This window comes from Grus americana, chromosome 10 (genome assembly GCF_028858705.1).
Source record: "Grus americana isolate bGruAme1 chromosome 10, bGruAme1.mat, whole genome shotgun sequence".
Classification (NCBI taxonomy): domain Eukaryota; kingdom Metazoa; phylum Chordata; class Aves; order Gruiformes; family Gruidae; genus Grus; species Grus americana.
In genome coordinates, this window is record NC_072861.1 from 23666176 (window position 1) to 24125408 (window position 459233).

Consider the following 459233-nt stretch of genomic DNA (forward strand, 5'->3'; position numbering starts at 1 on the left):
TCCTACAAAAGTAAAGCTGTTTTTTTAAAAACTCAGCTCACAAGCTCCGTCAATCACTGTGCCCAAGCAGGAGTTAGCAATTGCAACTGAAACACGAGCTGGTTCCCGCTTTTACGTAAAACTCTGGGAACCCAAATCCATCCCGCAGGGAAGCCGTAAGGGTTTGCTGGGCTCGTCTGGAGGCAAATAGCCCGCCGGGCCAGCAGCTTCGGGGGTGTCAAAAGCAGCTGAAACCAGCACTGCTGCTGGAGAAGTAAGGCTTTGAAGTCCCATATTGGCATTTAAAAATATTTTAGCCGTCTCTGGCCCGATACCTTTAGCAGCGTGGGGGCTACAGACGGGTTCCAAGGGCTTTTGTTCAGAGAGATCCAGAACAGCAGCCGGTCACCTCCCTCGACCTTTACGTGCAAATCTCACACTCACTTATCTTATTACAATCCAGAAGCCATTTAGTTAAATTAAAGGTTATTTGAAACGGGCTGAGACTCCAAAAGCATGACTTGGAGCATTTTTGTGTCGGATTGGGAAATGGAATAAGATAACCCTCTTGGGATTAAATTTCTAGAGAAATAAAGCGAATCATTGCCATTTCCCGCCCCAGAAAAGCTTTTTCCTTTTCCCAGGGTATTTCGGGTCTTTCTCATGGTGTTTTGAAGGATACACTTACATTTAAATTGGAACAAAGCTCGTGTAATTTGAGCAGAAATTACCCTCCTGGAGCCTGCTGAGTTTTGCAGGAGGCCTTGCCGTGGTCAATAGGCTTTAAGCACAGAACGGCACCGTAATTCTGCAACACGAACTGCCTGGGTACGGGCAGAGCCCTCCCTCCTGCACACAGCCCTTCATCCCTTGAAAACGAACTCAGCAGAAGCTTCCTCTGGGACATATCACCCGAATGAAAACCAATCTGTCAAACAGCTGTGTCCGGACCGTGGCAAACCCGAGCAGGGAATAGGAAAAGCAGTTGCACCTTTCAGGGCTGCCCTTAATCCCTTCCCAGGTGGGCGATGCCAGCCTCCCCCCCAGCCCTTGTGCCTTTCCCTCCGACACGGAGACACCACGTCCCTTGGCTCTGTCAGGTGGGTACTCCGGGACCTGTCAGGGACCTGCTGCTGATTTTGCAGGGAAGTCCGAAGATGGACCTTTACGGACATCAGCGTGATGAACCTGGTGCAAGGCTGGGGTGGGGTGGGATGGGGAAGGGGATGGGATGGGGAAGGGGATGGGGTGGGATGAAGATGGGGTGGGGATGGGATGGGGTGGGATGAGGATGTGAATGGGGGTGGGATGAGGATGGGGATGGGATGGGGAAGGGGATGGGGCGGGATGGGGCGGGATGGGGTGGGATGGGGTGGGGATGGGATGGGGAAGGGGATGGGGTGGGATGGGGAAGGGGATAGGGTGGGATGAAGATGGGGTGGGGATGGGGTGGGATGCAGCCCCTGTGCCCACCACCGTCGAAGCCCAGCGCACGTGCAGACAGCTGTGCGCAGCTGCTCTCCCACACCGTGGTGAGCCCCCTGCGAGGAGATGTCAGGGCTCATCCCAACCAGGGAATAAGCTCACCCGGTGCGTTCCGAGGAGCGTACAGCCCCAGCCACGTGGGCACGATTCAGCACTGGTGAGGAAACCTCTCTTCATCCTCCCACTCTGTGTAAAACCATTACTTTAGAGATACTTCCCTCCTGTAACTGTTTTCTGGGGGCGGCAGTGGAAGCAGACAGCCCCAGATTCATTACGATTAAAGCTCTGTGTTCATTTGAGTGTAAAGCGGCTGGACCTGTTGCCTGTTTCCTTTTACTAATCCTGACAAGCAGTGTCTCTCCTTACACAGCAAAGGCATGAGGACATACATGCCTGACATTAGGAACATTTAATCAAAACAAGATTCTCTTATTTTTCTCCTGATGCTTTCTATGTGGGAGTAGATCCATCAGAAAAGAAGCTGCAACAGCTCATGGAAATGTCATGAAAATGCTGTATTGTGCTGCAAAAATACTGACTATCTTGCTTTTAAAAAACCAACTGTTATCAAGTGGAAAAGAAAATCCATTCAATTTATAGGCCTATTACAGCAGGACATTATTTGATTACTCCATTTTAAATGGCATCCTCGTATGATGCTGAAGGGAGTGCTTTCATGCAAATCCAGCCAGGACAAGAAATGTTCTCATCTAATAAATACCAACCGAAGCAAACGGTTATGTTTACATTTCTTGTCCTAATAACATTTTAAAACAATGCTTTACAAGATGAGAAAGATAAAAAATTTGGATGATACAAATCCAGATCTATCTTACTACAAACATGGACGAGAGTTTAGGGTTTTTCTTCTTCGCTTGAGTCTTGCTCCTGAAAACTGACCTCTCCAGCTACTTCCTGAGCATCGGCACGACAGATCAAACCTGGGAGTCTTAGTATGGCAGGAGACAAAGAGAAAAAAGGCATGTATGTGGGATTTTGGGATGTCTGGCGGTAACAAGTTTTCTCGAGGGATAAAAGTTTTCTGAGAAGGTTTCTGCTTAAAGGCAAAAAATGTAAAATGTGGAATTAGAAGATAAAGAGACGGCTCTGAGGGACAACTCCCCAGTCTGTAATGGCAGCTTTAAACCAGTGTAGCCTGGAACCCTGATAAAGAAAAATATCTTTGCCCCCATGTATTTACATCTTGGACCATTATTAAACAGCCCACAAAAAGCAAAGACAAACAGCAAATAATAACAGCCTTTGAGCTGCGGTTACCCTCACCCTTGCCAGGAGCCCGCGTGCTCTCGGCCATCCTCTGCACCGGCACCGGGCCAGGACCTGGGATACAGCCCTGGGTTTGGCGGCTGGTGGGTGTGCTAGGCTTCCCTTCGACGGGAAAAGAATTGATTTTAAGGAACGAAAAAGGGAAAATAAAGAGAAGGCACATGAGCACAGGCTTTTTGAAAACTCCTGAACACAGAGAACGGGTCCAGAGGAGGTCCACAAAAATGATCTGAGGGCTGGAGCACCTCTGCTATGGAGACAGGCTGAGAGAGTTGGGGTGGTTCAGCCTGGAGGAGGCTCCAAGAAGACCTTTCAATTCTTAAAGGGGATTTAGAAGAAAGATGAAGAGACTTTTTTTCCAGGGCCCAAAGTGATAGGACCAGGGGTAAGTTCTAAACTAAAAGAAAGTAGATTTAAATTAGATATTGGGAAGAAATCCTTCCCTGTGAGGGTGCTGAGGCCCTGGCACAGGTTGCCCAGAGAAGCTGTGGCTGCCCCTGGCTCCCTGGCAGGGTTCAAGGCCAGGTTGGATGGGGCTTTGGGCAACCTGGGCTAGTGGAGGGTGTCCCTGCCCGTGGCAGGGGTGGCACTGGATGGGCTTTGAGGTCCCTTCCAACCCAAACCAGGCTGGGATTCTGTGCTCTTTTCTCAATGCTCCCCCTCGTGGGAAAACACTTCCAAAACACTTCCCAGCTCTGCTCATTTCCTTCTCTGCAGAATCATTAATAGTTAAAAGATCCTTTGCTTTTTGGTTTCGTCCTTTTGAAAAGGAAAAAAATATGACAGATTGCTTCTACTTAATAGAAACAAAGTCAGTTTAGATTTCATTTTAAAATGGAAATACTCTTCTATATGAAGTAGTATTCTCTGTTAAACTGACTTCGTGCAGACTTGCAGGCATTGCCTCGAAGCCATTTTGGATACGATGCGTGACGGCAAGTCGTACGAAGCAATAAACGAAAACAGAAGTTGCAAGGAACAGTACAAGCACCACAATACATCATGATTGAGCAATTCAAAGGTTTTTGGAAGAAGAGTTGTGTTAGAAGCGCTGAGCTGATGATAAGTAACTATACAGAATAAATCCTTTATATTGAACTGCTAATTGCATTTATTGAAACTACAATTTTCAATGGTTACCATCTAACTAGTTTATTAAAGAGTAAACAGTGGGGAAGAAAAACATTGCTCTTGTTCTATACTTATGTTTTAATGGCATGTCACAGAAAAACTGGGAACCTTATCATAGGAAAATATCTCCACCTGCTTTTCATAGAAAATAAATCTTTTTACAGAAGTAGTTACCATCTAATGAGTTTTACCAGCTGAAAAACCTCCACCCACCCACAACCACCAGAGAACCTTGCAAAACACATCTTTCAGTATACTTCGTGATAGACCATTCCAGCAGGAGTCTAAATGCACAGTGTTTAGGGTTTGCCCAAAGTAGGATTTTTTAAAAAATTGGTCCACAGGTTATTTATTTTGGAAACTACCAAGTTTTTAGTTTTCCATGCAAACATCAAGTGGCCGATTCCCTTCACATTCTGCTGTATACCTGAGGTAGTGCACATAAGAGTGTCCCACATTTAAGCTTACATCTAATTACACTTTACAGAAGCATCTGTAGAAAGTGCTGCTTAAGGACATACATACTTCCCTCGAGCTAAATTCAAGGTGAGCAATGAGGGCACAGAGGCTTTTGAACTTTAAGTAAAATTTAATTGAAGCCAAGTAACTAGAGTTAGGAAAGTAATTTTCCACACATAGACTAGAACTGACAGTTCTGCAGATGTGCAGTAACATATGGAAAAAGGGCATTGTTCCCCCCCTTTTTTTTTTTCAGATAGCTTTGGCACTGCAAGCAGGGAGGTTACGAGCCCTTGTTGGCACAGCTGGGATGTGTGTCAGTACACTGTTTTACAGAGGGAAAAATTCCTCCCGCTGTTTATAATGCACAGCCTAGCTGGAGTCCATTCAATCATTCCATGCCTTCAGGAAAGCTTTATCTGGCTTATTATTAAAATGGTTACAAATCCCTGAAATCCCAACAGATGTTTGCGCTGAACTCCAAGGATTTCTCACCATTTAACCAAACACAAGCCCACTGGAGTCATCACTCTTTCATGGAGGAATGGCTCCTTAAATCTCTCGTGAACCACTGCGGGGGATAACTACTGCATTGAGCAGATCACACACCCGTGGGACACTCAAAGAGTTTGTGGGTGCCATGGGGCATGAGATGGGCGGCACCAACCTCTCCCCCTGCACATACATTTACCACTGAGGCCCTCCTGCGGCTGCACGGCAGATACAAAACATCCCTGCCCCTGGGAGGACAGCAGAGCAAAAAATTCTTCAGGAAAAGGTAAATCCATGGTCAAATCCACAGCTGCAAGGGAAAGTAATCCGAGGGAACTTCTCCAGTGAGAAAACATAGGACAGCTGGCAACCTTACGGACATCCCAGATAAGATTAGCGAGGGAGCAGCAAAAGAAAGAGGACAGAGGGAACCGCAGGGATGAAGGGCGGTGCGATTCTCTCACCTTCCACGCTGCAGGTGAGTCATACAAAAAACCAGGATCAAACTGGCAAGATATTGGCCATAGGAAAACTTTATCCCTGGGATAATTATAAAGCAAAGCCTGCAGAATCAGAAACATGTACTTACAGAGAAAAAGAAGCAAGTATTTATCAGGAATAGCGTCCCAGTTAAAACTCCACTCCAGTCCCTTGGTTCTGAATTCTTTTTCTGAATTCATTTCAGCTTTAATGTGTTACCAACAACGAAGAAGTTGCATGAAATGTTTCCTTCTCTAACAGAAATCTAAACCTAAGCTTAAAGGAAAAAAAAAATTAAAAGATGTCTGACCTCAGAAAGCATCATTTCAGTACAAGAATCTGTTTTATTTTTACAGTGCAGTGATTGAAACAATGTAGAAATTTAACTTGCAAAACTGAATTTATAGCACAATGTCTATCAGAAGGCAATACATATACGTTGTTTTGTTTTTAATCATAAAATATTTCTCTGGACACCAGAAATTACAAACTCTTAACACTATACACTTCACTTTATTTTAGAGACTAATTCGTCATAATTTAAATCTATCTTATAAACAATTTCTTTTAAAAAATGTGGCAGATAAAAAGAACTCAAGTATTAAACTCAAGGCCTTGATTATTATTATTTTCCTTTTTTTTTTTTAAACAAAGATATTTTAAGAAATGTATCAAAATGATAACTCTGTGGGTATTACAGCTACTAGTCAGGCTCTGCAACACACTGCTCCACAATTTCACGCAAGTTTGGATTCTCCATCGCAGCTGCTACTCTCTCTTTGTCATTGATTTGCTTGTTGACTGCAAAATATGACACAAAAAGTAAAGTCAGAAGCAGTTTTCAGGGGGACTTTACACATACCGTAATGTGAATCAATCAATTATAGTGCAGCGAAGATTTTCCAAACCCAGTGAATGGCCAGCTCAAAGACTGAGAAAGTGCTGCTGTACAGTAACAGGACATTGCGTCAACTTTCTTTTCAATTTTCTTTCTATGTGGAAAATTTCATTTGCCTAATATCCAAAACCCAACAGTATTTGTACAATGGCCAATAAAGCACCGTACAGGCAGACGTTTAAGTTGCATGGCCTAGAATAACGTTGTGCCAGACACAATAGAAGGACGACATGACAAGAAGAACATGACGGTGCTCAAGAGCCAGTAGTCAAAGGACAGAGGATTAATAGGAAACTGGGAACAAAGCACATGAAAGCTCAGTCACAAAAAACCAACCATCAGAAACCAAACACTTCTGTTACTTTTCTAATTTAGGAAAAGACTGCAAGATGATTTTAAGACACGTCATTAGCACAAGTGTGAAATTTGTGACAAATTAGTAGTCCAAGTTCTCCAGGTTCAATTTCTAGTAATTTCATCAAAAGAACTGATCTTCCCCATACGAAGATATCTAATGCTTCAGAACAAGCCTGGGACATTGCCTGGACAAAGGGTTACAGCTGTTTAAGCCAGTGATTGGGTATAGCTCTGAAAGAATTTTGATGTCCTGCAAGTTTTATTTTAAACATTGACTGAGAAACATGCATTTTTGTTATGATGATGTTAAGATAGCAAGATCAACCAGTCATGAAGTTCTTCATGTTAATTATTCAGCAGCACAGTAGCAACTTCTTTTGTTATAAACAGAACTCAACACCTACAAGAACTGTGGGGGTTTTTGTTTGCTTAAACAAAACAAAACCAAGCATACCCACACAGTACCAATACAGATTTTGAAACAGCCTCAACCACATGTTTAATTTTAAAGCTTTAACAGTGTATTCATTTCTGAAAAGGCTAGCAAGGTAGGGGAAGAAAAGGACTTCTCAAAAGAACACAAACACACAGGCTAAAGCTGTACTCATTCATAAGCTCTACTTACTGTCTTCTTCAGTGGAATGTGTACCTTCAGATATGTAGATTTCCAGCTAGAGGAGAGATCGTTAGTGTTAGATGCATACATCAACAGTTGAATATATTCATTACTGGCAGAAAAAAGTTGTACAGTACACATACAATGCATGGAATTCAGACTTCTAAAAGTGTTCACAGCCAAGGGGATCAATGACAAGAGCTGATCATAGACTTCACTGCAACACTACTACAAGACAATCTCCTCCTCCCCTGTTGCAGAGAGGCCCCAATAATCTTTCTTCAAAATTGTGGAGGCATTCATTCCTCACTAATACCAACTGCTCTTGTGAAAAAGTAATTGCAGTTAGGCTACTGGAAACAGAACTGGCACTACTTTCCCAACAAGTTCTCTGCAGGCCACAATTCAGGAACAATTCGTTTAAAAGCCACCAGAATTGCAAGTGTCACTTTCATAAGGTAAGTACTCTTGAAAAGATATCCTTAGGAAGAGATTCCTAATAAGATATTCCCAGTAAGTTTTGCTCAATGATGAGAATCACAGATATTCTATTTGAAAATGGCAGTGTAATGCAGTATCTATTTCCTGCATGGGAACAGATTGTAAGACTAGAATCTAACCAGACCTAAATCACCTTGATGCATTTAACAGGCCTGGGAAAACAACAACAAACCCCCCCACACACACACTGAACTGCAAGGAGATCTCATAAAACTGGTGTACCAAAGGAACACCAAGTAAACAAATCCTATGCCTTTTATCTTACCTCGCTGAAGCTAAACCTATTTGTTACCACGTGTCCAACATAACAAATCACTGTCTACCTCATTTTCTAGAAATGCAAGTCTCACTTTACGCTGTTGAACTGGAAAGATGAAGCTAGCAACTATAAAAACAAGACAACAAAAATATATCAACACCAGAAAACCTAAGCTAATGAATTTATATTTTGTATTATTTTGGGCAAGTTTCTAAAGGTCTATAAAAGACAATGTCTGTCATTAAACATCTACTCTTGGTTCCTGCCAAGACTCAAACAGCTTTTTTTAAGGACCCCATTTCCTATATAGTTTCTTACACTCCAGCAGCACAGCCAGGGCTGGCTCCTTTTAGGGACAGCATGTAGACCAGGGTCAGGACCGCACAGCACCCATACAACAGTTCCTAAGACACAGGTCACCAAGAGATTCATTCCCTCAATGCAGTTCCAGTTCTGAATTCTGCAGTTCTTCTAAACTCTAATGAACCTGTTCTGAAGTTTTTACTTCCTAGATGATGCCTACATAAAGTTGTGGAACTCCCTTTAACCGGTTTCTAACTGACCACAGAGCAGTCCTCTTGCTTTCAGGGCTGCTCGCTCACTGAGGGTTGGTCCACTGAAGACAACTCTCAGATACTCCATACAGAACAGCAGAGTCGTAACTATTCATATGTTATATTTATGATGCATAGATATCTTCAAATATTGCAGAAGGCCAAATTCATTTTCCCCAAGGCAAGAGTATGACTGTGAATCTTTGTAACGCTGGACTTGGAAACACCCTCTCTGCCACCCAGCAGGAGCCTGAATGACAGCTGGTGAAGAAATCCCTCAAACACAGCGTGTTTCAGAAGTGCAGCAATAAAGAGTCTTTTGTGAAGGAAAGGAAGAACCGCAGTTACGCACCGATCCCTTCAGGTGCTACACTGTACTGCCATGCGTATTCCCTCCCGAGGCAAAGCACAAGCTTTAAGATGACCCCATCCCTAACCACAGCTTGCCAGTTACTTGGTCCTGCAGCACACGCTCTGTTAAAGAGAACATGGCATACATTTATGTAGTTTAAAGCAAGTTCCAGACCAGATACTTTACCTTATGTCTAAAAGGCAAACATCTCTGAAGTTTTATTCTTAAACAGAGGCCTGTTTAAACAAAACAGATAAGAGATTTTCTTGTAAAATTCAAGGTTTGAGGTGCGTTTTCAGAGAATCCATATTTAACAACCAAAAACCACCAGTAAAATCAACAACCTTCTCCTTTTGCATTCCAAGCAGCACAAGCTGCAGAGGAGACTAAATAACTTGTGGTTTGACCCTTCAGATGTAGCTTCTCGGTTAAGCTCATACCTGCCTGCATGCTTAGGTCGTCTCTGGTCTCTAAACACCTCCTAGAAACACTAAATACAGACACATTCCTCCATTCCCAGCTTTCTTCGATATTTTTGGTAGAGCTTCCCAGCTGTCACTGTGGCTGCATCTGTACTGAGAAAAATGCTTCTTTCGTTTTCTAACATTTGTTAAAAAATCCAACATAAATTGTTTGAAGAACCCAAACCTGCAATGACCTGGGGGCCGTTCAAGCTCGTAACTTTTTGTTATAACTTTTTGTCATAACTATTTAATGTCTAACACAGAGACTGAGCAGAGGAGTGTTGTGGTTCATCTTTGGGAGCGAGATCAGAGTTTGGGGAGACCCCTACAACTAGCCCCTGGCAGTTTCCCCACAAGGCTGGCTTTGCGATGAGCTACACACGGACAAAGCCAAACACAGCCCCAGGTTGTCCTCAGGCTCAGCCAGTGGTAACAGCAAGAGAAAATACTCCCAGAAGAACTCCCAGCTTAGAGTACTCTGTACACATAAGGAAGGTTGGAAAACCCCTGCTTCCTGCCTACATTCTTACATACACTACCCAGCTATTTCAAAGAGTTACCATAACCCTTTCCGGTAGCAGCATGAGGAACTGTGCTTCAGAGGTCACCCAATACTGATAACGACTGCACAATCAAACAGACATGAAAGGCCCGGCTGACGTTTCAGTGCCAAGAACATGACTGGCACAAAGTTTAAGAGCTGACACGTACATTATCGATCCTCAGGTCTGAGCCTTAACCCACTGACATTCATAACTAGGTCAAACTATAAGTAAATTATTACTGTTCAGCATGCTAATGCTTTACGATCTATGCTTTACTTTCTAAATAAAGCTGCAAAGGTTTATTTGGGCATAAATACATGTACTTCTTCATTAAAGACTTATTTTCCCTTAAATCTTCAAAATAGACTGAGAAATCTTATATTCATATACAACGGTAAGAGTTGCTAACCTTGGTGCATTTAAACAAATCATTTCAGAGATCTCATCTGAAAAATCACGTCTGAGATCTTACCACAAATGTTAAGGAAGAAAAATGCAAAATAAGTCGGTGTAGATTCTCATTCAACTTACTTGCTTTCAAACTCCTAACAACCTAGAACTCTATATTTGGTATTCTTGGATTGTATTTTTGTACGTGTGTGGGAATGGAGCCCATAACGTAAGGGAAAGATAAAGGAAACAATTATAAAGTTTTAAATTTTTTTTAATTTAAGAGCTGACAAATTCTCAATTTAACATTACTAAAATAATTTGGAAAATATAAAGAAGGAATTCTGTACCACTTCCCAGTAGATTTTTTGAGAGCTTCTCTTTGGAGAGTTTCCCTAACTTGATAAAAACAGATGGATGTCCCCACGTTTCTTGTGGTTTTTGTTTGTTTGTATTCCTAGGTGGTTTCTCAAGATGAAATTCCTTGTCAAACTGCTGGCAAAGCAATACTGAATTTTAATGAGGACTGATGTTATTCGGACAACCTAAAATTAACTTTACGCTCATTGTTATAGATTAAATGAAATAGAAATCTTACCAATGAGAGTAGCCAAAGAACAATGAGGTACTGTTGGTGTAAACCTGATGATAACCAGATATTCATCGTCACCTATCTCATGTACTTCAACACAGCTTTCCGTTACCACTTCCAGTTCTTCTAAAGTATTAGGTTTCTCCGGGTCCCGGATAGTACGAATTATATCTAAAGCAGAAGACAAGTGATGAACAATAAAGTAGCTTTCCTGAATTTAATACAAGTACTTTTATTAGAAACTATCTTCCCAGCATTATTTTGCTCCTCCTCCGAAAAGGCAGAGCTGTAAATATAAGTGATACATTATCTTGCGAGTTGCTTCAGAACTAGGGAAACAGAGGTATTTGTTGTTCACGGTGCACGTATTTTTCACATTCCAGTTCTAAACTTGCTATTATTTTTACAATCCCATCATAATAAATAGAAAGCAAAATGCGCCTCTCAAAGGCTATATATTACCTTCAGAACTACAAGTCATACAGTATTAGCCTATCCAAAAGACATACATAGAGGGAGTATTTCAGACAGGTTTGCTTCCCTTTCAGGTTTTTCAAAATCAAACTTATTAAGAAGACAAGTCAGATTTCCTTCTCATCATCTTCTCTCCACTTCCCAGCCTGGGCCTCACAGATAAGATTTTGAAGCCCTCTTAAAGAAAGCCAATACAAAAATAACACCCTAATCCATATTTAGCTGTATCAATGGTCACTTCCATAGCTTGTAAAATGGGGGGATCAACTAGGTTTAATATACTGTATAGAAAGCGATAAGCAGCATTGCCTTTATAGAAGCAATGTGTTCTGGATTAGCTTAAGGAGGTTTTATCATACAGTGAAGCAGAACTATTTATCGTTGCTTCTCCATGGAGCAAAAGGTTTTAAAGTAATATTCAAAAGCTACAATATTTGATTATAGGACACCAAAAAATAATGCAGAAGAGAGTATATGAATTCAGTAAATTTCTTAAGAGCCTGAAAAAAAATAAGTCTCTGCATTTCCACGTGTTTGCTGAGTAATGTTTGCGGAAGGAAAGGCAATGAGATCTCTAGCCTATTCATGCCTGCGCCATGTACATGGCATAACTTGAAGAAACACTAATTTTGACAGTGAAGGCCAAACCTAGGAAGTTCCCAGCTGTCACCTCTCACTCATATCTGCCTTGTATGCAGTTATTTGCCCCTTAGAAATGCAAGCACAAGCACAAGCATTTCTGGTTTAAATAAGGTAGCTAAAGGCATACAGGTTAAGATCAGTTTAAAAAAAACAAACAGGTTAAAAAAAAAAGGGGGAGGTATTTTTTGCTAGTTGTAGTGATTTTCCTCTCAGTGGAGGCCTACCAATAGCTCTACTCAACAGCTAACTCTACTGCTGAAGCCAACGTGACACCAGCCTTCACTACGGCCAATGACTTCCGTCTATCTTCAGGTACAGAGAGACCCACCCAGCTCGAGAGCTGCAAAGCTGCTCGCAGTGCATTCCTGCCGTTAAGCCGATAGGGCCAGCCCCTCGGCAGGGACCACAGGCCGAGTACAACATGGCACTAATACTGCTGCATTACTTCCAGGCAGGAAGGAAGCAGGCAGCCAGCGGGCAGGAATGGTTCATGTCTGTCTGGACTCCATCCGTCTCAGAAGGGTATGCCTGAAGTCAGAGATGTACCCTAACCTGTGAGCAAGGAAGAGACTTGTATTTGTAGAGATGTATAAGCTTTCACTCCTGGTACTCACCTCACCTTCTCAGAGCCTGTCACCCTCCTGCAAGGGCTACTCAAATGGCTCTCAAGACCCAGGTAATCCTCCCAGCAGGGCTGGGAAGCACTTGCTTTCCAAACTTAGTTGTCATCACTCATACCACGAAACAAAACTTGGGATGAATGAGAGAACTGAGCCCTGTCCCTGACTTCCAGGGAAGCAGACAATTGCTTGAACCATTCTGAAGCCCCCAGCCTGTTTCTCTGTCTACATCAGAAGGGTGTGATGCTGCCTAATTACAAACCTGGGAGACACAGCAGATGTCACAAGGCTATTTGTTCTGTGGTCCCAAAGAACGGATAACTGTCCCCTCGATTACATTAAGGATCATGACGGTAATAAGCAAACAAACTGTCTAGCTTTATTAGTATGTTTACCAGCAAACAGATTACCAGTCTCATTTGTCAGACCAATAAAAAGTACATTCACATTTTTTTCCATTGTTCTGGCTCTAGTATCACTTTTATGCTTAAATTCTTAGCTAACTACTGAAATCTAGCCAAACCAGAAATTACTTCACATATAGATACAACATAAGTATCTTTGCATACACAGTTCCTTGTAATTTCTGATACTTTTTTTCCCTCTATTTTTAAATTTTATCTTCTTTCTATATGAAAAGGCCCAAGAGGAAATCAATTACTTCCCCAAGCAGCGAGAGGGACACTGAAATTGATTTAGTTCAGCAGTACTTCATGGATGCCTCTGGTCTTTTAAATCCAAATTTTACACAGACAGATGCTTTAGTTCTGCAAAGATCATGCACAAGCATAGCCCTATGGATGAACCGAAATCAGCAGGATGACTTACATGCCTAAGGTTCATAACTGTAGTTATTACTTAGAACAACCGATGTTTTAAAGTACCTATATTTTAACATCACTCAAGTTTTAAAATTGAGTTTGACATTGTTTCCTCTTTTATTCCTTTTAGATAAAACTGTACAGTGCTGCATAAAATCCTCACACTACTCCTAACTGCCTACAAAATAACAGTGCCTTGAAGCTTGACAATGTTTTTGGAATCCTCTAAGATTCTACATGCAGCATTTTTGTAAAATACAGAGAGATTTCACCTCTGGAAAACTCAATCACTCAGTAACAGAAACCTCCACTTCGCGGGACTATCTGGCTGACCTTTCTGGAATTACTTGCCTTTCCAGGTGTGTCCAGCTCCTCTTCAGTCTCAGGTGATGAAACACCAAGGTAGTTGGTAACTTAGAGGTAACTCCCCCCCGCACAGGGGCTGAGCCAGCCCAGCAGCAGCCCAGTCCCTTCCCACAGACGCAGGGGCTGGGAGGCAGCAGCATCACCCACCACTCAAGCGGCGCGTTAAGACAGTTGTCTGGGTGCACGCCTTGCTCAGGGTCCTAACAGTGACCACAGCAGCCGCTCCATCCCAAGGTCACGGCATCCAGCCCACCTCCAGACACAGCCCGGGGCCGGCGGTGCGGGTGGGGAAGCTAGCAGGCACCCAAGGCAGGCCCTCACCCTTCCCTTAACGCTTCCTGGGCTCTCGGCACCCCAAGGGCAACCCCTGCCCGCCCTACATCCCTGGCAGTGATTCCAGTTCTCAAGCAAATACACTTCCTCCCTGCCCCTCTTCGAGAGCAGCCACCTCCACTCCAGCCCCTCAGGGACCCCGCAGGGGCGCTCCCCCCAACCCCCAGCCCCAGGACACAGCTCTGGGCCCCCCCCAAGGGCTGGCCCGGGGCCTGGCTTCCCCCACCGCACACCCCCGAGGGCACAGCACCACCACGGCCCCTCACAACCCGCCCCACGGCCCCTGACGCCTCTCACCCCAGGCCTCCCCTTCAGGGACGACCCTTGAACCCACGACAGTCACCGTAAACCTCGAGCGCCTTGTCGTGCTCCATGGCCTGGTGTCGGGGGGCATGGCAGCCCCTACGCAGCCCGGAGTACCTCAGCACCCTGTTCAGCGTGTGCGACAGCAGCCCCAGCACCAGCGACATCCTCCCGCTCCGCCATGGGAGAGCGCAAACCGGACCCTCGCAGCCACCGTCCGCCGCTGCCAGCGGGAAGTTCCTCGCGGGGCGGGGCCAGGAGGCCAGCTCTGGGGGGCGGGGTCTAGGTTATCGAGACCCCGCCCAGAGGCGGGAACAGGGGGGTTGTGGCCCTATGGGCGGGGTCATGCTGCGGAGGCTCCGCCCAGGGGCGGGGCGAGGGCGGGGTTAGCAGGTCCCTCAGCGCTGGCGGGATCTCGGTGCCGCGCTGTGTGGCTGCGCTCGGGTTTCACCGCGCGGTCCGGGGTTGCTGCGTCCTCTCGGGTAACCCGGGCTGTGCCTGCACCCTGTGGCGCCGGCAGGCCGGTCCGCACACGCACGAACACCCCCGGTCTGCCGGGCTTTGCCCCAAGAAACCCCACGCTTTCCAAATAAGCAGCTAAGCTTCTAAAGGAGCTTGCGAGAGAGAGCCGTCATGATTTACTTTCCAAGCTAGAGCTGCACGAAGAGGAACCGGTTGGATAATGGGAATTAGGAGTAGGTTTGCTGTAGGTTTCGAGCTTCTTCAGAACGTGTCCCCAGGTGCTGGGACGAACACCAAGGCCCCCTGAGGCTGTCGCCTCCCTTGGTCTCGCCGGGAGCCATGGTGGCGGCAGGCCGATGCCTGCCCGCCGCAGCGGACGCTCACGGAGACTACAGCTCCCAGCTCGCCTTGCGCCTCCGCCCGCGGACGGTGGGCTGCGAGGCCTGCTGGGAGTTGTAGTCGCACCCCGGCACTGGTCAGCGCTGTCAGCTGACCGGAAGGAAGAGCTGCTCCGGTCCAACGTCCAAGATGGCGGCGGGCCGGGGTGCGGGAGGCCCTTAGGCCGGGGGTGACGGCTCTCCCCGAGGAGGATGGAGGGGGCGAAGCGGGAGCTGCGCGTATTGCTGGCGTCCCTCTCGGGGGAGGCGCAGGGCTCCCTGCGGGACGCAGCCTGGGTCCGGCTGAGCAGGGGCCAGGACGCTCTGGGCAGCCTCCTGGTCCCTGGTGGGATCTACCTGGAGTCCCTGGTGCCGGGCGGAGGCGGCCGGGCCCGGGGCAGCGTCCTCCCGGGAGCCTGGGCTGAGTAAGTGGCAGGGGGTGAGCAGGGGAAGGGGAGGCTGGGAGGGGTCCCCCGGCGTCACTCTGCTTTGGTGAGAGGCGCCGGGTGTACCCCAGGGGCTGAGAGCGCTCCCCGAAAGGGAGCAGGCCTGCACAGGCGAGGGCAGGCCCTGAAAGCTGCAGGAGACTGAGGGGGACTTCCAAACCCTGCCTTGAAATAGCATGCCCTCAACTTAAAATTCCTTTGCTGGAGGCGATGTTGATTTATATCTACTTATCTGTGTAGGTGTGGGTGTGTTCATTACAGTAGAGGAAAAAAAGAAAAGGAAAGAAAGAAAAATTGCCTGGTTTTGTCGAGTTGCTGGCTTAAAATTTCAGAGTGTCCTGACAGCTTGGCTTCCTTGTCTGCTGGACAGGGGCGGACATTCAGTGATCACATGAGATGCTTTTAATGCTGAGTCAAAACCACAGTCACGTTGCATTTCTAAAGGTCTGCAGTGTCAAGCAATACTGACACTGCTGTGGTGCTCTAGTCTTGTGTCTCACTCTACACCATCCCAAGTGGCCTTGTAGCTGTTCCCTGTGCCCCTCTCCGTAGGAGAGCAGGTGTGGAGACAGACACCGCAAGAGTTTCTCACGTGAGAAACGGGGAGGCAAAACATCCAGAAATGGGCAATATGCTCTGCTTCTCCCTAGCTGACAGCGCTGGTGTTCCTCCTCCTAAAAGAAGTCCTGAAGCAGAGTGTCCCTCACATGACACCGATGACTAAAGGAAAGAAACACATGAGGATAGAAACCCCTCTGTTCTTGAGAGGAAGAGAAGTAGGGATTCCTCAAGTGCTGTCTTGCGTTGCAGCCTCTGCCAGGGATGAAACACGTTCGAGTATTGGGGAGGGGGTGGCGGCAGAATCTTTACTGCAAAAGATTAAAATTACACTGCCCATCATTAGCACACAGCCAGAATTGTGCAATCTATGAAATGTGGAAAGAGAGTAAGGTCAATAAACATACCGAATGTTGTATCTTCAGCTTCATGTGGGACAATACAGAAGATGATCTGCAAGCAGGCAAGACAAAAATACTGGCTCTTAGTAAAAGTCATGAACTGTTTGTCTATGAATTCACCACAGAAGATGGAAAATACAACCCGATTTCCCTGCACTGTTGTAAGGAAGATACACTTAAAAAGCTCCTTGAAGTTAAAAACATTAGTGAGTAAATTTCCATGTGTGTTCTGTATTTGAAATGGTTATAGGCCTAAGTCTGCTTCACCTGGTGAAACAAATTGAGGCAGTAGGACTGGACACCAGGGAAGTGTCAAGTACTTCCACGCTGATTTAACGCGGTCAGTAGCAGCATTAATGAACTTGAAAAATAGTAGTGACATTTCTGTATTCAAAGGTGACATTGTTAGAGGGAATGAAACTGCTGTAGCGTAAGGTGTTTGAATGATACAAAGTTAAACTTTAATAAAACATACTCATGCAACCCTGCTATCTCAAACTTTCCCTTTAATATTGGAACCCGTGGGAAGAAAATGGAAAGGTAGGGCTCCTCACTAATCCTACAAAGACTAATTATGTGTTTAACCTTATGTTCTGTCATTAGCAAACGTAGTGTTCAGTTAGAATGCACAGACTTTGCAGAATGTGGTCCTTTGATGTTTTGCATGTTCTTAAACAGTGTCCCTTGCTAAAGTATTTTTATTTCCAAAGATAGTGGCTTTTATTTTCAGTGCTGAGTGAAATATTATTTTGTGATGATTTTTTTGTGTGTGTTCTTATAGTTTTGTCTACTTAAAAAGTCTGCACTGTTTTAGGAAACTTCTAAAATTAGTGCTCCTGACATAGAATGTGAGATTTGAAACAAGCCTCCCCACTCCCCAGTCTCAACTCTTACGAAGATGGTAGCAGAGGCAATGAATTTGAGCTGTAATTTTCTTGGGCTATGTTTACAAATCAAAAGTACCAGATTGCTATAATCCTAAAATATCTTTAAATTTACAGGTCTGTCTTCAATTTTTTCTTTGAGGATATTGTCTTTTGAAAACAACAAATGCATACTTCTGCTCAATAAGTTTATTGTTGTGCATCTTACCTTTCCTGGAAAAGACTCACCCATAGAGACATGTGACTGCCTTACCCTTGATTTGCCTCCGCAAGTTTTGGAAAGAATAACAGATACACACTTCTGCAGGGGGATCCTGTTCCTGTTAGATAGTTCTGGCTGGATTTGTATCCTTTGCAGTAGAGACTAGCTCTCAGCATAAATGATCTGGAGGAACAAAGTAATTTTTCTTTTCTGTCAGGGTTAAGCAGAAATTTCTTGTAGGCTATTCAAGCATCTGTTTTGAAGATGCTCTCGGTAAAGGGGTTGTGTAGCGAAATGCTAGTTATTGTAGTAAAAAATGCCATGGTCATCTATCAAATGTAGTTTCTCAACATGCCACTGGAAATCTGTTTCACACTGGTTTTGATACGTGGATCTCTGTGTAACAGGCTTTCATTTACCGTCACTAGCTTTTCTTTTCTCAGTTAGAGCCTTTAGAAATTATCTAGAGATATGCAGGGAATCACAACTTGGAAAACAGATAGCTGTCTGTGTTCTAAACAGGATCTCAGACCTGGCAGACTGTTTGACAAGGTGCTCAACTTTAACCTATTCTTTGTCAATTTTTTCTGACGTATGTAAAAAGCGCAGTAAAGTCAGGTCATTTTTTCCTCCTAATTATATAACTGTCAATATATTGTTGTCCCAGTTCACTTCTAAGTATAAATTAGTTCTTTTGAAGTGGCACAAGTTGTGTGCTTCTACAGCACCTAGCACGATTCACGTCTGATCCTAGCTGGGCTTAGAATGCTCTAGTAAACCAAACAATTCTAAATGTTTTGTTGTGCAGAGATTGGCTTGGACCACAAAGTTAACAGACATTCACCATCTTCCCCTTCTATGTAATTTCTTGTTTGCTGGATGATATGAGGTCTGACATTTTCTTTGACGCTGTTTAAAGATGTGTTTGACTCTTTGGATGGTGCAAATCTAGCAAACATCAACATAGCACTGTGCCAGGCAGATGTACAGGATGAGGGCAGGAGTCCAGTCATCCCATTGCCACTCACTGCGGTGAAAGTGTCGCATGATCTCAGTGTTGCTGTGATCGTCAGTTCTTCCAATGACGCCATCTCTCTGGATCTAAACATGTACTTCAGGTACGTTTGCAGCAGAATTCTTAAAGTAAAGTTTGAGTACAACTGACATTAAAAACCACCTAATCTAGGTCCTATAATAGTTGAAACGCTGTCAGCTTTTTATTTTGAGTTCTGATTCCGTGGTAGAGCAGAAATTTTGTATTTGTTTAAAGATTGCCCATTAATATTTGCTCCAATTTATGCTCTGTCACTTTAACAAATAGAAAAACTTTGAATTGGATTTTATACCTTTTCTAGGAAAGTTGGGGTACGTGCTGTCAACGAGTGTCAGTGGTGGTTGGTGGCACCTTTTAGAAATACTATAGAGTATGGGATTGTTAACCTGTTCTGACACAGCTTTACTGATTCTGCTCGATACGTTAGGACTAGGTTGTAATTGAGAGGTGTTGTCCACCTTAAAGGAAGGAGCATCAGGTTTTGATGGATTCTCTGGATACATTTTTGTGGGGGTTGCTAATCTGAGAGAAAACTGCTTCTCTGATAGCTCCCATTTTCCCAAATTTCATTTGAGACATGAAGGAAAAAATCTCAAATCATCTCTACGAGGGAGGTGAAATTTAATATTTCTTTATTTACAGACGGTTCCCTGGGCATTTGCTCTGTAAGAGAGATTCTGAACATCTTCCGGTGAAGCCTCCTGAAGGACTTGATGAGGATGACCTTGCTAGTTCTGATTATAGCATGGAGCTTTTGTCGTTGCCTTTTCGCACAGACAGGTACATAATGAAAATATTTTCTAAAACAGGCTGGATTTTGCCTCCTTTAGATCATTGATTAATAAAACTGCTGATTTTTTTTTTTTAATTGTAGTTGCGGCAAGTGAAATCAGCTCATCCTGCTTTAAATCTTTTGAATGTTAGGATGGTGTTAGGAGATGGGCCAAGACAACTTGGCATGTGTTATTGAACAGCTTCCAAACAGTAATTACTGTTTAGGGTGTTACCTTTAGTTTGAACCAGTATTAATAGATTTTTGTATTCCAAGTACTTTGCAGTTTGTTGCGTGTTTAGCACAGATGAGTGCATGTGAACAAAAATACTTTGTGTTCGTGTCGAACATTTTAACCACGTTGTGACCCTTAGTATTAGAGGTATTAATACTAGTAGAATATGTTAATTTTAACTTGATGTAAATGTAATAAATACTCAATTCTGGAATGAATTTCATTCTTTTTAATTGGTGGGGGCATTTTCTGGGAGGAGAAGAAAATTTTCGACTAAAAATGCTCAGCTTCATGGATGTTGTCAGCTAATGCAGCTGTGATCATTCAGCTTGGCTGTTGTATTTAAATAGAAATAAACAGGACACGTTAAGGTTAAAATGCAAGATGCTGGATGGAATCTATAAGCTTAAAATGCATATTATTTAACTGAGGAAACTTTGAAAATTTATTTATCTGCATTGTTCTTGGAGTAATGCCTGGTATTAGAGGTAGCTTCATTCTTCACCCCAGGTCCTGGAAGGCACACTTATCCTCACTATCTGATACAATAAGGAGAAGAGGACCAGGTTCTCCACATTTGGTGAATGACTTGAATTTACCTTGGTATCAGTTTTTTACCCATCTTGAAGATCATGATCCTGAAATCTATGAAAATTCTGAGAGGATGGTGGCTTTTCTTCCACGGGCTGTTACGTGGGTTCCTTCCAAACCAGCGCAAAGCAATGGTACAAACCTCAGTGATGCAAGACAGCAATGGAAACGAATCCCCAGAGAAGCACCCCAAGAAGTGGTGAAACTGGAGTGTAAATTGGTAACTGGAGTTAAAGCACTGTTTGTAGTAGTGACAGATGACAAAGGATTGACTCTTGCTCTCTGGGATTTTGAGTCGCAAGATGTGACATATCACCACTTTGGCAAAAACAGCGTTTATGTGGATTGCAGTGAAGAGGTGCCGTTATGTCTGCTTCTGACAGGTGAGGGGTTTGATACATTTGTTCTGATAAAAGCTTTGTTGTCTTTTTGTAGTGCTCTTCTTTCCTGTCTGCCTGGCTGCTGTGGCTAATTTCTAATGCGTTCTTGCTGAGGTGAAATCCAACTGGAGCCTTTTGTGTCATTATTTTGGAGGAGAGGCAGTAGATAGAAATGTTGCTGTGTCGCAACTTGCTTATATATTTTTAATTATGGTTTGATTCTTTTATTTAGAGCATGGTCTCTCCTTAGTTCTCTTTGGTTTAACTCAAGAAGAGTTTTTGAATAGATTGATGATCTATGGCAGCGCTGGAGTTGTAGATTCTGTTTGTCATCTCAATGGATGGGAACGATGTTCAATTCCCATACACGCGCTAGAGGTAAAGAAATCCATTTCATGTCTTACAGATAACAAAAATACTTCTTTAAAGTAATGAATGCAGTTCAGCAATGTTAATGGTGTTTTTAGACACAATTAAGAGTATGCCTCAGTAATCTAGGGGCAAAAAGTAGTGATTTAGTTATTAAATGAACAGTAAAAACCCTGAGTAACCCAGAAGAAGAAATACAGCAACAAAGTTAATGCACGTGAAAAAAAAATATTTTTTTTAAACTAAGCAGTGCTCAAAACTCCCTCTTAACTGGACCCAAAAGCATTTTTGCCAATTTCTGCATCATTTTTTGTCGTCTTGCAAAATGTCAGATGTTAAAACAAGTCCTTGGAACTAGATTTTTGTTTTTATCATAGCACTTCTCGAAGCCAAGAGGAGAACTTAAAGCTACCAAATGTTGCTTGATATCCCTTAACGATAGGTGATAAAATATTTGTAATGTACCAGACCACAAAACAAATGTTGTGTCTCTGCAGTTTTCCAGTGCTCTAGTTCTACTTTCAGATGACAGAAATCCTTGTTTAAATAAAACTCTTGTTCCAGAGGCCTGGGACTCTAACAGCCTGTCCACACCATCGTTCGGTACACTGCCAGTCTGTGTTTTCCATCGTGTTTGGAGGGGGGAGCTTAGATGAAGACATGTGGTAGGGTTCTTGGGGTTTATTCGAAGGGTGTGATGGAAAGTGAATTGATGGAGGGGAGAATCACAGCAATTTTCAGTTGTCATAAGCTTAGTCAAAGTCCTGATTCTCATGGTACTTACTTTATATCCCAGATCAAACTCTGTAATAAACTGCTGAATTAACATTTTGTCTCTGAAGATACGGGGCAAGGTTTCTGCAAAGCCTACTAAAGGAGCGTGGCAGGTACTGAACAGGTCACCTTGTTATTTCAGGCTACAGGTGTTGCACACATACTTTAAACTTTTTTTCTGTGTGTAAACTTTGTCACTGAGTATGACCTAAAAATACTAGCAGTAAGCGTACAATATATATTTTTTAGAATACATGCATAATTGTTCTGCTGCATGTTTGTCTAGGCAGGTTTGGAAAATCGTCAACTGGACACGGTAGACTTATTTTTAAAAAGCAAAGAAAGTCTTTTCAATCTGTCTGCAACGTGCTCTGGACCTGAACAGGCTTCTGATAGTGCATCCCAGGCTTACCTGAAAAGTGAGTAAAATATGTTCAGCTACACGGAGGTTTAAATTTAATTGCCTTTCTATTTATGGCTATGCATTTGTAAAAAGAGATGGAATTGCCCATGCTCTTGTATGTTTGGATGATGCTATATTGCAACTTCTCTACTTCTGGAAAATAAGAGAGAAATGGTGCATAATGTGTGGGGGTTTTGTTGTGTTCTGATACTGATATATGCATGATAAGCATTTTGATGTGAAGGCAAATACATATAATGCTTGACACATTTTAGAAGATTTTTGTAGCATACCTTTATGATTTTTAAGTTGAATTTTAAATTTATGTGATCAGTCAAATGGTAGAGTGCAGATGTTTTAACTCTTTATGTAAATATTGCAGATTTGGAAGAGCTGAGACCAGCGTTAAACTTGCTTTGCTCAGCGATCAAAGAAAATGATATGGAGCCGCACAGTAAACACTTTTCTGAGCAGCTGCTAAACCTCACGTTGACTTTCCTTAGCAAGCAACTGGAAGATGTTTTTGTGCACACAGAGGGTAAGATTACTCATTTTGAATCACGTGTAGTAATGTGTCATTGTTTAGGTAAGCAAGAGCAACTATTTTTTTTAATTAAAAGCCTAAATTTACCTAGAATTAACAAAAAAATGTGCTAGAGCTAAGTGAAGGAAAGACATTAGTTAAGGGGAAACATGAGAAATTAATCTGAATACAGTATCTGTGTTAGCCCAAACAGCGGTTATCTGGCTCTCGGATCAGACAGGATACTGTCAACAGGGTCGGACTGAGATGCATAGGAATGGCAGAAGGAGACTTCCTGGCTACTGCTGGATACTTGATGGCAGTGCCGTTAAATGGCTTGAGTTTAGCCCTCAGCTGCTCGTTCTTTTCTCAGGGCTGCCACTTGCAATATTCTGGCACAAATATTTATATGGCTGTGGAATGTATAGACTAGTTTAAGAAGCCGATGCAGCTGAAAAAATAGCCTACCAGGTTATTTTTTTTTTATCCGGAGCGCTCCCCAGTCTGATTTACTGTGTGGCAACACAGCCACACATCCCGTTATAGCCTGTGGGGTGGCACAGAAGCAAGACGCAGCATCTGGTGAGGGTTGCAGGCTGGATGCGGCAGCGTGTGATTGCTTACGGTGGCACCGTTGCAGAGAAGTTGCTCTTTGAAATACAGCCTAAAAGCTACAAGGAGAGAGTAACAGCTGGTATACTAGCGAAGTAATAAAATCACAGAATGCCAGAGGACAGTTTTGTTGTGCTAGAGAACGCTACAGAGAGTGGGATGACATGTCCCAACATACAGTGTGTTGCCTTGCTGTCTCAGTGGTGCTTTTCAGTCTGTGGACCAACATGTTATACATGTTAAAGTGGAACTGAATAGTAAAAGGTGCAGACCATTAACTGTTACTTGGTTTTTTTCTACATTAAGTCTTTGTTTTTTCTATATGAAGTCTTAGTAGTCTTTGTTTCTTACTACATGAATGTTATGTTTCAATGTCCCTGCATTTTCAATGGGACTTACCTGACTGATAATTGGTTGGATTAATGGAAAATTTCAGTTCTCATTTACTTGGCCCTGAAGGGAACACACATCAGTGAGGACAGGGAGCCTCGGGAGCACTGGTAGGGTTGTGACTGTACCCTGACAATATGCTGATAGTGACGGATGGTGTCAGTACTTGTACAGGTCAAACTGCAGTGCAGAGCTGGTGTGAACACTCTGAGGCGTGTTCTGTTTGCTAGTCAGGAGAATGCATTCAACATCGCTAAGCGTTAAAACCGCTGTGTTGTTCATTTCTGGTTAACTGATATCTTGGATGCTCTTGACAGAACCTGATGAATTCCTGCAGAAGAGTGCAGATATTTTAACTGATTACATTATAAGGCTTAGAAAATTTCTGAGAAAATATCCTCGACCGCAAATAAATACAGTATACACAGGAAGCGATCTTGATGAAGACCTACCTGCATTGGAAGAAAGCCACATGTGGGAAAAACTGACACCAGAGGTAAAAATGAGTAATCTGTTTTTTACTATTCTTATTGAATATATTAAGGAAATTATTAATATGGAAATTTCTTTAAACTATTAGGAAAAAATCAATATAGGGATCATAAAGATAGTAACGCTGAAGATTAATGGGATCAATTTGTTCCATTTTTTCCCCCCTTTTAGGAAGTCATTGCTGATGCCATCTTAAGCAACAAAATGCCAGAGGCCCAGACCTTCTTCCGAATGCATCAGCATCCTGCTCAGAATCTTCAAGAGTTTATTCAGATAGGTTTGAATCTGGCCTATGACCGTCTTCTGAAGGACAACACCAGAGAGGCCTCAGAACTTTTAAGAAATATGGTGAGAAGCATTCAGTAAGCATGCTGGTAGTTCTTAGCACTTCTTCATGACTAACGAAATAAATGAATGCTAAGAGTATGGGTAGCACTTAGGTGTCTTATGGATGCATTGATTGTACCAGATACATGTATTACAATGGAAATTAACTTGTTTTAAAGAACTACTTTGATTATTACTGTACCTTCAGAATGCAGAGGGAGCCTATTTATGAAGGTGTATTGACTGAGGTAATGATCAGCAAAGTGTAAAGGGGATTCTGGCATGTCAGGTATTAAGGGGTGCACATTTTATATCCATACGTGCTGGAGACGTCATGCAAATCACTGGGTTATTATGACATCTCTAGTAACAGGTGAAGGGAACATCACAAGCATGCGCGTAAAAGGTTGTGTGCTTTGGAAAGGAAGCAGGTGCATTTATTCTGTCAATGTACAGCTGCATTTGTACACTTTGCATACAATGAGCCTCTTCTTTCTTGTTAGGGCTTTGATGTGAAGGAGGAGTTTCATAAGATATGTTTCTACACAGTTGATAAACATGTGCGAGATTTGTTGGTAAGTGTAGAAAAGGCTTTTTTTGTCTAGCTGGTGTTCTCAGGTCTGAAGTCTGATGTGCATTTCTGCTGAGAGAAAGCGTTGTATTGAACAGACGTTCAGAATGGGAACAAACAGGTTTTGTCCCTGTGTCCTTTCCGTGTAGTTGCTGAAAGATGTCATTGGCATGCCTATGTTCTTTTGTATTTGCAGTTAATGTAAAAATCGATTTAAATGTCATTTCTTTGTTCTGGCTCTGATCTAGTTCTCTCTCATCTGCTTGCACACAGTATGAAGTCTTGGCCCTCTTGAGATTTAAGTGTACTGACCTCAATGCTTCCAGCATTTTTTCCTACAGTTAGTTAACTCTTTACACTTGCAGGATCATTTACAACTGAAATATATTATAATTAGATAAAAATTGTAATTGGAGGTAATACTTTAATTTGAATTAAAGGTGAAAGTTTTACAAGAAGAAAATTATTTTTCTGAAAAAGAGAAGAAAATGATAGACTTTGTGCATCAGGTTGAAAGCTTTTACTCGGAATCCTTCCAGGAAAATAAAGAGATTCAATCTCTTGCCAGGTAATGTGGGTTATCAGTTTTAATTATTAATTAATAATGTTAATAGGATTTAAAATATACTGGCTTCTACATTACTTATGATTTACCGCACTAACAAATATGGTCTTCTGTAATCTCATTAATTTCACACTGGTCTTCATTTGCAGAAATAAGGGTCAGTGTGGGGACTGATTATTTCTCTCATTAATCTAGCAATTGCTGTCATGTTCTTTCTAGACTAAGTCATGATGTACCATTGTCAGTGTATCAGAGTTCTTCTGTTTGTGTCATGATCACCATGAATGAAATATTTTTAATAATAAAGGCTATTATTAGAATTATTGATCAAATGAAACATTCAGATGGGATATTTGCTCTATTTTTGATATACGATATCTATAATATAGCAAACTAACGTAACCTAGAAAAATCATTTTACAGTTAAATAATTGTAAAAATGTTATGATACTTACCGTTTGCTATGTCGGTTTTGCAAAAGTGAGTTCTTTGCCCATTGCTCTCACATGCACTCTCAGACTTTTTGCTGAAGTAAGTCCCTTTGCCACTTCCAGAACTCTCTTTAAAATGGTCTAGCAAAGTTTGTTGATCCTTTCACCATCTTCTATTTGTTAGATTGTGGACTGTTTTTAAAAGAGTACTAGGGAACACCCTAATCCAACACTCCATTGCAGTCTCAAGACCTGGAGAAAAGAACAAGACTTTTCCAGACACACAGCTGTCTTGGACTCGGTGCTGCGTTGTGATAGACATCGGGTTCACAATAGGAGAGTCAGAGTGATGTTTAACTGGGCTCAGTGGTGGGATGAGCTTATTCAGGAAATGATTCTTCTCCCCAGAAAACCACGCCAAGGCAAGTATTCTGGTACTACGGACTTAAAAGAAATGGTGAATTCAAAATCTGACTTTGACGTAGTATACTGCAATTGTGTAGGAGTGACATTGATAGAACTAAAATTATGTGCTACCGCAGCAGGTCACTGATTTTTTGTCAGTAAAAATGGATAAACAATGTCTTTTCATCCTATCGCGTTCTGGCAGGGATCTGTGTTCTTCCTGTAGAAAAAAATTTGGAACTAGCTGAAAGGGACTTGTCTGATGCATGGCCACTTGTAGATGTCATATTCTGCTACGTTCTGTAAAGCTTATTACGCTGTAGTATTATATTTAGCTTTTCCAACATAAAGTTCTAGCAAGCTGTAACAGTATACTTAATCTCAACATCATATTTGCAACCATTCATTAAAAATACGTACATGTATAAAGAAACGCCAGTATTTCCCTAAGTAGTGTTTGTTTGTGCTGGTTTCATCAGTTTTCCTTTTTGAAACACAGAGCTCCAGGGATGTAATCCTGAAGTTCTTTGGATGCACCTGACAGCCCAGCATGATTGGCTTAATATTTGTTCATGGATTGAAGACTCCGAGCCCAACCAGACTTTGTGTGGAGAAGCTAACTGGCCCCCTCTTACTCCAGACGTTATTGACCGAAACATGTTATGTAGTCGCTATATGAGAAACGATATATTAAACAAGCTGGCTAGGTATGTGCCCTCCACGCATTATACTGACTTTCTATCTTAGGTGAAGCCAAAATCAGATAGTTAGAGAAGTACATGTTAACAAAATATTGGATACATATTAATTTTTATATTGTATTTAGTGCCCTTTTTTGAAACAGCACAAATCCATTAATAAATCTAATTTTAGTCTTGTACTTGCACTCTCCGTTATCTGAAAACAGTAAGAACCGTGAGAGCAACAGAAATCCTCTATGAGCCTTTTGAACTTTCATAGTTATTATATTTTCCATGCCCATTTTGATGTAAGGTAGAAAATTCTAAACACATAGCGTTGCGCTCCTCATGCCTCATTCTCTGCAGTGAACTGGAGTAACCGCAATATTGTTTGAGCAGTATCAAACGTATTTTGCATTTTTTGTTTGCCTCAGTAGTGAAGGAACACCCTAGAAGGAAAGATCTGCTTTATAATTTTGAACTGAAAACACCCTTCATAACTTCTGAAAGAGATAACTATTTAATTAGTCTGTATGGTTTTTCTCTTTTCTGATAGAAATGGAATTTTTGTCTCTTCTGAGTTGGAAGATTTTGAACTTCTGCTCCAAAGACTATCTTACCTAGGGGGCGTGCTGCAAAATCCTCACCCTGTTCCAAAATACAGTGCTGCAAGTGGTTTGGACTTCCATGCTCGTTTTGTCCTTCACTGTTTAGAACATAATTTGCAGTATCTGTTATACACTTACTTAGACTATTACAGGTATGAATGTTTTTCATCGCTCAGATCTTGTGCGGATTTAAATAATGAAACGCAGTTTTAATAGTTGGCAGTAAGAGTTTTCCATGGCCCTTGCTGTTTGGCAAGAAAGACTACTTGGGTCACAACAGTGTCATTTAAAGAAAACCTGTGGGGCAGTGTATTAGGTTTCATGCTGTATTTTGAAGCTTTATTCAGGTTGTCTTGTCAAGATTAGTTTGTGTGTCAGTCATCAGAGGAAATGATTGTAGTTGTACTAGTATAATAAGCAATACAATCTTAAATGAGCCAAACCAGCTTGTTCTTCAGAAACTCTCACTTGAGCACAAGTATGAGTTCATTCTTGATACATTCACAAATAAAGAAATTGCTAGTTTCCATCTAAATTAGGATTAGTTGGGTTTTGAAGGAGAAAGAAACATTAGGTATTCGAACTGTATGAATACTTCCTACGTAATGAATGCTTTGCCATTCAAATTTCTTAGCTGTAACTCGTAGTGTAATTATTAAGAAGGTAAAAATGGACCAGAGAAAAGCCAACAAATATTTTTGGTTTGGTTTGTTTGTTTGTATAATCAGTTTCAGTTTGCATAAAATATTTAGACTATGCAGAGCGGTGTTTGTGAATCAGGTCCCTTTGGAAAGTGTTTGGATTGTCAGGTCTGGAAACTATGAATTTGATTGAGGGAAGCAAGCAAGCACAGAAACATAATCTTGAAGAAGGGAACTGTCAGCTGTATCAGCTAAAGCTGTACATCTTGTAGCGAAGGGGGATGTGATTTGCCTCTTTCATAAGAATGGATGAAATAAGTCACTGTAACACCAAGTCAGATGCTCTTACTTTTCAATGCAGTGTGATGTTGGGGCAGAGGATGGTTACAAATACTGTGTTTTCACTGCTGCTGCTCATCTTCTTTCCAGTTTAACTCCTTCAAATTGTGCTATTTTGGATAACAAGGAATTGCATGAAGCACATCCCTGGTTTGAGTTCCTTGTGCAGTGTCGGGGGGTTGCCAGTAACCCACGAGGTAAGAGTCTGGCCTCGCTCGAGAGGTGGTCGGACGTGGATGCTGCTAGCTGAGTACTTGGCACGGCTGGCTTTAAATCTTATGCTCTGCCGCTTTTTTTTGACCATGGCAAATCACTTACATGTGGATCAGTTCCTCGTGTCTAAAATGTGGAGTATAATTCCTACTTAAACTGTACATAAACATTTGGAGGCTGTAGATATGTGAGAAATATTTTGTGTATGATCATCATTACCTCCAATTTGATTATATTCCCAACAGGTTGAACAGAAGGAGAATTCATAAGAAAATGCATATACAATTAAAATTAAAGCTTCCCATAGTTCTTGTGGTGCATTTTGACTTCTCTGCCCCTTGGCTAATGTGTTTGCTTTTTTTTGTTGTTGTTATTGCATTAAAAGTCAGTAGAATTTATGCCCTTAATTCACATTTTTAAAAAAAAATTCATCTTTTGTAGAGTCACATGTTAACAAATGTTAAAAATAAGCCCAAGTGAAGCTTTTTCAGAAAGTGTGATCAGTATCGTATAAAGAATTGAACCAATACAATGCTAGACTGTGGGACTCAATCCAAATCAATCTCTGTAGGTAAAACTGTGGTTTGAAATTGGGGAAAGCTTGGTAAAATTTAGAACAGCTTATCTGTATTTATAAGTAAATTCAGAAAAATCACTATTAACAACAAAAAATAGAAAATTCAGCATTTTTCATAGTTGTAGAACAGTTTTAATGCATCATTTAATGATTTAATATTGGTTTTGCATGAAATTAAATCTCACTTCTGTTTTTTTTTTAAGATCCAAAGATGATTTTTCAGGCTAGTCTAGCAAATGCTCAGATCTTGATTCCTAGTAATCAAGCCAGCGTGAGTAGCATGCTACTGGAAGGACGTACACTATTAGCACTTGCTACTACGATGTATGCACCTGGCGGTATCGATCAGGTACTGTGTGCAATGAATTATTGCTAAGCCTTCAGAGAAGTTCTCATGTGGTCTTGAAAACTCAAAGGAATAGGTTAATAAAAATAAATATACTAATGCCAGCATTTAATTCCCTCTCATAAAAATCTGGTTTCAGTGTTGTGTGTTTCAGTGTTGACCAACTGAAGCGAGTAGAGCGGTTTGAGGTTACGTGGTTTAGCAATAGCAAGGCACAGTGGCTGCGAGCTGGAGTATTTAACTCCTTCATAGCAGTTACAGCTGAGAGTGTGTTGTGGTTTTATCCCAGCTGGCAGCTGAGCACCACGCAGCCGCTCGCTCCCCCCCATCAGGATGGGGGAGAGAATTGGAAAAGTTAAAGTGAGAAAACTCGTGGGTTGAGATAAAGACAGTTTAATAGGTAAAGCAAAAGCCACACACACGAGCAAAGCAAAACAAGGAATTCATTCACCACTCCCCATGGGCAGGCAGGTGTTCAGCCATCTCCAGGAAAGCAGGGCTCTGTCACACGTAACGGTTACTTGGGAAGACAAACGCCATCACTGTGAATGCCGCCACCCCCACCCACCCACCCCCCCTTCCCCCAAGCTCCTTATAAACTGAGCATGACATCATATGGTATGGAATATCCCTTTGGTCAGTTTGGGTCACCTGTCCTGTCTGTGTCTCCTCCCAACTTCTTGTGCACCCCCAGCCATCCCGCTGGCAGGGCAGCGCGAGAAGCAGCAAAGGCCTTGGCTCTGTGTGAGCACTGCTCAACAATAGGTCCGTAGAACAAAAACATCTATATTATCAACGCTGTTTCCAGCACAAATCCAAAACAGCCTCATGCTAGCTACTATGAAGAAAATTAACCCTCTCAGCTGAAACCAGGACAGAGTATTTATAGACACTTGTGTTCCTCAAATAGTTTTAGTCTGCAAAAATATTTTCAAAAAACTTTTAAACTGGTGTTCCTGTGTTTGTTAGACGACTATCCCCTTTTGTGGTCATTTGTAGTTTTTAAGTAAGTGAAGCAATGGGGAACTGGACCACTCTTCTGCTTGGAGCTGTACAGCTGTTATGCAGCTTCCAGATTTTTATTTTTAAAGGCTGAAAATCTTATAGACAGATACCAAAAACATCAGCTTACTGATTACACTGTGTTAACCAGTTGCATTGTGCTGTAGAGATCAAAAAGCACATTATCAATGATTATACTTTCAAAAGAAAAATGCTCAATGAACCACATGTTGGAACAGAATTTATCAATTCAGATAGCTTTTTGATACATAGCACAATAACCTAAAACATCCAGTACTGTTGAAGATATGTCTAATATAAACTAAAAGGATTTTCCAGGAAAAAAATTATATGTTCTGTGTTGTCGCCATACGTCAAATTCCCATGAAGTAGTTTGTTTGACACATTCAAAGATTGTTTTGTTATCTTAATGCAGCTGCTGCTTCCTAATGACATAATTTTTCTTCCTTGCAATGTAGGTTCTTCAGAATGAAGATATGGAAAAACCTCTAAAGAAAGTTGATCCACAGCTCTTAAAAATGGCATTGACTCCTTACCCCAAACTCAAAGCTGCTCTCTTTCCCCCGTGTACTTCTCATGGAATTTTGCCACCTGACATCTCTCTCTACCATCTTGTTCAGGTACACAAACTGCTTTTTAGCAGAACAAAGGTAAACTAAGAGAAGCTTGTTTTCAGCTAAAGCCTGGAAGGTGGGGACCATATGTTATTTCCTTGGATTCCTTCATTTGGAGCTGAAGTTTATCGCTTCATGCTGAACAGGTTTTTAAAATGGTATCTAAATATTGTGAGTCTGGCTTCCCCCCATACCCCCAGACATGTAAAGACATTGGCAGTGTTTAACTTCAGCAGTTCTGGAATGTCAGAGATGTGATGTTCTTGCAGTGTTCAGTGAGCAGGTTGTTTAGTATTACAAAAATTAAAATGTTTTTAATTGTCTAAGGGAAATTGAAATTTAGAATGAAAAGATAGTGTCTCGTGGAATGGCATGACACACTTCTGGGTAAACGCCTTTTACTTCAGATCTGTGGTATGAGATAAACTGAAAGTTGGAAGAAATGCTACGGATTATTCATTATTAGGAAAGTGTTAACTTTGCTAAGATCACAGTTTAGTAGAACGCTTAAGTACATTCTGTCCCTCTTTCCTGAGACCAAAGTCAAAGCGTTTCCTTGCACTTGCTTGCATTCTGATCCTACGAGTAGATAAATGCGTGCCTTTGAGAGAGACCTGCACAAAATCCACCACTGCTTGATGGCAGTGCAGGCCATTCCTGATTGTCTGCTACTATAGCTCCCTAAAACATTCTATATTCTGGTCTGATGTGAAAATCTTAAGCTGTCTCATTATATTTTGTTTCTGATCTTTCAGTCATTGGTGCCCTTTGATCCCACTAAATTATTTGGCTGGCAGTCAACAAATACTCTTGCTGTATCAGGTATGTTACTTTCAAGTCTGATATGCTTTTTTAGCCTGCGCACCTCTGATGAAATACCTTCCAGTGGAAAGATTTGGCAAATAAACTTATTTTAAAAGGGCATTTCTTTTACAAAAAAAACCCAGTGTAATTTACTAAAATTTTGTTTTGAAACTAAACCCTAGGTAGATTACCTTTCTCCATTAAGCTCTTCACAGACATAATTTTTTCTAAATGTGTTATGAGATAGAAAAGCAGTATTTTCTTTTAAAAGCAAGTTGAGGGCCTAAGAAGTGATCTAGAGTTCTGATTATACAATGAGAATTGGAATTTCAGTAGGGTTTGGGTATGCTGTGATTTGAATTAGAAGAGGAGGAGAGGTATTTGATTGTCATCTCATGTTTTGTAGCTGAAAGCCATTTTCTATGTTTAATTCAACTGTTTATCAGCTCATAATAATGATGATACTCTTTCTAGATGCATCAAGTGACTTTCCTCATTTTTCATCCCCTGAACTGGTGAACAAATATGCTGTAATGGAACGACTGGATTTTTTGTACTATTTGCACCATGGACGTCCATCATTTGCTTTTGGTACATTTTTGGTCCAGCAGTTAGTAAAGAGCAAATCCCCCAAACAGTTGTAAGTCTTCTCAAAAATGACAGTCGCATAGTTCTTTTGAAGTTATAATCTAGCACATGGAGTAACATTAGTCCTCCCCAACAGCAAGCAAGTGGTGTGCACTGGCATCACTTGAAATTTTAGGTGTCCTAGGAGTCTGTTCAGTCTATCGAGTAGGCTGAAAATCAAATACCACCTAAAAGAAGGTGATCCTTATTTTGAATTACCTAAATAAAATCTACACAATGAAAGCAAGGAATGAAAAATGTTGCAGTCATATCAAACACGGGTAGGCTTTTCTTCTAGGAACCTCTAGATCACTTTGTAGAAAAAAGATGCCCCTTTTCTTTGACATTTCCTAAGGATGACACTTCTTTAATTCAATTAATGAGACAAATAATGTACTGGAGATTGAAGGAATTAAATTTTCGGGCTGAAGCTTCAAAATCATGTTCAAAAAGATACGGTCAAATTACACATCTCGCTACTATTAAGTATATTCAAAATGAGTAGGAGTTACATCAGAAAAATCACTAGAATATCTTGTTTGTGTATGAGTCACTATATGTTTCTTTTTGTAATTTCTATACAAATCAGTCTCTCTTGTGTAAACAGCTGATTTGGGCAAAAAGGAAAACATTCCTTACTGTAGACTGAAGCACTGAATGGTTTAAAAGATGGTCAAGCGTGCATAATTCTTCCCATTAGTACTCTGGAAAATTGCAGCTAACCAGAGAACCAGCCACTGTAGAAGCCTTTAGGGTACCTTTTTCCCTTCCTGCAACCCGCAGATCTGTTTCAGGCCCTCGGTGCTGCAGTGCTGGGGTTATAAACTCTGCAATGGGACTTTTTGCACTAACACTGCTGACAGGTGCTTTTTATTAATTACAGTATAAAATGCATTGGCTTTAGTTTTTGTTAAAGTTTATGAAATTGCAAACTCTGTGCTTGTCACGTGTGAGGCTTTATTCTCATTCCTGCATTTTTTTATAAATATCAAACTGTTGGGTTGTAAATATCTTCATGCTAAGAAAGTCTGTGAGTTTAGTAAACCTTTTAGGTACTTGTTTACATGGGGAATATTAATGTTTGAAAATTAGTTAACAATCATATGTGTTAACTGGTGTTCTTTTTGTTTCAGGATTCAGCAAGCAGGAAATGAAGCCTATGTTTTAGCTCTTTCATTCTTCAGCGTCCCTTCAGTAGGAGCAGCGTGTGTGTGCTTTCTAGAATTGCTTGGTCTCGACAGCCTCAAACTCAGGGTCGATATTAAAGTCGCAAACATAATTTTCAGTTACAGAACTAGAAATGAAGAATCTCAGCACAATCAAATAAGAGAATCTTTGGGTAAGAGTGTCTTTTGTTTGTTTTAAAATAGGGTACTACGTATTTATTGGGAAAAGAAGCAGAGATGGATTGGAAGATGGTGCTTGACATCTCAGGAATGCAGTAAAAGCATCCTGTCCTTGGAAGAGCTAAGAATTCTGCTCTTTTACTCCTGCTCCTTACTAGTTTTGAAGGTGCATTTTGAACCTGGCATATCAAATAAGGCAGGAAGACTGTAACATGACATGCAGCCAGAATTGCAGGGAAATGTAATAGACACTGCTGAGCAGCTGCCCAAGGCTCAGTGTAATATTTAGAAAGTTCAGCCTAATGTTGTAACGATATAACTAGAGGGTTAAACAAAGGGACATTACCAAATCTCTTTTCTCTATTGTACTTGAAAACTGTCTTACAGCTGCAGTGAAATTAGATGTTCAAAGCTGTAAGGAAATCAAATTTCTCCTAGGAATAACTTAATGGAAAGTTGAATTTCTAACTATGGGTCCACATAGTTAGAAATAGTTTCGTCCCAACTAGGAAACTACTGGCATTTCTTTATATCTTACTAATCATTCTAAAAATGCATATGTTATTTAAATCTATAGGTAGAGCTTTTTCTTTAAAAAAAAAGGTTTTGTGATTTGACAGTTGAAATTCTTTTTCAAAAATCATGTAGCCACATTGGTGCCAGACTCGGCATAGATATCGAAACATTTACATTAATAGGATTTGTTCTGCTTATTGATTCTGGTTCTTTTGAAAATATTACCCTTACTCGAATCCCAAATAGCATCTCCGAAATAGTAATACGTTCTTTTAAACAGTTGAAAAGTTAACAAAATTGGCTGATGGTGATAAAGCAGCAGCAGCGGCAGTTCTTATCTCCTTAGAAGAAGCCTTTTGGGATGCAGTTGAGCATCAAGGAATAAAGAAGTGAGTAAAACATGATTTAAAGATTTATGCTGGCAAATTGAGATTGAGCACTGAATTTTACCATTTGCAGTAAACTGAACAACATTTGAGTTTAGAATATAGTCTTGGTATTTCAAATAGCAGAGGTAATAGACGTGTATTGGCAAGAATAAGGCACTGCAGACTCACTATTCCACAGAGTTCTTGCAGCGCACTTAGCAGTGAAGATTATCGACTTCTTTTCAAAGCCCCCATTGTCAAGATAGGCGGGTGTACCTGCCTGGGTGGGTGGGAATGTCCACAGGGGGTGGAATGTGACTTCACCTGTAGTGAAGTCAGTGGAAGTGCTGGTGTTGCCATTTGCAGGCAATGGGTCTCTGGCCACATGATGAGTGTATGCATTAACATCTGGTATAAATACCAGTTTGTTACAGCTGAAGCTCTTGAAATTCCATGCAGGACATCTAGTGACTCTAGAAGGCAGTGGTCTTTGGTAATGCAGTTCTGTAAACTCCATAAACTCGGACTGAGTACATCTTACCTGAAGGAATGTGCCAAATCCAACGACTGGCTGCAGTTCATCATCCAAACCCAGCTGTACAGCTACCAGCCAGATGAGGTAAGCTATCTGTGTATGGTTTTAAGTGAAGATGGAGCTTAGCAAGAATGTGCTTTGTCCGTGATGTTCAAAAAAAAAAAAAAAGAGGAAGGAAAAAATAGATTCTTTTAACAAGAGAATATCGCATTGTGGAGACAACATAAAATTGAAGCCTCATCAGTTTCCAGGGAGTTAGAAGTGGTCTCAGACTGCTCGATATCCTCTGATTATGATAGCGCTTCTCTTACAACCGGATTTCCCAACTTTTCTACTTTCTCTCCCTGCTGGTATGTGGAAAGCTAACAGAGACAAAGGAAATTGACTCCAGAGGGAGCTGACTGTTCAGCAGATAAATACGCTTCTCAGAGCGTGAAAGCTAACTGTTAAAGGAGAAGATGAGGAAAAAAATTCTCTGTTTGAAAAATCTTATGTGTTGTTATTTATCAGTAGTGGAGAAAACAGTTTTCAGAGAGGAGTGGTTTGAGTGTCTCTTTGAAGTGAATTGGGCACAAAAGTATTTGCCAAGAAGGGACTTAATTTTCATTTTAAATTTAATTAATATTATGACATACTGTTTGTAAGTTTAATTTGGTTTTTAAAATCGTTTAGTTACTGGGTTTTTTTGATTGAATGGTTACCATATGTTCAGTGTAAGTTTTAATAAAGCCACTCATCTTTCCTTTCAAAACTTAAATCAATTTTTGTGTGAAGATACTTAAACTCTTGAGAGTCTAAATCTTCTATTTTTAATTTTGAACGTAATTTAAAAATTAATAAAATATTACCAGTATGTAAAAATTAAAAGCAATTTGGGAAAAGTAATGTGAAAAAGCTAACTGGAAAATTCCAGGCCTAGGATTTTAATTTGGATCTCTTCATTGTTTTCTTGAAATGAAAAATATGTGATTACACAACAGCAACTAACTAGATGCTTTTCATGATATGCTGGTAGCAGTACGAGAGATATGCCAAAAATGAGTGTCTCTAAGAGGCATTTTAGCTTCATGTTAAAGGATGAGCCTCAGTGTTTTATTAGAATAATTCACACCTACAGAACACTTTTTCCTCTCTAGGTCTCCAAAAACATTCTAAAAAATCAAATTTGAAGAATGTTTCGTTTGTCTTTTCTGTGTATTTAATGCTCCAGTCCTTCTTCCCCCTCGTTCTCGTTGGATCTCACTCTGCATAGATGCTTTTGGTTCTGTTTCCCTAGGTCGTTTCTATCCTTCAAGATTTCTCTCCTGTTTTACAAGATCACTTGATGTTGGCATTGGAGAAGTTGCCATTGTTGTGTCCTGCTGCAGGGAGTCCTGCAAACAGTGCTGCCAGCATGTGCAAGAGCAAATATGCAGATAGTCTCTTTCAAATCCTTTTTCAGTGCCAGGGGAACTCCAACCCTTCATCTTACCTTTTGACTGAAGGATTGAGAGAGCACGCTCCCATTCTGAGTGTTTTAGCAGCATGTTTCCAAGTGAGTATTGACAAAGTTATTTATCTTGTGGAGGAATAAGTAACTATGTTAAATGGTAGATATGTAGGTTGCATTCATCAGGGTTTTTTCTCCTTTTTTGTAGTAATTGTGAATAGTATGACACATTTGGCCAAGTGATACATAATGAGGTGATGTTTGTCTCTGGTTATTATAAAACCTTCATTTTTGTCATTTGATAGGATGCAAACATTATTCGTTGTCTCTGTGTTTGGATAATTACTACTGTGGATGATATTACCAGAGCTGAAGCAACAAACCATATTCAGAGCTCAGCAGAAAATCACGAATGGGATCTTCGTGACCTGTCGGTTATCTGGAAAGTCTTTTTAAGAAAGCAAAAAAGTAAAACACTTCTAAATGGCTTCCAGCTCTTTTTAAAGGTAAGGTAATGTCTTTGTAGAGGTATACTTGAGTATATCTCAGATTGTCTTGGAGAGGAGATGGCTTAGATTCCTCCTCTGCCTTGCTAGTTGTGGCCTACATAACCTGGGTGTAATCCTCTGAAAATCATGGTGAAGTAAGAAAGTCTTTGAATGGAAATTCTTCCAGCTGTTACAAATTTGCAGATCATATATTAGCCTTGCATGCAATTTTAATAAATGAGACCTTTATTGTTCTGGTACTGAGGAAGACAAATTCTACATTTATTGAAGCATTTTTAGGAAAGAATTATAACCTATTTTTGTGTCTTAAAGGATTCCCCTTTACTGTATATACTGGAGATGTATGAACTATGTATGAACTGTAAAAAATACAATGAAGCTAAAACCAAACTGGACAAGTTTCAAGAAAGTCTCACAAAAGTAAGCAAATTCATTTTCTCTAAATGTCATTGCCTAGGTCTTCCCTTATTAGAATGTGATTGGCATGTAATGTCATATATGAAAATACTGAAAAAGGGTATGCTTAGAATGACCTAGGAGCTGATTTGTGAAGCAGTGGGTTTCAGTAGATTCTTTTTATTGCTGGCAGTTGATGGAAAAATGTTTTTGACAATCCAGAACCCACAATGCATCTCTCTAAATCATTTTGGTTTAAGTTGATATGGGCAGATTGAAATAGAATGTCATCCTTGTGTGAGCAGTTTACTCTTTGAAGGTTGGCATTGACTCAGGTAGGACCACTGTTCGTAAATTGAATTATTTGTGGTAAGTGTGGGATATTCTCTATTCTCTACTGGCCAGGGCTGATAAAGCAGTGACTTACAGGGAATATCTATTTAAGAAAGACAACTTTTTTTAATATGTTTCCAAGTTTCTGCAAAAGTCTGTGATATTGCTTTAGTTTTGGTAGTTGTGTAGACTTCTTTTTGAAAATTACTCAGTGAACTGAATTACTTCGATTAAAACACTGATGTAGCAGTTGGTTTTAAGAGGAATAAAGCGTTTTCATGCAGTGTTCCTTGTTTGTCACATACAGGTATTTTCACAAATTATTTCAGTTCCTTCCATCACAATTTTCTAGTTCCCTGAACATCTTGGTAACTGAGATTCCATGTCATTAGTGTTTTCCTTCCTGCAGTTCAAGCCAAGGCTAGATCAGTTTCCCTTCCCTATGTGCCACTCACATAGTGGATATGCTTATCAAGTATACAGCTGTATGACAAGAGCTATTCATCTAGCAATTTATTTTATCTATCCGTTTCTGATCCTTCTTGCATCTTTTATCTCTTCCATGATTATCAGGAGTAGTAGGTGGTCACCCTGTCATAAAATCTACTACTCTCAGATCAAAGTTAAACATACATCAGTGATGGATCAGTGCCCCCTTGGGAACGGCAGTTAATATTTTCTTAAAGAAGGAGGTAGATCTGGTACACCTTCCATTTCTACTGCGATTCCCACCAAAATGCAGAATATATTTGCAAAAACCAAAAAACCCAACACTTGAAAATCTTTATCTACACAGCTTAAAACTGAAGAAGAAGCAGCAGCCTCAGAATTACCTGTGCCATGGTTGGAATCACAAGCATTGTTCCTTCTGGAATTGATGATGCAGCAATGTAGAACAGAATATGAATTAGGAAAACTCTTACAACTGTTTGCTGCAGCAGATAACCTTCTACTTGATGGTAAATACAGCTTCCTCTGTTAAATGATATTACTGCTTTAAACTAAAGGCCACATCCAATGTTTTTGGAGTGACCGAAAATGTTTAGTTTAAGTGTGTTCATATTGTTTTATTTTTGTATAAGAATTTATATAACCAGACTTGGTCCTTATGGTGAATTGCAGTGGTGAAAATGTAACTGTGTGTAAGTCTGTTTGGGAGAATGATTATGTGCAGGCATTGATGAGGAGTGCACAGATTATCTACAGAAGTATTTTAGTTATGGATTTAGAGCTCATTTTCAGTCCCATGAAAGCTTTAGTGTAAAATCTGTGCTCCTTCTCTGGCAGGGTTGCATGCTGAAGTAAGTAGCAGAATTTCCTCAGGTTTAAAACCTGGCTGCCTTTAATTGTTTATACTCTTTTAAAACAGGCCCTTACGTGAAGAAACTCTGTGCACTCAGTGAGACCCTGAAGGATTCCTCCATATCAATTAATCGCTCCATCCTAACCAGTTACAACATGGAGACATTTCAGAGCGAGTGCAGATCGATTCTGGAGCAGCTGCAGGAGAAAGGAATGTTCTCGCTGGCTCGGGAGGTAGCAGCACTAGCAGAATTGCCTGTGGACAATGTAGTTACCCAAGAGGTACAGTACAGTTAAATAACAATATTCACCTCTTAATACTCCTATTGCTGGCAGTATGAGAAGGGTACTTCTCAGTCTTCCTCAAATACAATTTTTTCTTCAAATCACTTTTTATTTTAATTACAAGTATACCAAACAAGTTGACTGCCAGCACTGAGCTGAAAAGAACAGTGTGGCTTTCCTTATTCTCTTACTGTTTTTACTTGCTATACAATCAGTTTTATTTGGTGAGAAAAATTGATGGATTTGTTGCATATTGGGACACTTAATCTAAATTCAGTTTTCCAGTATGGCCCACTGGCCATCCAGTGGGATTTTTCTTTTCTGGAAAGATAGTTGTTTAAAACCTCTGTGAATTTTGCAGGTTCTAAGAGATCTACATCGTTTAAGAGACATCGGACAGTGGCATCAAAACCAGACAAGAATTGAATTCTGGAAAAAATGTAATGACAACTTCATGAAAAATTCAATCTCCAGCAAAGCTGCATCCGATTTTTTTTTAAATCAGGCAAATACAGTGTTTGACTCTTTAGCTCACGAGAAGATAAACAGCATTATGGAGAGACATTTGTTGCTTACCCTAGCTGGCCATTGGCTAGCCAAGAATGACTCGGTGTCACTGGACAAATTAGAAGAAATAGAGAAGCAGATCTGGATTTGTCGCATTGCACAGCAAACATTATCCACAGATGAGGGGTCAGGCAAGACAAGATTTTCCTCCCATGCTGTAGTGAACAGGGATCTTACCTTTGATAGCTTAGCTAAGGAGTTTTCTTTTTCAAAGCTACCTGCTCTGAACACACCACAGTACTTAAAACTGGAGGGTCTTGCATTCAGAGAGTCTCCACAGACCTTGACTAATGATGAGGAGGAATCACTCAAGTTTCTGATTGGATGCCTTCTTGATGAAGGAAGTGTGCATGAAGCCAGCCGCGTGTGTCAGTATTTCCGTTTCTACAACAGAGATGTTTCACTGGTATTGCATTGCAGAGCTCTGGCCTCAGGGGACGCTGATCTAGACAAATTACACACAGATATTCAGACTCTCCTTGGAGCAAGAGAGAAGAGATCTGAAAGCAGTACATCTCAGCAAAGCAGAGCCCCGAGCGGTAAGTAACACTAACCGATTCGGCCACTTGGCACGTAATACCATTGTTGGGGTTCCCCTGGATTCCTCCTCTGTTGTTGCGGTGTTAATTTCCCCCAAAACTTCTGCAGGAAATAAGGTCTTCATGACAGCAGGTTGTCTCCTTGGTTCATTAATCCTCTAGTGAAAGGAATTTGAAGCCTTGTAGTGCATTGCTTGTTTGTGCTTCAGGCAGGGTGGTTCTGTATACAGCTTCAATAGTCTCTTAACCGTTCATTTTTTTATAGTTCACAACTCTGTTCCAGTGAAGTAACACTGAACTTCATCCATGTTCCTGCTTTTGGAATACACACTCTAGTAAATCTTGAATGTCTTTCTGGAGCTGAAACGTGGAAAGGCTTTAATTAATATATTTCTCTGAATTCTTTGTACATTATAAAGAGTTTAGGTTCTTATTAATAGCAAGGCTAAGGCTGACAATGTTTATATATAAAGTACTCTGTGCATATTTATGAAGTCTGAATGAGAAAGCTGTCAGCTGGAACATTACTTTCTAATACTAGCATATATAAAGCTTAATAGGAATAGAAAAGAATAAATGAAGCCTAAGCCATCAGAAAGACCCTTATGCTCTCTTACAATTAGGAATTTTACATCTGAGATATTATTATGGATATTTTGGCTCATTTGTGTTCTGTCATATTGTTTGTACCCTAAAACTTAAAAAAAAAAAAAAAATCACAGGTATCAAGAGTTCGGTTTTCAAAGACAGAAAGTAGTATGTATTTGCTACAGATTTCTGGAGTCTTGCTCCAAGTATAGGGCTTGTTGGTGATATCTGTCTTTATGAGAAAGGAACTTACAGCATTTTTGTTTCCAGCATCAGGCTTAGAAGACTGGACACACATTGGGGCTCCATCTCCAGATGATCAGGTTGTTGTCAGCCTGAAGACTCTCATAGATGAATGTGTCCATGGAAGAAATTACTGCAGACAGGTTCTCTGTCTATATGAACTTTCTAAGGTGTGTGTCTAGTAACATTACTGAAGAATCAGGTGGTTTGTATCAAGCTGTGCTGCGGAGGTTTGTGGAGAAAAAGATAAAGAGTGGTGAAATTGCTCACCGGGTGCCTGAACCCAGCTTCAGAGGGTGAAATTACCAAGCCTCTGTGTGGAAAAATGGCCAGATGCTTCCTAGGCGTGAAGTGTTGACATGCACTCAGCTCCTAGACTCCCCAGGCCCCTACCTCTGACTCCACTAAGCCAGATTTCAGCCTGTGTCCCTTTGATGTGCCCTTTTTATAATCTTTCAAGCATATGCTGTTCATCTAGCACTTTGCTTTAGACCTTTGCTGTGGGATGCCTTCATAATCACCACCGACCCAGAAGTAGACAAAGAGATAGCAGCTGCCTTAGAAGTTTAGGCACAGAAGTGCTCTGCAGGCTCCACACAGTAGCAGCTCTGTACGCAGAGGCTGCTCAGAGGAGCGGCTAATAACTTCCAAGTGGTTTGACCCAGGCACTGATAGGAGAAGTAGCAGATTGCTGTTTGCTGCCTCTCTGCTCCTTGACCTTCATGATTGCCAGCAGCCCACCTCTGCTCCTTCTCCAGAGGCTGCTGCTCAACACTTCTTTCAGGGTACAGAACCCCCTTCCATGGTATTTGGTCCGTATTTTTGGAACGGAGCATTATTTTTTTCTGAATAAAAACAGCAGCATGTGTGCTGAATATATTAGTATCATCTTCATCATAGAGGTCTTAGATTTTCCTACAGAATTTTTCATGCCTCGAATGTTCAGAGTGAGTGCTTTAGGTTTGAACGACTCAGAAGTAGTCATATGACTGGCTTGTTCCTTTTATACCATCCCTCTGCTTCTTGCCTGACGCTTGGATGTCCATACTTTTGAATTAAGAGGTGATCATTGTGTTCATGAGGTACATTTTCCAATTAATAGGTAAAATTTTAAAGTTGTAATATGTTACAGCAGAGTATTTACAGAGCCTCACTAACTCCTCTTCCAAATGTAGCAAATGTTGAAACTAGTATATCTTTTTCACTGAGAGTTTGTAGTATGTAGAGAAGAGGAAAAGGAACTTCATAAGTAAAACTTATGCAATAAACCACAATTCTTCATTTGGGAGGAAATATTTCTGTCTTTCTTTTAGGTATTGTAAGTGTTAAGGTTTATATTCAGTTCAGGAAAGCATCTCTGTCCATGGCGACAGCTCTGTGAGTATTGCACTCCAAATACAAAGTACTCACCTGCCATCCTGATCTGGAGAACGTTAATGCTGAAGATATACAGTTAAAGGCACTGTTAACTGATAGGAGGACAGATTATGGGTGCATTTTTTGAAACAGAGTTTTGTCTGCTTCTCCAGCACTCCCCTCTTGCATCAGCTCAGCATTAAGAAGATGTACTACAAGTCAATATATATGTTCTGGACTGGAATTTTTGCTGTGTAGAATCTCCTAAGCGTGTGTGTGTGTGTTTCTTAGGAATTGAACTGCTCCTACAGCGAAATGTCAGCCCACGACCCTGAAAAAGTGCTTCGAGCAATTCTGTCGTCCCGTCAGCTGGACAGGTGCAGGAAAGCTCAGGCATTCATCACCACGCAGGGGCTCCAGCCTGAAACTGTGGCAGAGCTAGTGGCTGAAGAAATCACGCAGGAATTATTGGCATCTTCAGAAGGGAAAGGTAGTAAAGAGGCTTGATCTTGTATTTTAGCATTTTTGGTTTGTAAGTGGGGTGTGCATGTATCTGAAAAACAGTCCTTGCGCTCAAGATATTTGAGTGCTGATGATAGTCAGTAATGTTTGGACAGCTCTTGGATAAGGTTTGTAACCTTATATACCTTATATAAGGTTTTATACAAATGTTTATTTTTAGTTATTTTTGTGTCCAGTGGGGTTTATTTTTTCTGGATGTAAATTTAATGGTTTTCAAAAAAAAAGGGTTGTTTGGGGGTTTTAATTGTGATCTCTGCAGCCCCGCATCATCTGACTTGGAAAGACTCATGTTAATTTCTTGGTGAAAAGCATGGCCAAAAGATTTTCCCCTTTTTTGACTTTGTGAAATGAGGGATGCTCCTCAAAACAGCAGGCATTTATCTGGGGGAACTTTTCTATTTGAGTCACTTGCTCTTTGCCACAGCACTAACAACAAAGTTCCATGAGAAGCAGTGAGCCATCAGATGGAGATTCGTGAGAGGTGTGCTCTCCTCTGCTCCTGCTGTCTCCCACCCTGCTCCCCCTCAGTCCCACTGCTCCCCTTGCGCCAGCTCACCTGGTTAGCTCAGATGATTTGGTGCACCTCCTTCAGAAGACTTACAAATGCAGCAGAAAACAAATCCACAAAAGAAAGAGTTTTCTGTTGAGTTCATGAGTTGAACTGGTTCATGGAAGAGTATGAATCAGAGCCACTGCAAGGGATGGGTCAGAATTGTGTTGTGTAAGGAAGAGGAAAATGTTCTTTTTTCACCAGCAGCAGCCTACTGGATTTGTGAAATGATAGGTGTAATTACAGTAGCAATATGGTTGGTTCAGTAGGATTTCATTGGATTCAACTGGCAAAGAAGTAGGATCTGATTCTTCAATTTAAGCAGTAAGATCAAAAGTGTCCTTAGAATTGTAGTTCCAAGTCCTAAGTCAGTCTGGATGAAGTTATATTGGTTTGTTTGGGTTTTTTTCTGTCAACGTCGCTCATCTCTCCTGAACCATTAGCACTTGTGACATAACTCTCTCTCTGTGGACACAGGACAGAAACAGGTTTTGAACCCTGCAGCTGACAGCCAGGCATTCCTACAGCTTGCTAAGCTGTGCCAGGATCATACATCGGTTGGCATGAAGTTACTGGGTAAAATTTCCTCCGTTCCACATGGGGAACTGTCATGCAGTAAGTAAACGGCAAATAATACATGATGTAACTAGTGCATTACTAACCATGGCATTACTTGGTTTAAAATCACATCACAGTATTGAAGGCTTTACTAAAGCCCAGGTAGATAACACCCACAGCCTTTCCCTCATTCACTAGGCGGGTCACCTGGTCATAGAAGGAGATCAGGTTGGTCAAGCAGGACCTGCCTTTCAGGAACCTGTGCTGGCTGGGCCTGATCCCCTGGTTGTCCTGCACCTGCCTGGTGAGCGCACTCAAGATGAACCGCTCCACAATCTTCCCCGGTACCGAGGTCAGGCTGACAGGGCTGTAGTTCCCTGGATAAAGCTGTTGAAACTGTTCCATTAGAATCTAGCTGTAATACTGGAAATTTGGAAAACCTCTGTGAGAAAATAAGTAATTAAAAATAGCATATTCCCTGTAGTCTTTATGTCCCTAACACATTTGTCCTGCTGTCAGATCTTAACTTGCCCCTTATTTTGTCTGGTTAGGTAATTTAGGGATGAATATTAGTATTTTCACGTGTGGCCGACTACAGGAAAAGACGTTGAGGAAACAGTGTTGGGAATTACCAAATGGTGCTGGAGAACTCTATCTCTCTCTGAATGGAGTCTCTGCTAGAGTATATTTGTACAGGTAGAGGTATAATTGGTTTGTTCAAAATATGTTGTATAGGTTTATGACATTAACTGTGTTCTTTTTAAATATGTTGTGTACCAGTTGATGTAACACTACTACTTTTCTGAAGTGAGTTTCATGGTGCTGAGAGTCTGGGACTCCACCGTGTCAAGGTTGCTTTACAGAATTAGATCAGACCTTCCACAGAAAGTGGAATATGCTAAGATGTGCTGTTTTAACTCATTTATTTTAGTGTATGGAATTTATAATGATTTTTCAAAGCCAGATGTAATACTTGTGGCCTTCCTTTTTCAGCTGCAGAGCTGATTGGTAATGGTGGGGTGCTGATGCGTTATTATACGTTTGTTAATCAGCTTTTGGTGGAGGAAGTTGGAGGTTTTGTGTGTGGAGTAAAATAATGTTTCAGAAACTGATCCAAACCCCCCAGATTTTCCCACAGATTGAGAAGCCAGACTGGATGCACACTGTTATAGAAACAGTTACTTCTTAACATTGCATAGGACAGAACTGTAACAGCTCAAGTGTCTAATCCAGTTCTGCTGTTTGTAACTGGAAAGGTTGTGTGTCCTCCACATCGCTTCTGGAGAGGCACGGTAACGAACTTCCTCAGCTTATTAATGGAAATACCTGAGTTGTTCTATTCTTCAGTTACAGAATTGCTGATTTTGGCCCATAATTGCTTTAGTTTGACTTGCCACATGGAAGGAATCACCAGAGTCCTCCAAGCAGCACGGCTTCTCACGGACGAACATTTGGCACCTAATGAAGAGTACGGCCTCATGGTACGTGTCTTTGATGCCACATGTGTTTATCCAGACACTGTGTGAAGGTTTCCGTGTCACGTTAGCCATTAACTTTGCTCGTGAGCGGTGCACGGGGAGTGTGTAGGTGGGTGATGGAGCAGAGTAGAGTCTTTCACGTCCAGTTGACTGGTCTTGTCCTGCCTGTCTCTGGAAGCCAGAAGTGGGTGTTTGGTCTGATGTGCACAGTGAGGATTTTTATGGCTCTTAGAAGACTTCTCTGGAAAAATAGAGCTGGAGACAGCAGAATGGTGAGGTGGCAACACTGTAGTAAATCAGAATGGGAATGTCGAAGTACTTCAACTACTGGTATTACTGGGCTGTCATGCATCTTTATGTCCTGCCGTGAGGGGACTCCTGGAGTCCGAGACACGCCCAATATCCCGCTGGCATTGCTAAAAGGTTCGCTGCATATTTTTATTTGGTAACTTTATGTTCTTTCACCTCATGGTAAAAAGGATGCAGTAGATTGGTTTAAAAGTAGAACCTCTGTGGCACTAAGGGAACATCTGCCTGCCGCGTGCTGGCACGGTACCCTGGCCTCACGCAGCCTTCTCCCCACCGCGGCACCGGCTGCTTTCAGAGAGGATTTTTCTGTTTTATTGGAGCTTTGTACTTACACCATTATTTCCACAGGTTCGTCTTCTCACTGGGATTGGCAGATACAACGAAATGACCTACGTATTTGAACTGCTGCATGAAAAACACTACTTTGAAGTGCTCATGAGAAAGAAATTAGACCCAGTAGGTGGAAGGGGATAAAGGGGAGAAAACTGTCAGTGAGGCTACATCAGAAACTGATGTTTACACAACAAGGTGGAATTATCTGGGGATTTTAATTACCGCAGTGTAGCAAGTGTTATTCAAGTTTCATAGTAATAAATTAATTCTGGGTTTTATTCTGGTTTTAGTTTAACAAGTTTGTTTTAATTAATCCAGTGCTGCAACAAGAGCAGCATTGAAGCTTCAAGCTTGGGAATATCACCTAGAGTTTTCATATCCTGCTTTGGTTTTACTTCCAGTTAATATTGCATGGGTTTTTAAAAATCATAAATATTTAAGGTTTCTTCTAACATACATAAAGTCATAAACAAATGTCAGTTTTGACATTTGTCTGTAAATAAATAAATGCATAGGTGCTGGATTTTCTTACCTGACATAATGTAGTTAAGCCCAAGTATAATATTGCCATTATGTTTTAAAATAGTATGGGGAAACCTCAAAGAGCGTAATCATCGCTTTTTGGGAAATCGTACCAGAACAGATTTGCTTGTGGGTACTAAAAATATGAATAAAAATAAAACTCTTCAAATCTTAATCTGATACTCCTTCATTTGACCAGAGCGGAACACTGAAGACAGCTCTGCTGGATTACATCAAGCGTTGTCGCCCAGGGGACAGTGAGAAGCACAACATGATAGCCCTTTGCTTCAGTATGTGCCGAGAAATCGGAGAGAATCATGAGGCTGCTGCTTGCATACAGCTAAAACTGATTGAATCTCAGCCATGGGGTGAGTGGATACTCCGAAACCAGGACATACGAGCATGTTTGTTTAAGAAGGAAGGCAGGATGGGTAAATGCCGTCCTGGTGACAGCCATTAAACTCCCACTGTCTGGAAGGAGGGTCCTGTTTCCCAGGCTTGGGGTATTCCTGCACGTAACAGTTTATCTGGCTGCTCCAGTATTTTTCAAAGAGTTGAGATTTTTGGCTCTTCCTGTAATGTTTCCTTCCTGTGGCACCAGGCATGGGAGGAGGTAAGGGCACATGCGTGTTTTCCTCATGTCAGTAAGATGTGACACAGGGGTTTTACGTTTGTGCAAGATGATTTGTTAACATCTAAACTGAGTGAGGTCTCTATGGCTGGGAGAATGCTGCGCAGCACACAGACCTCACTGCGGAGCAGTTAGCCAGCACTGGAACGACAACTAAACCAGAAGCTACGCCAACTGGTTTTCTGAATTCATCCGGTAGTAGTCAGTTCTTGTGTCTACCACAAACGTATGATCTGGATTTCAGTTCTTCGGTCACTTGACTAGGTTCCAGCAATAGCTTCAGTCCATTAACTGAACAGGCATCACTATTTCTTTGCTCTTTTTAATACGATTTTTTTTTTTTTTTTTAGTCTTCTGTTGCTTTCTGAAACGCTACTAGGGACAGACTTGGTACCAGGAGGTATTTTTGTAACTTATGTTGTGACCTTTATAAATAACTGGTTATGCTTTTTTCCCCCTGTTTCAGAGGAATCTCTTCAGGATGTTGCAAATTTAAAGAAACTGCTGATGAAAGCTCTGACTCTTTTTATTGATGCTGCAGAAAGTTATTCCAAGGTAAAATGAGATGGAATTGTGGGAGTTCTGTGCAGCATTGGGAGCACATAAGGGGTGAGCCGCACTGGGGGAACAAACAGCTGCTCTGGGCACGGTGTGCAGAATCCTTCCCAGTAGAAGAGTAGCGAAGGAACTTCTTGCTCTGGCAGCTCAGCAGTGCTCAGCAGTCTCAGGAACACTGTCATATCAAAGAGCACTATGCTGTTCCCGTTCGGGCTTTAACATCTAGGGGCGCAGTTGGGTTCCTCCATTTTAGTGACCTTAACTAGCGAGAACAGAATAATATAAAGGATGTTTGAAAACTGGGGTGACGAAAGCAGTATTTGTGGTGAGGGAAGCTTCATTGAAAACTAATGGAATATGATCGATGATAAAACTGCAGTGATCTAAAAGATGAAATACTAGACAACTCTGAAGTACTTGTTGCTCTCAGGAATACGTATTACTTTCCTCTGGAAACATGCTTCAGAAGCTTGCATTTGTCTTTGACTTGTTGAACAGGACTCCTGTGTCCGGCAGTCCCTGCGCTGCAGTCGGCTGACGAAGCTGATAACCCTCCAGCTGCATTTTCTCAACACGGGTCAGAGCACCATGCTGATCAACCTGAGCAGACAGAGCCTGGCGGACACCATCATGTCCTTGCCTCGATTCTATCAGGTCAGCTTGGCTTCCTCCTCTGTTATTTTTTCTGAAAATGATTGTTTTAAACAGCGGGTACTGAAGCACTCTGCTCCTGTGAGCGTAATGCTCAGGTCTTCCACGTGGCCACCACGTCCCGTGACTATTAGCCCATCATATTGCTGCAGATCCTGCTGTGGGCTGATGCTTTTAGCAGGTCCTGCTGCCGTCACACAGCAGGGACCGAGCGCCTCTCCTGTCGCCCTGAGTCTGCACTACAGCTATGAAATCTAACTACATTGGTGTCCATTGCTTTGTGAATTTGGAATTAAGAAAGAAAAGGGCTTTTTCAAGAGAACAACCAACTCCCCCCCCCCCCCCCCGGCATCTTGTTAAGGAAAATCATTTGCAGTATTTTGTTACCCTTGTATTTCTCTGTAACACCACTGCTCTCAAGACCAGCATCAAGAGACAGGCCAAACAGAAGACCTAGAATATTTAAAGTGTTCTAAGTATAGGAATGTTTCTGTGTAAGAACAAACTCTTCCTGCTGAGAAATTCCAGCATCTCTTCTCCCTGCAGGCAGCCATTGTGGCAGAGGCTTACGAGTTTGTTCCAGACTGGGCTGAAGTTCTGTATCAACAAGTGATCACCAAGGGAGACTTCACTTACTTCGAGGAATTTAAACAACAAAGACCACTGAAGCCTAGCATATTCGAGGAGATTGCTAAGAAGTAAGTAGTTGTATGGTCAAATTGGAACTTTCTTTTCCATGGACTACTTTAGAGGAGCAACTGCATGTTTAATAGCATGCAAGTCAGTACTGTTAAAGGCTTTGATGTGATAAAGCGTAGCATGTAGGGACTTGAAGTCTGCATTCAGTTTCTTAAGCATGTGGTGGAAATAACACTGGATCTGCCATTGTCATTGAGCTGGATAAATAAGGTGCCTTAGGGCTGGTCAGATCAAATCTTTTTTAAAATGAATCAGAGCAAAATAACCAACTGAGAGAATCCAGTGTTCATGTGGAGCACAACCTCTTTTTAAGAAATACAGTTCTTACAGTTCTGTAGCAAGATAGTCTTATAATCATTGTCTGTGCAGCCTCTCTATTTCAATTGCACGTACAATTATTTTCAGGGTTAAACAACACCCACCTACTGATGCTGCTCTGAAAAACCTGAAGAAACTGCTCACTTACTGTGAAGATATCTACACATACTACAGATTGGCTTACGATAACAAGTTCTACGATGTGGTAAATACACTTCTGAAGGATGCACAGACTGGCTGTTGTCTTAATGATATGTTATCAAACTAGACTCCAGCCTCCATGGAGTAGAGACTGGCTCTGACAAGTACCAGTGCTGCAGCTGCTTGCATGGTCAGTACTGATTCTTTAACAGATGCTTTTATCAGTTACCTGCTTACAATGATGTGCTGCTATGTGAAAGTTACTCCAGAAAACTGGCGGTGATTGTAAATATTTAAAATGCTGAGACTGTGTTAAACCTAAAATTGTGTTTTGTATAATAAATCCTACTGTTTACAAAATACTTGACTAACCAACAAATACAGGCTGGCACAGCTGATGATCCCAGACTGGGTTGGAAGGGACCTCAGAGCCCATCCAGTGCCACCCCTGCCATGGGCAGGGACACCCTCCACTAGCCCAGGTTGCCCAAAGCCCCATCCAACCTGGCCTTGAACCCTGCCAGGGAGCCAGGGGCAGCCACAGCTTCTCTGGGCACCCTGTGCCAGGGCCTCAGCACCCTCACAGGGAAGGATTTCTGCCTCACATCCCATCTCCATCTCCCCTCCTGCAGCTTCAGGCCATGCCCCTTGGCCTGTCACTCCCTGCCCTTGGCACCAGCCCCTCTCCAGCTTTCCTGGAGCCCCTGCAGGGACTGGAAGGGGCTCTAAGGTCTCCCCGCAGCCTTCTCTTCTCCAGGCTGAACAACCCCAACTCTCTCAGCCTGTCTCCATAGCAGAGGTGCTCCAGCCCCCTGATCATCTCTGTGGCCTCCTCTGGACTTGCTCCAACAGCTCCCTGGCCTCGATGAACCAGAGAGATCCAGCAGTCCTTTCAGCTAGGGGTGTGGGTGATAGATCCACCATAGGAATTGTAGCTCAACCAACAAAAGGCTGAAATAGAGTGTGCAGGATCTTCAGTACATTGACAGTGAAATAAGCAGGAGAAAGTTTTAGCTGCACACCAGGATAATCCGTTCTTTGATTCCAGTCTGATTAACCTTGGTTTTTGTCTTCTAGCTTAGTGATAAAGTGAAAGTCTTGTACACCGCTAACAGCATATACTGAATGTGCTACTGTCTTGGAGTAAAAGAGGTGATCAAGTACAAGTGTTTTCTTACAGTTATTAAATTTTCACTCCTTTCCACACTTAGACAGCCCTACTGGGCAGACAGTTGGCATCGACGCCCCGTCAGGAGCCAGCGTGTCCTGCCATCAGTGCGGTTACAAGATTGCGTCTGACTGACCCGGGGAGGGGGATGAGACTTGGACGCTGCCTCAGGCAGAAGCCCAGTTTCAGCCTGGATCCTGCGCCCTGAAAGCGCAGCCTGCAGTCACCTCCTGGCCAAAGGAGGGGTGGGGGGAGGCTGACAGCAGCCTCCAGCCTCCAGCAGCTTTGAAGTAAAATTAAGCAGTGGTATCATACTATCACTAAACGTTAGCCTAGCAAAACCACAATTGCCATAGCAACTCCGTTAATTAGCAAAGAGATCTTAACTTGGATTATAGCTCACAGTCGCCTGTTGGCTGCTGAACCTTTTCACTGGCAACCACTGCACACGCCAAACATTCAGCCCAACTCAGCAATGGCAGCACTAGCCATTGCACACCGGTACACCTGGTGCAAGTCACAGCTCCTCTGCTAAAGAAAATGGTTTATGCAGGGAGGATCATGCCTGAGCAGAACACGAGTTACAATTCCAGTTCTCATCAGTCTCACAAGACTGAATTAGACTGAGCTGGCTGTGATTAGGCCAAGTTAAACAAATGGCTAACAAGCTTTTAGCTTGAACTTTAAAGCTCCAAGCATGAAAGGAGAACTTCAAGCTATCCTCCTGAAAATTACCATCCCTGGTCCTTTAAAAATTTGGGACCACTAACAGCAGGAAGAGTCTGGAAGCACACGCGTATCCCACCCACACTGGGACCAAGCACACGTGTAAAGTGCAGGCTGTACACGCGGGACTGCTTGTGGTAACAGCAGCTGCCACCAGGAATAAAGCAACAGCTCCCACTGCCAAGGGCCCCCCTGAATCACTCCTAAGGTAAGTGCAAGCTGCTGAGCTCAGCAGTCCCCACAAAAGAAAAGATTACGTTCCTCATGGAAGGCCTGCAGTACGGCAGTCCTGGAGTACGGCAGTCCTGGAAGGCTCGCATTTACCACCAGCATTGCTAAGGCTTAGGTAAGAGATGTTTTACAGGAAGGAAATCTTGCCCCTCTACCATTAGTTAATCTGGATGTCGGAGCAAGGGCCAGCCCTCGTAACGCACCCAGCACAGCTCTGTTTCACAGCTCTACCTCTTCAAGTAGCTTTACTCTTAAGATACTAAAAGAACTGGTCCAAAGGCAGCCCTAGTGAAGTCCTCAATAGTGATTTTTATTAAATTAGTTGCTTTATAAAACATTGCAGATGTCATAATTGTTAACATAACAATTTGCCCAACTGTAGGAACTGTTGCAGTTTGCTAAGCAAGTTGTTTTTGTTTTTTTTTCAAATGAAAGAAAACAGCTGAGTTGTGAAGAATCTATCACAACCCATGAAAGACCAAAAGGAAGTCTTGGTTGGTTTTGTTTTTTTTTTTTTTTTTACACTTAAACCAGGCAATTAACTGTTAAAGAATACCCAACCCATACAGCTGCATTAGTAGAAATTTAGATGAATGGAAACTAAACTTCGTACTCGAGACACAAGTTGGTTCTTTTCAACTCTTGCCCTGACCCCCGCGCTCAGCCCGGAGGCAGCAGGTATCTCGAGGGCTGCGTTCCCAGAGGAGCACGCTCTCCCTGACAGCAGCCGTTCCCCTCCCCAATATGCTGAAAACCTCAAGCTCTAACTTAAGAGAAAGCAATCAGAATACTAAGCACACACCACGCCCGTGCTGCAAACTGCTTTTGTTCATCAAACAAGTCGTTCAAGGAGGTACATACAGTTAAGGCCGTGTCACTGAACTGTGCTGGTAATAATACTTTGCCTTCTTGAAATCCATTTCCAATTTAGTGCTGTTACTATAAAAACCAAATAGCAACAGTTACCATTATCAGAGTTTTGGGTTTTGTAACTGCAATTTACATAGCTTTTAAACGTCCTCATTCTAACCCCAACCACAGGAGAGGGAGCCCAGTTGCTTTCACACGGACCTGTCAAGAGTTAAACCACCAGCACAGAGATACTGCAATTCTGATTGTAGCATTTGGCAGAATTTAAAGGAAGAAAAGTTGTGCTACATGTTTAGGGATTATGGGCAACAGAAAGATGACAGAAGGGGAGATAAATGTCACATGAAGTCTTCAAAGTCTTGTACATATTCTCCATCATATCCTCCATAATCAGCCAGGTCATCTTTCATCGTAGCCTTTAAACCGCCTCCAGGCACAACACCCTTTTTCTTCTTTTTGGCTTTATTCTGCTTAAATAGGAAGAGCATGTTTACTTTAAAATCCACAGTGATTTGTCATTGCTCTAATTAGAGTCCTGAGGTACGAGCATTCGTGTGCCCATGCAGTGAACACGCTGCTGCCAATTTCTGCTCCCGCGTTCCATCCCCCAACGCCACCCATTCCTAGTCCAGCTGTGCCAGCATCCTGCATCCCCACATCCCACGCTTTGTCATTCGTCCTGTTGTGCCTAGACCCGATCGAAACCAGCAGTAAATGCAGAGTCTAGTGCTCAGTTTTGTGAAATCACCAACTGAACTAATGGACGTGAAGCGCCAGGAGAGAAGAGCGTAAGACCAGGAAGTATACGTACTACTTCTTTTTAGACTCGTTTGGCTCAGTAAGTCCCAGGCTTCTCTCCAAAGCGCAGTTTGTATTAAAGAAAAGTTTATCATGTTTGCCACCCCAGACTTTCACATTAACACTGTCCATGAAGTTTGGTTTGCGTTAAGGTGCTTTGTTGGTGCCTGGGGAGTCAGAACTGGCACCCCAGGAGAACAGTTTCCGAGGTTTCCCCTTTCCCACTTACTACTCCCACTGACAACGCTCTGCCGTTTGTTTCCTAACCACCCTCCAATTTGATTTAACACGTACCAAGAGAGTTGCACTGCCAGTCATATTTTCTGCTTGCTTTTGTTGCTATCTAATGATTCAATTAATCACTGAATTCCAGAGGAGTTTAACACAGCTGTATGCTATAAACCACAACCTTCTACATCACAAGAGCATAGGTTAAGCTATCACATCACCTGTTAAACTTGCCCCCTTCCTTGCCTATGCAGTTATTGCTCCTTTAGTTTGCATGGCAGCACAGAAATCCCAATTATCTGCTAATCAGGATCCCAAACCCTGGCACAGATTTCAGGTACTTCCACAGACCGGTGTTACACCGATGCTGAACTCTACATGTGGCATAAAAGGGAACAAGGTTAGCATAAAGGTGAAACCATGATGAATTTACACCTGTGATCACTAGATTCAATCAACTCTTGATTACCTCACCCAATGAGGAGGATTTAACTCTAACCCAGGGTTATCATTTAACCTCCTGCTACCACTGATCACAGCATCAGCAGCTCAAGTCAGTGCGAGACCTGTTCCCTGTTCCAGATCAGCGCCACGAGCGGGTATTGTTACTGAACATGCAGAGACCTTACCTTTTCTTGTTTTTGCTTTTCACTGCATAGTACTGTCAAAGTATTTGTGATCTTTTTCAAATCATCGATTTCCACTACATCATGGGAAAAAAACAACAAAAAAGATTCCTCAGCACAACAGTCTCTTAGAAGGCAGTGACACAATCTGACATCAACGTTCGCTAAGAAGCAGAAATAAGCATTAGCAGTAAGTACGGGCAATTACTTGCTTTAAATCAGCAAAATACTGAGTACATAATTCGGGTCCTTAGAATCACAATTACTATTTCAGACAGTCCCTGGTAAGGCAGCTTGAATGCTGTAGAAGGTAAAACTTGTAAATTAACAGGGAATACAAAAGTCTTAACGAGAAGGCATTTGAACAGTAAAATATGGATACAGTGAACTACAGTAAAGCCTATCAAAAGGAGCAGTGGATTAACAATAAATTATTGTTATTAACAAATGGCCCAAGAGGTTGCGAGTCCTTCACTTCAGAAGACCTGGAACCCCTCTGAAATGGAAGTCATCTGCTCCAACCAGGAGCTATCGCTGTACTTCTACAGCACAAAGTAGTACCAAGTTACCACCTCCCTGAAGGACAATGCGCATGGCATAGGGAAAGATCTCAAGCAATGAATTCACTGAGTACTTCAGCCTACCAGAGCAGTGGAAAGACATGAGTTTAAGTTAGTTTCTCTGGGTAGAGGTACATGTTGGATTCCAGAGGCATTTATTTCGCAGTCCCAGAATTACATGGACTCAATTTTATAAGAGCTTCCTTCCAAATGAGCTACTGCTCGAGTTACCTGGCTCAGAGAATTACTATTATTATTTTTTTTAGAAGTGGCTTCAAGAAAATTGTAAGAATTCACACTTTAAAATGACTGTCTTAATCGACACTTAGAAAGACTAACTCTTGCACAAGCGCACAACCTGTAATAAAGTTTGTGGGAATGGAATCGGATACTAGTGAGCAAAATAGATGAGTACTTCATTTGACATAAGCTACACAGATCAATCTCGGCTGAGCATTTACTATAACAGCATGTTTTCAACTTCAACTCCATCGCAGTTTTGGTACCCGTGTGTTCTAGGATATCTTGCACTTAACTTACATGAAATACATACGTCTCGAACTAATGCTTCCAAAAAACTGGCATAATGTAGTGATTTTTCATACTGTGTAATTTTCTCTTTTAGTAGTTTGCCAAATTCCGTAAAGTCATCTTTTGAAGAGGGATTCATGGCATCTATTCCACAAGTGTTATTTACACCTGTATGGAAAGACAGAGGTATTACAGAAAGCATCAACTGATCCCTAAAGGATGACACCAGAGGAAACAAGTGACCTCATTCACATTCAGCTCCTCATCTCCACGGGAAGCTTTACAAACCAAAGCTGAGGTTTGCTCACTCGCTTCCCCCTGGCTTCTGCCACACAAAAGCCAACAGCCAGAGTTACTACCCTGTACGCAAAGAGATTTTTGCTGCAAAGCTTAGTAATTTGAACCAGGTATTTCTACTCTTTGGAGCAACGTGCGCTACGCGAAGCCCCTTTCCCCTTAAATAAAGAATTCCCATCTTGAGCTTTTAAGTGCAAAATTTAGTTCATTCTTTGCAACTGTATTCAATGCACCCCCCCAGGCACTGTTCTCTTTCGGACCACTCGCAGAGCAGAATCTGCATTGAGTAAGAAGCTGTGTAATTCACTATAATCAAGGCAACACGCTTTCATGTTTGAAGAACGCAGCTATGAATCAGTATCTTTGCTAGTTCTGTCAAAGCTCAAAACCAGAATGATCTGCTTTAAGCCTGCTTCGTCCACGCCAGGAAACAAGCTCACTCCACCAACTCAGCTGGCTTTCTCAACATCTAGCTTATTACGGATTGCCTGAAGTAAAGCATGAGTCGTGCTGTGCCACACTCGCCCAAAGCCTCATTAAGTCCGTTGTCGTAAAGCACCTCAGAACATCAAGACAGCACTTTTTTCCTCCCTTTTTACACACTCATCCTTCTACCCCAAGTACCAATACACTGGAAAACTTAGTCAGCCATCCTTTTCCTATAACCTCCCGCCATGGCACAGTAAGCAGCAGCTCCTTCTACTCTAAAGGTGGTTTGTGGTTCTTGCAGTTCGTCCTCAGCACCAGGACAGGCCTCCTGCACCTTGAATCTAAACCCCTCTGCTCTCGGGAGCACAACCTGCACGTGCATCGACAGGCAAACCCCGCTGCGTTCTTGTTGCAGGGTATCCACAGGTAGCGGCGCTATTTAGAGGATACAGCACTTCCGTGATGCTACAACTTCATCGAGGCCTGACTTGGGGCCCAGCACACTTACCAAATGTTTCTTTTGCTAACTCGAGGTCCGACTCCTCTTGCAATTTCTTTAGTCGTAGTTTGTCTGCTAACTGTTCTTCTGGTGTAAGTTCTTTATGTTCCTCTGGTGCCTCTAACTGAATTCAAAATGTATATAGGGAGAACGTTTTATTTCTTACCCTTGAGCCCAAGCAGTACGAGAAATCGTGGGTTTTCCAGTGCCACTCAAGTAGCTTACAGCTGCCCGAAGTCAGTACACCTCAACACGCCCAAACCTGAAAGCCACCCCGGTACAGCAGAACAACGCCACATTGTTTAGTAAGTTGTTCAGTTTACAAGAAGTGGGAAGAAACACCTGAGTTCTAAGTTTCACAACTGCATGTTTTATCATGAGGTGCACACAAAAGAGAGAGTGAGAAGCGCTATTTCAATAACCTGGTCAAATTACAGAGAAATTAAAGCTAACACTCCCCAGATGTTAGTAAGTACAAGACTTCAGATCTTTACAAGTCTTGTTCAACCTCAAAAAAAAAAAAAATCAAACTTGCCCTCTAAATTTTATGAGCCCTGGAAGAAAAAAGCAGTTACCCTTTTTTTAAGCTCCTCTTGTTTTTTCTTCTGTAGCTTTTCTTTTTCTTTTATTTTTTCTGCTATTTTCTTTTTTTCTGAAACTTTCGGTTCTGTAAAACATTGAACAACACAGCACTCAAGAAGTCTACTGATTATTTTTTTCAGCAACTACAGAAACACTACTTGGAGAGAGAGCCACAGAGCTCAGTTACTGGAATCTGAACGCAGAGAGTTAAAGACGTGCTTTGTCAAACGCAAACCCGACCCCATTACCTGGTTTTGATTCTTCAGACACGCTCAAGACAGAACCAGTGCCTGTTCTGAGGCTGCATACAGAGCCACGGATTCCTTTTAAGTCTTACCTTGTTTTACCTCCGTCTCCTTTACTTCCTCCTCTTCTTCCTCATCATCCCAGTTATCCTACAAAATAAGTTTTAGTTAAGATTCTTTGACAGATACTTTCTACTTGTTGAGGTAACAAACACAAAGCACAGCAGCTTACATCTAACCCCTTTGAATGCTCACATATCCACCAGCCTTACACACTGGAGTAAGCAGGGAGGCAGTCGCGAGAGCTGTACAACCAGGGCACAGCTTTTGGGAGTGGACTGAGGTGTTTCAGGAGCAGCTCTTACACGAAAAAGGCAGCTTTTATTCAAAGAATCAGAAAGCTCATGTCAATATAGTTACAAAAGGAAGATCATGAACAGCCAAATCAACACCCACAGTAAAGCTGAGTTTGTTCCTTTTAGCACGCATTACAAGACACCGGGAATTTACCGGTCGCATGCATGTAGTACAGCCACCACTGGAAACGCACCACTCAGCTGAAACCATTTCAAACCAGACCGCGCTGTCACCACCACCAGAAGACCCCTTCTTTCCAAAGCACCCGCTCACCCCTCTCCCAGTGCGAGGGGAAGCGTCTGTGTGGCTGCACGGGGAGTCACACACTGGGGTGAACATCAACCCGACCTGCAGAGAGGAGAACGCAGGGCCCAGCCTCGGGCAGGAATACCAACTTTTACCAGCCACAGACCACGTTTTTGACCAACGACCATTGCTTTTTTTATAAGCAAAAGGTCTTCCCACAAACAAATCACTTAAACACTCTCAACAGCCATCACGTTCTCCAGCGTATTTTCAAACAGCCTCAGCTGCGGTATCCGCAGTAAGTCTCTGCCTCCAGCCTGTCCAAGATCCATGGTGGCCCTCAGGTACGGCACCGCCCGCCTCACAGGGCCGCGTTTTCTAAGGAACAGACCTGCTGATGTCATCGGCAGACTTGGCCAGCAGTAATTCTGCAGCTTCTTCCTAACAGTTAGCTGGGTAAGGGTTACAGGAATATATATTCTTGTCCTAATGCCACTGCAAATTCTAGCGCATGGCCTCTGCATGGAAATCAATGCTCTAAAATTGACCTGCAGTTACATGCTGAGTACCACACGACATACAACCAGAAGTTAAAGCCAAGAAATCTCACAGGAATCTAATTTTAGTTCCGTTTCAACTTGCGAGCTTAAGACATTACATTTGACAAGACCTAGTTTACAGAAAAAGCACACGTACTGTCAGTACATCCTTATAGATACGCTTAAAAACCATAAATCCTGAATTTTGTGATTTCCACCTCACAACAGTAATGCAGGCAGTCATGCAAGCTATTTGTTAATCACTAAGGGTTGCTTCTGGCGTGGCAAAATAAAAGACATTGGCAGAAGAACTCGGTATTTCAGTGCGACGTGCTGATCCAAGCAAGGAAGACACCCGAGTTCATCTACCAGCTCACTCAAGTTAATTGGCACTTGTAAGGGATTCGGCTTCCCTTCCACATTCCAAGAAGCTGACTTGAATTTGGAGCAGCATTATTTTAGCTCATATCTAATTAACAGTTTGTTACACCCACTTCTTAAATAGCTCTCTTCATTACTGCTGTATGTAGCTTGCTGCCTTCTCCCTTGCCCTGTCCTTCAGATTTTAAAATCGAGTATTTTCTGGTGCAAAACCCCAGAGGAAGGGCAGCCTGCTCGTGATGTAAAGGTACTCATGGGATTGAAGGAAAGTACTGCGTGTCATCGTTATGTTTGGGAGACTTAACAGAGGGTGCGTGGGCAAGGACTTCCCCACAATGACGGACACAGTCCTTCCCCACAGCAGACCACGTCCCCACTAGCCATGCCCCACAGGGACGGCAGGTTTAGCTTGCAAAGCCGGGGTGATAAAGCGACGCAGACACGGCAGACCTTGGGCGGGCAGCGTGACCGCCTGGCCTGGCCCAGCCTCCCCCCGAGCTGCAACGGGGAATTTAAGATCTCAACTCTAACCAAAGGGACTGTCACCTGCCGGGAGCCTGCCCACAGCCCCGCCAGCGGAACGACACTGCTGGAACTTGGGAAAGGCAACTGCCAGCCCAGGGGCATCGGAGAACGCTCCCGGAAGGGCAACCTGCGAGACGTCACCGCTGCGGGTTCACTCTTCAGCCTGTGTGCCAAGACACGCGGGTCTCCCTGCTACGCTCAACACTCTCTCATTCTTCTCCAAGATTTTTGGAGAAACATGGTTCATATATTGGGCAAGTTTTTTTGGTGTTGGTTTGTTGGTTTTGTTTTGTTTTTTTACTGGGGGGAGCACCCAAATATTCACCTATTTCTGCGTTTTGTAATTCCAGTGAACTCTCTTGGAGGAACGGAAGATTGATGTAGTGCTGTATCTTTGCACTGATAATAAGTAATTGAAAGAGGACACCTTTATTCCAAAATATATCCACTAAAGTAGCTTAAAACTTTGAAGCATTTCAACAATACTCATTTACACATACTTATCTAAAATAAGGCTACTGAAAACATCTTCTATTTCATGTAAACAAACCCTTGAGGGGAGCAGCTCTCTTACGATTTCACATGCTCTGTCACATCTACCTTAAACCTATGAAAACGCACATTATTCCTCCCAAAAACCCAGCAGATGCAACTGGAAAGTGACAGGTACTTTAGATTCCCGGCTAAACCTGAACGCTCTCCTCCAAACGACTGCGCCGTGCCAAAGGCTGTCACCCGGATGACAACACACACATTTCCCAGTTTTGGCTTTGTTAAGCACAGAATTGCCCAAGAGTAAATAGATGAAAATTCCTTGGCAGGAGGCCTGCCTTCTGGGAAACTTGTGTGCTGGGTAACACTGGAGAGTAGTTTTGTTGCTGATGAAGATGCTAATTTTAGACCCAGGGAAGTCGAACTTTCCCAACTTAACGGTTACTTTAAGTTCATTACTAAAAATCTTCAAAACTACACAATCTGAATATATAAAACACATTCCAAAACGTGATAGACCAACCTTAAGATGAACTCATGGTCAGAAAACACTTTGTGCTTCTATTTTAGACCACGTTATTTTTCTTATGCAGGCACCTCCCCAAGGTGGACCCTCACAAACAAGGCATCTAGAGCCGAAGCAAACCCCCTCCCACGCTCAGTCCTGTGATCTTTTGTGTTTCTACAGGAAGAGCAAATCAAAGTAAAATAAACCAGCTTTCTTAGCTGGACTGGTCCTTCTGTCTAGATGCAGCTCCAGCACTAAACCCATAATCCCTGGGAGAGTTCAGCGGTTGCGTTCTTACTGCACGTGGGAAAACCTTGTTCCTTTAGTGACACAGCCACAGAAAGCGCAGGTGTCTTCAAGAGACCACCACTCTGGTCCGGTTCACTTGGACACATTCTATCATAGCAGGAAAGTTCCTCACTTCCAAAGGCAGGAGGAAAAGCCAGGCTGACAGTGAGCCTGAGATACACGTGTATACATACACATACGTAAGTTGTATACATGTGCATAAGGTTACATGCTAACCACGCTCTTTACAAATGACTGCGGCTACTGTGTACAGAGATACCTTTACTTACTCTGCCTACTGAAATGTGACACCTATGATAACTACAGGGTGTGGGCGTTACTAAATTGAAGGAGGCAAATGGACAGCCTGTAACTTGCAAAAATTTGTTACTTTTTTTTAAGAGAAGATGAACTACTTTTTTGCATACTATTTATAAAAAGAATACCCACCCTAAGCTCCAAGGACAACTGTGTTGGTGTTTTTCAGAGATTCTGGTAACGCAGCCAGCAGCCTAAATAACAAACCTGAGGAGCCCTCGCCCGTGAGCAGCAATGCGCTGCTCCAGACAGCGTCGTACTTGTGACCACGCTACAGTGACCAGGTCACCTCATGAGATCGCCTATCACAATACCTCGGCAGCTCGATCTGAAACAAAAAGGTCTTTTTCAGTTGACCCATTTCTATTCCTTGCATTCATCAAGCACGTTCCTTGTCTGTTCCCTGGCGTCGTTTTGCTTACTGCCTGTTCGAACGCAAACTGGGGGTTCTGTGGCATCCAGCACCCAGTCCCCCCGTCCCTGCCAAGGGACAGCTGGAACTCAGCACGAGAAAACAAGCTCTTAAGGGAGGTCTGCTTTCATAAGCATCAGAGATGAATATCCGCACGTTTCAATGCCAATTCCGTGCAGACATCGCTCTGAAACACAGTAAAAATTCGCTCCAAAAAGCACCTTAAGTAAGGCGATGTTAAGCGATCCGAGCACCACTAAATCTGAAACTGCGCAGGAAGGCTGCCGTACTTTTGAACTGTGGCAGTGGGGCCCGGGGGGGTGGGGTGGTGAAGAAGTAGAAAACCGGGGTGGAAGAGACATCCTGCTACACACGGGAGCCTCTGGCCGATAGCAGAGGCACAAACACAGCACCACTTTCAGAAACCCAATGCTCAGGTCTCACCCAGCACTCCACACTCAAAACTGCCAATCTGAAAGGCTACATAAGACAAGGGGAAACAGGAAAGAGCCCCGAAGCCTGGAGAGCAGCTGGAGAGCAGCAGGTGGATCCCCCCGAGAACAGGAGACGCCTCCTCGGGCTTGAACAGCGTCTGTCTGTCTGTCCTTTTCTGCGCCGGCAGACCCGACGCAGCGGGAGCGAACCTCGGGCAGAAAGGCCGGCTCTGAGCGGGGATGAAGGGGCACGGGGCAGAGACTCGCTTTCCACCTGGCATTTTGACTCGTCATCTGTAACCGGCCGCTGCCCTTTCGCAGCGCCAACACGCCAGAGCCGCCCCCCGCGGGCACGGCCCGGCCGCGGACTCACGCTCCCCCTCGCCTCCGGCCGGCGCGTCAGCCCCCGCAGGGGGACGGGTGAATCCAGCCGGCCCGACGGGCCCGACCCACCCGGCGGGAGGTTTCCTCACCCGCCGCCCGGGCCGCCCCTGCCCCGGGCCGGGCCGCGCCGCCGCGGGCCCGCGTCCCCCGCACACGCGGCACCATATGGCGGCGGCCTGCGGCGGCCCCGGCCCGCTCCCCGCAGCCCCCGGACCCCGGCCAGCCGGCGGGGCCGGCCCCGTGGTCGCGCCACGCCGCGGGGGGCCCGGCGAGGGCCCGCCCGGCCGCACCTTCACGTCGTCCTCCTCATCCTCGCCGGCCCAGCGGTCTCCGGCCACTCCCGGCACCAGCCGCTTCGCCACCGGCTCCACCACCTCGAAGCTGTCGGCGTCTGTGGGGGAGAGGAGAGCGGGTGAGCGCGGGCGGGCGAGGGGCGCCGGAGGGGCGCCGTCGGGGCGCAGCGGCCGCCACCTACCCCACGAATCCGCCGCCTCCGCCGCCATCTTCCCCGCCGAGCCGCGACCGCCGCCGCTCACAGCAGGCACGGTGAGACAACCGCGCCAGAGCGGCCCCAGCCGCGCGGGGCACGCCGGGACGGTGGCGGACTGCCGGCGCCGCGCCCCGCCCCGCCCGCTGACAGCGCGCGCTCCCTCCCGCCGAGCTCCGCCCACCACAGGGGGGGTCGTGAGGGGGCGGTGGCCATGGCGGGGGGACGGGGCGGGACGGGGGGGGCTGCTACCGCCACAGCTACCGCCACCGCCGAGCCTCAGCCGCGTTGCCCTGGACCCGCCGTCAGGCAGCCCGTGGTCCGGGCGTCCCGCCGGGCGAGGTGGGCCTGGCGCCGCTCGGTGACGGGCGGGTTGGGGCCTTCCCCGTGTCAGAACGCGGCCGCGGAAGGGGGGTGAGGCGGCGGCTGTTGCGGTAACTCCCGCTGCGCTGCTGCATCGCCCTGCGGAGCGGAAAGGGGCGGCCTTGCTGTGAGGGTCGTTACACCGTAAAGCCGCGCTTCCCGGCACGGGCAGCGTTAAAGCGCTTACGTTCCGCACCGGCACGGCGCCTCCGCACCGGGGAGCTCTTGGCCCCGCTGGTCCGGGCCGGTGCCCTCGGCTCCCACCGGGAAAGGCAGCGCCGGGCGGAGGGAGGAGGCTGGGGCAGGGTGAGCCCCGCAGGCTGGGGCAGGGTGAGCTCGGGCACTGCGGCCGCTGCCCCGTTCTGCCCGGCCCGCGGCCTGGGCTTCACCCTCTGCAGACGGGCTGGGCTGTGCCGGTAAGGAAACACGAAATCTCATTCAGAAACTTGGTTTCTAGGTATCGATTCTTGAAAATATGTAAGAAACGGACGCAAAAATGGAATGTAGAGGGATAGGGAAAAAGGGAAAATTAAGGTTTTTTTTTTTTAAAAAAGGACGAAAATCCCATTAGGGAATTCGTTTAGGAATTACCCTCGTATCTGGTCAGAATTTACGCCCTCATCTTTGCTGCCATGTCTCCATTTTCCTTAGGGAAAAAAATGGAAGCCCACTCTTTTGAAGATCCTTTACCCATTAAAAATATTAATGCATGATTTAAATAGAGCAGAAGGCAAAGGCTTGAAAAACACCCCAACTGTTGACCGCTAAACTTCCCTAGCTGACTTTCCTTCAGCTGACTGGGATTCTTCTTTTCCTTTCTTAAAACATTAGCAGTACTGACAAGTTAAAAACTTGTTGCTTTTCAGTCAGTCCGGAACTGCTTGATTCTATGGACGTATTGTGGGCTCTGCGTTATTTAATGGTGTTTAGCAGTAATAACGTGAAGAGTAGCATCATCCCATCGAGGTACCTCGACCTTGCTGAGGGACTCATGTGTGCTACCTTAAGAGCACCGTTGCGTGATCTTGGATGTCATCTTCCTAGAAGCATCACGCTTCTGCTGCAACGCTGAGATAATCTGTAATCTATGGAGAGACTGGAGGCTGGACGAGAAGCAAGAGGCACAAACCCAGAAGTTCCACCGAGCAAGGCCTGTGTCCAGCTGAACACTGTGCTGCCTTCCGCCCTTTTCACTTCAGAGGACTCTGGGAGTGGGATGTGGAAGCTCATCCTCCAGTACTATCATCTGAACATCTTTCGCACTGACTGGACCTGTCGGCTAGTAATCTAAATCAAAGTGTACTAACATATGTTACTGTATCGGAAGAAGGCGTAGCCTAATAAAGTAAGGTGAGAAGATGAAAGATCCGATTATCAACATCTTGTTGAGTAAAGAGGTGTTTTGGTGACATGACAGTGCAGCTCTCCAGGTGTTCAGCAAAAGACGAATGACGCTGGTCAGACTCCCAGGCGAGGCCCACGCTTGCCCTGCAGCGACCCACGGCAGTGGGGCAGGCTGTCAGGCTGCAGTCGGCCGCCTCTGACGGTCCTGCAAGTGATTTAATGGAATGATGATACTGCTGAGCAGAGAGAGAAGGAAAGAAAAAACAGTTGAAGCCTGATGCCTGAGTGTAGCAGTAAAGTGTCTCCTAATCCCCTAACTAATAGGGTAAGCTTCTAGCAGAGGTAGGTGAGGACTTAGTCGTTTCCTAGCTTTCAGGTTTGAGATCAGCCAGGAAGAAACATGGGCGAGCGGTTGCAGCAGAGTTGCCAGCAGCCAGAACGCACCTCCACAATTCATCTGCGTGATGCTGGTTAGGGAGGGACTTTTGAGCTCAGATCCCTGAGGGACAGTGGCCCTGTGACCACCAGAGGAGCACAGACAAGCCCTGTACTAAAAACTTCAGACGCAGCAGCCAACCTTAACCCCATGGAGCAGAAGCGTGAAGATACCTGCACGAGTTAAGGGTCCACAAAGGCAACACTCGGTCCTCAGCCTGAAGACAGACTCGAGGGATGGAGAGGCCATAGCCCAGCTGCAAGTCCTCGCTCTTCCCCAACCTCCTCCCCACCGATCCCAGAGAACGGTTTATTCTGGAACTCTCAGGCCCGTCTCGCTCTGCCCATGAGACCGAGGGAGAGAGACCCGGGTGGCCCTGTCAGAGGTAAGCAGAGCTCTGTCACAGCCCTGACGTTGTTGGGATGGTGCTGGTGGAGCAGGGTAGCAGAGGACATGTTTGTCTCAGGATTAAACATCAAAGCCATGACACAGGCCCCCCTGAGCCTCCTCCAGCCCAGCTTTTCAGTAGTGCATTTCCTTCCGCCTTGTCAAATAACATCAACTACATAAAAGCTGGAAACGCTCACTTCATCCAGTTTACTTCACTGCCACCTCCCAGCTCTGTGATTTCTGTGAGAATCTGAGTGATTAAGTGGAAAAGGAGGGTATCTTTTGTCTGAAGATGATAAATTTAGAAGAACTTGTGTCTTTCATTAACAAGTGGAACGACCTATGATACCACAATATATGTTGGCTAGAAAAAAACCCCAACTTCCATATTTATTGTCTTTTTGTTGTTGTTACCCATTTACCAGGCAATATAAATAACAACAGAGACATAACTATAGATCAAATAACGTTGTAAGTTATATCCTCACCAAGTCTACACAGAGCTTCACAAGCTCAGTATGCTGTGAGGATAATTAAGAAACTGCCAAGAACTGTGCAATGATCGGGAACATGCTGATTATAAAAATATTATGTTTACACAGCACATTTAAAGTAATGTAAACATTTGGATTAAAACAGTGAAGTAGCATTCCCATTGTATAGGCGAGGAAATTAAGGCACAAAGGACAAAACCGCTGCTCAGCAGAGCTCTGAGTCAGAGGAACTACTCCCTCCTAGGAAACCGGACAGTTCTCGCTTTGGAGAAGTCCAAAGGTTTCTGCTTCGGAGGAGAAACAAATAAAAATGAGACAGACTGGGCATTGTGGTAATTTCATAAAAGATACCCCTGGAATATGTATCACGCATTGAAAATCAGGCTCAAAGCAAGACCATCTTAAAAGAATCTGCTGTAAAAATCTATTCTTTCCCTTGTCCGGCCTCTGGTATCCTTAGCTTTTAAAACATGTACACAACGCTTCTTTTCCTCCTGCTTTAAAGGCTGAAAACAGACATGAGAACTGTCTTGCTTTACAGAAAACAGTCTTCACTGAAGGATGCTAGCAGCTGAAAATCATAAAAACAGTAGCCAGAGCATAAATATTTAATATAAATCTTTATGATGCTATACACTAGAAATGATTGCAGAAGAAACACAAATTTGTAGAACATGAGTTCTCTTCCGATGGTATTTTACAAGATTCAGCCTATCAGTACAATAACATTTTTGCAAGTATCAAAAAAAAATAAAGCAAACCGGTATTACATTACACGGGACAAGACAGCCAGAGTAGCGATGTTCTTCACAAAGTCCAGACAAGTTCATCCTTAGCAGACCATCCTTGCTTGCTTCCAAACACCCTTGTTGTCAAAGTTTCACTGGGTTTTTTTTTTGTTTGCTTTTTTAACAAAATTATGACTACTAGCTCAGAAAATGATGCGCGTATGCTACTTCTCATCAGCCATTTATCAGCTTGTTGAGGATTTAAGTATCAAGAACCTAAGATGCAAACCTGGCATGCCATTTGGTGTAATCAGACCTTTGAGAGCAGTCCTTTAGTGTCTTCAAGATACACAGGTGATGCTGTTCTCCAGCCAAATGAGGTTAATGCCACAATTATTCTTTACAGAAAAATTGTCTTCCCATGAACTTCACTTAGCTTCCACCCCCCAGCAGCTTTAACTGACCTACGCCCTGCAGCCCCATTGCCACAATCCCACTTTCTCCTCTTCCATTCATTCCAGGCGAGTTTTCGGCCGGATCACCTCCCAGCACAGGCTCTACCACGCAGGCGCATGAGCCCAGTGCTGGCAGAAGGAAGCGACTGACCTGCCACGGGGAGGGAAGGAGACGTGGCAGTGAAAGCCTCCCAGCGCTCCGTCAGCCCAGACCGCTGGGGAACTGCTGCGATCCCAGGTTTTCTTGTCAGCCTTCGCATTCCAACGTTATACTATTCGCAGAATGGATTTTAAACTCCCTTTTAACTCCAATCCTCAGAACAATCCTTTTGCCTGAAGACACTGATGGACCACCCATGATGGATTACTTCTCCCAGAAAGAGGCACTGGTCTTCCAAAAACAAAGACATTTACCTCGCTCGCAGGAGGCGAGGGCCAGGAACAATTAGCTGTGCACTGCAGTCTGGTGCTCACCACATCGCCCGCGATTGCTTTTCTTCTTGTATCCATCTCTGATAATGAGTTTAAGGAAGTTTAATGGCCTGAGACGTGGCACTGGCACGACTGCCAACCAACGGTACCGCCTGTCCTCTTTGCCCCAGAGATCCACAGAAGTCCTGTCACCAGAAGAGTACTGCCTCCCTAACTCCACGCTCGACGTATGGTGGAAGACACGATTTTAATGTGACTAGTTTCTCTTTGCACCTCTTGGAATGAACTTGTCCAGCTGAGCCCGTACCATACGGGTCGGCATTGCCAGGCCGTTTACATTTTTGTAAAGTGACAATAGGCGGTGAATGTTTACTTTCTGGCCGTGACTGCTGTGAAGTTAGAATTTAGCTATCTGGACTTGATTCATTTCAACTACGCCAGCAGTAATCTTACACTGAAATTTTAGCTTTGCAAAGGTGTGCTCTCCACGTACTTCAGACGGAACATAGCAGGAGCACAGCGCAGCAAGGGGACGGAAGAGGCACGGTGAACTGGTTAACTTCTCTCATTCCCCACATTCGGGTGTACTCAGTGCTACTCCAGTGCTCGCTCGGGAGCAAGAGGAACGTGTGACAGCAAGAGTGTCCGCAGGCCCCTGCGATACAGGCATCGTATCACAGGCAGGGGCTTGCCTTAGCGTTCATATAAATCGTGAAGAATCTCATCTACTTTAATATACTAACAATATGTGGTTGATTCAAGTTGGTGTAGACAAAGAAGAATAAAGGGTACGATTTGCAATGCAATAAGGAAGCCAGAACCAGAAGGAAAAATAAAGGAATACGGGTATTTACTCAGTAGCATCACACTATTCCTGTGCTTCTGGACAGCTTTCCTTACCAAACAACGAGCTCTGCTGCTAGCAGCTGTTTCAGACGGCGGGCCCACACTGCTGCTCCGCCAGCGGCAGAGGGGAGCCCTGTTCCCATCAGGGCTCAATGCTCTTTCCACCACGTGTCAGTAGGACTGCCCTCGAACAGGCATCGGACAGAGCTGCGTTTGGGGAGGGGCACCACGTGCCACGAGAAGGATGCTTGCTTCTCGCAGCGAGTGAGGGCAAACCGTTCCAAGGGCTCTGCTGCAGCAGCAGAATGAGCCAGCACCGCTCCTGCCACGTTCTGCTCTCTTTTGGCCCAGTGCTCGCACAGCCCGCTATTTCTGATAATGCAGTTAGGTGCTTGGTTTAAAGAAGGTATGTCTCCTTAGTGTGCCTTTGGTTGACACCACTCCTGTTCTCAGAGATTTTTAATCGGGTCTGGAAACATTCAGACTTTCAGATACACTTCAAAAGTAATGAAAACACGTTTTCCTACAGAGATGGAAGGTGAAATGAATCAAAGGTGGAAAGGAAGCAAGTTACACCAAGGTGAACACTAGCCTAGCTATATAGCAACTTGAGGAAGAAAAAAAAGATTGAACATGTATTGCCAAAACAAGTATGAAAGACGTTATTTTGCTGTCAGAGCCAAGAATGCTCAAACCTCGAACAGAATGCATATGGACATGTAAAATTAACACACGATTACCACGATCAAGCAAAAGACCACAAATGAAACCATTAAGAACTTTGGAAATAGGATGTTGTGTTTTCTAAAAATACATAAAATTGGAATAAATGATACAGCTACAAGATTAACTGCTTGAGTTCCGCAATTCTACATTCAAGACTCAAGTAACGCACGTAGTTGAGGCTCCCCCGGTTATCGGCGTCAGTTTTGGTGTGCACAATTGGATGCAGACTCTCAGCAGAGAAACGGTTAAGTCTCACCCTCGAGACTAGCACGACAAAAATAAAACCTGAGGGATTAGAACTTTGCTTCATGCAAAGACCGTTTGTACCAGAAGTGTTTGACATTTTTAGGAACTTACATTTTGAAGAAGGTAGACTCATTCTGCAAAGAAAGTTCAGAATGATAAATACCAGACTTGCAGCGCATTAAAATATTAATATTTAATATGTTTACTAAGCAGTCTCTGTTATTTTGCTGTGCAGCTATGTAGAACTAAATCCCTCCATTTACATTTTGATCTCCCTCACTGATCTGATCATCACAATACAGATACAGCTGTAAAGTGCAATGTATGCTTTGGTTTCCATAACTAAAGAAAGCACTTTTTGAATGGTTTTAGCCAAAGGTAGGACCCACGTGTTTAAGGACATTATTTGAACGGATGATCATCTCTCTTCACAGTCAGAGAAGAGCGATGAACTACTTCACAAAACCCTTTCGTTCTAGTAGACCAGTGACTTTCAAAGCAGTTCTATCATGTCAGTTACTTGGAGAAATTTGGAAGAATTCCACATTAAACAAGGCTTCACTGTCAAACTACTGAAAAATCTCAGATTTAGATTTACATTTTAACGAACAACTAAGAAATAGCTGGCAAACCATGTAGCAATTGGAATACAAGCTGACCAGTTTCAAAATCTATAAATACTTCCAGAACCGTCTTATCGACATAAAACCAGGAAGGAAGGGGGGTGGTTACAAGGTTCACACGTCTGCGCAAAAGCATATATAAAGGTAATGTTATGTACATTTTATTTCAATAAAGACATAAGACAAACAGCGTAAAGATGCCCAGATGCCCTAAAGATAAATACATTTAAAAGATTCTCATTAAAATGAATCTGTAGTATTTCTTTCCTGCAAGCAAAATACCTTTCTTTAAATACAAAAAAAATCAGTATTCTGAATTGCAAATGTTTTCACTTTTTTGCAGAAAATCTGCCATGATGATTTTTTTTTAATGAATAAGGATTTTCCACAAAACAGGCTTGCTCTACATGCTAATTTTTTTAAACAGTTCAGTGACACAATGTGCTAGCTACATACACAACAGATAATATAGTAAGAAAACACTCAACCTGATGAAAAGTTAAAATCTTCATTAATACACTGGAAAAAGTTGACATAACTCATGCCTTTTAAAATCAAAAATACAAAAATTAAATGTTTTCCTAAAAAGATTTTCCTTATTTTAAGGACTCATTTGAAAATGAAGCTGCATGTAATTTGTACAATAAAATTGTACAAGTAAACAGGTAATATACATAAAAAATTAATTGACATACTTCTCAATTATCAGTTGTCCACCTTTAATTTCCAATACTGTACTTTCTTAACAAGCATACAAAATATCAAACTTCTCTTTAGAAAAAGTGCCGTTCTGTGACATCTTTTACACAAAAACAGTCTGAGCCTATGGCGTGTTAATGCAGTCGAGAGGCAAAGCATCCTAACTTTTACAAATTATACCTTCCATAAAAAGCCTCCTGAAAAGGAGATTACACACCATTATAAAAATATCGCCCTCTTGTCGTAGCTGCATTAGAGACCCAAGGCTGAAAGACTATTTCCATATAGCATAGGAAACCACTATGATAGCGGACTGCCTGCCTCGGTGGCGTGGGAGTGTACTGTACCACAGGATTATGCATAGTTACTGCCGGGTACCGTCGCTGTCACACCGAGTTTAAACTGATTGTAACGGCGAGTGTCACAGAGGTACCACCAGCCCATGCCAAACACCTTAAAATACTGAGCCACTGCGCAGAACACGTCAGTCTTGGAGGAAACAGAAGGCAGCAGTAATGGAATTGCATCAAACCTAACAGGTGACCGAGCTAGTTCTCCTTTCAAGAGCTGCATGCACAGCATAGTCTGAGGTATTCCTTGTCCATCAGTCCTTGTGCCACTGCCAGATATTGTCTGTCCAGAGTACATGCCATCACAATGGTTTTAAAATATTCTGAATATTAGTAATTCTTATATTCTTCTTATCTAGCCAGTCTCTTGATTTTTGAAAAGATTTCAACTACAGTAGAATATTACAGAAAGAAAATATAAATGCAGGGGTTTCTTTCTAAATGAAACTTACATGGACTAAAACTAGAGAATATTTTTAAACAAATATACAGTATGCAGGCAGACGAAGCAGGAAAACGGCCATCCAACTGTTTAATAAAAAACTAGGAAAATTTGGCTATTTCCAGAAAAACTATGAAGCGCCTCAACTAAAAGGAATGCATAATGAAATTCTAATCTAATACAGGTCAAAAATGTAAAAAGGTTATAAACCTTAACAGGAAAAATAAAACAACTTTTACTGGCCATTCCTGTTGAAATGAGAATCTTAAAAGTAACAGAAAAGTGGCTACAAACCCACTTAGAGCACCGAACAGAGAGAAAGTAAGAGTCCATTTTCAATCTCTGTTATATCATAAAATCCTGTGTTTCTACAGGTCAAACTGCTGGTGGCAGAAACAGAATTCTTTATAAACTGCAGATGTCCTGTACATAAAAAAATTTCATTGGAGTTGCACTAGTTCTAAAGACTTTTCTGTTCTAGCCTGCCTACTGCGTTGTACTGTATTGTACTGAATGTATTCAATCTCAGATATATAAAGTCTCTTTCTGTAACCCTTGATTATTGTTGGGCACCAAAGATAAGAAAAGCAAGACGGGGTACAAAAATGCAAAATTTCAACAGTAATGGCAATGTTTTGTTTTAGTCCAAAAGGGTCCTGCATTTTCTCCCCCTTCAGTAATTAGACAAAAGGCTTTAATCTGGGGGTAGCAAGTCATGCAAGCGAAATCTGTCTCTGATGTGAGGTCGGACATCTTCATTCTGTAGGGGAAAAAGGGGGGGGGAAAGTGCGTGTTTTAGGAGAATGACCACATCTATACATCAGGTGTTAGCAGGGTCCATTTTCTAACACCAGTATTTTAATATAACAACATACAAGCCATGAATATATGTAACTACAGGAGACTTTTAGAAATATCTACATAATGTTCACAACAATTTAGGAGTACTTTATTTGTGTTTTAAGAACAAAGGCATGCTTCACAGTTGACAACAGGCATTATTTAATCTAAATGCCTACAGATTATCAATTTCATTATAATTGCTGTTACGATTCTCCATTTCTTGATTAAAAGCACCGTTAGGAATAAGACATTCTGTCTTCTGCGATGTAAATAAGTCCTTATGCATACTTGAATTACTGCCCAGAGTATTCTTTTCAAAGAGAGACATACATGACTTTTAGCAGTCTAAATCTCAGCAACTCAAAGCATCTTACAACATGTGAAAATACTTATGAGAGCTAGCTAACGTTTTGAGCGGGGGTGGGGGAGAGCCAAATAAAGGAAACACTTACCAGCTCTACAAGTTTCTCCAGAAATGGGATCAATTTTAGGAGTTCGTTGTCATTTTTATCCATGAACCAGCTTTCTATAGGAATTCCATTTGAAAGCTAAAGTTAAAAAAAAAAAATATTAAAAAAATCATCAACACATGATCTATACTTAATTTATCTAAAAATAGGACTTGTGAAATAACATTTTGGGGAAAAAGGCTTCCAAGCTAGAGTTTATTAATATGTATTTTTCCTCTGAAGTTTGAATAAAAATTGACTTCCAAAATATCGCCTTCCTTTGCATACTTCACTGCAAAAATCTCCACATCAAAGCTTAAACAGAACTAGCTCTATAAGTTCTGTGGAACTGAAAAGCGTTGCTATTTTGAGAAAAACTGATGTTACAGCACACCTGGATGCTAAGAGTGTACCGCTGTACGCAGTTTGTGCACACAAAGTCAAACGGGGTTGGGGCTTTGCCGCACGGAGGCAGATGAGCCCTCAGAGATCACTCTGCACCTCTGTCTGGATCGTAGCACTACCGGGCATTGCTCCCCAGACCTCGGGGAAAACCTCAGTCCCAGGGTACAACTTTGTAGCATTGCAGCATAAGCAATTTTCACAGCTGCACATCATTTCAGCCAGCGATTTGTTCTCAATCATTTCACTAGCATTAAAAAACTAAATCCACAACAGAGTCCAAGCAACAGACTTAGCAGACTGGGGCTTTCTTTAGAAAAGCCAACTGAGAAATAAAACTGACTGGTTGTACAGTCTGTTCATGTAAGAAGTCACTTAGTTTGCACTTGATCAGCTCGTCACAAAAATAAGAGAAAAGCAAGCAAACATAAGTGGTTTGTTACAGTTTGGTTTGTAAACTTAAATACAAATTTAAGCACAAAACTTAAAAATGTAGTGTTTCACTGTTCCTTCAGAATGTTTTTTGCCATACCTGAGAAGTTTGCTGACAGCAGCGTCCTTACCTGATAAGCAAAGGCTTGCGGTGAATTGTCAATGATGATCGTTTTTGAAAGATCTCTACCAAGAATGTTTAAATCCTTTATGTAATTTCCTTGTACACAAACACAATGCTCACGGAAAAGTCGATGCCTGCGAGTAAAGTAAAATACTAATTAATGAGACAAACTACAACATCTGCATTGCATAGGGGAAGAGTGAACTTTGCCAAATGTTATCCTTTTTAGTCTCTTCTGATCTACTTAGCTCCTTTTAAAGAATTTTTCCCTTTTTTCCATTCGCTTTTGAGCTTTTTACTGGTAAAATTACTAGTTAAGGTGATTTTATACTAACCTAGTTCTGTATTTAAACAGAAAAGCTCAACTCAGATGTAACAAGTATTTGTCACCAGGTTCTTGCTTGCTAACCATTTGTACAAAGGGACCCAAAATGTTTAAATGATTTTGCAAGGCCCCAAGATCAGAGATTAGTCCTGCCCAGGTACTGATTTACTGGGGTTTATTATCCCTTTATTTTGTTCCAACTGTTAGAGCAGACGGCCTCCCTGTGCCACTGCGTGCTAGAACACAAAGTATCAGAAGAAGTGTTTTCTTTATGTTACCTCTGCTCGCAATTAACCTATTTCAGTTATTAGAGCTTGAAAAAAGCCTTGAGGCCAAAACATTCCATCAACTTCTTCCTTTCCAATTAGTCTACTCCCTTTTAATTTCTTACAGAAGAAATACATAGTAAATGGATGGATAGGCTAAAAGGACTGAGATTAAAAAAATACCAGGAATGAAACTGAAATTTCATGGAATATCAACACAATTATTATTTAAAAATAAACTGTAAACTAGACAGATTTTGAGTTTTACACAGTCCTATTACAATATGGTTTCTTTAAGGCTGCTTATTTTTTTAAATTAAGTGTTTTAGAAGCTGTACATAGCGTGCTTAATTTCATAAAGGGGTTGAGTTCCTAATGTTGCTATGGAGGAAAATAAGCTGATGCCTCGGCAGCGAGTGAATTTATATATAGATTCTGAGTCACACGTGTGAGTGCCTGACAAGTCTACCTTTAGGCTAATGTCAAAACTAATCATGCCTTGATGTCAGCTTTTCAGCGGCACATGAATCACAGCTAAATTCATGCATCACACCAATCTTCCTGCAGATTCCTAGAATACTGTTTGGCTGTATACGTTATTATCTTTTTCCTGTTCCTAATGCAGTTAGAACTGCAGTCCTGAATCATGCGTGTTAGGTTCTTGGAGAAAGGTTTTTAACGGTACGGATGCAGGCATAGACTCATTTTCTGTAAGCGCAAATACCTTACTTGAACATGCATTCCGTCTGGCTGCCTGATTCAGCTAGGCTCAGATATGCCAATGATCAAAAGTATCTGAAAGTCTGGTTTTTGTCTGCCCATTCAAAACGCAGTGGCCAGTTAAGTTTACCAAAACCAAACTAGGGTTCTGTTGTGTGTGCCACAAAAGCAAGCAATAAGACAACTTTTCCTGGATTAAAACTAGTGAACAGTTCATCTTTACGCTCTTAAGGATAATGAGTTACAATGTGCCTAAAGCACCAAGTGAAAACAAGGGATGCAACCGCAATCTCAGTCCAAATGGTCACTTTATTATGTGTGTAAAGAAAATAAAGTTTTTCACTGAAGAATATTACAATAAAATGATGCAGAGAAGTGCTCTGCCAATCACATCCCAGGTACAGAATTTACAGAGTTCTGACTAATCAGGTAGAAGCTGTTCTCTTCCCTTACTTGGGACACGCAACGTAGGGTGAACCCTTGAGAAGACTCCTCTTTGGATTTAACTTTCCCACGCCACAGTCCACCTTCCAGATGAGAACAGAAAGAATCTCATCTGGCAGAATTGCTTTATGCCTTAAGGAACTGTTACTGAGAAATGCCAATCGCTTCCAAACAAAGCTCAGTATTAAGAAATTAAAACCCAGAACAACTCTACTACAAAACCCACAGACAAATTATTCTGTGATTGAGTAAGAACTAAAAGCATGCTGATTGTAAAGATAACTATACAAGTCATGATTTATAAATAATAAATCAAGTTTGACTGGTTTAAAAGTAATCTAATAGTTCATTATATTTATTTGCAATGTGTATCCCAAAGCAGCTCAAACACATTTCTGATACTCTGAGCAAGCCTAATGTGCTGCAGAGAATGAACAGCCACAGAGGGCAATGTAAAGCTTATCACCAAGGCAGTAATTCAATCACTTCTTTTTTTCTCTCACTCTTAGACCAGACAAAACCACAAAGAATCAGTTTAGTGAGACACACTGCAATAACGAACATGTCACAATCACTTTCTTCATCACATTTGTTAGGAAATAGGAGTTAGTTTGCTTACAACAGGTATGTTCACAATTTTCTATTTTTACCTGACCAGTTGCTTTTTAGGGTCTAGTATGTTCAATAACTTGTCTGCATACACCTTCTTAGAAGCAGTAAAAAGAATGATCTATGGATTAAAGGGGGAAAAGTAATTATTTTAGATATAAGTAGGTGAACATAATTTTAAAATGAAATTCAAAGGTAATGTCTAGTTGTTTTTACCTCATAAATCTGAGACATGCGTTCCAGGAATTCTCGGAAGAATGGCCTTAACCGAACATAAACCTGAAGCAGAGACGGACTTTAGTAAAGATTCAAAATACTTCAGCTATTGCCTGCCTTACTAAGTATCAGTTTGTAAAGATTAGGTCAAACAAGCATTATGAATAAAGTAAACAGCAAATATTAACTTCCTACAGAATAACAACTCAATTAAAACAATATTAAATTAGCTTGCAGCCTAAGCAGCTGTACTTGAAAGTGTAAGATGATAAAACTAGGCTTAACAACTTTACTGGAAATATTGATGGAATTAGAAACAATTTCAATGAAAATATAAAAACTTGGACAATCTCTAAAGAAAAAATGAAACTGGTTGCTTTGACTAAACATTTTGAATCAGCTTCACCAGCTGGGCAGCATCAGTTCAATTACTAGATAACGTGTGCCAGCACATAAACTAAATCATATTCTTAATAACCTTCTTCCACTCAGAACTACAGATTGAATAGGGGGGTGTCAGAAGTGATTAAAAAAAAAAAAAAAGGCTTCAGCTGTTTCCAAATCTCCATAAATTCAAACACCACCAGCACAGAGCTGCACACATGCATAAAGTATTCCCTGCAAAAAGTTGGCAGACTCACAAGAAGAGATACCAAGTTCGGAGACTTGTGCATCTCGCTCTGATTTAACTCCAAACACAAGACTCGGGCTCACATGGAGACATCTATATCAACCTGTGGCTTTGGGCAACAGCCCAGTACCAGGGCAGATGTGCCAAGCACTGTTCTATTCCTGTGGTACAACATTCAAATTTCTATTTGAATGATGGCCTGCTGTGGCGTTTGGCACAGATCCGGTGACCTAAAGCAACAATGATGACATGCGAAGGGGTAAAAGTGACAGCCTTACACTCTGCCTACCTTTCTTTTTGGTTCAGAGATTGCCCCATATAGAATTACACGGGTTTGAGGAAAGAGTTACTGAAATATCTAGAAAGAGAATGGAGTGTACCGAACTACTTTTGATTTCAACTAAGGTAATTTCAGCTTTATCAATTTTTTTTAACAGCCAGTTAGGAATAGGCTTAAATTTACCTTCAAATCACAGTAAATCTCCACAAAGGATTTGTATTACTTGAATTGAATTGTATCAAATTTGTACGTGGACACAACGAAGTGACCAGAGAAGAAGAAAAGGGAAATAGTTTAAGAGAATACAAAATTTCATATTGTTAGCACATGCTGCAATAGATCTTGGTCCTTTAAAGGAAGCACATATTTCTAAACCAATGTGAATTTCATTATTTAGCTTAAAATTTGGTAATGCTTTTATTTGTTTCTTTTTTTAAAGTGTCTAAAATTCTGGCTTAAGTTTGCAGAGTGACCAGTTGCTACAGTAACACTTAAGTTTTCTTTCTTTCCCCTACACTAGGAGCAATCATCAAAAGCAGACAATCTTATCATGCCCAGTAATGGGAGCTCTACTTCTGGCATGTGAAGATACACTCGTTGACTATGCAGATGAGGTCTACTTCCCTTCTCATTCTGGCAAACCCACATTTGGAGGCAGTACATACATATCCCTCAAATCAGCTGTTAAGGACATTTTGGAGAGGCCACAGCCTGTCCTTGACAGGCTGCTGGGCTGCTTTTACCCAAGATAACTACTGAAAAGCCAACTCTCTAAATACAGAGTTGACAAGCGTGTCTTTGCCCCATGTCTTCCGACATCGGTAAAATCCTTGTGAAGAAAACGCCTCATCTTGCCATAATAAGGTAGCGAAGTTTTGCTCAAAGACTAGACAATGAATTTACCTTACCACCAGAACAAACGTAATGAATTAACGCAGAGGCTCGAGGTGACCAGATGCTAAGTAACATTCAAGTTGTTTGTGATTGTAAATTCAGTGCAAATTGTTCACTCTGAGCGTTTGCCCTGTAGTTAGCAAGCATATAATGCAGCCAGCAACCTCCCTAGTTGTAACCCAGTGTTTAAGGGAAGGTAAGTTCATCTTTGGCAAATGCCAAAAGGATTATTCTGTTCATGTCATTTTTCCCAAGTAAATATTTACTTTATTGTGACCTAAATCTTCCTCTTCAGAACTAAAAAGTAAGTCACAGAAAGGATATTAATGTTTTCACTGCACATGAGATAACGGTTGCTAATGGTGGTAGGTAAAGAGGATGATACTTGGTTCTAAGGTTTCTTCAAGAGCTTGATTTCAAATTAACCACCCTATTCTCTGTTACAGAAGAAACACAGATATCATTTCAGAAAGTCTCTTTGACATCTCTTCAGTAAGGTGAGGCATCTGTTGATATTTCAACTGCCACTAATATAAATAAAAACATTTTCTATTTAATTTATTGTTCCTTTTAAATCTGGATTGAATTAAATTGGTCACAATGGCAAGTTAAAAGAATTTTAAAAGTCATCCGATTAGATCAGAGAACAGTTATGGCTGCTTGGGTTCCTCACATGTGCACACTCTGGTTCATCTTTCAGTTTTCTTGAGCCTGCAGCTAATGGCAGCATCTTTGTAGTGTGTTCTGTTGTAGACTACCGCCACGCAGTCATACGCATGTATCTATCTTAATATCCATCTTTCTCTAAGAAGTTCAAGTGTGAATGCAAACATGAAATCCAGGGAAAATAACTTGTTTGAAGAGCCTGTATTTCTAATCCCAGCTTATACACACACATGTAATTGAACAATGACATCGAGGGCAGATTCACTGGTTTGTGACACTCTGGCACAACATAAGGCAACCACATCATTACACGCAGCTATGAAGAGCCGGCACAGAGCTCCGGGTAACCAAAGTAGAACAATTAAGTAACCAAAGTAGAACACAACACATCCATCACTCTGATGAACAGATCTAATGTGAAAGATAATTTTTGAAAATATAGATAGAAGTCTAATAATAATTTTCACCATTTTTAATGACTGAAAGTTTGTCAGCAGAGATACATGCTATCATCTACTTCAAAGTGACTTATACTCAGAAATGCATAACATATATGAAAAGCCCCCTCACAGTTTTCTTGTGGGTTTTTTTGTATATTGGGTTCCCCCCTGCCCCAAATGATCATCACATCCCATTATTTCAATGGCAACAAAATCTGAATGTGCAAAATCACAATTGTCGTTCAATGCGTTCCTTGTTCCAAATACACAAGACTTTAATTCTTCGAAGGTGGAATTGGAAGGAAATGTTACTCCTTTCATGCATTAAAAACCCCAACAAGACACGTATTCCACTTAGTGTCAAAATCTCTGACATTACAGTAACGAATTTCATCATACCTGTAGCATTCCTGTATACCTGATGATTTTACAAGGTGAAAGCCAGAGACAGGTTAGTGTACTTGCCCAGGATGAGCACTCTGCAGCATGGCAAGACCCCTGCCTGGCCCCACTGCATCCCCGTCCCCACCTGAGCGTGGGGCACACCAGACCCCAGCCCCAGGCTAACCTGGCTGCTCCCAGTCTCCCCTGAAAGAGTCTTGACAGTCTGCTGGAAGGGCAGATGGCATGTGCAGCCAGCAGACCCGAAGCTTGATGGCTCTTCTGTTACTTCCCAGAAAGAGAGTGGAGTTCATGAGAAGGCAGAGCCAGAACTCACAAGCATTGTTTGCCTCGCTCCTCTGCAGTAACAAAGTAAAGGATCAAAGTGGTCGTTGGTGGCAGGAAGATGGAATCCATGTTAACACTATATTTAGTAACCTACGACTGACCTATGGAGTTCCCAAACATCTTTCAAGGATCAAAGGGAATTATTCTGTGATAGAGCCATAAAGATGCATTTCAACTGAAGAACTGAGAGAAAACATCTGCCTTTTGGCTATGGCCTGTTAATGCATGGAAGATATCCTTCGTGTGGAACAGAGGGCCAGATGATCTCATGTCTGAGACTTGAAGCCAGCAACAAAAACAAAACCTCTTTACCAAGAAAAAAAAAAAGAAAAATTTCTTCATAAGATAAGCTGCTTATCTTATTATGTAAAGTAATACAAAGAGTACAAAGTCTAAAGTCTACAGTCTACATCTGAAAAGCTGAACATTTATTTTTGTTTTCCAGTCAGATGTAAGACAGATATGGTATTTAAGAAAATTTCAGCTTTGCAAAGACTGTATTTTTACTAAGTCCAAAACTTAAACACTGGTATAATTTAGAGATTTTTTTTTTTCCCCAACCAAAACACAAACAAATTCATTGTGTCAAAAGCCTGAAGTAAGCAAGCCCAACTGTACCCATTTTACAGGTTTTTCTATTTATTTTTTTAAACGGAAATTGGTGAGTGTGACTCATCCGAAGGTTTTAAAACCCCCTATATATCAGTGCTGGAATCACGCAGTAACGTTGAAGCTTGCAGAACATTGCTCTATGCTCAGACATTAAACAGTTCTTCTCTTCTGCATCATTCTGGGAAAGTTATAAGAAATAACTTACGAGCAAACAAGCCCATATTTTTAGAAACCTTTCTTTAAAACCAGACCATCACTTCGGATCACTGAAACAAGTAACAACAGAGCTGAGTTCCTGGACGTGAAACTTGTGTTTGACTCGAGGGCCAATGGAGTTTAGCTGTATTTTGCAACAGACCTTCTAGAACCCAAGTCAATGTGATTCTTGCTGTTGTAGGATCCTACAATGGCCAGTTCTGGAGCATCTTTTTGAGACGCGCCTGGTTTATCATCACACTGTTACTGGCTTGATGCCTTCAGATGGGTACGAAAATTGAAATGCTATGAACCCAGGCTCACACTTGCAGTATTAAGACAGACTTAATGTGAGAAAGATAAGTAGGAAAACGAGTACTGAGCTAGGTTCTACTCTTTCTTAAAAAATAATTAATAGATAATTGTCTAATATTTCTGGAAACCCTACATGAAAGTGGTACATATTTTGGTAGTAATGGAAAACATCTTCAGAAATGCTCTTCCACATCGAGTATTGTTTTCAGTGGGTTATATTATGCAATACTTTATATATAGTAACTTGCTGACTTCTACTTTGCTCGGACAGCTTAGTGTCTGCTGCTCTGTTGCCAGCTGAAATTACTTTCAAAATGAAATATGGAGATGTGAAAGCAATACAGGACGATACCAGAGGTGACAGTCAAATTGATAAGCAAAAGAAATACATTTTAAAAGCTGATAAATTGCTAATCACTGACTAAAAACACTGAGAAGGGTATGAAATACCAACACATGTCTTTTCAACTTTTATCACAGGAGAAGATTATTTGTCTTTTTGCATATTATACCCTAATTAAAGACGAACTTAATTGTATCCTTAAAAAATTTGTCTTCCTTATTACCTGTTACCTAGTAAGAGGTGAATGTTTTATCAGTGTCTAGTGCAATGTAAACCCAGCAAAACAGAATACAGCGATCAGGAGAGCATATTCAAAGGCAGCGGCCGACTTTCTCAAGCCTGCAAGAAGCTCTTGTTCCTTGGCACACCCAGGCTAGACTCTAAAGAGATCTAAGAGAAAACTTATCCAGGACCCGCACAACAACTGTACTGTATCAAGGCCTGTACAAGCCTGTGTACAAGGCCGTTAAAATAAAGCTTTAGAAATATTGTCAGTCACTCTCTTCATTGATTTCAATTTCCTAAAGTCAAAATCCCGGTTAGATCTCAGCATAAACATACAATCTCTAAAAGGACTGCAGTCATAGACAGAAAATACTCAAATCATACTGAGATCTCTTAAGAGAAGGAAGGAAGGAAAAAGTGAAGCTTTAGTCTTCTTGATTCTGTTAGCAGTGTCAAGAACCTCCAAAGAACTAATTCTAAGACTTCTTCCAAGTTCAGCCTGGAAGAAACTGTGCATGGCCATCACCAAACAAGAGATAAGATAAGCCCACATAGAAAAATTATTTCAGCTTTTCAGATTCCAAGGGTTTTTATATGCAACAGCCAAGAAAAACATTTTTAAAATCAGGAAAAATACCTGGACAAGCGTCCTTTTAAGGTGCCTGATGACTGGCTCATTCTCCAAAGATACTACAGTGGGGTCCATTATCCTGCGAACTACATGGTGGGGAAGCTGTTGCTACTCCCAGGTACATCACACAAAAGGACCTGAGAACAACAGCCGGGGTCAGTGCAGCATCTCTGGCAGTTGCTGGAAGAGAGTTCCTCCTTCCCACGCTTTTCCTTTATGGTACGTCAGCGTCACACACACACAGAACTAACACCACCTCCAAAAGCAGAACAAAAACCTCAATCTAGTGGTCTCCACAAGACAATCAAAAATCACTCCAAGTACCCAGCAGAGTCTCTGGGAGTAAAGACGTAGAACTGGAACTGGCAAAGTGTACAGCAAGACTAACGACCAAGACAGAAGCATCTGAAGATGTCTTCTATAAAGAAAAAACGATGGAGCAATGTGGACTGGTTTTCCCTACCAGAAAGTTAAGAGTTGGTGAGAAGCTGTACCTGGGAAGTGATACTGCCTGAACTTTCAGTGTTCCTGCCTCCACCTGCCGGCAAGGAGAAAGGCTGCTGCTGCAGATCGCTGCTACAAAGATCACTCACGCTCTCTTAGCAATGAATGGTTACAACTGGAATCAGCAACTGACATTACCCCGTTGTGGTGGCAATAAACAGTGCTCCACAGTAATTCTAATACAGGAAAAATCCACCTCGCAAAATTTGACACCTGCAGTTTATAACCCAGACAGTTGTTAAATGCCAGACAGTTACTTATTTCTCTTTAAAGAAGATGATAAGAAATACACACAGCAAGAATTCATATGTTAAACAAAATAAAAAGGTATGTATTTTTTCAGTGCACACTAATTACCTGGTAAATGACATCTTGAAAAAGGACTGGAAAAGTGAGTGCAGCATCTTCTAATTCATTTAGACTACAGTGCACTAATGTTTCATCCTATTAAAAAAAAAAAAAGAAAAGATGATGTAAAAGAAAGATTGTGAAAAGAATGCTGAAAATAGAACTAGTTTTCTGGATTTTTATGCTCATTTTAAGGTAGGTTTATTTAGTCTGGAAAATTTATTTTTGTGCAAGTGCTGTCAAGGTTGAAGAATTCTTAGAATGAATGATATATTTCATTGTTCTTGCAGTTTTTGAAAAAAATTTCCACTTTGAATTGTGTGCTAGGGGCATAATTATAAGAAGGTATCTTAATTTTGTAGGCTATCCTGTCATTCAGTTCAAGTCTGCACCTGTCAATCTGAATAATCTATCCACTCATACGACCATGGGAGGACATGCCAACTGATATTGTTCACGATAAAATAATGTTCCTGACATCATTAACAGGGTCTGAAACAACTTTCAAAACAGAGAGACTAAAAGAAATAATTATAAAAGACAAATATATTTAAAATATAAATAAATAAAAACACTGCTGTTTTTTATATTTTAAAAAAGTGGATTTGTGCCCCCTAAGAGTAAGAATGTTCTAAGAATTAAAAGATTCATTCTTGACCTATCTAGATGCAAGACATAAGAAGCTGAATTTTCCCATTTATTACATCTCATTTTTTTCCACACTGGATTTCGGAAAGCTTTATGGGGACAGATAACTCTTTGTTTGAGATGATAAAAGTTGTAATGCCTTTTTTTTTTTTAACCCGGATGTTAAGTATTCAATACAGCAAGCATTCTATTCTTGCCACCATTAATTTTTTTTAATGCAGACTATAACTAAAAATACTAAAAACTGTGTAACCTTCACCAAGGCCTTTTTGTTTAAAGCAAAGATTAATGATTCCAGCAACAAACAAAACAAATGAAATGCTACGCATCCCCTGCTTTTGGTATGTGTTTATAAAGATATTTACCAAGTCTAGAACTAATGAGAATTCTGGTGTGCTTCTTGTTTTCAGTGGAAGAGCTGGCTTCCTGTTAAGTTGTTCTTCTGTTAGTGGCGGAACATGTTTGATGAAATAATATCTGAAAAGAATATAGATTTTGCTGTAGAAATGTATATACATTATTTAACTGGTAACACTGTAGCCCAACTTAATATTTCAAATATTTAAGGCTGCACAAGAAATAAGTATTTTCAGTTGAAAAAACCCCACATCAACGTACACTTATTTTTTTAAGTTAAGAGCTTTTGGAATTCATCACCATAATATAAAAGTGTTCCAACTTAAATAAAAATATCTTAATACCAAAATTATCAATTTAATATTTTCAGCACAAACATCAGCACTTACGGATCAAAGACTTCCCAGTCTTCTTCATAGGTGGCTTCCGCGTGTGCTGATGAGTAGCCACTGTCTGGAGATACTGGCGCTAAAATTCAACGAAAATGACCAAAACCAAAAATAAAACAAAAAACCACAAGAGCTAGTCTTATTAGTGCAGTTTTTAGAAGTGAAAATTTGCACTTGATGCACGCGTCCCTCAAACAACAAGGACAAAACCTCTCCCTTCTCCCCTCCCTCTCACCCAGGATTCCTCCAAATGGCCTGTGCTGCTCACAGGAAGCTGCCCGAGAGCCTGACGTCACTCACGTCATGCCACAGCCCTTCATGACCTGGCCAGAACGACAGCGCCCGTACGACACAGCACGGCATCCGCACAACCCCTGCAGCATGAGCTACTGCGATGCGCATTCCAGCCCAAGAAGCTGGCACAGCTCTTCCAGTCGGCAGCTCAAGGAAGAGGGTTCAATATTAATAAAACTGCCTTTCTTCTGGAATCTTTGTTTTCATTTGAAGAAACGTTATGAGGTCAACTGAGTTATACCAGGAATAGATGAGACTTGCCAAAACTGTGTCTTTAGTGCATAAAAGAGATCGATCTATTGAACATAAAAATCAATATTAATACTGTTTGCATGCCCTAAGCAAACGTGCAATATTAATTTATACAAAATGTCAGAGCTAGGATTTCCCTCAGAGCACAAATTACATACAGCTTCAACATTTGGGTCCAAGGCAAGGACACATTTCTTACCTGTAAGTGGTGGCAGGTCACGGTCATTTGTTTCCTCCACTTCTCCCAGACCATTATTGACAGTGGATCTGACCTGCACTGCTTGGCTAGTATAAGCTGCTCCATTGGTCGATGTTGCAGTACTTGTAGTAATCTCATCTACCTGTTCCATATCAAGTTGTTTGACTATTTCTTCAGCTTCAACAGCTTGTCCTGGAGAATCTGATCCTGATGTTCCTGAATTAAGATTTCAGCACACTCACAGTCATTACCTTTAAGCTGAGTTACCTATCAGAGCACTGATAGTCATTATTAACCACAGGAAAAAAGTTTCAGAATAATCAAAGATGGTTGCATTTGATCCACGTTACAAAAATAAGAACCAAATTGAAGACCAGGACAAATGCCTTCATGTTTAGGTCAAGGAACTTAATACCATTATTTATTTATTTATTAAGAAAAGGTACACTGCTAGATACTTACACCTATGAAAGACATGTTCTAATGCATATAAACTTATTGCTTCTTTTACTAATGACTGACCCTTCTAAGAATTAAGGAGGCCTTTTATCTGGTAGTAGTAACTCTTGGTCTATAAATCAGAAGGAAAAGTGTACTGCTGCTCAAAACAGCTTTTTCTTTAAAAAAATAAAATCTATCATTCTTAAACACTATTGGCTTTTAAAATAATACTCACCATTTTTATTTGCTGGTGAAAAAAAATTGAAAACAGGAGAAAATATGGTTCCCAGTAATGTAGTTCGTGGGGGACTGCCAGTGGCAGGATTATCTTCTAATTTTCCATTTTGCTTTACATGTTGGTTTGTCATTTCGTAACTTCCAGCTTCTGTAAAAGAAAAGTTATGAAGTATAATACCATGCTTCTGTTTTGCACTGTTACATGCTCTCTTTTATTATTACTTTCACTATAGGAAAGATCCCTCTTGCTCATGGTTCAACTTGGTCGACAAAAAAGGATACAACTTAAAAAAAAAAAGTGAGCTAGCAATTTAGTAACATAAAAACAAAATGCCAATTTTCAACACCGTCTTCAGTTTAACACTTCAAATTAGGAAGCACTCATTGTTTATAAAAGTATGCTATAGATTAACAAATAATAGAAGTTTAAATCCTTTAAATGGACTTGATGATGGAAGACTGACATTAAGATGCTGCGCACCTTGCACACAAATAGATGTCAGTATCAGTGGGGCTCCACTAGATGGAAACAAGAGAAAGAGTCAGTGGAACTCCGATGGCTGAACCTCCAAACTCACAAGATCAAGTCCATATTTTATTATTTGCTACAGATACACATGCACATATGCATAAAAACAATTATGAAGTAAAATAATTTTTAGTTGTTATCACAGGTGACAAAGGACACGGAATTCAATAAATCTTCCCATTACAAAACATAATGTGTAACGATTCAGGTTTTCTATAAATGTGCATGTACAGTAAAGTACATCCTAGAACTAAAAATTGCCATCTTGTGGCTGAGCTCCAAGACACAGTTCTGGGACTGAAATGAAAGAGAAGTTATTTACTTCACAGTAACAAGTCTTTGAGATGTCTGTCCATATGGAAGTAAGCAAATGTATTTTGTGCACATGAGCTGAGAACCTTTTTGTCAGCTGAGCCTGATGGAGCTGCACGAGTACTTCACACTTCCTATCGTTTCTATATAAATCATAGGGTGTGCCAGCTGCAACTTGGTGCCTTCACTAATACAGAATATTTTAACTATGAACTTCATATCGCTGTAACAGCAACATGGGCTCCGTGTGCTTTATGTGCATATCTCAGAACACACTTGATTTAAGTCAATAGTTCCTCTTTCATCTTTGAGCACTATCTGCAGGCATCACACTAAGTGGGTGCATATCCGTGATCTCTTCAGGAGGCAAAAACCTTCATTAGCAGTAGCAAATACTGGAAAAGGGGTTGCTCCAAAAGCCACATTCCACAGACATCCAACAACTAAACAGGTAATTCTCTCACACAGTAACCGTTCCGTCACTGAAGTCACTCATTTGGAGCTCTGTCCTCTACTTAGCTACTGATTTTGCAAACCTTGTTGGACTATGAAATCTCCGAGACCTCTGCCTTGCTGACAAACTTGGCAGAAACCAGACAATGGATTCCAAAGTTATCAGGGGAATGGAGAATGAAGGAACAGTGACAGGCTGCACAATCATGCAAGTCTTGTTTCCTTAGAAAAGAAGTCTAAAAAATGGATTTTTTTTATAGTCGGATTTGGAACCACAGCTGCTACGTTAAATGTCACTGACCATTACATCATGTCATTATTAGAGATATTCAAAAAGAGATAATCTTCACAGGGAGGTGGTCAAACACTGGAACAGGGTTGTGGAAGCGCCGTCCTTAGAGATACTCGAAACTCGACTGGACAAGGCTCCAGGCAGCCTGATCTAACTCCAAAGTCAGATCTCACTTCAAGCTGGGTGAACATTGCTGTGAGGGGCACAGGGGGACTGGCCCAGGTGACCTTTAGAGGTCCCTTCCCATCTAAATTTTCCTATGATTCTATGACAGAAACGTGTCTGTGTGTTTGACAAGTGCTTTCAATATCTAAGGACACCTGGTTACTTCCACAAAGGTCGAGTTGGGAAGTCACATGTCACTTTTTTTTTGTGGGCAAATGGGAGAAGACCTAAATCAAATAATTATTATTGGCTTTTTAGAACAGTAATTTTTTAAAAAGTTAAATTAGTTCCAAAATAGCTGGTCACAATCGCACATCCAAATTGTTCTTACAAGGATATAATGGATGTGTCTGAGAACTAATGTTGCAACTATTTGAGCTCACAGTCTTAGAAACCTTATTTTGCTACTATTAGGTCAGCCCTGCCCTCACTGAAGTCAGTCATAAACCCCTTAGTAACCTCCACCGCTGAAATGTCCTATTAGTTATCAGCTGTAAGGCTACTGAATCACCATTCGACTGCAACAATGTAGGATTAGAGTATTTACAAACCTCCATTCATTTGACTTTTCCGTCGTACTCGAGAGATCTGTTTATTAGGCTTTTCTCCTGTTTGAGGTGTGGATGTAATCAAGTTGTTATCTATATCCCGATCAATTCTACTTCTTTTTGCAGGATTTTCTCTTTCTTCCTTAAAACAGAAAAAGGGGGGGAAAAGAAACATACTGAATAGTGCCTCTTTTCTCTGCTGAATACTACCAGAAAACGTTCGCTGTTAAGGAAAGTTTCACAAAAGATCCATTTATTGTTCCACTTCCAGATGCAGAATATGCAATATGTATCTGGCCAGCTGGAACTTTAAACTCATTCAAACTGACACCACTCAAGGTAAATAGCAAAGTATTGGGAAAGAAAACTGTACTTGGAACTTCTGCAGCAGAAAAACTCTAAGTACTATTTCACTGGATAGCCAATTTATAAATATTTAAGTGCCATGGAATTGGGGAAACAGAGAGACAAGGTGACTAAAATTATCTGAAACTTGATTTCTCTGCCTAACAAATATACAGGAAGCAAACTGCACAACAATATCCAATATGAAATTCTCTACCATGCTCCCTACATAAAGCGGCTTGCTAAGTTGTATACAAGTGTATAACTTGCTGCTATCCAATCCGTATCAGACAGTACATGGTGAAACTTAGCTGTTAAACATGTTGTAAGCAAGGGCTAGCACCCAACAACTATTGTCACCTGTAAGTAAGTGGCTGTCCTCCCCTGTGGCACTTACACGCATGATACGGGACCAGACATTTTTGCATATTTTCTGTGCATGAGTATATGGGTAGACACATATGTTCAAGACAGGTTTCTCCCCCTTTTTCCCCAAAGCACCTATTACAACATAATAAAATGGCAATCTGAAATCTAAAGCATCACTGTACAGAGTACACTGAAATGTAAGGTGTGAGACAATGCAAAATAAATTGAATTAAATATAAAAATAAATAATGAGGCCACAGACCATATCAAAGTTAATTAAAATTTCCATTTTAGAATTACAATATTACCTTTCTGGAGCAGCAGTTTCACATCTTTAAAAAGGAAAAACAGTTTGCATGCTCCAAAAAAAAAAAAAGTGAACAGATCTTTTAGAAAAATTAATCTAAGGCCCATGCTAACAGCACAGTAGCTAAAAGAAATACTAACAAACATGGAAATGTATTGACATCCATATCAGAAGACAAGTGAACACCACTGATCGCAAAAGCTTCCTAGTGGCAATATCCTTGACCAACAACCTTGGTGAGAACAATCTAATTACTACCACTTAGAATTAATAATATGTATATACCATAAATCCATATAATGAGAGAAAACGGATGGCTCACTGAACTGATAAAAGAACAGTAAGGCATCTCATCTTCTGGGTCATTTGTGCAAATGTTTGACACCGGTGAAAAATGGGAGAAATTAATTAACTTCTAAAAGCTATCCATTGGCCTTCACAAAATGAGTTGTGCTCTCATCTCTTTATGGAAAACAAGTGCAAACCGAAAATGACAATGGAAACAGGAAGTCTGGCTGATGGTATCAGCAGAGGCATAAAGAATTCACCAAATCTGGAGATCCCTTTCACACTTCAGAAGAGGAGCTATCATGATGTGGTATGAAAGCTCATGCTGCTGTGCCCATGTTGTACAAGTTAATAGAATTCAAAGGTGAAATTAGATATAACGGTATTGTACTACTTGGTTTATACACTGACAATTTTATTGTACAGGTATAGAACTAAAGATACCTACTATATATACCTCTATAACAATCTATTTCAATTCTATTATCTATTCAATTCAATATAACCCATTATTATCAATAATTGTGCAATAAGGAACATGACAATGTCACAGCGACATAAATATTTTGTTTGATTTTAGGCTGTTTTCAGAAACCACGTATGTATTAAGGAATGGCCCAAACTGAGACGAGAAGTAATGACAACACTTTCAAAGTCAATGCAACTTCTGACAGTGCTAGAACCCCCCAAAACTGAACAAGTTTAGAGGAACTTCCAACAGCACGTTCTACTGTATTTCCAGTGTTAACATTTACAAAGTTTAATAGTACTTCCTGTACACATACAAGTATCATTTTTTCTGGTATACTGGATCTGTCATTTTGTAAATGACAAACATGATTGTGCACTCAATACTATTGCTGACCTGCACGGGGGCCGTGAACTAGCAAAAGACCTCAAGATCAGACCTACCACCACCCTTGTTTGGAGAGCCACCTTTCAGCCTCTGGTTTCTCTAACTGAAGAGCTGTAAGGTTCTTTCAGGTTTTGTTTAAGGAGTATTTCTAATAAGACATTTTTACAATACCAGTTAAACGACCTATGACTATGATCAAAATTGTCAAGGTATACTTGTTATGAAGGCATTTATTGCCGTAAATCCATATAACCTCAGTGGTGATTTAGATTTTAGCATACCCATAAACGAAGTACTATGCAAGTTGTACACACGCACTATCTCAAAGAGTTATAATGTTTCCATGGCAGCCACAAGACTACTTTGTTAAGTCATCAGCGTTCTGGAAGATAGCCCGGCAGTATCAATATCATGCCATGCTAATGCCACTGGAACCACTCCAAGTCCTGCTACAGGCACAGGAGAGGACATGAAAGGAAACAGGAGAAAAATGTGGACATTTTAAATTAAAAACCCTGTCAAGAAAAAAAAAGAATGAAATGTAATCCAAAGATTTGGAAGAGGAAGGGAAGAGAAGAGGGGAAGACAGAAAGTTAACAAATCCTTAAAGAGACAAAGAAAAGGAAAACCAGACATATTTCCCTTATCTTAAAATTCCAATGTAAAATGTTTTGCTTAGATTTCAGCGTTTTGTTGCAGTGGTTTTGCAGCCAAAATGTTGCACTACTGAGCTACAATACAGATGGTGAATGTAAAATAGATTAATTGTCCCGGTTTAATGAAAAACAAAATGTAAGCATATTTAACTATTTATTTTTACTGAAATATTTCTTTCTTGGTACTTCAATGTTTCTATGATAAGTAATTAACACATGCCATAAGATATTAAATTTCACTATGTTTTTGAAAATTTAAGAATATACTGTTACTTTAATTAAAATTATTTCAACTTCAGCTTGTTACAAAATTATCGTTTCAATACTTACTTCAAAACCCAGAAAATACTTCTGAATTTATATCCTATTTTTATTTATCATATAGTTAATCTGGGCTACATTTTAATTTAGTTATGACTTCTTGGCGACTCTTCTTTAAAATTTACAGCCACGTAGTGTCAATATCTGGACTGCTGGGGCTGAGTTAAGTTTATTTTTTTAACTAGCCTCCCTTTACAGAAAAAAAACACAGGTTTTTGAAGCAACTGCAAGGTAACATTCAGTCTATCAACATAAATATATATAAAATTCACCCTCAAAACATATATGCAAGAGGTTTTAACATGCGAAGATTAGTAAAGTTCAGATTCCTGCCTGGATCAAGGCAGATGAGATTTAGTGGTTTAGCCCTAACAACATCTGCAGTTGACCCACTACGTGAGGGCAGCGTTCACTGCAATAAGATACTGAGTAGCCACCTCAATTTCACAATAGCTGAATTTGTGAGGTTTGACCTTTATTGATTGAGACTCCTAAAAATTCTGAAGACAAATGCTAAAAGTATTCAGCAAATTTATGCTTACAGACTTGCTTTTCTTAGTTGCCAGTACTGGCAACTGCCAAAGTCAAAGAATCCTCAAACCAGAAATTAAAAATCTACTGAATTCATTAGTCAATATTTTCACAAAGAAATACCTAGGTAATAAATCCTGTGATTTATTGGATTATCTTAAATAGCACTACAATTGACTCTTGTAGGGTTTGAAAGTCTGTTTTTTGGGGTTTTTTTTAAATATCTGTTACCTGACACAACTATCACAGCTACTTCTCACCTTCCAATTCTTTACAAGAATGCTTTGCTTCCACCACATTACATGTTTATTTATTCTTAACAGAAATGTTTTTAAATCAAATTTAACCGAGTATGACCCAATTAAAAAAAAACAAAAGAAGAAACCCACTGATGGCATACCTTGGGTGTGCTTCCTTTAATAAACTTTTTGATTGAAGACAACAAGCCAGTTTCATTTTTCTGTGGTTTTCCTCCGCCAACAGGTAAGCTCTCTTCCACCTCCGAATGTTTCCTCTTTGCCCTCAAAGCACGTTGTGTGTGAATTTGATTCGATTGCTGAGAAGCTTTCCGCGTTCTCAGCCTCATTTTCATGTGTACCACATGTAAAGCTATAAAAGGAAAAAACAAGAATACTTAGTCATTGAAGAAATGTATTAAGCTTCAGATCATGAACTCAAAAAATTATGTAACACTGACAGTGCTCTGATGCACTGAGCTTTTACATCCGTATATACATTTAAAGCTGCAGGAGGGGAGATGGAGATGGGATGTGAGGCAGAAATCCTTCCCTGTGAGGGTGCTGAGGCCCTGGCACAGGTTGCCCAGAGAAGCTGTGGCTGCCCCTGGCTCCCTGGCAGTGTTCAAGGCCAGGTTGGATGGGGCTTTGGGCAACCTGGGCTAGTGGAGGGTGTCCCTGCCCATGGCAGGGGTGGCACTGGATGGGCTCTGAGGTCCCTTCTGACCCAGTCTGGGATTCCATGGCTTAATTGAAATAAAAGAGAAGACCTATTTAATTTAAAGCATAACATTGGCAGAAGAACAAATGAATATAATCTGGCTGTGGATACATCTAACCATTAGAACAATGAGGTTTTTGCATAACCCTCCAATGTGAGTAGTAGGAACAAAAAAAAAAATCTACCTGCTTTTAAGATGAAAAGGATTGTATGGTGTCTGGTGTCTTCAGCATCAAATGACTAGGCTCAATGACCTAGGCAGTCCTTTCCAGCTCTGTGCTCCTCACAATACTTCATTTTAAGTCTCTATATTAAATTTGAGATGAGGCATAAATCTAAATTCGTGTCAAGTGTTCACAGAAGAAGAAATCATAAATGAGACTGTGCATTCAATATGGGTGAGGATATAGCAGCTCAACCAAGGAACCTAACATTGATCTTCAATACAACTATATTTGGGAATAAGATTAGACCACAGGAAGACTTGTGCAAGGGCAATATTTATTAAAGCAGAGTAAAAGGCCATTCCAGAGAATCTGTCCCATTTATCTCCAACCTTCAATTGGACTGCTGGTATAGTCAAATTCGCGCATAAATATAACTGCTTTTCTGGACTGAGGGATATGCCTTCTTCACCTGACTGAACCTCATACTTGGGTTGATTGGAATGGGACTACTCCTGTGCTTAAAATTATGCATTTACTGGATCAGGAGCAGAAAAAAGAAGTAGCAAGAAATCCATCTGAGTTGTAATGCACAGAAGTACCAGTAAGAAACTAATATGCATTTCCTAGCTGAAGTCATGACAAAAAACATTTGTTTTTAAAGAGAATCATACGCTTATCATGATAGGAATTGGTATCTGCTTTTCTGAAGTAGATTCAGCATGTATCTTATTGCTGAATAGATAGAAAAAATATCTATAACATTTAAAATATAAGTAATGTCACAAGCTATCTTGTTTAGGAAAAGGCAATGGTGGCACTGGTGTGATTCACAGACACAGAAATACTCTGATAATATTTTTCAAAAACAGTCCAGACACTGTACACAGTGGCATTTGTTCGCAGTTAGAGAAATCTCAATCTCAAATGAAAGGTGTTCCAACTATTGAAGAATAACATAACTACTGACACTATTTTTTAGAAGACTTCACAAAAAAAGTACTCAATTGGTATTGTCAGAGTGAAATATTTTAGGTACATATAATATTTAACTGCCAGCAAACATGGCATTTCATTTTTCATATGTACATGTCCAGCATTTTCCATTAGTAGTTAATACAACAACTGTTTACAGACAGGAAAAGGACAAATCAAGATTTTGAATGACTGAAGTAACTACAGCAAAAATGTCAGGTTTAAGGAAAAACAACAGAGACCGTAGACTAAATTTATAAAAACTGGTTCCTTATAATCTTGTGCCCTCTAGTAACCGAAGCATTAAACTCCAAGTCCATGAGTGTATCCTTTCCTTATTAATATTTGCAATAAAATTTGCATTTTGTTTAAAAGACTCTACCGTATGTGGAAAAAAAGTAATGCAGAGAAATAATGAAAAAAATCCCTAAAGATTTTAATCCAATTTTCTGTTCCTATTCCTTGCCACTAGGAAAATAAAAAGATAAAAATAACATTCTTACACAAAGATATAAAATAAATATGCCTATTATCAGAACTTGCATCTCAACTTTTCTTTCTTACAAACTGCTGCCAGATTAATTTTGGGGGTATGATTTATGGTGGGAAGGATCCACAACAATAGACATATGCTCCTATTGTACTTCTGTACAAATCAGGAGGACCTAATTATAAAATTGAAGAAATTGTCAAACATCAACAGACAGGATGGTCCAAAGATACCTTAAAACATGGAATATATTTTCACTTCAGAAATACTGAGGAAAGCATCATTTTTTATCAACATTGTGTGGATTCCAACATTTGTTGGAATGAAGTTAGAGAAAAAACAACACTGTTTTGCCATGTTAAAAATATTCTTAAAACTCTCCATGGGGCTCTAGTCCTTCCATGCTTTGAAAAGGGAATTTTATTAGCATTATTATCAAGCTGTTTAGGAATTAATTTGGTTGAATTATAACTCTGAAATTCTTTGATTCATATATTGCAAGGAGACTTACATGAGATCCCAAGCAGCAGTCTCTAGAACAGAGAAGTGAGCAGAGGAGGAGTGCAGACAGCAGAGCCATAAACACATCAACCATCCCAGCTTCACCTGGGGACCAACAGCCCAGTGTGCTGGGCTCCTCCGCAGCTCTGACAGGCCAGCCAGCCCTATCCCACCCAGAATGACTAACCAGTCTTTTTTTTCTGTTCCACAGGTTGAATGGATTGTTGTTTGCAATCCTTCCTGCCAGGAAGTCCTGGGAGCCAGGCACGGGAACAGAGCAACAAGGCAGCCTATACCCATGATGGTCCCCTGGGTACAGGAAACATGTTTATGCTGAGAAGTTGAGGAGAAGTGGTAAAAGGGGAATAAAATCAGAAAGATATAGGGAAAAAGGTACAAGAATATGTAATCATCAGAGCAAGCTTCTCAAAGGCACTTTAAGATATGGCAGGATGACATGAGGGACCTAGTGGCTTGATCCTGCTCCCTCCTCACTTTCCCACACCCATTTCAGAGTTTGCCTCCTCCTCAGAAACCAGGTCAGCTCACTGAGCTAACAGGGAAAAAAATTACTTCATTTTTATGCCAGTTAAATCAGTTTATAAAGGGAATCAATGGGCATCAGTAATACAACAGAGCAGGCGCTGGAGAAGAACACATGGCGCACCTCACGAGTGACGTAGCCAGACATCACACAGCCAACTCAGCTGGTGTATTTTGGAGAGCTGAGCAGGACACAGGTCCACAGATGGATGGAGGGAAGCTGGGAGTCACTAGAGGCTCCGTTCCCAGAGTACTCACTGTGACACAGCACAGGGTTCAAAGTGGCCCTGATGTCTTGGAGCGAACAGGTAGGCAGTGTGTGCGTGAAGCCAAGCACCAAGCAAGCAGCATGGAGCACAGTCAGTCCCACCAACTGCAGTCCAAGAATTCCCTGATCTCCATGACATCTACCAATGCCTTCACAGAGTCATTTAGGTTGGAAAAGACCCTTAAGATCATCGAGTCCAACTGTTAACCTAACACTGCCAAGTCCACCACTAAAGCATGTCCCCAAGCACCACGTCTACAAGTCTTTTAAGTACCTCCAAGATGGTGACTCCACCACTTCCCTGGGCAGCCTGTTCCAGTGCTTGACAACCCTTTCAGTGAAGAAATTTTTCCTAATAGCTAATCTAAACCTCCCCTGGCAGAACTTGAGGCCACTTCCTCTTGTCCTATCACTTGTTACCTGGGAGAAGAGACCAACACCCATCTGGCTACAATCTCCCTTCAGGTAGTTGTAGAGAGTGATAAGGTCTCCCCTCAGCCTCCTTTTCTCCAGGCTAAACAACCCCAGTTCCCTCAGCCGCTTCCCATAAGACTTGTGCTCCATTCCCTTGACCAGCTTCGTTGTCCTTCTCTGGACACGCTCCAGCACCTCAATGTCCTTCTTGTAGTGAGGGGCCCAAAACTGAGCACAGTATTCGAGGTGTGGTCTCACCAGTGCCGAGTACAGAGGGATGGTCACTGCCCTGGTCCTGCTGGCCAGACTATTCCTGATACAAGTTAGGATGCTGTTGGCCGCCTTGGCCACCTGGGCACACTGACGGCTCATATTCAGCCAGTTGTTGACCAACATCCCCAGGTCCTTTTCCGCTGGGCAGCTTTCCAGCCACTCTGCTCCAAGCCTGTAGCGTTGCCTGGGGTTGTTGTGACTGAAGGGCAGGACCCGGCACTGAGCCATGTTGAACCTCATACAGTTGGCCTCAGCCCAGCCCAGGATCCAGCCTGTCCAGATCCCTCTGTAGAGCACAAGAGGACACTAACCTAAACACCAAAGCTGAGGTCCGAGCATTGCTGTTCTTAAGCCTTTTCTATACAGTAATGCTTTTGTGCCGCTCACAACTGTGGTCTCTAGTTAACCCAATTACAGAAACTAATTTTCAATCGCCTGTACTATGAACTCTCTGGAAAGGGTGTATTACACAGAACTGAAAGAGTCAGGACTTCCTAAAATATACATGTTGAGTATATCAAGATATACACAAGTGAGGTTCTTAATTCTCATTTACCTAGTTCAAAAACTCTGAAAGGTAAGAAGAGAGTTACACCAAACTAATTCAGGTTTTTGATTGACAATGGATAACTATTTACGAGGGGGAATTAGGAATGAAGTAAATGAACACCAAAATATAACAGGATTTAGTATATTCAAATATGTAAACCACATTCATTAGAATGATACTTATACATTTTGAAAAACTGGGAAACATCCTACGATGTGACTTTATAAACCAGTAGTCTTTTAAAATATTCTGGTGAGAAATCTAAGGTGACTGCCATTTCCTGGGCAGGAATTAAACAAGACTGTACTAAACCCAAATGTGTGTAAAAAAGAATTAGACAAACTTGTAAAACATTGAAAGACTGACACTAGTGAAAGTCCAATTTGAGAATGAAAATATTACTTAAAATTTGCTATGCTACAAGTTGCCTGATTTCTCTAGAACCAAAACAAATACCAGGCAGACAAAGGATGAACCCTTGTAATGTTGGTCAATGGTGAGTGTCTATTTATCCAGCAAGGAACCGTTCAACTCATCTGTACACTATTGCCAGAGAGTTCTTTGGCTCATTTTGCATCCTGGGTATCAAGCCTGGGGTTATAAATATCTCTAATGGACTTAGCAACAGTTACCTACAATCCTCTCAATGACAGAAGTTTGCTTTCCTAATGCTCCATGCATTTGGCAGTGGACAGTTTTTACTTGCATTACATTCATGTTTCTTTTCCGAAACAAGCATAAACCAGACTACAATACTTAACACACTCTCGCAGTCAAAATAATCAAGTCTAAACATGTACGTGAATTTCCTTCCGCAAACACGTACAATTGGGATTGCACCACAGCCTGCTGTTCGGCGGAGAGCCTGCCTGAAGGACTGTGTAGCCAAGGCCCTCGCGCAGCCAGAAGCAGGCACCACCTCGTTGGGCCAGGGAGGTGCGCTAAGACCCAAGTCGAGCGGTCGTGCAGGCGGTTGTATGTGGGATGACACTAAACAATCCTAAGCAATTCCTATATTTTAGTTCTCTTTTCAGGAGCCTGCAGCTCAAAATCCTCTCTCTGAGCAACAGTGCGATTCCTTCACAGCATGAAAAGTTGATACTGAAGTATTACCACAACAGCACAAAGCTGAAGTAGACTAAATACATTAACAGCAAATATACTGAGCATTTAAAGACTCGAGCCATGTTTCTGCACTATATACAGGTCACATTTTAAACTCTCAAACCCTCCTTCTTTCTTGAATTCCTTCTATGTCTATAATAAACCCAGAAAGTGGGGGGGTGGGGAGGGGAGAAAAGGGGAAGGAAAAAAAAAAAGGAAAAACCTCATTCTTCAAGAGAGAAATACATGGCAAAGAGGGACTAAATGGAATTCTCATTAAACAACTTGTGAGACAGGAAAATAAGAAATGAAGGAGCTATTAAAGAGCAGCAGCTGAACATGATACAGCTGCAATAAATTCCCCATTTTCCTGAGCCCCCCCCACTAAGTTGTCAGGCTCACCACCCTGTAAATACAGTTGTTATTCCATGGCACAGGTACAGTGTACCTGCAGGAAATAAATTCCTGTGAATGACTCATATTTCTAAATAAGAGCAGGTCTCCATGAAATTTTCAGTTAGGGATGATTTATTTTCCCACCACATACAGTACTACTGTTTTATCTATTTTCCCCAAAACTATTAAAAGAAAAATTAGATGAGGCACATATAATTATAGGGTTTAAGGCTTTTTGATATAGGAAAAAGTTTAAGATGGTAAAAGAACAATAGCGATGAACAATAGGAAGAGATAACTGACAAGAAAAATTAAAATTATAGTGTTGAACGATTTCTACATTTATTTGGCACTCAGTAATAACACTGAATTGCCACCACTGAAAACTATATATTCCAAGCCTGAACACCACAAGAGCTCTAGAGGCTTAAGACAACTGATCACACTTCAGGAGTGTAACTTGGTGAGCGACAGGAATACATTAGGTGTTTTGTTTTTTTTTTCCTTTTGAACTTATTTGGGTTTTTTCCATCTGATCCATTTTTCCAGCATTCCAATGTAATGCCCAGGTCTTTCCCAGGCAGATCAGACATGCTATAAATCCCCTCTGGATCTCACAGGAAATCATGCTCTCCCAACAGCACAGAAGGCGGATGCACAGAGCCAGAGAGGGCTTGCGAGCCTACCTGGCCATCCTCCACAGTGTTGGGAGGGAGACTCTGAGCTTGTCGTAAGAGGTGAGATAGTGAGAGAAGATGAAAGGATGAAACTTGCATCAGCTATGCTGGGATCCTCAACATTTTTTTACACAACAGAGCTTCTGCTGCTATAGATTACATTAACCTCCTATTGTGAACACAGACTATGTTGACACAATACTTTTTCCCTGCTGCCACAGTACCCCTCCCTTCCACGTGACAGAAGGCGGCCAAAAACGCTCCCTTCTCTCAGGGTAACTGTGCCCATACATTAGGTTTTGCCATCATGGAGCTGATGACCAGTGAGTATGAAAAATTCACATTGCAAAACAAAGTGTTTTGCACAAAACCGAAAAATTTTGTGGAATATATCCGGTTTTAACAGCCACAGTATTCTTCCTGCGTTAGTGCCACAGCATTTCTTGAAACAATTTGTTTACACAAAGCCAAGGTGGCAGTACATTTCTTTTACTTTTTAAGATCTTGAGCAAGAGTATCAATGCATGCTGTTTATGTTGTACAGACAGATGGATACGTGACCAAGACACTGAGCTGTGACCTGTCAAATTTAACAGCTGTGACAACTGATGCCCAGGTTGGAACTTGTGAGCTACCAGCGGCGGGTTCAGTGTCCTACTAGCAACCAGCTCAGATAATGCAGCCCACACTGCTGAGAAAGCATGCTCGTTTCTTTCAAATATCAGTGAACACAAGCTGGATCACAGTGGGCAGATCCACAGAAAGAGGAACCAAGAACAAATATTTTCTTCAATTTCCTTTTAAACAAATAATACCAGTCATGTTTCGTCAGCACGTTTACATTACTGTGACATGACCCAGATTTCAAGTGTGAAGAAACATCCCAACAAGAAGATGTGTTGACTGAGCTGCCTGAAGTCCGTTCACATCATACCAGTGATGCTTTCAAGAAATGTAAGATCTTATGCAAGCCTACGAAGAAGTCCAAGTGACCATGGGAAACAGACAAAAGGTTGATAAGCCTGTGCCTGGTGGGGAGAGTGAAATATGGGACAAATGATAACCCTTGTGTAATGAGATACCTGTCTGGACCCACAACAAAGTCAAGGAAAATGACTGACAGATAAAGTCTTTCATCCAGACAGGCCCCAAAGCACTTTACAAACTTCAAGGAAATGCTTTTTGTTAGTTCAAAGGTGTTGAGACTTCTCCCCCCTCAAAGACTCTTGGCCTTTGTTTAACCAACTTCTTCTTCCCTAGAAAATTACTGCAATTTCACGTTATTCCAGCTGATGTGTTTCATATTTTGCAACATACCGTATTACTTGTCACTCAAATTTTCAAGTGTGTTTTTCTGCAACTGCCTCCTATAGAGACAACTAATTAACTAGGAAACCATGATTCAAAGCAGACTGGACCTAGTACCAGTATAGTGTAGGTAAAAGCAAAATAAAAAGACAATGATTTATAAAACCAGCAAAACACACAATGTGTACTATTCAAATGTTGGTGCTCGGTTATGAAATCTGGATAAGTGTATTAAAGAAACCACGAGTTTCATCAAAACAATAGCTAGCAATTATAACTTTCAAAGACGCAATGCAAATGGCACCTCTAAACTTTCCTTGTTTCATTGAAAGCACCTTTTCTTCTCCTCCCTATCTTTCAGGTTACTAAGTCACTTCAATCTGAAATAAAATCATTCCCAAAACCCCTGGGTTTCTGTTCCCTTGATTTAACCATGATTCCTCAGTATGTCTGCCTGGGGTGCACATACATAGTTCTACTCTCCCAAAGCTTAAGCATCTCCCCTAAAATAAACATTTTCTTAGAAAGATTTCACCAAAGAATGAAGGCGTCTTTTTATAATTGGCCTTAGCAGAAAATAAATTTTCTGTGACTTTATTTTTCTGCTCCAGCAATCATATTTCTAGGCACCATTGTTTTGCCACTGCTTTGCTAGCAAGGCTTTGTTTTGATTATACTACATGCATTTGGAACTGAAAGTTTATTCCCTCCTGGCCAAGATATTTTTCTCTTTGCGACTGAGGGTACATGCTTGTAATTAATTCAGTCTTTTCAGTTTGGGTCAGACTACTAACCGACAAAGAAAAACGGAGAGCTGGGTTAATCCTAGAAGAGTTAATCTCAGAACAGAACCCCAAAATCTCTTGCTGAAGAAAGATACTATTTAAAATCTCTGATGTTGCCAAGACAAGAATTTTACATTAGTCATCTTCAGATATTGTGAAGTTCACCAATAGCTGAGAGGTTTTGAAATAAAAGTTTGCAGTGCTTGAGCTTTAGACGAGCGGGTAACAAATTCCACTAGAACCAGCACTGTTCCTGTTGAGATCTGGGAACGGACCAGCTGTCTTTAGACATATTAGGCTCTCTGGACATTTAATCCATGCTGCTAGGCACACAGGGAGCCTATTTTTGGAAGTCATCTCCCTCTTGTTATAACCCGTGGTATAGACAGGTTGCTAAACACTTCCTGAACAGACCTTCCAGGATGTTGACTGACCACAGAAAAATCCTAATGAGTTACTTTTTTTAATTGTTCATCTCATCCATATTAGTTATCTTTTTAATTAAAAAAACCCCAAAACCAAAACCCACAACCAAAAAAAATCAAGAAGATTAATAAGTCCAAGTAAGTCTGTGTTGGACTATGGAAGCCATGGAGTAACTCCTGTGTTTGTTATGACAAACTAATAATTTTTGCAAGGTCTACACAGACAAGAGAGCTGCATTTTGCTTAACTTCACCAGAAAACCTAATCTTACTCTACTTCACCTTAATCTCCCTGTGGGATCAGAACCACAATCACATGTTCCACAGGACTTTGTCAGGTTGCTATCTTTTAAAAGGCTAGATAAGGATTTTGGCTGCTCCTTTGGCCTCAAAAATAGCAGACTATTTTTATTGTAGGATAAAAACTCTTTAAATGATAATATGATTCTTGCTGCCCTGGAAAACATTTTTCCTTGTTGCACTATATAGCTTCAAAACCTTTAAAAATAGTTTAAAGTGTGCTCTCTACCTTGTAAGGGGTTGCTATTATACTCTTCCCACACCTGGTTTTCCTGATTTAAAAATAAAAAATCAACCAACTCTGCTGTTAAAAATGAGGAAAATGCCATCACAGTCAAGATTTTTATCAGTCACTGTCCATACAAATTTTAAACTGAACATTTTCCATTGCATATACATGCTGATTTAAACCTGACTTTTTCATAGCCCATTCTGGCCTATTTCTTGCATGGAAAACTTCATTCTTATAACTTTCAGGCTCTGAGATTAATTTGCTAATCTGTCCATGTACCTAAGTTAAAACTGATCTGAAAATACATGCTCAAGTTTTAACAGCTTTACTAATCTGTGAGTGATATGTTTTTACAGATAACCTTAAAACATAATATTCAGACATTATGAACTGGAATCTCATTCAGTTTCAAAACCTATCTGAAGTAAGTTTCAGGGACCTGTCTGATCCCGTCACAATGAGGCTATTTTACACATTTCATTTTTTTTTCTTCCTATTTTATTTTGGGTGAAAAATCCACAAGAATAAACAAACTTCATTGGCCAGTCAGTGGAAAGTTATAGGAAGTTTCTGGTCAATATTCCAATAATACAAAGTACAGTAAGCACAAGTTACCCACAGCAACAAAAGTTCTGTAAGTCCAAACTGATCTGCATACACACTATACTGTTTCCATTCATCTTTGATTCCACCCTGAATTTCACTTATTTCACAAGCTAATTGCCTCCAATTTAGTCTAACATATCTCTCCCACTTTATAATGGATGAGATGTAATGAAATAATAACTTTATGGCTGTAAAGTAGCAGATATGGCTCTGTAAACAAACAGGCAATTGCTATGTTGAGCGAGAAGATAGTGTTTGTCTAGTGCCTTACTTTGGAGAGTTTATGTTTTGAGAAAAAGGTAGGAGCTATAGAACTATTAATACTGCCATTACATGGGTTTACATTCTTAAGAAGCAGCATGCAAAGCCAGCTAGTATTTTAGTATGCCTGCAACCTGAGAGACTTTTTGAGTCAGAAAAAAGGGAGGTTGTACATCTGTATCACAGGGCAGGGATTCATATGCTACACTAGTAAATCTGAATGGAATAGAGGCGGCTAAAGTCCACTAATCTGCACATTCCACCCATATATCTGTAGCTATATATTTTAAAACAGAGAAAACCGCAAGAACAAAAAGTGTTGCTATCACCTGTGAGCTTACATGGTTGTTGGATTCTTTTCAAATCATTCCCCAATCTTAGGAGTAAACCTCTCCATCAGGAATCTCACAGAATAAGAAAGGGCCATGCCATGTTCCAGAGCAATACAAGTCTTAGAATCATGGAATCCCAGAGTGGTTTGAGGTGGAAGGGACCTCAAAGCCCATCCAGTTCCAACCCCCTGCCATGGGCAGGGACACCCTCCACTAGCCCAGGTTGCCCAAAGCCCCATCCAACCTGGTCTTGAACACTGCCAGGGAGCCAGGGGCAGCCACAGCTTCTCTGGGCAACCTGTGCCAGGGCCTCAGCACCCTCACAGGGAAGGATTTCTGCCTCACATCTCATCTCCATCTCCCCTCCTGCAGCTTCAGGCCATTCCCCTTGTCCTGTCACTCCCTGCCCTTGTAAACAGTCCCTCATCTTGACGGTGGTTAATTTATTACATTACAAAGCAGTTACATTATAATTTGGGAGTATTTTCCAGGTACTGACAGTGGTTAATTTATTACATTACAAAGCAGTTACATTATAATTTGGGAGAATTTTCCAGGTACTGAGGAGACCTAATTTAACTTAAATACCAAACTTAATGCGAGTTAACTTAAATACCAAACAAATACTTGGAAGAAAGTTAGTTGTCACCTTTGTGCCTTCAATATATATGACAAAGCACACAACACTTTTCACTAGAAGCACTGAAGAAACAATTTAACAAAATCATGGACGAGTATTCTCAATACTTACAAATGCTTTAATGAAGACAGAAGGACTGCTTTCTAATTTCCATACCTCCTTCCTCTACATCCCTTCCAGCTCAGGAGATACTTTTTCATTGTGCATTATGACCAAGGGCAGGGGTGCAGGAGGAGAGGGAAAGAAAAGGCAGGCTATAGTTCAGTGATGTTTTCTCCGACAGTAAAGTCAATTTAAGGAGCTATTCATTCCTCCACTGACTGTGCCGTTTGCTGCCTTTCAGCATGTAGTTGCAAGACAGTAGTTTTTGCCAAGCAGCTGGCACAGGGAGTTCCAGCCTCCCCTTCTCCGGCACAGCTCACTCTCACTCCCATGATAGAGTTTGCTGCTCTGGCAGCCCGGGGCTCCATGACAGCCCAAGCCAATCTAATTGCCATCATACTCCTGCACCCTCCCTGAGGCAGCTTTGGCACTTGGCTAACCCACCATTTAGCCATAGTTTTAGGCCAGCTTAGTAAACTGAAATGTTTCAACACAGAATGACAGGAACAAGGGGTGGAATAAAAACATACAACTCCTGGCAGGTGAAAGGACAGCTATAGTAGTAAACCAGCAAGCCCAGGACATAGGGTGAAAGCACTGTACCATGATCATCCATGTGTAACTACATAACACAACTGTTCAGCTGTCAGCATGCTCTCTGGCACAGTCCCGGATGGCAGCAATGGCACTGTGCTCTCCTGGATGCTGCTCAGGAACAGCCCAAAGCTATACATGGGAGAGCACTGTTCCCTACAGGCAGGGCAGAGGAGGTCACCCCAGTTTGGAGGAAGGAGCTTAGCTGGGAGGCTGCAACCTGTGTCACACCACTTGCCCTCAAGGCCAAGGAACACATCCTGGCCCACTCACTGGTCAGTGGGACTGCAGCAGCCAAGGGACTCTTCTAAGCTGTGGTGGAACCACAGCTGCTCCAGTATCAACTGTAAGGCTGGAGGTTTTTTTGTTGATGTGATCACCAAAACTATTCGGGTTTAAAATTTTCCTTTGTTATTTTAACAAAGACCATCCAGTCACAAATTTTTAAAGCAACAGTATTTTATGTCATGCATTTCATTTGCTTATTGTAGTCTTTGAAGGGCTGTATTCTTTAGCTTAAACATTGATAAGCTTTTTCTATTAAGTTGCTTTTTTTACAGCCTGGTTTCTAGACAAAATAAGGCTTATACAATTGCACCGTCCATAACTGTCTGTGTGTCTGTCAGTCCTCCCCTGGTAAATGTGGAACCCACTGATCAATATCAATCCAATTTCACAGTGGGAGAGAAATTTCAGACATACTAACTTCCTACAAGTTTTCTGACAATCAAGAGCCTTGTAAGTAAGACAGACCCTTTTAGCATCCCCAATTAGCGAAAGATGGCCACAGCCCAGCCCTTACCCCACATCCGCTCTGGCTACACAAACATACTCCACCTTGTCTCCTTTCCTAGCCTACCTCAGGGAAAAAGGTCAGCTCCTCAGCAGAGACAGGGCAGTGAATGAACAACCGTGCGTTCTGCTTCCAGCTCAGCAAACCCAGCGCTGGCACTCCAGCAGGAGGGAGAGCAAAGAGGAGGTTCTCTGGCTGGAGGTGGGGACACCTGAAATACTGAGGAGAGAGAGCCTGGAGGTAATACAGGAGATGAGAGGGCTGGAAGGCACAAACGAATACAAGTTTGTGGGAAAACAGACCTTATCAATTCTGTTGTTCAAGAAACAACATATAACTAACTGGATTATTTTAGCTTGTGCTCATGATTATCTCATTAAGAAGAATCCTCATTTATGACACTTATAACATGACAATAAAATAACTCAGAAACAGAGTTTGAAGAAAAATGCTAAGCACACCATTCATGTAAATGGTTAACATCTTTTGTCCCTGAGCACTACAGTGGATCAAAACTCCTACAGAGTAATATTTTAAAACCTGCACATTAAAGTGGGGGGACAAAAAAAATCATTCTCTCCTCATCCTTTCTGTATCATGTATGTTATAAAACAGAACTTAGTTTTCTAAACTCTCTTTGAGCACAGAAGATCAACAGTGTCCACACAGATTAAACAACCATCTATTGCAAACCAAGTTAATTCAGCAGACTTTGTGCAGAAGCAGATGAGGAGCATCCACACAGCCACAGGGAAAAGAGCAGAGCTAAGCTATGGAACTCAACAGGTGAAAAAGCATCCGTACAGACTTCATCTGATTTGCTTCTATCCTCTGATGGTTGACTGAAGGCTCTTAACCCTCTTCTACAGCCTTTTCACATCAGATTTGTCCTTTCTTCTATCAGCTGCCCTATGCTTCTCATTCCTTTTGCAAGGAACTTAACACAAACAAAAACTTTAGAAGTGGCATAGCATCTTCTGCCTTCTGATAAGGCACAATGTTGTTTAACATAAATCTGCACCTTTTTTTTTTTTCATTTGGATTTGGTGTGAGCTTTTGAACAGATCTTATCATCCCATTTGTAGTGCTTCAGTTCCCATAACAAAGCAGTCTCAGAGCATACCAACCAGAGTTGTCTGACTGAAACTAAACTGGAAGATACACTTCAACCACTAAAGGACATGGGACCAGACCAAGCTAAAACCTTCAAAAATGCAAACAACATGGGCATCGAGTCCTCAACACCAGCAGACTCATAGGTCTGCTCCTATTGCACCACCCTATTTGACAATGCAGATGCAGACTGACAACACTCTGAGTAAGCTGATATAACAGCAGTGCATTTATCAGCATAGTTACTTTAAAAAATAAAAATAAACCATCAAACAAACAAACAAAGCCCTCTACCCTAGTAATTCTGACAAAATATCAGCTATCTGCAAATGCAGGCACAGAGCCTTTCACACTCCCAGCAACAAAGTAAATGGCAGATTAACAGCTACACATACTCCTCTAACCTCACAGCACCTACACTAGAAGGGAACAGAAAATGCATAAAGAGGAGAAATAGCAAAGACCATCTTCTTGAAATAACTTTTTAATTTTGAAAGCACGGACCACTGGTGACAAATGTTTATTTTCTAATCTTAAACTAATTTATGGTTTGGAACCTTATTATGTTAATTGACTCAGGACATTTTTATATTCACTATTAATCTTTGAGATTGAACATTATCAAACATTTTCCAGGTATATAATAAACCAATCTACTATCAAAACAGAATTATCTTCAAATAAGTCTGACAGGGTAATTAAGCATGACACCTCTTCACCTGAAACTATCTATAGAGCCCACTTTTCCAACTGAGCTCTCAGAGACTTTCTCTTAAGAGTGCTAGTAAGCTTTCTAGTCCCTAAACAACACAAAACTAAGGAACTCTAAATCCAGCAATTACAGTTGTTTAAGAATATCACTTTAGCTACATTCAAGTCTTCAAAAGTTTCTTCCAAATGTTCATTTTTAAGAACATAAATTAAAAGTACCAAGATTACACTGTCTTGGTTTTTTTCTTTCATACTCATCGGTTCTGTCTTGATAAGCAAAATAAACAAGCTTTTCCACGAATATTTAAATTGATTAAGTTATAACTGCTTGGTCTTGACAAGAGTTTAAGGTGTCAAATAAATTGAGCTATGTAATTCAGCCAAATATACTGTATTTAAATCTACCATATACAAAGCCCGTAAGTACCTTTAATGATATTGTAGATATTTCTGCTATTTATAAATTACCTCCTTCTCGTATACTTTTTTCCCCTCTGAAAACAAACCTTGAAACTTCAGTTCACACTACGCTTTGCTTTGGCAAACACAGAAACAACGTAACTGTTGCCTGTGTTGCTACTAATAACTAGCTTTCTCCTACCCTCTTTATTTATTTAACTTCTGACAGACATTCTTCTTCATCGCTTCACAGACGTGCGCACAGCTACACACCACAGACAAGAGGCACAGGACTACAGGACAAGCAGCATGTCACAGTTAGCCATATTCAAAAGAGAATGAACTCAGCCCTCACCTATAGGATTTATCTCCCTCCCAGGTAATGGATTTGAATCAGGTGACCAGGCATCACGCGAGAGCCCAAAGGCATTATTTCATATAAAAGGAAGCCTGCTGCACCTAAATGAGCTCCCCTAGGACAGTAAAATGAGAGAAGTTCCTGGGAAAGGGAGAAAAGAGACACAACTCAGATAGTGTTATCTCATATGAAAAGGGGATTGGAAAATGAAGCGAGGACAAAGGAGACTATAGAACCTCGCTGTTACCTTGAGTCAGCCCACTCCTTCCTGAAACAGTGAATGCTTCAAAAACACCAGCTATGAGATGTAAACTACAACTGATGAAGGAAAATCCCACCACAGGGGGTAAGAAATAAATATATCTGTGTTAGACTCTCTGCTCCAGCACCTTCAGCCCCTCTATACTAAGCTGAAGATCCCGAGTACCCTTGAAGCTCTATCTAGACTACAGAAATCTATGTTAGACTGCATCTAAACCAGAAGCTTTACCAGTACAATACTACCTGTTAGAAATGTGAAAGGAAGGGGGAACTACTGTTTTTCCCTAGTTGAATATAGCTAGGATAACAAGCCTCTTATAAGAGCAAAAGCAACTTGTGCTGGCAAAAGGAACCCCTTTGTGTAGGGGTTTTACCGCTAACTAGGCTGGTATTGCTGTGCCAGTGAAGTCCTTATGGTATAGTCTAATCCTTAGATTGAATTACCTACCGTTCCTCTAATTAACACCTCCTAAAATATAGGGTGAATCAAAGCAGTCGTGTTTTAGAATGGCCTAAAGTAAACTGAGTTATGATTTAGACTGAATCAGTGCAGCTAAAGCTAAATTGCTTAGAACAACTACTCTGATTTGATCCCAGTTCCTGTAAATTTATTAACTTAAATTAGTTATTCCTAAACACAGCCTAAATAAGGACAGGTTCCTTTTCTTTCATATGATGCTTCAAGGATGCTAACATGCCCTACAGTATCACCTTCCTAGCCTTACTCTGCTGGTAATGACACTCCTGCTGTGTTGCCACTGTGTGTGTTTATATATCTAAAATAATTTATTTACAGGTAAATTCTAATCCAAATGTTTTAGAGTCTTAGATTTTTTTTCTCCTACTTACACTTGGTATATTGGCAATGAATAGTAAGATATATTTTTTAGCATTGTGCTACTTTAAGTAAGTATGCATAGCTGATTTTCCAGGTGCTGTGGAGTTAACAGGTCCTTTTAGTCACATTTATTTTCATCATAATGTTATACTTAAAGTTACACTGCTACAATAAATATTATTAATTCAAAACTGAAAGCATATTATGCCTTCCAACTAGATCCCTCACCCAGCAAAAAGAAATTCCTAATTCAGGCAGGAGTTAGGTCTGTTACGGATAACTTCAATTTCCATCAGCTCTTTTACAGGCAACTCTGGCATCCACATCACTTGGTGGACAGAGCATCCTCACCAGATCTAATGCAACAGATAGGCGGCTCCTAAATGTCGGGTTTAGAGTTATTTTTAGCTGAATGCATAGAAATCTGATTGATGGGGCTGGACTCTCATAAAACTTTCGCCATGGGGAGCTGTATTTTCTATGTCACAATACAGCTGAGATCAATGCCGCTGCTGAGTTAATGCTGTCCACCAGCAGACGCGCATTTCCTTCCTGGTGGCTTGTCCACAGATCTCAGCGTTACCCTAAATACTAACCCATCAGATAGGGAAACTGATGCAACAAAGGACATATGTCAATCACACATTGGACAGTGTTGGCAAAGGTGAAAATACACTTCAGGCTGATACTCAACTCGTTATTGTCTTATACCAGACTGTCCTGCCAAGTGTTTTCCTTGGATCACAAGGTGTGATGAAAGAACTTCTTATTTTCCGTAGTTAAGAGGACGTTAATCAAAGTAATTACTGAAACTGATCTGATTGGGAAGTAATCTATTTAGAAAAAGTTAAGACTGCCAACTGGGAAGCTACTATCCAACCTCGGAAACAGATTGCTTTAGATGTGGATGATTTCACACTTAATTTTTCAAGTGCTATTGAAAATGTCTTCACCTGTGAATATAAAATATTACTTTTCTAAAATACTAAATAATGGCCATCTAGGCAACTCAACATGTAAACAACATGTTATACTGGCTTTCAAGTATCTCAGTGTATGAGTTTCTCCTCCTAGCAATCAAAAGAGACACACTGCGCCGCAACTAACACTGCACTTCAGCAAATTAACCCATGTTTAAAGTACTCTGTAGGGCCTGATGCTGTCAAAATCCCTGCCTGAGATAGCTACTTTTTTTAAACAAGCTTGTAAAGAGCTTACTGTTCCCTTACAGGATCAGAGCAGCATGATTCAATTTAAATAGTCTGCCCCCTAAAAATCGTAATCCATTATGAATTTGATTAATCAACTATGCACTTATGGTGCATATTTGCATTTTTTGAAGACTTAACTGGGATGCACAAACATCAAATGAACTTTTCATATACAATAGATGAAAAACAATCTGCCATTTAAAATGTACAAGAGATTGGGGCCAACACTTTAGTGGTAACGTAAGCTGCCAGCAAATGAAAGAATTTCATCCAGACTTAGTCCTTTACTTTCTGGGCTAGTAAGAGTAAGAACCATCATATCTGATCCACTCACAGTAATGAATCAGAAAGGCACTTGTCTGAGAGGAATGCTCCTGAGAAATATGGAATAAGGATGCAGTCATGGGCAGGGGGGTGGGTGTGATACACATAGGACAACAGCCTTTAAAAGTCCTGTGCTGACATTATCAAAGTCCAAAAGCCACGATACATAGGAATTGGCTCCCCTAGGGAGACCAGGCTGAAACCACATGGACAGGGAAGAACTTGTACAGGGTTTGAACAGGGAAAAGCTGCAAACCCATAAACTGGAAAAGGCAATTTCGGAGGTACACAGTTATCCTGGCTTCAGCTGTGATCTTGAAATTATCATGACGATGTTCTGGAACTTCCAGTTACTCCTTCAAAAGGGCATTAAGTCTCAAGCTTCTGTCAGAGTATATATATGTCTAGAAATGCACATTAAATGTGAATTTCTGCCAAATTCCAGTCCTACTTGACACATCCCGCCTTTACAGACTCACAGAATGGTTGAGGTCGGAAGGGAACTCTGGAGGTCATCTTGTCCAACCCCCCTGCTCAAGCTTTTCTTAAAGCTCTTGTCAAAATAGTTCAGTTTGACTTTCAGTATTGGTTCTTAGAAAAATGTACAAGTATTCCAAGTTATTACTCCACTTACACCTATGAAAAAGTTTCTTCCATGGGAATAAATATTTGCACAGAAAACTGTCAGAAGAGAAAACATGATTCTTAAAGTCTTCTGCAAATACTATTTCTGTTGGTGTCAACCTCAGCAGCATTACAAGTGATCAAAGAAAATAAAAGCCAATACAGTATGGAAAAACTTTGTAAGATGAAGACTAAGTTTCCTTTTGAATTCAGTAGACTTTAACTGCTTAATGCTATTCAGCCTGCAATAGTGTCACGTCAGTGTGTTGGGGAATCAACACAGTGGAAGGAAGTTATCAACACTTGTGGTGGAAGTCTGAAGATGGAAAACTACCTTTAAGTTATGAAAATGCATGTAGAGCTCCAGCATATGTGGAATGTTTACATCTTTAGAAAAATGATCTAACTGTGCCATTAAATGTCTGGGACAGACTCACAAGAGAATTTTTTCTTTAATGAAAGAACTTTCTCAGATGAAACAGGAATGTCAGCTTTAGTGCATACTCCACTGACTGGAACAGGATCAAGTCTTAACTAAGCTCCACACAATGTTTTCAGGGGAAAACTGGAGAATGTTGTATGGAATTTAAGTCGGGATTTGGCTTGCATCCTAGAACATATATCTTGTTATGAAAACTGCTGAAACACTTTTAAGTGGGCAAGCCACAAGTGTCCTTGGAGCTATCCAGTCAACTGGAAGTCACACAGACAAAACCTAAAGTAGAAAAGCTTGAAACTGGAAGGGGGGGGGGTGGTGGGGTGGTGAGGGAGGGGCAAATAATCTTGGAATCATATCTGTTATATAGAACTGTTCGCTTGTGCCTACAGCATGAAGTAGTTACAACTTGTTTTCTGCTATTGTCACAGATCCAATATGTTACTCTAGCTAAATCATAATCTCTTCCTGCCTCAGTTCATCCATGTGTAAACCTGGTTCGCTAACTCTTACCTTAATGTGTCATGGGGCTTAATTAATAACACTTAGGTCTTTTAAGCCCTCTACAAACATTAACTACTTCTTGTAACAACTCTCTGAGGTATTATTATCCCTGTTTTACTGATGGAGAAATGGCAAAAGAGGTTGTGACTCGCCCAAGGCAACAGAGTAATAGTTAGAGATCCTCTTCATGGACTAGCATATTGTAACAGTGGAAACTTATCAAGAACGGCAAAGTCAATAATTAGAATCTCAAAATTACTTTTAAAAGTGCACCACAAGCAACCGGAAGACTATGAAAAACCCCTACCAGAAACATTAGGCTTGGGATCAGAACAAGTGCTACAATTATCATCGCAGAGAAAGAAATATCTTAGGCAGACCTAGGCTAGAGCTCACCAAAACAGTCACAAAGAAATAGTAAGACCTGTCCTCTTGTGTGCGCCTAAGTGCCATAAAATTGAGCAACAGGCTTGTACAGTACTCTTTAGTAACACAGTAGCGAGCAGATAATCAATGTGGTACGCAACAAGCTAATATCTCGTGCCGCGTCCGCGGTATTGACAGGGGATGCCAATAGCGGGTTGAGATGGCGGTGGTCCTGCACGTTACTGGCCGGTACACCACGGCCGCCTTCCCCCACCTCCTGCCGCCACAAGTGACAGCAAAGTTGGTGTGATTCCCCTCTGCCCAGCCGCGCTAACATCCTTCGCAGCAGCCTTTCGCCGCCCGGGATCTCTGCCCGGGCAGCCTGCGGTATCCGCCGGGGAGGTAGCGGGGCGACAGCCCCCGCTGCCCCCCGGAGCCGGTGACAGGCACGTCCAGCGCTGCCGCCCCGGCGACAGCCAGCAACAGGCGCGTCCTGCGCTCGCCCCGCGGGAGCCAGCGCCGGGCATGGCCCGGCGTGTGTAGCAGGGGCTGGGATGCAGCCCGCAGAGCTACACCCCCTGAGCCGGCCCGGCCCGGCCCGGGACGCGCCCCCGCCGCCCGCTGCCGCCCCCCGGCGCGCACAGCGCAGCCCCCGCGGCGCCCACTGCCGCCCGGGGCGCGGGACGGGATGAGGCGGGCGGGACGGGACGGGGGGCGGCGGGCGGAGGAGAGTCACCGCAGGCCTCGGCCTAGAGGGGAGGGCGGGGGGTGTCAGCGCGGGGGTGACAGCCGCGCCGCCCGCTCCGCCGGGGGCAGGGGGCTGGCCCGGGAGGGCTGCGCCCCCGCTCCGGCGCGGCCGGGGCTGGCTGGCCTCCGCGGCCGGCGAGGGGAGGTGAGCGGGGAGGGACGGGGTGTCTCCGCACGCAGCGGGGCGCGGAGCCCGGCGGGCGGGCGGGGACGCGGGGCGCAGGGGCCCGCCGCGGGGCAGGCCCTGAGGGGAGGCTCCCGCCGGTCACTCTGGAGCGGCCACCCCTTGCCTTCCCACCTGATCCCGGGCTGGGACCCCGCGCTCGCTGAGCCGCCGCGTCAGTTACCTGCGGGTGCGGGGTGCCGGGGAGGCGGGCCCCCGGTGTCCGGGTCCCCGGCGGCCGGCCGGGCCGGGCCAGGCCGGGCGGGCGCCGCTGTGTTTACACCGCCGCCGGGGCTCCGCGCTCCGCAGCCGCTCAGCAGCCAGTCGCCATTTCCCGCCTACCGACCTGCTACACCGCACGGAGGGACCCGGATGGGGAGAGGGGCCGCCGCGCAGGCGCAGCCCGGCCGGGGGAGGGGGGCCTGGGGACGGCGGCGCCGGGGCAGGCCGGGAAGGAGGGAAGCCGGGGCCTGGCGCGGGGAGCGGCGCCCCGAGGCGGCGGCCCCGGCGGAGAGCGGCGCGCCGCGGCGCAGTGGGGTTGCGGGAGAAGGCCCGGCCGCCTCTTCCCCGGGCCGGGAGCCGCCGCCGGGGGTGGGAGGCTGCGCCTGAGGCGCCGGGGCCGAGGGTGACTTTTGCGGAGGAGGCAGCGGCCGCCTCGCTCCCTTGGCGCTGGGCCGGGCCGGGCCGAGCCGACCGCTGGCCGCCGCGCCCTGAGGTGAGGTGAGGCGAGGCGAGGGGGCGCGAGCTGTGAGAAGGGGGGGAGGGGGGCGCGAGCGGTGCGGAGTCCCGCCGAGCCCTGAGGTGAGGTGAGGGGGGGCCGGGGTCCCGCCCCGCCGTGAGGGGCGAACCCGCCGTTGGCGGCCCTGACCGAGAGGTGCGCGGCTCTGGGAGCGCTGGGTCGCGGCGGCCCCGGGCCCCTGCCGGCCGGGAAGCGCCAGGACCGGCCAGCAGCGAGCCGCAGGGCGGGGGGGAGCGGGCGCCCGGGCAAGCTGCCCGCGGTCCGGCTCGGTTCTCTCCCGCCGGAGGAGGCGGGCGTGCCGGGGAGGACCTCGCCCGCTGGGGCTGGGCGCAGCTCGGGGAAGCCGCTGCAGACGGGAGGGAGCGTTTCCCGGCGGAGCGGGGGGCGGAGAAGCGGCTCGGTTACGGCAGGGAGAAGCGTTTTCCTGCGCTCCCTGGGGAGGAAGCGGTGCGGCGGGAAGCGCCGGGGAGGGTTCGGGGCGGGTGGGCCGCGGCCCCGTTGCCGCGGGGGATGATGGCCGCCCCCGGTCCCGGCCGCCCCCTCCCCGGGGCAGAGGGTCGGTGGGCTCGGTTCCCTCCTGGCAGCCTTAACGCGTCCCTTCGGCCGTCAGCCCGGCCTTTACAAGGAGGCTGCTGGCTCCCCGCCCGCGGGTGGAAGCACCGTCCTGCCTTCCCGCTCGGCATGCCGTGGTCTGGATTGCTCGGCTTGCCTAGCTTTACCTGCGTTTGCCAAGCGTAGGGCAGTGCTCGTTTTGTGGTTTGCATTGCTGTTGTAAGGCGCCTGTGGAGTCCAGTGTGAAGTTTTATTTCCACTTTCTCTTTTTTTGTTTTCTTTTTAGGCAGCCTCTCGATGTGAAATGTTGAGGATGCTGCATGCTTTAGTATTTGAATGACTTAATGAAGCAGCTTGACTATCTCACGCAGTAAAGTATAAGAGGACGTAGCGAGGTTAGATTTGTAATTTGCATTCTACTGAACTTGTATATCTACTTTTTCTTTCCGATGGTGATCACTTTTATCCACCAAGTTTTTTAAACAGAAGTCTTCAGTTTGCAGGTCAATATGTTTTATATTAGGGTAACTTCTCAAGGTATTGCTGAAAATGGAGTGTTTTTACAAAAGTAGCTTGTATCCACGTTCTGTAATTTAGCAGTAGGCAGGAACCCACACAAGTATTGTGTGTTCTCCTCTTCTAGTACCTGTTGACTCCCTTTTTAGCTTTTAAACCTGGATCGTATTATAAAAGTCCCAGCTCTCTAGTCACTTAAAATATTTATTAGCTTGTTAAACAGAACCACATCTGCTGCTGTGAAGCCAAGATTTGTTTTAGAATTCTATCATAGGACTCCAGTATTCTTTAGCAGAAGACATTATAAAGCTAATTTTACCATAGTTTCTTAAGAAAAGAATTCATAAAAAGGCAGTGGAAACAGCGTAGTCCTCATTCAGAACAGATAGCCTTATTCCTTTAGAGCATTAAAGTATTTCTAAACACACACATTAACCATAGCACTTGAATATTTTTTGTATGATCAGCTGTGAAAAAGGTTAGCTTGGACATGTTAAAACTTAATTAAGATTGTTTGTCAGTCTATTAAGTCGAACTAGTATGGCAAGATAACTTTGCGATGTCTCATAGTACCAGCCCAAAAGGACATTCACTGATACTTAGAAAGTGGGAGTTTTGAAAAATGGTAGGTGGAAATACTTTTTCAAACCACATAATTAGAATTAAACTAGCTGCCAGAGGAAATCATTCAGCAAGATTCAAAGCAAGCAGATATTTGTATGAACACCAAAACGGTCTAGCACCTGTATAAGGAAAGCCAGAAAAACATGTAGGAGAGAGGTTAAAGCATATGACTCAGGGTTCAAACTAATCTTTATGGGAACGAGAACTGTACTTTGTGTGTTACAGAATATTAAAATGTCTCCCACAGTGGTCTTGTGCTGTCCTCGAGTTACCTGGTTCTGAGCCATGTCAGGGAGCGGGTATTGGACCAGCAGGCTGGGAAGCTTTGCCGCATGTCAGGTGGGAATACGTAAAATTGTGTTGCTAATTGACGTTGCTGTCAAGGCAAAAGTTCAAAGGTCCACCTGCTGTAACCTGTTTCCCGCATTATAATATACACCATGAAAAGAGGATTAGCTCTCCGTGTGTGTAAAATGTAAAAACACTAAATAATGCCATGTCTGCCTGCATACACATGAAGCATTAAAAGCTTTGAATGAGTATTCGGTTCAAAGAAGAGGCTCGTGTATTGGCAGCAGCGGGTTTTTCCCTTGACAGTGGATTTCAGGGACTCTGTCAGACCGAGATATTCTAGGTGCAGGTTTTCTTCACTTTACAGAGAAAATGAAGGGAAAAAAAAAAAGGTATAGTTGCCAGAATGTTGCACATTCTTGAAATGTTATACTCTGAGTGTTCATTTGAAAGGCCGTTCTTCATATTTTATGATTTCCTCCCCACTGTTTTTTTCCCTGAGTCTTGCTGATCTGTTAGCTTTGTGTTTATATGCTCATTTAAAACAACGTGCTTTAGAGTGATTTCCCTATTTGTTGTAGAGACTAAGTATTGGTGAGCCCACTGGTTTCTCCTGGTAAGCTGTTTCAAATATCTGCATTTGGAGGTTGTATTTCATTTCAGTTTTGGGTTTGACTTCCAGCTATTGCATCTAACGCTTCTCAGCAAGATTCAGAAGTCATGCACTGCTGGAGTTCCTCTTTCATGTGTCAGGACCCACGTGTGGGGATCAGGTCATCCCTCAGAACTCTGTTTCATAAGCTAAAATCCTAAATCATGCCTTGTGGGCTTTGCTTTTCCAGGGGGAAAAGGTTTAATTCCCTGGATAATTTGAGGTGTGCGTCTGTCTTTAAGTTCTCTCTAGTATTTCAGCATCCTTCTTGCAGATACCACTTGGAACTCTGAGCACAGCAGTTCGATCCAGTTTATTTTGCCAAAGTGAAAACAACTGTGACATGACTGGGAGATAGTTGTATAAACAAAACAATTCTTGTTTGGGTTTATATTTTGAAAATCACCTATTTGCAGTATTTGTTGTTTCTTTGGCTTATCTGAAGGGAATAAATTTTGTTTAATAGGTAAACAGAAGCATGCACTTGACTGAAATGAGAAGCAGCTACCAGGCTATGCTTGCTCCTTCATGCCTAGACGTCTGTGATCCAATCTGTCTGTCCAGGAACAGCTATAGACTTGCTGTTCTCGCTGCTGACACTTCAGCTGACAGGAATCAGAATTCATATGGTACTGTATCCCCTACAGAAACAAAGGCAAGAGCAAATTTAAATGAAACTTTACGTCTGTTTGATCTAGCACAGTGCATCATTGAAGATTGCCATGAAACAATCCTCTGGGGATAGAAATACACATCCACAAGTGGCCAAGGCCGGGTTTAGGAAGTTACACTGTAGAGTCTCCATACTAGCATTCCCGTTGTGGCTACATGGAGAAAGTTTGATATAGGTTGAGGAATTAGAGTATTATGGTTTCTATATTGGCATGAAGTTCTTGTGTAAGTATCATTACCCTGTTTCTGGCTGGCTTGAAAATTCCACTACGTTCTAATAAGTAGGTACATATGGCCCCAATTGTTTGTTTGTTTGTTTGTTTTCCTATTTTATGTAAACCACTGCTATACTAGAGAAATATGGTCTCCCTAGTCCTGGAGTCAGCTAGAAAGCTCTAGCTAGTGCGGAACACTGTGCTGTTTCTTCACAGTGATATAAAGCACCCAATCTCACCTTTTCTAGTTGCTTGCAGCAAGATTTTTGATCCTATTAAATATTCTGGTTTTTTCCCCTCAAAGAAAGGTCCCAGGTTACTTAAGGGTTAACTTAAAGTTAACATACTTGTGTCCCAGGTTACTTAAAGTTCCGTATATATTCTGGAATAAGGATTGCAGTTGACAGCTAGATTTATGGCATGCTGAAATTCTCCATAATACAGATAAACCAGAAATTTGTCACATACGGAATTTCTTCAGAGGCTGGTGCTGAACAGCAAAGTGGATTCTGCTAAGAACTAAGGACTTCAAAAACCTCACTTCAAGTAAAATAGCATTTTTCGATGCAGCTCTTCTCCAATATGCAAACAAAAGAATGGTATTAAATATATTAATATAGGAGAAAACCTTTTACACGCTCCATTACATATATTTCTTTGCCTTGGGAACATGCAAGAACATTTTGACAGCTGTTAATCAGTTTTGTCGATTCACTGTTCTGAGGATATGCAACCAATATTGCTAATGCACACCATGTTTTGAGCAAGCTCAATAATGGACTGCTTGTACTGACAATTTTATTGTTGCTACTGGAGAAATACAGTTTTAGGGTAATCAAATGTCACGAGTTCAAATAAAATTTGGGCTTTTCTTGTGGCATATGGAAGTTGAAGAAATCACTTTGTTCGTGCTTTGTTGGGGTATGTGCGGGTATGTAAGCTCTTCAGTTGCTGTGAGGTATTTGGGAAAGAGTGAACTTGTGGAGTGGAGGTGAGTTCTCCACAGCACCAGTGCACACAACGTGCGCGTGTGTGTGTGTGCTGGCAAGTCCACGAGAGATTGAAGTGAGCAGCAAATGATTATGTGTGCAGAGAAGTGCCTGATGAGTGATGTACTGTAAAGTGACAGATGAAGATCTGGCTCCTCTTCCTCTTTTAGTATTGGTTTGGCCTCTGGCAGGTCCTGTATTGGATTGGGGTGGGGAGATTGAATATGTAGGGTTTTATAACTGAGTTTTCAAAAATTGTTTATGCAGAGGGTCTAATGCCTGTATTAGTGTTAAACTGAAGCAGAAGTGCATGACAACGTGTATGAAGTCTAGTCAGCCTTGTGTATTTTCCAGGAGAATCGTACTGTGATTCACTGAAAACATTTAATGTTCTATTGCAAAATACTTGCTTACAAGAGACCTTTTGTTCGGCAGGCTTTGGATTTTTCACTGGTTCTGATTTTTCCATATGAAAATGTAAAATGATAACATTTAATAAAATACATACACCGTTATTTAGTATCTGTTTTCATGTTGTCTGTCACTTTAGTCTTCAAAGTATTTTAAGCAGAATGCTCTTTGCTGCTATTAAAATTCTGAAAAATGCAGTTACTTTTAATTTGCTTCATATTGAGCCATTTTTTACCTTTTGGTGAGAATACTGCCCGTGAGTTTGGCTTTCCTAATGTTTAAAATAAATTCATCAGTGAGTCTTAGCTTTTGTGGGATCCATGTATCGTTGAGAAAGCTTTGGCAAAGCCTGTTTACTGAAAACCTACAAAATTCGTTGTAGGTGCCTGCATTTCTCATACTTGTTGAAATCATCCTTCAGTCTTGGCAGCAAAGCCTTCAGCTTACTGTTAATTGTTTTCCTTCTGCTTGTTACAGAGGTACTTGGAATTTATGTAGTCATGGTTATGCTGAGGTTTTTCCCACTAAGCAGGATAAACACCCCTCTAATTTCACACTTACTAGGTTTGAACACTGAATCAAATCATCTTAAGAGGAAAACTTTGTCTCTTTCTCTCCATCCTTTTGTGGGGGGGAGAGAGGAAAGGAACATTGAAATGAGAAGGAGGGGAGGGAGGAAAATAACAGTGGCAGAGAGAACATTAAGTGAATTCTAGTTGGGGGGTTTTTTCACCTCCTCAACAAGCTAAATTTTTACCAGCTTCAAATTTCGTGTATGTCTCTGAGGTATAAGGGAGTACTCATATTTTAAACTGAAACAAAGATTTATTCTCTGATTTTTAACAACCTAATTGATTTGAGCTGTCTGTAATGGAGTAGCAGCTTTGAAAGTTCATATCCCATGTGTATGCTAATGTCTCTTCAAGTCAGATTTCTCTTCAGGGCTGGGCATGAAAACAAAGTACTGCAATCACTCGCTGATCAAAAATGACTTAGGAATATGTATTTTCTCAGTTTAACCTTGGGCAAAATATTTTTGGCATCACGGCATTCATTTTCATGGACTCGAGTGCTTTTAAAGTATAGCCTTTTATAATTAGGGTTTTTAAAGTTTGGCTATTTATGCAAAGTGTATAGGGGTGTTGTTCTTGTGTAATTTTGCATTTGAAATCTTTAGGAAATGGGACAATTGCAAGAATTTTCTTGGTCTTTGATATGGTATGAGCTCTCGGTGTTTGAGGAATTCAGTATTTTCCTAAACTTCCTCACACAGTTGTTATATGTTAATTAGTTTATATCTGTGCTGTGAAGCTGTAAAGTGTTGTTATTCTTTAATTAAAAAATTGGTAGAGGTCACCGTGTTTAAATGGATGCAGATAATTCACAATACATTCAAAGCAATTCTTCTGACAACCCTGCTGCCGCAGCCTGTTTTAGATTTGTAATTACCCCATCGTTCCACTGGATGCCCCAATCTGGGGTGTGCCTCTTGTCCCTGCAGTATGAGGACAGGCAGCGTCTGCTCTTTGGCCAGCTGTCAGCACACCTTTACACCACGTGCCGTGTGTAACGGTTGGTTGCCTGGAAGTCCGTTTGCTGGATGCCCTTACTAAGGATATCATGAACTGGGTCTGACAAAATGATCTTACTAAAGCAAAACTAAAGGTCTGAGTGGGTTCAGTCGTTCGCTTCGCCAGATTCCTCCCTCCGCCCTTCAGGCCCCGAGATGGCTAAATCAGGAGCCCCTCACTCACGTATTCAATGGAAAACAGGAGAGTGAGTTGAATCTCCACGTGGAGGAGCCTGTTCCTCTCCATAAACTGTAATAAGAAACCCAGGACGATTAGACACTTTACAAATTATCCTTGCTAAGTGCCTGAAGTTGCGTCGTGTGAATCAAAGCCTTTGTACCAGAAATTGGCTTAGCGCTGCTGGCAGAGTTGCCACGCGTCTGTCTTCTGTTCTCCAGATAATGAGATTTCTGTTTTATTACAACTTTCACTATCATTTTGATTGGTAGATTGAAAAATTAAGTGTAGGGAATGAAATGGAGAATAAAGTCTTTGGCTTACCCCCCAATAAAACTTTTGCAATATTACGATGTATTGCAAAATGATTTGGGTAACTCAAACTCTATGTGCAGTCACTGCTGGCCCTGAGCGGGGTTCAGATGTCGTGGCAGTTACTTACAAAAGTATAAATACGAAAGGAAAATAGATCATGTTACGATGTTCCTCATGTTTTAAAAGTATTTTTTTTAGATACTGAAAAAGTGAGTCTCTTCCTGTGTACTGAATCATAGCTCCAACGTGAGTATATTTAACATTTGAAAGAATGTCTGTTAGACACAACCCAAGAGAATTTCTTCTCTCTTGTCCAATTTCCTATGTTTTCTGTGAAGATTATTAGCAGATGAAATTCTGCATGCTCGGGAATAATCCCTCTCTTACCCTTGCATATGGAGCTCCGGATCTAGACAACATGCCAGAAAGAAAGGTAAGAACGCATAGCTTACAAAGCGAGAAGTATACGGCCTTTCTGCTAGAATAATTCATGTCAGCAATTGTGGCTCTTAACACTTAAACTGGGTCCAAACGTCGTATCATGTGCTGCTTAATGGTTTCCTAAGGCACCAATGTCCGCACCTTTTGCCAGATGCGATTTCCAAGCTTTACCTTTTTAAAAGCTGTTTTAATTTTTATCCCTAAGGTTGTGTGGAATGAGCACAGCGAAGCAGGAGCCATTACTGTGCTGCCAGGAGTTTGGTGTTCTGTAGCCATGCTGTCCTCTAGCAGGGGAAAAGCGAATTTGGGGGGGCGTGATGAGGAATTGGAGGCAGAGGGAGAAACCAGGGGTTAGCACCAAAGGTTATTTTTACTCCAAATGTACTATTTTCTTCAGCTTTGTAAAAATGAAAGGTTTTTCACTTTTCAAAATATATGATGTCTCTAAGAGAGAACGAGGCTGTTGGCTGCCAGTGGCTCCCAAGTTCCTACAGAGGTACATTGGGGAAAAACATAAGAAAGTAAATAGATTTTTCATGTTGCTTTTGAATAGTGCTTTTTCTTTCCCTTTAATCTCAAGTCAGTGGGAAGCCCATTTTCCAATAAATACATGTAACCCAGTTTGGTGTGTGTTTGCAGGGTTATGCGAGCGTGGAGCTGTTATTCTTTAAGGATGTAAAAAGTAAGTGCAGGGAAGAGAATGAACTAATTGGAAATCATTCTTGAAAAAATGGAATAAATGAAATAATTTTAGTTTTCTGGTACAGTCAAAGTATGCTCTACCCCTTTTATCAGCTGATCTTCCCCCCACACACACACCAATGTAAAGAACTATATTAAAATTCAGCTAACAGGCCACCTAGAAGGGCAACGTGCCTGGCTGGCTAAAGCGATCACTGATAAGTAAATCTAGTCTGAATTCCATTTTAAATATGGGCTTTTTCACGCCAGCGTGGCTAGGAGTTAGGCCTTGGTGAGAGGTAGGTGCTCTCTTTACTGCACTCACAAGTTCTCTGGCAAGGCTGAGCTCTTACCAACGCAGACTTGTAAGGTGAAGTGAACCTCTTGGAAAAGGGGATGAGAACGGAGGAGAAGGTGGTTGGTCCCACGAGCTGCTTTTTTGCAGACCACTCCTTACATGCATTGCTGTGGCCGTTAAAAGTTCGTTATAAAACAAGCCTCAAAACAAGACTTCAGTGAGCTGCGCGCTGCTCGACCTGCCTGCATGTATGGTTTAAAAAGCCCAGGGCTGGGCCGTCATCTAGAGGCTTTGTTTGGTTTTTTGTGTAAAGCAGTTCCACCAAATGTGAGAGCCAGTTTTATTTTGAAGTCTAGCTGGTGGTTTCAGGGAAGCAGATGTTTAAGTAGCTCGCTCGCTCTGAAATATGTCAACGTTTTGTATGCTGCCGTTTCCGTGGAAACGGGTATTGGCTCAGCAGAAGTGGCATAGGGATCTCAAAATTACATTTTAAAAAACAAAATCAAGATAGGTTAGTCATTCTTATTTTTCCTCATAAACACTGCTAGTGGTGCTGAGTAGAACCTGGCTTTTGAATATATTGGGTGTAGTCACGCGAATGGGCAGATCAGTGAATAATATTTTAAATTAATATTTTCAAAAAAGTGAGCTAGTGTTTGATGGACCTCTGTTAGCAAAGCATGCACTCACTGCATTTTGTTCAGCACATGCTCTTCTACGCACTTGAAGGCAATCCCAGTCCTGTCGCTCTTTAGGCCTCCACCTTCCTCCAAAGAGGTGAAATGTGCATTGGATGAGAACTGCAGATTTCAGCTGGCAAACTACACTTTAAAAAAAAAAAAAAAAGTGGCTCGTGAAACAGAACTGTTAAGTTGTGAGTTTGTAATCTTCAGCAGCATGTACAAATGAAGCAAGCCCTGTATTTTTGGGCTACTTTGTTGGCCTTTGGGGACATGTGCTTTAGGAATAGCCCACTGACAGCCAAAGTAGTTACCCCAGTTCAGCATTGCTACAGCATTAAAAACAGGATTAAACTAGCGGGACCTGGTGCTTCGCAGGATGTTGTACAAAGAACAGATCTCACGTGAAGCTGAGGACAAGGAGCTCCAGGAATTCATCGCCTTGTAGCTCCAGCGCGATCATCCGGAGGTTTATTTCCTAGCCCGCGCAGTGGTTAGCTGCCCACGTGAGCCCAACGCCCCAAGTTCCCGGCTGGCGAAGGGAGGCAGCTCTGTGCCCGGGGGGAGGCCGAAGGCAGCTCCACTGGAGCCGCGGCGCTTTGCGGCGCAGGAAGGGCCCGGTGCGAACGCAGCCCAGGAGAGTCTGCTGGCACTGTGTGAGGAGGAGGAGAGAGGAAGAACTGCAGGCCTGAAGGAGAAACAGGAGCGAGAAGGTGGCACGGGACTGGCTGGTGGGGTGGAGGAAGCAGCAGGAGCTGTGTGTGTGAGGGGAGATGGCTCAGGAAACGGCTGTAACGAAGCCACCTACAAACAAAAAGCAGGGAACATTGCTCTAAAACCATTGGCAGTTTCCCAAAAGAACACGGACTTTTTTTTTTTTTTTTTACTAAAGTGGAATTTGTTTGACGGAACAATTCCCCTTAGAAATAAAATTCTTTAAACATTGGATCACTAAATAATGAAGGGTAAAGTGCTTAGTGACCTAAATTAGATTCCTTAAAAGGATACCCACCAAGATCAAACTGTGTTTCTATATGGGCTATACTTAAGCCAACTATTTTCCCAAAACACAGAGGCAAAACAAGCCTACAGTTCACGTGTGGGCCTTGCTCTCCGAGTCTCCCAGCACTTCCCAAACAGCGAAAGGGAGCTGGTGGCGTTTGCCTGTTGCGAAACATCGCTGAGTGCTGTGGGTGCAGCAGCAGCGCTGCTCGTCCTGCCAAGGAGAAACCGAACCAGAGATGGAATTTCCTTCCAAGACAGACACTCATGTGTCTCCCTCATAGCTCCGTATTTCCCTCTCCCTTGGATCATTATGGAATACACCATAAAACTGTATTGATTTCTCAAGGAATAGAACAAACCCAAGAAGTGAGCGCACTGGTGAGACCAAGTGTCCGTCTGGGCTGGCGTCCTGCCGTTTTACCATCTTCAGCTGGTTCAAAACCCAGGAACTTTTCTCATCTTGCCAAAGCAAAAGGAGCCTGTAAGGAAGGTGGGTGCCACCTTAGGGGTGTTCCCTAGCAAAGGGAGGTGCAGAGAACGGTCACCTTTCCATTGTTGCAGACATACAGGTGGTGCCCTCTCATTAACTAACGAAGCCTTGCTCAAACCCTGCGCAGACGAGGGCAGGGCGGGTGGGCAGCTTGAGCTTACGCGGGTCTGCATCAGATGTGAGGTAAATGGCAGCTCAAGGGTAACGGTTTAGTGAGGCAGCCAGAGCTGGGGTGAACCTTGTTTGGATTTTTACTACCTAAAGAGCCTTCATGTGGGAGCATACACGGAAACAAGTTATACTTAATAAGAAATTGATTATGCATAATAGCTCTAGCAAGACTAATTGTGAAATTCACCTATTTCCCAACATCAGTTATCTAATGATTATGTCTAGAAATGCCAGATAATGTCGCTCTGTATCATATACAGCAGTAACCAGGTTACAGGGAACATCAGACGGAACGGAACACAGTACAGAACCCCTCCTGTCCTTGACAGTCTCTCTCACGATGGTAAATACACAAAAATGGTCCCTGAGCACTAACAGGGCGTTCTGCTTTTGATGGAGAAGGGGGGAGTTTGGGCTGTTGTTTTCTAAAATAACATTTGATGCTGTATCTCCTCATCACGCCACTGGGAAAGAACGGTAACGCCGGGCTGAGTCAGGGAACGGTCACAAGATCTGGGTGCGAACATCACCGCAGATTCCTCACCACAACAGGTTCAGTGGTTCCCTAACAGAAAGTTCCTGACCCCTGCGCGGGAGCACTGATGCAGGCGTCTATCGAGGGGCAGCTCAGTTCTACACCTCAGTAACGTGTGCTCGGAGCAGGGCTGCAGCGCCGGCACCGCAGCCGGGACTGGCCCGAGCAGCTCCACACGGCGCCAGACGTGGCCCGACAGCAGAGCACGGGAAGGCTTCCTACAGCGGGTACAGCGCTGCCGCCCTTTTCTTACCTACCCAAAGGGCAGCTCAGAGCCCAGCGCCGTGTTGCTGTGCACATCCCTGCTAGGCGCTCGGTGCTGGAGGCTGAGTCCTGCCTTCGGGGTGGCTCTGCCCTGCCACACACGGCGAGTTCCTCATCCCCATCGCTGCCCCCGTGAAACGGCTGCAACTGCGCTGGTGTCTCAAAAGACCTCGACTTCAGTGAAGCCCTAAGGTAATCCAATTTTAAGAAGACAAAAGAAAACAAAGCCCAAAGCCTTACATACTTTAAACAACTTAATTTATTAGAACCCATAAATGTTGCTTTCATTAGAAGAATCAAGTTAACACCTAATTCAGGGCGAAATTACATTTTAAGACAAACAAAAAACCATCGTGCTTAAATACAGTATTTACTGAAGACTGCTATTCTTAGAATCCTGGTACAAGTTTATACTTACTGTGTGGTATTAGTACGGTATCTAATTCTGAGCAGGTTCAGCATTTTATTTTCAACTGAAAGTACATCACACCATGCAAAGGGCTATTTCCCCCCATCTGCCTCCCACAAGTATGGAACGAAGAGCTCAAGCCTTAAACAAAAAAATCCTTGAGATGCATTGCCAGAATCTGAAATTTTTATTTCTTGTCTATTTAAGACTGATTGGTAGAAGATACCTGTAGCCAAACAAAGTAAAGTAAAATAGTATGACCATTGAAATGTATTTAAAAGGTTCACTGAATTGGCACTGAGCAAACCTTAACTGTTACTTCAAATTGGAACCTGAGTACAGAGAGAAAGTACAATCACCCATGTCATAGGCCCGATGATTTCTTTTCACAGTAGCCCTTTTGGAGAAGCAGGTTGGGTTAATAACCCTGATTTCCACTACTGGAGATCAACAGAATCATTTCCATAAAATTCAGAAAGTGCTGAAACACAGAATACAAAAAAGTATCTAACTTACAAACCTTCTGAGATAGAAAATCAAAACGTGGACCATGGCAGATGTTGAGAGATCTGTATCAAAGTATTAAATTGTAAATTAACTTGCGTGGCTGCGACACAGGATGGATGCTCTCGAGACAGTAAACCAGGGCGTACAGCATTTTACCGAGGGAAAGGGTCCTTCCTCCCCCCAGGGTTCCCACAAAGCCCATGCAGGCTTGGCCGTTTCTCACCAATGCGCTCGCTCTTTCACACATACACAGCGATTCCCTACAAGCTCCGCTGAATTATTTGCATTACCTTTTAAAAGCAGCTGTTAGTTACACAACTTTTTCAGGATGCATCAAGTTATCGAAATTCTACTATCACCGCTTTCCAGCGCTAGCTGAGACTGGGTCGCCAGATATGAGAAGTAACACGGTACTTGCTCCCACAGACTGCCACAGCCTTTCCTCGGTCACATTAAGGAAGGAGCAATTTTTTAAACATTCGGTTTTCATTCTCAACTGACAGCTCACCTGCAAAACGCAAAAACACAGCACTCGTGAGAGAAGCAGGAGTATTTTTGCTCACACAGGTATTGTGTAGAAAAGGAGTCCTTTGGCTGTACATTGTTTCCACAGTGTATTTGTTACATGAGATACAAACTGTACAAGTTCTCCAGTTTACAAAGTTTTCTAAATTGCAGAAACAATTCAGCCCGTATTTATAATATTGGTTTTAAATGTAAAGATTATTACAGATAAGGTACAGTCTAAGCAATTGGCTCAATGTAACAACAAAAATGTATTTTAATACAATTTGCAATAGTACAACTATGTACATATGTACAGAACTGTTTCCTTCTGTCACTTCGCTGACTTCGAGCGTACTCATCACTATTATCAGCTTCCTTTAAAGTCAGCAACGCCGACGTAAAAATGGTTCAGTTTTGCAGCACTTCAAGTTCCTCAGTGGAGATCTCTTCTCAGCCGTGGTTTCTGCTCAACTTGGGCCTTAAAGAACGCCATCGCTGAAGCGTGGCTTGCCGTAATCAACGAGGTCATTTTGTAGATCTCTTTCTTCATCATCTGCAATTAAAATATTCAGATCAAACCAGACACGATACTACTGAACCACCATGTAAGCAGACTCCCAGAACGCGCTGCTAATGCGTACGTCTGCTCTGAATCAGCCTCGTCTGCTTACAGGAGTGAAGTCATCGGGGAAGCTACGGGGAACGCATACGGCCTGCGACCACGTCCGGCTGTCAGCACCCTGGGAGCGGCCCCTCGAAGAGCGGGGACCTGGCGCTGTTCAGTACCTCTGGCTTTATTGCAGCCAGCTTCAGAGATTTATTGACTGCAGAGACTGTAGAACTGGTTAAACTTCCTACTGCAATTTGAGAACTTTCTTCTAAAGGTTTCAAACTCTCCCATTAAACCCCAACCACTCTGGAGAGTCACACTGCCATTTCTAACTCCTTCTGGAGGTAACGCATTGTAAGATTTTACAAGGGCTGGTAGCAAGGGGACGACCCCCCCAGGCCATGGCCATACTTTTCCCACCTACTTCTCAGTGGGAAAACCGATCCCCTCCACACAAATGCAGCACAGCGTTTTTCAGCGTTGGGGTTTTTACTAATGCTGGAATTGACTTCGCTGTCAACGTTTTTACTACCGCTATCTCCTATCTCAGGCTTGAGGGCAAAATTTGAAGAGAGACTTTTAACAACGTAAAAGGCAGCTCTCAACCTTTTCAAACCTCTTATCAATGGAAATAAATCCCTGTTCTCTCTCCCAGCATGGCTGAAGAATCCACAAGATGTTTTTCACCGCTGCTCCGGAGCAAACCCAGCCAGCCCAGCTCCTGTGAGATCAACAACACTACTCCCGAATCACGGAGTAGCTGCATCACCGGCCGGGGACTCCCTGGCAGGGCAAATGGCCACTTCAGGGTCAGCTGCTCCGTACAGCGGATGTACAGCTCTGTCCCTGCCTGGAAGAGCTGAGGGCTCTCACCTTGTCTTTCAGATCCAGAAAGACTGTGTCTCTCCGCCACTCTACCTTGTCTACGTCTTGACTTCTACTCCTTGGGTTTGGGCGTCATGAAAAATCAAGATAAAATAAACTTGTGCATCCTTAGCATAACCATTCACTGTAGCACATGCAAAAAATCCATCAAGAAAATGCACATTCAGTATTTTTTCAAGTGATGTTTTAAAATACAATATTCTGCATTCTACCTGCCATCATTCAGATATGTCCTGTGTGGGTCCCCAGCCTTCCTCAAGAAATGAAAAAGCCCTAAAACTTGTGTTTGTCTCAATAAACTCTTCCCACATTTCAGCTGTGTTCCTTCACGTTCAGGAAAGATGCTTGTTCAGAGGAACGGAGAGTAAAGTTGAAGTTTATTAAAGTCCTTTACTAGAGGAGAAGCTGGCTGAGGCTGGCACCAGCCTGCAAGCGAGGTGGGTCCCCGTCGGTACCCGACTCCCAACAGCGAAAGGCTGAAGTTACCTACGTGACACGCGTTTGGTAAGAAGCTACCACCACAGCACTGTAACCCTCCACCGACCGGCCACCACTAAACCACATTTACTAATAGTCGAAACCAACAACTTTCAGCCACCACCTTGCATTTCAAACAGGTGTATTTAAATATCGTCACCTCGCATCTCCAACCAAAAGCAGGAATGTCAGACCGGAGACTGACTTTCACTCGAGCCTGTCTCCCAAATTTGTGTATTTTTCTCTGATAATTTTGATCTAAGGCCCACACATTTCTAGTGGCAACAGAAAAACATGTTTAATTAAATTGCTTTGTTTGCACCTGCCACAAGCTTTGTTCTAGCCTAACACAAACCCATGTGATGTTTTTCTAATAGCTTTTAGTCAGAAATTCAGGGGGTTTTCCTCCCTAAACAATTATAACCACCCTCCCTCCAAACCCCCCCAGTTCTCCCCTCTCCTACCCTGCACACAAATTAGTGTAAAGACTTAACACAGACACTTTTTCTAAAATGCTACTTCTGGAAGTACGAGGTGCCACTGTGTGACTTGTACCTCAGATCAAGTCAACGAGTTATTAGGAAGCGACAGAACAGAGGGCTTGGAAAACTAAGTCTGAGGTAGTGACGTCCGCTGCTCGCCTATTCTTCCTGAGAAGGCTTTCCCAAGTCTCTCGTTAACCTTTACGACCAGGTATGAAATGCATTATGTGCACACAGATACACAGAGGCCTTGATCAGAAAAAAGATTTTTTGCCAAGTCCAAATTTAAAGCCACCCGAGCAGTGAACTGACAGGTCCCACTTCTAACGGGAACCACTTTTATGAGGCCCCTTTCAGTTCGAGCTCTGATTTATTCAATATCCCTTGCACAGCAAGCTGCTGCATAAGCAAAATCTCTACAGTTTTTAACAATTTTCCACCACTTATTACTATATCAAACCCAGCCTTTCGTAAGTGAATACAGAACGCTGTTTGTGTTACAGGTAACTGTTTACAACCAACACGGTGTGAACTCTCGCTCCCTAAAGCCACCAGGTCCCCACAAAGGCCACCCCAGCAATGATTCGTGCTGACGAGCAAACCAGCACAGAGCTGTGAGCTACAGCAGGAGCTGCGTCCCTGCACCGCCCGGGGAGCACACCTCCTCTTCCTCACTCCTCCTCTTCCTCACTCCTCCTGGCTCAGCAGCTGCAGGTAGCGAGGAGCCCACAGGCTGAGGGAAATGGTAGAGTTAGCACAGATTTCCCTAACGGTTCCGTGGCCTTGCTTAAGACTGAGAACTGCATTCCGAAGCCCAGGCATTGCCCGCTGCTCACCAAGGGGAGCTGAACTAAAACCCATGAAAACCCCAACCTGCCCAAGCGCTCAGGTCAGCAGAGCAGAGCTCAGACGTACAAACGTGCAAGACGTACCGCGCTTTCCTCTTCCTTACGAGATCATAATCATCAGGAGCAAGTCTCCTACTTCACAGCATCGACAGAACCAGCTGCACACACGCTTGTAGGAGCATGTTACAGCCCAGCAACAGCCCGTCCAGAGGAGCAGCCTGTAGCAATCCAGAGAGGCTAAACTCCGCTGCTCCAGTTTTGAGCAAAAGTGTAATAAAACAGGCCACGGCTTCTGGAGCAGCAGCACAGTTTTCATTTTTATCAGTAAGTTAATTAATTGCCCAGGGTTCTGATCCATACTTTTCTTTTGCTTGTTCATGAGTTTCGAACTACCAGCCCAGCCAAAAAATGCTTACACTGCATAGTTAGATGCATGCCCACAGAAATCAGCTTTTTATCAGCTTTTGTCATTAATTATGCTTGGATACCAATTAAATACATGTCTGAAAAACTACCAGCTAAAAAACTTGCATTATGAGGATCAAACTCAGGGTACCTGTAGAACTTCAATTGGGGTTTGGTTTTTCCCCCCCTCTTTATTTTGCACTCTCCTTAACTGGAAATACTAGATACGTTTACGGAAACATTTTCCCCCTACAGACATGCAAACCTTTCACAAAGCATTACCAGACAACTAGATGGAGAAGGGTAGACAACGTGGCAGATACATGGCAGACAAGCGATGGTGAGGCGATGCACTGAACCGCATGCAGAACGAGGTGGCGAACATGCACGTACAGGCGTTAGGCCGGCACCAGATTAATGACTTGTGAAGTTAGGTTAGCAAGGAAAACCAGAAGCCTGTTGAATCTGTGTACAATGCACGAAAATCACACTTGGAATTGCTAACGGAGACCTCGCCGCGTGCCGCTTCAGGGCAGGGGAGCCGAGAGCAGCAGTCAGAACAACTATGCTTCTGTGTTTGAAAGTTGCTTCAGTAACGGCAGCAACTGCATCCCAACTAGCTCAATACCAGATTTGGGGGCTTAGGCAAAACCATTTCTGAAATTTGAAGCGTCTTGATGTTCCTAGCAGAAACTAGGAATCAAAACCCTCTCGGTGAAACTGCTGCAACGTTGCTTTCACACGGGGAACAAGACCGAATTGTAAAGATTGCCTAAAACTTATTTATTCTGTATTAGAAATTTGCGATCAGCTAAAAATAGCAAGGCTTTACACAAATTCAACAAGTAAACTCAGCGTGGATTTTATTACAATGGGATGGAGATAAGGCCCAAGCTCACCTTGGACGTCTTCTTCTCCACCATCACCATCCTCTTCCTCATTGTAAGCCAGCTCAGCCTGTTTGTCTGCCTCATACTCACCCACGTTACCATCATCCCCATTATAATCTGCCAGTTTAGAACCCTGCTGCGGATCAACAGGGGATTCATTCTCATCAAAGAATCGGCCTGTGAAGTAGGCAAAGGATTAAGTCAGAAGCAGAGAGGAAAGAAATAGGAAGATCCTAAACGAAGGCTGACCGCAGGTTCTCGCAGGAGTTTCAGCTGGAGCGGAGCAGGGGCAGAGGGAGCAGGTTTGGGCAGGGGGACAACAAGGCTGATGGACGCCCCTGCGCAAAGGGGACGTGCTCAGCCAGTCGGCAGTTGGGTCTTGTGCAATCTGATCCTTACACGCGTCGCTCCCTGGAGAGCTGGAGTAAGCATCCAAACAAAAAGCTCCACCCTCGATTACCTACAAACACTAATAAAACTTTCCTTAAAGTGCTGAAGTGCATACAAAAACTCCCACTGTATCCAGAGTTTTTTCAGAGGAGGACTGGCATTTTCCTACACACGATGGAGCAATATATTGCTGACTTCGTACAGGGTAACGGCTGCAGAGCACGTACCACACTGTCAAGGGTAAAAATCCAGCAGAGACCTGCCTTCTGAATTGACTTTTTATAAACTACCTAATTAATTTGGCTTTACACTCTGGTTTCCTATTAAGCTTTAACGGTTTTCAAAATGTTCCGAATCCAGTATTTTTGGTCTCCCAGCAAAGAATTAAGAATAGTCCCAGATACTGAAACAATGCACAAGAAAAATGAGAATTAGCTGGAAGTATGAAATGACTCGACAGTCAACCAAGCACACAATGGAAGATTAATGGTGTGATGTCAAGTTCAGAGCTGGTGTTTAATGGGATATGAGATCTGTTCGTGTCCAATGCAGTTCAGTCTGCTTCCCATCGCTTAAAGAATGCAACACTGAGTCTGCAGAGGATAGCAGCCTGGAAGGATTATGGATAAATGGAAAAAAATAGGATTAAAGTGCAATACAATCTCTACGGACTGAGAAAAGTCTGCCGAGGTAGACGTTAAGTGATTCACAGCAGAAGCAATTAAACAGAGAAGTAAAACTGAAGAATATGATTTAAACATTAGGATTAAAAAGGAGGTTGAGGTTATGATGGACAGATGTAAAAATTATTTCTTAAAACAATGAAAACTATCGTGTGGCAGTATATAGAAATCAGGACAGAGACAACAACACGGTGGGGAAGAAAAGCTGAAGAATCACATCTAGTGCAGCTCAAATGTACAGAAACAGAATTTTCAGTTATTTTCATAAAATAAGCAGGAAGAAACTATGATCCATTTAGATATCAGAAGTTTAATATGTTACTCATTCTCTATTCATCTCTAATTGAGCAATCCTTGCTATTACTGTTTGTATTCTTGGACACTGCACTATATATAAAAGAAGACAGAACTGTACAATTTGCACATATTTAATATAAAACAAGCTATGGAAAGGCAACCAATACACTTCACTTACAGAAAACCAAGCCTGTGGAGATGCCAGAAATACTGTGACAAACGAGGTCTGGATAAACTTAAGTGGAAAGAAGAAAAGGTTCAAATCTCGGAGCGAGATCCTAGGAAACACAGCAAGCCCCCGTGGCCGTGAGCTGGAGCTCGGGGAGCAGCCCAGCGCTCGGCACAGCCCTGGCAAGCTGCACTCTGGCACAGCCTCAGATGCGGCTGCTTTTTGCTACGGGCTTCACTCTGCTCGAAGCATTTGGTGGTTTAGCTCGAGCTACTTCAGAGCACGGGAGGAAAGGCCAAGGCTCACCAACAGTCGTTCTGGGCTCAGCGGTCCTGACAGCCACTCCACCGTGTGCAGAGCCAGGCGTGCAAACCCGTAGGCAGTAGATGACTTCCTGCACAACGGCAGGAGAACGGCAGTGCTCTCAGACAAGGCACAGGTAACGCTCTGGGGATACCAAACACCAGGAGGAGTTGCCGGTAGCTCGAGCCAGCCACACACCGATTGCTTTCTGCAACAGACACCTGAAGCCTTTCTGGGTCTCTCCAATCACTCCAAGCACGACTTGCGCTCTGTAACGCAGGCACTACTACATGGACTGACTAATTTGAGGCATGGTGGAATACGTTGTCACGAAGCACGAGAGGTTAGTGACAGCACGGGACACCCCATATGGATGTCACAGATGCTAAAACCTGCAGGTAACTTTTACCAAAATGAATTCTGAATAGACACATGGGATATTACTCAAAGCTGGATCCTTACAAACACACTACTCAGAGCAGCTGTCCATGTGCTCATTGCTAAGGACTTGCTTACAGGACAGCGTTAACCAGCAGCATGGACTGGAGGTTTGCTGCACCCAGCTCTTTCCCAGGGTGCCAGGTAAGAGCACAAACAGCGATGCTGCTGCAGCCACTTTCAGGTTCTGCTTCTTTTAAAGCCCGATGGCTGCAACGTGCCCGTCTCTGGGCCTAGTACCAAAGTTACTTTTTTATTTTGATAGCATAGATTTTAAAAGTAAAATATCTTTTGGGAAGAAGTTCCCCGCTTCTGAAAGCGGACAGGTACGACAGATACCTGACCAAGGAGGGTCATTCCTCTCATCCCATGGGCTGATGCAGAGCAAGTTTTGAAGCGCTCAGGAACCAAAACCCCAGCCAGGCAGGTCTCTACAGCGAAAGCTGCATGCTGGAGCCGGGCGTCTCTACAGCCCAGGGATGAATTTATCACCAATGGACCATTCGGAATGCTCACTGCTGATCAGTCAGGACATAAATCTTCTACCTGGATAAGCTGTTTCCATACGTGATAAAGTCCCTCCCTCACTGTATCATTACAGTGCACAACATAAGGTATTACAAATGTGAGGGAGCAAAGAGAAAAGGAAAAGACTCATCAGTGAGGATTATTGACTTAGGCACCCATTCAGATCCTGCATGGAGACGCTTCATCCACTGCTCCTGCCTACACAGCTATCCCCCATCACTCAATCCGTCACAGGGCAGACAGCCAACTCGGTTAAAAACCCCAATGCCCGCAGTACGAAGGGCTCTCGCGTCAGCTGCAGTCGCTCAGCCAGACGAGCAGCTCCTCTGATAAACTAAGTAGTCTTGCAAATCTCAGGATACACAGAGTGAGAGAAAAGCTTGCACAGGTTGCATGCCAATTCTGAATACACCTATCCCGCTTCATCGGAAAGATCCACGAGTGATATTAAAGTAACTGAAGCCTTCCCTAAAGATCCATTTCTAAAAAAACCCACCAAAAACCCATATAGTAAATCAATGTCTATTCCCTACCTCTTCAAACCTGGTCCTTGTAGAGCTTTTTTTCTCCTTATACTAAACCCTATTTATTTATTTTTCTCTCCCCTGAATTCCTTCCAGCTTCCCATCATCTTTCTTTGATATTTAAAGCCAGAGGACGGCCTCAGAGGCTCTAGGTAAACCAGAGTTACTTACTCCGTGTTATTATCTTATTTAACATTCCTGTTAACACATCCCAGAAGAAAAACCTCACTTCAGACATTTGTTAGCAACCAACTTCCACTCTTGACCACATCAGTTTGGACCGACCTGCTCACTTGCTATTCGTCACTCACTCTGTACAGTAATTCTCCATCCTTACTGCAGACTACTTTATGTTTACAAACGTTTGTGTTGCTGAACCCACATCTCATACACTGTTTATCATCCAGCACTCAACATCCCAAACAGTGCCAAGGAAAGGAGCATCTCTGTAAACCTCACAGCAGCTTTCCAAATAAACCTGTTAGTGATACCTATGCCTGGAATGTTCTTTTCTTAAAGTTGTGCGCTCACCAAATAGCAATTTGTTCCTGAGCAGGTCTCTGGTAATTTGCCTACGACAAAGTCACGTTCCTGTTTTTACTGCTTTCCTTCCTTTGAATACATTATTTTCAGATCATATCCCTTTGACACAACCTGTTCTCAGAAAATCCCCGTTACCCACTTGTCACCATACTCGAACTGACTGGGACTTGGTTCGGTTACCTCCCCGGGTGTCAGACCGTGCTGCCAGGGCTCTGCAGCTCCTCAAACCCTCTGCCCGCTCACTTGTAGAGACAAGTAGGGCAGCACCTCTCCCAAAGTCATTAACGGCTCACAAACCACGTCAGGGAGCTTCTTAAACCTCTCGCGTGAGGCTTGGCATGATCTGCGGGCTTCGGCCTCTGGGCCTTTGGGGGTGGGGGACAAGGACAGAACACGCTGGACTCCTACACCCCTTTACGCCAATGCCCCCCCTACAGCTACCTGCTCGCAAACCTGACCATATGCTCACAGGCCCCATTTTACTTTAACCTCTGCTTCAGAACAGCAGCTAAAGCATTTTACAAGAACAAATGGAGTATTATTTCACACTTATTTCTGTTATTCAGGGAATATTTAAGAGATTGCTAGAGGTTAACACTTTTTTCCTGCAATTTCTGCAAGCTACAGAATCTTAAGCTACAGTTCTAGACCACGAGAAGGAACCAGAACCAGAACAACTTAACTCTAACAAAAGGAACTTCACAAACTGAACCTTTTGTGGCAAAAATGAATTCATAGTTTCACGTTCCTGAGAGTGACCCTAGCTTTCAGAATTCTTTTCATTGGTCACTGAAACCCATCCATGATTCTATTTCAGCAAAATTGCTATTTCTGTACCACTGTGTGTATGATCCACAGAATTAATGCAGGTTTCCAGCAGGAGGCTATAGAATCCTTTTTTCCTCCCAATTTTCCTGACTCTGAAGATGGCTGTTCCCATGTAATAACTTGTCATCTCGGGAGTACAGACAGATTTTAATCACAGAAACCAAGGCCTAAGTGAAAGCTACTTAGCTGTGAGCACAACAAAATCTAAAGTTGAATTTATAATAGCTATAAAGAAACATCTTATTTGGGTAAAAAACAAGAGGAGATGTTTCAGCACTGTGTTCTTTTTTCCAGGTGCCCCTTCCCCACCCAAACGCTAAACAATGAGAATTAGTTCTTTAAAAATAACTCGGTTGAGGTACACCTCATCAGTAGGCTCTGTGCTATACCTGGGAGTACAGCGTCTCCACCCATTTCAATAGAACGTTCCCGTAGGAAGATGCTCAGTCAAATGCTGGAGGCGTTAACGTTCTCCCAGCGTTACGGCGTCAGCTGCAAGGCAGAGACGCATCTCAAAGCCAACAGCACTCAGACAACCGTACGTACATTTGAAATCCTTACCACTGCCTGCCCGCTAAGCCTCAGCGGCATTACCACCACCACACGCAATACACAAGCACGGTTTGCTGCTGCCTCAACACTTCTTCCTTGAGCAGACGAGGAAGAAGAGGGTTCTGGAAAACTTCCTCACACAGAACAACAAAATTCCAGCCAATACACATATACCACCAAAGTCAAAGTCCACCCGTGTAGGGACTGACTGATTACGATGTTGTCCAAACCATCATCTTTAAGTTAAGTAATATAGCGGGAATGTAAGTAACTCAGTGTTGTGCATCTATCAAAAGTCTTTACTTAATCTATTTAAATGTGTAGTAATTTCCAAAAACATTTTAAGTTCCTATAAGCAAATTTTTTTTAAAAGACTGAAAATATGTGTATGTGTGTATATATATATATGACAGATGACACATTAAGGCATATCTTGTGCACAGTAACATATTATGTTTCTTTTCAGGCGTACTCTCCAGAAGGCCGCCTGCTGCAATGGTTCCCATTCTCCAGGCAGGCACTATTACAGATAGAAAATGAAGCAAATTTCTTAATATATTGAAGTATGAGATATTGGCCAACTTACTTTGCTTCATCTTCTGCAAGTCACTAACTCTGCTCTTTGGAATCTTTATATGGTCCGTCTCAATTTTGTGTTCTTTCTGGTTTTCCATATTTTCTTCAAAATTTAGGTGCTGGAGAGAATTTGGAGGTATCTGCTTCGCAATATCAGCGTTTCCATCATTGTCACTGTGCAAACCTACAGAATGAGGAAGCGTGTTTGGTTTTTACATGGGTCCAAAAGAAGGCTATCATGTTATCACAAAAGTTAATTAATCACATTTTAATATGTAACCAATCCTAAGTCGTTACCTTCTCAGCCGATTTTCTGTATGTATTTAAATGCTTGATGAAGCCCAGAACAATAATACGTTTATGTATTTTTTTTATCCTCCTACTGATTCTGCTTTTCAAATCTACTAAGCATCATGTATTGTTTCAAGAGCTATGATCTGAGGAGCAGGTTGCAGCAGGTCACAGAAGTTATGCTAAAAATAATAAGCAGAATCACAGGACTACACAACCAAGGAATACAGAAAAACCCAGTCCCCTTGAAATTCACATTGACCTTCCGTTGATAAACTAAATTCAAAGCAGCAAGCTTTTCACTTGCTATCTTTTATGTTTTCTCATTAATAAAAGTCAAAACAAAAGACTACCTCAGAAGAACAAAAAGAAATGAAGTATTTTAAAATATTTGACATTTGGAAATAATAAATTTTAAATGTGTTCACAGACTTTGAGCTCACCAACTTTGGTTTTCTAATCTGCTTACACATCCACTGCAAAAGGAAAGAAATTAAGAAATACTTCTGTGGCCTTTTTTCAAAAGAACCACCGATGGGCATAACTAAAAACTTCAATCTGTTTGGTCACATCACAAATACATAACGAGTACGTTATATTTAATGGTTTTTACCAGGACAGTATTTGAAGATGCCACCCGCAGTGCAGATACAACCTAACGTTCTGTTTGACATTGAAGTGACTTCATCCACGAGCACTAAATTTAAGTGTATTTTCTAAGGATTTGTGTCCTTTCTAACCGCGATTCTTATAAATCCTTTCAGTGCGGTACTTTTAGTTCTCTCATGTCCTAATCCTCCCCCGCATCACCCTCAAGTGAGCTGTTCTCGGAAACGGGAGGACACTGAGCAAGCGGAGTACTGCTGTCTCATCTCTAGCTGGCTACCAGCAGATCAACAATCAACTCTTGATGAAACGTTCCAGCCCTGTCTAATTAGTATCCCTAAGGACTAACTTCAGTTACTCTCCTCTGTCCAGTGGAGAAATCTTGAAGCACTTATCTTTAAAACTTCTAATGCTCAAATTTAGCTGAAGTTGGTCAAAAGGCTCAGACGTTACTGGGGGAGTGAAAAGAGGTGGTACAACCAGCAACCTCAGGATACAGACTGAGAATACACTCAATCTTGCGTCCTGCAGAAACTGATCCTTGGTTTTCTTCTCGTAACCAGATCAACCACAAAAAAAGGGGCTGGCCACGTACATCTAACATTCATGACAGGTAGCAGGTATTAAATGGTAACTTTCCCACAAAATGGTGACTTGTCACCTGCTAATAAGAATTTTACCTGGTGCCAGATTTGGAGCATGGGGCTGTTCGGTTGGAAGATTTATAACGGGCTGATGACCTTCACTTTTAGGAGCTGAAATAAGTGGCTTCTTTAAAGCTGAAATAAAATACATGGACAAAAGCATTTACATGAAACAGACAGACACTATATACCAGGTCCTCCTCTAACAATCTTGTAAGCTTTGTTGCTGTTGTTGTTTTCTTGTATTTAAACCATACATGAAAATACAAAATACAAGATTGGGGGGGGGGGGGGGAGGAAATAATTATCAGAAGCATTCAGTTTTTATAATTCAAGCCTCTAAACCACGGTAAAAATTATCAGATTTTACACTCCACTTGAATTTTGTTACCATAGATAGACTTCAAAACTTTGTATTCACTATGAAACACATGGTATTCAAACAGAATATATATATACGTCACCAAGAACCCAAATGTGAAAGTATTAGAATATTTCTCCTAACCAGTGGGAGTATCTTCAGCTTTAGCCGGGTCATTATCTTCTATTTCAGGCATGCCCGCATCTCCTCCTGGTTTGATTTTCTCTGTAAGACAAGAATAGGATATCCTGCCTAACCTTTACATTTGAACATTGAATCTCCTTCCTGTGGAAGGCTCTAAGACCAGAAGAAAAGTCCTTTATCCACAGAACACGTCCCATAGCAAAAATGCAACTACACCACTCCTTATGCTGTACTGCCAGAGTCGCTGAGGACTGCTTTGGAGCAGTGATCCCAAAGTCAGTGCAATCTTCAGAAACAGAGGGGAAACAGATGCGCTGCTCTTGGTAGCAGAGTAAGAGAAGCCTGCTGCAAGAAGCTGGCTGGAACAGATCCTGAGCTGATACAAAAAGTGCTGATTCAGCAGCACAAGAACTAGAAACAAAGGAACCCACCTGCCTTGCAGGGAGGCAACAACCGCAACAGTTACTCACCGAGAGCCTCCCGTACAACTCCTGACAACCAAAGGTCCCCAACTGCTCCGCTGCCTCACCCAGCTAAAGCCCTCTCACAAGGCTCTGGTGCTCCTCACCTCCAGTCACCTTCTCTGTGCAGATTCCAGCTCCCCAACAACACGCCCCATGCCTAGCCCACCCCAAGGCACCTCACAGGGAGCGGAGAGGCAATCCCCAGTTCACAACCAGCCACGTGAGGAAGGAGATGCCGAATGAACCAACAATGCAAATGCAAGACTCACACAAGACTCTGCAAGAACCTACTTTAACGACAAGACGTGCCAATCTCTGGGTACCTATCAACTCCAGTTTAGTGCAATCGCATGCAGATAACCAAGTTATCCGAGCCAAATAATTCATGGTTCTACTTCAGAGAAATGCACGATTCTGTATGATAGCAAAGGATATAATACAACTGGCCCATTATCTATCAGAAATTACAAAAAAGGAAATACCTTTGCCATTTACAACATGATCTGAAGGCTGCTCATTCTTTACAGTGTTTTTATCTTCTGCCTCTGGAACAGTCTTAGATATTGCCTGGTCATCGTTATTGGGACTTACTTCAGTGTCTTTACTGGACTGAATTTTTTGTGTGGCCTGTTAGAACAAATTCACAAAGAACTAATATTAAGCACATCCCTGAAAATTACAAAACAAAACCCTTCAAATTCAAGTTTACTTTGGGTAAGCAAAATTGCATTTATAAATTAGATGATCACCAAAGCAAACAACAGCAGAAGTCCTCTATATATGAGCCTGAGCCCTGAGGGTAGGAGGTAGAGCATGGACATGTAACTTAAAAAAAAAAAAAACACACGTAAAATACAGCATGGCTGGGTGACATTTACATTGGCATATGTAGCTCTTAAGTATAACGCAAAGAGGTTAGGGCATCGTTGGCCTTAAGCCTCAGGTCAGAGGCTTTGAAACAAGTCTGGATTTTAAGGAAAGATCCGACTGAAATCTACTTCAAGTCTGCCTTATTATTTGAAATGTTTGTAAATGGAGATGAAGAAAATGAAATTTTAAGAAGAGCAGGTTATTTCGTCTCATTGTAGGAAAGAGGCCCATATTCTACTGGCAGCTTGCACCATATAATGACACCCTTGATACCATTCAAATACCATTGTTATTTGCATCACATTAGCACCTTGAGGTCTCAATAGAGATCAGGTTCCCTTTGCAATAACCTATATAATGCTGTAAGAACACAGATCCTACCCTGGAGAGCTATAAAGTAATATCCATTTTACAGAGAAGAAACTGAAATGCTTAGCAATGACGTCATGCAGGAAGGCTGTAACAGAGCAGAGAACGAAGCCTGATCTTCAAGGCTCAGTTCACCGACTGAGTGTAAGAACATCTGCCTGTTTTGCTACCACCCACTTAGGGCTGCCCAGGATGATATTTAACGAAAAGTTGGGGGAGAAATGCCAAAGGCCTCCATGTTTCTGAAATGCCGAGTCAAACCAACAGCAGACTTCAGGCTCTTCTAATTCAACCACGAAACTTAGCCACGCATTACCTTTTGTTCCCGCACAATTTGGTCCATTAATTTCTTTATGTTTTCTTCATGCTGCAGTCTCATTTCCTTGATCTGCTGCCCACACTGCAGACTTGATTAGAAACACATTATTAGTTATATTTAATTTCTTGTATCTGCTCTCCCATAAATAAAATAGGGAAAAAAAATATAAAAATGAAGTGGCACAAAAAGCCAAACCTGAGATATAACTAGAATAGTCTGTCCAAAAAGCCTTGTCCTGGAATGTGTATGGAGTGGAAATGGACTGAATACAGAAAGAAAGCAGAACTGGAAAAAATAGGGACAGAGCAGAAAAACAGTAAAATAAATAGAATGGCCTTGAACATATTTGCTTGAAAACCTGGGAAGCAACTGAAAATTCAAGCTTCGCAGTTAATCTGTCATCAGCATATATTAATTCCACTAGGAAAACAATATATCTCCCATGGCTGTCAACACAGAAGATGCACAACTACTACTATCAGTTACTGCTTCAACTCAAATAACGAGATCTGAATGACACAGCCAAGCGTCCCAACTTCTCCCACAAGCCACACAGAGACCAACCCAATTCAACAACGTCCCTGTTTCCCACAAACACTCGTAAAGAATGGGGTGTGTGAAAGTTTCAACCATTCTCTCAAGTGTTAATCTTCCCATTCCTCAAAGTTTCAGAAGTAGTTGTTCTCCCTGCTTCTCCATCGTAAACTTAAAAGGCAACTCAAAATGTCGATATACACAATGCTTTCAACTTCAGTGGAAAAAATAAAATTACACTTTAGAAAGCAGCAATTAACAACCCTGGTGGCTTACAGAACTGTGTTGATTAAACTCTTCCAAGTATTTGTCAACTAAGATCTCCACTTTACAAAAGATGCATTGACTTAAATTGTCCAATGCTGAGCAATTCTAGCAAGTCACATTTTTCTTAGATAATATCTCACTTCGGGGGGACAAGTAGAACACCACAAAAAACCTGAACTTAAAAAAAAAAATCAAACAACTAGCTAAGTGAAAGTTACATCGCCAAGTGAGTACACTCAAGTTGAGAATTAGCAGAAATAGCATTAATTTACACTTTTTAATAAATACAGACTTCCAGTACACACACACAAACCTACAGGCACTAACATTCCTGAAGACGTACCTATCGTATTCCAATCTCCTTGTAAGGTAAGTATTGTTCTTCTTGTACTCATGAAGCTGATCTTCCTGGCGAATGAATTCCTGACGTAATTCTGCTAGTTGTTCTAGAGCAAAAAGCAAAAATCAACATGAATATGGAAAGATAAGAAAAAAATGCCCCACAGTGAATACAACTTTCAATATTGCTATATAAGTTAAAAATTTGCTCAACTAACTTGGAAAAGATGCCAATTTACTCACGTATGCCAGATGTCACTATGAATTATAGCACAGTTCTTTTGACACTATGCCAAAACCCCTAAATTATTCTTTACCTTTTTAATTCAGAAGACTTACACAATGCTATTTCACCCATCTGTTGGAAATCTCCTTAATTTCCTGAAAGATTCTGTTATTCTGAGTAACACAAAAGTACTACTAGGTTACTTTAGGCACAATGGTCAAATAGTCTTTTTCTGCAATAAATGTACAAAAGAAGGTGCCTTTCCACTCTCCATAAACCAAATACATATTTCCTGTCTTCACAAGTTATTGTTGTAGCAGTTCTCCCTGCTCCTCAGGCTACAAATAATTGTTAAGCTTCCTACTATTTCAAGTTGCAATTGCATAGATACAGGCAGAAATGCCAAGTATGGTGTCTGCAGGCATGTACACATTTTGGCATTAGCTGTTCCATACAGTAATCTTACTGTATGGTAATTGTAATCATGTCTGTATTTAACAGCCTTAAAAGATGTTTTCCGGACTGTTTCAAGCCCAGCCTAAGTATCACAACGTTGCTGATCCAAACGGTACTAAACTGCGTATATGGTCACAGAAACGACTCTCGGGAGTGCCAGAACACCCGTTCTTTGGGCAGACAGCAGAGCCAAGTCTACACGAGCCAGCCCTGCACCACCCCAGCCCAGGTAACGAAGAAATACAGGAACTCTCACATTACGCGATGCTCCAGCACCACTTGATCTTTCATTTAAAACCTGTGCTGCAGTACCTCGGCAGTTAAAACACACACAGCTTCACTGCCTGCCCATAAATTCCTTACCCTTTAAACGATGTATGTCTGCCATTTGATAGGATATGTTGTTCTGCAGCTTCATCTGGAAGAAAGAAATGGTTATGTAAATACAATCAGCAGTTAGAAGGGGTTTAGACTGAGAAGACATTGTAAAGACAACACACGTACAGGATTATCAGAATGACGTGTTCAAAGTTCTTGTAAATATAAGTAACGTATATTTATTTAGCTCTAAGTGATATCACCAACCTGAACACTATATTTAGGCTTTGCTAACAAGGACTTAAATTCATTTCCAGAACATATTTCTATCAAAAAGGTAGATTCTGTCAGGACTAAAATAAACACACTGCATTCTAATACTGCAGGAGACAGTGAGTTTCCAATGTTGAAGCATAAATGTATAAAAATAAACACGCAGCTTCATTAGCAAAAAACAGTTTCTACCTAATGTATATGTAAAGTAAATTTTTAATGTGATGCCTCCTAATATTCATAACACGCACTTTAAGAGAGAATCTGACACCAGTAGACTTCCACAACAGCTTTTAATTTGGTATTTTTAGTAAGGAAAAAACCAGCAGTTACAATAAATAACAAACGCATGTACACAAAGTCATTAAGTAAAGTTGCTTTGTCTTGTTCTTACAAAAAAATAGCACACATGAAGAGAAAGATGCACCAGTAGAACATACTGAGAAAGGTGAAAGAAATCCAGGGCCATCATCAGGCCACACTGATGCTGAAATTATTTTTCTTGGAGTTTCGTGATCAATATAAACAGTAACTCTGGGAAGGTGCTGGAAGAGGGTTGTCCCTCCTGGGTTACCAGCTCGGTTACCTCTCAGAACACCACAACGAAGCACACTGCCCTACACACAGGCGATTCCAAATCCCACACAGGCTCTGAGGCTCAGTGTCTGAGCCACTTACCTGCACTTCCCGTCAAAACGAACCAGACACATGCCCTTACTTAAAGGCTTCCTCCGCCCAGCTCTACATTCTCTTTTATCAAATTATTCATGCCTCTAAGAATGTTTCACAGAATGTTTTTGCTTTTAAAAGAGGCACTCCAACCCCGGACTGTGGGATCTGATTTGTCCCATATGGGTTGGGGCAGGCGTTTAGAACTGGAGAACTACGGCCGTACGAGAACTGATGAAATCGTGATTTTCTGCAGAACAGAGTGTACAGGGAGGCACGCATCCAACAGCTCCAGTCACATAACAGGGGCTCCTCGTGAAACGGAGCGCTCCATCGAGAGTTCCCTCCGTGCCAGACTACAGCGTCCTGGCTCATCCCTAGCAGCAATGCACAGGGGCAGACCTGGCAGCAGACCCTGCCCCACCGCCCGGACCAAAAGCCAAGAGCCTTTCTGGAGTATGGAGAGGCATCGGCGCTGCAGGGGGAACGCCCAGCCAACTCACAAGGCTTTTCCCAAAAAAAGAGCAAATGTGGATGATGCAATCTTTTGGTAACCTGAGAACCCTACCCTGAAATAGGCAAGAAACTAAAAACACCCAATAGGGCCCGTACGGAGCCTTCTTGGCATGTCAGAGCACCGTGAACCAGTTACAGGCTGCTCGGCCCACCGAGACGCTGAAGGCACTCTACTTACAGGAATCCAAAGAAGGACACTTGGTTAAATCAAAGCCTGCGTTGGATTGCCTGGGCTTTATTTCAAAAGCGCAAGTAACCCCGTGGTGGGACCTCACACAGAAGAACAAGATGAAAGCTACTGCCAAGACTTTCTATTCTAAGAGGCACCCAGCTCGTCATCAAACTGGGACAGGGGAATGGATAAAAAGAGAGTGATTTGTTGAGCATTCACGAAAAAGCATCTTTCCCTATTTTGCAAAGCCACTGGCAATAATGACCAAATTTTTCCTGTCGTCCACTCTAATGCAGTTCTTTCCTGGAACCTGACAAATCTACAAACAAAGGAGATCCTGGGAAGTAGTGGGTTGGTTTCAAACCTTCATCTGTCAGAACTGATAACACAGAAGGCCTTCCCACCAGCTTGCTTCTGCTCACCCTATAAAACATTTGACGTGCAATGGGCTGGGGGAGGGTTGCCTGTCTGTTAGGAGGAGCTCGGTTTGAAGGCAGCATCGGTTTTATCACACAATCTTTCATTCTGGCAATTTTGAGTTTCAGAGAAAAGTGACAGAATTTATATCCAAAACAGCTCAGCTGACAGCAAATGTCCCTCATCTGAGGGACAGAAAGGGAAGCAGCTTTTATATGATTCATGGGATCTGTTCCACCTACACATGCAAAAAACCACACTCCACAAACTGTGGCACAAGCCCAGTTCTTTCCGAGTTGTGTCCTCCTTGAGCCTAGACCTATTTGCACTGTTCATATTTCTCAGTGGCTTCTCAGTTTCTTTCCAAAGCAGTTGGGATGTATAAAAGAAATTCTCTGTAGCCCAATGAGCTCTGCACAGGAAAAGCACGTCAAAAATCCTGTGTGTGCTGGAGCTACGTGCATGCAAGGCAACCTTCCAGCGCTGTCTGAATCGTAACAGGTTTGTCATATAATGAGAGGCAATGTAAAGAAAGAAAGTTATAAACACGTCAGAGCTTATCTCTATGTATGGCAGGACAACTCGGATGGTAATGCTTCCCAATGAAGCGAGTGGCAAAAGTGCAAACATCCACTCCTATTTCTCTGTGCGTCATTTCTTTACCGAGCAAGGTCATCCTCCGAACTGCCTGACAAAGCAGCACGAGGTGGTGTCCGTGCTCCTCTGTGCAACTTCACGAGCCTGGACATTTCCAACACATCTCTACATTTTGAAAGCTGTTCAAAAGTCTGTTCGCACAAGGGTCTACGTGCCACAATTCCATGGTCTTTCTACTATGGTCAACTGCCTTTTTCAGAATAGGCAGTGCTATCATCAAGCAATTAGTACAGTGTTGAGATGACACTGTGATCATGAGGAACATGCAATAAGATTGGAAGATGCACTCAACATCGCTGCTGTAGAACTACAGCATTGCAGACTGAGGAACTATCAAGAAGTTTTGGCAACAAAGAACACAACCAGCTGCTCCCAAGGATGCTTTACTAAACAGCTGCATCCTAGGAAGCATCGTTTCTCGGCACCAAAGGGGCAAGGCTGTATTACACATCTGGCATTGCTGGCAATAGTTCTGGAATGAGAAAGGCACGCTCCCGAGAGCCGCGGTACCCAACACTGAGCTACAAACCCCCCCACACTGGACAGCTGCCATTTGGAAGCACTCCACCACAAATTCCTGCCATTCAATCATTTTATTGAGCTTATTGCAAAGGGATGTGTAAAGCCATGGAAAAAAAAAAGTATCCTCACGGTATGCTGCAAAAAAGCATGAAATACTCAGGAAACTAATGCCAACTCTGCACACGTCACCGCCCCGGACACTGGGGCAATCCCTACCCCTGCTTGTCTCCCCAGAGGAGAATCCCTCTGGTTTGTTCAAAGGTCCAGCACAAGCTCATCACAGAGTGACAGGAGAATTCCCAAGAACTCATGCTTTTTCTCCCCCCCACCCCCTTTTTTTTTTTTTAAACACAAGACACTAGGTCACACTACTACACTTGCTCATAAGAGCAAACAATATTCTGGTGCAGTGTGACCAGCTCATTATGCAGGCAAGGGGAGGGAGGGGAAAGACAAGGGTTTGGGCTTGACTACAGATAGCACTGAGCTAGGAGGAAGCAGCCTGCAGAAATCCAAGTTGCCTCAGCACTGGAAAACGCACGCTTGATTTACATGACCTCAAGGCAAAGAATCTCTTAGGGAGACAAAGAGGCATAAAGCAGAACTGACAATGATAGCCACCAGAGCAGCATCTTTCAAACAAGCTTTCCATGAAAAAAGCCTTGATCTGTCGTGATCACTTGATACTCTGGGAATTACCAGTGTTGGTGTTTTATTATAGCTCCTGCATTTCACAAACGGACATTGGTTTGTTCAAAGAACATCCTTGCCAAATTCTATTTTGAGAGAAAAAAATTACCATTCAAGCCTTTTTTGGTCAGACACTTTATGCCTACTACTCACTATTTTTTTGTAACAGATCTTTATTCTCTAAAACACAGCTTTATTCTCTAGTCTCTAAAGTACAGTCACTTAAAGTGGTTTTTAAGAAGAAAAATGGGATTGTTACCACTGAGAACATGACAGTAGCTCACATGGGAGGAAAAGAGCAAGGGACAGTGACTGGTTACTGATAAAGCTTACCGTTATTCTTGCCTATCAAGGCACATTGAACATTTTGAATGCAAGAAGATGATATTCAAAAGCTACGAGCTCACACGACCTTAAACAGCACCTTCTGGAACAAAGATACAGGGCACATACTGCAGTATGCATACAATTAGCAACGAAATTAATTTGTGAGGTTTGCTAGTCACATCTGTGAGATGCCAGCCTCTGAAAGCACTCAAAGACCAGCCAGACTTCGGGAGAAGACCCCGGTGGTCAGCAGGCAGGGCAGCTCGCCAGCCCCTCCTGGGGCGTTTGTATCACGCACATTTTCCAGTGACGCTTCCAGTGACCCTTTCTGGACACCATGACTTGTGCCTGCGCTTTTTCTCCTGGTGTTCTACAGTAAAACGTTATAGATTTCCAAACCCCACAAATTTCTTGTGTTAAAAGCAAGCCTTGCCACACAGCCCAATCGTTGAGAACTTCCCTGGATACCACCAGTGGAGTTCTACACCTGTCAGTCAGTTACAACACACGGAACAAGCTCATTGCCCTGTGAACGTAGGCTAATGAACGGGAACACAAAATCAACTTCACCTCCATAAAGAACAGCCATACGACAAGTACCCACCTACACTACTTCCCTTGAATATCCTTAGCCACTTTTCCAACAGCCCACAGCTCACAGGCAGTTTCAATGCATTTATCAGCCTTCAGCAAACTTCCTCCATTGATGTGCCCAGTCTGGCCGTGAATTCCTGTGATTTTAGTGTCCTCAGCAGCCCGAGAAAGGGAGCTCCAACTCGGTAGCCTGACTGACCACCTCTCATGTTTTCAAGCCACCACCATCTCTGGTAGTATTGGCCCTCTAGTTGCATGTAAAAGTTCAATTAAAAAAAAAAAATCAACAACAAAGCAGGCCCCCCAAGACCCCAACAGTTTAGAAAACTACTAGTTTTCTGTCTTTAAGAAGGGGAAGCATCTTTGTTAAAACCTAACTGCTTTGAGGTCAGCTTCTCTTGCTCATCAGACTTAACTCTTTTGATATCTATATAGAATATTCATAAATTAAACTAGATTTTATAGTATCACAGTATTTTTAATCACAATGGTGTTAGTTGCATCTATTTCCAACAGAGAGCACCAGTATCCACCATGACAGACCTAATCAGGCTTTTCATTCCAATCTCAGAAAAAAAATTTTAGAAGTTTAAAAAACATGTTTGCTGAACATACAAATGACTTAATTTTAGTGGTTCAGCAGGAAAGAAAACACAACTTTAACACAAACTAAATCAATTTGAACAAGTCCGTAATGAGACATGCAGTTATTCAGATTTTTCTGTGAAAACCAAATGCATTTTCTTATACTGCTCATCAAACATGTGACATGAAAGGGCCAGAAAAACAAACTTAGCCAGTAATAAGCCCGAGAGTGTGATATTTCCATAAATCCTACCATGATGAACAGCATTGTTCAGTGAGCAGAATTAGGAACTGCATGCAAATAGAGTCCTCACTACCATACCCGATGTACAAGTAAAAGAACTTGTCTGCTTAACTCCTCTGGGAAGAGTTGTCTGCGATTATTATGAAAGCAGAACAGTGAATGTTGATGCATTCGCTCATCTTCCCTTCCACAACAAAAGAAATCCCCAGGCCACTTCCACAGAAAAGGGCAGGCTGAATTTTCTATCAGCTCGTCTCTTCGCAGCTAATGAAAATCAGATGTTATGTCAGCAGCAAGATTTTATTTTTTTTCAAGTATATGCCATCTGCGTAAGGACCAGCCCCTGGTGTGCCATGCATTTGGAGAGAGGCCAGCTCAGGGTGCTACTCCTGAACATTACACTTGTTTCATTTTCCTTAAGGCCAAACAAACTGCAGTTTTAAGGCTGTACGCAGCCTTTTGACTGACCACAAGAGATCAAATAAACTCAGCAGAGGAGGAAAGCTCATTAAAAAAAAATTAAAGACAGCGGTCTGGAAGACAGCGAGCTCTCACAGTTTCACTGGTAGCACACACACTGCCTTTGCTGGACATTTTCAGCTCTTTCCTGGGGTGCGTTCAGAAACCCGAGCGTACTGCAAACGTCCCACCAGCAGCCAACGCACCAGCTGCACAGCCCCGCACCTCCGGGGGCTCCGTTCACCCTCAGGCTGCAGACGCTGCAGGGACCCCGGCCATCGCCAGGCGAGAACAAACGGTGTCCCCCGGGGCAGAGCCACCCCCCCACACCCCGGGGGACCCCGCCGCCGGCGGGCCGGGCAGCACCCTCCGCCTTACCTTGCTGTCCTCGCACTTCTTCACCTGGCCGTCCCTGGCCTGCAGCTGGCTGCTCAGGTGGCTGTAGTCGGCCTCCTTCTGCTCCAGCTGCTTCTTGTGCGAGTCGACCTTGCCCATCAGGTCCGAGTTCCGCTTCTCCAGGCGGCCCCGGGCCACCTCGGTGCGCTTGGCCTGGCTCTGCAGCTCGGCCACCTCCTCCTGCAGCAGGGCCTGGCGGGACGCGGCGTTCCAGCAGTTGAAGGCGAGGATGGCGATCACCACCAGCAGCGCCACGAAGACAAGGGAGGGCAGACGGCCGCCCCTCCGGTTGGCCCCGAAGCCCACCATGGGGGAAGGCCGCCGGGCGGGGGCTTCACCCGCTCACCGCCTCCGCCCGCACCTGAGAGGGGAGAAGCAGGCCCGGGGGGCAGGGAACCTGCTCAGGGAGCCGGGCGGCGGGTGGAGGCGCTGCCCCGGGGGGCCGAGCGCATCCCCGGCGGCGGAGAGCCCGGAAGGCGGCGGGGCCGCGGGGGGTGGAGGAGACGAGAGGAGAGGAGAGCAGAGCGCCCTGCCCGGGGCGGCCGAGGGGAGCGGGGCGAGAGGAAGCCGCGCCGGGGACAGGCCGTGCCGCGCTCCGTGGCCGGCCCAGGCGCCGCTCCCGCCCCGCGGGGAGGGACAGGCCGCAACGCTGCGCTGGCGCCGCCACCGCGGCGCACCGCCCACCTCACCGGCCGGCAGCGGGCCGCCCCGCCCCTTCCGCCGGGCGCCCCGCCCCTTCCGCCTGCCGCCTCTCGCGAGACAAGCTCCTCGAACTCTCGCGAGAGCGCAGCTTCCCGCCGCCCCAGGGGCGCCATCTTCTGTGGGGCGGGCGGGGCGGCGCCGGCGGCTCGGTGGGGGTGGTGGGGTTCTGCTGCCAGTGGCACGCACCCGCTTACACGCACACACATATCCCCCCCACCCGCTTACACACACACCCCCACTCTCCCGGCGGCACCGGGACCCCAACGGGACGGGATGAGCCGCTGGGGCGAGATAACGGGCGGTTGGCAGGGGAAGAAGCAGAGTAGGATGCTCAGTGCTTCCCCTGAAAGGTGTTTCCTGAGGAAATACAGCATGTCTTCGACATTATGTGAGGAAACTTGTTCCTCGTTTTATAAGAAATAGTCAAGTAAAGCATTTATTCTTAATCAGATTGCCTCACAAACTATTAATCTCTTACCGCTACAGCACGTGTGTCTCACAGGGAGGAAGGGGGACAGAACTGGTTGGAGACACGAAGGTGGCTTCCGCACTCAGGACGTGGGGCAGTTCACAGCATCAGGCTGCAGCCGCCTGCTCACCTTTTATTTATGAAAAGGCAGATCAAAGCAAAGGCAGGCATGCAAGGTTTTACTGCCTCAGCGGTTGGTTTTTTTCTGTGATAAGATTTAAGTAATAGTTCTGCTGCACTCCTGTGGCCAGGCACCTCAGACAGGAGGAAGGGTTTGGAGTGAGCTCCTGTGGTACAGCATGTGCATGATACAGTACACCCAAGCTGCAAAATGGTGTGAGAGGATGTGGAAGAAGCAGAAGGGGATCTCCTGATAGGAAAAGAAGGACATTGAAGGAATAAAGTGTAAAATGCGTTCCTCTCCTGACATACAGCATATGTTGTGCAGAACCTGTCAGCTGTGATAATAGCGTCGTAGCACATACATCCCTTTCTCTTTTCCACCTGATTCTACACCATACTTGCATACCAATATTTGCATTTTGGCACTTTAATTGCCGCTATACTGGTAGCCAATTAATTTGCCAATCTGCTTTCTGCAGATGGCGGTGTAGATTCACATTCTAAATCCAGTGTTGCAAATTGTACTTCACTGTGAAGCTAGAGCTGTCCAGGTTTTTAAGTCCGCTCTATTGAGCTTGTTCTTTCTGGATACACTTACTCTGGGCAAACCTGAACACTTTGGGAAAGGAAATGCTTGTCTAAACAATGTAAATACAATATAAACATAACAAATTACAGCTCAGAATTCTACCTGGATTTCACACACGTTGGTTTCTTACCAATCTGCTCAGGAGTTGTAGCAAAAAAGACAGGCCTGTAACGAAGGCCTACTTATATGTGTTAAGAAACTATTCATTATTACTTTAGGTAGAAGGCTAATGGTTCTTAGAATGAGCGCCTGCTACACATCATGATAAAAAGGAGGAGCTACAAGACGCTTCAAGGTCCTTACGTACGTACTTCGCAGAAAGGGAGGACACTAACTGCCTCCAGCAACATCCTTATCTTCCTGAGGCGTATAGCGAACAATTACCAACACCGAAGTATTAAGAAACTAGGGGGAAGGTAATTTGGGCCAGGGTCACCACGACCACTGACCCCCATAAGCCCCCTACCCAAATTATACCACCTACACAAAAGATAGAGGCGTTCTAGTTTGCATACTAGGCGAAGAAATATGAACCAATTATTGTAATAGGGAGTGTACCACTTTGTAATCTTTGTAACATTTGTGTATAAATATGATGAGAACCAGCATTAGGGGTGCCTGATTAGAGGAACTCTCCTCCTGACACCCAGCACTGCAATAAAAGGAAGTGCCTGCCTCTTAATGCTAAATTGGTGTTAAGGAGTTTTCTTTTATTCCTGAATTTCGGTGACAGAGTCATCTCTTGAGGTAGTGCTCAGCGATGCATCCCCGTCTCCCACCGTGCGAGCCCAGCTCTGGGGCTGGCAGCACACGATCTCCCTCCCAACAGGGAGCCCTGTCAGCCAGGGTAGGACCTGCCCCCTGCACGGGTTTTGTGGTTGCCTTTGTGTATCTGCGAGGCGAGGCAATACCAGGCAGTTTTCTTTTTCCAATTAATTTACCATTTAATTTCAGCTGTGTTCTAGTCCTCAACTGTTCTTTTCCTGGTTGGAAGGGCTGTATTCCTGCTCCCTCTTCTGAGCTTCTGACGGGGATGTGCCGTTGTGTGCTCATAACGTATCTCTTGGCATCTTCAGCTCAACCTCTGACCAGGATCTTGGTTCATCATTCAGAACAGTTTGTCTCGGCTTCTCTGGCTCTTGACCTCACCGTGGTACAGTGTTAATGGAGAGATCTGTGTGCGCACTGCATAGTTGTCGCTGTGAAACAATGCAAGCACAAGAACTAAGCTCTAAACACTGTACCCCTCTTGGAGAAACTGAAGGACACAAAGAAGAAAAATTGTTCAGGATTGTATCAAAACCTTACGTGCTTCCAGATCTTGCTGTTGAAGAGCTGCCATAGGATATTCAAATTTAGCATCCTTGTAGAAATAAAAAAAGTCAAAATACGCAATAGCAATGTTTAACTTTGGAAGGGGGAGCTGTGCAAAACAAGGAGGTTTGTCAAAAGTATTTAAGGGGATGCAAAGTGGAGATTGTTTCAAGACAGAGTATTAGAAACTCGGCCCAGGGGTAGGTCACATCAAAAGCACTCCAGAAGATCTCAGTAATAACTGTACTTCAACTGACCTTGAGGGGCTGTTTAACGTTAAAAGCCATCTTCCCGGGAAACAAGTTGTGTCCAAACAAGGAAAACAGAAACACAATCTGTCAAGTTAAATGTAGAAGTACTGCGTGGCAGCCAGAACAATCTCACAGAGGAACTTGCTGAAGGTGTACAAAAGTGTTCACGTGCATCAGAATTAAAATCTGGTCACCTGCCACCTTACCAACTTCAGCAAAAGTGTAAAAAGAAGTGATGGAGGAGAAATGAGGCTGTAACAGAAAAGATGCTGCGTTCCTATTCACTGCAGAAGTTTCTCCTCAGAGCAGAGCCTTTTCTCGGAGCGGGCGTATGTCAGAGGAATGGGAAACATCAGTGGAGCTGAAATGTTGGAGTGACTGACGAGGTTCTCAGGACCAGAACAGACGATTCTAAAGGAGCTCGACCATGACGTTACTTAGCTACTAGCAGAGGTTCCAGCTAGGTGGCAGGACGCTGTTTAACTCCTGGCTCTCCTCCAGGAGTGACCTGAAGAACTACAAGAGAAGCCTGAGGCAGGTTGATGGAAGCTATGGGTACTAGGAAGGTCGATCAGCATCTACAGGGGGTACGTTTGGAGAGTCAGCATGGCTCTTTTGGAGGTCAGTTCTCTAGATTTATGAGCGATTTCTGAAGGAGTCAAAAAGCAACTGCTTGTGGTCAATTTGATCACTGTAATGCACTCGAATTTTTAAGAAAGACCCTTGCCAAAGGTTCTTAAACTATTAAGCTATGAAGTAAGAGGAAAAGTTTGCTTATGGATTCGCAACTAGGTAAAAGCTAGGAAGAACAGAGAAAGTAGCTTCTTCACTAGTGACATGACAGTTTGTGACCTGTCTCTTTCCACATACTCATAAGTGATCCAAGGAAAAAAAATTACTAACAAGGCAATGTAATTTGTGGAAGTTATGTTACTATTCTTCATGATAATAAAAAGGGAATCTGATAGGGTTACTGAATTTCATGACACTGGGTAACTGACTAAATAGAACAGCAGAGGAATTCAATTTTGATAAATGTCAAGTAATGCGTACAGGAGAAAAAACAACCATAATGCCACATACACAGTGGGCTCTTGGCTCTCCGATAATGTCTCCTTTATCCTCATGGGTGTTAAAAATGGGGGTGGGGAAGGTGAAGTCAATGCTAGGAATTGGCAAGATATAAATTAAGAATAAATGGAAGACAGTGTGTGAATTTTCACTGCTCTTCTGCACCTTCAACATGGTGGTTCCGATCAGAAGGTTGTGAAAAGGTTACGAAATGAGGGGTGATTCGAGGTGTGGGATGGCTTGTGTTGGAGGAGATCGTGAGGGAGTTTGGAAAGGAGGACAGGGAGAAGGACTGTGATAATGGTATTTAAAATGATCAATGGCATGGAGAAGATGAACAGGAAAGATTGTTTAGTGTTTCTTTTGCCAGTACAACTAATAGGTGCTGCGTGAAATTACCAGGCAGCAGGATTAAAGAGAAGGACATGCTTTTTCCACACACTGCACAATTTAATTGTGCATCACCATGGCTATGTTGTGGAGGTCAAAAATACAAATGAATTTAAGAAGATGTTATGTAAATCAGTAGAGGAGCTCAAGGACTGCTAGCATGTGGTTGAGATTCAAACTGTGCTCCTCACCTGGACTGCTTAGAGGGTACATGAGGCGCAGGGTCGCTGTGTACTTCTGCTCCTAAGCATTTGCTCCTTGTTACTCCGGGAACGGATGGACCTTCCATGTGACATGGTGTGGCCTTTCCTACAGGAATGTGTTTCTGGGGACTGAGAGCCAAAGCACAAAGCGATGCAAAACCGCCCCTGGGACGTGGTCCTCTTGGGGATAAACGAGGTGTTCTAGGGCGCGTAGAGTCGGGAAGAAACAGTGAAGCATAAAGAACATTGTTGATGGCTGGCAGATCGTGTAATGAGGTGCTGAAACGCACTGTCCTTGATGGTGCTCCTGCAGTGGCAAGCGGCGTGGCGCTCGATAAATGCTGCAGCAATCCAGAAGTACCAGTCTGGAACAGCTTTTCCTTGCCAGGCTGTGAAGTCTGGGGGGAGAAGGGAACTGCAGAGGGAAATGTCTTCACTTAAGATTCAGAACTTACCCTGGAGTCTCTCTTCAGACAAGGGCTGCCATTTGCTGAGCTTCTGTAGAGCAATTGTCTGCTGCTGATAATATTAATATGTACAAGTGTTATTTAACAAAAGAACAGTAATAAAATAGCAAACTCTTACAGTGTATTCATTAAGATTATAAAGAAAAAGTAATGCAGCCAGTATTTATGGACTTTTTTGTAAGTCACAGAGAAGAAAAATTAATTAATTGAATTAATTTTCTGTTAGCATTACTAGGATGTCATAAAAATGCAGAGAGATTTGATAATGTAAAATTACAGTTGTTCTGGAAAGTGTTAACATTTTCCAAGGAAGAATGGTTAGAACTGAGTGGTAACTGCAGAGGAGCATAAGCTGCAGCATGTGAGACGTTATAAACGAATAAAACATTCAAAGTAACTTCATAAGCTAAGAAACTGCTGGTTTGATCTACGTACTGTTACTACCTAGAACAATGTATTCTTCTTGTGTGCCCTGCACTTCATAGTCAAGGCCTGAATGCTAATAACCTGAAAATACATCCTCTCTCCTGCTCTATCAATCAGTCCTGTGCTGAGCGGACAACATTCAAAAACATTTTGGATGTAGAAGCTGCTGTCAGCTGAGGGCATGCTGCGTTACGGATTGATCGTGCACTGGAGAAACGCATGCGGTGGTAAAGGGGTAACTCAGAAACCAAACGCTTCCTGATGCTCTAAGACTAGACAGGTTGAGGGGGAAAGCACATTTCATCAGTTCCTTGTACGGGCCTAGGGCACGCGTGGTGATGAACAGACACGCAGTGACGTTCCTAACGCGCTTACTGACTGTCAAGAATACGCACGCTGACTTACAAATACCTGAAACTCCAACTCCCCAGGCTGTTGTCTGGCACAGCCCTCTACATTGCATGCCGAGAGCTTCCCCATCGCATGCCGAGAGCTTCCCCATCGCATGCCGAGAGCTTGCCGATAGCACAGGCCAAGCTGGAGACAAGACCCGAGGTGTGCCTGTAGCACAGACCAAGCAGAGTGGGTACCAGCTCCCATCTTGAACTGCTTAACTGGAGCTCCCAACCCATGGGGGAGGCTGAGCAGGGGAACTGGGGCCGACTGAGAGGGTACAGATAGCCAGGAAGATCACAAGGCTTTTGATGAAAGTCATTTTGGTGAAATACAGAGGAGAAGGAGATTGGGGATTCTGAGCCTGCGGAAGAGACATCACCCAGCCAGCAGCCACCACAGCAGGGGGGCTCCCAGGGAGTGGGCAGCAGGAGGAGGCAGAGGATGCTGGGCTGGCACTTGGTCTCTGTCAGCTCTGGCTGCAGTATATCGGGTCCAGCCATGGCCACGCATCGAGGGCTGCAGTCATTTGCTTCAGTTATTCTTCTGTTAATAGGATGAGCCTTAAGAAAATATTCCTAGGCTGAACTGCCTTCTGGGACTTCATTTGGTGTTTCTTGGCTGGGGTGTTGCTCTCATGCACTCCAGACTTTTTTCTTCTTTAAATAGTGGAAAAATGAGTGTAAAGTTAACATTTTTATATATAATTAGATATAGAATAGTGAATATTGCATAAGAGAACATGTTGATTTAATAATCTATTCAGCATTACAGAAAATTAGTGATTTTAAAAGTGTATAATTAAATATTCTAAGATACTGCTTCCTTCCAACTGCAGCAGAATGAAGCTGCTTTTTTTTTTTTTTGCATGTGTTACAAATGTCTATTTTTTTTGCAAACATTCTGAATACAGAACTTAAATTAGCCCAGACTTTTAACATATACTTTAAAAACTGATTAACATACTCCATCTGTTGGTAAGCTGAGCAACTGTCAAAATGAGCAGCAGAGCCTACTAACGTTTCCATGTAGATTTGTAAGACTACAGTAAAAGTACCAAGCTATTAGTACCAAAATAGCACTCTAGCAGGGGAATGGTATGACTTTCTTTTCCAATATGATTGTTTCATATTGGTGGATGAGACAGATGCTTAAAGTTGTCTTGCAAAGTGGCTACCACCTCCTTAACTTAGAGCTGTATCAAGTTGCTCATTTGCAAGAATAATAGTAAAAATAGTTTCAGTTTCAGCACATTTTATGAGTACCTGTGAGCGGTCGTTGTGGAGCATACTATTGAGACGTTTTTAGGGATGGGTTCCCTTTCAGGCTGGATTTCTGTCAGTTGGAGAAATGTGATTCTTTAAACCCATTGTTGTTTACCATTTCTAGGTTGAGCAGCTACTGATACTGTCATTACTGTTGTCTGGCTGGTTTGTCGTCAGGTTCAAAAGCAACGACTCTTATGGTTTGTTCCCATAAAACTTTGATAAGTTGGGGCACAGGTAAACTACGTATTTCAGTAAAACTCAGCAGCAGTCTATCTCCAAATCAACACCGAATATATATTCAAATGAGCGTATGTAGCACTGTACACTTACACAGGCAAGATGTTTCCTCCTCTTAAGGCAAAGCAGCAAAGCATAGAGAGGAAGGAATAGTGACGTATGTCATGGGCATACTTCTGTTCACATCAGTTTGCTTGTACTCCTTACCAGCTGATGCCGCGTTACAGTAATTGCGTACCTGACAACTCTTTCTTCATCTGAGGTTTAATCAAAACTCGTTACAACCACAAGATAGATTAAACAATGTTTTGAAGTTTATTAAGAACATGGGTCTTGGAAGAGGTTTCATGTCTTTTAAGGGTGAAATTATCCGTCTTGTCAAAATTCCAAATGGCTCCCGTCCTTCTGCCACTTTCAGAAAGCTGAGGTGCTGCTCCCCTTGTGCTGTTCCAGAGCGAGCGTGGAGGAGCAGGCTGTTCCTGCTAGTGAGGGAGCACCAGCGGAAGGGGAAAAAGCTGCAGACACTGACATCTTCACGCCCACGCACACGTGTACCTGGACATCTATGTGCACATTGCAAATATACTTTGTCACAAAGCAGTGCATATTAGCTGGTCAAATTCAGTGCTGCTGCTTTTTTCATCCTTATTTTTAGTTAGTTTGCTCTATTTGCACAACAGTATGTATAGACATTCCTGTCATGCATCAAAAGCACCTTTTATCCTTGGAGTAACGACAAGAAGGGGAACTACCGAGGAAGAGGTCAGGCAGGCAGCCCATCAGTTCAGGCTTCTCTTTTGAGCACGGCCTTGGGTAGATCTGCTCCACAGAGAATCATTTTATAGGGATGGAGGGCAACCTGCAGTTGGAATTAAAGCTATGCAAACCCAATCAAATACTTAGGGGGGGGGGGAAGTGGGAGGGTAGCACAGGAGGAGGGGCGGAAGAAAGACAAAATGAACGGTGATACCTAGGTCACGGCGAGGAATCGTGGCAGAGGTGCACGAGGAGGCACAGAACCATGTTCTGGGGGCTGATTTTGATTCATAAGCATCTCAGCTACATTTTTCCCGTCTCTAAAATCAAATGTAACTTTGGCTGCAGAAGGCAATTAAGGCATGTTGACTGCTAAGGAAAATGTTTGCTTTTATCTCTTTAAGGATAAAGATGGCACTTAGGACAGCTTGAAAAGAAGGTGCAATAGAATCAGTACTTTTTTTATAGCTGAAATGGTATTAAGTTAATTTATGGACGTCTGATATTTGAAAATCTTTCTGAGAATAAGCCATTCGGAGTGAGGTATCAGAGGCAATCTCTTATAACATGTTGCACTATGAAAACAAGCCAAGGAGCGTCTGGGATCGACTCGTCAAATGGCAGCACTGTCTGGAGAACGACTAGTCTAAAGAGTACCCCTGCCTGCAGGAACAGTGCCTGGCTTGAAGCTCCTTCCCCAGCCGGGAGCAGGAAGCACATCTGCTCCTGAGAAGCAGCCGGGGAGATTCAGTGCCGAGTTTGGTGTTTTCTCTAAGTAGCATTTCCACATAAGTAAGTTTGTTTTCTTTTTTAATAGAAGCAGTCACGGCTATGTATGCTGCTCTGAGGTGCCGGTGAAATTCCTTTAATAGCAACTGACATTTGCAGCAAGGATAAAAACCCCAGGTGTTGGCAGGAACTCCTGTAGGTTATTGTGAATAATTACTGAAAAGGCAAAGCATTGTTTTAGACTCTCTGTTTGCAGGGAGCTGTCTGTGTGGGAAATGAGGAGTGAACGTTGCACTGGGAACAGCTTTATGCCTGAGCTTCAGGGAGAAGCTGCCTCTGGCAGCCGAGGATGGCTGCTCTGCTCTGCTCAGCTCCTCGGAGGAACTCCTGGGAGATGCCAGCTGAGCTGGGCAGGCACAGAGCAGAGGCCGAGGGAGAAAAACGCCCCGTTTCCCCTAGGGAGAAGCAGGAGGGGAAAGCATTGCCGTGGATTTCCCTGGAAAGAGATGGACTTCAGCCGAGCGGAGCTGCAGCCGGGTCTGTGTAGAGGCCGTTGGAGAACGCAGCCAGGGGCACTGCAGAGCCCAGCTGGAGCAGGCGCCGAGGGCGACAGTCAGATGTGTCTAACGGGGTAAATTCCCGGCGGCACCTTGTAGAAAACCGGGGCGCTCCCTCCTGTGCTGGGGAAGCTGGCGGAAGAGAATGCCGCTCAGTCCCCAGTGCAGGAGGATGGGAAGGGATTGTAAGTCCTGCAAAGAGCCCAGAGGGACAAAACCCAGAGAGCATCCCTGGAGCTGGGCATAGCTGTGGCCCCGGAGGGGGTGCAGCAGCCTTGGGGCATTCCCTGCTTCTGGAGGGAAGAGGTGCCGTGCGCTGTGAAGAAGCAGCCGCGGCTCGGGCAGAGTGAAGACAAGGAATTTAATGTAGTGGGGTGTGGGTCTTTTGTCTGACAGTGTGGCTGCGGTTTCCCCAAACATTCATATCCAATTACTGTTTTGTTTTGTTGCTGGGGAACACAAGCAGAAAAGGAAAATAATAATTTAAATTTAACTCTGCTAAATATAAATGAGATTTCATGGGACAAAGAAAAGACTTCTCTAGCTCGAGGGGGTATTGCTCTGCCAGATTTCAAAGGCCCTACTACAGCCAATAAAATTACTGGAGCATCTTAAAAAGAAATTGTAAGCATTTTTATACAAAAACTTTAGGCAATGCAAATACAGCCATCGCCTCCAGGAGTGTATGTGATTGTCCCGGAAGTCACACACAAGTATATCTGTGTGCTGCTAATTGTTACTGGATTTATTTGTGGGAATCGAGAGAGTCCAGGATGATATGTGTTTCAGACTGTGCCCTTAAAGTTTCAAGAAAATGTATCAAAATGTATTACCTCACTTTCCCCAGGTGATAATGGTCACAATCTATACATTTCTATATTCCAGGTACTCTGTATTTTTACTCTCCCCCGGGACAATGAAGCCCTTTCCCAACTCTGGTTGCTGGAATTGCCTTCTAATAAAGACTCCTCCTCAGCCCGTCTGCAAAATGATGCTGGGCACAGCAGAGTTAATTTAACACGATTTCACATGAGGTTCAAAAAGACAGTGGACAATTCTTCTTTATGTAAACGTGTCTTACTCTGAAAAACCCTTCTGTGCAGTACATTGTATTATATTGAGATACTTTCTGATAAATGGGTGTTGGTTTCAAACAGACTGTCACGCAATATCTTTTTAAAAAGATTAATTTGATAATATGAGTGCTGCTAAAATATTTGATTTATGAAGTGGTTGGGATGGAGGCAGGTTTATGTTTGTTGTCGCCTGTACTAAACTTAATAATAGTTTGAGGCCAAGATTTTAAGGCACTTAAGCATCCCAGGCTTCATCAGGGAATCTTCTGCTTTATACATCAAAACCACAACAGTTTTGCCATAACCAGTAAAGTTCCACGTAACAAAATCTCACCCTGTCCTAGCGATGCACTGGATTTACCAATGTGAACTGACGTTTTTGTTTTAACGTGAAATATCCCAAAGCTCCTGCTGAAGTAACAAGTCTAACCACGGCGGGTGCTGGGGGACTCTGCTCCTCGGGGGTCCGTGGTGGATGTTCCAGCAGCTGGGGTCAGCGCCCAGGGTTAGGTGGGTGCAGAGCCCTGCCTCGTCTGCCCCCGCCCCCGGCAAACGCCTTCCTCATCTTGGCACTGAGATTGCTGAAACAATTAATGGACTTCTTTCAATTAACATCGGTAATATTCCAGCATGCTGTGTTCAGCTAGTGATGTGTAAAGCTCTTTTACCTGAAATTTTATCGACGCCTAATTTTAAATGCTGCCATTTAGATGGGTATATACACTGTGGTTTATCACCGAATGTAAAATCTGCCTTTCTGCTGAACATAGGATTATGTATTAGATTCAATTTTTCAGGAAATCATCTACCACCTACCAAATTATATGAATGTAAATAAAGTGGGACACGAGAACGCAGGCTGGGGAAGCAGAGACCCCGGGATCTCGGAGCACAGCTCTTCTCTGCCCGCTCCTCCCTGCATTGTCTCTGGAACCAGTCCGATAAGGATCATTGCCGAGCCCCTGGAAAGCCTGCAGGAGTGGAGTATATTCTGCATTTTGCAGACTAAACCACTTGCTCAAGAAGCTCACGGTGAAATTTGCCTAGCCCCCTCCCCAAACCCGTCTACAGAGAGGCCATGTACAGTACCCAGACAGCTTGACCCTGAGTTTTATAAGATTTTTTCACTCCAGCTGACAAGAGCTGGTCTGACAAGAAGCAGTTACATCTTAGAGAGAAGACGTGACGTGGTGGTCTGCAGCGCCTGTTCGGTGCCTGGCATCGCGGCACTAGATGGTGCCAGGCACCGCCGCGCGACGCCTGATGAACAGCAGATCCAATTGCACAGGCACTGAAGCAAGGCTTTCCATCTGTACTGGAGAGCTATAAAACTCTGCTGCAAACAATGTTCATCAATTATGGCATAAGTACTGGGTTAAGATAAAATCAGCAATTAAGGCCGAATGCTTATTAAGGATTAAGGGAGTCGATGAGAGCTCACTGGGCCGTAAGGAGTAGTACTGGAGCCTGGGTAATTCTTTTGCTTTTCCCAACTTACACACAAATGGCTGCAGCTATTTACCACTCTGCTCTGGAAGACAGTTGGAAGTGGCAATTCCAAGGGAAGAGCTCTACAAGGCAGAGTAATTTGTTGCAAGTAGGTGATTACGATTCATGTATCTGAGTGCAGGAATACCGCTGTCTCAAGAGACCAATTCCTTCTGCTGGTTGTGCACCTCATTTAGTTTACAGTTATGATGCCTAGGTTAGGGTTTGGGTTTGGTTTTTTTCCTGTAGACTAAGCAAGCCACAAATTGAGCATCATAAATTGTTGCTCAATTAAACCATGACCTGAATTTGAAACATGCTTTTGTATTCCTACATATAATTTAAAAACACCTTCCTTTGTCCTAAACAAAAGAGAAAACAAATTATTACTACAGCGCATGGATTGGAAAAGCACTTCTTATCATACCTGAGAATCTCATGTATTTGTTTCTTCCTTCACAGTAGGAAACGCAGGATTTTAATGATAAACTACGGATGAGGATTTTGGCAGATTTTCTTTATTGCTGTAAGAGGAATTGGCATTTCAGTATAGGAAAAGCAACAATTTATTGAGCTGAGGGCTAGAAGAGCTGTCCGTGTGCATTGTGCATTAACATGTTTTCCATGATAGGAAATGTATGCGTTTCTAATTTAATTTACGCGTCGATAAAATAGCAGCCATTGCAACAGTTGGTATTTACTGCCCCTCCAGCACAGAGCTGTACTCGACCCTGCTCCTGTTCTGCTCATCCCATAATACAGAGGTCATCTTCCCTGGAACGTCTCTGGGCTGGGACACTTCCCGAGCGTGGTGAATAGCCCAGACAGCCCGTGCCGGGGGATGGAAGGAGGAGAAAAGAGGAAACTCTTCGCAGCAGTCTCACTGCAGGATCAGGGCGGGTACGGAAGCTTCAAAACCTGGAAATGCTGGAGTCCGTCCTTCGCGGGACAGCATGCGGGGTACAGACGTGAAGGTGGGCTGCCCAAGTCCCTTCCAGGTCTGTCACCCAGAAATCACTGCAGCAAAACCCTCGCCTCGAATCTTAAAGGAAACGGAAGCAGACATCGGGTAGCTGCTCCCCCAAAGCGAGAGGAATATCGAGCCAGGTTAAGGAGAAGCTGACACAGGTCAGAAATGCGATATGTTTTGAAGAGCAGATGGCTCCATTAAGTCCACAGAAGTGCTTGCGTCCTTGGAAGTTAGAGCTGGCCTGAAGTACCGTGTCCGTCCAGGGCACTGAAAAACTGAACAGTCTCTGATGTGCTAAATTAGGTTACAAATCATTTAAATAATGCTTCCAGAGAAAATTCCTATTTCCTTGCCGCTCTGAATATGTTTCTTCCTATTCTTGCCTTTGCTCCTTGTCCTCTGCCACATACCCGCTTCAAATTTTTTCTAGCTCTTTAAGTGCCAAATAGCTTCCCTCTCATCACTCAATTATTTTTTTAAACGTTCAGTCTAATTAAGCCCTCCGAGCCAAGAGATGCAGAACAAGAGGGTCAATTGTGCTCCCACTTCCATGGTGTGAGCCTGGAGTAACGCCGCTGAATACCCGCAGTAAATTTCCATTGGCTTCAGCAGAGCTGCTCTGGACTGCTGCTCAGGGTGAGCTGCCTCAGACCGCTCGGAGCATCGGAAGGGCACTGAAGAGAAGCCATCGCCGCGGGGAGCTTCTCACGGGAAGCTGTTACACTGCACGGGAAGGAGAAAAGGCAAATGCCGTGGCAGACAACCGGGTCGCCTCCTTACCAGCACTGTCCTTGTGAGTGCTGCTATGGAGGAGGTGCGTCGTGTCAGGCTCTGGGAGAGGGAAGGGGAGGGCAGGTGGACGTAGGGGAACGTCTTGAACGGTCATAGCTGCTTTCCCTCTTGGGAGATACCTTCGCTGCGTCCTCCTGCCTTCCTTTACAGTACCTGTCACACACACATGAGTTTCCTGAGGAGCAGAGCACGTGGTGACTGGGAGAGACAGGAGTGGTCTCTTCAAGACTCAACTTCTCTCTTCTGAGAGCAGAGCGGGACTGGTGCCTTCTAACCTCGCTCCCTCCTTCTTGGAGGGCATGTTAGAAGTTCAGTTCTTGTTCCTCTGATGAGGAAAAGCAGTGGAGCTTTTCACAGCAATTAGTTTACTTTTCGGTCTTCTAAATCCTTTTTCCAGTGGACTGCGGTTGGCGTCAAGAGGATTCCTGGGGGAACAGAAGATCAGGAAGAAAAATGACTGTCAGGGCTGCTTCAGCAATGGGCCTAAGTTAATGGGATGGCTGCGACCCAGGTTGGAGGTTGAGTAGCAGAGTGGTGCAAGTCAGAGAAGAGAAGATAGGTCATGTAAATAACGTCATCCAGTGTGTTTACTGTGAGCAAGCAGAATGTGAGTCGGGAAGAAATCTGTCTTTGTCAGGGACTCCTGCTGATCCATTTCTCCGTGGATCAGCCGCACGTAAAGTTAATCTGCTTATGCAGCAGCTGAGAAACTAAGATGCCCTCAATGCCCTCATCTCATCCCTGCATCTAGCTAGAGTCTCAAAATACCAGGGGAGCCCAAATTCCATCTACGCTTGGGGTGTGAGCACCCCTCATGCCTCTTGTTTCCTCTGTCACTGGCTGGGACAGACCCAGGGGTGAGCGCAGTCCTGTCTGAGGACCCATCAGCCTCAGTGACTGCACCATGCCTCCGATGGCCAAGGGAATCGCACGTACGTTGTGTCCCCCAAAGCCCTGCGCCTGGGCTGGCCTCCATTGCCGGCTCGTTGTCCTCCCTAGCAGGAGCCGTGTCAGCCAGGCTTCCTCTGCACGGCCCTGGCTTAGGCAGCAGGGCTGGCTGTCCCATGGAAGAGAGGGTGCTGCAGACCTCCTGCTCCTCTTGTCTTCGGCAGCCTGCCACAGGGTCTGGTTCCTTTCTGCTGCCCATGGAGAGTGGCCCTGGTCCCGTATTGCCCTCGTTCCTCCCCAGTGGAAGTGCTGTTCTGTGGGGTGCTCGTGTGGGGTACAGACACTGCCCTTGCGTCAGGCTGCATTTCCCCTTTACAGCCGCAGTGGAGTGGACCGATGGGCTGGATAGGGATGTGCAGTGTCAGGGCGGAAGGAGGTACTGGGCAGACGGGGCGCAGTGCCACCAGGACTCCTGGGACCTTACCACCGCCTGGCATGCACAGCACACCACCCGCAGCGGGCTGATGTGCTCAGCAGAGGAAACCCTGGGCAATCTGGTTTGGCCAGCATCAGTGTGTGCCTCGGGGTGTAACCATAGGAGCTGAAACGCCACGCTGAGAAAAAGAAGAAAAGCTCTATTTTTGTCCTAATTTAAAATCAGATAAAGTGTGTAGGTTGTGAGATTCAGTATCATGTTTGTAAACATTAGTAACGTGTAATTTAATCTGCTTCCTTTTTTATTTCTTTCATTTAGAGTATCGTTGAGAATATCTCATCCTTTCTTTTATAATAACATTGCAAGGGCCAGTCAGGATTAATCCATGATGCTTCCCTCTGATTCACTGTTGATTTCTAGATAGAAACACAGGGAGATAATTGACATTAAATACAGTTTTTATTTACCACACGTCACACTTTGACCTGTATTCCTTATCACCTTGCCTGCATGGTACAATTACTTTCCCTTTGTAATCTAGTGCTACCTTCAGGTCTGCCTAAGAGACGATACAATGGCTGTTTAATTCCCAGTGAACTCATCAAGGTCCGTACTCTTGTAATTTCCCGTAACAAACGCTTACAAGGTCATCGCTATGGGGATGATTCACGTTAGACTCCCGGGGACTCTGCTACCTGCTCTTGCAGAGCTCTGCAGCATCAAGCTCCGCGTTGGGCACGTTCCAATTTCAGTCCGAAATCTCTGTCTGGGCAAAACAACTGATGGTCAGGACGCTCCTTCTGTGCTGCATCACAACAAAACAGGGAGAGCTCTGAAGGGACCGTCCAGCACCTCGAGGGAACGCTGTATTTCTGTGGAGCAGCGTTTGGGATCTGGGAGTGCTGGGGGCACTGCGCGCGTGGATGCACATCCTTGACTTCCCCGTTGTAGCTGGTTTTCTGTGGTCCTAGGCACCCCCCCCTCCCCCCTTTTCTTCAGCTTTACTCTCTGGAGGAGGACCGTAGCCCGTGCATTCTGAAAATGCTTCTTCCTGCTTGCTTTATCTTTCCAGCCATATTTTAGAAGAACAGCAGGTCAGCCAGCAAGACCTCCCTGACTTGAAACTCGTGTATCCTAAGAAGGACATTGTTTTTCTACACCCTCCTCATCCTCACAACCCTAGAGGTTTTTCTCCTTGGTTAGCACCACGTACAGCAACGTTCAGTTCTCATCGCCTGAGCTCCTTCAACAGATACTCAGTCTCAAAAAGTTAATTAGATTAAAGTGTTTAAAAAATCACTTTCACAGTGAGACATGAGCAGAAAGCAAGATGCTTCTCTTCATTTAAGAAAACAAGAGTAATGTATTATATCAGTTAATTGGTTCAACTAAAACTTGGATAATTCAGTTACTTCAGAGTGACTGGGATTTAATAATAAACCCCTTCAGTTTAATAGCATCACAGTGCTCAGGATGCATGAAGATGTGCTACGCGTAGGCACAGCTGTATCACAGGGCTGCTACGATCAGCCGTGTCCTGTGTGGTCCTGTGCAGCGCTGAAGGTGTCTTCAGCCAAAGAACAGGCACCAAGGGCATGATCCTGCTGTGGATAACGGGAGGAGCAAACAGCAGGCAGCCAGAGAGGAGTAATTACTCCTGGGGACCTCTTCAAAAAGGTCATCCTCACATGGTTTTAGTATAGCTTCCTAAGCCTGTTCCTCAAGACTGTTTCTGTTACAGTGATCTACATTTTTAGCCCAGTTTTTCCAAGAAATGAAGCTTTACAGTCACACCATCTGTCTGTCTGCAAGTCCCCCTCCGAGAGCTTTTGTGCCTCTTGTCCGCTCATGGCAGAAGTGTGCAGGTCTGCAAAGCCTTGTGTTCCGCAGCGTGCCAAGAAAATTGGTAACTGTGGTCAGACAGACGCGGAGTGATTTTCCCATTGAGCTGAAGGGTGAGGGAAGGACTGAACACCCTCCAGGAGGTGTATGTAGGGGCAGGACACAGATGCTTTGGAAATCAGGTGTCTTTCGTTCTGCTGTTCACTAACTCGTAGAATCCCAGACTGGTTTGGGTTGGAAGGGACCTCAGAGCCCACCCAGTGCCACCCCTGCCATGGGCAGGGACACCCTCCACTAGCCCAGGTTGCCCAAAGCCCCATCCAACCTGGCCTTGAACACTGCCAGGGAGCCAGGGGCAGCCACAGCTTCTCTGGGCACCCTGTGCCAGGGCCTCAGCACCCTCACAGGGAAGGATTTCTGCCTCACATCCCATCTCCATCTCCCCTCCTGCAGCTTCAGGCCATTCCCCTTGGCCTGTCACTCCCTGCCCTTGGCACCAGCCCCTCTCCAGCTTTCCTGGAGCCCCTGCAGGGACTGGAAGGGGCTCTAAGGTCTCCCCACAGCCTTCTCTTCTCCAGGCTGAACCACCCCAACTCTCTCAGCCTGTCTCCATAGCAGAGGTGCTCCAGCCCCCTGATCATCTCCATGGCCTCCTCTGGGCTCTCCAACAGCTCCATGTCCTTCTTGTCCTGGGGACCCCCGAGCTGGACGCAGCACTGCAGGGGGGTCTCACCAGAGCGGAGCAGAGGGGCAGAATCCCCTCCCTCGACCTGCTGCTCACGCTGCTGGACACGCAGCCCAGGACACGGGTGGCTTTCTGGGCTGCCAGCGCACGTTGCCGGCTCATGTTGAGCTTCTCATCCCCCAGCACCCCAAGTCCTTCTCCTCAGGGCTGCTCTCCATCCATTCCCCGCCCAGCCTGTACTTGTGCTTGGGATTGCCCCGACCCACGTGCAAGACCTTGCACTTGGCCTTGTTGAACTTCATGAGGTTTGCACGGGCCCACCTCTCCAGCCTGTCCAGGTCCTGAATTACTGTTCTTTCTCCCCAGAGAATAGGTAAGGGTCTAGACGCTCTCAGCTGCTTACTTAGAGCTATTTTTGTTTGTAAGTAGGGCTGTACCTGTAATGCACCTCTCATTCAGTCCTTTCTGAGCCTGAATCTTTCCTCCTGGTTTCTGCACAACCCACGCTGCCGGGACGTGCCATGCTCTGAGCCAGGATCGGGCACCGGGCGCTTTCCGTGCTGGAGAAGCGCAGCTCCGTCCTGGCTGTGTCCTGCACGCCCACAGCCAGGCTGCAGCTGGGCTCTGCCGGGGGTCCACGTGTGCCGGCCCCGTTGTACCTCACCGGCCAGGTAGAGAGCGGCGTGAATCCCTTTCTCTTCACAAGCAGGTTCTTTAATTAATTTCTTTTTAAGGCTGGATTAAATTGCAGAGGGCCCTTGCCTACCGATTCTGGTGGCTCTGATCTTGCCAGGTATGCTGCAAATGAGCTTCCAGGGTGTCAGCGCACCCCGTGCTTGCAGAGAAGCCTGTCTATCTGCTGGGTGAAACACTGCTGACGATCTTACTTTCCTCACCGCTGCAAGGTTTTCATTCTGACCATTCCACTGTGTTGGCTTTCGATGTCTTTGTGCCAAGTTTGATCTTGAGGCCTCTCTTTAAGCTGAGCAAGACATTCAAATTATTGGTAGAAGGTCTGAGATATAACGATTAATCTTTCTGTATACTTTAGATTTATGCATGATTTCAAAGCAAAGGTCAGTTGTTCCACAGTGCTTGGTAGGACTGTTTGTTCGGATGTACAAAAAGATTCATTTTTAGAATTAGGCAATCAACTTCTTGTTCATCAGTTTTCTATGGAGAAGAAGGAAGACACTCCCCCCTGCCCCCACGTCCTGTCCTGTTGCATTAACCCAAGATCCAGCATCTACAAGACTGGAAAATGTTTTGAGATGTAGTATCTTCCCCGCCCTCCCCCAAGTCTACTTGCTTTTGATATACTTCAATATTTTTCAGAAGTTAACACTATTGAAGTTTAGTTTTAAAAATATTTACCCCAAAGACAGTGTGGGGTTAGGACAGAATAGGCAGAGGCTCCAGAGATACCCATGAAGAGGTATCAAGTATATGATATATACTGTAAAATGTTACGATTTCTCAGTGGGGGCTTTTATGTACATTTAGTTATAGTCACGGTGTAGTTGTATTCATCTAACGAGCTTATCGTCACCTTCACTTTCCACACAGGATAGCTAAAGCTTTATAATTATCAAGTGCAAAGATTTATGGGGATTCCTGCCGTGACCCCCCGGGATCGGCGGAACTGGGTTTTTGCCACCTTGGCCGTTGTGTCCCGGTTCTGAGGAGGGGGACGGCAGGCACTTTGAGGGGGCTCTGTCCCTCTGAAGAGGGTCACTGTGCAAAGACGCTGAATGCGTTCCTTGGCTCAAGGCTCTGCCGCGAGCCTGGACTGCCCGGCAGTAAGAACATCAAATGCCATCTAAGCCATGGCTCCGAGCCACAGTCCGTGCTTCCTTCCAGCAGTATTGAAATGCTTCCCTCTGTCTAGACTATTTCATGTCCTTTTCAGTGCCTGTTTTATGCCCAGAATTTTGCGGCAGCAGCCTGGGACCATAATAGCCTGGCCCTGGAGAAACGGCCGTCCAGACAGAGAGGAACGTTCAGATTGTCTACGCTCGCAGGCGGTGTTGTACCCAGACAGAACAGCTCCTGCCTTTCTTCGAGGCCGTCTTGTCTCATACATAGTTTATGTAAATATTCTGCCAGCAGTTTGATATCTGGCTGCTAGTGAACCTACTGGAAGTAGATCTCCCTTCTACATCTTGTTGAACGCAGAATCAGAAGAGTTAAGTTTGTTCTTTGTCTGGTAGAGGACATGCTAGAAACTGCTGGTTCAAAAAGATTAGGCACAGTAATTAAAGCATAATTGCTATTAATAGTTGTCTTCCTAATCAGACTTATCTCTCTATTGCTCCTTACCTCAGAGGATTTTCTTCTTCTTTGTGTTTTTCTGGAAATGTATTTGCTATGGATGAAACTGAAGCCAAACCATGGTCATAAACACGTTTGGTAAATATTTTGCATTAAATGAGCCCAGCACGCACACTGACGTGGGTCCCCCGGCAGAGCTCGGTGGGAACGGATCTGGTTTCCTCTCCCCGCCGAAGCGCAGCGGGCAGCGCAGTGCGCGTGGTGCACGGGGAGCCCAGCGGAACACGCGCTCACCCCCAGACCACTACTGCTTTGTAAATAAAGCCACAAGCTGCTCCTGAACGTGAGCCCGCTCTCCTACCTGTGAGCACCAAGTCTGCTCCCGGTGCCCTGCTATCCCCAGCCCCAAACACCGGCCGCCTCTGACGCTGTTCATACCCATGGGGCAGGGAGGCTGACAGGTATATTCTGAGTGGCCCCAGGTTTCAGGGTGTGTGCCCAAACCCCGCCGTTTCCCTGCTAATTCAGAGGAGTTTTTCCAGTGTGTGCAATTAGCAATTAGCTGCCTGAGACACGGGCAGTGCTGCACCCGCGAGCAGATGCTCGTGCTTTATCTGCCGCTGCGCTTGCCTCGTGCGAGCCACCGAAGTCCCAAAGTCAGGCAGCGAGATGCTGCAAACCATCACCCTGCAGCTCGTCAGCTTTCGGTCCCTTCCCGGCTCCTCCCAAGCAGTGCCGCTTGCTGCATGTCTTTCCACGGCTTCCTCCCCGGCTTCCAATTGCTATATCCTGACAATGGCATTTACACTGCTCGTACATTGTGTTACGTACATGAGGTATCATACCACATCTGGAGATGCTGGTGATTCCTGGTGTCCCCCATTACATGGGCAGGGTTCGGGTGGCCAGGGACTATCACCACATCAAACTGGGGCTCTCCTTGGCTGGCCTGAGCCCGGCCCTGCGCATGGGGCAAGGCGCTCTGCTCACCCTGAGAAACCAAACTGCTTTTAACGGTGTATCTTACTCTTTGACTCGTTTGCAACCCTGCTGTTAAATACTGCAGCCGCCCGTGTAGCCCTTACCTTGGTGGCCGTATCATTTATCTGAGGTGTTAAGCGGGAGCTGGCTGCTCAGACGGGGTCCCCATCGCGAGGGTCAGAGCAAGAGCTGATGATGCCAGGTGCCACTCGTTTCTGTGTAGGCAAGACACTAAGTAAGGCAGCTTGTGATCTGCAAAGTCCAGCCCTTGACACAGCATTTGTGGAGATTTTAAACTCACAGTCCAGTACAATTCGATCTCATGCCAACTACATTTCTCTCTGGACATCTGTGTTGGCGTAGTGGCAGTGCCAGATGTGCTCTGTTCCTTCCTGACTTTCTCTGTGTTACTCTGTGCAAAGAGAACAGATTTTTTCTTCTGTCCTGGTTTTATCTTTCCTGCACACTCTCTCCATCACGCTCCTCTGTTCTGCCTCACTTTCTGTTGTTCCCCTGTTTCTGCTGTCTTCCTTTTTCTTCTTTTCCAATATTCATATTTCCCCCAAGTGCAGCTGTGCAACTACAGGAGTAATCCCCAATCAATCTGCCAGCCCTTTGAAGAATGGTTGTGTTCTTCCATGTCAGCTTAATTACCGCGTCCCATTGAGGATGCGAAGGCCTTCTGGGAAGGGAGAGAAGAGGCAGCTGTGAACATGGCATTCAGTCCGGGGACTGCGCGCGGGGATCGCAGTTCTCCGGTGGGATGCTGCCTGCCATCCGGCCTCTGGACACCCCGTGAGCACCTCCAGCACCTTACTGTGTTGTATTTATTAGGGGTTGGGTTCTTACAGACCTGTCCTTCAAGCACTGAGCTCTTCAGCTCTGGTCTAGAAAAGTGCTTACCAGCGTCCTCAGGATTAAACACCTTATTTAGCAGTTGGCCGAATTGGGTCAGAATTCGCCATGCCTGGCAGGAACAAGCCTACACTGCACAAAACGCACAACAGTAAATCAAACCTAACAGAGTAACTAGGAACGACTCCTAGCTGGTTTGGCTCCTGTGCGCTTGACCTACTGGCTTCTCTACGTGCAAATGGAGATTCTTGTTTTCCCACTCCCTGGCTCCTGGGTCTGCCTCGCTTACCTGGCCATTGCCAGTACTGATGAACCGAACTTCTCAGTGCGTGAACTTTGCGGGAAAATCCATGTTGCTTTGTGCGTCTGAAAACCTTTATTGTCTAAACACCGTCATTTTCTGGAAATAGCAAGAAGTTGTTATTAATGGGCCTGATTCTGTGAGGAGCTGAGCTCACTTCGTTCCTGATAATTTCCTGGGCAAACGAATCTATTCCACAGCCCACCAACACGTCTCTGCTCCTGTTACGAGGAGTCGCTTTAGTGATGCACGGGCCAGTGAGTGAACACACAGGGTTGACTGTACAGGGCTTGGGCCAAACACCTCTCGCCACATCCTGGCCAGGCTGAACCAGGAATTGCCTCACCTACCCCGTCGATAGCCCCAGCCAGAAGCCCTTCTGGTGCCTGAATAGGAAACCTACAGCTATGGTAACATTTAACTTGAGATCTTGGTTGCTTTTTAAAGATTGTATAGCAAGATGGACTGTGGAACGCTGTATGCATCGAACCGGCGTGTTTCTCGAGTAGACAGGGTCACGTCATCTGTGTGCTTTTTACAGAAATAGCTTCCAGATGTAACCATTGTGTCACGGTACATTTGTGAAATTTGGCAGTATTGCAGGATGTGTGTTTTTTGTGTGCGTGATGTTAAATCCATGCACCAGTCTCATCTCTGACCTGCAGACAGGGTTTGTCCCAGCCTCTTGGGCTTTGTGTACTTTCATCTTTGAGGACCACAATAAACAACCCTGGGTGGTGACGAGACACAGCCAGGGCTGAAACACTGGGCCTGAGTTTTCCTCTGATGGCCAAGGCAGGCATGGAAACAGAGGGAAGGCATCTGAAGGCTCCCAAACACACAAACAAGGGGAGTTAGCAGCCAGCATCTCCTCAGACAGACACTTGGAAGTCCACAGGAATACAAAACTCCTGCTGGGCTACGGCAAGACCCAGCGGAGAACCACTGCTGGTGGAGTAGCATCACCTCCAGCTCTGGGTGGGCCACGGGAGCTCCCGTGTGTGTCACCATCCTCACGCCCGGGGAGATTCGGGTCCAGTCAGCCAGGCTTTTCTCATTCCAGAGACCCGCTCCCGTGGGACTGGGGGCTCTGGAAGGGATCTAAACATCCGACTGTGAAGTTACTTCACACACAGAACTAGTGCAGAAGCACATTAGTATGCTCTACCATTAGCTTCTCCAGTGGGAAGACAGCTAGATTTTCAATCTCCAGTGAAAAACGAGAACAAAAATACTTCCCACTTTGCAACTATTTGCATTTTTTCATGGCCTTTTAATGCTGGTAAATGGTGTTAGAAAAATCCAAGCACAAATTAAACCAGGTCTGGTAAATGCTTTCAGTCCTTCAGATGACAGGTGCCAAACCTCTCTCATTGACTGTTTCTGTTAGATTGTTGTTACCGGTTTGATGCATAAGTTCTCTTTGGATGCACTCTGAGGCTACAGCCTTGTCCTGAGCCGTGGGGGAGGATGCTGCCGTGTCCCATGCATCCTCCTCTGGTGTCAGCCACTTTGGGCAGGATGAGGCTCAGTGGTGCAAGCCATCTTCTTCAACAGCAAGTTGGTCCATGAGAAGACATCAAGGGTACTTTATTGCTCTGCTGCATGTTGAGTTTGCTAACCCTCTTAAAAGTGGGGGGAAATAATCACAACCCTTTACAAAGAGCTTTCTCATTAAAAAAAAAAAAAAAAAAAGCCACACAAGAGAAAGAGGGCATCTCAGGTTTTTTCCTGGTCATGCGCATTTCCAGCCATCAAAGCATATGGTGAGTGATGAACAGTGACACATCAGAGTTTAGTTACATCTCACGTCATAGGAGGCAGCCTTCAAGGGGTTTGTAGTCATAAAACTGGATTAAGAGAGGTTTTTCTCCTTGTGGAAGTTAAATAAACCAGCTTGCAGAGTCTTGGGAAGCTGTTTCCAGTGGGGATCCCTAAAGCCCTCCCATGGGTCATCGGATGGGTTTCCACCTCATCAGATCCTATCCCCAGCTTGCACAGTGTGAGGTAAAGCCAAAGCTGGTGGTGACAATACGTTATGGCCACCTCTAGAGCTCTCCTACCAACAGAGGGTTACCTTTTGTTGGGCACGGCAGGAGCAGATCTTACTTGACATGAGAATTTTTTCCTTGGCTCAAGGAGGAATTAATGTGGTGGCTAGAGATGGATTAACTGAGGACATGGAGTGACACAGCCTGGCAGGCTGTGAGAGCGAGAGCCAGTCTACCTCCGTATCTGTGAGCTATTGCAGCGCAGCTCATTTCTGCACTGGGCAGAAGATGATCTTGTCCAGCATTTCAGTGAACTTACAGAACGGATGGACTGAGTCTGCTCCAGAGCAGATATGGACCTCTTCAACGGTGGGGCAGTGCTGGTGCACAGGAGTGTAAAGAGAAGCAGCTGACAGAGGCGAGAGTTGGATTCGTGGGCTGGTGGCTCGCAGCGGAGTGTGTTTGGGTAGATCCCACTTGGATGAAAAGCTTCCATCTCTGTTGCACACTACAGACATCGGGACACCCGGCAGGTCAGTTGGGTGGTTATTCACCGCAACTGTCATCTTCTCTAGCGTTTCACTTTGTGAACAGAAGATGATGCTAGAGAATGAAAGACAGTTGAACTCTGAACGTTAAGAATAATAAAAGTAGGCAGAACTCTAACTCTGTGCTTTGTGGTGGGTTGCTCAGCACAAGATAATCTGGAAAGCGTACAAAAGCGTGAGGCCGCCTGGCCCTCTGTGTGGACCCCTTTGTGAGTCCTTCCAGACTCCGGCGCCTGGGTGGTGCTCACATTCATGCCTTGCAGGGAGTGTTGAAGAAAGATAAGGCTGCTTCGCTCAAAACCCCAGGAGATGTTGGCCTCCACATCTTGTCTTGCTTTTGAAGTAACAGATGTAACCTATTTGTTGGATGCCTGAAGGGCATTAGGAAAAGGTCAGTGGTTAGAATACAGATGACATACTTTAAAAGTGCATTAAAATAGCACAATTCATTAGATTTAAACTAGGAGGAGCAGAATGTTTGGAGTTAAGGGTGGCGGTGCTTTTATAACCCCCCTTGAGCTTCGAGGCCCATTTTGTGTGGAGGAATCTGAAATGCAGGTAGGTTCGCATGCCTTTTTTTGGCTTGTTATAAAATATTCATACTGCAGTTCAAAGGAACTGAAGTCAGGACTTCTGAGTCCTCTTCTGCCACTGACATGATGTATGCCCGTGCCCTGTCTGTATTCCTCTTTTTTCCAATACACGGGCAAAGGGCCAAACCCCGTTTGCGATCCCTACGTGACCATCCCACTCGAGTTTTGCCACCGGTGAGCAGGATAACCTTACGCCGCTGATCGGTCTCTGAGCGTCTGCCACCGATGTGGGTGTGCAACCTCACCACGCTCTGGTAATCAGCTGGGTGGTGTTGTGCAATCATCTGGTAACACGGGTGGTGGTGTGCAATTTAAAAAAAAGAGTGATACTTCCTTCCCCAGGAGACCATAGTGATGCTGAAAATGCTTTTGTGGTCTGTCAGAGAATTACATGTGTAGACCAATGGGTACATCATGGAAACCAGCAAAAAACCCCACAAAACATAAAACTTATCTTAACAGACTTATTTTCTAAGCTACCAAAAGCAGTTAGACTGCACTGGAACCTAAACTCTTTCCTTTTTTCAGTCATTCTGAATTCTACAAGTTCCAAAAAAATTAATATTGAGATGACAAACCCATTCTCCTGGGATTTTTTTTTTTTTTTTAAATTAGAATTTTAACAGGGTTGCTTTCAGCCCCCTGCATGTTTTCACGGATCTGTGGGGAGCCCCGTCAGGAGATGCGCATCAGCAGAGGCAAAAAGCATGGCGTACCAATCCCACCCATGCTCATAATCATCGACTTTAGAGTGTCAACCACCCTTTGGACAGCCAGAAAGGTGCTGCTGATACGTATGCTAAGAGCCGTGGTTGTCTGGTGCCCTGGACGTACACACGTGGCTCTGATGGTCGGGCAGAAGCAACTGCTTGAGCAGGTGAGTCTCCAGCAGAATGCCCTGTGCTCAGGCAGGCTCCTTCTGTCCCCGTAGTGCTTGTTGGTGCTGGTCGGCCTGAGTGGGAAGATGAGCTCTTACAGTTATGACTTACTCTAACAGCTCTTTTATGTTCAGAAAAGTTTGGCCAAGAGCAAAACCCCCGTGTTACGAACAAGACGCTTCATTTTGTGTTCGGATCCTGCTCTGCATCAGCTGCCATGAAGGGCAGACAGCTGCCCAAGTAGCCTCGTCTTTGCAGTCAGAAGCTTTAGCTGAGTATTGCCAGGCGGGATAGTTTGAGGACAGGTTGTACAGACATTTTTGTAACCCTTTTTTTTTTTTTTTGCTTATTTTTGCTTATTCCCTTTTGACAAGGTTTCTGTCACTTTCTACCCTGTGCAGAGAGAACACGAAGTCTTTAAATCTTTTTGAGCAGCTACTGAGGTGGAAACAGATGGGCTGAGACAGGTACCTTGAGACAGAAGGTGGTTCCCAGGGAAAGGAATCAGTCTAATGGTGGCTTGAGTTTGGAAAGAAAGGGGAGCTGGAAGAGACCTCCGCCACGGTAACAGCGTTCTCTGCACCGTATGCTCCAGTGTGCTACTGAAGGAGTCTGTGCTGCTTTGTCCCATACCTCATTCCCATGCAGGAAGACTACTCTGATCCTCAGCCTGGATCCTCATTTTCTCAGTCCCGTCTGTATCTGCTGCAGCAAACTGACCTCTCTGCTGAAAGGACTCCTCTCATTTTCACTGTGTTCATGTTATCGCAGCAGCGTATTATGGGTGTGAGACCATACTGTTTTTCTAAGAGCCGGCACTGCCATTTTAAGCTTAATGCAGCTACTGATGTAGCCTCATGAATACAGATGAGCTGTCTCCTTCCTTCCCCTGATACCTGGGGAGGTGACGCTGAGGGGTGCGCTCTCACTGTCTGCAAAAGCGATTTGAAATGGGACAAATCAAGATTTCAAGCTGAGTTCACACCCACATTAGGATGGAGTAACCCTCAGCTGTCCTCAGACTCCTGCAAGACTCCACCGGGGTTGTCTCAGGACAGCCAGATCAGAATTTGGCTCAAAACAAAAAGCTGTTACAACGCTACTGTCCCCTGCTACCGATTCCTGCGTCTTCAGTCCCCGAACAAGTGATTGTGGAGCAAACGCCATCAGTGACAAGCAGAGTCTGTCAGCACGTCTTCATAGTCCTGTCGTTGGAAAGCCATCCTTGGTAAGAACAGATTGTCTGCCTTCAACACGTCCACGTCCTGAAGGAGGAGTGGATTTGCTTCTCTGACTCCAGATTGGAAACTCTGCCCCTGAGCCATGAAAGCAACGGCAGAAAAGAGCTCCCTGTATTCTTCTGGAGAGAAAAGAGGATTATAGCCTAGGCCAATCAAACAAAAAAGACCACGAGAGTGGGCCAGTGGAGCAGCCAAGGGACCCTTCCTCCAGGAACGCTATCTGCAGGGCGTCCGTTGCTCACGGCCAGGTGCAGGCAGGAGCTCCTGCTCCCCAGCAGCACGGACCAGGATCGATGCTGGCATCCAAAGGATGAAGGCAGAAGAACTCATACGGTCTTTTCCAGCACAAGCAAAATGGACAGCAGGTCCATGACAAGCATTTCCTTTGGCCGCCCTGGAGATCTGGTACTGCAGGCAGCTGCCTGCGCTGGCTGCACGCAAAGCAAACCCTGAGCAGCGCTGTGGCCAATTAGGGGGGCCCTGCAGGAACTGCAGGATGTCTCATGTCCTCCTGTCTCTGAACCACCTAGGAGTGGGATGGAAATTACCTCACCTGGTAGTATCTCGATGTCAGCGCTGACACTAATCCTTCCTGAAGGCAGCAACACGCTGCTTTGCTGTGGGTGAGATGGTCAGTGGGTGCTGTGAGGATCTGAGGGGGCAGGGGTGCTGCTCGGCGCATCTGCCAGGAGAAATGCCCAGTGGCTCTGCCAGTGGTTCTGCATGGAGCCTTAGTCCCGGCCAGCTGAGCGAATATTGTCTCAAAATGTCCGGGGCAGTTCTGTAGCTCCTTGCTCTGGGATTCATTGGTGCTACCAGCAATGGACTTGCAAGGGGCAGGAGGGGCTTTACCCTTACTCTTCTTTATTATGCTGAGAACCCTGAAATGCTGCAAGTGTAACATTTCCTGTCCTGCCTGCTCCCTTCATGAGGGAGAGACAGGTCAGCTGCCTCTCCTGGATGGACAGGAATGCATGGCATTCCATGATGGCAATGAGTCAGTCTCTCCAGCCGAGGGATGCTGCCCAGCCCGTGACTCACCCTGCCTCACTTGGTACTGCATCGATGCAAATGCTGCAGGGAAGCCAGGAGCCTGGCGAGGTGCTCCCCAGCTGGGAAGTCTTTCCTGTTGGGTCCCTCCTGGGGAGGAGGTTGCCACGCTGAAGGTGCTTTTTAGGGTGGTCGTAAGGATCTCGGACTGCACGGGTCTGCAGAGCCCCCGGGCCGGTCGCAGGGATCGTGGGGAGCAGGGATGCCTCTGCACCCTCCGAGGGCCCTCCTGCCTCGCGGGGAGCGTGGCCACGGGAGGCAGGGGATGCCCACGCCCATCTCCGACGCTTATTTTAGGAGCAGCTTTGCACGGCATCGATAAACCCGCTGCCGTCATTTAGCAGTCACGAAGTGAGACAGACTCGGGAAGGCAGGCTATGGGAGGGGGGTGGGAGCAAGGCATGAGCTGGTTTAGAAAACAGGCTCTGCAGCATTTAGGAGCGTGCACGCACGAAGCTGCCTGCCTCTCCTTTGAGCTGAATAACGCACAGTTATTGTAAGTGGCCCTGTTATAATTAGAGGTGTACTGACCTGCGTGACAGCAGCAAGTTGTCAAATGCCACCCACAGGCTAGTGAGCAGGATGAGTAATTTGCACCCCCACCGTCTCTCCCGCTTCGGTGACGGTGCTGGCGGCTGGAGAGGGTACCGGCTGCCCAGCCTGCGCCCGGAGCCCCGCGCCGAGGAGGAGGAGGAGGAGGAAGGGCACGGCTCTCACCTGGTTACTGTTGCTTGGGAAACCACTCCCTCCGCATCTGCTTCTTCAGTACAGTGGTTCAGCCTTCCAAAAAGGCGATGTCATGATGGGGCATCTTAAAACCCAGCACAGGTGCAAGAAAAAGCACAGAGGAGGGCTGGAAATATTCCTGAAGGTTTTGTGAGAACAAGTACCTACAAATATTTGTGTTTTCACGTGCAGCATCAGAGAAGCAGACTTGTAATTGAGTGGATGCGTGCTCCAGGCTGCAGTCTGCTGCGCTCTGGAGATGAAATTTTGGCCCCACAGACATCAGTGATGAACTTCCACTGACCCCCAGGGCCAGGTTTTGCCTGGGGACCAGGAGCAGCACTGGAAGGGCTCAGCCGGGCTCTGCTCCTCACCTTCCCTCTGCTCCTCTATGGGTCTATCAGGCACATTTATACCGGGGAGATTTTAACTGATATATTTGTGAGGACAGATGCCTCCAGGGTCTCTGACTAAGGCGAGGAGAAGTCGGTGCCATGGGCTGGGGGGATGCGAAAAGACTAGGGGCACGGAGGACTCCCTGGCTCCGCTCTGTGTGCACGGTGTGGGGGTGAGGAGAGCTGCCTCTTCCGCAGTGCTGGGTGAGGAACGTGCGCAACCTGCCGAGCATCTCCTTCGGCAGCAGGACGATGGACCTGCATCTCCCCATGGAACTTCCCAGAAGGGCGCTCTCCTGCTGTAGCAGAGCTGGGCAGCCTGTGGGACTCAGCTCCTGATCAGAGAAACCTGCTTTACCAGGAGAGAAATTCAAGCATTTCCTTAAAAAAATCATTATTTCCTCTTAATAAAAATTTAGAAAGTTTAAACACCTCTCCCAACGGACTCGGTGAAACGGTCTGTGTGTGATTCATCTGGGCTTCCCTTAGTAGCGGCTCCCAGAGTGATGCGTTTCTTCTTGCTGCCAACGGGAGAGGCAGAAACGTTCAAAAGGAGCTTGTCATAAAGGGGGGTAGCGTTTGGGGTGGTGGGTGGGAGACTGGCCAGCTGCATGCTCCAGTGAAGCTTCGCTGAGCACCGGCCGCTCTCCTCCCCAGAGCCCTGCAGCGCGATCCCGTCCTGGAGGGGCTGCCGGGGTGGCGATGGAGGAGCGCTCCCCCAGCTCACAGCACTGGGCCTTGGGGGCAGGAGGACGTGGAGAGTCCAGGGGTGGGACCAGACCTGGGTACCACCCTCCAGGAGATGGCCCTGAGCTGGCCGGGCTGCGCACGGGGGCCCTGGACTGGGCTGGATCTGTTTCCATGCACCAGCAGCCCTTGTGCTCCGCGCGCAGTAGCTGCAGCTTGCGTGTAGGGTTTATTTTCCTGCAAACCCGTGATTTTATCCATTCTTTTATCCATACGAGCTTGAGGATGCTCTTGGGTTTCTTTGTGTCTTTGCTTTAACTGTGCTGTGAGTCCTAAAGAAAAAAAATAGTCAGTTTAGTCGATTTTTTTTTTGCCTTTTAGTGGGAGGTGCCCCTCTGCTCACTGGGGAATTAGATGAGGCTTTTTTCAATGTTCTGATTTTCAGATGGGGAAAGCGGCTGTTCATTGGGGGAGCCTTTGGGTCCTGCAGATAACCCTTCCACCTGGCAGCAGCACAACCTTCCCTCTAAAATCGGTCCTTGATGACAAGAACTGGCACTTTTGGTATTCCTAAATGATGACATTAATCATTTGCTGGTTTTATTCACTCTGCCAGAAACATTTGGTAATTCCTTTTTGTTTCTCTTCCCTTCTTCAGGCTGCTTTCCAGGCACTTCCAACCCCTTCTTTTCCTTGGCTAGATGCATCCTCTCTGCCCTCCCAAACTCCTTTCCGTGGTTACGGATTAGAGCGAGCAGAAGCTAACAACCAATTTCTCCATCGACTTCTTCGCTTTGCAAAAAATGTTATTGGTTTTGAAATGGTGAAGCTGTCTGTGCTGTACAGAAGAGCCAGGACTGCAGCACCTCTTCCAGGGCACTAGGGACCAGCTGCATCCGGGCAGCACCGTGCTCGTTTGCTGGAGAAACGGGTGTCCAATGCCAGCGTCCCCGTTGAGTCACCATCCACTTCTAATGTCACTTTGATCTGACAGAAAGAGAAACATTTCTCTGAGCTAACGATCTTCCTGTCTGAAACTCTAGGACACTTAATTACCATGCAGCGAGTACATTGTATATTGCCATTACAAATAATTTAGCTACAACAATATGGCAGTTTAATTTGCCTTATTTATCTCAATCATTTTGCATGAGAGAGATAAATGCCTCAGCATGATTTCATATGGACGCTTCGTCTCCTTTAATGTGGTTACAGGTAAAGGCTGCACAATACATCCCTGCATAAAAATTAATCTTGCAGGCAATTGGCCTGAATTAAAGCACCCAAACCAGATAAACAGAAACTTTGCTTGCGTCGTGGCTATGAACCGTTCCAGCGTCCTAACGTGAATTAATTTAAAAGTATCTTACCTCCAAGCGCAGGAGAGGGAGAAAGGCAATATGCCCACACGTCCACGTCCACGTAGTCCTGCTGAGCACATACTTTGCTGCTTCTTTCCTTTTTTAGTTTAGAAATGTCAGCACTTTCCGTTCCCATGGGAACCCTGTCTCTTCCATTGGCACTCCGTTGCATTTAAAGATGCTGGGACTGGAGGGGCTGTGGTCTGTCTGGAACCGTGTGCCGACCATTCCCGGCTCCCGGCTCAGCAGAGGGGGCTGGATGTGGCAACCCCGGTCCTTCCCCGGGCATCCGGCTCCTCCGACTGCCCCGAGCGGGGCCGAGCCCAGCGGCCCTGGGCTTGCGGGGGCAGCCTCAGCAAAAGGCGTAACCGGGAGAAGGACTCAGGAGCTGATTGAGAACCACTGTGGGCCTGACTGTAAGCTCTCTTCGAAGTTCCCGGTGAGCTCATGGGAGAGTACAGGATCTTCCCGGTACGGAGGGAAGCGTGGCGGATACATAAGCACCCCGGCGAAATGCGTTTCTGATGATGAAACTCGCGGTGTTTGAGTAAAAACCAGATTTTGCTACTGTTATAAATCTCGGAGTTAGGAACCAAGTTAGGAGGATCCATTCGCTACTGAAGTCATCTGTGATGTGCCAGACTGTCAGTAACAGACTTGGTGAGGTTCAGCCGGTCAGTACTTCTCGGGTTTATACTCTGGAATACGTTGGGTTAATGTAATTCAGCAAACGCACGCTGAGTTCACTGGGTTTATGGGTGCCAGGGTGGGGCTGCAAGATGCTTCTCTTCATCGCCCGGTTTTAAAATGCTGCTTCTTAAAAAAGATCCTTTCAGAGCAGTAGGACGTGTGAAACAATGCTGCGAACTGCTGACAGGTACCATGGCAATGGGCTCTGCCAGGAGCTGCGCCACTCTTCGGGGCTGCCGCTCCGATTGACTGAACCATTTTTCACTCCATATTTATGAGCATTCCCACTCCTGAAGGATGCCAACAGCTCTGCCAGATATTGCTAATGTCTCGGGCCGGGGGCGTGCAGCCCGTACCCCTGTTTCTGCCGGGCAGAGGGAATCAGGCCGCAGCTCTGTCTGCACCCAGCACGCGGGTCGGGGACGGTGGGAGCCGGGGACACGCACCGTGCCGAGGCGCCAGCCTGAGAAGTGATGCTGGGATCAGGGTCCCACCACCGACGCGCTGGGATAGCGCTCACGCCCCGCCGTTTCCAGCTGATCCGTGCCCCAGCCTGCGCCTGCCTGCCTCCAGAGCCCTTCCCTGAAGCTGCCCGTGCTCACGACACGTGCAGGGGAAGCTTTACCTTCTGCTTTTTGTCTCACTTGGCCTCTCAGCTCCCTTCGTTTTGCACGAGACCTTTCTAACGGTCAAGCTGTGCCACCGTGCTCCTGGTCCTGAGGAGCTGTGCACCAAAAGGTGCCACCGGCTGTGCCGGGCCCGGCACGGTTACTCTTTAGTGGGGCATAGTTTTGCTAACTCCTCGGCAGGTGCAAAAATACAATTGCAGCTTGTCAGAGCTGCTGTGTCGGAGCTGAGAAAAAGAGACCGCCTCGGTCATTGCCCCTGGCCCGAAGGGAAGAGCCCCACGAGGCTGCGTGCCCGGTCCTCGTGGCCATGCCTGCCCCGTGCCGTGCTGTCACCGTCCCGCACCCTCCGGCTCCTTCCGACCTTGTGGCCACAGGTCTTTGCTCTGGGATCCTGCCAGTACCTGTGGATGCAGCCACTGGTGATTTCTGCTCTGCCACGGTGTTCCCTGCTGAAGCGCATCTGATGCTCCGTGTTGTGCAGGGATTCTTCAGCGGCACAGTAATGGATTTATTATGCAAGGGTGTACTGCGGTCGTTTGAGCTGACTAATAAAGTGCAGCACTGCATAATGCAATCTTCCTGTTCTGCTGGGAGACCTACATGGACATTAAATCCCCGGGAAGGGTGGTTCCCCCCCTGAAGAGATGCTGCAGCAGGCAGGGGTGTGGAGGGGAGCACTTCCAGGCAGGAGACAGCAGCCCTGCCTGCGGCGGGGTCCTGCCCTCTCCTGCCCCCCCCAGACCTGGGCACAGCCCAGCCACCACTCTCGTGCCCAGCATCCTCCTGACACACCGTCCCCCCAGCGCGCTCACGCCCAGGCTGCGGGGAGCTCCATCCAGGCTACGCTGGGTTGTGCTCCCATCCCCACCGGCCACCCGTGGCAGCCGCCGGGCCAGCGCTGAGCAGGAGCAGGCAAAAAGCCTCCCCCCTCCATCGTCCTGGCTTCATGGAGCTGGAACATGGACCCTGTTCTCGGTGCCACCTGGGTATGGAGGGGACATCCCTCCCTGCTCCTGGCACGCACGCTGCAGCGCCTGCAGTTGCAACAGAGCCGGTGCTAACGCCGAGCTGTGCCAGCTGCGGTGCTCAGCCGGCACCGCACCCCCGGCAGTGCTGTGCCGCAGCCGGAGGAGAGACGGGGTGCTCCCCCTCCCTGGTGCGATGTGGCTGAGCCCTGGGAAGCCAGATTTTCAGAACAGGAAGGTTAATTGCTATTTGCTTTCAAAGCCTTTATCTCATTTTTTAACTCCTCTCTCTTTCATCTTCCTCGGCTGCTTTTTGAAGAACATCGATCAATTCGCAGTTTTTCAGGGTCCAAACCAGTTGCAGGTTCAGGACCAGTGAGAATAAACCGAGGAGACCCATCTCAGGGCTGCGGTGGTCCCACAAGCAGGAACCTGCATTCCAGTAAGACAGATTTTATAGAAATAGGCTTGAAGGGTGCGGACGTTGAGCCCAGCTCCCGAGGGTGGCTGCAAGCACCGTGTCCCTCGTCGCTTGTCTCAGCTTCTCTGCTTTGACTCCCAGCCATCAGCACTGTCTCTGCTTTTCTGTGTCAGATGAAAGAACCTTTAACCATGAGGTGTTTTCCTTACCATAAAGATATTTATATACCTTAATAAAGTCAGCTCTTGGTATTCTCTATAAGCTAACCAGATGGAGCTCACAGAGTATTTTTGCCAGCCTCTCAGTGATTTTACTCATTCTCTTCTACGCTCTCTGCACATCTCTGTTAAGAACTCAAACACCAAACCTGAATGCAGATTTCCAGCATTGGTCTAAACACTGGGTAACTGAATTTTCCATGGGCGAATTTACTGCCCTGCTCTTCTCGCTCGTGGCTTTGCTTGCCAGGGAGCACCCTGCACGCTGCCGGTGCGTTGCTTTGCCCCCCGTGCTCTCCCAGGGCTTTCCGGGAGCAGCCCCGCCATCCTCGCCATGCCCCACCGCCGCGGCACAGCCACCGGAACCTGCCCTCGCCTGTCCGATGTAATTCTCAGCTGTACTCAAACACTCTCTGTTTGGATGAGCGGAGCGTTTCGGAGCACTGTGTGCCTCAGCTGCTCTTCCCTGGTAGTGACTGTCCTGCCAGGCTGTTCATCATCCGTATGTTTTATCAGCAGTCATCTTGCATTTGCTAACAATTTGCTGATAAATGACTCCAGTCCCCAGCGAAGCCCTCCGGCAGCGGTGCCGCGCAGCAACGGGGCTGCACCGCGGTGAGGGCACAGACCTGCCAGCACCTCCTCAGCCTGGACCTCGGGGTGATGCTCATCTTCACAGACCCCATATTATAGCAGATCTGCACAACTTCACTTAATTGTGATCTTATCAAGGAATGAAAGCACGCTCATTTGACAGAATCTGCTGTCTACGAAACTGTATTGGCAATTATTATATTTTTGTCCCTCAATTCTGTCTCGATTTTTTCCATTCGCTTTCCTGTCTAGAAACCTGCCAGTCTGCTTGAATACCAGTGCGGCATCAGCCCTTTGCTTTCTTTCGGATTTTCCCCAGTACTCAAAAGCGTATTCAAAATCAACAGCATTGGGCCAAGCGACTCTTTTCCAATTCAGGTGTTTCTGACTGTGACTCTTTTACGTTTCCCTGGTTGCTGCTAGGAAATGTGTTCGTCATTCTTCCGTGATTCAGGCACGCTGCTCCTTGCCCGGTGCAGAACACAATGCTCACTGCCCCGGCTGCTCTCTGCGCACAAAAATCAACCGTCCCGCTATTTTGGAGGAGCCGCGGTCCGACCCGTTGTTATCCGATCGCTCCCGATAAGCACACAGGTCTGCTGGTTGTGTCTGATCCTTCCCATCTGGTGGGGTTTTCTCTTCATCAATTTTGTATGTTTTATGACTTCTAATTGATCAGCTAACGTCCGCTTCCCCATCTCTCATTTGCCAGGTATTGGGTTTTAGTTTCTAAGCGCAGAACCAGGACACATTTCTACTCAGAAATACGTTGCTCTTGATTGCAGTGGTGATCGGCTGCCGAGTGAGCTCCTCTCAAAGAGCGTTAGCTTTCAGGCAGATTTTTCTCCCTCTGTTTTCTTCTCAATCCCTTTGTTCCTAATTCGACTCATTAGAACCTTCAAGTATACAAAAATATTACTACAGTTAATGAATGTGCTCATGTAATAAATGTGTGTGTAGGTGTGTTTAATACCATCTTGACTACAACCGTGTAAATGTAATGCACTTGCATTTTTGTAGAGGTTTGGCTTAGCACAGATGATATTCTGATTGCAATTATCCAGAACCCAACTTCTTCAGCGCATGAGGTACATCTGTCAGTACGTCCATCCGTACCTTCTGGGCTGGACCATCCTCTCCTGCTCAGGCTAATGCAGTCGGGTGGTGACTGCTGATCCGGGAGCAGCCGCGCTCCTCCCGCGTGCTGCCCAGTTCCTCTTCATTCCTCCTAACGAAGCCCAGGAAAGAGCTGCAGCCTTTGGGCTCGGCTCAGGCCTGAAGAGCCCCGCCATGTTCCCCAGCACCGGACTGCGGGAGCAGGATGCGGCACCCCCGGCTAGGTTAGGACAAGCAGGAACAAGGCGGACAAGGGGAAGAGGAGCTCTCTGTATTGTGAACCCAAAGGGGTGATAATAGCCCAGATAAACGGGCTTCTTGCATCGTGGAGACCAGCTAATACAGATGCCAACTGCTTTCCTAAATACGCTTCCACTGGGGTGTTTTTTCCTTACGGGAACTACTTACGTTTCCTATGCTCAATACCTACTCTTTGATTTCTTTTCTGTAGCTCGGCGCAATCTCTGACTCCCAGACAGCATTCAGAAATCCACAGGGACGAGAGAATTTCATATTGACTCTAAATAAAAGGGGAACTTTACACAAAGACAAAAAAAAAAATCCAAACAAAGCAGAAGCAAAAACCCCAGGGTTTCCTAAAGTGGAAAGGAAGGTTTAATTTGTTACCCAGCGCCGCTGCCGTAGCTCCCAGAGAACAGCCCTGCTGCAGCACCACGAGACTGCGTGAGCTTTCATCCTCCCCCCATCCTCTCCTGCGAGTAAAATCGTTTGAAATGCATCTTTTTCCTTATGATTCATTAACCTGGAAAAAGGATCTGTTTTGTGGAGAAAAGGCCATTTGCAGAAATAACAAGTGGACATCATCGCTGCATTGATTTTCCAGGGTCTTACCAATAGGAACAGTATTAAGTCAGGCGGACTGGAGGCTGGGGACTGACACACTGAATTTACCTCGTTAGGCTCTAACGAAAGCCAGCTCCGTGGTCACTGTGTTTGCAGAAGGGCAGAATGAAGACAATGGGACTGCTGGCCGAGCCGGCGGGATGCATCACCCATCGCCTCCGCCTGCTCACCCCGCGGGCCCAGCCCGGGCTTCGTTATCGCGGCCGCCTGCGCGCTCTGAAACGGTCAAATACGTTTGTGTCATCAAAACGCCTCAGGTTTGGAAGATCCTCTACAGGGGCAGCAGCACCTCAGCGCGTTCGCCGCCTTTCCAGGTGGGCCCTGACCAGCTATCACAAACCTCTTTATCTGTTCCCGCCCAAAATGTGCAGTAAATGCGCGAGCCCCAGAAATGCAAGGGATTATCCGCTCCCTGCTGGCAGCCTAATGACGTGTCTGCAAATGCACAAATTATCTTTGCGGTTCTCTTGCAGCTACAATTGCCAAAAATCTGTATATAAAATGAAGATAATAAGCAGTAAATATTCAGCCCAGGCTGTTGGCTTTTTAGATGTAGAAGCACCCTGGGGGTCCATTTTCTTCAGACAACAGGGTTCTACTAGAAATATTTTTAAGATAGTAATTTTAAACATATTTAAGAGACAAATAAAAGCAAGTTAGGAACAGCAATGCCCATTGCCTGAAACACTCGTCATGCAAATGCACTTTCTTTCCACGGTGCCCAAGCACTGGTTGTTGTAGGAAGACATCTGAGGCTGGCTAGCTTCCTCCTCTCTCTTCCCCTGGCAAACATTATTTTACAGGATATCGGATCTGTGCAACATGTGTTTCAGTTGCGGAGCTTCACCCGTTCCTCCTTCCTTTGGAAAAAATACTAATTGAGCATTTGATTCTCCCGCATGTCGGTGGGATAGCGCCGTGCCCTGCGGACAGCCCGTCGAGGACGGCAGGATGAGACCCCCGGGCTGGAGCACGCCAGGGCAGGCAGTTGTCATTCCGCATTTATCTGCGGAGCCACCGCGGGGGCTGCCGGAGCAGACGTCCTCTTCCCACCACGGCTACGGAGATGTTTTACAAATGGAAAGGAAGAGTCTCCAGCCCCGTTTCACCCAAGAGCCACAGAAATACTCCTGCGGCCAAGGCGGAACGGCAACATGGGCTGAAGAGCCCGGTGCTCCCGACTGTCTCTCTGCGGCTGTCCTGCCCTGCCCAGGGGAGCTCCGTGCGCCGAGAAACTCGGGGGGGGGGGGGGTGTTTCACCCTTACGGGGAGCCTGTACGAGAGCCGAAGCGACAGCCTCTGCGCCTGCCGCTGCAAGAATCGGGCAGAGTTCAAAGCAGAAATGCCACGAGTAGTTTAGATTAAATCCAAATTAAATCCAATGCTTGTCAAACCTTGTGCTACTGCGAGGAGTGGCTGGAGCAGAGCGCTCGGCTGGTTGCTATTAATAGGGTCAGGCTGCTGCTGAGCAGAATGGCTCTACCTCGGGGCAGCACACCTCCCTGCCCTGCTCACGGAAAGAGATATTTTAGGAGGGTTCCCAAAGGCTCATATCCTGCCATCCCCTCGCAGGGGCTGGGGAGCAAGCTTGAATTAACACCGGAGGATAAGCCGTGGTTTTTTCTGTGGGAAATACGCCAGCTTGGCTGCACTCTGTGCACAGCTCCGAGCCTGGGTCAGCTCAAAACAGGGCTGGCAGCTCGCAGGCAGATGGGGCCCGTAGAGGCGGCAACGGCCGCTCTTCTGCAGCTTGGAAAAACGCAGAGTTCAGGCAAAATTTTTTTTTTTTTTTTTTTTTGCAAGGGCTCATCAAGCGTCTCACTATAGGGTGGCCTGGCTGGTTAAGGTGAGAAGAGTCATACCTGATACCTGGTCCCCAAACCCTGCCCCATCTCCCCATACCATCCTTGCTTGCTGACATCCATCCCACCCCATCTCAGTTCACCCCACCCCATCCCACCCCATCTCAGTTCACCCCACCCCATCCCACCCCATCCCATCCCATCCCACCCCATCCCATCCCCATCCCATCCCCATCCCCATCCCCATCCCATCCCATCCCATCCCATCCCCATCCCCATCCCCATCCCATCCCATCCCCATCCCATCCCCATCCCCATCCCATCCCATCCCATCCCATCCCCATCCCCATCCCATCCCATCCCATCCCCATCCCCATCCCCATCCCATCCCCATCCCATCCCATCCCATCCCCATCCCATCCCCATCCCCATCCCATCCCCATCCCATCCCCATCCCCATCCCATCCCATCCCATCCTATCCCATCCCACCCCATCCCATCCCATCCCATCTGTCGCCCTGCATCAGCCTCCTGCTGTCACATCACGTGCAGCTGGACCCAGAACCAGACACTCAGCTTTTCCTACTCATCTTGGCTCCAGATGTACAGCACCCCAAACCAGCGCTGGATGGTCCCCCCGTTCCTGCCCTTGGCAGCTGCTGTAAGTGGGTACCATCTTCCCCTGCAGTGAAATGCTGCCCAGATTCCTGCAGTGCCTGGGTCCTCCCGTACTTTGCACACTCCCACTCGTTTTGGTCGTTGGAACGCTGGCTCTAGCATTGCGAGGGCTCTTCTGCTGCCTCTCAGCGCCTGCGAACGCCCAGGGAGCCCAGTCCTGGTCCTGGTCCTGGGGAGGCGGCAGGATGGGAGCCCCACACAGACCAGGGTTCCCCTGGGCACATGAAGGATGGGGCTTCAGCAGAGCTGAACAGAGTTATGGTGCCCAAATCTTGTTGGATTATGTGCCCAACTCCACCAAGCGTCCTTGAAAAGTAACTATTTACTCACACTTAAATTCTTGCATTCACATCAGGGACAGCATTAGCAAATCCAAGACCTCGTGCCTGAAAATCAGGAGCCAGGGGTGCAAAGCCTGAGACGGAGAGCAAAAAAAACCCCAGGGCTGCTTTCCCTGCTGTCTTATTTCTGACCCCTGCTGAGCACACTCTGGTCCATATGCCTCACATTTTCAAGCCTTCTTTTGCAATCAGGAGGGAGAGACCTTTTTTTTTTTTTTTTTTTTTTTGATGGAGACTGTGATTACTACTTAGCCATGGAGAACAAGAAGCAGCAGGACTTTCAGAAAAATACCACAAAATACCATGAGAATCATAAATCAGAAGCGCTGGCTGTGATGCACAGAGGTGGGTCATGGCAAAATTCCACTGGGTGTGTTGGTGGGGACACACGACCCCAGTAAGGTGTTTGTATGGACCCCCCAGTTCACAGTACAGAGTCCCAGACACAGAGATACCCTTCTTTCTGCCTGTTACAACATTTACAGAAATGATCTGTAAACAGAATTACAGGAATATTTTAAATGGATTTCTGGGCTGGGTTCAGAACTATTCCCTATTTGTATTCTCTAAGTATAAACCAGAGCGTATCTTGCTAGCAAAAAGCTGCCGAGAGCGTTTTTCAGTGAGTACCCAAGGAAAGTGAAAGTTGTATTTGCACTTTTAGGGACTGGTGATGTAAATGTCTGCCAAAGCAGTGACTCAGAAAGAGGATAAAATCCTGCGTGCCCCATCTAGCCAGTCACAAGCACAGCACCTCCAATCTGGAGTCTCTGCCGTGAGCACACGCAGCAAAGCTTCTTCTGACATACTTACGATTGGCTCTGCAAGCAGGGAAAAAAGTCAAAGCAATTGTTTGCTGTGAACTGCCGACCTGAACAGTCGCACTTTGCGCTGTCTCTCTCCTCCACGAGCACCTCCCTCTCCAAGGGGAGACGCGTGATGCCGTGGGCGCAATGCCGAGAGCGGGCAGCGAGCTCCCCACCGCGAGGGGCTCGGCCGTAAGGAGCTCCCTAAGGAAAGTGAAGAAATCCAGGGATGAAGAGCCTAAAAAGGCTCTTTAGGACCAAAAAAAAGGCTGGCGACTTCAATCCCACAGAGAACCTGGTAGAAGATACAGGCTCTGCCTTGTGGAGGAAACCATTTCCCGGGGAGACCTCACTGGATGCAACCAGGAGTGAAGTGGGGAGGCACGTGTGGCACTGCCCACGGCTCAAGGCATTGCGGGGTGTCCAGAACTGCCCGGAGAGCTTGGGGGGGTCCCCTGGAGAGGTGCCGGCCCGCAGCAACGCCGGCAGAGGAGAACGAAGAAGACACTCCGGAGCGACCCAGCGGTACAGACTGCATCTGCTGCAGGAGGACTCCACTGCTGGCATCCTCCAGCCGGGAGAAGCGCCCCTGGAAGGAATTCTGCCTTGTCCCGTTGTCGGCTGGGGAGCGTGGCAGCAAACGCCCTCCGGGGAGATGCTCCTTCTCTGGGCGACAGGTTGTGCCGAAGAAGCAGCGTGTTACAGGGTGTGACATCAGATGGAGACTTGTAAGCCTTGCTAGCGTGGACATCACGTTGCTGTAAACCGGATCGTTTACGGAGGCTCACGGCCGGTCCTGCCGAGCAGAGGCCTTTGGTAACAAATCACGCTGCTCAGAACTGAGACTGAGCAAGGTTTTCCCTGGACTGTACCCAGGACGGTGGTCCCTGAGCACAGGACCCCCCTCCCCTTCTTTCTCCATCGTCATTGCCACAGGTGACCTGCAGTGAGGACCCACGCTGAACCCCCCGCGTACGTGGGGCTGCAGAGAGGAGGGCTGAGCCTCGCCACTGCTCCTGGCCAGGCTCGTCCCACCCCTTCCCCGGCCCAGAGCTGCTCTGCAGCCCTGCAGCTCAGGGAGGAGTGAAAAGGTCTATGTGGCCGACTGGTGTGACCCCCCTAGCAGCACAGGCTCTGTAATTACTCCCCGAAATACCTGCCTCGAGCCAAAAATTGTGTGCTAGAACTGAAGGAGACCTCTGTCTAATGAGCCTGTCCCTGTATGTCAGCAGTAATTAATGTGCATCGCCCTGCAGGTTCCCACCTCCTCCTAACAGGCTGAAATTTTAACCTCTGGTTATAATTGCAAATTATGGTTAAAATTTGAAATGCCTGGGAGTCAGGAAGCTGGATGTTACAGCCTGTTCCCCCATGGGTACACGCGGGGCGGTTGCTGGGACAGTTCCAGCCCCTTCTTTCCCTCCTGGCCCTCTTACAGCTGACTTCCACCCTCGCCGCCCTTCTCTCCTCCCTCATCCCCTTTTCTTCCCATTCTCTCATTCTGAGTCTCCTCCTTTCCTCACCTTCCTTTACCTCCTTCTTTTCTCTTCAGCTCAGCATGAAACACCCTCCAGGAGTGTGGTGGGAGGTGATGGTTCCTTGGGGCACATGAAGCCACTTCGGAGAACAGCAGCACCTTCTATCAGATGGTGCAGCTAGAAGGAGTATCAGGACACGTAGAAATAATCGTGGGACCGAAGGTGCACATACAAATACGTGTGGGACATGTCATCCTTCTCCCCCCCTGTGCTGGGCGAAATCATGGGAAAAATAAGACTTGGGGGGTTTCTTGTTGGTACAGCACGTCTGCTCCCCAGGCAGCCACCGCTGCATGAGATGTGTCCAAGGGACATCGCCTAAGCCTAAGTAACTAGAACTTATTGACCGAATTTTGCTGGAGGAGGTAACTCAGTTGCTCGTCCAAATGTTTCCCATGGCCATTCGTGCTCAGCTGAGGATGAAAGATGTGCAAACACTCGCTAAAGGGCTTCCACACTCCGCAAAGATGAACTGATGGTGGAACGTTCCCTCCTCTGCATCCCCTGGAAAAATCTCCCGTCTGTAACCAGAGTGCAATTCTGAAATACTGGCCGAAAGCCAGCGATGGGGCCCTCGTCGGTTACCATAGTGTTTATAATTATTCATTATTGTAGAAAAACACCGTATGAAGAATATACAAGCATTTATTCTGAATTCAGACCAGGTAAATGTAAAGGAACTCAGATACGCAGTGGGCTGTTGCAATAGCTAGGTGAGACTCTGTCGAGAAGAGGTTACGTCTTCTTTCCCACAACTTTTCATCAACAAAAAGTAATTAAGGGATTAACAGAGAATTTGGTCTTTGGTTTCCATCTCTTCTCAGCGTACAGAAAACTGAGAGCAAGCATGAACTGGTGAATCGATGCCCGCTTCGCGCTGCAGATAGCCTGGGAGAGCAGGGGAGGGACTCTGAGTTCAAGCTGATTTGGAATTCCGATGATAACGCTGACGGTACTGTTGACCATTTAAATTAGGGGCAGACCCCGTGAGCTGGGCCACGTTTTGACATCTCATCTGGATGGCGCTGGGCTCGTGTGGAGCTCAGACGGTAAGAACCGTTGCTTTTATATAATTTCAGATTCAGGCACCTGCTGAAAAGCAAAGCAAAGCTGACAGCCTCGTTTCCTGGCTCCGGATGAAGAAAATGCAGAAAGTACCTAAACAGAACAGGCTGCAGTTAAACAAGAAATGCCAGTTAAAGCAGAGGTCCGTATTTTGGTCATCTTGAGCACAGTAAGTAGTTATTACTTACAAACATTAGCATAATTTAAAGATGAACAGTCATCCTTTATCGCTGTGCCAAGTCAGAGTGCGGCTGCTGGTTAAATGGAGCCAAATCCCGGAGCGCTCGGGCATCCCCCAGCAGCAGCGCTCTGCTGCCGGCCCGACCTCGGGAAACACCCGGGTTTTGTTCTGCGCGCCTCCCGTACAACTGCATCCGCTCTCAAAGCTACAGCTAGGTGCGGGTGATAAATCATAATGGCTGATAAATATATGGATTATGGACGATAAATAGATAATGAGCGACATTTTCTCCTGAAATACCCGAGATGATAGGTAAAGAGCAATGCATCACTTTGGAATTTAAGGCAGTTATTGCATCTTCGCTTCTGTTAACATTAAATATTCAGACAACTGAGTACTTTCCAGACATCCCCTGAACACACCAGCATTAACTTTGTCAATGCACCATCTATTTTTGCACCAAATAAATGCAAAGTAAGACACGTAATTGGCTGTTCATACTCTGAAATACATCAGAGATACTTAGGCCTGACCATGGCGGTTCGAGCCCGAGGCAGCCTGGCAAAGCTCGGAGCCGGAGCGGGGCTGCCGAGCAGGGCGGGACGGGACGGGGCTGCTGGTGCAGCCTTGGTCCGCAGCACGAACCCGCCGGAGCCCAGTTTCTGCCCCGCAGCAGAGGCAAAGAGCGTCCTGACCGCACCTCGGCACGGTTTCTCGGGCACGGCTCTGCAAACGCTCGTCCCGCTGCATGCTGGGTGCTCTGCAACGGTTTGTAACGCAAGTGCCGTCCTCGGGACGGGGGCTCACGCTGCGCTTGTGGGGAGCGTTCTGCTCCTCTGAGCAGCAGGCAGCCCCGTTGTGTCCTCCCAGGGTTTGGGGACACAACCTCTTAGTGAAGTGTAACCTAGTGGAAAACAAGCAACGCATCTAAGAATTCACTTTAAACACACAGTTGGAAAGCTGCATTTTGGATATTTGAGTTCAAAACGGCAAGTAACATAGAATCCAAATATAGAGAATTTGTAGGATTTACTGTGTTAATTATTAAAAAGAAAAAAAAAGATATTACTCATCAAAACTGCATTCTCGTCGATCAAAGCTGGAGAACAGAGAGCATTTTTATAAAGGCATCTCCCAGCCTTTGATAGGCTCGGTGGAAACCCTTTCAGGTAGTTTGAGAGAGAAGCGTAGAGCTGCCCTCAGATGTCTGGCTCCAGCAACGTTCCCTGTTCTGAGGACGAGTCTGAGGCAGCGGAGGGGGATGAACTCGGCCAAGGGGCTCCTGCATTGCCTCAGCCAGAGGCTTTAAAAAAACCCCGCCGTTTCTCTGTCAAAAACTGGAACCTCAGCAAAACTGTTCACTTGGTCGAGGAACAAAGTTAATAGCCGAGCCGTGGCATGGGTGAGAGGCTCCCCGACAAAGCCGTGGCTGCCGTGGCATGAATGCTTTCTTCATTAAGCCGCTCAGCTGGCTCAGAAGCTTCTGTTCTTGATGAAAGCAGCACCTGCTAATGCTGAGGATCCCATTCTTCATTAACAGTTCAGCTGGTTCAGAAGGGGAGCTCTGAGGCAGATGAACAATTTATGCAGAGTGGGATACATGACAAAGTAGCAGCTACTTTAGCGAATACAAGCATCTTTGTAAAAGTGCCCAGATGGTTCAGGAGCGAGTCCCATTCTTTGTGAAAAGCGCCGTTGTTGTTCTGGGCTCCGCATCACGCCTCCTAACAACGTGCCGGGCACAACCCAGCTTCCCGGGGAGCTGCAGAATTCACTCTCCCGACAGACACCCCCCCAGGCCCAGCCTCTGGGTTTGCCATCATGTTTTCCAGCAGAATAATGTCATCTTCAGGATATTGCCCACTGTCCGCGTCTCACTGCTGCAGCACCACTGCCTGCAACATCTCCTTCCCACTCCGTCACTTACATTAATTGGATGTTTAGTTTAATTGCCTGTTGGACACTAAGATCACAGAGCCTGGCCCTCCTCTGTGGTCCCTCCACCAGCACAGCCGTGCAGGGATGTGCGCAGCCTGGCTGGGGACTGGGAGGCTGGCTGGGAAAGACTCATCTCGTTACTCGGCACGGGGACAACTCCTGAACTGGTGGCCCTAAAGAAAATCACCGGGGGCCCAGCCCCACGCGTGGAGTGCGGGCTTCCCACAGTGAGGACGGTGCGTCAGGGATACGAGAGCTCGGAGAGCCACCGGTGCCTTGGAGCAGTTCTCCTTTCGAGCTCAGCTGGGCGTTGCGGTCCCAGCCTGCAGCCGGGAGAGGTCTGGAAGGGTTGGCGGGAAGGGAGCCTGCGCTGCCGGGGGAAAGGCGAGGAGCGTGGCTTTGTAAACCATCTTTCCGGCTGGGAAGGTGGGGAATGTGCAAAGTTGGAGCAGAGATAATACAGGGACCAGTTGGACAGCCTCACAGTTGGAGTCTAGGGCTGGGGCTCATGGAGGGAGGGCGGGAGCTGCACTGCAGCCTGCAAACGCAGCTGGAGGGGATGAACGTGTCTCCAGGCAAAGGTGAGCCGGGGCAGGAAGGTGCAGCAGGGACAGGGCCCGTGGTGCAGTGGGATAGACCAGAGGCAGCTTAACACAGACCCTCACTGCGGCCTGTTTGGTTCGAGCATTTCTCAGCGTGTGCAGAGCCAGGGGGGTGGTGGGAGCGATGCTGAACCCCTCGCTGGGGGTTCATCCCCCCTCTATGTGGGGATGGCCGTGGACAGAGCGTGACACCCAGATGGGGAATGGCCAGGCCGGGAGGCAGAGATCTGCAGCGCTGCCGGCCGGGCTCCCATCCCTGCTCGCTGCTGACACTGCCGCCAGGTATTTCACTCCTCCAGCGTAGCACCAACTGCAGCACCAACCGCATCTGAGCAACACTATCACTTTTAGAGTCCATTTTGTCTAATAACCAGAGATTTAAAAGTTTCCTTCCAGAGCGAATGAACACTAAGAGAGACGCTCGTGCCCTGGGGACTACCTCAGCATTTGGGCGGGCGTACCGCTCTGCTCAAAGGGCTGTGAGAGCTGACCCCGCTGTTGGAATACCATCCTATTAACCCGAATCTGTCTCTGGGGAGAGAGCCGGGTGCAGGCCGGTGCTTCGGCGGTGACTTGCAGGCCTGAGGGTCGCGCTTGTTCACCTGCCGTCCCCTGGGACGCGGCCTCCTCTTTCACGGGACGGGGATGGAGCTCCCCGTCTCTCTGCTCAGGAGGTCCAGGGTGAGGACACCCCCGGCCGCACGCACCCGACCCCGCTCAGCATCGCTTGCGACACGCCAGGCTCAGCACACCCGCAGCGCTCTCAGCGCCGGCTGCCCCCGCAGACTGGGGGGGCTGCCCTCCCCCTCCCTGCCCCGCCAACCCCCCCCCCCCGGGTGCGGGGCAGCCCCTCGGGGGGCGTCACGCTGCGGGGAGCGGGGCCACCCCCGCGGGCAGAAGTTGCGGGCAGGGGCTGAGGACACCTGCAGCAGAACCCCGCAGCTCGCAGCGTGCCCCGCTGTCCCCGGGGGGCCCCGCACCCCGCCGCCCCCTCCCGCCGGCCCGTGCAGCGCCGCGCACGCAGCTCCCCCCCCCCTCCCCGCCCCTCCGCGCCCGCGGAGCCCCCTCCCGCGCGGGGCTGCCCAGCGGAGGCGGTGGATCCGCGCCGCCCCTGCCGCATTGGTTTGCGGCGGAGCCCGTCACCGCCGCGGCGCCGAGATTGGCCCCCGCAGCCGGCGGCGGGCGCCCCCCCGGGCCGGCCTCCACCCCGCCCGCCGAGCGCCGCGGCCCGGGCACGGGCACTGCGCTCCGTTCCGCGCCGCTCCGCGCCGCTCCGCTCGGCCCGCAGCGGGGACAGGGCCGGGCCGAGCCGAGCCGGGCGGGGGGGCGCGCCCGCCGTGCCGTGCCGTGCCGTGCCGTGCCGTACCGTACCGTACCGCGCCTCGCCGCGCTGGCAGCGGGGATGTGAACGGAGGCTCCGCCGGCAGCGCCCGCCGCTCCGCGCTCGCTCCGCGCCCCGCCGCGCCCCGCCGCCCGGCTCGGGAAGATGCTGAGCAGGTGGATGAGTGGCAGCAGCAGGAACCTGGACCGCGAGTACAACTGCACCGTGCGGCTGCTGGACGACAGCGAGTACACCTGCACCATCCAGGTCAGCGTCCCGCGGGGCTCGGGGGGGGCCGGCACAGCCCCGCGCAGGGGTCGCGCTGCCGCCCGGAGCCGGCGGACAAAAGGAGCGGAGCGGCGGGGGCGGCCCGGTCCTGCCCCGCCGCCGCGAACAAAGGCGGACCGGGGGGGTGGGGGGAGGCTCCCGCGGCCCCCCGGCTCTCGGGAGGGGACCGGAGTATCGCTGCGGGAGACGGGCCGCGGCTGCCGGCGGCGAGGAGCCCCGGGGCAGAGCCCCCCCCACCTGCGAGTGTCGTCCCCCCCCTCGCCGCGGAGGCGTGCGGGGATAACGCGGAGAGCCGCCCGCCGTCACCCGGCGCGGTGCCCGCAGCCCCCGGAGCGAGGCAGGGGCAGCCCGGTACGGCCACCCCGGGGCCGGGGAGAGCCTCGGCCGTGCCCCGCGGAGCCAGGCGGTGCTCGCCCTTCTCTGCCGGCCGCGGAGGCTCCGCGCATGGCGGGGAGGACTTGGGTGCAAAGTAAAGTGCCGGGGGTGCTGCTGGGCAGGGATGGGCTCCCCCCGGCCTCCGCCGCATCCCGGGGTGCCCCCCCCCGCTCTGCCTCCCTCATTAGCGCCCAGCTCTGCCCCAATGAGGGGTTTGGTTTTGTAATAGTCCGGAGCGGCGGGGACGGGGTGCGCATTTCCCGCTGCCCGCGCCCCCTGTGCCGGGCAGGACCGGGACCAGGACCGGACCGGGACCCGGGTCCGTCCCCCCCCGCCCGGTTGCTGCCCGGGCTGCGCGGGGCCATCGCTCAGCGCGCAGGGACCGTGGGATGTCGTATTTCTAAAAACTAGCAACCACGCTCCCCTCTCCGCTGCAACTAGTTAGGTAACGGGACCGTGTGAGTGGCGGGCGGCGGGGAGCATCCCCGGTCCGGCTGCTCCTGCTCTTCGTTCCTGCAATTATCATCATCCCTGCAATTATCATCATCCCTGCAAGGCAGCTCGCCGAAAACCTGGACGCTATAGCGCTTGCAACTATTCCTGCTGGTATCAGCTGGCTTCAGCCCAGTCCGTAGGCAATGGAAAATTCAGGGCAGAGTTTTGAGTAAAGGTGACTCAACATGTAAATAGCAACGACTCCCACCTCCCAGCCTTCGCCGGGTCCCCCCAGTCCTCGCTGTCCTGCAACTCCGAGGAAGAGGGAGCATCTCTTCATTTACAGGCAGAAACATGCGCTAAGTGATAATGGTTACCGAGGAATGCTGCAGGCTAGGGGAGGCACCGTCATTTTTTGCTTAAGTAGTCCAAAATAGATAAATACCGTGTTTTGTGCAAAAAACCGGCTGAAGAATGCTAATGCTCCTTCCTTCCTCACCTCCCCCACCTGGTTGTAAAGTGTGACCCAGTAAACAACTATAACGGCAACCCAGTTTATTTTGCATAAGCAAAACTAATTTGTCTCTCAGAGGTTGTTTTTGATACAAATTAAATGGAAAACTGTAGTTTGGGAGACAAAGTGTAGGCAATGCAGTTGAGAAAAATCTGGATTTTCTGTCCTTAAGATAATTTAACAAGGTGTCGTCATTTTGCGTGTCCTTTTTTTTTTTTTAAGAGAAAATAATACTTGATCACCTATTTCAGTGGCTTTTTATGTTCAGCATAGTAAATAGTAGATCCTGGTGTTTAGTATGCACGACCTAAGGCATAAAGAATTAGCTTGTATTACCCTCACAATCAAGGTTACCCCACTGAAATATTTGTTTTCTGTTGCTTTCATGCTACTTTATGAGCCAAGTATTTATAGTCCATGCAAAATTAAAGCGTACATAGTAGGAATATATAATGTCTCGCAAGTGAGAAAAACCATCACCATCCAGGCTGCGAGCGGTGAATGAGTTTTGAAGGTCATTCCCTCACGAGTGCAGATATTTCACGTCTTGCTGAGATCCATAGTGTTTCCTCACCCAGGCTGTTTCTACGCCTGTTGTTTCTAATTTATGTATTTCTATTTTTACTTAAATATGGAGAAACTGTCCAAAGCATAAGTCATCATTTTCATAGGCAGTGCTGTTAATCACGGCGCACATTTGGGAGCGAAGCTGCTCGCTGGAAGTTTGGGATGAGTGTTTTTGCTGCTGTAGCTGTGTGTTTGTGCCGCTCGCCCTGGGGACGTGGAGGGGCTTTAGACCCCCTGACCCGTCTGATGTGTCGTCTGGCTTCTCCATTGCTGGGGAAGAGAAAGAAGCTCTCGGAGGCAGAGCTGATTTTAAGAGGTCTTATTTAGGTTTCAGATAATGGCACTGGTTAAACCTGTCAGAAAATTAACCTCTGGCACGCTTGATAAAGGCATGTGAGCAGGGGTTTGGTGCTGCTAGGTAGTACCTGAATATTCCGTTTCTAAATAAAGCCTTTTTTATTTGGTTATCTGAAGTGTACTTTGGTAATATTCCCATGTCGAACGAGCGGTTCATTGTCTGAGCTTGGCTGAATCCTTCCTCTCTTTTGCCCTAATTTCCACTCCCGAACAGCCCATCTGAGCAGGCAGAGGAGCCTGGAGAGCTCGTCCCGGGTCCCCTGGCCCCGGCGGGTTTGGGGACAGTGTTGGGGGGACAGAGCTGCTGCAGGCAGAGGGAGCGTGTGCTGTCGTTCGGGGGCAGCTGGGTCAGGACCTCCGTAAATGGTTTTGTTGTTGGGTTTTTTTTGCATATTCCAGTAGTTTGCTGTTTTGGGGAGGACACTGTCCCAGCGTCCCTCTCTGCTGGGCTCTGGGGACGGTCTGTGTCTGCCGGCGAGCAGGGCTGCGGGTCTCAGCCGCTTGCCAGGACTCGGGGGCTCCCAGCAGCTGCCGGAACATGAAGATGTTGGGCTTGCCTGACTCAGAAAAGCTTATATTTTAATAATATGGCATGCCATGGAGGCACCTTTAAAAAGCAATACAGGCGGTAGTTTGCAGCGCGGGCACCATCAGGTGTGAGAACGCAGCGATGCCCGTCGATGTTCCGTCCCTTGCTGGCCTCGGGTGCTGGGGACCCTGGTCCCGTGGGTGTCACTGTCCCCAGACACGTCCCTGGGGACCGGAATGGCTGGCAGAGGGGGGCAGCCGTTCCCAAGGGCTTTTTGTTCCCCCATGGCAAGGGTCTGGTCGAGCAGTATAGTTAATTTATATTTGCCACCTTGTGCTCCGTGTCTCTGAACAACCGCGCAGCAGTTTGCCAGCCAGGCAGCCTTGCAGCCGTTGTCAGAATAAAGCAAGCTTTGAACAAACGAAGCGATGCTCTTGTGCTGTGGTTTTGCTGTGACTGAGCTGCTTGTCTGAGGAAATGTTTTAAATTCTTCACTGTGGTGTCAGTGGTGGTATAAAAGGCTTGAAATAATTAATGATTTGCCATTGCTCGATGCATCAAGCATTTTCCTGAAGAGACAGCGGTGTTTTGTTTCAAACCTCAGTAGTACTACGAGAACGTGGAGATGTGAGAAAATAAATATAAAAATGTGGTTTCTTAGATTCTGAATGTAAGAACTTCCTTACGTAAGATTGGAAATAAGTGAAAACGAGCTCTTGCCCATGCTCTTGGACAAACCCCACGTTTTCCACATGAAGCACAAAGTTCATTAGGAGACCTGACAGGATCATTAATAACAGGCAGTCAACACAAAGGGGAACCTTGGGTTTTTGCAGCGCTGGCTACTGTGAAGGTTATTTGTTCATTATCTTTTTATCTTCTGAGAGTTTCCAGTTGCTTTTGCTGGGAAATAGGTTTGCAGACCGCTGCTTACGCAGTGGGGTCTCTTGTCTGACGTCCTGAGCACAGGTGATGCGTTCTGCACCGGAGGTTGCTCCCCGCTGCCGAGAGCGTTGGAAACCACGAGGCTTCGTGCCGAGAAGTTTACGTCTGCTCCCGGAGCCTTCCCCTCCCTCCCGCAGCCTGAACCCGGGGCGCAAAGCCTGCGGTCAGAAACGTGGAGTAAGGCGGACTTTGGGTCCAAGGCTGCCGGTCTCTGAGCATCCCCTGGTCTCGTGGTCCAGCACCAGCGAGGTGCCGGCAAAGCCATTGCGGCCCCGCCGGTGCGTTGGTGGCAGCGAGGAGAAGTCCTGGCCCTCGAGAAGTCCATCGGCGCAATCTCTGGGCTGCAGCGGGTGCAGGATCGCACCCCTCCCGGCCTGGCGAAAGCAATACCTCTGGCCGGTTTGCTGTCGGCTCTATTCAAAGGCGTGTTTTTATTTATAGCATTGGAAATGTATTTGTAACCGAAACCTGTCGTTCTCACTCAGGTAAATCTCAGCAGGGCACATCCTTCGTTCCCTGCTCGACATTTCTGTACATCTGGTCGTGGGCTCGGAAGGAAACTGCCTGAGATGCACGGTAACTTTGAAGACAAAGTGACAGTCAAAGCTGAGAGTTTCATGCCCTGCATCTCCTTTGACCTTTTAAATTCATTTCCAAGTACATAATTTTAAATACAAAGGATACAGAAGGCAGCTGAGGAAAACATCCCCTAAATGTCCACTGAAAAACTAGTGACACATTTACTTGCATTTTAATGGGAGGCAGAACCGCAAGTTGTTATGGAGACCCGTTGGAAATATTTCTAGTGCTGCTATTTCTTCACCGGCTGAAATGGCTGTTTTCTGTTAACTTTTCCTACCTGTTTTACAATGTCACCTGCTGTGAAACTGCCAGCTACCCCCCTCTTAGGAGCCAGGCTCCTGAAAGAACGCCTTTGGTTATCGCTTTCCTGTATAAGGTGTTGAAGGCAAATATAGATGTGCACGCACGGACACACAGATATGCGCACACACACACGCATACGGTAAGACCGTTGTTGAAAGACATGTACAATAGCATCATGAAAGAAGAAATTTGCTGCTTCTGTCATGTAAAAATTAGGTAATGCACAGTAGGAGGCCTTTTTTAAGGTGTCTGGGGAATAGTAGAAGTGCCTTGAGCAGCCCACTTATTTTTAATTTTTGACTCATTCGTCAGGAGCTTAAAGTGATCGTGTATATGGGAATGACGTCTGTGGCCACGGTCCAGCAAAGCCATCTCCTTCCATGGAAATTTGCAGGATGCCGTGGTTTGCAAGACTAGAGGCCCACAAAGTGTCTGTGATCCCTCTCCGTTGTGCGCCCGGCAGTTCTCTAGCCGAAGCCTCGCAGATTGGTTTCTCCTGGAAGCCGTGCACAAAGATGGGCAAAGGCTGTGCAGCGAGTAGGACCCTCACTGAGGTGTCGGCAGCGGTAGCAGGGCAGGGTCCTGATGGAGATGCCATCAGTTGGTGGAAGCGTCCGCAGCTCGCGTAGGGACGGGTGTCCTCCCCGGGGTGCGTAGCACCGTGCGTGAAGGTGGGTTCCCAAGCACGGATGGGGCGCTGAGGATGGCCCCTCCTGCGCAGCGTTGGGTGAGTTCGGGTGCCGACGGGAGGTGGAGGCCCTGTTGGCGTGGCGGGGGAGATAGTCGATAGCCGACAGGCACCTGGCCCTACGCGTTCGAGGATGCCGTGTGCTTATCTGAGAGGTGGGAGTTTGCCAGTGGGAAACCCAAACCCTGGGGTAAAACCTGCCCTAAGCAGAGTTTGCCGCTCAACCCTTCAGCCTCCCGTGGGACCTGCAGGAGTGTCACGTACGCCGTGGTGAGCACAGGCTGTGCAGGACTGGTGGGAATCCGCCAGAGCGGCCCCTCTGCCTCGCGCGGGGCGGCTGTGTCTGAGCGGGGCTGGCGTTGCAAAGCAAACCCCCGGAATCGCCGCCCTCCTGGCTTCCAAATGGCAGAGGAAGCGTGGCACTGCCGTCACTCGTTAGAAATGACAGCGCGTTCTGGGGCGAGCAGGGATTTGCCATGCGAGGAGGAGTGCTATATTTTATTCGCTATCAGTTTTGTCAAGAATAGACAATACCTCGTTAGTGCAGGGGTCAGACGCTGGTGCTGTTGCAGAGAGAACCGAACGGTGCTTCTGTCATCAGCCACTTGTTTGTGGTCAAAAAACCCAATTATTGTTTGGTTACAGAAAGCTTTGGAGCTGCTTCTGCAAATAAGGAGGTTTCAGGTCAAATTCTTTTCTTTGAAATTTTTCCAAATTATCGCAGCAGTACGACAGCAATTTCATATTGATGATCTGGAATTGCCTGCAAGGCTGGCGAATCCACAGCGAGTGTCTGCAGAGACTGGGGCTCTTGCGTGGCAAGAAGGAGATGGGGAGCGGGTTCTGGCTGGTGCAGAACGTGTGCGTATACGTGGGCCTGGGTTTGTCCTGCCAGGGCTGGGGGGAGGTTCGAAAGGATGGGGCTGAATCCCCTCACGAGGCAGGATTTGTAGTTAGTTATTTAATTTTGGTGGTTGTTCCTACCAGCCTCTTAGCAGCTCCAGAACTTGGGAAAATATATTGTAATTTGTTTCTTCGTGTGCCACCTCTTGTGAGTTCCCCCCTTGTGTTCCCAACGAGTTACAGCTGACAGGTGACTTTCTAAAATCTACTCAAATTTATATGGCACCTTCCTCATCCCAGCAGCCATTTTTGCTTGTGGTCCCTCACCGTGTCAGCAGAGCTCTGCCAGCTTCTGCCAGGGCCCAGGAGAAAGGCAAACCCTCCGTCTTCGGTCACGACAGAAAGGAATCAATACTTGGAACACTTATTGGGGCTTTCACCTAAACACGGCAACACCTTAACCAACCCTAACCTTGCACGAGGCGCTGTCAGCCGGTGCGGTCTGGTCTTACTACGTCCCTTACCGAACTGGATAACCAGCTACAGACCCAGCCAGGGCTGCAGAGCACACGGCTGGTGGAAGCCGGGCTGAAGCGAAGCTTGCTTTGCTCTGAGCACCGGGACAAAGCGGGAGATGTGGAAGAGATGGGGCGAGTTTTCAGAAAGGTCTGAAGAAGTCAGAAGACCCCGTGCGCACAAGTGAGGATGTCAGAATTAGGGCTGATACGGTCACCTGCAGCTATACAGAAACCCAGGGGTATGTTCTGAGCGTGAAACACAAGCCAGGTTTTGCTTTCGGAGGTGATGGTCTGTCTAACCAATTCTGAAGCCCGTGGGCAGAGGTGACGGCGTTGCTGCAGGCTGGGCGATGCCTCGAGCCGAACCTCCTGCAGTAACCGCCCTGCCTTCGCCAGGGCCGCGGGCACGGTGGCGAGAGCAGCCTTGCGGAGGATGGAGCCGCGCGGAACAAGGTGCGAGTCACCCCCTGCACGGGCCCGCGGCTGCCGGGGCGTCTTTGCACGGTGAGGAAGAGGAGCGCGAAGGGCAGCGTCCAGACACCGTGGGGCAGGGAGGGACGCGCGAGCTGGCCCCACGCGGAAGCGCGTTTGCTGGGACTCACGGGCACGAGGGGTTTTTGTTGTTATGCTGCGGCGAGCGGGTTGCAATGGCAGAGTGAAGATCCCCGGCTACGCGTGCCCCCGCCGGTTTGCTGAGCCGTGCTCTGGCAGGGTGCAAAGTACTGGTGTTTCTAGAAAATAAAAATGTGGGTATTAGACAGTTCTGTCTATGTTTACAATATTTTGCTCATTAAAAAAAAAAATAGAACTACAATCTCATGAAATACGCCACCCCAGAGGGGTTTGTTCGGGGTGTGGAGGGTGGCGGGGGCAGAAGCGCGGGGGAGCGGGCAGCCACGGGACGGGAGGCAAATCCCAAAGATCAGCTGCTTCCTCTCTGGAATGGAGGAGTTCGGAAGCGCCTTTCTTTCCAGATTTCTGCATCCATCTGTGCGGGCAGCGGGGTCGGGGCAGTGGCCGCCCCGGCTGGTTGGGAGATGGTTCTTCTCCTCCGTCCTCCCCGTTCCGGGGTTTGTGTGTGCGTGAAATCGCTGCCCATAAACCCTCCCCGGGCTGGCAGGCACCTGCCTGCCTCACCCTCTCAAATGAAAACATATTTTTAAGCTTCACACTCAAATTCTGCCTGTCCCCCCCCCCCCACTGCCACCACCCGCCTCCTGTTCAAACAAGCCTGTCTTTTATTTCGTACATTTTGGGCATTGACACAAGGGGTTCATGCAGCTGAAGGCAGCTATTAAATATCCGTTACGGGGCTTTCGTTTCCAGAGAGCAGAGCGGCCGCTGCCTTTTGCATTCGGTACCGTTCGGAAACGAGAGGGAGAGCGGTGAGGTCTGGAGTCGGGGACGGGTGGATACGTGACAGGCACGTGCAATCGTTCTGTCCCGTTCGTTGCTCTGTGGCGCAGGCTTTTGGGATGGTCTGGATTTCCAGGAATTTACTGGGTGAGTTGTACCAGGATATGGTTGTTTCTGAGGTGACCTGGAGGATCTGGGGCTGGCCAGGGAGTTTTCCTGCGTCTGGCACAGGGGTTGTTGTGTCTGTCGTGTAATTACGGCCAAGACTGAACTGAATACCTGCAAAAAGTGCCTGGTCCTTAGAGTCTGAGTTCTTCTGAGAGGGGCCAGCGCGGGGGGGAAGTTGGGTGAACTGTGCTTCAGACTGCCAGGGGAGAACGGCTCTTTTTTTTCTAAGCAAAACCAGGATTTTTGTGACTGCCGGTGGGCTGAACTGGTGCGATCCTGCGGAGCAGCTGGGTGCTTTGTTCCTCCTGCATCATCGTTTTAAAGATACAGACTGTCCTTTGCCCTTAATTGCACTTGGGCAATTACCGTCCGTGTAGATTACCTTCACCGGTAACCATTGTCTTCATTTGCAGAAGTGACTTGGCAGCTGAAATTTCGTGAGGAATGCAGTTTATGCTACGCACACGCAAAATGCAAGATGCCATCGTGCTTCCTCTGGCTCGTTATCTGTAGGGACAGCAGGGGTGAAATACAGTAAAATCTTATTTTACTCAATAAAGCCAGCAGCTGTCTCTCCAGATAGACATCAGGAGCTGCGCTGCTGAGCAAGACGGTGCCATTTTTACATAATCAGCTTGTAAAGCGGGGCCGTATTTCAAGCCACGGGATCTTTTAGCTGCTCCGAGGGTCAACTCTGTCCTTCCATTAGTGGGTGCCCCCGGTTCTCCCTACGGGAACTGGGGGGTCTGTTCTCCCAAGTCATTCAGTCTTTGGTCCTGCCCGGGAAAGTCGTGGTAATGCTGGTGTAAATGGAAACGGCTCTTCTGCAGGCGAGGGAACGGGCTGGAAAACCTGGCTGGGTCTGCAGGACGGACGTCGCGTTGTGCGAGTGCAAAGGTTAGGAAATCCCTCCCAAAGAGGCGCGAGCATTGCAGAGCTGTGGGCCGGCTGCACCCTAATAATTTTAACATAGTCATTTTAACATATTTTCTTTAGATTTCTGAGCTGGGAGCCTCCCTCCGCTCCCGGCCACGTTGCGGTCTCGCCGGAGCTGGGCGTTAGGCTGAGACCCATTTTCTTTCCCTGGGAGAGCCGGTTCTCTGCGCTGGCTGAGCGTCCCGCTGGGAAGGCGAGGTTGGCACGCGCGTTAGTCTTTCACACCCGGCGGTAAGGAACGTAAGCGCTGGACTCCTGAGCGTGGAGAAGAGTCGTAGGCTGGGTTGGGATGCTGCAGGAAGGAGTGAAATAAGGTGGGCCGGTGCTCGCCGGGTACCGGTGTCTCGCCGGATACACGAGGCATTTTTATAAACGATAATTAACAAAAAGCTTTGTGGCGTCGTGCTTTGCGAGGCCAGAAAGACCTCAGCTAGTTAATGTGGAATGTCAAAATTTGATCAATGCTGCAGCTGGAAATAGAATGTTTTGGCTGCACAACGTCTGCTACCAAAGACTTTAATTATAGTGGCATAGCTGTCCTATCGATGAGGTTTTTCTATTTTTCAGGGGTTTATAGCAAGGCTATTTCAGATCGTATTGGCTTTTAGCTTGGCACATAAGCTTGGATCCCAAAGGAAATACCCATCTAGCTGCCTATATGAAATTCTTCTTTAAGAAAAAAAAATTACAAAAATTGATTAAGCCATTCTGGAGCTAGAGAGAGACTTTAGGAATATATAGATTAGGTAGTTTATAGTGATTGTAACTATATGTTATCTATACGCTTAACTTAGAGAATGGACAGTGTATTGGAACTGGGAAAAAAAAAAAAAAAAAGCCAGAATCCAATATAGTTATATTTGAAAAATAGATAAGAAACATGCTGAGCAGGTACTTTTCATGAATCGATTTAATTCTCATTAGCGTTGCACCGTATAGCATGCTGACTAATATTTCTGGCCTGCAAACAGCCATGGCTTTCCAAAGGAAACGGGTAATGACAACAGAATGTCTTTGGGGTCTGGAACCCCGGAGCTCCCGGGGCCGCGGGCGGTGGACAGGAGGCATGGTGAGGGCGACGGAGAGCACGGCGGCGGAGGAGAGGGATGGGGTTGGAGCAGGATCGGGGCCACAGGGGAGCAATGGATGTTGGTGTGTGTCCCCGCCGTGCCAGCCCGTCCTCCTCCATCCGTACAGGGACGCCCATCGCCCCGCGCCGCCGGCACTGCTGTCTGAACCAAGCCCGGCTCCTCCCTTGCAGCGGCACTGTCGGACCTCGCTCGGAAGGCGGCTCTCCCCAACCTAAATCCCTGTGTTCCCGGGCTGTTCCTCAGTATTACGGTTCTTCTCCTGACCTAGAGTCGACTTTTCTGTCTTCTGGTCCAGGTCTGTGGACCTTAAATAACGATGACAGTGATTTCCCTCTGCCCTTACGGGTTGCTTCCCGCTGTCAGTGCTACCACAAAGCCCCCCAGAATTAAATAAAGATGCAACCAACGGGGCTCGGAGGAAAGAAATAAGGTTAAGGCTTTCCTTAGTGACCCCCAGTACCACCGAGCGGAGAGCGTTCCTATTTCTACAGGGCTTTTTCATTAACACGTGGCATTTTGTTGCAGGGATGTCCTTGAGTGTAACGTGGAACGATGTCTCAGGCATTTTGGGCTGGTTTGGTTTTAAACTTCTGCGGGCGGTGTGAAATTCTCAGTCAGCCCTGCTGGGCTTTTCCAAAGAGATGTAGTTTTTGGACACGGTTAATCTTCGCATCCGTGAGCTGATGCTGATGATCCGTGTCATGTCCTGCCAGTGTCCTGGGGCTGCCGGGGTGGGGGGGGGACACGACGCACTCGGGGAAGCGGCAGCGCAGCCCCTGCGCCTCGGGGTCCTCCACGGCTCCTCCCTGCACCGCAGCCTCCCTCAGCTGCAGAACTGGGCTAACAGCTCGTCCTTGTTCCACCACAGTTTCTCTGAGGACACGGTCAGGAGACACTGCGTGCGGGGAGAGCATGAGGAGGGACGTGGTGCTGGCCCGACGCGGTGCTCGGGTTCCTGGGCTTGCCAGGGTGAATGCTGTGGGCAGCGAGGGTGATTTCACTGTGCAGGGTCGATGTTGCTTTTGCAGCGAGGGTGATTTCACTGTGCAGGGTCGACGTTGCTTTGCACTGCAGGGTTGCAAGCGAAGGAGAAGCAGAGCAGCCTGCAGTGGAGCTTTTTGCTCATCCCAGCGCAGGGCGCATCCCGACCCTTCGTGTCTCGCACCAGGCGAGGAGGCTGAAGCCCTCGGCTCCCATCGTGCCCCCTCGCTGCCCTGCGGCCCTTTGCAGCGTGCGGGACCTCGGGAGGGGTTGAGCAGCGAGCGCCAGTGCTGTGGTCACAGCTCCTCCTCCATAACCAACCTGAGACCTGCAAACCCCCAGAAATACGGTTCTGAGCCCGACACTGCAGTGTTTTTAAGGAGGAGGTGATCCATTCTTGGGTACAAAGCAGTAGAAAACCCAGCAGCAGCGAGCAGGTCCCCGTAAGGGATAACTGCGAAGGGGATGGCAGTGCCGAAGCTCCGCTGGCATCGGTGGCAGCGCAGGGACGAGCGCAGGGACGGCTCCGTCCTGGGGCAGGGCTGGTTCCCCCCAAGCCTCGCCGCAGGAAGGCTTACCACGGCCGAGCTGCAGCTCAGTTACGGTTCCTGCATCGCTGGGCAAAGAGGGAGCGGACGCGTGTTTTGCTACGGGAGTGCATTAGTAACGGAGAGCGTGAGCGGTTAAACCTCGCGCACTCAAGGCAGAAATTTCCAAATCCCTCTGGCTCTCCGTTCACCCCCGGGAAGCGAACAGGGAGAAGATGTATTCTCTGCGACTAATCCGCTGTGTTATTATTCCCTCACCTTGGGTGCGGGAAGGACGGTGCCGCGAGCAGGGCCAGGCGCATCCAGCAGAGCCGGTGCCCGTCCCAGGCACAGGGGGCTGGGAGAGCCGGTGCCGGGAGCTGGCAGTGGGATTAGCCCCCGGCGGGGGCTTCGGCGGGGGCTGGGGGAGCCCGGGTGGGGAGGGCACGCTGGAAGGCGAGGAAGCTGCTGAGTGGCAGCTGGTGGCCCTGGTCTTCTGCAGCCCTCTTTGGTGTCCTTCGCGTCGCTGGCAGGTTCGATGGCTGCCTGGGCTGGGGAGGGCTCGGCTGCTTCTGCCAGGCCACCGTCTTCCTTCCGTGACTCTTGGTTACAGCTCATCGAGCTCTCCTTGACTTCAGTTCTGAGTCAAAATTCAGATTCCCCAGGATGGATGTGAATGTTGTGCCCCAGGTCTAGAAAACGGGCTGTTTTTCCCATCGCTCAGGTGTAGCAGCCGAAAAGCTTCCCTGGGTGCAAGGGTGCTGGTGTGTCCCTCCGGGACCCAGCACCAGTGCTGGACCTTAACTGGAACGATGGGTTGTTCTTCTAACCAGCCCCGTTAGCTCGGGATTTTCCATTCCCTCTGTTTCTCTGTCTGCTTGTTCCTCGCCATCCCCAGCAGCACGGCCTCGGGGCCGGCCCCGGGGGCTCGGCGGAGGCGTTGGCCGTGGCTCGGGGGTTGTGGTGCCTGTAGGACAGACGTGAGGATTAGGGGGTGAGTTGAGCTGGGCTGCAGTTCTGCGCTCTGTGCCGTTTCCACGAGACAGGGATGAGAGTAAAAAGCAGCCGAGAATGGCTCCAGCGTCGGCTTCTGCGTGGGACTTGGGAAACCGTAAATCAGCCTGAAAGGAGTGACTGCACGTTGACCCCCCCCAGACACTGCCTAATTGTTTGATTTTGCTTTGTTCCACGGATCTCTATGGAGAGAGAGGAAAAGTCAACGCCGTGGTGCAGCTGGCGGGGCCGGGGATTGCCATGGGAACGGAGGAACAGGGTGATGGTGAGCAGGGGACACTGCCATCGCCTGGGAGATGCCCTCGTCCCCGCTGCCCCTTTGGGGACATCGCGCTGGAACTTCACGTCCAGCCCCTGGAAGCGCTAACGAGGAGGTGTTAGCGCAGATCCAGCCTCGTCCCAGCCGCTGGGCTGCGGGGACTCCTCCGCGGGGCTCCTCACGTCCCTGCCAACGTGGCCCCCGGCATCGGTCGGGTCCTCGGCACCGGCGATGGAGGGAGGAGGGGGCTGAGCTCCTCCGTGGGCCTCACCCCGGATGGGTGCCTGGGGTGCCCACATCTAGCGCAGGGCATTGGGACCGCTGATGGATGGGATCTTGTCCCTCCTCTTTATTCCCTCTTTCATCTGTAAAACCCGCAGTTTCATCTGAATGGGGCACTTGCTCGTGGAAGCCGAAGTGCGGAGCTGCTGCCTGGCGTGGGAGTATCCCTGCCCGCGGGGATGAAGAGCTCGGCTCCTGCAGGCTGGTGGCTGTGGTGCTGGCTGGGGAGCGCTGAGCCTCGCACAGACTGAGGGACCTTGCCCTCTGAGCGGCTGGAAAAGGTCGCCTGGGCTTAAAGCACCATTGAGGCAAATCAGTTGTGCTGGAGTAGCATTTCTTTAATGCAGTCAGGTTAACCAGAACCACAGATAAACCTTTCCTTAAATTAGTTGTTACCTGAAGTTCCTTGTCCTGCCGCGGTTGGGCTTTTTTCCCAGCGGAAGCCATTCTGCTTTGAGACTGCAAACCTCCGCGGTGCTGAAGGCTGCACCGCCTGTCCCGGGTGCTGTGCCAGGGGCGGACGGGAGTTCAGCGCTAGAGGTAAAAAACATCCAGGTGTGTTTTTGCAGGGAGCAGCGGCAGCACGTCTGGTGGCGGTGCTCAGGGTGAGCATCCCGGCACAGCATCCTGCTGACGGCCCCTTCAGAGACGCAGCTGATGAGCAGCATCCTTAGGGCAAGCGGGGAAGGATCCAGCTTGCGCTCCAGTAACGAATGAAGCGGGCAAAAGTAAACGTGGAAGGAAGTAAATAAATAAGCCCCCTTGCACTTGGGTTTGGAGTAGCTAAACGCGCAGCTCTAAAGCGCTAACTGCCGAGGTGCTGGGAGAGCTTCGCTGATGGGATGCACGCTTTGCGCTGCGGTCTTGCTAGGTTTGAGCGTGCTGGCGGTGGGCACAGAGGCGGCAGGCGGGAGAGCACATCAGAGATGGTCTGCGTACTGCAGCGCGTGATTTTTCTGTCGGGCCTGTGGCGCCTGAAGTACGGCCGCCTGTCAGTTACTATTAGTCGTTTTTATTAATTTTGTCATGCCTGCCTTACTGGAATGGTCTCCTACTCCATACTGCGTGGTGGGATTCTGCAGGCAGCGCAGGCAGCTGCCAGTGCTGCTGCCTCCTTTTCTTTATGCTTTTATAACAGTATCCACAGTTGGATATTTTTTGTGCTACCATGATAATAAATAAAATGCATATTTGAAGCATTCTCTTGAATCTGTTAAATTAGGGAGCGGGAAGGGGAGTTTGTGATTGCACTGGTGCATCCAAGGGCGTTTGCGGCGCTCCCTTGTTTTGCGGCGTTGCACGTACCGATCGCGCCGTCCTTGCCACCTCCCTGCCGGTTCCCCGCCTGCCGTAGCGGGTACCTCGTTGCCAGCCAAGGCAAGGTTACTCTTCGCTGGGAGGCACGCACCGAGATGCTTTTTGCTGGGTACGTAGATACTAGTGACGCTGCCGTATGTTGTGGGGAGGCAGTTGCGCACACAGTATGTAAGGGTTGATGATTTAAAAGGCTGTCTTTATTCTTATTTCTGCTCACAGTTTTCCAAGTGCTGGCTCTGCTGGCTGGTGGCATTCTTGGGGCTGGTGGAGTTGGCTGGTTTTCATTCCTGTGGCTACCATCTTTATTTCTTTTAGCGTCCTACACTACGGTTGTAGAAGGTCCGGTTCCCTTTGGCCAGTCTCTCATGCACACAGACCTTAGCAGGACGGGCTGTGACACGACATAACCGCATGGCAAGGGTTGTTTTGGCCAAACCAGATGTCCCTCTGGTCGTACCCGGGTAAAAGCTGCAGGGCAGGGGTGGGTGGGCGTATGTTCCTTCTCCTGGCAGCAGGCTGGGACCAAACTCCCCACCTCTGCGGGACCTGAGCAAGGGGGGGCACAAGGAGCGATGCTCTGGGCTTGTTGGAGTACGGGATTTGCAAATCCTGCGCCGTTGGATGCTCCAGCATGCCCGTTCCAAAGGGATGAGTTTCTCTTCAGCGTTGGCCAGAATCGACCCAAATTGTCCCTGATGACCATAGCAGCTTGTCTGCAAACGATGGGATTATTTAAGATCCGTGACAGCTTCCTGGGAAAACTTGTGCTGGCGCACCGTGCGCTGGGCGCTGGTAGCACTGGCGTGCCGATGTTGCTGAAGGCGCTGTGCAGTTCCCTGTTCCGGTATTTTCTCCGTGGCCAGGCAAAGGAAATATGGTGCCATTTTGCTGTTGTGTTCTTCCAAGTGAGCAAGCTGGCATGAAATAACACTTACACCGAGCGAGCACGAAGAGGGTGAGTGCTTATGGCATGCTGGCTTTAGGTTTCTTTGGGAAAATAAAATCATCTGATAAACTACGGAAGCCAAGAGAGACTACTTTGAATGCACTCGATTCTTCTCTAAGTGCTACAATTATTCTGGCCTTTATTTAGAGTGTCAGCCAGACACGGTGAAAGCACCGGGGTAAAAATACGATGCTTTAGCCTGGATTGCATCCACTGCCGAGGGAAGGGCTGAGAGGGCCAGTGGAGCTTGGTGCAGGGTTAGCAACAGATTCACTCAAGCCCTTAAAATATTTATGGCGTTGTAATCCATACACATTTTAAGCATATTTGACATCATCCTACACTGCTCTTGTATCTGTCATTGCTTATGGAGAGACTCCAGAGAGCATCGCTGTACGGCTGGTGGGAGGTAGCTGCAGGTAGCCATGCATTGCATGTGTATTTTTATAGCTGAGATTTAGAAAGGACTCATAAAGTCTGTTCCTGGAGAGCTCGTTACAGCGTGAGGAGGGGCTCTGCACAGCACTTGCAAAGGTGACTGACTGCTCATGCAGCAGATGGGATTGGGGTGCAGGATACGTGCCGGCGCTGGCTGGGCGAGGAGGGTTTCGGCTGCGGGGCTCGTCCCCTCCTTGCACGCCCAGCCGCCCCCCGGCTCTCCGAAGTGAAGCAGCCTGAGGAGAAGAAGATGTCTGAGATGTTTCTTCAGTGACTCAGAGTCACCCCCTTGTTATCTGCATTCCCGAAGCGCCTTCCCCTGCCCAGGGGTGCTGGAGGACCTGTCACCACGGCCGCGAGTGCCACGTGGTGGGGCCCCACGGGCTGTCACGTCCCAGCAGCCGGGTTGGGGAAACTGTGCAGCTCTCGGCACAGCTGGGAGGGGTTTGGGTTCTTCAAACCTACCAAACCCCAATGAAACAGGGTCGATCGTCTCTTCGGCTGGGCCATTTGCCTGTGCAGCTGCAAGGCAGCACTCCTCCCTCCATCCTCCCTCCATCCTCCCTCCATCCTCCCTCCCTCCCCCCTCCCTCCCCCCTCCCTCCTCCCTCCCTCCATCCTCCCTCCCTCCATCCTCCCTCCCTCCATCCTCCCTCCCTCCATCCTCCCTTGCTGGTTTTCAGTTGTGTCCTGCGTGGCCGAGAGAGCAGCTGCCACCTCCTCCTCCTCCTCCTCCTCCGGTGGTGGGGGAAATGCTGCCGAGGGCCGGGACGTGCGGTGCTGGTTTGAGGGACGGGCTGTGCATCCTGCGGGCGTTGGGCTGCGGGTTCCCCCGGGGCAGTACCAGTGCATGGAGGGGGACGGCACCAGCGCCTGCACGTGGTCCATGAGGCCCCACTGGGTGCTGGTTCCTTGGAAATTGGGCTAAGTTACTGTGCAGGAGATTTAAAAAATCATCAGAACTGGAAATGTTATGCTTCCTTCCCCTCTGCCATGGCACAGAGCTGCATTTTTTAATTTAAAAACCGACTGGATATTTCTTCTCATGGTAAACCACTTTTTTTTTTTTTAAAAGGATAGCCCAGAGAAAACCCTCTTATGTCAGATTACATCAGACGTACTCCAACATCTCCCCTTTTCCTCTGCACTGTATCTCCTCCATCGCCCTCCTCACTTCTGCCCCTTCCACCATACCCAAACTGCCGTAAGCAAATGTTCCTGAGACGATGTCTTGCTGCTTGGCTCCACGCGTGCGGTGATTTTCCCTGCGGTGCTGAGGGACAGATATACAAAACCACCGAAAATCAGGGAGATGGACTGCAAAAAGCAAAAGCCCGTTTCTCGTGCGGTCTCGTGGCTCGTCAGTTTTGCCATCCTCGTGCGGACACGGCCGTGCCACCCTGAGCATCACGCGATGCACAGAGGCTGCTGCCTGCTGAATAGCTTCGGCCTTGGGATTCGTCTGCTGAGCTGACCTGGGGTGCGGGAGAAGGGGAAGCCGGACGGGTGCGTGGGGTGAAACCTCTCCTGAAGCCGCTTCAGCCGGTGGCAGCAGCAACGGGAGGGACAGGGTGATCCGTGCGTGTGGCAGAGCTCAGCCCCCATCGAGTCTGCGCGGCGGTCTCCCTGCCGGGTGCTTGGTGTTTTTCGGAAGCTGCGGCAAGGCTCTGAGGAGGGGCAGAGGAGCTGCCCAAGGGCAGGAGGACGTGGGCTGGGCGGTGGCAGAGGAGGTGGTGATGCCCCGGGGGTGCCTGGTGGAATTTGTCTCACATCCTGGGATGATGCACTGGGAGGCCGTTTTACCGTGCCCGTAGCGTAAGTTCACCTCCATGGAGCACGTTACGTGGCGTCACCTGCCTGCTGAAAACCCAGGCTCGGGAGCAGGAGTGCCACCGTTCTGAGCTGTATCGGTGTGGCGAAAGCTCCAGTGCTCAGCAGGGACGTGTGTGTGCGCCCTGGGTGTGTGAATAAATAAACCTCTGCCTGGAGCTGCGGGAGGGAAGGTGGTGTGAGACCATTACCTGTTCCCGTGGTCTGGGGAGGAGAACGGGGAATTCTTGGCAGGGATCGGGGAGGTGGGCTGCTTCCAGCCGGGGACACCGTTATTTGCATCTGCATCAGCCCTTCTTTTACCTTTTTCTCCCCTGGAGTCTGAAATCTCCAAGCATTTCACCTTCTGGGCTTTTTCTTGACCCAGCAATATTTCTGTCTGCCTGCAGTTGTCTGTGGTGACCACGGGCTGCTCCGTGCCGGGGCTGCGGAGCACGGCGAGAGGGTTTTGTGCTCGTGACGGTCTCCGTGGGAATGGGATAGTAGGGCGTTTTCTTTTTTGGGAAGACCGTTCCCATGGCCCCGTCCCAGGCGGTGGTGAGCCCCGGGCAGCCTTATCTGCCCTGTCGGGGTCTGCGGTGGGCAGTGGGGCGGCCACCGTGGCTGCCGGCATGTCCAGCTCTTGTGCCCGTCCCCAGGCTGGTGCGGGATGACACCCTGGTGTTTGTCATCGGGACGACGTCCGTGACAGGCGATAGGAGGGGCAGGACATTCAAAAGGGTCTCCTCAGACACAGGGGCAATTCCAGAGACCTGAGCAGCGTCTTTGGGATATTTGTTATTTTGGGTGTCCAGTCGAGCATCTTCCTTTCCTTGGGCACTACACCGTTCCTGGGCTCATCCTCCGTCCTCTCCGCCTTGGACATTTGGCCATTGGTCTTTGCATTTTGGTGGCTGCCAGGAAGGCAAGACCGGACTGTTTCCCTCCTCAGGTCCTGAGGACACCCACGATCTCTGCGTGGATCCACGTAGGAGACAGGGTTGCTCCAGCGGGATGGGTGACTCCGGGCCGTGTCACCGCAGACAGGAGACACGTGCTCCAGGCCAGCCCTGGAAGGGAGATGTGACACCCGGCCGGGGTGGCCCTGGGACCACGAAGGCTTTACTGTAACCAGTCCACGCCTGAAGACATGGCAGAAGAGCCAGAGGCAGAGCCGTAGGTGCCCAGCCCAGGCGTGACGCCAGCCGGGGGACCGGGGCAGGATGCAGGAGAGGACCGTCAGCAGCCGCGGACTCTGCACCGGCTCTGCTGGTGGTGCCCCACCCGCTCTGAAGGGATGGGAACTTATTTTCTAGCAAAAAAAAAAAAGTCATTTTTAACAAGCTAGTTGCCTTACTGCTTGAGGGATAATTCTTGTCAATCTGCCACTTTTTACTCTGATGGGCTAAAAATAGCGCATTATTTCCAGGCAGTAATTGCACATCCTGTAGTCGTAATGAGCTCTTAAGGTAATTACCTTTTGGTAGGAAAGAGCTGAAGATAGGGTGTCTTGGGCTGACAAAGGGAGGGTTTTCACTAAGCCCAACCGATTCCATGCTCCGTGAAAGGGCAGCCGCCCCACAGCAGGGGTGAAGCATCTGCGGGGAGATAAGGCGGCACATCCGCGCTTCCCCCATTTCTCCAGGGGCGCTGGGGGAAGGACGGCCCCACGGCACATCACCCCAGCCCGCGCCGCTTGTAAGGGAGATGCTGGAGCGAGCATCGTTGCCGTATGTGAGGGGCGAACGTCCGCTGGGAAGGTGGTCGGGGAGGTGGCAGGAACCAGCTGTCCACATGGACGCCTGCCGCTTCCCATCTATAAAAGAATGTTCTAATGTATTTAATTTCTTCAAAGCCGTGTTTAAAAGTGCTTTTCTGTAGCTAAGGGGTTATCTTAACGGGAATTATGATATAGATTGAGAAGGTACGACGTGCCACCCACTATCAAGCTTTGCCCTACAAGAGGTTCCCCCGAAAGCTGCCACGTCCCCCGTGCGTCCTGCGGAGCCTCTGTCCCCGTCAGCCCCGGGAGGCTGCTGGGGTGGGCAGGGAGGGGACGGACCCGCCTTTCCCCTGCGCACGGTTTGCAATCCCTGGGTCAATAAATAATCTCTTGTAGTACCGCTTTGCCTCCCAGCTTTGTAAATCAATTTACCGTCTCGTAGAGTATCTAGTGCGTGCATGAAATAGGTAAATTACATCTACTGCTGTTACGGCTTTGTAACTAATTTGATAACATATTAAGAATATAAACCATTTAGAATGTTTTTGTCTGAATCAATTTTCCTTTTGTAAGGCAGAGGTGCTGATCTTACAGTACAACGCGTTTCCCAATCCTGTGTAATCCTGTGGCTTTTCTTTATCGCGGTCTCCAATGTATTTCCACAATTACAGCCAGATTTATATATCTGCAGTTTCGTTCCCGCCCGGCGATGCTGGGATATAACCTCTCCAGCTTCGGGTTCCACAGCCGCCCCAGGAATGCAAGTGCCTTGCTACGAGGGGAAAGGTTTGTAAAGCCATCATTCAGGCTTTATGGAGACAGCATTTCCTCTTATTTCTGGTTTTTCCGAGCGTGGCTATAGCCAGTAAAGTGCTCGTATAAACCCACCCCACTCCTGCCGGCATCGGTGAGGGCAGCGGGTGCGGGTTAAAGCTTTCTATCAGACATCAGAGAATCTGGACAGGAGGGCGATTTTGCTTCTCCCGCACGGCACCTCGTGCGCCGCTCATGTTTCCGCCCTGGGCTAACGCGAGCGATGGGATTTTGAAGTCCTGGACTTGTCAGCGTTGCATATTATTTTGCACAACCTTTTTTAAAATCAAGGCCCGTATTTGAAATCAGGCTTAATAGCCACGTCGTGACCGTTGTTCTTCAGGAAGAAGCTGTCAGGGAGGATCGAGCGCGGTTTGCTTGACGTGCCTTCGCCGGCTGTGCGGCTCCGAGGACAAAAGCCGGCTGCTTATGCAATCCCTGCGGAGGGGGAAGGATCCCTGCCCTTCCCTTGACGCCCTCCGAAGCGGCTCCCGATGCAGTCGGCGGAGTGACGGGTGCTGTAGGACGGACTGACAGCCGGCGCTGACGAGCAGAGCAGCGCTGACGACGGGCGGTGTTTAATGAGATCCTCTGGGCAGGAGGCTGGGACGTGGCTGGATGCCTTTGCCCGGCTCCATCTGCGGATGCCCCCAGGCCTGGGGGAAATTACAACCCCCCCATCCCCAGCTCGGGGGTCTGCTGGGGCCCAAAGCCTCAGCGGGAGGACGAGGTGCTGCCCCGCGGCTGCTGCAGCTCCTCACGGGGAGCTGTGCACCGTACGGAGCAGGAATTGCTGTGCTCGGGAGAGGAGAGGCTGCGGTGCCTGCGCGCAATTAGAGCAGCACCTTTGCAATATAAATATCGTCGCTTTAATAAAACCAGAGTGATCCGTTGCTTGCAGGTAACAACTGTAGGGTGGTATCAACATGAGCAAAGAATTAGGTTAATAACGATCGTGGTCCTCGCTGTTAGAAGGATGTGGCGGTGGTGGGACGTGTTTCAGAGCGTGGGGTTACAGGCCAAGGCACGAAATCTTTATCTTTTAATTGGGTAACGCCGTGTTTCATCACCTTGGCTGGCGCAGGATGTTCGCCGTAATTAATACTAATGAACACGTCTGTTGGAGGATGCGGTGGGAAGCCCTTCATCCTGTGCAGTCTTCCTTTATTACTGTTTTGGTTTTGACCAGACCCCCAAAGCCCAACCTGCCCGTTTCTGTGGCGTGGAAAGGCGCTGGGCCAGGGGTGCTGGTGACACTCCAGGGCTCAGTGTCCCGGCGTGCGGCCAGGGCTGGGGGACCTGCCGGGAAATTTCCTCCTGCCTCCCCGGCGGGAGCGTCCCTGCCATCAGTGGGGCAGAGCGGAGCCCTCCGTCACCTCGCCGGGAACAGGAGCTCGCTGCGGCCGTCAGCGCTGGCCGAGAGCCCCTGCACGTCCTGGGGAGGGCAGGACCTGCTGCCCAGATGAGGAAACCAGGGGCTGCTTACAGAGCTGATTGCCTTTTTCCCTCCCGCCTCGTCTGAAGGGGCTTTCTGCTGGCTTGCTTGACACCAAGCCCTGGGCATCTCGCTCCGAGTATCTGTGGTGCTGAGCGCTGCTGGGACTGGAGAGCTGCGGGTGCTGTGCCCCGAGGCTGGGCTGGCACCCAGACCCTGCCGTGCCATGGGAACGCCGCCCCTTGAGCTCACCCGTGCCCCCCAGCCTCGCCACCCCCGGGGTCCGCACCCTCTGCGAGGGCCGGGAAGCAGCTCCCCTGGGATGCGTTGGGTCCCCGTGCCGGGCACAGTCTGCGCTGCCGGAGCAAGACCGGCGCCATGGCGTTATCGGGCTGCTCAAACGCAGAACGCTTCTGGTCGCGGGAGGTTTGTGGAGCTGCAGACCTACCAGAGGTGGTCAGGCTGTCGCAGCTCCGTACCCGTGGTGACTCAAATGTGATTTATATGATGTTGCAAAGCAGCTGAGAATGGATAAGATGATGAGTTTTATCATCTTATTTTTTTGCCCTTCCATTATCATTGTGTAGTAAAGTGCTTGAGCCGCTGCCTGGAGGGAGCAAACCACGCCGGCTAGAGATGAGCAAAGTCTGAGTATCTGGCAAGCGCGCGGCAGCCCGTTGGCGTGAGAGCAGCGTAACGTAGGACGGGCTCCTGCACCTCTGAGCGCTGGCTGTCGGCGCGCGTTGGCGTGCATGGGGGGGGCGCGTGTTGTCATCCGGGCTCCGAGGGCCAGTCCAGGGGCTCTTGGTGCTGGCAGAAAGACAAGGCGTCCTTCGGCAGTTTCTGACCCGTGGGGGTTTGACTGGGACTGTGCTGGGAGAAGGTGCCCTGAGAGGCTGAGAATGTTCGTGATCGCCACGAAACGCTCGCTCCTCCCCACGTCCCATCACCAGCTTTCCCCCGAAGCCCCGCCATTCCCAGGCTGCTCCCCTCCCCTAAACGTCCCCAGGTTGCGTGGGCAATGCCTGCGTCCCTGCCGGGCACGGGCTGGCTGCTCCCGCTCTGCCCTTCGCCTTGCTAAGCTGGGAGCACTGGGACAGGCACCTGCTTGTTTCCTTGGTGGGTCCCCCCCCCGTCCTCCACCGCCTTTTGTTTGCGGTTACCATCTCCGTGATGCTGCGAAGGACGCGGTTTTGTGCACGACTGGCTAAGCGAAGGTGCCCCTGGGCATGCTGGAAGGTCTGCCTCGGCACCCTGCTAAAATCCGGGGGTGTTTCTGAAGACGGTTTAGTTACGTGCATCTTCGCAGAGGCTTTGAATTAAATCTGCGACACTGCAGAGCCTTTATTTCCTTTGCTAAACTCCAGGAACTTTGTCCGAGTGATAGATAGGGAGCAGTGGATCTTAGAGATAGCGAGCAGTTTGAAAATGTGTTTCTGCATCGGGCCTGATACAAAGCCTTGCTTGTAGGGAAGGCTGCTGCCTCGATTGCAAGAGGAGATCACAATTCTTGTACTGCCAGGCAGAGCTTCCCTTTCTCCCCCCGCCCCGTGTATTTCTGACACGCCATCAGCACTGACCGTGCAGTCGCCTTAATTTTTTAGCAGCTTAGAATGACAGGATTGTACTCCTCTATCTATTTACCCATCTATTTCTGCAGAGTAAGGACCTAATTGAGCGAATAATGTACGAGCTGACGGCTCTGGAAAGCCATTGCACAGCACTTTGTATTTTGGGGAAAGCTTTTTATTCTGAGCCATTTGCGGTGTGCCCACGCCGGGCACTCAGTCACTGATGGATGGTCCCGGTCCCTGCTCGGGGCGAGCGCGGGTCACGCGTCCAGCCAGGGCCCCGCTCCCCGGGGGTCTCCAGCACCCGACGCGGGGGTCACCGGTCTGTACCGTGGGGACAGGGCGCTGGAGCAAGTCTGCTTTGGCCCCAGGGACCGCAGCGTCAGTCCCTGGCACGCTCAGACCGAGCCCAGCAAACACCCCTGGTACAAACACCCCTGTTCCCCTCGGAAAGGGGAGATCGGACCCGGGGGGTCGCCGGGTCAGAGCGGTTCCTCGGTGGGATCTCGGCTCGGCGCTGGTACCCTGGAGCTCACGTGGCCTCTCAGCCCCTGGGGAGATGCTGAGCGAAGCCAACACCCTCTTCCAGACGTGAGCAAAGCCCAGTCCTTGGCAAACCACCGGGAACCCACGTTCCGGGAGTGCTGAGCCCAGAGGAACGGTTCCTCTTGTCTTGGGTCTGGTTTTGCTGTGCAAACATCAGCTCTTGCGGCTGGAAAAGTGAAATCTCCAACCAGAACCCCCCTGCGTAGCTAAGTGAAATATGATTGCGTTTCCTAATCAGGCAAGTGACTGACACAATTTGAAAAGTCCTTGAGGGTTTTTAAAGGTCAGTAACGTGCAATATGTAACCAGCCCAGCGTGAGTCATCCCTGCTGAGCCGGCCTTTGCTGAAGTCTGCTTGGTTTCTGCTTTGCCTTTCCTGCTTCTCCAGAAACAGCAACAGCTGAGGATGGATCCGTGTCTTCAAGGTGCAACTGAGGTGGTCTCTGCTCCAGGAGGTGGTCTCTGCTCCAGGAGATGGTCTCTGCTCCAGGAGGTGGTCTCTGCTCCAGGAGGTTACAAGGAGAACCTGGGCAGTCGGGATTTGCAGTGAGACCCACAGAGGACCGAGTACGGGCTGAAAACACGGATGGGGCGCTGCGCTGTGATTCTGGGCCGTTTAAACGAGCAGCAGACAGGCGATGGGGAGGACGGCGTTCCCACGTACACCGTGGGCTGTAGACGTGCCCCAGCAGCAGCCGTGCTTTGCACACACGCAAATACCGAGCTGCGGCACCAGACCAGGCTGCGGCTGGGAAGGTCTCGCTCTCGTTTCCCCTTATTACAGCAAAACTCCTCTGAAGCCGGAGCGGGATGGGAACGGCGCTGGATGGTGCCCTTCTGCCTCCCCCTCCGGAGCAGCATCGGCACGAGGGATCATCGCCGCAGGGGCAGAAACTGCCCGGGTTTAGGTGCATTCTGTGAAATAAAGCAGCTTGAGCAGCCCTTGCATACACAGACTTGACTCAGCCTTCCGAAACGCGTTCTCCCGTTTCGAACAGAGTCGGGGATGAGGGACGTGGTGGATGCAGCCCTGCCCGCGGCTGCTGGCAGAGCCGGCGCTGTTCTCTGTCCACCGTTATTTGAATGCCGCAGCAGAGCAGCTTTAGAGCAGACTCTCGTGTCTTGGGGTGGCTGCTTCGTGCGTCTCTGCGGTTTAGAGAAAATTATTGATGGAAATGGCAACGGCGAGGCCGTGCCCGCAGGGTGCGGAGGCATCAGCGACAGCAGCAGCCCCAGGCATGCGGTTCCTTTCTCGTGACCCGGGGGCTGCGCGGGACGGACAGACGGACGCGGGGCGGCTGCCGGCCGTCCTCACCTGCCGAGCTCTGCGGGCCCGGAGCTGCGGGGGGGGTCGGAGAGGGAGGTTTGGTCAGCGAGGTGGGTGGGATTCAGCGTGCTCTGTGTCCGAAGGCAGCACTGCCTGCAGGACCAGGGTTTACGAAATACGCCGTAGTGACGCGGCATTGGACTCTCGCAGGAGAAGGCGTGCGCAGGAACCGAGCTGGGTCCAGTAAAGGGTGAAGTGCACATGCGGCATTTTTAAGGGCTGCACTTTCTCCAATGCATATATAATACAAAACTCGCTTCCGTCTCTTCATCTGCGACCAACATGTGGTTTATATTTATGCCAGGGCACGCTGGTATCGACGCAGTTGTGAGATGGCACGGCTCGGCTTGGGCAGCAGCGTCAGGGTGCCGGTGCTCTCCGCCCGGCGTCTTTTCTCCTGCTAACGAATTGGGGACCCCTGCGTCCTCGTGACACTCATCCTTCTCTCATCACTCCAGAGTAACTTGGTTGGAGTTGGTGGAATTGCTCCACCGTTTCCCCGAGCGAGGTCCCCGTGTCTGCGGTGGGTGAATTTGGGCACGCTGCCTTTTCTCCGTGGGCGGCAGTGAAAGGGCCCTCTCGACTCCCCCTTTCCCAGCTATTTAAGCCCGAATTCTTCTGTGGAGTTTCAGTGGGTGGGAAGCGCGTCCATGCTGCAGTGCATCTTGTTCTCTGTAGGACCACGCAGAGCAGCACTTGGTTGTGTTTTTTTACTGCTGTTTCAGCAAATAACATCTCATTTTGAAGAACCACAACTCCCAGGAATTTTCTAATATTGGAGTTTCCCAAAAAAAACCAAACACCCCACCAAATCCAATGTGTGTCGTGCGCACCGTAAATCAGAACGTTTATTCTTGATCAAATTAGTGCGACTAGCATTGATTTCTCTAACCCGTGCGAGCGTTCCTTAGGTGTATTTTCTTTTTTCTTCCCGCGGGTTTCACAAAACATTGCTTCCCTTTAGCAGAGACACTCTCTAATCACATGTGAAACCTGGTCTGATGTGAGTAAGTGGAACAGACAGGCAGAACCTTTTTTACATTAAACTCGAGTCGCAGAGTCTTGTGCGCACGCTGTGCTGGGTGAGCGTTATCTGCAGACGTGATACCTTGGCTTTACGCGCTCTCAGGATACACGGCTGCACTTCGGAAACAGCACGGCTCGCTCGCTTGCTGAAAATTATGAAGCTGAACTCTTCAGAGAGCTTCCCTCGCCTGCTTTGTTGTGGCCGTTGAAAAAGAAAAAGCATCCCTTTGTCCAACTTGGGTTTGCGTTCCAATCCGATCGCGCTTGAAGTGCAACTCGTTTGGGTGGGTGGTTTTTTTTTAAGGGCACGTCCAAGGCCGTTAAGTGCAGGAGTCGACCTGCGGTCGTGCTGGCACATCTCGGGAGGTCCCGTGGGGCCGCGGCCGGCCTTTGCTGCGTGGGGAGCGCCGGGCGAGCCAGCCGAGCCGTCGCTTGCTGTCCCGCAGACCATGGAGGAATCGCCGCACGTGCTCTCCCTCCCCGCATCGCCCTCGGGTCTCGCGCTGCCTGCGGCTCTCCCAGGGCTGAGGCGACCCGCCAGCACCGGTGGGTCTGCCCGTTAGCGCGGGCTGGGCGTACGGGTCACGAGGGGCTGCTCCGGGCAGAACATAACCCCCCCCGGGAGCTGGGGTGAGCAGGGGCAGGAAACAGCCCCCGAGGTGGGGCGCAGAGGTGTCGCTGCGTGCAAGCGCCGGGGAAAAGGCGATGAGCGGGAGCAAAGCAAAGGGGGTACTGCTGCCGGGGAGGAGGAGGAGGAGGGCTGCGCTCTGCGCAGGCGGGCAGGGCAGGGCGCTGCAGGCTGGAGGTGCAGCGAGGGAGACGGAGGTTGGAGATGTGGGGAAGATGGGCAGGCGGGTGCCAGGGATGCACCCAGGAGCGGTGGGCTTCAGCAGGGCTCAGGGGGGCGGCAGGGACCCCTCCCGGGTGGGAGCATCGCTGCCAGCCTGGCAGGACACGGTGCTGCCTGTCCCCGCGCCCGGGTCTGCCCCGTCCCTCCCAGGTGTGGGGTGGGAGGACGGTCGGGCACAGCACCCCCCGTGTGGGGTCCCCAGCACTGCCGAGCCCCGGGGGGAGCCCCTGGGAGCAGGGATCCTTCCCAGCTCGATGCCCACCCGGAGAGGTAGCGCCATGGATCGGTGCCGTAGGTTTGGTAGTTTTGCTCCGCTCTCCTTCCAGGAGATAAGCAAAGGTGAAATGAAACAACATTCGATTTGGAATTTCATGTGGTGTTTTTTCACCTGCAGAATTCACGCTGAAGACAAACGCAGCTCAGTTTGGGTGGTGGATGTCTGCCCCGACCATCCGGGCTTCCCGCTCGGTGTCCCGTGGCCCCTCTGCTGCGGGCGGCACCGGCGAGGACGCACGGTCCCGGCTTTACCAGCAAACTTTACCGGCAGCGTTATGGGGACAAAGCCTTGACTGATGCAAACAGCAAACCCAACCAGGTTATCTCCACCTCCGCTGGCTGGTCCGTAACTACCCTTCGAGGTCCTGGCGGAGCTGAAGCTGGGAGGGGATGGCTGCAGGTCCTGGTAACGCTTGTTCCTGTGGGCTCGGTGGTATCTTAAAGGCTTAAGAGCTCTGGGCAAAGCGTTTGCAGGAGCTCCTAGAGGGTAAAAAAAGGCTGTCAGCCTGGGTCAATGTTAGAACAGCAAAGAGGGGGAGGAGGAACGAGAGTGAGAAGGAAGGCCAAGAGAGAGGAGGAGATTGCTGCAATTTGTGGAGCCCTTGGGACGGTGCCTGAGCGCCGTGCGTTGAGCTCAGATGAAAAGTCCTCCCCATCCCTCCAGGCGTCCGAGTGCGGTGAAATGTGGGAGGAACTCGTGGTCCGGTGGGTTGGCGGCAGTTCTGCCTCCCGCGTCCCATCTCCGCAGGGTCGCTGGCACGACCGCTGCCGGCGGGGAGATGCTGGGCTGCTCTGGGGAGGCTCCTGAAGAGCGATTCGCCCGGGATGCACCCAGCACCCGAGTGCTCTGGGGCAGGGTCTCCCCTCGCCCCCCCCCCCCCGAGCGGTGCTGCTGTCCCTGCCCGCTGCCAGGCTCTGCCTACACCTGGCCAAAGTCACGGCTGCCTGCCCAGGGGAGGGGGGGTTTGCCGTGGGTCAGAGGAGCTCCTTGCATGCTCGTGCATTAAATGCTCTCCTCTTGCACCGCAGCAATGCTCGGGGGCCTGGCGATGCGTTGGGCACGCGGAAGGTTCACAAACAGCGGGACTCCGCGTGTCCGTGCTGCCTTCCGCTCTCCGGGGCAGCTTCCCTCACCCGCTTGGTGCCACATACTGAAAGCCCGTGCCCGTAACCAGGTGCCAAGACAAAGAATTTGCTTTTTTTATCTTTTATTGAGGAAAGCATCACGTTTTCCCCGTTTTAGTAATCTGTGCTCTAGATGGGGAGCTGGTAACCTGCACCCCGCTGAAAGGCGTGGGGCTGGCTGGGACCTTCCACGCCCCGGGGGTGGACGCGAGGGTCCGTCCCCTGCCGCGGGGTCTCTCCCTGCCGCAGGCACCTTTGAAGCTTTTGCCTGGGGTCCAGGAGACCCGTTGCTGCGGGGAACGCTCCCTTTCTGGTTTCCTTCTGAGGGACAGCATAAAAATAGGAGTTACGCACTGCAATAAAGTTTGGAGCTCTCCGTCACCAGCAGCACCTCAAATCATTAAGCCTGAAATAATTTTAATTGGATCCAGAATTCACAAGAGATTTTTTTTTTTCTGTGTCTCTCTGCTTCTGCTGCCGTCGTGGAGCTGGACTAGTTTCTCCGATATCGCTCCAACCATCCGAGCGCAGCAGAGGAGAGAGTCCCAGCTTGGCTTTGGAGTGCCTTCGGGTCAGCAGTTACTGGGTCTGCTTCCAGTCCGGGGCAGAATTTAAAGATTGAGAGATAAATAGTTTGTTTCCTTTGGAGTGGATAAACACCGCTTGACAAGCTCAGAGTTGCTGATGTAAGTTCTCGAAACAAATTCGGTAGTTTATTGCAGAGCAGCCTCCCGAGCCCCTGTTCACGTGGGAGAAGGTGCGTATCTGTGGGGAGGTGTCCCTGCCGCTCCGCTGGGGCGGGTTAGGAATGTGCAGAAAAAATAAAATTTCAATGGAACGTTTCGCATGTCCCAATTGAAAGTGAGGCATTTGTCTTTGCAAACGAGTGACAGATCAATGACCCTCACCCACACAGACAGACTTTTTCAGCTAATGTGTCTTTAGAGTGCGTGGACTTCTTAAAATGAATTAGGCGTTAATCAAACAGAGATGATTCGGTGCACTGACTGCACAGAAAGGTGGGGTAAAAAGCAAACATGAAAAATTTCATTTAAATAGCCTGGCCTAAGAAGGTTTGCAGCCTATAATGCAGTTTTTCTCTGTATAACAGCGATGAAAAGCTTTAGCTTCATCTGCAGACCTTGGAGACAGCAATGAATTCATACAGGAAAATGCAAAAATGCCATGAGGTTTAAAAATTAAATTGTACTTTCACAGAACTCTGTTGTATTTCCAGAAGGACGTTTGTGTAGCAGCTCACTTCAGTTCCTTTACCGGGAGGAGAAGAGCCCTTGTAGGAGGGTCCAGAGGAGAGGAAAGCCCGTGCAGGAAGCTCCGTCGCACAAGGCTCGTTCAGCGGGATTGCTCCCTGTTGCTCTTCTCAAACGTTATAGAGCAAATCTTGTCGTCTTTTATGGGAGAATTATGTCTGGGAAGTCAAGGTGGATGTTCCCAACCTTCCACCTGCCGAGTGGGATCCTACCCGGCAGCTGGGAGCGTTGCAGCTCGTGCTCCTGCGTCCCTTGGCGAAGGAGAGCCGGGCGCCCGGAAAGCCCCCCTGGGCACCGCGGCTGCACGTAGGCGTCGGTTTGGGATTTGGTGGTTCCTTGGGTCTGATCGTCACAATTAACTTCCCATTTTGTGCTTCCAGTTTACCGGCGGGACTGCGGTTGCAAACGCTGGTGCGTGCCCACTGGTCGCCCCCATGTGCGTGGGCGGCAGGAGGCAGCCGGGTGGCTGCGCGGGGAGGGGATTCCTCCCTTTCCTGAAGTGCCCGTGACAAACGCGGTGCTCCGGATGGGAGTCGGCTCTCGTTCAGGTGTCTGCATCCCTGCTGATAAGCGGCGAGGGGATTTAAAAGCTGAAATTACATTGGGAGCCCCTATCTCATTTTTCCCATCGCCTTGCGAGCGGGCAGGGTGTGAACCAAGCACAAAATGTTAGCGCTGGTTCAGTGGTGCTGGGCGGCAGTGGCTCTGCCGGAGCGCGGGGCTCAGCGCAGCGTTGGGCCGTTTACCCAAATACGGCTGCGAAGGGATCGCTGGGGGAGCGTCAGGCTGAGATTTCTTGTGCTGAACTGCGGTTCACGGAGCACCTGATGGGAAACCTGTCATGGCGAAAGCTGCTGCCGTCGGCACGGCTCCAGTCCGGGCGCCTGGGAGGATGCTGGACCTCGTTAGTGGGGTTAAAATGGGACGGGGGGTGGTGGTGGTGATGGGGCTGTAAATGGTTCGCTTCCCAGCACAGGAGCAACCAGGGGCTGTTTTAAAATGTACGCAGAAGAGTCCCAGAGAGCACCGGAGATTGAGCTGTGTTTGAGGAGGACTCTGGCGTGCAAACAGCGCTCGGTGTTTGCACAGTGCTCCTGTCTTGTGGCGCTCGGGTGGCGTTCGTGCAGGGACGTGATGCAAACGCAGGGAGAGGGACGGCCGGAGCCCCGGGAAGGTTAAAACCCTGGCCAGGCTGGGGGGGGCTGTGGGGAAACGGGGCGTACGGAGAGCTCGGCAAGGGCGGGGGGGGCCAGGCTGGCAGGGAGAGCGGTCTGGAGGCGGCTGGCAGAGCGGCTAGGGACGCGGTCCCGGGCTGCGCGGGGTGCCGGCACCGGCCCCAGCCCTGCCCTTGGCCTTGGTCCCTCTCTGCGGGCGGCTGGCGAGCGGCTTTCGAGGAAACGCCGCCACACCTGCGCTCGGCTGCCCGACCTGCCGGCGCTGCCGCCGCCTCCGAGACCGTGGCGAGCCCCAGACCGCGGGCAAGGGCTGCCCATCGCGGAGGAATAAGGGGATGTGCAGCGTGATGGACAAACACGTGGGGGAAACGGGTGCCGTTTGTCACCGTGAGCCCCAGCGCCCACGCAGTGCATCCACCCCTTGCAGGGAATTGGGCACCGGTCGGCTCGTGCGAGGGCAGCACAGAGTGGTCCTGAGTCGGGGTGCCCTGGGTGCCGGGCAGAAGCCGGAGGGCTCCAGCCGTGATGCTCCGTCCTCCAGCCCGGCTGGGCGTTGGGCTCTGAGCGCCTGGCGCTAAAACCAGGGACAGTTTGGCATGCAGGTTTTAGAGCTGAAGATTTGTTGCTGACGTTCGTTATTTTCTTGCCCTGATGGATGCCGGTGATGCCATTGGGTCACCCTCAATTTGAATGTTTAACGAGATGCTTAAATATTTAATTGCACGTTGCACGCTGCGAGCGTGCGTACCGCAGAGGCGTCGCACTGCTGGTGCGATGTTACACGAATGCAGAGTTTGTTCTGCTCCAGCAAAAGAGAGGGCAGGGGGCTGCCTGCAGGCAGGTGTCTGCCGGGGCGGGGGGCACACGTCCCGGCTCCTGACACTCCCCCAGCCGAGGGTCCCGGGCAGAGCTGGCCCGCGGGAGCCAGGCTGCTGCTCCGCAGGAACACGGACACGAGGCCGTTTCCCGGGATCAAGCCCCGCTCCTCTGCTGAGACCCCTCTGCCTTGGAGCCCCCCCGGGGCCGCCGTGTCGGGATCGTCCTTCCTGCTGCAGGAGTGGGGGTTCCCACTGCTTCTGCCTGGAGGCCACGGTTTGGGCTAATTCCTCCCCAGCTAAAGGCTGCGCTCGACCCCTCTCCAGCGCAGGCAGAGCCGGTGCCGCTGCCGGCACACCCAGCCCCCTTCTGCCACCTTTCCCATTTCGGGAGCAAACTGGGACCCTCGGTTCCCCTTCCCCATATCATTTCACTGCGCTGGCCTCATTTGCAAAGCCCCTTTTTATTCTCTTTCCTGACTTCTTCGTAACCATCCCTTTCTGCTGCAGCTCACACGCGGGTTCGTGCCGCCCTCCTGGGGGGCTCCTGCCCGTGCCCTGGCCCCCGCGGTGGGATGAGCCCCCGGCTCGGAGCGGGGCTGATGGGCTGTGCGCTCTCTGCAGCTGAACTCGAGCGGGGATAAGCTCATCGCTCCGGCGTGTTTCTGCTCCAGGCCATCTGCAACTTTCTGGGCTGTGGTAGCTTTTTTGTCCTTTTTTTTTTTGGGTTCAGCTGCCAGCCCAGCTGCAGTCACGGCTCCCGCAGCAAAACAAGGCACTGACCACGCTGGAGCTGTAAGAGCCGTTTGACCGAACCCGAGCACCCCCCAGGCTTGGTCCCCCAGGCTTGTTCTGTCACGGTTCCTCATTACGCAACCCAGAAACTCCAGTCCTATTTTTATTCATAACTATTAGTTTCATCCAGTAAGAGTCTCGGTGTGGGTTACCGAGGTAGGTTCGGTTGGCCCTCACGTGCCCTGGGAGCATCGCCGGAGCGCCGGGGCACACTCACGTGCTGGTGCACACGCAGCTCTGCCCTGTTCCAGCCGTGTCACCCCCGAGCAGCAGCAGCCGCCTTTGCAGAAGTCGTTGTTCCTTGTGCTGCCCCTTGGCGAGGTCGCTCCCCGGTCTGCCCCGTCCGGGTTTCAGCTGGATGCTGGGAGCGGTGGCTGTCGGCTGCTCCGGGGGAAGACCGAGGCGTTCCTCAGCGAAGCCGCCCTGAGGTGCCCCAGCCGCTGCAGACCAGCAGCGCGTTCTCGCGCCTGCCAGCAGCACGGTGATTTCGAGGCGCTGCCGTTGCAGAGGGGCCCAAGCCTTTTAATGTCGTGTTTTCTGTTAAAACAAGCCGCATGCCCCCGGTGTCAGAGAGACGCGGTTTGGGGCCGCGATGGGTGCTGGAGGTGATGCACCTTTGCTCTTCGTTTTCCGTTCGCATCACGCGCCGATGCTGCCGTGTGCCCTGGAAGAGGCAGAGCTGGCAGCGCTCAGCCTGGCCCCTGCTGACAGAAGACGCTCCGTCCTTCGATATTATCGAAATATCCCAGTGGAGGAGCGGCACCAGTTTCACGTTGGGGCTCCCAGTTTGGGCGGGAGGGTGGGGAGCGGGGGGTGCTGCGGCCGCGCTGGCACAGCCGTGCCCTTGGCTCCGTCTCACTGGGGCACGCGGTGGCTCTGGTGGCTCCGGGGGTTTGGTTCCCCTCTGTCTCTGCTCGGAGGAGCCGGTGGGTCTTGGGAGCGGTGCCTTGACCCGGCTTGCACAGGGAGCCCGTGGGCACGGCTGGGCTGTGCAGGGAGAGCGCAGGCACGGCTTCGGTGTATGCCGCTGGTTTTCAGGCAGCAGCTGCCGCGGTGTCTGGGCCGGCTGCGCCGAGCAGCTGAGCACACAGCGGCACCCAAGAAGCGGAAGGCAGGCAGCGGCCGGGCCGGGCAGATGCATCATTTTCACCACCTTCTTGTTGTGAAAATACTTTCTTAGCAATTGCAGAGGAGCTGGAACGGAGCGGCCGTGCTGCGCCGAGGCGGGTCTCACCTCTCCTGCCCTGTCCGCTCGGCAGCATCGCGCTGGGGGTCTGCAGCACTATCGCAATACGGATGTCGGTGCCGAAGGCGGCCAGTAAGTGCCCGGCGCGTCTCCAGGCAGTCAGGAACCTTATCGTCTGCATGGGGCTGCTTCTGTGTATTCCGTTCCTGGGGAGGAAGGTAGTAAGTTTGTGGAGGGAAGAAATGCAGCATTCCCTGGGTTTGCATTCTGGACGGTTTCCCGTCGCCCACGGGATGCTGGATGTGAGCAGACTGCCGCATCAGCCTGCCAAGCAGCGGTGCCAACCTCCAGGCCATGTCGTGCTGTCGCAAGCCCAAAGCAGACTGGCAAATCTCTCCAGCTACTTTATTTTTCTGGAATTGGAAATCAAAATATTTTTTAGTAAATACTAACACTTAAAAAAACCCCCACGTTCCCAAGGCTGGGATCCTCCATTGCAAGTTCCGTTGAGTGCCAGTGCTCTCAGCTAGCAGCTCCTGCAACGCCGTTATCTCCAGTATAAATCGTTATACAATCCTAATTCGCATGCTGCAAATGGCTTCATTATGAAAACATAACATCAAAGTAGACCCAGAAACAATCAAGTTTCTCTTCAGAATCCAAGATGTTTGGGGAGGATCAAGAGTTCAGCCTTGCAAACTGCTCCAGAGAGCAGGTTGGGCTGGATCCGGGGGAGAAGAAAAGCGGCTCCCTCTCCCTGCAGCCTGACAAAAAGTTGTAGTTTATCCTGAATTCGTAAGCGGAGATAAATGTGGAAATCCTTTCATGACCCAGCAGGCAGGCTGAATTAACTTGAAGTGAATGTGAATAATGTGTGAAACAAATGAACAAGGAATCATCGTATCTGCTGCCTGGACAGTGGGAAGTGATTGGTCCGGCAGAGCGGGGTGCTGGAGCGGGGTGCTGGAGCGGGGTGCTGGAGTGGGATGCTGGAGCGGGGTGCTGGAGCAGGATGCTGGAGCAGGATGCTGAGTGCTCCCTACGCGGCTGCCCCTGCCCCACATCCCTCCCTCTAGCCAACAGGATTCTTCCAAGCCCAGAGACTTTTACAGTTTTGGGGATGTCGATCCCTGCAGGGTGCTATCGTGCTGAGCAGGGGATGAGGAGTCTGCGGGGCTGCCCCAGGTCTCTCCCCGCTTTGGCTCGGGACGTCTCTCTGTGCTTCGGGGCAGCGCGGGGGCTGCGGGATGAAGGACGATGCCCAGCGCTCATCTTGCATCATCCTGCTTTAATGAACTTCTTTGCCAGTCCATGGCACGGACTAATCTGGTTAGTTAGAATTAGGCTGTGGCTCGTGACCCTGGTGGTCTGCTTCGCTGACGGGGAAGTTGCTGTGTGTCTGCAGAGGTAACCGCATCATCTGCACAGCGCCCAGTTAGCCCTGCTGGGAGTAATGGCAGTGTAGCTTCTCATTACCGCTGACGGGCATCACCAGAGCGACTTCCCAGCACAGCGAAGCCATGCCGTGCCGTGAGCAGTGGGGGAGCGGGAGCAGGGGTGGCACGGCAGGGACGTGCCGTAGGCAGGCAGGGGCTGATGCTGCGAGGGGGGACGGAGGAGACCCCATCTCCTGCTGGGGGAACTGGGAGGCAGGTCCTGAAGCTCCTTGTCAGACTGGAGAGTGGGGCTGAACCAGATGCTGCAGAAATGGGTCGGGGCCATCAAATGCGCACGGTGTGATCCAGGGTTAAGGCACAATAATTCCAGGATTTTCTAAACAGCTTTTAATTTGGGGGGATCCATGAAAGAAGAGCGAAGACCACGGATCCTGGCAGGTCTTTAATCTTCACAACGGCCGTCAGTGCAATCAGCTGCTGGAGTAACCTTCGATTCCTGGTTTTCCCTGAGCAGCCCATCCGCTTCCCGGCACTGTGGGCTCCTGGTCCGACGGGCAGCGCTGCGAGCCGGCCACGACTCCGCGCCCTCCGCCACGGCACCATCGGGGTGAGCGGGGAGGGCCCCGAGCATTTGCCTTTCGGTAGCCTTACTCATGCTGAGGTAGAGGTGCATCGCCAGCGGAAACACACAGCTGCCTGCTCTCTTCTCCTCCAAATTTCAGAATTTCCAGTTAAACAGGAGCCGGAGCCGGGTCAGCCCTTGCTGGTGTTAGGAAAGCCATTTCCCGCTGCCCAGTTTGGAAGAGGCTGAGATTTTTGGAGTAAACGACGGATCCAACACAAGTGCTAATGATTCAATGTGTATTAGGTAAGTCTCCATCGTTTCTTCTCTTCCTCAATGTAACACAGCGAAGAGGAAAGAAGAATTAGTCAGGGAGCCGAGCCTAATTGTAAAATGTTGGAAAAGAGAAGCAGATGGCACAAATAGAGGCAGCTCTTACGTGACCGATGACTCAGGCTCCCGCTAACCTTGCCAGCCGAGCAGGGCAGCCCTGGTGCGAGGGTGAGCGGGCAGCGAACAATGCCCACGATGTGCGCTGCACAAAGGGGCTTTTCTTCACCCAAAGCATGCACAGCCACTTGCTCCAGCTCCTCTTTTTCCCCCAAACAATGGCAGGAAACCCTTTATTTGCGCTGGAGTTCCCCTTGGTTGCTCTCATCGTAACCCAGGCAGGGGCTGTGCGGTCTCGGATGAGCTCAGACCTGGGGGGTTCGTAGCCTTCTTAAAAAAATCCCCGTGCCACGGAGCAGCTGGTGGCTTCCGCACAAGTCGGTCAGTTTGTGTCTTGAGCATCCAGGTGGTGCCCGTCCCCGTGGTGTGAGCCGGGGCAGAGCCAGTCCTCGTCCTGCGCATTGCCTTGCAGCCCCCCGCACCGCTCCCGGAGCCCCCAGGGGCTCGGTCCCCGAACACGCGCTGCGGTGGTGGCATGGTCAGCTCGTGCCCTCTCCCGCCCCGTGCCGACACAGAAGGAAAGCCCATGGCTTTGCCCCGTTACGCGTGCTGAGGCAGCACCTCCTGTGCCTGCAGCTGGAGCGGGGCTCCATCCTGTCCCCAAAAACCCCGCGGCGGGTTCCCGACCCACCCTGCTCCAGACCCCTCGCGTCTGTCCGGTCCCACCCACATAAACAATACAGGAAGAATGTCATTTTAGGTCAATAGATGGTACGAACTGCGTGAAGGTGTTGCAGGATGGTGGTGGGTACATGGGAAGCAGAGACGTAGCGTCGGTGGGCAGGCGCCAGCCCCCACGCGCCGTCCTGGGGGAGCTGACGGAAAATCTTCCCCATGCGGCAAAGGACTCAGCTTCCCATTTTTCTGACCATGGCTTTGGATGGAAATAGCAGGAACAACATCAGTGCTATGATGATGATAATGATAGTAATTAATGAAAACACTTTTTCATCTTTAAACCTATGGCTTTTATCTCGCTGAGTGCTCTGCACACTCGGCTGGTTAATCCTCTGCCCCGCCGAGCTCACCGGAGAGGCACGGGCAGCCGGGCCGCGGCGTTTGACGCCCTGCAGGTTACTGCTGCTGCTTTTTGTGCTTGGTCATTCCGCTCAGGAGCTCGGCTAGCGCAGCCGATTTGACAGTCTCCATCTTTGTAGTTTATTTTATGGTTTTGAAAGATTTATTTGAATAAATTGCCAGATGAAATACTGCTTTCAACTTGTTGACCTGCTGGGGTATTGTAGCCTTCCAGCAGTGCCATCAGGGAAAATGCAAGCCTTAGAAGTTTGGCTGGTATAAATTAATTGCCTTGTAGGTGTTTTGATGCAAAACTGCGTTAAGCAGAAAGGGGGGTTCGGTGACTGTGTTTGTCGGTTGAAAAAGAAAGCTTTTCCATAGGTTTGAATGGCCGAGGTGTTGACCACGGTCGGTTTGGGCTCGTCATGGAGCGGAAAGCTGGCAATGCCGCGGAGGGATAAGAGTTTCTGGAAAACGCTGAATGTAAAACCAAACCTGCTGCCCCGTTCCTGTAGCTGGCGACAGTCGTGCAGAAACGTGGTGATTGCTGGGATGAAGAGCTGCTCACAACATGAGTACGTACGTGAGATGAAATACGTCTTAAAGACATTTTCAGGTGCTATTTCTCCGGAGCCTTCCTGAGGGCGATGGTTTCAGGCTCCACACCAGCCACCTCCTGCCAGAGCAGGGCGAGGTGAGCGAGTTTAAGCTGAGCCTGCCCTCTGAGCTGCACCTTGGTAAACCTGCAGCTCTGCTCAGCCCCGAGAGCAGCCGGCAGCCACCCTCAGCGATGGCACATAGTGCCAGGGCTCTGCCGAGCTCCGCTCCGAGCCGTCCCCTGGCCGGGGAGCACCAGGCACGGGCCAGCGCAGGGCACTCGTGGGATGCTCGAGTTGTCCGAGGCTGCGGGACGAGCCGTTGGCAGCTGCCCGTGGCTGCAGCCCAGCTCTCTGTTGTGGTCTGATGGGGATTTCCATGCTGGAGGGGCCTGGGCTGTTGGCACGGGGTCGGACAGGGCAGCTCTGCCCCAGGCAGGGGTGGTAAATCCCGGGTCTTTGGGAGCAGCCGGGCTGCACAGAGGTAAAGCCGCTGCAAAGCTGGGCTTGGCAGAGCCTGCTGCCCGTAGGTTTGCTGAGCTGATCCCTCTTCCTTGGTGCTGCAAGGACCACCGGGATTTAAACTAACGACATGGGGGGAAAGCATCTCCAGCTCAGCAGCGGCACAGTCGTGCCGCTGCTGAGCTGGAGATGCTTTCCCCCCAAGCCCCCCAAGCTGGGAAGGTGGCAGGAGTGGGGAAATCAATAACCTCAGTCAGCAACGGGCTTCCCTTCTCCAGCCACAGCTGGGCAACGTTCATCGCTTCAGGGTGACATTTATACTCCTGCTCAAAGCCAATGGTCTCGTTCATCCAACAAAATTGCTCCTAGAAACAGCGCGCTCAGGGAAATAAATCATTCAGCGGTAGCGTGAGCGTTTCTTTTATGCAGAGATGTTCACGCTAAGTGAATATGTGCCTTCGCCCTGCGTGGGGTTTTGTCTGGGCTCGCAGGAGACGGACACGTTGGAGGTTTCCAGGCAGATTTCGGCGAGGGTGGCTGGTAATCCCTGCTGTGCGGTGAGGAGCCTCGCCGCTGCTCGCCCTCCCGCGCCGCCGGCAGCTCCCATGAAGGGGAAAGCTCCGGGTGCGTTTGGAACAAAATGGCACAAAATGGGGCGTAATATGTTGTTTGTAACTGTCCTGTTATTAATAATTAATCGGTCTGCTCTGTATTTCAAAGCGTGCGGGCATGGGAGGGAATTGCCAGCGAAGCAAACCACTTAACTTGGAGTTGCGTTTCTGGCGTTCAGCCTCTGAGGAAACACTCTCCAGGTTTTCCTGGAGAGCTCATTACAGAGACAATAAAGGCCCATGATAAATAGGATGCAACTGTTATTAACACGCGGTCCCTAGAAACTGGTCTAAAAAACTCGGCGCTTGGACAATAAAATTGTGTCCTTGATTTGTGCGGTAGCGTGTTCCCTCCCGTTGCCATGGCTACGGCATCCTCCAGCGATGCTCCCAGCTGCTGCCTCGGAGCCTGCTCACATTAACGCTTTCTCAGATCTGTATCTTCTCGGGCTGGGGTATCTGCATTTTAAACCATCAGGAATGCCTTCACACACGGATTCACAGCCATTTTACTAAGTATTCCCATTTTTCCCAAGCACTGGGGTTGCTGTGAGCAGAATACCCTTCCCCAAGGCAAAGCGTCGAGTGCCACCGCCCCGCAGGGCAGGGAGAGCCGTCTCCAAAAGGCAAATTTACAGCCAGTTGGATTGTTTGCCTTTTTTTAAAAATCCCTGTACGTGGAAGTCAGTGGCGGAGGGTTGGGCTGGGTACCAGGAGGGCACCTCTTCACCGGCCCCTGCGGCAGCGGCATGGGTGGCTCCGCCGCTGGGCACGGGGTGCAGGGGGGTGCCCCCGTCCCCCCAGCTGCCTCCCTCGGCTCCATGCGAGCTCCCGCACCCTCGGCCCCCCGGCCCACCCACTCCGTCTCTCAGCCATTGGTGTTTCCTTTCCAGAGAAGCCACGCGTGCCCCGTGCCGGCAGTGCTGACGCTGGAAGTTCGTTTAGAGGCAAGGTGCCAATCAGGTTATTTAAAATGGAGGATGTGTTCAAGGCCAGGTTGGATGGGGCTTTGGGCAACCTGGGCTAGTGGAGGGTGTCCCTGCCCATGGCAGGGGTGGCACTGGATGGGCTCGGAGGTCCCTTCCAACCAAACCAGGCTGGGGTTCTACGATTCTATGCACTGCAGGGAGGTCTCCAGCACGTGTCCGTACACCGTGTCGGCGGAGCGTCCCCACCGTGCGCATCCCTGCCACCTCGCCCACCGGCGGCTGGGTGCCCGGACCCGCGTCACCTCGGGGGGCTGCCGTGGGCCACCGGCTGTGGGTGCGAGCGGCGGTGCGGGCAGCGGGCAGCCAGGGACGCTGTCTGGGGCCGCATTCGGAGCAGTGCTAGTCTTGATTTGGGGGCACCACGAGCTGCGGGATCCACCACCTCCTGGGGCAGTTTATTCCTCTACCTAATCGCCCTTTTTTAAGAAAACCGCATCGTGTTTCTAATTGAAATTCGTCTGCTTCCAGCTCCCAGGGGCTGGTTCTTGTGCTGCTTTTCTTCACTTGATTGAAGAGCCCTTTAGTAGCTGGTATCTTCTCTCTGTGAAGGCACTTACCGATGATAATCATGTCACCTCTCACTCTTCTTTGTGATCTATTAGAGACTGAGCTCTTCAGCACTCCCACTGCAAGGCGGCTTCTCCGGCTTCCAAACAATTTCTGTCTCTTTTTGCAGCCTCCCCGGTATCTCACCGCCCCTCCGCGCTGCCGGTACCGAGGCCAGGCGCGGCTGTGTGGCACACGCGGCCAGTCTTGTCCTTCTCCTCGAGAGCAAACTTGCAAAACGCAATGTTCCAATTTCCCAGGCAGCCTTTAACGACGACGACTTCCTCGCAGGCAGCCGTGTGCTCGGGACTGCAGAGAAGTGAAGTTACGGTGTTTGACGAACGGCACGTGTTTATCCTGCGGTCTGTGCGTCTCCTGATTTTTCAAAGCCGCTTCCCGGGAGGGAGCCTGGTACCCAAAGCCAACGCCAGCACAGAGGTGTCAGAACGACCGCCAGCGGATCCCGTCCGAATTCGGCAGTGCGCTCTGCGGCGTTTCGCTCCCCGTCTCCCCTCCCCTGCCTGCGGCAGCCCCCGGAGGGACCAGCCCCTGCCTCAATGCTTGAAAGCAATCCACAGCATTTGCCTGATTGGAAGAGCTCAGCAGAAAGCAAAATCTTGTGGCAATATTTCTTCTGTACTGGAGAACGGAGAGGAGCTCACGTAACTGGTTCCTTCAGCAAAGTACACCTATAATTTACTGCCAAACCACAAAGGAAAAAATACAGACGGGCTAAATCGAATAGATGAAAAGTGAAAACAGCAAAGGTCAGAAGCATCTTTATTCCTGTGGGTGTTCCCACGGCGGAGGGGCCAGGAGCGGGAAGGGCTCCTAGCGAGGCAGGCGGGGGATGCTCGCGTGGCTCCTGTCTGCGAGCCGGGAGGCTGTTTGCACAAATCACATTATTTCTCAGAGTCGGAGTGTGCCCGGCACACGTCGCAGATCATCAAGCCTAGGACAAGCACATAGGGAACCCAGTCGCTTGTGGTGTTTGAAACCGCGCCTGCCTGCGCGGTGCTGGGCAGGGGCTCTGGGCATCCCCCCCCCCGGGAATGAGCCCAGGGTCAGCACGTCCCGCTGCCGAGATCACCGTCCTGCCTTCGCCAGGGAGGGAGCTTTGGGGCAGAGGTGCTGCTCCTCGTTGCATCCGGACCTGGCCGCAGGGAAGGAGATGCCCTGGACGCTGGGATAACTCCTCCGGTCGGGAATCTGATTGCAGAGCCAAGAGCAGCACTTTGACCGTAGCTGCTTAATCCAGCGGTGGGCACGGCGGGCACGTCCCGTGGGCCTGGGCAGGATTTCTCAGCTCCTTTCTCATCCGACGGCGCTTTGCTCAGGAAAGCAGTGAAGGTGAAAATTTAAATGAAAACACAAAGAGAGGCTTTAGAGCGAACAAATTGGAAAACAAACTCAGTGGAACAAGGGGAAGAGGCCTGTGACATACAAGACATCGCGTGGTTGGAAATAGAGCTCAGCCAAAAATGAGCTAGTTGCCTTTTTCTCCCCCCGGACGGTTAGTGGAAGGTTGATTCCTACACTGCGGAGGGGCTTTCCAGGTTTACTCTGCCCGTGTTGCTCCCTCTGATTTTAATGAGGGGCTGGAACTGGTTTCGAGGTTTTGATTTTAATGAGGGGCTGCCCTGGCAGGTCCGGGCTGGTCCCACCGAGTGGGATGGAGGGAGCAGGGCGGGCGCAGACGCGGGCGCAGCACCGGCTGGCGTCTGCCTCACCCGGAGGGTTTTGGGGCCGGATCCCAGAGCCCAGGGCATCTGCTGGAAAAGAGAGGGTCGCAGGGATTTTTGGAAAAGCAACTGCCCGCCCCCGCCCATCGGCCCCGGGGGGTATTTGCGGCTGCGTGGGCTCGTTTGTGGTCTTACCTTCTGGTCGGGCTGCAGAAGCAGATTGCTGCTTCCCCTTGGCAGGCGTGCGGGCTCGTTCGTGGACATAAAACAATGTGACAATTTTGCACATGATGTCACACTCATACAAAAATACTCATGGCTGTCCACCGAGATCTTTGTACAGCCACAGCCGGCAACAGCCGAATCTGGGGCATCAGTGGCTGTGGTGCCCACGGCAGTGAATTTCCATATTGTCGTGTGCAGTTAATAATTTTATTCAGCCCGAGCCCGTCTCCCCCAGGAGCGCGAGGTAGACAAAAGAGGTTCTAACACTGCAAGATCTGATTTTTGTCAGTCAGTAGCAGGCAGGCGTAGCCACCAGCTTGGTTGTGACGGGCAGGGCGTCCGACGGTTGGGGGAGCAGAACGGTTGTCACTCGTTTGCATCGTGCGCTGGGGTGACGGTACCGGTGACAGCTCTGCATGAGGACAAGGCTGTCAAGGTGGGTGAGCTGCAAATGCCCTTTTTGTCCCTTTTCTTCTCTCCCCACCATTTGGGTTTGCAAACAAACCCTTCAGCGCTGGCCCGTGGTCGGGGCAGAGCCACGTGTGCGCCGTGGGGGGACGCGGCCTCGTCTCTGCAGCGCAAAGGAGGGAGAGGGACGCAACGCCGTCTGCAGCATCCTCCGGACGGTACGCGTGCCCCTTCACTGCGGGGAAGCAGAGCTGCGACGTGGCCACGTGTCGTGGGATGGCTACCGGCTCTCTTAGCAGAAGTGCCTCTTCCAAATCCTGGTCTCCCTCTAAAAACTTGTCTGAGAGCTCCCCCTTGACACCCTGGCCTCCCTGCCCCCCGCTGCGCACCCGGGGTGGGACTGTGCTGCCTGTGCCTGCCGGGGGGGTGTATACAAACACATATATACACACATATGTAGAAAAGCCCATATATAGAGCCTTTACGAGTCCTTTGCAAGGTCACCTTATGTGCCACAGGACATCAGCACTCCAGCGTAAGGCACTGGAATGGTCTGGAAGGCTCCTCCAGCCGCCAGGCGCCCACAAGGGTCACTCCGTAAGCGGTGCAGACTGGGGACGTTTTGTGCCAAGGCGTGTTGCTAATTCATGAGGCAGGGACTAGGCTGGCGTGGTGCTAATTCATGAGGCAGGGACTAGGCTGGCGTGGTGCAAGCGAGGAGGAGGAGGAGGCGGCAGCGCAGGGAGACGGGCAGCGGGAGGGATGCGGGGCTGGCGGCCGGGCAGCACGGTGATGGTGCAGCGGCTCAGCGCTGCCGAGGCACGGAGGAAGGGGACGGGACGATTTATAGGTCATGCTTGGCAGAGAGGATGGAGAGACAAGGATTAATTGAGCACGGGGAGCCGTGCTGGCAGAAAGAGCAGATGGCAATATTTAGAGTTACAGGGAAGTATTTGAAATAAGTTTGCTGCTGAAGAACAGGCTTTTCTGACTGACAGGGGCAGTACGTGGGGAACGAAGCTGCTGCTGCTGTTTCCAGATGACTTGACCGGTAATAAATGAAGTTTTAGGGCGATACTGAAGGTAGTGTTTAGCACACTGAAGGCGGCGTTTAGAAACGTTCTGCCATGCCCTCCTGTCTTTCCCAGCAGGTTCGGGGCTCTGCAGCATCCGCGCAGGGCAGGACACCGAGACACAGCTCTGCTCAGCTGAGATGCTCCTAATTATACGGGCCCATTCCCAAATCCCTTCACTTCTCTTTGTTCTCATCTTATGCAACCCCCCCAAAGCCAAACCACAGTAAGCTGTAGCCTGGCAGCGGTGGACAGATCTTTGCAGACACTCTCGTTTAGAGCTGTTCTGTACACCGAGGGTCAGGCGAGGATGGCAGCCAGCCTTCCCCCCGGGGAGCCTCTGAGTCACCGTGTTTGCACAGCAAGGAAAATAAACCCTGGGAAAGCAAACTGCCTCCTTTAAACACCGCGCTTCCTGGAGACGGGCGGTGGGACGGCCTGCAGCCCTGCAGCTCCCCGGGGACGCAGCGAGGGGAGCAGCCCTGGACCCGCCGCCGCTCCGTTTGGATTCCCCCGTGATGGTGGAGGAGCCCCCCGGCAGAGTCCCAGCTTTCCCCATCGCTCCAGCTCCTCCGGCTCCTTCCCGTCCATCTCCGTTACCTCCTGCTCCCCTCCGCCTGTCTCTGAGGGTCTCCGTGGACTTGTGCCTCTTGACCCGAGCTCCATCTTCCCCAGCCGCCCCGCGGGCAGCACGCCGGGCAGCAGCCCCGCAGCATCTCCCGGGCTCCTCTCCCGTGCTCAAACGGTGGCCGAGGGTCCGGGTCGATCTCTGGGATTATTTAATGATGGGAGCAGCAGGAAAAGCAGCAGCTTCCACCGCTGCAGGGAAGAGATGCTACGATAAACAGACCTGCATGGTGCTGGATTGATGCGTTGCCTGGGACTCACAACAAAATCCCAACAGCAAATTCTCAAGGATTTCAGTTTTCAAGCAGGTTTATCTCTTCCTCCTCCTCAGCGGCTGCCAGAGCTAATGGAAAATCCCCGTTTCCCTGCGGTCAGCAGGCCGGAGGAGCCGGAGGGGAAGCGGTGGTGTCCCATCAGTGGCTGGTGTGCGCTTGGGAAGCCTGCGGAGCAGATCCTGTGGTCCGGCTGAGCATTCGCCTTGGCTCTTGCCGAGACAGAGGAGGCTGTCCAGGGATCCGAGCGTTGCCACGGGGTCCAGCCATCGCCTGGCCGGGGGCGGCGGGAGAGCAAGCCCCCTTCCGCGTCACCTCTGAGACACGTTGGTCCCCAGCGCTTTGCTGTGCTCCGTTACAGACCAAGTCACGCTGCCCTAAACCTCTAGTGCCCGCAGGAACCCTGTTCTCGGGGCTACGCAGGATGAGGCCCCCGAGGCGGACGGCAGCCAGCTTGGCTGGAGGTCTGAGGATGCTCGGGACTGTCCTGGCTCAGACGCCATGGGCAGGATCACACCAGAGGATCTGGAGGCTGCAGAAACGTCCCGTGAAGGCTGACCGCGATGCCGATAAACCCGTTAGGCACTTGTGTAATTACTGCTCGGAGTCACTCTGAAATCTGAAATTGCTCATTCTTTCCACATGACAAGGTGGCTGCAAGAAAATTGCATTTTTAACAGGGAAGAGTGCAGGCATTTCCCCTTGAAGAGAGCAAGCTTCGTGTATCCTCCCCACATTTCATTTTCAGGAGACCCTCTGGTTTGGAATGTTTAAATACCCCGTGTAAGTCTTGACAGGGTCCGTGCTGGGGCCAGGCTGAGGTCTTCCTTGGCTGTCCTGCTTCAGCGCCTGCGCGGGGGCTGCGCCGGGAGGTGCTGCGGGCGCCAGCTCAGGCACTTCGCTGCGGAATCTGTTTGTGAGACTGTGACGGAAAACGCACTTTTTTGGTGCCAGAGGTCTGGGGTTTAAATCCTGCCCTTCACAAACGGCTTCGCTGCAGGGTGCCCGAGGAGGAGGCGGCAGGCTGCTTCTGCTCCGCGCGGGTATGAAATGCTGAGTTCAAAACTTTCCAAGCTGCTCGATGCTTGGCAAATCGGGATCTCTTTGTTAGAGGGGCGAAGGGAGGCAGAAGCGACGTGCCCCCACGTCCGTCACCACCAGCTTTTAGTGGGCAGACCTGGGTCCAGCAGCCGGGCGCATCCCAGCAAGGGAAATGGGAATTACGGCCCCGAGGAGCCGTGGCTGGAGCCCCGTGGGGTTTCTGCTGCTGCAGGGGTGATATTTGGGTTGTAGTAGCCAGAGCTTGGAGTGAAACCCCTCGGGCTGGGTTTCCTGCCCGAGCTGCCTTACCCCACGTTTTCCCTGCACTTTCAGCATTTTAAGGTGGACGTGGTAAACAATGTCATTAGTAGGTGCTGCGAGGGTTGATTTAATTATTGCAGGCACAACCGGAGTCCTAAGGGGCACCATTTCCTAGCACAAATGTCTCTGTTTCAGCCTTGCAAAATTTGAATAATTCTCTCTGACAGCTTTTTTTTTTTTTTTTATAGCAGTAATTAGTCAAAAAGTATTGCCGTGATGAGCGTTAGGCAAAGCTGCCCTGGGATTCCTGTTTGATAGCTGCAAGCCATGCCGCGCGGCTCAGCAAGGACACCTCCCCGCAGATTTTGAAGGTGGCAATAACTACAGCAGGTAATGAGGGTGTGGGACTCAAATGCTAAAACCTTTTCTCCAGAGGGGAAAAAAACGTGACCTTTTTTCCTACCGAAAAGTTGCGCTTGCGTGTTAAGGCACCCGGCGGGATGCTGTGACATCTGCTGGAGCCAGGCTGTTCGGTCAGGCCCAGACGCGATAGCAAAAAATAATAAAAAATTGAAGAATAGGAACAGTAAGTTTAAAAGTTCAGTCTAGGTGGAGGGAGGTAGAGGGGCTTGGGGAGGAAACCCAATATTAAATATGGCTTTAATCCCAGTTAGTCCCCAAAATACGCCAAGATCTAGTCACCGGGGGCTGACATTAGTGTAAGGTTGGCAGGATTGTGCATTTTTCGGCAGAAGGTGTACTTAAGTGTGGAAAAAAATTACCAAGGGAAATGGTGGAAAAAAATTACCAAGGGAAATGATGGAAATTCTGTCTCTGTCTAATTCAAGTTCTCTAAAAGCCACGCGCCTAGTTTTGTTACACGCTGTGGTTAACGCACGCGTGCAATTTTGTGTGTGTGGGGTGGCTTATTTTATTGGAATGATAAAATTAGAAGGTCAGAGTTATCTGGTGACTTCAAAAGAGGTGAGTCGCAGTGGAATTTGAGTCGTCTGTGATTTTTTTTCCAGAAAGCCAAGACGGAATTAGTGCAGCCAATGTCACGGTTGTTGTACGGCGTGGAGCTGTGACTCTGTCTGCGTTTCGGGAGGCGGCCGCGGGCGGTTGGCAGCACCGGCGCTGGTTTACCCTGCGCGCGCTGGGGGATGCTCAGGGAGGCGGCTCTGCGCTGCGGGCTGCTGCGGCTCCTCTTTGTCACCGGCCGCAGAATTGAGCAGAAAAGAGGCATTTGTCTTCCTTTCCCTAGAACTGCAGAGGGACAGATGATGTCGCCCCTGATGTCGGAGGAAATACCTTCAGGGAGATGGATCTTTTGATTAAAAGCACACATGCAAATCTGTGAGGGCTTAGCGCCGCTCTCGCAGAGGGGCCGAGGGATGCGCCCCATCCCCTGCCCGCAGCTCCTCTGCTTCCCCTCCTGCCACCGGGGCTCAGCCTCCGCCTGAGCATCTGCAACGCCAAAGGTGCTTAGCCCTCACAAGTCCCATACAAAAACCCCATTTTGTGCTTTATTTTCATCTACTAAAGGGGGGAAGTCCTGCCTTAGCGTTACTTCATGTTCCCATACGAGCGAAGATGCGGAGCAGAACGTGTCCGTAGCTGTTCTGCAGACGCGCGTTCGGGATGAGACCTTCTGGTGCTGAGACCGGATCCTCTGCTGGGACAAACCCTCGGTGCTCTCTTACACTAACCGTGACGGCTAGGACCCCGGCCTAATTTTCTGTCTACACATGCATGAGAGACAACCGGGCACAGCTTCTTTATTACGCAGAAAGGTGAAGTATCGCTACTATTAAAATAATACTGGATATCACCAGTACCTATAAAACAGGTTCATCATAGGACAGTATTTTTCAGCATTCCCATTTGATTGACTTCCGTGGTAGGGCGGAAAAGATGATTAATAATAATCTGTGCTGCTGATGGATGGTGGAGGTTTGCAAAGGATGGAGTAGAGCTGTTCTGTTCAATACGCAATTATTGCTAGCGGCCATATGTTGTTCTGTGTATAAATAATCAGCAGATATTGTCGCCTCAGCTGCTGGAGTGCAGCGATTTGGCACCTCTGGCATCGTAGCTCGGTCTTGGCAAACGCGCGGACACCGGAGGTCTGTGAGCACAGACGCTGGCGGCAGACAGCCCTTCGCAGCCCGCTGCCCGTCGCTGCCCGTCGCTGCCCGTCCTGGCCCCTCGCAGCCCAGCAGCGGTGGGCGTCCCCACCTCGGGGCTGGCGGCCGGGCTGGCCCCGTGCCTTGGTCCTCAGTTACAGCCGGCTGGAGCCCGTGGGCTCCGAGGCTCGTTTCACGCCTGGTTTAAGCTGGGCGATAAGTATGGTGATGTGCTTTAACCAGTTTAATGGTAAAGCCGCCCTGGAAGATTTTGGAGCGGATGCACGACTCCGTGCCCGCTGTGTGGCCATAACCTGCATTGAGTTTGTGACCGGGAAACACCGATCGCTCTCTGCGTCCCAGGAGGTATCTGCATTTCCGCTGACGTTATTAAGGTGCGAGGTTTTATTCAGTTGAGTGTCAGACGATGAGAGCATCACATTCATCTTTGGGACAGACGTTGACACTGAAGTTCACACCTGAGAAGACAAAGTCCAGGGTGGCAGTTGCAGTGGACAGGGATGGGGACTTTGATGCCACCACAAGGACGCAGGAGATGGAGATGCGCAACTGAGAAATCAGCTTCTTTGCTCTCCTAGCATTAATGGCACCGAAAAATTCTGGTTTACCCCCAGAAAGATTGCCACTTGTATGCACAAGCTTCTCCTTGTCACGATATATCGAGAGAAATTGTGAATTGGCGTTGCAGCTCAGTGACTGTCCCAGGACTCCCGTGGAAACCGAAGATGAACCTTTGCCGAACGTGTACAGTCGCAGTGAAACCTGGGAAGGCGGCTCTTGCAGCAGTTCAGAGCTGGAGGTGAAATGCAAAAGGAAGGAAATCCGGAGATGAGAGCTGCTGTCTGCTGGGAGGTCCCTCTGATGGTGGTAAATAATTCAGTGTTAGCTGGGAACGTGGGAAAATATCGGGGGGGTTTGTATGTGGTGAGATGGTTCCTCCTCTGACGTGTGTTACGCAAAACTGACGCTGCGCCTGAAGTCAAGGGGAAAGATTTGAGCCTGTAGGACCTCGGGCATGGTGCTGAGCACCCTGAGAAAGGGGCACCCATGACCGGGGTGAGCTGGATGGGTCTGGGACCATGGGACGTGCCTCCCTGCCCCGCAGCAGATGCTCAGCCCCGTTCCTCCCAGCAAGGGCTGGTGGGGGCTGCTCCCTGGGGTTAATGGGTCCCAAGTGCACCCAGCTGGGCAGCTTCTGCTCCACCCCGCTGAGGTGGGACCGGGCTTTATTTATGGGGAGCAGCTGTGGGGCAAGGAGCCCTTTGGGGTTGTTGGTAGCTGTGTGCTTGTCAGGATGTTTGTATGGTGAGTCCAAAGCTGCACAAAGTGCTCCAGTCGTGCTGAGCTCCGTGGGGTGGGAGGCCCTTTGGCTCTCCAGGAGGTTGTGGGATTTTTTTTATTTTTTTTTTTTGACCCCTGCAGCACTTCTCTGGGGTGGGAGGAAGGCTGCGTGCTGGGAGATGCTCTCGGGTCCCTGCTTGGGCTGGGGCTGGGGCAAAGGCTTTGCAAGAGCTGAGCTCTCAGAGGCTTAAGTGGCAGCAGCGCTGGTTGCTGCAGGGGCAGGGTGTTCGTGCGGGGTCCTCATCTCGCTTGTCTGGGAGCTCAAGCGCTTTGCCTCAGTGTCATGGGCGTCCTTGGCTGCAGTTGTCATCGCTACGGACGCCCTTCTGCTGCCTTTTGTAATGAAGATGAAGTGGATGTTAGTAGTAGCTACTCCAAAGCCTTGTAGCGAGTGGGTTTGTGTCTGCAGGACCGCGTCTGGTGCTGAGTCACAAGTGTCTGGGTTTCTGTGGGATTATAAATAGCTCTCACACCCGCAGCACGGCGCTGGGGCTCCGAGCGGGGCTCCCCCCTCCAGCCGCGCGTTCGGGTTTCCCCTCCGCTCCCGTCCACCTCTCATCTCCCCTTGGCGAGGAAGAGGGACGACTTCAGCCCCGCGAGAGGCAGCCGGAGGAGCTGAGCGGGCGCTGGGCTCCCGGGAGCTGGGGAAGGGTCTCCGTGTCCCATGGCGGGTGTGCTCCCTGCCTGCGGGGGATCCGCAGAGCGAGCGGCGCAGGTCGGAGCGGTGGTCCTGGCCGGCACGGTGCCCGGCCGCAGCAGCAGCAGCCCTTTGGTTCCTGCTTGCTCTGGTTTGCTCTCTGCTGGTCTTTGCTTTAATTCTGACCAGAGGGATCATCTGTAATAATCTCCTCAATCTGCAGGCCAAAAGCCATAGTAAATCCCTTTTAGTCAAAATCAACTGTGATACATTCCGGTTTTGCGGTTGAATTTTATCTTAGATGTAAATATCCTGGAAGTCTGAAGCTGTTGGCAACTCCTGGGAGAGCATCAGAATTCGGATGTGGATTTAAAGACGTTGAAATCCTGATGTTGGTAGGGATGTACCGGAGAAATTCAGGCCGTTAAAGTAGACTTAACGCTTTTCCTCCCCACTCTGCAGCGGGCTCAGCCCGTGAGGAGCGCATCCCGCAGCGGCAGCATCCCTCCTCCCCGCTGGTCCCTGCAGCCTCTGCTCCATCAAACGCCGCCCGTGTCACCTCCCTTGCTGCCACCACCCGTCCTGCCTTTAATTCAGTCGTTATTTTCACAGCCGAGGAGCTGGGGCGTCTCTCCTCCCTGTAGAGCCCCCTTGGCTGGCGTTCCCGTGGTCTGGGAAGCATCCCTCTCCTGAATCCAGTTTGATCTTTAATTTAGATCCCGTCGTGGTTTCTCTGCTTCCGACGAGACCTTTCGCTAAAGCTGGAAGTTGGGGGTAGAAGGGGGTGCCGGGGGGGCTGGTATGACAGGAGATGAGGCAGAAATGGCCATTTTTCAGAGGGAGGGGCTGTGGTGGGACGTGACGAGGGTCTGCGCTGGGAGATGAGGTGGGTCCTCACGGATGGGGTAAAACCGGAGGAGGTGAAGAGCAGGAGAGCGGTCCGGAGGGACCACCGGCGATGGCAGCACGGGGACGTGGAGGAGCGGAGCAGAAAGCCGTGCTCCTCCGTCAAGGAGCAAGGGCAAACCCGGCTCTTTCCCCGAGGTTGGGTGGCTTCGGGCTTGGGGAGAGCGCGGGTGCTGAGGCTGCCTGGAGCCGGGGGAGGTACCCCCGAAGCGCGGGGTGCAGGCGTTGGGGGAAGACTCGCTGTGTCCGCTCTTCCCTGCATTCTCCTGTCCGGCAGTCGGTGTCGGGGCAGGCTGGGCTGAAGCTCTGCTCTGGCCTGGGGCGGATATTTCTAAGTTGTTATGATTTATTTTTTTTTTGTGTGTGTTCCTGTGACACTTCAGAGGAAATGGTCTCAAGTTGCGTCAGGGGAGGTTTAGATTAGATGTTAGGAAAAATTTCTTCGCCAAAAGAGCGGTCAGGCATTCGAACGGGCTGCCCAGAGAGGTGGTGGAGTCGCCATCCCTGGAGGTGTCCAAAACCCGCGTAGACGTGGCCCTTTGGGACATGGTCTAGTAGACACGGTGGTGTTGGGTCGACGGTTGGACTTGATCGTAGAGGTCTTTTCCAACCTTAAAGACTCTGTGATTGTCTGGAGGCGCTGGGGTGGTGGTGCTCCCACGAGGGCCGGGCAGGCTGTGACATCCCTGGGTCCTCCCCCGTCCGTCGTCCCACCGCCCCGTGGCCTTTGGCTCCTTCTCTGCCAGGAGACAGGGCACTTCGTTACCTTAACGAAGGAGAAGTGTGTATGTGCTTCCCGTTCCCAGGTGTGTGCGCTTCACTTGGCAGAGAGAAAATGTTGATTTTTAATTTGTATTTAGTTTATCGAGCAATTCCGACTGCTCTGTACCGCTGGCCTGTTTGCCGCTCTGCGCTGTGTGCCAGCTTCACAGCAGTGCTGTGTCTTCTTGTAGATTTTTTGGTTAAAATCTTGGGGATTGAACCAATTTTTTTCAAGGATCCCTGTTAAACATGCACCCAGCGGTTTCGGCATCCTAATTGCGTTGCAGACGGCTTTTAATCCATTTAGTGCGTGTCGTGTTGATGTTGTATCATTCTAATTTTTAATCAAAATGTCATGCAATACCAGGTTAAGTGTCGTACGGAAGTCTAAATATATTAAATCAACACTGTTGCCTTTATTAACCAATTTTTAAACTCATCAAAAAAATCAAATGGATTTGACAGGGTTCATTTTTCACAAGCCGCGTTTGGTGTCAGCAGCTTGTCGGCGGGTCCTTTATTTTTTTCCCCGTGATCAGGTTTGGGCTGGAGGGACGGCGACCGCCCGTGCTGACACCCGTCCTTTATTTATTGGCAGGATGCTCTTCTGCTCCTTCAGGCTTTTGGAGCTTCCTCGTGCGGAGCTGTAAAACGAGATGAATTTCTGCAGTTTCCCTTGCAATCATAACCCTGAAGTGACCGACAGTCCCTGTCCAAAGACATCGCAATTGAAATGCTTAAGCCCAGAGTCTGACAAGTTTTCCCTTTCTGAAGGCAAATATTTGAAATCTGCCATCGAATGCAAACCTGCAGGGCAGGGGAATGCTAATTAGGCGTTGACTAATTATTTCAGGTTTGGTCACCTTGAAATCCGTGACCGAGCATAGCACTGGGGGGAAGAGGGGGCCGTGGCGCAGGCTCCTGGGCGGAGGCGCAGGTCTTGGGTCTCCCTCCGGCCGGTCCCGTTGCCTCTTCCTGGGAAAGCTGCTTCCCCTCCCGCCCGGGGGCTTCCAGCCTACCCGAGTCTAATTTATGATAATTATTTTTAATATCGCTTTTATGTGGCAATATATTGTTTTAATTTCATAACAATGCAGCATCCGATATTAAGTGTTTCCAGCTAGACTCCAAGCTCCCTGAGGCGGTATTTATTAAAATCTTTTTTGTCCATATTTCATGTTTATTACTGCCATCTTTAATTAAGGGAGGTAAATATTGCTGATGTGGGTTGAGGGGCCTTTTTAACATGAATAATTTGAAATGCGCTCAGCAGCACAAGATGCAGCGGGAGGGGAGGGGAGAGGAGCTCCCGGGTGGTTTTGCTGCCTCTTCCCGCACTGACGCGGGGCGGCTCGGGGGGGACACGGGTCTTCGCACCCAGGACCTGGCGATGTTTTAAAATTAACAGTAAGGTTCTGCTGAAGGTGGATTTCTGGTATCGGGCGTTGGAGCTGAGCCTGGGAGCTGTTTCTCAGGGACGCGTTGCCGGGGATGGAGAGCAGCAGCCTGGGTGGGTTTGCTGGAGGTGGGGGGTTTGCAGCCAGAGCTGCGCTTTGCTCTCGCCCTCCGAACCCGGCTCCGGCAAACGCTCCCGAGAGCTGCGCTGCTCGGCCGGGGTCCTGTCCCCCCAGCCCTGCTCGCTGCAGCTGAGCACCACGGGAGGGGCCAGGGCGGTTTAGTCAGAATTGGATTTTTTAGCGAATTCCTCCGTATCGTTCTCTTCTTATCTCTGGAGTTTTATTCCACGTCATTCTGCGTTCCGTGCCCGTACTGGGAGGAAGAGAAAGAAAAGCAGACCTAAATCCAGTGGAGTGTGTTGCTGGGTCGTTTTTCATGACCTAGCTCCTGAAATCCTTCTTGCTGGGTAACGTTTCTGCAGGTGGGAGGACGGAAACGGCGCAGCGCTCCGGGCAGGGGTGATGCCGTCCCGGATGGCGACCGCGGGTTTGCCACGTCGGCGACTGCATTGCTGTTATTTCTCCCTGTCTGCTGGCTCCAGTTGTTCCGTTTGTCGCTGACGGAGCTTTTTGCTGCCCGAAGCCGTCCTCTGCAAACGGTTGCAGGTGAGGAGCAGCGCGCTGCAAAAGGAAATGGGAACCGATGTCGTTCGGCGGTTACAAGGACTGGGCTTAAATGAGATCAGCTCTACCTAAGGTGGCTCCAGTAACACCTGCTGTGTAAACTGGTTTCATCACATTCTCTTTTTCCTTTTTGTATCTGAAATGACAATTGATCTCTGAATCCAGCTACGTTGTGCTGCGTTACAGACCTCCCCCAAATGAATGGGTTTAACTTCGCACTTGGCGTGCCAGCCGCAGTATGTAATTGCAGGTTTGCTCAGAATCGCGTGGCTTCTGGAATATGTTTTGGTGTTCGTTCCTCATGCGCTTGTTTGTTGTGGAGAAAATAAGATTAATTTATATTCCAGTAATACTTCAAGTACATGTTTTTATACAATGGTATAAAGGTGGAACCTATAGGGAATGCTCAAATATTGCAAAGCTTGCCTGAAGGTCCCAGGCCTTGGGCTCATCGCTGGGGTGCTGAGGATCCCGGTCTCTCCAGGAGGAACTCGGCGGAGGCAGAGCGAACTTAATTCTGTGCGATCTCACTGGTTTGGCAGGCTTGCACGGGGGGTGATTTTTGCCCTGATAAACCAGTTGCAAAAGCTGGGTTCTTGAACCGTGGCAGCATACTGCAAATTTGCAAGGTTGAAGGCTGCAGAAAGATAACGTAGCTCTGCTTCCACCACCTGTTATTTCTTTAAGGATCTCTTTTTATTTCTCTCTATATACAGCTGTGTGCATATACAGGAACAAGAGGCTGGTGACTCTGGTCAGCTGAAACTTCAGTCCAAGACCACTTACGACTTCCTCTGTGGAAGCAAACCTTGCACTTCCCAATTCTCTCACCGTTCCCCTTTGGAAAAATCATTCCTTTTCAAACCCGGTGATGGCACGCCCTGGCTGGTGGCCGACGAAGCCGTCCAGCGGGGCTGCCGCGAAGCTGGAGCGTACCTGGGACGCTGCTGATGGACGGCCGGCCAGCGCCGCAGACCTCGTGCACGCAGTCGTGTGCAGGACCTGACGGGGCTGATGCGCACGCAGCTGGGGCGAGCGTGCCCCCGGGGCTCTGCTGGGGTTTGCCTTTGGGCAGAGGACCCTCGCTGCAGCCGTCTGACCCCGCTCCCACCGCTCCGGCGTCCCGGGAGTTCGTGGTTCTTGCTGCTGCTCTCCACGCGTTGCGGTATCTGGTCGCCGCAATGTCTTTGGGCTGTGCTGATTAGAAATCTAGGATGCAATTCGTGGAGCGGGTGCCTCTCCTATCTGCCCGTTGCAGAAGCTTTTTGGAGCTGAAGCGTTAATTATTGGAGGGCCGAAATAGGCTTCAGCCCTTTCCAAGGGGATCCCACCCCGTGTTGAAGGCAAGCGTGGGACGTGGCAGCGGCGCAGACCTTGGCGTGCCGGAGCATGCCGGAGCCCGTGTGCCCCTCTCTGCACGCAGCTGGGCTGCAGCCCGGGGGGGTTGGGCCCACGCTCCCTGTCTCTGCAGCGTTGGGGCGCAGGCGTTGTACCTGCCGGAAGGGGCTGTCGGGATGGCGCGTTGAAAGCTGACAGAGGTCTCGGCTGCCTGCTGCCCCCAGATTAACTGCTTCGCGTTGGTGAAAATTCATTATCAACTGTTGGCACATCTGTTGCCCTCTGCAGATCCCAGCCAGGCGAGGGTTTAATTCGGAAAGATGTCCTTTGGGGAACAGATCAGATGTCTCATTTGCGGAGGCATCTAGGATACAGCCGTGCTGGGAAGCTTCTGAGATGCTTGTGCTTGCTGTGCCTAAAGGAGAGGGTTTTCTTTTGTGGTTTCTCTTTGCTAGGGCTCCTGCGTTCTCACTTTTTTCTTGCATCTCTTAAATAGTCACCGTGGAGCTACTTTGTCAGAGCTGAGTCACCACTGAGTGGTTTCTCCCCTTCACATCTCCCCTTGCTCTGCAGAAACTCGGTGACAGCACTGAACTTTCTGACGAGTCGTTCTGTCTTAGGGAACATGTTAAGGTTGTTGAAGCCTGCGATGGAAGGATTTTTCCTCTTTAATAACCCAGGCACAGCCTTGCTCAGGCACCGGCTGCGCTGTCGTGCTTTCCCTTAGTACTGGCGAAGCGGACGAAGGGGGGAAACGCTCTGGTTTGGGAGCTGGTGGGGCAGAAGTGCTGCACCGGGAGCCCTGGGGCAGCCTACAAAGTGCCTTTCAGAGACAACGCCAGAGGCTCTTTGAACTTGGGGACGGCTGAGATAAAGTGCCAGCCAGCAGTAGTAGCAGGGAGGCTGGAGAAAGGACATTTCTGCAGCGTGCAGGGCAGGAGATGGTGCTGGGAGAGGGTCGGTGCCCTTTGTGGCACAGGGTGAGCGGAATGCTCCGGTGTCCGCTGCCGAGCAGAGCCTCTGCCCGCAGGGATGGGCAGGGATGCGCTTCATCACCGGCTCGCTGCGGAGGAAGGAAAATAGCGTTTCAAACGAAACCCCCGTGGCAGCGGGGAGCGACGCCGACCCTGGCGATGCTGGAGCTGTCCTGGCTGCGCTCCTGACTCGGCTGCGTAAAGGGAGACTCTTCCTCGGGGCCTAATCTTTTGTCAGCCTTGAGATAATTGGATGTGATAGTGCAGGCACAATGACTTCATTTCTGTAATTATTTTTATTTCTTCTGCAGGCCTGTGTTTTAAAATAAACTGGGGAGCCAATGCCTCGAGTTACATCTTCATCTGCTTTATTTCATTTTGCTTAAAGGACCGAATGTTCGGTTTTTCCTCCATGCCAGGCTTACCCAGCTTTGTTTGCTTTTTCCCCAGATTATTGGGGTGGCCTCAGATGTTTGCCACACGAGGCTGTACCAAGGATTTTAAACTTAGGCTTTGGGCTGAGGGATGGGAAATGTCCCTGCTGAAGCTGGGACCCCATCGGGAGGTCGGGAGGTGGACAGTACTCATAGGTAGGACTCGTTAGGCTTGGGACCTGATTCTGGTTTCACTCGACAAGATCAAACCTACCGGCACGCTCCCGCCTGCTTCCACTCCATCGCACAGCCTCCTCCGGCTGCCCTCGCCGCATCCCGGTTCCCCACGTGCTCGCCCGCCCTTGCCGGGCTCCCATCCCGTGCCCAAGGCTTTCTGGAGGAAACGTTCGTCTCGTGGGCACCCGAAGCAGCCCCTGTAAAACCCGTGCCCTGTGGCACCCAAGGGAAGGCGGCTCTGGAGGAAACGGAACAGACGAAGCTGTATTTACTCTTGAGCTGTCGCTGGCCGAGTAATCTGGCGTTTCGTGTTTGGATGTTCAGCTGGCGTTAGCTTCACTCGAGACTCGATCGGAAGTCTCCTTCCATTAAGTCGTGCAATGCTCATCCGCTGATCTGGGCTGTGGTAAAGCTCACGCAGCCATCTGGGCTTAAAACGGTGACTCTCTACACCAACATGAGTAATCCTGCTGCCTGACATCATTTAATCAGTATTTTGTCGGAATGCATCAGAGGCGCACCGGGTCGTGGGGGGAGTTTGTTCCCAACGCTGCTGCGAAGGGCAAACGCCCCGTGCCCGAGCGGGGGGGGGTCTGCGGGGCGGAGAGCCGTGTCCTGCGCCGGGAGGGGGGGCCAGGGCCACGTGTGCAGCGGGGTGCGGGGGTCCCCGGTGATGTTGGTGCTCAGGGTGGGATGTTGCACCCGCGGGGGGTGCAGCAGGGCCAGCCCCTCCTGTAAACCGCTGCCGTCAGTGGAGGTCTGTCCTAAAATTCAGCTTTAGCCCTGGCTGCTTCTGAGCCCACGGGAGAGCCCTGGGCCACGTTTCTGTGCGTTATTTTTGTCTCTAAATACGAAATTCTCTCTGAAGAGCATTGAAAACTAGTGTCATTGCGCTGGCGGCGGTGGCTGCCCGGGACACCAGAGTGAACACGGAAAGCGAGGCTTCTGGCAAGAGAACTCAGACGGTTTCTTTTAATATCTGTGATTTTTAGTATTGCCGGGAGTTGATTTTTAAAGGTGCTAATTTATTTGAACTTGTTGGAGTCTGTTTAACGAACTGGCCAAGCTCAGAGGGGATTTTTACGCTCTGCCCCTCTGCAATTCCCGAGCCCCGCGCTGCGCCTCCTGCCCGTGCGTGCTCGGGGGGGGCTGCGTTTCAGTAACGGGGGGAAAATCCCCACGAGACTGGGTTAAGCCCATCTCCGCATGCTCCCGGGCAGTAAATCATCGGCAGGCGACTGGCGGCGCTGGGATCTCTCTGCGAGAGGCTGGTGGGTCGTGTCCGGGGAGCGGGAATGCACCCACCCACAGCTCGCACCCGGCCGCAGCACCCCTGGCTCTGCTCGTCTTGGTGGTACATTTAATTGGGGGTCTTAAAAATCCCCTTCAGTATTTAAAATAGCAGATGTGTGAGGTGGTGAGAGCGGCAGCTGCCCTGGGTGCAGGCAGAGGTGATGCTTTGCCAGGTTCACGCTGTGTCGTCCCCCCACACACTGGCAAGACCCGATTTCCCACTTATTGCCCCCGGAATCGGCTCGGGCCGTGTCAGGCAGCAGACGGGCTCTGCGGCACAGCGCTGCCCTCCGTGTCGGGAGGGTCACGCCGATTTGCACGCTGCAGGTTCACACAACGTCTCCGTCCCCTCGCTGCTGTGGTTTTGGCCAGGCGACGGAGCGTTGGGGAGGGGGGGGGTGTGTGACCTCACCCCACTCCTCAGCTCGGCCCCCTCTGTGCCCGGGTGCCTCTTGGCTTCCCCCCGTGAAGGGAGAGGTGGGAGCCGGCCGCTCGCTGGGAACCGGTCCTGCTGCCCGTACCTGTCTGCACGTGCTGCCTGCACCTCTGGCTGCGTCCGGACTGCGGTGTCCAAAATGTCCCACCCCGTTCCCAGAGCAGCTGCCTGGCGGCATGGACGCTGCCCGGGGACGTCCCGCTCCGCGCTGCGGCCGAGGTCTCTGCCTGGCTCCTCCTTGGCTCCCTTCCCCGGGGTGCTCCCAGGGATCGCCCCGGCATTCCCCAATGATTCGGGGAGTGGGAACGGCTTGGGATTTCAATTGAAAATGAAAATCTCGGTGACTGTTCAAGCACTTCTGGTCACCCCTCTGCCCGTGCCCGCTTTCCGGAGGGCGAGCCGTGCTTGGCAGCGGGGCGATGTGGGTGCGTTCAGACGAGCGCTGGTACCCAAAGTGCGGGCGCTGGCGGGATGGGCCCAGCCTGCGGGCTCGGTGTTGCAAAGATGGCATCTTTAATTTGCGTATAGATCGATAGGCAGCCGACCACGTCGTGCAGGGAGCAGTCATTGCCGGAGCCTCCTGCTCCACGGGCAGGGAGCAGGCAGGGGAGCCGTGTGCTGCCGGCATCCCCTCGGGCCCACGGGAAGGGTGGTGCACCCCGGGAGGCTCAGCCTTGGGGTGCACGTGCGGTGGGACGGGGCTCCCGCGTGGCTTCTGAGACGGGATTTTGCATATTGCTCATGGATCCGATATAAAATGAAGGCATTAAATCGTAAGAGCTTGTCTAATTTTAGTTAAGTGAAGGTTACGCAGAAATGTCGGAGCCGTGGCGGGCAGGTCCCAGGTCCCCACGTGTCTCTGCCTGCCCTGCCTGCTGCCCGCGGCGGGCAGGAGCCTGGGACCTGACGTTTCCGAGGCTGTGCCTGTTTGCGACCTTGCAAAAGTTATTTCATGCTGCTGGGTTTGGGCGCTTGGGGTTTGGGGCGTGATGGGAGTTTGGGGGTCTGATGGCAGATGCTGGAGCCAGCTTCTCTGCGGGGCCAAGAGCCCGGGGGGACCCAGCCCTGCAGAGGGGCTCGACCGGGCGCCTCCGCACGCGAGCAGCTGCGGGTTTGGTGACCTCGTCGCTCCTTTCCCGCTTTTAGGGAAGGCGGGTGCTTCCCCAGGCCTTGGGAAGCTGAACCCTCAGGGAGCCCCGGCTGCCCCGGGAGCTGCTCGCCCACCACCCGCGCTGTGCCCGGCGGGTTGGAAATGGGCTTCACGGGGCTCCAGAGCACCCAGTGCTCGTGGCTTTGTCCTTCGCAGGTTACGGGCTTGTTTTCCCGCGGGCGGTTTATCCGTTAGACGCGTGGCGGTGCCTTTGGCTCCTCCTCGGCTGCGGGGATGGGTGGGCTGGCGCGCGGTTACGGGGCCTGGGGGGTCCCCCCACCCCGGGATGCTCCTGGTTCTGCTCTGTTGTGCAAATGCAGCAGTACCGCTCCTGTAAAGCCTCAGCCCGCCCAGGCTGCTCCTCATCTCTAGGCACGATGCTGTCAAACATCTTTTTGTTGTTGAGAATCCTTTATTCTGTCTTGTTCGCTTTCCATATCAAAAAAAGTTAACGTGAAGGCATCTTTCTCACGGCGTTTGGGTTTCAGCGTGCAGCAGGGCCGGGCCTCGGCTCCTTCTCTGCCCTCTGAAGCCGCAAGTGCTCAGCGTTCGGGGGTGCTGCGTGCGTGGTGCCGCGGTGCGCGGGAGGTGAATCGCTACAGAGAGCGATGAGAGCAATGCGCTGCCTGCGGTGTTGGTAGCATGGATGGGATCGCTTCTTTTACAGAATATAATATGGGAAGCACTTCTGCTTTTAGAAATCCAGGCTGATCTTATGTGCTTTTCTCGTGCCCAACCTCAGGTCCCTGCTCCCCCCGTTTGCCTGCCAGCGATGGGCTGGGGGGTTTGCGAAGAGGCTCGCGTTTTCTCACAAGACTTTCCCGTACCTTTCCCGGTGCAGGTGGAGGGGTGTTTCGCTGCTGGGTGAAGGGACGCGCGATCAGAAGCCCCGGGTGGGCAGGGGCCGGGCTCGGCTGCTGCAGGCTGCGCCGCTCCCGACGGCACGGCTTGCTGGGCTGGGGGACGAGTGTTAGGTCCCGCGATTCTCATCCCCTGGTCTCGGCTGCGGTAGAGCTTACGCAGCCGTCCGGGCTGAAAACACGTGTTTTCCTACGGGAACACGAGTAATCCTCCTGCCTGGCGGGGGGAAACGGCCCCCGTGTCTCTGCTGCTGCCCCTGCCAGAGGGTCTGGTGGGGCCGGGGGGGCGACGCGTGCCAGCGCTCAGGGCAGAACAGAGAAATAAGGTCATTTCTTTGTTTAAAAAAGACAAAAAGTAATTCTGCTTATGGCTCGCTGCGGTTAATTGGATCCTGCCAGAGAACTTGGGAAATGGATGGAACGGTTTTCTTTCTGCTTCCCCAAGAGTTTCCCAGGAAGGATGGCACGTCCTTCCCGCAGACGTTAACTGCGCGTCCAGCCTGAATCCACAGCTGCAAATATCAAACTAACGCCTTATCTCTGTTCGCAGTCTGCGGAGGAGCTGAGGATTTTTTTCCCCAGCGGGGGTTCCGCTCCCTGCAGCGACGTTGTTCTCGACGCCCGAGTGCCCTGCGGCCCCCCACGCGATCCCAGCTGCAGAGGGGAGGTGGGGGAGACCCTGGGGGGGGGGGGGTGCTGCATCGCCTGCCAGGCGCCCGCTCGGAGCTCGAAAGGGCCTCGAGGTCCCTGGCGTGTTTTCTGCAAAATACCACCGCGCTGAGTCCTGTGGGTGTTTTCAGGGGAGATGTCAACCCACATAACCATTCCCCAAATCACGTTACCAACAGAATGTTTTTTGCCCTCTCGGGTTAATCTGAAAAGGTCGTGCGTGACGCTGGCATGTGACTGGAAGGACAGAGGCCTTTTGGGGGCTTTTCTTTAAAAATAGCAACAGCGGAGCAAAGCCCTGTTCCCTTGCAGCTGGAAATGTCCCGCTGGCACTGCCGAGCCCTTCCCTGGGCTCGTTCCTCCGCGGCAGCGCGCTGCGCGTGTTGCTCTGGCAGGGTGCCGGCTGTGCCGGGCAGGGGCGTCCCCGCTCCCAGGGGGTCTGTGGGGGACAAACATCTTCAGCAGGACGGCGTCTTGCAGACCCCCGTGCCTGCAGCTCGTCCCGGAGCAGAGCCACCAGCACAGGGAGCAGACGGAGGGTGACGAGGGCTGCGCGGTCCCTGCAGACCCCCAGGCTCCTCGGTGGCCCAAGTGATGCAGCGGGACTGCCCGGGTGTCCCCGTGCCCCCCGGGAGGGGACCGTGGCGTCCTCTGCCCGCTGAACTGCTGCCGGGAAGTGCCACGCTGCTGCTGCTCGGCAGCTCCGCAGGGTTTGTGCCCGAGACCCGGCCAGGGCCAGGTCCGGTTCACGGACCGCAGGGCAGCACCGCGGTGCTGCGGCACCAGCCGCGAGCCAGCTCCGGGCAGCTGCGGTGGGTTTTCCGGGGAGCCTTCTGCCTGCGGAAGTCTGGTGCCTCGGAGCAGGATGGTGCCTTGCGCGGCGCTGGGGGAGGTGGAGAGGGGTTGGCAATTCGTGGCTGCGGCTCACCAAGGAGCAGCGCCGCTTGCTTCCTGGCAAGGTCGGAAAGTCCAGGTCATCTTCAAAGGCTTTGATTTACAGAAGAAAGCGGGGAGAGATGGAAAGTAAATGGGAAAGGTCAACATTCATTTCGGCAAAAGCTTTTGTTGGGTCCCAGGTGAAACCAGAAATTTGCATTTAAATGAATATGTATTTTGAGACATTAAACCCACAGGCAAAATAAAAGCCTTGCTGAGATGACAAATACGTTGCTGCTTGTGCTTGTTCCTGACATTACGCCAGCCAGCGTTCAGAAATAAAACCGTGTCAGCAGAAGCAGTTTTTCTTCCTTTTCTTCTCTGAAAGCCACAGTCTACCATAAATACTTGATGTGGACCTGAGCAACTGAAACTTTAAATGATAAAAGAAAAGAATCGGTGGATTTGTGGTGGATTTGCAGGGGATTTGCTCGAAACCCCGTCCGTGGGCAGGCTGGGTGCTGAGCCCGGCGCTGCAGCCTTTGGACCCTGCGGCGTAGCACGTGGCATCGACTCGCTGCCATCGGGGACGGCTGCTCGCCGGGGCTCGGGCTGCGGCGAGCGGCAGCGTCGGCACTCAGTCTCTGATGCCACGAGCTGCCGGCAGCAGGAGTCCTGCGTGGATCTTCTGCGCCGAGTCAGCGCTTTTGATTCCCGCCGGCGCTGGGCTGGTGTCAGGCAGCGCTTTGAGCGCCCGGGGAGATGAGAGCTGACCTGTCGCTGCCGCCACCGCGTTGCTCCCTGCGGGAGCTGCAGCGTTCGCCCGGCCACGTCCGCAGAGGCAGCACGGCAAAGGGCTGCCGGGGCCACTGGCCGGGCTTTGCCGAGGGGGGGCGGGGGGCAGCGGTCCTGTGCAAACCAGAGCGGGTCTTCGGAGGAGTGGGCACCGTGAAATAAACGGTTACGGGGCTCCGCCGCTGTTACGGGTTCTCATCTGAACATGTTTTTCTCAGACGTCTGATGAATAAAAGAAGGGCTCTGCTGCGCTCTGAAGTCGACACCCAGCCGCTCAACAAGCTTGTAAAGCGTTTAGTGGAGGAGCAGAGCTGTGATCAAACGTGCCTCGTGTCTCCGCTCGCACGCTCCCCGGCCCGGGACCGACAGCTGGCAAGAGGCGGCTCCCTGCCTGGCAGGGGCGATGCACTGCTGCCTGCACTGCTGCCTGCACTGCTGCCTGCCTGCGCCACAGCCCCTGCCCACTCCTCTCAGCCTCGGCTTTGGGGGCAGAGGGGCCGGTGCTGGCACTCCGTCCCATGGAGCGGTCTTGCTTCACGCACGCGGCTGGAGGGTGCTGCCCACCCTTGCCAGGTGCCATGGAGGGGTTGGTGGGGCTGCTGCATCCCTGGGGGGACACCGTCCTCGGTGGCACTGCGGTGGGTTCCCCTTCCAAAGGTCTCTCCGCTGTGTTTTTTTAATCTCGTGATGCTGTCCGGCAGCGCCTGCGTGAGCTTCCCCTGCTGCCCTTGGCCAAGCCGTCCTTGGTGGCGATGAGGACGCTGGCAGCGAGGCGCAGGCTGAGCGTGTTGGCTTCCACCCACCCCAGCGCCCCGAATTGGGCTCGCTGGGCAGGCGTCTCTTGGGGAAGGGGAGAGGGGAGCGGGCGGTAGCAGGGCTCTCGCTGCGGGAGAGCGGCTCCCGGTGCTGCTTCCCCCGCGCCTGCACATCCCCGCTCGGTGAGGGGCCGTCCCGGAGCAGCCCGACGCTGGCGCGGCTTCCCGGGCTCTTTTTGGGAAGAGGGCTCACTGCAGCCCGTCCCCCCCAATTTATGCTTTTGCAGCCCCGTGAGCGGCCGCTCTCACCGGGGAGGGACCCTCCGAAAGAGATTGCGGGTACTCTGTGCAGCGCCCAGCCTGCCAACTAAGGTTTATTCCACGGCGTTGTTGGTAGAATAACGTTGTCATCGTGGAGGCATACATCACGCCGCGCTCGTGTCCGTATCTCGTTTTCTGCTGAAGGCAGGGTCAGGTTTATTGGGAGGGCTCCGCTGTCGGCCCCTCTGGTAGTGTGGGTCCTTCACGCCCTGGAACGGCTCTCCTCCCTCTCCCTAGGAAATCACCTTTTGGGGGGATTAACAATCTCGCAGTCAAGTGATATCCGTGGTTATTAAAAAAAAAAGTCATCTTTGTTAATATTCAGTGAGCAATGCGATGTCTCTGAGGACAAAGATCTTCTCATCGCTGGGTAAATCAGAGTTCATTATCATGTTAATCCGACTGATTACGGCCTCCCAAAAGGATTCCACATATGGTCATCTCTGTAGCACAAATAAGATCTGTTTTGCCTTAATCACCGGCCTGGCACCCGTCGCTTCCTTGTCTGATGATCTTTATTCTTGATGTGCAGTTCAGGGAGATATGAATACTAATTGCTTTTGAACCTGCGCTTAGTTTTGATTCTGAATCGAGGTTTCGAACCTCTAACTTGTGTTTGGGTTCAGGATTTGCTCTTATTTTTTGTTGGTTTGGCTCAGTTCCGTTTTTCAGTCTCCGGGAGCATGAGCTGTACCCCCTCCCCTCCAGCCAGGAGACCGCGCAGATGAACCCCTCTTCTGGGAAATAATTTTGGGAGAAGCTGTGAACCTCGGCGTTGGCCTCGGTGGCAGACCGGGCTCTAACATCTCACACCAAATAATTCCAGCGGCTTACACAACGCGGTGGCGGGGGTTTGGGGACAAGTTAAACAGCTCGTTCCATCTCCCTGGGCGCTCCGGGGTGCTGGGGCTCGCCTGCAGCTCCGTCCCTGGGACGGGGCGCTCGAGCGGTGGGTCCGGCGCGGCTGCAGGGACCCTCGGGGCGGCTGGTGGGGGGCTGCGTGCTGGGGGAGCTGCTGCCGCGTCCCGCCGGGGCCGGGGAGGGCGAAGGAAGAGCTCGGCTGGACCGTGGCTGCGGCAGGCGTTTCGGTAACTCTCGCCCCTGCGTTTCTTCCAGCTCCTCACTTCGCTTTCATGAAAAGTAAATTTTTTATGAACCATTTATATTTTTCTTTCTTTTCTCCCCTGAGCTTTTTGCTGCATTCAGCTGCTGGAAGAGAAGCGAGCTTCTCAGCAGGAATGCTGCCAAGAAAACCCAAGGTGCCTGGTTTTCTGGTTGTGAGTAGCGCGCACAGATTTTCATTTTTCTTGTTTGTTTTATGTTATTTTCCATCAGCTGTGTGTGCAATGGCATTGGTCACAAAGCGCGGAGCTCGTTCCCGCAAGGTCTGGAAGAGGACGCCGCTTGGAAAGGGAGATTCCCCGCAGGACCTTGCAAATCCCTGTCCTCTGCCGGACCCCGGCTCTGCCCTCGGCTCGGGGCTGCCCGATGCCCGGGGGCTCTCGCAGCACCTCTGCGCCTCTCTGGGGGTGGGAGGGTGCCGCTTCGCACAGCCCGTGTCATCGCTGCCCGTTCTTCTGCGAGCGCCTGCTCGGTTTCACGAGGTCCGACCCAGCTTTGCTGAAGTCGGAGGATGCTGAGCCGGAGCTGTGACCGTTCTGGGATCCCGTGGGAACGTGGGAGCCAGGCCCAGGGAGCGGTTACCAGTTTGCACGGAGCCAGCGTGGCTCCCGGGTACAAATGCAAAAGTTCAGGTACGGCATTTCTTGACAGCAGCCGTGTGGCATCTAGGGCCGCTTTGCAGATCAGAGATCACCGAGACTTTGGTTGCTCCTCGTTTGCGTTTGGAAGCGCAGCCGCCCCGTTCGCAGAAGCAAAACCAGGCACCTCTGCCGTTGCTGGGTCGCACAGCCGTTGCACACACAGCCGTTGCACACACAGCCGTTGCAGGGTTACGCAGCTGTTGCACGCGCAGCCGTTGCACACGCAGCCGTTGCTGGGTCGCGCAGCCATTGCACACGTAGCCGTTGCACACGCAGCCGTTGCAGGGTCACGCAGCCGTTGCACACGCAGCCGTTGCACACACAGCCGTTGCTGGGTCGCGCAGCTGTTGCACACGTAGCCGTTGCACATGCAGCCGTTGCTGGGTCGCGCAGCCGTTGCACGCGCAGCCGTTGCATGCGCAGCCATTGCTGGGTCACACAGCCGTTGCACACGCAGCCGTTGCTGGGTCGCGCAGCCATTGCACACACAGCCGTTGCACACACAGCCGTTGCAGGGTTACGCAGCCGTTGCACGCGCAGCCGTTGCACGCGCAGCCGTTGCTGGGTCGCATAGCCATTGCACGCACAGCCGTTGCACACGCAGCCGTTGCTGGGTCGCGCAGCCGTTGCTGGGTCGCACAGCCGTTGCACACACAGCCGTTGCACACACAGCCGTTGCTGGGTCGCGCAGCCGTTGCACACACAGCCGTTGCACATGCAGCCGTTGCTGGGTCACGCAGCCGTTGCACGCGCAGCCGTTGCACGTGCAGCCGTTGCTGGGTCGCGCAGCTGTTGCTGGGTCGCGCAGCCATTGCACACGTAGCCGTTGCACACGCAGCCATTGCAGGGTCACGCAGCCGTTGCACACGCAGCCGTTGCACACACAGCCGTTGCTGGGTTGCGCAGCCGTTGCACACGTAGCCGTTGCACATGCAGCCGTTGCTGGGTCGCACAGCCGTTGCACGCGCAGCCGTTGCATGCACAGCCATTGCTGGGTCACACAGCCGTTGCACACGCAGCCGTTGCTGGGTCGCGCAGCCATTGCACACACAGCCGTTGCACACACAGCCGTTGCAGGGTTACGCAGCCATTGCACGCGCAGCCGTTGCACACGCAGCCGTTGCTGGGTCGCGCAGCTGTTGCACACGCAGCCGTTGCACGCGCAGCCGTTGCTGGGTCATGCAGCCGTTGCTGGGTCGCGCAGCCGTTGCTGGGTCACGCAGCCGTTGCACACGCAGCCGTTGCTGGGTCATGCAGCCGTTGCACGCGCAGCCGTTGCATGCGCAGCCATTGCTGGGTCACACAGCCATTGCATGCACAGCCGTTGCTGGGTCGCGCAGCCATTTCACACGTAGCTGTTGCACACGCAGCCGTTGCAGGGTCACACAGCCGTTGCACGCACAGCCGTTGCACACGCAGCCGTTGCTGGGTCGCGCAGCCGTTGCACGCGCAGCCATCGCCGAAGCATTTTGGTTCCTGTGTGCTACGAACAGCGTGACTTGCAGTGAGAGTATCTCTCTGGTGTGCAGCACGTAGGGCTGACTTTCTGACAAGGCAATATTCATTATCAGATGATTACTGTGAACATGTTTAGCCTCTGAATAATACGTACCAGAATTAGTTGCACCAAGAATATTTTGTGTGCTAATGGAAGAAGAGTGCCAATTTAAACAAGAGCACACATGGAGCCACTCCAAGCTTGCATGAATGAAAAAAGTGAGTTTGAGTTATTGGAAAAAACAATTTGGTTTTATGGAGAGAGGTTTTCAGTGCCTCTAAATTATAGTCTTATAAATTCTAAATTTAATTCATAAAAGTTACGCAGTAGCAATAAGTAGCAAAATGTAAGGTGACATGTCATCAGTCACTGGGACTTAATGTATGGATTGCTCGAGAGCTGTGTCCAGGGCTGAAGGATGCTTTGCGCATCCTCTCGAGGGCTCTGCGGCAGGACCCGTGTGATGCCCGCGAGGCGCTCGTCGCTCCAGAGCATCCTGCCTTGCGCTGACTGGTGTCGGGATGGGTGGAGGACATCGTATTTCTGGTGACGAAAGAAATCACCATCCCAAAGCAATGCCGGGGCTCTAGGTAACCCTGTGGGCGTTCAAGGGAAATAAGGAAAAAATATTTCTTGCCTTAAATGAGTCAGAGTAGTAGATTCTTCACAAAATAAAATGTCGGTACCTCAGACCTTGCAGAGCAGAATCTTTTTTCTTATCCCCAAACACTCACGTTCAGGTTCTCCGTTGCAACGTTGACGCCGTGATGCTACGGAGCACCCATAGATGAGCACGGAAGGAGCGGAGCCCCAGCTCCACCCGATTTTGGTGGTGGCTGTGTCATCCTGGACAAGGGCTGAACCTCGCCGCTGGCCCGGGGTCCTCCCTCCTTCACAAGTCACCTCTCCTCGTCCTTTAATTGTCTCTCTAGAAGTGTCCTTCCCCCCCGCCCAGGCAGGGGAAGGGACGCACCTGAAGCTGCTTTCGGGAAGACGTAGCACAGTAACCTGTAGGCATGGCACTCTGCGACGTGGTTTAGTAGACATGGTGGCGTTGGGTCAACTTGATGATCTTAGAGGTCTTTTCCAACCTTAAGATTCTGTGATTCCATAAAACCAAAGATTTCCCGGAGAGCCATTCCCTGCTTTGCAGATGAGCGACTGGGAAAGCAAAGTCTGGGATTGCTCCCGCCCCAGGACCTGCGGGGCTGAGGTTCGGTTCGGTTCTGATCCGGTGCTTCCCGACGAGCCCGGCTGCACCGCGTCAGCGCGTTGGGCTTCCCAGCAGATCCCGGCGATGGCTTCACACACGGATCCGCTCCTGCTGCGGAGGAGTCGGTGCTTTCATGGGGCACCGCTCGGTTTGCTGCCTTCGGCCGTTAAACCCAGCGGAGCCGGGTGGGATCCATCGAGTGACAAAAGGTGTTTGCCCACCCGATTTCCAGCAGAAGCACCGTGCACGTGTCGGGCATGGCGTCTCCGGGCGAGCGTGTGCTGGAGCAGAGCGACTCCTGCAGCCCTGAGTCTGGGGAGCAGCACCCCGGAGGAGGGCTGGGGGTGAGCCAGCTGAATCCTCCATCCCCTTAATGGATCTTGTCCAGACTGGGCTAAAAATAAGAAAAAGTAACAATGGAGTCTTCATTTAACAATTAAATACAGCTCAGACTCGGAGATGTCACGGGGGACACGGATTGCCGTGACTCGGTGTTAGCCTCCCGCTCGCCCTGCGTATATTGCCAGCGCCGGGCTTTGGCAGGAGACCGCTCCCCGGCTCTTGGTTTGCTTTGCAGAACTGAGGCTGCTTGAGCTCTGAGGCACAGCTTGGATTGCTGCTGCTGCAAAATTCACCGCTGCCTCTCCACGTTGGTCTTCAAGGCTGGCACCGTGGGGGGTGGGGGGGTCCCGCTGGGGGGTCCTTTCCCCACGCACCCCTGGGTGACGTGCAGCCTTGCCGGCACCGCGCTGCTCACCTTGGCTGCTCTACCACAGCCTGCCTGGTAAAAACCGCGAGTCGCTGCAGCGATTATTTTTAAAAATTAAATTTTTTTTTCCCTTTAATTTTTAAAAATCCCTCGTATTTAATCCCTGATAAATATTTGAAAGGTGTTAAACTCGCCATCCTGGCAGAAGCTTGTGTCATACTTGTTCCTAACTGTGACTCACCGAAGAACACTTTGATGTGAGAAGAGCAAACAGACGGCCCCGTTGCCAGCACCGAGGCAGCGGGATCGGAGCCTGAGCAGGAGACGTGTCTGATGGAACCGCTCGGGTTTATCTCGGTTTGTGTGACGCGCGGGGTCCTGTGTGTGCTGGTGCCGGCAGCCCTCTGCTCCCGGGGCGGGATTCCTGCCCAGCAGCGCCGAGAGCAGCTCCGGTGCCTCCGTCTGTGCTTTCGCAAGGAGCTGGAGCGTGCAGACACGAAGGAGCTGCCGTCCTGGGACAGAACTTTGCTGTTCTCCGCTCTGTTTCCAGCGAGATCCTGCTCTGAGCTGGGAAAACGCCGGGGCCATGGGGATCGTGCCTGGAGAGCTGCGGTGCCGGCGTTGGCGCTGGGTTTTGTCAGGTTAGGGGAGGGTACGGAGCAAGTTTTCCAGAGCCCTGGGGAGCGCAGAGCTGTCAGGAAAACTTCCTCATCGAACGAGGAGATGCAACCTCAGCAGATGCGGCGGTGAGGCACGGCCAGGGTCGCAGCCATGTCGGTTTACGGGCAGCTGGCGGGCTGCGGGGGGGTGGTGGTGTAAGTCCCTGGTTATGATTTAGGATTTAGAAACGTGCTAAACTGCTGTCCCGCGGTGGACTCTTTCCTAAACGGAGACGTGAGCAGAAACTTCAGTGGCTGAAATCCGGTGATGGAGAGCCGTGCAGGACTTTCTGCGTACGCCAGCATGTCAGAGGCTGTTAAAAACCTGCTTGTGGATTAAAACAAGGAATCGATAATCTGGAGTTTGAGGCTCTGAGAGTCACTTCATTAGGAACTTTCCTTCTCAAGAGCCTTGTGGAGCAAACTGCCCTGATAAGTCTCAAAGACAGAAATTACTGTGTCAGCTAGGAAGAAGGATTACAGATAACAGGGAATTAATGCTGAAATGCATATGCTATAAATATAGCAGGATTACATTCGAGTGTTATGTAAAACCCCTTTTCCTTGCTCTGAGGTTCCTCCGGTGGGCGAGGTAACCGTGGGCTCCGGCGGCTGCACGTGCGGAGGAGCAGGCGGGAGTTGGGGCTCTGGGGCACCGTGCTGCATTTCCCACCTCGCCTCTCGCTCGCAGCTCCCGTTCGCTCGTCAGGCGACTCTGCTTCCCTTACCGCCTTTGCTGAAAGGGCGCTTTGGCTGCCCTGCGCGGAGACCCGCTGCTCTCCTGGGAGCCCGGGGCAGGGTGGGCTTGCACGTCCCCAGCACCTTGCTCTTGGGGGCCGGTGCCCCTCGGGGTGCGCGTGTCCCTGTTCTCCCCAGCCTGGTTCTTCACGGCCTTTTATCCTCCTTTTCCCCTGCCCGGGGGCTGCCTTTGGAAGCTGTCTGCAGCATCCCCCCAAGAAAAATCGTTCCCCTCTCACCCCTCCATCCCTTCCCGGTCGCTGCGGCAGGGCTGGCATCACCGCGGCAGCTGGGCACCGGCTGGAAAGGCGGCTGTGCCCACCCCGCTCCTCCCTGCTGCACTCGGGGCTCGTCCCCTTGGTTTTCTCAGAAACCAAGAGACCGTTCCCGGAGCCGCTCCCGACGTCCTCGCTCCACTGATGGCTCCGGGAGCATCTTCCCCGGGGGCTTTTCCTGACACAGCGGCTCCTTGCTGCTGTGAAGTCATTTCTGGAGACGGGGTTTAAGCTCCTGCCACGGCACGTTCGAGCGCGGCGGCCTTTTGCCGAGCTCTCGCTGCCAGCCAGGTTCTCCACGTGTTCGAGTCGGAGGTGTCGTGGGCAGGGTGGGTGACCCTGCTCCCCTCCTCGCTGCGGCAGGGTCCCGGGGCCACGCGTGTCCTGGGTGGGCACCCGGTGCCCTGCTTACACAGAACAAGTGCGTCGGCTGGTGCAATAGCAGCAAAATAGCCAATGCTCATAAATCATCAAAACGGCCAATACTAATAAATCATCAAAATAGCCAATAATCATAATAATCATAATATTTTTTCTGTGGCAATGGAGGAAGGGACAGGGAGAGGGACTGTGGGGACAGGGCAGGACTGCAGGAGTTGCAGGAGGAAGGTGGGCGCGAGGGCGGCACGGTGTCGGGGAGCGTGCCGTCCCCCTCGGGGACACCCGACCGACATTGGTGGGGGACCCTCCGGGCCAGCTCCTGCCCCTCCGCAGCCCCTCGCTGGGGGCCGTAGGCAGAGAGGGGTCACCGCAGGTAACGCGCCCCGTTAGAGCTTTGCAGGCTTGAGCGCTCTGCTCCAGGCACGGTCACAGATTTCTGAGCTGCTTGTTCCCTGCCTGGAAATGAATATTCTCAGGCGTATTTTTGCCCATTTCCTCCTCATACCGCAGCTCGGATGAGACGCCGGCTTACTTTGAGGGCTAAGAGAGCTGTCAGCTAGGAGGACTTTGCCCTGCCTGCAAACTGAACGTTAACTTTGTCCGAGGGATAATAAATCCCAGGCTCGTACAGTACAATGCCGAATTTTGAAAATGAAGCATTTAAACCACAATATTGCAATCAAATTGCTAGCGAAAATCTCTTCACGTTGGCAGTGGAGCTGGTGGGTCTTTGATCTCTCCCAGCTCAGATGTTGCTGCCAAAGAGAATTAAGCTTAAACTTCACTTTGTAAAATAGACTTTTTTTGACAGTTTCTTTTAAAAATAATCTTCTCCTAAGCTCAGGAAGCAGGGAGGAATGGCCAGCCCCACAATGAGATTTCCAAACCAAATAGCGCAGAAAGGTGCCGCTTTCAACTGCTGCTATTTCTTCCGTAAATCCTGCGCCTAATCCGCGGAGCGGCTGTGGGGTAATTCATCGTTTCAGCTCCAGAAGTGCAAACGTTGCCATGGGCCGGGGGTCCGGCAGCGTCAGGTTGGGGCCGGCGGGGGCCGGTGCTGCTCCGGGCAAGTGGCGTCTTCCTGCAGCCCTGGGGCCGGCCGGGCTCCCTCGTCCCGCGGGCTCGGGGTGCTGCCGCTCGCCGGGGTCCCGGCCGTGCCCTGGCAGGGGAGCGGGGACACGGGTCGCGCTCTGCGAATGGCCGAACCGGAGCCGGCTGACGTGGCCGCTCAGCCCGGCGGGGCGCGAAGCCCTGGTGCCCCCCTTCAGCCCTGCTCCTGCCCCTCTCCAGGCCTTTTTGGCCACATCCGTGGGGCAGATCCCTCCCCAGGCGCTGGGGCCGGGAGCTCAGTTGCAGGGGCTGCTCGGGGCTCTGAGCCCCCTTCCTGCCCCGCGCCGCTGGAGCCCTGCCTTGGTGCTGCCGGAGCTGGGCGCGGCGAAGGAGAGGTGCCCGCCAGCGCGCGCGGCAGGAAACGCAGAATTATTACTGGGAGGGAAGAGGGAACCTGGTGTTACGCAGTTTGGAGGGATCTCGGATGCCTCTCTGGGGTGGGCGATCGGGCCGAGGTGCAGCAGAGCTTTTCCCAGCTTTTCCCAGCGCGTTCCGAGCAGCTCTGAACTCGTCCGTGCCTCTGGGTGCCCGACCTGCTCCTCTCGCGCTGCGCGTGGGGGATACGGGATGTCGCACAGCTTCTGCCGACGTGGTTTCCTTTTTCCCTGGCGGGAGGTAGAGGCCCCCAGCTCCCCCCAGCCCCTCCGTTTCGCTCCCAGCCCCCCTGCAGCCCGTGGGAATTGCTTTCCTGGGAGCCTCCCGGCCACGCAAGGTGTGCAGCGTGGTGCTCGAGTAACGCAAACAGCGCCCTGCTTTTTCTTTCCATCCGGAGCGAGTACGCTTCCGGCATCTCCCGGCGACGGCAGCTCCCGCTTGTCTGCCTTGCGCAGCCTGGGCTGTGAGGTGAGCGCGGTGGTCGGGGGGGATGAGCCGAAGCCCCCCCCCGTGCTTTGCTGGGCTCCCCCCTGCCATCGCCCCCTCGCCGGGACTGGCCCCCCCCCGCCAGCTGCGGGCTCCCAGCGGGGGCAGGACCTTTGCGAGGAGCCCGGCGAAGCGGGAGCCGCTCTGGTGCGGGGTCAGAAGCTGATTCTCTGCGCAGAGGTTTGCGGTGCGAGTACGCCGACGGAGACGGGAAGAACCTGCCTGCTTGGGGGGGGTCGGAGACGTCCCGCGCCGCAGGACCGCTGGGCATCGCGATGCTCGAGTGAGCACGTGGCACCCGGCCCTCGCCTTCCCCTTGCAAGAAGCGCGTTGAGGGTTTGCTGATGGGGGGGTTCCGGCAGACGCGTCGTCGTGCCGTCCCGTGCGCGGGGCCGTCGGCAGGACCCGGCTGGCTGTCGGCAGGCTGGTGAGGGGGCTGGCACTGCTCAGCCTCATCATGGACGCCGGCCTTGCTGGTGTGGTGGTGGGCCTGGAGGAGGCAGGTTTGGGGGGCAGCGGTGCTCGGGCTGATGCAGGAAGCTTGAGCTTTTACACGGCGAGGGGCTCGGCGCTGCGTGGTGCCCGCTTAAGAAGCTGGAGTGAAACAAAACCATCGTGGCACGTGATAAATGGTTTAAAAAGCAGCTGTGCTACCAGTCTCCACAAGCAAGACTTCAGGACAGACCTGGGTCTCATCCTGCGATGCAAAGCCGTCCCTCGCTGCAAGCTCGCGGCTCCGGAGCGTGGCTGGGGCGTGCGGATGTGCTGCTGGAGGGCTGCGGTGCTCAGCGGGATGGGGAACGCTGCCTGACGGGAGGCACGCCATTCGTTTTCAGATGAGCTGCTATTTTTAAATATCTCTCTTTTTTTCTTCTTGCGTTTTTTTGTCTTTTTTTTTTTTTTTTTAGCTGTGGATGACCCTAATTTTGGCTGAGGAGCTTAGAAAAGCTAAGAACGCAAGGTTAGTTTAATCTTCTTAAAGTTTAAAAATCATCTGGGATTCTTCTGTTTGATAGTGCTGGAGGCGCTTATCTCCCTGTAGAAACCCTGTTTCTGTTTTGAAGTACGTCATGCAAAACTCTTTTGCTGTAATGGGTGCCACATTTCAGCATTCTGCACTTTTCATCTCCAGAAACTTTACAGATGCTCCTGCTCAGCGTGGCGAGGCGCTCGGCGGGGGGACACCCACGATGCTGGGCTGGCAGCATCCTCGCTGCCGCGCTGCAGGTCTGGGGCCGGACGGGTCCCCATCGAAGTCTGGTGAGCTCTCTGTCCTCGGCACAGGGAGGTTCACGGCACAGAGCCACGGGTGCCGCTGGAAAATCCCGGCAGGACCTCCCTGCCACCGGCACAGCACCGCCTTCCTGTCCCCTCGTAAAAAGGGATCATAAAACTCCCTGGAAGAGCTCGTTCCCAAGGGCACTGACGAACCCGTGTCCCCCCCGAGCAGAGAGCAGTAAATCTCTGTATCAAGCTGTTGCTGACGTGTTAATGCTCCTCAGGTACCTCGTAAAGATGCTGCGGGGCTGGGTGGCTCTGGAGTGCTTTGACGGGCAGCAGCGCGGGTGGCGATGGATTCTGGAGCCAGCACCGCTCCTCCCTCCCGGGGCAGCGTCCCCCTCCGCACGTTCGTCCCTCAGCCAGCTCCTCTCCTCCGCGGGTTTGGCAGCCGCCGTTCCCTGGCCGGGGCGGGCAGAGCCTGCAGCACGGCTACACGTGAACCGCAACCCGCGCGTGGGGCTGGATGGCCGCGGCGTGTCCCGGGGGGCTTTGCTCGTGCCACCCAAGGGTGCGGGGAGGCTGGGCGGGCGCAGGGCAGCGAGCCAGGATGAGTGCGGCTGCTGCGGCCGCTGCGGTGAGTGCACGTAGCTGTATCCCAGGGCAATGTGCGCCCCTGAGCCCTCCCAGCCCCAAGTCAGTCTTGTCCCAAGTCTGTCCCCAAAACCACCCGCTGCCGTGACGAGCTCAGCCGGTCTGCAGAGGTCCCGCGGGGCTGTGGGTCGGGGTATTGGGATGTGCTCGGGGCTCCCCGTAGAAACGGCAGCGCATGAGATCTGGTCCCAGCACCCACGGCAGGATTAGGCATGAGGGAGATGAGGGGGCTGAGCTGGGGGAGTTGGGCCCCCCGGGAGCATCGCCCTGCGCTGCCGCACTGCCCTGCAGCGCTGAAACCATTCGGGTTTCGCTGTGCTTCCGGGCGAGGTGCTGCACGGACCATCACAGAAGAATTCAGGTCTGCAGGTTTTCCGCCTGCCCGTGCCGTAATGCAGCCCTCTGCGAGCAGCGCCACGTCTCCATCTCGCGGAGCACGAGCCGAGGCAAAATTGGGGACTGTTATGAATCAGAACAATTCAGCGTGGTACGTCACGAGTGAGCGGCAATCCGCGTTACCCTCCGCAGCTCTGCGCTGGAAGCAGCAGCCAGCAGTACGGCGGCGGCACGGCCGCCACGCTGCCTCTGCAAACCGGCCTCCACCGGGAACGCTCCTCGGTGTCCTGCTCGGTCGCACGATGGGGATTAATAACGGTAAAGCCCTGCAGCGTCCAGCCGTGGCTGCACGCGACGCTACGCTGCCCTGCAGTTCCTCAAGTTTTTGTATGTAGCAGAGGTTTAAGACAGAGAAAAGTCTTGAGCAGCTGTCAGCGTTCAGCAGCAAATAACTCTGCGTGGCGCGGGTCAGCTTGGCGTGCGGCGTTCCCGGTGTGCGCACGGGGATTGCTCACGGTGCGGCTGGCGATAGTCCCTCCGTTCGGCTGCTGCACCCTGAAAGGCTGACCTCAAGCCTTAGGACAGAGATAAGTCTCATTTTGTAAGAACACACAGAGATCAAAACATAGAATATTTAAGCCAATGTTATGCAACAGACAGCTCTTTTGAGTTGTGATTTGTAAAGACAGTTCGGATAATTTCCTGAAAGACATACTCGTAATGATTAATTTAGAATATGTTTAATTCAAGTTAGAGAGATCAAAGAGAAAGCATTTCCCCCTGTAACGCCGTTTGCGTTTTTACACTTTCACCATATTCCATTGGACTGGGGGGGATGTCTGATTTGTCCTTCATTGCGATTTCTCTGCCTTAAGATTGCAGAGGAGAGCATTATGCAGAGGTTTGTGCTAATCTGGGGCGCGGGCAGGGAAAGGGAGAAGAGCCTGGAGAAAATCCCGGCACAACTGGCTTTGGGAGGCGAGGAGGGGCGCGATGCTGGGGGTGGTGAAATCGTCCCCTAGCTAGGAAGGGTCACGCTTTTGCAGCGCTCCCTGGCATTTTCTGTGGCTGTCCCAGACTCCCCTGAGTGTGAGAGCTCAACGAGCGTGAGCAGGACAGAGCCCACGTCGCTGCAGCGCGCTGAGCAGCGTGCCGGGCTGGGGCTGCCAGATGTGCCGAGCGGAGCGGCCAGATGTGCCACGCAGCGCTGGCAGCAGAGGCGCAAGGGAGAGCGCACGTGCTGCGGCAGCTGCTTCCGTTATAACAGCCCTTCAGGTCTAATTGGGAATAATTTACGAGTACGTCTTTATTTGTGCAGCTACAATTTCCGTGGTGCGGTCAGTTGTTTTAACCTCTGTGGCTGTGTCAGACGTCCCTTTAGTTCAGCCTGCGAACTAATCGTTTCTAGGGGAAGAAGATGAAATGAGTATTTATTTCTATTTTCTGTATAATGCAGGAGGAGGGCCCGTCTTCCTACTGCCCGTATCAGCTGCTCTGGGGAGGGTATTTCGTGCCTGGCGAGCAGAGCTCGGCTGTTTGTTCTGCTGCTCGCAAGATGCTGCTGCAGTTTCTTTCTTCTCAAGCTCCGTGTTGCTGCTTCAGTCCTCAGTGAAAAATGAGTGTTATTTAGTGAAAGAAGAATAACTTGCTGTACGCAAGGAAAAGGGATTTGGATTCTGGCAGGTTCCGTTATTCCTTTCCATTCTGTGCCCTTGTACCTGAGCGGGCGCACAGCCTGTACCAGGCGGCGGTTGCGTTTGACAGTGATGGATGATACGCGCAGAGACTCAATTAGCCGGTTAATAAAGCCCAATCTAGGCCACGCTTTTCCAAGTTCAGCACCTAAATCCATATTCGGGCTCACAAACGAGCAGCCTCGTTTCCCAAGCAGCGGCCGGCGGTGCCGGTGACCACGGCGTGCTGGCGAGCCGGCCGGCAGCTCCCCGCTCGGCCGAGCCGGAGGCGCTTTGCTCCGCGTCCCCAGGCGCAGCTGCAGCAGGGCGGTGGGCGAGGTGCGCAGGCTGGGGGGGGGGACCTGGTTTGGTGCAGGAACGGGACCGTCCGCGTTCCCAGCGGGAGCAGCAGCTGACGGGGACCCGCGTTAAACGAAGGTCTCCCCCGCCAGCTCCCGGGGGACGCTGGCTTTGCCAGCCCGAGGAGTCGCCTTTGGCTCGGGCTGGGTCTGGGCAGTTGCGCTCAAACTCCAGGTTTCTGGTCCCTCAGGCACGCGAAAGGGAACGTGGCTGGTGCGGGTGGCCCTGGGGTCCCCACCGTGCCCGATGCATCCGCTCCCCAGCGTGGCCTGGCGCCTCGTTCCTCTGCGGGGTGGGCTCTGCTGGACCCCCTCTGAGGATGCTTCCCGAGCGTGGGGCAGCGCCGGGGGTGGCCATACGCATGGACTGCGCGGGAGCCGCTGCGCGGGTGCCCATCCTGCGTGGCCGCAATGCATCGAAGCCCCGTGGGCTGGTGCCCAGCCTGCAGCTTTGCCAGCGGGTCCTGGGCCGACGGCCGTGGCTGCAGGGCTGCAACAAATGCAGCCAGCCAGCACCATTAACGCAGCACGGCGAGGGCCCAGCACGGACGGCGGGCTGCTGAAGTACGAGTTTCAATATCTGCCTGTGGAAATGGGAGTCTTTCCTTTTCCCAGCGCCGGGTGCGTTTGGCGATCACAGCAAGCGTAAGCTTTGCTGCTTGGCCTGGGGAGCGGGGGGGATGCAGGAGAGGAGAGCAGGCAGAGGCAATTCCTGAAATTTTAGCTCTGCGCTGTCAGAGTGTTGTTCCCATCGGCTGGCAGGACTTGCTGCCTGCAGGGAGTTCTGTTTGTTTATGGTCTCAGCATCTCCCAAGGACTGGGATGGGTTTGGCAGGACCGCTGCCTGCTCAGCTCCAGCCCATCTCCCCCGCCGTGCTGCGGCTGCAAAACGCTTCAGCTGCCGCGGTGCAGACTCTCCTGGCACCGCTCTCACCGCTCTCCTGCTACTTCGCCCTCTTTCTGCCCAGAACATCTGTCTCGAGTCTCCATTTCCACAACAAGGAGAGCTGCTTAAAAACCAGGTAATGACTTGGGGCAGAGCGTGAGTCAGCTGAGCTGAGCGGGGTGGGATTCACTGCGTGCCCAGCCCGGCCGTCCCCAGCTGCAGTTCTGCAGGCAGGGTTTGGCCGCGCTTTAACAGCAGGCTCCAAAAGCCCAGCCCTGGTTTACTTCGGCACGAGCCAGGCGAGGTTCGGCGAGCCTTTTACCGCCGGGCTGCAAGGTCGGGCTCGTCCAGGTGAGTGCGAGGGCAGCTCGCTGTGCCACGCCAGCGACGGGCGGGCACTTGTCCGCCCAGGTACCGAGCAACCTCGTGGCCCCGTGAGCGGCACCCGGAGTGCTCGGCCGCATCCCTTTGGGTGGTGGGTGCCCGGCATCCCCCCGAGGAGCCGCAGTGCTGGAGCAGGATGCTGAGCCACGGCCGCTGTATGGGCAGCGTGAGCAGCGGGGCTGGGGCTGGGGCTGGTTCTGGGCTGCAGATGCCCTCAGGACAAAGTCATGGGCCAGCAGCCGGGGCTGCTGCTGAGCACCAGCTTTCGGTGGCACCTGGTGCCGCGGCTGTGGGAGGTGTCACACACAGCCACCTCTCCGATGCTCCTCGGAGGACCCTCTGCGATCCGCCCCAGGGATCACTTGCAGTAAAAGCGAAATCTCGCTGCTACCCCAGCAGAGTGAGAGTGAAGCCGGGGGTCCGTTGATTGGCCCGGAGAGGTTTTACGAACCACGGAACAGAGCGGCTTCGCGTCCCTCGGCCACAGCCGCCGGTGTGGCTGGTGCAGAGTCTGAGCAGAGCCAGAGCACAGCCCGCTCAGCCGCGTCAGGGTGCTCTCGTGGGGAGCACCCCGCTGCTGACACTTCATCTCCAAGTCGCCTCGTCTGCCCAAACGAAGCTGTTCTGGAGTCAGTTTTCTCTTGCCTCTGCACGCAGCCCGCAGGGACACGGGCACAAGGCTAACAGGGGGGCTCTGGTTCATCTGCAGAGATGTGATGCTGCTGAGAGCGGTGAACATGCCTGTGCCCCTCGGCACGGGGACAGATGGCTGAACGCCCCCGGGGACGCAGGCTATGGCTCGGTGTCTTTCAGCACCGTGTGTTTTACAGTGCATCGGTCACTGCATAAAAAGCCGCCCTTGGCTGCATCCCAAACAGATCCCATCAAACACGTTCGCCACAGGAGGCTTTTTAAGACTCGACTTAAGCTTGGCCAGTGCCCGAGTGAGTCCCACCCCGTTCTGCAAGCGAGGGATGAAGACGGGCAGAGCAGGGACTTGCCGTCAGGGTTGTTGGGCTGCGCAGACCAGCCCGTGCCTTGGGGGCGGCTTGAGACAGCGCCGGGGCTGTGGGGCTGAACCTCGGAGGCAGCCGATGGATCCTCTCCATCGCCTCCAGGTATTTTGGCGAGACCGCCGTGCCGATGCTGTGAGCAGAGAGCTGGGCTGCAGGAGATGCGGGTGGCAGGGCGAGGGGAGGGCTGGGGTACGACTGTGACGGCACCGGCCCCGGGCAGAGGGTTGGGGCACGGTCACCAGCAGGATTTCCAGGGACGCTTCACGTCAGCGATCGCTTCGAGGCCATCGTCTTCTGGGAGCGGCAGGGCCCGGTGAGCAGCCCCTGCCACGCAGCCGAGCCTTGCCGGGCAGCACCGGGCTCTTCCCTCCGCCTCTCAGCCTGGCTCAGGGGCTCTCTGTCCTTCCCATCTTCCGTTCGGGCCGGGGCTGGAGCGGGTGCTGCACGCCCCGCGTCCCCCGAGCCCTTTCCTCCGCTGCGCAGCCGACCCTCCCGCTGACTCCAAGACGCTCCATCAGCCCGTGGCCGCTGGCCGAGCGCCAGCGCTGCAGCAGCCGGGCGAGCAGGATGGGCTCTCCCCGCGCGGCCGCTTGCGAAGGCCCCGTTTGCATCCCGGGAGCCGCGGTGGCCCCTGCTCCGGCAGTGGCACGGCCCGGGGGTCACCTCCTCCATCGCCTCGGTGCTGCCGGGCACCGGCGCTGAGGGCGGCTCATTTCAGCGGCTGCGTTATTGCAGCCTGAACTTCGTGGCTTTCTAAAGGAAGCGCTGTTTATTTGAAATGCAGAGACGTTTATCATACCGTACCAAGGCCCAGGAACGGGTTAATGCCAGACCCGTGGGGTTCCCCGATTGCGCGGCCTGTGTCTGCAGAGCGATTATTTGATCAGATAACGCCCGTGTTAAATGTATTTGTCGGGAAACAGAAACCCGTGTTATCTGAAGGAGGCAGTGTCGGCTGTCAGGAGCAGCCTTTGATCTGCAGAGACGCGGCGCGGTAAAGCAGGTCCCCAGCGCCTGCAGCGCTGCTGCTCCCGGGCCCTTCTGCAAACCCCGGAGCACGGCGGAGGGCAGGCAGCAGGCAGCAGGCAGGGCAGGCAGCAGGCAGGGCAGGCAGCAGGCAGGGCAGGCAGGCTGAGGGGCCAGATCCTGCCAGTGCATCCATCAGCCCGGGCACCTGGGTGTCCCTTGCTCTGCCGTAAAGGGTCTGAACGATTTTACCTCTTCTCCCTCCCCGGCCCCAGGCAGCAGCACGTGGATTGAGCTTTTCAGAAATACATAAAATACCGGTTTTGTTCCCAAACCTGACACAGACAGAGAGGACCCTGCTCTCAGCAAGCGCTGAGCCTCGTGGGGCAAGACCACCGCGGCGGTACGGCTCTGCTCAGCACGGAGCCGCTGCCCCGGGACAGATCCTGCGGGCAGCTCCGCTGAGCAGAGGGTCACGAGTTATCGGGGTGTATCTGCGTTCTTGTCCACGAGCAAAACGTTACAGTGCTCGATTATACATTGGATGGAAAATTTTTGAGTAGTTAAATTGCTGTCGTAGAAGGGGTTTGATATACAGCGTTGCGCAGCTGTACACGTGCTCCGGGTGAATCCCACTGCTGATCAATCAGCTGTAACCCTCGTTGCCCAGAGGCTCCCACTCTCTCCTGAGTGGGGGTCCGGCAGCGCCGGCTGGTCCTGGAGAACGTAGAAAAGTGTGGAGTCCCTCTGCCACGGCCGCAGCGATGCAGAGCCCCAGGGACAGGGAACGGGGAAGGGTTTTCCCTAAAAGCTCAACAGCAGAAAAGGGCACAGAAGAAATATGCCAAAAATAGGCAGGTCAGCGCTGGCCGCACCACGGCGCCGGGCCAGGGAAAGGCTGTTTAACGGGGCCGGGGGGAGCAACAGCAGTGAGCTGCTGGTGGCCCGTGCCGTGCTACGGCGAGGGAGCGCAGCAGGGATCGCAGCAGCCGCACGGCCGTGACCTTCCTGCACGGGCCAGGCGAGCAGACCCCCAAAGTCACAGCTTCCCCGCCGGATGCTTTGCTGCGACTCGAGCTGCGGGGTGATTCCCGGACAGACTCCGACCTGTGTCACGGTTTTCTTTACGCTTTTAAAATACCCCGGGCGTTTCGTGGTGTTCAGGCCGTGTCTGGGCTGGTTGCCGTTCTGCCCTGCTCCTGCTCTCACCGCACGCTCCGTCCCGGCAGCTTCACCTCCGCAGTGCTGCCCAGAGCCGCCCGGACGCAGATTTGTTGTCCAAGTGGCCGTGGGCTCTGGCTCATGCTGCGGTGTCCTGCCGAGCCCCGGGCAGCCTCAGCGTCCCGCCTGGGCACGAGCCGCGGGTCTCGGGACGGGGACGGGCACCGGTGCGTCATGGGGTCCTGCTCCCGGCTGCTGTTGGGCTGCCCCTCAGGTGGGGTGGGAGAGGGTTTCCGTGCTGAAAATATCGCTGGTGAAGCACCGGGGAAGTTGGTGGGATGTGCACCGCCAAATTTTATTTTAAAGTATGTGTCACTCTGCAAGTTTCGGACCCTTCGCCCACCCAGCGTGCCCCAGCTCCATCGCCCTCCTCCTGCTGCTTTGTAAATCAGTTTTTTTGTCTTACAGAGAGATGCCAAGGGCCAGTACCTGTTCGACCTTCTCTGCCACCACCTGAACCTGCTGGAGAAGGACTACTTCGGCATTCGGTTTGTGGACCCCGACAAGCAAAGGGTGAGAGCCCGGGCTGGCTGTTGGGGTTTCTCGCAGCTCGGTGGTGTCAGACTTGTCCTTGCTGCTGCGGCTGAGAACCAGAGCGTGAGGCAAACGCAATGAAATTCAGTTTAGGCAGTGAGGAGGGGCTCTTCCCCAGAGATTCTCCCTGCCCTGCTGCTGGGAAGGGGACAAGCCCGGGGCTCTGGGCGCCCTGACGGGTCATTGCTTTGCAGGTTGTGGGCCCCCCTGAGCACCCTGGGGAGACCCCCCCCACCCCTTCCCACCTCTTCTGCCAGCGCCAGGGCTGAGTCTCGTGCCGCAGCCCCGGGGAAGGGGGTCCCAGGGTGCACCCGGGCTCCGGCAGCAGCAGCCTCAGTGTCCCTGCTCCGCTGACGCATCCTCGGCGTCGGTCAGGATGTGGAGCCGGAGGAACACGCGCAGCTCTCGGATCCCGGCACGAGTGGTGAAAACATCTTGCGTTTGCAAAGTGAGCGGATTTGATGCTACTGCAAAGGCGAGGAGGGAGATCTGACGCTGAGCTTGCGGGACTATTTCTGGTGCTGTCGCGTTTTAACGCCAAGATCAGGCCATGCGACAGCTTTGTGCCGAGAACCCAAACACTCGCGTGTGTTGCCTCGGGCAATGAAGAGTGAAACAAGACTTTGGCGTGCACGGAGCCTAGAGCCCCGCGGCAGGACCTGGGCTGACCTGGCAGTGCAGCTCCCAGCACGGATCCGTGCGGAGTCCCGCTGCGTCCCCGGGCAGCTGCCGTAGGTCCGGGCAGAGGGTGGCACAGCGTCCGGCAGGGACAGAGCCCTGCGGGGGGGTCCCGTGCGCCACCGTCCCGACGAGAGGGGTTTCCGTGCAGATGTTGTGCGAATGGGTCCTGCCACTTCCTCGGGGTTAGCTGTCCACGCTCCTTTTAAAACGTGTGCAGAACGCAAGCTCTTCGCAAGCACGTGTGAAAGCGCTGCTTGCCATCAGAGCACTTGAGCTTTGGGAATGAGAAGCGCAGTGAACGCGCTCGCAGGCGCAGCTGTTAATAACAGCCTCGTGTTGCGCTTCCTGCCGATCGACACGAGCCACCGTATTGGGCAGTTTCTGCACCCCAAGGCACCTTCTGCCGGGGCCGTTACAGGGAGCGGCCGCTGCTGAGCCAGGAGCTGGGCCCCGTGTTGCTGCCGGCGGCCGGGGAGCGGGTCCCTCGCTGCTCCTTGCAGTGGGACGGGGCCGGTCTGAGCCCCTCACTCCCCTTCCCCCTTCCAGGGACACCCACCGACACTCACGTGGCTTTTCCCACCTGGAGCAGCAGCTTCCTCTTCCTCTTCCTCTTCCTCGTCCTCCCCACCTTGCGAAGTGCCGGCCATCGGGGAGCACGCGATGCTGCTGCTTCTCGCGGGGTCTCTGGACCATCACCCCCCCACGTCGCCTGTGCCCCCCGACTTGCGTTGTCTGGGCTCTCTCCCTCCCGACTTCTCCAGCCTTCTCCCAGCTTTGCCTCCTGCCCACCGTGGCCATGGGTTTGCAGCGGGCTCTGGAGCGGTGGCTCTTCAGCTCTGGCGAGCAGCGTTTTTCTCACGTGGTGCTGAGGGATCATTACCTGCCGCCCCACTTGTGTGTCGGCTCTTTGCTTCCCTGCTTTTTGGTGAATTGCCTCTTTACGCACACGCAGAAATAAACCCCTGCGCACAATCACTGTTACACCTCGGCTCTGTGGCACGGGCGGTGGATTGAGAGCGCAGGCTGAGCGCTGGAAAACCCCTCAGCACAGGCACGGCGTGCAGCAGGGGCGTGGGGGGTGTCGCAGAGCATCTTCTCTTGCAGCAAACGAGCGGGCAGATGGACGACGCGGGGTCCGTGTCTCGTCCGAGCTGGTGCAGGGACAGGATGTTTCTCTGCTGTTGTGTGTGATGGGCCGGTGCCCAGGGCCGGATCCTGCTTCTCCTGCGCTCAGGATGCAAAGCCCGAAGCCGGCGGGCAGCCGTCCACGTGAGAGCCAGCCCCAGCGTGGAGCTGACGGGCACTGTGGCTGTCAGAGCTGCCCGGCTTTAGCATTTCCTCGGCTGCATTTAAGCCCGTGATGAACCGAGCTGTCGCTGCAGTCCGTTATTTCTGAGGCACAAGTCGATATTCCGTACGGAAAGGGTGCTCTGCCACGTGCCTGGGCTGGGGAGGGGACGGGGGGGGGGGCACAGCGAGCAGGGCCGCACTCTGCTCCTGCCCGGGGCTGGGCTGGGAGCCGCAGCGCTCGTGTGATGTGGGAGAGGCGGCTGCGGCAGCCCGCAGCGTGCTCCAGGCACAGCTACAGCTCCTGCCGGGAGGGCGCAGGGAAGCCCTTGAAAACCTCTTCATTTCTAAGCGTGGCCGGGAGGAGCCTGTGCACTGCCCTGGGGCTGCTGCAAGGTCTGTTGAGAGCCCAGGGCCGCAGACAGCAGAGATGCTGAAAAGTGGAGAAAAAGCGAGAATGAATCCTGCCTCCTTACCCGTCATGTCCTGGCACGCGGCTGGACCTGTGCCAGGCGCTGGTGCTGGCACTCGCACCGTTCCCGCCCAGGCCAAAAGGACACGGTGCTTCTTCCCAGCACGGTGGGGACCGGCGGAGGTTCCTTGGTCCTGCAATGGGTTCCTGGGACCGGGGCAGGCGTTTCCCGCAGGAACCCCCCGTGATGTTCCCCATCCCCAACGCTGCTGTTGAAGCACCCAGACCGCTCGCTGCCAGCGGCCATCAGACCCCCACCGGGGCTGCCCCATGCCCCCAGGCTTCCCAACGCCTCCGGAGCAAGGGGCTGCGTCTGCACGGTCGTGGGAGGAACCGGTGTGAGGGACCAGACCCCCACCCAGGGAACTGGGCGTGCCGTGGCCCCCTCCACCCCGCTGCTGGTTTTTGCAGTGCCGCCAGCGGCACATCCGCATCAGGTACCGAACGCACCCCAGAAATGCCCGAGCGAAACCCAGCCCAGTTTGTGCAGCCGCCTGGAGCCACCGCTCACTGGTTTTGTCTCAGTGGTGGACATTTATATTTCGAGTTTTCTGTGGCAATCCCAGATTTTAGTGCTATGTCTTTGTAGGTCTGTGATCCTTTGTGCTAACTAGCGTTTGCCTTAATTGCAGTCATTTTGCTTTGGCGTTTCGGGGTTCCCTCTTGCCAACGCACAGGCATCTGAAGCCGCTTCTTGGCTGACAGCGCTTTGTTTCCTGAATGCGCCTGCCCGAACGATGTCGAATCAAAGCAGCAGCTATTGCAGAGGCTTTTCTGCAGGCAGAGCTCGATGGTTCCTTTTAGACGGCGCAGAAAGAAGTGTAATTTCAGAGATACGGGACTGGGCGTAACCTTCCCGGTGTCGTGCTGTAATTACAGATCCCGGCTCCTGTCGGGGTTGGGCTGGGTGATTTCAGCCGGTCGTTGCAGCCAGCGCTGCAGAGCCATCGCCCTCCGCGGCAGAACCGCGCTGCTGCGTGCTCCCGCCTGCCGGCACCGCGGCGGCACGGGCAGCCACACACCCCGGGAGCCACGCGTCCCCGCAGCGGGGGTCGATGGGGATCCCCACGTCCCCTGGAGCCGCCAGCCTGCGGGGAGAGGGGCTCGTACCTTCTGCAGGCAGGGCCTTGATTTAAGCTTTAAGCCTTGGGTCTCAAAGAGACCAGTCCACGCGCTTCTCCAGCACCATCCGGTGCACGCGTGCAACCGCGCGGCGCCAGCGAAGGGTGATTTTAACAACTGGGGACCAGGTGCCTCGGCACAAAAAGGGTCACCTCCTTGCTCAGCGATCCGGTGAGCAGAGCACCGAGAGCGGGAGGCCGATGCCCTTGGCCTGGAACTTGGCCGGGTTGTTGTCGCTGAGACAAAACCGCACTTGGCCTTGGGGACAGCACGGCCTGTTGAGCAAAGGAAGGTGCGTCCTGGCGAGCCCCTGCTCTGCCCAGCGCCTCTCCTGGGTCCTTGCTGGGTGCTGAGCAAGCGCAACCGCGCGCCCGGCGTCAGCGGAGCCCGACCGTGCCGCCAACCTGGTGGGGCTGCCAAGGGGCACGCGGAGGACCCGGCTTTCCCGGGGCCGTGCAGAGAGAGGCGTCAGGTGGGGACGCTGGGGCTGGGGTCCTGCTTGGACCCTCCCTCGGCTGCCGGACGGACGGGCAGGGGCTGCAGCCCCTCCGGCTCTGCCATGCAGCTCTCCGACTGCCACAGCACAGCATTTATTTCAAGCGGGGGTTTTTGTTTGTTTCTTTAATTTTGGCTGATAGAGTCAGTGTTATTAACTGGAAGTATTTGTTACTGAGTTGCTTTTTTAATTACCTTCTCTTTCGTTTCAGCATTGGCTGGAATTTACCAAGTCGGTTGTGAAGCAGATGAGGGGTGAGTATCGCTGCGAGCAGATGTCCTGGACGTGCGGCGTGTGCTCCCTTCACTGCAGATGTATTTCCATTTTTCCAGACCTTCCCCTCCGGGGTCGATTCCCAGCACGTCTCCCAGAAAAAGCCCTTTTTGGTTATCCACAGAGCCCTTCTGCTGGGTCCAAAGTGGGATCGTTCTCCACCGGCCCCGGTGCAGTCGCAGCCGGCCATGCCCCCCCGGCACGGGGCACCGGCCCTGCGAGACCAGGACAGAAGTGATGGTGCTGAGCAAGCGAGACGTGCCAGCACCGGGGCCGGCCTGGCGAGCGGGTGGTGGGGTGCACGGCCGCAGACGGTGCTGTGGGCGCTGCCCCACGGCTTCACTGGGGGTGTCTGCCCCCCCCATGGCCACCGCAGCGGGGAACGGCCCCGTGCCCGTCTCCTGCCTCCTTACCAAGGGCAGCTGGGTGTGTTTGGGGGTGACAGGGAGAGCAGGGGAGACCCCCAGCAATATCTGACCGTCTCCTCAAGCGGGGTTGTTCGGGAGGACGGAGGGGACAAACCCCGTCCCTGGGTGACGGCAGCATCGCTGTTCTCCCCACAGCCCAGCCTCCCTTCACCATGTGCTTCCGTGTGAAGTTTTATCCCACGGACCCCGCCGCTCTGAAGGAGGAGATCACCAGGTAAGACCCCGGCACACAGGGACCGGCCAGCTCCGCGCCAGCGGCACCAGGCAGCGAGGGCTCGGCCGAGGCAGGAGCACACCTTCCGCTTCGTAGTTGGGGGGAGCAATGGCTGGGTACATCTCCGAACCCACCGGGACGTTCCCGTGTGGGGAAACAGCGTGGCAGCACTCGCCTGTGCTTTGTGAGTGTGAAACAGCGTGAAACAGCGTGGCAGTGCTTGCCTGTGCTTTGTGAGTGTGAAACAGCGTGAAACAGCGTGGCAGCACTCGCCTGTGCTTTGTGAGCGTGAAACAGCGTGGCAGTGCCCGCCTGTGCTTTGTGAGTGTGAAACAGCGTGAAACAGCGTGGCAGTGCCCGCCTGTGCTTCGTGAGTGTGAAACAGCGTGGCAGTGCCCGCCTGTGCTTTGTGAGCATGAAACAGCGTGAAACAGCGTGGCAGTGCCCGCCTGTGCTTTGTGAGTGTGAAACAGCGTGAAACAGCGTGGCAGTGCCCGCCTGTGCTTCGTGAGCGTGTGTGGCCAGCGTGCCTGGCGGGGAGCACTCGTTCTGGGTTTAACCCACGGGCTCGGTCTTTGCCTGCGGTCGGCCACACAAACCACCTGCCCAGGGCGAAGTGCTCCGAGTGCAGCGCTGCTCACCGGGACGTCCGTCGCCACTTCGGTACCATCCTGCCAATGCAGAACAGATCCTGGGCTGCACCAGGTGCACGCCCTTCCCTCCAGCTCCCCAAAATCTCTCCCTCCAGCTGGAACCCCCCGTCCCAGCCGGTGCAGGAAGGTGGGTTCAAGCAGGAGCAGCCGTTGAGCTGCCAGAGTCTGATTTCTGCTTCTGCTGATACTCGTGCCGCTTCTGGATCAGCTGTTAGTGCCACTGCCCAAGCACGTCCCCAGCTCAGGGTGTCATTACGTGCGCTTGGTCTGCCAGGAAGGGTTTGAGCGTCTCCAGTTCCCTTGACGTCCCCGGGAAGTAATTAGCCACATCCCTTTTCCGGAAGGGGCATGAATGCTCTGGGAGAAATGGGCGATAAACTGCGATGCAGAAATCTGACAGCGCTTCTCTTGAGTTTCTATCCTTAGGGGCTCTTCATGCCGCTCTTCCTGCCAGAAGGAAGGACGCGAAGAGCACTCGTGGAGAAATGCAGCAGCTTTGGGAAACAAGCCGTGACTCTGGATCTCCAGGGCACGACAGCCCTGGAGAGGTGGCATGGATGAACCCCGGTAACTCCGTGGTGTCCCCCAGGGTCTGTCCTGCGCTTGTCCCTGGCACGTGTCAGCGGTGTTACCGGCGGGGCTGCGGGGCCCCTTGCCAGCCCTGCACCCAGGAGAGGGCTTGGGGTGTGCCATCGGGGTGCTGGGGTGGTTGGGGGCCTGTCGCCGTGGGGGTGGCCGCTCCTGCTCACCAGCTGTCCTGCTCCGGTGGCCGGTGGAGACCCGGGACAGCTCATGCAGGGATGTGTCCCCCTCCCCTCCCCGCCGGGTCCATGTCCCCCCCCAAACAGCCTCAGTTCCCCTTTAGTCTCTGTTGTGTTGTGGGGAGAAGTTGCTGCTTCTGAAATGCGTCTGAAAACGTACGGTGAAAACCAGAGCGAAGTAAATGATGAATAAGGGGCCAGCCACCCTCCTCCGATGCTAACGCGTCCCAGCCAGCTCCCGCCGGCTGAAGGCGGCAGGTTTTGGTGCGGAGCGCTCGGCTGTGCCGCAGACCTCTCACCGGAGGCTCCTCCGGAGCATCCCACGGCTCTGCCCGGGAGGGACCAGGAGGCAGAGGGGCCCTGGCCGGGTGCTGGGACGGTGTCGGCAGCGTCTGCGGCTCCGCGCTGCCGGGCTGCGCTTTGCCCTCCTCATTTTCGGACAGTGCCTTAGAAAGCCATCAGCTTGCTCCCGGCACGTGGGCATCTGCAGACCGGTAAGAAAAGTACCGAACCAAAGGATGCAAAAGTGTTTGGGGGCAAAAAGCGCTGGCTGCTGACCCCCTGGAGCTGCTGCCCCCGGCACGAGCCGGCCGATTCTCACAACAAGGTCTGGGAGGGAAATAAAGTTCCTCTTTCCTTCCGCGTTTAGTCATTCGGAAGTGTCCTTGTGTAAAGTCCAGGCCAGGGAGATGATCTGGAGAAGCGACATGTGAAGAAATGACTGCAGAAATGCCTTTTCTGACTGTGCCTGGGTCTAGGTTTGGGGTGTGAAAGGGTGCAAAACTCGTAGGGTGCCATCTGCCGAAAGGCGGGGAAGGGGTCTGGCCAAGCCGGTGAGCTGCGTCTGTGGACGAGGGGTCTGGGTGTGGGGAAAAAATGTTATTTTTTATGTCTGCGGCTGCAGTGCTCCCCTCTTCCGACCTTGGCTTTTACCGGAGATGTACCTTAGCGGGAGGCAGGAGCTCATCAGTCCCGGAGAAGGAAGCCCCCTGCTCACCTGTAAAAACCAGGGCCAGAAGTAGCACAGAGTTCCACCGATACCTGCCAAGCAGGCTGCAAACGCCGTCCTGCACTGCAGACTGCTGCAAACTGCAGGACCCCCAACGTCTCGGCCCCAAATACCCGTGGAACGGTGGCAAATAGCCCCTGTCTCGTACTCGGAGCGGCTCGGGCTCAGCACCCTGAACCGGGCAGCCCCGAACCCCTCTGCACGTCCAGGCGCCGCGCTGGGCTGCTGTTTCTCCCTTTGCTCTGCCTGCCGTTGCACGTTCCCGATGAATGGCTGGGGTCCATGCTAAGCACGTCGAGAATTAAGTAGGCTTACTGATAGGGCTGAATATATTCCAGGATTTAATTCTTGGGATTTTCAGTCTATTTCTGCAGGCAGGAAATGAGAGAGGGTGTCTGGGGTCTTGCAGCCTTTAACGCAGCGTGTTTGGAATATACCTGGGCTCAGCTCTTTACTTCAGTTTGGCATTAATAAACTCTCCGTATTTTTGTTGGGCAGAAAGCTTTGCTTACAGATCGCAGAAGGACCCAAAACCAAAGTACCCCTTAAGGTGGTGTGTGGAAGCCTGGGAAAGTTTGACTGGCTGACCTGGGACGGGGGATGCGGAGGAAAGCGTTGGTAAAGAGCCCCGTGCGCGGTTGCTGGGTCTATTCGGAAGGGTCTTCACGTGCAGAATGCCAGTCTTCCTGCCGCTGCTGGGACGTGCGCTGTAATCTGCTGTCTTGGGTAGGATCAATCTGGGGTTTCGTACAGGCACATTTTAGGGGACCCACAGAAGTGCCCAGGAATAGTTTCACGTGGCTACATCTCCTTGTTTTGCTTACGAGGCATTTATTTAGTTTGCAGATTGTACATTTACTCCCAGCAACTGCAGCTCGGTGCAGCCGCCAGGCCTTCATTTAAATGTGAAATGGCCAAAGGCGGCGTCGCTGAGTAATGGCAGCTATTATGTGGGCATTAAGCTGCGCACACAATGTGTTAATTGTATTTCTTTTCTTTAATCAGAGATTAGCAAACATCTGCGGGTGTTAAGCACAGTAAGGAGAATTGAAATGCAGGTCAGAGATTTGCCCTTGTGGAGGGTGGGAGCTGGACCCAACCAGCATCAGGGATGGAGCTGGACCCAACCAGCACCGGGGATGGAGCTGGACCCAGCCAGCACCAGGGATGGAGCTGGACCCAGCCAGCACCGGGGATGGAGCTGGACCCAGCCAGCACCGGGGATGGAGCTGGACCCAACCAGCACCAGGGATGGAGCTGGACCCAGCAGCACCAGGGATGGAGCTGGACGCAGCAGCATCAGGGATGGAGCTGGACCCAACCAGCACCAGGGATGGAGCTGGACCCAGCAGCACCAGGGATGGAGCTGGACGCAGCAGCATCAGGGATGGAGCCATCCTGGGAGCTCGCCGGTCCGAGCTCAGAAATATTTCCCATCTTTAACATCCTTGTGCAGGGCAGCCTCATCCCACAGCCCAGCCCTTTCCCGGGGATATTTCCAGGGCATAGGCAAGGCTTTGCAAAAAACCCATTTGGCACCTGCCGAATGCTTTTGTAAAACCAGCTCAGATGTACAGACCTTCACGGGAACAGGGCATCTCCGGGGGGGCGTGCGAGCGGGGCCGGGGCATTGGCAGGGTTACGCCCGTTTGGTGATGTGTTTTGTGAGGTCTGTGCTAGGTGCTGGGGAGGGGCTGGTGGTGGGCGAGGGGGCCGGCGGTGCGTGCCAGCCGAGCCTGGGGTCTCCGTGCCGGCCGGCCCCACGCGGGCGAGCTCAGGCAGCAGCAGGGCTTGTGGCCCTGAGCGCTGGAAGCCCCGGCCACCAACCGCTGAGGCTGCCGCTGCTTCAGAGGTGCTGCTGGGAGCAGGAGATGGTGTTCTGCTTCCCACGGATAGCAATAGCCCGGCTGCAGGACTGCAGCCCTGCAGCTGATGCGAGTGCGGAGCTCTGCAGCCCAGCCGGGCTCAGGCTGTCTGGGGTGACAGTCCCCACGGGTCCCCCACGGGTCCCCCACGGGTCCCCACACACCAGGACGAGCCCCCCGTGCGGGTGGGCTGCCCCTGCTCGCTGCTGTTTGAGATGTGCCTGCAACCGCAGCTGAAACCTGCACTTAAAATTCGCTTTCCCCAGGACCAAGTACACTTTAATATCTGGATTTCTCTTTAATATATTTTATCTGTGAAAATTAGTGGTTTATCTCATGATAAATATGGATTTGAGGAACGAAGCATGACTGAGATAGTGCAGGGTGCAAGTCTGATTATTTAAACACATCTCTGAGCGCTCCAATTTCCATTTTGCTCCTTCACTCTGTGACTTACATTTTACCATCAAAAGGTTTTTCCCAAGCACATTGCCACATGACTCAGCCCAAACTGTTACTTAGGTTTAAATTTATTCAAATATGCAATTTTCCAACGTAGTTTATCTTTTCGCCGGGCTTTGGCGCATGGCGCTAGAGACGGGCGAGCGCAGTGGATGATGTGGTGTTGATCACCGGCGAGCAGGGAGGAGGGATGTGGGTGCGCACGCAGAGACCTGGAAGGACGCAGAACGTGGGGGAAGGAGCAGCTGGGGTGATGGGGAAGCGGAGCAGCTGGCCACGGGGGCGGCACTGGGGAGCACAGCAGTCGCTGGTGGGCCCAGGACCACGACCCCCCCTTCAGAGCATCGTCCCTGGGACAGGCTGCAGTGGTTGCAATTGCGTTCGGGCACCGCTGCCCAAACGGGGTGAAGCATCGTGGGGGACTCCGGGGCCGGCGAGCAGAGGGGACCAGCACCTCCCCCTCTATGGGGTTCCTCCTTGCCGCGCTTTCCCTGGTGGGAACGTGCATCCGAGTGGCTCTGCCCGAGGGAGCTTCGTCTCTGCCGGCAGCCCTGCCCTGCCGCGAGTGGCCGTGCCGTGGAGCGGGGTCGGTGGAGCCCTCCGGCAGCCCTTGGGTCGGGTGCCGGCCCCGGAGCAGGAGCCAAGTGCCCGCGGGCTGGAGCGGGGCCGGACGTGTGGATCTGAGCCCCAGGACGGGCCCCGACGGGGGAGCTGCCGGTGATCAGCACTCGCTGGCTCCTTGCACGCGTAAGGTCTCGTAAATGGGCTGCTCGGAGAGAAATGTTACTGCAAGTGTCTCGTGGCAGATACTCCACATCTAAATTGCCCGTTTAGGTAATTTAAGCTTTGCTTAATAAATGGACTATCTCTTTTGTCCTCAGGTATTTAGTCTTCCTGCAGATCAAAAGGGATCTCTACCACGGCCGTCTCCTCTGCAAGACTTCGGATGCTGCTTTGTTGGCCGCCTATATCCTTCAAGGTAATGCTTTTTGACAAGATAAATTTGCTTTTCATGCTAAGTACCGATTACATTATTTCACTTACAACAGATCACTGCACCTAGAATACAAATGTCATCCTGCCCATGCGGGGCTCGTGCTTCAAGGCTGTGGCCGTGCGGTGCGGTGCTGGGCTGGAGGCGGGTGAGGACTGACGTTGGGGTCTCACCCGCAGCGGAAGCGCCGCGCTGCCGTCTGCTCCCTGAGCTGGCCCACCTGCACTGGGGACAGCGGCATCCCCGTGAGCATCCCCTCGGCTAATCCAGCCCGTGTCTCCTAGTTCTGTGCTCGTGCAGACGCAGAAGCAGCCCCGTGACAAAGCGGTTCTTTCTCTGGGGCTGCGCACGGCCCGCGGGAACTCTGGCAAGCGCCTGCGGTTTGCAGTCGCAACGAGAGCTCCAGAGTTAAACGCAGTTTTGCTGATTGCCGGGATGGATGAGGACGTCCCCAGGTAAGCTCATCGCTTGCTGCCGAGCGCCTCGGCAAAGAAAGTGCCTTTGTCAGCAAGTTGCGGAGGCGCTGGTGGAGTTTGGAGCAGGAGGTGGGAAAACCTCTGAAACCCTTCTGCCTGATCTGCCCTCCTGCCTGTTTTCCTGCCGGCGTGGCTCTGCCTGCTCTTGCCTCCACTGCCCGTGGCACCGAGAGGTGGTGCAACACCCGGATGCTCAGCGAGGATGGTCGGGCTGTTTGGAGGAGCTGGGTGGTGCTGGTGTGGTGGAAAAGCACCTTGACGTGCCGTTAGCACCCCGATGCCGTGCAGGCGGGTTTCTCTGCCCGAGGGCGCTCGGCTCGATGCGATACTGGGTCCCTCTCTGCACCCACCCCACCCCCCCCCCCCCCCCCCCCCCCCCCCGGTGCCTGTGGTCACATCCCCAGGATGAGCTGAGGAGATGCGCCCCGGCAATCAACAAAGACAAATTTCAGCTCCGAAGCATTTTTGGGTTATTTCACAGTGCCGATGTGTTTCCCCTCTTTTAGTGTTTTAAGCAGGAAACATAAAAATTAATGCAACGTCTACATTTCACTTAGGACCCGAGGCTGGGGGGAATTAAACGAGAGCAAGGTCCTTTCATCCCCGGTGGCAGGAGGCTGCCGGATTTCTGTAAATCCCGGCGGGAGACACCAGCTACAGAGCCGTGCCACAGCGAAATGCCAGCGGCGATCGCTGCCAGCTCCCGCGGGGCGCTGGGAGGGGGAGCAGAGCTGCGTCAGCCCACGCTGAGGAGGGAGCGGGGCCGAGCTCAGAAATCAGCTTGGCTCGGGCGTTTCTGCACCCCGGTCTCGGTGCTCGGGGCCGCTGGGACTGTCGGAAGGACAGACCGCCTGTCGCTGCGCTTGGAGCGGGTTTTCCAGGCGTGGGGTCGCTCCCTGCTGCTGTGTCAGCCTGTCCCCGGGATCGCCCGGCAGCAACTCCCCTGGGGCAGGGAAAGAGGGGCACGAGCTTTTCTCAATGTCACTTCACAGATTTCCAAATAATTGTATTTTTTCGAGGTGCAGTTGCATCCTTTGGGTGAGCAGAATTCGCTCGCTGCCTTGTTCCCGGCTGGGCTGGGGGCCGGGGTGCCCCGGGGTGCTCGGGGCCGATGGGCTGCCGTGGCACGGACCCGGTGCGGCTCCCGGGGGGTTCTTGACAGATAGCTTGAGGAATCAATAAACTTGGGACAGTGACCATCTGCTGCCTGGTGATTCCCAAGCAAACGGTGAAATTAATTGGATGCAGTTAATGCCTTACAAATGATCCCTCCTGATGGGAAGCACGCCCGGGTCAGAGCGGCGTTCCCGGGATGCTCTGAGCCCCGACGCTGCGCCCGGTCGCTGCAGGTTCCGCTGCCGGGATGGGGATGCACACTGCGGTCTGCGTGGTGCTGCTGTTCCTCACCCGTTCTGTCTCCCCCAGCCGAGATCGGGGACTACGACCCGGGGAAGCACCCGGAAGGCTACAGCTCCAAGTTCCAGTTCTTCCCCAAACACTCGGAGAAGCTGGAGAGGAAAATTGCGGAGATCCACAAGTCGGAGCTGAGGTACGGCCGGGCGGCTTGGCTGAGCGGGACCGCCGGCTGCCGTGGGGATTACTGCTGCGCGGCTGAGTTTTATCCCCGTTCGGGATTTTCAGCCATGCCGTGGGATGAGCACTCAGGGCTCTCGTGTGTCAGGTCCAGCCGAGAGCCGGCAGCGCTCTGGGCAGCGTTGGTAACAGCAGAAGCGCGGAGCAGAGCGAGCTTTGGGAAAGCAGCTCGTTCGGTGGCGTGGAGGCACCGCCTCAAACCCCCCCGCGAGAGGAGCTGCCGTGTCCCACCGAACCTCTGCTCGCTGAAAGGCAGATGGGATCGAGCGGCCAAGGACGAGCCGCAGAAAGTGCAGACAAATCAAAAATACACGGGCAATGCGGCAGGCCGGTCCTGCAGCCCGAGGGGGGGCTGAGGGGTTTCCCCGCTCCTGGCTGTGGGCTCAGCCGGCACAACCCGGGGGGTCCCTGGTGTAACCCGGGGGGTCCCTGCTGTTCCCCGGCGGGATGGGGACAGCGAGCAGCCCTGGCCTGGGGGACGCGAGGCGTGAGACCATCAGCAGCCCCCCGTGCTGCCATGGCGCTGGCGGTGCCCTGTGCGGGTCCCGGGGAGGACGATGTGGTTTGAACCCCCCAGAAACCCAGCCGAGCTGTGCCGTTACGTGCTGGGCCGCTGCCTTCTGCCCCACAAACTCCCCTTTTCCCCCCCGAAGAAACGCCCGTGCTGCATGCAGGGAATGCAGCCCTAAATTTTGCAGATGCTCCTGAACTTTGGTCCCGTCTAGTGCTGCTGGTTCAGCGTCTCTGCTGCCGGATCAAGCTGGCCGGAGGAGAAGGGCTGGGTGTTGGTGCTGGGCTCCCGCTGCAGACTGATTGTGCTAACGACCGTAACGGGAATATGCCATGACCGATACCTCCTGTCGTTAACACAAACCCTGTAGCCGAGGGCTGACTTTCACGTTCGTGTCTTCCCTGGATTAGTCTTTTCCCTTTTTTCCCTCCTGTAGCGGGCAGACACCAGCTACTTCAGAGCTGAATTTCCTGAGGAAAGCCCAGACTCTGGAGACCTACGGGGTTGACCCACACCCTTGCAAGGTAAAAGTTTTCTGAACGCGATTCCTTGCACTGGATCTCTCGCTCTGGCCGGTAACAAGCTGCAGAGGTGCCAGAGACCGGTCCCGAGTGCGGCCGTTGGTCGCCTGCCACAGGCTCCGGCGTCGGCAGAGCCGTGGCACGTGGGATGTGCTGGAGCCAGCAGCCCTCTGCAGCCCCAGAACCAGCCCCCGTGGGCCTGTGTGCGTGGGGGGAGCGGGGAGGGTGAGTACCCCGAAACCCTTCCAGGCAGCGGTTAGGCAAGCCCTGAGGAAGTGTTTTCACATGCAGCCAGCTCTAAAAGACAGTGGGCGATCATCTTCTGCTGAAGCCTGTAATTTGGAGGCAGTAACGAGGTCGGTAATGTGTCTGAGCAACCAGCAAGCATTAATCTGCCTGGGACGGTCTGTCACTCTGCGCTTCCCTGGCCGGTAATCCGGTTTCCTGATTGAAATGCTTTTTATTGACTGTCGATGTCATTGCATTGGGCTCGCTCTGGTCCCTTATAATCCTATCGCATGCAGATGGGTGCGGGATGCAAAGCAGACGGAGAATTTTACTATCGGGGCAGCGCCTGCTCTGCGGTCCCCAGGGCTTTGAACTGAATTATGCCGCGTACGCACCCACATCACAGTAAAGGTACTGGGCCGGGGTGGGGCTGTCCCGGGCACCGGTGCTCTGGGATTGCCAGGCTGGAGGAGCTGCACCACGGCGCCAGTTCAGCTCTCCCGCATTGCCGGCTGGATTGGGCCGTGCTGCCCTGGGAGCGATGCTCAGCACGTCTGGCCCAGTGCCGGTGCTGGGGGCTCTGTGCTTTGCTCTTATTTCCCTGTGGGGTCCTGTGCCCCATTTGGCATCCCTCAAGCCCTCAGCTCCGCATCCTCGCCTCAGCACCCCCCCACCCTTCCCAGGGGACACCCTGCTGCTCCGCTCCCCTCTCCACCCCAGCCGGGAGGGAGCTCAGCCCCACTCCTCCCATCCCAACACAGCAACCCCAAAACTGAGCAGCGTCCAGCCTGACACCCCATTCATCTCCGAGCTGCCCCGCTCGCTCCCTGCGCCCACAGCACCAGCCACAGCCCGGGGGCGAGCGGGGTCCGTACCCACCGGGACGGGATGTCCCTCTGCGGGACCCGGCTCCTCCCTTTCCCCAAGGTTTTCCTGGATTTGGGCAGCCCGGGGCCGGAGCTGTTGCTGGGCTGGTGCATTACCTATGGGCTGGTTTCTGCAGCGATCCGCGGAAATCTTCCTTCTTTTCCCAGACAGGGCTGCTGCGTCTCGGACGCCATGAGTTTGGGGATTTGCGTCTTGCCTTGTGCAGGGCATTGGGTTGAGGTTCAGGGCTTTTGGCCGTTCACCCTTGACACATTAAGACAGATTTTTTTTTTTTTTTTTTTAATCTAATCTGGATTTAAAACCGATTTGTTCTCTGCTCAGATTCAGAAGGTCTTATCACAACGCTGGCTCCCTGCCGTCCCTGCACCGTACCAGCGGGGTAACCGAGATCCAGCGTCCCGGGGTGGGAAGCAAACACCAGAGAAGATGTCTCACCTCTTGATTAAACAAGTGCAGGGCACAACTGGGAGCAGAGGGGGAGAATTGTACCCCTAAAATTGGGAGATCCTGGGCACAGGGCGTCCCAGCCACGGGCAGAGCTGCCCCGCGGATGCGGGGCAGCTCTGCCCGTGGCTGGGATGCCCCGTGCCATGCTTTGCCCCGAGAAAACGTTGCAGACACCAAACATAAATCAATCTTCTGTAACCACCCCTGTAAAATTCCTTTCCTGCTTTTCCTGCCCAATGCACCAGAAGTCCCGAGCCTGGCACGCACCTTCAGCTCAGCGTCCTTCAAAAACCATCTGAACGTCTGCCGGCCGAATAAAAATCAGGGCGAATCTAACAATTACTGAATGGCCACAACTGTTTCATAATATTTTTAAAATTCAGTGTATCTCTGTTTTGTTCCGTGCACACCAGCGCAGTTAATGATTGCTTCCCTGGAGTCTAGACGTTATGATTAAGTTAAACTGCTGCCTTGCTCCGTAAATGACACTAATTATTGGTCTTAAACCGCCTCGATGCCGCCCAGCTGCACTGGCTGCGCAGGGCTGGGAGGGAGTCAAGTGTAACGGGGTTTTTACCATTTTTCCGGTTTAATCATTAGTGAAAGGGTTGGTGGGGCACTGCCTTTGCTCTTTATTCCTCCCTAGCAAGCGGATGGGAGCGCCGGGGCCGGGAGCTGTATTGCGGTTTCTCCTCATTAGTGCCGCCGTACCGGCTGCCCCGTTATTCGGCCGCGGGTTTTGCCGTGTGTGTGTGTGTCGCGGTCGGGATGAACCTGCCAGGAGCATCGTGCTGGCAGAGACGGCACGGAGGGTGCTGCATCCCCACCGCCTTTAGGGCTGAGGGTCGCCGGTGGCGTGCAAGCGTTGCCGGCTCAGCGACATTTTGCTGAGAAATTGCTGTTTTCTTCCAGGATGTGTCGGGGAACGCAGCGTTTTTGGCCTTCACTCCCTTCGGTTTTGTTGTTCTGCAGGGAAACAAGAGAGTTCACTTCATCAAGTGGTGAGTTCCTGCCCTGGCATCGCCCACGGTGCCCTGGGAGCCGCGCCGGCCGGCTCGCTTCTGCGAGATGCGCGCGGTGCTGCAGGGAGGCGGCAGCCAGTGCCCCCGCGTCGCCCCAGGGCATTCGAGGATGCTCGGGTGAGCTCCCATGGACGGGGCGCGTGGGTGAGCCCAGCGCCAGGCGCCTTCCCCGGGCGCTCGCACCGCACTGGGGTAGGGGCGATGCGCCCGTGCGGAAGGGTGGTACGTGCACCCAGTGCCCACGTCTGAGCCGGGACGGGGTCTGAGCAGAGGACATGGAGGGGAGCGATGCTGCGGCAGCTGGAAAACCTGTCCTGTGCCCCGTGCACGCTTGCACCCGCGCACCCATGAGCTTGCACGCTCGCGTCTCAGAAGCAGGGCAGAAAACAGGTCCGCTTCACGTGCCGTGCGGTCACCGCGCTGCCGGGGCAGCGGGACTTCCCTGGGGAAGCGAGAGCGACGCTGAGCGGAGCCTGCGATGTGTGCTCGGGGTGTCACTTCTCGCCTTGCCCAGGAGCTGGCTGCCCCCGTTGCTCCAGCGTTCGCTGGGCTCCCGGCTCCGAGGGCTTTTCCACGCTGGCCCCTAAGCCCGCTCCTGGGCCGTACGCTGCAGGGCTCTCCCGTGTGAGCCGCGCTCTCTCCATTTGCTTTGTTGCCCCCAGACTTCTTATTTTCCACGTTTGTCGACATTCACCTGGATCGTGCGTGCGTTGGCCGAGTCCCCGGAAAGTCCCCTCTGCCCCTCTGAACGTGGTTGTGCTGTTCCTCGGTCTTTGCTGCACCCCAGATTTTGGCCGGTGTGTCTGTCCCTCGCGCTGGCATTGCCACGGCCGGTGCCCGTGTGACGACGTCCCAGCGACTCTGGGATGCCCCGTCGACCATGGGCTCCACCCCAGGGCATCCCCCCTCTCCAGCTGCTGGTTTCGGAGCCAGGGCTCCCCTCACCGCCCCGTGGCACCTCCCAGGGACCGACAACACCCGCTGCCATCCCCAGATCCCAGCTCCTGACCCGCAGCCCCAGGGCGCTGCAGCCTCTCACCTGCCTGTCCTTGTCCTTTCAGGAACGAGGTGACCAAAATGAAATTCGAAGGGAAGACTTTCTATTTGTACGTAAGTCAGAAGGAGGTGAGTGCTTTCCCTTCCCGGGGGACTTCCCGAGCGCAGCCGCGGTCGTGGCTCTGCAGGTTCCCCATGCACTCGGCAGGCTGCAGCCTGCAGCAGCGTCACCCTGCGGTGCAGGGACACGGGCACGGTGGCAGGGGCTGCAGGTCGGGGGCAGCGCTGGGGTCACCTCCCTGCTCCTGCTGGCACCTTGCTCTGGGTGTCAGAGCCCGCAGACGCTGGGTGAGCCCCAGGCTGTGCCGTGGTGAGGGCTCTGCCCGGAGCCCGGGAGCTCCCGCAGCCTCTCGCCGTGCCTGCCTGCCACAGCCACATCCCGCGTTTGGGGTCATTGTGGCTATTTGTCACCCACGTCCCGCGTTTGGGGTCGTTGTGGTTATTTGTCACCCACGTCCCGCGTTTGGGGTCATTGTGGCTATTTGTCACCCACGTCCTGCATTTGGGGTCGTTGTGGTTATTTGTCACCCACGTCCCGTGTTTGGGGGTCGTTGTGGCTATTTGTCACCCACGTCCCGTGTTTGGGGGTCGTTGTGGCTATTTGTCACCCACGTCCCGCATTTGGGGTCGTTGTGGCTATTTGTCACCCACGTCCGGCTCAGTCGGACCTGGTGAAGGAAATCAGCCTGAAAACTTCTGGCTGAAATTGGCCCCCGTGCAAGCCATCAGCATGATTTTTTTAAAAAAAATGTATTTCTGGAGATTCAAAGGGAAGGTAAGCCAGAGGAGGTGGGTGGCAGGTCACCAGCACCCGTCCATCGAGCGAGGTGCTGTGCCGGCTGGTGCTCTGTCGTCTCCCGGCGCTGTCACCGGCTCAGAGGAGGATCTGCCCCGTCTCAGCGCTGCTCTGGCCTCCGTCCGCGCCCCCAGCGTGCTGCCGGGTGGGCACCGCTCGCTGGTTCCCCTGCCGACTCCTCGTCTTTCTCCTTCAGGAAAAGAAAATTGTTCTTACGTATTTTGCCCCAACACCGGAAGCCTGCAAGCACCTCTGGAAGTGTGGGATCGAAAACCAGGCTTTCTACAAGTAAGCGTGGGGCCACCCCGGTGTGCACGGGGGGGTTCTGCATCTCCCCGTGGGTCGGCGCTGCCCCGCACTGCAGCTCCATCCAGGTACCGGGTCGGGCGCTGGCTGTCGCCAGCAGCGTGGCACCCCGTCCCGTGGCCCCGGCAGAGCCACCAGCCACCAAAAGTGCCGGTGCCCCCGCGCTGGGGGCTCTGCCCCGTGGGGTCCCTCCCGCCCCCCCTGCCGCTGGGCTCATCCCTCCCCAGTGAACCTTCTTCTGACCCAATATTCGGGGGTGGATTTTCAAAATGGCTCTGCAGGGGCTGTTTGTGCTGACTCTCGCGCTCCTGCTGGAGCGGAGGCGGTGCCGGGGGCGCTTTAGAGAAGCCTGCCTTGTAGTGGGGAAGGCTCAAAAACTTTCAGAAATAATCTGCTCCTGAGCCCTTTGGGGTCACGTTAATGCCTCAGGGGAAATACTCCAGGACTGGGGAGGCGATGCGCAGCCTGGGCGGCTGGGGACGCTGCCTCGGGGGGACCCTCCCTGCCGCTGCCTGGCTTTGGGGACCTCGGGGCTGGGGGTGTCACCCGGGCGCTGGGAGCTGCTGCCTGCGGGGGGGGGGAGGATGGGGGGGGTTTCCCCTTCCCCAGCAGCTCTGGGCCCCTCGGGCCGTGGCGGCGAAGGCAGCGTTCTGCCCCGGTTTGGTTACTCGGGTGCCGCGAAAGGGTTGTGGAAGTGAAAGGGCGAGGTCGTGGGCTGGACTGTGCCGAAAAGCCGGGGAGGTGCCAGGTGGGGCTGTTTGGTTTTAGCATCCTGCTCATGTTTTACTTAAAAATAGCCTGCTTTGTGCTCTGTAATGAGTTTTATTTTAATCAGCGAGATGCGAGATAAAGCGTGTGATGTATTCTCTTTGGGAATACTGCAATCAGCAGCTGCAATCAGCAGGTTTCATTTCTCATTATATTAACATGAAATGAAATTGCAATATTGCTTTACAAATCTTTTTATGATTAATCATGTCAGTAAATTACTGGTGGATTATGCACCCGGTGGAGTGGACTGTGGGCTCGGCCGAGGTGCTGCCGGCCTCCCGCCGGGGTGAGGGACCGGCTCCCCCGGGATGAGGAGGAGACAGGATGGTCCCTCCCGATGGTTTTGCCCACCGCTGGCCGGACTGACCGCGGCGAGCGCCGGCCTGCCTGGGACGGGCCGATTGCCGCTGCCCTGCGATGCAGAGGTGCTGGCCAGGGCTGTTCCCCCCTGGAGAGTTTCAGCCCCGTGCGGCTGCTGCGTGCGGGTGCTCGCTGGGGACCCGGCACGAGCTGCAGCCCGAGCCCCTTGGCAGCAGGTCGGTCCGGAGCCCGGGCAGGGGCTGGGCAGCGCTCCCGCTGCCGGCAGGGACGTGCCGTCCTGGCAGAGAGGGCTGCGGGGCGATGCCATGAGGGTCCAGGCGCTCGTGTCCCATCAGCCGGTGCCACTCCACCGCTGCCGGCGGCTTCTTTCGTTCCTGGTGGTGTTTCGCATCTCCAGGGCTCTGCTCTTGTAATTGGGCCTGGTTGCTGTTTGCCGGCAGCGCGGCTCCCTCCCTCCCTCCGATGCTGGGGAGTCTGGCAGGGATGATGCCCTGAGAGCATCAGCAGAGCAACCAGTCCTCATCACCGCTGCGGGGCACTGGAAACGAAAGGGCGAAGGCTTTGCCACGAAGCGGTGCCGGGGGCCGTATGCTGCCTGGGTGCTCAGCGCCTGGCTGGCGATGCAGGATGCTCACGCAGCTCTTGGTGCTGTTGCAGGTTGGAGAAGTCGAGCCAGGTCCGGACGGTGTCCAGCAGCAACTTGTTCTTCAAGGGAAGCCGGTTCCGATACAGGTAAATAACGCCCGGCAGCAGCAGCTCCTGGAGGTGCTGTGGGGGCTCCTTGGGGTGTGCCGTGGGGAGCAGCCGCGGGCTGCAGCGGTCTGAGGACCTGCAAAGGGTCCTGCTGTCACCAGAGGTCCTCCCATTGCAGCGCTGCCGCCTCACCGAGGCTGTCACCGCTTCCTTCTCCGTCTCACAGCTGACATCCCTCGCGCCAGCCCCAGAACCGCAGATTTTTGGAGGGGCAGGAGTGGAGGGTGGGAGAGGACGGGGGAGCTTTGGGCTTTGGTTTGTGAGAACAAGGAGTGAAACGAATCACCGCAATCCCTACATTCCTGGGGGGTGTTGCTCCTCCCTGGCCCTGGAGCGAGAGCCTGGAGCTGGGAGCTGGGATCTCTGCAGGATGAGAGACCCCAGCGCATCCCCAGCTGCGAGGTGCACGATGCTGGCACCCTCCTTGCTGGCCCGGGACGGCCCAGACACCCATGGCATGTGTCCCCCCCGGGGGGAGTGACCCCACGGTGCCCAGCACCTCATGCCAGGAGCAGCAGTAAAACGTGTCAGCCCAGCCGTTCCCTGCTCGTCCCATCACCCTTCTCTCCAGCAAATATTTCTGCTTTCCCCTGGAGCTGTGGGGAGAGCCCCCCACCAGCCCGTGTGCGTGGCGAGGGGGCCGGGCCGCGGTGTGCCGCGGGGGAAGCTCACGGCTCGCCGGTGCGGCTGCCACATCCTCACGGCTGCTGTTCTCCAACTGCCTGCAGCGGCCGCGTTGCGAAGGAGGTGATGGAGTCCAGCGCCAAGATCAAGAGGGAGCCCCCCGAGATTCACCGGTAAGAGCCCGGCAGCAGCGGCACGGCGTGGTGCTGCCCACGGGGCCGGGGCCTCCCAGGGGTTCAGTACCCGGCTCCCCGGGACGGTGGGGGGGCCGAATGGGAGAGCTGCCACGCGCCTGGGACTCCGGCACCGTCCAGGGCTCTGACACCGTCCCCGTTCTCATCCCCAGGGCCGGGCTGGTGCCGAGCCGGAGCTGCCCCTCCATCACCCACGGCCCCCGCCTGAGCAGCGTGCCCCGCACCCGGAGGAGAGCCGTGCACATCTCCATCATGGAAGGTAGGGCACGGGGCGGCGCTCCCTGCCGCTGCCGGGGCACAGGAGCCGGGGCAGCCCCACCGCTGGGGACACACGCACGTATGCACACATGCACGCATATGCACACACACACACACACGTATGCACACACACATGTATGCACACACACACGTATGCACACACACACGTATGCACCCACGTGCAACCACAAAAAGCAGACACATACCCACCCCCACCCCCACCCCATCCCACCGCCCCCCCCCCAGCTGATTTTTGTAGCCCCTGAGGCTGATGTGGGGACACCGGGGCGGGAAGGTCCCGACGTGTCCCCAGGGCCTTGCGGCAAGGCTTGGCGGCACCAGACGTCGCTCTTGCGGCTCGGGGCCACTTTGGCACCGACAGCTGAGCCCAGGCCAAGTGGAGGGCCGGTTCTGGGACAGACGTTTCCAGTGCAGAAGCAAAGCGGAGCAGAATTGCTCAGCACCGGTCATTTAGATTAAACCAGAAATTCAGCAAAAGGCCTCAGGTTGCCCTGACCGCTCTGACCGAGGGCAGAGGTGAGCGAGCCCTGCTTTGAAGCGACCCCGGCAGCCCCGTGCCGGCGTGCCTCGCTCTGCTCTTCCAAGCACGGCCCTGGTTTGAGCGTAAAGCAAACCTGGGGAGGTACGGCACTGCCCGGGGGGTCCCGGCGGAGCAGAGCGTTACCGAGAGCCGTAGTGCCGGGGCCTGACCGCGCACAGGAACACGCTGGTCTGCAAAAGAACTTGTCGCCCACCTGGGAGCAGCTGCTGGCCGGCCGGTGGCCACGGCCGATGGCTTGCCTTGGGAAACGCTGGGTTTCGGCCGGTCTGCCAGGCTGGATCACTGCGCCAGCCTGCGGCGGGGACGCTGGTACCCCCGTCCCGTGGGTGGGATGCACCCGGGAAGGAGGGCTGGCAGAGGGCAAAACGCTGGGACCAGCCCTGGAGCTGCCCCACGGGGCTGGGGACAACGCTGGGGGCTGTGCCGCTGGTGACGGCGGTGTCTGACTCCCGGTGATGCCGGGGCGACGGAGAGCGGTGCATGTGGTGGGTGCTGCTGCTGTGCGTCGGGGCCGTGTGAACGTGCACAAAAGTTTGGGAAACTGGGAGGTGGACGAGGGCCCGGGGACGGCAGGGAGCGTGGGGCGAGAGGGAGGGTGCACCCTGCGGCCGTGCCCTGCTCCCGGGTGGGCTGTGGGGCCAGCCCCCACCCCGGCACAGCCGCACCGATCCTGCTGCCCGGGCTACGGGCAGGGACAGGGCGCAGAATGCTGCCTGCCCAAAGGGACGGTTCCCTCAGAGCAGGAAAGGGAATTTTTTCCATCGAGGGAGCCCAGGGCTGACGTCTGTGCTGATTTTTTTGGGGCAGGAGCGTGCCCAGCAGCCCTGCAGACAGGGTCACCTCTGCTGCCCTGGTAAATGTGAGCACCCTCTCCCCCGCCTCCCACGCGTGCCGTTGCGAAGCAGCAAGAGCATTAAATAGCGTCCCACGATAAATTACTTGGAGCTGGCACAGGCTCCCAGCACCACCCCTGCCCCGGCAGCTCGTGCCCTGCCAGCAGCTGCTTTTCTTCGCTCTCACTTCAGCTCGGTCCCGTGGAAATGTGGGAGCCCAAAATAGCCCTGGCCCTGGGGCCAGCAGCGCCAGCCCCACTTGCGTCAGCCGTGCCGGTGGGCGAGCAGCCGTCCCCGCACCCCCTCGCAGTCCCCGTGGGCGCCCTGTGCCGCGGGCCAGGCCAGCCGCTGCCTGTGCCGCCATGGTGAAGTGCCTGATAAAGATTAAAACCAAAGTCAGCGTCCACCTGCGGCTCATCAACCACTGCTGCCGGGAGGTGAGGGTCCGCGTGCTGGCCCTGGGGCCACGGCTGCTGGCCCGGGCTCTGGGGGCTTTGCCGCTCCTCCCGGCTCTCCCCGGCCTCGGCTGTGATGCTCCGCATGGCCCTGGGGACGTACCCGCACCAGGTAACGCTGCGCCGCCAGGCTGCGCGGGGTCTGGGCTCTTCTTCGGCCGGAGTGTCCCTGGGGTCCCCACGGGCTCCCTGTGACCGCAGCCCGGGGGGATGTGGGAATGTCGGCTGCAGGACGCGTGCCGTGGGGAGCGGGCAGGACCCTGGGTCGTTATTACCACGAAGCAGCTCCAGTTTCGGGGCTGGCCCCAGCTTTCCCTAGAGTCTCTAGCTTTTTACATCAGTCTCACGGTGCAAGCAGGTGGCAGGACGGTCTGGGTCTGGGGGGGACCGGCACCGCCCACATTGCAGTGATGACTGGGGGGGGACCCCCCCCATCGGCCGCCCTCCCTGGGGAGCCAAGCTGCTGCCCACCCCGGTGGGTGCCTGCCCTGGACAGGACGCAGCGGGTGCAGCAAGGGGATGTGCACATGAGCTTTGTGAGGCACCAGCAGACATAGCTGTCGGGGCGAGAACACGTTTATTCCTCCGCTGTGCTTATCGCCTGCGCTGCCCCTCGCGCTCAGTGCCCGCAGCAGCACTCGCGTTAAGCCGAGCTGAGCCGGCGGTATCCGGGGAGTATTTACAAGCAAGAGGTTGCAAAGCCCTGGGGAATGCAGGCAGGGCGGGCTCCAGGCTTTTCGCTTCACCGTCCAGCAGCACGTGAGCCAGGACACCCAGCGACACCGTGCCACGGTGCTTTGGTGCACTGTGCCCTCCCCAGCTGGGGAAACGTCCAGCCCCGTTCCCCCCCACAGTGGCACTGGGGACCCGCTGGTCCTGGCCACCGCCACCTTCAGACGCCCTCCCTGGCACGAGGGACGCTGTGCCGGCACACCTTCCACACGTGTCGTCCCGAGGTCATCTCCCCAGGGCGGGTGGGCAGTTGCGTGCTGCCCACGGGGGCTGCGGCTCAGCCGGGACCCCCCGCGCCTCCTCGGAGTGCAGGGCTTTGGCCGGGGAGGGCCGTGCTGGCCGGGAGGGGAATCTGCATGGGTGTCTGGGTAAGGAGCACCCCGTGGGCTGCAGCAGGCCCGGCTGCCTCCAGCAGCGCCGGGGAGAGCTTGTCCCCGGCTCAGGGCCGGCAGGACCCAGCGGCAGCCCCAGCGTGGACCCCTCGGGGTGCCTTTCTGCCCCCCCCCGCATCGCTGTTATGGCCGCGCTTCCCAGCTCATCCCTGCCTGCGTCTTGGTAGTGCGGGCAGCCTGCCCACAGGCAGGGGTTGGTGCTGCCGACGGCAGAGGGGCCTCAAGCACACGGCGGGCGGCTGCCTGGGCGCTGTCACCTCAGAGCGGTTACAGCACTCGGACGTGTTGGTGACCGACTGACGACAGGCCCAGGCCCCTGCCTGCGGCCCAGACTGACAGCCAGCGGCTGTCAGTGACGGTGACAAGTCACGCGGGTGTTGGAGCGCCACCGCTGCAGTCACCAGCTGCAGGGAAGGGGCTGCTGTGGGCCCCAGCGGGGCAGATGGACAACACGAACCAGCCGGCGGCAGCCATGTGCTGTCCCCATGGGGGACACCGGGCCGGCGGCAGTGCCGAGCGGGGGGGGGGTGTTTCCAGCAGCGGGAGGGACCCCCCTTCGCACCGCTGAGCGTCCCTCTTTTCCCCCCACCTTGCTTTCCCCCCAGGCCTGGAGTCTCTGCGCGACAGCGCCCACTCGACCCCGGTGCGCTCAGCCTCCCATGGCGACGCCTTCGCAGCCCCCGGCCGGAGCGGCCGCGCCGAGAGCAGCGAGCGGGTGGCCGTCATCGCCGACGAGAACTACAGCCCAGCGGACAGCGTGCTGCCCACGCCGGTGGCCGAGCACAGCCTGGAGCTGATGCTGCTCTCGCGGCAGGCGAACGGGGCCCCGTGCAGCATCGAGGAGGAGAAGGAGTCGGAGGCCGGCACGCCGGCGGCAGCCGAGGCGGAGGAGGCGGGTGGCGAGCTGCGGGCCCTGTGCCCGGGCGCCGGCGGCCTGGGGGCGGCGCAGGCGGAACAGGTGAATAAGTTTGTTTTAAGTGTCCTCCGTTTGCTCCTTGTGACAGTTGGACTCCTCTTTGTTTTGCTCCTCCTCCTGATCGTCCTTACCGAGTCCGACCTTGACACTGCCTTTTTCCGTGATATCCGCCAGACCCCCGAGTTCGAGCAGTTCCATTACCAATACTTTTGTCCCCTCAGGCGATGGTTTGCCTGCAAAGTCCGCGCCGTGGTAAGCCTGCTCATTGACACCTGAAGGCAGGAGTCGCCACGTAACTAGCCGGGGGCCTGGGGAGAGACCTGCCGCCGTCCCCCCGCGTGCGGGACCCGCCGGGGTGCCTTCGGCACACACACTAACCCTCCCTTCCCGACCCAGAGCACAGCGCGGCCGAGGAGGCGGCTTTCCCGGAGGAAGAGGAGGGTGGGCGCAGCCCCCGGGGCCTCCTCCTCCCTGTGCTCAGCCGCGCTGCTCCCACCCCCGGAGCCCGCACAACACTTTACCGTTTCGAATCTCACAGACGCGCGTACGACTTCGGAAGCACCGAGCAAAGAGAGGAATTGATTTTACTCTTGCCGCCCATCATTGTACGAGCATCAGCCGGGAGGCTCGCGATGCTGCGTTACGCAGGAGCTTTAGCAATGGTGCTACTGAGTATTAATTTAAACACTCGTGTACTCTTTCGTTATTAAATCCGCCACTGTGCACACCACTACCACCACCTCCCAAGTACCGCTTTGCAGAAATCCCTCCCTGCTAACCGGAGTCTCTTACGCGGCGACGCGCGGCGTGACGCTACCGGGGGAGGCCCCGGTGCCCCCATCCCAGCGGGCGCGCCAGCCGGCTCCCTGCGGTGCAGCATCGCCCCGCGCTGCAGACTCGGCCTTTCGTCACTTTTTCTGAGCCTTCAGGCGTCGGTGCTCCCGAGGGCAGGGAGAGCACGGGCAGGCAGAGCACGCCAGGCACCCTCGGCCAAGCCTGGGCGCGTAGCCCATAGTGACCGTGTCGGATTTATTAGGAAGACCTTTAGCCTCCGAAAGTTGTACCTGTTTTGTACAAAAAAAAAAAAAAAAAAAAAAAAAAAAAAAGAAGAGACTGTTTCAAGGTCTATTTTAACAACAAAAATGCTATTTTGTTATCGAATCTAATCAAGTCTTTTTTTACTTTACGGATTGGGTGACCGTAGTGTGCTGTACCAAGCGGTTCGTGTTGAGCAAATGGTTTAAGAGTAAACGCTTTTGTAGCCTGGAAGCCTAACGCCAGATTAACCCGTTGCTAGTTTTGGAATACAGAAAGGAGCTATAATTTTGTGACTTTTCTGAAGACAAAAAGGACAGAAGAACAGGAGTGGAGGCGACCCTGAACAAGCCAATGGACAACCGTTAGACCTGTCTGTTCTTAAGCAAAAATCAATAAACCCAACTCATCGTACTTGTGACATAACCACCGGGACCTTCAGTGACCTGGGAAGCAGCAGTCTATTTACACAGGGAGCAATAAAAGCCAATTCTGTTCCGTTTTGGTTGAGAAGTTGGACATACTTAACAAAAAAGGTGAAAACAGGTGAGCAAGTTTTATTTCATCTCAGGGAGAGATTTTACGTAAGCTGGGGCCATAACTGCAGTTTTACAAAGCCTGATTTCCGTGTTCCTGTCTCTGCGCATCCCACCATCCACCACCGCACGCGCGCGAGCGCCGCTCCCCGCCAAGGCTGGCGCCTGGCGAAGGAGCATGACGATGACGTTGGTCGATTAAACACCACGACAGGTCGGCCAGACTTGGATCGTTTGTCCCTGCAATAAAGAGAGAGGTCCCGCTTAACTACTGTCTGTCGGGGGAATTAAGACCCAAGCCGTCGTGTCTCACCGCTCACACGAGGGCCGAGGAGGGTTTCGCGTAGAGCCCCGAGCTCCGGCGCAGGCAGGAGACGCTACGAGCGCTGCCAGGAGACGGAGGATCGATTTTTACGTGATAGCCCGTTTTATGCAACATAGCAAAATTAACTCTTAGCGTAGTGTTCCTACCTCAGTCCGTAGTTCATGGTGTTTCTATGCAGTGCGTGATAGTCCCGAACCTGACGTTTTCCAGCCCCGGGTTGAAGATGTTCCCTCCTCCTCACTGCTGATGTCATGCGTGATGTCGTAACAGCACAGCCCTGTCCGCCAGCGCGGCGCCCGGCCCCGCACCCAGACATAAGACATCTTCCTTCCAAACAGAGCGCAGCCTCCAAGTACTGACCCTGGGAACCCTCCATATCGGCTTCTCTAGAATAGCGGTAACGCCAGACCTAGTTTACCTCTGCAGTTTTCACCCAGCGTTTTACTGCAAAACCACGAGAACTGGTGATTTTTCATCGTATGTTTTTCCTGTACGTTCCATATTACGTCTTGTGTTTCACTACCTGTTAGTTTTACCTGTCTTTATATTAAAATGTTGTTTCCATAGATTCCTATGTCAGAAAACAAAAAATAAATCTCCTAATAGTGTACTGCATCTTTAAGCAGTAGACGGTAAAATTCCTGAAAATGTGAATTTCTTAGTTTTCATAAAAAAAGAATCTAGAAATTAACCTTTCATGTGCCAAATACTGTGTTACGTTTTTCCTTCAAAATGTACCTTTTTCTACATATTCAATATCTTAGTTAGCATAAAATCATTGGTGCCATGAAAAGTATTTTTAAATTTAAATAAATATTTAAATATCATGAAAACCAGAGTCGGTATGAGATTTCTTCGGTATTTATGGTGTCAGTACCAATTCTTTGCTCAGCTCAGCCCCCCTGAGGAAGGTGCCTTTCAGCAGCCCGCTCCCAAGACACCGCTGCCGCAGGTCGGGCCCCCGGCCGGGCACAGGACCCGCCTGCCCTCGGCCAACCCCCCCTGCTTGGCGTCGCTCTACGAACAGGCTGCTGGGGGGAGCGGACGCGGCCCAGCGCAGCGATGCACAGATGACACGCAACACCCCCCGTGTCCTCCTGCTCCCCGTTCTGCTGAGCTGTTAACCGGGGCTGGCAGCTGGTTTCGCGGCTCATCGGGGCGAACACAGCGGCAGCGGGCAGGAGCAGCCCCAGGCTGGCAGGACCTAAGGGGAGGCGCGGAGGGCAGGACGCTCATCCCGCCGTCAAGGGGAGCGCTAAGCCAGGGGCACCCAAAGGAGCCCTCAACCCTCCTGCGGCCCAACTGCCGCCTCCGGGGCGACAGCGGACCCCAGCAGCTGCAGCGCTGGTGGCAGAGGCACGGTCTTACCGCGAGCGTGCAGCGCAGGTTCCTGCAGGCCCCCTGCCAGCACCGGAGTACGTTAAACGTCGGCTTACAACAGCAGCAGCCTCTCCACAGCGGCGTGTCCTTAAGAGTGCGCGTGGTGTCACCAACAGTGACAACCGGGAACACGAGCTCCACGGAGCTCTTTCAGGTACGACACAGCCCTCCCTCCTCAGAGGGGCTGGTGGGTGCGGAAAGGGGAGCTGGGGGGGGCCAGCAACCCCAGCGCGGCCCCGGCCACCACAACCCCTCTGCAGCACCTGCGGACTGCTCTGCCTACACCGCGACAACTCCAGGTCAACTCGTACCCACGCAGCTTCCCTCGACACCGCGGGCAGTGGCACCAGGGACAGCCCCCGCCTGCCACGGGCAGCGCTGCCTCGGCCATCGGCCGTCTCACCTCGGGGACGCGTTGCCGAGGACCCGGACGTGAACACCCGCCAGCCTTGAGGGACAGGCTGGGAACACCACCAGGCTGGAGAACGAGCTCCAGATTCCCGACAGAAAATCATGAACAAGTGCCTTGTACGCGTAGCAAGTATCCTACTGATCCAGCCTCTTGTCTGTTTTTGAAACATTACCTCACTATTGGGGAAAAATATCTATTTTGGTACAAACTGACTGTCATAGAAGGATTAATTTTTTTTTTTAATTTAAGAAGAGAATGCCAAAGGTAGTTTAGAAGATTTATTTTAAAGCTTTTAAAATACACTTTTGTCCTGAGAAAATACAGTTAGCTTCGGAACAGCTTAATATGGATTAAACAAATTTAATGCAAAAAGAAAGGGGGGAAAAAAAAAAAAAAGTATCTGAGCCACTTTTTTTTATTCTTTGAACACATGAAGGCGGCCACTGGAGTTGCCGCCCACTAAGATGTTCTTACTGGGATGAACGACATTAATGGAACACACAGAACCGAGGCAGTCAAGGTTATAGAAAGAGTGCAACAGTTTTCCAGTGTCTTGGAAGACTTCTATTTGCCTTGGACGTGCCATACTGCCCACCACGAAGCAGTCTTCCTGTTTCGGGTCCCATACTGCTCTGAACCTAGTTAACCAGCGTCCCGTGTTATTGTTATGTCTTCAGAGAAACGGGGGGAAAAAGAAAAGAGAGAAACATGCCTCTTACTGACTCCAGTATTTTTAAGCATTGTCATTTACATCACATTCGCTTAAATCCATCTTCCTCGCCTGCTAAACCATCAGCGCTTCCGCACACTGGCCGGATCGTGCTGCTCAGATCCATCCAGTGGATCACTGTCCTCTGAGGGGCGGGATGGGACAGAGAAACGCGACGGAGCAAGAAGATAAAGCAGAGGGTACTTTGACATAAGGGATTATTAGTCAAAGTACTTATGCTTCGTGGCTGCATATTTCAGTAAAAACAGGACAAAAATGCATCAAGCCTTTCGATAAACTGCAGACTAAGAATTGTCAAGCCAGTCACTGATCGAGTTCCAGCTCATTAGCAAACCAGTGCTGACGATGCGTCACCCTCCCGGAGCACAAAGGTGTTTACAGTGCTGAGACTCTGCCCAAAACCATGCCCTTTACGGTTAAGAACTGACCTTAGGTATTTTAAAAATGCACAAAGAAAAAGCATTGTGAAACAGAGCACGTTTCAAAAGTCCCAAAACGGTCTGTTCCAGGCACCCAGGAAGACATCAAAGCTTCCTGCAAACCTGACCCACTCCAAGCAGTCGTGTTTTACCAACAAGAGCCGCCGTAGGACCAGGGCAAATCCTCAGGCTGCTCTGGCTCCCGTGGCTGCCCCTGCCCCCGCGATGGCTGGAAACCCACCACCGCGCAGCCTCTGCGCACCCATCGCTTGTGGCACGGGCGCACTCGAGCGGAACGGCCGTAGCGTGCCATCCTCAGCCCCGGGGTGTTCGCCTTACCTGACGGTACTGAGGACTGCGGCTGTCGATGACAAAGAGGTGGTGTCGTAGACCCTGGAACACAAAGTAGCGTGTTAATAAAACGTACGCGTGTTAAACAAGGCCGCCCTTTCCTCACAAAGCGCCTCTAGCCTCGCATCCTGCCATTAACAGGCCGCCCAGGGAAGAACGCGAGTGAAATCCCACCACTGACAGCTTCCACCACCAGGACCTCCTCAGGCAGGCGTGAGCTCGACTGACAGAGGGACCAGCAACAGATCTCCCGTTCCGGGCCCTCCTTCACCCCGCCACACTGTTAGGATCCCAAACCCCCTGGGGCACAAGGTTCAACACGAATGAAAAGCGGCTTGCTTTCTCCTCTGGAGAGGCTGGTGAATAAATGATCCTGTATCTGTTTCCTCCATTCTGTCGAGCACAAATATTCCTATCCGTTTTGCACCCTGATGCTCGCTCTGTTAGCGCCAAGATTTACAATTTTCATAACCAAGGTTACTACAGAGAACAAATCTTCAGTTATCTATAGTAAATATATCACAAGAGAGAAAGCGTTACCGCAACAGAGAACTCACGTAAAAGAACTCCTTCCTGTGCATGGAAGGGGAAGAAAGACAATCCACTTTCCAGACAATCCATGTAATGCTAGAACAACTGCACCACATTCAAATTCCTTCCAGAACACGCGGCGTTCCCCCATCTTAAAACCACAGGCAACGTGGGGAGCAGAGGCCTGACTTTAAGCCTGGTTTTAACTGGGCCCCCATTTTGTACCTGCTATTCTTTAACACAGCTTAGGGCTTCTGAACATGGCAGATGCGGTCAGGTATTTACACGACTAGATTAGCTAAATTACGGTCACAAAACTACAAAGTAGAAAGAAAAACTACATCTCTACTACAGCACAACTCAGAGCAGTTTAAATTATCAAATCGTAGACTAGTAACAAAAAAGCTGGTATTATCATAATTTTAAGTACTAGCAGTTAAAAATAAATTCAGTTTTGAAGCATTATGTATTTGTATTCATGAGCCAGGTTTGGGGTTTTGGGGCGGGGTTGGTTGTTTGTTTATTCATTTTTAAACACCAAGAGCACCTGTAATATTTTACTGTTCATTGTTAACTATTCTTCGGGAAAACGAGAATTGGGAAAAAACCCCACAAAACAACAAAAAGATCATACAGCATTAAAAACGTCAATGCAAGTAAAGCTAATTTTAAAAAGCGATAAAGACAGAAAACTCTCAATGATGGGTAATGCAGACAGGAAATAATAATAGTAAAAAAAAAGTACCAGTTGACATTTTCCATAGGGATTATTCCTTCCCGCACCGTCTTACCTCAGCTTATCATCCGCACACACCGTCACGACTCTGTTCCCAGTTACAGGGGAGAAGTACGCAGAAGCCACGCTTTTGGTGTGCCCTTTAAGAGAGCTGACGGGCTTGTTCCGATTAGACTTCAGGTATCGAACATCAAAAATACAAACGTCCCTGCAACACAGATCACAGGGACAACTTCAAGGTGAACAGTTAAATAACTAGAATTCTTCTGCTCCATTTACCAAAGAAAAGCTCAAGAGACACCACGGGTTTCGTATGAGCTGCATCTAGAGCTTTACTTCAGCGGTGCACATTCTCTCAAGCAGCCAGTGGCTCCAAAGGATTTTGAGAGCAGCAAAACCAGCCCAAGCCCACAGCTCAGTAAAATCCCTCTACCCTGCCACCTGTCAAAAACCACAGAGACTCCTAAGACCATTTTGTACCCATTACCAAAAGGTGAAGGAAAGTGAAAGTGTATCACATTTTAAATCCTGCTAAGAACTAAAAACTTGTTTTCTCAAAAGATCAAGAAAGCTTTGACTATAGGCTGAGGCTGACAAATTGCCTGATCAAAAGCTGCCCCTGCCCTCCAAACATGTCACTTATAGCCAACTCCAGACACCAATGCTGACAGAACACTGAAAACACGAAATAACCGCGGTTCATTTTGAGCTACCTACACTGAGCCAGCAGCAATGAAATACTGTTTATTCATGGGGTGAACGTGGACTGTCCTTGTCCTTTTGAAGCCAATGTCTGCAGAAAGCTCTGAAGATGTTCCTGGGGTCCGTCTGTCCACCACCGCGACGTCCCCATCCCAGTGTCCTACTATTGCAGTGGAGGCATTGTCTTCCAAAAAGTCAAAGGAAGATAAGTTTTCTTCACTTCTGCATATCTGAGCATAGAAAAGGTCAAACATAACCAGAATTACTCAACAAAACACATAGAGTTATTCGTAATACCCAAAATACTCCATGGGCCGTAGATTTCATGCTTTCCCTTTTTAATGAACTGGAAATACTAACAAAAACTACCTAATTTGATAGCTCCAGCCTGAGCTACTCCAGTAGGTAACCTTTCTGTAAACCTGGTGTGCTTTCCAAGGAGGTAATTAGCCATTCGAAACAACCTGGCAACAACATACTCCGAATTCTCTGTCAGAACTCTGTGTTCCAGTAATCAAAGGGCTGTTATCCCCGAGTGCGTACTGAGCGAGGACTGATGATGGCGTTCCTTTCTCCAGTGCTACAGAAACCTTTAACTGGGTGCACAAACGTACATTTGGTTTCCCATAATTTGGGAGATCAGGGTCAGGACATCAAGCCACCTTATCCCACAGCAGTTTCCTCTCAAAGCAGCAATTAGCCACACATACAGTAACGGTGCAGGAACACTTCCGTGTCTCAGCTCTCTCTAGGTGTGCAGACTCTCCCCGTTAGCAGCTGAATTCTTTCCAATGGCAGTACTACTCCTAGAGGCATCACAAGGCTGTGTAAGTTGGCCTAAGGTAACAGGAGCAGGAGAAGGGCATTTCTCCTCCCCCGACCTCTAAAGACACATTCTTGCAAGCATTTGTCTCAAAGAGCGAGCCCCCCAGACCTTCCTGGCCAACCAATTGCAGGTCCTTCCCAAGCAGCTGGCCTGCCCCTAACCCCACCAGAATTACGGTGCGTGTAAGGGTTGGGGAAAAAAAAGCTTTGAACTGTTGTAGCTTGTTATACACATACTGCTTAAGAACAGAGATAGGAAATTAAATTCAATAATTGCAACTGCCCCTGCAGGAAGGGAATTGGGAGTACCCAAGCTATTACTATGTTTTATTGACTAGGAAGCATCTCTGTATTTTTATGATGTTAATTAAAGGTTACTTCATGTGTCCTTGTGGGAATGGAATCTTCAACTTTCTTGTTAACAAAACCACCAACAAATAACAACTTGGGTAGACAGAGACTAAAACTTCACAGCAGCACGTGCGCTAAGAGATTTCCAAGGAGCCTGCGGCACAACCGCGGGAGCACTCACCTCATCAAAGACAGCTCTGGTAACATCACCACATCGCAGAGTGTCATAGCTTAGAGACAGCAAGTGAGCAGGATTAAATGGAGAAAAATGCAGGCAGCTGACCGGATAATTGTGTGGAATAAAGACGCATGCTCCTTCTTCAGACTTACAATTCTGAAAAACAATTGAGATTCAACGGACACGGATGCTAATTGCTGTAGTTATTTCTATTAATTACTGCAACTTTCAAATTAAAGTCTTTTGTTTTCAGACATTGTCAGCCTGGTCTGGGTAAGTGTAGGGAGGAGGCAGTGAGGTTTCTGATGTGTGGAGACAGCAGCACAGGTAGCACGGGCAGCAAGGCTGCCAGGGGCACGGCCACCCAGGCTAACATCTTGAGGAGCAAAGGGAGCTCCACCTCTGCAGGGAAGAGAAGGGTCCTCACGTGGGCCACTCAGCACAGCGCTGCTAGGCTATGCCCGTCCTCCCACTACCAGTTTCACCACTATACAAGTGATTTAGCTCAAAAGAGCACAAAGAATTTACTCTCGGTTTCAGAATTCTGTCTCCAAATTAGGAAAAGCTGCAATTGAAGCGCACTTCTGTCACTGCAGCCATCAATACTGTATCTGGACAGTGATATCTGGCTCCTCCTCTACTGACAGGATTGGTTTCTCAGTTACCACAGCTGAACACCTTGCTGAGGAGCAAATGTATGCATATGCCTTTTACATCAAAAGATGTACATATTAGGTTACTTAGAACTCAAGTTAAAATATAGCGACCCAAACTGAATGTAAAGCATAATCTCCTCTATCTTCTCTTCTAATTTTGGCATCATTCAAGCTCTGATATTTCAAAAGAAACTGAATAGATCATTTTGGAATAAGTACCAGTTCATTCCACAAAGATTACTCTGCTCCCAAACTCAGTCGAGCCCAACTCACTTCAGGAAAATAACAAAAGGGAGAGCAAAAGAGAAAACAGTAGCATTAACAGTTCTAGGCTTCCCCTGCCATGCCTCTGCGAGGCCACAGCCAGCCTGCAGCACTCGGACCTCAGCCTCCCCAACACCAGATCACACTCTTCGACAGGCACTAACCCCAGCTGCGCAGGCAGAGCTTTCCGAATTGTACAGAGCAGGTTAAACTTCTTTATAATTGAGTAAGAGTCTCAGAGCTGAATTCAGTTGATCAGTTTCCTGAAGCTGTCACAGCAGAAACGAGTCGAGAGAAACTCAAGAGGTTAACAGCATTGCGAAAAACGAGAAGAAAATCTGCGTGCGTGTGAACTTCAAGCAGCTGGTTTGGATGACGCGGGATCAAAGCGGATTTACAGAGGTGTAAGTCAAGGGCATGAATAAGGATTCTTGCTGCAGGTAATTAAGGCAGTTCAGAAACAATGGTGAGACTATCTGCAAAGCCCTCAAAAGTTTTCAAAGCACCAAACACTAAGCTATTTTTCAGAGACAATGTATGTGAGTATGCGCCAGCATATATATTGGCATAGTAATTTCATCTTTGCCGTCTGGGAAAACAGTGACTCACTGCAGCTACCCAAAATTTGTACAAACTCAAAAAACAAGTTCTTGAGCATCCATTTCCCCTCCCTCTCCAAAACCTAGCTGTGGTACTGCTACAAGGGTACCGTAATTAGATCCTGAATCTCTCAATGGTGAATTGCAATTTTAACCCCCACCGTTGATGTTATTTCAGCTAGAGATCCATTTTCTTCCGCTCTGCCCCCCAAAATTACCAGTGTAACCTTTCCCCCCATTAAACCTGGGCTTGCCGAGGTCCCGACAGACCTTTCAAGCAACTCTGGTGACCTCAATTTAACAGACACCCTGGTGTTGTCCGCAAGAATGGGGAAAGTCTAAAATACCAGGGCGAGCCTGACAAAATGATGCTCCAGGCTGTGCCCCATCTGTGTCCCTCCTGCAGCAAACAGCTCTGCCAGGTGAAGAGCACACTAACAACTCACCACGTTCCAGAGACCGATCTGCCCGGACTTGTCTCCAGCTGCCACAAAGATGATGCTTTCAGAAGGATGGATAGCCATAGAACACACGCGGTATTTCACAACCTTTTTAACGTTATCTTCGCTGAGGACCATGCTGTTCAGGCTGTCTTGGTATCTAGACAGCATCATTAAAACGTTAGCTATTCAAGAGAAGAAAGGAGAACGAGACAATACCCACTTTTTAGCTGCTGTCTTCAGATTACCTTTTCACGTCACACGTGCGCTTCTCAGTAGCATTAGTTTTCATCTATAAAGGAAATATTTATCAGAATTAGGTTACTTGGAACTCAAGCTAAAATACGTTATCCAAAAATAATTAATCATAACTAATAATACCTCGCTTATCCTCATCCATGTAGTCAGTAAGTCCTCTGTCAATTTACTGTTCTCCATCTGATCTTCTGGAACCATTGGCAAAGGCCCGGCTGGAACCTGAGGCTGGAATGACATTAGCCATTTTCATAATTCAAATCAACTACAACTACAAATAGGGTGAATTGTTACTTTCCACACACCAGATATTCTGAGAACACACCTATGGTAATACAAGAAATAAACATAACAACAACAATAAAAGTTTGTATCAAATCTTACTAAAAAGATAAATAGCACTTTACTAAACATGACAGTGAAGACAAACAGCTACCCCACGTCTTTTTCTCTCCTTTTTGACACTCCAGCAAGGTTGATGTTTAAAAACTGTATTATAGAGATTTAGCTTTATTCTACAGCACCACGGAAGATTTAAATTCCCATCTCTCAGAGTAATAGCATTTTTACTTGTTGCTATATAACTACTTCAAAAAGGTTGTAAATATTTCAAAGGAAAATAAACTAGATCAAAAGTTACAGTGAAATAACATTAAAACAGAGTAATAAAACTTTGAATTTAAAGCTGCTCAAATCTATGGGCTGTTGAAAAATGCATAACGTTTTACCTCAGGACCCTTCTGATTGTCCAAAACGGCACTATTTCATCAACCTGAGTCACAGAACATTGACTGGCTTTCAGGGAGGACATGGGAAGCCTGCTATTCAACACACTCAAGGGGGAAAGAATTTACCTTTTACTGTTGCCACTGTATCGTGCACCTTCCCAAACATCTCAAGGTTTTTACAATAACCTCAGCAACGACAAGTACGGCCAGTCAACTTCAGCAGCAGTTTTTATAAAACTTCTGCCTATACACACACACCCACACCCCCCCCTCCTCTGTCCCTTCCCCATCTTACATATTCCTCTGCTTCTGGCTGGGCAGGCATCTCCAGCACCGGCATTCCTGATGGCTCTACTCTTTGTAAGCGCATAGATCTTCGACGTACTGTCTCATCTTCTGCCTTTTTAGGCTTAGCTCTAGAACAGTTAAAACGTTTCGAAGTTACAGACACAGTTAATTAACATAAGCCCTCTGCATTTAAGTGCAGGGCTCCAGCGTCGGTTGGGATGTCTAGCGCTCACCCCTTGGCCCAAACTTAGAGCCTCGCTAGTTCTGGTTCACTTTAGGAGTGCTGTGATTGCTTTTTCCTTCAGTGATAGCGACGAACAACAAAAGGAGCATTTCAAAACGCGTACGTATGTATTGCATTTGTTTTGCTTGTAATACATCCTGCCGCTGTCACTCGTCTTCCTAGCTCTCCTTATTCATAATTCATCTTTCCACTTGTTCATCTAGTCATCTTCCACTTTCTTTCATCACATATCTTATTCTTTGTTTGGCACTTACGCTCATGTTTCTGCTTTGCCTGGTACTGCTTTGGCACTGCCAAACGTCTTTTCTTCTACACTAATTGGTTACCCCATCCCTTGCAGCTAGTTCTGCCCCCTGCCTTTCTTTCCCATGCTTTTCCCCATCATTTAACATTTCTTTCTTCAGCCATCATGCAAAAATATCTTCAGAAAAAAGAAATGCACTTGAGATACTGTAATACAAATATCACAAAAAGGAACAAATTCTGTAATTTGATGAAAAAGGTACTAATACTGTCATTTCCTTTCCAAAGGGTGGCAGAGGAGAGGCACTACCTCTGGAGCTACCTGTTCACGAATTCACACAGCTTAAGATAAGCAGTTACTCAGATTTAGCTTTGTAGGGAGACTCCTCATTAGCTCTCCCTCTTCGCAGTATCAGGTATGTGCAGATGAAGGGCTAAACCAGCGAACACACAACAAACATTGACACGAATCTCATACACAGATATTTTACCTTTTGGTGACATGAGATTGGCTTTTAGTTGCAATTTGGTGAAGTCTTGCAGCTGACTTAAAGAGAAAAAAAATAGATTAAACATATGTATAACAAGCATAAAAGATCAACCAGTATAAAATACAATTCTTTAAAGGCCGCAATAAACTATATTGTAAGTATTTGTAACAATAATAAAAAGGGATTTTTAAGCATCAAGCTGTGATGTGTCCGCTTTGCTTCCATGTACCAGCATGAGTTCCCTGATTTCTGTGAATGGCACGCAGGAGCACAGCGCAGTCTGGATGTTCTGTAGCCCTTCTCTTTACAAACAAAGAAAATATTCTAAATGCTCTGTACCAAAGACATTCACAGCAGAGCCTGTAACCGCAGGGGCCTCCACTCACAGTTTTCTCCGTGACATTTTGAAGACAGGCATTTAGTTCATTTGGAGTCCAGGAAAGTTCAGGCGTGTGCAGCTCACCCCTAAGACCCCTCACTGCTCCACCTGGCCAAAGCAGCCTCAGCCTGGCACGAGAAGATTTACCTGCTCCTTGGCTTTGGCAGCCCATACTGGCCAGTGCTAACGGAACCCAGACGGCTATAGCTCCTTTTGCTAGTCTTCGCTACTCTGCGGTCAGTGCTGTGATTACAGTCAGACTGCCTAGTCTTTACTGACCTCTCTGGGGATAACTGGAAGAAAAGGAGTCATTTTTACTCAAGTTTCAGTCTTGGTGGTAAGGAGTCTTACTGCCTACTAGACAGGCCCAACCACGTCTTGCAACCTGGTATGATGAGTGAGCAAGCACGCAGCCATTCAAGGAGGTAATTCACTCACTGCTGCCAGAAACGGGATACGTTGTGAATTCAAAAGAAATAATGTAAGAGAATGAAAGACTGCGGAAAGAAGGGCAAAGACTTGGATCTACTCATGCGGTAGCATTTGAAATCCCACTACCTTAAGCTTTCTAGACAACTTCTCCAACGTGAGAAGAATTATAATGTGCTTGTGCCTACCCTGTGAGCTGAACCCTCCCGGCTGCCAGCCACTGGCCACCTTGCAGGCCCTGCAGCCTTTCAGTTAGATAACCAGCTAACCTGCGTGCTCCGCAGTTAGATAACCAGCTAACCTGCATGCGCTGCACCTGAAACCCAAGAGCTCCATGCCCTCAACTGGGGAATGCCGGTGCACAGGAAGGGGTGGGAGTGAGTAGGGCGCTGCACGTATGTGCTCACACTGCCAGCACACGCACACAAGCACCTTCACGAGAGCATTTTACTCAAGGGTCACCTCATCTGGTCCTGCTGGGTCTGCAGCTGGGACCACGTGCACTAGCACTGGGTACTGCTGGGCGGAATACCGTATGAGCAGAGTTTTGCCTTCTTCGCTTTCTGTAAGCTTAGCCGATGACTTCGCCTCTTTGGAAACAGCTAACTAGCAGCACAAACCCCCTATTTTTTATCCAGGCAGGGCAGCCCTGATGCCTCAGGAAGTTTTTGTGGCTTTCCTCACGCACCTCGCACACTGCTGGGGAAGGGTTTCACGACAAGAGGGATGACAGTACAACCATCATTACAGCTAGAGAGAGCGCATTTTGATGCTACTTAGAATCTGTACAAACCTCATGCAGCTTTAAAGCAGCAAAGAATTTAGCATTTTCTGTAATGTTCTTCAGTCTTTTCCTTTCATAAGCTGATAACTGTGAGTATCCATCCTACAAAAAGAAAAGGCAATTACTCTTCATCACACAGTTACGTGGCATGCAAGAGATATCCCAGGCTTCTGGGAAGTGAATCTCTAAACTGATTGTCTAAATTATTTAAAAGTGGTTTGATACACTTGTAAACAAAAAACCACCATACAAACTGGGGTGATCCCACATCAATACCAAAACTCGTCCACAGAGGTACTGGCTTGCATTACAAAACTCTCTCCTATCATTACTTCTACAAAAAAGGTCAGTTCATCAAAATCTCATTAGAACAAAAACAATACTGAAGTGAATCAAAAAACACCTGAAAACCTCAGCAATACAGCAAATATTGCACAGAAATGCAATACAATCTTAGACCATTTTTATCTTTTATAGAAGAAAAGGTGGACTTGACAAGTTGAAATGACGATTTAAGTATAAATGAACATTGACAAAGCTTTCGTATCTTGTGACTGTATCCATCCATAAAAACATCTGGAAGACGGTTATTGACAGCACAAGAACATGCTGATGCTTTTGCTACTTGGTTTTATATACTCTGAGAGCGAGTGCTTTTTTTTTTTTTTTTATCATCCCTAGACATTCCAAAAGGGTAAAATGAAGTTTTACACTGCCAGTTGGCGACGTTAACAAAAAAAAATAAGAAAGAAAGAGGAAAAAAAAAGATTATGTAAAGAGGAAAAATATTTCACACTTCACTGTTACAAACATAATAAATTTGCGCCTTGAGATCTGCAAAGCCACCACCTTCCCTCTGCCCGTTTGCAGCAAACAACTCCCGATCGACCGGCGCGGCGGGGGCTCCGGGGAAGCGGCCCGGGCCCGACCCCCGCAGCGGGGAGGCGCAGCGCGGCCCCGCGGGCACTCACCGGAGCTGCGTCTCCCCCGTCGCTCCCGTCGCTGTCCGCATCCCAGACGCCGTCCAGGCCGCTGCCAGCCGCGGTGCCCGCGGGCGGGGTGGCAGGGCCCGAGGCGGGTGTCGGCGGGTCGGGCTCCAGGCAGAGCCTCTTGCCGGCCGGCGCCCTGCCCTCCGCCCCGCCGCCGGCGCCCAGCAGCCGCTTCTGGGGCAGCCGCCGGCCCGCGGCGGCCAGCGGTGTGAGCAGCACCCGCAGCTGCCGCGCCGCAACGGCTCGCCGCTCGCCCTGCTCCGGGCTGAGCTGGAGCTCGGCGGTCCCCATCGGGGTGGACTCCTGCGGAGGGAAACCGGGAGCTCGGCGGGGCTGCGCAGCCCGGACCGTTCCCGCGCTCTCCGCCCGCCCGGCCCCGCCGTACCCCCGCGCCTTCCCGCCCCGCTCCTCACCAAGCCCGGCACCCCCGGGCCCCTGCCGGACCCGGTTCCCCCGCCCTCCCATCTCCTCACAGCCCCGGCTCTCCCGGACCCCCTCCTCACGGACCCGGCTCCCCCGTCCTCCCATCTCCTCACAGCTCCGGGCCCCTCTCCTCACGAACCCGCCCCCGCTCGTCCGCCCCGCTCCTCACAGCCCCGGCCCCTTCCGCCCGCCATCCCTCCCCTCTTCCCCACCGCCCCGGTTACCCCCCCCTCCGCCCCGGGCAGGCAGCTCCCCCACTCCCCACCCGCCCCGGACCTGCATCCGCTGCTGGGTTTGCGGTGACGGCTCCTCAGACTCCAGCGTACCGGCCTGCGAGAGCGCCATGGCGGGCCGAGTGGCGGGCCGGGCGCGGGGGCGGAGCGGCCGCTTCCCGCTCCGGCGAGGGGCGGCCTGGGCGGGCTCCCGCCCTCGGTGCCTTCCCGCCGGCCGCCCGGGTGCAGCGCTGCCCCGTTCGCGTCAGGGCCCCGGAGCCGGCTCTGGCCCCGGGCTTGCTCGTAGGTGCCGTTAAGGGTCAAAACCCCACAGACGGACCACGGGCAGCAAAGAGGAGCGATGCGGTTACGCTCCACAGCTACCTGCTACGGCTTGGCGTGCTCCGGAGAGAAGAAGGGAACGTTTTTAACAGTGAGGGTAATTGAAACGGTCTGAAGGCTCGCAAGATGGGTCACAAAACACACGAGACTCGTTGCCCAGAAAGAGCGGGTGAAATGCCCTGCCTCTCCCGGCCAGGCCTTCGGGGATGGTGCACGTACCGACCGGTGCGTCTCTAACCCTCTGCTGAGCTCCCCGGCGTTACCTCCTGCAAGGCAGGAAGCCCAGGGCAGCGCAAACGCCCTTCACCATGGCTGCGACAAGATCACAGGTTAAAAATATAGATATGTTAAAAAAAAAAAAAAAAAGAACTTAGCAACTAAAAAAAGCACAGCAGGGGCAGGGCTTGGTGCTCTCGGGAGGCTCCGAGGCACCCCTCTTCCCGGGGACAGAATTTGAAGCTTACAAACGGTAATTATATACGTCAGGTGAACAGCCCCAGACAAGCATTTCCAGAAGAGCAGCTCAGCTCCGAGGCTCCTGCACAAGAGGCAAGGGCAAAGAACAGAGGCATCTTTGGGATGTGCAGTTCCAGCTGTGAAGCAGGCCTACAGTGATTATTTTCACAGAAAGAGTAGAGTTTTTCTATGCTCTGTTTACAGTAGAAAGAGAGGTCCAAATAAGCTTATGAGTTTAAAACCATTTATTTAATGTGAGGTTTTCGTACTTGACAAATGTACAAGTCTCAGAAGGTTTAGCAAATGAAACAACGATCACGTCTTCACGGCTCGCTATCATACAGTATTTACATTTTCCTGGTTACACTAGGGAATAGGAAGGCTGAAGGAAGTGCCTGTTTCTGGGCTTCGGCGGTGCCATAATCCCCAGCTTTGCAGCAGCCCCTTGCGCGGCACTGCCACGGCACGGTGCTGAGCCGCAGGCAGATGAAGCTGGAGCCTTTGCATTCCACGGCCTTTTGGTCCTTCTGTACTTGCTGTAACCACTGCGAAATTCAGAGAGCAGATACGTGCGTCAAACAGCTGCTTTACTCGCCCTGTTCCCTATAGCCATGGTGTACTTACGTATACACCACTGTTAGATTTTCTACGAGATGATGCCTTCATTTTTAAAAAGTTTTTTTTGTTTTTTGTTTGTTTTTTTTAATAGACATGGCTGCAAAAATACCTTTGAAATGTAAATCAAGCGTAGCTGTGCTCTGGCATTTGCCTAAGGGCAGGAAACAGCCAGCAACAGGGATAAAGAATGCTGAACCAACCTGACTCCTATTAATCCAATTAGAGTATCAACATTAAGTGACACTTAAGGGTCAACAGCATTTAATGACTAATATTTTAGTAGATGGGAAGGTGAAAAGGGTGGCAGTAAAACCTAACTGAGCTGGGAACTGCTGTTTGCTACAAAAAAAAAAAAAAAAAAAAAAGACCAGAATGAGGAAAATCAGGGCAGAGAAGCAGACATCCTTGGCAAGAACAGACAGCGGCAGAAAGCCATGAGTTTGGATGAAGATGACTGTGTTTTCTCTTTGATGATGAATACAATTTAAAGCAGTAGAAAGTAAGCAGTTCATACACCAATAACACCGAAGAGTCTTTACAAGTTAGGCATGACTCTTTAGGTGGGGATTTTACAGGACGTTTTGGAAAGCACGTTAGTACCGTTCAGAGCCAGAGCGACTCTTCCAAACGGCCTGAACTCCTCCTAGCTGAAAGATAATGCAATTTCTATGACACATATAGACTGAGAAAACCCCCCTTCAGAATTATTTCAGAAATGCAAGACGGAGGTTGTCACATAACTGCTCTTTTCTACCTCATGTTCTCTATCTCATATACCAAACGAGGTAACGTTTCTAGGCCGAGGGATTAAGTAACCCGACCATACCACGGTACAGGCAACTTTAGTTTACTTCCTTGTTGTGCAAGGCAAGCTACGACCACGGCAAACCTTTAAAAGGCACGACTACAAAACCCAAATAAGAACTTCCTGCTCAAGTTTTCTAATGTCACACATACACACCCATTTTTAAAGAAGGTCTGGGGAGGGCAGAGTTTCTCCAACCATTTCTCCTTTTTCACTCGTTCCCTTTCAGCACTGATTAATCACGTTTCAAAGCACAGACCTTCAGCACAAACTGCTACAACTGGAGTTACCAGACTAATAACTAAATGAACTGCTAAAATAAGGTAATCGACTCAGAGGACAAGGCCCAGCCTGGCTCCTTTATCCCCCTGTGATAGTTTGGTGGTGGATCTGCCCCAGAAGCTCAAGACCAGCCAGACTCCTGGACCCAAATGTTATGGTCTCGATGCAGGTGTTGCCTTGTATGACACAATCAGAGGGAGAAGTTCTGAATTAACAAGGGACTGGGAACCAAAGTTCAAGCCATCTTTATGTTTCCAGGCACAGAACCAGTCAGCCTGCTAGTAACGGCTGTGGCAGCACACTGAAATTTAGTGTCACTACTTAGCTTGTGGCAGTCATGAGTGAGAAACAGAGGATGACTGTTAAATATCCTTCCTCAGCAGGAACTTTTTAAACAGAAAAGGCTAGAAAACCAAAGTGGAGCTGTTGCTACCAGGTACCGGGCTAATTTTGAAGCCGTGCTTAAAGCCTGCACTTACTCAAGAAAATGCAGTGGGATAACAGTGCAGTTCTGGGATCATCGTCGTGCTGTTCTGGAGTAAGAAAGGTTACAAGCGTCCACAACCAACATACCCTTTGGGATGAAACTGCTGGCCACCACCGCTACTTGTCTTTTTCCTCTTGGATTCTCTGAAGTTGGGCGGCCTTTTCCTTTTCCTTCTTTGGTCTGCGTTATTGCAAAAATAGCTGGAGGTTGTAACTACATCTTCTGCTTCTTCATCACTCTCAGGTGTGCCAGTGCTTCCCGTAGCTGTGTCCACGCTTTGGCAGGCAGCATCTTCTACAGATAAGACAGGAGTTAAAACTAGTGAAATCAAGACAGGACAGGACACGCTGACCATACCAAAACTTGCGTCCTTGCTGTGCAAAACCCCCTTTGTGCTGCCTTCATCCTGGTGATGCTCTGGGCTCAGCTAGAGGTGTTTCGTAGGTTGGTGTAAAGCAAGGACAGAAGGCAGTTTTGGTTTATCTCATGACATAAAGGAATACTGGCCAGTCCTGTTTTCTCTGGCTTGGCTTCTTGTCTAAGCTATTTTGGTAACGCCGGGGTTTCTGCCTTTACAGTCTCTTCCCCATGTCAGCTGGAAAGAATTATGGAATATACCATAAATACTACAAACACTTGTTTTTAAAAACAGCATCAGGAGACACTGGCAGGCTCGGAGCGCTGAGAGCTCCTTCTCAATCAGTCATGACCAAGAGGGATGTGATTCTTTGCACAGCCAGCAGAATAAAATACTTAAAAATCAGGTTTGTAGCCGGTATTTGTTCACACTGCAGTGTATGAAAGCACAACCTCCTTAAAAGTAAAGGTGAATCACTTTAAAATTACAGGCCCCAATGTTAAATCCGATAGCCAAGCGGCATTAAATATTCCAATTACAACACAGGCTACATGCTACGCTCCCGTCAAGTTCCAGATTTACTAGTCTCCGGGCTCAATTCTCCATGGAGCTGAACTTGTACATGAGGTTAGAGCTGTGCAAAGGCATTGTACAATACCGCCATCCTGACCCGATGGCTTTTTTACACCTCACTTTAAAAGGTCTTCGTGTTTGAGCAAGGGCTAGTCAGTGAAGAGCTGAACTTGCTGACCTCAATTAGTACAAAAAATAAAAGGTATTCGTTATTGATTATCTGCCAGCTACGTTACCCCATATGTAGTAGGTGCGGGTGTAACAATATGCAGGAGGTGCAAGACCTTTAACCTTAAGGTCAGAATTCTCCTGCTAACTAAGCATATGACATAAATCCCAGTCACTAACAGGTTCAGAGCAGAGCAGTCCGCTTAGTTCTCGTTTCCTTTTTTTAGCCTTTCAGAGATGTGCTGAATTTAACTAGTGAGAAGATAGCAAAGACCTTTGTATGTTCTGAAAATGTGCAATTGCTCCTATTTGTAATTATTAAACTGTGAGGATTAGTTATTTGTTTTTAAAACAAGGTAACTTTAGAGTGAAAGTTCTGATAGAGGAGGAAAGGTAGTGAACAGGACAGGACACATTTAGGTACAGAGTATACTAAACCTGGTGTGGTCCATTCAGAGTACTGATCCATCACTTTAATTATTTCTGCACCATATTTTTCCAGTTTGTCTTCTGTGACACCATCGATCTGCAGTAAAACCTCCACATCAGATGACAAGGTTTCTGTAACGTAACAAGGTGCCAATTAGACACGTCAAACAATCTGACTGTTTTTAAAGAGAGACCATGGTAGAGTATTCTGGAGGAAATTAACGCCTTAAGGAAGTAAGTCTTTATTCTAGCAGATCTGCTTCTCGTTGGTTAGCACAAGAAATAGTCCAAGGTTTTTCTCTGACAATGCTTCGAAGTTTGTTTTGCAGTACAATGACTTGGGTAGCTCTTGTACTTACCCAGCAGGACTGCTGCGGCATAAACTGCAGCTCCAAGGGACATGTGCCGTGTCAGCCACTCCCACAGCACTCCCTCAGTTATGAATGCTTAAACTGGGTCTCTCTAAACCATAAGAGTTGTAGATTTTCTGCCTACAGTCGCACATGTGGTCTACTGCCAACAGGGGTTCCAAGCAACAAGAAGCCGACCCTACCTGCTATTTTCTTTAGAGTTGAAGTACTGAAAATATTGAAGTAGTGCACATCAAAGACTTTCCCAAGCATTTTGCATGTGTCTGTAAGTTCCCCAAGGCACTTTTTAACCATCTCTTCCCGCTGTGACATTTTTCCCACGGACGCCCTTTGCTTTCTGATGGCACTGGCATTTTCTGTTTCATGAAACTCCACCTGTTAAGGCAATCAATAAGTTCTGTCAGGGGAGTTACAGGAGATTGATTGATAACACTGGAAAACAGTGAAGGAAACCAAAAGTATTTGAGGAACCAAAATACACTTTTTAATTTTTTTTTTCTTTTTTTAACAGGCCTCTCAACCACCCCCAAGCTTCTTCTACAAAGAACTAGCAGAGTAGACACAACACAGGGAAAAAATCCTGAGACCCTTATTCACAGCTAGCTCCAGAAGTCACTAGGTCTAATGCTGAGGGCTCTGCTCTTCTCCAAACCCAGCGCCAATGCAGAGGAGACATTGCCTTGAGCAATTCTGGGCCTGGTTCCATGGCCTTCTGGAAGTGCCTTTTCCATCAGAGCTCACCAACAGCTGGAAAAAATAGAGCAGGAACCACAGGAGAAGGCAGCACCGTTCCTTCTTTTCTTCTTAGCTAGCTTTTTCTGCATTGGTTGTAACCCTTCTCTCTCATCAGGCTGGAATCAGATGGATGGGGGAGAAGGGAAAGATTTCATTCTCTCCAGTCCTCTCAAACTCACCTTTTGCCTCACAATGTTATTATTTGAATACTGGACTAGAAATCATGCTTGTTGGATTCTGTTCCCCGTGTCTGCTAAAGATTAGTTCCTGTACTTCACCTGATAGGCAAGCCACGTGCAAACTACCCCAGAGTGTATGCTGCATAAAAACCGTAGCATGTCCCTTACAACAATACATTAGAAGGAAAACGATAATTAATTGTTACACACCTGCAGTAATCCATCTAGCACAGCCTGAGCCTTCTCTCCTAGAATTACATACGCTACCGCTTGGTCATTAGCTGTGATGTACAAGTCTTCATCCAGAATCTTGTCCAAGACCAGTTTTCTAAACAGTCTTTCAACGTTGTGCCTTGAGTAGGCAGCTCCCTTCCCAAATATTCCAGACTGAATCTTTGCACTCTTTGTACCTGTGCAACAGAAATCACAGGATTAGCCTGCGATTAGAAAGCCTACGCATGGATGTATTTACAGACCTGTGGAAGATTCCCAAGGGCATTCCATAGTCTGTGCACATAAAAAATACATTTAGGCACCAGAAAGTCCAAGCACCACCAGAAAACTAATATTATCACTATAGCAACCTGAAACGGATTAAAGTCTTAGTCTGATTTATTTTGGATCATTTATCACCAAGAGATTCCTGGGAAGAATAATTTTGCAAAATATCTCTTCTTTTAAACCACCGCTGGTATCGCGCAGACCTCCTGATGCTGAGGCAGGGATTTATGCACCAACTCCCTTTAGGTGTTGTTTCTGGAAGAATACTACTTACCTAAGAAAATGTCTACCATCATATTCAACGTGTATCTTCCAGAACCTGCATTTCTCTTTCCATTTATTCGTCCCATTTGTCCACAATGCTCTTGTACAAATCTTATAATGCTCTTCACTTCATCTGTTACATTTCTTGATTTGTAATCCTGTTAAAATAGACTTGATTAGGAAACAACGTTATGTGGTTCTGTCCTAACACAAGTCAGTAATGACAACCTCAGGTTTCATTACTGAGCTTTTTCCAGCTGTGAATTCATTTTGTTCCATACACAGAAATGGTGATTTTCAGGTTAGTACACCTAAGGTGATCCAAGATAGTCACAGGAATTCTGGATTTGATGATACTCTGGAAAATGCAATAATACATACCAGACGGTTGTATATAATCTCTGTTGTGTTAATTCTATAGAGTGAGCTGCAAGATTGCTGTGTGAGTACTGGTGATCAAGGTAAATCATTCGGAAAGCATTCCTGTAATTATTCTGCTGCCATGCACTAGAACTTACACTTCCCATATGCGTTAAACTGAGAAGACTGGACTGAATATGCATTACTCTAGTAAATTTTTGTTACAGTCCCAGCTAAGTAAGGGAACACTCCAAACACAGGACTGAGATAAAACAGATCAGTTTTACACGTGATGACAGAGACCAGTAACCCTTCCCCATCTGGTTCAGCAGCTATCGTCTCTTTTGCTCCTCTGCACGCCGCTAACGTGTTCGCCTCAGTCCCTGATCTTTGGGCCACCTCAAGCAGTGAAACCCCCCTCGTGTGGCACTTGCGCTGCTCTGGCAGCACAAAGCTGCCTTGAAAACATCGGGAGAGGCAGCTGAAGGGATATCCCTGTAGCCATTCCTGCGGATCTCCCATTAGCTCCTGCCTCCTGTAAGCACTGTAGCCAAGACAGTCGACACTCAGGAACATCCTTACACCTCACTAGTCCTCCTCTGACAGAAATAGGAGCATCAGAAGTCTGTGGATAGTCTGTGTAATTCTACTCTAGGTTAAACCCTGGAAATCATTCGAAGCATCCATCATCACAAAAATACAAAGCGTCTTATTCATTTTCTCCATTTGCCTTTCTAAATGTCATGTAATCATTTTTTAATGCAGCTAAACGCAAAATCAGTTTAACAACACGAGATTTTTACCTTGTTTCTACTGCAGTTATCACAGATTACTTCTGGGTGATCTTTACAGAAGGTGGGATTAAAATTAGTTTCCCCAAAGTAGGCCAAAAGCTGAATTCTCCGGCAATCGACTACATTCTCGCAGTAATGAACCATACTGTACAGGTTGTTAAAGTGGGTCTGTCTTGTGTGACTGTTTCCGTCTTTCTCCACTGAAATGCAACAAATTCAACTGCATTTGTTAAATCTGCACCTCTGCATTTTTATAGATTATCAGATAGACAAAACACAATAGTCCTTTTTGCTTAAAAAAAAAAAAAAAAAAAAAAAAGAGTAGGTTAGTACAGAACCAACCTGGGACAGATTTTACCTCTAAAATTTTAAATGGAGAAGAAGGAGAAGACTAGAATGACGAGAATCAAGAGGTGGATGGATATGTATGAAGCAAAATGGTTTTGACTAAAAAGGTGACAAAAATCTTTCATTACAGAAAACCACTCAGGTAAAGATGCACAGTTCTTTGCAATACCATAGAATACACAGCGCTTCTCAATGAGAAAAGAACACAGCCTAAATGAAACAGAGACTGGTGGCGAAGTGACTTCTTTAACATTGTCTCCTTTAAGTTACAAATCGAGAACTCACTCAGTATTAGCCTCCTCAGTCTGGTTACGTCGCTGTAGCTGTAGAAGAGCAGACAGTGAGACATTTCACCATCTCGTCCAGCTCTGCCAGATTCTTGATAGTAACCTTCTATAGATTTAGGAAGAGAAGCATGGATAACGTAGCGTACGTCAGGTTTATCAATTCCCATTCCAAAGGCAATCGTTGCACATATAACCTAGAAAGGAAATAACAACTTGTTACACAGAGTTATGAAAGTCATTCCTGCAGCACTCTGTACCAAAAATAGGCAATCAGGACTGTGAAGCCGTGCAGAACCTGGAATTTCAACTGTAATGTTGCAAGACAAGTACAAAATAGCAAACTCACCGCTCCTTTCAGAAGGGCTATTCCAGACAAAGGGAAAACTCCAAATTTGAGTCCCACTGTACAACCCAGCAGCGTGCCTAGAGCTGTCTCAGAAACCACGTACTGCTCAGTTCCTTCTTCCTGGAGTATTGCACCTTGCTGCAGCGCTGCAGTCTTCGATTTGTAAAATTCCCAACAAAAAGGTGGCTAACATGCTTTGGCAGATCTCCTTGGATCAGTTATTCAATACTGCATCCGACTTGGCAATACCCTTACACAACTTGCATTCCTTTACTAGGCTGTGAGGGATGAAAGTGCTCTAAATTCTATTCACTTTTTCCGCCTGTTGCTTTTCTCTTACCTGGCACCCTTCTTGATTAATCCACTTCTTCTGTACAAGATCTCTGTTGGAGTCAGTGAGCCCAGCATGGTAGGCAAGCGCAGCAAGACCTTCCTTCTGCAGAATCGCCGCTGTTGTGTCACATTCGTGACGTGAAAGGCAATAAATTATTCCAGAGTCATCTGCAAATATATAAAAAAAGATTTGTGCTACAATACAACTTTATTCCCTTTTTCTTGCTTAACAGTCATACCTGTCAAGCAAATACATCTATTCCAAAAGGGAGAGGTGGGTAAGTGTAATGCAATAGCTGCTTAATAATAAAGAACAGTAATTTTATTAACATCAGATGTTTTGTTAAGTTTCTCCTCACCCAGTTTCCTGGTTTTTTGGTAAGGTGGAATCAAGTTTTCCTGCTCAATTCTGTGCAATCTTAGATTTAAAATACATGAATAAAGAACTACATAAATCAAGAGTGAGAGCGGTTTAGTCCGTGACATACGAGGTTACAGCACTGGAGAAGCTCTGAAGGGACCTTGGCGTAGTCAACTTCCAGCAGCAGGAGCTGGAAAGGTAGGAATCTCTGAAGAGATCGTCAAGGGGAACCGCAGATAAGCAGACCCATGGACTTACACCGTTCAAACAGTAGGGCTGTTAGGTGACCTTTATACTCCAGACACGATGCTAAAAGGTAAAGTCCTTACTTTTCCATCTTTACTTGAACTCTAACTTTAGGATGCCCATAAACCTGATTCCCATTATCAATAATATCATTTTGCCTTCAACTTGTTTTTCTTGTAAATGCATTAGTCACTTACAGGAAGGCACCAGTTTGGGGTTGCTACAGCATTATAAAACAGCAGTTCCTAAAAGCACATGTGAACGCACTGTGCTGCTCAGTACTCACGTGGATGGTATTTTTTAATCCATTCCAAGCAATCCATTGCCACCTTCTTCGGCTTCTTGGGCAATACATCATATTTCAAGTTATGCCTGTTGAAGCTCATTGTAAACCTAAAACACGACAGTTCACAGGTGCTCATCAGCTCTATGGGTGCAGCAATCCTTTCAACTAACTAGGTGCTCGCTGGAACGCCCCAAATCCAACTACTACTTGCTCTGCATTATGTGCAAAGGAATTATTGTTCCACTATGCCCACGGAGATTCACATTGCCCATTCTTTGGGTCTAAAATTCCTGCATTTTTCCTGTGGCAGTGAAAAACTAAATCTATGTGGCACCACGTAGCAGGAAGAAATGCCCCCAAACCAGACATGCGCAGAGTGATTTGCCTCGCCCTCGTTTTCCTTTTGAATACTTGCATCCACATTCGATCATCAAATTTGCAAAACAGAGTGTCACCTCCCTCCTTCTACCCTAAAATACATTTCTAAAATAAGAAATTCAACAACACGGAACGATTTATTTTTCTGTCATGTACAATGAAAACACTACAATACAGCCCAGGCACAGTGGTACCTCGTTATCTATGTTACTGCCAATGCTAATTAAGAAACACTTCCAGCTTTTGCAGTTTTCCAGCATTCTCATGAAAAGCACCCTAAAATACAACTTGCACATGTTGTCAGTGACAGTGACAATTTCATGATGTTATTTCCTATTAAACAGCTTCCTTAATCACACAAGGAAGAGTTTGGTAAAGTTTTTTCTTCTTACTTCAATATTTTGCATATAACTCACATTAAATGAGAATGTATGCATGGAATTTAATCAGATACAACTGCATCAGTATTTCAGATGGACCTGTAAGGCTCTTCTTACTTTACTAAGTTTTTCACTCAGAACTTCTGCAGTACAAACTGTTTCAAAAAACCGCTGAGCAACTTACACTTGTGGTTTTAGCATCTCAAGCTGATTCTGGATATCCTTCTGGACTCTAGGGTTTGCAGTGGCAGTAAGAGCCATCATTGGAACAGAGCGAAACTTCTTGCGGAGCATATTCAGGCGTTTGTAGTCTTGTCGAAAATCGTGACCCCACTAGTTTAAAAACAAAAATCAAGTATAACTGAGCAAGATGCTCCAACTAAGTCTTTTGCCATTTTGGAAAACAACTCAAGGTTTTTACCTGGCTGACACAGTGGGCCTCATCAATGACAAAACGCGCTAGGAGTTTCCTGTCGTAGAGATTTTCCAGGGCTGACATCAGTCGGCTGCTTGCACAAACCTAGGTGCACATCCACCAGTGGCATCAGAGAGCAGACTCACATGCAAAGCGTCACCCTACCTGACTAAATACAGAACAATTGTTCTGTGCAGCAAAGTTAATCTTGACTGCACAGGTAAAGCCTGAAGGCATGAAGATGGGGGCAATCAGCTTCATTTTAATTGGCAACGAAGCAGTGGGTGTGGGATTACCACAAGGTTTTAGGATCATCTATCCAGAGGTCCTACAATCTGAGTAAATTTAAATCACTTATGTGACGTAAGACAGGAAAGACAACGCTGAAGACAGTAACGTAATCAGTACACTGAACAGTCCCCTCATACAAAGCTCTCGTGGAACAATATAATTTTTAAAGACAGCATATAATTAAGGACAAGGCAATCTTTAGACAATCACCTATTACCTCGACGGTTACATATTTTCTCCCTGTATTATCCTATTCATAGTAGTCTAGAGTCTAATAGCTCCTTGACAGCAATTAGCCACTAATATGCTGCAAGATGTATTGAAAGGGATGGGCATGGGGGTTTTGTTTTAAGAATTCAAATTGTACAGACATACTCAGTTCTCATTCATGGTTAATTACTGACTGAAATCAGTTACATCTGTATGGAGTCTTACTGAGTTACCTAAGAAATATTTAACAATTTTTTCCCCAGAAGCCTACTCCAAATTCAGTGTTTCCCCTTCAGTACTTCATAGTAATCCACCTTTTGTCACCTCCGTGATTTTACAATTCAAATTCAACACAAACCTTCTCAGGGGTAACATACAGAAGCTTTATTACAGGATCTTTTTTTGACAATTGCATATATATTTTTGAAGCATCAGCCTCTGTTCTATCACCAGTCAGATATGTTGCAGCAATCTATATTAAAAAAAAAAAAAAACAACAAACTAAGTTTTAATATGAGCAAAACAGAAGCACCTCCAAATTTAGTCCTACATCTAGTTATAAACCAGATAAAAAAGTATATGCATTTACCATCCTCAGCAAATGTAACATTTTCAATGCTCCTTTGTGTAATTATAGGTAACATTTGAACCCCCACTGTAGTGTAGACATTGCAGAACTTTTCTAATGATGAAACAAAAAGGCTATAAGCCAAATTCTATTCTTCTGCTCCCAGCTCTACCACCAGACCACTAGCTGACTTAGGGGATTTTCCTGCTTTCTTTGAACTCTCTTTCCAGTAAAGAAAACAGATGGGATGTTTGTTTATTGCTCAACATGCTTGCTGTAAGTTTGAGATTGAATTCAGAAAACAGAGATCTCAAGACAAGAAACAAAAGTTTCTAAGCAGCACAAAACCAGGGTAATACCCTCAAGAACAGTGCCACAAACATAGAACAGCATTGCTTCAGAAGAGATTGGATACAACTTGGAGCGGCAATTGGATACTAAATTTGAAAGTACAACTTACTGTTCATGCTGAATGGTAACAAAGGGATTAGATCCTAAGGACAAAAGTGACGTAAAAATAGGTCACACCAACACAGCTGATTCTGCCTCCTCTTCCTCTCACAAGAGGCAGCTGTGGCTCTGCAGAGGAAATTCCTTCTGCAGCTGCAAGTCCTGGGAGCCACAGCACCAGTTTAACTGGCCTTTACAGCCACGGCATCCAGCGCGCCAGAAAGCGAAGAGCGTGGCCGAAGCGTGGTGCAATAGTCACTGCATGGCAGAGAACCATTCAAGGGCCACGTCTAGTCAGGCTATCAAAACCTTACTTCACGAGAGAAGGATTGGTCTGAGCTCCAAAACCTGCATCATGGTCGCTCTGGTCTCATCCACCAAAACATCTCTGTTTCGCCCTAAAATGCGTTATCCACCTCTGTTTCCCTGATCTCAATCTCAATAGTACACTAAGGATGAAAAAGACACTTCAATGAGGCAAGAGCAGTTCATAAGCGGTCACCCTTAGGAGCACACGTCTTCCGCACTTGGCTTTCTTTTCTCTGTGTATTTGTTTCCCAGAAATGTTTAGCATCTCCAGAACCGTCCTAGCTCAGGAATCATTAGCGCTAATTTCTGCTCAGAGCCAGGCTGCTCCTATTTAGGTGTCTAAATCCAGCTCTCAGAATCTAAGAATCAGGCACCTCTACTTGAAAACTAAGCTCCAAGAACAAATACACAGAAGCATCAATACATTTAGCGGTTAGACTGCCAAGACATTCCAGTTCATCTAATTTAGTTCTTCCTAGAGAACTTTGTATGCCTTTTACAGTTTCCATCTAATCAATTTTTGCAGTTTATATTTGAGAGACATAAGATTTACCATAAAATTTCAGATTTCTGATTCGCTTATCTGCAGTTTAACTAAACAAAGTAAGCTGTTAGAACTTACATCTAAAGTCTTCAGTTTCTGAACTTGATCTATTATCAGCGACCTCAGTGGAGAGATAACAATAGTGACTCCGGCAGAGACACACGCTGGTAGCTGGTAGCACAAGCTTTTTCCACCGCCTGTGAGGATTAAACAACCAACATTAAATACCAAGGGGAAGGGAGAGGGGAGACCTGTTTCTTACTTCCCATTTTACAGCACTTTCAGGAACAATGAACTTTTACCAATGACTGCCTTTAACAGGATAACTGTAGGATAAGGAAGTGTTATACTGTGGAATATTGTGGCAGGCAGAAGTTCAGTCACCTCATTCACAGAATCCCAGACTGGTTTGGGTTGGAAGGGACCTCAGAGCCCACCCAGTGCCACCCCTGCCATGGGCAGGGACACCCTCCACTAGCCCAGGTTGCCCAAAGCCCCATCCAACCTGGCCTTGAACACTGCCAGGGAGCCAGGGGCAGCCACAGCTTCTCTGGGCACCCTGTGCCAGGGCCTCAGCACCCTCACAGGGAAGAATATTCAAAACACCACAGTGCACACAATACTCCAGAAATCCTGCAGCCACAGAATTCAAGCAGCACAACTTATCGCCACCTCCGCAAAGGCACAGAGAAAGAGAAAAGTTAGTCACGGGCCTCACAAAAGGAGCTTCAGGTCTCTATTTCTCAAGTGCATGCCAGCCCTAGAGACCTGCAGCTGCCTGGCACCTGGAGGTACATACCAGTGGGCATTAAGATGAAACAGTCTTCACCCAGAAGAGCAGCGTTGATGGCCTCCAGCTGGTTTGTCCGAAAATAGTGTAAACCAAACTTTCTGTGAAATATATTCACCATTTCTTCAGAATGGGAAAATTTCATACCCCTGAACCGTTCCAGCGCAGGGTTATTAACCAGCGGATCTAGTAAACAAAGAAAATGTACTTAGGATAAGTTACAAGAGCAAGTTACGCTGGCCCTCTTGCAATGTACAACTAGTTCAGTATAACAGGTGGCTTAGCCACCCCTTCAACCCTTTAAAGCTTCTAAACTCAAATCAGGACTTATGAAAAAAAAATTGCATTCATCTAGAATTTAAGACCGGCTAAAGTGTGAATTTTGATTACACGCAAGTCTCTGGAAACAAGCTTCTTACCCCTGACTGCATGAAACGCTTCGTCTTACACCAACAAACTTCACCTCTGTCACAAACTACTATTAATAGGCTCCCTGTTCATGGTTCCCAAAACTAGGTGTTAGCTGAATCAGCACCAGAGCAGACGATGAAAGGCGGTAACGTTTTCACCTCCCTCCTAACCGCAAACAATACTGACCCACCCTGTGCCCCAGAGGAATTAGGTTTGCTTCAACAACTGCCCCTCTCTGAACATTTTGCATAAACAGCTAAAACTGTCATACAGCTTTGAATTAACAACTGCAGAGTCGTTATTTAATTAAAACACAGAAACATTCTAGTTTCCAATTTTAGCAGCTTCATCTTCCCAGCAGCCTGCAACCCAACCCATGTGACAAATAAATATTCAAGAAGTTTGGCATCACTTGGAAGAAAATTTAAAAAAAAAAAAAAAAAAAAACTTCGCAAAGAGAAACCAAAAGAAATTTCCACAGAAACAAAAGGCATTGATGTCAGCTACAGTAAGTCACTTGGCCTTAGGTTTAAAAACAAATATTTCAAAAGGAAAAGACAATAATCCTAATGAGCATAACTTACCTGAACGGTCCTTTGTTGCCATCAGGAAGCTTGGTTTTGGAGCAGCAGGATTTGATACAACAGCAGCTCCTTTGGCTCTAGACATTATCTTTGACGACAGCGATTTGGCAGGTGGCCCTTCCCTGATGGGCTGATACAGCGGCACAGACAGCGTCTCGGGTGCCGAAACATGCGCAGAATTCTCCCAGCCCTCATCAAAATCATCAATATCAAAATGATCAAGGTCAAAGTCAGTGTCATTTATACCTGAACCACTCTCTGCAGGAATGCTGGCAGGAGCTCTGCTCTGACCTTTCAGAGCTGTGCTCGCAAGAGGCCCCTCCAGCAGACGACGGTTTCCACCGTTGCTCACCCCCGGTTTTTCACACCCACTGCTGTTGAAGGACATCCCAGAACAGAGGCCGAGGGAAGCTCCGTCTTTGCCGTTTACCTTGGAAGAAGATGGTGCTGTAGTTTCTGGGCAGGTGATCTCCTCAATACCTTGCTTTGAGGCATAAGAGGTATCCAAGGCATCAAACGTTTGGGAGGGTTTGGTAGAAAAGTTGCTTGAGTTAACAGTCCCAGCAAGCGTAGATGGGAGGGGGGTGGATTTTAGCGAGTTTCTGCCAGAACTGAAGCTCCAGTTCAGGCCAGAACATGGAGTGGTACCAGGACATGCCAGAGGGCCCCGTCCCAGACATGCCTTCCAGCTTCTAGGAAAAGTGTTGTTTATACTATTTTTGTTCAATGTGACAGAATTGGCCAGCAATTTTCTCCTGGAATATACGACAAGGAAAGGAAGAAGGAAAAAAATATATTTAGTCACAATTTATCAAGTTCTACAGCATACATTAACAGTTTTGCCTCTCTTGTTCTCAAAACATTAACATAGGGTGGTTACATTGTATTCTGTTTCACTATATTTTAAAAATATTTCAAACTAATCTAAGGAAGAGAGAATAATACCAGAATTCAGTTGAACAAAATAATTACAAAATTACTACATCTTCACCGCAGACATTAAAATAAAAGAATTCCTAATAGCAAGGAATTGATCAAAAAACCCCACACCTTAGAGGCACAAACCTGAAGTTAAAAAAAGTAAACATATGCTTGAACCAAATTACAGGGTTATGTCCTTTCTAAAGGCCATGTCTGACTACAGCAATACGAGGAAATGGAGTAAATTAGTTTTCCTGAGAGCGTTCAGAAAAAGCACATAGTCCCAGTCCAGTAAAAAAACAAACCAAAATTCCAAAATCACAATACTTTGTCTACAAATCATGTCATCAGACTCCGCAGAAGTCGAGGCAGCATACTGCAGTAGCAATAACCAGGCTGAAGGATGACACGTACACGGCTGGGAGGAGAAGCCATAATCACTGGAGTCAGTGATGGCCAGTCTGAGAGAGAGAAAGTGAAACAAATGCCCCCAGTTATGGAAAATCAGGATGACACCTGGCAGGTTGTATCACATCGCCCTGCTTCTCTGGGAGCATCTGGCACCGCCACCTTCCAGAGAAAAGATACAGGACTCTCCGTGCCTCAGATTGAAGGTGGAACCGGAGCCTTTCTTCTGGCAGAACACTAGGACTGCGAATGCCTTCAGCGGTTTTGGGGATGGTTTTCTTCATTCAGTCAGTAATTTTTAAGCTTTTTTAAAAAAAAAATCTTCCCGTATTGTCTTTTCAGTGCGATGGAGACACCTGCAGGCATGACGCCACTTCACAGGGAGCGTGGAAAGGCAGAGGGCTGCTCTAAAGCCTACCTGAGATCTCTCTGCTGGAGAAGGTCTTTTGCACATGACAGAGACTTAAGCTCATGAAGCGGAATGGCATCTACCAGCTTACAGATATCATCCATGACGCCGTAGAGCTGCTGTTCCAAATGCAAGCCTTTATCTGTCAAAAGGAGTGATTTTAGCGTACAGTATTAGAATATGTTACAAGATAATATCAGTCTCTCAAAAGACAGAGTAAATGGCAATAAATAAGTCTAAATAATTTACTTTTTATATATTTTTAAAAGTCCATTCACATAAAGTAACTGTTTCTGTGTGCATAAACTGTCAGTCCACATGTTTTTGCCCTTGCCTTTTAATTATCCATCTATATATATTTTCCAAACCTTGTCACAGTTCTTTCAAACTTATTTCCAAAAAGCCATTCCAGTTTACATGTTTTGCTTATCTCAAATTACCCCTCCCCAAACACCCTAAAGCACATTTTATCAAAACACTACACTGCAATTCTAGTCTAGAAAGTACCGCAGAAAACCTCCCACACGTGAAAGTCAGCATTTGTCACCTGTGACCTTCCCTTCCAAACCCGGCACCACAGCAAACCATCCGGATTTTGCCAACGCTCCCCACTGAACCTCAAACTGCTGCTCCCGGGGCTGCGATCCCCGGAACTCTGCTGTAGTTAAAAGCATGACAAGGTGGAGCTTGACTAAAGTGATTTCCAGCACAGTGTTGTTAAAATATAAACATAAAAACACTGCTCTGGGCATTTATAAACACAACTTTTTAAATGACACTGTAGAACAGGCCATAAGCTGCATTTTTGTATATCTTGAGAGGAAAGTCTGAACCTGCAGCCTTAAAACCAGGCTGTGCCACACCTGGCAACTTTTCATTCTGCGAGTAAACTCAGAAACACGTTAGCTCAGAACTTCCAAAGCCAGCACCCGTGGGAATCAAATGGAAGCACTGACACAGCTCCAGCTTACACGCTGCATCTTTGTGCAGAGCTGACTGCAGGAAGGATTTGGTCAGTCTGGGCTGTTAAGTTCTACAGAGGAGCCCTGCGCCGTGTCCCAGGCTGGTACTGACAAACCCGGAATCAGGATCAGACAATGCCCCTGAGCCCACACGACATCTGAAAATCCTGCACGAGTCTCGGTCCCCCACTTCCTTGTCCCCATGGGTCACTGCTTGTTCATGCTCTCAGACTACATGGGATACACAGGAGAGCAAGGAGTTGCAAACTATTCCCAAAATCTAAGGCATAAAATTTGAAAGCACTTCGTGTACCTGCATCCTCCGCACTAGGATCGCTTTCAGCAACAGGCTGCGCTGGGGCAACCTTCCCAGGCACAGACTTAACGCTGCTGGCTGTGGATCCTCCCCCGGTAGGAGATTCTTTAAAGATTTTACTAGTATTAAAAGAAAGAGTCATTAAAATACAGATATCTGTAAATCAACGCATTTCCAAAACAAGTTTATGTTTTAGAATAACAGCAGTTAAAAATGTGTGGAAGAGGTAAACAAATTTCTGAAAACTCAGTTAAAATCCAAGTAGCTGAGCAGTTTGTCCCCGCCATGTGCCAACGTGGAGAAACCTGCTTCAATAATTATTTTTGCTCCCACTACAAAAGGAAAAATAATTCTGCTTTTTCTGAAGCAAAAGCCACCGTAAACATTGGCCATAAACTAAAAAGTATTTCATAAAACATTAATAGCAGCTGTGAACCGCTAACCTGCCAAGCACCAGACAGACACGATCAACTCAATCTGTAACTCTTTAACAAGCACTTGTTTCATGTCATCTTTGGTATTTTTCAAAGTCATCCCAAAGACAGACAGTTTTATCAAAGAATGTTGTTTTACCTAACGCTTTTTACAGAAGGTGAGAAGGGAGGCAGCTCCTCTTCAGGGGAGGGTGGAATGATATCTAAGTAATCGTCTTCTTCAAGCTCAGTGCTTGCGAACAGCTCGATGTCCACCTTATCCAGCTCCAGGGGACTGTTTCTCTCACCGCTGCTGGGCCGCTGGCTCTCACCACTGTTGTCATTAGCAGCTGAAAGAGAAGTGTAGTCATATTGCTGGGTAACACTGTAAACTCATCCCGGTATAAACAAAAAATGCAACTGAACAGAGGGAGAAAACGACCAGCCAGATTTCAAAACACTCGGTTAATACAGTTTCTGACTTTCAAAGGAAAAAAAAACCAAAAAAAACCCAAAAAAACCCCCCACTACTGGTCCCTTTTTCTCCCCCATTAAAAACAAACAGACAAAAACCCCACAAACCTTCTTTTAAGTGGAAAAGCTACATTGCTTGCCTATAGTTACCCTTCCCTGTCAGAAGAAAAAAACTTAAGAAGTTTACTTTACTACAAGAGATTTTATAGAAAACTGTTGTTATATTAAATACTAGCTTAAAAAGAGCGTAGCCTCATCAACTGGGATAGTCCCTATACTGGAATTAGAGGGTTACATTACCTTATAAGAAAAATCCTACAAAGAAAGGCCAATATCGTTAATATATTAAAATTTGTATCACAGAAAGAGGGGAAAAGGAACAAAATTTTCTTAAGAAGAAAAACAGAGTTCACAGATCCTCTCACCATTTAGTGTAACAGCAGCATCACAGAACACTGTTTGATACCATCCAGTTGTACAGACCTATTTCACAACTAAAGCTCACAAGTTTTAAAACATAACAGATACGGCACATAAAACAGAGACGCTGCCTGGACACAGAGCAGCCGAGGAAGCACTGCGACTGACAGTCATCGACTTCTTGGTCGTAATCAAGGGTTGGAGGGTTTTTTTGTTTTGTTTTAAATTGAGAGAGATCTCTTTTTATGGTTTAATATTTCTCATCATTACATGTAGGCATAAGATGATTTTGTGTCTCTCTCATATGAGCTGTAAAAGTGCTTTTATTTCTATAACATCCCTGTAGATGATTGCCCTTCATTTCTGGGATGCCATCTGGGAATTCTTGCACCTCCAGTACCACCACGCAACCAGCTGCCACTTCTGCCACAAGGCAGCGCTCCACTGTTTGCGGCCCCGCACTTCCACAAGCTGCGGTTACCGAAAGGAGATCCACGTACCCACGACCACCTGTCAGGTACCAGCACACAGCCCCCTCTGATTTCTAAAAAAAAAAAAAAATCAAAGCCCTTGGTGCGCAAACACGAATCTATTTTCTTATAGCTCGCCGGTACTTAAATAGTTACCTGGGTGAGCCTCTTCCCCATCATCGTCCAAAACGATGTCAGCAGACAAGTCCTCCCAAAGGCCCTCAGCCTTGTTACGGCTGCAGGGAGCCAAATCCTCAAGGCAGATCAGAGATTGCTGCGACAAGGGTCGTTGTTCAGCCTCTGGAGAGGTCTCCCCGCGCCCCGAAGCGCCGTGGCCGTGAGGCCCCGAGCCATCGCCCCGGGTCCCGGGAGAGGCAGGCGGCCGGTCCCGGCGGGGCGGTGACCTGTGGGAAGCCTTGCGGGGGGCCCGCTGCCCTTTGGGGGACAGGACGGCCGCCCTGCAGTACTTCTTCTCGATTCCCGACAAGTCAAAGTCGTCAATGTCATCCCACTCGTCTCCCACGGCACCCACCGGCCCAGCCTGCCGGGCGGGAGCACCGGGCGGCCCCTCGGTCGCGCTGCCCGTCCCGGAGGCCCCGGGGCCTCTTGCCACCTCCCGGGGCCTGGCGGGCGCCGCGCTCGCACAGCCCGGCCAGAGGCCCCGTCCCCGCGGGCTGGCTGCCGCAGGGAAGAAGTCCTGGATGTGGGTTTTCCTGTCCCCGGAGGCGGGGGGGGCAGAGCCGGCCGCGGGCAGGGAGGTGTTGACGTCTTTGTCCCGCAGCGCGGCGGCGGCGCAGAGGCCCCGGGGCTGGGCGCCGGCCGGAGACGTCTTCTTGAAAGTAAAGCCCCTGGAAAGAGACGAGCCCCCCGTTAGCGGCCCTCCGCGCTCCCCAGAAGCTCGCTGCCGCCCGCCCAGGCCCCGCGGTACTCACGGCGGCCGTAGCCGCGGCGGGGGCGGTTTGCTGAGGGCGCCGCGGGCCGAGTGGAGCCGCAGCTGCTCCCGAAGGTTGTTCTGTGGCACAGCCGCCATGGCGGCACCGCACTGCCCTGCCCCGCCCCGCCGCTGGGGGGCGCTCTGCGCCGCGGGGCTGCGCTCCCCGCCCGCTCCTCACCGCGCGACCCCTTCGCATTCGGCGCCAAAAGGCCGCCTGCCCCCCCCATTGGATGGACGCGCCGGAGCGGAAGTGACTGTAAGCTTCCGGTTCCGTGGCAAGCCCCGCCCCTCGCCACAAAATGGCGGTGTAAGGGCCGGGGCCGGGGCCGGGGCCGGTCGGTCGGTGCGGGCAGCGCGTCCTGCCCCGCCGCTCTGCAGCTGCTTCCAGCGGCGCCGTGCGGAACCCGGGCAGGTTTCAACGCTCTGCGGCCCCGCGGCGTTCGCAGGAGCTGCGTCCGAAAGGCGCTGCCCCCCCCCCCCGACAGCCCCGGGGTCGGAAAGCAAAGACTTAACGGCAGACCTCCCACCCGCGACCCGGTAACGCGCAGAGCACACACCGCGCGGTGACAAGGCCTCTTTATTCAGTGGCGGATTTGAGCGTGCGATAACACAAACAGCAGTGGGCCCCACACGGCCGCCTCACCCCCTGCGTGTACACCACTAGCACTAAGCTTCTTGCTTCCTTCAGAGCCATGAAAGAAAATCATCCATTTCTTCTGCATTAAAATACCCTATTTTTAAATACAAAAAATACTAAAAACAATTTCATGAAAATAGGTAGGACTTAGAAATCACAGCACTCAGCTTTGTCCTTCAAAGAAAATAAAAAGAGCCCTAGACGTTACAGCCGTTGATCCGAAAGCAGCCGCCCTAGGGAAGGGGCGAGCGTTGTTGGGGCAGTGTTGTGGCGTTTCAGCCGCCCAGGCAGCCCCCGCTGCCCCCAGCCTGGCGGGGCCTCGGCTGGAAGCGGGCGAGCGGCTGGAGTCTGGCTCCCAGCGCAGGGGCACGCTTGCTTTTGTCTGGGGAAAGGAGGTGCGGGTCTTCCTACTGCAAGGGGCTGCATGCAGACCGAGGAATCTGCCTGCAGGTAATGACTCTGAGCAGACAGTTCATCTTGTTCTCGCTTTCTTGATTTTAGCATTCAGAAATTCCTATGCAGAAACTCCAGTCGCTCCTTTTCCCATGCCCGCTTTCCCCAGCCTGCACTCTCCGCTTACACCTGAGGAACTGGGTAAGATGCACAAGCAGCAAGACCACACATATTCTTCCCACGTTCAATAAGGAAGTACCTAAAACGAGAGAGGAATGCGTATGAGCGAGTGTTCCCTACTCCAGCAGTCGGCACGACGGACACTGGCGCAAGGCGACTGCTCTCATTCTGTGCAAGCTCCTCTCTCACGCCAGCGCAAGGAGCAAATACCCGTGGCAGCGCCGTTACAGCCAGCAGTTAGTCCCCCTTAAATCACAGACTAGCACCTGACTCTCAAAACTTCACTTGCAGCTGGAAAGACTTGCAGAGCCAGAGTGAAAACGCTCCCAGCCCAACCTGCTCTTCTCCGGCCGTGTAACCACAGAAGAGGCACATTGGTCTCCCGGCAAACCAGCGCCACGGCGGCTCCACACATGCTGGCCGAGCCCCCGGTGACAACGGCAGGTTCGCTGCTCTCCAGGTCCGCTCTAACCATGCTTTGTAGAGCCACATCTCCTTAACTGCCGAGGCTGGGATGACCGCCCCTGCCCAGCGTACGAGAGCTGTGACATTTCCGCTTGAGAGCGTAAGGGCGACCGGGGGGTGACGCGGGTGGCTGGAAGCCCACGCACACGACCGTCCTTTTACCAGGCCCCAGGAGACCGAGGTGGGTGCAGTAGTGTTGGGAGCTCCTTACCCATCCATGCCCCACAGCGGGCCCCAGGAGTTCTTCACAATCCAGTAAGGGGTCCCGTTTTCTTCTCCGTACCCCACAGCGAGGACAGCGTGGTTCACCTTGTCAGGAGTGTGCTCACATCGTGGGCTGCAAAGAAAAGGGAAAAATAATGCAGATTTGTTACATGAAAAACCAGCCTAATTAATTGTGGATTAGCTGGCATTCTTGATTGCACTCCAACTACAAAAAGCACTAATGGGTACTCTGAACCTCCAGTTGTGGAGAGTAGGGAGGGAAGCCAAGACAATGGGATACGGTTCTGTTCTCTCACTCAGAGATTATTACTGGCCGTATCTGGAGTCAGGGCAATAGGCTTCACGGAACTTTGATCCGAGGACCTGGTCTGGCTTTTTGTTCAGAATCAACATCACCATTGTCACACAAGAACGAGCTACAGTGAAAAATCTGAGCAAAGGAATTTTTCCAATGGCAACCAGAAGCACTTAGTGCATCCCAGCAATGGTTTGTTCTGCCCTGAAGTTCAGGGGCTCTGTTCCACATTCTGCACAGGGAACAGCGAGTTCCTCAGTCTAAATACACATTTCCTTGCATTTCCTCTCAATTTCCAGCTTTTAAATTGCACTTGATGAAAGTGATACAGAACAAGATAACACAAGGTACAAGCTCCCGTCTCTAGAGCACCTGTTTTTAAACATTTTCAGATCACAGATAAGTAAAAGATCAATAATCCCCAGTACAGATTTACTCTTCTTGAACCTGTTAATAGCTGGCCTGGGGAGCATAGGCTACAAACACTGGCGCATCAGTTATTCCATATGCTTCAAATCTACCCAAGACTATGAACCTACAGGGTAACTTCACTTGGTGTGTTCCTCAAACCACTCCTATTGCAAAGTATCTTGACCACTGCCTGCTCTCACCCCTGCCCGCTGATGCAGTTAGCTTTGAGATTGCTGTCTTTATTGCAACAGCAGAGCCACTCGAATTCATGGTGCTGCCTACTCTCTCCCTTCCAGCTCCCTGGGGCAGATCACTCATGCTTAGCCTCTTAGTTTAATTTTCCCTGCAGTTCTACGTGACCGAGGCTTCATTACTCTTAAAGTGTTTTGCTAGTTCTCTCCAAACATGCACTTTCCCCATTTCTCCCCTAATAGAAATCTATCCTACCGCAGTCAGCTTCCACAGCCTTTCCAAAATATAATCATCATCCTTTTAAGTGGCTTTTTGCCTTGGCTACAGAGCTGACACAACACTCGAGACCTTCTTCTGCCAGGTCACTTCGTGTCTCAGACTAGTTCTTCATCTCTGCCGCTTCTCTCACAGGTCCAGCTGCAGAAGCAGGCACGCACCTAAGGGGGTTGGCACGGGGTGCCCGGGGAGCTGCCTGCCCTGCGTAGAACTGCGACGTGGGGACCCTGCCTGAGTAACACAACCTGCCGACGTCCCGGCTCGGGTGCAGGCAGCGTGAGCACAGCCACGCTGCTCACCGCCACCCCTCCCAGGTCCCGCACTGGAAGAGCTGCCCAAGTCTCACGGAAAACTCACTTTGGTTAGGGCTTACCCAAAGTAAACCTGCTGCGTTCAGCTGCTGGACCAGGCTGACCCTGCCGCCGTCCAGAGCTCGGACACAGATGTCAGCCCTAGGACAGGCTCCCCAGCTCTGCAGTGGGGCTCCCCAACTCCTGGGCTTTGTTCCAAATCCAGTCTGGTCTTCAGCCTGGACTGGCTCCTAGCAGTAAGTTGGCTGCAAGCACACTGCTCCCTCTCCCCTGTGCTGCGCTCTCACCCCCCTGGGAAATCAGTATATTGAAGCTCAGTTTACTTATGTTTTCTATTTTCTGTTTAAAAGAAAATGGAAGAATGCAGTTCAGTGTCCCTCCGTCTAGTGCCATAAAGTGGGAGAAACGGGGATGTGAGTAATTCCAGCCCTACACCTTCCCCTCACCTCCCAGGTTCAGAAGTACTCACTTTGAATAGACGCCTTTTCTGTAGTGCATGAAGTCACCCGTCACCTCAAACGCAAAGCTCACCGGGTTGTGCTTCCCCACAGCTTCCACCATGCCATTCTCGTCATACTGCAAGAAGAGGATCCCAGGGTCATTTATCTCCTGATTATGCTGGAACCAGTCAGGATCCCCGGACCAGCAGTCAGAGCCCAGCAGGGATGCCTAACCCTGGCTTTCCACTTGCAGACAAGGAAACAAGTGCTGCCTGCACTGCAGGATGAGAACCAACACTTCCTTACAGCCTGGAGCTGCACACACTGTGGAAAGCAGGCAGAGACCCAGTGCCTGTATTTGACTACAGCGCTTCGCTGGTGCCACCTCCAGAAATGGGAGCTGGTGGCACACAGGAGAGCAGGAGTGTGCACGCCAGCAGCTCACTCCTCTCCCAAGAGCAAGCAGGCTGCAGCATGAGCCTGGCACGCCTCGGGGCACCCAAGCACCTTCCAGGCCAGGCTCGGCACAGCCCTGGCAGTTTGGAAACAGCCCCTCGGGACCTCACCTGCGTGATATTGATAACATCCTTGACAAACGCTACAGCCTTCTCCGGCTGGAACTTGCAGGTGCCATTCTGTGTGGACAGAAAGGAAACGGTGTTAGAGCCTGCTCCGGACCCTGCTCTGCCACTGCAGAAATGCCTCTGAGCTGTGCTGGAAATACCTCGGCCCGGTACGGGTAGGCATCCTCCCCCATGAGCCCTTTGTTATACAATATGTATTCGAAGGCTTGGCTTGGCAGGCCCCTGCAAGACAACACAGCCAGAATGCAGATTAATTAGGGTGGTAATGCTGCGGCTTCTGCAGAGCAAAGCCATCAACCTTCCCCCCACAGTCCTACAGACTGTTCCACAAAGTGGGGGGAAAGGGAGGGACAGCGTGTGTCCCGGACCCTCTAAAGGCATAAGCTCCAGTCTGTTCCTGCAGTGCCTCCCTGCCTGGGACTCCTGGCCTAGCCCACCACGCTCTTCGGCACGGGAAGGGGTGCCCGATCCCCGCGGGAGAATGCCAGTGCAGGGGCCCCGAAGGTGCGAGGCTGCCTCGCCCTCACAGCACCCACCCCGCCAGCTCAGCCCGGCAGCCCTGCGCACGGGGGGTGTTTTTCTGTGACCTCTGCCCAGCTACCCAGCACAGGGGGCAAGAAGGGACCCACAGCTGCTTCCTTCCCCAGCCAGCTCTGGGGAGCACATCTCAGGAGGGAAGAAAAGGGGAGCGTGCTCAGGGTGTGCTCACAAGGAGAGGACAAGGAGGAGCCACGAGAAAAAATAAAAAGCACCGAGTGGTTTTGCTCTCCGAACATTCCTCAGAGACCGCTTATCTTACAGAAAACGTAAGATATCAGAAAGCTTTATTTTCTGCCTTCTCTAGCAATACCAGTAGGAATTTACCAAAGGGGAAGCAGAGGTTTCTGTGGGTTCCTTAAAGTGTCATGAGATGTGCATGACCCATGAGCAGAGCAACAGATGAAACTCCCCTTGCTTTCCCTGAGCGCATTAAAGCCTAGCTACCTAGCACCCGAAGCTGCGGTTTCAGAAGACATTGTAACAAAACAAGTATCAGAAGAAAAAACTACTAAACAAGAGGAACAACAGAGGCTAGGAAATGCTGGAAGTTTATTCAAACTTTCTAACCTCTAGGGAGGGCAAAACTAAAATAACCAAACCAAACCCAAAAACATTTTCTCTGACATGTCTCAGCCTTGGGGAAACAAAAACCATTCCAAGATCTGGAAGGATCCCGACACTAGATCTTGAGAAAGGCTGTCAATCACGGACCACAAAACCCTCTTATTTCTATTCTTTCTCACTTTCTACTACTTACCCACTGCAGCCATGGTTGTTAAAAGCCTGGGCGCAATCAACTAACTGTTGTTCCGCCTACAGAAAAGTTTTTTGAGTCAGCGTATATTCAACACCTGCATTCCGAATAAGTGAGACAGAACGCAGCCCGTGTGGCAGGCAGCCAGAGCGCACTGGGTTTACCCACGTGGGGCTCCACGTCCCCAGAAGCAGCACGAGGAAGACGTGGAGCCAGCAGCTCAGGATGCTCCGGCTGCAAGAGGCATTCCTCCTCAGGCCCGCCGGGCCCCCGTCCCACCCGCGGGAGCACCGGCCAAGATCTCTTTCAAAGGTCAAGTTTGTTTTTAACACACAGGCCCAACCCTCAGCTATTCTGATAAGTCACATAAGTGGCTACTGTCTTTCTGGTTCTTTGAGAACATAAATCCTCTGGGAGCTTAAAAATAAATAGTCTCACAATGTGCTGCTTGCAGCAAGCTGTTTTGCAGCAAGGAGCTCCTCCTGTCTGGCAGCACCAGACATGGCTCTAGCTAAACACGCTGGCCACCAGTGGCAGGGACCCGTCACCCTCCAGCCTCCGCGCTTCCATCCTGCTCCAAAACGGGCTCTGCCCAAGCCTGGGGCAGCAGGGCACTCAGACCTGGGAGGGGATGGTGACAGGCACGGCCTCAGGCACAGAGCTCCTGGCCACACTGCCCCACACCTCCCCCGGCAGTGCTGCTCAGCTCGCAAAGAGCTGCCTGGGGTCTGCAGGGCCGGGGGTGCCCACCACAGCCGCACGCAGCGACGTACAGCTGGACTGGGAACAAGCAGTTCAGGAACAAGCAGACAGGAGTGGGCTGGCCCCACTGGCAGCTCCAGCAGGTAACCGGCGGCAGGACTTGCCATCAGTGCGCAGGAGAGGAAAATCTCTTACCAGAGAGAGGAGCTTTCCTGTTGCAATAGCGATAGCAGACTCCAAACACCCCGTGGTGGAAAAGGTCCAGCAGCTCCCACAGGGGCCCTGTGTTAGGAACCGGAGGGGAACTGCTGTGTAACGTGCCGTGGGGTCACTGCCCTCCCTGAAATGCCAGGGCCGGGGCAGAAGGGCACGCCAGGAGCACAGGGATTCCCCCCGCTGGCATCCCAGGGGCCATGGCCTCCCCCTACCCCAACACCCCTGGCCACCCCCACGCCATCCCGGGGCAGATTGCTTCCCCGCAGGCATGCTGACACCAGCACCGCTCCTCCGGCACAGTGCCCTGCCCACAGCAGTTAGCCCCTCTCAGGGCCCGCTCTGGGTGCGTCACCGATGACACGCTCTCCTCACCTGGTTTTTCACTGGCGTCACGTAATTTCCCTTCTTCCTCCAGTCGATGGAGTCAGGATATGGCCCGGAGCTGCGCAGGAAGTTCCCCTTTGTAGCTGAGCAGTTCTGCAAGTGAGGCGGGAGGGCTGTGGCAAGCTGCCGCGCTGGGGGACGTGCCAGGGGACGGTGGCCCACGGCCAACCACCCTCCCTGGCGCGGAGGGAGCAGCGACTGCCACGCTGCTTGTGCGGGAACGGGATCAGGCCTCAGGTCCACCCTTAAACATACAGCTCAACCTGCAAAGCTGAAAGCAGAAGTGGCAATTCGGCTGGAGCCGGGGCCAAGCGGTGGCTGAAGGCAGGGATGGGGGGTTCACCTCGCTCTTACCCAGGCTCCGGCGGAACAGGACGCTCACGTAGCAAAGCGGATTTCAGGCAGCAGAGCGATGGGTGCCGGCCCATGTGTGGGTGCAGCGTGACACAGAGCCCCCGTGGCTCAGGGTCGGCCGCCCTGCCGGCCCCCTCCTCCCCACCCGCAGCACCCTCCCGGGGCTTACCTGGGGCTCTCTCCACAGGTACAGCTTTTTAAATTCGGCGAAGGTCAGATCTGAAAACTGGTTCAGGCTCACTAGGAGGAGGGGGAGACGGGAAGGGTTTGCTCGCTCAGGATCAGAATCCAAAGCGAGAGCGGGAGCGGGCCGGGGCCGGGGCAGCGGCTCCTACTCTGGAAGCTGTGGTTGCCGGCGTTGTGCTCGTCGATCTGCCGTTTGTTGCCGAGGAAGATGCGCAGCCTGCGGGGGTACTCGCCCGGGCCGTACCGCCGGTTGTTCTGCGGGGGCAGAGCCCGTCATCCCGCCGCTCCCGCGGGGTCCCCGCCCGCCCCGAGCCCCTGCCCGGCCCCCGCCAGCGCGGCCCCCGGCGGAGGCGCCCCCGGAGCTTTACCTGAAGCATCCAGGCCTTGAACTGCAGCTCCTCTGCGGGAGAGAGCGGGGAGGCGTCAGCGGCTGCCGCGGGCCCCGGCCCGGAGAGCGCCCGGGGCGGTGAGCCGAGCCGTGCCGAGCCGTGCCGAGCCACCCCCTCCCCTCCCGGTGCCCCTTTACCTTCGGCCGAGGGCGCCCAGGCGGCGGCGGGCGCCAGGACCGCGGCCACAGCCAGCAGCGCGGCCCAGCCCATGTCCGTGCCGAGCCGAGCCGAGCCGAACCGGGCCGAATCGAGGCGAGGCGAGCCGAACCGGGCCGGGCCGAATCGAGCCGAACGAACCGGGCCGGGCCGAATCGAGCCGAGCCGAATCGGGCCGAATCGAGCCGAGCCGAACCGAGCCAGGCCGAAGCGAGCCGAGCCTTGGCCGGAGGGGCGGGGAATGGGCGGGGCGTCCCGGGGGGCGGGGCCGGGGGCGGGGCCGGCGTTGACCCGCCGATAAAAACATCCCGAGTCCCGGTTCACCCTGAGATAGAATAGATTTATTAGCAAGAGGTAATCAGGAAACATATATTTTTACAAAAAAATGGAAATATTTTTCCAAACAAGCTGTAAGTTGAAATAGATTTAGGGCTTGAAAGAGAATTCTCATACCACGAGGTATTGCTTACAGCAAAAGTGTTCTGGTTGTTAGAGTGGAGCATGCCTGCCACTGTAAAGTTAAACTGTGTTTATATACTGTACAATGTAAAAAATACATGGTAATATTCACAGAATAAGCACTACATTACTATATTCCTGCTAGAAGGTGGTTAGACAGGATTACAGTATATGTAATAAAAACACTCGGTCATCTTTTTCTAATTCTACGTCATGTTACTCAGAGTGGTCACAAGGTATACGGAGCTATAGCATATCAACAGAAGCTTGTCATGAGCCGTAGGCAGCGAGGAGAGTCAAAGGGTCCTTTCCATCTTCCCGACTTCGGAGGGACGGGGGGCAGCGGCCGAGAGCCCCCCCCGTGCCGGGGCGGCATGCACAGCCGGCGGCTTCGCGCGGTGGGAAAACCTTGGACGTCCTCTTCCCCCGCCTGACAGAGCTTGCCCGGGGACATCGCTGCCGATGCCGCCCGAGCGAGAGCCGCTCCGCGCTGCCCGGAGCCCCGGGGGAGCGCGCGGGTTCACCCGCCCCACCGCCCGCCCCTCGAGGAGAACAAATGACAAAAATAACATCATCGAAAAGAAACCGGGACTCCAGCAAAGTGTCGATGCGTGAAACCTTAAACGACGCGGGAAATCCTACGCGAGGTCTACTGCGGCCTAAGAACGAGGGGGGCGGTTTGCTTGGAGAAGCACATACGTGGAAGTCACTCCAGGGCGTCCAACAGAAACAAACATATATACAGTATGGTATAGCGTGTGTACACGAGCAGCCGCCCGCCACTGCTCCGGGCTCAAGAAGGCAGTTTGGGCTCTATCCGCAGAGAAGCTTCGTAAAGGGTTTCTTCGTCCATCACAAACGAGTGGTCCAGCAGGTACTGCGTCACCTGGAAAAACGAGAGCCAAACCGTTAACGGGGAGGACTCGCCTCTGCTGCAGCCCGCGATAAATGCTGAAACTGGGAAATGAGAAAGGCCTGAGCAGTAACCGACGAGTCGCAGAAGTGCCCGCAGTTCCTGCCAACCGACACAGGCATTGCACGTGCTTATCTCATCCTGGCATTGCAAAGTCTTGCCTACTCCTCAGCTGCTCTTCTGTTTTTCTTGCTTAGTTTTCCTCTCTGATACTATTTTATCAGCCACAAAGTTCTCTCCTGTTGAGAACACAAAAATCCTGATAATTAAGGCGCCGCGTAAGTGGGGAACGACATTCCTGCTGCAGGAATGCTGCTGCTGGGGCAGGACACCTGCTCCGGTGCGAGCAGAAAATTTGCTCGCAATTCCTGGAAGATTTTTTTTTTTGCTTTTTGGCCTCATTAGCCCTGCGGCATGCTCAACTGATGCCGGAGAGGGGCACAGCCCATGCCGGGGCAAGGCGCCGCGCCTGGGGTTCGGAGCCGGCCGGCGCGAGGAGCAGCTGGCAGCAGAGCCTTTGCCCAGGAAGCGCCGGCAGCGCAGACAGGGCTCGATCCCGTCACCCACAGGAGCGTCCGGGAGCTTCTGTAGGGCCGTATCCCACCCCTGCAGGGAGACGGGGCGATGCACGGCCACGCATCTCGCAGCACCCTACCACCCTGCCCCGCAGCTGGCGCTGGCTGTTCGCAGCTGGCTTTCCCCGGGGCACTGGGCTGCTTCACGCTGATCTTCCTGCTGAGCAGGAGGCCGGGAGGAGGCCGGGGTTACCGGTGTCCCCGGTCGGGAAATGGCTGCGGCGTGAGCCCGGCCCTGGGCAGGGACCGGCGGTGCGGGGGACAGGGCCGGGGGCTGCCCAGGCACAAACCGGAGCCCATGGCTCCCCGACCTCCAGGGTTGTGGTCCAGAGGGACCCGGGCTGCTCCTGCCACTGCACACGGAAATTGGCACCGTCGGAGGGCGGTTCAGCCCGGCCCGGTCACCAACAACGCGGCAGCCGGGGCACCGCGCGGGTTCGGCAGAGGCCGGCAGGGCAGCAGCGCTGTTCAGGAGAGTTTGCTGTTTCTGGAGAACGGCAGCGCTGGAGACAGTGGAAACCCCCACAGCGACCAGCCCGGTTCCCGGGTGGCTCTGCAGGGCTGCAGCGGAGGAAGCGTGAGGGCGGCTGAGACCTTTTCTCTCATCACACGTGTGGGGCCACCGAGAGGCGGAGGCCACCCGGCACCTCGCTCTGCTCCCAGCCGGCACCCGCAGCCCGGGACGGGGGTGCTGCCCCAGAGCAGCGAGTGCTGGCTGCCTCCAGGGTGGGCTCTGCCGCTGCCGGGACCGCTCAGCTGCCCCGCGGGGGACCCAGGGCCCGGCGCCGTGCAAAGCCGCAGCAGGGGAAGGGGGCACTGAGGGAGGGGCAGGCTCCGCGCCGTGCCCGGCCGTGCAGGAGAGGAGCAGTGTGCGCATTTTATAAACGCAGAGAGCAGCCGAGGAGCACTCCGGCCACCCGCCACGCTGCCCGCCCTGCCCCACGGCTGGCACGTCCCGGTGTAGCTGCTGTCTGGAGCAACGCCGCCGCTGCGGCATCCCGGGGGAGGCACGGGGCAACCTGCTGCGGCCCCTGCAGCCACCCTCCGTCCCTGCACCGCTGCCAGCGGCCTCCAGCGAGGCGCAGGCCCTGCTCCCGGCGCAGAGGCACCGGCCACGCTCCTGCTGCGAGGGAGCGCAGGGTGCGAGGGCAGCGGTGCCGGGAGCCACCAACACTTGTAACTCGTTCCCACGGACGGTACAGCCTCTCGTTCCACCTCAGGTACAACACGAGCTCCGGCCCAGTTCAAGTCCCGGAGCTGCTCTACCGCAGGACGGGGACCTGCGCAGCCAGAGCCGTGCCCGTGCCCTCGCCGCACAGAGGTCTCTGCCTCGGCCGACGTTTGCCCGACCACGGCTCAGGGCGGAGGGCAGCGCCATGCCCAGTGCCCACCCGCTCCCCGGAGCCCCTCCAGGCCGCTCCCTTGCCCCGTTGCCAGGCCACGGCCACGGCCACGCTGCAGCCCCAGCTCAGCAGGACCGTGCCCGGCTGCTGCCCCCCGTGCCCACATCGCGGCGGCTTGCAGAAAGAGCCGGAGTGAAAGGGCAGCCCCGTCTGCTGGGAAGAAACGGCAGCAAAGCGAGGGACAGGCAGGGACAGCGCTGACTCGTTCTGCCACGGCTCGGACGGTGGGACGCTGCATCCTGCTGCTCTGCCAGCGATGCTGCGCAGGCGCTGTACGGCGTGCGTGGCACGAGAGGCACCGGAGCAGGGAGGTCACTACCGTCTCCCGGGCCGTCCCCTCGCCTGACACAAGCCCCCCCACCCCGCACTGGTTCTGCTGGCGTTCTGGTGTGACGTTCCGTACAGAAGCACCATATCTGCCCCGAAGTCGCTGCCAGAAATTGCAGGCTGCTCAGACGCTGCAATTGGAGCGGGAGACGAGGAGAGGGAGCGCATGGCGCTCGGGACAAGGCCGTACCTTAGGCTGGTGCTCAATCTTGTAGGAGGTTTGCTGGAACTGGCGGATCTCTCTTATGATGTGTGAAATCTGTCCAGAGATAAACCACAGAAGCTGTTTACGGCACCGCCATCACCACCGGCACCGCGTCCCAGGCCTGGGAGGGTGACGGGCAGCTGGTAGAGCGCACGCCATCCGCACCTTTCAACCGCAGCACGATGCAAAGGGCTTTTTTATTTCCTCAGGCACATCCCTCGGCAGGGACAGCCCCGGCCGCGTGCAGGGGACACGCGTGGCTGCCTGGTGCTGTGCGGACACCGGCCGGCCATGGGGACCGCGCAGGGTGGGCACGGGCACGGACCCGGCCAGCACCACAGCACCGAGCCACATCTCTCCAACCCGGCCCCCGCGCGCCCGCCGCAGCGGGGCTGGGAGACTCACCATCCTCATTTTGGAGAAGTTCACCAGGCCGTCCTCGGTGTAATTCGGGGTCCCCTCCTCGATGAACGCCAGGTCGGTCAGGTACATTCCCAGGTAGGGGACGCACGGCGGGTCACAACTTGGGGAGCAAACCAGAAACAAGTAAGAAAGAACTCGGGGCTTTGAGCGGGGAGGAGGGTCGGACTCCGCGGCTAGCAGAACTGGAAGGATTCTCTCCAAGATACAGAAACCCTAGAAGGACGCTGCCCCCCCGGGAAGGCTGCTGGTCCCCTGGGCCGCATCCTGCAGCCGCCGTCCCCGCAGGCAGGGCAGGACAAGCACGAGCTCTGGCCGTGCCCCACACGAAGCCGCGGGCTGCCGGAGGTGATGCACAAGCCGTGGGGATGCACCGGCTCCAGGGAGCTCAGCACCCCGCTCGCCAGGCACCCACAGCACCGGGCTCCTCGACGTGTGGGACCGAGCGAACACCAAGTAACGACTCAGGGAACCCGAGTGCTGGCAGAGAAGCCCCACGCCGTCCCCAGTGGGGTGCGGGGCTGGCTGCCATTGCAGCACTGCCAGCGCTCTGCTGGGCAACGCTCCGGCTCGGGAGCCACGCCGGCGTGCTGCCGATGAGGCCCACGCTACCTGGAGTGACGTGCACTGGCTGGTGGGAAAGCGTAGCCAAACACGGCCACTTTGGGGTGTAAACCACGAGTCTGTAAGGGGAGAGGGGGAAGTTTCCCGGTGCCTGGCAATGATTCCCCCCTTCGCAATCCCTCTCATTCACTTCTTTCCACACCGCCTCTCAAGGGAGCGGCTCATTACTCGGGATCGCTTCGCAAGCGCTGCCCTGTGCCTGCTAAAGGAGACACGCGGCAGCGCGGGCTCTGAAGTCATCTCATGAGCAAAGCCCCAGCCCGCAGCGCGGGAGCCGGGCTGGGATCGAGGTCCCGTGCCACCCTGGGGCCGACCGGCCGGCAGCAGCCGCAGGAGAATCGTCGTTCACTCACTTTTTCAGTGCCTCCCTCAGGTTCTTGAACCTGCCCTCCGACGACACCAGCTTTTGTAGCTTATCGATCAGAGCCTTCGTCTGCAAGAAACCCAAAGCGTCGCCTGGAGAAGGCCCTGGGAGAAACCCCCAGCCCCACAGCCAGGGGGGCAAAGCCCGCGGAGCCGCAGGGTCGCTCCCATCCCGCCCTGCCCGCAGCAGCACCAGGACACGTCACCCGTCCGGCCGCTTGATGCCTTTGCAGGGACAAATTCTGCCCTGGCCGTTACAGCCGGCTCCTGGTGACGTCCAGAGGAGCTGAGCAAGCACTTGAAGGCAAAGTTCCTCCAACACGTAATGAGGACAGGCTGCACACTTCTTCCTTCCTTCCCCTGCCTCCCACCTTTGCCTTCGCCAGCGCCTGTTTTAATTTACAGGTTTATCACTTTGCCGGAAGAAAGATGCTGTCTGGGATTCAGAGGAGCCCACAGAGCGGTTCTGGCTCGGCAGCCCTGGACTCCATCAGGCTCTGCATCGTGCGGGTACGAGCTATTTCCATACCAATAACTCAACACAAGAATTCACTTTGCTCATCCATACTTGTCTGAGAAGCCCAGAAAGCCCGATTAAAGGAGTGTGTGTGTGCGTATACCGCTACAATGACTCTTTAGAACAGGCTTCTTTAGCTGCACGTCTGACCTGCAGGATGAATAAACCCAACAGCAACGCAGGGTCTGAGCCGCTCGCGCGACAGCTCCCTCCTGGGAAAGACCTACAAATCCCTTACTCCTTCTCCTAGCTGTTCTTCCAACACACGTGTCTTACGTCATCCCAACACCATCGCGCTCGGCCCACAAACCTCCCCTGCCTCCCGGGACAGCGTCGGCCCCTGCCCCTACCTGCTTGGAGACCTTGAGCCAGGTTTTCTTCAGGCGGAAGATGGCACTGCGGTTGAGGGAGGAGGTGATCTCCAGCACTGCGTTGTAGTTGTGCAGGCACCTGCAGATGTCTGCCACGGCCACCCACTTCTCGATGGCGCTCACCCGCGCGTTGATCTCCTCGTTCCGGAGGATCTCCGACGCGATCAAGTTACTGACCTTGGGGGAGACACGGGTCCCAGCCCGCGTTAGGAGGACTTTGGGCTCCAGCTATGCGCCCTCAGCCTCGCAGAGGTTTTTCGAAAGCTTTCCCTTCACTGCAGCAGCCCCGAACGAGCAACGGCGCCGGGAGATGCTCCACCCGCCATGGAGCGTCCGTGGAGCGTGGGAGGGGGCAGGTAGTGCTCGGACACCCCAGGCCCTGGCTACCGCGGGGGCTGGCTGCGCTGCCTGGCCTCTGCCCGCCCCCCGGCCCCCACCGGGGCTGCGCTTACGTCATTGAAGTGTTTCGTGTTCTTCATGATGTAAGGAGTCCTTTCGTTCTTTTCAAGCTTCATCCAACCTTGCCCAAAGAACTCTCTGCAAACGACAACATTCGGCTCAACGATTGTTTCCCGTTTTTCCGGGACACCCAAGCCCTGCAAGCTCCACCACCCCCCACGGGACGGAGGCGCCGGGTCCTTCGCCCCCCACGCTGCCGGAAGGGAGAGCACGGGCGGGCTCAGTGCGATGGGCAGGGGATCTACGCCAGCGGACGAGCCGCGGGGTCAGGCCTCAAACTTGGGCAGGAGCCCGGCCCGGGCTACCTGCAAAGCGGCGGCGGCCGGGAAGGCTTCGCACCCTCCGGGTTTATCCCGGGCCAGGCTGGCCACGGGGCAGCGGGCGGCTGCAGAGTCTGGGCGGCCGGAACAGCCCTTCCTCACCCGCGGGGATCACTCACTCGTACGGGATCTTCTTGAAGACCAGGTGATCCAGCAGCGTCAGCTGCTCTGCTATTTCCAGGGCCGAGTGGTTTTCAAAAGGTTCTGCCTTGACTCCCTCAGCCTGAGCGACAAAGGCAACAACGAGGGCTCGCTGGTTAACAGCGCAGCGAGAACTTCTACGTTTCATGCACATAAAATCAAAGCCAAAGTTGGACTCCTGAGCCAAAGGCTTTTCCCCACCGGAGCCGGCGTGTGCGGTGCCGTGCTGGTCCCATGGTCCGGAGGCACCGCACCGCATCCCGCATCCCCCCAGCGCTGGGAAGTGCCGGCTTCACGCAGCCCTGCAAACCCCACGGTTTTAATTACGTTATCAGCCATGTACATGTACAGACACAAAATTAACTAATCCTCTCCGCTTCAGTAATTAGGTGTCAGCTACGGAACAGATCCCCACACGCTGACTTCTGCAGCCGCTGCTTTTTTGCTCTACATGTTTAATTAATAAAGCACATGGGGATCCCAGCTGGAGCGGCGCTGCCGAGCTGCCGCCCTGCGCCCGGCTACCCCTGCCTGGCCGCTCGGCCAGCCTCGCCAGCACGGCTCCACCAGCACCCGTGGGGTCGCAGACCCCGGCCCCTGCTGCTGCCCCGACAGCTCTTCCAAGGGATGTCCAGAAAAGCAGGATAATGGGGACGCCCCCCCCATCCCCGCTGCCAGTGCTCGCCACTCGGGGCACCCGGGCTGACGGCGAGAGCCCCCGGCCCCAGACCTGCACGGAGCGTGCACGGGCTTTGCTGCGCTTCGGCACAAACGCAGCCCGAACTCAGGGTTGTCCCACAGGGAACTGTCACTTGCCACAGCATCCCCCGTCCTGGAAAGGAGCAGCAGCGTCTCCCCTGCCCGGGTCCAGGAAAAGGGACCGTGGCAGCTCCCAGCACGGGGGGTGCCTGGGGGAGAGCAGCCAGGCTGGCACCGGAGCAGCGTGGCCGGGAACCGCGGGCGGCTCTGGGGACGGAGCTGCGAGAGCCGAGGTGCAAAGCGCAGGGTGCACGGGGCGGCAGGAGCAGGGTGGGCGCAGGTGCTCTGCTCTGCCTCCAGTCCGGCCAGCGACTCCCGCAGCCGGGACACCCTCCGGCCAGCACCAGCGCAGAGCCCGTTGCAAAATCCCCTCCCGGCCTGGGAAGGGGGTTGTGAAAGCGGCTGCCGGGAGCAAACACCAGCTGGGCTTCCTCTGCGGGGCTCAAGGGCCCCTGGACAGGCTGCGGGGGGTGGGTGCACGCTGGGGGGGTGCAGGCTGGGGGGAGTGGGTGCACGCTGGGGGGGTGCAGGCTGGGGGGGGTGGGTGCACACTCGGGGGGTGCAGGCTGCGGGGGGTGGGTGCACGCTGGGGGGGTGCAGGCTGCGGGGGGTGGGTGCACACTCGGGGGGGTGCAGGCTGGGGGGGTGGGTGCACACTCGGGGGGGGTGCAGGCTGGGGGGGGTGGGTGCACACTGGGGGGGTGCAGGCTGCGGGGGGTGGGTGCACACTGGGGGGGTGCAGGCTGTGAGGGGGGGTGCACACTCGGGGGGGTGCAGGCTGGGGGGGTGGGTGCACACTCGGGGGGGGGTGCAGGCTGGGGGGGGTGGGTGCACACTCGGGGGGGCGTGCAGGCTGTGGGGAGTGGGTGCATGCTGGGGGGTGCAGGCTGCGGGGAGTGGGTGCACACTGGGGGGGGGGTGCAGGCTGTGGGGGGGGGTGCACACTGGGGGGGTGCAGGCTGCAGGGGATGGGTGCAGACCGAAACCCTCTGGGTTTGTTTGTCTTCTCCAGAGGAAGTTTCCAGCACCCGTGGTTGCAGACAAAAGCTTAAAAAAACCCCAAGGGGCCTCAACCACTCCAGAAGCCGGCGGGCCCGGGGACAGAGCCGCTCTTGTTTCAGGTGCACCAGGCCGATTTAAAGTGGCTCTTGGGTTTTTCTGGGAGAACTTGTGTGGTTTTTTTTAAATGCAGGAGGGCGGCAAATGCACTGCAGCCACCCTGCTGGTTTTACATCCATTGCACGTTCCCGGGGCTCCGCTCCCGGGGCAGCTGGGCCAGCGCCCGTCACTTGGAACCGGCGCGCGGCAGCGCTGGCGCAGGTTTGGGGACGCAGAGCACACGGTGGAAACCCACGGGGTTTTCCCGCACCCCTCGGGCGGGCACCGGCCGCAGCGGGCAGGCACGTCTCCGTGCCCACTCCAGCCGTCCTGCCGACAGCTGGATTAGCGTTGCCTCTGCCTGCAACAGATCCAGCTGTGCTCACAGCTGGCCCCATCCCCGGGAAACCTTTCCCTGCTTTGCAGCCGTACGCAGGCTTGGGGAACCGCTCTCCTCTGAGCCGGGTGTGCCGGAGCGTGAGGATCTTTAGCTGTTCCCCTACCACCACGCCGAGCTGCCAGGCGGAGTGAGGAAGGGGAAGGGTCTTTACCATCTGCACGACCTCCTCCAGGGTTATCTGATTGTCTCCGGGATCCTCCTGAGTCAAGGTCCTACGGCATGAAAAGACAGCGTTACTCTGGCTGGGAAAGCACCAGACCCGCACAACTCGATGCAGCTGCAGCACGACGTTGTGGTTTGTCACAGATTAAACCCTTGGCGTGCATAAGAACGCTTCTAAGTCCCGTTTCCTGTTTTAAAGAGAAAAAAAACCCTTAACCAAGGCCACGGCTGGCCCCGCACATGGGGACAAGGGGGTCACACCTTGCCCATGGCCCCTGATGTGCCAGGGGGACGGATGCACCCAGCACCGCCCATCCTCCTCCTCGCCTCCTGCGGAGCCCCGGGCCCTGGCCGCGGGCACAGCCCCCCCCCCCCCCGAGACCTCGTGTCCGCATTCGTCCCGGGGGCAACGGGAAGCGGCCACCAAGGCCTGGCACGGCGTCCAGAAAAGCAGCCCCCCCCCCCCACCCCTCACCGTATGATGTTGGCGGCCGCCTTCCTCTCCTGGGTCAGGAGCTCGGGGTCGTGTATAACCTCCTCCAGAAAGCCAATCACTCTGAACTTCAGCTCCTCATTGGTTTCAAAGTCCTGCCAAAGCCAGCAGCGTCAGCGCTAACGCGCCATGATGTGCGGAACGTCGATTCCCAGCAGCTCTGCCCCCTGCGCGTTTAAACCCAGGGAGGGCCCTGGGGGCAGCGCGGGCGGCCGCCTCTCCCCGGCGAAATCCCAACCGAAATCCCAGCCCGTGGTGCCCGGCCGACGGGAACCGGCCAGAAGGCACCGCGCTCGTTCTGCGCCGCGGCATGGGCATCACCCGGCCTGGGACGGGCGCGGGGGCTTCCCAGTGCCAACCAGTACGGCGCTGCCCCCAGTGCCCCTGGCGACCAGTGGCAGAGGGAAAGGGACAGCAAGCGAAGCCACGCGGTTTCCTAACCCGGACCCCAGCCTGAAGCCCCCGACAGAATCACACCCGGCCACCCCTCCGAGCCCAGCTGCGGGGAGGACTGCGGGTCCCGCTCCCTCCTCTGCGCACCGACCGTGCAAACGCTGCGACCCAGCGCCTGCCCCCCCGCCCTGTGCCAGGGGCTCCCGGCTCCCCTGCGCCACAGTTTCCACCTCCAACCCATGTCCGCTCATTTGCTTAATTAAAAAAGAAGCGCCAAATTGTCTTTCCAGCTGCAGCCTGGCTGAGCCACCCGGCAGGCGGCCGAATTCACGCCAGAGGGTCCCGCAGCGCCGACCCCCCCGCCCGGCCCCCGCCACCCACCTGCGAGTGTTTGGAGACCCAGTGCCGCAGCACGTTGAGGACCCGGTTGGTGGCCGCTCTCCGGATCACGAACTCCTTGTCTCCGTTCCGCTGGTCTGTCGGAAAGCCTGAAACTGCCAGCGACCCCTTAGCACAGCCACAGCTCCGTGGGGAATCGCTTACGGATATTTTCAGGACTGCCGGAAGGAGCAGCCCCATCTTCCCGAGCGTCCCCACGCTGCCTCAAACGCAGGCGCCGGGGAGGCTCCGTGTCACGAGGCAGCGGGGTGCCGAGCCGCGGGCACGAAGGGCTCGGCTGCCGGCAACCTGCACGTCCCTCGGGCAGCCCCCGTGCCCAGGCACCCGGGGACCACAGCCCGGAGCGGGTGGGTGCTGGGCTGTGGGTGCTCTGGGCCCCCCCCGGGGGGGGCTGCCTCACAGCCGAGGGCAACCCAACCGAGTACGGTGGAAACGGGCACCCCAAAACCATGTCCCCGCTCTCTCGGCAGCCCGGGGCAGGGTACCTGCGCTGGCGAGGGACATCCTGCGGTACTTCTCCTTGGTGGGGGTCCCCTCGTTGGCTCCCGCTGTGGCGATGGCGAACGCGGAGGCGGCGGACAGGGCGCTGCGGGTGCCGTCGAGCTCCCGGCAGGACGTCATGACCATGCCGTTGTTGTAAGAAAACAACGAGAAGTCTGGGGGGAGGAGAAAGCCGACACCACTCCGGCCACCGCCACAGCCCCAGCCGGGTCCCCCCCGCCGCAGCCCCGGCCCCCGCTCGCAGCCCCTGGCGCACGGGCAGCCCCCCGGCTCGGGGCGGGATGGGAACGGGGGTCACGGAGGTGGAAGGTGCGGGCGGCCAACGCGGGGCTGCTCCGCACGGAGAGCTGGCTCCATCTGCCAGGGCTGGGCAGCGCATCGGCAGTTCGGGTGCCTCCACGCACGCAGGGGCAGGGGCTCGGCCAGCTCGGCTCTAGCAGGAGCCCAGCCCCCGGGGAGCCGCAGACGGCGGTAAGGTGGCCGCAGGGGATACAGGGATGCTCGGTGCCGGTCCAGGCTCACATCTCGAGCAGCGTAACTCGCTCCTAACGCGCCGGATCAGCCCCAAGAGGGGAGGACGGGGGTGAGGGGAGCCGGTGAGATGTGCACGCCAGCTCTGCGGTACGGGCAGAGGGTTTGGCGTTTCCCTGTCCCCTTTCCCCAAAGGGTGAAGTCCTGCTCCTGCTCACGTCTGCTTCGGTTTTACGCCGGCACCTTTAGCAGCTCTGCCTGGCCAGGCTGAAGGGCAGCAGGCAGCCCTGGGTGACCCCCGAGCGGGACACTTGGCTCACTCGTTACCTGATGAATTTTTGCACTTGATGGACTTAGGAGTCGTCGGAGATTTCGTTGGGGAAGTTTCAGCTTCTGCTTCATCGCTCTGGTTGGGATCCGTGTCCGACTCTTCCCTGACAGACACCTCGGAGCCTGGGGAAGAGGGAGCCCGGTGACCATCACCGTAACACGGGCGCCTTGCAGCTCCACTTCACCTCTTTGGAATTTCCTAAAGGCTGAATCACTCCGGCTGGGCACGCAGCGACCGAGTACGGGAACGGCACCGAGCCCGGCAATTACTTTGGGGGTTTTTTGAGGTGGGGCTTTTTGGGGCCGGTGGGGGGGGGTTTGGTGTATTTTCTGTTTTGTTATTACAACTGACTCAGCTGTCGGGCAGCACACAACCCACAGGAGGCAGGAGCTCTCGGTGCAGCGCACGGTGCCTGCATTGCCAGCTCGGAGGCTCTGCCCGTGGCTGGCGATGGTCGGCTGGACCGAGGGCGAGCTCCAGCCCAGGGACCCCGTGCGCGGCGATGGGCTGGGACGACGCAGCACCTCCCTCCCCCCCGGGGCAGGGAAATCGCCCAGCAAAGGGCTGCGGGAGGAACTGGGGCAGCCTGTCCCCCCGCCACCCCGCAGAGCGGCTTCGCCCCCCTCGGAGCCCCTGCCTGGGCACCAGGGCGCAGAACGGGCTCCACAGCCCGCAGCGAGGGAGAGGAGAACGCCGAGGTGCGAACGGGGAGGCCGCAGCCTGTTCCCGTTTTCATTAAAGGCAGGGAAACTGCCGGCAGTGCCGCAGTCCTGCACACAGCCTTGCTCGTGCCCCGCAGCCGGCGAGTCCCAGCTCGGGGTGCTGAGGGCGATCCCGTGCAGACGGAGCAGCTCAGCCCCAAACGCTGCGGCGAGTGCTATAGTCAGAGGGTCCCTGGGGTCTCCGAACCGCTCCTGCGGGGCTGCGGCGGGGGGGAGCCCCGTCCCCCATTGCTGCGCTCTGCTCAAAGCCCTGCCTGGGCACAGCAGCGCGGGGGGGCAGAGGGGTGCGCAGGGGACAGTGACCTGCGGCTTTGCGGCGCTTTACCCACCCCGCTCTCTTCCCCCGGTACCCCGTTGTGACCCTCCTGGATGCCACACCACGAGTCACTGCATCACCAGGAGCACCGCCGCCACCACCGCCACCACCGCCACCACCGCCACCACCGCTGCCGCCACCACCGCTGCCGCCACCACTGCCACTGCCGCCACTGCCACCACCGCCACCACCACCACCGCCGCCGCCACTGCCACCACCACCACCACCACCGCCGCCGCTGCCACCGCCGCCACCACCACCGCCACTGGTCTCCCCAGCACACGGGGGGCCACTGCATGCCCGCTCGGGGGGCTGGGGGTCGCCGTGCCCACCCCTCGCCAGCACACAGCCGGGCCACCTGCCCCAGCCCCGGGTACCCACCCGCCTGCAAACCCACAGCAGCTTACTCTGCTTGCTCGGCAGCGACTCCTCTTGCTTTTCTGCGGCTGCTTCTCCCTCGTCAGGGATTTTATTGGGATAGTTACTGGACACGTACAGTTTGTTTATGTCCAGGGTGGTCTTACTGAAGGGGGCCATGGAGGAGTACATGCTCGCATAGCCGTTGGAGGAGCAGCTCAGCGCAGCCAGGTCCAGCGCCTTCCCTCCTGTGATGATGGGGATATTGAGGGAGAGCTTCCTGCGCCGGCTGGGGGACGAGGACTTGGTGATGGAGAGCGGGGGAGGCGAGGAGAACTTGCGGTTGGCTCTGGGCGACTTGGGGGGCTCGCCGTAGAGCAGCTTGTTGTTCTGGCTGTTTGCAAACAGGAGCTCCAGGGACCTTGGCGGAGAGACGGGGAGAGGCTGAACTCGCACCCGCTCTGCCCGAGAGCTCGCCGAGATCCCCGCCGGCAGCTCCAGCCGCTCCAGGGCGTCCCACGTCCTCTGGCCCCCGGGCACGGCACAGCCGGCGCGAGCCCCTGCCACCCCGCTCGGCCCCCCCGGGAGCGGGGACACCAGCACGAGTGGAGCTCGGGTTTATCTGCTTCCCCGATTTGGGGGTACCACCACTCGTGGGGACCAGGCGAGACGGTGCTGGGGCGGCACCGGGGCCAGGCAGCTCTGGGGAGCAGAGGACTGACTCGGGACAGAGGAGGGGATGGAGCAGCGATGCCGCAGCCCCCCCCCCCCCAAACCCTGCCGGTCCCCCAGGGGCAGGACGGGTCACCGGCACGGGCACCGCAGCGATGCCGCGCGCAGCCTCACCGCGCAGGGATGGCGCTGATCGGCTTCTTGTAGATCGTGATGAGCTTGTCGAGGACGACCAGGGCGGTGGTGAAGACGCGGTACGAATGCAGGAACGTGTTCAGAAAGTCAATGCTCAGGAACCGCAGGTCCGTCAGCCTCTCCAGGAGCCGTTCCACGCTTGCATAGCGGATCTGCAGGACCTTGCAGGAATTCATCGTTTTACTGAACCTAATGTCAACATCATCACAATACAAGCTGGCATCAGACCTGCAGAGAAACAAGATATCTGTGGTTCCAGCCTGGAACGAAACAAGAGCTGCTTCGCGCGAGCAGCTTCCCCCCGAGGTGTGCGGGGACCGCGGAAAGCGGTACAGGTCCTCGGCAGCGAAGGAGCCTCCTTCGTACGGGGCGTCCCTACGTGGAACGCAGGCAGGAATAATCCCAGGGGAAAGCTAGGAAATCCGCACCCCAGAACGGGCGGAAACGTCGCACAGTGCTCAACAGCAGAGGTTCGTGCAAAAAACGTGGAGCAACGGTGCCTGAGGGACACCCGCGGCCCCAGACCCTTCCCCACGTGTGACAGCAGTCGATGCGGCAGGGACACCGTCCCACCGGCCGCGCCTGGCCCCCCTCGTGCCGCACGCGTCCCTCCTCGGGCCGGGGCAGCCCTGGCACCCCCACAGCCCCCTGCGCCCCTCTCCTCCGGGGGTTTCACACTATTATTTTTTCTCTGAGCTCTCCCCTTCGACCTTCCCCCCCCCCCCGAGCACAGTCCCCCACAAACGTCCTCTCCCGGCTAATTAGCGCTCCTAATCACCGGGCTGGGAACAGCACACCCGAGTGCCCGAGCAGATGGGAAAGCCACCGGGCTCCCGGGACGCTCGGCTGCTGTGGGAGCTGTGCCGTGGGGCCGGGCAGAGCCCAGCGCTCCCCACAGCGCCCGGCCGCGGCAGCACTCACTTAATCATCTGGGGGACGGTGACCTTGGAGTTCTCCTCGAAGGCGTTCATCATGAGGCCGTTGCAGCGGATGTTGTCCACGCACTGGAAGAGACACGGGTGGGAGTGGGAGGAGGCGGCGAGGGCGGCCCCACTGCCCACCCGGCTGGGACGCGCCGTGGCAGAGCCCGAGCTCGCTCTTATCCAGACGAGACACGTCCTCGCTCACCGCATCTACGGCGCCGGACGGGAGACCACGGCTGGGAGCGCCCAGCTGGGAAGGGGAAGAGCTTCTGCCTGAAAACAGGAGCCTCGCGCTCCCGCGTCCCTGTTCGGGGGAAGCATCACCCAGGGCTGCTCCCGGCTCTCCCGCTACGGACCTGGCCGGGGCTCAGCGTGTGCTGGCAGACACACGGGCACGGCGGGGGTTGCCAGAAACCCCCAGGCCCCCTCCCAGCCGTCGTCACCGTAACTAAACTCCCCTCCCAGCCTGTGCTGCTCCACGCTCTTGGAGGGAGACCCCGCGGGCAGCAGAACGGCACCGGTCCCTCCGCTGCCGGCTCACCACCCAGGGCTTTGCTGGGCAGGAGCGTGGGCTGGAGACCCCCCCACGGGCAGGACCGGCCCCGGCCCCTGCAGAGCGTGGCACCAGCTGCTGCTGGCTGACTGCGCCTGGGGCCACCGCCGCCCTGCGTGGGGCCACCGTCTCCCTCATGGGGCCACCATCACCCTGCGTGGGGCCACCATCACCCTGCGTGGGGCCACCATCGCCCTCGTGGGACCACCGCCGCCCTGTGTGGGGCCACCATCACCCTGCGTGGGGCCACCATCACCCTACGAGGGGCCACCACTGCCCTGCGTGGGGCCACCATCACCCTGCGTGGGGCCACCATCTCCCTCGTGGGACCAGCACCACCCTGCGTGGGGCCACCATCACCCTGCGTGGGGCCACCGTCTCCCTCATGGGGCCACCATCACCCTGCGTGGGGCCACCATCGCCCTCGTGGGACCACCGCCGCCCTGTGTGGGGCCACCATCACCCTGCGTGGGGCCACCATCACCCTACGAGGGGCCACCACTGCCCTGTGTGGGGCCACCATCACCCTGCATAGGACCACCATCGCCCTTGTGGGACCACCGCCGCCCTGCGTGGGGCTGGCCCCAGCTCCTGCCCACAGCTCTCCTTGGGGACCAGTGCTCGGCAAGGGGACGCAGGGAAGGGCATGGTACAACAGAGGTGGCCAGGAGGCAATCCCTTCCTCCCACGTGGGAAAAAAGTCTTCAAAGTCATTTGCATAACGAACCCACAAGCAGGCGTCAGTCGTTACCACGTGCCTGAGCCAGAGGAGAAGCCCAAACCTCCCACCCCCACGTGCAGGCAGAGCAGGGATGGGACAGACCCCGCTCGCCCCTGCTGCGCTGTGCCACCTTCCTGCTCCTCCACCTCCTCCTCTTCGAGCTACCAGACACCAGCACGCTGTCGGTGATGGCCGGGCTGTTGGTGCCGCCCAGCTCCAGGTCGGCCCCTGCACGGACCCGCTCTGCCTGGGTGCCCAGGCTGGGTGTCCACCCCCGCCGTCACAGCAGCCCGATGCAGCGAGGCCTCAGCCCGCAGCGGGTCCCGAGCACCCCGAAGGCGCCGGGAAAGCACCCAGGGCGCAAACCCAGCCGGGCGCTGCCACCGCAGCCACAGCCCGAGGGCAGGCAGCAGCACTGCAGCCGTGCAGCAAGCGCCAAGCCTTGATTCCAGGTGCCCAAAGCCTCTGCCGCAGGCGGCGCGGGGGCGGCCGAGCCGGCATCCCGCGGGGGCTGCTCGTCCCCAGGGACCCTGCGCCCCGACACCTCCGGGTCCGTCCTACCTGGCTGATGTCGCTGGTCCACGCAGCCTTCTCCTGCCTGGACGAGGCCACGAGGATAACCGTAAAAGACGAGGAATCTTTTGGCTCCACCACGATTTTGAAGTCAAGGTGGTCGATGTCTTGCCCCGATGCTTTTGCTTTGCAATAGGAAAAAGACAGACAGCGACAGTGAAAACATTTCCCCACCCCTTCTCCCCCAGCAGAGCTTCGATCGAGGTTTTAAGGAGCATGGTACATTTTGCGGGTGGTCTGCGGCGAGGGACAGGTTTGCTGGGTGAAGGCTCTGCGTTTGCAAAGTCCGCACGCACGAGCGCAGCACGGCCGCGCTGCTGGGCCCCGGTGCCGTGTGCCGGGGGAGGACCCGGCTCCCCAGCACGTGTTAGAAAACTCGTCGTGAGGACGAGACGGGAGCGGGTGGCTCGTCACAAGTCTGCAGTTAAGCGGGCACGGCTGAGGACGTCCAGCACCTTTGCCTTTTCCCGCCTGCAGGCACGGAGCCGTGACACGCGCTGCCTGCCGCAGGAAGGTCAGATTTGCATAAATGTGCATCTGTTTGGTTCGCAGTAAATAATTTACTTAATTAAATCCAGCCAGTAGATCATGACTTCCTTGAATCTGTTCAGTATCTGAATTTGCTCCAACTCTGCCGCAGCTGGTTTTACGCCGCCCGGTCGGCTGGCAGGAATGTGTCGGAGGACACCGCACCGTGACAGGGGACACCGGCGGTGCTGACCACGCTGCCATCGGTCCCCGGCCGTGAAACACGGCACCTGCCTTCAGCCGGGGCAAACATTGCCCGGGGCTGGCTGCAACCTCCCGTGCCAAGGGTCTGGCGCAGCCCCCAGCGGGACCCGCACCCCCGGCACCGCCCCGGCCCCGCTGGGAGCGAGCTTTGCCCCCCCCCGCGATGGGGTGACCACGCTGCAAAACCCGAAAGCACCCGCAGCGCGCAGGGGGAGACCGTCTGCCGTGCTGGGGGTCTGGCAACCTCGGCGAAAAGGGTCCTGGCGTAGCTGCCGCTTCGCCTGTTGAGATGCCCCTGTCTGCTCAGCACCCGCCGGGAGATGCGCAAGCCAACGAGCCAACCCCCCCACGCACCCACGGGTGGGGGCTGAGCGGGGCCCTGGCCATGCCCGGAGGGGGCTCTGCCCCGCGTGGGGCCACGGGTGGGGCGGGGGGCACCTACCGTCCTCGTCGGTGCTCTCCTGCTCCTCCACCAGCGTGCAGTCGATGAGGGAGATCACGCCGTTCTGCAGGGACGGGAGTCGGGGCTCAGCGGTGGGATCCCCCCCCCCCAGGGTTGGCTGGGGGCTGTCCCGGCCCCCCACCCCGCACGGCAGCCCACCGCCCCGGGGACGGGGACGGGGTGACGCTACCGTGGGTGCTCACACAGCCAGCGCAGCGTCTGCTGTCACTGGGAAAAAAGCAGTTACTGACTGCTGGGATGTCACGGTTTTCCTTGAGTAACCGATCAACTAATTTGTTTATAAATTATTTAATATGAGCTTTAAATTAAATTTTCCAAAAGTCTTTTGTTGTAATTATCAACTCTTTGCCACGGACTGTAATTTTTCAAACTGATAATTTAATGCCAGTAATGAGCAATTTCTGTAAGATTCTTGCTCAATTAACTGCAAAACTTCCACCAACAAAAGCGTGAGTCTTGGGAGCGGACTGGAGAAGCCTGCGAGCGTTACGTACAAACCCAGGCTATAATTTAACTTTCTCGCTGAACAGATTGTCAAGGTTTCTGCCACAAATCAGGATAACTTCTTTTATCAAGAACTTGCAATTTCTCCTCTCTGCCCGTGACTCAGCTCCGCACTCACCGATGGGGCGTCTGGGCCACGTGAAATAAATCCGGCGCCCCGGGAGGCCGCGGCCAGGGGAGCACAGGGCAGTCCCCAGACCCCCGGTCCCACCAGCAGAGCCCAGGCTGCGGCAGCGCCGGCCTCGGCCCCGTCCCCGCACGCGATCCCGCGCCCCGGCACCGCGGGGAGCAGCCCCGGCTCCACGCCCGGCGGCTGCCAGAGCCTTTGCCGGGGGCTGCGGAGCCCCCCGCGCCCTCCGCACCTTGGTCAGATGCAGCTTGCCTCCGGAGCCCCTGGTGCAGATGATGAGGTGCTTGGAGAAGAGGAAGCACTGCCGCTCGCCCTCCTTCTTCAGCGAGAGGGAGCCCAGCCGCCCCCGCGTGATCTTCCCTTTCTCCGACATCGGCACTTGGATGAGGGACCCTGCGGAGGGGGGAGACGCGTCAGAGACCGGGTGGGCGCCGGCCACGGCCCCCGGCCCGCCCTTGCGCCCGCAGCGTGTGGGTGCTCCTCCGGGACCGAGCGTGCCCGGGAGGTCAGGATGCGTCCCGCTGCTTCTCTGGTGCTACGAAATCAGTAACGGCTAAAACGCACGTTCTGCTCTGTGATGCCATGAAGCGCGGTGCTGAGACTGACAGCGAGGCGCATTGGAGCAGAGAAAATTCAGAAACGGGCTGCGATTTTACATTTCACAGCTCACCGGGCCGCGCTGCGGAGGGACGCGGGGCCGGGGGCTGCAGGGCTTTGTGTGAACCGGGGAGGGGAGGGACGGGGACACAGACACGGTACCTTGTCTCACGAAAGTCTGGCTGGTGTCCAGCAGAATTTCACACCCTTCAATAATCATCCTCTCTATCGCCAGATTTTTCCGAATATTTTCGGTCTCGCTCACTTCATCGTGCATTATCCTGAAGGAGGGAGAAAAGGAAATCGGAGCTTGGATGAGATCTGCGGGAGTTTTCCCAGCGGATCCCTGCGGACAGGCGGGAGGGGCTGCGCCAGGTAAGACCAAACCCGAAGGCTCCCCAAGGGGATCGCGGCGCTCTCCTGCATCTCTACAGACCCGGCAGCTCGGGCGGGCACCCACGCACCCGCCCGGACTGTGCCTCCGGATTGCTGAATATTGAAACGTGAGTGCTGCTTGCCCAGAAATCACAAAATTCAGGTTTCGGGCAGACAGACCAGCCCCCGCCGGCCAGAAGCAGCCGGGCTCGGTCCTGCCGGCCCCAGGGGCGGATTTGCACGGGAGGGCAGGAGGCAGCACCGGGACCGCTCAGCCTTCCGGACGCGGAGGGCGAGGGGAGGGCAGGTCCCGGCTAAAGCAGCGCAGGGCACCTTCGGCGCGGGGCTTTGCTCGCTGCCTGCGCCCGAGCAGCGGGCAGGGTGGGTGGGCAGCCGGAGGCGCCTGGGCGAGCTCCCCCCAGCGCCACGCACAGCACCCCCGCACGAGCAGGCAGATCTCCCTGGGCCGGCGGCTCGCGAGGGCTTTGTCCTTGTCAGGGATGGCCGACGGGCCCCGAGCGAGCCCAGGACTGAGCTTCTCCCGCACCCACCCCAGCGGGACAGCACGGCCCCCCCGGCACCCTGCGGGTGCTGTGGGAACACCCAGGCCAGCCCCGTCCCATCAGCACTGCACCCTCCCCGAACCCTGTGGGTCAGGGTCTGCCCGCCCCAGCCCCTCTCCCTGCCCAGCAAAGGGCAGCACACCGCGCCGGCAGCCCGGCCAAGAGCCCCCCGCCAGCCCCAGCCTCCCGGGGCCGAGAGCAGCCCCCAGTCCCGCAGCCCCCCGGTCCCGCAGCCCCCGGTCCCGCAGGGATGGGCAGCGGTGGGTCTGACCTGGACAGCTCTTCCAGCTTGGACTTGGCGTAATCCAGGCTGTTCCTCTCCACGTGCTCGTGGGGGGTGTGAGCCAGCAGCTCGTGCAGCGTCAGGATGTACCTGGGGATCTGCGGCACAACGCACCGCGGCGGGGGATCAGTGCAGGGTGGGGGGCGGGCGGGATGGAGCGGGGGCACAGAGGGCTGCGGGTGCCCACCCTGCGCTGCTCCCGGAGCCACCGGGGCTGGGGACACGGTGGCGGGGGACACCCTGATCTGGGAGGTTATAAAAGCCTCAAAGCTCCTTGCGCTAAGGCTTAACGAATTGGGGGAGCGGTGCAGGGTGTTGCCAGGACCCTGCTGTGCCCCAGCCGTGTCCCAGAGGCGTGGGGCAGCCAGGAAGGCAGCAGCTTCACCCAGAGCGTCCTCCTGCAGCACCGACGAGCCCAGCAACAGCCTGAGCGGGTCCCAGGAGCAGCGTGGGACCAGGCAGGGTCCAGCCCCAGGACATCTTCGCCCGGGCTGTGCCTCCCCACCACCCGACGCCTGCTGTGGGGCTGGGGTTTGCACCGCCCGGCCCACCCCGCACCGCCAGCGCCGTGGTGGCATCGCCGGGGCAGATCCCGGCGCCGACGGTCACCTGGAACATGGGGTAGGTCAAGAAGGTCTCCAGGGTCCTCTCCTCGCAGTCGGGCTTGGCCTCGTAGTGCTTCAGCAGCTTGTCGAAGTCCCGGTTCTGCTTGCAGTGCGCCAGGATCTGCAGGCTGTACTGGTGGTTCCTCACGAACTCCTGGTAGATGTTCAGCATGGGCAGCAGGATGTCGAACAAGTCGGCTGCGAGCAGACAGGCAGCGGGGAGGTGGGTGTGCAGGTCCAGCCCACGCCACGGGGTCCCGGCACAGCCCCCCCCCCCGGCTCCCAACCCTCCTCACCCCCAGGTCCCACCCAGGGCACCCCAGCCCCAGGTCTGCCCAGTTTGCGTTTTAAAGACACCAGCTGAGGGACACGGCAGCGCTCCTCAGCATCAGCTCTCCTGCGCACGGTCCAGCCCAGCCCTTCCACCGCCCGGCAGAACCAGAAACGCAGGAATTGGGTTTCTCTGGGATTTTTTGCTCCAATCCTCACTTCCGTGACCGACCCGAGCAAGCACCGATGTGCCGTGCAACGCTTGCACCGCTGTCAGCAGCACGCCTGCGAGGAGGAGCGCGGGCTCGGCCCCACCAGCCAGCGGGGAGGAAACGCGGCGGGGAGGCAACACACTCACCCAGCACGAGCGTGGGCCAGCTGGATATCCTTGCCTTCAGGCCTTGGTAAAAGATTTGGTGCAAAAACATGATCGTTTCGCTGAAAGATAAACCAAGGGGTGAAAAGACAGATGAACGAGTGGCAAATAATGACTAATTAGACGAAATCGCCAGCCCGGACGGGGAGCCGGGGAACGCTCGGACGGGCTGGGGAGGTGGGTGCACAAGGTGGGTGCAGAGGGTCCCCGACACCACGCTCCTGGCTGGAGCTCTGAGCTGGCGCCGGCTCCTCCGCTGTTCCTTCGCCAGGACGCCCCACGGCGAGGGACCTCCTTCATGCCGTGGGGACGAGGCGAGGCAGAGGAGGGTGCTGGGGAGCGCTCACCCTGCCTGCGCTGGCCCCAGCCAAGGCGCCGGCTTCACACCAGCCCAGATGTGGGGGAAAACTGGAATTTGGGTTCTGCAGTCTGGGTCCATCTCGGCTTCCAGAGCAGGCTGCACCGCACGCCGCCCACGCAGCTCGCAGCAGCAGCAGCAGCAAGGGCTGCGGAGCGGGGCAGGAGCGAACACCAGAGCTGCTCCCCTCCGCAAGGGACGGGTGGCCGGCATCTCCAGGGCTGGCTGGTCAGACTTGCCGCTGGCGTCGGTACCGCCCGCGGGACGGAGCCATTGCAGCTGCCGTTAAACCTGGCACGTACTGGTGACACGCTCGGCATCGCCGTGGCCGGGCTGGAGTCAGTGAGTGCCACCCCCCATCCCCGCCAGCGCCTGGGCACGGCCGCTCTCGGCACACTTCAGCTGGAACCAGATGAGCTTCGAGGTCCCTTCCAACCCAAACCAGTCTGCGATTCTACGACTTGGCAGCGGCTGTGACCCCGTGTCGCGGCTGCAGGAGAGGCTTCGCCTGCCCCCTCCTTACCACCTCCTGCGGGAGCTGCACCCGCCCCGCTCCGCTCGCCCCTCGTTACCTACGGGCTGCCATTAACGCCAAGGGACGCCGTCCTCCCCCCGCCAGAGCCGGGACCTCCCGCAGACGGGCTCCGACCCGCTCCTGGGGCCCTGCGGCATCGGCCCCCGCGGCACCTCCTCGTGTCAGTGCCAAGCGCCCGGCGGGCTGCTCGTGCAGGCGTCCCGAGGGGATGGTGGGCTCCCACCCACGGCTGTTCCCAGGGGAGGGCAGCGGGCTGCGGACGCCAACGCCTGCCCGGAGGCTGCCGGCTCCGCCGGGGTCCGCAGAGCTCTCGCAGCGCGGGACGGCACTCGCCTGTTGAGGAATATGCTGCTGACGTCGTCGTGCGTGATGGGAGGCTTCTTGGAGCTGGCCGCCATCCGCAGCGGCCGCAGGAAGTTGTTGACGAGGATGTGGAGCTGCTGGACGTACTCGGCCTCCGCCTCCAGCATGCTGAAGACGACCTGGTTCCTCTTGCGCATGCTGTCGGCGTGGGGGGACCTGATGTAGTCCTGGATGATCGTCTTCCACTTCCTCCGGCACAGCCAGCCCCGCAGGAAGCTCTGCACCTGCCGAGGGAGCAGCGGCCGCGTTAGGGTTGGGGCCGATGAGGCGGGCAGGCGCCCCGGAGCAGGGGCCGCGGCTCTGCGGTGAGGATTCCCTGGCTCTGTGCTGAGCTGTGCGCGTTGGTGCCTGTTACTGCTGCTGCTCTGAATCCTCCCGGCCGGGAAACGAACCGTAACTCATTTAAACGCGGTTCCTTACTGCAGACAACGTCCTCTCTTCCCCCTCTTACAGACGTGCAGGGGAGACTCGACGAGAAGCAAGGATCCCGTGTCAACTCCTGACTTCCCTGGGCACCGACACGGACACGGTGCCGGGCACTTTCCTGCCAGGACTGCGCGGGCACGGAGACTCCCAGCCTGCCGGGTGCTTAGCCCTACCCAGCACCCCCCAGTCACCTGGGAAACTGGGGCACCGAAGCCACCTTGACCAGCACCCGTCTGTGCGCCCAAACACGCGGAGCTGTATTAAGGCACCTAGAAAAGCTCCCAGCCCTTCCCCACGTGAATGAGCACCCGCAGCACACCCCGTCCCCGGAGCTCCATCCACGCCTGCGGGCGCTGCCCACCGCCCCGAGCCCACGGGGTTCAACCCCACGTCCCCTGCACGGGGCCGGCGGAGACTTTCCCGGGGGTCGGGCGAGGGCAGGACCCGCTCCCCGAGCGGCGGCAGTGCCGGTCCCCTCTGCGGCACCGGGGGGAGACCGAGGCACCTCCGGGCTTGCGGGGCTCAGGGAATCGCCTGGGGGAGCGGGACGCATGGCGAGCAGCAGCTGGCTCGTTCTTTGCAAAAACAGAAGATGTAACCACAGCCGCGGGGGGGTGAGATGTAAGGGGCGCTGTTTGTGCGTGAGCCGGCATGGCCAGGGATGCTTCGCTCGCCCGGGGAAAGCAGGGAGTGCCCCGCAGAGCAAACACAACCAACAGAAGGGTTTCCACACATTTTCCTCCTAAAAAAACCCCCGTTAGCAGAGGCACCTCGCCAGGCAGCTCCCCCAGACCAACCGCTCCGCCAGCCCCACACGGAGTGTGCCTGCCGTGCCGCCACGAGCACCGGGACCCGGCCGAGCGCTGGCTCCGGCCCCCCGCGCCGTTCGCCCGCCACCACCCACCTTCTTGATTTTCTTGATGTCGCCGTCGTCGTCGCTGGGCGCGCTGGTCTGGCCGGCCTGCATGCGCTCGTGGTCCTTGAGCAGGGAGGCGATCTGCGGGCACAGGGGGGGTGAGCGCCCGCGCCGGCGCGTCCGGGAGCCGAGGACAAACCCTGCGCCCGCGCAGCGCCGGAGAGCGGCACGCGCCTCTCTAATTACAGATACAGGGACATTTTGTGCTGGTTCTGTCTAAACGGGAGATGGGTGGGCGAAGCAATGAAGAAATGCTGCGGAGCCGTCAGGGCACCGCCGAGTCCCCGGCATCCCCCACCGAACACGCCGCAGAGACGGGGCCCTGGAAATCCTGCCGGGTGCCACACGCAAACCACATCCCTGTTTCCTACGGAAGCTTTCCCGGGCGAGTCGTTAAAAAAACGAGTTGGAGAGGAAATGGCAGAAAAACCTCAAGTCATTTGCACCCAAAAACTTGCAGACAGGGACAAGCTCATCCCGTCACACTTTCCAACACAAATTGGATGGAATCTCGTTAGCTGCAAGCGTTTGAATTTTTACTGCTTCTCGCCTGCACTTTTTCTCACTCCTCTGCTCATCGCCATGTCCCTGTCCCCACGGCCACCGGCGTTTCTAAAGCTACGGGAAAGGGGAGAACAGAAAATGTGCCATCCAGAACATGAAAACTGGGAAAAATGTGGTTTGAATTTGGATTTCATAGAAAATAATAAAAATAAGAAAACAACTTTCAAAGAATGTTTTCCAAAAAGTTTTGGAGAGAAAGGAGTTGAGATCTTTTCCAGTCGGAGACGCCGCTTCCCAGCGACGCTGGGGACCGCCAGCCGCAGTAACTGCAATTCCTGCCGAGGTTTCGGTGCCCGGGCTGGCAGGACAAAGCGAAGGGCCAGAGGAGACGGCGGCCAGGGCAGAAGCTGCTTCTGCGCCACGGCCCAGGAAGAGGAGCTGACTTCCACAAAATCCTGAAGATTTTAAGTGAAATGCCTCTTCTGAACTGCGTGTTTTCACACCATAAGAAGCTAAAACACGCCGTGGGTCAATCCGGTCACCGTGTCTGAAGGAAGCTCAACAGCCGCCTCTCGGCACCTCCCAGCGTTCCAAACTTTGGTGTTTTCCCAGAAACTGCCCCTCTCTGCCAGGAGGGCGGGCACGGGGCTGGGGACGCGCCCGACCCAGCCGGCCCCGTTCGGTGAAGAGGCGTTTTGGCAGAAGCGGGGTTTGCTGCCGCCTTGCCGGCGTGCCGCCAGCGTGACCCGGCCGCGGCTCGGCTGGATGTGCCGGCACTGCCGGGGCACCGGCCCCCCAGCACCCCTGCTCTCCCAGCTCAGCCGCCCCCGCTCCGCCGGCCTCGGCACGAGCACCAACGCGCCGGAGAAAGCGGCCGCGGGCTCACAGGCACCGATCCGGCTCCTACGCGGCTCTATCGTTTTCACCCCATTTTATTCCACAGGGTTGGATTTTAGAAGAGACTTTGGGAGATTTTGTCCCTCTCGCTCTGCCTTCCTACAGAGCTTCACGTCACCAAACATCCCCTGCACCCCCCCTGCATCGAAGCGTTTGAAAGCACCGAGGCCATTCCCCGCACCGGCTCCAGGCGCATCTCGGCCGGGACCCGTGGAGCGGGTTCGCCAGCGCCATGGTTTTATTTTGGTGCCTTTTTTTTAAATGGAGTGAGCAAAATTTGCACATTAAAGTAGAAGCTGATTATTTGATCTCTGCTTCAAAGCGTGTGGCAGAGTAAAAAACAAACCCAAACCCAACACAAGGTGAAATCAAAAGTACCTGGGCACGGGGGACAGGACGGGCGGCAGCTCCGCACCCCTCAGCGAGTGCCAGGGGTCACACAACACATCTCCCACCTCCCCCGGCCAAGCGCTCGTCGGGATGCTCAGCACCCTGCCGCTCCCCTCCCCTCCCCTTGTGCCGACTCGGAGGCTGGACCGGACCCGGGGGGCTCCCGGCCGGCCCCAGACAGAGAAACGCCCCGACCGAGCGGGTGCCGCAGGCTGCGGCCGGGGCTGGTTTGGGCCCGATCCTGTTCTGCTGGGGAGCACAAATTCAGCGGTGCCGAAACCGTTCCTGGGAAAGGCCGGCAGCTCCCCAGCCCCCCCGCGGCTAAATGCAGCCTTCAGCACGCTGCCCGCCCCGACCCGTGCCGCTGACCTGCGCTTGGCACCTCAAGTACTAAGAACAGCAGGAAAAGTCGCCCGTAAGGACGTGCTAACCCCCTCCTGCCTCGCCGCCTCTCCGACTGCCTCCTTCGGGGCAACTCTGAGACTTGGACCGACTTGGGGTCCGTCTCAGCCCCGCGGGCAGCACGACCCGCTCCCGGCTGCCTCCACCACGGGGCTGCCGCCCGACCCCCTGCCAGGCACGAGGAGGGGCCGGCGGCAGCACCGGTTCTGGGGTGCCCCACGTCCACCGGCCACACCGCGCCGCCGGCACCAACGCCCACCGGCAGCCGAAACCCGGGCGGCGAGAGGGTACCGGGGCAGCTGCGGCCCCGCAACGTGGGGGCCGGGCAGCACGGGCAGACCCACGCCTCCGAGCATCCGCCTCCCGGGTGCCTTGGAGACGCCGCTTCCCTCGGCACCGTCTGCTGAGTCATTTTTGCATTTTGTTGCTTTGTCTGCCGTAACCCACGCCATGTCGCCCTTCCTACGACCCAGCGCTGCGAACTACTGAGCAGCGCGCTGCTGCGAGAGCTTCTGGGACGAGCCGGGGGCAACAGGTTTTAGGGGCTGCTCTCAGGGGAGAGACGCTCCCTGCTCAGGGAAGCATCCGTTCCGCTCCCAGCACGGTGCACAGTAATTCCCTGACGTACTCGGGTGATGCAGCTTCCACCTGGCACAGGTTCCCCCCGAGGCCGCAGACGCCTCTTCCCTTTCCCAGCGCGTGCTCCGGCTCTGCAGCGCCGGGCAGATGTTACCGGCGGGCAGGCAGCACGCACCGGGGGCTCGGCGAGGGAGCTGGGGTGAAAATAAGGACAATGGGAAAGGAAGGGGTCTCCACCCCCACCCCAAAACCTGCTCCTGAACCCAAGGGACCGGCTCGCCGGGTCGTTCCCCAGCGCTCGTTGCCGGAGCGAACCCTTCCCGCCGCGGCAGCGTCCCGGGGCCGGGGATCACACCGATCCTCGCACATGCACCGCACCGGGGCCGCGCGGCTCCTGCAAGAAAAACCTCCAGCGAGGCGATGCCCTCGCCCCTCTCCGGAAGAGAAAGGGCCAGCCTGACGTCAGTAAAACGAGCGCAAACATGCCAGCTGCGACATCCCCATCCCTGCCAGCGCGTCGATGCCGCCTGCCCGCCCGCCCGCCCGCGGGTCGCCCTGGGGAGCGGCAGCACATCCGCGGGGCGACGCCACGCTCTTCACCTCGGCCTTCAAGCGCTCGATCTCGATCTCCCCGTCCTCGATCTGCTGGCGGAGTTGCTTGGCAACAGTCTTCTCCGTTTCCACAATCTGCAGGAGATGGAGGTACTTCTGCATCAGCGCCTCGTGCTCCGTCGCCAGGTTCCTGTAGCTGCAGGCAGACACGGCCATGAGCACCTCTCCTCTCCCCCCCCGGACTCACCGCCACGGACCCCCGGGACGTGCCCGTAAAATTAAGTGTCTGCGCGCCGCGGTTTGCTGTGGGGGAGTTCTCCTTCCCCGCTGCCACGCGCTGCCCTCGCCCCTCACCGCAGGGTGCACGAACCGGGGACGGCTCTCGCAGTTTGGGATGCTGCTACTCAGAACCGAGCGGTTTTGGGAGGACTCGGGTTCCCCGCGAGGGTGCAAACAACGCAAATTTTAGGGAAATGGTAGGAGACAAAAACCCCCCAGGTGCCCATGGCCACCAACCACATCCCACAAGTTTAACGAGGAGGACGCTGGTGGCACAAGCTCTCACGATCATCCGCTCTCGTTAAGGTGCTGCAGCAGTTATTTCTCTAACCCCTGCATACAACACTCACCTGCCCCCCACTTCTCGCTGCCCAGAGCCCTCCTTCGCCGGACGGACGCGCGCCTGTGCCGTGCCGGCTCCTGACCCTGAGGCCAGCAATCCGGCCGCGCTACGTTCCCTGGGCACGGACGCGCGAGCTTGGACAAACCCCCTTCGGACTTTTTGCTACTCCAGATGAAACCCTTCCCCTCAGCCTTTGAACCCGCCGGTGAATCGGGCATCCCTCCGGCACCAGGCCGGGCCAGGCGGTGCCAGCGTGCCGGGGCGGTCGCCCCACGCGGGACGGGGACGGGCAGGCACAGGGCTGGGGGGGCGCATCCGGACACAGCCTCCTGCGCGGCACGAGGGTCCCCGACACGGGGCTGGGGGCCAGAGGTGCCCTGCCCTGCCTGCCGGCAGCGCCTGCCTAAATGGCTCCCTGCCCGCAGCCCTGCCCGCAGCCCTGCCCGCAGCTCCCCGCAGCCGCCCTCGGGCATGGCTTTGCCTCCGATACCCCCGCCCCGGGTCTGTGCTGGCGGAGGGCGATACCTGGCGTGAGCTATGGCTGCCACCCACTCGTCGCAGTCCTTGGCATCCTCGGTCCTCAGCTCCAGGGTCTTCTGGTTCTCGTGGTTGAAATTAATGGTAAAGTAATGCTGCGGGAGCAAACGGAGGGTGAGGTTACTGCTCGCTCGCACAGGGCCATTGGAAAAGTGCTTTAAGATCCGCCACGGGTCGCTTTGTTTAAAAGAAAATAACGTTGTGAAACACCAGGAGCAGAGCCGAGACGTGCTGCCCGCGGCGCCCGGGGAAAAGCTGCTCCGTGCCGGCGAGGCGGCACAGCCGTGCTGGGGGCGAGGACGGGGCCGAGATACGCTCCGAGGGAAAATCCCGCCGGGCAAACCCCGGGCGTGGGATACACCTCAAACCGCCGCGGTGCGGGAGCTGCAGGCCCAAGGGACAACCCGCACCCGGGAAAGGGGCGGCTGAGCAAAGGGCGTTTAGCCGGCCCCGGCCCCAGGCTGCCTGCATCCCTGCCTGCGCGGGCAGCGAGCACCCCCGGGCACCAAAACGAAGCCCCGCTGGTGCCTGGGGCTTGGCGTCGGGCAGAGCCCCGGTCCCACGTGCTCTCGCCGCTCGAGCCGGGAGGCTCTAACGGGCACCGGTGTGCTCGGACGGAGCGCAGGGCTATATTTAGCCTCCCTTGACATTTACAGTATTTGTGCTAATTGTGCGCGGTGGCAGCCCGCGTCGCTGGGGTTTGTGCTGCTCCTGCGCTTTCCTGTGGTCTCCTAGGAAACAGGTACCACGCTGCAGTGCCGGATGCTGCCCAGAATAACCGGGCTAAACCAAAACCCACTAGAAAAAGCTCATCCTGACATTATCTGCTCCTCTCTTAGGTTTGACGAGGGATCTGAATTAACAGGTACCTTGGAAAAAAACAACAACCCAACCTGCAGCAGCCGCTTGCTCCCTGGCGCGCACCCCGGATCCCCAGGACCGCAGGCAGCAGCTGGCTGCGACCGCAGACCCTGGCACACCGTGAAAACAGAGCCGGGCACCACAACGCAGGCAGGAGCTCGCGTGGGAACCTGCCCCGACGCCGCGCTGCAGGCAGGGACAGGCAGAGGGGTGCTGCCCCGGGGTACAGCCCAGCACACCCAGTGCAGCACCATCCCCACCCCTGTGCTGAACGCCGGGGGTGCTGCTCACCCCACCTCCCCAAAACACGGCTACGTCTCCCACCCCTACCCCTGCCCCTGCCCATCCCAGCTCCTCCCTGTCCTCCCCCTCCCCTGTTCCCCTTCCCACCCTAACCAGGCCCAGGGGTGCTCAGGAGAAGGACCTCCAGATGGATGCGGGAGGCTTCCGGGGAGCCCGGCACGCAGGGAAGCCGAGGCACAGCCGGTCGCTGTTCCCAGGTGATGCCGGAGCAGGCAGCACAGACGGACGGACACCCAGCTCCCCACCCAGCACCATGCCCACCCAGGGCTCGTGTCCCGCTGGGCGACAGAGAAACACGCTCTGAGCTGGCTGAGCCCGCCCGGGTCCTGCAGAGGAGGAGAAGGGGGGGCCCGGGGACCCCACGCCAGAGCCCTCCTTTAGAACCAGCCCCTTCTCCTCTTGGGGGGCACCAGGTTGCTGCGACCCTGTGAAGATGCGTCTCCTCTACTTCTGTCCAGGATCCTTTGGGGCAATGCATTTTTATTGCTGATCCCACGGACAAGTTTTCTCCCTAGGGAGCCTTCTCCAAGGTAAAACACGCCATCAGCCACCTCCCACCCCTTCCCCGGCCCAGCCAGGCTGGCGAGAGCTCCGGGCAGCGGGGCTGGCAGCTCGCCTCTGTCCGGGGGACACGTCCGGGACTGCAGCAGCCCCACAGCCCTTCGCTTCTCACCCCCCTTTCTTCTCCCTCCCAGCCCAAAGGCTTTTGATGGCAACAAGACAGCTCTGATGATAGAAAATTCACCAGAAATTCTTGGTCTCTGCAACTGTGGGGTAGTTACACCTCTCTGCTTTACGCCCATCTCTCTTACACCCCTTCCCTTGCAAACAGCATGAAAGAGCTCGTCGGATTGGCAAGTCTGGAAATCCTCCCCCTCAAACACCGACTCAGGGGTATCGCCAGCCGTGCCAGGGCACTGCCAAGCACTCGCTCCCCAGCCCCGGTGTCCCAGCCCAGGGACGTGAGGGGTGGGAAAACCCTTCCTCAGTGCCGGTGCCCCCGCGAGCTCCCGGTGCCGCGGGGACAAACCACCGCGACGCTGCGGCACACACATTCACCGCCCCGCGCTCCACCGACACCAACAGCCGGAGCTCGGCTGAGTCCCCAAGGGACCAGAAACACGGGGAGATGCCTCCGTGGCTCCCCAAACTGGTCCCTTCCTGGGCGCTGTGGGTCCCTCAGGGGGTGAAGCGGCACCCGTGTGTGCTCCCATGGGCGAGCGCACCCGCTGAGACCCCTGCGCCCACAGGCAGGACCAGGCACGGTGCCGGGTTAGAGCACCCTGCTTCTTCTCCAGGGCCCCCCGGAAAAGCAGCCCCTCGCACAGCTTCGGGACTTGTCGGATTTTAAAGTAAGGGGTGGCAGAGCTGGCAGCAGGGAGTGGGGCAGGGAGCGGGGCAGGGAGCGGGGCAGGGAGCGGGGCAGGGAGTGGGGCAGGGAGTGGGGCAGGGAGTGGAGTAGGGAGTGGGGCAGGGAGCGGGGCAGGGAGTGGGGCAGGGAGTGGAGTAGGGAGCGGGGCAGGGAGCGGGGCAGGGAGCGGGGCAGGGAGCGGGGCAGGGAGTGGAGTAGGGAGTGGGGCAGGGAGTGGGGCAGGGAGCGGGGCAGGGAGTGGAGTAGGGAGTGGGGCAGGGAGTGGGGCAGGCACCCACCCTGCCTCTGCCCCTGCTTCAGACCCACTGAGGCACCTCCCGACACACCGGCATCAAAAGCCTTTCGTCAGGCGCTTCTGCTCATCCCATTTAAACCCAGAAACTCCCGAAGGTTTTGCAAATGGCAGTTTCAACGCTGCCAGCAGCAGCGATGGACGCCGCGGGGCCGAAAGCTTCCCCCCGCGGCCGGGGGCAGCTGCGGCAGCCGCCGAGGGCTGCGGCCAGGGCGATTCGGTCCCAACCGCTGCTCCACGTGCAAATAAAAGGGGGTTCCTGGGAGCACACGCGCTGCGGCTCCCGCGTTACTCTGATTTATCCCCATACAATACCCAGGAAGCGCAGCGCGCTTGCAGGGAGGAAGTTATTTTATATTTGAATAATAAAACTCCCACCACCTTTTATCTCTGCCTAAATTACGATCCTTCTCCGTTATCACAGCGACACATCAAACTCGACAGCCCGGGAGCGCTTCCAGCCCTGCTCGCCGGCCGGGGCCGAGGCTCGGTGGCAGCACCGCAGGGCCGGGGAGCCGCACAGACCCGGGACCGCCGCTCACCAGCACCGCACGGGGAGCGGCAGGATCGGCCCCCGCCTCCAGCACGGCCCCACGCCCGGCATCCCGGGGCAGTTAGTGCTGCTGGGCCACCCCTGCCCGGTGCTGGGCACCCACTACCCACAGGTTGGGTTTGCAGCTTCCCGCCCCCGTCTCTGCTCACTGCAGACCTCCCTAACCCACAGCCACGGCGGCGGCCGCCCCTCACCATGCTGCGGGACACCGCACAGAGATGCCCCCAGCCCCGGGCGCTGCGGGGGTCTCACTTCAGGAAGCCCCGGGAACGGCACGGGAGCATTCCAGGTGACAAAGTGAAAAGGTAAAACACGCACCGGGGGCCGGCCGCAGCCCCGCGACCACCGCCGGCTCTTCCCGGGCCCTGCCCGCTGCAGGGAGGGTGGGTGCTGCACGCCACGGGGGGCCGGTACTGAAGCCCCTGACATGCAGAGACCCCCGGGCTCGATGGGACACAGCCTGGGATGCCAGAGACCCCCAGGGCCTCTCCCCTCTCCCACCCTAAGGGCTCGACAGGCTGCTCCAGCTTTTCACCGGCGGGGAGACACGGCGCATCCCCGGCAGCAGCCAAATCGGTCCTGCAGACCCCGAGCCGCCAAGGCCGACAGGGAGACGGCTGCAAGTGCTTTTCAGCAGGAGCAAACGACGACTTCTGCCGCAGCCTCAGGAACTCCCGCGTTTCGCAGTAATTCAGCTGGAGGCAGATACCAGCGCGGAGAATTTCGGCTCCGGCTGGCGGTTTGGCAAAGTCCCGTACCCGGACGCCGAGCGCTGTCGTGCGAGGTGGAGAGGCGCCGGCAGGACAGGGCCAGGCAATGCCTGCACGGGCGGGGGCTGCTCCTCGGGGGAACCCCGCAGCACCTGCCGGCAGCTCAGACCGTTTCCAGCGGCCGCTGCTGGGGACCCCCGGCCAACGTGTGCCCGGGGCTCTGCTCGAGGGTGGCTCAGCCAGGAGGGACCCGGCCTGGCACCCGCCGTGGCCCCGGTCCCCCTGAGCCCGCTCCCCAAGCTCCGCTCCCTCTGTCGCTTTTTCTGCAAAAAATCCCCGGCACCGGCCTGGCTGTTTTCACTAAGAGCAAAATGCTGCTTGGGAGCTACTTCTGCTTCCAGAGCCTCAACAAATGACTTTGAATTAACGAAGGAGACTGCCCGAGTGATTAACGTGCAGGGACCGTCTCCCCAGAAATGTCCCCCCGCGTGTCTGATGTGCCTGGGCCGGCACGGTTAGCGCAGCGATGGCTCTGCAAAACCCCCCGTGTGTGCACCCCCAGACGCGGCCCCTGCCACCCCGGGACACGGGTCCCCGGTCACCCCAAGGTGGGGGTCCCCGCACACCCGCAGTCGCGCTTTGCCCGCTCCCGTGCCCGTCTCCATCTGATGCTCGTTCCCACGCACCGTGGCCGGGACAGCGGGGCTCCCGCAGCCCCCGCAGCCTCACTGAACGCCAGCGAGACGATTACAGAGAGCGCGTTTGCTCTCGTGCTTTGGGGGTTCCCACGCCGGCGCCTCGCTGGGACACAGATCCCCGTGTCCCACGGCCACAAGGTCCCATGTGGTGTTTCTGCAGGGGCGAGCTCCCGCGGGGCTCCCGGCCGGGCTCAGGGCACGCCACGCACCAGCATCCCCCCCCCATGCCCCCGCTGAGAGCTGCCCAGCCCTCCCGCTCCCCGCCGCACAGGCTGGCCGGCACCGTCCCACCGCCCACGCAGACCCAACCGGTGCCCGGCTCAGGGCTCCCTCGGGCGGGCGCCGGCACCGGGGACAAACCAGCGAACGTCCCGGTTTGGCAGAGTCGAGCCAGAGAAGGGCGAAGCAGAGCCCTGCCCCAAGAAACCCGCTGCTGCCGGTCCGCTGAGCTCCTGGAGGGGTTTGCTTTGCTTCTTGCCTTCTATTCAGTAACCACATAAGTAAATTCAAATAAGCTTTAAAATGACGCATTATTTCCAAAATAGAAAATCAACATATTCCAGTTTTTTTTTTAAATTTGGAGCAGGGCGTTTTCCAGCCCAAACAACTTGCCAGACCGCTCTGGCTGTCGTGACCAACACGGCCGGGCGCTTTTCCTGCAGACCCCCGCTGGTCACAGACGGTGCTGAAGGAGCCAGCGTGAGAGAGGGGGGACCAAGACACAAACACCCCCAGCAACGCCGCCCACGCAGGAGCGGTGACCATCACCCTTTTCCCACACAAAGCGGATCCGTCGTGCCGTCACAGGGGCCTTTCCGCCCCGCAGCAGACGTCCCTCGCCGTCCCTCGGCAGTGGGGACGCTCCCTGCCGCGCCGGGGACCCGCATCCGCCCGTGGCAGATAGGTACGCGGCCGCCTGTTCGTGAAGCTGATGGTTATTGCAGCTGACGTAAAGGGCAAGGGAGAGGAATTTTCCTGCTCTGGATGGATGAGTCTTAAAATTCCACAGCCAGCAATGGCAGCTTTTAACTTCCCTGACCTACATACCATGTGCTCTGGGAAGAGAGGACCTGGGACTGGGACGGAGGAGAAGGGTGGCCGGGCGGTTTATTTGCTTGCTGACAATAAGAAAAAAAACCCAGAAGCAGAAATTTGCATCCTCAGCTTCAGGACGCGCCGTAAGGATGCTCAGATGTGGGCGCTAGAGCTGAGCATCAAGCCGAGTTGGGTGGGCTTCACCCACGAGCGGGGCAAACGGCAAGCAGGGGACACTCTGCAGCGGGAGGTTTCACCCCACGTGAAGCCCACCCTAAGTCTTGGGTGGAAACATTTGTTAAAAAATAAAATAAAATCAATTTTTCCCTCCCAGCGATGCTGGCAGATGAGCACGCGGGCATCGCCGGCGCCACGCGGGCATCGCCTGTACCACGCAGGCATCGCCTGCGTGGTACAGGCGATGCCCGCGTGGCGCCGGCGATGACCCGCGTGGCGCCGGCACCGTGAGCAGACCCCGCTCGTGGCTTGGAAATACAACCTTGGCATCGTTAACGAAGAAACCGGCGTTATAGCAAAGTCCTAACCCGGGGTATATCGGACATTCCTACCTCAGCCAGATCTTACATACGGATATCGCCGTTGCTATAATGACTCGGCGCCTTCGTATTTGCAAGAAATCTGCAAATTGTATATATGCGGCTGAGAAAGCGCATCTGAGCTGGTGGGATTGGGCTGGGAATGGGTTTTTTCCTCTCTCCTCCTGCTTCTTTAACGCATCCCATGAATCCACTGGATGCGAACGTGTGAAAAAAGGGGACGGGTTGGCATCACGTTTAAGACACAAAAATCAGTAGTGTAATCCCAAATTTATGAGCAGTTCAGGTTTAGGTTCACAAATTGTGATTTAGGTTCAAAAAAATCAGATTGGATGTAAATACATTTAGGTTTCGGTGCTGCTGGTATGAAGGCTGAGTGTTCAGCTCATGGCAGAAAGCCTGGCTAAAAGCACACAAGTTTAGGAAAAAAGTTTGAAGTTAAAGTTTATAAAAATCCAACAGACCAATCCACCAGGCCGGCTGTCGTGGCAAAGACCCAGGGGAGCAAACCAAGGTGAATTAAGCTGATGGGAAGAGCCAAACAGCTTGAGCCATGAGCGCCATACATTTTAAAAAAAAAAAAATCATCGAAAAATGTCCTTTTAAGCTTTTTAATAACCATTTTCTTTTTCCGATTTTTTGTTTTGCAAACGCTCTCAGCCTTTTTTCCTTTATCAGAAACCAACCTCTACTGACTCCCTTTGGCAACCAAACTATTCCAGAACCTATTTTACCGCTCCAGCTCAGAGTTTGGATGCACAAACCCACTTTTCCTGAACCATCCAACAACCGACGGCTTCTCCGACAGGATTCCCGCTGCCGCGGGGGGGAGGGTGCTGCTCAAGCACCCGGCTGCGGACTTTGAAAGCTGGAGCTTGAGCCCCCGAGACATCGATGCTAAACTTAACTCTGGATCTGGAAAACCTCGGGGAGGCGTTTGACGCCTGCGCGGGGGCTTGGGACAGGCGGGGTTCGCCGCTGAGCACGCGACACCCCAGCAAACCCGGGCGCCGTCCCCAGCCTCGGGGGCCGAGCGGGGACACGCGCTTTGCACTCCTGGTGACGTACAAAAGGCAGCCGCGGAGTACGGCGGATCTCAGCCTTTTGGAAAACCGTTTGCGAGCGTTAAAAAAAAAAAAAAAACAACCCCGCAGCCCTGACCGCCGCCGGTGGATGAGGACGTTTGACGTACGCGCCTTGCTTGCAAACACCGGTTTGCCCAGTCGGTGCCGCCGGCCCGGGCTGCAGCTCGGCGACGAGCACAACCTCAGCCCCGGGTCCCGGCTGCAGCCTGCCCAGCACCCCCGTCCACTCACGTCGCGCTTACTGCGGGGGGAACGACTCACTGATGACTTTAGCTCCTTTGTTCACAGAACATCTGTAAGAAGGCCACGTTGTCCCAAAATTGTCTTATTTGGATTTATATGAGAAATTTGGGGAAGAGTTTCTCATCTTATGACAAAGCCAGTTCCCGCAGAGGCAAGGTGTCCTGCGCTCAGACTAGCCGTAATCGCTTCATCGCGACCGCACCGCACTATCCTGTCCTTTGAATACGCGTCCTGCGAATAATCAGAAAGACGGCAATCGGGCCGCAGCACGCTCAGACAGATACCCCCCAAAAAAAACCCCCCAGACTTTTCTAGAAGCCGACAAGCGCGTTACCCTCCCGTGCATGTTTTGCACAGACCGGGCTGCGGCTGGATGCGCGGCTAACGCGGGGCGTCCGCGCGGCGCAGGGACCGCTCGCTGCCGTACCAACCGGCACCTCCCCGTTTTGCTTCGCTGCCTTCACGCTGGGCCCCGGCACCCTGCCCGGGAGCACCCTCACCCCATCGCCCCGCACCCCAGGGTGGAGCAGAGGGTGCCCAGGCTGCGGGCAGCCCTGCTCGGGGTGGGGGGGGGGGCCAGGGACACCCCGCTCGCCCCAGCAAGCGGCTGCTCTGCAGGCAGGATCTGTCCCCTCCTGCCGCCTCCTGCGCCCTGCCCCGAGCCCTTCCCCGGCTCGGGACCACGTTCAAAGCTGCTTCTGTGGCCTCTGCTGCCGCCCCCACTCATCTGGAGCCCTTCACAGAGGTGCCAGAGGGGAACCCGGCCTCCGCGGCTCCCCGGGCCGTCGCCGCAAAGAGCCAGGGGGTCCCGGGGGGGCACACGCTGCTCGTCATCGCACAGGGGCTGGGAGAGCAGCTCCCAGCAAGGCACCTGCATCTAATGCCGGAGGAGAAGGTCTGGAAAATGCCTGGCTGCTCCAGAAGGGCCATCACCACCCTCTTCATCAGAGGGACCTGCCCAGTGCCCTCCCCCCTCGGCTCACCCAGGGCAGCCCCTTCCGAGGGCACCGGGAGCTCTGCCCAGGTGACCCCCCCCGTGCAGGGACAGGCACAGCCGGGTCCCGTGCCCCACGCCGCTGCACCCTCGGAGACCTGCCCGAGCTCTCCTGCCGCCGGGGACGGCTCCGTCAGCGGGGCCTGGGGCTCGGCTCCGAGGGAGAGCGCACGTCCCCCCCAGGGAGCTGGGGCTGCTGCAGGTACCTCCTCCCGATGCCCCGCGAGGGCAGGCAACCCCGAAGTGCCCAAGCGTCCCCCAGCTACGCTTCCCTCCAGCTCTTCCAGCGTCGCAGGGATGGGTGCCGCCGGACAGGGTGCCCTCGGTGACTGCGCTTTGTCTCCGCTCGGCACCCGCCACTCTTGGTGCTGCTGGTGCTGAGAAGAGACGTGGCTTTCTCGCGCCCTGCTTAGCTGAGAGGGCAATGGGCAGGATGGGGGCTGCACGCACTTCAGGGAGGTGGAAGACAAACTCTTTCCCTGGTGGGAACCGTTTCCACAAGCCTTCTCCCATCCCGCTGGGAAACCACGGCCACGCACGCCCACCCACTGGTGCATCACGGTGCAAAATGCTGCCTCGAGTCTCCCCTGCCCCCCGATAGCAGGGGCAATGTGTTACCCCCATCCCTGGCAAACGCTTCCGAGATGGGGAAGAAAATCTCCGGCTATGGGCTGTGTGTTCACCAGAGCAGCCCAGGCTTTGTGGGAAAAAAGACTCGTTGCTCCAGAGAGCTTCTGAGCTTCGAGTCAAGGGTTTCGCACAGCGCTACCACTTGACTCAGCATCACGTTGGCTCTCGTCCGAGACACAGAGTGCTGCTGGTTAAGAATAGCTCAAGGCACCAGGGTGCGGGTCTGCAAACGTGACTCAAGGCTGGATCCGTGGAGCAAACCCAGCCGTGATTCCCCGCTGCCCGACTCACGCGCGACGGCGAGCCCTCACCCGAAGCCGGAGCCTTCCTGGAGCCGAGCATGCGGCCTCGAGGTCGGGGACGGATCTGCTCCGGATCTCCGCGCCTGCTCAGCTCCTCCGCTGGGATCTCCCTTTGGCTGCGCCCCACCACAGGCAGTCCCACCCGGGGCGCCCCGCGTCCTGCCCGCCCTCCCCTGCAACGCAGCACGGACCGGGGGTCTCTCGCGGCCCCTTCCACCACAAGGCAGGAGACGTCGGCACGTGAAAGCACATCCCAGCGTCCCCACCCCCGGGGGGCTGCACGGCTCAGCCACCGCAGCAGGATAAAAGGGAAGGTTCGCCCCCCGCCTCGCCCCAGCACCGCCAGGCACGCGCCCATCGCGCCGCCGGCACCGCCGCCCCGAGCAGCCCCATCGCCAACCTCCCGCTCGGAGGGGGACCCGGCAGACCCTTCTGCTGGGCCACAGCCTGAAGCCCACCCAACAATACAATATCTTCCAAATCGAAATGGTTTGAAGAAAATTTCCTTTGCGGAAAAATGTAACAAAAACAGAAAAGAAAGTTTCCAGAGGCGTCCAAATCCCCTCTTTGGTGTTTCAGTTTTTCAAATAACCGTGCTCCTTTATTCTCACACGCACTGTAGCCTAAAAACACACTGCATTCCCGGCAAAAAAAATCTCCCACCAAAGCAAAATACGTGAGTTTTAAAAAAGAGGGGGTTTTGAAAGACCCACCTTTTAAAATTTCTCCTTCATGGAGAATTTGAAACCTTTCAGGCTTTACTCCAGTGAAGGAGGAACCTAAACCTGAAACTCCTCTGCTGCAGGGAATACTGCCCTCATAGCTCCAGCGGTAACTGCCCAGACAGATAAATACCCTCAGAAAACAATTAGCGGTGACCCCCGGCAATGCTAGAAATTTCCTCGGCACCTTCCTTCAAAGGAAGAGCCGGTGGTGCTGAATGCGGCTCAGCTCCAGGTGAGCTGGAAGAAAATGTTGTAGCTGCTTTGCAGACCTCGGACACCTTCCTGCCAGAGACCTGCCGGCTTTGCGTGCCGTTCGCTCGCTTTGGGCCTCCTGCACAGACCATGCTGCAGATCTGCACCATCAATATTCTGCTGCTTATCTCATCTGGTATGCCATTAATTAGTTTGCAAAGCAGTAGGCATTCAAGTGCTTGAGCACTTTCATTTACATTTGTCCTAATGAAATTATACAAAATTATGAGCCAGACGCTAAACCTTGGTAAATCGGTGCAGATCAGCAGCCTGGTAAATATTTGGCGTGGCAGGATCTGACCGCGCCGTGATGGCAGCCCCTCGTTTGCACTGAGGAGAAATCTTCCAGGTGCATTTGGAAACGGAAAGGGGCTCTGCCATCCTCCCCTTAATGCGTACCTGGCACAAAATCCCTCCTGCACCCACACGAGGAGTCGGAACCAGGCGAGCCAGCTTGACTGAAGCCGAACCAGGAACGCGCAACAACATCTGTTACGCCGCTACCTAAAGGCCCGCAGCTGACAAACAGGAGAGCAGCGTGACCCCCGTGCAGACGCAGACCTTCCCTGCTGCCACAGCCGAACGCGCAGTACGCGGGAGGCTGCTCCAGGGCAAGGGCCAGGACTGCGAGGAGCCACAGCTGTTGCAAAAAAAAAAAAAAACAAAACCGGTATTTTGATCTGAGCAGGGAAATATCCCCGTGATCCCTGCCGGGAGCGAGGAGACGTGCCACGGAGCCGTGGTGCTGCACTGCCTCGCTCTTGTGGCAGGGCTTTTTGGAGCGCCAAGCGTGCCACAATTAGCCAGAGGCAATTACGGGGCTTATTTCCTTCCAGCCGACCCCCGCCTCGGGTGGGTGCCCACGGGCCTGTCCTGCAGTCTGCCGGCAGCGCCCACCGCCACCTCCCCGGGAGCCTGCTTACCAGAAATTATGCAAGATCTGCAGAGCTGGACCCAAAACGCACGGTGCCTCCCGCAAGCACCCAGCGCTGGGAAAACCACCCCCGCCCCTCGCGAGGGGCTCCCCGGTGCCCTCTGCGACACGGGCGCCCAACTGGGCGCGCGGCTGCCCTCCACGCACAGCGGTCGAGGGGTGAATCCAACCGCAACGGGCTCTTCTCCGCGTTCGAGAGGCTGGATGTGAGTCTGGAAGCTACGGCTGCGACGGACAGGGATTTGCACCCCCAGGCTGGAATGGAAGCCAGTCCTTCCTGCCCCCCTCCCCGCCAGCAGCCCCTTCCCTCCCCCCGGCTCCAGCCGACGCCACCAGACAAACAAGCCAGAGGCTGCCAGCACCGCACGCCGCGCTGCTCCGCACCACCCTGCCCACCCGGGGCACAGAAACCCACCCCCGGGCCCGGTGCGGGCTGCGGTCCCTGCGGCCGGGACCCCCGGCGCTGCCGGGGGGGGGGGGGCACCTGGATTCTCCCAGGGCCTCGCAACAGCTTTGCGGTTTGGGAGCTGTTGCACCCGCATCTGCGAGGAGCGCTGCAGCCGAGTGCCGGCCCTGCGTGCGGCACGGGGGGCCCCGGCTCCGCGTCTCCCCACCGCCCCGGGAGGGGATGCGCAGCGTTTCCAGCCGGGGCTGTGACAGGAGCACGAACCGCACGCGTGGGGAGCGGGAACGGGCTGAAATCCTGGTGAAAACAAGGCCCTGCACACCCCCCCCCCCACACACACACACACCCCGCGCTGAGCACCGCACACCCATCGCCCGGGCTGCCCACGCCGCGGGGCCGGCTGCGGGATTGCCCCCCAGCACCCTGGCAAGCCCCCGGGGGGGTGCACACGGGGGGGCTGCGTCAGGCCGCGAAATACCGAAGCCGAACGGCCGAGCCGCAGCGTGGACGGAGCAACCCCACGGGAGCCCCGGGCCCCTCCACGCCCCGCCGGGGCCACTGCCCTAAAAACTCGGCCGGGCCGGCGGGGCCGCACCGCGGACACGCGTGGGGCGCGGGGCTCCGCTGCGCAAAGCGCAGCCCGCGGCCGCCGGGGGGCGCCCCGCGCCGCAGCCCCGCTGCCAATTACCGGCGGATAATTAGCCGCGATGGGGGGGGGGGGGGGGACACGACTCCGGGCAGAGCCCGACACCCCCATAATGAACTTACCCGCTGCCCCGGGGTGCGCTGGCAGCGCGGCCGGGTGACCGGCACTGCAACCCCGGGGAGCACCCCCCCCCCCCTCCCCCGGCACAAGCCAGCCTCATCCCCCGCCCCGGTCACGCGTGGGGCAGGTCCCGGGCGCCGGGCAGGTCCGCTCCGCGGCGGGAGCCCCGGGGAACGCGGCCGCTTGCGGGGACGGGACCGGGACCCCCGCGGGGACCCCGGCCATCCCTCTCCGACAGCGGCCGGTGCAGGGGGGGGCGCCGGCCCCGGCCCCCCGTCGCGCCCACCTGCTTCTCCAGGGAGTCCTTGGCCGAGAGCGAGGGCTTGGGGGAGGGCGCCCGGTCGCAGACGCAGCCCTCGAGCAGGTAGAGCCCCGAGGGCCGGGAGCTGGAGTCGGTCTCGAAGTAGAAGAGCATGTTCTGCAGCAGCGCGAACCACTTGGTGTGCCATTTTGTGTTGTCGGAGCTCCGCTTGCTCAGGTAGCCCTTCCTGGCGCCGTCCTTCTTCGCCAGCAGCCCCAGGTAGGTGACGTGCCCGTCATTGAGCCGCATTCCCTTCTGCATCTTGGTGGGCACCGCCAGCTCCTCACATGGTCCCCGCCGGGCGGCCGGCGGGCGGGTCCCTGGCGAGCAGCCGCAGCCCCCGCGCCCGCATCAGCGGCGCCCGCTGCCCCCGGAGAGCCGGCGGCCGCCGCGGCGGCTCATGCCGCGGCCGAGCCCCGCCGCCCTGCCCGCGCAGCGCTCGCCTCCCGCGGCGGCGGCGGCTCTGCCGGGGGAGCGCCGCGTCCCGGAGCCGCGTCTCCCGCAGACGGGCGAGTCATGTGATGCCGGAGCCGGCGGCGGCACCGGGAGCCCGTCAGCGCCGAGCCGAGCCGTGCCGCTCCGCGCGGGGCCGGCCCTGCCCTGCCGCCGGCTGCGGGGGCGGCCGTGCCGCGCTCCCCGGGGCCGCCCCCCGGGGCCGCGGGATGCCGGGGCCGCCCGCCCCTCCCGCCGCCGCCGCCGCCAGCACGGCCACTGCTCCGCACGGCGCGGCCGGCGGGGACCCCCGGGCACACGGGACCCCCGGGCCGGCACGGACCCCTGCCCACGGCCAGAGCCCCGGGCACACGGGACCCCCGGGCACACGGGACCCCCGGCAGCAGCTGGAGCCCCGGGCCAAGAGGGACCACTGGGACAGATGGGACCCCCGGACTAGACGGGAGCCCTGGGTGAAGGGGGGCCCCAGGTGAAAAGGGACCCTCAGGCCAGGAAGGGCCTTGGGACAAATGGGACCCCTTGGCAGAACAGGACCCTATGCAAACAGGGGCCTCCGGGTGAAGCAGGACCCCCAGGCCAAGTGGGGACCCCCAACCTGCGCTAGCTCGGCACGGGAGTATGGCTGGCACGAGCCCTGGCTTGCCATGAGCCCCAGACTGAGCAGGACCCCCAGGCCAGGTGGGACCCCCAACCTGCGCTAGCTCAGCGTGAGGGTGTGCTCGGCTGGGCACCCACCCCAGACACCCACTCCAACCCCGGGTGCCCCCCCGTGTCCAGCCCTGCGCATGTCGCTGACCGTGGGGTGTCCCCACTCGTGGCCTTCCCCTTGGCGGGTCCCACGCACAGCCTGCACCCCCCACTCAGCGGCGCGGAGCTGATCTAGTCCCTGCACGCTGCAATCCTCCGCACCGCAGTCCCTCAAGCCGGGGTGGTCCCTCTGCGTGCGGAGGTATCGGCACCCCTCGACACCGTCCTCTCCCTTCCCACCCTCTGCCTCTCGTTAGGGCACCCTGCTAACGGCGCAGCCGCTCCCAGATGTCACACGCGGGAGAGAACGGGACCCAGTTTCTCCATTTATTTCTGTTCGTCTCGCTCTTCCATCCCTCTCCTCCATCCTGGCCTTGAGTGCTGTGCCAGGGCGAAACTGGGAGAAGTGGGCACTGGCAGCAGCTGGAGCCTGTGCAGGGCAGGGAGGGCCCTGGGGCTCCCCATATCCCCCGGGGGGGGCTCCCCGCAGCTGGGAGCACTGGGTCGGTCAGGCACCACGGTGATGGGCACACGTGAGACCTGAGGTGGCTGGAATGGAAGGCAGCGCAGGAGCCCAGCTGCCCGCATCGGCAGAGAACCTGCCCGGGCCCCGAGCGTGACCAAGGCCCTGCAGACAGGGGGGCATCAGGAAAATCGTATTAATTAGCTTGTTTCCGCTGAAAATGCTGGCAGATCTCCAAGGAATTCAGTGAGGTCACAGGTTGCCACGGCAACAGGAGGGAACTGGCTGGAATTGGGAAGGGTGATGGCATTACCAGGATGGAGCTGCTTGGCTCCTGGGACTGGGATGCTCACTGGGACTGGGGTGCGCGCTGCCACGAGGGATGGGGCCTGAGCGCCTGCCGGGTGCTGGATCGGTGCCGGGTCGGGACAGAGCAGCCCCGGCCAGGAGCGGGAAGCGGGGCCGCACGCTGCCCTGGGCACCGCGCACCACAGGCTGCTGTCCTCCCGGCTGAACGTGCCCGCTGTTACCCAAATTGCAAGCCGGAATTTAGCTCCAGGCATGGCCAGGGCTCTCCCCTTTTCCATTTTTCCAGCCTGATCAGTGAGGCCCCACACCCCGTTTCACCACCACAGCCTCTGTTTGGGGTGAAAGATGGGTCAAAGCAGAAGGTGCTCCCCGTGACATCCTGCCAGCCGAGCGATGATCCACAATAACCCCGGAGAAGAAGCCGAGACGTTCTCCATCCCCTCCGTCTCTCTGCAGATTAGCTGGAGCCGGGCAGGAGCCTTCTCACAGCTCCTCGTCGCAGGGAGCGAGCTCTGTGCAGTGCTGCCTGCTTTTGTGGCAGGGACAGTCAGGCAGGGCCCGCTGCGTGGGAAATGGTGTGGTTGCACAGGGAGAGATCCTTCGTGGAAGCCTGCAAAATCTTGGATCAAATAATAACATGGAAGTTAGCGCTGCCAATAATTCCTATACTGGGTGAAAATGGAAAAGCCCCGGGAGCTGATGAGCCCTCCAGTCAGCCATGGGGCCGTGCCGGGGGACGCGGCGTGCCGGGGGACGCGGTGTGCCGGGGGACATGGCGTGCCCGCTGCCTGCAGGGCGAGGGTTCGCGCTGCCCTCCCCTGCCTCGCCGGCACAAGCAGGCTGCCATGATGACAGCAGCGCTTACGGCACCAGGGACACGTGGCATTTGGCTGTGGTGGGGTCGGTTCCAGATGGGGCAGCGGGACTCTGGTCCCCGATAAGTGTTGGTTTAGCTCGGACTCCCCTTAGATGATATGAAGGGTAATGGAAAAAATAGCTGACAGTTTGCAAGGCTCGAGCAAATACAGAAGCTTTGATTTCTAAAACAAAGGGAGGTTTATTTTTTGCGTGTGACGTTTGCTTCGATCGATTCTAAGGTGTTTGCAGCGTGACCTTTCTGCTCTGGGAAAGCAGAAGTGAGGTGTTCGTCACTTCCCCCGAGCACCGCTGCGCAGAAGAGCCGGACCCACCGCTGCTGGCTGCGGTGAGACAGGGAGTTTGTCCAGAGTAAAGATTTCCCAGGGTTTCCAAGTATTTTAATTGCAGTCGTTTCTTCTCTCTTCATTTAAGTGTTTAATAAACATCGAAGCAATTCCTGTGGGCATCCCGCGCAAAGCCGAGGCTTGAGCCCGAGCAGAATTGCGCACGGCAGGAGCAGCTGCTGCAGCAACCCCCGGGGGCACGGGGCCCGCTCGCCAGGGAGAGCCGGGGGCCGGGAACGCTGCTCGGGAGCGGTGGGCAGGGCAGGACGGTGGGGGCCCACGGAAGGCACGCAGGCAGCAGGGGAGCTCCAGGAGTGGGACGGCCACCAGCAGAGCCGCGTTGTTCCCAGCAGCTCTGAGCAGGCTGTGACGGGGTCTGGGGGAGCGGGGTAGAGCAGCCGCCGGGCAAGCGATAAGGCGGGCGAAGGACGGGGGTGACAGCACCCATATACAGGTGCTGCCGGGCTGAGGGTGGCTCGGTAGGGGCTCGGGGGGCGTCTGCACACACGGGTGCCGGTGCGGCGCAGGACGGGTCTGGGTGCCGGTCGGGTCTCCGGCAGACTGCTGGCTTGCTCAGCACCGCAGTGCTGGGATTTGCCTGTCCCCGCAGCCTGCCTCTCTCATCCAGGCAGGTGCAAAGCCTGTTGCTGTGCACTGACTCCTGAAACGCGTCCCCTGATTTCCATGCCAAAACAATCGGCTGTGGAAACACGGCCCTTGCTGCTCGCAGCCCCTGCTTCAACCTCTCGCGTTAGCGGGGCTCGCGTTGGCTCAGCTGGCGGCAGGTTCCTGTACACGCCAGCAGCCTCCTCGCCAGTTCTGTTCCCGTGCAGCCTCCTCCCTCTGTCAAGCCTGGATGGAAGAAGCAGTTTGCCGTTCCGTACATCCAGCTCCGGCGAGGGGCACAGGCCGGCTGCCCCACGGCTCGCTCTCCACGGCTGACACCCTTGCTCGGCAGCGTGGACGTTTCCCCGTCTCTGCGCACAATGCTCCCGCAGCGCTGGCTCTCCGCACCCCCCGGCGCAGGGCGCTCGCCTGGGGTGGGGGGGTTCCCTGCAGCAGCGTGCTGGGAGCACAGCCCTGCTCCCCCGGGGGGTTCTGCAGCTCGTGCGATGCCCAGACTTGCTGCCCGTTGCACCCGTGTCTCCCTTCCCGTGGGATTTCAGACGCTCGCTGGCCCCTCGGGCTGCCGAGCACATCTTGCTGTCTGAACTGCAGGCTGAGGATGCTGACGCTAAACATGTGCACCACAAAAGAACACCCCCCACAGCCTTCAGCTCCCCACATGCTGCTGGGTAACGTGGGCGCTGGTATTTATCGGCAGCTCCCCCGACTCCCGCTCGGCCTCTCCCGTAAAGGCCGGGCTCGGCTGCCGCCCCCGGGGAGCTGCCGGCAGAGAAGAGCCAGCAGGCAGCTGGTGAGGCACGGCCGAGACGCTGCGTGACGAGCTCCCAGCCTGGCAGCACAGGGGCCAAAAATGGGAGGTTGTACTTCTGGTGACAAGCTCGTTTCCTTCACCTGGAGCTGGGAGGAAAACGGGCATTTCTATCCGGTCAGGCTCAGCGGCATCACCCCAGGGCTGAGGCATCGACGGGGCGGGCGCCGGCGTTTGTGTCGTTAAAACGTGTTTTCCCAGGACCCAGCGTCATTCCAGGCTGCTGACAGCCGGGCACACGCTGACTTTCAGCTCTGAGCGTGGATACTCGTTCCATGCCCCCCGAGCTCCTCTCCTCGGCGTAGTACGTGCACAGTGTGCTTCCAACCGCTACGAGGGGTGCAAAGCGGCCTGGACCCTGCCCAAACTGCGCTTTCCGAAAGGAATCGGCACAAGCTGTAGTCGTGGTCAGGTCAGCGGGCTTGGGCTCCTAAACCACACCAGGCTGGGGTGCAAAAGCGAGGGGCTTTTCCGTTCTTAGTGGCAAACTCTGAAGGAGCAGGAAGAGTAACTTCACGTTTACTTCCCAGGCACCCTGGCGCCTTGGCAGAGCCGATGCTGCACCAGATCATCCGTGGCCAGGACAAAGCAACCTGAGTGGAAAAGCACCCTCGTTCGGAGCTGCGCTCAAGTGTGCCCTTGATTTGTATCCGATTCCCCAGCAGTGCTCCAGCGCTCTCTCCTTTGCGTTCTCAGAAATATCACTAGGGCAATGGGAGGACAGAGAAGAGATTTTCAAAGCGCGAGTAGATATCTGTTATAGTCACACAAGACGTCAGTGCTCCAGTGCCCTCTCCGATACACCCGCGTCAGCAGAGCTGGACCCAGCACTTCGTGGCGCAGACAGTTCTCTGCCGATCGGCCCCATCCAGCGTTTCCTTTCGGCAGACCAGGTTCCCATCACCACCGTCGCACGTTTAACCTTGTCTGACGGAGGAGTCTCCAGGGTGGAGATAAAACTTGGCGTTGAGCTGCAGAGATCGGCAGCCTCCTCGCAAAGGGGCCGGTAGGAAATTCCTGTGGAAACGCCAAACCGAAGCTTCGGTGTGCCGCAGCTCCGTGCAGCCGCCCCTGCTCCTTGCACGTGCGTTTCCCTCCTGCTTTGGCACTGCGGTTGCTGTGTAACCCACGGCAGTGCCACCGTTGGTTTCCTCAGGGCACCGACCAGGCTCCAGGACGGGGCACCCCCGGCACTGCCCCGTGCTGATCCTCGAGCCGTAACGTGCACCGCGCCTGGGAATACACAATAGGATGAGCACGGATTTGCTGAGCGGTTTACATGGGAAAAGCATCTTCTCCGACCGTGTTATAAATCCCTCAGTAGTAACTGGTGTCACAAGCAAATGGTTCTGGAAACCTGCCAGGCACTTCATCTATTTTGAATTTCACTAATTCAGTGGCTGGTGGAACCAGGAAACAAGCCCTGCAGAGAGAGGTCCTCCGCAAACACGATGGAGTTTAAGCAACCTCCTCCCTCTTTTGCAAGGCGACGCGTAACATTATGTAAAAATGCAAATAACGTCCACGCGAGGCTGCAGAGCCCGAAGTGCCCAGAACAGCGCTCCGGCGAGGAATAACCCGTTGCTCCTGGACGCGTGAATCACAGGCACAAGCAGTTTGGTTTACAAGCGTTTGCAGCGCAATGTGTGCTCAGCGGCCGTAAAGGGCCCTTTACGCCAGGGCTGCGCCGTGCCGCGCTAACGAACAGTGTGCCAGGAGGGCAATCCAGACGAACCGCGGTAATTTCCCCCGCTACTCGTGAGCACTTGGAGGGTTTGCAAAACTTAAACGCTGGTAAGAGCTGCCCATTGACTCCGCGGCTGGAGGAGCCCGTGAGGGATTTGGAAATTGTCGCCCTCCTGGAGCGTGAGCTCAGGGACGGCGGGGAGCACGTGTCCGTGCGTTGTGCGTGCCAGGCGGGACGGGGACGGGGAGGCAGGGGCGGGAGGGGTGCCAGGGGGGTGGCACAAACCCGCAGCCTGGGGTCAGCCCTGGCCAGGGGCTCGCCGGGGAGCTGAGACCCCTCTCCCAAACGGAGCTCCACGGGTCCCAGTTCCCCGGGGGAGCAGGGAGAGGAGGGAAACGGGCTCAGGGGATCCGTGATCCCAGAGGCTTCAGCCGTAACCTCTTCTGCTGCTCCCGGGGTCTGCCGTCACGTTCCCTTCCCCGAGCCGAGGCACTGGAGCTGCAGCTCTCCCTGGCCGGATCCTGCAGCCCGGAGCCCTCTCGCAGGGTAAAACACGACGTGCGGGGTCCTGGCACCACGGTGGCTCCTGTGCCTCGGGGACACCGCACAGCCACCTGGGGAGGTGCTGGGCTGCCAGGGGGGACGAGGTGCCCCACGCGCCCCGGGGCTCGCTGTGGCAGGAGCTTGGCCAGAAGCAGGAACGCCGTCTGAGCCGCGGGGCTGGAGCCTGCGGCACCGGTGGGGCACAGAGCTCTGCCCCAGCCCTTCTCCGGCCACCCCCTGGGGAGGGGACACGCACGGCCCTTCCCTGGCTGCGCGCCTGCTTCTCCCACGGCGCTGCCAGCCCGACTTCCCTCCTGCCCGCACAAGTGCCAAGGACCCGCCTGCGGCCGGTGGCCGCGTGGCATCGTCGTCATCAGAACCCGCTCGGCGACACGCGCAGCAAACGGGCTTTGCGTGCACGTGGCTCCGAGGGCGAAGGGCTTTCACCAGCCAGGAGTCAGAAATAACTTGCCAGCGGAGGGAACTCAGGGTGCTCCGAGAGGTGCTGTGCGAAGCGTTCTCCCATCCAGCGGCTACAATAAAAACCGTTGGTGCAGCCTGGGCAGGGTGAGGAGCTCTCGCTGGGGTTAGCGGGACGCATCCTCGCAGGTAGCGGCCGTGCCGGGCAGGATGGGTGCCGCCGGCCCCGCCACCAGCATGGGTGTCCCCTCTCATCTCGCCCCGCTTCCCCGCCAGCACCCGGCCACCGGCGCTGGAGCTGAGCAGACGGAGGGGTGACGTTTGCGTGAAGTGCTGCCGGGGGAGAGGGATGTATAAATCAGGGCTCCTCACCGGCACGAAGATGCTGCGAGTTCATTAAGCTAATTTGTTACTTCGAACTAAACTCTGCGTGCTGGGTGTCAGGAAGGGGCTGGCTGCGCCTGACCCCCGGGTGCCAGCAAGTCAGCCACGCTGCGGAAATCATGGATTTGTTGACATTTTTTAAATGGAAAGCTTAAGGACTGTTATTATGCTGTGCGAAATTATTTCAGCGGCCCTTTGAACCGCTAAGCTATTCTCTGGGAATCTCAGCGCCGGGGATGACAACGTGGTAATTTATGCCAGCAGCTCTCACTCACTCTCGCGCCCGCAGAGAGGGCTGCTGGCACCGCTCCCCGTCGTGCACTGCTTGGGCACCAGCTTCTTCACCTGAGATACGCGGGAGAGAGAGTCGCCTTCCCATGTTTCATCGAGCCGTGGCTTGCTCGGCTCCATCCCCTCCTGCAAGGTGCGCGGAGCAGCGTGGGGCACGGCGGCGTTTTGGGTATGAGACCTGCATTTGCGGGCAGCGGCTCCGAGGCCACCAAACGCCAGCGGCCCCTCCAGCCCCGCGGCAGGCGAAGCAGCCAGCGAGGATAACTGCACGGCCTTGAAAAGGCACGCCGGCGTTCTGCTGGGGGACGACGCTCGGCAGCAGAGGCTGGGGACATCTCCCGGTGCACGGGCTTGGCTTTGGGTGCCCCCGGGGTCCCTCGGTGTCACCCTGCCGCCAGGCTGTGCCGGGGGATGCACAACCCTCAGCACCGATAACCAGGTTGTTGGGCTGACTGCCTCGTCTCCCAGCCCGACAGCTCATGGATTTGCCTTCTCCACAAATCATTTTGCTGCCCCGGGAAGCTACCGTCTCCTTCGGGTAACCGCGAGCAGCCCAGCGTCGTTCTGGCTGAAGCGCGGCCAGGCGACGCGGTGCCCACCGTGCTCGCTGGGGCCACCACGACGTTGGGATGATCCCTGCCTGCCCAGCGCTCCAAGGCCGGCAGCGCGCCTCCCGGCAGCCCTGGCCGCGATGGGCAGCTCCTGTTACCGCGGGGGCAGCCGCCCCGCTCCCCCACCGTCCCTGGGGACGCCAGCCCACCGGTGCATCCGGCTGCTCCGTGGTGCCGTGGGTCCCAGCTGGCCGCAGCCGTCCCCAGAGCCGCCTCGCTCCGCTGGGACGATGAGACAGCGTCTGCCCAGCCTGGGAAGAGCACCAGGTACCCAGGCATGGACAAAAATTGTCCCTGTCCCATAGCAGAGTCAGGCAGAGGGGAGAGGCACCAAGCACCCCGCTGCGGCACCCCGACCTGCTGCAGCACCCCAAGCCGCTGCCCCATGGGTGGGAGGAGGATGTGCATCGCTCGCGGCCGGGCCCCGCGTTCGGCGGTTTGCGATCGCATGATGTGAATCATTAATATCTCCATGGAGAGCTCCCAGGGGAGCGCGCAGCCGCCGCTGTGGGGGCCGCGTCCCGTGTGGGGACCGGGGCTGCCACACACACGGCCGCTGCCAGCACCGCGTGCCGGCGCCGGGCGCCCGGGCGCACCGGGGAGCTGCTATGGGGACGCGAGCTCTGCCGCTGCTGGCAACTTGTGTCAAGAGCTGCGCCGCGCCGGGCTGCCCGAGCTGCCGCGGGAAGGCTCGCTCGGCGCACGTGCGGCAGTGATTTGGTAACCAAATGTTATTTTTAGGTATTTCTGAGACAAACTGGAGTGGTTTACAAGCCTTTCAACGTATTACAGCTAAAATGTATTTTATATATTCGTGTGATCCTGTACTTCGGGCCAGGGGTCCCTGCTGTTACATTCAATGTTTGCTGCATGATAGACACAACGACACTGCAACCTCCCCTGAAAATCACAGCTGCAGACTCTTAAAGACATTTCCTGTCCCTACAGGTACAAAGTATTTTCAGGTACGAACATCCCCGCTCACCCTGTGCCTGACTTTATTACTCTGCATTTGACTGGCGGTTTCCACGCTGCAGCTCACAGCACTGCCAGCCGCTGCTGAACGCCCAGAGCAGGAGATGGGCTGTGCCACAGGTGCCCAGCCCCACGCACAGCACCCCAGCCCCGCATCAGTGCCCTGGGCATCCCCAGAAAAGCACCCCATATCCCTGGGGGAGCACCCTGCATCCCCAGGAAAGCACCCCACATCCCTGAGGGAGCATCCCCCAGCCCTAGGGAAGCACCCCGCATTGCCAAGGAGCACCCTGCATCCCCAGAAAACCATCCCACAGCCCTAGGGGAGCACCCCAAATCCCTGAGGGAGCAGTCCCCAGCCCTAGGGAAGCACCCCAAATCCCCAGGGAGCACCCTGCATCCCCAGGAAAGCACCCCGCATCCCAAGGGAGCACCCCGTATCCCCAGGAAAGCTGCCTTGCAGCGACCTCCTCGGCGTTGTCCTCTCTCCCTCCCACCGATCCGGGTGCTGTCGGCAGTGCGGAGCCTCTGTCAGAGCTCCCGCAGGCAGAGGATTAGACATTAAAGAGTTGCGTGGTTTGTGGGGGTCTGCGGGCTCCTTCGCATCTCGGAGCCCGCACGGACCTGCTGGAGACGCAGATGGGAGCTGGAAGGAGAACGGCAGCCCCGGGCTGCGGGCTGAACCGGGCATCGTCCCAGGGTGAGCAGACGGAACAAACGGAAGCACTTTGAGATAATATTTACTAGAAACCTCCTGGTTGGGGTTCATTTTCCCTTCACACAGGTAGGTACCCTCAGCATTCGGGTGGGGTGAGGGCACATTTGCCCTTCCATGCCGTTTCTGCCCAGCAGACCCATGGGTGGGGATGGGGCGGCAGCACCCCGGGCTGCCCCTGGCCCCTGCGAGGGGTCCCTGGGTGCGTGGCCGAAACCAGGCTCTTAGTGGGCTGTTTTGCTTGCAGCACCCGTAGCGAAACACTGTGCTAAGCCAGGATGGAAAAAAATCCCAGTAACTGGCCCGTTTGCCATGTTCCTGGTGGATATTTGTGCGAGAGCTGAGGTTTCTGACGGCCACCCTCTGCCCTGCCTCGTGGGAGCAGAGGCACTCGGGTACGGGGCTCGGATCCCGGGTTCCCACGGACGTAACGGCTCCGTGTGCTGGCTGAGCGCGTCGGGGTGGCGTCAGGGACAGCCCCGTGGCCCCGCTGCAAGGCTGGGACACGAAAGGTTGGTGTCGAAGCCGTGGGCACGGAGCGAGGATGGAGGAGGCTCCCCCGGGACCGCGCAGCCCCGCAGCACGGGCAGCAGCGCTGGGTGAAACATCCTACGGAACGGTTAAACTTCAGGGCAGGGGGACGCAGAGCCGACACGCCAAACCCCGCTTTCGGCCCAGCAGTAACGAGGTGGCCGCCACCGGCACGAGCCGCATCTCGGGCTGCTTCGGGAGCAAACCCAGCCGTGCAGTTCGCTGCCCCACCTCGTCCCCTGCGGGCAGCGCAGAACCAGGACGCGCGTGCAAGGAGCGGTGCAGCATCTTCCCTGGTTTCCAGCACCAGCTCCGGGCTCCCCGGCAGCGACGGGACGGGTGCGAGCAGAAATCCCCATTTCTGGTTCTGTGGGGAATTCAGAAAATGCGGGGGTACAGTCAGCGACGCGTTAGTAACTCCTGGGTACGTTTAACGAGCAGAAGGACTGAAATCACGGTTTTGTACTTCAGTTTTGCCCGCAGCATGACGGAGTACTCTATAGACGCTGGGATGTTTGCTGCAGAAAAAGACGGCTCTTAGCAAACAAGCAGATAACGCTCAAGTGATATCGGGCTCCTCACAAACCCGGAGCTTGTTCCCCTTCGAGGTGCCTGTGCACCTCCCTCGTGCCTGCCCGGCTGCCGCTGCTCTTGGCAGCGTGGGAGCCCGTTCCCAGCAGGATTCCCCACCCCCCGTGGGTGCACACACGGCGGCTCTTGCCGTCCTGCAGATCCAGGCTAAAGCTGCCCATTTACCCCCCGGGCACGTGGCATGGTGACATCTGCGGATGGAATAACTCTGCACGTTTTCCCTTATTAGGCTCCAGAGTTAACACCATGCTGGGGTGAAGGGGAAGGGCTCGTGCTACTCCAAGCTGCTGCCACAGCTGAAATGCAAAGCAGAGCCGTGCTCCCCCGGCCCCTGACGCGCAGAGCTCCGCTGCTGTGCCCGGCGCTGGGTGGCCTGCACCCACCCGGAGGACCCGGTCCTGAGCATCTTCCGTGGGGCAAGGCCCAGCTGAGGCTGGAGCGCAGGGATTAAACCCAGCTTTAAACCCTCCCCTGAACCTGGGTCTCCGAAGGAGGAGTGTGCTACTTTCCATTCTCTAATTAAACTAATATTGCATCTTACTAGTGAAGAAGAAGTAAACAAACAATTAAAGACTTGATGAGGTGTTAAATGTGACACTGGCAGGAACAGGGAAGGAGCTGAACCAAAGAGCCGGGCTCTGCAGTGGGGCAGGCTGCGGCAGGGCGGGCGGTGGGGCAGCCCCAGAGCGCCGTGCGTGCACGAGATTGTGCGTACGTGTACGTGCACACGTGTGGGTGTGCGTGCAGAAAGCCCACGGCCTGATCTCACCAGCACGAAGAGAAGGTGAAGCTGCCCCGGGTGGGGAGGGCATCTGGCACATCTCTGACAAAGAGCATCCTTCCAATCCCAGCAGGCTCACGCACATCCCCCAAATAAGATATTTATATATTTGTATATAAAAGGGCTTTTTTCCAATTCACTACCTTCATGAAAGGCTGAAGAGGGCTCCAATCCTTCCACTCATCTCTCAAGAGCACGCCAGACCTTTATTCAGCAGCACTAAAAGCAGATCTGGCAAAGTCTATTTTTGACATCCCCCTGGACACTTTGGAAAAGCGAGCTCTGCTCTCAGAGCTGGGAGGACAGAAAATGGCAGAGCTCTGCCTGCAACCTGCCCGCGCACCGGGCAGACCCGACCGGGAGGGCTCGGGCTGCTCCGAGGCGCTGCCTGCTCCCCACGGGTGCCAAAGCAGAGCCCCAGCACCCTGCCTTGGGGCACGCCCAAAGGGGACAGCCGGGGCTCGGAGCCTGCGCTCGGCAGAGCCCGAAGCGGCGGGTGCAGGTGGAGGGGCGGCAGCCAGGATCGGGTCTGGGGTCCTGCCCGACCCCGCTTGTGCAGCCCGACCTGGCACAGGCAGCGTTCCAAGGCTGCCGTAAAACCTCTGGTGCAACCGACTGGGAGGGCAGCTCCGCACGCTCGCTGTCCTGGAACTGCTCTTGTTCGGACACCTGAAAATTCAGACCGGGGTTTTTCAGCCGCCCCCAAGCCTGGGACGGACAGGGTGCGTTAGTGCCGCAAGAGATTTTGGCAGCCAGGTACCAAGGCGAAGCTCTGAGGACAGCAGCCGCTGAGCCGGGTTGCTCTGAGCTTGGCGTGCGTGTGTGCCGGTGCAGGAGGTGCTGGGCGGCGTGGCTGGATCACCTTGGACAATCTGTCCCGGGGCTGGACGCGCCGTGCCCGGGTGTGTAATCCCCAGGGCCGGCGGGATTAGCCCAAGGAACAAGGGCGGCACGCTGCTGCTCCTGCTGCTCCTGCTCCTGCTCCTGCTGCTGCAGGTGCTCCTGCTCCTGCTCCTGCTCCTGCTGCTCCTGCTGCTCCTGCTCCTGCTCCTGCTGCTGCAGGTGCTCCCCGGAACTGCCCTGTGGGGGAGCTTTGCCTAACGATGTTGTAGACCTTAGCCCATCTCTAATGAAGAATTTAATAACTGAATCTCTGGAAGCAATTAATTACTTATTGTCATGGAGAAACTGTTCCTCCCCATCTCTCTCCCAGCAGATTTGGAAGACCACAAAGCACTCCTGCGTGTGCCAGGAGGCGATGGTTTTAGGAGATGCGGGAGCCTCAGGACTTGGTTTGAGTGGGTGAAACGAGCCCTGATAGCAGACAACGCTATAAATACGCCAGACAACGCAGGCGGCTGTGGGCAGGACATGGGTGTCATTCGCTAAACCGGTTAGTTCCCCACTTGCCGCATGGCGAATGCTCCACAATTACCGACCGATCAGCTCCGCATTAGCCCTTATGTGGGCGGGTGGGATTATCCGCACCAAGGGCACGGTGGGGATGCCCACAGCGACTGCGTGGTCCTCCCGCATCCCTCGCGACGCCGCGCTGCAGCCGGGGCTCCGCAGCTGACAACAGCCCGATGGAGCCGGTTGTCTGCACACATCTGCTGTTCGTCAAGCAGAATGCCCCGCTTCCACCAGCACCGCGCACGAGCAGCCGGCCAGGATAATTACGCTGCTGCGTGATTAGTGCTGCAAGAGGGCAGGGCTTTTGCGCAGCATCCCAGCCACGCTCGGGGAGGGGAGCCGGGTGAGCAGGTAGACGGGAAGGACAGACTGTCCCCGACGGCACGATGCTGGTGCAGGGGCACGAGCGGCCCCGGGATGGAGAGGGCCAGCAGCCAGATTCCTTCCAGGCACTTTGTGCAGCCCTGGGGAGAGCAGCAGCTCCCCCTCCGCACAGCAGCCGGTGGCAGGGGGAGATCCTGGAGGACAGAGAGTGCTCCCATCCCTGCGGGAGCTGCAGCTCCGGAGATGGAGCGTCAGGGCAGCCGGGGAAGCATCCCGGGGTCAGGCAGCACCACGCTCCTCATTCAGAACAAGTGGGGAGCCCAGCAGGCTGCAGCAGGTCCCGCTCCCTGGTGCTGCAGAGACAGGGTAACTCCGCTTCCCCATCCAGAGTCACCCCCCCGCCCAGCCGGGACCCCCCTCGGCCACGGGGCCCAGCCCGGTGCCGCAGACCCCAGGGCGCTGCCTGCACGCCCCAGGCCCACGGCACCGGCTCTCCTCCCCGCAGCGCTTCCCCCGTGGCAGCCGCAGATGGCACGGCGAAAGGCGCCCGCGTCCCCGGGCACCCCAGCCCCACCAGGACAGCCGGCCCCGGGGGCGAGGGAGCAGCCCGGGGCTGGGGGAGATGAGCCTGGCGCTCGCCCAAGGCAGCGCGCTGCCGCCGGCCGTACCTGTCTCTGCAATGCATCAGCGACACGCCGTGTCTGTTCCTCCTCTCCCAGGAGCGCGTGCAGGGACGCGTTGGTGAGCCCAGAGACACCGCAGCAGCCGCCGGCCCTGGCACCTACCGCAGCGTGGGTCTCGCTGCCCCCGCACCGCTGCCAGCTCGCGGGGCTGCTGCGACGGCGACAGCACGGACCGCTCTCGCTGGCAGGGGTGCAGGGGCTCGCCGCCGTGCTGGGAAGAGGAATTTGAGTCTGGTTTTGGGAACCCACCGGATTCCCAATGCGGGAATACACCAGCCCAACCCATCTCACCCCAGCCCAGCTCGGAGGGACGGAGGGGACCCCACCTCCCGCAGGCAGGACCCCCAGGGTCACACCTCCACGGCGTCGCAGCAGGGATGGAGGCTGTGCCGCCCTTTGCCCCTGAACCGAGCCCTTTCACTGCTCCCGTTCCCCGGAGCGGAAACAACCCCAAATGCGTCTCCATCACGCGGGGGGTTAATTAGCTGGTTACCCACCAGATGGAGGGCAGAGACCCCCGCTGCACCCTAGGTCACCTTCCCGGGAAAAAAGTGCTGTGTCAGGCCTCCAGCCTCATTAGCTGCCTGTCGTTAGCAGGACTTTGGTGTTACAGCGCCTGGCAAAGCCCCGCCGTTTCCCAGCTCCCATCCCCTGCGCCAGCAAGCCCACCCCCCCTCACCCAGAGCCGTGCAAAGCCCCCGGTGCAGGCAGGGCTCCCCACAGCAGCACCCCTGCCTCGGGGCTGTCCCACGACCCACGTCCGCAGTGCCTTTGCACCGCCGCCCGCATCCCCACCGCCCTGCACCACCTTCCTCACGCCCAAGCCGCAGCTCCTGGCCACGGACCCTTGTTCCAGCAGGGCCGAAGCTTTACGCGATGCTACAGTCCCTCAGCAGCGTTGTTGGGGGGGTTTGGCTGCTGGACAGAGCTGGTTCACTTGTGGGCGTGGGGGACCCTCCTCGTTCGTAGGCACACGTGTATCGTCGTGCTCACCTCGCAGAGAAGGTGCGCGGAAGGCAAAGCCATCGCCAAGGTGCTATGGGGAGTCACGGGCAGGGCGAGGGGGGGCCCCGGCTCTGCTTGTCCTCGCCGGCCGGCGTTTGCAGCCGTGTCAGTAAAGGGGCATTAACACGTGCCGGGCTGCCCCGACACCCGCAGCGAGGGGACCCAAAACCTTCCCTGCAGCTCAACGTGGAGAAAGCGCCCGCGTTTGGCACACGCTGCTCAGTCCCACATTACAATGGGATTTGCTGTAACAGATTCCCATCAGTCACAGCAGAGTGACAGATTTATTTTTAATCAGATTAAGCATCTGCTGCTGACAGAGCACATCCCTGCGCAGCCCAGGCAGACTTTCCAGCGAGTGGTGCCCACGGGGGAAATGTGGCAGGAAAACACCAGGGAAGGCAGCGACTGAGCTCGGTTGGCTCATAAATATGTTTTAAGATGATTTTTAGGCAGATGTGAGAGTGTCCCATCAGGGCTCGGCCGACGCTGGGTTTGCCCCGGCCTCGCTCGCTGGCACCACCACGGATGCAGATGCCGGGCTCTGTAGGATGTTTTCGTGGGGGTTATAGAAACAAATAAAACAAAACATTTGCTAATGCAGGGAGATTCTTCTGGATAAGGCAAATTAATCAGATGTGATTCATTCTTGCACTTTCTCTGTGGGACAGAGGCAGATTGGGGATTAGCGAGCCGGACGGGAACGGTGCCATCACGTGAACCCGAGCTGCCCAAAGGCTCTGCCGCCTCGAGCCCGGCAGGAGCGGCTGGGCTGCAGCACCCGGGGCCGGTTCAAGCATTGCTGGCAGCAGAGAATCAATTATGGGCTTGTTCAGTTATCCTAACGGATCCAGAATGAACCAGGAAACACTTAGGAGTCGGTTTGTTTAATTCCCGTTTCCAGGTACCGGCCCTCTCCCGTCCTTGCCGGCGCAGGCGCCCACTGCCAATATTTCCTCGGATCAGCTCGACCTGCGGCCGTCTCCGTGGCAGTAAACAGATCCCAGCCTCCGCCGTCAGGCCTTTAAATCAGACCCAAACCTCTAAACTGTCTCCAAGTTGTCGACGTCCCTCTCCACGCGCCGACAGAAAACAGACACTGGTCTAAGAGGGCTTGCCGCGGTGAAGTGATGTGACACGACCTTCACGACATCATCGTGTGTTCTCCCATCACACGCACAAAGCCCGCCTCAGGACACGGCAGTGCCTCAGGCTCCCGTCTCTGCTGCATCCCCAGGACCCCCCCGAGGCACCCGCCGGGACGGGGACCCGGCCCAGGTACGCGGCTCCTGGCACATTTGCACAACCTGAGAGCGTAAAGGGTTTGCTCGAACCTGCTTTGGCAGCTTCCACCCCTTAAACCTGGGTCACATCACCTGCAAACGCTTGTAGTAACGATTTCTTATCTTTCAGGTCACTGGCAAAACACGTTCAGTAACGCAAGTCCAACGCCGCGTCCCCAGCGGTGCCGCTGCCCCGTTCCAGCGGGTTCCTCGGTTCCGCCACCCGACAGGGCTGACCCACCCGTCACTTCGAGCCGTGTCACGGACGTGCTGGTGCCTTTAACGTACGGGCAGCATTCCAGGCACCCAAGCCGCTGACTGCGGTGCCAGAGCCTACGGCAGCCGGTCGCTGTGCTCTCCTCCCCCCCACAGCCACCACCAGCCCTACCAGGTCCAGCTGCCAGAAAAGGGGCTCCATCGACCTTAATTACCCTCTTTTAATTCTTGATTAATGGGGTTTGGTACCAGCTATTGCTGAGGCTCGGGACGGCTGACGGCGATGCAGACAGCCTGGCCGGACTTGGTGCTGAGCTCACCCTGCTGCAGCTCGGGGCGCAGCTCCCCAGGGGCCCGTCCATCGTCTCCGTGGGGCTGCCCTCCGGCATGGCTGGGGCTGCAGGGGGTTCCCCCAGCCCCGCTCCCCCCTCTGCTCCCACTGCAGCCACCCCAGGGGACAGCCCGCCGGAGGGGTAAGCCAGGAAAAATCCAACAAAAAGCGGTTTTCCAGCAGGTCAGCCTGTCCCGATGGAGGCGGAAGCGATGACGCGAGCCGGCCATCAGCACCACAAGCGAGCGCGACCTCATTGCTTCAGCGACCGAAATCCCAGTGAAACGCGTCACACTGGAGCCTCGCGGAAAATGAATCACCTGCATTTTTACCTCATTAAAAAAAAAACCCAAAGCACCTTTTGCGCAGGGACCAGGGGCCACGGGCTGTTCTTCCCTGACCTCCGTGGGGCACGGCCGAGCAGGTCACGAGGCGTGGATTCGTCACGGGCGCTCTGCACGCCCTGTGCCAGCCTCCACCAGCACCTCTGTGCCTCCGGCTCCGGTACGCTGCCTGCACCTCTGCTGCCCTCCTCTGCCTCCTCACCTGCCCCGTCCCTGCCAGCGCCAACCAGGGCGACTCCTCGCCCGTCACGGGCCACTCCAGAGTAACGTCGTTCCGTACCTCTCTCAGCCTGAAGAGCTTTGTCCAGCTCCTGCCTTTTCAGCTCAACGAGGCGTTTTGCCCAGGCAGGGAGCTGATGCCGACACTGTCCCCCCCCCGCCCCGACCCCCCGGGAGAGGCAGGGAGCAGTTTGGGCTCCGGGCGGCTGGTTTATTTTCTGGACTGATACTCTCCGAGCTCTGCTGCCGGATGCCGGTGCGATGCCCATCACTTGCCAAACCCCGTCTTCAGCCGAGCCGGGTGGCAGCACCGCGGGTGCGCTGGGTCTCGTCCCAACCTGGCACCGTTCAGCTCTCATCTCTCGTAACGAAGAGGGCGTCTGACATTTTTCTCCAATCAATTATCCAAAGTATCCACACGTTTCATTCACTCAGCTCTCTTAACCCCGGGTTTACTTCTCCACCACAAGCATATGGCATTGACCCCCCTCACCAGTCCCAGGCGCACGTTCCCTGCACCCCGAAACACCTGGGGGACGGTGCCTGGCGGCCCCATAGCAACTTCCGAACATCGCCAAAAAGTTAACTCAAATATAGACGCTTGAAAAGTGCCTTTAGTGACATCACTTCCACCGTCTTGGGCCAAAGACACTGGGAGATGCAAGCTGCACCAATGCACCTTGAGAACCCACCGAGCACACTGCAAGAAACCGCCTGACAGAGCCCAGCGCCGCCGTCCCCGGGGTTTCAGTCCCTGCACAGCTGCATCCTGCAGGGACGCTGCAGCACATCCCCGCTGTCGGTGGGGTGAGGATGTGTGGGGCCCAGCACCCACCCTGGTCACTCACAGCCCTCCTAAGTCAGCCCCGGATTGACACACGCACAGGCTTGAAGAGAAATAGAGCATTTTTCCTACATTACTGCTGTATCTATAGCTCACTAAAAATAAGGATTGCTTTTTTGCAGCGGGTGAAAACCAATGATAAAAATCCCCATGAATACTTCATCAGGCTGCCTGCTTTCCCATAGATTTTCTGTCGCCAGGAGAGTGTTTCCAGCAGCCGCTGGTGCCTAGAAACCAGGACCGTGGGGGAACCCAAATCAATTGCATCTGAAAGAGGGAATTTTCTACTAAATCCTATTGCTCCCGATGGCATTATCCAGGCAGGAGCTCTCATGGCAGATGGAGCAATGTTTTTTCCGAAGGACACAGAGCAAGGGGGTCGGGGACCAGGGCGGTGCACCCCACCGTGGGCTCCCAGGCACCTTCACCTCCCCGGCCGGAGGAGCGTGCACAGAAGACACTGGGTGAGGAGGACAAGCAGCAACAGGGTGAAAACAAAGCAAGAAAGATCCAGCTCCGAAGGTACGGAAAGCTTTTGGGGCTGTAGGGACACCAGAGGCTGCACAGTCAGACGGGCCACCAGCCAAGGGAGTTTGGAGAGCTGATCCTGCCGCAGGACCGAGGTCTCCTACCGTCCACCTACCCCTATTCTAGCAGGTCCAAAGCCGCCTTCTCCACTGCCCGGCACGCTGAGCCCCCAGTGCCTCGCAGAGCCGGGCTGGGTCTGGGTGCAGGAGGAGCCGCCTGTCCCTGCCCCTCGCCAGCCCCGTGTCCCGTGGGGTTTGCAGGCTCAGTGCATCGCTCTCGCTAGAGGAGACCCAGCGCGGAGGGAAGAGGTTCTCGCACTAGGATAAGGCCTGAAGACCGGCATCCTTATTACCTCGCGTCTGCCTGAGCAGACGTTGAATCATACAGCAAGCTGGCATTTAAAATAGTTGAATTCCTCTTTTTAGCAAAAATATTGCTCAGTCCTAGGAAGAGAAGGCTGAGGGGGATCTGCTTGCTGCCTTGTCTGCACTGCGGGCTGGCACAACGAAGGCTCTTTGCAGAGGCATGCAGTAGAGGATGAGGGACAGCGGGCACCGGCTGCAAGAGCATCCCGATGAGACCACGGGGTGGTCCCTGGCAGGGCCAGGGTGCTGGGGGAGCTCCAGCCCACCCCAAAGGTGCCCAGAGCTCCACCACAGGAGGTCCTGTGAAACCTGCCCTGAGCCTGGAGCTGGGTCTAACCTGGAGCTGGGTCTAACCTGGAGCTGTCCCACTTTGAACAGGGACAGGGGATGGACCAGAGGCAGTTCCCACGCTGGGTGAGTCTCTTGCCCGTGATCAGGCCAGATGCAGTCTAACAAGTCACGACAGCGCACCACCAGCTAGCAAAGAGCACAGAACCTTCTGCTCAGGGGTGCTGCTGCAGTAACTGCTGCCGCACCTCAGATCCAGCTGTGGGCTCAGGCTGTTTGTCACTGTCCCAGACCCCCCTTCCTGTGACCAAAGTCTTTGCCAAGGGTCCCCAGGGATCTGCTGTGTCGGGGTGAGCTGACACCCTCGCTGGCTTTGCTGGGTGCGCAAGGTGAACGGCTCATGCAGAGCATCGCCCCAGCACAGGCAGCCGCCCCCCACCCTCCTGGCCCCTCTCTGCTGCTCACGGATGATCCGGCTCACGTGAGTCACCGGTCCCCTGCCCTTGGCGCTGGCGGTTAGCCGATAGCTCGCCGTGCCCCGCCGCAGGGACAGGTATGGTTCGTCCTGCATGACCTAGTTAGCGCCGACAGCAATGAGATGCAGCTCTGGGAGACGAGCAAAGTCTGTCTCAAATCTGAGAGAGCTTGAGGCATCCCTCCCTCCCCCGGGACCTGCAGCCAGCCTCGCAGGAGCCCTGGGTTCATCTCCCACCACACCGCCAGGATGGGGCACGCAGGAGGCGGCAGCACCGTGCATCCCCGGCCGGCGGTGCCAGATCCGCTCCGGCAAACCGCTCTGCCAGGGGCTGGCTTCCAGTCCTGGGCTGAGACGCTTTCTGCCCTCTTCACGGAGCCACAGAGCCTGCTGGCCCCGTGCTGGGCTGAACCCTGGCTCAGGGGGTTCCGTGGGTCTGTCCCGACCCCTTCCCGCTCACAGACAGCCTTTCCGAGGCGGAGGCACCCAAAAGCAGACCTGCTTTCCCACAGTAGCCCAAAGGCCGGATCCTCCCCGCGCCTTTTCCCCACCGCCGCTCCTCGCACCCAGGGCTGTTGGCTCTTCGCAACCCCAGTGTCGGAGCGACAGGAGTTTCCCCGCCGCCCCGGGGTCCTGCCAGGGGCTGCTTTCCAGCACGGCCCACAGCTCCGTGTCCGGGTGCCTGCCGTTGTGCTGCCCCGAGTGGAAACACACGTTCGAACAAGCCCGGCTGTTGTGCAACCCGGGTCACCCCACCGCCTTTACATAACCCGGGGACTTCGGCAGCAACGAGCTGTTTCCTCTACGTTGCTCACAAAAAAAAGGAAAGATTGAGCCGGGCCGATGGCTTCAGGCAGACGCTGCCTCCGGGGCATCGGCTCCTGCCCGGCACCGGCTTTGGCAGGCAGCACGGTTTAGGCTGCCCGAACGCATCAGCCTTACCCGGGACGAGCACCCTCGGCCAGCGCAGGCAGCGCTGCCATCGCCCGGCTCTGCTGGGGCTGCACCGGGAGGCAGCGGCAGAAACCGCTCGGAGAGGAATTCGCTGGTTTTTTCCTGTTCATCTTGCGTACGTGGCTGAAGCCGGAGCTGCAGAGAGAGATTCCCACGGGAATCACCAGCACTTGGCCTGGGTGGTCCCTGCGCAGCCCCACAGACACACCACTAGCACCAGCTAAGCGGCATTTCCCCCCTTTATTCCTGAAAATGACCCAGAAACACCCCCATTAGCACCGCCTGCCCCTTCCTTTTGTGTCACTCAATGCACTGGCAGGCGATTGCTAATGAGGGCTAATTAGCCTCCAGCTCCCACCCCGCGGCTCCCCAAGGAGCTGCTCCTGCTGTTGCCCCAGCCCGGGATGTGCCCAGCCCGGTGCTGGGCCCCGGGTGCTCCCGGCAGCAGAGCCGTCCATCCCTGGGGATTTGGGACTCCCAAAGACTTGGAGCTCCCAGCAGAAAGCCCGCTCAGCGCCGGTCCTGCTGCTGGGACACCGGGCTCTTGGCTCCTCGCTCGTTAACCTGAGACCCCTTAAAGACAGGCAGGAGGGCAGGCAGCTGCCTGCCCTGCCACTGTTGCAATCGTTTTCAGTAGCCCTGGCCGTGACGGGCGCTCACACGCTGGTCCATCTTAACCCGGGTGCTCCCAGCGGGCAGGAGCCCACGGGCAGCCGCAGGCAGGACGGCGGGTCCCACCAGCCCGGGGGGTGCGGGGTCCCACACGCTCCTTCAACCCCCACCCATGCTGCACGTGGCTGCCCAGAGCCAGCGGATCGGTGCGGCCACCTCCGCACTGGCGACGACGATGAAACCAGCCGGCACAGGGTGGGATGATGCTGTGAGCGAGGAGACAGCGCGACTCCGCTCCGCTTCCAGAATAGCTCAGAAAGCGTGCCCGGCGAGAGCAGCACCTCCTACGAGGTGCCCGGGATTTGCCGGCTGCTCCCAGCCGTTGGAGAGGATCCCCAGGCCGGGGGAGGCGAGGGCAGCGCTGTTCCCACCGCACCTACGGCCTCATACGGACCACGGGGGAGCGGTGCTGGGAGTCTGTTGGAGCCCCCCTGTTTCGGTGTCTATCTGTTTACAGCAGTGTTTTGGGATGGGTTGCTGCTCGTTTCGCCTTTTGGTTTATTACCCAGATAGGAAAGAGCAGGGGAGAGGGGGCAGGGGAAGGGTGGAAAGGGAAGGAAGGGGAAGGACGAAGTGGAGGGGGGATGGAGGAGGTGTGTGGGGCGGAGGTGGTTGGGTTACAGGGTGTCCCCAGCACCTCTCTTGCTCTTAAACCGCATCCCACCGCAGGAACGCATCCCCGGGGCAGGCAGGGGCAGGCGGCGGGGGGACAGGCCAGGCCCTTGGGCTGCTCTGGCAGGGTCTGTCTCAGGAGGAGAAAGTCGGGCAGCAGCTGGAGAGCAGAGCCCTGGCCGGGCGGCGTGCCGGAGACGCGGGGTTCCTGCTGCATCCCCCCCGCTGCATCCCCCCTGCTGCATCCCCCCCGCAGCCCCAGGCTGAACCTATGAGGGGCAACTTCTGTGCAAGCGGGAGCAGCCCCAGGAGGAGTGAGTGCCCCTGGGCTGCGGGATTTGAGGTGCGAGGGGAGGAAAAATAAAACTCGGTTCCCTTAAGCGGAAGTTTTTGGATAGCAGCAGCACACGCGTCCGTGAGCATTTGGGGTACAGCCTCTCATCACGCCAGGGGAAAGGTTTGCCACGCATGATATGGCAGCTCTTCCGAGATTATTATTTATTATGTGAATTAATTCTAAAAAGCCAAACATCAAGCAATCTTTTACAATTTTGCATTTCATGTGTTTTAGGTGTTCAGAACAGTGATACAATGACTGCGCACACCCCTGTTGCTGGTGGATACGGGCAAGGAACAAAGCAGGCGTGTGGGTACCCAAGAGCTCCCCCTGAGCCTGGAGCCACACAGACAAGCCAGATTTCTGCTATTACAAAGCCAATTTTATTATTACAGCAGAGATTTTTTTTTTTTATTTTCCCTGAGCTGGTCTGTTCATAATGGTATGAAACCAGAAAAAGTAGGAATTCCTGTACTGAGGAACAGCAGGAAAAATAGAATATAAAGGCATAAGGTTTTGCCTGGCAGTGAAATAAGTGAGTTTCAAATGTCAAGCCTGCTGAGTTTTGCTGCATTCGAAGGAGCCCTTCCAAGCTGTCTGAGATGTCACAAACGTTGGATTTTGTCTCCCTGTTCCAACTGACTTCAGTAAATGGCAAAAAAATGCCACTAAAACACAGCAATTGGCAGCATTGGCTGCACAAATAAATAAGCTTGTCATCATTTTAGGTTTTTTCCATTTTCTAAGTTAAAAATCTTCTGGATGCCAAATGCCCCCCGTTGGACCCATCTCTGTGTGTACACACAATTAGCAGGAACAACAGGACTGGAACAGAACTGGGGGAGGTGTAAATATGACCTCTGCATTTCTGCACCTTGGCTAATTAAAATGCATTTTAGAAAAAAAAGAAGGGAAAAAAAGGAAAAGAAAATAAAAACCCAACTGATTGGTCAAGAGTCGAGCAAAGAAAATACCTACTGGGAAATGGGGTTTGGGACAAGGGCCAGCCGGCCGGCCGGTCGCACAGCCAGCAAGCATGGGGTGAAAGAACCCCGAAGGGTCCTGAATCGGCACATCCCACACGGAGCAGACCCCAGCTCCTGCAGGGAGAGGACGCTTCCAGGAGCCATCTGTCCCCCCAGGCTGCTGCGCTGTGCCGGGGGTACGGGTGCGGAGCTGCCCGGCATCCCTGGCCGTCGCAGGACAGCGAGTGTGGTCCTAAACGCGGAGGGAGGGACGTGGGGCTCTGCCTGGGGCTCGAGGAGCTGCCGAGGGGAGGGAGCTGCCCCTGGGCACCCAGACCCTGCCGCCCCACAGCAGCCTCGGATGCCAGGATGCCCTTCTCGCAGGGTGACACCCCCTCTCGACACCCGCACGGGGTGCCCTGCGCAGCCTTCGCCGCGGTCCGATCTGCTGCTGGATCCGCCCTGGGTTCAGCCCGGCTGCTCCGTACCGGGAGCGGGGGGCCTGGGGGGCTGAGCTGGGCACGGCCCCGGGCTCGGCACTGACCCAGCCTCGCCAGGACGGGCAGCACCGGCCCCTCTGCCCCGTGGGGAGCTGCGAGCTGGGGCACCCCGCAGCCAACCCGGGCGGGGGCAGCCGGAACACGCAGGGACGCGGCAGCCGCGGGGATCAGGTACGTGGTGGATCGGAGAGCCCGAAGACGTTGCAAATACACGACGCTACTTGCAAAGGCAATAATATATTTAGCTTGTCTCCGCCACAAAAAGACTGCCATAGATGCAGAGCGGTGGTTTGGATTACATTTACATTTGCTAATTTAGCAAAGGCCTGTCAGAGCCGTTTATCTCTGACTGTTGACTGTTGGCGTGGAAGCTTGTTAGCAAGTTGTCAGAGCAGATATCGCTGGTGAATCTGAATAACAGATCAGGTGTCGATTGCTGCGGAGCTGTTTGTTTTGGGGATGGATTTAGAAATTCAGCTGAAAGAGAAGGAGCCATGTCTGTAATAAGAACTGTATGATGTCGGCTCTCCGTGAGGTTTTTGCAATTACAGCACATAATTTGACAAAGCTGCTCCTGCTTTAATACTTACGTGGAATACATCCGTCCAGGGCAACGGTTCTCTGAAACAGCAGATTGCTTCTAGCTCTCTGCTGGTCGCCCAGTTAGAAAACAACTGGAAAACTGGGGGGGTGACGGCTCCCCCCACCTGCACGGGCACGGGCTGCCCCGGCGCTGGCAGGGGACGGCGGTGCCGGCACAGACCACAGCCAGGGGCTGCTGGCTGGGGCGGGGGGCTCTGAACCCCACGTACACTGAGCAAAGCTCAGCAAAACGCCCCATTTTGCTGCTGGCTATTTCTTCAGGAGCCCCCGGCGCAGAGCTCCCAGGATGGGCAGCGGCAGCAACGTGCCCGCTGCAGAGCCAGAGCCGGGCAAAAGCCAGCGGTGCTTCAGAAACCTCCCCAGCGAGGAGAGGAGGCAGCGGGGGGCACGGGGGGTGATGGCAGCGCAGGCACCACCAGTGGGAGCGGAGCGCCCGGGAGATCGGGGGGCGGCCCCTTGTCTGCGGTGGGGGGACGGGGGCCGCAGAAGCGACGCAGGAAATGCCCCTTCCACGGGTGGCAGAAACCAACGCGCCCAGCGCAGACGGCCGAGGGCTGCACGACCACGGGGACCGGACAAGCACAGCACCCGGGAGCATCCCTGCTCCTCTCCGGGGATTTGCAGCCTCCCGCTCTGTCCTGCTGCAAGCAGAGGTGTAGGTAGACCCGGGTGGGAGGGCAGAAGACCCCCGGCCCCATCCCCTCCCATCCTGACCCCCCACTTCAGACCCACGCTCCGGCCCCCGGGACGGATCCAGCCCTGGCTCCTCTCTTCCCGAGGAGCAGCACAGCCGTCGCGGGACTTGGCTCCAAGTCAGACCGACATGATTCAGTGCGGTAACGTTTCCCAGGGCCTCGCCGAGGCTGGCACGTGGGCGGGAGGGAGCTGGCAGCTGCCTGTACCAGGGGAGGAGGGCAGGGAGGCGAGGGTGTGCTGATGGAAGAGAAAGGACGAGCCCGGTCCAGGTGGCTCCGGCTGGAGCAGGACCCCATCCCGCTCACCCGCGGTGGGCTCCGACCCCAGCCAGGCTGCGACCCCCTGCACGGCTCGGCACTGCCTGGGGCTATCGGCGCTGCTGGCACGGGACCCCCGGCACGGCCGGCTCACAGGCTGCTCCTGCTCCTTGGAGGAAGGACCCCGAGCTGGAGAAGACCCCAAACCCCGGGTGGCCCCAAGGGCTCAGCCCATCTGCCCAGGCTGGTGGGAGCCCACCGGCCGCTTCCCGCATCCGCAGCATCCTGAGGGAGAGCAGCCCCCGGGCGCAGCACTGGGACCCTCGCCTCCCCCCCTCCACTCGGCCACGCAGGCGCCGCTCTGCCCCTCTGCAGCCTCCGGAGGGTACGTTTAGAACAGGAAAATGTGTAGGAAAACATGCGCTCTCTGCCAGGGACCGGATGGGGAACAGCCCCCCCACGAGCACCCCCGCCCCGCAGCGAGGGCAGCGGCGAGGCGGGACGGCAGACGGGACAACAGGAATGCAGGATCACAGGAGCCCGCGGGCGTGCAACAAACCGGGGGCTGTTACCTGTGCCAAGCGTTTAGAAGCAAGAAAATTAAGTTAAAATTTAAATTGCCAAGCCGCCTCGGTGCAGCGACAGTGGATGCAGCATCCGTGCATGGGGGCAGCTCTTCTCACCGGTCCCTTGCCAAGGGTGCTGAGCCGGGTACCCCAGGAGAGACCTTCTCCCCGGCGCTGTTGCTTAGCCTCTCGTGCATTCCACAGACAAAAACCTCATTGCTCCCTGCGGGACATGTGTGCCATGGAACAGGAGACAAACCCTTCCCAAATCCTCCCCGCGGACCGAAGGCTGGTGCTCAGCACCGGCAGCCAGGACCTGACCTGCCCGGGGCAGCGGGGACCTGCAGAGCCCTCGCAGGGAGCCGGGGAGCAGCCGGGGCTGCGCTGGGTGCAGGACGCCCGCCCACGTCTTCACCCATCGCTTACATCCTGAGTAGATTCAGGATCTTGTTGCCTGAAATATTTATTCTCTGCAGCGCTAATGGTTTCAAAACGCGTTTGGAACATGTATGTTTACGCTAAGTAAAAACAGCGGTTTGGTTTTCAACTCCCCCTTCTCCCAAGTTTTCTTTAGCCAACGTCCCGCAGCCCCTGGAAACGTCTCTCCTCGGATTAGAGACCCGCTGAGCACCACGGCGTTACCCGCTGAGCACCACGGCGTTACCCCCACGTCCCAGGGCCTTCCCCGGACAGCCCGAGCCGCGGTGGCGAGAGCTTGGCACAGCGCAGGGCAGGGCAGAGCCCAGCACCTCGCGGGAACACCCCGGTGAAGCCGCTCGCCGCGGTGCCGTCGCTCCCCGGGCAGGGGCTGCGGTACCGGGATGGGCAGCCCCAGCTCTGCGGCGCGACTCCTGCCACCATCTCCACTGCTTTTTGCAGCTTTGTCATATAAATGGTGAATGTAAAACACACACACACAAAAATCATGATCTAATTAGCAGCCTTCAGCTACAGCATTGAATTAGCAAAAAAATGTGAAAGTGGGTTTAATTAAAACTGTTGCTGGAAGAGAATTTTGATTAACTGATGTAATGCATTAAAATTGCAAATCCCAGAAGCTTAAGTGACAGATAAAACAGCGCAAATGGTTTACAAATTAATTTACTTTTTTTGAAAACAAGCATGCTGCATATTATTAAAAATTAATTAGTCATAGAGGGAAGATCTCGCACAAAGGTTACAGCAGCACGGGCTGCTGAGATGATGTACGTGTTCGTGTGCGGCTGGTTGTTTACTGGAGCTACGGATCGGAGAGATGTGTCCGGGTGCGGGTGAAGCTGCAGGAGCCGGTGCCCGTCCGGGTGCGCCGGAGGGACCCGAGAGGCCGAGCAGCCCGGGGGGGTTTGCTCCGTGGCGCTCCCGGGGGCACAAAACACCCCGAGCCAGATCGCAGCTGGCACCGGCCGGGGCACCGCGTCAGCGCCCGGTTGTGCCAGGCAGCTCCAGCCTTGCACCAGTGGTGGGTAATTTGGGACCGCGGCATCCCTGCCCCACTGCGTCCCCCCGCCCCAGGGCCGCGTCCCGGGGGGGCAGCGGCAGCGCGGGGACCCGCAAGGAGGGACCCCCGGGAGCCGCGTGCCCACCCACGGGCCAGCACGGGGGATGCAGCGGGGGCGCGGGGCAGGACCGACCCGCTGGCAGCTCCGACACCTAAAAACCAAGACGTTCCACCGTGACTTTGCTCCCCGAGGGCCCCCCAGGGAGCTCCAGGACAGGAGCCACGCCACAAGCGACATGAGGATGCAGCCGACGTTACCAAGAGCAGCGGCGTTAAACTAAAATGTTATCGACACCATACTGTATTTTTATTTTATTTTAATTCCCCTCGCTTGCCACATTTTGATGATGTTGCCATACCCGGTTGCCATGGCGACTCACGTTCGCCTCCCAGCTGCTGTGTGCATCCTTTTCTCCCAAGAGCCCACGGCGGCCCCGGTACCCGACAGCCGCAGCAGCGTCCGGCCGGGCGCAGGAACCCTGCGGCCCCGGGGCTGGCGACCACACGGTTGTGCCACCCAGCCCTGTCCCTGGCACCCTAAAATGCCCCCAAAGCCCCCAGCAGGGACTCAGGGCCCTGGGCTGCTCCTCAGGCAGGGGCTGTCCGCAGGCAGCGGTCATGGGCACAGCCCTGCCGCCTTCCCCAGCGCTGCCTTCGTCACTCGACATCCCCCCGGTTTGCTCCTTCCCGGCCAGCCGACGGGTTCCCAGCGCCGAGCCGACACGGACCGAGCCGGGAAGGGACATCGGCACCTTCGTGCGGTGCCTCAGCATCGTGTGAAACGGGGCTCAGCACGGACACAGCCCCCTCCCCCAGGCTGCTCTCCTGCTTCCACCCACGCGTCCCCCCCACGTTAACGGCCCCCGAGGCCCCCGTTGCATTCCTGCAGCACTCCGACAGCCCGGCGCGACAAGCAATTGCTTTCGTCCTCCGGATGCTCCCCCAAACTCCCTGCCCCCCGAGGCTCCGTTGCTGGGGCTTGGGGAAACTTCCCGGCCCGTGAGCCTGACCCGCGAGGAGCACGAAGACGATTCACGCGGTCGTCGTGTTCCCATCGCACCCGAGCACGCACCGCGCCGCAGGCAGGGCAGACCCAGCACCCCATAGGCCGCGCGTCGCAGGCAGGAACGGGCAGAGGGGCAGGCAGCCAGCAGCAGGAGGTGGGTCGGAGAAGTGGATTGCGCCTGGCAGCGGGGCGAGGGTTTGCCTTCGCCGTCCAGCCCAGCTTGTCGTGGACCACGCGTCACAGCGGGGTTCCCCGCAGTCTGAGGGGCGCTGGATCTTCAGATGATCTTCTTGGATGGAAAATAACTCGCGGCCGCCCAGCTCCGCGTCCCTGCTTTACGTCGCCAGCGGGCGATGGCAGCGATCCCTGCTCAGCCGCCGTCGCTCCCTCCCGCAGTCTGCTGCGACCCCCCTTCCCCACACGCAGGGCTTCTGCGCGCTGACCAGCTCGGGGACAGGGAGCGCAGACCCCACGCGCAATGGCCAGTTTCTCAGGAAAATGCCTTAAAAATCCCAACCGACCTCAAATTCATCGTTTGCTGCCTGAATAAGTGACCTGCTTTCCAGAGCATCTCGCAGCAAAGAGAAGGGGTCGTACTTCGGTTGCGGGTTCCAACACACAGACTTGCAGCCCCCCTTTTCGCAGGCGTGGGGAGCTCCGGGGGTCCCTCCTCACCTGCCCTGCGAGGACAGCAAGCGCTTGAGAAGGACACTGACAGCGGGGGGGGGGGGGACTGAGGCAAGAGGTCCCCCCCAGCCAAGGGGCAGGACCCCCCCAGACCCCTCGTCACAGCCCCACTCCAGGATTACACCCCGAGGGGGACAGAGGGGGCTGGGACAGCAGCTCCTAAACCTGCCCTGGGCTTGCTCGTCCCCCCGCAGCCGCCCCCGGCCCCGCTGCAGCCGCATCCTGCCGGGCCGGAGCAGCACCCCGCGGCCCCGGGTCCTGGTTCTGCCTTCAAACCCCACGGCTGCGTGGAAGAGCCACACGGTTCTCACAACACAGATTGGAAAACACTTGCTGCCTCGTGCTTAGTGGCAGATGAGATATTTTTTGCCAGGCACTCGCTGTTTTCCAGGGTATTTTTTTGTGTTTCCAATGCGCCGTTACGCTCAAAGCACAGGACCAGCCTGTTTCGGGTGTACCTACAGCGCTGTATTTTCCCCGGCTCATTAACGGGTTCATGCACGGCCTTGGAGCGTTCAAGGAGCCACTGTTTCTGCTGACAAAATTAGCACTAACAAGTAGGACATAAACCAGCATCTACAGTAAATCTAGTACCTCCGCGTGCTGCAGGAGCTGCAGCTCTGACAGGAATTTAATTGTACCCTTTAGGCGTCAGATAAAGTTTTTAAAAGATACAGCAAAATATAAAGCAATGCAAATTTGCCAAAGCATTGCATTTCTCATTGAACACAGCAGGGAATAGAGAGTTAGAAAATGGAATATCCTTAAAGAACCCGGTAACCCTTCGTGGACTGCACTGCTGCCGGTTTCTGCCGGACAGTGGGGTCTGCACCTCCAGAGAAAATGAGGAATCATTCCGTGGGCTGCAGAAGGAGCTGGGCTGGCTGTACCACTGCAACCCCACACCCCATCCCCTGCAACCCCACATCCCATCCCCTGTAACCCACATCCCATCCCCTGTAACCCCACACCCCGTCCCCTGCAACCCCACATCCCATCCCCTGTAACCCCACATCCCGTCCCCTGTAACCCACACCCCATCCCCTGTAACCCCACACCCCATCCCCTGTAACCCCACATCCCATCCCCTGTAACCCCACACCCCGTCCCCTGTAACCCCACATCCCATCCCCTGTAACCCCACATCCCATCCCCTGTAACCCCACACCCCGTCCCCTGTAACCCCACACCCCATCCCCTGTAACCCCACATCCCATCCCCTGTAACCCCACACCCCGTCCCCTGTAACCCCACACCCCATCCCCTGTAACCCCACATCCCGTCCCCTGTAACCCCACACCCCATCCCCTGTAACCCACACCCCATCCCCTGTAACCCCACATCCCATCCCCTGTAACCCCACACCCCGTCCCCTGTAACCCCACACCCCATCCCCTGTAACCCACATCCCGTCCCCTGTAACCCCACACCCCATCCCCTGTAACCCCACATCCCATCCCCTGTAACCCCACATCCCGTCCCCTGTAACCCACACCCCGTCCCCTGTAACCCCACATCCCATCCCCTGTAACCCCACACCCCGTCCCCTGTAACCCCACACCCCATCCCCTGTAACCCACATCCCGTCCCCTGTAACCCCACACCCCATCCCCTGTAACCCCACATCCCATCCCCTGTAACCCCACACCCCATCCCCTGTAACCCCACATCCCATCCCCTGTAACCCCACACCCCGTCCCCTGTAACCCCACACCCCATCCCCTGTAACCCACACCCCGTCCCCTGTAACCCCACATCCCATCCCCTGTAACCCCACACCCCGTCCCCTGTAACCCCACACCCCATCCCCTGTAACCCCACATCCCGTCCCCTGCAACCCCACACCCCATCCCCTGTAACCCCACATCCCGTCCCCTGCAACCCCACACCCCATCCCCTGTAACCCCACATCCCATCCCCTGCAACCCACACCCCGTCCCCTGCCGCCTCCCACACGCCCCGCCAGCCCGCAGCGCCTTCCGTCCCGCCGTGGGGAGGCAGACAGATGGACTGCCATTACGTATCCCTGCTTTCCCTAGGAAACCTGGCTAAAAACCCCACAGAACACAAAAATAGGAAAATGCTCTTCAGGGAAACAGGATATGGAGCAAACACCACTGACTGCACATCCAGGTCATCCCCCACTGCCTGTCCTCACAAAAACATCCTTACAGTCTCCGTACTTTGGATTCCTACTCGGCCAAAATGGTCCCGTCCCTCAAAAACCCCACGAAACGCAAGGGACTGCAGCCAAGCTGTGAGCAGACCAGCTGGGATGGTGCCCAGGCTCCGGGGCCACGTTTGTCCCTGACCCAACAGGATCACAGGGGGTGCACCCGCTGCCTGCCCCGCTGCCTGCCCCACTGCCTGCCCCGCTGCCTGCCCCGCTGCCTGCCCCACTGCCTGCCTGTGCCCCCCAGCAGCCCCGACACCCGGTGCAGCAGCTGCTGGAGATGCGCCCAGGGCTGGAGATCGGGAGCCCCGACCCAGACAGCCCGGTCCCACGCCGGGTGCCACCCAGGAACCCTGCGGTGAGTGGGGCGGGCAGACCGTGCCTGAAACCCCTCCAGCTCGTCTCTGCAGAGTGGCCGTGGGGGACCGTGAGACTCGTTTGTGCAGGCTGGGCTCAACTCTTCGCGCTCTGGCACAAACCAACCTGCTTTCGCAGGTGAAAGGAACCGGGACGGAGCCAGGCTGCAGCCCTGCACGACAGTCACACCGCCGCACCGTCACTCTGGAGCATCAACCGGGGAACGTCGTCGGCCCTTTGCAGGCACAACGTCCCGCTCGCACGTGGGGTGCCGGAGCCAGCGGCCCCCGACACAGCTGCGGGGTGAACTGGGGAGGACTCGTCCAGCATGAGAAATGCGCTTTGATTTCGCGGTAGCTGCGTGGCAATTCCAGCTGGCTGATCTCATTTTAGTGCAGATTACATAGCTGTTCCCAGGAAGATGGGCTGTCAGACCTAATCTCATTACGCATTCCTGGCGTGCCGTCCGCACGCCCTGCCGCGGCAGCCCTCTCCGGGTGCAGAGCGCCAGTGCCGTGAGCGAGCGAATGCATCCCAGGTGGGGGAGCACCGTCCCCCACAGCCACCGCTGCTTGCTCAGGGTCCCACCACTGGCTACCTCCATTTTGCCGGGAGATGCAGACGTCGCGGCCGCTTGCAGCATCTCCAGGTGACCCCGCACCCCTGCCTCAGCCTGCAGCCAGCGGCAACGTCCGCTCCCTCTGCAACGTGCCGGGCATTTCCCCCAGGTGCTTGAGCTGGTGCCCCAGTGTCCAGGAGAAGCCGTGTGACATCCCCCTGTCCCCGACAGTGACAGCCACCCGCGGGCATGTGGGGAAGCGATGGGGGGCTGGTGGCCGCGTCTCCTGCTTTGCAGCTCCCAGAGCTCAGCGCTATTATTTGGGGAAAAAAAGGGCCATGAGAAGGAGAGAGAGGAAGATATGGGTTGGATACTCGTGCGTTACCTGCGCTACAGGTACAGCGTGTCATTCGGCTGGCTCCGCAGGACCTCCAGGCCAGAACAGACACCTCGGCAGATACGAACCAGCCTTTATCACCAGGTGACTGAAAAGCCAGCTAGGCCAAAGCTAACGCAACATTTTTAAACGGCTGACGAGGAGCAGGTCGCGATGCGTTCCTCGGCGCTGCTACGCCGCTTACCCACCCAAGAAGAGCTCACTGGACGTTAGGGGTGGGCAGCAGGACTCCTCTACAAACATCTTCTTGCTAAAACTGCACTTCACTGCAGAGCTGCAAGCCGAGAGCTGCCCGCGTTCAGGCAACAGCCCCGGGGGTCTGGCTCGCAGGGCGGGCGCAGAAGGGCGGCGAGGGAGCAAACCCCCAGAAACGCCCCCAGAACGGGCAGTCAGCAATACCTGCTGGGCTGCGGGCTGCGAGCTTCAGTACCAGCGCCAGCAGGCTCAGCTGGCGAGCACCGGCGTTTGGAGCCGGCTGGGGCGGTGCGGGGCAGAGGGTCCTGGACAGCCGGAGCACGGTGACACCGATGGACACCTCTGCGCAGGAAAAATAACATGGGTAGCCCAAGCCAAACCCCCAGCTGCTTCCATGCTACAGGGAATGAGTCCTCCAGGAATGCAAAATCCACAGCCCCAGCTGAGCACCAAAAGCCTCGTGGCACCTTGGTTACGCCCCAAAGAGCAGGGTGCAGCCAAACTCCCCCAGGAGCAGCCCCTGCCTGCCCCTGCCTAAAGGCTGCGGGGGGCTAGGGCTAGGCTTAGGGTCAGGCTTAGGGTTAGGGTCAGGCTTAGGGTTAGGGTTAGGGCTAGGCTTAGGGTCAGGCTTAGGGTTAGGGTTAGGGTCAGGCTTAGGGTTAGGGTTAGGGCTAGGCTTAGGGTCAGGGTTAGGGTTAGGGTTAGGGTTAAGGTCAGGCTTAGGCTTAGGGTTAGGGTTAGGGCTAGGGTTAGGGTTAGGGTTAGGGTCAGGCTTAGGGTTAGGGTTAGGGTTAGGTCTAGGCTTAGGGTTAGGATTAGGGTCAGGCTTAGGGTTAGGGTTAGGGCTAGGCTTAGGGTCAGGCTTAGGGTTAGGGTCAGGCTTAGGGTTAGGGTCAGGCTTAGGGTTGGGGTTAGCCTGTGCAGGGTCTGCCCAGCCAGTGCCTGCCGGGTGCAGATGCCATGGCCGGGGACGTGGTAGCTCTTTCTCTCTGCTCCAGACATCTCTCCCAGGCACGGCAGGTCTCTGGGCTCCCCCGCTGCCTGCAGCTCTGCCGGCGTTGGACCCGCCAGCCCCAGCACCCCACAGACGGGCACAGCCGGCGCAGGGGAAAGGGCCCAGTTCCTTCTGCCAACCGGCACCACGTGACTTTGCTTTAGGAATCAACCCAAAATACCGTGCAGGGGCCAAACTTTAGGAAGAGGTACGGCAGGTAAAATGAGGCTGTGCTAAAATATGCATAGGGTGAGAAACTGCCCTGCCACAGCGCTGGAGCCATCTCCTCCCATTCGCTGGTGCCGTGGTCCTCTCAGCACGGGAGGCTGAGCCGCGCCGTGCACAGAAATGGAAACGACTGTTGGGTGCTTGAGGAATTACAACTGTACAACCACCTTTTACGTGGGTATTTCTGCCCGTGGGAGCTCCTCTGCAGTTTTCCTGGGGCTTGGGGTCCCGGCCAGGGTGGCTGCACGCTGGGCAAGGGAAGGTGCCCGTGCCGGGAGGGCTCTGGGCTCCCAAGGCTGGCAGAATGAGCGCGGTGCACATCACCCACGGGACGGAGCACCCAGCTGAGCTCAGCACAACCGTGCGTGTCAAAGGGGGCCTGGGTGGGTAAGAGCTTCCCTGCCTCAGGCAGTCTTCAGGCAACAAATCCCGCACTGAAAACACGGAGCTACGGCTCAGAGCGCGCGCAGACCCGCTGCCATTGCGGGGGGCGGCAGGGGTGACCCAGGCGTGCAGAGCCCGGCCGCGGTGGCACACAAGCTGCGTCCTTGCCCGGGCGTGGGAACATCCACCAATGTGCTGCACCCCGACCCTCGCCGAGTGCACCCCGGGCTGCCCTGGGGATCTGCATCGCACGATCAGCCCGTGCAGACAGGATCGGGCAGCGTCTCGGTGCCCGCACACCCAGCAGAGCCGAGGGGGAGCAGCAGGATGGCGCCTCACCGGGACAGCCACCCCTCGCTCCTTCACCCACCGCAGAGCACACTTTGCAGCTGCAAACCGAGGACAATGACGGGGATCTGTGGCATCTTTCCTCTTTTGCCCAAAGCAGAGAGCGCTGTTGATTTACCAGAACAGCTCCCTTGCACCAGCCAAGGTGCTGACCCTGACCCTTGCAGCTGAGTCTTGACCATGGGTCTGTCACTGATAACTTCCATGTCTGTCCACTTGCAAACTTCCCTGGCCACACGTGGATTCTTGCTACGACCAAATTATCCGGCTGGTTCAAGCCCTCACGTCCCTAAACCTCACCCCGAGGAAATCTCCTTGTCTTCCCCAGCCCGGTGGGAAGGGACCGGCTCTCCCCGTGCAGAGGAGCAGCCGGTACAGGCAAAGCAGGGAGACAAATGGATGTACAGCCTGCTGCTCCGCTCCCAGAGCGTTTGTAAAGAGCTATTCTTTCGTGGCCAGTTTTGCTCATGAATAAACACAACCACTAACAGCACGGTTTACGTTGGCCCCTGGGGAAGCGTTTTTGCAATTTCTTGCTAGAAACCCTCTAAATGCATCACTTCCCTGATCCCCCGTGGAGATGTTTCCACAAACAGAAACCGCTGGGCTGCTGCATGTGAATATAACCTACTGAATTTTTTAACAATCCCATCTCGCTCACCTTTTCAAGGAGAGTGGCAGTGGGGGGGGGGAGCTCAGGTCGTTTCACCAAGGCATCAGCTTTGCTGAAGCCTACAAACCGTTCTGTCTCCCGGCTCTGCGTCCTGGGAGCAGATCTCTGCCTTAGACCGTGAAAGGAGCAGCAACGACAGGAAAAAGATGAGAAGACAAGTGGCATCGTTTCTGCGCTGTCGCTAGTGGGAAATCAACCCCGGCTTCTGGGACGCTGCTCCCTCCCCTCACAGGCAGCGCTCCGCTCCCCCGCGGCGGCATCTAGGAGGGACTGGAAAACCCGGCTCACCTCGGCAGCCCGCGGGCCGGCAGCAGCCCCGGCCACGCAGACCCCGGGGGCGGCGGGACCCCCCTCCCCACCCCTCCGTCCCAGCTGAGCCCCTCGCTCCGGAGGTCACTGGCGGATGCACTGGCTACCCCGGCACAGACCAAATCTGGTGGGACAGTTTCGCCCCCGTCCCCCCCCGCCCCGGTGCCCGGCACGCACCGCAGCCACCCCGGCGTGGGGCAGTGGGGAGGGCTGGGCCCCATCCCTGGGTGGGATGCGCTCGGGTACCACCGTGCTTGGGAACGTCACTGCGGCGCGCGAGGGCGGTGCCGCAAAAACCTGCAAAAGCCCTTTTCCTCCTGGGTTGGGGGCCGGGGGGGCCGGTCAGCGAGCACCCGCTGTGCCCTTCCCGCTTTCACAGCCGGCGTGTTTTCCTCACGTTAGCTGCTTAAACGGGCTGCGCACGAGCTTGGCCGCGGCGCGTTAAACAAGCAGCCTGAATTTGAAAATACCCAATCTGTCGGGCTCGTTCCCGAGCGTTTTTTGGAAAACCCTGCAGGCAGGTGCAGGTGCCACATCAATATGTCAGCGCTCGGATGACGAGTTCATAATATTTTCTGCTTGCATTCCGCTGTCTCCGCGTATTAGCAAACAGGCTGCTCCCAAGCGCTGCTCTCCGGAGCCAGGGGTTGTAGATTTAATAACAAAATCATCGTTGTAAATCATTAGTTGGTGATTCAGCGTGGAAATACCTCATTATCACTTAAGCATGTGCAGTATGCGACTTATGAAAACCTCTGAATTATGACTAATTAAGTGCAGGCCGAAAAATGTCCTGGATCAGAACTATAGTCATCCACCGCGGAGAATAAAATATGTGAGGCCAAGAGCACGCCCGGACACTGGGAGGTGAACACACCCGCACAGGTTTTAATTGAACGGAATGCGGAGAGCAGCAGCGTGTTGCTCAGAAAGCTTCTTCCACCCCGAAGCATCGGGATGCTTAGCAACATGAACCTCTAATTAACAGGATTTTAAAAATCTGCAACATGCTAATTAATTTCTGTATTAATCACGGGAACTTTGAACGCCGGCAGATTCAAAACCCCTTTGAAACAAACCCATTTTGTTTTGCAACAGCTGACCCCAAAGGAGCTGGTAACCGTGCACCCTGCGCCCGGTCTGCGGGACTGGAGCCCTCGGCACCGAGAAACTGGGGGGGCCCCGTTGTACCCCCCACCCGGGGCGACCGGCCGGGACACCGCACCCCTGCAGCTCCGGGTTTCAAGGTTCATCTCACGCAGTCGGTGGGAAGCAAGGGGGACTGAACCGCCACCGAGCGAGCCTCTCACGCTAAAAATAAGCTTTTAATACACTCTCGCATCCTGTCAAGGCTTTAAATAGCTGTTTGGAGCTCAAATTTTAAAAACTGTCGAGCTCAAATCATTTATGACAACTTGAGAGCCAAAAATAAATGGGAATGAGGAAAGAGGAGGAGCCCGTCCCCGCCGTAGCTGCCGAGGAGAAGTGCCCGTGGGCTGAGCCCGCTCGGCAGCCGGGTGCCCCCGGTGCCTCGGGTTGTCGTGGGGGTCACCCCGGGGTGGGTGGGGGGCCCACGGTCACAGGGGTTTACGAAGAGCCGCTTCTGTCCGACACGCTGCGGTAGCTGGCCCCGCGTGGCCTCGTCCCCTCGTCCCACAGACGCCGGCGGGCAGAGCTCCCCTCGGGATGCCGGGTGCCAGCGCTACCCACGGCCGGAGCAGCGAGCGGGGAGCAGCATCACCCCAGCGCCGGGCGGAAGGGCCGCGGGTGGAGGGACCGCCGTGTTTACCCCGCGGGGCAGAGGGTGGCGAGGACGCTTTTGACCAGGGAATTAAGTCAAAATGACTTGCGAGCCGAGGAAGGAGCGTATCTCTGAAATGCTAAGTCACCAGAGGGACCATCTGACTGCGTCGGGTTCTCTTAGTTTTGATCCATTGCAAAGATGTTCTTTCACCCTATGAAATATTAGGCCCCACTTTAAATCAGTTTGTAATGAGAGAGGTGCGGGGAGTGCTTGCTCCTCTCCCTCTCCGAGGAGACGTCTGCAGAGCTTATTGCACGCTTGCTCTGCTTTTTGTAAATAGGATGAGGTCTCGTGAAGAGACGAAAACGAACAGCCCGCTATATCCCAGTTTAAAACAGCAAATTCTTGTCTAACATCCTAAGAAGCCGCTTTGGCCCAGCAAGCTCCTGGGAAAAGAGCCGTTCCGTGCCGTCGCGGGCCGGGAGCTGCTGTGGCTCGGGGGGGCGGTGGCTGTGCCCCGCTCTGGCAGCACCTCAGGGTCGGTGCTCTCTGGAGGAGCCGTTCGGCAGGGGAACATCTAGGAGCAGTCTATCAGATGGGAGCAGCCTATTTGAAGCCGACCTGCGGCGAGGGCTGTCCCTGTGGAGCTGCTTCGGCAGCCGCACGGGGTCCGAGCCCCTTTTCGGCAGCGCCCGCGGGGACAGCCGCGACCCCGCCACCGCTGCTGCAAAGCCTGGGAGCAGCTCCCGAGCTGGGGACGTGTCTGCGTCTGCCAGGGGTCCCTCCTACGGGCACCTCGGCCAGGACGGGCTCTCGCGGCGAGGAGATTCGGGGCCGGGAGCTTACATCTGTGAAAAACTTGCTCTCCGCCGCGCAGCCGTACCCAGATCTGTTACTGTGTCTGGTTTTCTAGAAGACCACCCGAGGGCAGGGATGATCCCTGCCTGGTGCAGCTCTGCTCCCACCAGCGCCGTCGCCGGTGGGGTCGGCCGGCTCACCGCTGCATGGGGCAGCCCCACATCTCCCCTCCGCTGCCCGTCGACTGCACCCAGCCAGCGCCGTGGCCTGCGATGTGCGCCGGGCTGTAAGCAATCGCTGCTCACGGGCTTTCCAGAAATATTCTGCTCTCTTGTTCATTGACCTTTGATCTTTTATTCAATTTTCATTCTTCTGGAAAGCTAAGAGACAAAAAGGATGCCCTGATGCTCTCCGTCAGGGAGGAGGCTGCAAACGATGACGGTGCTGCCTGCCCTTAAAACATAACAACGGAGCAGGGAGGGGGCTCAAGAGCGCAGGGCCGATCATTTCATGATTTCTGGACTTTGCAGGAGCCGACCCCTCTGCAGCCACCGTCTCCCCTCGGCTGCCTCCCCCCGCTGCGGAGGGCAGGCTGGGCTCTCCTGCTCGCTGGCATTAGGGGGAGGCAGGAGCGAGCCGCAGCTCCGCACCCTCCTCCCGAAACAGCTGAGTAGGAGGTGATGGAAAAAACATGTTTTCCCAAATCCCCGGCACTTTCCGCTGCAGCACTTGGCTCTGGCTCCACCTGCATCTCGCCGCGCAGCTCAGCACGCAGCCAGGCCGGCCCAGCACCGATTTTCTCTCTGTCACACGCGCGTTCCCGCGGTGGGAACACGGACGGTGCAGGCTTCAGGCACCGCTCCCTTCCATCACGCAGCATCCGCTCTGCAAGCAGCCGTTGCGGGGGGCTCCCCGCGCACCACGACGGCAGGGTTACCTACGCCGCCGGCTGTGCCGCTGCCCCCTCGCCGCGGTGCCGCCGGCCCGGGGCTGCCTGGGACCCAGCGAGCCCAAACCACAGGCTCGCGCTGCGCCGCAGAAAATCCCCAGCTGTGTTTAATCAGCATTTTCCTTGGTCGTGTTGGAAACCTTTCAGGAGCACAGCTTTGTTCCTGCTTATTTGTGTTGAATTGTTTTTAGGGGGCTAATTCCCAACCAGATGCCTACGCAGGTGCGTGCCAGCAGAGCGTGGGCTTTACGGGAAGAGGCTGGATGTGTACTCGGGGTGAAGATGGGGTTGCTGCCCGCTGTAGGGGCGAGCAATAAGGGAGCTGATGCTGGGAGATGGAACTGGCCTGAGCAGCTCAGTCACTCGTGAAAAGGAAGCAGCGATGGTGTGTGCGTCCGCTGTCGGGGGGTACGTTGGCTCTGCCCCCTGAGGCTGGTTGGCGTCTGGCTGGGGCCACCCCCGGGCTGACACCCGCTCAGGTACGGGCAGGTCCGGCGGGGTTTGGTCCCCTGGGGTCCCAACGCCGCTTCTGCCCTCGCACCCGGCTGCGCCTGCAGATCCCCAGGGGCTTTGGGACCCTCTCGCCTCCTGCCCCACCACTGTCGGGTGCGCCCCAGGCCTGCCCAGGTGTCCCCGGTGCCCGGGAGCGGCCAGCGCGTGGCTGGTCCCAGCTGAGCCCAGTCCCTGTGCCTGCTCCCAGAGCCGGGGGCAGAACCCTGCCAGCACTGCCCGTGGGCACGGGCGGGCGGCCGCCACACCGAGCAGGCAGCGCACAGCTGCGGTCACCGACCTGGCAGCGCACAGCTGCGGTCACCGACCCGCGGGAACAAAGCCCTTCGGCCGAGCTGGGCTTTGCACGGATCATCCGGCGGCGCGTGCCGCTTGCAGCGGAGCTGCCGTGTTCCCCGCAGCTCACAGAGATGGCAGAACTCTGCAGGGAAGGAGCAATTGCGGCTCACGATGGCAGGAACGGGTCCTGGCAGATGGGGCTGGCAAAGCCGCAGCTCCCGAGGAGCCTCGTGGGTACCCCGGGGAGGAGCAGGGAGCCGCAGAGGCAGCCGAGGGGGCTGGTGGCAACGGCAGCCCCCAGGGAAGTTCTCCCAGCCGTGAGCCGGGACCTGTCCGTCTCCCCCCTGGGTCGGGCAGCAGCCCAGCGTGGGCACAGACGTGTTGCGCAGCCGAGAAGGCTTTCCCATGTGCCAGACAGTGGGGTACACACGGCCGGCAGCCCCAGCACCCAGCCCCGGGCATCGAACACCCGGCAAGAAGGAAAAGCCCTGGCTGCTGGGGCGAGGGGGTGACGGAGGGAAGAGTTCTGGGGGCGGGTGGCTGGGGGCAGGCGGTTGGAGCACCGGCTGCAGCACTGGCCTCCCCGAAAAGCGTCAGCTCAGCGTCAGGCAGATGCTTCCGGCACGAGGCTCCGGCAGCAGGCAGCTGCCTCCACCCCGGCACCCCGGAGCTCGGCAGGCACAGCAGCTCTGTAGGACGAGCTGCACGGTGGGTGGCCCCCATAGCTCTCCCCCCTGCAAACCCGGACTCGGGGCGACCCATCCGCACATGGCACCGCGCTGCACGGCACCGCGCTGGTGCTGGGGCGCAACCGCCTGGGACCGTGGGTGCGGGAGCAGCGCTCCGTGGTGGGACTGCAGCTGGCCCCGCTGCCACGAATCAACAGTGCTGGGGGCGGCACCTCCCGAGAAAGCACCAGTGCAAAACTGGGACCAACCCTGCACCCATCTCTTCCACTGCTGCCAGGCTGGGGGGGGAGACTCAGCACCTGCAGGATCGGGCCCTTTCGCCACAGCAGTGCAATCGGATGCGCTCTGCCTTCCAGGCTCTGGATTTGGGTGCTTTACAAAAGCGCCTCGGTGCAGAAGCCGCACTGAAACCACTTTGGCATGCAGCTCTTTCAATTACTAATCTCAAATATTAAAAGGATGTATCCCACAACAGCAGAACAATGTGGATGTGAAAATGAAACTTAATAATGAATAATTTGCTCTCTAGGGGGAAAAAAAAGCCAAATGGAAGTATATTGTACTTGCAGTCATGTCATTACAGATGTAGTAATTTTGTGGTTCTTTCCAAGCCCTCATGAAAACAGCTCCTGAGCCGCCTCCCCGCAAGCGCCCGGGAAAGCTTCCCGAGCCCGCCGGGGCAGAGCCCTCGGGACTGCGACCTCCCGCGCCGGGGGCTGGCAGGGAAGTGTCGGGAACCCCAAATGGTAAATCAAATGTAAACGTGTCACCGGGAGCAGAGAGGGAATAATGAGCCGGGAGCAGCAGAAAGGGAGCCCAGCCTCGGGAAGCCGAGCGTGGAGGTGTCAACCGCAGCGGAGAGGAAACAGCAGCCTGGGGACGGCGCGGCAGAGCCAGGCTTTGGGGATGGGTAAGAGCTGAGCAAATCCTTTTCTTTTGCTTGCCTGGGTTTTTTTCCTTTCCTTTTTTTTCCCTCCTGTACAACGGTTATGGGAACGCACTGCACATTGCGGGGGGAGCGCAGGCAGAGGACGGGGCTCAGCTCTGCACCCAGAGCTGCTGTGGGACCCCTGGCCCGGGCTGGCGTTCACGGGGCGCAGCTGCGGGTCTCGGCCGGGTGGTCGGCAGCTCTGGCGGCACCGTGGGGGGGGGTGTCCAAACCCCACGGGTTGGTCCCGTGCAGGCGGGTGAGTAAGGCAGGTACTTGCACACTGAAATAAGGACCTGCAGAGCTGACCTCTCTCTGCACGGGGCTGAGCGGGGTCAGGAGCTCGCAGACACATCTTCTTGGGCTCTTCTTTTTCAAGGAGAAATGTTGGAATATTTGTGTCCACCCTCAGAGCCCCATCACCCACCTGCTGCTGCAGCCAAGACCGAGACCCATCCTGCACGTCCCCTGCACGCCCACCCGCTGTGGGGAGGCACGGGGGCATGGTGGGGGCACCGGGCATCTCGCAACAGCCGCAATGCTGGGATGGGGGCTCGAGATTTGAGAGTGGTCTCCATGCCCTCCTGCTAGCCCAGCCTGGCCCGCTGTGACTTTGCTCGCTGGCAAGTGGGGTGAAGGCAGAGGGACCCCCACGCTCCTGCGGACCGGTGCGGTTGGCAGCCATGGCCCAAAGAGCGGGCACCTCCCGCGTCCCACGCCGGCTCCTTCCAGCCCTGACTCCTCGGCTGCGGATGGGGACACCTCGCAGCAGGGTGGGTGGCAGCAGCACCGCTCCGACCCCGACAGAGCCGCCGCGGGGTGGTGGCTCAGCCAAACAGGTCCGGGCTGTGCGGAGGCGGCGGTTGGTGTCGGGGTTTCCAGGTGTGCACCCCGTGTGCCCCGCGGGCGCTGGCAGTGCCAGCTGGAGTCAACGCAGCCAGCGCGGCCGTGGCGCAGCTCTTCCCAGAACGTCTATTCCCAGAAAAGGGTTTGGCTTCGCAGGCCGGCCCGCGCCCGCTCCAGGGCAGGGGTCAGCCTTGGACGGCACCAGAGCGGCGCACGGGTCTGCACGTGCCGCACCGGCGCCGGGGGGACCGAGAGAGCAGAGCGCTGGGGTCAGAGCCAGAGACACAACCACAGCTCCCTGGGGGGCCCGGGGGGGCTGGGAGCGAAGACACCCGGCGTGGGCTGTGCTGCTTGTGCACGTCGGAGCTGAGGGAGCGGCGAGGGGCTGCCCGGCGCGTGCCGGGAGAACAGGAGGCAGAGCTGGGAGCGTGGGAACGGTGCCGTGCCGGGGGGGTGCAGCCCCGAGCAGCGCAGGCCGTGCTGGGGACGGGCTGTGCGGGTGCTGGACACGCACTCAGCACCCGCACGCTGCTCTCGGGGCGTCGACGTGCACGGAGAGCATCCCAGGGCAGCCCGGTCCGGGCGGGTGGCGAGTCCCTGCCGCACAGCACTGCCCGGCCCGGGCACCCTGCCGGGACCCCGGGGGGACCCCAGACCCGCCACTGCCCGGCAGAAGGGGAGGGGGGCTCGGGCCGGGGGCTCAGGCAGGGCCGGGAGTAGGACGAGGCTGCCATCTACAGACCACCGAGCGGGCGAGGGGCCCTGCCCGGGGACAGGGACCGGGGTGGGGATGCTGGTGGTCCCCAGCCCCCCCCCCGGCCGGCAGCGTGAGCGGCCTGGGCTGCTGGGAACCGGCTGCTGCCAAAGCGGCTGACCCCGCAGCGCCGGGCCGGGGAGCACCCGAACCCCCATGCGGCTCCCTGGGGTGCCCTGCAGCCGTCCCTGCTGGGTTCCCACGGGACCCCGCTCGCTGCCCGCAGCCAAGCGCCCTGCCCGCGGGGAGCGCACGGGCAGCCGGGCAAGAAACATCCCAGTTTATGCCACGTCATTTAAATTGATAAATCATGCTAACGAGAGCTGCATCCGCCACAAATGTCTTCATTAGGCTTTGGTCATGCGTTAATATTTAATAGGGATCGCTCGCCTGGGGTGAGCCGGGCCGAGCACCCGGACTCCCAGCGCCTGGCAGCCCGTGGGGCAGCGTGGGGCTGGGGCAAAGAGCTGAGCAGAGAGAGGCGTCACAGCAAAACCAGCCTGGCACATCCCACGGGAGCCACGGTCCCGCTCTCGTCAAGGCTCACCCCTCGCATCCAGGGCCAGGACACCGGGCGGGATGGTCCCGCGCATCGCCCTCACCTCCCCACCGCGGGGGCACGAGGAAAGCCGTGCCCGGCTGCCCGCCTGCAGCTCCTCCAGCTCTGCCTGGAGCAGCCTGAGCAGCTCTGCTTTTTTGCCCTCGCCACGGCCAGGCCGTGCGTGGCCAGCCTGCCGGGGAGCCGTGTGCCGCACGCTGCAGGCGTGTTTGAATGCCGCAGCGATTTTCCTGGTGAATAACCAGCACACACCGTGCTGGCAGCAAGCTGGGCACGGCCTCCAGGATCCCAACTCGGCAATCGCGTTTGAAAGGCTTGCCCAGGCTGCCTGTCCCCAGGACTGCCCTGGGGCCGGGACACACCAGGGGTGTCACACCGGGACCCTGGGTGCCACCCTCCGGGGTGCCGGGGGACGGTGGCTCTGAGCATCCCAGCCTGGGACGCGGAGCCGCGGATGCAGCGCAGGCAGATTTGCCAGCACCGGCTCCCCGGCTCGCACAAGAGCCCTTCTCCACCCCAGGGTGGTGCCGGGGCTGGTGCCCCACGCCGGGGCAGAGCTGCTGGCAGCCTCCATCGCTCCCGCAGCCCGGGCCCGGGCAGGAGCCGTGCGGCGCCGGCCATGTGCAGTCCATATTGCAGGTGACATCCAGCGGCTGCGGGGAGGCAATGCAGCACCGCCACCACTGCGGGCACCCCGCACCCCGGCACCCGCGTGCGGCTGACGGCCCCCAGCGCCTTGTGGGGCTCAGTGGCTCTGAGGGAGCCTGGATGATGCTGGACCCTGCTCCGCTCGAAGGGTCACGCAGATGTTGAGCAAGCCGGAGCATTCACTCACGGGGAGCTGCCTGTCCCCACGCCAGCAGCGTGGCATTCCCACGCTCTGAGCATCACTTCTGCCTCCCCGCAGCCTCGTGGTGTGCGGCCAAGCCCCGAGCCCTGCGCCGCACTGGGGTGAGTGAGGGTGGGGCAGGGGCTCAAGTGTGCAAAAAGTCCTGGCACAGCCCCGACCGTGCCCTGCGGCTCCCCAGCAAGCTCCCCCCAAGGTGCCGCACGCTGTGCTGGGGGAGCACGGGGACAAGGGACCCTGGGTGCCTGGCTGTGCCTCCCTCTGCCCCTCTGGGACCTGGTGCTTGCACAGGACACGGGGACCCCCCCCACACCTGATCCAGGGTGTCTGTGCCAGGTCGGGACCAGTGAAAACCAGTTGAAAGACAGCCCTAAACTGGAGCCTGGGGAAATTTAGTCTGCTGCCAGCCCAGAGTCCTGGCACATCACCCCGAGTACCGGCTGGGCACGAGGCTGCCGCAATGTCCGGAGCAGGCTGGGCGTGCCAGGGCCTCCTCGACCCCGGGAAGCCAGAGGGTCCCGCTGCTCTGGAGAGGGGGCGGCTGCGGAGGGGAGGCATTAGGAGGTATTTGCAATTTCCTCCCCACCCCCGGGGGATTTTCTCTCCCCTCTCCAGAGGGCAGCAGGAGAAATCTCGCTTTTCCTCTCCCTCCAAGAGCTGCTTTAATAACAGAAGTATGTGGGGGGAGGCCCGCAAGCACAAATAACCCTGCAGACGGGAGCACCAGCAAAGGCAGCTCACCTTGCACCCAGGGCCCTGCCGGGAGCCCTGCACCAGGCCCCCGCAGCTCCCGCACCTCGGCCCCACGGCGCGCGTGTCCTGAGCTCTCCTGCCCCGCTGCCCAAGGGGCTTTGCCACAGCAGCGGGCGTCAGCCAGCACCAAATGCAACCCGGACGGGACACCCCAGCCCTGCCGAGCAGGATCCGATGGGACACCCCAGCCCTGCCGAATGGGATCTGATGGGACACCCCAGCCCTGCCGAGCCAGGATCCGATGGGACACCCCAGCCCTGCCGAGCAGGATCCGATGGGACACCCCAGCCCTGCCGAGCAGGATCCGACGGGACACCTCAGCCTTGCTGAGCAGGATCCGACGGGACACCCCAGCCCTGCCAAGCCAGGACCGGGACGGGACAGCCCAGCCCCACAAGCAGACCAGCCTTTTGCTTGGCCGCAGGCAGCTGCAGGAACCGGCGTGTCAGCACCGGGTGTCTGAATTCACGCGACATCTCAGCAAACACTGCCAGAGGCCACCCCTTGCCGTCTGGCCCGAGGCCGTGCTCACCCTGGGCACGTCCAGCTTGGCGCGGCTGGGGCACAGCAGGTCCCTTGGTGTCACCTCCCTCCCGGCGCCGCTCAGCACCGCAGCCCCGTTTCTGCCCCTCCTTTTGGGGCATCGGCCATCACGTCAGCACCGTGAACGAGTAGCTTCTGCAAAGAAAGTCCCTTTGGGAGCGAGCCTTGTTTACTCTGAAACAAATGTTCACATCCCTTGGAGCTACTCAGCTACATAATCATCAAAACCAACACGGGACCCAGGGCTGCTCGCTCTTTTTGTGCTTGCCCACTGGCCGCTCACAAAGATAAAAGGCTTGGCTCCGGCCGGCCGCAGCCAGTCCCGCAGGCTTTGTCTGGCCGAGCCCGCCGCGCTTTCCCACCGCGCCAGGGCGGTGGCACCCAGTCAAGGCACGGCAGCGCCGGAGCAGGTGGGAGTGCCGTGAGAGCCGCCGGTGCAGCCAGCGATGCTGCAGGACCCGAGCTGCTCTTGCACGGGGCTCGAGCCTCCCGCTAACCCTGACACACGGGGCTCTTCCAGAACAGCCCGAGAGCCGTCGCAGCCGGGAGGAAAAGCTGCGGGTCGTGCCCTGCCTTGGGCGGGGGGTGCTCGCACGGTGCCCTTTGGTGTTGCCACGGGTTTGTTGTACCCCTCCTTCTCTCCCACCGTCCAAAGCAGTGGGGACGTGATTGTCACTGTCACCCCCTCGCCCCCACTGGGGAAACACGGGTGGCTGCGGCGGGGCACAGCCCGAGGCAGGGCCAGGGTGAGGGGCGAGGGGCGAGGGACGGGGTCCCAGCCCCAGGGGGACACGGGGAGTGCACAGCCCACGGCAGGTTCCAGGGGAGCGCTGGCATTGGGACGGCTTCTCACAAGCCCCCGTTTGCCCAGGAAATCCCACGGGGACACCGTGGGGACAGGGTGTCACCCAGACGTTTGTGCTCACAGGCACAGACACTCGCACCCGCACGCAGACACCTGTGGAGGTTTTGTTGATCCAGTTTAACCTGGTCCAGCCTAACAGGCCCCCCCATCCTGCTCTGCACCCCGATGGCTGTCCCCACGTGTGCCGAGCTGTGACCATGTCATGGGGCTCGCACGGCGGCGGGACGCAGTCGGCACTTGGACGTGAGCCTGACCGGAGCGGTTGGGGTGTGTGGGCAGAGGGTGCTTCTCCCCGGCGTCCCCGGCAGCGTGCAGTGCCGCCGGCCTCAGACATCTGTCTCCTCTCCCTCCTCCTCTCCTCACAGATGTTTTAAATGGGACAGTTTGTACCTTCCAGCCATGTCAGACGCCGAACGTGGCCTCATCTGACAGCGCGCACCCCCGGCTCCGCACGGAGCCAGCGAGGCCGCGGCGCCTTCGCTGCCGGCTGGGGACAGGGGTCTCCCAGCGCGTTACCTGTCCCTGGCAGGCGTTGGTTACCTCCAGCCACTGGGAACATTCCCCAGCTGTGTTTTCCGTGCGGAGGGAGGCTGGAACGCCGGGGCAGGCTCCTGAGTCAGCGGGACGTGCACGGGTTCCTGAGCGTGCCGACTCCGGGAGCCCGTGGCAAGCAGCAGATGCAAAAGGGCGTAACGCGGCCCCGGGCGCTCCAGCAGCCGCCATTCCAGAGCGAGCAGAGCCGGAGCTCCCTGCACCCTTCCCACAGGATGGCCGGGCCACTGCTCCCCAGGGTGATGGCCTCAGCCGAGCCCCCCGCAAAGTGCAGAGAGACGGAGGGGCAGCGAGGGCAGCGATGGCAGCGAGGGCAGCGATGGCAGCGAGGGGCAGCGATGGCAGCGAGGGGCAGCACGGGCTGCAGCCACCTCCCCGTGCCCCTTGCCAGCGCTGCCACCACCTCTCGTCCTTACGGTAGCAAATAAACACGGACCGAGAAAAGACTGAACTGAAGCTGCAGCCGCTCTGAGCTCACGGTCGCGGGGGAGCACAGGCTCTGGCGTCCGTCCGTGCTGCCCGCGCGTGGTGAAGCCCCCAGAGCTCACTGTTCTCCAGCTGAGGAACTATACGAAACTTTTTGTTTTGGAAAAAAAGGCTATTTCCACCTGAAAGGTCACCCTGTGCTCACTCCGTGCTTGCACGTGGCCTGGGAAAGGGTGACAAAGCCCCTGGGAAAGCAGTGGGTGAGGGGGAAGGGAGAGGTCGGGCGGGGGGGAGGACGGTGACCCGAAGGGAGGACATGGGGCATCGGTACGGACGGCTGCTATTGACTCCACCTTCCCTGCAAACCTTCCTCCTCGCTGCCTTCGCACCCGGTTATGTTAGCTGTGCAGGAGCTGCGGGAGCGGGGGACGTGCCAGCCCCGGAGCACCAAGGGCTCTGCCACCCACCGCCAGCCCTGCCCGGCCCCGGGGACAGCAGCGGGGGCTGCTAGAGCCAGCGGTGGGAGTTGTTCTGGCCTCATGTCAGCCCAAAAGTGCCTGTGGTGAATCCCCACGACCCAGCCCCATGCTGGGTGGCTGAGGCTGAGGGCTGCGGCCGCAACCGTCCGCTGCACCGAATTCACCGGCTTGCCATCACCGCTGAGCCTTGGGGATCTAGGCCAGACCCGGCCGTGCAGAGGTGCCCCCGCCTTGGGGGGGGTTCGCTCCCACCTCGGGGATGCCCGGAGCCGTGACCAAAGGGCAGGAGGACCCTGGCTGCGGGGCGGTTGAGCCAGGAGCACCCGTTTGGCATCTCCCTGCCAGCGGCTCCGGGGGGGGTCGTTTGCCACCGCCTCGTGCCGGGGGAGGCTCTCTGGTTTAATGCAAGCATCCCCTCACGCGCCTGGTGCAGCACCGTTCCCCGGGCGCTCGCTAACGCCGGCGTGGAGCGGCTCGACGGCCACGACAAGCTCGCACATGCCCAAGCTGGGGAGCGGAGATCCGGATTCCTCGGCTCCAGGCTCGGCCGCGCTGGAGCTGACAACAGGAGGGTCGGGGCGCTCCGGGGAGAAGGGGCTGCTCAGAGCCCCCCAGCTGTCCCAGCAGGTTTGGCCCCGGCAGGCAGCGACCTGTGCTTGCCTCCCCCGTGCCTCCCCCCCCGTGCGGACCCACCCCACCGGGACGGACCGGGCTTGGCCGCTCTCCGTGAGCTGTGTCCCTCGAGCGTGCTGAGGGGGAGGAATCGCTCACGACAGAAGTGGAGGACAGCGCGGGACACGGTGACGTGGGGCATGGGACGGGGTGGCACCACGGGCACGGGGCTCCAACGGGCAGCGGGGGCAGCGGGCAGGGACCGGGGCTAACGGACCTTTCCCAGCCGCCGGCCCCGGGGTTTTCTTGCCTTTTGGAAGCGGGACACCCCCAGCCCCGGTCCCCCCGGCACCGCCTCGGCAGCGGGCTGGGGAGGGCGGCGGCTGTCGGTGCCTTTCTGCAGCGTCAGACGAATCCGCCCGGCTGAACCCCCACGATTTATACAGCTTAATCCGGGCGGGCAGGTCCCCCCCCGCGCCCGGCCGGGCCAGGGTGCTGGGCTCAGCCCCGATGGGCGCGGGGCCGAGAGGGACGGTCCCACCCCGCAGGGAGGGGACTGAGGTTATGAAATTTGTGAATGGGGAGTGTCTGGGGGGGCTGGAGCGGAGGGAGCCCAGGGGCGCGGGCACTCGCTGCGGGCAGCGCAGGCAGGCTGGGGCTGCAGCGCAGGCAGAGGCGACTCGCACCCCGAGGACGTGCGCGGCCGTCCCAGCGCCGCACCTCCGCCCTCGCCAGCACAAAACCCCGTCGCCTTCCCACATCCGACAGATGATGCCGACGGAGAGAAGAGGCAACCGGTGATGTCCTAACCTTTATTTCACGCATTACCGATCTCGCTTGCTTTTTGCATTTCCTATTCTAAAGTTTTAGGGGGGGGAGACGACTCCTGAGGCCGTTCTCATCTCCTTATCACTTTTCCAGCCCAGCTTCTTCACTGTAACTGTTGGACGGAGAACTGATAAGGGTATGCGAGTGGCACGAGCGACCGTCCCGGCACGCCAGCCCCCCGCTGTCCCCGGCTGCGGTGCAGCCCGCGCGGGCTGGGATGCGGCAGGCGTGCGTGCTTGCTCTGCTGCAGATGTTGGCTCTAAGTAAACCCGACGGCAAAGCAAACTCAAGGGTTAAAGAAACATATTTTTTTCACTAAGAGCTGGCAGGTTCTGTTGCTCTGGGCTTCTTCTCTTTCAGCATCTACAACAGGTCTCCTGCAGGAAGACGCGTCTTTCTAAAAAGGTCTTGAAATCCTGTTTGCACGAGGGGTCCTGAAATGCTGTTTTAGCACGTCACCGTTTGCTTGTGTTTCAGTGGAGTCAGCTTTATACGTATCTGGAATTGTTTACATTAAAAGTTATTTATTCCAAACCTTTACCTGATTTAAAGGTGCGTGCTCGCCATACGGCTCAAACTGGAGCTGATGAGGAACTGCGTTGCCAGAAGGACGAACACCCCTGTGAGTCAGAGGAGCGAAGCCAGGATTTAGGGGAGCACAGCAAAGCGTGAGGTAAGGGGGTGTTTGCTCGGCACAGGGGCGTGCGGCAGAGCCCCGCACTCGCACACGGGCTTGGTGTGCTGCTGGGGCACAGCCCGTGTCCCCGCCGAGCCCAGGGACACTGGGGGGTCCCGCGGGGGCTGCCCCCCTTCTCACAGACCGCTGCTCTAAGGCACCCGGGATTTATTTCACATTTCCAGCCTCTTTCTTCCAGCTTTCCAGCTATTCCGGCCAGTCAGATCTCCCCTATCTCCTCTAAAGCGTTTTGCACGGGCGGGGTGCCGGGAAGGGCAGTGCCGCGTTGCAGAGCCCGTGCCGGCACACCAGCGGTCCCGGGTGCTCGCCCCACGGCCGCAGGGTCGGCCGGAGAGGAAGGAGCCGGCACCGGGGGGGTTCCTTTGCAGGGGAAACACGTCCTGGCCTGGCTGAAACCCATCGGCCGCGCAGCCCTCGCCCCAGGGCTGCCCCGCTCCTGCAGGTACCCCCACGGCTGCCGATGGCTGCGGCCTCACGGGGCTCCCGGAATCATCGTCATCCTCACGGGGACCAAGACGCCAGGGAAGGGGCAATGCCGGCGCAGGCAGCCCCTGCCCGCAGCTCCCTGCACCCCCACGGCTTGACAGAGGCTGGAGGGGGGGTCCCAGAGCCGCCCAGGGGTGGGTGCCCCGAACCCCCTCCGTTTCCAGGCACAGCCATCACGCAGGGGCTGACGTGGGTGAGGCAGCTCCGTGTCAGGCACCGCAGGCACCGGCTGGCCTGGGGAGGGATGCACCCCCAAACCCAGCTGCTGCCTTCAGGCAGATCCTGCCCAGACCTTCCCGCTGCCAGAGCCTGGGCCCGATCCTGACCCTTGAGACCTGGCCCGGCCCCGGAGAGTGAGTTGGAGGCGCAGCACCAACGTGGGGGACTTGGCCCCCCCCCCAGGCTCGTCCTCCCGTGGCCGGTGGCTGCGCTGCCTTGTGCAGGGCACAGCTCACCGCACCCGCTGCGGCTGTTTGGGGAGCGCCAGGCTGCACCCTGGGTGCTCTCCCCGATGCCAGGCAGCACAACGGCAGCCCCCGCCGCAGCCGGGGCACGGGGCATTGCCACCGGCTTGTGCTCCTGCGGCAGCCGGCCCTTCCCGCAAAATTCAAGCATCCTCTCGGAGCAGAGAGGGCAGTGTCAACATTTGGGATGGGCTCTATTGCCCCTCACCTTCAGCTGTCGCCAGCCGGAGTCGTGAGACGATAACCTCACTGTGCAACCCCCCTGCTGACCCAGAACCCAGGCCAAGGGTGGCAGGATCGGGCCCCCCAGCATGGCTCTGCAGAGCAGGGGACGGGTTTGTGGGGGTGGCAGCAGGCAGGTGTCCCAAGCAGGCTGACATTAGCGGGCACGGAGCACTCGGGGTCCCAGGACGTCCCCCCAGCCCGCCCACCCACCGGGGAGCAGGAGGGGCAGAGCGCTGCTCTGCAAACGGCCCCCCCAGCTTCTCAGTTGCACAGGGCAGCTCCCATCACCCGGGAGGCGGGGGGGTGGTGGGGAGCCCCCCGTGAGCCGGCCCAGGGGACCAAACCCGGGGTGCTCCCCGTGTCCCTTGGCCTTGACTCAGTGGCCGGTGCCGCTGGGGTTTTCCCGGGGAAGCAGCAGCAGCGTGGGGAGAGCCGAGAGCTGCCGGGAGCCCCGAACCGGCCGGGCAGGAGCGTCTGCATTCTCACGGCCGCTTCTGCATGAGGGGTTCAGCGGCGGGACGGGACCTCATCTGATCCCTCTCCAAACAGAGCCGCCGGCGAATTTTCAGTGTGCGTTGGGATTTCACCCGTGGCAGGTGGTGTGATTAGCCATGAAAAGCAGGCTTAGCGCCGGCCGGAAAACTACTGAGGCAGCCGAATTCCCCGCACCGGCCCCAGCCCAGCCCCGGCGATGGGGAGCTGAGCCGGGGCAGCCGCGGCCAGGGGGTGTCAGAGCAGAGGGAGAGCGATGGCTGAGCCAGCACCGGCACTGCCGCTATGCAGCCGCTTCTCTCCCAGAGCACGTACCTCTTATATTAAATCCATAAATAGGAAATTCCACTTCTTCAGAAAAAAACAGAATCCGGATATTTCATAAGTGTCCCAGCGGACATGAAAGCCGAATCAGGAAATTTCACTCGGCAGAGATATTAAAATTGCCGCAGCCCTTCAGCCAGCCGTGGCACAGCACCCGCGCCGCACGCCCGGGACCCGGCACAGCACGAGGGCTGGCTGCGGGGACACGCGTGCCAGGGCTCCACGGCGGCTGCATGTTTCACCACCCCCACGTCCCCCCTCCCTGCCGGGCCGCGGCAGGCCACAGCCGCTATTTCCCCTGCAATAGGTGACCCCAGGTTTAGCAGAGCCGGGCTGCGGCTCTGGGAGAGCTCCCACGGGAAAGCATCGCCTCCCACCCGTGGCACTGCCAGCTGCAGAAGCGAGGGGCCCCCCCTTTGCAGGTGCAGCCCCGGCAGAGCTGGCGCTGCCGTGCTGCCTGCACCGAGCCTGCCGTGGGCAGCGCAGACCCTCCCAGCACGCCGCTGCCGGCATCAGCCACGTGTGCTGCACAACCACTGCCCCTCCGAGCCCTGATAACGGAGGTAACCGGCTGCGAGGGCAGGGACCAAAGGAGCCAAGAGGCTTTTCCCGACCCAGCCGCGGGGAGGAGAGCAGGAATGCAGCGTGCCACCTCGGCACGGGGTGATGGGGCAGGCAGGGAGGTGAGCATCAGCCTGTACCGGAGAACGCGCTGCTGGTCGGCGGGTGCCTGCAGGAGAGCCCCAACAAGCCCCGTGTGCTGCCCTGGCTGGGAGGGAACAGCTCTGCTGCCGGCTGCTCTGCCCTGCCCCACACCGGCCCCACACCGGCCCCACACCAGCACCGTGGGACCACTCCTGTGCTGAGACAGGCAAAAGGGTCTTCCCCAGCGTGGCTGGACCAGAGCCGGCGCTGGGCGCACGCTGATGCCCCCGTCATCCCCCTCTGCTCACGACCCCCAACCTTTCCAGAGCAAAGCCCGCTGGCGTAACTCGTTTCCCATCCTCGAGGCGTTGCAGCACGTTCCCAGCGCTGTGCAGGCAGGGGAGGAGGGACGGGGCCATCCTCGAAGGAGGAGGACGAGCGATGGCTACGCGGGCACTGGCCCCATCGCCGCAGCCGGGGCGCACAGGTGAGGGGCTCAGGGGGTCCCTGGGGGCATGAAAAGCAAAAGCAGCAGCCGCCGAGCCCCCCTCACGGCACGTGCCAGGCCAGGGTCCTGCGGCTGGCTTCACCCGGGCCGTGGGGCATGCCGCCGCCAGAGCTGGTGAGGGGTACCCGTGGGGCTGGGCACGGAGGAGGGACTGCAGCTGCCCGGGGCTGTGGCTGCTCCTCTGCAACCTGCTCCACGCCCGTGCCAGAGCTGTCCTGCCCCACCGCCTCGTACCCTGCCTGCGGTGCTGCCCCCCTGCCCCGGCCCTGCCAACCGCGGCCCTGCCAACCGGCGGCTCTCACGGCCCATCCCGGCATCTGACGGTGCCGGCGCTTGGCCACGCTTGGTGCCCGCCGAGCGCAGTGCCCTGCGCCATGGCCCTAGAGCACCGCACCGGGGAGGGAGGACGCGCTGGGAGCAGCACGCGCAGCACAGAAGTGCTCCCCCCCCCTCGCTCTGCCAGGGAAAGGGCCGCCCCCACAGGCACCGCGCAGAGGTAATTGCAGGTTATTACACTGCTCTGTTGTTAAATACGGATCACTTCTCTTCCGACAAGCATTCTGTGTAATGCAAACTCAAATCATCTCCCTCCTCCACCCGGCACCTCTCCTCACCTGCCAGGAGTCGTGGCAAGTCACGGCGGTGGCAGCGGATGCAGTGTGCATCATGTCACAGCCGTGGCAGAGGCTGCAGTGTGCATCGTGTCACAGCCGTGGCAGCGGATGCAGTGTGCATCGTGTCACAGCCGTGGCAGAGGATGTGATGTGCATCGTGTCACAGCCGTGGCAGCGGATGCAGCGTGCATCGTGTCACAGCCGTGGCAGAGGATGTGATGTGCATCGTGTCACAGCCGTGGCAGAGGCTGCAGCGTGCATCGTGTCACAGCCGTGGCAGAGGCTGCAGCGTGCATCGTGTCACAGCCGTGGCAGCGGATGCAGTGTGCATCGTGTCACAGCCGTGGCAGAGGATGTGATGTGCATCGTGTCACAGCCGTGGCAGAGGCTGCAGCGTGCATCGTGTCACAGCCGTGGCAGAGGCTGCAGCGTGCATCGTGTCACAGCCGTGGCAGCGGATGCAGTGTGCATCGTGTCGCAGCCGTGGCAGCGGATGCAGTGTGCATCGTGTCACAGCCGTGGCAGCAGATGCAGTGTGCATCGTGTCACAGCCGTGGCAGCGGATGTGATGTGCATCGTGTCGCAGCCGTGGCAGAGGATGTGATGTGCATCGTGTCACAGCCGTGGCAGCGGATGCAGTGTGCATCGTGTCGCAGCCGTGGCAGCGGATGCAGTGTGCATCGTGTCACAGCCGTGGCAGCGGATGTGATGTGCATCGTGTCACAGCCGTGGCAGAGGATGTGATGTGCATCGTGTCACAGCCGTGGCAGAGGCTGCAGCGTGCATCGTGTCACAGCCGTGGCAGAGGCTGCAGCGTGCATCGTGTCACAGCCGTGGCAGAGGCTGCAGCGTGCATCGTGTCACAGCCGTGGCAGAGGATGTGATGTGCATCGTGTCACAGCCGTGGCAGCGGATGCAGTGTGCATCGTGTCACAGCCGTGGCAGAGGATGTGATGTGCATCGTGTCACAGCCGTGGCAGCGGATGCAGTGTGCATCGTGTCGCAGCCGTGGCAGAGGATGTGATGTGCATCGTGTCGCAGCCGTGGCAGAGGATGTGATGTGCATTGTGTCGCAGCCGTGGCAGCGGATGCAGTGTGCATCGTGTCGCAGCCGTGGCAGCAGATGCAGTGTGCATCGTGTCACAGCCGTGGCAGCGGACGCGATGTGCATCGGCCCCACCACGGCCACCTCAGAGCGCAGCGTTACCTCCCAGACTCTACATTTGTGCCCAGGGTCGGTCTGTGGGGCAGCCTCAGGCAGGTGAAAGTTGTGCCTGTCCCACGTGTATTTGCAGTAGGTGGTTCGGCCCGCAGCTTTACAGAGTTCTCCCTGCCGCGTCGCCCCAGCTAAGCGACTAAATTGTTGTTTTATTGCCTTCTTGCGGAATCCCTGCTGCTTTCCATTTGAAGTTTACCCCGTGAAGCGTGCAGGTAAGGTGCCGCAGCAGCACCGTCCCTTCCCCAGGCGTCCACCCTCAGGTGCTGCTCGTGTCCCTGGCCACAAGATGTTTCGTCACAGCTGCCCCAACAATTCTTTCTTTTCCATGATTTTAAGGAAAACCTGGAAGCTACCCAAGCGCTGCGTTGAACCGCTGTGGCTCAGCCCCTGTCCCACGACGGCACGGGCCAAAGCCATTGTCACTGGAATCACGCCCACGTAGCGATGCGGGACGGAGGTCGGAGTCCTGGAGATCCAAGGCCAGGGACGAGCCCGTCTGTCCCATCCCCATCGCCGGGTGCTGCCCCCACCCGCCTGGCCGGGACGCGGTGCCCCCAGTGTCTTCTGCTCCCATGGAGCAACAAGAGAAAATCTCATCCCAGATGGCTTCAACTTCGGCACCGTCAGAAACCAACCGCCCAGATCCCGGGCTTCGTCTGCAAAACGAGCGTGCCTTCGCGCTGACGGACCATCCGCGTGCGGTGGGGGGCCCGAGGCTGCTGCCAGGAGCCCACCCGGGTGCTCGCCCTCGTTAGCTCAGCGCCGTGAGACCCCCGCGGCCCTGGCACGCAGGCAGCCACCGTCCTTCGGCACTGGGTGACGGAGAGGCCCCGGTCCAACAAGTGACAGAGCTGAGGCAGGAGCGCGGGGCCGCTGGCTGCTCACCCTCCCGCACCACTACGCTGCCCGTAAATTAAAGCATTGAGCTCCCCCCCCGAGTGCCATCAGCTGCCCGTCTCCAGACAATGATGGAAACACGTTTCATCAGGCAGGATTGGGACGAGGTCAAAACGAAATTACTTTCTATATAAACGAGCTTAAATCAAGATGATTTTTAGATGAAACTGTTTGCCGTGAAGGGTCTCAGCGCTAGATGCGTGAGGCAGGAGTGCCAGAATGCCAGGGCCAATGTTCACCCAGCCCACCTGGAGCACAAAAATGTCCGGAATGGGAATTTGGCAGAGGACGCTGATGAAACGTGGATGCCAGCTCGTGGCCTCGGTTCCCGCACGAGAAAGCACGAGCAAGCATGAGCACGGCGAATGGGACACGCGTGCTCCATGCCGTCCCCGGGGCTGCCGCTCCCAGAAATGGGAAATTGGTCTGGGGGGGAAAATCCTTCTCTATTTTGTGGTTACTGTAAGAGCAAGTTAGAACAAGCTGGTTTCGCTCCTCAACCCTTTGCTCAGGTGACAGAAGGTTTCTCGGTCAGGCGCACAGACGCCCCAGCGCCGCTGGGCAGAGGAGCCGGGAGCCACCGATGCCGAGGGGGGACGCGGTCCCCAGGCAGCCCTGCACGGACCCTCAGCACAGCGGTGGGGTCTGCTCGTTTCTTGTTAGAAAGTGTTTCCTGAGCAATGCAGTATTTCGCCTTTGGGTCGGAGGCCCCACACCTCCGCCAGCGTCACCAGCCCCATCTCTTCCCCCGCTCGCGCTTGCACTCCCAGCTTCACCTCTGCCTTTGCAGCCCCTGTCCTCAGGCCAAGCGGCTTCTTTCTCCCATCCCAGACACTGCCTGCAATCATCTTAATTGGCAAATAATCACTACAAATTGAGTTGCTGCTCAGCTCCTCCTACTCCTGCTTATTAACTCCTGGAGATAGCGGGTTCGAAAGCGCCCATGTGAAGCCGCTCTCCATCAGAGGCTTCACCCCGTTTCCAAACACCAGCGTTTGGTCCCGTCGCCCCGGGCTTCCCCACGTACCCCCAAACCCTGCAGACCCGGCCCCGGGAGATCCCGGGAGGGTTACGGCTTCGGGGAGCGGGTGGCATTGCCGTGACAGCCCACGGCTTCAGCAGGACGCAGGACACCGTTCACCACGGTGAGATGGAGCAGTGCCGCTGCAACGCGACTGTCCTCATCTTCCCCCGCCGCCTCTCTCCTCCCGCGGTCCCTGGCTTTCCGGCCTGGCGCTCAGTGCGTTTCCCTGCCTTTCAATCCAAAGGTCTTCTCCGCAGATCCTCTGGAGTACGGCCAAGATGGAAAAAAACAACGTGGAGGTGCGAGAATGTATAGATCACAAAGGAAAAAGGATGAAAAAGTGCCGGGAGAGGGATACGTTGCCAAGGCAACCAGCGACTGCGGGGATGAGAGAGGGAGACGAGGGGGAGCGGGGGCACCTGGGGCTCGCGGCGGCTGCGCCATTGACACGGACTCACCGGAGGAATCGCGGTTCCTTGGCACACAGCTCCGTAAGGACAGGAGTGGGTTTGCAAATGCTTTTCCAGCCGCTTTCAACATACATTCCCACCCCACCTGTGGCCCACACGCGAGAGGAGAGAAGAGGGAAAAGGGAGGTTTTTCTGGAGTGGACCTTCACCTCGGGAGCTCGGGGCTCTGGTGATGGAGACAGCGGTGCTGGAAAGCCCAGGGGCAAGGACAGGACGGAGATGAGCTGCCCCCAGCCCCTCTGCCCGCCAGTGCAGCTCCCGTCCCCGCTCCAAGCGAGGGAGGAGGATTCCTGGCACAGCAACATCCCCTGAGCCCATCCCTCCGCGTCCCACCCGGTCCTGCAGCCCCGCTCCCTGGAGCCGAGTGGTCAGGATCCACGGGATGGAAATTGCAGTTATCTGAGGGCCAGCACATTGAGTTAGTTGTACAGAATGTCAACCGGTAATTAGAAAATGAGAAGCACTCACTGTTCAGTGACACATAGCAGTGGCATTTCTATTTTCAGACCTTAACACAACTTATTAGAGTCAAAGTCTAATTAATGCACCACACTGTGGAGCAGAGGCTGGAGAGTGACCCAAATCTCACCCATCTCCAAACGCTCCTTGCTTACAGGAAGGTTTTAAACTTTGTTCACGCTTCAGACATGGACCAGAAGGAGATGGGCACTGAAGCCCCCAGAGCAGGGCAAAGCGCTGGCCTTGTACAGGGTCTCGCTCCCTGGCGCGTTCTCTCTGTACCGGTGCCGTTTTGTGCTTCGTTTGCAAGTGGAAAATGAGGTAATGCCAGGCTCATCCTGCCGCGGGGGGGGCTGGCAGAGCCAGGCCCAGGGAAGCGCTGGCAAAGGGGAGCAAGTGGATTTCCACGTGTGGTCTCTGTCTCTGCAGCACGGAGCGATGCCGTGAGGCTGCTGTCCCCTCACGGCACGTGGAGGAGGTCACCAACACCCCCGAGGCCCCTGGTTCTTGGTGCGAACCCTTGCAGAGGATGCTGCGCCCGGTCCCCCAGCCCTGGTCCCACCGAGCATCGCTCCCGCTGCAGCCGGAGCGAACGGGTCTGCCCAAAGCACAGGGAGTGCTGGGAAGCAGCACGGCCACGCCGCTGTCACTACGGCAGCACTGCTGGGATGGCAGCGAAGCCCCAGTTCTCCTGTGCCCCCCTACACAAATCACTGGGGGTGATGCACGGCCCCCCCCCCGCCTGCCCCAAACCTGGGATGAGCCCGGGCTGACTCGGTGTAGCTGGAAATCCCCGTCTCTGACACTCGGAGTTGAGCACCTGAACCCCCGTGAGGCCCCTCAGGCTGACCCCAAAAACCACTGCCCCCGAGGGCCTCTGGACCGATTTGGGCTGCTTCTGTGTTCACCGATGCCGGAGCTTTGAAAGCCTCCAGCCCCCGCACGGCTGGGCAGCAAACGCCGTCACGCAGAGCCCAGAGGGGTCTGAGCCGCAGCCCCTGCCCGGGGGACACGGCCGAGAGCCGGGGCACGGGTGTCTGCGGAGCCAGGGCAGCCTCGGCACGGGGAGGGGGACGGCAAGGCGCAGCCACCCGTGAGGCCCGTCCGACGCAGCTGCAGAGCTGCCGATCCAACGCGGGACGGCAGCAGGACGGGCGGCCTGGAGTCCCCGTTGAACACCACGGCAGTGACCGTGCACGTGTGCTCCGGGCACAGCAAAGCCTTTACGTTGCTCGCCTTCGAGATCCACCAGTGTGCAAACGCCCATCACCGTGCCTTCGGCCAGGAGCCAGGACCGGGCGAGCCCGGGCGCTGTGGGACCGAGGGGATGAGCAGGGGGTCGGTGCCGGAGCAGCTGGGGGCTCTGCGCTGCCGTGCTCCCATCCTGAGCCCCCTGGCCTGCGCCCCCTCCCCTCGGCTGCTCCCAGCAGCATGGTGAGCCCTGCCCCCCCAGTGGACCCCTGCCCCCCCCAGGGAATCTCTGTCCTCCCCAATGAATCCCTGACCCCAGCGGACCCCCGCTCCCCCCCAGCGGACCCCTGCCCCCCCAGCGCCACATCCCGGGAGCTCTCCCCGCCGGGGCCTGACAGCTCCAAAAAGCTGCTGCACTATTTTTACCCCGCGGTTGCTATAGCGACATCAGACCCGCTTGCAGTGATGCAGTCTCTTTCGGAAGCGCCGCATCACCGGCTGCCTCCGTAACGCACGGGGCAGGAGGCCGCTATTTTGGGCAGAGCCCCGCCGTAGCTGGAGATAAGCCATCCCGGCACGACAGCCTGGCCTGGGCGCGCCGAAGGGTCCCGCAGCGGGCGGGCGGGCAGGGCGGCAGCATTTCGGAGCCCCCCGGAGCCTGCCCCTGCAGCCCATCACCCTGCCCTCCCCATCCAGCCCGCTGCTCTTCACCCCCCCGGCCAGGAGAGGCTCAGGCCTGGGCTGCCTTAAGGGCGAGAAGGGAACCGCTGGGGTTGCCCGACACAGGGTACGTCAGGAGGGGTTTGGGGCTCAGGAGTTCTCGGAGCTGGAGACGAGGGAGCACACGCGCAGGATTCGTCCCTTCTGCCAGGCTGCGTCCAGCCCTGCAGTGCCCGCCACGTTCAGAAATAAGGGGGCAGCAGCTTTCTGAAGGTGGCGGAAGGGCTCGGGTACGGCCGTGCTGGAGCGGGCATGGGGTGCGGGTCCTCCTGGACCCCCCCTCCAGCCCTGGAGAGCTTCGCCAGCTCCCCCTACCCCGCTGAGGGGCTGTGCCGCAGGACGTGGGAGCAAACGGCCGCCTGCTCCATCGCTCCTGGTGCCCCCCGGGCGAGCTGCTGCCTGCCCCCAGCCTGGGCCACGGTCCTGTGCCAGCACCGCGCTCCCCTGGCACCGCAGCCGGCTCGGCCCCCTGGCCAAAGGGACGCGGAGCCAGCTGTACGCAGCACGGGTGCAGCACTGCGTGGCCGCACCGGGTGTCAGTGGCAGGGCTGTCACTAGCCGAGGCCATCACGGATATTAGCTAATTAATCCCCATTACACCGTGGGAAGCTGGTATTTGCTTAATTTTTCCAGCAGGGGAAATTGGGGTCAAAATGAAAGCAGATGCAAACTTGCACCAGGCTTTGGCCCTGCTCGGCTCTGCGGGGAAAACGTCCGGATGCCGTGGGAACGGCCGGTCCCCTCGCCTGTGAACACCCCCGTGGGGGGCACGGCTGGGGCTGGACGTGTGGACATGGCACGGCAGTGACCCGCTGGCCCCGGAGGCCAGACCTCCCCGGGGATCCCAGGCAGGGCTGAGGGCCTGAGCCTGACCTTCCTAAACCCGCCATCAGTCCTAACTGGTACCCGCACCTGCAGCACCCTCCTGGAGCAGCAAGGCATGGGACAAGCCCGCCGCGGGGCGGAAGCACAGGTTGCTGCGAGTTACGAGCGCGCTGCAGGGCTGGGACCCCCGGCTGCCCCGTGCCGGGCATGCGGCCCCCACCCCGCGCCCAGGACAGCCCCGGGCCCTGTGGGTCAGGAGACACGGGCCATGCCCCTGCCAGGGCGCAGGGCGGCATTCGTGGCAGAGCCGGTGGTCCCCTCCGAAATGCCGGTGCTGAAAACTCCCCCCATCACCTGCGTTCATCCCTCCGGGGAAGCGTGTTTATAAAAAGAGGCTGTGCGTGGATGAGCTGGCAGAAATAGCTGCGCACAGCCCTCCCCGCGCGGTGTAAGAGATGAGCACCAGCTGTTCTGCAAAACACCCAAAATAGAACCAGCGCCAGCGCTGCACGGCCCCTGGGGAGACGGTCCCCGTTTAGCTAAGGCACAGAGTGGCGCGGCTCTGCTCGCATCCCACCTGCGTCTGTGCCCCCCCGCTGCCGGGGCAGCCGCTGCTCCCGGGGGAGTCTCAAGGCGGCCGGGGAGCCGGTGCTTTGGGAAAAGCCCCTTCCCCAGGAGACAGACTTTGCTGCTGCTCCCCCCCGGGCTTTAGAAGCGCACGGAGCCGTGATTGCCCCTCGCCATCCTGTCCCTGAGCCTGCACCCACGGCCTCAGCCTCCCGAAGCATCGCTACAGCCTCTGCTCGAACGCCCGGGGGGTCACGGCCGCACCACACACAAACCAGACAGGCCCACTGCGGTCCCAGCGAGCCGCTGAAAGCAGCTCCCTCCTCCTCTGGGCTGGGCCAGACTCTAATTATAACCTCGAAAGCTGTAATAAACGGATGAGAGCTGCCCGACAGCTTGTCTGCGCTGAGATACTGCTGGAGCGGCCCAACGAAGCACCCGACATCTCTGCTACGCTCTTTAGTGTCCCCGTTGTGCCACCTCCGCCTCTCCCTGCCCAGGAAGAAGGCACTGTGGGGGAGGAGGAGCCCCTCTGCCAGGGTAAGGGTTCCGGGTACCGTACCCCCCGTGCTGCTGCCCCGTGCCCGTCGGCAGCACCCCCGGGGCAGTGCCCAGCCCTCCGCAGCCTGCCAGGGCTGTTCGGGCAGAGCAGGGCCCAGGGCATGGGCGGGACGGTCCCCCAGGCACCCACAAAGCACCCCCCTCTCGGTCTGGCTGGGTCTGGACGCCATCTCGCAGCCCCCGAGCCTGCCCAGGGCACTACGGCAGCACTGAGGATCGCACCGAGGGCTCGGAGCCCTCGCACCGGAGCTGCAGCTGCTCCAGCAGCCATCCCTGCCGGCCCCGTTGCCACGGCATCCTCGGGGGTGGCACGGATGCTGGCGAGGAAGATGAGGAGGATGAAGGTAGGTGGACACATTAGCTCTGCATAGCCAGGACGGGGCTGGCGCAGATCCGGGGGGCCCCTCGCAGCAGTCGGGGGCCATTCCCCTCCTGGGACGTCCCAGCTCTCCGGGACACCTGGCAGCAGCGGTGCCTGCAGAGCCCTTTGCTTGCTGGCCTCGCCAGCGACAGGAAGCCACACGAGGTGCTGAGCTGGTCATCATCCTGCCCGGGGCTCTGCCGCTGCCCTCCTGGTCCCTCTGCGCACCGTCCAGGAGAGCTGCTCCTCTCTCTGCAGCTCTTACAAGGGCATGGGAAGAAATCAGCACCTGTGGACGCCTTGCACTGGGTTACACACAGCAAAGGAGCTGAGGGCTGCTGCCCCCGGGTCTGCCCCGGCTCCGTCTCCCTCGCCCTGCTGCCTGATCCCTTTGTGGAGATCCCAGACTGTGCTGAGATTTGCGTCTGTGCTAGCAGAGACCGAGGAGCGAGTCACGCTGGTGCTGGGCCCGCGGCAGAGGATGTAGAGACGCTCGGTCCAGGACAGCGGGGTTAAAGCTGAGACAACGCAGATGACACTTTCCAGACGTCTCTACATGTCCCTTGGGTTCAGCCAAGCCCCCTTCGTGTTCAGTGCTCCCAGTAAACCAAGGGAGGAGCAGGGATATTCAGCACAAATCTCCTGTTTAACCCATCACCCATTTAATCAAAATCTCCCATTTTAGGTACTTCTCACTCACGGCAACTGGACATCGTACTCCGAGCCTGCTGAGCCGGCACCGGGCATGGAGTGCCCAGAGCCTGGTGCCTGGGCAGGGAGCAGCAATGGTTCCTCCAGATCCCACGGTGAATCGTCAGGGAGTAAACTGCAGCCCAAGGAGCAGCGCAGACATTACTCAGCAAATCATTATGAATAACTAATGGCTCTGAAAAAACACAACCTGTGATCAGACGCGAATCGGAAGCGGGGGGGTGGTGGGGGCATCTCCATTAATCACTCATGATGAATTATTCAACAAAAGAGGAAGCAGAAGGCAAACGCAGAAACAATTTGTGTAGAAATGGAGTGGGCTACCATCAGCGCTCAGCCCCCTCCATGGCCACCCCCGGGCCGTGGTCCCAGCAGCGCAGCCCCGTAGGGCTCCCCCCAGCCGGCACGAGAGCAGCCCACGTCCAGTCCTGCCTCTGGAGTGAGCTGCAGGCAGCATGCGGGCAGCCCTGCCTGCGAGCAGCCCTGCCACGGCAGCTCCTCTCCGGACGGGCAGCCGATGGGGACACGGAGCTGGTGTCGCCGCGCTCATCCCTCCCTGCTGGGAGCGGAGCTGGGGCATCTCCCACCCCACAGGCACCAGGGAGCCGGTGAGTTGGGGCTGCTCTGAGCATCTGCAAGGAAAGGTTATTCCTGCTCTGAGGCCAGCGCCAGCCCCGGCACCACCGCAGCCACCTCGGCTGTGAGCAGGACAGCCCGGCACTGCGGCCGGCAGCCGGCCTGGGCTCCAGCACAGGGCTGGAAACTAACGGGAACTGCAAGCTCAGCAGAAGAGGAAGGGTTGCTTGCTGATCGGGGGGTGTCAGCTCCCTGTCATTTGTTGCTGACGCTCTGCTAATGAGAGCTACCAGGAGGGGTAATTAGAGCCTGGAGAAGGTTGCGTGTTACGGCGTCTCGGCAGCCCTCTGCTTCCAGCCACGCTGGCTGGCTCTGTGCAGCAGCTCACGCTGAGAACGAGCAACCCCCTCACTTCGAAACAGCCCCGCCAAACCTTTCA

At 52.7% G+C, this 459233-nt stretch overlaps 10 protein-coding genes and 3 long non-coding RNA genes across 32 annotated transcripts; 3 read left to right on the top strand and 10 right to left on the bottom strand.

The window, feature by feature from the left end:
- Positions 1-4115: 4115 nt before the first annotated feature.
- On the bottom strand, positions 4116-14662 carry CIAO2A (cytosolic iron-sulfur assembly component 2A). Of its 4 annotated transcripts, XR_008578554.1 has the most exons (6): positions 14441-14661; positions 10848-11012; positions 10600-10744; positions 9037-9086; positions 7194-7239; positions 6096-6114 (listed from the first exon to the last, which is right to left on the bottom strand). XR_008578554.1 is itself a non-coding variant. In XM_054836258.1 (5 exons), exons 1-5 carry the CDS (start codon positions 14565-14567, stop codon positions 6017-6019), a joined length of 486 nt encoding a protein of 161 aa, XP_054692233.1. In that variant the 5' UTR covers positions 14568-14659; the 3' UTR covers positions 4116-6016. The 4 variants fall into 4 exon arrangements, 3 of the variants coding, with proteins under 3 accessions (XP_054692233.1, XP_054692234.1, XP_054692235.1); XM_054836258.1 differs by lacking the exon at positions 10600-10744 and having other exon boundaries at positions 4116-6114; positions 14441-14659; XM_054836259.1 differs by lacking the exons at positions 9037-9086; positions 10600-10744 and having other exon boundaries at positions 4116-6114.
- Positions 14663-15375: 713 nt separating this feature from the next.
- Positions 15376-51839, top strand: SPG11 (SPG11 vesicle trafficking associated, spatacsin). 3 transcript variants are annotated; one of them, XM_054836473.1, is made up of 40 exons: positions 15376-15664; positions 16669-16850; positions 17646-17873; positions 18650-18848; positions 19427-19564; positions 20302-20765; positions 20995-21140; positions 22192-22324; positions 22691-22846; positions 24151-24329; positions 24497-24673; positions 25156-25227; positions 25664-25791; positions 26463-26641; positions 27124-27331; positions 27861-28064; positions 28983-29089; positions 29886-30031; positions 31510-31671; positions 32421-32487; positions 32944-33109; positions 34230-34435; positions 35239-35347; positions 35786-35945; positions 37138-37395; positions 37596-37796; positions 38112-38219; positions 39325-39487; positions 39898-40112; positions 40477-41221; positions 42080-42222; positions 43700-43898; positions 44958-45095; positions 46386-46519; positions 47174-47281; positions 47880-48048; positions 48778-48866; positions 49368-49523; positions 50067-50218; positions 50625-51839. In XM_054836473.1, exons 1-40 carry the CDS (start codon positions 15453-15455, stop codon positions 50803-50805), a joined length of 7287 nt encoding a protein of 2428 aa, XP_054692448.1. In that variant the 5' UTR covers positions 15376-15452; the 3' UTR covers positions 50806-51839. The 3 variants fall into 3 exon arrangements, with proteins under 3 accessions (XP_054692448.1, XP_054692450.1, XP_054692449.1); XM_054836475.1 differs by having other exon boundaries at positions 15385-15664; positions 37303-37395; XM_054836474.1 differs by lacking the exon at positions 38112-38219 and having other exon boundaries at positions 15385-15664.
- LOC129210587 (uncharacterized) lies at positions 41091-42119 on the bottom strand. Its single transcript, XR_008578585.1, has 3 exons — positions 42063-42119; positions 41237-41581; positions 41091-41127 (listed from the first exon to the last, which is right to left on the bottom strand). It is a non-coding gene; the product is annotated as an uncharacterized LOC129210587 (long non-coding RNA).
- On the bottom strand, positions 50969-182392 carry LOC129210586 (uncharacterized). The gene is made up of 3 exons (XR_008578584.1): positions 181007-182392; positions 169121-176898; positions 50969-51086 (listed from the first exon to the last, which is right to left on the bottom strand). It is a non-coding gene; the product is annotated as an uncharacterized LOC129210586 (long non-coding RNA).
- EIF3J (eukaryotic translation initiation factor 3 subunit J) lies at positions 53093-63978 on the bottom strand. 2 transcript variants are annotated; one of them, XM_054836483.1, is made up of 8 exons: positions 63828-63978; positions 63643-63743; positions 58561-58618; positions 58217-58308; positions 57651-57765; positions 56426-56584; positions 55329-55402; positions 53093-54140 (listed from the first exon to the last, which is right to left on the bottom strand). In XM_054836483.1, the coding sequence occupies exons 1-8, from the start codon at positions 63853-63855 to the stop codon at positions 54012-54014; spliced, it is 756 nt and encodes a 251-aa protein (XP_054692458.1). In that variant the 5' UTR covers positions 63856-63978; the 3' UTR covers positions 53093-54011. The 2 variants fall into 2 exon arrangements, with proteins under 2 accessions (XP_054692458.1, XP_054692457.1); XM_054836482.1 differs by having other exon boundaries at positions 53093-54143.
- Positions 71068-114944, bottom strand: CTDSPL2 (CTD small phosphatase like 2). 3 transcript variants are annotated; one of them, XM_054836477.1, is made up of 14 exons: positions 114774-114942; positions 93988-94108; positions 93246-93454; positions 89176-89314; positions 86872-87021; positions 86196-86411; positions 85451-85529; positions 85070-85181; positions 84066-84152; positions 77244-77306; positions 77069-77148; positions 74671-74797; positions 73709-73804; positions 71068-73173 (listed from the first exon to the last, which is right to left on the bottom strand). In XM_054836477.1, exons 3-14 carry the CDS (start codon positions 93435-93437, stop codon positions 73108-73110), a joined length of 1407 nt encoding a protein of 468 aa, XP_054692452.1. In that variant the 5' UTR covers positions 93438-93454; positions 93988-94108; positions 114774-114942; the 3' UTR covers positions 71068-73107. The 3 variants fall into 3 exon arrangements, with proteins under 3 accessions (XP_054692452.1, XP_054692451.1, XP_054692454.1); XM_054836476.1 differs by lacking the exon at positions 93988-94108 and having other exon boundaries at positions 114774-114944; XM_054836479.1 differs by lacking the exons at positions 93988-94108; positions 114774-114942 and adding an exon at positions 106601-106724.
- Positions 114464-127085, top strand: LOC129210585 (uncharacterized). Of its 3 annotated transcripts, none has more exons than XR_008578583.1 (4): positions 114464-114571; positions 116167-116275; positions 117268-117359; positions 118430-127085. It is a non-coding gene; the product is annotated as an uncharacterized LOC129210585 (long non-coding RNA). The 3 variants fall into 3 exon arrangements; XR_008578582.1 differs by lacking the exon at positions 114464-114571 and adding an exon at positions 115035-115309 and having other exon boundaries at positions 118430-120348; XR_008578581.1 differs by lacking the exon at positions 114464-114571 and adding an exon at positions 115038-115304 and having other exon boundaries at positions 118430-120347.
- On the bottom strand, positions 127120-152179 carry GOLM2 (golgi membrane protein 2). 2 transcript variants are annotated; one of them, XM_054836480.1, is made up of 10 exons: positions 151441-152179; positions 144983-145037; positions 143942-144044; positions 142795-142885; positions 141722-141866; positions 140776-140856; positions 140307-140405; positions 138740-138913; positions 132908-133075; positions 127120-128854 (listed from the first exon to the last, which is right to left on the bottom strand). In XM_054836480.1, exons 1-10 carry the CDS (start codon positions 151765-151767, stop codon positions 128781-128783), a joined length of 1317 nt encoding a protein of 438 aa, XP_054692455.1. In that variant the 5' UTR covers positions 151768-152179; the 3' UTR covers positions 127120-128780. The 2 variants fall into 2 exon arrangements, with proteins under 2 accessions (XP_054692455.1, XP_054692456.1); XM_054836481.1 differs by lacking the exon at positions 132908-133075 and having other exon boundaries at positions 151441-152173.
- A 16869-nt stretch (positions 182393-199261) lies between the features above and the next one.
- FRMD5 (FERM domain containing 5) lies at positions 199262-309910 on the top strand. 3 transcript variants are annotated; one of them, XM_054837287.1, is made up of 15 exons: positions 199262-199494; positions 281729-281833; positions 286124-286166; positions 286749-286827; positions 292459-292556; positions 294473-294596; positions 295588-295675; positions 298148-298236; positions 299319-299382; positions 300306-300397; positions 302165-302239; positions 302989-303057; positions 303231-303337; positions 306916-307268; positions 307448-309910. In XM_054837287.1, the coding sequence occupies exons 1-15, from the start codon at positions 199393-199395 to the stop codon at positions 307493-307495; spliced, it is 1536 nt and encodes a 511-aa protein (XP_054693262.1). In that variant the 5' UTR covers positions 199262-199392; the 3' UTR covers positions 307496-309910. The 3 variants fall into 3 exon arrangements, with proteins under 3 accessions (XP_054693262.1, XP_054693260.1, XP_054693261.1); XM_054837285.1 differs by having other exon boundaries at positions 306916-309910; XM_054837286.1 differs by lacking the exon at positions 281729-281833 and having other exon boundaries at positions 306916-309910.
- A 1268-nt stretch (positions 309911-311178) lies between these two features.
- On the bottom strand, positions 311179-323383 carry WDR76 (WD repeat domain 76). Of its 3 annotated transcripts, none has more exons than XM_054837491.1 (13): positions 323226-323383; positions 322509-322829; positions 321547-321639; positions 319946-320001; positions 318975-319095; positions 318078-318179; positions 317945-317988; positions 317703-317856; positions 315741-315893; positions 314399-314613; positions 313737-313889; positions 312403-312456; positions 311179-311585 (listed from the first exon to the last, which is right to left on the bottom strand). In XM_054837491.1, the coding sequence occupies exons 1-13, from the start codon at positions 323292-323294 to the stop codon at positions 311330-311332; spliced, it is 1791 nt and encodes a 596-aa protein (XP_054693466.1). In that variant the 5' UTR covers positions 323295-323383; the 3' UTR covers positions 311179-311329. The 3 variants fall into 3 exon arrangements, with proteins under 3 accessions (XP_054693466.1, XP_054693468.1, XP_054693467.1); XM_054837493.1 differs by lacking the exon at positions 323226-323383 and adding an exon at positions 323034-323079; XM_054837492.1 differs by lacking the exon at positions 323226-323383 and adding an exon at positions 323019-323062.
- An 829-nt stretch (positions 323384-324212) lies between these two features.
- Positions 324213-344364, bottom strand: BLM (BLM RecQ like helicase). Of its 3 annotated transcripts, none has more exons than XM_054837383.1 (22): positions 344146-344364; positions 343370-344061; positions 342010-342199; positions 341434-341555; positions 340706-340813; positions 340168-340300; positions 338421-339175; positions 337435-337611; positions 336714-336832; positions 335123-335236; positions 334270-334368; positions 334033-334181; positions 333091-333197; positions 332205-332365; positions 331517-331712; positions 330893-331083; positions 329740-329887; positions 329175-329374; positions 328233-328425; positions 327689-327811; positions 326238-326445; positions 324213-324504 (listed from the first exon to the last, which is right to left on the bottom strand). In XM_054837383.1, exons 1-22 carry the CDS (start codon positions 344241-344243, stop codon positions 324321-324323), a joined length of 4467 nt encoding a protein of 1488 aa, XP_054693358.1. In that variant the 5' UTR covers positions 344244-344364; the 3' UTR covers positions 324213-324320. The 3 variants fall into 3 exon arrangements, with proteins under 3 accessions (XP_054693358.1, XP_054693357.1, XP_054693359.1); XM_054837382.1 differs by having other exon boundaries at positions 340706-340816; XM_054837384.1 differs by lacking the exon at positions 340706-340813.
- A 343-nt stretch (positions 344365-344707) lies between these two features.
- CTSH (cathepsin H) lies at positions 344708-352478 on the bottom strand. The gene is made up of 12 exons (XM_054836870.1): positions 352219-352478; positions 352061-352092; positions 351842-351947; positions 351676-351746; positions 351141-351245; positions 350748-350834; positions 349854-349909; positions 348697-348778; positions 348539-348607; positions 348002-348108; positions 346034-346159; positions 344708-345436 (listed from the first exon to the last, which is right to left on the bottom strand). The coding sequence occupies exons 1-12, from the start codon at positions 352289-352291 to the stop codon at positions 345361-345363; spliced, it is 990 nt and encodes a 329-aa protein (XP_054692845.1). The 5' UTR covers positions 352292-352478; the 3' UTR covers positions 344708-345360.
- A 78-nt stretch (positions 352479-352556) lies between these two features.
- RASGRF1 (Ras protein specific guanine nucleotide releasing factor 1) lies at positions 352557-394958 on the bottom strand. 3 transcript variants are annotated; one of them, XM_054836869.1, is made up of 27 exons: positions 394357-394958; positions 381341-381447; positions 380242-380389; positions 376858-376950; positions 375498-375751; positions 374254-374333; positions 373630-373823; positions 373009-373118; positions 371962-372080; positions 371435-371595; positions 370548-370611; positions 369362-369498; positions 367525-367607; positions 366583-366792; positions 365787-366157; positions 364338-364463; positions 363524-363694; positions 363021-363133; positions 362229-362341; positions 361743-361803; positions 359313-359416; positions 358867-358951; positions 358394-358591; positions 357517-357596; positions 356525-356642; positions 356105-356173; positions 352557-353582 (listed from the first exon to the last, which is right to left on the bottom strand). In XM_054836869.1, the coding sequence occupies exons 1-27, from the start codon at positions 394630-394632 to the stop codon at positions 353490-353492; spliced, it is 3738 nt and encodes a 1245-aa protein (XP_054692844.1). In that variant the 5' UTR covers positions 394633-394958; the 3' UTR covers positions 352557-353489. The 3 variants fall into 3 exon arrangements, with proteins under 3 accessions (XP_054692844.1, XP_054692843.1, XP_054692842.1); XM_054836868.1 differs by having other exon boundaries at positions 363021-363127; positions 366583-366831; XM_054836867.1 differs by having other exon boundaries at positions 366583-366831.
- Positions 394959-459233: the final 64275 nt, after the last annotated feature.

Excerpts from the sequence above, each read along its gene's own strand:
- CIAO2A (XM_054836258.1), bottom strand. The coding sequence starts at position 14,567 with ATGTCGCTGGTGCTGGGGCTGCTGTCGCACACGCTGAACAGGGTGCTG. Across the intron at positions 9,087-10,847 it reads TTCTTTGGCTACTCTCATTG|GCCTCTGTTTAAGAATAAAA; the intron begins GTAAGATTTCTA and ends TTGTTTAAACAG. Across the intron at positions 7,240-9,036 it reads GTTTGCCTTTTAGACATAAG|CTGGAAATCTACATATCTGA; the intron begins GTAAAGTATCTG and ends TCTCTCCTCTAG.
- SPG11 (XM_054836473.1), top strand. The coding sequence starts at position 15,453 with ATGGAGGGGGCGAAGCGGGAGCTGCGCGTATTGCTGGCGTCCCTCTCG. Across the intron at positions 33,110-34,229 it reads AGCAAATCCCCCAAACAGTT|GATTCAGCAAGCAGGAAATG; the intron begins GTAAGTCTTCTC and ends TTTTTGTTTCAG. Across the intron at positions 48,049-48,777 it reads GATTGAATCTCAGCCATGGG|AGGAATCTCTTCAGGATGTT; the intron begins GTGAGTGGATAC and ends CCCCTGTTTCAG.
- EIF3J (XM_054836482.1), bottom strand. The coding sequence starts at position 63,855 with ATGGCGGCGGAGGCGGCGGATTCGTGGG. Across the intron at positions 58,619-63,642 it reads ATGAGGAGGACGACGTGAAG|GATAACTGGGATGATGAGGA; the intron begins GTGCGGCCGGGC and ends CTTATTTTGTAG. Across the intron at positions 54,144-55,328 it reads AAAAGCAAAAACAAGAAAAG|CAGAATAAAGCCAAAAAGAA; the intron begins GTAAGGTCTCTG and ends TTCCTATTTAAG.
- CTDSPL2 (XM_054836476.1), bottom strand. The coding sequence starts at position 93,437 with ATGAAAATGAGGCTGAGAACGCGGAAAGCTTCTCAGCAATCGAATCAA. Across the intron at positions 74,798-77,068 it reads CCTAAAAAGCAACTGGTCAG|GCATCGACTTTTCCGTGAGC; the intron begins GTAAAAATAGAA and ends CTTTACTCGCAG. Across the intron at positions 73,174-73,708 it reads TGGAGAAACTTGTAGAGCTG|AATGAAGATGTCCGACCTCA; the intron begins GTAAGTGTTTCC and ends TTTCCCCTACAG.
- GOLM2 (XM_054836480.1), bottom strand. The coding sequence starts at position 151,767 with ATGGTGGGCTTCGGGGCCAACCGGAGGGGCGGCCGTCTGCCCTCCCTT. Across the intron at positions 140,857-141,721 it reads TCATGTTGTAAATGGCAAAG|AGAAAATCAAACCAGGAGGA; the intron begins GTATTTCCTTTT and ends CTTGTCTTACAG. Across the intron at positions 138,914-140,306 it reads TGCTCCAAATCTGGCACCAG|GTTTGCACAGTGACAATGAT; the intron begins GTAAAATTCTTA and ends CTCATTCTGTAG.
- FRMD5 (XM_054837285.1), top strand. The coding sequence starts at position 199,393 with ATGCTGAGCAGGTGGATGAGTGGCAGCAGCAGGAACCTGGACCGCGAG. Across the intron at positions 286,167-286,748 it reads GGTTGTGAAGCAGATGAGGG|CCCAGCCTCCCTTCACCATG; the intron begins GTGAGTATCGCT and ends TTCTCCCCACAG. Across the intron at positions 303,058-303,230 it reads GAGCCCCCCGAGATTCACCG|GGCCGGGCTGGTGCCGAGCC; the intron begins GTAAGAGCCCGG and ends TCTCATCCCCAG.
- WDR76 (XM_054837491.1), bottom strand. The coding sequence starts at position 323,294 with ATGGCGCTCTCGCAGGCCGGTACGCTGGAGTCTGAGGAGCCGTCACCG. Across the intron at positions 318,180-318,974 it reads AGCCAGAAGCAGAGGAATAT|CCTCAGGTTCCAGCCGGGCC; the intron begins GTAAGATGGGGA and ends ATGTCATTCCAG. Across the intron at positions 315,894-317,702 it reads AGATCGGTCTCTGGAACGTG|AATTGTAAGTCTGAAGAAGG; the intron begins GTGAGTTGTTAG and ends ATTGTTTTTCAG.
- BLM (XM_054837382.1), bottom strand. The coding sequence starts at position 344,243 with ATGGCGGCTGTGCCACAGAACAACCTTCGGGAGCAGCTGCGGCTCCAC. Across the intron at positions 340,301-340,705 it reads TTTGGAAGGGAAGGTCACAG|ATAAAGGCTTGCATTTGGAA; the intron begins GTGACAAATGCT and ends TCCTTTTGACAG. Across the intron at positions 339,176-340,167 it reads CTCCAGCAGAGAGATCTCAG|GAGAAAATTGCTGGCCAATT; the intron begins GTAGGCTTTAGA and ends CGTATATTCCAG.
- CTSH (XM_054836870.1), bottom strand. The coding sequence starts at position 352,291 with ATGGGCTGGGCCGCGCTGCTGGCTGTGGCCGCGGTCCTGGCGCCCGCC. Across the intron at positions 348,109-348,538 it reads ATGTTATCAATATCACGCAG|TATGACGAGAATGGCATGGT; the intron begins GTGAGGTCCCGA and ends CTCTTCTTGCAG. Across the intron at positions 346,160-348,001 it reads AGAAAAGGCGTCTATTCAAA|CCCACGATGTGAGCACACTC; the intron begins GTGAGTACTTCT and ends TTTTCTTTGCAG.
- RASGRF1 (XM_054836867.1), bottom strand. The coding sequence starts at position 394,632 with ATGCAGAAGGGAATGCGGCTCAATGACGGGCACGTCACCTACCTGGGG. Across the intron at positions 375,752-376,857 it reads ACATCAAGAAAATCAAGAAG|GTGCAGAGCTTCCTGCGGGG; the intron begins GTGGGTGGTGGC and ends CTCCCTCGGCAG. Across the intron at positions 364,464-365,786 it reads GTCGCTGCCGAGCAAGCAGA|GCTCCGAGGTGTCTGTCAGG; the intron begins GTAAGCTGCTGT and ends CCTCTTCCCCAG.